General features: G+C 41.9%; 34 protein-coding genes and 1 long non-coding RNA gene across 54 annotated transcripts; 16 read left to right on the forward strand and 19 right to left on the reverse strand.

The window, feature by feature from the left end:
* Positions 1 to 9,187: 9,187 nt before the first annotated feature.
* On the reverse strand, positions 9,188 to 33,327 carry ppm1aa (protein phosphatase, Mg2+/Mn2+ dependent, 1Aa). Of its 2 annotated transcripts, none has more exons than XM_084381006.1 (6): positions 32,920 to 33,327; positions 31,086 to 31,938; positions 30,862 to 30,979; positions 29,381 to 29,492; positions 29,167 to 29,224; positions 9,188 to 12,141 (listed from the first exon to the last, which is right to left on the reverse strand). In XM_084381006.1, the coding sequence occupies exons 2-6, from the start codon at positions 31,920 to 31,922 to the stop codon at positions 12,106 to 12,108; spliced, it is 1,161 nt and encodes a 386-aa protein (XP_084237132.1). In that variant the 5' UTR covers positions 31,923 to 31,938; positions 32,920 to 33,327; the 3' UTR covers positions 9,188 to 12,105. The 2 variants fall into 2 exon arrangements, with proteins under 2 accessions (XP_084237132.1, XP_084237133.1); XM_084381007.1 differs by lacking the exon at positions 9,188 to 12,141 and adding an exon at positions 17,666 to 22,867.
* Positions 33,328 to 35,498: 2,171 nt separating this feature from the next.
* Positions 35,499 to 39,457, forward strand: dhrs7 (dehydrogenase/reductase (SDR family) member 7). Of its 2 annotated transcripts, none has more exons than XM_084382047.1 (7): positions 35,499 to 35,709; positions 36,207 to 36,359; positions 36,606 to 36,712; positions 36,955 to 37,194; positions 37,353 to 37,475; positions 37,591 to 37,806; positions 39,123 to 39,457. In XM_084382047.1, exons 1-7 carry the CDS (start codon positions 35,580 to 35,582, stop codon positions 39,162 to 39,164), a joined length of 1,011 nt encoding a protein of 336 aa, XP_084238173.1. In that variant the 5' UTR covers positions 35,499 to 35,579; the 3' UTR covers positions 39,165 to 39,457. The 2 variants fall into 2 exon arrangements, with proteins under 2 accessions (XP_084238173.1, XP_084238174.1); XM_084382048.1 differs by lacking the exon at positions 35,499 to 35,709 and adding an exon at positions 35,823 to 35,976.
* Positions 39,458 to 39,495: 38 nt separating this feature from the next.
* Positions 39,496 to 48,389, reverse strand: pcnx4 (pecanex 4). The gene is made up of 11 exons (XM_084382046.1): positions 48,256 to 48,389; positions 46,562 to 47,336; positions 46,292 to 46,471; positions 45,428 to 45,966; positions 45,214 to 45,314; positions 44,897 to 45,019; positions 43,915 to 44,275; positions 42,252 to 42,355; positions 41,069 to 42,174; positions 40,767 to 40,953; positions 39,496 to 40,573 (listed from the first exon to the last, which is right to left on the reverse strand). Exons 2-11 carry the CDS (start codon positions 47,257 to 47,259, stop codon positions 40,322 to 40,324), a joined length of 3,651 nt encoding a protein of 1,216 aa, XP_084238172.1. The 5' UTR covers positions 47,260 to 47,336; positions 48,256 to 48,389; the 3' UTR covers positions 39,496 to 40,321.
* A 2,788-nt stretch (positions 48,390 to 51,177) lies between these two features.
* Positions 51,178 to 67,320, reverse strand: lrrc9 (leucine rich repeat containing 9). 3 transcript variants are annotated; one of them, XM_084380817.1, is made up of 33 exons: positions 67,233 to 67,320; positions 66,791 to 67,046; positions 66,417 to 66,635; positions 66,060 to 66,200; positions 65,859 to 65,922; positions 65,681 to 65,751; positions 64,807 to 64,989; positions 64,126 to 64,281; positions 63,803 to 63,996; positions 63,557 to 63,688; positions 63,292 to 63,471; positions 63,045 to 63,165; positions 62,579 to 62,714; positions 62,351 to 62,491; positions 62,140 to 62,264; positions 61,697 to 61,882; positions 61,496 to 61,615; positions 61,146 to 61,337; positions 60,932 to 61,057; positions 60,659 to 60,799; positions 60,361 to 60,538; positions 60,031 to 60,251; positions 59,819 to 59,941; positions 59,350 to 59,480; positions 59,133 to 59,241; positions 58,901 to 59,034; positions 58,291 to 58,427; positions 57,625 to 57,842; positions 56,740 to 56,808; positions 55,742 to 55,867; positions 53,838 to 54,021; positions 53,531 to 53,687; positions 51,178 to 53,125 (listed from the first exon to the last, which is right to left on the reverse strand). In XM_084380817.1, exons 2-33 carry the CDS (start codon positions 66,839 to 66,841, stop codon positions 53,092 to 53,094), a joined length of 4,500 nt encoding a protein of 1,499 aa, XP_084236943.1. In that variant the 5' UTR covers positions 66,842 to 67,046; positions 67,233 to 67,320; the 3' UTR covers positions 51,178 to 53,091. The 3 variants fall into 3 exon arrangements, with proteins under 3 accessions (XP_084236943.1, XP_084236944.1, XP_084236945.1); XM_084380818.1 differs by having other exon boundaries at positions 66,791 to 66,855; positions 66,965 to 67,320; XM_084380819.1 differs by having other exon boundaries at positions 63,045 to 63,162; positions 66,791 to 67,320.
* Positions 67,321 to 67,492: 172 nt separating this feature from the next.
* Positions 67,493 to 90,224, forward strand: rtn1a (reticulon 1a). Of its 3 annotated transcripts, XM_084380821.1 has the most exons (9): positions 67,493 to 67,947; positions 76,100 to 76,837; positions 78,700 to 79,380; positions 86,841 to 87,048; positions 87,154 to 87,292; positions 87,449 to 87,518; positions 87,888 to 87,934; positions 88,026 to 88,084; positions 89,362 to 90,224. In XM_084380821.1, exons 1-9 carry the CDS (start codon positions 67,725 to 67,727, stop codon positions 89,402 to 89,404), a joined length of 2,208 nt encoding a protein of 735 aa, XP_084236947.1. In that variant the 5' UTR covers positions 67,493 to 67,724; the 3' UTR covers positions 89,405 to 90,224. The 3 variants fall into 3 exon arrangements, with proteins under 3 accessions (XP_084236947.1, XP_084236948.1, XP_084236949.1); XM_084380822.1 differs by lacking the exons at positions 67,493 to 67,947; positions 76,100 to 76,837; positions 78,700 to 79,380 and adding an exon at positions 81,662 to 81,978; XM_084380823.1 differs by lacking the exons at positions 67,493 to 67,947; positions 76,100 to 76,837; positions 78,700 to 79,380 and adding an exon at positions 84,936 to 85,035.
* Positions 90,225 to 90,510: 286 nt separating this feature from the next.
* Positions 90,511 to 111,145, reverse strand: tdrd9 (tudor domain containing 9). Its single transcript, XM_084380820.1, has 35 exons — positions 110,913 to 111,145; positions 105,457 to 105,533; positions 105,266 to 105,333; positions 104,550 to 104,771; positions 103,400 to 103,522; positions 103,120 to 103,200; positions 102,847 to 103,011; positions 102,661 to 102,764; positions 102,457 to 102,576; positions 101,332 to 101,416; positions 101,197 to 101,254; positions 100,992 to 101,096; positions 100,805 to 100,902; positions 100,574 to 100,705; positions 99,651 to 99,813; positions 99,456 to 99,519; positions 98,907 to 98,970; positions 98,760 to 98,798; positions 98,393 to 98,446; positions 97,745 to 97,861; positions 97,522 to 97,629; positions 97,305 to 97,405; positions 97,040 to 97,210; positions 96,062 to 96,173; positions 95,733 to 95,948; positions 95,089 to 95,178; positions 94,728 to 94,985; positions 93,520 to 93,687; positions 92,965 to 93,035; positions 92,761 to 92,867; positions 92,413 to 92,509; positions 92,200 to 92,338; positions 91,452 to 91,570; positions 90,903 to 90,975; positions 90,511 to 90,781 (listed from the first exon to the last, which is right to left on the reverse strand). Exons 1-35 carry the CDS (start codon positions 111,035 to 111,037, stop codon positions 90,683 to 90,685), a joined length of 3,993 nt encoding a protein of 1,330 aa, XP_084236946.1. The 5' UTR covers positions 111,038 to 111,145; the 3' UTR covers positions 90,511 to 90,682.
* Positions 106,756 to 110,087, forward strand: rd3l (RD3 like). Its single transcript, XM_084380824.1, has 3 exons — positions 106,756 to 107,195; positions 108,012 to 108,353; positions 108,972 to 110,087. The coding sequence occupies exons 2-3, from the start codon at positions 108,040 to 108,042 to the stop codon at positions 109,336 to 109,338; spliced, it is 681 nt and encodes a 226-aa protein (XP_084236950.1). The 5' UTR covers positions 106,756 to 107,195; positions 108,012 to 108,039; the 3' UTR covers positions 109,339 to 110,087.
* Positions 111,146 to 111,785: 640 nt separating the features above from the next.
* Positions 111,786 to 122,924, reverse strand: kif15 (kinesin family member 15). The gene is given in 36 exon segments (XM_084381682.1): positions 111,786 to 112,382; positions 112,384 to 112,434; positions 112,531 to 112,662; positions 113,600 to 113,732; positions 113,829 to 113,866; positions 113,951 to 114,017; positions 114,127 to 114,221; positions 114,387 to 114,551; positions 114,650 to 114,745; positions 114,863 to 115,009; positions 115,128 to 115,250; positions 115,335 to 115,439; positions 115,541 to 115,627; positions 116,197 to 116,275; positions 116,360 to 116,445; positions 116,530 to 116,680; positions 116,770 to 116,935; positions 117,068 to 117,173; positions 117,339 to 117,467; positions 117,558 to 117,725; positions 117,876 to 118,017; positions 118,478 to 118,619; positions 118,715 to 118,892; positions 119,192 to 119,401; positions 119,493 to 119,584; positions 119,772 to 119,919; positions 120,025 to 120,147; positions 120,453 to 120,578; positions 120,675 to 120,884; positions 121,192 to 121,371; positions 121,477 to 121,574; positions 121,670 to 121,707; positions 121,805 to 121,881; positions 121,990 to 122,176; positions 122,519 to 122,549; positions 122,787 to 122,924. Coding segments are annotated over 36 exon segments (4,149 nt in total). The 5' UTR covers positions 122,806 to 122,924; the 3' UTR covers positions 111,786 to 112,358.
* Positions 122,925 to 124,292: 1,368 nt separating this feature from the next.
* tacc3 (transforming, acidic coiled-coil containing protein 3) lies at positions 124,293 to 130,661 on the forward strand. 2 transcript variants are annotated; one of them, XM_084382268.1, is made up of 17 exons: positions 124,293 to 124,415; positions 125,746 to 125,911; positions 126,296 to 126,423; positions 126,506 to 126,552; positions 126,641 to 127,766; positions 127,867 to 127,912; positions 128,001 to 128,133; positions 128,316 to 128,374; positions 128,477 to 128,610; positions 128,768 to 128,855; positions 129,006 to 129,134; positions 129,498 to 129,565; positions 129,654 to 129,697; positions 129,790 to 129,950; positions 130,039 to 130,145; positions 130,226 to 130,346; positions 130,442 to 130,661. In XM_084382268.1, exons 2-17 carry the CDS (start codon positions 125,747 to 125,749, stop codon positions 130,505 to 130,507), a joined length of 2,622 nt encoding a protein of 873 aa, XP_084238394.1. In that variant the 5' UTR covers positions 124,293 to 124,415; position 125,746; the 3' UTR covers positions 130,508 to 130,661. The 2 variants fall into 2 exon arrangements, with proteins under 2 accessions (XP_084238394.1, XP_084238395.1); XM_084382269.1 differs by having other exon boundaries at positions 127,870 to 127,912.
* Positions 130,662 to 131,438: 777 nt separating this feature from the next.
* LOC311274419 (fibroblast growth factor receptor-like 1) lies at positions 131,439 to 160,112 on the reverse strand. Its single transcript, XM_084382095.1, has 7 exons — positions 159,815 to 160,112; positions 158,977 to 159,067; positions 142,494 to 142,766; positions 136,656 to 136,742; positions 135,411 to 135,695; positions 134,397 to 134,750; positions 131,439 to 132,988 (listed from the first exon to the last, which is right to left on the reverse strand). Exons 2-7 carry the CDS (start codon positions 159,053 to 159,055, stop codon positions 132,546 to 132,548), a joined length of 1,521 nt encoding a protein of 506 aa, XP_084238221.1. The 5' UTR covers positions 159,056 to 159,067; positions 159,815 to 160,112; the 3' UTR covers positions 131,439 to 132,545.
* Positions 160,113 to 162,287: 2,175 nt separating this feature from the next.
* zfyve28 (zinc finger, FYVE domain containing 28) lies at positions 162,288 to 187,019 on the reverse strand. 4 transcript variants are annotated; one of them, XM_084381415.1, is made up of 14 exons: positions 186,637 to 187,019; positions 173,066 to 173,206; positions 170,707 to 170,844; positions 170,306 to 170,508; positions 170,074 to 170,163; positions 169,755 to 169,844; positions 169,560 to 169,661; positions 167,946 to 169,466; positions 167,572 to 167,667; positions 166,922 to 167,085; positions 166,718 to 166,834; positions 164,543 to 164,644; positions 164,306 to 164,409; positions 162,288 to 164,185 (listed from the first exon to the last, which is right to left on the reverse strand). In XM_084381415.1, the coding sequence occupies exons 1-14, from the start codon at positions 186,670 to 186,672 to the stop codon at positions 164,054 to 164,056; spliced, it is 3,036 nt and encodes a 1,011-aa protein (XP_084237541.1). In that variant the 5' UTR covers positions 186,673 to 187,019; the 3' UTR covers positions 162,288 to 164,053. The 4 variants fall into 4 exon arrangements, with proteins under 4 accessions (XP_084237541.1, XP_084237540.1, XP_084237542.1 ...); XM_084381414.1 differs by having other exon boundaries at positions 164,543 to 164,647; XM_084381416.1 differs by lacking the exon at positions 167,572 to 167,667 and having other exon boundaries at positions 164,543 to 164,647.
* Positions 187,020 to 192,803: 5,784 nt separating this feature from the next.
* On the forward strand, positions 192,804 to 199,656 carry LOC311273511 (uncharacterized protein). Its single transcript, XM_084380618.1, has 9 exons — positions 192,804 to 192,984; positions 194,828 to 195,001; positions 195,191 to 195,329; positions 195,422 to 195,510; positions 195,796 to 195,859; positions 197,494 to 197,582; positions 197,668 to 197,780; positions 197,858 to 198,014; positions 198,910 to 199,656. The coding sequence occupies exons 1-9, from the start codon at positions 192,927 to 192,929 to the stop codon at positions 199,065 to 199,067; spliced, it is 1,041 nt and encodes a 346-aa protein (XP_084236744.1). The 5' UTR covers positions 192,804 to 192,926; the 3' UTR covers positions 199,068 to 199,656.
* A 1,242-nt stretch (positions 199,657 to 200,898) lies between these two features.
* On the forward strand, positions 200,899 to 202,519 carry mrpl35 (mitochondrial ribosomal protein L35). Its single transcript, XM_084381432.1, has 4 exons — positions 200,899 to 200,974; positions 201,206 to 201,371; positions 202,017 to 202,161; positions 202,259 to 202,519. The coding sequence occupies exons 1-4, from the start codon at positions 200,920 to 200,922 to the stop codon at positions 202,445 to 202,447; spliced, it is 555 nt and encodes a 184-aa protein (XP_084237558.1). The 5' UTR covers positions 200,899 to 200,919; the 3' UTR covers positions 202,448 to 202,519.
* Positions 202,520 to 202,588: 69 nt separating this feature from the next.
* reep1 (receptor accessory protein 1) lies at positions 202,589 to 210,828 on the reverse strand. Of its 3 annotated transcripts, none has more exons than XM_084381430.1 (8): positions 210,722 to 210,828; positions 209,113 to 209,185; positions 208,841 to 208,917; positions 208,581 to 208,701; positions 208,074 to 208,187; positions 207,664 to 207,826; positions 205,761 to 205,948; positions 202,589 to 204,789 (listed from the first exon to the last, which is right to left on the reverse strand). In XM_084381430.1, exons 1-8 carry the CDS (start codon positions 210,751 to 210,753, stop codon positions 204,718 to 204,720), a joined length of 840 nt encoding a protein of 279 aa, XP_084237556.1. In that variant the 5' UTR covers positions 210,754 to 210,828; the 3' UTR covers positions 202,589 to 204,717. The 3 variants fall into 3 exon arrangements, with proteins under 3 accessions (XP_084237556.1, XP_084237555.1, XP_084237557.1); XM_084381429.1 differs by having other exon boundaries at positions 205,692 to 205,948; XM_084381431.1 differs by lacking the exon at positions 205,761 to 205,948.
* A 997-nt stretch (positions 210,829 to 211,825) lies between these two features.
* On the reverse strand, positions 211,826 to 215,578 carry chmp3 (charged multivesicular body protein 3). Its single transcript, XM_084380932.1, has 6 exons — positions 215,420 to 215,578; positions 214,815 to 214,875; positions 214,097 to 214,276; positions 213,864 to 213,985; positions 213,595 to 213,709; positions 211,826 to 212,841 (listed from the first exon to the last, which is right to left on the reverse strand). The coding sequence occupies exons 1-6, from the start codon at positions 215,462 to 215,464 to the stop codon at positions 212,702 to 212,704; spliced, it is 663 nt and encodes a 220-aa protein (XP_084237058.1). The 5' UTR covers positions 215,465 to 215,578; the 3' UTR covers positions 211,826 to 212,701.
* Positions 215,579 to 218,290: 2,712 nt separating this feature from the next.
* On the forward strand, positions 218,291 to 227,790 carry hspa4l (heat shock protein 4 like). The gene is made up of 19 exons (XM_084382060.1): positions 218,291 to 218,697; positions 219,763 to 219,820; positions 219,952 to 220,092; positions 220,341 to 220,463; positions 220,551 to 220,650; positions 221,125 to 221,258; positions 221,346 to 221,590; positions 221,674 to 221,750; positions 221,846 to 221,997; positions 222,113 to 222,219; positions 222,411 to 222,544; positions 222,941 to 223,137; positions 223,404 to 223,478; positions 223,986 to 224,129; positions 224,730 to 224,855; positions 224,982 to 225,089; positions 225,204 to 225,323; positions 225,530 to 225,691; positions 225,790 to 227,790. The coding sequence occupies exons 1-19, from the start codon at positions 218,591 to 218,593 to the stop codon at positions 225,976 to 225,978; spliced, it is 2,499 nt and encodes an 832-aa protein (XP_084238186.1). The 5' UTR covers positions 218,291 to 218,590; the 3' UTR covers positions 225,979 to 227,790.
* Positions 227,791 to 228,122: 332 nt separating this feature from the next.
* On the forward strand, positions 228,123 to 235,064 carry plk4 (polo-like kinase 4). The gene is made up of 15 exons (XM_084382163.1): positions 228,123 to 228,319; positions 229,397 to 229,492; positions 229,835 to 229,930; positions 230,675 to 230,789; positions 230,907 to 231,876; positions 231,957 to 232,048; positions 232,346 to 232,671; positions 232,757 to 232,861; positions 232,980 to 233,082; positions 233,169 to 233,318; positions 233,407 to 233,635; positions 233,732 to 233,834; positions 233,996 to 234,133; positions 234,226 to 234,332; positions 234,640 to 235,064. The coding sequence occupies exons 1-15, from the start codon at positions 228,290 to 228,292 to the stop codon at positions 234,749 to 234,751; spliced, it is 2,772 nt and encodes a 923-aa protein (XP_084238289.1). The 5' UTR covers positions 228,123 to 228,289; the 3' UTR covers positions 234,752 to 235,064.
* Positions 235,065 to 235,371: 307 nt separating this feature from the next.
* LOC311274473 (inositol-tetrakisphosphate 1-kinase-like) lies at positions 235,372 to 267,560 on the reverse strand. Its single transcript, XM_084382164.1, has 11 exons — positions 267,343 to 267,560; positions 266,698 to 266,849; positions 261,342 to 261,366; positions 252,757 to 252,882; positions 248,211 to 248,328; positions 241,250 to 241,348; positions 240,953 to 240,993; positions 240,515 to 240,680; positions 238,676 to 238,743; positions 238,424 to 238,586; positions 235,372 to 238,062 (listed from the first exon to the last, which is right to left on the reverse strand). Exons 2-11 carry the CDS (start codon positions 266,790 to 266,792, stop codon positions 237,743 to 237,745), a joined length of 1,221 nt encoding a protein of 406 aa, XP_084238290.1. The 5' UTR covers positions 266,793 to 266,849; positions 267,343 to 267,560; the 3' UTR covers positions 235,372 to 237,742.
* Positions 267,561 to 269,372: 1,812 nt separating this feature from the next.
* Positions 269,373 to 273,499, forward strand: LOC311273406 (putative E3 ubiquitin-protein ligase UBR7). Its single transcript, XM_084380477.1, has 11 exons — positions 269,373 to 269,590; positions 269,917 to 270,050; positions 270,139 to 270,199; positions 270,295 to 270,390; positions 270,488 to 270,541; positions 270,646 to 270,751; positions 270,847 to 270,992; positions 272,415 to 272,609; positions 272,747 to 272,903; positions 273,033 to 273,094; positions 273,318 to 273,499. The coding sequence occupies exons 1-11, from the start codon at positions 269,477 to 269,479 to the stop codon at positions 273,399 to 273,401; spliced, it is 1,209 nt and encodes a 402-aa protein (XP_084236603.1). The 5' UTR covers positions 269,373 to 269,476; the 3' UTR covers positions 273,402 to 273,499.
* A 418-nt stretch (positions 273,500 to 273,917) lies between these two features.
* Positions 273,918 to 296,179, reverse strand: btbd7 (BTB (POZ) domain containing 7). The gene is made up of 11 exons (XM_084380476.1): positions 295,854 to 296,179; positions 289,092 to 289,320; positions 285,831 to 286,973; positions 280,414 to 280,622; positions 279,785 to 279,860; positions 279,218 to 279,378; positions 278,960 to 279,103; positions 278,297 to 278,486; positions 277,894 to 278,072; positions 277,273 to 277,677; positions 273,918 to 277,145 (listed from the first exon to the last, which is right to left on the reverse strand). The coding sequence occupies exons 2-11, from the start codon at positions 289,171 to 289,173 to the stop codon at positions 276,369 to 276,371; spliced, it is 3,366 nt and encodes a 1,121-aa protein (XP_084236602.1). The 5' UTR covers positions 289,174 to 289,320; positions 295,854 to 296,179; the 3' UTR covers positions 273,918 to 276,368.
* LOC311273407 (uncharacterized protein) lies at positions 283,310 to 299,237 on the forward strand. Its single transcript, XM_084380478.1, has 5 exons — positions 283,310 to 283,399; positions 284,586 to 284,693; positions 289,729 to 289,789; positions 298,206 to 298,299; positions 299,011 to 299,237. Exons 2-5 carry the CDS (start codon positions 284,645 to 284,647, stop codon positions 299,116 to 299,118), a joined length of 312 nt encoding a protein of 103 aa, XP_084236604.1. The 5' UTR covers positions 283,310 to 283,399; positions 284,586 to 284,644; the 3' UTR covers positions 299,119 to 299,237.
* Positions 299,238 to 300,485: 1,248 nt separating this feature from the next.
* On the forward strand, positions 300,486 to 332,884 carry unc79 (unc-79 homolog, NALCN channel complex subunit). The gene is given in 51 exon segments (XM_084380481.1): positions 300,486 to 300,812; positions 302,237 to 302,357; positions 305,560 to 305,873; positions 306,616 to 306,786; positions 306,931 to 307,026; positions 307,126 to 307,181; positions 307,927 to 308,056; positions 308,185 to 308,249; positions 309,648 to 309,736; positions 310,143 to 310,183; positions 310,547 to 310,575; positions 312,112 to 312,341; positions 312,569 to 312,740; positions 312,894 to 313,124; positions 313,411 to 313,601; positions 314,482 to 314,605; positions 315,353 to 315,493; positions 315,970 to 316,185; positions 316,473 to 316,700; positions 317,008 to 317,149; positions 317,505 to 317,584; positions 317,716 to 317,864; positions 317,966 to 318,123; positions 319,145 to 319,326; positions 319,668 to 319,869; positions 319,989 to 320,171; positions 320,771 to 320,839; positions 321,228 to 321,565; positions 321,698 to 321,880; positions 322,681 to 322,843; positions 323,213 to 323,362; positions 323,496 to 324,767; positions 325,936 to 326,037; positions 326,501 to 326,642; positions 326,644 to 326,832; positions 326,924 to 327,064; positions 327,186 to 327,224; positions 327,352 to 327,464; positions 327,899 to 327,984; positions 328,380 to 328,553; positions 328,869 to 328,937; positions 329,026 to 329,136; positions 330,370 to 330,474; positions 330,568 to 330,645; positions 330,769 to 330,858; positions 330,979 to 331,154; positions 331,265 to 331,448; positions 331,553 to 331,756; positions 331,939 to 332,016; positions 332,108 to 332,149; positions 332,262 to 332,884. Coding segments are annotated over 51 exon segments (8,250 nt in total). The 5' UTR covers positions 300,486 to 300,790; the 3' UTR covers positions 332,451 to 332,884.
* A 2,396-nt stretch (positions 332,885 to 335,280) lies between these two features.
* Positions 335,281 to 349,715, reverse strand: prima1 (proline rich membrane anchor 1). Its single transcript, XM_084381974.1, has 4 exons — positions 348,931 to 349,715; positions 347,911 to 348,052; positions 345,411 to 345,543; positions 335,281 to 337,515 (listed from the first exon to the last, which is right to left on the reverse strand). The coding sequence occupies exons 1-4, from the start codon at positions 349,210 to 349,212 to the stop codon at positions 337,416 to 337,418; spliced, it is 657 nt and encodes a 218-aa protein (XP_084238100.1). The 5' UTR covers positions 349,213 to 349,715; the 3' UTR covers positions 335,281 to 337,415.
* A 4,486-nt stretch (positions 349,716 to 354,201) lies between these two features.
* On the forward strand, positions 354,202 to 355,938 carry LOC311274470 (protein FAM181A-like). The gene is made up of 2 exons (XM_084382161.1): positions 354,202 to 354,527; positions 354,649 to 355,938. The coding sequence occupies exon 2, from the start codon at positions 354,697 to 354,699 to the stop codon at positions 355,474 to 355,476; it is 780 nt and encodes a 259-aa protein (XP_084238287.1). The 5' UTR covers positions 354,202 to 354,527; positions 354,649 to 354,696; the 3' UTR covers positions 355,477 to 355,938.
* A 93-nt stretch (positions 355,939 to 356,031) lies between these two features.
* Positions 356,032 to 365,697, reverse strand: LOC311274468 (ankyrin repeat and SOCS box protein 2-like). 4 transcript variants are annotated; one of them, XM_084382158.1, is made up of 9 exons: positions 365,620 to 365,697; positions 360,738 to 360,936; positions 358,578 to 358,747; positions 358,297 to 358,452; positions 357,945 to 358,190; positions 357,691 to 357,862; positions 356,647 to 357,247; positions 356,399 to 356,552; positions 356,032 to 356,288 (listed from the first exon to the last, which is right to left on the reverse strand). In XM_084382158.1, the coding sequence occupies exons 2-9, from the start codon at positions 360,857 to 360,859 to the stop codon at positions 356,158 to 356,160; spliced, it is 1,752 nt and encodes a 583-aa protein (XP_084238284.1). In that variant the 5' UTR covers positions 360,860 to 360,936; positions 365,620 to 365,697; the 3' UTR covers positions 356,032 to 356,157. The 4 variants fall into 4 exon arrangements, with proteins under 4 accessions (XP_084238284.1, XP_084238282.1, XP_084238285.1 ...); XM_084382156.1 differs by lacking the exon at positions 365,620 to 365,697 and adding an exon at positions 362,174 to 362,314; XM_084382159.1 differs by lacking the exon at positions 365,620 to 365,697 and adding an exon at positions 361,452 to 361,584.
* ccdc197 (coiled-coil domain containing 197) lies at positions 364,265 to 366,634 on the forward strand (the record flags this gene model as incomplete). Its single annotated transcript, XM_084382160.1, has 8 exons — positions 364,265 to 364,371; positions 364,453 to 364,498; positions 364,668 to 364,844; positions 365,211 to 365,368; positions 365,453 to 365,535; positions 365,615 to 365,787; positions 365,868 to 366,095; positions 366,182 to 366,634. 8 exons carry the CDS (start codon positions 364,265 to 364,267, stop codon positions 366,365 to 366,367), a joined length of 1,158 nt encoding a protein of 385 aa, XP_084238286.1. The 3' UTR covers positions 366,368 to 366,634.
* A 1,288-nt stretch (positions 366,635 to 367,922) lies between these two features.
* On the forward strand, positions 367,923 to 369,807 carry LOC311274471 (ubiquitin thioesterase OTUB2-like). Its single transcript, XM_084382162.1, has 5 exons — positions 367,923 to 368,216; positions 368,306 to 368,424; positions 368,507 to 368,591; positions 369,282 to 369,473; positions 369,598 to 369,807. Exons 1-5 carry the CDS (start codon positions 368,136 to 368,138, stop codon positions 369,802 to 369,804), a joined length of 684 nt encoding a protein of 227 aa, XP_084238288.1. The 5' UTR covers positions 367,923 to 368,135; the 3' UTR covers positions 369,805 to 369,807.
* Positions 369,808 to 369,872: 65 nt separating this feature from the next.
* On the reverse strand, positions 369,873 to 375,096 carry ddx24 (DEAD (Asp-Glu-Ala-Asp) box helicase 24). Its single transcript, XM_084382154.1, has 9 exons — positions 375,011 to 375,096; positions 373,821 to 374,788; positions 373,278 to 373,727; positions 373,035 to 373,188; positions 371,599 to 372,111; positions 370,909 to 370,984; positions 370,613 to 370,801; positions 370,399 to 370,528; positions 369,873 to 370,316 (listed from the first exon to the last, which is right to left on the reverse strand). Exons 2-9 carry the CDS (start codon positions 374,782 to 374,784, stop codon positions 370,042 to 370,044), a joined length of 2,751 nt encoding a protein of 916 aa, XP_084238280.1. The 5' UTR covers positions 374,785 to 374,788; positions 375,011 to 375,096; the 3' UTR covers positions 369,873 to 370,041.
* An 899-nt stretch (positions 375,097 to 375,995) lies between these two features.
* On the reverse strand, positions 375,996 to 378,140 carry serpina10b (serpin peptidase inhibitor, clade A (alpha-1 antiproteinase, antitrypsin), member 10b). 2 transcript variants are annotated; one of them, XM_084381975.1, is made up of 5 exons: positions 377,943 to 378,140; positions 377,120 to 377,755; positions 376,743 to 377,016; positions 376,456 to 376,603; positions 375,996 to 376,359 (listed from the first exon to the last, which is right to left on the reverse strand). In XM_084381975.1, the coding sequence occupies exons 2-5, from the start codon at positions 377,721 to 377,723 to the stop codon at positions 376,168 to 376,170; spliced, it is 1,218 nt and encodes a 405-aa protein (XP_084238101.1). In that variant the 5' UTR covers positions 377,724 to 377,755; positions 377,943 to 378,140; the 3' UTR covers positions 375,996 to 376,167. The 2 variants fall into 2 exon arrangements, with proteins under 2 accessions (XP_084238101.1, XP_084238102.1); XM_084381976.1 differs by having other exon boundaries at positions 378,032 to 378,139.
* An 819-nt stretch (positions 378,141 to 378,959) lies between these two features.
* atxn3 (ataxin 3) lies at positions 378,960 to 384,088 on the reverse strand. The gene is made up of 11 exons (XM_084381263.1): positions 384,050 to 384,088; positions 383,392 to 383,556; positions 383,252 to 383,296; positions 383,065 to 383,150; positions 382,888 to 382,954; positions 382,719 to 382,806; positions 382,509 to 382,638; positions 382,221 to 382,384; positions 381,924 to 382,065; positions 381,619 to 381,683; positions 378,960 to 381,503 (listed from the first exon to the last, which is right to left on the reverse strand). Exons 1-11 carry the CDS (start codon positions 384,071 to 384,073, stop codon positions 381,454 to 381,456), a joined length of 1,026 nt encoding a protein of 341 aa, XP_084237389.1. The 5' UTR covers positions 384,074 to 384,088; the 3' UTR covers positions 378,960 to 381,453.
* A 79-nt stretch (positions 384,089 to 384,167) lies between these two features.
* ubr1 (ubiquitin protein ligase E3 component n-recognin 1) lies at positions 384,168 to 400,206 on the forward strand. Of its 3 annotated transcripts, none has more exons than XM_084381260.1 (47): positions 384,168 to 384,481; positions 385,624 to 385,883; positions 386,880 to 386,958; positions 387,424 to 387,534; positions 388,687 to 388,814; positions 388,900 to 389,038; positions 389,179 to 389,241; positions 389,369 to 389,492; positions 389,643 to 389,750; positions 389,843 to 389,931; positions 390,012 to 390,110; positions 390,211 to 390,368; positions 390,454 to 390,553; positions 390,648 to 390,776; positions 391,159 to 391,339; positions 391,438 to 391,490; positions 391,640 to 391,750; positions 391,865 to 391,930; positions 392,032 to 392,133; positions 392,214 to 392,277; positions 392,362 to 392,486; positions 392,582 to 392,634; positions 392,724 to 392,826; positions 392,916 to 392,964; positions 393,057 to 393,211; positions 393,310 to 393,409; positions 393,515 to 393,618; positions 393,738 to 393,818; positions 394,305 to 394,486; positions 394,591 to 394,799; positions 394,895 to 394,994; positions 395,127 to 395,279; positions 395,365 to 395,465; positions 395,730 to 395,829; positions 395,921 to 396,069; positions 396,154 to 396,209; positions 396,320 to 396,416; positions 396,592 to 396,659; positions 396,782 to 396,929; positions 397,052 to 397,139; positions 397,457 to 397,593; positions 397,679 to 397,787; positions 397,886 to 397,942; positions 398,030 to 398,107; positions 398,203 to 398,373; positions 398,500 to 398,601; positions 398,854 to 400,206. In XM_084381260.1, the coding sequence occupies exons 1-47, from the start codon at positions 384,437 to 384,439 to the stop codon at positions 398,993 to 398,995; spliced, it is 5,226 nt and encodes a 1,741-aa protein (XP_084237386.1). In that variant the 5' UTR covers positions 384,168 to 384,436; the 3' UTR covers positions 398,996 to 400,206. The 3 variants fall into 3 exon arrangements, with proteins under 3 accessions (XP_084237386.1, XP_084237388.1, XP_084237387.1); XM_084381262.1 differs by having other exon boundaries at positions 397,481 to 397,593; XM_084381261.1 differs by having other exon boundaries at positions 394,901 to 394,994.
* Positions 400,207 to 401,833: 1,627 nt separating this feature from the next.
* Positions 401,834 to 404,439, reverse strand: LOC311273611 (photoreceptor outer segment membrane glycoprotein 2-like; the record flags this gene model as incomplete). Its single annotated transcript, XM_084380738.1, has 3 exons — positions 401,834 to 402,106; positions 403,344 to 403,590; positions 403,859 to 404,439. The coding sequence occupies 3 exons, from the start codon at positions 404,437 to 404,439 to the stop codon at positions 401,834 to 401,836; spliced, it is 1,101 nt and encodes a 366-aa protein (XP_084236864.1).
* Positions 404,440 to 417,082: 12,643 nt separating this feature from the next.
* Positions 417,083 to 419,842, forward strand: tmem179ab (transmembrane protein 179a-B). The gene is made up of 4 exons (XM_084381688.1): positions 417,083 to 417,471; positions 417,913 to 418,050; positions 418,141 to 418,219; positions 418,334 to 419,842. Exons 1-4 carry the CDS (start codon positions 417,170 to 417,172, stop codon positions 418,505 to 418,507), a joined length of 693 nt encoding a protein of 230 aa, XP_084237814.1. The 5' UTR covers positions 417,083 to 417,169; the 3' UTR covers positions 418,508 to 419,842.
* On the reverse strand, positions 419,360 to 434,507 carry cUnh14orf180 (chromosome Un C14orf180 homolog). Of its 2 annotated transcripts, XM_084381686.1 has the most exons (10): positions 434,058 to 434,507; positions 433,320 to 433,350; positions 429,406 to 429,492; positions 427,615 to 427,735; positions 425,769 to 425,799; positions 424,888 to 424,996; positions 422,136 to 422,302; positions 421,870 to 422,002; positions 421,478 to 421,504; positions 419,360 to 421,084 (listed from the first exon to the last, which is right to left on the reverse strand). In XM_084381686.1, exons 1-10 carry the CDS (start codon positions 434,208 to 434,210, stop codon positions 420,879 to 420,881), a joined length of 1,065 nt encoding a protein of 354 aa, XP_084237812.1. In that variant the 5' UTR covers positions 434,211 to 434,507; the 3' UTR covers positions 419,360 to 420,878. The 2 variants fall into 2 exon arrangements, with proteins under 2 accessions (XP_084237812.1, XP_084237813.1); XM_084381687.1 differs by lacking the exon at positions 421,478 to 421,504.
* Positions 434,508 to 450,075: 15,568 nt separating this feature from the next.
* LOC311274163 lies at positions 450,076 to 514,983 on the reverse strand. The gene is made up of 3 exons (XR_014624724.1): positions 514,924 to 514,983; positions 451,885 to 452,035; positions 450,076 to 450,551 (listed from the first exon to the last, which is right to left on the reverse strand). It is a non-coding gene; the product is annotated as an uncharacterized lncRNA (long non-coding RNA).
* Between the last annotated feature and the right edge of the window lie 38,340 nt (positions 514,984 to 553,323).

Below are 553,323 nucleotides of genomic sequence, written 5' to 3' on the forward strand. Positions count from 1 at the left end.
AGAGACGAAGTGTGCGGGTAATGCCTCTCCACAATTGGCAGCACCAGCAGCCGCAGTTGATGCTTTTTATTTTGAATACTCTCGACAACAGAAGTGCTGCACACATATATGAAAATCACAAATACATTATGCACTTGACTGTGACTCAGTACTGACAGCTTTGTCACCTAATTGTAGACGTACTTGGTTCAACCTTTGGATTATGTATCTACTAGAAAAAATACCCCACCACTTTTAGACAGTTTATAGAAATATGGGCTGCAATTTACCATTATTTTCATTGTTGATTTTTTTTTTTTGTGATTAATTGGGTAGTTGTTTGGTCTATTAAATGTTAGAAAATGGTGAAAAATGTCGATCAATGACGTCCTCAAATATCTTTTTTCTTGTCCACAGTCCATAGATATTCTGTTTACTGTCATAGAGGAGCAAAGAAAAACAGAAAACATTCATATTTAAGAAGCTGGAAGATTTTTTACTTTTCTTTTTTTTTTTAAGTTACTCAAAACCGATTAATCAATTATCAAAACAGTTAATCTTTGCAGCTCTAAGAGAAATGTGTATGGAAATTAGAGCCAAGAAACAAAACTTAAAGAAACTGTTTCCACCTTACTCTTTACTTCTGTCTGCAGATGGTCCCCTGAAAAGTGGGAGGCTGAGATGCTTGACATGCAGTTACAGGGGTTGACAAGGTAAGTGGTCGGACTGCTAAGTCAGGCAGTCAGGAGATGGACAACGCACTTATCGAATGAGGGGAGAGCCGATGGAAGTGTTTGCTCACGGAAATTCAATGAGTCTGTCAGAAAAATCTAAATATCCCTCCTCATATACTGACTCTAATTATTGACTGAATCTTGATTGGGATGAAAAGGTGAGAATATCTCGGATTACACTTGAAAAAAGCAGTTTTTCAAACGGCAGATCTCCTGCACAGCAATGCCTGCAGGGAGGTAGGGGCTCAGAGAAATCCTGCCTGTCCTTGTGTGTCACTTAGCAGCCCTAGGAATAGGCTTTTTTTTTTTTTGCTGATAGCGCAAAACGTCTCCATGAGGCTAATACTTTATGTCAGATTGTATACTAACTAGCGCATTAGAAAGAGGGAATCCACCTTTACTTTCCCCATAAAAGCATTTTTCTTTTCCCACAACACTTAGCAGCAGTAAGGTTTTTAAGTATCGACGCAGTTGAAAAGCTGATGACTAGGTTCTTAGTAGGTGCTAGAGGTGTGCTGCAGAATCCACCATGATTCGCCCTGTTTTGTCTATTTTCTCTTCATTTTATTATCCACACTTCAGAAACGAAGAGAGCTAGACAAGTGAATTGATGGGAGGGTGGAGCAGGGAGGGGAAGGGAGGTGGAGGTGGAAGGAAAAAAAACAAAATATAAAAAGGAAAACAGACAAGGAGTGCCAAGCTCTGAAAACTGGCATGCTGCAGTTGTATGTCAGTCACCTAGCAACAAGTCCTCCCCATCACTTACCCCCCGCTTCCCCGTCTCCCGCTGCGCTCTCTAATTCAACAAATCTGCTCAGAATGTATGGCTGCTCTTCTAACAAAACGCATTCTGCGCTGGGGGCTAAGGATGTGGGCCTCCGCTGAACACGCCACTCAGCTGCCCATTGACCACCGGGGCCTTTCTCTGCACACACTAAGGAGAGAGGGACAAAGACCCTGAAAGCAGGGGCAGCTCCACAGAGAAAACATTTGCTTGTAATTGTGTTTGACTGCATAATGAAAATGATGTTCTTTTTTAATTTGGGCTTGTTAAGGCCACACTATTTTCCTCTGGTCACCTGATTATTGTAAAGAAGCAACCCCTCACTTGCCCTATGGGGCACAGAGGGGGGAAATATTGAAAATGGTCCAAAGTGGACCTCCCCACTCTTTACTTTAACCCCTCTTGTGTTTCAAGTGTTCTCTGGCAAAAACATAAATATGTAGACCCTGTTCATTACAGGATGGGAGTGTATGCTAGAATGAGTTTTTCTTTTCCCCCCTCCGAGAAAGGATAATGACAGTGAGGCGCACACACACACGCACACACACACACACACACACACACACATACACAAATGGGAGTGCTGCCATGCTTGCCCCGAGTTGTGAAGCGCTGAGACGGTTAGCATTCCTGGTGCTACTTCAGTGAAACAGACCATTAGTGGGAGCATCGGGCTAGCACCCAAAAGAGTGCCTCAATGGACACATTCACATCCAGTGATTATTTGCACTTTTTAGCCCCCCAATTTCCTGTTTTATTAACGTGTGTTTTCCACATTCATCTGGCTCTCCCTTTTTTCTCCTCGCTGCTCTCCCGTGGCAAAGGTGAGGAACATTCAGGTGAACCTTGAAGCCGGGAAAAGAGATAATTTAAACAACTCCGAGCTGAAGTCCAATTGGTTTAATTGCTGTGTGAGAGGGTTGCACTATGCCAAACAGCTTACCAGTACCGTTCTTTGATACTTTTAATGTCATGTTACACATGATTTATGCCAGAAGCTGACATGTCTTCGAATCCCTCTTGGTATCCTCTCACCCTCCCTATGGACGTCCATTCAGTGATTTAATTGGTTTAAGTCGGTCCCATTTTTCCAGCCGTCCCTTGGAGACCCCTTGATAAAGCGAGAGTCTGCTCAGTGGTCACAGGTGAGGAGAAACAGGGTTGACCTCTGCTCACTGATATACAAGTGTATTCTTTAGGTGTGTGACTCGGAGGACTGGATGGAGAGTCGGCTCATGTCACCCTGACGGTGAACCGTGGCTTTCCCTACAAACAACAACACCTTTATCTGCAGGTGCAATGGAGGAGTCATTTATGATCCTGGCTCATGGTATTGCTCACAGGATTTATAGAATTATATGGGTTGTGGGGACGCCCGCCAGCATGAAGCATAAAATCTACTATCTGTGTATATTCAATTTTATATTGCAAGAGCATTCTAATACAACGCTCCTGCATTAAATCCTAACTTCATGCATGTTATTACTGTATGTGAACAGTTTTAGAGAGGTGCTGAATCAACTTACGGTAGATTTGGAGGTTGCAAATTTGCGATACAACCTCCAAAATGATCAGGGTTAAACCTTTTTTCTAAAAAAGTTTCAACATTATTTCCTTCATGTAGAACAGGATTTATTGCAGAGCCGTTATATGATCGGCTCTGCATTTTAGCTTGGACCTAAAGGACATTTACAGATAAAATCAACAAATGGGAGTCTTTATTTTTAGCTACACTCGTAAACTAAATACCTGACAACGAGCAGTCCTGCTCAATGATTTACAACATTACCCCACACTGTTTTTTTTTCCTTTTATCTACATGACATATTAAAACTCCCTTGACAGAAAAAGCAGCAGAACACTGATTGAAAAGTCTATCACCTCACAGAATATGTTGTCACGTCACTATAAATGCGTATTGATTTGTCAACTGAGTGAAAATGTATCAGCAACGAGTTTAATTTTCATAATTTTTCTCTGTTTTGTATCATTGCAATTGAATAACTTTGGGTTTTGGACTGATGGTCGGACAAAACAAGCAATTTGAAGTAGTCACCTTGGGCTCCTGGTGATTAGAATGGTTTTTCACTATTGTATGACTTTTTCCACACTAAATAATTCATGTGTCAATAAAGGAAAATAATTGTGGATGAATCAACAATGAAAATAAGTGGTGATTTGGACAAAGGGGGTTTCACAAATCATGATGAGATAACGGTCTTCCTCTACGTGTTAGAACTGTAAAATTAAATGCAAATCTTCTCTGCGTTATTGGGACTTGGCAGGTGTAGAGAGGAAGGGTTGGATAGTCTGAGGGGTCAGATGGGACTGACTTAAGTTGAAGGATCCTGTCAGACTGGAGTGGCTAGAGGGCCTGCAGTAACACCCCCACCTCCTCCTCTTCCTCCCACTATAGATTAACAAGTTTCAGCACCACATTGACAAGACCTTGTTGCATTTGTGTGGTTTTTTTTTAAGTGTCAACAAGTGAGCGTGTCTGTCTGTGTGGGTATTTTCAGGACTTTCACCATAAGGACCCCAACTTTGACACCAATTAAAGAGATTATGTCTTAAGATGAGAGGAAAACTATAGCCGTGCGTTACTGCGGTGATTGCTTTTGACAAGGTCACAGGGTACCGTGCAACAGTGCACGACCTCGGCAGGAAGCTGCTGATTTTACTGGGATGAAAGCAAACAGAAAGAAAATAATCACTTTACACTGACACCGAGACACATCACAAAAATATTTTCATATAAACTTTCAGTCCTGAGTCAGTCAATAAAAAGTGATTATTCAAAGTCAGCTATAATAAACTTTGTCATGCAGACATACAGCTTACATTAGGTCACCATCATGAGATGAAAACTGAAATATAATTTGCATGACACCTGTTATAATGGCAAGTACCTTTATAGCAGGTTGTTTTTGTATTTAATGATTTCCTCTTTAATGTATTGGAGTGAAGTTAATTAACAATTCTGAGTGATTTCAGTTGATTCAGAGTGATGAATCAAAATTAAATGTGTTTTAATTGACGTCATTTACACAAAAAGCTTTATTGCAATCATTAAATACAGGGCAGGAAGCCTAAAGGATATGAGCAATTTAACATAACAGGAAAATGAGAATAATAAACTTGAACTAAATCTGGCTTATGCCATTAACAAGCCATGGTAAACCTTTTTATTCCTCCTTGCATCCTATTTATTGCCTATTAACACCTCGCAGATCAGGACGTTTGGATATGATACAGAAACACACACAGGCGAGTCAGCACGCGTTCAATTCAATCAAAATTAAATCCAACGAAATATAAAGAGAAGGTGAAGGATATTTATTTTAAAAAAGGCCTATTTGATTTGCAAACAGTGAAGTGCGCACTCACGGCGACATTTTGTTGGCCTTTGTCGCTACGTTGTTTTTAAAAGCGAGTGAATGAATTGGGCCAGCTGCTTTTCAACTTTGTCTCCTATTTTAATCTCGATAAGTACCCGTGTTAAAATTAGTTAATGCGTTTTCAAAAAAACAAAAAAAACAACAACAACAACATAACACTGACATGTCATTGCAACACGATAACGCATTTTAAGACGCCTGTTTCACGCACTTTGAGCACTTTAAAACAGGCCCAGCATGAGCTAAAGTCGTAGCATTGGCACGAAATTAGACGACGACGTGGAGAAGATAGCCGATATGCTACGTGCTAACTGTACAGCCGGATCATTTTGGGCGCTGCTCTGCAAGTTTTTGAAAGTTTTTCTGGTGTCCTACCTTGATGTGGAGGGCAGGTTCATCCTGACTCAGTTTTGTGGAGGAAACTCAGCGGCCTCCTCCTCCTCCTCCTCCTCCTCTCACTCCCCCTATTTCTCTGTATTTTCCTCCCTTTTTTTGGCGTGTTTTCACGTTAATTGGCAGCAGTTGAACTGTGAGCCGTAAATCAAGAAGTGCGGAGTGTATTAATGAGTCGGACCACCCAGGAAAACTATTTTCTCTGCACTTTCTTAGCAGACAATGTGAGGATACTCGAGTCTGCCATGCTCTGAAAACCATGAATGAACATTCACAAGAGCAGTGCTCCCCTGCTGCCACATTTCCAGCAGGCTAAAGGCTGCTACAAGTACTGATTAAAGTATTTCATAAAAAAGGTGAAGTATTCTGGACAAAAACACACATCATTTTATTGGACGAAGTTAGAGTCCTTAGAGGAGGTTTATGTTGCTGAGTGCGGCGCGGGAAGTCGGGACAGATAAAGTTACAATTTGAGGTTTAGTTTATTGGCAGAAAATCGAAATAAGTGGCAACTTAAATGAACAAATAAATATTAATCAAAACTGGCCTTGGAATCCATAAAAAGCTCAATTTGTCTGTTAAAGCGAGGATGCTTTTTGACTAAATAACTTTCTCTGTTCTAATAACATTTTGCATTTTATTTGGCCAGTACAAACCTTTTTTTCCTATACAAATTTTGGTAAATAAAATGTAAAATATAGCAGAAAAGTCACCTTACTGGCTATAGATCGGGCTGATCAAAATGCTTCACGATAAACCCAGTAAAAAAGAAAGAAAGAAAGAAAGAAAGAAAGAAATTTCCCTCTGCAAGTCCTTTAAAAACCTGCAAAAAATTCTTGCTCTAAATATATGTTGTTTTTTTTCTCAAGAGCAGATCCTCAGCGCTGAAAGTAGTGCTTAATTGTCTTCCATTATGAAACCCCACAAAGCTAGACCAATGGCTAGTAAAATACCAAGGTTAATCTTGATTAAATGTCTTTCCAGGGTACAAAAAGCATATTTTACATAAAACATCCTTCAAGGGGGATTGAAGCATGATGTTGGGAGGGAAGAAATATATAAAATATTGCTGATGGCAAGGCCAAGCATCCCAAATCTCAAATGAAAGGTATCAAAGAGATTAAAGAAAAACCATTACAAGTCAGCATACCACTAATACAGATTCATCTGCCTTTCACATTATCTTCCTCTCCAATTCAAGTCACACCGTAGCAAGCCAAAGCAGCAACTTTAATCTCTCCTCAAAGCACATTTAAGATTTCACATGAATGTTTTTCATGTTCAGTATATGCAGTACTTTTAACACTTTCTGCTTTCGTGGCCACCATGCATTGTAAAAGACGAGTTTTGTATCCCTTAAGAAGCAGCCTACAATGGGCTAAGTGCTGTTGAAAAAAAAACAAAAGTCAAACATTGTTCTGCATCTATATTTTTCTGCATGAAAACAAGCTGAGAAGGTGACTTGTACGAAGGTTAATTGAAACCGACTCTCATTCGTACGCTTTGCTGATTCTCAAATCTCAATATTTATAGAGGAGCAAACATGTGCATAATTCAGCTGTAGAAATGCTTCTGCACAGACAGCTGTATCAAGGCTTCCCTCTCTTCTCTCCTCTTGCTGAGCGACCAAATCCTCCTGCAGGGCTGAATACCCCTTGCCAGCGACTTTTGTTCTCTCACACTTACCCCACACACTCCAAATGTAACATCCTTCTGCAGAGAGAGAAAAAAATATTTCCTCTCACACCTGTTGATGAATTGTGTTTGTGTATAAGGCTCAGACAGGGGCAATAACACGTGTGTCTTTATACAAGTGAGGCATGGTCCCAAAATAGTCGTTTCCTCGCATGGATAGTGGTGAATGAGGAAAACCCTTTCAGCCAAGAAGCCTGTGGCCAAATTAGAGTGATAGTCATTGACAAACAGAAAATAATTCCCTGTTAAGTCAGAAGATGCCTCAATGACTACTACTGCTGCGGAGGGAGAAAGGGGCTGTTTGTGCTGGGTGGCGAGAGGCTGAATGGTGCCAAATTCTTGCCAACACAGGCCGCCCCACATGAACCCATGGAGTTTTATCATACAGAGGACCAAAACAGGAAGTCATGCTTCCTTTAACAGGTTCAAAACCACATTCAAACCCTATATTTTATATTTATTTCCACGGCCATTTGTAATTTATTGTAAATTCTGGTAGAATCTTGTGTCAAAATCACAATCAAAGTTTTGTGGTATTTCTCTTTCAAATTGAAAAGCACATTGAAATGTTGCAACTTTTCCTCTAAACTTTTTGTCTGATTTGTGTCCGTTAAATTGAGAAAACTGCATTAAATATGAAATTTATCAAATGCTGACAAATTAAACATTCTTTTTAAACTTTCACTGCCTTGAGACCAGATTTCAAAACTGTAATAATAATTATTCCCTTTTTGCAAAACAGCTCATCTGCCTGACATGTGTTGGATTCAGCTGGTTTCTTCCTCTTATGTTGTTAGAGCTATTTGTTTGTTGTCTTTAATTATCGTTTTGCTAATAACAAGTGCTATTTTTTTTATAATCCTAATGTTTATTTAGATTAGAGTTGAACAGTATTTTCTTTTGCCAGTTATTTGTTTGAATCAATTATTTCCTTTTTCAGCATATTTGGTTTTCTCTAGTTAGTATTTTGTTTTGTTTTTGTGTTTATATGGGAATTTGGGTAACACTGTGGGCACCTTGGGTTACATAGGTAGAAGGGCAGGTACAGGTCCATGATGCACCTGGGTGGGCCAGGTGCAGGATTCCTTTGTTCCATGAAAACCAAAGAAACTTCGAATGGACAATGAACTTGTTTTTACATTATATCTGCGTACATTACCAGCCGATGTTGCAGCAGTGGCCCATTGATTTAAGATTTAAATTATTAATGAAGTAGAGAATTTTGCAGCAGAACACATCCCAAAAATTGAAAAGATATAAACATATTTTCCCTCAACAGTGTGTTTAAATATTAAATTGGATGAATGTCTTGTCAAAGATGGGAGCTGTGCTCAAATAAGTCACATTTCATGGAAATATAAGAAACCTAATTTATCTGATACATTGAGCTTCTTATTGGCCTAAACCTCTGCAATGTCAAATGTTTTGTATAATGAGGGTATGGCATGTAAGGATGAAGGTACATTGCCTACTAAATGAAAATGACTTCCTCAACCTTCCTCTTCATGATGCTGCTGCCAATTCCATATAAGTTTTGTTACAAGGCTGAGAAAGTTCAGTGGCAACCACGCTCTGACCTTCACTTTCATATACATGCCATCCTTTGAGAACTAAATAGATGAAAACATATACTTATATTGAGCTCAACAAATGAAGAGAACTTTTCATTTCCTTCTATAAAGGGATTGAATAAAGAAAAAGGCTGTCCCTTTTATGTTAAGAAAAATTAGGATATATGACAAATGTGGCTTGCTGTATTGCTATAACAAGAAAAGACAGAAAAAAGGTGTCCTTGTCTGATATATATCTCAGCTGAGAGCATATATGTTGGTACAATGTGTAATGTTCTTGAATTAGAAACCAATTTATCTCACTGATATGCAGCATCATTTCTTTAAGGCTGACACTTAATGTCACCTTCACTTGCATGTAAATTAATTCAGAAAACTGCTGCTCAGTTCCTGACCTTTATTCACTCTTGCGTCCTGCTTAATTTAGTGTATGCAACTGGAAGTGTGTTATATGAGAATACGTGTATTTGTTTAAAGTAGGAAGAGAGATATAGTAGTGGGTAATGACAGAGACAAGGACACTGAAGGCACTTAAAGCTCTTAGATGATGAGAGGTCACCTCACCTGAATTCGCTCTTGACCTAACACACACACAGTTGTAAATGCTTTCACATGACACAACGTACAATAGAGTGACTGTGTTCAAGGTTTTATTGGTGAGCACACATTTCAGACAGAACAATGTTGGAGATGTTTCTACCAACCCCTCAGAGCGCAAACATGGCCTGGAAATATACAGTACAGTACAGTACAGTTCAGTACAGTGTTGACTTTTGGACTCGTAAGTGCTGATCCACAGGCTGTGTTGGTTCAATATTCTGTGGTCGTTAAAATAAAAACACTTGGCACCTGTTAACCTGGGAAATTCAGCCTAAGAATCAGCAACTTAGCTCAGCACCATTGTTAATTTACCACGGACTATTCAGTGAAGAGTCGTGGGATGGACCGAGGAACCTAAAAAAGAAGAAAGGGTCATTACATCTCTAAAACACACAAAGAACACACTAAAACCCAACGTATCTACGTCGTATGACTTCTGATGAAGAAGAAAATGAAAGAACACACGTCAGAGAGTAGGTTAACCACTGATTTTCTTTTTCAAATCATTGACAGGGGTGATAATATTGTGACCAAACAGGGCCGGTCTAACCAAATATCGCTGATGAGACTGCAATTACACTGCGAACAGGGGCCTTGATGCCAAAATCGAGGCATGGACAACATGCCTATAAAAATCAATGGTTAACCTACTCTCTGAAGTGTGTTCTTTCATTTTCTGGAGACATTTCTTAGTCAGAAGTCACACGACATAGATATGTTGGGTTTTAGTGTGTTTCTCCATGCAGCTGGCACCAAGTAAGATTCAGTGACGTATTGACCCTTCCTTCTTTTTTACGTTCCTTGGGATGGACCAGGAAAAACTGAGGAGCCAACCCACTTGGCTCCACATACTGGCAGCATAATGCCTGTTAACACATAACATGATTGCATAATGTTAAAATGGCCTCATCCTGATGTCAAAAATTCATACACACTGAGACCAAATACACTGTTACAGAGGAAAGATGCTTTTTCTATGAAAAGTCACACCAAACTTGGTTCCTTTGAAATGGAGTTTACTGACTCTGGTGTAGGGATAGAAATTTACACAGACCAAAGTGACTAAATATTTGTCAGAGGAAGATCTGATCTGATCAGAAACAAAGACAACTTGTCATGAAGCGCAAAGTAAAAACAAAGCATTTAGCTAAAAACAGACGAGTCTTCTGTTACGTAACTGCGAGTGGTGCCCAGCTGTTGAGACACATTGAGAAAGTGAGGTTTTCTATTTGTACTGTAGTTATTTGAGTATTTTAAACCTATTCAATCTTTTGTGGTTTATTTCAAGTTTGAACAATGGTAAGAATTGTCACAGAAATGAGTTGCTAAAATTTTAAATGTTAAATAAGACAAGCCCGTCAGAATATGGAATAAACCAGATGCAGTGTTCAGAGTCTTCTCATGTAGGGCAATCTTCCACGGCAGGTGTCGTCTCCCTAATTCTAGCAGCCCATTATAATGACGCTGTCTTCCAATTTCCTTTTAGTTGCGATGAGTTTCACAGGTTCGACCTGCTCAACTGCTTCATTCGAGCCGTAGGCCTCTCAACTTTTTTTTTTACCCCATCTAATTTCACAGTCTTTAACTTTTTAACTTCTCAGGAGACGTATGACAGCCAAAAATGACATCTTACCTAAACTCATCTTTAATGTATTCATCCAATCAGCCAGTAAGTTCATGCTGGAACCACAGAACTTGAAATAGAGACTGGAGCTGCAACGAGTTATTGATTAGGTGTCTAACTGTAAAATAATTGTCATATGACAATTAATTTAATCAGGTTCAAGTTTTAAGGAAAAAATATTTAGCATGATTCCATCTCGCTAAATGTGAATATTTTCTGGTTTATTTACTCCTCTCTGACAGTAAACTGAATATCTCTGGGTTGTGGACAAAAACAAGACGCTCAAGGCTTTTGGAAACACTTTTTTAACAGCCCAGTCTCCAGGATAAAATGATAGCAGTTGACGTTTCTGCAAACCAAATCAAATTTGCATGTTTGTGTAATAGGCTATGAACCAGACTGACATCTCTACAAAACGTGTCATATCACATTCACATTATATGTTTATTAACTGGCTCAGCTCAGGGGGTGGAGGTGACGCTGGTGGAGTCCCAGACATCAAGGCTGCAAAGCCAATGACTGCAGTTGGAGTTTTGGGCCATCTGCATGGTTGTGGTGACAAAACTGGTTGTTTTGAAAGAGAACTAAGAACATCTCCAGCTGTGTTTGTGGCGACCAAAACAAGTATTTTAAGCCAAAACATGATGTTTTTTCTAACCCTAACCAAGTGGTTTTTGAGCCTGGACCTCACCAGACCATAAGCACAGCATTGTGACAAGAGAAAATGAAAACTGAACCGAACGAAGCAAAGCTGCAACATAAAGACACATAGTTTTAACATATTTTTGGTTTTGTGGAAACATATTCTGCCAACATTTACTTTGGCAGTTGGATTGTTTATAGACCAAACAACAAATCAATTAATTGAGAAGTTGACAATTGTTACTTGCAGCCCTTATGGAGACTGAAAACAAATGACTTAGAAAATGGTCTGAAGGAGCCTTTCTGATGTGTTGCTGTTCTATAAACATTTAAAGAACATCACACTGCTGTGATTGAATTGTCGGCTCTTCTCCAATCAATTTCCGACTAAATAATAATTTAACATTTGCATGATGAAATCAAATTACCTCAGAGGGTAAATTCCCATCCTCACACAAGTATTTAAATTAGTATTCAAGCCACTGTTTGGACTGATGTTATGTAATGGCCCAGACAGATGTGAATAAGTTCTTAAAGTCGAAGAAATATGGAGAATGACTGGTTGGGGAGATCAGATGCGTAAGTGTATGATTCAAGAAATGATGAAGACAGAGTAGATAGTTATGGCAATGGACAAATACGAGGCAACAAATGCTCACTCGACATCCTCTGATTAGTTCTTGTTTTAGCTGAAACCACGGAAGAAGAGGATGTCTGGGTCCTGGGGAGGAGAAGAGGAGGATGCAGATGAAGTGAAGTTTACAGACACAGATGAAGTGAAGTGTCGGCATGCGCAGTGGAATGACTCAATCACCCACGGGCTGCATGCTACCAGATGTCAGAAAGCATGCAGAGCAGATTATAAAAGACGAATCAGTATGAAAAAAAAAGAGACAATAACACCTTGTGATTTTATCATTTTTCTTGAAGGGAAAAAAACAAGCCATGAATGGTTGAGGGGCCCACTGACGACGGCATGAGGGCATACACCTTGACAGTCGTGAACATTTCCATCTCACCACAGCCCGATGAGAGACAAGAGAGCATGCTAGAGACGAGAAAAGCCTGCGCAGTTACAAAAGAAAAACAATTTGCTATCAGTCGCATCAATACATTTTCACAGTAAAAGACAATAGTTGGTCTTTGACAAACAGAGAAATGAAGAAAATTGCTGGTATGGATTGAAAGAAGACAGCGACAAAGGTACTGAACAAGTACTGTATGCCTTTAGAAATGCCTGGCCATAGAGGAGTAACACTCAAGAAAACCTTATCATTGACTGGGTATTTAACCAATGTTGCTCAGACAATTCCATCTCGCTCCTGTGTCTACAGAGCAGCCGTGAACACTGCAGGGTTTTGTTCAGACATCAATGGTCATTTTCTGAGGCTGTATTTTGTGGTTCGGTTGAATAAATACAACATTAACAGTCTTTCAGAAGCATCTACTTGTGACCACTGCTCCTCTTTGCTACTGCAGCTAAGCCATGAATTTTAGGACTTTGCCAGATTAAATCACTTTGCTGTGTTTGCAGTGATTCAGGTGTAAATCACAATGACATAGGAAGCTATGAGCTAAATGTATTAAGATGAATATCAATTAACAAGATTCTGTCAGATTTAAAGGCCTACTCCTGTAATTCTTATATTGCACCTCCATAAAGTTGTGTTACTTGAGAGAGACAGATTAAAACTAGAATTAGAACCACGTTTTACCGGCTGTATGCCTCCGTGCACCAGTCAAGTTGCTGTTCCTGAGCTGTGCCGGTGAATAATGGCCAAAACATTTTGTGCAGAACATTATGATGTCACACTGAAGTTGACCTTTGACCTTTTGATAAAATGTCGTATGTTTATACCAGGTCTGTACAGGGCCAGGCGTCAATTCCACTCTGTGGTCAGGCCTTGACGGGCCAAAGCCAGAGCAACAGCATATATGTTTTGGTTGATTGGCTGGTTTGTCAGCAGGACTACACTAAAACTACTGGATACATTTCCACGAAACTTGGATGGAGGATGGGTCTCAGCCCAGACTAGATCCAGGTTTGGTTTGGATCCAGATAAAGGACGGATCAAGGATTTTTGGGGGGCATTTTCATGAATTTCTCAGGGAATAACGCATGAATCTTGATGAAAAAAAATCAGGCATATTTAAGTGACTGGTATCTATGAGCAGTTATTGGTGGTTTAGATTGGGTTATCGAATTTTATATCCGATTAGGCTGAACTGAAATTAAAGGTACTGTTGGTGCTTGGTGGATATATCACCATGAACCCCGGCCATGTTTTTCCTTTTTCCTAACTTTGGTTACTTAGATCTCACTTTCTTTTTTTCAGTTTTTCATCGCTTGGCCTGTCATCCCCGGGAGCCCTGGAATTTGTAGCTTTCCCTGGGTTTACTGTAGACCTTCTTGTTGTATTGAACAGGGTTTCAGTTATACTGTCAATCCCCTGTAGCTGTGACACACAACTAGCCACTTGACAGACGAGTTATTCTAAGCGAGGGGCTATTTTTTCTCTCTTCCACACAATGAAATATGGATAAGAGTGGTGGAGATGGTGGGCAGCTGTCAACAAAGTCCACGGCTTCCCGCCACCACTGATCAATCAGTCGCATATCTCAACCACAACAGCACTGACCTGCTGGCTAGAGCTGACATAAATCCTAAACCTTCCAGTCAGGGCAGAGGAACGTCAGGACATGACGTGGTGGCGGAAGCGAATGCTGATACAGGCTCTAACAAGGAAAGGTGCTGATGGTAATGAGTGTATCTGTGGCTCTCTAACAAGCCTGCATCGTTTGATGTCCTAATTTACAGTGAGCTGTGTCTCAGGGGTGCAGGATAATGAGCTGGCCCGGGATTCCCAGGGCAGCAGCTTGTGTAACCCACCTCATGCAGGGGACACTCGGTGTAAGTGAGAGACAGAGAGAGAGAGACTGTAGCAGAGAGAGCGAGCAGGAAGGACATATTCGATGTCTGTAGAGGAGGGCTTGAGGGTGTGAGGGGGGTGCATGTCATCCCTGCTTGATATGCTTGTTTGTACACACCAATCATTGAATCGCAGCAACCAAGTGAGAAAAGCTTGTGTTCTCTGTGACAAACTGACCTCGGGCAACGAGAACACTCACAGAAAGAGGAAATGGAGATGGAAAGCATGGCGGGTGGAGGAGGAAGAAGAAGCAGCAATAGAGGATGGACTAAATTTTGTCGGATTTGATCCTAATTGAGCTACGTCTCGGCCACGAGACACCTTTCAAAAAGACGTCCCTTCCTTCGCTCTCCTGTGCTTAACTCAATCCACACAAAAAAAAATTACCTCCTATTTACAGAGCAACCCTGAAAAAAATCTGGCTCCAAGTGCACTCCAAAGCAAATTAGCAAATGTGGAGCTCAGTGACCTCAGTGCAGAGACCATCCACACAGTGTATGCGGTGTGCTCCACCACCCCCACCTCTTTACTGCTGCGTCTGCATGGCTGCGTTAGTCAAGCTCAAATGGGTTTTTCCGCCACGAGAAGCAGAGCATGACATGCGCTAAACAATGGCAGGCAGATGACGAGCCAGCTCCATTTGATGATGGCCTCTGCCGACGTGGCCGCTTTTCTCTTCTTTTCTTTCTTTTTTTTTTTTTTGATGTGGTGGAATATAAGGGCAGTGTGATTCATTAGGGGTGCACAGGTGGCCCGAGATCTAATGAGTCACATTTTGTGCAGTTCCAACATGCAAATAGCTCAAAGGGGGCATGAACACGCTTACAAAACAAAGCTTGTTTGAAATGGGAGTTAGGATTTTGCTCAATTGCCAGCTTTTGTTTTTTTTTTAAATAAAAAAGGGGACACGTTTAACACAAAGAAGCTAAAAGCCACAACACAGTGGTGATGACCATTAACAGCTTACATGTGGATGACAAATGTGCCACAATTTTCTGGATGACTTAACACCTTAAAAGTCAAAAGTGTTAAATGCTGTTATTTCATGCAACTAAAAGCTGTCATCAACATCTACTTAATAAAAATACACAATGACCATCAATTAACTTTCAGAGGACTATTTGAGTGTGAATGCTACAGCTGGTGTTTCTAATCTGTCTCAGCTATTAACACTGCCCCCCTCTGGCTAGCTGCCTGCCTGATTAGGATGCTGTTTTTGCATCGATCAGTTGAGTAAAAAGAGAAATTGCAGCATAGGAGGCATTTTGTTCCATATCTAAAAAGAGAAAGCCACTCATTTAGATAAAGTTCATCTTTAAAATACACAATTAGATGCAATTAAGCAACAGTTATTGCAGAAACAAAAACATCAAACTGCATGATAAATCTAACATCGAATAACACACAAAAACATCTCCCAAAAAAAAGAGCTTGTTTTAGCACACCAGTCAATTCATCACAGGAGCCACAACAATCCAAATTGTACCTGATCTATTAACTGCTCGCCACTGAGCACCGTTTGAACGTTTGACCTTCTAACACAGCTCATGACATTATGTTGACATTTAAAGTAATCCCTCCCACGGTTCTTAATCCCAGTGGCCGTGGTCTGCCCTGCCCCATCCTCTGAGCTCAAGCCCCTTACATGCACTCACCACACACTGACAGAAAAGGCAGGCGGACAAACATGACTCTGATACCCAGATAAGTCGACAGCACCTTGGTGCTTTAGAGAGCTCATGGGGCTCCGAGCATGCAGCGCTGAAAGGGATTGTTGATTATCAAACACAAACTGAAGCATTGAATCACACACTGAGATTGAATGTGTAACGTGAGGGTGGCCCCCTTGTTTGTGCCTCTCATCAGATTCTGAGTCGCAGAGTTCAGTATTGATTTTACTAAAGATAATTACCAGGTGATGTTTGGAAAGCCCTGAAGCTTTTTTGAGAGCACTTGAAAGAGCACCCTGGATTAGAAAATACCACGGCACTGATCCACTGCATTTCCTGAACCTGTAGGCCAAAACGACATGTCTTTGTTTAAATATTTTGGCATTTCATCGTCAGAAAATGTAGAATATTTGGAAAGAAACTGAGCAGACCGAGCAAGAACGTTCTGTATGTCATTTCTGGCTACCATTTTAGGATGCTTTAAATTTTAAGGCAAAACTTTGGCTTAAACAAAGTCAAATCTGTGAACACTGAGTTACATGTTATATAAAGCAAACATATTTTACCTTTTAAACTTTCTCCTTATTTTCAGTCATTACTCTTAATTGTTGGACTTAGTCATTGTTACAATCAATGCCTACAGCGGCTGCTTGTCTATGTCTATTTGAGAGTGTTGTATCATGTGTTTTATTCCTCAAAAGCCAAACCAGGGACTAGGACTGCAAATTAGCCATGGCTAGAAGACCTATATACAGTGCATTTAATTAGTAACCATGCCTACATGTACTGTATCTAATAAACTGAAAGATAAATTAGGTAAAACAGGCACAACTAAATGTTAGATAAGTCTTTAATAATCCTAGAGATGCCTTCAGAACAGCTGTGAGTATTGTTAAATTAACTTGTATGTTGTTAAAGTTTCACCAGGTATTTATTTTTTTAAAACTGGACTCTCTGTGTCTCCAATGTAGTCGTACATGAGTGGCACAAACTGGAGTTGACATGAGGACTTGCTGAAAGTCATTTAAAGTAGACTGCCTCCTACATTTTTTCAAGAAATTCAAGAAAAAAAACGAAATACGCCAAACTACTCCATACAGTCACGGCCATTTGCTCGGGTTCTGTGTTGCAGCTTCTTCATTGCCAGACAAGAAGATAAAAGGTATTATAAATAAGACCTGTGTGGCATTGTGTGATGATTAAAACGCCTGTGCTACACGGCATACAGCATAATTAGTTAGTGTCACCATGCAGTTGATCTACACACAACTTTACTCCATCTGTCTGACACTTAGTGTTGCAGTGGTTCTCAAACTCTGGCAAGACCCTCCACTCCACAAGTTTTATCAATGATAGAGGTAGTAACTAATAAAAAAGGATCCAAGTTGAATTTTAGTGAAATAAAGATCAGCACAATGGAATGAATAAATGCTTGTTTGTTTTCTTCCCTGTACAAATAATCTTGATTCAAGTTCATTCAAGTCCCCCCTATGACTTGAAAAGCAAGTTTAAGTAGCACAAGGTTCTTTCCTAAGTTATTGTTGCATTCTCTATAAAAAACGTCAAGTGTTTTTTTCTTTACAATCGTAGAAAGTTTCACTTGTGCAACAGGCCCAAACAGATAAAAAAGTGATGAAATGAGAGGTACAAGATGACAACCCATTTATTTAGTAATACATTCTGCAAACTAGAAATTTTATTCAAACTTCAAAGGCTAAAAAATGAAAGAAAGGAGGGAAAGAAGGGGAGAAGATTTAAGGGGCAGGGAGAGAAATGCATCAATTCACAAGCAAGGAATGCAATTTGTTCAATCGACAACACAAATAGTACAATTTAGTTCAGGGAACAAAGCTTTTTTAAACATTTTTTTTTTTTTCTGCCATTCCTTTGGAGCTAGAACATAATACAAAATATACAGTTATTGAACTTTGTAAAATCACTCACAGAGGCCTCTGAGAAGCATTTGAATCAACATTGACAATACTTATCTACAGCACTCTAAAGCTATTCTCGAATGTAACCATAAATATAGCAGACATGAATGTATGTATGCACATTTTGAATGCTTACGAGGTTACCATGTTAAAACACTTGCATTTGTTAAAAGTATGACATCATCTGCAGTGAAAAATTAAATAAGCTTTCAAGACCGAGATTCAATAAGGTAACATGGAAAAAAAATAGCATACAAACCAGCGATGGTTGAAAAGTTGTACCTTGTGAGAACCAGGACAAAGTCACTTTGTTGATAGCTTAAGTACCCTAATATGGGGACAGTTTTTAATCTGTGAGAGAGCAATGTCAGCAGCATCACTCCTCCTCATAGTGTTTTGTTGAACAAGTACTTTAGGGGGCAACATGAGATTGGGTAAGGCAAATCGGTGAGCTTATTTATGAGCTGAAAAAGGTCAGCAAAGTGAGGCTCAGGTCGCCCTGTGAGGGGACAAATAAACCACCACTGCTAAGGGTTACACAGTAAACGCCACAACTGAGGTACATCAATATGTACAAGAGGGCGCAGGCATTTAAAATCTCTTCGAACTTCTGCCAGGTAGTCCTCCGTACAAGAATATACAGGATGCATTCCAGGCAACCAAAGGTAACTCTGTAAATAGCTTTATAATCTTTTTTTTTTCTACAATAACAATTTTCTGAAAAGAAAAAAAGCTGATTAAACAGATGATCAGTGCATATGACTATTGTCATTTAGTCACACATCTCACATTTCTAAAACCCTGAACTCTCGATACAATTCTAGATTTGAGCTAAGTGAGCATCACACAAGTGGACAAGTTAAATTACACAGGTGAGCATTCGAGGGCGCTTTTTTGGGGGTGGGGTGGTGGGTGGTGGGTTGGGGGCAGCTTATACAACATGGCTAATAGTGTTCCTAGTAACTCAAATAAGTTGTCATTTGCGGTAGCCACTTAAATCATTACTTTTTTTGTCCTAACATCAGCACAACTTGTTAAAATACTGTACATGAGCACAGGCGTATCCCATTCAAATAGATCAGTGTTAAAAATCATAAGTTCTGTGAGGGCGAGCCACAAGAAAACCGCTTTCGTTAAAGTCTCCACACGTGAACTGCTTTCGGAACAGTTTGAATCTACATAACACAAGACAAAAACACTTCCTATAAATGTTATGAGGTATTTCAGTTCATGAAAAAGCAAAACAAGGGGAGCAGACGCTTGGGGTCTTTTTTTTGTTCAGTTTTCATGACGGCTGGGGTAGCGACAGGGATGTGATGGAAATTGTAATGATTTATTAAAAAAAACACCCAGATGTGATGAATCACAGCCAAGCCACTGTTAATATCTGCTAACATTCCAGCTGCAGCAATTTTGAGTATTAAAAAGCTAGCCTCTCTATTTTTCATTCTGTGGAGCAAGTTGGTTATATAAATGGGTAATTAATCTGCGTAACTTAATCCTGAATTGTTAAATTTCAGGGGCAACACAGGACAGTCCAGGGCCGTGGGCCTATCGATGGCCTCGAGATGCAAAGAAATATTGTTTGTTCCTTATTAACCTTAAAAAAAAACTGCGCGAAATGTTCCTTTTAGAGTCAGCACCTGAAAGGTTCGCAGCAAGCGGCTGGGTGCTGATGAGAGACATTTAGTGCACTCAATGATTACAAGCAATGCAGCACAAAATAAAACAGCTTACAGATCAAATATAAACTGACTATCTAAAGAAAAAAAAGGCATCTTCACACACACTAATACATTTTTATCCAACGCACTGAATAAATTGACTTGAAGGGTTTTCATTAGTAGGTATACAAGGATTGGTAAGTATTGAAATGCAATACTGACATTTAAACCAAAAAGATGTGAATGAAATGATTTCTCCACTTTTTATAGGAAGGAATATTCAGTAAAACCACATCATGCAAACAATTAATTCTCCTATTTGACATGTTTACAGTCTCGAGTATTTTAACGTGTTGTTGTTAATGTTATTTCTGTGGTGACTGTTTAAAGGTACCCAATGGAGTTTCCACTCTAAACAGCTCAAACATTTCTTACCAAAGTGTATTTTGTGCATCTTTAAGGCCTAACAAACATGTTCAATGCTTCTCCATACATCACATTAACCTACAATTTTTGCATGAGCTTGCAGTTTTATCATCTTTTATTGGTTCATTAACATCTTTCATGCCACATTACCATGACACCAACTGTTGATATATACATTACTGCCCCCTGCAGCCAACAGAATTGTGTTCCAGGTCGTTCCCTGGTTTCGTCCTGCATGTTCATCCTCGTGCTCGTAGAGTGAGAACCCGCTCATCTCAACGTTTCTCTACAGCACCACCAGTGGTCAAAAACTCCACAGAGTACCTTTAAAAGTTAACTGTTAATGAAATCTCGAGATAAATCACTTTCTAATTGCTTAACATTTTAAACATCTTTTACAGGGTTGCTGCTAGGCTCTTCTCTGTATTGTTACTTCTTGTGATATAGTCTTTGCCATTATAAGAGCGGTCTTTGGCCTTTTCGCCGCTAAAGCACATTAGAAAGCAGCTAATTTAGGATTACAGTCAAAGTTAAAGTCTGTGTTTTTGTTAAAGATTTAATCATTTGCTACCTACCACTAACCTAAATGTGGTGAAATAGTTAGGATTGTCATTTTGATTAATGGATTATTACAAATGTAGTACTTCAATATTGTGTATCATTTAAATGAAACTGTTCAAACGTCCAATGTTAATCAGAGGGACATCAAATTGATTACAGGGACACACACAAATTCAACTAACCATCCAGAGACAAACCAGAATCACATTTTGTCCATGGCAAAAAAACTAACTCAAGCAACTGATTTATTCCTTGAAAGTTTAAGTCAAAAATATATACATACATAATTTCAAACAATGCAATTTTAGACAAAAAAAAAAAAAAAAAAAATGGCAGAAAATAAATCTGAAATAAAACCATTTCTCTTCAAGAAATATATCTACTGTGTGAGTTAAATACAGATTTAGTCTATTAATCTTCTCAGAGGGGGAAATTAACTGAAAAATTAAATTAAAAAATAAATCAACCCAAAGATCATACACTATAGCAGCAAACTGTATTGTGCTCTGGCTTGTGGTGCCGTGGGGGAGAGTTTTTAGATGAGCAAACTCGATGGGAATAAAAAGTTGCTATACAACCACGAGAACTCATTGCGGTTAGCGGATTTGTTCTTGGTGTCAATTTCCAAATAAAGATCACAAAAAATAGCCTTGTTATGTTTTAGAGTCAACAGTTTCTCCTATCATGGGCGGTTTTCTCTAAAATAGTCAGTGCTTAAACTGTTCACATCAGTCAAATTATCAGATATTTAAAAAGGTAGAAGCTAAAAATCTATCTGTACCACATACAAAAACTGAATCTCATGAAAACATAAAACTTGGCATAGGCTGTCATAAAGCTGAGACGAGTGATTAAAAATCATATGGCACCCACAGCGGGCACTGGTAACAATGTATGTTTAGAAATGGATATCTCAATATGACACAACAGATGTGTAAACTAGTCGAGACGTGACTAGCTGCAAACCACTGCACACCTTGGGTAAATTGAACTACTTGTGTCATCTCAGGTTACAGTATAGTTCTGATATTTAGCTTGAAGTTGTTCAAACAGCGTAACAGCATGTAAACTGTGTTATCCAAAGCTTTTTGGAGTAAGAAGTAGTGACAGCCTATGCTGGGTTGATATGGAACATTGGCTGAAAAAAGGGGCAAACAATGGGTTAAGCATTGGGAGAGCGATTCCCTTAAACTCCAGACTGGTCTGTTGTCTGAGCCACCTTAGCATAATTTAAATTAGAGTTGCACATACAGATCTGCCTTTACACTGACACACGTGCGCACATACATACACACAAGCACCCACGCACGCTTGCAAGTATCTATTCGCACAGACGAACGTGTTAACAGGGGTCTTTTTTCCATTAGATGCCTTGAGGAAATGAAAACAAAATGTTTTTCACTTCACACTTCCAAAATGACTGAGAAACACCTTTGCCATTATTATTTGAGCATGTACAGAAAACCACTTACAAAAATAAAATACAATAAAAAAAGCACAGGGAAAAAATAATTAGGATTTAAATGGTTTGATATAGAGAGCTTACTGTGCTGTCAACTATACAATTTACCCGTTTCTTAAAGGAGAATAGACTAACTGAAAAAAAAAAAAAAAGAATAAAGAAAAGTAAAAGCGCAGAGACATTGTGCCTGGAGGACAAGCAGAAATATTCACTGAATAGACATTTGTTACAATTCCAGAAGAGCAGGAAAAGGCAGATAGTGCATAAAAGGTTCTCTTTTTCATTTCTTTCATTTTTTAACTTAAAATCAAGCTGCATTAAATACAGGCTGTTTGTACAGGACAATTGCACTTCACAAAAACAGAAATATACAAACACACACAAGGAAATGTGAATCAAATTAATTACAGCAAAAAAATCTTACTACTTAAGCTGATTATTTAACAAAAAGAAAAAGACCTTGTGGACTTGTTATGGATTACTTTAGAGGAGAGTATTAAGGTGGGTGAACAAAAAAGGGGAGACAAGACGGTAGGGATCCTGAACTCCAGAGTGGACTGGTGCTGCACTATTCCAGGTCTGTGCATGCAACTCCTCTTCCTCCTTCTCCTCCTCCTTCTCCTCCTCCTCCTCCTCCTCCCATGAAATTCCCTTCTTAGAAACCAAAAGCTCAGAGTGACGGAGAGACAGACTGCTGAGCTGAGCTGCTGTGGGTCTTGAGAGGATGGTGGTTTGTAAACTCTATGCTGTGTTAGTGGTAGGAGGTTGTGTTACCACATATCGTCTGTGGACGCAGAGTCCTTGATAAGAGAGAAGAGGAAGGAGAAACCCTTCAGACTCTGGCTCTACATCCACCAGATCGTTATCAAAAGCTGGACAGGTTTAAGCATCATTGACAAAAACTGACATAACAATATCATCCAGGAGTTGATAGAGATACGCATCTATCAACACCATTTTTCCCCCAAAGTCTCTAATGTTACTGTAAATACTTTTACAGATGATATTTAATCTAATGTATTCTTTGGAATGCTTCGTTACTTAACTTGACAGGCATACAAGTTAACCATATACCATCGCCACAGAAAACGCATTGTCTTTAAAGTGTAATTCTGTTTCAGAAGACCACCTTGTCATGTATCATCATTTACTTAACTTAAGTTATTTATATATTGAAACTGTTATATGGCTAAAATGTAATAATATCAGTTTGTATAGAATGTCTTCTTGTCATTTTTAAATTACAAGTAATTGTAACTTATTAACTTGAAAAGCAAGTATTTGTAATTTGTAACAAGATACTTTTTGATGGATCTCTCGCCATCTCTGATTGTCGGTTAATACATTCTTAACAGTGATTAATTTATAATGAATCAACATCCCTATACAGTAAAAATATTTTAAATAGTATATATTAATAATATTATCATTGCAAAAAATGTGTTTAAATCAGCTATCAACATTTAAAAACATTTTTTTTTATCTATATCGGCCCCGAAATCAGAGCATCAGTCTGGCTCTATCATACTGTACATCAGTGTCCTTCAATCCTGGTCCTCAGGACCTGTTCCCCGGAACGTTTTAGAAGTTTCCCTACCCCAACTCACCTGATTCAAGTGAATGAGTCATTATCAGACTTTAGCAGAGCTTGATGACGAGCTGATCATTTGAATCTGGTGTTTTGGTGCCGGGAAACATCTAAAACATTCAGGCCGGGATCACACGAACTAATCCATCTAACTAGAACTAGTCAACGCTTTCATAAGAGACGCTGATTGAATTTATTTACATTTACATATAATCTTTATCCATATGTGATTGATTTGGCTCTGGATATGACGTATTCAAAAAGCAGACCCCAAGACACATGCCAGCTGTATGTCCATACAGCTGTATTCACAACCAAACAGGGCAGGTCAAAACAAAAATGTGCAAATCATAGACCTGGACTTCGGCCGTAAAATACATGTAGAATGGGATACCAACAAAATGATGAAGCAGACTACTTCATACAAATGTTCCTATCTATTTAAAGCTTCCTCCCTCCCTTTCAGGGTTATTCTAGGTTTCTAAGTTATGCATCAAATTTTGTTTAGCACAGACCTTTTGAGTTTCCACTATAAGTTTGGACACAAAATTGACATTATCCTTTTGGTTGGAACAAGAGATGTAAAAAATAGATGAATTTAGTTTAATTTAGGTCTAGTTCAATAACTATATGCCAAGATCTAAAGCATATACTGACAATGGGGTCATTTCTTTTTAATATCAGCCATCGTTCTGTCTTTCTGCCGCACCTTGTTTACTGCAGCAGTGAAACACTCCCAAGCTGCATGTTTGGCTTTGTTTGTACACCCACTATTTAGTCCAACGCATAATACATATAGCTTGGTTTAATCCCCTCGAACATCACTGTGGTCCTGTCTTCCAAAAACTTTGTTTTTCTCTTGTGCTCGATTGCTATTTCTGACTGAACAATAATTAGGGCGGGCATGTACAAGGGGAAGTCACAAGGCAGGTGCCGTCAATTTAAGTCGATTTGAGATCTATAGATCACAGGTGTGTAAGCTGCAAATGGGAATCTTAGAAACCGTTTCAGTGGTTTTTTTTATGCTCGGTATCTTTTATGAATCGACCATAAGCACATCCTCAGGAATGATCTTAACACTAAGTTCAGGTATAAATCTAAAATATTTTTTAATAAATTAGGTCCCTGGCATAATTTAATCGATTGTATCGGCTAAAATGAACCTCATCAAATGTCCATCCTTTCTTTACTGTGAAAATCTGCTCTCCTTTATGAAAAATTATTTGGGTGGTGCGTCTGATTCAGATGTCTGCAATGATGAACCTGCTCCACTGTAATGCCACTGTACAATCACAAGTGTTTTTCTAGTGGCAACATCAACACAGCGATAAGTCTATCTGGCCAGGTCCTGTCACTTTCAGGAGTTCTCTGACTTAAACTTTGATTAATATGTCATAATCTAATCCTACCAAGGTAAAGTTTTGAACCAGTCTTTAGAGCAAGTAGCTCAAGGAACAATTAACTGTGCCAAATTCAGTAGGGTACACCTGATATTTGAACGTGTGTGCACCGGGCAGCTGTGATATATTGGCAAATGTAATCTTCAGATTAGCGTCAGTATTGGCAGACACACCCAATATTAAAGGTGGAATTTAAAAAAAAAAAAAAAAACTTGATGGGGCCATCTGTAATGTTTACACATGCTGTTACATGGCTACAATGAGTGAGCTGTCTGCAACCAGTTTGGCTGCTAGTAGACAAACCAGCTTCAGGAGGCTTACCACTTCAGAATGCCACTACAGTTTAAGTTAAGGTCTACAAATAGAGATGGTTTATGACTTTTTATGCAAGGATTTAATTTAATGCAAGATGTAACAGGACCACAGTTTAGTTGAGGGCAGTGTGAGAAATGTTGTGACGCCAACGTGTAAATGTCATGGCTCCACTTAACGTTATTCTACACGTGGTCACATCACACAGGGTGATTGTCTTTTATTTTTTTTAAATTTATGTATAATTTTGTTAATGTGCCCTTAGGGTCTTTTTTATTTGTTTTCAGCGCATTTCTGTTGAGCCGACATCTTTCAGACTACCTATCAGTGGATACTAGCTTGAGTGAGAGGTAGATGCATGTTTTCAAAAGTTTTATGTATTTTATTTTGTTGTAGTTTCCACAGTGTCTGCTGGGGAAAGAGAGTTGTGTAAGAGCGATGAAAAAAAGATTTTCTCTTATACTGCTGTGATTTTTTTATGGACAGATATTGTCATTAACATTAATAATGCCTTCCGACTGTATTTGGTGATGAAGCTGTTTTAAGAGTTTTATTCAAAAGCAGAGTGATGCCTCAAAGGTGACGTAAAGGGAGAACAGGATATTTGATATGTCAATATTGTGATTGCTGCTTTTAAGAAGAATTGCCCACGTGATCCAGTCGTGTTGTATAGTGGTAACCTATGTTTTGTTACTGACACTTGTGGACCACAACGTTTTCTGAAAAGCCCCCTTAATCTAAGGAATTCAAATTTGGGCAGGAAATTTAAGAAAATAATTGAAGTTGTTGCAAAGTGTGATCATTTCTGATGCAGGCAGAGCCATTACCGTCATAGTTTAAGTCAAATACCTACCACAGAGTCCAAGGTTACTCACAAACTACACACAAGACAAGAGAAAATGTATTCAGCTCGGCTGATCTATTGCAACCTAGCACTGTATGCAGTCATTGTGTTCAGGACTACATCTGACATCCTTTCTTAGAGATTTTAGTTACATAGTGTGCTTTGGAACACAAACCCTATAAACTTTGGTTACTAACTGGTATCTTTTTAACAAAACCACTTCAATTGTATTTAATCAGTTTTAATATAGCCTTATTGACCCATTTACATGTCCCCTGACCTTTTCAGTTGTGGTGCTACAGCAGGGATTTATAATGGGCTTTGAAGAGATATGGTCACAGATCAACAACTTTATCATTCTGCGGGTTCACATCTGACTGTGAATATATTTTATACTCAGTAAAACATTCTCTTTTGATGTGAAGGTCGTTTGTGGTGGACAGATTCCTTGATCAAAGGATATCAGACTTTCTCTAAAGCGTTAAAATGTTACAAAGCACAATGGGCTCCATTACTAAAAGGTTTGTAAAGACTGCAGATACTTTATAAAGGTGATTGTCTATCCGAACCGAGCAACCAGGCAAGGCGGACAGGTAGGGCCACTAGATCAACAACAAAGCGCCGCATGACAGAATAACTGAGGTTCAAAAAGAAAGCAAGTCAATACTGTAAGTCAAGGCAAAGAGAGTCACAAAAAAGCACAGAACTCCTCAGCCATAATGCTACGTGCTATAAAGCCCGGTCCTGACAGTATCACACCGAGTGCTTGTGTGTAGGATTTTTAGGTTTTTCTCAAGTTGCTTTGCCCAGGGGCCACTTTTGCAAAATGACAGGAGGCCAGGAGCCGGTTAACAAACGAACAATAATATTTATCAGATACGATGAATAAACATTAAAAGGTCTTTCTTCGAAATTCCTTATATTCAAATTAACTGACTTATCCACTGAATACGAGAGCTGCAACTACATCTTATTTCTTAATGCTTTGGTTGCATTTGAAAGGGTTCATACAACATTAAATCCATAAACATAAATTTTAATTTTTCTTCTACTAGGGGTAGAATTAATAGCGTATTTAAGCTCTTTTAGTGTAAAAGACATTCATGGGATCAGAATTATCCTCATTTATGTATAACTTTTGCTCCTCTTCTGCTAATAGTTGTCCTCCCCTGCATAGCTCACCAGCTGATCCTACTGCATTGTGTACATCCTGCAAAGATCAGCCTTCTTCTCTCTGTAAATAACTAGTCTACTTTATTCCAAAATATGACACTGGCATATCTACCAGCCAAGGGACATTACTGCACAAAAAACATAAAAAAATCAATTGAATTTCATTGCAACCTAGAAAATGGTTGGCCAAATGCAGTCTGTGGGCCGAAAGTTGAGTACCTCTGAGCAACAGGAATACTGACAATTAATGGGGCCAAATACAGACATATAGACCAAATACTAGGGGGATGTTTGTGCTGTAAAAATATAATCACAGCGCACTAGGGATGTAAAAGTACTGCTACTCGCAATTAGGTACAACGCACAACACTACAACAAGGAATGAATTAAAAACTAACTTCAGGCACAATTACTAAGTTGATATGTAGATTTGCTTTTTAGCGTCATGATTTTATATCATATTTTTAACTGTGCAGTTATGTGCAACAGCATACTGTTACAGCCCTACACTATGCATACAGCATAATTAACATTGGATTCAGAAGAAGACTGTTAAAAGGTCCTTGGGTGGTCGGATGTCAGACGTCAGCTCTAATTTTAAAGTCATTAAGAATTATTGTAATTACTTCAATAAAACTATTCACAGACTCTAACCTTCATGCGTCACCAAGCTGTCGCAAATCTGCAAACTACTGGACAATATCCAGATGTGCAAAGATGATAAAGATGTTACCTGGAGAGTGCAAATGCTGCCGAGGTGGTTAAAATGACTACTCATTGGAAATACATAAACCAAGTACTGTGTTAGATTTCTATAGTCACTTTGAGAAAACATTTGTAGACATTTGTAAGAACCTAATTTCACTTTCACTTTCCCCATGAAGAGCTTTGTGTAGGCTGGTGGTTAATTTAATATTCAGGCTGCACCATATAATAGGGAGGAAGTCAAGGGGTCCAACAGTTTCCTAATTTCTAGATTTATTCAACGTGTGACACTAATTTTAAAAAGTCCATCTCTGTACAAAGACGAAATACTGAAACAATGTACCAGTTTTGACTGTCAAGGACAAGATGACTTGTGCACAATTAAAATTTGGCCGACGCTGCCAGCTTGTCTGCAAAAAATGTAAAAGCATGATATCCAATTGAACAAGGGCAACAGCTTTGAGGTCTGTCTGTATGCAAAGGAATGAAACTAGTTTTAAACTAGTATGTCAGAGAACGTAGGTTTTTATTCCATGCACACAAATACCAGACAATTTCACTGATTAGCTCGTTCATCTTTGATTTATAGAGCACTAATTAGTGAAATCAGCTCATGTGGTACAAAACAGCCTTTTTGGCACATGATCTGCAATGCAACTGTGGTGCTTTGTTATATTTTACGAAGTTATGTGACTAATGTTTTACAAGGAATATTTAAGGGAAACAATCAGATAACTTCTACTTATGTAAGCCATCCTGAAAAATTGTAGTATTACAATAAAAAATGTGCTTTTATCCCTAGTCTATATTTTTAGATGTACATAAACTGGACAGAAGGCAAATAGACACCCTGGACACGTCACTCGGTCATCACAGATTCAACCCGTACCTTTTTTTCCCCCCAACTTTAAATAAAATTCAGTTGAAAATAATATTTCCTTGTTCCATCTTGTTAAAAATACTAATAACACAATGCATAACATTGGTTAAAATGTGCTGGTCACACATCAAAAAGCATGCGTACTCCCAAGCCAAGCACACTTACAGAGAAATAAAGAAACAAGCTGGGATACTTACTGTGTCATCACTTCGGTAGGGGTTGAGTTTGTTGTACATCGCTTCAATAACAGTTCGTCTGAAGGGAAGTATAATAATGTTAGATGTTAGCTTTCAAAAGAGATTATTATTTATTTTTTTACAAAAGATACCAAGTGATTTAACTGACAATCACCGTCCGAAAGACAAACTTGTCATCAGATTGCCATTAATGCTAACCACAAAGCCCACTCACTTGCTTGCCAGCTCTCCTCCAGGTGGGAGGTTAGGGATGGCCTCAGATGCTAACGTCCGCATAACATGGACCAAATCTGGGACACCTTCATCCCCCTGCTTTTTGATGATCTCTGTTGGAAAACAAAATTAGATTCATTTGAATCGTTTCACATAAATGTGCAAGAGTTTTTTTTGTTTGTTTTTTTAAAACATCTGATTGATATGTGAAATTGAAACGTATCACAAATGTCCAGTAGAGAAATACTGTGGTTGAAACTTCCTTACTTACAGATCAGTAATATGTTAAGACTGAGGCGCAGAAGTTAAGCTTGGGTTTTAAGTGAATACCAATACTATTATTGATATTGACACACTCCTTGACTAACATCATTTGTTATTCAACCTTTATTTAACCAGGAAAAAAGTCTCACTGAGACTGAAAATCTCTTTTTCCAAGAGGGTCTTGGCCAAGAAAGACTGCAGCAGTTACACAGCTGCAGACACAGAACAAACATAACAATTCAAGCAAAGACAAATAACAAACTGCTGAGTCATAAAATATCAAAACAACATTCAAAAAAATCTACAGCCAGAAGTTATTTCTTCAAAATAGTTTAGAAACACTTTAAATGCATCTCATAGCTACACTCAACACAACACTCAACATCCAGGCAGAGAGAGCAACAAACTTTAACGTCCTTTTTCCATTTTCAGTACAGACTTTGGGGACAGTTAACAATGTAATGACAAGAGGCAATTAGTTAGCAATCATTGTAAACAAATAAAAAATACTGCTACCTTTAATATTAACTAATTTAATTAAATTTTTCTCTATACACAAAAAATCTACAGACTTGGATGTATGTCCACCCTGAAAGAGCAATCCCTCCTCTGTTCCTCCGAAGGTTTTTTTTCCTCCATTGAAAGGGTTTTTATTAGGAATGTTTTTGTCCATATGTGAATCAAGGGTTTAAGGGATACACAGTCTCATGTCCTGTATTGATTGTTAAGCCCTTTGAGGTGCATTTTCTATATGCGATTTTGGCCTATATACAGTATGGAAATAATTGACTTCACTTGTTCTCTCCTCCTAACAGAAAGTATAAAGGTTTGCCAGTCTAACACTGAGAGGGAGTGATAATGATTTTTGAGACCTGTGGCCAGCAACTGTACCTTCAGTAGGAAAATATTAACTACAAAAAGGTTCTGTAGACACACACACTTTTTCCCAGTTCTCAAGTCAACATTGAGTAACATTTGTATAGTTTAATTCCAGGACAAAATGGTCACCTAAGTGAAGATATGTCTCGTTCTTTCAAAATCACAAAGACAGTAAATGTAACTGGTGGTCGTGGTTTTTAAACCTTAGACGCTTCAGCGTACTTGATAAAAGTCTACTGATTGATACATCTAATTGAACAGTGTGAGCAAGTGTATAACAGTGTGGAGTAGTCCTGGCTTCTTTTCACTATCCCAAAAAATATAATTTTTCTCCCCTACCTTCTACTCTTCCCTCCAGATATTTATCCAGCTCGGCCTCCCTTTTCACTGCTTCTGGAGATACCTTTGGGGCCCCAGGAAAGCAGATTAACACAACACTCATATTGTCCCGGCTTCCCTGAAAAATAAAGAACAAAAACAGAGGTTGTGAAAATCAACCAGGACACCGAAAACAGACTAGCATGCAACAAAATGTTAATGTCATTATTGTGGACATGCCATACCTTATACAAGCAGGTGTCAACAATTTCATTGCTGACTCTTTCAAGATCATCCGTCACCTCTAGCCTTGACCTGACAAAGTCACACAGTTCCTCATTGGCCATGACATCCCATATGCCGTCACATGCTAATATAATGAACTCATCTTCCGTCTCTGATCTCTCTATTGCATAAACTTCAGGCTCAGGAGACACGAGCTGCTCTGTCGGGCCTTTCCCGTGCACACACTTGTAGTCGAAGTCTCCCAAAGCCCGAGACACAGCTAGGGACCCATTAACCCGCTGGATCATGACTGAACCACCCGCATTCTGGATCCTTTCCTTCTCAAGAGGGTTGCTGGGTTTGTGATCCTGTGTGAAGAAGTGCACAGCTCCGCCCCGGCTGAGGAGTCCACGTGAGTCGCCACAGTTGATAAAGTAGACTTGGCTCGGAGAAATCATCACCCCCACAGCAGTGGAACCACTGCGGTCCACACCGTGCTTCTTCTCGGAGATGGTTCGCATGTGTTCATCGATCTGCAAGAATCCTGTGCGGATCCCAGTCTTCACGCTGTCTACAGAGGGGTCGTCCTGCAGGGCACTCTGGAAGTCTGGGTTGCTGGTGATGTGTTCCAGCAGGTGCTCACAGCAGTACTTGGCCACCTGAGAGCCAGCGTGCCCATCATAAACAGCAAAGAATGACCAGGGGTCGAGACCATGAGGGAGACCAATTACTGCTGTGTGTGCGTCTTCCATCTCTACTCGCCAACCCTGCATGCTACTCAGCCCATACTTTAGGTTGTTACCCTCACCATGGGAATTATATTTTTCCATCTTTGGTTTGTCCAGAAATGCACCCATTGTGTCCTCTTAAGACCTGTAACACAAAATAAAAGAAACAAATCTATTTACATGATATGGCAGGAATGCAGGGTTTTAATAACAATAATAATAAGCCAATAATCTAAGAACTTTTTGGCAACATTCAGTTTCTACTCAAGTTATTAATTAATCATATGTAGCAAAAAAAAAAATTTAATAATGTTCCCAAAAGATATACAAACTGTCTACCTAAACAGAACGACTTTCTATATTAATTTTGTTAAAACAGATATCCTGTAATCCATCCATTTGAGGCAAAAGATTAGCATCTTGGATCAGAGTTCAGGCCCCCTGCTCTAATCTAAAAATAGTGGACCTGTGGACACATTTTGGCTACATATTAGGAGCACTGCTGGTGTGGATCAGATTGAAACGCCCTTAAGCCACTGGCTGATCAAGTTTATGCTTCAATGTAATGATTAGAATTAAGTTATTTTGCCTTAATTGTATTATAAATACACCAATGGACAGCATCTCTCTGACCTTCGCAAAGCAGAACACTTAACCATACTAGCTAGGTCGGGGTAAGAGTAGTTAAAGCTATCGTTACATGCCTGCAGAGCTAATGTTAGCTACCGACTTACCACTTACTCGATAACCACCACAGAACAATTTAAGGGGATCTGACAAATCAAACATTAATGCTAACATTAAGGTAAGCTAATGTACATCACGAACGTGCTAAGTAAGGATAGCTTTGGCGATTGGATTGACGGCAAAAGTTAGGTCTGTAGCAAGTGCAAACCACAACCCAAATAAACAAACAGCCTTGCCTTGTTACGGGCCTTGACCCTTGTCCCTCACTGCTAACTTTGACAGGCCTCCGTCTACCATGGTTTGCTAACGTTATGCTGAAGCAAGGAGAGCCCTCGGCCTTGCTAAAGGTATTATCGCTAATGCTAACACCGCTAGGATAGCTAACAGCCAAACCTTCCCCAACACTTACTGGCTTGAGAGTTAACATTATAAGACTTACCAAATATCCAAAATACCGGTTGACAGCAACGAAAGCCGCGACAGTGAAAATGACTGGTCGCTGTTCACACCAGAGAGGTACACCGACGAAACTTGGGGGGTTTGCAGCGGTTTAGCTAGGCTAGCTAGCCAGTTAGCTAGCAATGAGCAGTCGTCACTCAAGACTCAGTGCATATAAATTGTTTAGGTGCGGAGGTCCCTCTTTGCGCCTGTAATGCATCACATTCTCTCAGCTGGCGATCTAAAATATATTCTCACAGATTTTCTTGGGTATTTGTGGGCCGGAGCTTTGTGTGGCCAAGCCTGGGGGGAGCTGAAACGTCTGTCCCAGCCTCTCCACTGGACAGCTTGACAGCTTGCTAGCTAACGTTAGCTTCTGAGGAGCATAGAGCAAGCCCCCAGGAACAGCGCTGCGCTGTGAAGCGATTTTGGCGTTGTGGCTACACTGCGTCATTACAACTTCCGGGATCGTCACGTGACGCACACAGGCCCCCAAAAGCATTTTACCCATATACAATAATTGGAAAAGGATAGAAAGGAGGGGAGGGATTCATTAATTAAATAAAAAAATGTATAGAACATCATCCTCTGAACATGACTGCTTAATGTTTTTGAACTGATAAAATATAAGATCCCACTGAGAGTTAAAAAATATTTGTCATGCAACTTGAAGAATTGGATAATGCACTCAGGTGGACAAATACCTGCTCTGATGGTGTGACAGCAAACAAAAAGTGTGAAATAAAGGATTTTCTGTATAAAGTGTTGATTGTGGCTCATAATTTTAAAGCCAGGGCCCATAGTGAAATGACTATTATTACTATGGGTTGATTATATAGGCCTATATGTAGGCCTAATTTATTTATTTGTTTGTTTGTTTGTTTATTCATTTATTTTTAATTGTTATTTTTTGTTCTATGGCTTAATCTATTTTAATAAAGGCATTTTTATATATACCATATGATCCAAATTTTATAATTGTAATGATTGCCTCGCAGTTTGTATACATTTAATTATTTAACTATTAAAAGAAATGAAAAATGACGGAGACCTTTTCGGTGTATAGTTCAGTGTGCAACTTTCACGGAAAATTGATGGGCCGCCATCTTTGAACGCACTATCCAGGTCTTCTTAACACGTCCGTAGCACAAAGCCACAGGAACAAGACCCGGATGTTGCGGGTTGCGTACTCGAAAATATGACATCATCCCTGAAGAGCTGTGGCTGCCTCACAGAGGGCATGTGTACAAGTGGATAGGCTCCGAAATCTGAGATACGGCACATCATGTCAGACATGTGTCGGGATGTAATGTAGCCCTTCACGAAAACATGCATCTCGAGTACACTGTGTTCTTCTGTCATATGATTGGTGACAGTGATGGGGCAGCTTTTACAAGGATTGAAATGTACCTATCACATGCAAGTAATAGGCTGTGTGTAGTGTAATGCAATGAGGCTATATATATATATATATATATATATATATATATATATATATATTAGAATTTCAAATTAATTGTTTGTTGGATTTGATGTGGTCAAATGTAAGTATATCAAATTTGAGTGTACTGGAATCAGGCTGTAAATGAACCACCATGTGTATGTTTTTTTAATTTCTATTAAACTCTTAGTTGCTCAACCCGCAGATTCACAGAAAATTAAATACAGAGCACAAGACTAAAGTGTCAAGTGTGTAAGTATTGTCATTAATAACCATATAATTGGTCTGTGGTGTTCAGAACCAGAAGAGGGTTCTTCAAGCCTGTGTTGCACAAGGCAACTTTATGTAACTAAACTTTTGAATAGACAGCTTTTTTAACAAAAAAAATGCACATACAGGAGTCCATGTCCTTGATGCTAAGAAACACTGTGACGAATGTGAGCCAACCAGTACTTTAGAGACATAATGTTTTCTGTCCAAATATGCCTTATCAAAAAGTAATGTTCAGGATTCAGCTGTACCTGTCTTCATAGAGCCCACTGTCGAGGTCACCTCTCAGCTTCTCCTGTTCATTCTCTGTTGACCTGTGCATTATTGCAAACTTTAGAGGCCTTGGACAAAGTACTCCATCCCTCTCTTGGCTATATGACGCTTTGTTGTGTTGCACTGCTGCACATTTTTAACATGGTGAGAGTGAGCTTGGCTTGTTGTGGTTTTCCATCTGTGCTCTGAACGAGCATTTTGCTTCGAAACAACAACTAAAAACTGAACTAAAAGTGTATGTGTAACACTGTGCAACTGCTCTGGTGGGAGTATATTATTGCAAGAAGCTGACATCCACCACAGAGGGAAAAAAAGACTGGTTTTTGCAAGCTCAAGAGGGAAGGAAGAAGAGTATTGCTTATTATTATGCAATATTCCAGCAGAGGAAAACTTTTTCATTTTAAAGACTAAGATGACACAACTTAGACCACAGATCCAGGGTCCGCGATGCTATTATTATCATGATTATTATTATTATTATTATTATTATTATTATTATTATTATTATTATTATTATTATTATTTATCTCTCTTGTCAACCGTTGAGCTTTAATTTTGAAAATATAAGAGCGGATGTGACGTCATACCCGCTAGCAGCAGGTCTGTCGTGGCGGAAGCTTGTAGCAGTGTTTACCTGCTCCACTTGAGTGATAAGTCCATTTATTCATTTACAACAAATGGACTGCTGTGTTGTGTCCGCGCTGTGGTGTTTGGTACCACTTTATTGTCTTGTTCACCTCCTGTGTTTCATTTTCGCGGACGCAGACTTCACTCTGCTGTGGGGGAGTCTGTTAGGACACAAGCCGGGTGAGTGGACCCTGTCACGACTCGTTCACAAACCAGGGCTTATATTCACTTGATGTCAAGATGTGGCTCTAGTCCCCCTGAACTGGAGGTAACGTTAAACCTTAACACAAATCGTTAAACAATAACTAGTTTCACCTTTGACCCACTTCATGGTCCTCTGAGCTCCACAGTGCACAGTTCACCTCCACAGTACATGTCAGGAAAGTACTTCAAGATTGTACTAAAGGTGAATGTTGCTTCCCAGTATTGTTGAAGACAGCACACAGGGTTGGTAAATAACAACAAACACTTATGCTGTGTCTAAGATGATTAACTCAGTCGAACAGTACTGCATTGGTAGAAGTAATGTGAAGACTGCAATAGGATGCTTTGTTAAATCTGTCAGTCCTCCTCACACTAACTCTGTTTACTCTTGCCATAATCCACATAAAGATACAGTAGGGCGTATAGTCCCAGCATATGACATGAATTGACAGTTGTGTCTTTTCGTCAATCAGAGAATAAGCTGAAGGGGCTGGTGGCTTGGGTCACTGGAGCCTCCAGCGGTATCGGAGAGGAGCTGGCCTGCCAGTTAGCCAAGTGTGGCTCCCGTCTCATCCTGTCTGCGAGACGTGAGGCTGAGCTGAAGAGGGTGAAACAACGGTGTTTAGGTAAGATAACTGTTTTATTATAACGTACTTAAAATTCACCAGTACTTAAATTTAAAGTCTTTAACTCTGCCAGTTCAGGTACAAGTACAACACAGTCACAACACTTTGCCATAGAACCTTTTCTCTTATTTGCAGCTTTCTTTCTTGAACCAACGTACGTTGCATAAGGGTGTCGGTGCTTGACCTAACTTTGTTTCATTGCCATTCAGTCTGAAGCTGATTTCTTTTCATCATGTATTCCTCAAGAGTGCTCTGACCTCCAGGATAAAGACATCCTTGTTCTTCCACTGGATTTGTTGGAGAGGACATCGCATGAGGAAAAAACAAAAGCTGTGATCCAATACTTTGGACGTGTAAGGCCACTGTGGTTGTTCTTTTATAATACAGGGTTTCATCACGAGTGTCATTGCAGCATTACTATTCGTTCAACAACTCAATCACAATATTTAATTCACTAGTTTTTCAGTTGTATAGACATAGCCTTGGTGTTCTCTTCTCATCATAGCATGTACAGATGTGACCATGAATATGAAGCCAGTGTTTTCTCTCCATACTGCTTTTCTCCGGTTCCATTCAATTTTCCATGCCTTGCCAGATTGATATCCTCATTAACAATGGCGGCCGAAGCCAGCGCTCTCTCTGCGTGGAGACCAGTGTTGATGTGTATCAGGCCTTGATGGAGCTAAACTTCCTGGGTACGGTCTCCATCACCAAGCAGGTGCTGCCTCACATGACGCAGCAAGGCACTGGGAGCATTGTGACTGTCAGCAGTGTTGTCGGCCTCGCTGGGGCGCCCCTGGCAACTGGATACTCTGCCAGCAAACATGCTCTCCAGGTGAGGGGAATACAGACAGCAACTACACTAGTGTCATTACTTTATTTTTTTTTAATTATTATTTGTTTTCTCTCATTTAATTTTCCAATAAGTTGTTGATGACATATTCTCTTTCTCTTTGTATACCCGGTTCTTGATTGTTACTGCATTGTCGACAGGGTTTCTTTAATTCCCTTCGGACTGAGCTGACTGACTTTCCAAACATACTCATCAGCACAGTGTGTCCAGGGCCTGTGCAATCACAGATAGTCCAAAATGCCTTCACAGAGGAAGTGAACAAGGTAATGTATCAACAGAGCTGTTGATTGTGAACATAAAAATCCTGTATTTTACCTGTATTTGATGCGTGTGGTATTAGTTTGTTTTCAGTAACCTGTTTCCTTTCCATTCCCAAAGCCTGTGGCCAAAGCTGGTAACCAGGAATACAAGATGCCAACAAGTCGCTGCGTGCGGTTAATGCTGGTGGGAATTGCCAACGGTGTCAAGGAAATGTGGATCGCGCAGCAGCCCTTCCTCCTGTTTTACTACGTCTGGCAGTACACTCCCACATTTGCCTGGTTCATCACAAACAAGTTGGGCAGAAAAAGGGTGCAGAATTTCAAAGCTGGTCTGGTAGGTATATAATCTCTGTACAGAGTTAATATGGTGCATATTCAACCTAAGCAGAGGCTAGATTTATCTTCAGGGAGGTCCAAAAATCACCACAATGTTTTTGGCCTAATACCTCTATTAATAATCTGATATTTTGTGGATTCAAATAATTGCAGACAAGACAGTGTGCAAAGTTCAACTACCCTTAGATAAAGTACATGATTAAAATCACACTAAACAGTGTACTCTTACTGGCTATCTGTGCTAGTTCCAATGTGATGCTGAAACTCTGCATTTGTTCATCTGATAGTCACCTACTTTCACCATTTTGAGCTCTCACAGCGAAGAGCACTACTAAGTAGATCTGTGGGACAATGCAGATGCCAGGCAACCAGCACTCCAGGAAGTTACTGGTCCTGGTTCAACCATTGTCCCTTAATAGCAATAACACAAAACTCTCCATAAAACACCTTATTATCTTGTTTTACACTTAGGCTTTTGCTTGGATTAGATGTATTTTACCTTTGGACAGTTGAGCTAACTTTTTTCCCATTTTCAGTCTTTGCTAAGTAGCTGGCTGCTAGCTCCAGCTACATATTTATCAGTATAGATTATAGTATAGACTTGAAAGTGCTGTCAATCTTCTCATCAAACAAGAAAGAGTATGTCTTAAAATGAAACCTGTTTGGCTGTACAGTGGGCGTATAGGACCTTTAACAAAACATTTCATGTACTGATGCAAAATCATTTTCCATATTTAAAATGTATGCCCACCTGGTGAAATTCAGATAAAACAGCTCACTTTACTCAGAAAGCACGCTCATGTGATGTGACAAGATTGTTACTGTATGGTTGGGGCTTACTGCGTTAAACCTGAGACTGGGGGATTCTCAACATGTCTGCACCGAAAGTACTTAAAGCAGAATATTGCAGACACAATGCAGAGCTGTCTCTTAACAGCTGGGGGGGCCTTAGCTGTGGTTGACCTTGCTTGAGTCTAATAAGAATAAGACGGTGGCCAGGGTATGACAGTGAGCTTGACTATTTCCCGGCGGTGCAGACTGACTGACTGACTGACCAGTGTCTGTTGGCCTCTGCTGGTCAGTGACGGCTCAGGGCCAAGTAAAAAGGTCATGTTCCAGTAGGCCAGACATTGAAGCGTCACATGCTACCGTCTCTTGCGTATCCTTTGAAGACAAAAAAAAAGCTGCCATCTTCAGCCTATACAACTTGAAAAAATTGACACAATGCTCCTAAACCATCAAGAAAAAAAAAAGCTCACAAGGGCGCAATACATTTTCTTCATCAGTGCTAACACTTAGCCTTTTCTTTCGCAGGATGCAGACTCGGCATACTTCACCAAGCCCAAGACCTCCTGAAAGTCACATCCTCAAGAGGAAACACATTTATTGCATTCCAAATAGAAAAGTGATTTCCCTGCCAAATTTTGGGGTCTTTGCCTTCATCTAGAGGGAAAACTTTAAGGACACTGCTGCTTCAACAGCTCAGAGCCATCTTCCCAGGGCATGGCAGGGTCTGACAAAAATGGGTCATTTTAATTTTATTATGCTGTCATCTCAAATGTAAATTGTAACAAACATATCTAACATCATTATGTCAATTTAGCATGGATTACATGTTGGAAGGCCTAATAAAATTTAGTTTGGATCAATTTTCTGTTTCTTTTTGTTTAGTGAAATACGACACCGCTTCTGCCAAGCTATTTTATTATAAGTATATACAGTTACACATATAAAAATCAACAATATGTACAAGAGACTATGGACAAAAATTCATTTAACTCTTCGTTCTAAATTGTAAACAAGTGAACTGTAAACAAAACAATAGCACTAAACACCTTACACATACAGCAAGACATACCCAAGGCACATCCTCGATATCTTAGCAAAACATTAAAGTTCTTGTCCCGTTTTTGTGGGCATGGAGGGGAATCACCTGAAAGTTGTGAAATCTAAAAAGTACAATAAAAAAACAGAGGTATTCAGCTGTTGTCTTCTAGAGGGCAGGTGGGCAAATGTATTCACTTCTTTTTAAAGCACAAACAATCAACAAACCACAAAACGTATGTGCTTCGGTGGGAATCAATTAGGGAATCTTTGAAGATACAAATGTTCAAAGGTAATTTTTTCATCTCTAATGTGCTGTTCTAGGAGGTAGTCCACATTCTCAGTTGAAATCTGTTGACAAGATTTTGCAACCTGTACAAGCGTACAGTGGTGATGCCACTGCTTCTTCCTCTGTGGTGCACTAAAATGAAGCACCAAAACGGTCAAATCGATGTATAAAAAATAACAAAGGAGGTTCCCATACAGACATTATACCTCTGAACTCATATGAGTGAACAGTTTCAAAAGTAAAACTCCAAAGTTGTTTGAAGGTATCTGATGATTTTGCTATAGTTTCCACATGAATTTCCGAATAACCATACACTTTGGAAATGGACATTTGCCTCTGGTAGTACCGACTGAAAAGCATCCTCTTCCCTCTCAACAGAAAGGGCAGAAGAAGCCACAGGTCAGAGGCAGGGGAAGTGAAGGGGGGCTGAGGAGTATATGGGGTATCCCAGAGGGGGATCGGCTGCCTGAACAGTTAGGTTCCTCAGCATGAAGGGGTGAGCCTGGATGCTGTAACGCTCCTCGTCATCATTGGTGGCATACAGGAGTTCCCAGGAAAGGTTTGCCCACTGGCCTCGCACCCCCTCTCCATTCAGACGGCCCACGTGCACCAGTTGCTCCTGCAGGGACAGCACTCGCCCTGTGTAGGTACCCTGTTGACCATGCAAGCAAATCATACAAGTGTAAAACATTTCACTGAGATTTTCTCTAAGTTGCTACTGTAAATAACCTCAATTTTATTCAAATGACGGAAAAAAAAATAAGCGTAGTTAAAGTCTCAACAGATGTGCTTTTATATTTTGTATCTTAGACAGAATGAAAACAAGGACTTGTGGGTGTATTTACCATAGCGAGGTCATGTCCTAGAGAGAATAGGAAAGGCTTCTCCTGAAGCACACTGTCGTGCCAGCCTTTCTCTGTCACCAGGCCAATGTACCAGTCCCTTTCATATTCCTCCAAGGTGCTGAACAATTCCTCAGGGGACTCCATGGGCCCCAGACTTGCTTGATCAAACAGCAGCTTAAAACTGAACCTGAGGGCGAACAAAACCACAGAGGCAGAATTCAATGAAATTATGTCTTTTTTTCTGGCATAAATGAGCTTTATTGATCAGAATTAGCACATCCTAAAAAGTCTGCCAATTTTACCTGAAAGCACGAAGTGCGAGCTGGTAAAGTTCTTTACTTGAGGAGAGCCAGTCGAGTCCTTCCGTCCACAGTATATCTCCACAATAGAGTCTGTAGACGTAACTGGGACTGGTGAAGGCAGACTCAGCCCCTAGTGAGATGAGACATGAAAGTGCAACCTGTGTGTGCAGCTCTTTCAAGGCTTCATCCTCCTTCAGGGCTTTGGTCATGTCCTCCGAGGTCTCACCCTGCACAGTAGGCCCAAACCGCCCTAAGGTGAACCTGTACCAGTCCTCAGGAAACAAAGGCCTGAGCTGCAGCAAGCGGGAAGGTAGCAAAGGTGCTGTCCTCCAGCCTGTCGGTAGGTTGAATACCTCTGACTGGGGGCAGCTGAAGTTCAGCTGAGGGAGAGAGCCGGGACTGTCTCTGAAGACCTCTGCGTTACGGCCTTTATCCACTGCTGGCATCCCGATGCCCAGACCCAGGGGCTGCAGTGGCTGCAGGGCAGAGAGAGCCATGTTTTCAAACAGACTGTCCATCTCCACAGAGCCAGGCAGAGAGGCCCCAATCTGCAGTGCTGCATGTCCAGGCTGGACCTCTGCTGTCACTAATGCCACTGTCCGCCTGGCTGGTTGAGGTCCAAATAAGTCATCCTCATCTGACCAATCACCAAAGGAAGTCAAACTGGAGCTGTCCTGTCTGAACCTGAGAGAAGACACATTGGATTCCACCATAACAGCCTCAGATGGCTGGTTACAAGTGGTCTGGGCCAACTGGGAGGACTGGGACTTCCTGCCTCCAACTCCCGGCCCTTCTTCACTGCTCCACAGAAATCCTTTATGCTTCTGCACACAGTATCGGAGGAGCAACCAGACCAGCGCTTTCAGAAAGTCATCCTGAAGTTTCCTCAAGTTATCATGAGAGTCAATGATGCCAGAGAGAACGTTTCGGGCATCAGAGTAGACTCGCACCGCGAGGGCAGCACAAGGAGTGAGGGTGTTCCCCCAGTGCAGGTTAAAGCCTTGAGTGAAACCAAGCCGCTCAGGCCGCTCAAATGCAGCTTCAAACACCTCATCCACCCTCCGTGCCTCCACAGTGTGGCAAGATGTCTCCTGCAGCTCTAGGCCCTGTAACAAACAACACCGCACTGTCACCTTGTTGTAAGAAAAACATACAGAAGATAAATAACAGAAATATACAGTACCTTAATGTTGACTGTACAGTAGCCGTATCCTCTCTCCAGGATCATTATCCAAACCATACGGTCCTGGAAGCGGCCAAGAAAATGAGAGCCTGGGGCTAAAGAACCTACAGCAGGGGAGAGAAAGTCATCAACCATTCATGCATCTATCATGTAAAGAGACGTGAAGTGTAAATTGAGGGCAAGAGGAAAGGAAAACACACAACATACTGCATGTACATCATATAACACACATAACTAAGGGACTCTTGGTGCACATCCCTTTCATTTTGCATCAGCTGTGCGCCCCTCTCCTGACTATGTGGATAACATGGCTACTGGATGAGCTGCAGGGAGACGCGTACCATCACAGTAGTACAGGAAGGTCATGATACTGTTTTAACTGGCTGACTGCACAGAGATCTAAATATTGAATCTTTTTCTTGGCCTTAGCTTTCCATTAATCTCTAAAAACTAATTCCTTTTACACAATACAGGCTTTTTATTTTGGGTGGCAGAAGACAGCGGGCAGACGTTCATTTCATGACAGATGAATAGCGATGGCAAGGTGATGGAGGCTTTTGTTTTAAGTCGACTAGTGCTTGCTTGGCTCAAAGAATAATGTCATGTCCCATAACGACATCTTAGAATAGTCCCTGCCGCTACCTCATGATGGGAAGTGACACGCTGGGCAGATTCCTTTCCTGCTCACTGCTCCACGGCCCCCAGTGTGAGCAGAGCAAAAGAACACTACAAACTGCCATCCTTAGACTGCGAGCATCAACCTAACAAGCGCTTATTCTGAATTATTCATCAACAGCTACATCACCCCCAAAAAACAAAACAAGATAGAGTGATGCCATCACCTCAGTCTTGAATCATCGGGCCATAAATAATGATTCTGTACTTGCACTGTTTTTTCTCTCTTGCCCCCTCCTGATCGAGCCCAGAACAAAATCCTAGCAGCAGCAGCAGCAGCAGCAGCAGCTCCGTTTGGCCTAAGAGTATTACGCGGTTAATGGTGCGGAAACATTTGGATGTAATGAATACAGATCAGAGCTTTTTTTTTTTGGGTCACTTCACAGGAAGCTTAACTGGATCATGCAAGCTCACGTTACTGCCAGCAATTCCGAAGAGCTGCTCACAACAACATTCCCCTTACTATTAAACCATATGAGGTGACGGTTCAGTGCTCTTTGATCTGCATACCGTCCCTACTTGACCTACAGGAAAGTACGGTCACTGCAATTATTGTACAAGTCAAAACACATTGAAGTTAGAAAAAATAATCATTTTTGAATAATGTTGGAGCTCTGTAGAGTTGTGTGTACTGATTTAGGCTTTAAATGACATAATAATTAAGGAGAAACAGTGTATGTAACTGAAAGCATATTTCGTTTAATTGTAGATGTTATTCTGAAACTTCTGATTCATCCAACAGATGATTTAATGAATGAGGAAAGGAAAATACATTCCAAATATTTAAATAATTAATAAATCATTTTACGATTTAGTGACGATATTTGCAAAGCTATTCATTAATAGTTGCCGATTTCTTCAATGATAAAAATGATTATTTGCAGCAGTATTTATCTGATTAAAATATACTTAATGCTCTCAATTAACACTAAAACAGAATATCCAGATGGTTGAAACACTATAAAACGATTAAAAGTGGACAACTAACCCAGTGACCCTCTTGCAAAGGCCGTCCTGAGAGCAGAGGCCAGACTTCCGCTCATCTGCTGGTAGAAGATTGAGTCTGGGCAGGGACAGGCGGTACCTACGGGGCCTGGCCAACTGCGCTGAGGCCTGGGGAAACCCACCAGGAAGATGGGCAGTGTGAAGAGGGGCAACAGAGGGGCAGAGAGCAGGGCAGAGAGGGTCACCACCGCCAGCAGCAGGGGGCACAGAGAGGCGTTCAGAGCCAAGAGAGTTCCAGCCGACTGGCGGCGCTGCTTCTTCTCTGTCCAAGACGTCACCAGCACAGTCAGGGTAAACTTTAGCTTGGCAAAAAACTGGGTCAGTCTGTCAAAGATGAGGCCCACCTGGATCAGAAAGGCAAACAAGAAGAGCACTGAGCTGTTGAACCACCATCAGGTCTTATCAGCTCATGTCAGTATATTATGTGGTATGTTTAAGTGATTTCTGTGCTTCATTCACTTTTTAAAGTTTTACTTTACGTTTTAGGGCTGCAACTAACAATAACGCGCATGCCAATTATTTAATTTTTAATCAGTTAGTTTATAAAATGTTAAAAAATTTAGAAAAATGGTCATCACAATTTCTGGAGCCCAAAGTGACATCATATTGTGTCTGTTGTCCAACCAACAGCCAAAAGAATACACCACCACTCATTACAATCTCAGTAATAAACATAAAGCTGAATTAACACCTCTCTTGACACTTAAATAAAAAACTGAACAGATATGCTGTATTGGATTCCATTAAATTGCACAACAGTGGCCTATTTAAGTTTTGATAAGATGCCCCCATTATTGTATAAATGTTTCAGACAAACATCCCATGCTCTGTCAACAGATCACTGTGCTGTTCACAGCTGCAGCGTAAAAATGTATGACACTGTTCAAGTCACATTCAAGCTGAAACAGATATGACAGACTACACAGAAGGACCTAATGTGGAGTGGAAATGAATGTTGACCTCACCAGAAGAAGCTGAACTCCAGTCCCCAGGCTGTCCCATCCTGGCAGCATGTTGTTTCCTGCTGCAATCCGCATCAAGACCACAACCACCATCTGCAGCAGGGCATCCTCTGAACTCTGCCACACCTACACAGCAACAAACACCAATCACTTTGGGCATGACAGCCACAAAAACCAAGCAAAACACACTCTAGGGATAGGGCTGCAACTTCCAATTATTTTAAAGTACTGTCATACTTTTCGGTTTTATTCTTCACTGTAATAATTACTTTCTCCATGTTATGTTCACATTGATATTTAGTCTGTGAACATGTACATACCACTCTAAAGGCTCGTGTGAATCCCACACTGAGGGAAGCCCTGTGGAGCAGCTGCAGAGATTTGTCCATAGACAGGAAAGCAATCATTGCAAATGGAGACACTGAAAAAAAAACAGTAAATGTGGGTCAAAACAGATTCACACAAAGAGAATTGATGTTTTCACACCTCAGTGAGATGTTAAGATTGAAGAACATCAGATCATAACAAGCTCACCAAGATAAAGAAGGACTCTTCTGATTGCTGCGGCGATGTATAATCCTCTGTTCCTCTGCTTGAAAGTCTGCACACTGGACATGCCTTTAGGGTACAGGGGATTGAGGAACACTCCTCCAAATACATAGGCCCCCTGGATCTCTCTGAGAGCCCAGCAGAGGCAGAATAGTACGAGGAGGAGGTAGCTGACAGGAGCCTGAGGCCCAGTGACCAGGCTCTGGGACTGAGCTGAACCGAGGAAGTGATGCAACACCCCTGCCTCTGCCACTGCCACCAGTAGCACGCTCAAATATAGCAGCAGCTCCCTGCAGCCCAGACTCCAGCCAAAAGAACTGGGAGGAGGAGGTGGTGACCCCCCTCTGCGAAATCCACGGTCCCCAAAGGCTGCCCTGGGACCTCTGCAGAGTGTGCCAACCTGGCTGAGATCCAGGCTCAGCAGAAATCCCGTAGAGATGGAGAAGAGAACCACACCCAGGGTTGACGGGATGAAGTAATTACACACAGCCACGCCGGCAGATACAGCAAACATCAACAGCAGCCTGTGAGACAGAGTACACACAAAGAGTCAGAACTGATGATGATGATATACAGGCTACAGTCACACTTGTCATTCAAATAGGACTATAAGCATGTGAAGAGGACTGGTTTCTCACATAAAATGACCACAATATGAATTAAATATATCATCAGAGCCAAGGATTCTTCAATTTAATCTAAAGGTATAAGAGGGATCCACGAGTGTCATTTGTAACATATTTAATCACTTTTCAACATTTAGGTCATGGCACTGCCGGAAAAAGAACATTTATCTATATCAGCGCAAAACTGCTGACGAAAGCTAAGGCATGTTCTTTCAATATGTACCTGAGGTTGCTGGACATGGGCGAGCCTCCTAAGCCAAACACAAGAGCCTGCTCCATGCCCCAGAGGAGCAGGGCATCCAGGGGAGGCAGTATACCGAGCGCCCACAGCAGAGGTAGGAAGAGGAACAGCACATGAAGAACCTGGCTGGCCAGTTGAAGCTCAGGGACTGGGCCTGCGAACCTAAATCAGAGCAGGAAATTGATATTTATTATAGCAGGAAGCTTTGTGAAATACAATAGCATAAAAGAGGCCTTCTCAAGTGTCACTCACCTATCAGCCAAGTCCACAGCAATGAAAATAAAAATGTAGAGGGGCCGGGTGAGGGGGGTGATCTCATAAGTGTCCTGTGCCTGGAAAGTGGCCGTCTCTGTGGCCGTATTTACTATGAGGGAATACTCAGCTATACACAGTGTCACCCAACTCAGAACATAGACCACCAGGGATATGCCAATGCTGCCGTAGAGAGCAGTCAGTCTGCCAAGGAACACATACCATGTTCCAAAGCCACAGAGCACCCCGGCTAGCACTGTATGCAGCACCACATTGAGCCCAAACCTCTTCCCAGGGGCAATAAATCGGACCGTCTCCGGGCTGACACAGTGGGTGAATTCCACTTCCTCTTCATCGACCAGTATGTTGGGCGCACCGAGTCTCTCCACTTCGCCACTCCTCCGAGCAGCGTACAACGCCAGGGCCTGGACACCCGCTGCACCCCCGAACATAAGCATACCAGAGAGCACTGTGGCGTGGAGCTCCTGAAGAAGCTGCAGCTGGCAGAGAAGAGTACCAATGCCCCCAAAAAGCCATGGTGTCAAGAACAAGATGGCCTGATTGACGTAAACATATGGTGGGGCACAGTAGCCCAACTTGAAGCGCGGACCCCCCAAAATGGTCTGGGGGAAGCGCTTCCAGAAGAACTCCTGCTTGTACTCATTAAGAAGGGGCACATCTGGCCCCATTCTGACCATTCCCGAAGGGGTGGCAGGTCATCTCCACACAGCTGAAGGAGGGAGTCCATTCATTGTCTCATACACAATGAAGCTACCTGCAATGGAGGAATTATTGTTATCAAGCAAACTAGAGATGCACCAATACCACATCATCATTGTCATACAACAGTAGCCCTAGACTGTGCCTCTTCTAAGTAACATTATACAAATTTGAGTTAAATCACAAATTATATTCTGCAATATATTGTCGAATATTTGCTGCCTGTACATGGATTGCATGGGAATTAATGAGAACTTCTTCCAAATCAGGAAAATGTAATTTCTTACAGCTATCATGCTATAAACTGAATACTGGGCCTTCTGCAATCAACTGAATAAGCACTAATTGATAACATTTTATGTATAATCATTTAGGATTTTAATGTTTATTTGATCCCTAAATAAAATAGATTGTATTTCCAAAAGCCATTTAACTGCACCAAGACAGGCGTGTTTTTGAAGCCTTACTCCTATGGTACCTCCTAATCTCTCCATCAATCTGATGTCAGAGCATCCTTCAGTATCAGGTGAGTTAACTGTCTTGATATACGCTAATGAAATTGTTGTTAGCACATCATACAACAAGCCGACTTTTAAAAGGGATGTTTTAGTAACAAATAAATCACGAATACACTTCGGTTTATAAGGTATGGCACAAAATGAGATACATGAGCAACAGCTGCTGAGATGCCATGAAAACACACCACAGAAGCAGCAGCTTGTGGATGCGCTAACAGGAGCTAACCTGTCCAAGATAGTAACCGGACACATCGACTCACATCTTATGAACCAAACCAGGTAATTACCGAAAAGTAAACTGTTTTCTGAACCTCTCTGAGACTCTTTACCTTAGCTAGCTGTATTATTGTTAGCTAGCAGTCTTTTCAGCTTGACTATCCGTTAGCTTACTATTACTAACAGGTAAATAACAGCAGGTTGGCAACCTGCGGTGTCACCTGTGTGAGACAAACTTACCTTTAACAGCAGAACAGCCAACCGCGGATAAGCTTTGTGTAATATTTGACGATACAGGCAGTATTACGGGGAAAAAGGCGGAAATCGCCAGCGATAACATTAGCTGCGAGCTAACCGCTTGAAAGCCAAGCAACATCGGCATGATACACAGACAGATTGTAACCAATAGGAGTCGAGACAAGAAGAGAGCGAGTTTTCTGATAGGTTGAGGCGTATAAACCCCGCCCCTTACATCACACAAGCCCGCCCCTCCGACAACTACATACACACACACACAAACCTTATTACAAATCCATGTGTGTTGTGACTTTTGGATAAAGACAAGAGGGCGAAATATTGTCAGACTTTTAGGGAGATAACTGGGTTCAGGGGAAGGTGGAACAGACACAAAAACATAAATAAAATAAAATATGAAAGCATTTATACAGACACACACACACACACACACACACACACACACACACACAGGGATACAGATACATAGATATAGATAGATATAGATATAGTATGGTTACATTGACAATGACACTTCCATATGTGTTCAACAGCAGCTGCCTGACACACATTGCTTTATGTGTGTATCAGTAATGCTGCAGTTTAAACAGACTGTGTTTTACCTGTGCAGTGAACCTGGGACAGATCAGCTGTGCATGGCGCGCAGAGGTGCACATCTGTTGTGTTTACTGTCACTGGTTGTATACCTACAGGAAGCAGGAGGAGTTCAGTGATCACATACTGTATTTTGGAGTTGGATTAACACTGAATATTTAGAAGAGAAAATCGTCTTTCTTTTAGCTTTTGGCCGCATTTGATTACTGGTCATTGCGAATATCTATTGAACACTAGTGGTCCAGAAATATGATGGTGGTCCTCATGAGGCTCCAAATTATTCACTACTTTAAAGAATTACTGGTGTTCATAACAATAAAATACATTAAAAAACCATTGCATATTTATTTCAGGACACGTTAGACTGTGGTTGTCAGTTTTGCTGTATTGTTTCCACAGAACAATGAAAAGACCATCCCTCTTTGCAATTATAATTACATCAAGTGACACATCCCAATGGGTTGTTTATCCTCCTGATCCTAAATAATATTTCAACCTCTTTCTTGCCCCTATCTTTAAATCCTGAATCTAATGCGCTTAGTTGACCCCAAAAATTGACACAGGATTAGAAATATTAATATTACATTCTAAATCCCTGTTAACGTGTTCTTCATGCGAAAAGAGCAAATCCTACAAGTATTTTATTATTTCAATATAATGAAAGTGATTGTGGTCAAGTGTCTGCCTCTCCAAAATGTTGATTTACTTAGAGAGGAGGAGGGCAAAAAGGAGGATCATGAAGTGATCAACTAAAAAGGCCACGATATCAACACAAAGAAAGATAATAATCCGGAGCCAAGGAGATTAAATTGTTGTTGTTATTCTTGAGGTTGAGGGGATAAGGGCAGACGGGAGGTTGTGTTTCCTTGTCATCTTGAAAAAGCAATTTGTGCGCTGTGTAGGACACAATAAACCATCACAACAGAAAAGCCCATCCGTCGCCACAACATGTATTGCACCTTGTAATCCTCCCATGGCACCACTTATTTAAATCCATTGCTCCATTTTTGTTATAGTTGCCTGATGAAGAATATCAATTTGAATTAAGACTTAAGAGTTGTTAAAGGAGACAAACAAATGCAAATACCATGCAATGAAAATGGCTGTTACCAAATTGGCTACAACATCAACAAAAGGCAGACCATCTGACGGCGCTCTGAAAATTGATTCCGGTTAAATTTACAAGAAAATTGGGTATTTGCCTATTGTTGGGTTATTGTTACCTTGTTTTTGCCATGTTAACCACACATCCTGCTTTGTGTGACTGAAATAATGTGATAAATCACACACAAATTCAATAATGTGATGAATCACACACAAGTCCAGAAATGAATAGCAGTTAAGATTTAATGCTACTGCGAGGCGTGCTCTCATCCAACATGTTTACACAAAATAAAAGCATTTTTCGTTTTCCTCCTAATTGTCACTCTCACTACATTCTTTTATCTGTGTTTTCCCCCATTCACTTTCTCATTTCGTTCTTTATTCTAGGGAGCCTCACAGGAAACAAATTACAGGAAAATGACAAGCGACAACAATAACTCAATGACAGATTTCAAGAGAGGCAATATGGCGAGATTGTTTTTGAAAAGAGATTGTATTTGTGGGGGATGAAAAATGAACACAGGACATAATATGCACCTTTTAAAAGCAAAATAATTTATATTTTGATGATGACCTGCACTTGTTTGCCATCAGCTGCTGAATGTGGAGAGAACATTTCCATTTTCACAGCAGCAATTCCAAGTCAAGCGGTGATGTTGGTGTAATTGTAACCTCTCCCAAAACACTTCTAAAGTTAATACAAGCTGGTAAGTGTGTAATGCATGTGGAGTTTAATGTGGTTTGACCATTACACATACTGCACGTAAAGCTTCGATGAGCATCGCACAAGATGCAGCGTTATCTTCGGCATCAAGTGTCGATCAGTGTTCTCATCCCTCTCACTTCACCCACAACATCAACCAACACTAGAACCAGAGTAGATAGCAGTAAAACCATGGTCCATTCAGCAATTATTCACAGAGTCTTGGACTAATGGTGCTCTGAATGCACAGACACAGCAAATGTAGGGAGTTAGTGGACCAGCAGTAATGGCCCCATACAGAGCATGTGTTTTTCTATGTGTGTGTGTGTGTTGGTGGGGATGGGGGAGAAAGCATCATCTATAACTGATTCACAACAAGCTCAAACATGTCTAATTATGAATCCAGACTACAACTGTGGAGACCAACTCGCTCACTTCACCCCTCTCCACCACCCTCTCCGTCTCTCTTCCACCCTCTTCCTCCCTCCCGCCCGAGCCGGGCTCCATATCAGGCAGATGAAAACATAACCTGTCACATTCCATCCCATTAAACCAGCTATGAACCATGTGGTCTACTCACATGGAGGAGCGAAGAGAGGCAGGGAAAGAGACGGTGAGAGCAGTGCATCTGGGTTCACTCAGAACTGATGAATTATTCACAGTCTTTATGGTAATGTCATTTTAATGTTAAAAATACTGACAGATATGCAGAAAAGAAACATACTGCATGAAGTGGCATGCTCAACATAAGCTAACACCACATACAGATATACAACTGCATTAAAAACATTTGCACATCTAACATATCCATACTGCACATACTGTACACAAATATAAAATGTGTAATTATCCTTTGCAATATCTAATGCATTAGAGAGCTCTCACTGAGCCCCCAAATCTGTGCATTAGAGGTTTTTTTTTTTTAATGTGAGTCCATCAGATGCCATTTGATGTCAGGCAGAGAAAGGTAATGACAGTGCACTCACTTGCACAGTCATTAGCCCCGCTTAATGCTGGGAATTAACACAAATTAAGTGAAGTTAAGTACATGCATTAGAGGAGCTTGTTTGGGGAGAGCTTTTCACTTTTTCTGCCTAGAGCTGGCTGCTGCGTCGCATGTACGGCAAAGGCCACACAACACTGAATCATACACACACATAGCCGCATTCAGCTGATAAATTACTACCTACAGGGCAGGTGGTATATTCATTGAGGACTGATTGGCAGCAAGGGGGAGCTAATGGATCTCTAAGGACACCTAGTGGTCACATTAACATCACTGATTCAAATTGGTGGAAGAAAGAGTACGTAGTAGGCAAAAGTCAGAAGCTCAAGTCAACATAAAACATTTAACCACATGAGAGGTTGCTGCAGAAAACAATTGATTTCTTTCCCTGATTTATAACATTTATGCCAATGGTGACGGATGGGAATAAACATCCTATTTAATGGAGGCTTTCATCACAATTATCAGTTTAAAAGTCCCAGAATGAAAAGATTTTAGTCGCATATTATAGACTGTATCCTCCACATTTAAGGCTCAGACTGGTGTTTTTGTTAATTACAGGACTACTAGATTACAACACTAAATTGACAGGAAGACCAGCAGGATTATGATCTCATGTTCAGCAGAACTAACATCATAAATATCCAGTTACAACACACACACGAGATTTGCCTATTAGCCGAAACTGCGGTGGGCTTTATCGAAAAGAGGCTAACATGATGAAAATGACAATCTCCGAAATCCATTTGGACCCTGTTCAAGATTACATCTTTATCTGAGCGACTGCAGATTATTGTCCACAGAGAGGTGTGCTAAAGCTGGATTATCCACTTGTTGGGGATGCGTTTGACCCAATGGATGCAGCGTGCCACCCTCACACGCCCTTACATCTGTGGGTGTTTTTTCACTTGTTTGGGGCCAAGGATGGGATAGCAGTAGCAATGACACCAAAACCTCTCATCCTCAGATTACCACAGTTAGTGATCCACATATGTGGGTGGAAAATAAGGTCACAGTCATTATACATGCATTTGAAAAAGATGCATTGCAATAAACCTTCAACTAGCCTAATTTTCTTTAACCCTGACCATGTTTTAGTTTAAGCTATTTTCAAAAAGTGCAAAGGTGATGTTTTGATGTTTAGTATTTTATTTCTTTCATCACCCTCTAATAAAAGCAGAGGTACCTGAATTGTCCTATGTTCTGACTTTTTCCTCATTGACTGTACAAATGTAGGCAATGCTCATATACATTAAGGCACACTTACATAGAGAGAGAGCGAGCACCTTCATGAAATTATATCCTTAAACAATTTGATGTAAGACCAAACCACGGTCAAGGCTGTCCCATGTGTTCACCTCTGGATTGATCGCTGATTGACAAGTATCAGTGCATGCTTCACCTCTTCTGGCTGCTACATGGGCGGAGGTTTGCCACCATTTGGAAATCTGGAGTATAACAAGGATAAAACAGTCAAAGCGTATTATCTTTTACTGTGGGAAAAATTTAAAAAGGAAACAAATTTTAAACAATTTTATACATTTGAATATGTAACATTGCATCATGAAGCCAAAACATACAGTTCATAAACAGTATTACAATGGTAATTTTTAACGTTTTAAATTATTTATTTTTTAGTGGAAATAATCACTTTTGAGAGGAGAGAACATGGTTTCGAGTGCAGTGTTTCATTTTGCCAGAGACTTATGAAGTTTTGATAAAATGGTAACTTGAGCTTAAGTGAGCTATAGTTTCAGGCAACGTGATTAAACAATTGTGGAAAAACAGTAAATAGATCTCTCACATTTTAGAAAGCCATAATTATATATCTCTTGAATTCTATATTAACCAACCTGCTGTCTTGCTCCTGGATGGGATACGTGATGATGACTCTGTTCCCGTCCGGAAGAAGGCCTGTGGTTGTTGGGTTGTTTCCTGTCCTTCGAATGTGTCCATAGGTGATGCCAGTTTGGCCACTTCGAGCACCATTACTGTGCCTGTGCTTCTTGTCTGAATTGGTAATGAATACAAAGGTGTGGCTTAGATATACACACACACAGTTTTCTGATATATCATTATACTAAAACAGTGAATCCTTATTCCTGTATTAGAACTTGAACAACAGACTGTTTAAAATGATCTTCTAGATGAATCACTCACGCTTGTCAGTGTAATGAGATTGGGCCTCGTCCACATTACTTGGCAGGACATCGTGCCCATGCATTAAGTTCTGCAGTCCTGTACTTATTCCTCTTATTGGGGTATGTCGGGGCATGAGGGGTAGCAATCCAGGTAGGTTTATTTCAGTGGCAGCAAGAGAGGCTCCAGGGCACTGGGAGTATGGCTTTAAGAGAAATATTAAATAGCGAGCATAAGGACAAAGATGTAATACTCCAGGACAGGAATACGTTACGAGCAGATATTCAGATAATGTGTAAAAATGATCTCCTCAGGGCCTCCAGAGCCAACTCAATGTCTTTGGCATCACTGTATGCATCCTGTTTCTTTTTTCTCCATCTTCCTATACGTCTGCTCCACCTAAACGCTTGGCAGAGAATTGGTAATTAAATGGCTCGTTGTTCCACATATATGAGCATCCTATGTAGGGGAATAGTAATTACTACTCATCAATAACGTTCAAATTCAAACAGCAGTGGTCGCAGGCATAAACTGTGAGTGACAACTGAGATTGCAGTGATGAGAGTCAATAGGGGGAGGTCTGTTTGTGTTTTTAATGAGAAAACCCAGGATCCCTGCTCTGTCATTTCCACATCTACGATTAACAAGCAGAGGGGGTCGTGTTGACCTGGCTAATAGGGGGTAAATCCACTGGTGCATTATCGGCCGGGCACATTTCATCTAATCAGCAGGATGATGCCAGCAGGCTTAGGCTGCTTTTAATTCAGAGCTGCAGGAGAATTACTGCCCTGCTCTCTCATTACATGAACATAAAATCAGAAGGAGTTTGATCCCGGATTTTCTCTTTATGTTGGTGTAGTGTGGTTGTCATATTGTTTCTCCCAGTTGGACTACATCTTACATGATAGACCCATCATGAGCTTTTAACAAAAATAAGGTTTGAGTTCATTTTCAGTCAGTTTCAGGACGTAGAGTAAGACAGTGTGATAATATAAGATTCCTTCCCTGCAAACTAACATTATTCCTCATCCTACAAACTTGTTAAAGCATAAGTAAAATGTCATTATTTTTTATATGTAGCCAGGAGTTTAGAGAAACTGGGGTCAAAGTGTCCCCCAACACTCTCCTCAGCACAAATTTATGTTTCAACTTGGTGGTCTAATTTGTGTTCCCCCTCCACACAGCAGGAAAAAAAATTATTGAGGATAAATGCTTGAGCCTTAATCTTTATTTTTATTATTTGTTGTCCGTAAAGTAGTCAAATTTAAACACTATCGTGCCAAATATTAGAATCATCTTGTAAACTGCTGACCATATTTACGCTTTTTTTATTATTAAATTTTCCCACCAAAGTTGGGAATAAATATACCATACATGCCAAGATTAGCTTGTGAAAAAAGGCAGATTTGCTGTGGTGGGCAAATGGCCCACCCTAAAAGTTCCCACGCCCGTATAACCCTACAACACAGATAATGTAGAATAAATAGAAGGATTTGAAAGTAAAATTCTAATCAGACTGAAATTGCTGAAGTGGCTAGAAAGGGGAAGGTCTCGTACCAAGTGGAGTGAAATTTGCAGACGTGTTTCTTCTCGGGACTTATTTCATTCATTTTCAGTGGCAAACCGAGTGTAGCAGATAACACATCAGGCAGGGTCTACCTCTGCCTCGGGATTGGGTTGCAACGACACATATTCCACACAAAAACTGAGAAACACCCATCTATTTTGTATCACTAAAGAACAGGAGATTAATGGGAGAAATCACTGGAGAAAGGATTAAAAATAGGGGGGGTGTTGGCAGGTATGAAAAGGCGGGATATGACCTCCATGTCCTCCTCAGTAATAGCTACATGTACATGTGTATGTACATGTATATATGTGTGTGATGTGTGTGTCTGAGTATGCATGTTGTGTGCTGTTCTTACTGGTTGATCAGTACTATGGAGTTCAGCCCTGGTCCTTTCCTCCAGGGTAACCGTCACTCCATCCAGCACCTGCAGCTGAGACAGATGGAGCACCACTGCTGGTCTGTAGAGAGAATTTTTGGCCACCTGAAAGAAAAAAAGCATCATAAAAAGCCCAGTAATAAAAGCTTCAGTGAAGCCTGCCTTGCGACATCTGGGATAAATATGATGCTATGTGGGTCCCAATGTAGTTATCATGTTCCCAACAGCTAATCCAGTGACCTAGCTGACAGCAGCAGTTAGCCCAGCTGAGGGCACCCTCTGGCCCTACATATTCAGCCTGTCCAGTCAGAGAACTTGATGTTCCTGTTCCTCTAGGACACTGCTGCTGTGATAAAGTTGCGCGGGCATGCCAATGTATGTCCAATGGAGTAGAGAAGCGCGACTTTGGCGAGGGAACGTGGGTGAGGTAGCAATCTCATGCTGTCAACAGCAGGAGGTATTGTCTCTGGGGTGGCTGTTGGCCTCTACCCCCTGGCAGGATTAAACCCTCCGATGGGAAAAGAAGGGGGATGGGGTCAAGCAGTGTAGAGGCGACCACAGCTGAGCATGGCCCTGTGGACGACAAGGAGGCCCTGGGCTGCAGGCTCTGTTCAGGCCTGATCCATGAGCTCCAGATGGGTGATGTAACGGGGCCAATAGCGTCCTGCCATTTGGTCAACGGATTTGTCTCTGATGCCGGCCAGTTTGAGGCACAGCAGATGGCCCATCATGTAATCGCTTAATTTGGAACCATAGAGTTACACTGGGATAGTGATTCGGATTGTGCAAGTGAGAAATTGAGCCTGTGAGCATGCTTTTTGATCATTTGTGTGCGAGTGACAGAGTTCAAAGTGTCCAGTGACTGACGGCTAGTAGATTCAAATCAAAGCTCATAACAGCAAAACAAACCTGCATAATATTTGTCCCAGCTCCCATCACTTAATAGTATCTAATGCACAAACACTTATAATACTCACAGGATTGCCAACGATGGAGAGCTCCGTCAGTGAAGGAAGGACTTCTAGTTTGTCAAGCTCTGTGATGTCCTACAAAAAGACAAGAAAGAAATATTATCTTAAGTTCTTCTTCCTTCACTGACCCTTCATTTAACGTTTCTTTCCCACTGGTTGAAGCCTGCTGTGGGTTGATAATGGAGACATATGCAGCAGGGCTAAACTTTCATAATTTAGGTGTAGAGAGGATGGAAGCAGCTGATGAGAGAGATTACATGTGTGAGCTCTCATTAATCTCATGAGAGAGTTTGGGCACGCTACAGGGCGTGGGGGTGTTTTCTGTCATTCCCAGGTTTATGGCTGCACTTGGCTGTGATTCAAAGACGCCCCCACTGTGAGAACTGTTGCGCTAGGATGATTGCTGTATTTGGCGTCTTAATTGAATGCATGAAAACATTAAGGGAGTGAAGAGAGGCAGGAATTGGCAACAAAAGTGCAAATCACTCGCCCGGGGTGAGAAGGAGATGCAGATTGAGAAGCTGATTACACGTTGTCCTGATTGTTCACCTCTTTCTTCAAACACATGGCCGTGACCTTCAATCAAACTTGATTCTCCCTAATGCTACCCCTCGCATGCCGCAGCGGGGTGGCAGTGACTCATGATTACTATACTTAATGTTTTACTTTGCAAGTGCAGGAAAAAGTAATATGGCTGCCTGCTGAATGAAATACATTCTTAAACATCTGACACATTCAGCATATGATCCAATCAGTGTAATCAAAAAAAATGCACAAAAGCTGACTATGACCTTGGTGGTCACTTCAGGAAATCACTGTGGTGTGAGTCTTTTTGGCAGTTTCATTAAAACATCCAGCTATGAGGAGGCTGCTGTTGCCGGAGAAGAATACCTGCAGCTTGTTCTTGCCAAGAAAGAGCTTGCGGAGCTCAGTCAAAGGATCTAGATGGTTGAGCTCCCGGATCCGGTTCTCTGCTAGGTGCAGTTCTAGCAGGAGGCTCTGGGCTATGAAAGAGTTACTGGCCAGAGCTTTGATCCGGTTCCTGTCTAACACAAGCTCTCTGAGCTTTTGAAGCCCCTCCAGTCCTTCCACCTGGCTGATCTCATTACCTGGGGAAATAAGAGCTTATCAAAACAATAGAGAGATATCTGAAACAATAATGTAATATTTCTATAGATAAAATAACAGGGTGAATTGCACACCCTAAACAAAATAAAAGGCAGTGTTTTAAGGCAATATAAACATTTGTGGGGAATTTTTTGTTTGCCCCTGGTGTAAAAAGCACTGAAATTACAGAGACAGCTTTGAAAGGTTTCTAAGCAAAAAAGGAAGAAAGCCCAAGTAAGGTTTGCTTTGTGGGCCAAATCACCCTGACAAAGCAAAGCTCAATCAAAAGCCATCAAAAGCTGTTGAAAAGAAAGTCAGTCGTTCTTTTCTCCCACCTGGCCTGAGGTCTATGGGAGACTTTGCTCTCAGTGCTTGCCTTTTCACAGGCTCTATACACTGCACTTTTACCAGGCTTTGTGAGGGACGGGCGCTACGTCAAACCATACGTACCTTGAAGAAAGAGCGCTTTAAGATTGGTGAGCCTGCTGAGCTGCAGATTGGCCATATTGGAGATTCCATTGTGACTCAAATGCAGCACCTCCAGGCTGCCCATCAGTGGCTCCAGACTGCAAGTGGGCCCAGTTTCCCTTAAACACAGACACAGAATGACTGTTTGCAACCTCTGTTGTTAAATGAACATCTCTTTCTCTATCTCCCGCTGCCTCATTTAACTGGTCAGACATTGCAGGTGCCAGGCAAACAAAAGCATGCCCGTCCATAAAAGGAAAATGTGGTTTGATGATCACTTGGTGATCCCATGATATACTGACAATGTAGAAACTTAAAATATATAAACCAAGATTTCACTTTATCTTAGGGATAATATATGTAGAGAGAATTAATATTTACTCATTTTGAATGAAATAACATTATCTTCAAACTGTGTTTACATATGGATTTTATTAGGGTTAAATGGTGACGACTGTGACAAAAATGAATGAAATGATGTAACTGTCAAGAGACAGCTCGTACATTGGCTGGTCAGTGCTGCCCCCTAATGGTTACCGTCTACACATTCAGGTTGTAAAGAAATACATGAATTACTGACATAAGAAGTTACCCTTTGCCTTTGGGTGGGCCTTGTTGGCCGTAACCACTGGATTGAACTTTGTTGTACAGTATCTGTTTGTTTGTCAGATGATTCTTCTGTCTGGGCAGGATGGACTCAATGTGGTTGTAGTTTAGACACAGAGCCTGTAAAGGAAAGAAAAAAAAAAGAATTGGAAATAATTGATTTGTCCACAGTTCAGGTGCAGTTCAAGCCAGCGTGTTGATTTTTGTGTGATTTGTACTTTGATCTTAGGCAGGTAGATGATGCCGGAGAAAGAGGTGAGGTTGTTGTGGTCTAAGTTGACACTAAGCAGGTTACAGAAAAGGTCTGCCGGACACAGATCAACCGTCCTGTCGAGACAAAAACACTTTTAATTAGCCTAATTTTTCAGCACAGTAAATCACTGTAATCATGGTCATTTTTGTTGTTTTTATCTGTCTGCACAGCCAGGTTATTACCTAATGGAACAGGACTGCAGGGTGAGGTAGGTGATGTCTGTGTAGTTTGAGTGGCCCAGCTTCTCTGTTACCATGTCACTGGTTAGTCTTCCTCCATACATATCCTTTGCACTTTTAAACTCAGTTACCTCCTGGAGAAACAACAGAAAAGAGTTGGGACCAATTAGATCCAAAGTCAGTATCAGATGACTATAATGCGATTAATTCACTCATCGGATATCGGACTGATCCATGTATAGATTCCATTTTATGAGGTTTTTATGACTTATAAATATGTAATTATATCTGCAACTTATGATTATTTTCATCATCTATTAATCTGTTGGTTATTTTCTTGGTTAATCGGTTAGTTTTTTGGTCTATAAAATGTACCAGCAGATACAGATAAAAGTAAACACAAAACAATGGATATAATTATCATGACTACAATATTTGAGCGGTTCGACTGGTTGCTGGTGTCCGTACATACCACTGCAATCCCATCCAGAGCTTTTAGAGAGGGAAGATGGAAAACAACATAAATCCGATAGTTTTCCAGTTTTTCCAATAAAGGATTCCCATAAAGGTCCAGAATGATGAGATTTGTCAAACCCTAACAAGAAGAAAGAGAATATGAGCTCAGACAACACAATCAACATGGTGGGAAAATCTTAAACCTAGTGTTACTTCTCTCCCACTTGCCTTCAGATAGTAGATGTCTTGTGATGTAGAAATCTGGTTGTTGCCGATGTAGAGCTCAAGGAGGGCGCGAACTCTGTGGATGCCATGCAGGGAACTGATACGGTTGTTCTCCACAGACAGGAAGGACAGGTTGGGCAGCTGATCTAGGACTGAAGCATCCAGACTGGACAGTTGATTGCCATCTACGCTCAGTTTATTTAGGCAGTGAAGTTTTGGCAGGCCTAAAGAAACAGAGCAGACAAGGCAATACAGACAGAAATAATGACGGTTGTGATGGATCTTAATGCTTCAGTTTTCCAGCTTCATTGTAAAGTTGATGGTATGACTGACCACCGAGTGTGCTGATGTTGTTGTTGTTGAGGGAAAGCTCCTCCAGCTTGGAGCAGCTGTCAAGACCCTCCACTTTAGAAATGTCATTATCATTAAAGGAGGCCCAACGCAGGTTGACCAGCTTATTCAGATTGATCAGTTTGGGAATCCTCTGGCTGTCCAGATTCAGGGTGGTGATCTGGTCAAAAACAACAAAAGCATAAAAGGTTTTAAACATGTTTTACATTTTAAATTACAATTGCTGCAGCAGTTTTCCTAAACCTTACAAACGCATTTTTAGAAATCATTCATTGCTCACCTTTGCAGTCCATTCTATGTCCAGTTCTTGACTGAGGCCCCAGGATGCAGGACTGAGAAGACACAGGAGCTGGGCTGTTGACAGCTGGCTGAGACTGCGGGGACGCTCACTGTTGGTCCGTGAGTGAGCCAGAAGAGATGCCTGCGAGCAGAGTGTCAACAGGTCTGATTGAATTACAGAACATCCTGAAATATATAGGTAGATCCTTCAGGTGCGTCCTTCATTGCAGCATGTTCCTACTTATTACTCTATCTGTATGTGTAAGACCTTAACCTGGTTAATTTTGCTTCCAGCAGCCATCTGAACAGCCTCAGCAGCCTCCTCCTCTGCAACCATCTTATCGTCCAGGTGTGTGAGAGTAGTGAGACGGCCCATTATGGTCAATCTGACTGCTTTGAGCTGAAAAATAAAAATGGCTTCACTGTATGCCTCATCAATGTACTTTGCACAGCGTATTTTATTTGCTTTTATTGTTAGCATCACGTACTCTGTTCCAGGGGTTGTATCGAGTGTCAAGCTTCAGCAGAGCCGGTGTGTGTTTTCTCAGCACAGCCGTATCCTCTCTGGCCCTGGTCAACATGTTCCAGCACACGTCAAGCTGTTTGAGCTGTCCCAACGCCCTCAGCCCTTCCAGGGTCACTAAGTTGTTAAAGCTAGCATCCAAAAACTCAAGGTTGGGCTGCAATTCAAAAAGTTCAGACCATATATAGGATCTCTATTTTGCACGCTCAAATTGCATTCAATATTACAGAGGAAAGTTACTCTTAAAATGCTGCTTTAGTATGACAAACTATTTAGTTTCAGCTCAATGAGGATATTTTCTGTTGTCACTTTTACCATGTGAGAAATGTCATCCAGGCGTGTGAACTCATTGAAGCTGATGGTAAGATGCCGCAGAGCTGTGAGGCGGGAAATCTCCTTTATTTTGCTCAGACTGTTGCCATGAAGGTTCAACACCTGGACATTTGATATGATAAAGATAATTCATTGTGAGCAAATGAAATCAAGTGCAAATGAAGCAGACCATTGAGTACTTACAGTGATCTGACTGAGGACATTGGCTCTGGCCACATTAAGAAGAATTTTGTCATCCAAACTCAACAACATGGGCTGTGGTTTCAGCACAGGTTCCATGTTGAGGGCTTCCTTGTCAAGGATAATATCGTTGGAAGAGATATCATGTCTGCCTGTGCTGTGGCCCAGCAATGCAGGTTGTTCTCCATCCTATAACAACATGTAAAAAGGTTTAAGCTTTTGAATTGGCTCGGCACAAAATTATTGTCTTGTGGTAGAGGTGGCAGCGAGAGTGGAGACACAAAAATCAGAATGATGTTTTATCATCTGTGAGTTTTGATTGCGTCAGAGCTCAGCATGACAGAGGAATTGTTTTCACTACTGTGATTTTTGCTCAAATTACATCTTCAAGACACACCAATGGGAAATACAATTAAATATAATAGATAATAATAATAGATAATTACTCCAGTGATATATTCAAAATATATGATGTACTCCGGCAGGACAAGCTCATGTTCGAACACAAACCACTGTCTTCGTCTGGGACCGCACTCAGGGCCAGTGTGTGTTTTGGAGAAGCGAGGTCTCTCTGAATGAAAAACACAGAAAGGCAATGACATTGACAAAACAATGACTAAAAAATTATTTTTTCATGTGTTGTGACATATTACATACCTTCACTCACTGCAGTTCTGTATTTGGCGTCCACATTGCGATACACAGAGTAGAATCTGGGATAGCTGCTCCTATCTACCAGATCTTCCTCTCGACTAGGCATGCTGTGTCCCACGAACACTTTGGAAACAATGAGCTGACCTACAGGGAAAAACCTTATGCTATCAAGAGGAAAAAAACAGTGGCGACAGCTATCAGGACATAATACTATGAGCAAAACTAACTCACCATGCCTGAAGGGGATTGTATCTGCACTGTGCTCGGAGTCGTCTTGGCTGGCCTGGCGCAGTGCATGTTCAATTCTGGGCTGTTCGGTCACACTAAGGCTATTAGATAAAGGTATAGCACCCTCTATTTCCAAGGCCTGGATCAAAAGTCAACATAGTCGATGTCAGAATGTTTTGGATTTAATGTGAAAATAAGAAATGGCAGATTCTGTTCGGTTGCATAGCACAAAACTAGGTCCACAGTGTTTGACACTAATGGAACTTTTCCTTTATTCTACTATTCTGTGAATTATTCTTAATAAACAAACATAATATTTAGACATTTTTGCAAATGCTGTTCAGTACGTATGTTAACAGGTATATAGTGAACTGCCTCTTAATGCTCAGTCGAATAAACTCCCAGCGATGTGCTTTCGTGTTGTCGGGTGGTGCAATTGTAAAACTAACAATTGTAGCAGTATACACACCTTATATTGTTCTGCTGCTTTGAAGCCATCCTCTATAATGCGCAAAATTTCCTCCTTCTCATTATTTTTCTCAGGGTCAGCTATGTAGAACAAGTACTCCAGCCAACGCCTGTAATTCCTGCTTGAAAGGTTTACATTAGATTCAGACTGACAAAGGATGGTCGTGTTACAGTTACAATGATGACAATAGTGATGCTGATCTCAAAATGTGATTATAATCATTTTATCTAAATCTAGTTTAACTTACTGTGAAAAGGTAGCAGACTTTTCGCTGGTGAGAAGGGTGTGAAGTCTGTCCTCAAAGCGAAGTCTCAAAGCACTGTTGTGGATGCGGATGACTCGATTGATCTTAATCCCAGTGATATTGTGAACCTTAAAGTCTGACTGAGAGAAGCGGGACAGCAGGAGGTCGCAACAGGAAGTAAACCTGTTGGGTATGTAACATATGAACTGTGAGTTTTGTCCTCTGCAACTAAGAAATCCATGATGAATGTAACTGTGATTAAAATTACCAAGGGTCTGTCGGGCAGCCCTCTTCCAAACGAATATTTCCAACACTTTCTAGCTCCATCAGCAGAAACTGGACAGTATATTCCATCATGTTTGTGGCATGGCCTGAATCCTGCTCATACCAGGCTTCAATCCTGAAAGCATAAGGAAAAGAACATTATTTTTTCACACTGGGACTGTTTCATTGATGTAGTAACATGTAAGAAGCACTGTAAAATTATCCCTGTAAATTATTAAAATATACAGACTCATCCAGCCTCCTCGTCCATAGCACCAGTCTTTCCTTCAGCGCTTCGATCTTGTTGAGGATTTTGTGCTCCAAGGCAGGGTCACGACCGATGTCAGTGGTTGGGTCACCTTCAGCCAGGTGGGTTAATCCATCCTCTGACATGCAGGCAGACTTCTTACAACCAGCTGGCACCTTGGAGAACTCACGTTCAAGCTAGGTGTGCATCCAAATGAAAACAGCCCACTTCACTTTGTACAATAACAGCAAACTGCAGGTGGAGATTGAGATGACACAATAACTTGCTAAATTAATTCAAAAAAATGTCTCAAGGGTTGTACATACATTCTTGATGGCTTGAGTGATTGTTCTTATGCATTCTTCGGGTAGCTGTAGCATAGTTTTCTTCCTCTCCGTCAGTCTGAGTCGGGCCTCTGCCAGGTTCCTCTGAGCAGTGCGTACACGCATGTTGTAGTACATCATTTTCTTCATTACTGTGGACTAAAAGAGAAAAAGGCAAACAAAACACATGTATGCAAAATGTATCAAAAGCATTAAAACCTACAGAATCTAATTTTATGTTACTTAAAAAGCTTTCCAAAGATGTTAAATGTGTCCAGTTGAATTAAAGGGAAATGTGCATGTGATGCATAAGACATCATACGTTTTTAATTAAGGAAATGTATGAAGAAATTGTGTCTTGGATTTAAATATTTCACTCATTATTCATATGACTTGTAACATAACGCATTGAAACAATTAAATGTAGAAAAGATGTGTGAAGTTGTGAGCCTTAAAGGAACTTTAAGGGAAACATGATAAAAGAACATACCCCAGACATGTTTTTAAGACATGTATAAAACACTACATTGACAAATAATTTGTTTCTGATATAGTTTTCCCACACACAAAAAAAGTTCAGTTCAAGCAAATCATTAGCGATCGACATAATAAAAAAAGTATCCTCTCAAGAGTCAAACTCAGGTGAGCTCAGTTATTGTAACGCAGGGGTCCTGCTCTTAGTACCTCAGCTGCTTCCTTGACTTGCTTGCTCGAGACGTCATAGGTGTCGAGTCGCTGCAGGCCCGGCACGTGATAAAGCACGTGTGTGGCATAGTTACACAGCAGACACACTGGGTTTGGGGTAGACGTGGGGTCCTTTAGTGCTAGTTCTCGCAGATTGGGTAAGCGGGCAAGCAGGGTCAGTTCCTGTTACAACAACAGAATAGTTCATTAATATGGGTTCTCTTAATTCTAAGACTCAAGTTTTGCCATAAACACAATTTTTTCTCATGAATAGATTAAGCCCTTGCATATTTTTTCAAAGAGATATCACTGTCAACATTTTTTATTGCTCTGCCTAAATGATAGAACTGTCTGGGGTCTTTTTTTTATTCGTTAGGTTATTTTGGGCAAAACAGTTTTTAAATATGAAATGTCAAAAGGACAAAGGAGGATTGCAGGAACACGATCTGGGGTGTTAATCCAATCAAATTTAGAGCCACAAAACGTGTTTGTGTTGTCAGAATGACCTTGAACAAGACAATGACTCTGCATAAACACTCTGAATTGCATGTCAGCTGGAGTACATGTCTAAGATGTATAACTGACTAACGCAAGCTCACACATCAAACAACTCTTATTTAGTCGTTTATTCTTCTTTTTTCACATGGATGCAATAACAAATGTATATCATTGAAATCATGCTGCTCAATAACTCAATGAAGGTCTTGTGCTTTGTAGACTTGATTAAAAATCTGAATTGGCTGAGACCCCGACATTTCACAAAAAATCGTACATGCCTTCTCTTCAGACCAAGGATTTCTAATAAGATTAGAAAAAAGTGGGAAAACTTTTTAAACAAGGAATTTGAAAAGCATATTTCTGTTTTTAATCTTACCTTAAAGGAACTTATCTTGTTCCCTGACAGATTAAGATTCTGAAGGCTGGCATTAGGATCAAGGCTATGTCCTTAAAAGAAGTAAAACATTATTTTATTTTTTATTTTTTCAAACAGCTCACTGAATCTCACTGAATCAAACTTGGCAGAGAAAATACAGAGAATTCTAAAAACCCACCAATTTTTTCGATATTGTTGTCAGCGAGGTTTAGTTCCTTGAGATTTTGAAGCGTGTTCAAGCCCTTCAGAAACACACACACAAACACGTTATGACACCTGAACATGCTACTTTGACAAAACATGAGCCAAATCAACAGTAACTCATAGATAGATAGATAGATAGATAGATAGATAGATTCGCAAAAATGTATAGTCAAACCTGTATCTGAGTTATGCAGTTATTGTTGAGCCACAGGACTTCTAGGCTGATCTGCAACTCTAAATTATTTACTTCACAGATTTGATTATCATAGAGGAAGAGTTTCTCTAATTGCAGACAATTCTGTAGTCCAGATATTTCCTGCAAAATGAGAAGATGAGACTAATTATATGCATAAATATATGACATTTCACTCATACAGGATACTGTTTTGGTAAATCCATGTGATCCATGCATGGGAAATCTGTTGTGCAATCGCTCGCAATATAAATAAAAACCACTGTACTGATTCAAGACATTGCACATTATTAACAGTGCCAGTGTTGATTAAAAATCTCACCAGCATAACAGACTTACTGTCAGATGGCACTCGACTACCCAGAGCTCCTGAAGCAGAGGACAGCACTCAAGTGCTTCAATGTGTTTTATGTTCTGGCCCACGATGGTAAGCTGGCACAGCCTTGGGAAGAAGGAAAGCCCGACCATGCGAGGAAAACCAAAGAAGAACATCTCCAGGGAGGTGATGTTGCTTCCTTCTTGTGCAATTTTGTCATAGGACACTGCATTGGCCATGCACTGTTGAGGAAAGTATTCATGTGGCAAAATAGCTTATATTTAAATAGGCCTGAGAAAAATAATACAGCAGTGAAAACAATAAAGTTAATTAAAATGAAAAACAAGCTAAATACCATTTGTTATTAAAAGCAAATGAATGGGAATATTATACTCACTAGCTCTTTGACCACCTCCTCGTCCCCACGGTGCCTCTGCCTCTCACTCATAGTCTACTGGGACACTAAAGGACAAGTCGTGGCGGTTAGTATGGCAGACAGTTTAAAAGTATGGTAACTTAAAACTGAGGTTAGTGGGCAAACACGTTCACGTCGCCACGCATTCATGCTAACTTTGTTAGCTGTCTCCAAGCAGAAGCGTCTGGTTGTTAGGGAGCCGTGGTCATATGTTGAGCCACCACGAGAGGGCGCCACACTGCAAGATAATTTGTCACAAAGCCATAAAATTGTTGCTTTATTTTTATTTTTACTGCCACGCTACTGTTAAACACTGTGGGTGAAATTCTTGCTATTTTCAAACATCTTCAGTTTGCATCAATGACATGGCAGTTTCACTTTCTTTATTGTGCTCCTGCTCAGCCATGGGTCAAATTTCACTGACTTCTCTGTCTGTAGAGTCGCCGCAGCCTCTTTCACCTCGCCGAGCATCTTTTTCGCTGTCATTCGCTCCGTCAATGTCACACACACGACTTCATTTGTGAACCGTAACACGCCTTTCACATTTGACTCTGCCCCAAATAAAGTGCCAACCCTGAGCCTCGCGGACACCATGACGTCACCGTTGGAGCACTAAACTAAAACAATCAACCTCACTCCTCTCCTCTTGCGCCCCGACCGACCGACCGCACCGCCTCGTCTGTGGCGTCTACAAATCCCAGGCTCGAGTTGACAGACGCCAGCCAGAAGCTGCATTCTCGTGTTGTCTGTCTCCATCACCCGCTCTAGCGCAAAGAAGGGGTTGCCGCCGCACATTTACAGTGCAGCCGGTAGAGAAGAAGAAGAGGAAGAAGAAGAAGAAGAAGAAGAAGCAGAAGAAGGAGAAGAGGCGAGTCAGTAGCGAGTGTACATCTTGTGTCCGATAACAGGAAAAAGCATGTCTGCTCAGCCCGGTGAGGAGCTCGGCTCGGAAGGGAGGTGGTTTGGGGATGACTACGAGAGGAACGGCCTGTTCGGGAGCACACCGAGCCGCTTCGGCGAGTTACGTGAAGATTTGAAGCCGCGAGGCGGCGAGGTGTCGGGCGACCTGGATCAACAATTCCATCCTTTCCAGGACGACGGGATAAGGCCTCCCGTTGCTATGGAAACTGCATCCACAGGTAAAGCGGTCCATTATTGCCAAATACATCAAATCAAATCAGTTTTATGTATATAGGCCAAAAATCACAATCACATTGCCTCAGCGGGCTTTAGAGGTCTGTACAGGGAACGACATCCTCTGTCCTTAGACCCTCGATGCGAGTGAGGAAAAACTTGCCATATTGAGAGAAAAAAAAAAACAAATAAGTCCTGATATTTAATAATTTACATTATTTCGGCCACGCTAGGGTGAACTTTGTCAGCTATTTACAAACACAGATCGGTGCTAATGTGTAAATACAGTGCGAGAGATGCAGCTGAGTCCATTTGTGACAGATTTGGTGTTAGGACAGACGGGCCTAAAACTTCTGTGCTTGAAAACAAAAGAAAGATGCCAGCGAGTAACTTCCATTGGATGATAGTACGTCAGCTGTCACAACAGTGGTGCTGAGGGGAGTAGGATCTGACGTCTTCGAAATTAAATTCATTCAGATTTAGTTATGAAACATCAAATATGACCCACCGTTCCACCCACCAGGTCTTTGGTTGATGAGATTCGAGGCTGTAGGGAGGATTCAGATGCGATGCCGCATGCTTTAAAAAACAGCCTGTTGAACTTTGGGTGGCCTGTGAACGTTCATTGGCAAAAGTGCTATATCTAGAATAAAATAACTACATCTGGATCTGATGAGGTAGAGGGATCATAAATAGATCACAGGCTTAATCCCCATATAGCTCCCATAGCCAGTGGCTGGTTAGAAAATAATGAAATCCTAGTATTTCAACTAGTCCTGCTTTCATAAGTGTCCTGCATGGTGACAGGATTCCTACATTCCTGTTGTGGTATTGTTGATGATATATTATTGGATGCTGGAGGCAGTGTTTTTGTGGGAACATCATCAGACCTCAGTTCTAAGTCCGTCACTCTCCTCAGCACAGCTCGGCTCATGCAGCTATTTTTAATCCAGAAGGAACAGGGCTCACTATTCGCTTGGCGAGCAAAACTAGAACCCTGCACTTTCATTCACGGATTCACTGAAAAATTCATGAGATGATGTTTAAAAAAAAAAAAAAAAAAAAAAAAAAAGCCGCCTAGTTGCCTCCCTTCGCTGCTTGAGCCATCTCATTTCGGCTGCTCCTGAACAAGAAATAGAGAACAAAAACATTTGTCATTTTTGTATTATCTGTTAACAGGAGCATTATTGATCACACAATTGGTCTCCTAATCCTTTGAGGCTAGGAATTTGGCACAAAAGCAGAACTTTAACCTAACATATAGAGTCTACAGATTATCATCTAGAAGCAGTCAGTCTAGTCAATGTTTGGCCACGCTCTCCACAAAAAAACAAAACAAAGCACATGCTCTACTTTCATAATAGTGTGCCAGACAAGCTCCGGCTTGTGTAGGTGAGCGCACACACACAAACACACACAGTTTTGATTCCCTAAAAGAGGAAAGAATAGCAGCCTCTTGCTGCTACGACTCCAACTGAGCTGTGTCCATGCCAGTGAAGTAATCCACTGTGTCACTTATGTTCTTGGTGGGAACAGTGCAGATCTCATCACATCCAGTTGGGCAGAGTGGACATTTTCCTCTTGACCAGACATGCTAGAGTCTGTTCTCATCTCTGTCAAAGGCTTTCTCTCTTTAACACACTTCCCATCTCTTCTCAGCTGGTGGATCGTCACAAAATAATATCACCAGCTCTAAAAACATATAGATTTTTGTTTTACTGAGGCCAGAAAAGAAGTTTGGCCTCTGAAAAGTAGGAACCGTGAAATAGTATCTCTTCAAGATGTCTAGAATTGCCTCGCAAGGTAATCGATCCTTGCCTGTCCTAAATCTTGTTCACAACACTGATCTACCCACAGGACGCCGATAATGCTGATTTCAGCTGTATTAAATTACCACAGGACAGAACCTGAGCTTTGGATCACAGACAGTACAGTACAGTGCAGCTTCTTTGATCCTCAAAAGTTTCCTATCCTGTACGGGCTTCAAGAGGCATGAGAGAGAAAGTTGTGGAATATAATGCTGCATCATGATGAGGTCTTCTGTGAAAATCTCACAGTTTGTTTTTAGCACATGGTGTGCCTCAGAGCTGCAACGATTAACAGATTAGTTGTCAATGATTAAATAAATCACCAACTATTTTGTTTTTCTTTTTTGGTTGCTTTATTCCTCAGCAAGACATTTTCTGACATTTTATAGACCAAATAACTGAGGAAAAAAAATGACAGATTAATTGGTAATGAAAATAATCATTAGTTGCTGCTACTGTAAGAAGCTAAGTGCATATTGTGCACAAACAGCAACACCTCCTTCTTTTTCCAGCAAGCGCTTACAGTACAGTACAATGGTCACTCTATAATGTCCTGACATAGTGCATCAGTCATGAGAAACAATCCAGCCCCTGATAGGTGGATTAGACTCCACTCTTTCTCTGTTCCAGTATATCATCGGTGACGAGGATGAGACAGCATATGTCTGGCTGGGTCCTTTCCGTATCTTTTAGATAGAGAAAGCACTTAGTGGACTCGGCCGGACTGCATAAGCCAGCACGGTGCATTTGTGCCTTTAGCTGGTGAGAGCTCTGCTGCTGTTCCCAGGGGGGCTGAGCAGTGCTAGGTCTTTTCAGACTGGATGATAAAGATGCAAGATAATACAGGGATAGAGGAGGAGGAGGAGGAGGAGGAGGAGGGGTTGGGCAGCTTAATGGCAAGAGAGGCGAGGCCTTGACAAGAAGGCCGATAGTTCACTGGCCAGACTGTCGGGGAAAAGCTGGAGATAGAAATAACTGTCTTTGACTTCACCTTTAATTCAGTGTCAGTGGTCAGCAGAGCAGCTCCCAGGTGTGAGCCAGTGTCTGCACGCACTTCCAATAGCTATTGTGGTTAAAAATGTGTTGTCTAAGCCTCTTACATAATTAAATAAAGCTTAAAGTGAGTATAATATAAGCATGTCTGCTCTCCAGAATGAGGTCCTCATCCTATGTATTACCTGCCAAGCCTCCAATCTAATTCATCGTCATCTGCGTCCAGGACCAATTAGCTAATGCTGAGGGATAAAAGGACAGATAAAAGCGTGACAGGCCGAGCCCAAAAAGCCCTACTGCAGGGGACAATAACAAAGCTTTAGTGCTATCATCATATCTATAAATTATAATTTCTCATGTGCTTTGATCCCATGTGTAAACAATTAAAAGCCATCATGTGAAATCTGATGCCATGTTGACAATTTTACAGCCTCAGTCCATCTCTGTGGCCTGTGGGCATAGAGTAATCCCTGAGCAGAGTAATGCAAAACTGCTCATGGGATTAGAGCTACTTCTAGCAGAGACACTTAAAAACAGCGCAGTCCATCTACATTTTTTGTGTAGGCTTTTGTGGCCCGCCTTCCTGCCTGCATCTGTGTTCTTTAATGCCCAATTCTGTCTGTACTATAAAAGTGAAACGCTGATCCAAAGTCACACTAGATTGACAGCTTTGACCCAAAGCAGACAGCTTGCAGACACTGAGTCTGGATCCTCCCACATCCTCTCCATTCATCCATAAAGCTCTATCCAAGCAGGGAAAGTACGATCAATACGGTGGAAGGCAGGTACTGTACGTACCACAGCTTTAGAATCTGAATGGGGACAGATTAGCTTTTATTGAAACTCGCTCCTCATTGATTTATATTTGACAAAGGCTGCTGGAACAACAACATTGGCCCGTGTGTTCTTGAGTGATTTTTTCAAGAATGGTGGATGTACTGGCGTTTCTTACAGTCATTTTATGTCCTCATTCTCTTGGATCAATGCAGCTCGGAGCAATTGAGTCCCTCAGCACAGCTGTTCCCCAATCGACCTCTGCTAGTAGTTTTGTTGTACCTCAGCTCTTAGTAAAGACTGTCTTTGTGCTCGCCGTTTTCTTCTTCTTTACCGACATTAAAGCAGGCTAGTTAGTGACTACTATTCATGTATTTGTTCACCCAAGGTCGTTGTAATCAATACATTATGAACATAAAAGTTCCAACCAGAGCTTTCAAAGCCAGAGACCATTCAGAGCTGGAGCGGTGCTTCAGTTAAACTGTGACAAATACTGTGAGTAAGGGACTTAATAAAGGAATCTAATATAATACCTCTCTTCCTTAGAATCACACCGTGACTGTGATTCAGCTCAGATTTATAATAAATGGCAAATGCTGAAATCCTTCATGTAATTTGTTTAATCGTTGGCCTCAATTTTAATTATGTAGAATATGATTTGAATAGATTAACATCTATCATTATGTACTGGGTAAAGAAAGACCACCATCATTTTGTCCAGCTTTAATTGTTAATGTTTACTGATTTTTTTGTTTTGACTTCCATACCAAAAGGAGCTTTTATTTTGTTGAGATGTTACTTATGTTGAGGTATAAGGTAGCTGCAAATACAGCAAATCTCAACAATACAAAAGTACTACAACACCCGGAAGATTATATACAATATCTTTATTTAACCAAGAAGTTGCATTCAGATTAAAATCTCTTTACAAGTCAGACCGAGCCAAAACAGGGTCAAAATAGCAGCATGGAGGACATGACAAGACAACAACTACATTAAATCAAATCAAATCAAATCACAAAAGCAGCAGGAAGTACAAAAGAGACATTTCATCATAGTGCGTAGACAAGGCAACACATGGGATAAAAAAAAGACACTGGTGTTCATCATACATCAAAAAGCTATAACATAGATCTTCTGTGGAAAGAAACAACACTTATAAAATAAAAAGTACTTCTGTATACTCAAATCACATATTTATGTGAACATTATGCTAATAAAGGTTGTTTTTTTCTCGTCCCCCAGGCTTTTTCCAAGTACAGTAAGTAATCTTAACTGGCCAAGCCAAGTCAGTCCTTATGCTTCATCCACACGGAAAATCAATTTCTGTTTTTATCTTCTAAACAAAGCATTTCACAGTTCCCAGTAGAGCTGCAATGATTATTCAATTCGTTCTCAACTGTTAAATTAATCGGCAGCTATTTTGATAAACTAAACTGACTTCTATTAGGGTTTCAAGGATGAAAGTACCAGAACCGAAACAGACATCCATTCAGTGTGACAAATTACAGGATACATGCCAAATTCAGTTCTTATTATATCTATATTATATCTTTATATACACGATCTGAATAGATCATATGAATATCTGTGGGTTGTGGAGAAAACTAGACATTTGAGGATATCACCTTTGGCTAAAGGGAAACACTCTTTCACCATTTTCTGATATTTCATAGACCAAACAACTAATTGATTAATCAAGAAAATGATTTTCAGTTCATTGACAATGAAAATTGTCAATAGTTGTAGCTTCGTTCCCAGTAATCAGGATGATTTATACCAAAAACAATTATAAAGCTACAGCATATTGTTTAGGATCAAAGCCCCAGATGGCTTTGAAAGAAGAGCACTCAGTAAGTGTCTTGATGGATTGGTTTCAACAAGGTCATGGAGTGAAAGAGGACTCCTGAAAGGTAACACCGCAGTCGAGCGGGTCATGGATGGGCTGATGGAATCGTTAACAGTGAGCAGATCAACAGATGTTTCAAAGTAGAGCTGAATCACTGCTGGGATTAAAGATGGTGTGAGCTTGGACGGCACCAAGTGACACAGATTGCTCCCTTGAATGTCAGTGCAGCTTGTTGGTGGCTTGTGGAAGCAGCAACATCTCCGTCTGCGTCTGTCTCTGCACTTCTGACTGCAATAATGCAGACAACATGAAGTTTAAGAGAAATTTCTATTTGCGTTTCTTTACTCAAATTTAAAATACCTTTTCTATTTTTCATATAAGTTTAATCATGTTATTCCTCATTGAATAATCACAGTGGATCAGTAAGTGTCTTCAAGCGAGTAAACCCTGCTGCGCTCCACATGCAGCTCAGTTAAACCTTAATTTCAAAGTGGTAATATATTCATTTTGCAACTCCGGCTCTTTTGATACTGTCTGTTCTCGCATGTTTTTGTCTGCAGCCTGATAATTAGGAGCCCATGCCTTGGCATAGCACAGATTGTCAGGCTGCATTAGTTTCGGAGCTGCACTGGCTGCACAGAGGACAACAAAAGGACTGCCCCTTCACAGCACATCCACCAGGACTTATTTATTTAACTGCACCATCCTTTCAGTAGCACGATTATGTTGTGTGAGCTGAGAATTCCTCTGTTGTCACGTCCAATCCCATCTGAGCGCAGCAAAGCGTTTGCTTCGGCCTTGTGGGGGTTTTTCCCAGAGTCTGGGCGCTGCTACGCCATATCGGCAGATTCAAAAATGCCCTCGATCTCAACGCATAGACTTTGTCAAGAAGCTGCTCGGTTAAAGACGAGCATCTGGCCTCTTTTTTTTTGCTGCAGATGCCTTATGCAACTGCTGGTGGTGAGTTTATCTGTTACGTAGAATGGGTTGATAGAGATAAAGGTGGGGGGGTGAGGGTGTTTTGCCTACAGTCAACAGGATTACTGGCAGTTCACAGCACCACAGTTCACCTCTCTTCACAGTTTGTAGTGGCTCTGAGTGCTTCCCACATCTGCACAGTTGTACAGTGACTCAGTGAGTGTTAGGCTGTGATGTTGTTGCCAGGGTGATGGCTGATGGGACCTATACGATGGTAGTACACTAAGAGGATTATACGTTGGTTCGCTTTAGCAACACATCAAGGGCATTCATGTCACTAAACTGAACTCAGCTCAACAGCTGTGCCTGTTGATGTTGCATGCTGCTCGGATCCATAGGCAGGTTACTCTACCAAATATTTGAGTCTACAAAATAAGCCTAAGAGCGCCTGCTTTGCTTTTCCTCCATGTCACGTCCCTCCCTCCTGCTGTGTCCCAGCATGGGTGTGTAGTGCTTCTGCCATTGTACTGCGGTATGATGTATTGTTAATGACTGAGGGAGCAGCAGTAGGAAGGACAGCAGAAGGGAAGGGTGGCGGGGCTTTTTAGAGGAAGCGAAGGGAGGGACGGGACGTCCTGACCTGTTGGGTCTTCTGTCAGTCAGTCTGCATCCTCCAGAGCTAACCCTAAGGCTGCTATTTTAAACCTTCCCCCCTCATCCAGCCCAGCAGCTGGACCTGGCCTATTTATAGCACCACCGCTGCCCTGGGAGATGCAGGGCTAGAGAGCGGGAGGAGGATCACAGATTGTGGAAGTATAAACACTGACTTGTACACAGCTCAACAAAAATATTAGCATTAGGTTTGTGCTGGTGTACAGTGTGTGTCAGTACTCTGTTTATGCTTGTGCATTTGCATATGAACAGGAGGCAGTGTGTGTTTGTTGGCCGAGACTGGAAGTTGGACTGGAAGTCAACAGATCTGAATACTTGACCTTGACTTCTGACCTAATGATTTAAAATAACATCCCTATCAAGGGCGTCTCTTCCTGTTTCGCACGTCATATGTAATATGAGCATCCTTCACATTTCCCTGCAGCGCTGTAACAAATTATTCAGTGAGATGCTGAGTGATATTTTATAGCCGAGCACACACAGCTAACACCGTCACCGTCTGACGGTTTTGAGTTCATAAAAGTGGTTGAAGACACTGTGTCACTGTGCCTAATATGATTTCAGTTTTGTGCGTGTGTGTTGAATGCTAGGATGCAGGGAGCGTGCAGTGTTTGAAATATTTATTTATACATGTACCATTGAACAATTTTGTCAACCTAGCCTCGACTAGCTTAAGCGATTTGGATTTTGGTTATGCTAGCTTGCACATACAGGTCATATTTTATGTGTTCGTTTTCATGACACTAATTTGCCAGGGGAGACAGAGGATTAGTGATTACAGAGCAGAGATGTGACTAGAGAAAGCCCTTTGCCTGCATGATTTAGAACAGACTCCGGTTGTGGCTCTGTGGTTTTTTGGGGTCGGAACAATCCCCCTTTGTCCCGCACCGGGTACAAGTACCCTCTGTTACTGCTGCCTCACTGATCTTCACAGCCGAGCACCCAGAGTCTCACAGTGCCACAGCCCCTCTCCCTGGCAGCAGCGCCAGCTGAAGCACGGCCTTGTTTGACTGGATGTTTTCATTAATCAGACAGCTCGTGATCGTGTGACACAGAGACTGCTGTCATTCTTCCTCATCAGTTTTTTTTGTGTGTGTAACATCACTGACTTTCACTTCTCTCTCTTCCTGACAATCTCTGCAGATGACACCATGTCTGGCCTCTTCAGGAAGCCTATGAATGATGATGGTGATGTCTACACTTCCCTGCTGTCAAATCAGAACTTCACATCAGATCGAGAGGCCTCCTACCTGTCGGACGACCTGAAACCTACCAAGCCCTCCTCTGGCTCCTCTGCCCTGGACGACTTCTCCAGTGACGCCTACAGCTTCAGCTCCAACACCAAGATGACTTCCAACCTGTCTGATGATATGCCAAAGTCTCTGTTTGGCTCAGATAAGACAGAATCCTACAACTACATGGACATCAGCCACGGGGATGAGCGGCGTGACCAGCAACAGGGGGCTCTGCACAGCCTGGTGGACACAGGCTCAAGTGGTCGTGACTCATTGGGCAGCTACATGGATAAAAGCCCTAAAAGAGATGACGATGACGATGAGGAAGAGGAGGAGGAAAACCTAGGTCCAGCACTGGGCTCCCACTCTTTCCCCTACGTGGAGGAGCCATCTGATGAAGAGCTGTCAGACTACCGCTCCTACCGAAACCTGGGTGGCACCCCGCAGACGGCCAGCCCGGTGAAGATCACCTTGACTGAGTCCCAGCCTCCAGTCGCCAAGACTGAGCCGCAGAAACAACCTTCTCCAGTCAGTGTGTCTGAGCGTGAAAACGTCCTCAGTGTGGGCTTACAGGGGGTTCCCACTGTGACACTATCGGAGCCGGAGGATGACAGCCCTGCCTCCACTCCTAACGCTTCACCAACACGTAAGCACAGCACACAAACACACACAACTGGCACATAGTCAGGTATAGGAGTGAGTGGTAAAATCTTCCAACATGGTATATGTGATTTCATGCATCAGTATACTGTAATATAGTGTTGTCAAAATATAGATTTTTCAACACATATATATTGATTGTGAATATTCTATATAATTTTAATACACATTTTCATCAGTATCAAATCACCCGTACCAACTGGACTTTCTCACTCTCTCTTCTCTCTGACAATGAGTTGACACACACACACACACACCACTGCAGTGCCCTCATAGCCCCGCTTCTCTCACTCACTCAAAGTGCTGTCTTCTCGTCACTCGTTTCATTTGCTCCGTTTCGTTATGGTGTCTGAGCTCATTAAATATGACAAGTTCAGAGCCTCCCTGACTGGTTTTGGTTGACAGATGCTGTTGTGCTAAACACACAGTACACAAGCCTTGTTACAGTTATCTCAAATTTGATATGTATTGAAAATGGTATCGAATGTCAATATTTTTTAAGGTATTGTCCTCGAGGTTGGAAATTTCATTATCATAACAACAATACCATAATAAAGTACATTTTCTGGAAAAAGTATTTAAAAACTGTTAAAATAACCAGGTTGGAACGTTTGTTTTGTCTAGTTGTCTAGTTTTGCCTAGTTATGAAACAGTCTCTCACTTTAACACTGCTGCCTCTATATGACCTACATAAGCAGATGAGACCAACAGTGAGAAGATGCCTGATTCTACATAGTTACTCTTAAGTCCTGAGACCTGAGTCAGATTCCCTGCAAAACCATAACATTATCATAAATGTTGATAACCTTTCTCAACTTAACTACTTTTACCGAGCAACCGAACCTCTGAGCTGCAGGATTACATGTAGGCCAACCTAAGGTGTATGAACGTTAATAAAAACAAATGTCAATAGCAGTAGCTAGATCAAGATCTTTATGACAGGTATGTGTTCATATCACCTTTGTCCACAGGGGCCGCCAGAATCAGCAAAAAAAATGACGTTCCTTGAAGCTGCTTAATATAAAAATACTACGTGTATCATTATATCAGCCCATATATTTCATATAAATTATGTTGATGCCATAATGAATTACTTCAAAATCAGTGCATAAGAGGAGCAAAAGTTTAGAAAATTACATACATTAGCTAATATTTACCACTGCTCACACCACACCAAATAAAGTTGTCACAGGGGAACCCATGAGTATATTAAATTGAAAGAGGATGTGCTTTATTTCTTATGAATTTTTCATGTCATAAGCGGAGGACTGTGTTATTGTATCTTCTTTCAAAATATACAGTCTAGCTTTAAAGAGACACGTCTCCACAAAATTAAAATGACATATTTGTCCTTGTACCTGTAGTGCTATTTATTCACCTAGATTGTTTTGGTGGCGAACTGCTGAGTTTTGAAGATATGGGCACTTGGCTTGTGGTGTTCAAAGCGCCAAAAACTTTAATTTGAAAAACTCAGCAGCATTGTCTCTTTCAAGAAGATGCACGCTTTCGTCTGCCATTTTCTATGGAAAGAAAATAGTTCTTACATTAAACTGCTGACAGCAAGATCTGTGGATAATCTTGAGTAACGAGGTCATGATTTCTGGAAAGTGACATTGTTGTTGAGTCTTTCAAATGTTTTTTTTGTTGGGCTTTGAGCACCACGAGCAGAGTGCCATCTAGTTTCATTATATTTGAGAAAAGGCAGACATCTCCTCAGCCAATAGCTCCAAAAGACGGCAACTCACAGTAGTTTTGATTTTGGGGTAAACTGTCTTTTTTAGTGATAATGCTGTATGTTTGGATTTGGATCTCTAATACCCACTTTTCTCTGAATTTCTTTGTGAACAGAAAAAGATTTCCCTTCCCATGACATGTTCAAGGCTGACGCTGGGAAGCCTGCAGCTTCCAAAAGCACTCCGAGCACAAAGGCCGGCAGCAAGGAGCATGACGGCAGCAGCGCAGAGTCTGGAGACTCAGAGATCGAGCTGGTGTCTGAGGAGCCTCCAAAGGCCACTAGCAACCCGTTTGCCCAGCCGCCTAAAAGCAAGGGCACTTTCAGCCAGCCTAACAACCCCTTTGACAATCCCCCTGTCGCCAAGGGTGGTTTTGGCCTGGCTGGCAACCACGCTCCACCCACAGCCTACAGCATTCTGAGGGAGGAGAGAGAGGCCGAGCTTGACAGCGATCTCTTCATCGAGTCTGCGTCTGAAGAGAGCCCAAAGAGAGAGCAGGGCTTCAGTGGCCCCAAACAGGGAGTCAGTCCTCCCTCTCCCCTGGTTCCCAGTGCTGTCACTCCCCGCAGCACGGCTGAGACGGTGCCAGCCGAGCCCCTGATCACAGAAAAGGTCAAGACTCCAGTGAAAACAGAGGAGGATCGCCCCAGCAAGCCCAAGCCCCCCACTGCTGCCGTGCCCCCAGAGGTGCGATCAGAGAGGCCCCAGCAGGACGACATGCACAAGCAGACCAATGAAGGCAAAGACCCAGGGAAACCTGCTGCCTCTTTCCTCCCTGGCTTTAATAAACAAAAAGGTCAGTCGTCACAATCTTGATTTTCTCTTTTTTTCCCAGGATTCTGTGTTTTCTAGGCAGCATGTGTCACAGCTGCACAAAACTGTAAAACATGTACATTGTTAATGCCTCTTTGTGGAAGTAATAGGATACCAAACAAAAAAATCAAACACAACAGGTCTGTATTCTTGTGATTGTTACAGTGGTTTCACCTTGGCTTTTATAAGCGACTATCTTGAGCACTGGCTGTCTAGAAATAGTGCTGTCAGCTTGCAGAACACGTAGTGTTGTGTGTGCTGATGTGTCCTCAAGCCCGAATAAAAGAGCTATCACGTGCACATTGTACAACCTTCCCCATCAGACAGTATCTGGGGACAAAGACAGCTTGGAAATAACAGACAGAATATTTCTCATTATACCAGTAAGGCAGCAATTGTGTTTGTTTACTTCCTGGTTGCTACCTGCGTGGTGTGCTTTGGCATTGTTTTGTTGACAAGGCCGGGAAAGTAAACAGGGCTGCTGAGAGAAATGGGATGTTCCACTGCTGAGTGAGTGTGTGTGTGTGTGTGTGCCTTTGCAAGGGGGAGGGTGAGTGCTTGTGTTGTACTTTCCTGAGGTCTGCTTCCACCTGGTGGTACAGTTATGAATATGAAAGCAGAGTAAGGATGCATTGGTTCAAATTTATGGCGATGCATGACGACTGAAACTCAACGCAGTTTAACCTGTAAACATCAGTGGAAACAGTTCAGATAACAGAAATTCAGATGTTGAGAAAAAAAGACCAACCTCTCTCTGCATCTTGACAACATCTGGCTCCCTACATCCCTTTTTAACATCATGCAATTAGATAGGTCAGAAGTGGCAGTCGCTGTCAGCAGGAGTTAATGCTGTCTAAGCTGCATATTTGCTGTTGGTATTTTGACTTTTATTTGCGTTTTTCTCTGTCCTTGTCAACAGTGTGTTTACATAATGCTATGATGTCAAAACTGGGGCACACTCCTACTGAGGCGCTTTGAAGGCTTCCTCTTGAAATTCATATCATTGCAGGGCAGAAAAATCACATTTTTATGAATGTGGTTTGGTTTTGGATCCTCCGTGGCTTTCAAAGACACAGCTGCGTGCGATTCCTGTCACTCACAGCTACTGATGCACCGTGGTCCAACAGAATGTGATGATTGATTTAGAATGATTTTAAAAAATCACACATTTGAAATATACAACAATATGAACTGGCGTGAATCAATAACAAATAGAAGCGGCTCTCCCTGTTTTGTTTACTCAGACTGTGAGAAGGTTCTGGAAACGCCAAAAAGCAGGTCACATGTGTTTTTTTCTCCACCACTAGAGGACGCAGTGCACCTTTGTCATCGCAGACGCTGTTTTCATCTTTGGACTTCCACGCCAGTTGCCATAGCAACAGTGATGGGGGAGCATGTTCGGTCTGGTTCAGAGAGACCTGTTTTTTCCTCTCCCTCTTGGTCGGTGTTGGCACTGAGGCCTGTCGCGGCTGCAGTGAGCAGAAGGTGTGAGGTGTGGCAGTCTGCAGGAGGGGGGCGACTGAGGGGCTTTGATGGGAGAGAAAAATGATGCTGGGAATTGTTTTCTGCTCAGTGCTGACACCACAGTGACAGTGCGGTTTTCTCTTTCGCTTTAAAGCGTCCTACGTTGCTTTTTCAGTCAGCGCTGTCTTCTGGGTAGGAAATCGTTAAGCACAAACACTTCCTGAGGGCACTAAACAGGGAGCATTGTGCTGTAATGTTCAGTGTCTCTCTTGTTATGAATTATTAAAGTACAAGCACTTTGCCCCTTCAATTAACAGTGAGTCTACTTGGATATCTGGCTGCAACCTTAAATATTCTTCTGTTCAAATAAAGAACAACGATCCTGGATGTTTGCCATATCTTTCCTTAAAGTGACTGCTGTTCTTGTAGGACTGCTATATTTGTTTCACCCATAAAAACGAACAAGCTACAAGAGAAGCCAGAGCCGCATGCTGGAAAGTCTGACAATGTTTTGGTGTCTCATCGAGGCCTATGTTGGATAATCCTCCCACTGCTTGTACCCCCACCATTACTGAGTGTTCTGTTAGGGCTTTTATTGTGAAAGCTAGCGTATCTTCCCTTTCAATGTAAAAAGCTGAGCCTCCAGTGATCACCACCCACCCTCTCACCCCTCGGGCTCTTAATCATTGCATGGATGGTTTGCTGCAGCAGCAAATGTGGTATGGTGTTTACAATTTAAACCCCCCTTCCTCACCCTCACCCTCCCCCAGCACACACTCATACAGACACATACACATACACGCTCTCCCCGCTCCTCCTGTTCTAGCCAGCGCTGCTCCACAGCATCAGTCTGTGTGCTCCGCAAGCCGGCAGCACCTTGGAAACACTTTCCTCCCTCCCTCCCCACCTCCCTCTCTGTCATCTCCGCATCCTTTTTGACCATTCATGCCTTTCTGGGATGAGTGAGTGAGTCGGTGCGACCGAAGAGGGAGACAAAGAAGAAAACGGAGACCATAAAGAGAAAGAAAGAGAACAGGGACGTAACTGATCACCAGCATGCAGGCCACTGCAGACGTGACCAAGAAGGAGAGCTCCTGGAGCAGCTGGAAGGGCCAGGGTACTGATGTGTTTACTGTGGTTTGTCTGTGCTTTGTGGTTTGAGAGATGGACCGTTAGCTCTGCATGTAGGTTAAATATTCATGACACTACCGGCGTATATACTCGAGTGTGTGTGTGTGTGTTTTGCATGTACACATTTGTCGTCTAACTGTATTTTTGCAGTGTTGGGGAATCAAACACAATATATACCTGCGCCTCCTCTCACACGGACACGCCCTGATGACAGATCCTTTCTACTGCATGTGTGTGTGTCCGAAAAAAAAAGAAAAAAACAAAAGAGAGAGAGGCGAGAGACGCTGGTTGGTGTTATGGAAAATCATTGTATACACACCAGCGTGCTGGGAGCCATCTGTTTTGGGTGCATGGTAATATGGATGCCAGTGTTGTGCTGTGGCACTAAGGCGTGTCATTGTTATCACACTCCCCATTTTGCAATCGTGCAGGGGAGCTGGTTTTATATGGCGTACGCTCTGTTTTTGTGTAGCGAGGCAGTCCGAGCATCCGGACGGCTCTGACAGACTGTCTCCATGGTAACCAGGGCACACCCATCCTGATTACATCAGCCCTATCTCCTCGGCTGCCATGGCACCTTGCAGAGACTGGGCCGGAGAAGAGCATCCTCCGTCTGTCTGTTTCCATAGCATGGAGGGCTCGTAGACGGGGCCAGGAGAGAAAATGGCGTCCCTTCCTCCACACTGGTTATGATTTATTATCTGACATTTTTTTTTAGGATTGGCTCAGCAGTGAAAATGCAATAGAATAGTCTGCTTATTGTATCCCAACAGAGACGGTAGCAGCCCCTGATTGTGGATGCGCAGCTTTGTAAAAAATAACCTTGATGACAAACGCCCACATTTGTCATTATTCTACTGAGTCATCATTGATTTAATTTGGCCAAAAGGAATGTCTGAGTCTGTGTAACACAATAGACGATGCAATGGGATCGGTCCACAGCATTAGAAACGCATCAAATTAAGCTGAAAGAGGATGAAATTGAGCAGGTTTACTTTCTGCAGTTGAATGTTTGCACATCACCTTGATGCTGTAGGCATTTTTATGTTTAGTCATTCTCATTGCATATGCACATTGCTGACCCGCTGCCACCAAACAGTGATGCAGTCACATACAGAACTGAGTCATGTATGTGTGATTTAATCACATAAACACTAACAGGACTAGAGATGGCACACAACAGCCTAAAGGATCAAAATTTACCACTACACTACTGTGTACACTTGGTACACAGACAACAAGATGAAGAACAGATTCTTCAAAATAAATATGGCCGCTGCAGAGCCAGTGTTACGATACTTTGTTTGGTAGTTTCTCAAATACATTAACTTCAAAAACTAAGAAAATCTCTGCCGTTACAACGATGTGATCAACTTTAATTTGCTGTTGTTTCAAATCATTATTTGCTTGTTATGTGGCAGAGGTTTGTCTATGACAATCAAACTTCTGGATAGTTTAGAAAGCCAGGGATAAGTCAGAATTTTCTTCACAAAACGTGGCATGATTTACTTACTGCTTTTGAAATTGATGTATGCATGAATCTAATAAAGTACATTTAGTGATATAAAGAGGTCTGAGAGGAGAATCAGCTTTAGAAATACACTGAACATGGTTGGATGGTTAACAGTTATTTGCTGCCGTTCATTTCTGTTGGACAACCTGTCAGACTGATGACACGTCTTTGTCCAAACTAGCTGTCTACCCACCAATATCAAGAGAAATCATACGATCTTATAGCAAAACATGTGAACAATCCCTCTGACCCAAAATCCGATGTCCACAATCGTCATGTCACCCGAAAGTTCATCCAGAGTCCTGAATCTCGGCTGTGAGAGACTGTTGGCAACAGAAGTCCCTTCGCATGTTTGCTAACTCTGGCTGATGGCTTGTTTGAGGCCACAAGGATGTCTTCAGTGATTTAATGAGGTCAGGCTAAACTAGTTTCACTACAGAAAAGGGGGAGGGGGAATCATATTATTGTCACTTGTGTTAATCATTTGCTCTGGTTTTCTCTTGTCGTATCAGAAGCGAGAGTCGTATCAACAATCGGAGCTCGGCAGGATGCGCTTGTACTTCCTCTTTATTCTGATTTAACATCCTGTGTGTCTAACGGTGAACTTTCACCCATGCAGTTCAGCTTCTGCTACTGTTGAAAAACTCACCTGCATGCTGTAATATGAATATCAGGTTAAGGTTTTGACACAGAAAATAAGATGTTTTATTATTTTAATCAGTCAGAAGTCAGACTACAATTTAGAAAAATCTCAGACACTATCATCACTATGCTAACACTCTTTCAGACTTTCGATTGTCTCGACACAGACTTGGCGACTAACTGGCCTTGTGTTAAACCTGCCATTGTCCTTTTGTGCTCCACAATAAAGGGAGCGGCTGTCTTCATATGTCGGGGTGTGGAAGAGCCACATAATGTGCTGCTGATCCCCCAGATTCGGAGCAAATCAATCTCTCTCTGTTCCCAAAGGAACGCTCTTTCCCCTCCCTCCCTCTTCTTCTTTCGGGCCCCTCCCTTTCTCCATCGCTCCATCTCTCAGTGAGCGGTGGGGAGAAAATGGAGCACGGTAACTATGGTAACTGCATCAGGCAGGTGCTCGGCAGTATCCTCGCCGCCGAAGCATTTTAATGGAGCGGTAGAACATGGCCGCAGTCTGCGTGCATTTTATTATCACGCAATGTCTTTACACATAAAAGGCTTTCCATTTTCATACAGTGTTTAAATTGGTAGTCTTTGTCACGTGTCAGCGGGGCTGTGCTTAAAAGCCTGAGCATAAAAGAGCTCACAGAGAGAGACAGTGTTTGTATATGTGTGTGTGTGTGTTGGATTGCAATGTGATTCTCTGGCAACCGCACCCCATAGACGCTCCCCCTCCCTCAGTCGCCCTGCGCAGGCGGATGCTGATTTGCTGGTGTGGCTGTGGCCCCTCCTCTCCTGTGCAGGAGGGGGGGGGACTCCCCCTTCAGTGCTCTCCTTTTGTCCGTGGATAAAGCAGCTGCCTCTTTCCCTGTTCAGCCATGGGAGCCGCAGGTCAGTACACGCTTCTCCTGCACTAGCTAAAGCTTTTCAGTCTGCCTGCAGTCTGTGCAGCACATCACAAGGCACAGACGCCGGTCAACACCTGTCTCGGGCAGAGCTGTCTGTTGATGTGTCTGTGTGTTGTTACAGCTGCTGTGTGTGCTACCTGTGCCTGTCTGTGTGTAAGTGTGTGTGTGTGTTTGTGTGTATGTGTGAGCATCTCCATTCAAACCAGAAGCCACATGGACAGTTTGTCCCTGGCAGCAGCAACAATGGCTTCTGTTGGGAGTGGTGCGTGTACAGCAGCTAAGACACATGAATCCAATTTCCACTGTTTCTGAATGAGTAGTGTCTTTGATTTGATAGTGGGCGGGGGCCCTGATAGGTACTGCCGGTCACTGTTGGTTACTGATAAAGAAAGACAGCTCAAACATGTGATACTTTACATTTTAGGAACAATAAGTGTGTGTGTGAAGCAGAGATTCACTCAGTCACAATGACTGTTGCCACCCAGGTTCAGCCTGCCGTTCTGGCATCCACAGATGCCTTTCAGTGGAGAGTAAAGATGGCCGTCATCACTATGCTGCTCACAGCTCCACGGCTAAAATTAGAGCAGGCAGGCTGGCGGACAGCACAGAGAGGAAGAGTAAGACACCCAAGAGACCACAGCCGCAATTCTGTCTTTGTAACTTTACATTGCCGGTTCTGCCTCCTTCACCACGTGACATGATGGGTTTTCGGTTGTCAGTACGGCAACCACTAGTAGTATTGTTGGACTTGCAGTGGTGGTGGTGGTGGTAGCGGGGGGAGGCGGCAGGTTCAGAAGTGAAACAAGCAGCCGGCAGTTCTCATGGAAACGGGCCCATGTTTCCAGCCGACACAGACGACTGCCAGCAGAGGACCATGTCGGCCTCTGGAGCTGTAATGGTACACTGGGCTAATCCTCACTTCTCACTTGTCTCTCATCTTTGCGAGTGGCTTTAAATTACAGGCCCCACCATGCAAAGAAGCGAGGAAGTGTTGGAATAGAGGGAAAAATGGTGCAGCAAATGTACGAGTGCCTGCAGGCATATTGTATATTTCAACAGTTTGCTCCTGTAGGTGGAATCATGCTGTTTCACTGCACTAACGAGACGCAGCAGTGAGGCGTCGTCATCCTTCCTCACTGACCACAAAACTGCTGGTCTGGCCGGGTCACATTGAACTGTCGTTATCTGTGAACTGCTGATAGTGCTTCTATTTCTGCTACTGCCTCCAACGAGCTATAGGTCAATCATTAATTCTGCTCCAGGAGCAGCCGGTGCAGGTGTAATATGTCTCCCACTGCCTGTTTGTATGTATGTTTGTATACGTGTGAGATCAGACCAGGTGCCACTGACGAAAAGTACACGTCAGATGTAAATATTAAGCCCCACAAGCCCGGAGTGTGGCGACACAGACGGAGGCACTTGCTCGACAAGTGAGAGTCAGCTATTATCATCTTCAAAGGTCGCTCTATAAATAGGAGTACAGAACCTGAACTGAGGAATCGTCACTCAGACACCTTCGGCTCACTCTAACCTAATGAAAAGCTAGGTTAGGAAGCTGGGTTAAAACAGGATCACGTGACAGCTGAAGCTCCCTGAGGACGTCCAGTTGTGAACAGCTTCCAGATATTTGACCCAAATGTGTGGTGTGTAGCGCGCAGCAGCGGCAACCTAATCCACTTTGAAAAGGATACGTCCACTGATGCCCAGGTGGGCCTACATGTTGCAGAGCAAGTGGTCAGGTCATCCTAACCCTGTTTGTCCTTCTTCTGTCCCCCTTCGACCCCACAGCGATTGACCTGCTCTACTGGAGGAATGTGAAGCAGTCGGGGGCCGTGTTCAGCAGCGTGCTTCTGCTCCTCTTCTCCCTGACCCAGTTCAGCGTGGTCAGTGTCGGAGCCTACTTAGCCCTGGCAGCCCTCTCTGCCACCATCAGCTTCAGGATCTACAAGTCTGTGCTGCAGGCTGTGCAGAAGACCGATGAGGGGCATCCTTTCAAGTGAGTAGACTGATGAATGAGACGGTTCATGGATTTCATCGAAAGGTCTGTGGCATTTGCTTACTGAAGGGTCTTGTCTGTTTCTGATCCTGTGTTTGTTGCCAGGTCCTACCTGGAGATGGAAATCGCTCTATCCCAGGACCAGATTAGCAAATATGCCGACAAAATCCTGCTGTACACCAACACCTGTATGAGGGAGCTCCGCCGGCTGTTCCTCGTACAAGATCTGGTCGATTCCTTGAAGGTTTGTTCGACTTACTTTAAACTCTTCCACCTTCATTCACCTACAGTTTTTCAGCTCTTCCTCTTGGGGCCACTAGAAGGGCTTTATGACTAACGTGATGATATACAGTCAGAATTGCAGCCATAAAGATTCAAATGTCTTGTCTGTTTGTTTCAGTTTGCTGTGTTGATGTGGCTGCTGACCTATGTGGGCGCTCTCTTCAACGGCCTGACGCTGCTCATCCTAGGTGAGGTCATCCCAATTCTCGCTCAGCTCCATTTTAACTCCAACAAACTCCCAAACACCGCAGTTGACTCACTCACACTCAGGCATCTTATGCTTTTGTGCATCAGAAGCTCAATCATTTTGAGAGGATTTGATGAACAGAGCTGTACAACATTAATGAGCAGTACGGCACGTCCTTATCATCAAATTCATTTATTGGACATGCTTATTTCAGTTGAACGTCAACAGTATCTGTTTACTTTTCCAGTGTACATTAGATAAGAGTTGGGAGCCCTGCAGTGCTCACACATTTGTGTTCCTGTTTGAGCATATTCCCGCTGCAGGTCAAAATCCTTTAACATGAACCATTATTCTCTCCATGCCCCTACAGCCGTGGTCTCCATGTTCACCATGCCTGTGGTCTATGAGAAACATCAGGTAGGAATCTGAGCATCACAATAACTCAAGTCCCGCCTGCTTTAGGAAATGTTGTCCAATATTTACGATCTGACTTTCCTTCTGTTTTCAGGCACAGATTGATCAGTATGTGGGACTAATACGGACCCAGGTCAACTCGGTGGTGGGGAAGTGAGTGTTCGCCATTCACGTTCAAAGTTCACTTTAGATATATGAACAAATGCACCAAGTCTGAGCACAAGAGGACATCAAGCAGTGCACGCTGTTCTCAAAAACTTATTACATCATGATTGGACGCAGCATTTTTGCATCTAATGTCTGATGCAAACCGATTGCGTGCTTGATAGAGCCTCTGATGTGCCCTTCTGCAAGGCACTGTTATTTCTCCAGTGGAGCTGCTCAGTGGCCTTTTTCATTTTCCAAAAATGTAAATGTCTGAACACATTAATATGAACCCAACATATTATTAGCAAAGATACATTTGTGAAAAAAATATGATTTACACAACACTGATGATAGGCTGAACATGATTTTATGCAATCATGTGAGCAAGCTAACCTAATGTTATGCTAAATTGTTGTGCAGCACCTATCTATAGCAGCCAACTAGCACATCAACTCAGGCAGGTTCATTCCCAGGGCATCAAATATTCATGTTTTGTCATGTCCTGTAAGGCTTTCTGGCAGGAAGGCTGCGGCCATCACACAGACGATAAAGGGTAAATTGTGCGTCTGTATGACACGCCAAAGAGCATTACAAGGTGATGTTGGTATTTGATAACCTGTAATGAGAAGGTGTGGCTAATTACGCGTTATTGAAACATATTAGCTAGTTCATCACACATTGTAGGCCCAGTTTAATATGCAACATACTTTTAGTGAGAGTCCATGCTCTTTATCTCTATCAGCCCTTTACCCCAAAAAATGTTAAAGAAACTTATAATCATTGTTTTTCTTACTGTAGAATGAGCCATTTATATTTAGAGGGAGCTGCAATTTGCGACCACGCCACTAGAGCCCCCTAAATCCTACACACTGAACCTTTAATTCATAAAAGTAATAAACAGTGTGGCCCATCAAATCTGATTTGAAATACATTTAAATAAGGCTATAGATGCTAACATGTTGCACAAGGTGAGAGTGGATCAGCATTGTAGAAAAGTCCTAACTTCAATGGGCTGAAGCTGAGCAGTCTATTTTTATCAGCTCTGTGGTAAGCCAAGAAAACTCAGAGTGAAAATTGTAGGTGTCCACAGGGCCAGCTGATGCAAAATGTCTGCCTGCAGTATATGGACAAACTGACAGCCCTCCTTTTGCCAATTTTAGTAACACTTGACATGTTGGTCTATGGACTGCCATAAAAAGCAAAGAACTTAGAATGAGCACAACTTAATCTAGAACAAATATTTCTCTGGACATGTGGTATTAAAGCCTGTTTTCTCTGTCCAGGATCCAAGCGAAGATCCCCGGGGCCAAGAGGAAGGAGGAGTAGACCTGTCTGTCTCGCGGCAAAGCTGACAGTCCAGTCCAGCTCAGAGTCAGGCAGCTCACTCACTGTTGAAAAGCCTGGTCGTCATCTGTGGGGCGTAGTGCTATGTCATCTTGGTGTTCTCTAAAAGCATCCACTGGAGAAAGCCTTTCACCCTGTCCATAGCAGTCTTAACACTAACACACACCGTCACACGTACATAATCCTGTTTCTAGGTAGACAAGTTCACAACTCAAAAAACAAAAGAAGAAACTGACTTTTTTGTGTTGCTTATTATAAAGTGCATGAAGTCGAGCCTTGGGTAAATAAATATTTGATATCTTTTGTGCAGTTTTGAAATCACGCTACGTTTTTGCTTTGCAGTGCTTACCACAAACTGTACGGTTTGGCACAAAAAAGCTAAATGCCCTCAGACGTGCTCTGCTGCCAATGTTAAATACTGCTTCATGTTTCTGAGTTAGCAGACGGGGCTTCTCTCAGTCTATGTCGATATATATAAATATCAAAAATGATTTCCTTTTGGTGTTTCCAAGCACAAAATAATTTAACAATATGCGTCTTAGATGTGGTAATTGTAGGGTTTTTGCTTTTGTATAACCATAAGGAACAATACACACGCTCATGTTTTAGGTACTGTTGTACAACTACTATGAAGACAAGGAGTATCTGGTGATATTTAGCTTGTTTGAATAACTGTCCAACTTTGTACTATGTTCAACTATACTCTGTAGTTCTTTAGACCCTGGACTCTAACTATTTGCACTTACACTATGTATTTAATTACAAGAATAAGAAAAATAAATGTACCTTGATGTATAACCTCTCCTCAGCCACTTTACTGATGACTTCACATTCATAAGACAGCTTCAAGTCACTGAAGATGTGTTTGTGTATGACACCACAGCTAAGTTTGAGGTGATAACACTTTGGATGGGAGTCCTGGAATGAGGAGTTGTAAATATAACCCAATGAATTCTGGCACAGAGGCACCTCTCATCTCGTAGTAGGAGTTCAGTGTGTGTGTGTGTGTGTGCTGTGGTGATAAATTTAACTTGACTCCAGGGTCACAATGAGACTATGTTTGAATGAAGAGGGATTGACGAGTCTCATCTGTTGCAAACAACTATTTTTAATTGCTCACTGAACCTCTAACCTACTGAAAGCTACAGTACTGTTTTAACATTAACTTAAAATATATACTCTTAACATAAATACATTAAAACACAGTACAACATTAGAACCAGTGTCAACAAAAAAAGGATGGCCAGTGGCTTTTTTTTTTTAGCCGTTGAGGAGAGCAACAGGATGCAGCTGGAAAAGAACAACTCTGGTCTTCTTTGCTGCTGGGTCCACAATATCCATCTTCAGAGCAGGGTCCAGCTGCAGGTTCAATACACAACAACACTTTAATCTACAATGTGTTCAGAGAACAGCATGTGGCAGGGCAATCAAATCAAATGAAATGTATCAACTGACGCAGGTGCTCTATCATGTACCATACCTGGTTCCATTTCTCTGGGTTCTTGTAGTACATCGGCATCACAGCTTCCCTTGCTGGTGACCTTGTGAACAGTCTGCATTACATAACATAAACACAGCTCAATCAATGCATGCACACTGTTTGAACTTTAAAGCAACATTTTCTAACTTTTTACCTTAAAACAACAGCTTTAAAAAGTTCAAATGGCAGGTCATGTTGATGGTACAGTGTCTTGTTATATGGTGAATGGTGTCTCTGTCTCAGCCACTCCACCACCCTATCACTTGTTTCTGCACTATAACTTCAGTGAGAGGGTAGGATCACAGCGTTACATACATGTTTACTTCAATATACAAGTTTACAACACGTCATTGTTATGACGTAATGAGTTTTGTTTGGAGTTAGCACCTACATTACATCTGACAAATTGTTACAGACCTGGGATTTTTATTTTTTTTAACAGTGGTGTTGCACTCACGAACTGTGGGGGGCACCAAATCGCACATAATGCCAATTTCTACATAATGTTGCTTTAAGTGCATTAATGATATCTGTGGGTGTATAAGTGACCTTGTGAGGCGGTCTCGGCAGTCCTCCTGCAGCTGGACTATCTCAGCAGGCTGCCGATGTAAAGTGCCACCGGCACCCTCACACAAGAGACGATTCACAGCCACTCGCAAAGCGTTTATCTGAAAAAGAATACCAAACAACAGAACTAATCAGTAATACACAAAAGAGAATACAATATTATGCAATACTGGCATTCAACATGGCTCCCACAGATTTCCATTCCATTCTTTTTTCTGACCATATTTGACACATCAGCTTGCCCCAGTGCACCTGTTACATCAGACATGCAGTGATGGCTGAACAAAAGAAGAGCACTGTTCAGAGCTAATTCATAGCTGAAATTGACAACCTTGTGAACTGCGAAGTGTGTAGGAAAGCTGTTGTGCTGCTGTGGCAACCCCACATTTATATAAACACATAAAAAAAGCCAGACAACTTGGAGCTACAGCAGGGATGAAGGGAGGAGGAGGGAAATGCCTTGGCACCCAGGAACCAAAACAGAGACAGTCTTTTCAGAGAGGCAGGGAATGTCAAGGTATATACAGGGAAATTAATATTTTAGTCAATCTGATTACCGCTCTATTCAGAGAACCAAATAATATATTGAGCCCACTGAAACGTGTTAACTAAATTAATTATTTTCATGAAACTGAACAAAAACAACCTAAAACCTGAAATATGAAAATGACTGAATATAATAACCTAGGTTGCCTACCTTATCACCGCAGTTACAGCAAATCTGTCTCACCTCAGTGATGTCTTCAACGTCAAATTTCACATCGAAGGTGAGTTCGATGTCATGCTCAGGTAGGATGCCCTCCTGTTTTTGACTGTTCCAGCCCAAGCCACAGAGGGCACCGGTGTAGCAGGTCCTCTCTTCATCAGTGCTACAAAACAATGGGGAAAAAATATTAACATGGGTTTTTCATCTGCTGCCTTGAAAAGTGTCTGACTGACTGACCGTAACTCCATAATGGGAGTGAAGAGCATGGTGATAAGTGCAGGCAGTCCGGGGATGTCTGGCATGAGGGAGGTATCTCTCAGTAGAATCCGTGTCCCTGCAGCACAAACACACATTTAAAACTGCAATAACTGATTTTGACATTTAGAAGAACAAAATGAAACACTTGCAGCCCATAATGTATACAGTCATAGAAAGTTGCTGATCAACGATTTTATTACTTCAAACAACTCCTTTCAAATTATATAGCCATCTGATCCATTGTTAATACAAAATATTGATTACTGGAGCTTTAAGCTGCGAATGTATGCCCACAAGTTTGTATTTATGAGCTGTTGCATCTGGTACCTGTGGTGTTGACTGACACATTTCCAGCCACCAGCATCCTCTGATGTTTGTAGTGAGGGTTCTCATTGATGGCCAGAGAGTTGATGCTATTGCTGATACACACCGTCCTGCAGGAGGAGCACACACTCATAAAGAAATGAGGGGGGGATGGGGTGCATTCGCAACCTTTATATCTAATTTGCTCTTGGCAAACATAATGCTTACTTGTAGAGGAAAGTGTGGCTCAAGCTGTGGAAGGTTGTCTGAAAAGGACTGTTTGGTCCACGCAGGCAAATCTGTGGTGTCAGAAGGAAGGCCGCTGTCAGACACATGACATGACGTAATCATGCATACATCGCTTATTGCTATTCAATGCTACAGTCAGCCTGATGTCATTGTTCTGCTTATCAGACAGAATGGGTGTGCCTCTGAGTGAACACATGAACCAAGCCACTGAAATGGCTCCACCTCCTGGACAAGGTGTGAGCAACAAAAAGCACAGAAGTGACGCCATCCTACCTATTCCCTAAAATATCAGCTTCTCAGACACTCAGTCCAATTTTAATCCTTTCTCGAAACCTTATTAAATCTAAAGGCTTTCTTTTAATTGACTGTAATTATTCTACTGTTGTTAATCCTTGTTACTGTGTTTCTTTAGATTTGTAAAGCACTTTATAACATTTTTTTTGCAAACTGCTGTGCGAACAAAAATGATCTGACTATTTAAGATTCCAGTATGATATAAAATGAACATGTTCTGTAAGCTACAGTGTATCTTGCCTTTGTCTTGGCGTAGGACTGGCGGCTCTTGGAGAAGTGGCTGAGCAGGTGGTCAATGAGCTCCTTCTCCTCTTTCTTGCAAACTTTCCAGCCGCTGCTGACAGTGTTGGGGACATACCTACCTGTTTCCAAGTCCTTGAACAGTGACATCAGTTCCTCATGGTTTTGCTGAAAGACCACCCAAAAATAAAACATCCAGACTGAGAAGGGCACACAGCATTTGAACGAATCTGGGTTGGCATGGCTAAGATATTTTCAAGTTTTGTCTCAACACAAAAGGGTTTCTTGTGGTGTTTTAGAGACAGCTTGGGCCCGAAAACCCCAACCAACTTCACGATTAATCTTTTTATGAAGACCTGAGTAATGCCGCTCACAGCAGCCAACCACAACATCTGCTAAAAAAAATCAGTTCTTCAAGTACAACAGGGAACACTTGGCAAATGAAGGATATATATATGTTCATACAATATTTGCATTGCTCCACAACGATGCTTCCATGTTCTGGGAAATCTATGGCTTTGAACATACAAAGCATTTAAATCGACAGTGATTAAGTGGAATATGCTGCAATTTCTATGGATGTTTGGAGGTTTACTTGTTGTGAAAACCTCGGAGTTCACTGTAACTGATATGCAAGGACTTTTCAAGGACTTTCCAGGCCAAATTTGCTCAAATTCAGGACCCAACACAACGTAGTTTGAGACTCGGATCAAAGTTAATTACTGTTACAACACTGAAAATGTTTATAATGAGAACTGGCAGGCTTTAAGGTTTGCTTAACGTTAGCTTTTCTCCCTTGTTTGCCATAACCTGGCATCATTAGACTTCAATCAGTTATGCAAGCACATGACAGTCACACTTTCTCAAGGCAGGTAGCACGTGAAACAGCAGGTAAAGTAAAAAAAAAATTAAATAACAAATTCTATTCTTGCATAAAATATAATTAATCCAAACCCTTTTAGAAAGGACCCATGTCTATACGTCTATTTTCAAAAACTTTCAAGGGTTTAACTCTCCCCTAAAATTCTCACTTTTAATGATGCAACTTCTAAAGTCTGCAGGGGATATCCCGATGATACAAAAAGGACATATTTAGGGGACGTGTCTCTTTAAGAGGGAAAGGTTACGATTGATTGATTGATTTCACTTTTGCACACTGCCTAATAGAGTTCATGTGGGACACACTGAGCTCCCAACTATCGTCTCACCTTGGAATCTAAGCTTTCTTCAGCCTTCACAGCATGTCCTTCTTGAACCAAGATGTCGACCACGCTGGTGTTTTTTGTCTCTGTGTTGATGAGCACCTGCACACGCCTGATGCCATGCTGGATGGAGTACAGCGATACAAGAAGTGAGCGGTCCTTCACCAGTGTGATGAAACTGTTCCGGGCCTGGCTGCTCCACTGGTTCCCCAGGATGATGGACTGGGCTGAAGGGCGTATTCCAGCCACTTGGTACTCCTGGGCCTGAAACCACAAGCAGAGCTTTGTGAGTTACTAATTGTTAACCATGAAACAGACAAGTGTGCATTAATTCCCTGACAAATGGTGCCACTCATAGTATAGCTACCTGGAATGGGTGAGATGGGAAGTCAGAAGGGATCTCTCTGAGGCTGCTGCAGGCAACTACCTCTGTGTTGCCAAAGTCTAAGAAGAACACCTGCAGGAAAACAAATCATAAGCTCTGGTACATGAATTAACATCAGCAACGCTTATCACACTGGCTACAGTATGTTTACATGCACACAATATTCAAAATATCCCAAAAAGACAATATTTCTTCAAAGCTCTTTACATGGCAAATCACTCTTATCTGTTTTTCTTTCAATAAATCATGGTTTGGCAGAGATTTCTTTCCCTTGCATCTGGCACTGGCATTAAGCCAAATATCTGCAGAACTTGCTGAGATCTGTTGTTGTTTGTGCATTAATCAGTTGTACCACCATATTAACAATCTGCACATCCGAATACAGCACACTAACACATAATTTCACAAACAAATGAAGGAAATTGTAAAAGGCAAATTTGGTTAAAATAACTTTCAATTTCTTGATCAGCAACACTTTACAATCAATTTCAAAGAGTGTGAAAGCCATTCAGCAAACCCTACTGTGCCATAATCATGTGAGGGATACTTGGAAAAGATATTAACAATCAGACGAGAGAAATAAAGGAGATTTGACATTAGAAAATTGATAAAGTGCACATATTCACCTCCACTTTGTTGCCACGCATGTGCAGGATCTTTGCACGGTAGTACAAGCTCTGGTCATTGACCTCAGAGTATGGAGCCAGACACAGCAGGTTGGGATAGAGCATCACTGTCACAGGATGCAGTGTGTGTTTGTTTATCTCTGCTGTTAGATGGCGCTGCTTCTCTAAGCTTGCTTCATCTGCCTGGAAGCCCCAAAAATGACCCACGTCCAACACCTGCAGCAGAGATCAGAGTTAGGAGAGCATACAGCCATTAGGGATTCAGACATTTAGTCAAAAATAAGATTTACTCTTTTGAAATTCAGCTCTGTTAAAAATAATAGACTGACCTCTGTGATGTTGACCACAAACAAGCGGCTGGGGGGGAGGTCATCTGGGTCCAACTCCCGGCTAAATGCTTCCAGTGGGTGGACAGACTGGCTCTGGAAGTCTACATTCACCCTACACAGCAAAAAGCACACAAAGCCAGACTTTAAAGTTACATGCATGTTCACTTTCATTGCACACACACTTGACATGAGCGAGGTGGAAAACAGTATTTGTTACTGCTTTGATGTTACCTGTCAGAACATCACGATGTTTTAGTGAGTTAACAGAGCTGCTTCACAAGTATTCATAAGGTATTCTAAATCAAAAATGAACCTGCTAAAATTTAAGTTGTTTCAGTGTTTACTAATGATCACAGAACTTAATGCAATGATTTCCAAGCACCGAGTCTTGCTAAAGATCTGATTGCTTGGACAGGGTGCATGCTTCTGAATCCTGGGGCTTGAATGGTTTGGGTAGAGAATTAAGAAATTCTGCAAAATACAAATCCCAATATAAAATCTATTTTAGGTTATCAAGACACGCTAACATTTTTTAATTCTTAGGCAGAAGTATCACTGTTAAAGTAAAAGTAATACGTGACAATATTTGGTGAGCTGTATCATTATTGGATAGCTAATAAAGTGCCCCAATAAATGTCACCCTGTCTCCCACGTCCCAGAGGGAGGACCATGCTGGTGCTGTCTCTGCCTAAAACCTCCCCTCCCTGAGTCCAAGTGAGAGCTGGAAGGAGTCATGCAGAGTGCGAGGATGTCAGATTACATTAAGGCTCAGTGGAGCTGCGCTGACCAGTGCAGCCTGTGGTGCAAGGGGTTCCACTTTCCAAAAAGACATTCAAGAAACAGCCCCCAAAAGACAGACACAATACAATTGTACCCGTAATTTTTTGTTCACTCAGCAAATCTAAGATATGTATTTAGTCTATGTATCTACTGAAAGAACTACAGTTTGTTTCCATCAAGTGTGAATAAGAGCCACACCGTGCGTGTTTCATGTGTGTTGAGCTTCTGTTCCCAGCTGTGTTTTCTATTTGTTCAGTGGGGTAGACTGACAGCTCCATGGATCGACTCTGCTGTGCAAGGAGGAGGGCAAGAGACACCTCGGGCAGTACCCCCGACTCTTTGGATGTCCTGTAGAACTCCACATACGCTCTGAGCAAACACACAAACACAGTTAGGAGAACAGACATTTCTCCTTTGAAAACAGTTAAGTTAAAAATAAGTTTGCAACTATGGCCTTCAGTACCTTGAGCTGTCAAAGAAAATGGCTTTGACCTGTCCACACAGGCGGAACAGTGACTGCAGCTGCTTGTAATACAGGAAACTGTACGGCGGTAGGTTCCTCACCTGATAATAACACATGCTCCAATGTTATGTTACAAAATCTTGACTTAGTTAACAAGTCTTGATGGTCATTACAAACAGAAATGGTGTTAACATTAAAAATGTTAGAGGAGTCAGACCATCACTGTTGTTCTTGGGTTATGGCCGCTCAACTCTCTGGTGGCCAGGTCTTCATCTATGTCCTGCTGGACGAAGTAGTTGGGGTAGTAGGCACCAGCAATGACCACCTAAGACAGAGAGGTAAACAAAACTGACATTTAGGTGTGTATATACAGCAGGTAATAAAGTGTACACTGTATAGCTTATTACAATCAAATCAGACTGGGCAGCCCTGATGCTAACCTGAAGAATGAACTTCTGGCAGTGTGTGTTGGTGTAATCCGAGGGTTGAGGGTTCTCTGGCACATGCATGTTGAAGCGGAGGACACGAGTCTTCAGTTCTTCAAACAGCTCGGCAACCTGGACGGAGAGTTACTGCTCAGGAGGTCCAACCACAGTATTTTACAAACAGCACCATTTGATCTCGACATTTTGACAATAGGGCTGCTCAATAATGGCAAAAATCATAATCATGATTATTTTCAGTCGATGGTGATTGTGCACCAAAACGCAACAGTTATCAACTTGTGTCATAAAGTTTAAAGACTAAGTTTGGTCAATAATATGTACTTCCTGACTTAAGTTATTGTTTATAAACTACATTCTTGCCATTTAAAAATCACTGAGGAAACATTTCAGGTGTGCTGAACAACTGCTACTGACTGCCAACATTTTACAGATTACAAATTTGCAGTTTGACTGAGCCAACTTCAGTTTAAGCCTTTAGAAACTGTTGGGCGCTCAACAGAAGCTAGTTTCATTCTTGGTAACAGATGACAACAAACTGTAGGACTAATGTTAATGTTCTTGACTGCTAAACTACTGGATTGGTGATGGCAAAGCCATCCTGTCGTGTGGCTTGATGAACTCATTTGATCTAGCTCTCCATACCTCCCTGATCTTCTTGATCTGGATGAAGTTCTCTTTTCCCCAGTCCAACTCTTCCTAAGAGGGGAAAGCAGTAAAGACGGACAAACCTCACACTTTAAGAAAAAAAAACATGATAGAACAGAGTGCTACGCTGTTTCTTAATGCCCAACTGAACAGAATGTGAAGAAAACAACTGAAAAGTAGAGACAACAGTCACTACATCTACTTCCCACTGGCAACTTTTAAGCTACAGTGATGTGCTAAATGCCGTTCACACGTTACTTCATTTACAATACAATGAAGCAATTATTCATACTTTAATGTCAATCTTGGAAATAATGTAAAAACAAAGACAATATAGTTTTTATGTGCATGCATTTCTATTCACCTTTGGGTGTCTCAGCTGTCCCTTCTTTTTGTACCATGCCTAACAGTGAGAGACAATGGGGAAGAGGGGATGGTTTTAAAAACAACAGCCATCAGGCAAATATGCAGATAACGCCAACCACAATTTGCTATGGACTTGGCACGTTACCTTGAAGGCATTGAGAAAAGCTATTGAATCACTTGGTGTGCCACAGGTGAAGGCTAACTTGCTCCTGGAAGAATAAGAAAATCCAAAGCATAAAGAATAAACATACAATACATACAAATATCTGTTTCTGGCCTGCAAGTCGACTGATGAAAACATGTCACAGGTTTGCAACCTGGACCTTGAAGGCTGCCAGAAAAACTGTTTGTGATCTGATTAGTTAAAACACACACATATCTTATGGGGATAAGTGAGTGGATAGCTGGACATGCTATCACTTTGAACAGAGATTTAATGACTACACACTTTCTATACAATTTTCTGTGAATTTCAGTGTTTTGTATATCCACAGAAAAGGCATCGTTTGTCTAATTAGCCACAAAATACCGTGATGGTAGTAAAGACATAAAAGTGAGTCAATGGTAGACTTTATGGGGTAACATGACAATATAATGTCGCAGATATCTTGTGCCACTTTAATAGGACACAAAAATGATCTACACTGACAGCCTGGCAGTCTGTGAATCAGTGCAGCTGCAGGATGTGACTCACCTGTGACCGGCAAGCTGCTGCATAGATGGTATGGCAAAGAAACTATTCAGAGACTGCGAGGCAGCTGATGATAAGAAGACAAAAACATAGATTAGAGACATTTCCAAAGAGTGAAGTCATGACAGATTTGTTGACCAAGCTACGTCTCTGCAACTGTGAACAGATGCAAATGCCGTAATTGAGGTCCATTCTCACCTATGATGAGGCACTCCTCCAGGCAGCCAAAGGTGTGACCCAGGACAATCAACTTCCCCAGGTACAGGTCCACTGGCAAGTGGGCCAGAACACGGCCCAGGAACGTTAGCTCCCCATCATTATTTTGATCCTTGCCATCACTTTTCGTAGAAAGTGCACCCATCTACAGAACAAAACACCCAGTTAGTGTCACGACAACAGGCTTTATTTACATCACCAATCAACTCTTAAACAAAGTCAGAACAACACTTTGACTTTTAATATCTAATGACTTAAAAAATGGCTGACCTCAATATGTATTTTCTGAGCTAAAATTACATTTCTCAAATCAGAATTTATTTTTCTCTTGACTATTTTCCTGTTTGTTTAATAATTCAGTAAATAAATATAAATACATAAATAATATCACACTTTATGGTTGCTGAATTGCTGTTTGCCTATGAGACAGACTAGTCAGAGGTCTTCAGACATAGGTTTTTCAGCTGGGACTGGGACCAAACAGTCTTGGGATCTACTGTAGTGTGATCTTGATTTATAGTTAAAAGACATGACAGATACTCAGGTAGTTTGCCAATTAGTGCTTTCTAAGAAGAGAAAGACTGACAGATGGTGTAAGATAAAAAGGATACATTTTGTTAGTGATGGAAAGACACCAGAATTAACAAACTTGTTTCATTGTCTTTCCCCCACACAAACATATAATGACGCAGCACTGCCCTTCATTACCCTCACCTAGCAGGCTTGACGATGCTAACACTGGCTGACGTAAAGCTCCTGTCAGAGCAATCCTGGTCTAACACTCTGTGACAGAGCTGGGTGGTCAGCTGCCCGCCCAAATACATCATTACAGCCAAAAATTATATATACTCGACTAGACATTAATGGCTCTCTCAGACGAGAATCATCAATCTGCACTTATTTACCTCTTTGAGTTGGAGCACTGTCCTAACTATGTTACCAAGGTGGGGGGGTGACAGTGCTGTGGAGAGGACTGAGTAGGGATCTCCCATGTCCAGCAACTTCACCTTCAACACGATCTTGGCTAACGGGGCGAGCTACAAGGAAGACAAACAGTATGGCATATATTGATTGTCAAATTAGGGTCAAAGCAGCGTTAAAAAAACAAGAAAGAGAAATCTCTGTTATTCTCTTACCTGCATCTCGGGGATCATGTAGTCTGGGATTTCATTCCCCCAGAACTCTTTGGTAACAAGACGGTAACAGTAGCCCTTAGACACTCGACCTGCCCTACCTGGCATGGAGAGGATATGAGTGTAGAAGGACAGAAGAAAAGATACATAGATACTTTAGAGGACAAGTTCTGTGCTGCGAGTATTGTACCTCGACGTTGGTTGCAATTGGTTTTGGATGCCCAGGTGAGACGCAGAGACTGATAATTGGTGTCTTGGTCACAGACATTGTGACGGGCCAGGCAGAAGTCAATCACTGTGACAACAAAAAAAAGGCATCAATATCATTTAAGATTTTTATAAAACTTGAATACAAAATACTGATTTAGCTAACAGATAAAACCAAGCTGACTAACCATATTTGACATCTGGAACAGTCAACGAACTCTCAGCGATGTTGGTGGAAAGGATGACCTGTTAAAATGAGCAGATTGTCAGCACAGCAGGTAGGAAGACGCATGGAAGGCACAAAATAAGATTAATGGTTTTACCTTTCTGTATCCAGGGACAGGAAGCTGAAACACACCGTTCTGCTCCTCTAGAATCACAGTGGAGTGAAGAAGATAAATCTGCAATCTGAACAAAGGAAGCACATTCATCGTTATGTAAACGTTTATCAAAAGTACTAAAGGTTAACAAGCACTATGGATATCAAAGACGCTAATTCCAATATCATTACGGCGTTTCTGCCGGTTTCAACAAGTTCAATTTAAGACTTTTTAAGACTTTTATGAATGCAATTTAAGACCTATTTCATGTCCATCCTGGCAGAAAAAGGAGGCAGAAGGATAAGAACAAAACTTGGAGCCCCTCTGTTTTTAATGTCTACATAATGTTGGTGTCCAAGTGCTGTCCAGTGGTGGCTAACCGGAGTTGCATGAGTTAATGTTAATGTTGTTAGTCATTAGCAGACTGGGTCACGCTGGGGCTGAACTTTTGTAATGCTCCCGATGTGAATACAAAACAATATTGGCTGAGGTGATGGCAGTTGTTTGCTGGTGACTTTTTCAGTGGTTTAAAGTTTTTCTGACATCACATGCTACTCTAATGCCTTTATACACAAACTTCCAAATCTAACAGTTTTCTTGCCAGGTGCAGTGGGCTTCAAATTCATAATTTTCAGCAGGATTCAACCAAACACTAATGTACGTAGATTACCCATATTAGATGAAAGTAACATTCACAGAAACAATCATTACTTCTCTCTTTTGGTGAGAGGAGTCGCCACGTTAGACACACAGCTTGGTGTGGTCTGATAAATTTAAACTAGACTGCGCAATTTGCATCAGTGGTTATACGTTCCATATTGGTTTTGTTTTGTAGTTTTGTTACAATATGTCAAATACAAATTCATCTCAGGAGCACATTTAAAAGACTGAACTTAATGCGATTTTGTAAAACTAATGTTAATTTTCATAATCCAATCCATTTTAGGAGATCTGAAGGCCTATAATTCAGATTTGTGGATTTTAGACTGTTTAAGAACCTGTGTAAACCCGTATTACTGTCACACAAACAAACTTGTCCTTAAAGAAAGCCAGGACAATGTATAAAGAAGATAAAAAGGTACGACCTACAGCTAAATATTCAACAGAGAGATAAACTGGAAAGCTCACCTTCGGTGGACCAACTTGGACAAGGCCTCCTGCATGCATCTTATCTCGTGTATACCAGGAAGGAAAACCAGCACGCTGCCTCGCTCTGATGAAGTCATGCCACCTCCCATGTCTGCTTTGCTGCTCAAACAGAAACACATATTATAATTAACTTTATGTATCCATGCTTAAGCTGTCAAGTTTGCCAAGATACTGAGGCCTCACCTGGAATCTTTGCCCTCCATTTCATCAAAGCTCTGGATGAGACTGACAGCAAGATTGTACATCTCATCTGGGATGTGAGGGTCATCTATATGAGGCAGCTCAAACTGATGAAGACACACACATATACAAAATTCACACTTTTTTCACTTCAATACAGATTAAGTATAACGTTTGCCATCTTCTTACCCTATATGGAAACAGTTGGTGGAGGTCATCCAGATAAAACTCCTTGATGACGTAGGGTGAACCCTCCACTTCAAACACATAGGCCGGGCTCATCTTGCCTCGAACTAGGCTGGCAAAGTACTGAGCAAACTGGCTGCAGTTAATGGTAGCTGACATGAGGATGATCTGAAAAAACAAAACCGAAAAAAACAAAAAACATGGGTCCTGTGATTGAGAGTTCAACTGATGTGAGGGGAGGACAGATGAGGAACCTTTATTTGATCTTGCAATTACCTTGACATACGGAGAGTTGGAATTGAGCAGGTGTCTCAAAACCAGCAGGAGCAAGTCCATCTCCTCAGTGCGCTCATGAACCTTGGGCAAAGGCAAAGTTTGTTAGATGGCTAAATATGGACCAAGTACTTAAGAATCACTGATTAGACCATAGACCTCAATTAAACCTGAACCTGAAAGAAACTGTGCCCCTGCAACAGCAGCAAAAATCATATAAATTCACACATAATACAACAAAATATCACACACTAAATAAAGTGTTTATCTGCCCATTATGCACCTCATCCACGAAAATGTGGGTGTACTCTTTGAGGCACTTTTCTCCAACCAGTTTCTGTAGCAGTAGTTCTGTAGTCACGTAGATGAGCCGGGTGTTCTCAGTAGCGATCTTCTCCATGCCAATCTGAAACACAAATATGCAAAGTTTTGTAAAAAAAAAACAAAAAAAAAAAAACCCCTACTTTTATTCTGGCACCGAAAATGATTAATATGTCTTTATTGCACTCTTACTGTGGACTTAAGACTAATTGGTTAATTGCTGATTGTTTGTGACAGAGGACAGAACAGCTGAAGAATCTTTTGATATATATTTCCTAATGACAACTCCATTCTGCCAATGAGGTTTTATTTTACTGCCTCAGAGAGGTGAACAATTTGCTTCCTCTACAGTAGCCTTAGGCCTCACTTTCCCCAGTATCTGAAAAAACGAATGTCTGCAATGCCAGCATGACTATTTCTGGTTGGTGTTGGAGAAAATACCAGTGACCTGTAATGAAATCCATTGATACCCTCTGTGCGACCTCAGGGAAATACTTTTTGGTTTATACTATGAGCACAAAAAAACCTTGCATTCTCCGACTGCACAGCTTTCACAAACCAATACAAAACAAATCAAAGGGAACAAGGAAAGAGCTTTCTTCTACAGATACTTCAAGTGGGCAAAAATTAACACAGGCACTAATACAGGACATAATGTTCACCTAGATCTGCATAATTTGAGCATTATATCTCTTACTAACATTAACTGTTTATCATTTCTCTCATTGTCAATGACATCATCCTTAGCTCCAGAGGTCTGCACTGAGCGGAGGAGACAACAGTTATTATTAGAAGTGCTGTTTCAGAGTCCTGTACAGCACAGCGAAATATCCTGGCAACAACACACACAGAAGAGCTTCTTAACACATGCATAGAAACAATGTTTTTAAGTTACGCAAGAGATGCAATGATTTTTTTGCACTCCTCAGCAAGGTGAATAACTACCAGTCAATCTTCAGTCAGTACAGTGTCACTGTTGTTATATGACATTGGCACAAGTGTCAGTCTCTTCTTTTTCCTCCTATTTTATTTAAAAATAAATAAATAGATAAAAGATTTGGTAGGATTGCACAGTTTAAGTAAAAGAGATTCTGTGTAAGTGTTGCACTAACCTGATATCCCACCAGACTGCCCAGGGTACACTTCCGCTGTTTGGCTACATACTGGGCAATACTGATGGCCCCAATTTTGCGTGGTTGGGTGACCACAATGTTACAGAAGTTATTTTTCTCATTGTAGTGGTCCAGAATGTACTGTGGCAGCTGGGTGGTCTTGCCACTGCCTGTGGCTCCTCGAACGATCACTACAGAGTTGTTCTCTATGAGAGAAATCAGCTGGAAGCAGCACACACACACACACACACACGCATAAAACAAGAGCAGACACATGTGCACAGTTGAAACCCATTTGGCCATTTGTACCATATCACTAAAATAAAAAAGAAATCTAAAAATAAGTTGTGAAATTATAGAACAGATGGATGTGCTAAGCTGATTTGTAACCCAAAGTCCACACTTTATAATCTGCATTAAGAAAAAGCAGCTTAAAATGACAGCATGAGCTTCTAAAATGTCCACACACTACTCTTTCTTATTCAACAGAAATTTTAGACCAGTGAATTTAAAAGTTGGCTCTTGTTCTGCAACATAAAATCAGAGTTCATCTTGAGCAAACAGTAAAAGCGAAGTGCACCAGTGTCCCGAGGACATAGCGGTAATTTCAGTAAAACATGACCAAAAGAAAAGGTACTTTAGGAAAATGAAAGTGCACTTTCAGACCATCAGGCTGTGTGGTTGGGTGTATGTGGTGTATGGATGGTACATTTTACCTCCTGTCTGCTTTTGGCTATGGGCAAGCTGGGGTACTTGAAGCTGACGAGTGGAGGAGGAGCAGTACCTGAGGATACAGAATCAAAAGCACAAGAAGCACTGTTAAACTATAAGGGCAGAAGGCAGATAACTGTAGATCTAACTGAATATGATGTAGTATAAGAAAAAGCTAACAAAGTGTGATACTCACTTCCTTCTGGTTTTTTGAAGCACCCTCCATCAGATTTCACATTTTGTAGGCTGACCTCAACAGGAGCCTCTGGTGGGCTGAAACAAAATAAAAGCAATTTTAAGCAGTTTATAATCTTTTACTAACGAGCAAATCCGAGTGTGCCGTGGAATTTTGTTACAACCATAAATTATATTGCAATATACAACTACACACCAAACAGGCAATGCGATTTAATTTACTATATCAGTACTTTGTACTATGTTGCGCTGATAAAACTGAAATACAGGTGTGCCATGATATTTTGGCTTGCCCTTTGGTGTGCATTGGGCACAAACAATGGTCTACAGTAACCAGTTATGGACAAAAAGCCCTTTAAGGCAAAATTGTGATATGGGTCTAAGAGAATATGAAAAATAAAAAATAAACCACAGCGAATATTTAATTTGAAATATAATTTCAGGACCATGCACAAATATATTTCCTTTCCTTTTTGTGATAGACATCATTTTGATAATTGATCACAGCAATGAATAAGCAATTCATTCACTGTAACCATTGTTTAGCCAGCACCTGTTAGTTTCATCTCAGGAAGCAAAACTGCTTAAGTCCCAAAGCACATAATTACTACTACTACTAATAATAATAATAATAAGTAAATAATAAATACTGTTGCATTTACTGGAAGGACAAGTTAAAGTTAAGGGCTGAGCTTTAAAGAAGTTTTAATCAATAGCCCTTCAGATTCTGAAACAATATTTCATCTGTGCAGCAACTGTGATGCTGCCTTTTATTTCTGAATGTAACACTGTGCAACACTGTTACGCTAGAATTTGTCAGCTGTCGTCTCCTTAGCTACATCTGTTGAGACAAAAACTGGGCAGTGCAGCATTTAATTGTATTCTACATACCAGACAGATGAGGATATGCACATTTTCAGAAATTAAGGTGTTTTTATAATTATATAGGTTTATTATAATCACTTAAAAAACTATTCTGAGTTAAGTAACACATTTACCTTTAAGTGACAAGGTAAATGTCAGAATTAAGTTCACAATGGCTGAACACACCAGCAGCTCTGCCCACGTCATTTCTTAGCATTTGATACTTTGCTCCAAGTCTCTGCCTCGTCTTTCCCTCAGCTCCACCAGGCCCACAGCACTGTAGCCAGGAGAGCAGTCCCAGTTGTCTCTGTCTCTCGCTCTCCCTCTCTCTCTCTCTCTCTCTCTCAGGCACAAACCCTGACAGTACTAAGAGGAGCTCAAATGAAACACACCCACGGCTCGTGCACACACATGCACTCTCCTCCTTTCTCTCCATTGCACACGTTTCGTGCAAGCTACAAAGCAGCTGACCTTACAACAAAGCTGCACACTGCACAGAGGAGAGTGGGGTGAAGGGAGAGGAGAGGTGACAGCTCTTAGTCAGTTAGCAGTGTGTGACTAACTCTCCTGGAATAAGTCTGCATGACAGGAGCAGTAGGAGGGATGATAAGGACAAGACAATAACTACGACATACAAAGAGGAATAACGCTTCAAACAAATTCAACATCGGAGGATTGCTGCTGAGACAGTTCATGATGTGTTCCTTCGATGGCATTTGACACCAAGGGACATAGTTGACAGCAAATGAAGGAATGAAGTTTACATGGACTGACCCATGCAGAAAAGGAGCTGGAGGCTGGACTCTGTAAGCAGCTCATCTTTGCCCAATTTCTAACAATAACTCACAAAAAGCATCAGCGGTGCAGTTTTCACCTGTAAGTACAGATCTTTCCTTTCAATTTTCAGCCAGATGTTAGTGTGATGATTCTTTCTTACTAATGCTATAAAACTGACTGCTATTACAAGTGCTGATTATTTTTGGAGCACTTGAGCAGGAATCTGATCAGATACCGCTAAAACACGTACGATGTGTGAAGCCACACATACCGTTTGTGTTCGATGAGGCTGACCTCTGACCCTGCAGGCTCTGTAATCCATCTAAATCCCAGGTGGAAGCTGTGCTGAATCCATCAGTCTGGGAAAAAAAGCCAAATACACACACCTGGGATATTGTCCTTCACCGAGTTTGACTCGAATTGAATGCAATCAGAGCACCCATCAGACAGGGACCAGAGGTCAGCTTGGTTACGAGGTGATCATCTTTCACTGTCAACCTTAAAATATTAATTATAGTTATGAATAAAAAAAGAGAACGAACATTTCCATATTCAGAATTGAGGTTCCAACTTTGTCACATTTGTCATTGTGGTGACAAGTGTGACCCCATTTTCACAAGACTTGTCTGAAATAGGGATGATATAGTACATTTATTTCACCAGCAGGGACTTAGTGACTTAATTTTTCTTAATATTTGTTTGTGCTTTTTTGTTTTATGTTTTGCTTTCGCTGCTATTGCGCAGTTCTTCTCATGGTGTAATGTTGTCTTGTCAGTTGTAGGAGCAACTTGGAGAGACATTAACTCTTGGTTTGAAGCAACAGATATTCTAGCACATTCAAAAGTGTTAAAATGGTGCTGTGGGGAACTCATGGCTTCACGATCCAGAATAAAAAAATAAATCTTGTTTCTTCAGTTTTCCAGGGCTGTCTGCTGCGTCTGCCATGCCTCTGTTCAGCTGGATGAAATGGTCCCAGGACTCAAGAGTGCAGGCTCAGGATGAAGCGACACCTATGAAGACCTCCGGGGTCATACCCAGTCGCATGTTAATCACAGAGCTCCTGTGGCATGTAGAAGAGCGCGAGCGGCTGGCGAGGGAGCTGGAACGGGAGCACAGGCTGGCCCACAGCGCCCTGGGTCTCCACTGGTTCCAGAAGTACCCCAGGTTACGGACCCTTATCCCAACATCAGAGCTACACCAGCTGGAGTTCCTGTGTGCTCAGATCCCACCCATCCACGCAGCCACCATACTCTCCAGGTGTTTGGAAGCGGCCATGCCGTGCTCTGTCCTCACATTAGTAAGCTGTCAACAGTGGCTAGCTGCTACTGCATCAACACACGGCCTGACAGCAGGCAAAGCAGAGAAGACCCAAAGGGAATGGGAGGCAGCGAGGCTGCCACAAAAGCCATTATGTGTTACCATCATAGAGGCAGGCGATGTAGAGTGTAAACATGTGAAGGTGACGGATGCCCTGTAAGGCTGAATGAATCCAGCCTTACAGGGTTTCAACTTATCATCTCTATGCTAGCCATAACACTACAAAAAAAAAAAGGTTGGAAAGTCGTTATACATGGTTGAACACTGTGACCTACTTACTTATTTCCCATAAAACTAAGCACTTGGTCACTACTGTGTGTTTATATAACCACATTACCCATTATAACTAATTTTTTCTCCCTTCTGTAGTCCCAGATAAGTCGTTCTGGAAAATATGTAAGACTCAACAGCTGGAACACCAAACACATTTTACATTTTGCGAAGGTTAAATTATGCAATATCAGACTGAAAAATGTGGGACGCTGACACAGTGTTGATGCAAATTCTTGCTACTTGAACAGCTGTTTAATTAACTATACCGGTTGCATCCTTCTGCAGGTTTCGTGAGGTGCTTGCCACTAACAACATACGGCCCTGGGAGCTGGCGTCTGTCTTCAAGCAGGTTCTGAGAGACTTCCTGAGCCAAAAGGAATATGATGAAGAGGACGACCTTTCAGTGCAGCCAGCACAACTCCGACCGATGGAGGCTTGGACGAGCCGCTACAAAATGAAGCAGGGCTTTGTCACACCCACCGTCCCCAACTGTGGAGACCACCCAAGGGAGGAGATCCCAACAATCTCTGGATATGTGGACCGGGCCATGCGGTATTCAAGTTCGTTTGCAGGGTCCAACCGGGACTGGGACCTTCCATATTACTATCCAATTCCTGTCAGGCCCATTGAGGCGTACAGCACTACACTGTGAGAGGACAAACTGTTCAAACTGTCTGTGACCCTGTTTCACACCAGCTAAAAACAGCTCACATCCAGAGCATGAAGACGAGATGCAAACACCTGATTATTTGTATTAGTTGTAGATAAATCCTAGCTTGTGACTAAAAATGTGAAGACGACATTAGGCTAGGCGGACCATGTATTGAACCATTTCATTGAAAGAACTAGTTTCTCACCTGCTCTTGCTTCCTAATTCATGGACCGATTGTTTATCTTTAGTCCAGATTACAAATGTGTTAGACTCTGTACAGTTTGGTATGCATTTCAAAGGTATGCTGTCAGGTAGTGAAAGTGATATCACAAGGGCACAGGACCTGGCCTTTGTGACTTTAGAGTTTTAAGTGGGGCAATGTCTACTTGCCACTGCTTTTTACACAGGATAAAAACGTTTAAGTTTTGAGCATTTTAACCAAAGAGTCATGTTCCCTTCTCAAATTGTTGCATCTGAACAGTTTTTAGATTCCTAACGAAGGTAGAACTGTCAAGTATTTACCAATACAAAGAGCAGAGACTACAGAAAACACAAAAATAAACATCATTTGTGTCAAAGACTTTTTTTTGTCTCATCTACTGACTGGTTAATCACCCCCAGAGTTGTAAAGACTGACCTCGACCATTTTGATTCAGTAGCCAACTGAGAAAAGACACAGCTAACTCACTTTGGCAAAAGGCAGAAGTTTAAATAAGGTTTGGAAACGCTGAGGTCATGTCCTCAGTAGGGCTGCACAATTAATGGAAGTGTAATCAATAAAGCAGTGTGACTTAATGCAATATCTTAATCACAAGAAGGTGACATTTTTTTGATAATTGGTCAAAAAAAGTGTGGCAAAATAGCCCTATAAAGAGGTACTGTAGTGCTGCAGACGCCCTAGCCTAAAACATCTTGTTCTCCAGATGTCAGAAAGCATGCTTGTTTGGTACAGACACCAGAAAATGTGACATCATTAAGTTGTTTTAAGTAAAACTAAAAACTGTGATGCAAAAATAATCCTTCCCACTAATTGTGACTCATATGGAAATCACAATTTCTGTCAAAGAAATCCTAATTTGATTATATTTACCATACCGTGCTGCCCTAGTCTTAAGTCTTTTATTTCATGGAAGTAGGAACTACCTGGAAATTTGAGTTACTTAAATAAAAAATGGATGGTGTTTAAACTGATTTGGGCATTTTTTGACCCAATATATTTAGCGTTAATTTGAGTACATCTTTTGTATTCCTGAACATTAAAACCTCCACAATGATTTTAACTTTAATCTTATCTAATGTAGCTTGTGGCAGCCATATAAAATGCTGAGGTGTTAACTTAGCGTTAGCTTACATTGAGACAAATGACCCATCTGCTCTTTAAGGGATGCAGTTAATTGGACTTAACTTCACCAAGTGTTAGCTAAAACTCTGCACCCACACAGGCTGCCATCCTAAACCCTTTATGTACCTTTGTTTATTGTACGTTAACCAGAGAGCGTTTGTAGCTACAATATAGAAAGTGACATTGAGACGGTGCACACCACGCGGGCCGCGGCCAGCTAGCTTAAACTCACCTCGTTTCTTTCGAGGGCGTTTCGTCAAATTGACTTTTCACGACCTCCTCGGTGATTTTAATGGAAGCAAAGGTCGCCCCCGAGGTGAACCAGTTCTTAATTTGTTCCGCAGTTGCTGTTTTCATCTCGCAGGTGTTCACATTAACTGCGTATTTTTCTTTTTTAATTCTGCGTCGTCTCCCTCTTCATCCTCACCGGACTAGCGAGATGAGAAGATGGAAGCGCGTGAGGAAAAGTGAGGAATAGGCTCTACATCGCCCCCAAGCGGCTGGACTATGAATCACAAATACCAGTACAGTAACATATTTATTCTATAAAATACAAAGTCATACTTTAGTGTACAGTATAAGTAATAGCAACAAAGCAGAAAACTAGTCAAAACTAAATGAACTCATTATGCAAAATGGCCCTAATGTATGTTATGTCACTGGGTTATTTATTCATATTGAAGTATTATGTACTGTAAGCAGTACTTTAATGTTGCAGTTAAATCTAGAACAATGCATTTTATGTTTAAAACGGATCACATTTGTATGTAAAATCTAGTAGAGTAGAAGTATAAGGTACCATTAAATAGACATAGCCAAGTAGGAGTACCTTAAAATTGCATTTTAGTACAGTGCATGAGTACATGAGAATATACTATCCATCACTGATACGGTTTGCATGTAACAAAAAAAGAAAGGAGATGTCTGACAGGTTTGTCACACCTAGTATTGGAAAGGCAAAGGCAACTGTTCCTCAACTTTTGATTTACCACTTTTAGATATTTAAAAGATCAGGATCACATTCCTCAGGTTATTTTTTTTCAGTCCCATTACTTTAACTGTTCAGGAGACAAATACCAGAAAACACAAAGCGAGACAGTAAAGCTTTGAGGTAAAAATACTTTTTAATTACAGTAAAAATGTTACCAATGTTTATTATGCTAGAAAAGACACTGGCTTTACACCTTGGTGTGAGGAGAAAAATACAATTCATATACCATGGATACAACTCAGGTGGTCAGTCAAACAATAACAGCACCTAAAAAAGTATGAACACAAAAATGTTCTCACATTAAGATGTTATTCAGCATTGTTGTAATTTCATTTCATTGTAGTCTGAGAACAATGTAACAAGGTGTGCTAATATACACCCAAGGAAACCAGACAAGAAAAAATGAAGCTGTACGTCACAGCCGGTCTGTCAACGCTGATGTAAAAGTACAGTACAAAATACTTGATAAGAGGTGTTATAACAAGAGCATGTCTGAAGGAAAATTACTGCACATTCCCTGAATGAGAAAAGAACAACAGACATGAATCATAATGTCTTTGCACATGAAACCATTAAAAGAGCTGACGAAGTCAATAAAGTAAAACATTTAAAAAAATATATAAAAAAAACCTTTTCACTTGGGAAAGATTCAAGTTCACTTCCATTAAAACAATTAGAAATCAACGTTTATGTCATCTCCAGTGGCGGACATGCCCATGTGGTCTCTCACGAGGCTCATCTCTGTTCTGAGCTTTTCATTTTCCTTTGAAAAAAAGAAATGCAAAGTTAATCGAAGTGATGTGGTAACAGTCAGGACCAGAGAGAAACATTCTTTGATCATAGCGGAAATTATAGTTACCTCTTGAAGTTTGGTGTTTTCCTTTTTCAGCTTCACCAGATATTCAATCCTCTGTTTGTGGTTCTTGTGCCCCACAAGTTTCCCGTTCTCCTCTGACAGCTGAACATTCTGCTTACGGAGAACCTCGTTCTCCTGTAAAATAGACAATATATCAGTGTTACAGGCTCAAGTAATCAATCAGCCAAGTGACAGAAGATTAAAAGGCAACAATTTTGATTATGGATCAAGTTTTCGGAGTAAAAATACAAACACTTTCTATTTCCAGCTTCTCCAACATAAGGATTCACAGCTTCTCTGTTTATATCACCGTAAACTGAATATGTTTAGTTTTTGGAAACAGTAGGAGCCACGATAATAAAATTGATGATGTCTGCTTCAGTTTTAGGGTCCTGGTATTGTGCATGCTTGGTTACTGTCACAGCTTTTTGGGATATTTAAATCAAATTTAGCCAGTCCTTAATTTTATTAGTAACACCTCTGCTTTTCCTACCATAACAAGCCAAAATGTCTGAGAAAAAGCTTAAATGCCAACTGTATTTGAGGAAATTTAAACAGGCTTCTTTCACTATTTTATGATATTTTATAGACTAAACATTTAATCAATACATTTAGATATTGCCCTAATCAGAGCCGTTATTATCAGTGCTAAGTTTGCAAGTTATTTGACAGTCGTCGTGCTGGTCTCCTCAAGCCAACAAAAATACACAGGTGGGATCCAGGAGTGTAGCACTGAAATTAAATTAGAAGAAATACTTAATGGGAGACAACCGTATGTCTAAGTATAACTGTGTACAGTCAACCAACTTGGCCTGAAATGTCCTTAACAAACAATTGTATGGTGAAATACACAACTTTCAACATTGTCCACCCAGCAAATATGACAATTTAGCATCATGCTTATTATATTATGTCACCTTATTGTCATAATCAGGTTTTTTTCCAGAGTAAAACAGCATTGACCAACTCCAACCAGTAACTCATTAACAGTCTCTCGGGACTATATACTTGAAAGCTACATCATTCCATGGTTTCTTTAGTAAAATATATATTCATCTAGTCGGGCTCTGACCTGAATACGTTTCTCTTCATCTTGTATCCTGTGGTTCACCTCTCTCAACTCAAGACAGCGGTTCCTCAGCTCAGTGGTCAGTTCCTGAACACAGGTTTGAGACTGGGCCAACATCGCCTCCTGCGCCTGCAGTCTGATCCACAGAGACAAAACAAAAATAATAACGACAGTTAGTCAGATGTCAAGCATTAACAAAGGATCAGAATAACTTAAAGGTCCAGGAGCTTACCTTTTTTGAGTGTCGGACATCTTCTGCATTATTTTGCTCTGTTAATGTGAGGTAAAAATAATAAATTGTTTATTTAATAAAGAGGAAAAAAATACAACCAAAAAAGATAAACAAATACAAACCTTCTCCGCTCTCTCCTCCTGCAGCTCTTTATGTAAGGACTGCTTGATGGCGTCATTCAAATCCTCACTGAAAATGACAAGATAATATTGTTAGTTTCACTTATGTCATCAATAATGGATGATCATATGTACGGTAGGGCTGTGGACTGTTGAATGCGTGGATCAATAAACTCAACCCATTTTTATTTCCATCCTGGTTCTGCTTGGTGTAAAACTGGTCAACCAAAGCCTGGATCTCCAGTCGGACCATCTCTTTCTCAGTCAGCTGCATCTGAGGACAGAGAAAAAAACACCATAGTTAATTAAGACCTTAAACCTTTTTAAATTTAGTAGTCTAGAGCAGAAAAAACAAGACACTAAGCTAGTTGAGTCTCCTACAACCCTGCTGACTTAACATTTCAGCTGTAGATTAATTTAACTTTGGGACAAAATATACCTTAAGTCTTTGGATCTCTTCGTTCTTGGCAGCCCTCTCGGCGTTCAACTCTGTTAAAAGAATCTCCATGGACATCATGGAGGAGCGGCGATTCTCCAGCTCTCTCTCCTGGCTCTCTAGCACTTGGGTCAGGCCCCTATTGAAGCTTCCTGGAGTGCAGGGTGTCTTGAGAAAAAGAGAAATGAAATATGAGTAAAAGAAAGGCCACACCTGCTTTATTTGTCAACGCAGAAATAAAGAACAAATAGACAGACAAGGCATACCCGAGGTAATGATTTAGGTGTAACTGCCAGCTCAACAAGCGGTTTCAAACTTCCATTTCTGACAGTTCTTTCAACAGCGTCTTGCTGTTTTTGCACCTGGTAAAAAAGGAGTCTTAATATTTAGTCATTTTAAAAAGATATTGGTCTTGAAGTTGTTTTTACCTTACTCATTATTTGTTGCTCTGTGTTGGGTTGATAAAAAAACAACTTCACCTTCTGCTGTAGATTCTGTATCATGATGTCCTTCTTTGCCGCTTGCTCTTGAGATGATTGAAGGAGGATGTTCTGCTCATCTAAGACTTTAGTGAGTCTCTCAACCTCCTCAGTGGCATAAACAACCTCTTCCTGCAACACCTCGACCTGAGGACAGACAAACACATTATGTATATTATAGCTTTCGTCTAATTTCTTGTTGTCTACAAAACTGGTCAGAACATCAATTACTTCTACAAAAATCCACGTTTAATGTCAAACTTACCTCTATTTTGTTGGATGCTACACATCTGTCTAAAGTTTCTTTCAGGTCACAGATTTCTGTCTGCATCTTAGAGTTTTGCTCCCTGAAATCTTCCCTTTCAAGGCAGGCAGTATTGTACTTGGCCTGGAAGAGCAATGAGATACATACTATGACAAACAATGAAGCTATTTAGGACAAATACAGGGTGAAATAGGATGAGTGAAGTACTGTGATGTCTTTGATGTCTTCTGACAGGTGAGTAATGGTCTCGTCCTTCTGGCTCTGCTCACAGCGGAGGACTCTGGTTTGATTCATCAGATCTAAGACAACAGCCTGTAAAAAAATACACAGGTGGGATTCAGGAGGGTAGCGGACACACTGAAATTACATTTGAAGAAATACCAAATGGGAGAGAATTATTCATTCAAGCTTACCTTGTCCTGTTCAGTCTTCTGCTCCAAGCCTTTTATTGTTTCACTGGCAGATTTGAGATTTTGCTCAAGATCGACAATTTTGGATGCCTGCATAAAAACAAAAATAGACAATCAGGCTTATCGAATGAGCTGCAATTTTCTGTTACGTCAAATATATATAATTTTCAAACATGCTTATTGTTCTTACAGGAAGTCCACAGGTATCACACACTCAAATTTATGCTTTTAAAAGACATTCAAGATAATTCTAAACCACACACCAAGACTGATTTTGGAGAAATCATGTTTTTCTTATTCAAGAACTGCAGTGATGTAGTATATATATGGTCCCGTGCAGGGGTAGGATTTATGCAGGAATATGGTTATTACAGTGAGTTGTGTTAATTTACATTTTGCCACCAGGTAAGCGCAAGTATAAAATGAAAGGGAAGAAAGAAAGAAAGAAAGAAAGAAAGAAAGAAATCTAGTGGGAGGTTTAAAGATTTGTAACATCAGAAATGTGGACTTCACACAGAAGGGTTTGACTCATTTTGACTAACTTTAAATATGGATAAATTAAATTAGAAAATGTTTGTGGCGCTTAAGAATTTGCAAGAATATTCAATTACTTGTAAGTCATAATATTTTATAAAATTAACACCCATCTTAAGACTGACCTGTTGTTGGTTGTGTCCTGTCAGGTCTGAGACTTGTTTCCTCAGCTGTGTATTCTGCTCCACAGTTTCAATAAGTTCTCTGAGGGCATACACCAAGGTCACTCAAATTAATAAAAGAGTTATTTTAAAAGTTTAAAACTGGACACAGACTGGTAAAACTCACTTTGATGTACTTTCTTTGTTTTCTCTTAACTGGGAGATGAGGGTGTTTGTATGCTCTTTCTCAGACTGCAGAGAATTATTCAATTCCTATAAAGAGAGGCAAAAACATATAAGATTAGAAAATATAGACAGTTACAGCCTACAATTAATTGAGTTGATGAGTTCACTAACCGTGAGCTGTGCTTTCAGTTCATCAATCTTCTGCTGCCCATCCTGCAGCTGCTGTCTTGCCTGATCAGCCTCAAACTTTGCCTCTGCTTGCAGCTGGTCAAATGAATCCTGCAGAGTCCGATGCTGCTCCAGAAGCTGCTCCCACTCCAGCCTAGGATGAAGACATGACGGTAGTTGTGGGCACATGAACACATCAGATCAAGAAGAGTCACAATGCAGAGGCTTTTGACTCATGCTTACTGGACTTTGTCAAGCTGGAGCTGTGTGCTGATCAGACTGTTGGAGAGCTGGCTCATCTCTCTCTGCTGTTCGCTATGCCCCTCACTCAGCTCATTCTTCACAGTGGCCAGCTCCTTATCGGATGACTGCAGCACCAGGCGGAGATCATGGATCTCACTTCTCAGCACTGAAGGGAGGGGAAAGAAAGAGTTGAACGCGGCACTCTTGTCTCTACGTTCAGCTGACAGAAACTCCAAGATCAACAGAGGCAAAAATCCAGGCAGGTCGGTACAACACAAGAGAAAAATCAGAATATTACCTTCTGCGGCCTGCTGTTCAGACTGAAGGCTTTGTTGCAGCTCATTGACAGTTTCTTGCAGGTTGAGCTGATCCCTGTTCTTGTTAGCTCGCTCAGTACAGAGTAGCTGCATCAAGAATAATTAGGAAAACAGAAAAGTTCATATAGTTCATATATTTTTAAGTGTAAAATTAAAGCATATTTTAAGCACTTTCAAGGTACCAAAGCCTTTATTCTTACATCTTAATTGTTACTATACATGCAATGGCAAAAAATTAAGTTACAGAATTACCTCATCCTTGCGACCAGACTCTTGTGACATCAAGGTAATCTGCTCCTCAAGTTTTGCAATCTGCTGCAAAAGCTTGCTGTTCTTTAGCTCCTCTTCGTTCAGCTGTGTCTGGACACGACTAGTTTGATCCTGATGAGAAATTAGAGAAAGTATGAGACAATGAGAGGACTTTGTGTCTTTCTTCTACACATATTGAAGGCATAATCCACGTTTCTGAACCTGCACTTGACGCAGTTCTTCAGTCAAAGCCATCTCGGTCATGTCTGAAGGAGGCTCCTCATCCCAAATGTCGTCTCCATCACCGTCTGTCCCATTCAGGTGCTCGGGGCTTGAGAGAGGCACGAGACGGGATCGGAGGTTGTATGCTTTGGTGGGCGTGGTGAGAATCTGGTAGAATAGATATTTGGAGGATACAAGACAATGATTTTTCACAATGCTTGTTAGAGTGGGATCTGCAGGACAACAAAAGTACACTGAACAAAGAGAGCTTATGGTTTGCCTCACAGTGATCTGAATACAAATACAACACTTGCTCACCTTAATAGTTTCAACGTGAATTCTGTTCAGCTCTGAGACTTCCTTGTTTTTGTAAGCGTTTGTGGCTTCCAAAATGTTTTCCAAATGACTGTTGGACTTTTCAAGGTATCTTTTCTCAGACTCCAGCTGAGACATCTGTTTCCTAGAACACAAATCACCATCCAAAAACAACATTAAGTTCTGCCAAGCCTTCTTTATAAGCCTATAAAAGGCATTGCATGAAAAGATCACAAAACAAATCCACCCTTACAATGAAGATAAATATGTCTAAATTCTCTGATTCCAGCTTCTTTAATGTGAGTATTTGCTGTTTTTTCTAATTAATTTCCAACTGTATAAACTCCTACATCCATATGGCCTTATTGCACTGTACAGAAAGCAGTTACTGACAAAATATGTGTCTGTGAAAAGACCCTGTACACTGTGTGCTCACAAAGGTGTCTAAAATTGACTGTTACTGGATTTCATGATGGGAAAAGGATCCTGGCATATATTTTTAGCTTTTGGACTGGCTTGTTGTTAAACATCTGCTAAGCTTTCCTGGATAATGCTCGTGTGAATTTGGTTTAAGAGTGGGTCCGTTTATTAAACACCCTCCTTACTTGGTGATTTCTTTGTACTCCTCGAAGGCCTGCAAGGCAGCTGTGAGGTCGGACTGTTTCTGAAGCAGCTGAGCCTTCTGCTTCTCAATTGTAGCCATCAAGACAGTATCTGCAGCCACAGAGGTTGAAGAGGTTCCTCGAGCTGTGGAGCAGCAAGAGTTTAATGATATGTACACAGGTACAAGATATAGTACATTTACTTGACCTTTCCTCTGATGAAGCCAATTATTATCCTACCCTCTGTAAGTCTTTCTGTCTCGACAGCCCTCTGGAAGGTCTCTTCTAGCTCAGCAGCAACTGTAGCTGCAGCCTCTTTAGCTTTTACTACTGATTCGAGGGAACGGAGCTGACGGTTCTCTTGTCTGAGGCCGAAGTTCTCTGCTGCATATCGAGTCATCTTTGGGTGATGTTCAACCTAAAAAGGCAGAAGTGTGCACAAGAAAAGCGCTGCTCAACAGATACAACATATAGGTTATTATCTCAAGAAAAATGGTGTATACAGAGCATATGATTTAACCATATTGGTCTTTTCATAAAGAAAATATGAAGATATCTACCTTGGATTTTAACGGAAATAAAATTTGTAATTAGAATGGTCTGCAGCAAATTTAGATGGCATCAAAAGGATAACATCTAAACTTTCCATGTATCCACACATTATGCAGATACAGTCATCAACAGAGGGTTAGGCAGTGATCAAAGTGTATTTTGTACCTGATCTCTCAAGATCTTTATCTCTTCTTTCAGCTGGTCAATCAGAGCCTGAGACTCCATGTCTGACAGAAACCCTTGTCCGTCCTTCAGTTTTTTCTCCAGACGGGATATGTGGTCCTCTCGAAATCTGACAATCATTCGGCTGGAATGTATGAACTTGTCTTTCTGGTTCAAGGCCTCCTCAAGCAGAGCCAACTTCTCGAGTAACATCTGAGTGTGGTCAACATTACTGTAAGTTTCCCTGAACAGACAGTGTAATTTCCAAAAATAAATGACAATGGTGAAAAAAAAAATACCATACCCTCTTTTCCTCATCTCGCTTCCTCCACAGACGAACAGCAGACATAAACTTCCCTCTATATGAGACATTGTCTTGAATTTCAATGGACGGACCTGATGAGAAAAGCTGATTTATACTTAAGCATTTGTTTAGAAACATGTAACATTACATGTAATATAGTAGTTTTATTTACTGTATTTAATACGTCAGTCTATTCACTTTTGAAAGTGTGCAAATGGTTTTAAAGAATGTTTTTTAAAAGGATGCGTTAAGATTAACATTTATTCTGTGTATCGTTACCCATGGGGAGTTCAGGTCCTCCTGGCGCTACATCTCTCCCATAGTCCACTGGCTGAGAACCCAGTGCCTGTGCAAGCTGCTCCTTCAGCTTCTTCACCTCAGCTTGTAATTGCCTTACATTTCCCTGTGTGTCTTCATTGATGATGGCCTGGCAAGACAGAATAATTTCACAAAGATGAGATGACAAAGTGCTCCAACTTCAAAATCACTTGGTCAAGTCTGTTTTAACACAATATAGAGCTGTGTTTGATACCTTGTTCTTGATCAGTTTGGCTCTCTGGGCAAAGTGCAACGTAGACAGTGTCTCTCCGAAACACTTTGAACCGGGGTGCACATTGGCAATGATGTAAGTCTTTGCATTTCCTCCAAGAGAGTCCTAAAATGACAAACAACTATGAGTGACAATATCTATTCAAATTGAAAAAAAAGGGCAAACACATCTTTGAAGGTAGTATTAAAGACTTGAAGGTCAAGTACAAAAGATTGATACTTCCTATTTTAATTTCAACCATCACCACCAGAACTTTTCAGACTTCAGACTTCAGACTATAATGGTATGGACATATATTTTACAATTTCTTTCCAAAATGGACATCAGTTTTAGTAGACATAACAGCAACATGTAAATGCAAATTAGCACATTCTCCACTGAAGCCACATCCTGCATTTGGAAACACTTACCCTGAGCAAGAAGGTGAGTTTAGAATCTCTGTAGCAGATGTGGCGGTTCTTCCCATTGGACACATCAACCAGTGCCATGATCACCTGTCCAAGGCACATGAGGGAGCGATTGATACTGCTGGCCTCCTAAAATAGAAGCAATGAAGAAAACAGCTGTTGGCAACACCAAAATCACAAATGTAGCACCCCAGCAGGAAACTGAGTTCATGGACGTAGCTTCACCTTGAGTCTTGAGCCTTCTGTGTGTGTGTCTTTCTGCCTCTCAGATCCTGCCAGATCTACCAGGTTCAACTGAGACATTCGGATGTTCACCACTTCATTGATGGACTCCTTGGACTCCAAAGTCATGGTGAACACTGCATGAGATCGAGAGGACTCACGGTTCATGGAGGTGGAGGCCACTCGTCGATTACGCCAGCCCATAGACAGCACCTACGTGGTTTCAAACACAAATTATGTACACTCCATCAGCACATTTCTCAGGATGCCCACTGCCCTGTATTTAATAAAGATAAATGTAATGCAATCTGCAATCTAACAAGGCACAGCTCAACAGCTAAACAATAAGTAGCACACTTTAAATTGCACAAAATTATCTCTTTACTTTATAATGATCGACCTGGTTGCAAGGTTTATTAGAATATCTCCATCCCCTCTACCTAGCTGAACATGAGGGTTACTATGCATTATAGTAGGTACAATTACTTTCTATGAGTGACAACAAGCAAGATGTTTATACCTGGTAGGCTTCAGCAGCTGAGTTGACAAACTTCTCCACAGCTCCCTCAACAAACAGCCCTTTCTTGATGTTCTCCCTGAGGAAAAGGCTGGCTGAGGCTGTGTCCAGGAGGTCATAAATTTGTTCATTGTATATCTCAATAAATGAACATTTGCAAAGAAAACTCTTGGACTGGCCAGACTTCAGGGGGAAAAAACAAAGACAAGCACCAGATTCATTAGAAAACAAAAAAAAAGTATTGGTTTAAAACAAAGATCTGCATGGTGATGAAATGTTACAGCTTACCCTTTCCACTTCTCTGTTGATGAGGAAAAATATGTACTCAAAACTTCGAGGAATAACACCCCTTAGTTCATCTGTGAAGTTATCCAACTCAGACGGTCCTAAAGCAAGAGAGAGAAAAAAGTGTCACTACAATTAATACATTGCTGGATCTTAAAGAATTTGTAGCGATGTGGATAAAAGATTGTATTCTCACCAAGCATGGTGAACGTTTTCCCTGAGCCTGTTTGTCCACTGCAGAAACAGAAGAGAAATCAAGTAATTGAATGGGTGATTGTGCCATAATATTCCTAATATTATACCTTACATAAACAACATAAAGACCACTTACTAGGCAAATATGGTACCATTATATCCATTCACGCAAGACTCAACAATATTCTTGGCCACACTGGAGAACACAGAGTCCTGTTGAAGAATGACAGATGAAGATCAGATTTTTAGTATTATTATTATACGCTCAAGCTAGTTTTACTCATGCCAGTTGTATGTTGATAATATACTGTGTCCTCCCACCTGAGATGTGTCCATGTCAGCAACATGATCATAGGTAAAGGTTCGCGGTTCTGGTTTTGAGAGCAGACGGATGGTGTTGGGTGAGGTGACTGTAAGACAGAGATTCTGATCTCCATCTGTGGTCAGCCCAGATCCCTGGGTCAGAGGTCGCACTCGCACAAAGACCTTGATAGAGTTGCTGTCACTGCTGTAGGAAATATAAATATAGATTAAAAATATAAGCGCTTGTAAAACATATAAATTGAGTTAATGATGTTGAGATAAATATCACCATAACATGTCGGCAAGTGTTTGTTAAAATAGCTGCCCATTTCGTTTGGAGGACATGAAAATCTTTATTCATTGCAGCTTTTCTAATTGTCTATTCTCCCCAGTCAAAACAGTAAAAGTAAGTCTGAATCACAATTTACTGAGACAGAAGTGTCGACGGTACGTTAAGTACTATAGGCAAGCTTCAGTTCATCAGTATACAATGTTCAGGTTAGCAACATAGTCCAACTTGTTGCAAAGCCTCCTAAGGGTACATTACCTGGGAGCAAGTTGGGATGAATCTGCAGAGCCTGTAAATAAAACGACAACATTGTTACTGTTTGTTTACCTGATAGTGTTAGTTAAATATGTTAGAAAGCTAAATCCATCTAGGTAAGCTACCTAGCTTTGAGTGCTAAGGTTACATATATACCTTCATGTTAAATGTTAGCGACAGCAACAATGTCTGTCTGTGGCATGTTGACAGCATACCACGCAAAGACTATACGAAACAAATATTAACATGTGTTGATATAGGGTTACGGTACCTTTTCCACTGGAATTCATTGTTGACAAAGAAATGTTCGACGTTAAAAGGTAAAAACAACTTTCATCATAGCAAAGACAGACGACAGAGGACGCACTGTTTACATCCCTCAAAATTGGCGGGCAGAGAGCTGCCTCCACTTCTTCTTCGTCGTTTAATGTCGGCGTGCAAAACAGCGTGAAAGGTGATTGTCGCCCCCTACTGTAGCGGAGTGTGCAGCATCATGGCTTTATGAGGGATTCTGAATAAGACAAGCTCTCAAGTTTTTCTTTACAGTTAATAGCATCACTTATCAGCTTCTTTTTTTGCACATAATATAAAGTGTCAGGTCTGTCTACCTTTTCTTCTTTGTTTTTTTATGATCAAAGTTAACGTCCAGTGTAGCAGAGTGCAACATAATTGCTATATTTAGGTGTTTGTACTGAATTTATAGTGGTAGTCTGTGTCTTCTTGAAGATAGCTAAATATTATCCATTTATACTACCCGATTATCCCCAATTTTCCACTAATCCATGATAATTCACATCCTTTTAAAACTCTATGAGACTGCACATCAGAATTTACAGATATTGTAATGGACAGTGATCTTTAAGTGTCACAGTGACGGAGCTTGATCTAATATAGGAACAGTAATACATCTTAACAGCTTATTACTAATTTGTAACCCAAACAATGTCATATCTGTCTGACTACATACATACCTACATACATGTGAGGACACAGGTGAGAAATCATTTGAGTTGAATGACAAAAATGACCAGAACTTGTAATGTATCAGGTTACAACAAGCATCATGACATACCATGATAGTTGCATCCAGCAGTATACCATGATACTGCTGGATGACAAACCAATCTACAAAGACACAAAGTAATAAAGACATACACAAAAAGCACAATATGGTCAAAAGGAAAAAACTAATACCACCATGAGTATTACAAGCGAAAGATATAGGCTCAAATCAAATGCAATGTTGAATGCGAACTGACGCTGTATTACACTTCCTGTTTTTGCCTTTTGATTTGATGATACCCATTTTTTTTTTTTTTTTTAAAGTTTCACATTAACAGGGACCCGTGACTTCTCCCTGGTGCTCAAAATAAAATAAGTAATGAGATAAGCCTCCTAACCTTACTTCCCACTTCGCTTTCAATGCCGCAAAGCAACCAGGCGTGTCTATGTATTCAACAGGATTATCAGTTTATTTCTCTGTTACATATAGTGTTATTACCTTGTCCTTGTGAGAACAAGTGAAAGTAGCTCATGTCCTGATAACAATTAAAAGCTGTTGTTGTCTGCGGTGCGTGTGACCACTGTAGCTGAGTTTGCTAGTCGTCGAAGTAACTATCTTGCTATTTATAATATCTTTGAAGTTGGCTCCAGAGCGCAGTCGTCGATTGGATCATATCCGCTCTTGATTGCGATTGGCTGCTTAACCAGGAAGAGCGTTTCCTTTGAATGTTTCTGGTGATTCTATTGGTGCGTTTCGAGACGTTTAAATTACAAACGGTTCTCACCCTGGCAAGCCGTGGGGTGTTCAGTAGCACATCTTTACTTGTTGGTCACCCTGCTGTTGAATGCTTTCACGAAGGACGTTATAATTTTGACCAAGTTCATCTGCTTTTTTGAGGTAGGTGGTGAATATAGAATGATAATATAGCAGCCTGTGCCTCCCAATGTTGTTTATTCATACCAAACACATCCAAAGTTTTTGTTTTCCATTAACTGTTAACATCTGCGTGGTCTACGGTTAGTTCTCAACTATGTTAGCTACAAGTTAGCTTAGCTAAAGTAGCCCCTTTTACTGTCAACCCTAGTTATGTCCGTGCTAGTCTAGTGTCAAAATTTCTTGTGGCTTTTATGACAAAACGCCAAACTTTACTAGCTGACGTTCGTTAATTGGCATGTCAGAGAACGAAAAGCACAGGAATTACGTGATACATGAACAATGGCTGCATACAATTTGATTTAATTTGACCAGGGCTGACCAGGGTCTAAAGTGAGCACCAGCCACCAGCCAAATGCTGGTAAAACAAGCAAGTGACTGGTAGATTTGCTTCACTCACCAGCCAAAAAAACCCAATCTTAATCTTACCAGCCACTCAGGCTGGTAAGATTTGAACATTCACAAGCCGTTGGCCAGTTGACAAAATAAGTTCATTTTTGAACCTGGGGCTGACTCACCAGGCCCCCCCAACTCATTCATCTGTGTATTTTCTCTTCTATATTAATATATACCACTTAAACTTAAGCCAAAGTATACACCTATGGGCTTCTCTAGGCACTATTATCAGTTATATTGATAAATCAAATATATTGTGATATTTTTTACTTTTATGACATAATGCTATTTTGGCCTGTAGTATTGTTTTAAACACTTTTTAGAATTATGAAGATATGCAATTATAAACAAACTTGTTAGTGACATCTGGTGGACAAACAGTGGAAAGGAGGCACTGTTCTTCAAATATGTTGGCATTGTTGTGCTGCAACTTTGTGTCACCTATCAGCCATACACTAGTTAATATCTGGAATAGGATAATATCAGCTGACAGATTGCCCTACGACACAGCATCATTGCCTGTGTAGCTTCAACACTGTTGTACTTTTTGTCAATGTAAACTGGATCATTGTTCAGTTTTTTAGAGAAAAAAATCTTTACTTTTTAATCTGCAACACCTCCCTGTAAAGGAGTTTATAATACCAATCACATTTTTTAATTCACATTCAAACCAAGATTTAACTACATCAGAAAGTGGCAAAGTTGCATATGTCTTGATTCTGCTGTTAACTTTGTGTGTCATCTTTCTCTGTGCAGTCCATTTTCACACCCATCAGTAAACCTCACGACCAAAAGTGTCTTATCAGCTCGGTGCAGCTTTGAGGATGACGCCTCCCTCAGAGTGCAGTCGGCTCGCTCCAGCCCTGTAACTTACAGTTTGTCTCTTTGCTTTTTATAGGATGAGTTCTGTTGATGTGAATGATGAGAATCGTGGCGTCTGCCCTGGAGGAAAGCAGAACAGCTCAATTAACGACATTTTTGCCCTGGATCAACCAACCGGGAGGCCCTCCATCCTGCGTCAGACGGAGAACCTGCCCAGCAAGGCTGTGCCAAAGGGGACCAAGGTATGGAATCAGCTCACTTTTTTAAAATATATTGTATCCCTGATATTCATTCACACACTGTATCGACAGTGTCACCAGGCTAAACCCTTTTCTACAGCTATTAGCCTTGTTACCCTGAAGTGGTAGATGGGTAGATTGATTGTTTTGTTGCACCTAGACACCTTTTAAATATTTGATTCTTTGCTTATATGAAGCGCTACACAATTTTTAACAGATCTTTATCAAACAGAAAAAAGCAGATAACCCTCATGTTGGTCATCTTTCTAGCACATATTTGCAAAGTAGACGCACTTTTGTTAGATACAGATACGGTGAAAAGGCTGGATATTATTTTCATTACTTTCAGGTAATATTTACTCCTCTGATCAAATCTCTTGTGTGTAGGTCTGCTTTCAGACTCCAAGGAGAGACCCTCAAACTAAAAGAATTCTTTCACCTTCCAAGTCTGTCAAGATGACAAGTGTGGATGAGTGTACAAAAGCAATGGAGTCCTTATATTTGGCTAAAACAAAGTAAGTAACATTTCTTATACTCTAAAATGCTTTGAATGAAATAACTGATCACTAACAAAACAAGTCTGTTTTGTTTTTACAGTACTTTGCCACTAGATGCTGCTGAGCAGCCTGGTGAGCCCAAACAAGGTAGTTTATCCAACTTTACAAACTTATTTCCCTCAAGTGTCTCTGAATGTTAAAAAAATGTATGATAATCTTCTTGAATTTTCCACAGAAGTGTCCTCTTATCCTGATGATGACATGCCGATACAAAGCAAAGGAGGCTATCAGTTGGATTTTGACAACCTTGACGCTATGGATCCATTTAGTAGCTCTAATAAGATGATGCTTTCTCCTGCAAGACCTGCGGTTGAAAACCCACATCCACCTCAAACTGATCCTCAACACACAGAACCAGAGAATATTTCTGAGGAACCGACCAAGATCGAATCAGCACTAGACGAGACGCTTCCATTCAACCAGTCCGTAGAAAACTCACTGGCTGACCTCTCCGCTGACATCAGCTCCACAGAGAGCAGCGTGGTCACAGTGGTGAAGGTACCAGCGGTCGAGGAATTGGATTCATACGCTGCCACACCTGATGAAAAACAACCTGCTAAAATGTCTCCAAATGTCGATGAAGACAAGGTGTCCGGCAGTTTTGTGGAAGATGCTCCACTGCCAGCAAAGGGCTCTTACAGCCTGGATTTTGACAACCTTGACGCAATTGATCCTTTCCAAACCGGTGGCCCTAAAATTCAGAATTCACCTGTCCTTGGGAAAAAGATGCCAGACAATAACCCACCTGTTGAGGAGGTTCAGGAAAATAAGCCCACAAATGTTAAAGTACCAGAGGTGGCTCAAGAGGTGCCTCAAGAGGTGCCTGTTCAGCCTGAGGTGAAACCCATAGCCACAGTCGCCCCAATTTCGGCTAATGCTGCCAAACCTCCAGCTGCTGAAGCACAGCCATCTGATGCCCCAATCAAGGAGGGACCGGTCAAACTTGAGTTCAATTTCGATGATGGTGGTGAGGTCAGAAAGAAACAACCACCCAAGAAATTTGGCAAAAGGCCCCCTGGTCTGAAATCGAAAGCAGAAAAGCCGGCATCTGATGTCAAACCACCACAAGAGAGTCAAGTGAAGCCTGAAGCCAGTGATGTTGCTGAAGTTCCGGCTCCTAAAGTAGCTTACTCATTTGACTTTGACAAGTTTGATGACCCAAACTTCAATCCCTTTGGTACAAAATCAAGCATGACCAACTCTCCAAAGATCAGCGAGAAATCCAGCCCGGTGCTCATGGAAGCTTCCAATCAAGAGAAGATGGACAAGCCTGTGGAGAAGGAAGATGTATCGCCAGCATGGTACGTTAACCTTTCTCTGAGTGTATCAAGCATTTATTTGCAGTCGGCACTGCCACAAACACCTGATTTCACTGTAAGTTTGTTTGCTTTTTTCCCTCAGTAGTGCTGGAGAGAGTGTCCCAGCTGCTGAAGCCAACCCTGGAGCGGTAAGAGAAGTAACGCAGTTTGATGCAATCATGTTTCTCTATTTAACTTGTGTTTTTCATCAAAAATGTTTTTATTGTGGCTTGACAGGATGCTGAACACGAGGCTACCTTTGATCAGGGATTTCAACTTGAAGCTGAAAAACCTGTGGAGAGTCTTCCTGAGCAGAAGTCACAGGCTGCTTTGTTAGAATTCAATGACGAGTTTGTTCCTGGAACTGTGTGTAAGTCAACGTTGGCTATAACTCTTATTTTGTCAAGTTGTGTTTAGAGTTTGTTGTGATTTCATAGAAGTCAGAGTACTTCTTTACTGAAGAAATGCTTAATTCTGTACAGAAGGAATGTATTCTTTGTGAAGCATCATTGAAAGCTCATTTTGATGTTAACCTGTGATCTTTGTTTCCAGTCATGGCCAATGACTTTGATGGACAAATCGACTACCTTGAGCAGTTTGGGTCCAGCAATGTAAGTATTTTCTTCATATGTGTCAAAAAACTAAATTCTTTCATTGTTGATGCATGACCTAAACATTTTCAAAATGGTTAATTGTTTTTTTTTTTTCTGCAGTTCAAGGAGTCTGCACTAAGGAAACAATCCTTGTACCTTAAGTTTGACCCCCTCCTGAGAGAGAGCCCAAAGAAGTCTGCCGGCCCGGCTGCTCAGATGTCCCACGTCCCTCGCCCCGCTGGCTTTATTTCACAGTATGACGTACTTCTGTTTTCACTTACTCTGATTGCTGCAGTCACTGCACGTTAGAGCTGAATTTGTTCCGCTATGGAAGTCGTGTACAACAAAATGAGATTTGTCTCAAATGTAACCACTTTGACCACTTCACAACTGACTTCTTTTCCTCCTCAGGCTTGCAGCCCCACAGATGTCGGCAAAAGAGACTGCAAATGGACCACAAAAGGACGATTTCAAGCTCTTCGATGATGCTATAGCACCAGTAAGTAACTCTTGAACCACCACCATTGACTGTGCTTGTTAACTTAACACTTGACTATAAGTGGATGTGTGTGTCCGTTGTTTTGGAAACAACATTCAGCAAGTCCTTACTGTGTCTCCTAACTTTATTTACATTGTTGCTGTCATCTAGCCTCCTCCAATCCTTGAGAGCCTTGTCCCACAGTTCCGCCAGCCAGCAACCACGGAGGATTCAATTATTGAAGTGCTGAAATACAGTCAGAAGGACATGGATGCAGCCATTGCCAGGGTCCAGGCTGAAGTATGTCCTGCTCAATGACTTGTTTTTACAAATGGCAGCACCCGTTTCAAACTCTGAAGAGGTTTTCCCATTTTTCACGTCACTTGGTTTAGGTGGATGTGAATAAAGCCATTTTTATACAGATCTTGTTGATGGTCTGGATTCTGTTCTGTTACGCTTGTACGTATTCCTACGCACAAGCGTAAGACTAAGTCATATTGGTAATATTAAAATTCTATGTTTGAATTTCCACATAGTGCCCCTTTAACAAAAATTGTCCTTTAATTTGAAAGAAGCGGTGTATAGGCCCTCACCATTAACTAATAACTTATTGTTGTTTTTTAATGACACTGATTAAACATAGTCTGTGTGCATTCTTTATAGGCAATGGTTAAAGAGGACCAGTGGAGTGCAAAGTACAAAAAGCTACTTGATGATGGTCAAGAAATGAGGTAAGCTGCGGTTTGTTTGTTTTTTGTCATTCTAACTCAATGATATCAAAGGTTTCAAGACATTTGACACCTTCTTTCTCGCACACAGGAAAATAATTGCAGAATTTGAGCTCATGATCGCACAAATGATGTGTAAGTTAACAAATTATGCACGTCACAGTTGTAAGTATTTTTGTTGAAGTGGTTTATTAAAAAGAGCTTTCAAACGTCTTTGTATTCATCAGCTGATCGAGAGAAGGAGAAGGAGGAGGCTCAGATGAAGCTCAACGAGGCTCTGCTGGAGAAGGAGCAGGTGTCCAGTGATCTGAACACCATGGAGAGATCCTTCGCCGACCTTTTCAAGAGACTGGAGAAGTACAAGGATGTTGTTCAGGGCTACAAAAAGGTCGGCGACCATGAACATTTGACGTTTTTTATGTTTTAGCACAAAAGCTGTGGCAGTTTTGGTAAAGTTTTGTGTGCCTTTTCCCTAGAATGAAGAGACACTGAAAGCTTGTGCTCAGGACTATCTGGTGAGGATCAAAAAGGAGGAGCAGCGTTACCAGACCCTTAAAGCCCACGCTGAGGAGAAAATTGGCCGGTAAGAGACATGACTTTTACTGTGTTAATAGTCTTTATTGGAGGACATGCAGTGTCTGACTGACATTTATTCATCTTCAGAGCAAATGAAGAAATTGCTGAGGTGCGGTCAAAGAACAAATCTGAGGTATCTGCACTTCAAGCGCAGCTGCGACGGGAGCAGCTGAAGGTACAGTCACTGGAGAAGAGCCTGGACCAAAAGGTGAGTTAAAATATATTAGATGGTGTGTATTGCAGAAATTTTTAAGATAAAGTGTGAATTATCATCTTTACATTTTTCTAATTTCCTTTTTGCAGGAGAAGGAGGCTGAAGAGCTCACCAAACTTTGTGATGAGCTTATCACCAAAGTCCAGAAGGGTTGAGCTCATTTGTAAATACTGTATATTTTCTAACTTTATTTCTGTTTTTCCTAATCGCTGTTGTCTGGATCATTTTCATGTGTAGTACATTGTTTGTCTTTGTTCATGTTCTTATACTACTGTAAAAAGTTTAATAAAGATGATTTACAAGTTTGAACATTTTGCCATGTGCATGATTATAAACCACTAGGGGGCAGTGTTTGTCTTCATGTTTATTATTTCATCATCTGGGTTTTGAATTTAAAGCATTATTTATGGAAATGGACGTAACATGGCTGTTTGAAGCATAAAAAAAGTAGTTTTGTGTTGAATTTCTCCTTTTTAAAACACACAAGCTGTTCAACGTACTCACCCCTCATCTGTCTGGAGCCAGAGCTCATCCCCATCCTGCAACGCTCACAACAAAACAAGAGCTCACCTGACACAATGCTCCCCTTCTTTCCTGAGCAATCACAGGGTCCTGTCACATCACTCCCAGAGCAGGACAATGCACTTCCTAAATGGTGAAAGGAAATCCTACCTAGATTGGAGTTGAATGAGGTGGTAGTGCGGGCCGAGGAGAGGGGGAGGCGATTCACTTTAAATGGGGGAAAGATGCTGGTCACTCGGTGTAGTCTTGCAGGGGCCATCACTCATCTAAAAAGGGACTGTGAGGCTGCTCTTGTGTCTGTATGGTATCTATTCAGTCATTCATTCCAGTAACTTGTGTCCCTCTGCTGGCTGCCCTCTGTGTCACCCTCAGCAGACACTTCAGCTCACTCAAAGGAAGAAAGCTGACCTGTCTGTAACCAGCCATTATGTTTTAGGACAGGGAACTGTTATCTTGGATGACAACAATTTTTACAAGGACTTTTACGCCTTCGTTAGCAGCATTTGAAGAATATTCAGTGGTTGAACAAATACTTAAATCTTTATGAATACTGAATTTGTTTAAGGTCATTTAATCAAACCACCAAACCATCACACTTTAGATGATTTAGTTTTTGAGCCTTGAACAGAGTACATCATACAAGATTGTCAAATATAACCAAATTACATACAGAAATACCTACATATTGGCATGAACTAAATGTGATTAAACTGGGTGACGAAGTACTGAAAATGTACTATACACGACAACAACAGTATACTTTAATAACATTACATAGATAGGTAAAACGCCTTGCTCTGAAAAATAAAACTTTTACACATTTGATACATTTTTTAGCAAAATAAATTAAATATTCATGACTCAACTTGATTATAAAATGACTACAGCTTCATAAACTGTGGTTGGAGAAGGTTATCCTCTGCTGGTTTGCTGAAAACATGCTACTGAATGGATGATGGGAACCTAAGTAAAAATATAACGGAGACCAATTCAGTTAACGTGGAAACACACTTCTGCCATCCCTTGCAGTCTTAGGCAAGGTTTGCATGCCATAACAAAGGCTTAAAAAAATTACCAGCCTACTCTATATCACTGATAACAGAGGACAAAAGTGAGGGATGGAGAAAGGTAACATAAAGGATAGTGGTCAGCATTTTAAACATTATGCATCTTTAACAACAAAAGGACTACCTGAGTAGGAGCGTAAAAACCGGCCCCTTTGTAAATCTTGAGTACCATTTTTCATCTTCATTTCCAGGCAGAACACACGGAGCCTCTGCGCTCCAACAGCTGAATAAGTGAAAGGTAAAACCTAACCTCCATTTTCTGCTACACCTCAAGTAGGAAAATGCAAAATTCAGCTGCTGAGGAAGACCTTTCAGCTGCGTTTAAACTCACACGCTGCAAAAAACAAAAGTCCTTTTTTGTATTAAGTGCACAACAAGGATTCATGGATTTTTTAGTGGTGTGAGGATATGACAGGTAAAAAAAATAAGCACCAAATATGGAAGTTTGGATGTGTATCACTGGCCACTGTTTTTCCCACTCTTCCCAGTAATCTCCAGCTACGAGAAGAGTTTTTTTAATGCCAGGTGAATGTGGCTGTTCAGTCCACAGCTCATTGTCCCTCAGAGATACTGGAACAGTCAGTTGGGATGTTTGGCACTGAGGCTAACACTGAAAATGAATGTGTTGATGCTGATGTACTTTTCCATCCACGTGGGAGTGAGTGTGCGTGTGAATGTCAGTGTAAATTTTAGGGTAGATTTTAGGGGGGATTGTTGGGCCTCCCTGGGCGAGGAGCAGCTGCTGCTGTGCCAGGTACTCCTCATAGTTCATGGAGCTCATGCAGTCTTTCTCCGGGCTGGAGGAGCTGGACGACGGAGCCGCGTAGCCCCTGTCCCGCTCTCGGTAGGGCAGCCGGTGGGAGCCCTGCAGTACCTGTGCGGCCGCAGCCGGAGCGCTGGGAGGGGGGCAGTGTTTTCTGCTCTGGCAGAACCACAGGAGCACGGTGCCAAAGATGAACACTATTCCAGCCGGGATCCCAATGATGACAGGCCAGGGGAGGGAGCTGGAGGCAGGTGAGAAAATGGGCGTGATGGGAGGCTTCGTGTCTGCAGAAAAAGAGGGCCAAAATAAAATCAAAACAAGGTTCCAACTCTTAAAACGCTGCCAAGAGTTTGTTTTAAATACACAGGTGAAGTGCTTCAGGCCTGAAACAAGGGATTATATTGACTATCAATTAGTCTGCTGTTTTTTGTTTGGATTGAGCACTTAGTCAATAAAATGGCCAAAGATGCTTTATTCATTGAGTCATCTCATATACAGCCATCTGTCATCACACCATCACAAGTCTTAAATAAATAAAGTGCCCAGAGGAAGACTGTGAGATGTAAGATGCTGACAGCACTGCATGAGCTATTAAGTAGACCATGAGTTAATTTTTTTGCCAAATCAAATATGTTTGATGTACAATGATATAAAAAAGAGAAAAATCCTCACATTTGTGAAGCAAAAACCAGCGAGTGTTTGGCACTTTTTTTCTTGAAAACTGACCTACATATTTCATATATAATCAGAACTGTTGATTATTTTCTGTCAATTATTTTCAAATTGGTTAATGGACCAATCATTTGAGCTAGGGCTGGGAGGTCTATAGAGACTATGTATCATCTAATATTTTGGCACAAGTGTTGTCTTTTCCTGATTTTTATAGGCACATTAAAATGATGTAGTTTTCTGAATTTACCAGACTGTTCCACTTGTTCTCTTATACTTGCCTTTACCCAGTTAGTCATTATATCTACATTACTGGTGATTATTCATCAATAATCTCATTGAGGTAGTATATTGTGAAGAGTCACCTCTACAATATTGTTGCAATATTGCTATCGATATATTTGGTAAATAATAATCATGATATTCAGTCCTAGCGTTTATGCAGCTCGTTTGAGGATATTTAAAAATATTGAGATATATGTTGTATATCGCAATATAGCCTAAAAATATCTGAATATCATTTTAAGGACAGCCCAGCCCTCATTTGAGCTCTTAAATGCCTACAACTTCATAAATTTGCTTCAGTTTGTTTACAGAAAAAAAACTAAATTAAAAAACTACAAATCAGCCCTAAATAACAAGATGATAGCTTCAATGCCTCCTGAATCTGACAGGCCTTTATATATTTGGTGGAGAATAAGTCCCAAACATGTCAAAAATTGATATAAAACAGGTAACAACAAAACATTTATGCTCGTTAACCTTGCTTTGCTGTCATCTGTCATCATTACTTTTCCCTGACATGTATGTAGTCTCGCTTTCCTTTCAGTTAAACATTCCTGTGATGTTATTGTGTGATGTGCACTAATGCAGATCCCTAAAATTAAACAACCACATAAAATATACAAACTGATAGCACAGATCCTTGTCCAAGTGGGTGATTTGTTGCTCTGCAGTATGTTTGTAACACATCCTGCTGCTGTAGCAGCACTACACTGTAAACAGACATTCCCCAGGCCTCACCTGGCAGCACAGTGAGGAAGGCGCTGCGGAAGCTGTAGCCCATGGTGTTGGCGCCTAAGCAGATGTACATGCCGGCGTCCTCCTCCTTGGCGCGGGTAATGAGCAGCTTGTTGAGGTAGGAGCCATCGGGTCGTGACCACACCTCCCCCGTGGGCAGCACCACGAAGCGGTGGTCTCCCACCTCGATGGTGGAGTTGTAGCGGCTCTCCTCGTTTGTCTCCACCCGTTTGAGCCACTGAATGACCGGCTTAACGTCGCTCCTCACTTTGCACTGGAACGACGTGGTGCCTCCGTAGTCCACTGTTGTGTTGACCGGATGAGTGCCTGTCAAAATAGGCTTGCAGTTTGTCCTTTCTGTATAGAAACACAGAGAAACACTGTCAGGACTTCTTTTGACATGACAGCCCTTCTGCAGATAGAAGAGGTCTTAGTTGTCCATACCGTTATTAGCCTCGGGCTTAGGACTTATAATTGACAGAGAGGGAGGAATACCACATGTAACACTAGAAGTATGTGTGATTAGTTTCCTCTCTTTCTTTGCTCCTGGTTGTACAGCACACATTTCTCATGGGAGGGTGGGGGGGCCGGGGGTCTGGCAGACAGCTGGGCTTTAATCAGCTCCAGATTGGGTGGAGGGTCTCTGAGTTAAACAGCTTCTCTCCCTCTCTCTCTCTCTCTTTCTCTCTCTCCCCCTGTGCAAACACCAGGGCACAAGCCCTCACTCTCAAGCCTGCTTCCTCAATATGCTTCTCATATACATGATTACACATGCACATTCAACCATGCAGCGAGGATATGAATAAGACCTGCTGATCGCGATCAGACGTCAGGAGTGGGTAGATCAGAGAGAAGGTCTTTTGTAAAGGTTACAGTTATTCCTATGCTATTTCCCGAAGCAATGATCCACACAAACAGCAGTAATCATTTAAATTAATGCCTCATCTGTTAGCATTCGTATTTCCAGGTGAGTATGTTCGGTATGCGTGCAGCTCAGCTTCTCTGTGGGATACTCACGTACGACCTCAACTTTATACGTCGCGTTGATTTCCCCCGCCCGATTGGAGACCCTGCAGGTGTATCTGCCGCTCTGCTCCGGCGTCAGGGTCCTCAGACTCAGAGTCCACTTCTTCTGACGGCCCTCGCCAACCTCCTGCTCCGTCAGCGGCCTGTCGTCCTTCAGCCACACGATGTCGGGTCGAGGATTTCCACTGGCCATGCACTTGAGCCGCAGTGAGCTGCCCTCGGGACGAGCTATCACCCTATTTCTCATCTTAGCAGGCTGAGTGAAGCGGGGACGCACTGTTGGGGAAACAAGAGGAAACATTCAATAACTTAAGAGTGGATACATGATGTGAGCTGACAACACAGCCTTATTTTAAAGGACCATACCAGCGTTTTTGCAAGTTTTGGCTCCTTAACTACAAATCATTTATATATAGTTCTTTCTCTCTTCTCTTTTTGTTTTTTTTCTTTCTGTTCCAGACTCCCATTGATTTGTATTGAATTGAAACTTGTTCCAGTAATCAACAATATGTCACTTTGAGAGAAATTAAAGGATAAATTCACCCATAAATGAAAATTCAGCCATTATCTACTAAACCCCATGCCAATAGAAAGACAGGTGAAGTGTAGTAGTCTACAAAACATTTCTGGAGCTTCACAGCAAAACAGGATTGCAGAAATCTCCTAAACAATTGAGGTAGATGGCAAGTTGTTTTCAAAACGTGAAATATAAGTGAAAAGAAAACATAAAATGGTTCCATACAGCTCAAAAGCTCAAAGCATTGTCTGAAGTGGCTGCACAAGCACGACCACATGCTGAGGGTGTAAATAATGTCTTTTTCAAATCAATTAGCGACCTCAGGGCTTCCTGGGAATTACCCCAGACAAGCTGTATGGAGCCATTTTATGGTGTTTTTTTTTTTTCTCGGTTGTTTTGCTTCAGATGTTTAGTAGAAAAAACATGCTGCAACGCTGTTTTACTCTAAAGCTCCAGAAATGTTTTGTAGACTACGAAACTTGCGACTGAATTTTCATTTTTGGGTGAATTGTTCCTTTAAATGCAGACATGACATGACGGAGGAAGTTTTATGAGTCGACTAATAGAGTTTTATATCATAAAGAGATAAAAGCCTGGAAAAAGAAATACATCCAAAAATCTAAAAACAAAAGTACATGTGGTTTGTAGAACATGCAGAACTTGTTATGGTCCTTTAATTTACAGCTGCATCATTGTTCGCATGCCAACAGAGCTCTTACCAAATTTTTCTGACAAGCCATCAGTGCCTAGGTCAGACTCTGCTCCATCAGCCGCCCCGGGTCCAGATTTATCAGAACCTGAGTCATCTGTTAACACAGCAACAACAACAGTTAATTAATCAGCAGCTGATGACCAAACGAAACAGCATTGTGTCGGTTCTTTAGTAGTGAGGATAAATACATCTTGCAGAACAGAATTCACTACTGTAAACAATAGCAGTGAATGACTATAAAGTTGTAAAAGCAGGCGATGACACAGATTACATGAGGTGATTCAATTATAGTTTTACTTTTATAAAGATGTGAGGCCATTTGAGTTGATACCATTTCTTTCCACAACTTTAAGACAAGATGTGAAACTTTTTTTAGCTTTTCTGGCGCTTTGAGCTACATTACAAGCTCTAGAAAACGTTGCTTTATGGACCTTAAATTAAGATTAGTTGGTGAAACGGCTGTTTCCAGGTACAAGAATTAACTTGCACAACCTCGTTCCAGTTTAAATAGAAAATAAGCTAAAAATGTGTTTTTCACTGTGTATGGCAAAACAAAGAGCAGTATTCACTATAATATTACAGGTATACTGCATTTTTAAAGAACGTATTAACTGCCAGAGTCTCATTTTTAATTGTAGACTGTGTCGCCATCACCACATTTATGGCAGCGACCCAACACCAAACAGACCCAGTAAAGTGTTCCTGGCTCTATCTGAGTAAATTTAGCATTTATAGATAGGCTCCTCTGAGCGGGGGTGCATGCTCAGGTCACACTCTGCAGCATTTGGAAGTAATATGATAAGTTTTCATAAGCCCAGTTCCAGGAGACAGCTGTGGAGTTTATGTCATTGGCTGACATCATGCAATGGAGCTAAGACAGGGCTTAGAGAGAATATAATGAGTGAAACCTAATCGACAGTTTGTGATGCGTATCGACTTTTCGAGTTAAGCAATGATGAATTAACAGAGCAGATCAGGTTCCTCGCCAGTATCTGCCACTCTGTGCAGGAGGAGATGATTATTGAAGAGCGCCTGCTGTTAAATGATTTTATATGATACTGCTGAGGTGTCACTTCGCATTAGACATGGTAAGTCATTCTCAGTATATCTAACGAACTCACCAACAATATGTCAAGGGAGTGGACACAGTATCCCTATGTGGAGGCTACGTTAACTTCGTGTTTTGATAACAATACAAAATGGAAACACTACCAGCCAGTTCTCTACCTTTCATACCTCTTTTTGATTTCGAGTTCGGTGCAGCCTCAAGTTGGATTTTTCTAGATGCAGTTTGGCACACTTGATTCCCTCTCAGGGTTTGATTGGGTCAGGTAAAGAGTCCAGATGTGACTTCTAACCCCCTCGTTCTGCCTCCCTCCAAGTCCCCCCGAAACCCTCAAAGCTCTCCAGGGTTCTCTGGGTACAAACCCTCCTTTGTTTGTCCCCTGCAGCACCAAGCCCAGCCATGATGTCATGGCTATTTGAAGGGGTTTAACTGGCCAACTATAATAACCCATTCCTTTAAAAAACAGCCTCCACTGGAAGAAATATTTCTCTGTTGCTCACTTGGGCTCTCTGCATTCCTCCCGGTTCCTGAACCTCCCAATCCAAACAGAACATGGTCCCACACTGCCGGGGTTTTCTTTTTGACTCTTTTTTTTCCCTGAATCTATTTCCTCTCTACTTTTTGGCGATTCTAGGGAACAATGGCGCCCTTTATATGTCTGTCCTGTTAAAGCTATCCCTTGCCACTATTGTCTTTACACAATGTTGGCTCACTAAACTGCAGACATGGGTGAGGTATGGCTGCCATATGATTGTTATTTCTTTGAGATTGAAAAATAAAAATAATCAAGGCCTCTAAATGCACGAGAGGCCTGTTCTTCTGCACTGGAACGTAAGTAAAAGCTGCAACTTATTACAGAATCAGTGATCAAACAAGAGTCCTTATACTTTACGTACTGTAAAGTAAGAAATCAAAAGGTTTGTTATGCAAACGGGAAGTCACGATTCAAGTGCAAGCGAATGCTCCAAGAGAAAGTATAAAATTGTTTAAAATGCAATCAGCCTCCTTCCACACAACTTTAATCCATTCATGGTCTGCTACAGTGTTTAGGGTCTGACGCCATAACCCTCCCACTTCATTCACAAATCTAGCCACAGGAAACAGGTCACTACACACTCTCTCCCCTGGCCGCCTGTGCCAGTTGAATCACAGGAAAAGGGCCTGATAATTTCAGGTCACAACGAGCTCCAGATGTTGTTGGGGACACTGTAATGTCCAGGGAAAGTTATGCGCAGTGGCCTTGCATCACACTCTGGAAATCTCAAAACAGCTACCACATGTGATCAGCCACACACGGGGTAGTTTATCCAACAGTTGGCCTGACAACGTCTCCAGAGAGGAGCAAAATTGAAAAATGTGCCGCGAGAGCCAATTTCTCCATGTACACATAATGAGCGCTGCCAGCCCTGTATCAGCCCTGTAATATATTATCAGTGCAGACATAAACATTAAAATACAATCCTGTAAATGTTAATATGACAATCCCATGTTAATGCTGATATGAAGCCTGCTGTAGCCTGAGCAGCTGAGGACAGAGAGGGTTGCTTTATGCATCGGTCTATCCTGGTGGGGGTGCTGGGAGGTGATGGGGGCCAGTTGTCAAGAGACCACCCCAAACAGGGCCCAAACAGCCAGCTGGAGGGATTGAGGAGGCGCCATGTTGCACTGACTGACCAGATTCTTCAGATAGCTCAGGGGAGGACAGGCTGTCCGCTGGCAGATGGGAGGATCTCTACAGCCGCAGTGAAACCCCCACCTCCTCCTCCTCCTTACATCACCCTGCAAAACCCCTCACACTCTCACCTCCAATCTCACCCCACGTCTCTATGCTGTCTCTTCTTCTTACTGTCTGTCTTCTGCTTGGCTTCTCTGCTGGGTCCCAGGCGATGTTTAAAATGTTATACTCTCCACGCTGGGCCTTGAACTTGAACAGCTGCCAGGATTTCGTCGACCCTTCTCCCCTGACCGGCACTATAACCGACTGCAGTTGCTTCTCTTGCTTTTTCCCTCTGTGATCCAGTAAAAATAATAAACTGACATGATGGATACTGTATGTGCAGCTATGCTGGGAGCTACCCCTCATTTACAGCATCTCAAATAAATAATCTCCCCTCTGATCTTTTTGAGCAACATAATGGGCCTCCCTGCAGGTCACTACAGTTAACTGCACGCAACTAAATTAAAATGGGGAACAATTAGGCGATTCAACGTTAATGGAAAGTGTTGCTCATGATAATTGCAGACTATTTGGCTGAATTAAGCTGACTTCAATTCTGGACGTATTTTGACAATGAGGCCCCCTAATCTTTGTGGCAAAAAAGGCACCCAGAATGCAACGCAGCTCCGATGGAACAATTACCTATAAAAACAAACGCTGTGGTGATGGCCTGCCAGCGCCTAATGGGATGATGGACAAGAAAACAGAAAGAGGGGGGAAGGAAAGGGGGTTCTTGTGAAATGCAGATTTCAGTATCTCGAGTCGGCCTGTCACGCACTCACCACCAGAGGACAAGTAGGAAATGGAACAAAACAGATCAGGATTAAGAGTCAGGCCAGAAAGTCTCTAGGTAACTCCAAAAAGGGCAAAAACACGCATGATAAAAATCTCAGGGAAATATGCTTCCAAGAAGGACTTATGATTTAACTTCCAAAGGTATTTTTTCCTAACGTAATCACCGAGTGGGAGTAGAGCAGCGTATGCAGTCAGGTTGAACTGATCTCCCTGCCGGCTCCATCACGGCAGTCTCAAACTGTTTTCGCTGAAGTCTTCATTCTCACTCACTCGCACTGCAGCAGAAGCCAAAGCAGACAAATTATCTGTCACATGAAAACACCGCAGGGAAAAAGTTGTTATCTATCACTAAGATGAATTGGCTAATTGTGTGTGTCTCCTGTATGTTTGTGCGTGTGTGTGTGCGGCTTGGCTTTAGTTTATCAAAATCATCATATCTCCAAGCATTAAATCAATATCTAAAACCAGACATAAATTCCACATGCATGTTAAGTATTTGGCTCTACTACAGAGATTTTATTTAAACAATAAGATGTAATATGTTTAAATAGCCGGGAGTCATGGAAGCATTTCAACTTTTTTCATTGAACTGAAACTTCAACTTCTTTTAGCACCTCCACTTCAACTTCAACTGCAGTTTCAGTTGTTTCAAGTGTTTCATCGGTTAATTTTCACCAGCAGGCGCATGTAAATGTTCTTCTGAAAAGGTTTTTATTTGTTTCCACATCATGTTTTGTAACAGCATTTAAAGATATGATATGTAACGTTTCTGCATTAAAATGTCTAAAATGTCTTGTTTATATATGTTGTTGAGTTTTGCATTTACATTATCCAAAATGTTTTGAACAATGTTCAATCCTAGAGAAATCAACATTTCACCCCTAGCAGCAGAAACTATATACTGTACGTTCAATCTTGGAGTACTATCCACATTGACTCCACTCCTCACTTGAAAGAATCCACATTTACTTTGAAAAGGCTTAATCCATCACATTAAAATACACCCGAGGATTGTCATGGTATCCAATCAACAGAGCTTTGAAACAGACCGAAAATGACACGGTGCTTGTTATTCATCACATGATTGATTCTGAACGTAGTCCACAAAGAAGTGTTCAGTGTATGTATGTTGTTAAACTCAGATTGCCCTTTTAGTGCAATGCAGACACAGTCAACCACGTCTGACTTTGAAACTATATAACACAACTGTAGTATGAACCTTGACATTAAAGCTGGCGCGCTGCCTCCATCTCCAACCTTTCATTTTAGCACAATCAGCAGTCACCCTCTCTTTGAACTCGCCGGCAACTTCACATTGAGGGGCACCCTAAAATAAACTTTGGTCCCGTCTGTTCCCAACTCAAGAGATTGATTTACAACAAAAAGCAGCGTTTTCTGAAGCGCTCTGTGTTTTCCACATCTGCCTGATTATGGCTCTTCTTCTGAAGGCCGGCTCTCAGAAGACCAGGCTTCATCTGAGAGATGAAGCTGCAGCCTCTGGGCGACTCTGACTCTGGCCCTAATTAGGCATCTTAGAGTAATTAGACTAAACACAGCCTTCACGCTCCACTCCGCTCATTCATCATGTCTGCTCTCGCGCAGAGAAAATGCACTGTATGCACACGCACAGAGTAACACACCCGGTCAGACGGTGCTTAATCCTCCAGGCTCCCATTCAAGAGCTGTGCGAGCGTCCGAAGACAAACCAGCACTATTACACTGAATGTGTTTCTTATTGCGGAGCTGCAGACCTCCTGCCTCCACAGAGTGTAGCCTAAGGAAAAGGAAGAGCTTGAGATCCAATTGAGTCACAGAGGATGAAGGGGTATGAAACAATATCCCACGCCGCTGTTGACTTTGGACAGGGAGAGGTAGGGGCTGTAACACATACAATAGATGAGAGGATCAACCACTAAACCTCCACAAATCCACTTGTTTTAGACCTCGACCTCTGTGAGTGATGCTGTCTTTTAACATTTGAACTGCGGTGAGGTTGTTGACTACAGGAAAGTGTTACGAACATGGCATTGAAAACACCACAGAGGAAGCAGATGCACTCTGATCGTACAACTCAGGAGACTGACTCACTGCCACGGTCTCTGTTTATAGTTAGCAGACAGGTGACTTCATGTTTCAAGGATGCTCAGTTGAGCTTTAACAAGAGTGACACATTTTACGGTCCTCCATGATCTAATCTCACGAACCTGCAAAGCAACAGGTTATACAAACTATCTAATGTGACACAAACAGACTTCGTCTCCACTCACCGATGACGATGAGGGTGTAGTTGATGTTAACGCTACCAAAGCCGTTGGTGGCTTTACAGATGTAGGTCCCCGTGTCGTCTGGCTCCACCTCCTTGATCTTCAGGCCCATGCGGAGGATACGAAAACGGATCCAGCCGCTGTGGATGTTGCGCCCATCTTTGGTCCACATAATGAGGGGTGGAGGGTCTCCGTCTACTGGACATGGCAGCTTAATGGCACTCCCGAGCCGGACGGACTGTCTGTGAACAACCTTCTCAGACACCCGTGGAGGTCCTGAGGACACACAAACACAGTAAAGGAGAATTCTGTGAAACACATTTTTTTAAAAAAAATTTAAAAAAAAAGGTTTTGCAAAAGAAAATACATTGCTTATATTGCATTCCTGCTCCAGTTGTGACCAAACAAAACTCACAAGCAGAAGAAGAGCAAAGATTTGAACAAAGAAATATGTTTCTTCTTGTTGGCAAAACAGCAACAATAAACTCTATTCAGCAGCTTTTCTATGTCCTTAAGGCACTTATAGAAATAGAAATTCATCTGAGCATCTACTTAAATTTTTCATGACATCTGGAAAACTCTATCTGCTAATGAACATTGTGTCATTCCATCAAAAAAAAAAAAAAAAACCCAGATTAGCTACTGAATGGACCTTATGGTGAGACAGCTTTGCCAACAGCTGTTTCCAAAGTCAAGAATGATTATTTTTCTCCTTTCCTCCCTGTTAATCATATTGTCTGCCCTTTGAAGAGTCCTTATCCTGAGTTTGGGAACTGCTGATCTTGACCACAATACATTCAAGTCTCCAACATTGGGAAATACGAAAATTGGTGAAAGCTCTCCTAAGTAAAGTGTACTGGAATCAGCAAATAAAATATCTGAATCCTGGTTTCCTTGACTAAAAGCAGCTCTAAAACCAGCTCGGATGTGGGCAGATGGAATGAGATAGAGGTAATTTGTCATCTTTTTGTCTGATTAGCCAGAAACGTTGAAACCAGATTGTAATAATTGGACAAGTCCTGTCGTCCATGGCCTGCACAGAGAGGGTAAAGTGTTCTGGCTCTGGTTTTGCGTAGCGTGCAAGAGATCAAAGCGATGAGGGGGGCGGGCCGCAGCGAGACGGACAGCAGCCTGTTCTCCCCGCTCTTAATTGGCTCAGGTCTGCTCCCTCAGATCTGGTGAAGTGGAGCGGGCCGAAACACCCTGTGATGGTGTTAGGAGGCCTGCGCCGCTGCTTGCACAGCACCAGGCGTTCAACTAACCCCCTCCCCACCCAAGACTAAACAAAATCCCAAATTACTGCGCAGACTTGACACCGGAGAGAAACGGGACCGCAAGAGGGGGAGGAAATGCAACCAAAACCTATAGCTGCTGCAACAGCCCTCAAAAGTACACAGAGCACAGTCTGTGCCTCAGAACAAATGGCCAGTCTGGTAGCAGTAAAAACAATGGGGAGGGTAAGTACACATGGCCTCTCCCAAACACATACACACGCTCAAGCACACACATAGTCGCATTCCTTTGGTGCATTTCACACATATGGTAAACAAGAAGTTCATTATACTGATGGGGCTGCAGTGGGGGGAAGGTGACACAGGTAACTCCATCTGGCTGATTTATCCATCATGTTGCAAACAGATGTATCTCAGCTGCAGGTACAACATCTGGACTGTTGGGCTGGTGACCTCGATGCTAAAAAAACAGGGCTTACTTAAAAGTTTATAAGTAACGCCACAAAACTCAGCGGAAAAAAACTTGTGAGCGTAAAACCAATGACTTCCTTTCTGTTTCCACGTCTTTTCTCCGCCATGCATGAACGCACACACACGCACGCACACACACACACACACACACACACACACACACACACACACACACACACACACACACACACACACACTCACTCAGAGTTTTCCTTCCTCTCTGTGGATGGCCTTCCCTGGTCCACAGCATGCACAGGAAATTGGAAGTGTCATTGTTTATGTCTGTGGAGAAAACGCGACCGCAGTCTTTTTGGCTGTTGTCAGCTGGCCCACATATCTCACTCCTCTGCTACCAGGAAAGGCAGAACAGAGGCGTTCACTGTTCAGTTTCTTACTCTGCGGACTCTGCTGTAGGACCACAAACAGGTCACAGCTTGGCTTGGTGCTGCAGGAGCTCACATGGACCGAGTTGATCCCGAAAGACTGAACTGCCCTGAAAAAACATAAACACATTTCTGCCAAATCTTGAACAAATAGGCTTCAGTTATCTCTTCTGACTTATGGTCCTGCAAGCCACTCAACCATGTGTTCTTTCTGGATTAACGGAGGGGACTGACATACAAAAACAAGGCCTGATTCATGTCAAAGGTTCAGCTGAAGGAAAGTGTCAAAACACATTGACCCAGCACAGATATTCTGTCAAACAAAGATTTTCTGGAAGCTGGAAGGACATTTCTTGAGAGTTATATTCTTCACAAGAAAATAAAACAAAACGAGAATAACTGAATGCTCTTTTCCATTCGTAAAAGTTTACAACAGTGTACTGCAAAAACTTGCAGAGCATTCCACATTCACTCAACCTAGGAATTTGGCTTTTTAAGCTTCTTACTACAAAAGTTTTATTAGATTTAGAATTTATTTTTTCGTTTATATGATCAGATAACTCTATCTTGGTGGTGCAATGAATCTTTGGCTAGATTCCCTAAGTTTAGGAGACTGTCATGTCCTTAAAGAGGCTTTTTTCATCGTGCCATGTGACTGATTTTGTTCACAATTTAAATGAATAGCATTTTTGAAAATAGGATTTTTCGCTTTCTTGCAGAGAGTTAGATGAGAAGATTGATACCACTTTTGTACGTGCGTGCTAAATATAAGGCCACAGCCAGCAGCTGGTTAGCTTAGCTGAGCAAAAAGACTGGAAACTGGGAGAAACAGCTAGCTGGACAGCCACTTTGTCCAAAGGTAACAAAACTCAACCTCCAGCCCAAAAAAACCACAATGAAATATTTTAAAAATAATTTCTGAACAGATTATAAAAGACAAGATACAATGTGTCAATTACAGGTAAAAATGGGCCTTTCTCCTGAAAGGCATTCATAATGTGGATAGAGTGGTGTATCAAGAATGAAAAAAGAGCTAGAGAAAAGAAGAAGCTATTTGACCATCTAACAAGCATCGAACATATTGGCCCCTTTGGTGCAAAGCTAAGTTAACCGACTGCTGCCTGTAGCCTTATATATACCATATGAGTATAAGGGTGGTATCTCATCATGCCAACTCTGCAAAAACAAACAAAAATCAAATAATCACATTTCCCAAACTACTACTTCAATGGTGATAAAGGTCTATGTGATCTTGAACCTTATTAAAGAAAACTCCAGCTCCTGAGCTTTTTGGCTTAATAAACTAAAAAGCTTTGGCTGTTGCTTCGAGTGCAAGGAATGTGCAACAAATGATTTCCTCCCTCCATCTCCGCTCTTAAAAAAAACCCTTTTGAAGTCCTTTTGAAAAACAAGGCATGAAGAAGTGTTGAAATCAAGGACATTGTCTGAATAACTTAAAATGTATCTGTGCTGTGTGCATGACCACCATCCTTTCTTCAATACGGACTCTCCTCCTCCGCCTCCTCCGCCTCCTCCCTCTCAAGGACAGGTTCTCTTAACCTTGGAGTTGAAAGCTTTGAAACTACCACACAGCGGCCCGCTGTAAATTATTTTCTTATCTGCTTGATTGTAAGATACATAGTTCATGATGACTGGAAGTAAAATGCACTATAGCTGCTCTTTTCTCTGCTGTCTGAGCTCCAGTCGTCTGAGGCGCTCTCCGGGTTGCTGAACTAAGCATTACGGTCCTCTGCGGAGGCTGTGATGAATGGGAATCAGCCAGATTTATGTCAAACTCCTGAGCGTTTACTCAAATTGTTCGAATTGTTAGCTGCTCTCTAAATGGAAAATGATACACATGACCATATGGGCTTTCCCGTATTGCAGCGTTGGTACGGCGCTCCTTATTATAGCCGAGCCCCATGTGTGAATGGAATCTTTCATAGCACAGGAAGAGGAGGAGGAGGAGGCCTGGCGACTCTCAGAATTAGCTCTGTTTTTCTTTGCTCAATTTGGTGATGGATTATTTTAAGAGAAAGGGGCACATTCAATAAGGGGCATTCTTGTGATTCAGACTAAATATAGCCACTTTCACGAAAACCTTGTGAGCGGGTTAATGACCTGTTGATCTGACATGCAGGCATCCACGGAGGAAGGTATGTTAGGAAAGAAGAACACAGAAAAAAAAAAACACCAACTACAAAGGCTGCCAGGTTTGAGCAATGTTCAGATGTGCTGGTACATCTCTCCTCGTTTATTTTCTCTTTTACAAAACACCTGTGGATTTGTAATGATGTATGCATGCATTTTTCCTCCCATACAAAGTGCTTTGGTCTTTCTATCCATTGCAAACACGTCAATAAAAGGTTGGCTTGGCTGCTGACAGCCGCTCCAATAGCGAACACCTGGAACTAAACCAACCGCAATGAGAACAACTCGATAATGCACGCAACACTGTCTGCCCAATAGAGGATATAGTTATTCAAACAACACTGTAAACATCTTCTTATAAAAAGGATTTAGTCCTTAATCTCCAGCCAACTGCAAGAATTTCTTGTGCATAGAAAGGCTTTTGCAGACTGCCAGACTGAAATGACTCATTACTTAGATAAACACAGATCTGAGTGAATGTGTCTTCAATATGCAGTATTTATATAAGGATAAGAGACAGATAGAAGCAAGAGAATGCATCCTCCTACTCAGCAGCCCTGTGTTAGCTCAGCAGACCGTACAAGAGCAGACGAACCTCGAACATAAGAGAGGAAGTTTAATGGAGCCTGTGCTTTAGGGAAAATACTCTTATCATGCATCTCTTAAAACCTCAGGAGCACTTGTATAATAAAAAAAACATAACAAAATGGAAGGGAAAAGTAAGTTGAGTTCAAGGGGGGATGAGAGCGTAGAAAGAAATGCACCATGAAAGCTAGAAACAAAATCCAGACCAGTGACTTTACTTGAGACCAGGGGGCTGGGTGAAGGCGAAAGGTGAGGCAGACACCGCAGCTCGGGGAGTGTGTGAAAGGCTGGGGCTTCTGTGCAGAGCCTGCTGCTGCGCTCGGCTATACATTTCACAAGCGGAGATAAAAATCGGCATAAAACAGCGAGAAAGAGAAGGGGGAGAGCCACCTTGGCAATTCAAGAAAGGAGGTGAGGTGAGGGGAGGGAGGAGGGGTGAAAGGGGACTGGATATGTGGAGTGGCCGTAGAGGCTGTTCTGACAGCAGCGGGGCAGCGGAGGGTGAAGAATGCCGTCTTTTCTTACCCCTCCAGACGTCCTGCCCAGCAACTTCACCCAGTGTGGTAATCAATACCCGTTATTTTCTCCTCTCGGCTTTCCAATCAATAGATAAGAGCGCGGTAAGACCAGCCGGGACAATGGCTCTTTCTTCGGCACCATCTGATGTGGGCTGAATAGCAACCGCTTCTGTGGTGGGAATGGTACAGGAGGAGCTATTGGGTGACATGAGGGACTAGAGAAAAAAGCAGGAGGGGGTGGAATAAAGAGAAAGAGGTAAAGAGAATAAGATGCTCCAGTCGATCTATCTGATTAAAGCAGAATCACTGGAAGAACACAGCTAATGGCTGCAGAACAACGGGCTCCTGCCGACCCCCTCATCAAAAGAACAGGAAAGAAACAGAGAGAAATTACTCCAGCGTCATAAAGCTTCTGGAAACATCTCCATCACGCGGCCTACCCTTAACAGGCCCTACTGTGGAGCCTTTGAACTTTAAGCTGCTATATTTCATTAAACTTGACTGCCTTCTCCCCCGGCACCAGCTGCCTGTGTCGGAGAAAAGCAGCGCGCGTGTGTGTGTTTTTGTAGACTCCTTACAAACTGTCATGTGTAGCTGCAGTGGCACACAGATCCAGTTTGACATAAGCATTTGTTTGTTTGTCAATAAATCGGGCCAATGTTGCATTTCTAAATAGAATAAAAACTAACCTTCAGAAAAAAGCAAATGCAATTTACTCAGTAAGTGTGGCTGTTGTTTAGGCTGTCAAACTAAATTGATCACAAGACAAGTTACATCAGGATCCCGGAGGCTTACTGCCTCAGCAGACAATTTCCTGGGAGAAATCCTCTGTTTTATAGTTGATTGATACTTTGATTATATAACAAGTCCCTTTTAATTCAGTCTAAGGATTATCCATAGGGCTCCATACTTTTCCATACTTCCACAAGCCAGGAAAGGTACGCAGTCCTTATGGAAAGTCCTGAACTTGAATTAATAGAGGCCTTTCATATAATGTTTTTGGAGTGGCCATGCTGTCTTATTACTGGAACAGTTTATAACCTGCTTTTCCGATGTCTGACCTGGTCCACCACTGTAAAGAGAGTTGGGTATATTCTGTTGAAAGTTGAAAGTCACTATTTTGGGTTATTAATATTAACTTTTAGGAGCATTTCTTTTCTCTGCTGAAAGAAATCATTCTGGTACATGCCAGTACGTTATCGACATCTAGACTTGTCAAGACTTGGCTCATTCTTCTTCTCATTCAAGATTCATTAATTTGTCCCGAGGGAGATTTGTCTCTCATTTCATTTTGTTCATTTTACCAGCCGTGACAGCATCTGATGCTAATGCTTTCCCCTTGTGAGTCTGTGTGTGTGTCATCATGGCAAAATGTGGTCCTGGAGACACCTAATGTAGTGGGAACTAACAAAGAGGCAGTTTTGAGTAGTTCATATGTCTGTCTGTCTGTGGACAGGGGTGTAGCTAGGAACAGGATGACAGCCAAGTTTGAAGATGGGCCTGGTCCGAACAGGAGGGACGAAATAACGGGGGTGGCCTTCTAACACTTTACCTCTGGCCCACAGTCACAAAACTTGTATGTAGTTGAGATCAAAATGAATGCCAAGATGTGTGTGTTCGACCCATGAGTACGTTGTACTCATGTAATAATGTAAGAAGGATAACCGTCATAAGTCTGAACATGAACTTGTTGACGGGTGTTGCGGCAGGTGTGATCCCCATCCTTTTTCTCTATCCTCTCGATATAAATGCCATAAAAGAACTAAAATAACTAAAATCATGGTGTGCAACTGGTCATGTTATGAAGGCACTGATGACTGACTTTTCAATCGTAAAATATCAGTTCAAGTTTCCAAAAACACATGAAAGTCCAACATGCAGTTATTCTACACTAATTCAGTAGCGTAACTTTTCATGCAGATGTGACTCAGTAATTCAGTGGTCCTAAAGAGCGCACAGTGAGTGCCACTCTAGTCGCTTTATCTCACTCCATTAGGCTAAGGCCCGGTGCACACACAGGGGCTGAGTGTGTGCTTAGGGCCACTTATCAGGGGAGAGGCAACAGCAGGGAGGCTGGGAAGGGAGAGAAAGGCCAGAAAGAGTGACAGACAGAGACAGAGAAAGAGGGGTCAGAGGAGAGAAGAAAAAAACAAGTCAGGGAGAGAGAAGTAGGGTGAGTGTTAAAGAGAGGAGGGTTGATTTAGAGAGTGGCAGGGAGCAGAGGCTAAGATGGCAGTGAGGCCTCCTTTAACACACAGCTCATAAGGAGAGGAGGGCTGCATGGGGGAGTGAAGGGGGATTAGGTGGGCCCAGGCGGCAGTAACCAGGAATCCCAACAATCTCACACCCCACTCCCTGGCCCGGGCTCAGCCTCAGCCACATGACACACTCAAACAGACCGCTCTCTCTTTCTCCAATACAGAGCAGGGCAGCAACAAGCACCTGTTTATTACTGTCTGTCTAATATGTTTGGAGATGGGCCGACCACTTGGCACGGAGAGGGACATTGTGTGAACGCTCACACATGTTTGGCTGCTGCGGACCGCCTGTGTATTGTCTCCTATTGTCTCTGATAAACACACAGATATGAAAGTTTAGAAGGAGTTAAAGATTAAATCCCTTACTTTAGACTTGTATTTAACCACATACTCTAACAGGGGGGAAAAAACGCACATTAAAAACTTTTTTATGATTTTTCTCAGATTTATTACCTTTTTCTTGTAAAATACTGAATATATAGTATTGGGCAGTATTCAGGCCTGTACAAATCCCCCAAATAATATGATTTGAGAGGGAAAATTCCCTCTTTGGTTGAATTGCACACAACTCATGTCCAAACTTAGACCATAAACTGTGATTAGAGGTCACAAGTAAGACATTGTAACCGGCCAAGACAGCGTGGCTAGTATTGTTTTCTCCTTGTGAACCTGTGTGCGTGGTGTGATGACAAAATATGGTCCTGGAGACACCGATTGTAGCAGGAAATACCAGAGAAGCAGTTTTGAGTACTATATGTTTGTCTGTCAGTCTATGGACAGATACTTGTCAGCCCAATATCGTTTTTAGTTGGTACTAATAAAGTATAGGTCCTCTATCCATTAGACTGTACATATGCAACAGATGACAACAGGACAACATCGTCTACACATAACAAAAACCCTGTTTACGTTGTTTCACAGCCTCCATCAGTCAACAGTGAGGTGCATCCTGCCGCTCCCTGCATGCCTCCCCTTTCTACCTTCCTGCATTCCACAGTGGGAAACAAATAACCACCTGACCTGTGTTTGGCTCATTGTGTACAGTTAACACAGCCAGAGTCCAGTCTGGAGGTGCTGAATGAGATACAGATGTCTTATTAAGACATCACTCTGAGTTGGTCTGATGTTCAACTGACTGGCAGAGAAGCACAGAGGCTGTAAACAAGACCGTTTTCAGCCAGACATGCTGTCACTGGCGGACCAGTGTGTGTTGTGGTCACATCTGCGTGATGATGATGATGATGATGATGGCCAAGCCTGGCACTGAGTTCCCCTCATTTCTCCGTCTCCAGGAACCCTACACCGGCGTACAGTCAGAGGATCAGCCAATCTCCATGACACTGGGAAGCGCTTTACACCAGCGCCTTTGTCAACAAGGTCTTTTCAGGAGAGGGCCAATGACAGACTGCGATGTAGCAGGAGTGTTTGGGCAGAATGGAGCGATTCAGATCAGGGCAGGAGGGAGGGAGAGGCTAGCAGAGGAGTGGGTGAGGGAGAGAGAGCGGCGGGTGAGACAGAGACGAGACAGAGCGGGGAGAAGCAAGGCGAGACAGACGGAGGGGGTGGAGAAACTGGCAAAGCTCTCACTGACAGCAATGGGGCCTCTTGACAATCCAGGAATATTGTCTGAAATCAATCTGTCATCGTGAAGCTGTTGAGCCTGTCATTACGATGTGGTACTCGCCCTTTCACAGTGACAATTTGTTCAGTGCTTTCCCAGTTCACCTTACTCCTCGGCTGTAAAAAGGTCACTACCCTCTATCCATCTCTATCCGCCAGTCTGGCTGACTCTCTCTTTGTTCATCAACTGTCTGCACTGAGCTATACGGTCCTTTTATCAAGGTGACCTGCACAGGAACAGGCAGCTGACGACCAGAATAGACTACCAACTATCCAGTAAATGTAATAATGTCTTAAAAAACAGTAAACGTGATTAAGAGTCTAAAGCCATGCTAGTGGCTCTTTGAGGCTATACTTTGGCACAGAGGTGCTTTCAGGTAAACGCTAACATCAAAATGCTAAAAATCTCACCAATTCATCTTCTTGGGACCTTGAATATATGTACCAACTATCATGGCAACCCATCTATAGTACATTATCTATGTGGCATCACAGAAAAAGTCAGGGGATAACCAAAACCCCAAGAAACCTTGAATGTCTGTACAAAACTTCCTGGAAATACATCTGATAGTTGTGGAGATATTTCAGTCTGGTCGACCGCCTGACCCACCGACCTACATTGCCATCCCTGGAGTAATAAGGCTGCTAGCATGGCTAAAATGGCTAAAAATAGACAAAAAGAGCAGTCACTTTAGCTAATATTCAATGTAGACACAGAATAACTATGACTGGTGCACTGCTGCCATCTGCCAAGCCTCTAACTCCAAGTACATCCAGGCTTGGGGGCTGATCCAAGGCCCAAACTCACATCCCAGTGCATGAGGAAATCAAATCAGTTTCACTGCATGGTGCAGCCTGGGATAGCAGTAGCCCTGCTATAAAATATGACAGATTATACTCTTTGCTCCTGAAATGATTTTTCCTCCCTTGTCCCGTTCCACTCTTCAAGTCAAAGCGGGGACATATTTTTCCATTCATTACAGAGGTCCCCTGAATGAAAAATCAGGGCCTCTTCGCCTCCTCACTTCATCCCCAGTGCTGAGAGAGACTGCTGCTGGAAATGGGTGCAAACAAATTCCATCATGACAGCCTATACCCTCGCAATGAAAACTCCTTTTTTGACGTACTGTGACAAGCAATCGCCCTGACCAGACTCTTTATAACCTCAATCAATGGGGACAATGCGCATAGAATTTCCGAGGTCGCTCAAAAGAATCGCTAATGAAAAACAAAGTGGAAGCAAAAAAGCCACAAAGCCATGTGGGGTCTCATTGAAGCTCATCGGAGGTGAACTGAAAGACAGGGGGGGTTGAGGAGGGGAGGATGGAAGAAACTGGAAGGAGGGTCCGGGGGTGTGTGTCGTAGGCAGCAGAGGCCTCATTCAGAGCTTGTTATCCCAGCTGTCCCCTGGCTCGGCTTTCTTCAGGCTCAGCCAGCCATCGCTGTTGCCACCACCATAACTTTCAATCAACCTTTTGACTGCAGGACGGCAGGGTTAGTGTGTGTGTGTGTTTGTGTCTCAGGACAGCAAGTGATTTTTAATGAAACCCTGAGAGGAGAAGGTGGAGGAACAACAAAGACAGAGAAAGTTTTAAAGCAAGGCATCGATGTCTGATATGAGATTACAGAGCTGACTGGCACCGAATTGCTTCCCAAAATCATAAACAGAGGAAAACAATGAAAGACTTGATGGCTCAGAGGAATAAAAAGAAAAAACAAGAGAGGAAACTCATTATCATGTTATATGCAACAGGTACCTCCTGGCAGCCTGATTTGGTTTTCTGATAAGTCAGGATGAGGCTACGAGAGCAAAGATTCAAGCAGGTTGTGGCAAGTACGTACAGTAAGATGGGCCAGATAATGTTTCTGCAGACTAAATCAGCCTTTTATTCACTAACATCTCAGTGACAACCGTTGAACTTGTTCAAACCTGCTCAGAAAAAATCCTGAAGGCCACCATCACATAAACACAGTACAGATGTTTTCTCGAGACAACAAAAGGTTGTCATGGGACAGATTTTGTAGGTTTCCTCACAAAGGTAGCTCAATACCGAGGAGAGGGATGCCACAAGGAGTCACTGCCAGAGGAAATGGAGATGAGCAGAGAGAAGAAAAAAGCGAGAGATGTTTCACAGGGACGTACTGTATATCACTGATTTATATATGATTGAGGTATCTATTACTTTGAGTTACATGTTCAGTGCAAAAGTTGCAAGCAAACTCCTGCACACTGTCAAATTTGAAGTTTCGGTACAAGACCTTCATCAGGCAAATAATTTTTTTCAATTGAGAAGCCGTCTTAAATAGAGTAGCTGCAAGCCTGCAACCAATTACATTCCCAAGATTAATAACAAATATATATTCCCTATATGAAAGCGAACATCCCATTTATAACATGGAGCAACAGGAGCAAAAATATTATACACTGCAACGAGTTAAAAGGAAATAGTTCACATAAATAGGTAAATTCATATTAAGTGGACGCTGAAAGTCTTTGAGGCTAAACTGCGACAACAGACGAGAACAATGAAAAACAGCAACAACAGAAAAATATGAAACTTCCTAATCAAAACAAGGTCTCACAAAAACAAAAAAAAGATGTTCAGCGCAACTATTATCCCATTTATTATACAGTCAAAGATTAATTTCTGAAAGTGTCAAATTTGTTTTCGTAGGGCGGAGGAGGGTTATCAACCAATTAATCATCTATCAGCTTTTAGCTCCAAACCAAAATGATTATATCACCCTTGAAAAATACACTTTTGGTCCTCTAATCTCTGCACCTCCTGGCTGCAGCTGGATGCAGACTCACAGCCCGACTCGTAAATCTACAAGTTGAAATCTCAGGGAAACAAAACCGGCTTCTCCAGTTGAGAGGTGAAAGAGGAGAGCAATTGGAATGTCATCATTTCACTTCCCAAAGTGACTGAGTGAACATCTGTGGAGAACAAAACGGAGAGGAGGAGCGTGATACAGGAGAAAATAGGAGGAGGAGGGGGTGTCCCTCTCCACGACTTGGCTCCTCAAAAGAAATAGAGAAAGCAGAGCGGGACTGGAGAACTGAAGGAGGCTGAGAAAGAGGGGTTGCGCAAGACAAACACTTCCCACTGTGGAGCTGAAATGTTATTGTAAGGTCACTTGTAAGGTCCCAGCGAGGTGGACCCTCACCCCCTCCTACAGGCTCGCTTCCAGTCCACTCTTTCTCTTGGCCAAGGGTGTAACACAGCAGCCTGAAGTGTGGAGTCTAAACAGTGTCCTGTGTCATCAGATGCTTATTTAACACCAAACAGCTGCCAATTAAATAAAAATCTGTTAAATCCTGCGAGTCAGACCAGGGAAGCGCGTAAAGTTGATTATCATCTGAATGGTGACAGTCTGGCACGTCCGTGTGCACTTTGTGAGCAGCCACATGGGTTTTGTGAAGGTTAACGGGAGCAACAGGAATCCTATTTAACTGAACCCAAATTCATTCAGCCAGCAGGAAGAGTGTGTGTGGTCTGAAAACACTCCCGGAGCCAACTGCCCAAACAAAACTAATGAGCATTGTACACACGCAGAGACCTTGGTACGATTCAATAAGACTTTTTCTTTAAATATAAAACAAAAAGGAAAAGTCTCCTGCATTAGCATACAGCTGAAAGTGACAAATATTGAACGCAGACAATGCCTTGTTGAAATTCCACATGAATGCTAAATGAAGTGGCCATTAAAGTCAGTCAATGAGGTGAGTGTTGCTCACAGGGATTATATGACCCTGCTAAAGTAAACACCAACTGACCTCCATTATGACTACTTATCACAGCTACAGCCCTTTCCTTTCTTTCCCCTCACAGGGGTGAAGTCTGACACATTCCTCTCACCGAATGTTTCCTCCTGAGCTGACAGGGTCAGCACTGTGTGCTGATAGATGAGGAGCACGGATTGCTATAGTGGTGCTAACATTATTTCCGTGATAGAAACAGAGGGATCGTAGCGGCAGGAATATTATTTCCACCTGGTTTGGAAGGAAGGAGGCGGACTGGGAATAGTTGTTGGTGTACCTCTGAGGTTTTCCAAATTGCTCTGTGCTTCTTGGATGTCTCATTATCATGACTTTTCTCAGGGTAATTTCAGCCTGCTTAATAAAACACATGCATATATTCAGACGCACGAAAGCAGCCTCTCTCGCTCTCGTAACTTCTTCTCACGCACCTCTAAACGGCAGCGCCTCAGTAAAGAGAGTCCCCCATCTACTGTGAGCTCTAATATATGGCAAATAAGTCCAGTCTACAGGGATGAGGAGTGTTTAAAATTAATCACTGCGGCTCTGTCCAACCTGGGGGACCGCCACTCCAAATAATCCATCAATTGTTCTCCTAGACTCAGTAAATAGGGGCTACAGAGAGTTGAGAAAGGCTGGGTGGGAGTAAAGGTCAGCTCATGCCTTGTTTTAACGACGGCACATTAACTTAACTCACTTCCTTCAACTTTACACTGCTAATAAAGGGGAGGAAATGCACAGAGAAGCAGGGAAAAAAGAAGGGGGACATGTGTCAGAAGGGTGGCAGGCAGTGTTGGTGATGCACTGAATGGTCGGCCAGATTAGAGCTGTAGCAGAAGACTAGAAATGTTTGACTTCCCCTGAGTTCCACTGTTTGGTGTGGGCTGGAAAACACAACGTAACATGAAGCTGATTTTATTTCAGGCACCTAAATGGAGCATTTAAGTGTGACTTGGGAAAAGCAGCACAGTCGAGCTTTTTCATCACAATTCTTTCTCCTTTTCTTCCCCCCCAAGTCTCACCAGCTTGGCCCACGGGCCAGAACACCACTGTTACACCTTCTTACTATTCAGGAGCTTTTTAAAAAATAAGAGGACTTTGGGGCATTTGGTTACTGAGAAACTAGCCTCATTACAGTTAAAGGAAATGGAAAACTGTCTGGGAGCCAAATAGCCTTGTGATTTTAAAAGCCCTTGGCATACAATTTATCTCATAGTACCTTCTTGTTATGAAACCATGATGTAACTCTTCTATAAAATGTATATTTTCCAACAGGGTTGCAGAGCAGTTTGCATGCTCTAAACTTCACCAGATGGTGAAGCAAACATGTGCAAAGTGGAGTCACATACATGCCCAAAAGGACAAAACTGTATCTGTAGCCTGTTTCTAATTAAAATGCATCCAAACAGCACAATTCAGCGCGTGTGTGTTCATTGTTAGCTAGTCCTGGTGCATAGCAGAGACACCTGGTGCCTCGCTGTTTCTCCCAGGGTGCATTTCTGCAGATCCATATGTCCAGGCTGCAAGCATTCCACAGTTAGTGGAGCCCAGTGGTCCCCGGGCCTGTCACCACATTAGAGGCTCTGCTGGGACACATCACTGAGCACCTCCTCCAGCTGCTGGGGGTGGCGGAGCACCAGAGGGGGGGGGGAGGAAAGAAGGCGCTGGGACGGAGGAAGTGAGGGGTGCCTAAGGGGGGGGGGGGTCTTAAGAAATAATTCTTGCTTGGCCAGTCGCAAAGTCGTAGCAGTGGAAAGAGTGAGGGAGGGTCCATATGTGCCTGTGTGTGTGTGTGTGTGTGTGTGTGTGTGTGTGTGTGTGTGTGTGTGTGGCACAAGGGCAGGGGATCCAGGGTCAGATGTCCCCTGATGACTGACAGCAACAGGCTTGAAATCGTTCACCCAAACTCACTGTCTTCTCAGGTGCATTGTTTGACATAACAGCAGTAAAGTAACACTCCAGTGTGCTTTTTACTGTTTCACACATAAGTCAAAGGCTGCCTGTCCTTTATAATTTAATTTACATTTGTCAAAGATGTCATCATACATTGTTAAATTTTACAGGGACAGTTTTACAGCTTTTTCTGGCCTTGGCTTCACTATAAAAGCACACGCTTCGAGTCAAAACCTCCCAACTGTATTTCACAGGATGTCAAAGTCAAGCTGTTGCGTTTTTGGACCGTAACACAGAACTCACTGTATCGCTGCTTCTGCTGAGAGAACTGAGGGATATTTGCACTTCACACATTGTCAAGCATCACTCAAAATCATTTCATTCGCGCCGCCTGCCAGCTACATATCTGCTGATTTGTCTATCTGCCTGTGCATCTGGTATCACTTTCAGAGAATTTCTTTTTTTTTGTTCAAAAGCCTGTAAATTCTTCCTCTTGACATTAAATCATTTCAGACCCACTGGACCTCCACTCTCCTCCATCCCATTCTCCTTCACTGACATCTGTTAATCTATAAACATACAAAATTGCCTGTCTAATCTTATTTAGCCTCAACGTCTTGTTTACTTTTGGTTTAGTCGTGTCGTGAAGGCACGGCTGCCACGCTGTGAATGAGGCATTGTCTGCAGACCCACAGATCTAATCTCCCCCTCTAAACCGCCACCAGCCCCCTTCTACCTCGAGCCCTGATAGCCACATGCAGGTATTGTACCTATCAGACGCCTCTTTAATTCGCTTCCACACTGAGCTGGAGAATAAAGAGAGCGCTATGGAGCCTGCTTGTTTTGCCAGTGCGAGGTCTTCCGGGGAAATGTGTCTGGCTTTCAGATTTCTCTCATTAAATCCAGAGCATGGTTTCAAGTTTTGCCTCGGTGGGTCTTTGACTCACAGCACTGGATTGCATCAGACATGGTTCAGTAGTCAGTGATGGTGGATGAAATCATTGAAATTGCCTCGACAGTTTATTCATGACCTGTTGACAAGCTCACTGCAAGTTGTCTTCATAAAGCAAAGTATTGATACTGGCACAATAAATTCTTCAGTGAATTGTGGTCAGACTGAGGTCTCCCACTTTCTACTCACGCACACGCACACACACACACACACACACACACACACACACACACACTCAGGCTGATGTGAGACAGTCTCTTGGCCAGCCACAGGAGAGCTGGACTCTTACACTGACTTGTGTTCTTTCACCCTGGGAAGCTGATGGATGATGTTTGTTTGGTTTAGCTGCAGTGAATGTCCACACACACACACACATATACACGGCCATGACTGAAACACACACAAACTGGGGGTAGGGGTTGGCTTTCCCTCTCTCATTCCCCTGCCCCGTGTTGATTTTGGGCTCCGTTTAGAGATTTTTAACTTCTTAGTTTTCCGTCTCTTACTTCTCGGCGCGAAAGAAACGTTAGGAGCCAACCGAGACTTTCTTAACGCTCACAAGAAACCAGCCAGTCAACTTGAGTTTAAATGATCTGGTGTCAGCGTCCGGGGTTCAAAAACACAGCATTAGTTAGAAAGAAAGGTTTATGAAACGGCTCTGACCTCTTGCACAGTCAGTCAGTAAAACAGCCTCGAAGACGAGCAGCACAATCTTCAGGATGCCCATACTGTCCATCTTCATGTTCCTCTGAATCTGAAAGACACATGGTGACAGTTACACACAGTGTAGACACCAATCCATGGACAGTAATCGAGCTATCACAGGATTTAGAAAAATACATCTTTAAGGTTCAATTTCACGTGCTATTATTAAAAAAACAACTTTCCTATATAAAATATAATATGTTATATGAGATATTTGATGCGTAAGTAATGTTAATGGTTGTAATATTAATTTAAAATGAAGTTTTAAAGTCAGTAAAAGATTTTTCCTAGTTGGACAAAGTATTTAGCTGCGATGACCTCAGTGGTTATCAAACTAGACTCCTGGGACACTCTGGGAGGTCTTTGGGGTCTAAATGAACCCAAATTAAGTATGTTTAATGTCAGATTAATATAAAATCTATATATCAATTCCATAGCAAGACATTAACAATAAATTTGTATCACATGATGTGAGAGAGTCATTGTTCAGAGTCCAAGTACAGTCAGACACTCAGGGTCGGGGTCTGCCTGGGGCTTTATGTTGGGGTCTTGTAGGGCTCTGTTAAAGTTTAAAAAGTGTAATAAGACATAATTAAGTACATTCAGAAAGCTAAACGAGGTTTTGAAGCGTAGACTTTGTCTGGAAACGTCTGTTTCACCTAGTTTATCTCTGGTGCCTAACTGTTACAGTAAAATGTGACTGATGCGTTCACTTGCAGCTTGTGAAAGGATGCTTATAAACAGCTGAAAACAAAAAATGGAGGGAAATGCCAATATAAATGTGTCGATAACGTACCTGGATGTTCAATGAATGAAGTCAACCTTATAGCAGCCTCTTGACAGAAGTGTTCTCAGCTAAAGTCCGTGTTGAGTCCATGAATCAAAAGTGTCAGTGGTCGACTTTTCACCGACCTCTAACGGACCAGCGCGCCCTCGTCTCTGAGATAAAATAACAGACTCGAGGCTGTAGGAATAAAACTGGACTCCACCGCGAATCAAAACGTCCCAGAAACTCATTTAGTAAAACTCCAGTCCAGTCCGTGTAGTCCGCTTCGTCCACAAAGTGACTTTTCCACAGTGCGCACGGAGCGGAGACTTGTTGTCCGTCCCCGGAGCTGCAGCTGCGGGCCAATCAGAGGCTGCAGAGGCCGGACGCGTTTAACTCTTTATCCCACCCGCAGCAGCCTCTTCATCACAAAGCCTTCATCTCACCGCTGTAACAGCTGCGGAGCTGAAATCAAGACACCACACTAATATCACTGCAAAGTTAAGACCGTGTGGTTTCAGGGGTTTTATACAAGCCGCCTACTTTATATGAGATTAATAACTTTGAACAAACTTATTGATGGGCATCACAGACTAACATCCCCACATTATTATTATTATTATTATTATTATTATTATTATTATTAATAAAGAATAATCTGCAGAAGTTGCGACTGAAGCTTCCTCTTGAATACATTATTTTCTATATGTCAGGATAAATACATTTAAATACGTATAGACGAGTTCAGACGTGTATCTCCCGCTGCTGTGGCTGATAATTTTAATGCCACACCATGAACTAGTGCTGCCACCTAGCGGTCCCTTTGTTGACCAGCTCACTTTCTATCACAATGCAGAGTTTACCTATTCACTCATAGCTGTCCAGCTGTGTCCCCCCTCTAATCCAGTACTGATAGCTGTTAGATAGCCATCAGGAATTTTTGGGATCTTTGAGGCAAAAGGCTTTTCTGTCCTGCTCCAGTATTTTCCTCTGGCGGTTAAATCCTGTAATTTTGTAGTCACATTCCCATAAAGCTGATTTCTAAGAGAAGGACATTAGCAAGTTTAGATTTAAAGCAGAGATATCCTGACTTTTGGTTTGGCTCAAGCTTCATAATAGGTGGTACACCAGTCGTACACTTCCCATCATGCTGGAATGTCCACATTTTTTCCCTTAGAAGGTCAAAGCTGAAGCTTGATGGTGGGTCATGGGCCAAAACCAAACACCTATTGTATTGGATCGTTTTCTTGAGATGCAAAAAGCTTCTATCCCAGTTCTCTTCGAGGGTAACTCCACCAATTTTACACGTTAAATTGCATTTGCAGGTTTTGTGGAGTACTACTGCATATCTGTTACACTGACTCCAGTGATGTGTTTAAGTTGCAATGTGGGTAATGTAGGCGCCAGGTTTTGAAAAGAAGAATGTGCGGAATAATAAAGGTGATATCTCTGTTCTGCTGTATCGATTTTTGTTTTTAAACTGTCCATAATGAGTCCAACAGTGTTGTCCAGTGCTAGACCAGTTGACTGCATTTAAAAACCTGGTGGAACTGATGGAGTTACCTGAAATATAATTAATTTTTGGTGTCTTTGAGACAAAAGGTTTTCTTGTGCTGGACCAGTATGTTGGGGGTACCCTTGTATTTTTCTTATACCCCGTGTACACATGTAGGATATTCCTGAAATGTTTAGGAACACTCCCTGCTTGGCCATGTTTTAATGGGTGCAGGGATTCGATATTCAGGGGCAAACTGGTCCAACAATTTCTCTTCTCGAGAACATTTCAGGGAAATGCCTGTATAGCTGTAGTGTGACAGGAGCAGCAACATTGCAGGGAAAAGCACCTCCTCCTGTTCCTTAATGTAGCTTCATGTTTGGGTGCCTGCAAGGTTATCCCAGTGATTTACAGGGGACCCTCCCCATAAAGCCGAGGCATTTCCAAGAGATGAATAAAAACAAAAATTCAGAGCAGAAATATCTTGGCTCTCTTCACAGTCATGACGCGTAAACTGATCTTTAAGTGAAAATCATCATGGTGCCCGTTTTAACTGTGTGGAAAAATCTAAAGCTCTGAATGTGCGTCACTCTAACTCTCCACAAAACTCAGAGATTCAGCTAAGCATGGTGTTGCTCATCTGATGAGTAGGCCCACTCCGCCTACTCAAGTGGCAGGAAACACTGACAAATAGTAACTAAAATAGCCCCTGACTGTAAAGGAGCATTGTTGGAGAAAGTAGTTAGTCATTAATCAAATAAGAAAGATACTAAACTATTAGAAATATCATCGATCTCAGTGTTCATGCTCTTAAACTCACAGCCTGTAGAGCTGTACATCAGTATGACATTACAATTTAAAGGAGCAGGGCCAGGCATTTTCTGCTTATTTCCCTAAAAAGGAGAGTAAATCGAGAAAAAGTCAATCCAGGGCAGAAACCTATTGGTACATTTCAAGGCAGAAATTCAATGGTACTTTGCATTTAAAGTAAACAGAAGAAATCATCGGTTGACATTTTTTAAACAGGAAAAAGTAATTTATTTCAATATACATCGCATTTAAAACTATATAACATTATTTGTTTGTCGAATATCTCACACAGCTCTTATCATGGAAATGTCCTGGAATTTTTACAAAATAAGACGAAGCTCTGAAACAATAATAGAATATCCCACCCTTTCATTACTGCATGATCCCATGTATTTTACATAAAAGTAATTATAGCTTCTTACGTTATTTTTGTTCTTTATAAAAGAAAAAAACATACCTTTTCAAAGTGATTTTATATGTTCTTTGATGAAAATAGGATTGATCCAACAGTAGGTGAGTGATTTTGATTATGCAATGCCTGAGAAACTGCTTTACGTCAGAGCAGAATGAACATCGATGTCGTTCAAAGGTCCATTTATGTAGATCGGCAACTTCAAACCATTCAGATGTACAAACTGTAATACATGATGAGCATGGAAGATACTTTGTATGCTGTCATTTGCAATGGAAGCAGATTCAAGAGCAGAAAGGAAGTCAGTCTTGGAACAAAATATCTGTTCCTGTCCATGTACCGCCACAACCAAAGATGGAAATAATTTAGTGTAAACCCCAATATAACATCTCTCTTAAGAAATGGCGTACAACTACAATCTAAATAGCAAAGGGTTGATTCTAAAATGTGCAGGACCATTGCAGTTAGCAGTCCCAATATTGCACTATATCGAGTGTGAGGAAGAGAAATCAGTGGACAATAATTGGCCTGTAGTGTGTAGGCCAGCACCTGAGAAGGCCTCTGGTTCAGAACAAACTATTCACAACACGGTGAAGAGAGCACTGAGTGAAGAGAGGTCAACTCTCCACTAGGGGGCCTTCAAAGACCTGACAGTGATGACTAAGGAATCCCTTTTATCCATCTCAGTGTGCAGCGGAGTCCCCAGAGAAAACTAAACATGCTGTGGTGCAACTGTAAAAGCAAGGGGCACAGCCCATTGCCATCGAGAGGTGATCCGTCAAACTCGTCCAAACCTTTCCCCTTTCACAAAGTGATACACAATTACACATTCATTGCCATTAAAAGCATAAAGGAATCTCAATATAAAAGCTGTTATTTTCATTTTTGCTTTACTGGGACTGGTGGCCAGGTGGAGATAGCCTTTCCAGTTCCCATATAAATAGCAACTGTTTAATGAAGACATTGTAGTGTAGCTATTACCAGAATTATCCTTATGTACATGGTTATCATGACTTACATTCTTTTGAGTAATCCGAGTCCCGTGGGAGCTCTGGCACAAATGTAGGAAGCTCGCTAAAGCATAAGAAAATATGTCACAAGTCCTTTCATTTACACCTAAAGCAAAACAAACAAGGTGGCCTGTTATGAGTTTGTGCTGCAAACTGCTACAGAGGACTGTTGCACAATGCCAGTTCAAAATCTGTTATTGCCTGTTTATCCCCTCTCCCTTTTGCACCTCTTTAGTCAGACAGGCATTTGTGAATCATTTGTGTGTTGGCTGGGCACTGAAATCAAAGCTTTTGGTTCCCAGTGACGCCCAAGTCTCTCTGAAGCAAACGAAACAGGTCATGTCATCACTCGTGGCTGCATGTCTCCTCTCTCTGCTCATGTCATCTCTTACGGCCTTACTCTGAGGCCTTGCTCAGCAGGTACAATGACAACCATTTAGTTTAACCACAGCAGTGTGACATTTGCTTTGTACACAGCCGTGAATCTGTCTGTTGCATATGCTCTTGCTGTGCTGTGCTGTGCTATCAGTGATGATCTGGGGTCAGATGCCGGCCTTGTCGCTGTAGAACGGCGTGACATGAAACATGTAGCAGTGAGTGCAAACCCTGACGGGCTTCACCTGGCCGTATCGGGGCAAAGGAGCAGAATGGGAGGAGCAGCGAGAGCAGAAGATCTGAAATGACACAGTGATGTATTAGTTACTATCTAAATGATGACAGCGCACAAAGTATGAGTCATCAGCTTGATCAAGTGCACATTAAACTGGGAATTCTGCCACCTGAGTCAATCTTACCTTTCCACAGCTTCTACAGTGATGCTTCCTGCGGATGACAGTGAATGGAGCCTTACAGGCAATGCAGGAATTACAGGCTTCATCGGGCACCCAGTCTGGAGGGTCTACACAGCAATTAGGGACAGTTAAAACAAAGCAGGCCTGTCACCAGTCATCAGTATGTCTGCTGTAGAGAGGCGAGGAAAAGACTGATATTTCAACTAAACTCTGAGCGGCTCCGTTTGTGGATTTACTGACCTTCGAACTGGCCCTCCCGGGCCTTGGCTGCCAATTCTGATGAGGAAATGGTCTCCTGACAGAGAGCACAGTCCTCCAGCACTGCACTACGCAGAACAGGACCTGCTGGACACCACAGAGGAAGAAAGTAAAACTGATGTAATGTACAAGTGATGTTTTTTTGGATAAATACAGGTGCATCTCAATAAATTAGAATATCTTGGAAGAGTTCATTTATTTCAGTAATTAAATTTAAAAAGTGTAACTCGTATATATTGTGGATTAATAACACACAAAGTGAAATATTTCAAGCCTTTATTTGTTTCATGGCTTACAGCTCATGAAAACCCAAATGTTTGCTGGCCAATCAAGCACAGTAATCCCATGGTCATTAAACCAGGTATTGGTACTTTTGGCAGTGTGGGCAGGTGCGAAGTCCTGCTGGAAAATGAAATCAGCATCTCCATAAAGCTTGTCAGCAGAAGGAAGTGCTCTAGAATTTCCTGGTAGACAGCTGCGTTGACTTTGGACTTGATAAAACACAGTGGACCAACACCAGAAGATGACATGCCTCCCCAAATCATCACTGACTGTGGAAACTTCACACTGGACTTCAAGCAACTTGGATTCTGTGCCTCTCCACTCTTCCTCCAGATTCTGGGACCTTGATTTCCAAATGAAATGCAAAATGTACTTTCATCTGAAAAGAGGACTTTGGACCACTGAGCAACAGACCAGTTCTTTCTCTCCTTAGCCCAGGTAAGACGCTTCTGACATTGTCTCTGGTCCATGTCCTGGGGTCTGTGCGTGGTGGCTCTTGATGCACTGACTCCTGCCTCAGTCCACTCCTTGTGAAGCTCCCCCCAAATTTTTGAATGGCCTTTGCTTGACAATCCTCTCAAGGCTGCGGTTATTCTTGTTGCTTGTGCACCTTTTCCTACCACACTTTTTCCTTCCACTTAACTTCAAGTCAGCGGTCTTCCCCATGATTGTGAAGCCCACTGAACCAGACTGAGAGACCATTAAAAGGCTCAGGAGGAAACCTTTGCAGGTGTTTTGAGTTAATTAGCTGATTAGAGTGTGACACCTTGCGTCTACAATATCGAACTTTTTCACAATATTCAAATTTTCTGGGATACTGAATTTTGGGTTTTCATGAGCTGTAAGCCGTAATAATCAAAATGAAAACAAATAAAGGCTGAAATATTTCACTTTGGGTGTAATGAATCTATAATAATATACAAGTTTCACTTTTTAAATTGAATTACTGAAATAAATTAACTTTTCCACGATATTCTAATTTATTGAGATGCACCTGTATCCTTGTTGCAGAGTTATGGATCATTTGGAGACAATATAGAGCAGACTAGCTGCAGCAGATGAGGAAGCATTGGAGTCCTCAAAATATGATATGATAAAAGTATGGATGACTTTTTCAAATAGGTTGAAGGAGGGGCCTTTGCAAAGCCTTTATTAAAAAAAACAAAAAAAAAACAAAGACAGGCTGGTTAGCAGAAACAACAGTGACACATCTCCTTTCAAGTTGAAATGGGGAACTTAACTAACAGCTGTTTATTTACACATCCAGCAGTTATGTAATATAAAGTGTGTCCAATATTCACACCCCCAACAGCTCTGTTTTTTACAATCTCCTGAGGGAAACATCTGGCTCTTTAGCTGCTAGATGCTTCACTATGTTAACCAGCTAGTGCCCAGCTGTAACTCTTGACTGTTTGCTGCTGAGCAGGTCGTGTACAGTGGATTTTAAGAGCTTTTCTTGCTGCTGCCTGCTGTGGCTGAAAATGACACCATAAAAAGTAATAAGAGTGAATCAAAACAATAAAGTTAACAGACAGCTAAACAATGAACTGAAACTCCTTATACGATTTCATAAAGCCAAGGGGAGCTGCAGAGTCAGGTGATAAATCTTTAAGGGTCATCACTGGTTCACATTTTCAACTGATACATTGCTATTACAAAAGAATCCATCATAGCCGCTGTAACAACAGCAATGATCATAAGTTTACAGACAAATATCAAATCTTGACAAGCACATTTAATATGTTGAGCAATAGGGCCAACGAAAACTTTTGTGATAGCCACTTTTTAGTCACACTACAGCAGCCCTCAGGATTTAATTGATGAGGGAAGGACATTGGACTGAAACATATCATATATCCAAGACTTGTTCTTTACCTTTCTTTTGCTTGTCGTTGTCATCCTGCTCACACTTGGTTGCCATGACTTCAAACAGAGTCTTGAGGATGCTGCGAAGGTCGCTGGCATAGTTGGTCTGCAGCTGATCAGCAACACCTGCATCATGCCAGAACACATAATGGATATCAGCGTGAGGGAAACAAAGAGATGGGGGAGGGCGACGAACAGAGTGAGAGCTTTTACCTGATATGCAAACAAAGAGGCGGTGGATGAGGTCGCTGCTGCTGTGGAAGCGCGATCGGATCTTGTTCCTGGCAGCCATCTTGGCATCTTGCAGGGCCAGCTGGATCTCCTGATGGTCCAGGTCTTCTGACGTCCCCGAGCTGGGGGTCAGACTGCTGACAGGGCTGGACAGGGCGATGAGAGACAGGACAAGATTATTTTTCTGAACTCTTCAAATACAATTTCCTTAGTTAACCAATACTTTATCAATTGTAGATATTGATCTTTAAATTAACAATGATGAATAATAAATGAAAAAAACAACAAACACTTGCTACATGTTTCTAAACCATTTTTTCAGCACATTATAAATTGCCAGTTTTTTGCTGTCATCATTTAATACACTGGACATCTTGACTCCAACATCTGTCTAATTAAATCTACAGTTTGAACCAGGAGGCAAATTACTGCTGTCACTTGTAGGCCATACGGGAAGGAGTGACTGACACTTCAATCAGTTGTTCAATGTGAACAAAGGACGGCATAAAGACTACAAAGCAATCTGCTCATCTATAATGCAAGGACTTTTTAGTTAGTATCAAAGCATGGCCAGGAAAAAACAATCCTAAAACATATCACAGTGACACATTCTTTCATGAGTGATTGGTTACCTGGGAGTGTATGCACTGCTTGACAGACTACATGTGGTGACCGACACACTCTCACAGTCACTACCTGACACAGAGCTGAGGGGGGAGTTCTGAAAACTAAAAACAACCAAATGAATAGTAAAAAAAAAGGAGGAATAAATGAAGCACAAACACAGCAGTAAAAGAAACACACAGCTAGAATTAAGGCAACATAAGGTCAAATGCAAACAATGGATGAAAGCGACAAAATAATTCAAAATATATGATGAAATATGGTGAAATAAAACAGACATTCATGAAAGACTGTGTCGAGGTCATAAGTCCTCCAGAGAAAAAAGATCACTGTAACATGAATCAATAAGCTTGTAAAATGACTCATAGAAGTGAGAGCACACCTGGAGCTCCTCCTGCTGTCCTCTTTGGTGTCCCTCTTTGAGTCTTTAGTTCCTGGTTTATCCTTCTCTGTCTCCTTGTCCCCCTGTTGGCATCCGCTAGCCTGCTGCCTCTTTTCACTCCCCAGCAGAGTGGGTCCATCCTCTACGCTGGAGCCGCAGTCCTGAGCCTGATTCCCTGGCCCTGGAGCCACCACCAGGCACTTCTCACAGAGCTGGAAGTTTGAATCCTCCTCCAGCATCTCTGCAGAGCAGCGGGAAGACGGGGGAGTCAACTGGGCGAGCTCACCCTTACTGCAAGGCTCGTGACCTCGTGGTGGTAGCCGGCAAGCAGAAGACTGGATGACAGTGCTGGGGGCAGCAGTCTTACAGTGTTTGTCCAATCCCAGGGCAAGGCCTAACCCAAGTCCGGTGCTCTCTGTGGTTATGGCATCCTCGTGGCCATCCTCACAGCTCCCGCAGCAGACGCAGGAGTTAAGCAGGCAGTGAGTGGCCACCAGAGGGCCGCAGGGCTCAATCTCAGAGGGAGCGGGCCGCGGCAGCAACAGCTTATCCACGGCCAGCTCTGTCAAGCTTGGAGAGCGGGGGTTGAAGATGACCGTGGCAGACAGTTTCATCCCACCCATACGGTGGGCGATGACCTCAGCTGTTTCAGACGCTGTCCCCTCCAAGCCCATCTCCCACCCATTGGTGTAAGGCAGAGGTTCGGAGCCAGGAGCAGAAGTGCAAGGAGGGCGTTTTGCATTCAGACAGTGTGTGTTCTGGCTGCGCGGCTGTGGGCATGGCTGCTCAGACTGGGCCCCAGAGTACCAGCCGTTCCGGGTAGAGTCGGGCCGCAGTCCCGGCTTACGCTGCATGGAACGGGGAGACTGTGATGCTTTGGAAGGAGAGGCGACACAACTACTGGCCTCTCTTGAGATGCTGGTGATGCTGTCTCCTGCTGCATCCAGGTCGTCCATGAGGAAGACCCTGTCCTCCTCCTCTACATAGATGCCTGTCCTTCCTCGGCCCACCAGGAGCCTACGGGGAGAGGTCTCAGTGCTTGAAGCCCCACTGGAGACTCCTGTCCCTCCTCTGTGGTGTGCCGGGGACTGACCCTGGCTGGGAGGCGACAGCAGGGTGGACATCTCGTCTCCCACGCGGTACACCATCATGTTGAGCTGCTCCAGTTCCTCCTCATCGTACTGCATCGAGCAAGCCAACTCAGCCTCCTCTGCCTCCTCACACAGCAGGCCCTGCTCCTGCTCCTGCTCCTCCTCCCCCCTCTCAGTTTCTACCTCCTCCCAGCTCTTTTCCACTTCCTCCTCCTGGCTGGGACAGACAAACAGAGCCAGCTGCTCCTGCTCCCCCTCACTCTCTCCCTTGGAGGTGTCATTAGCAGGGCTGCAGGATGAGTTATTTTCTTGGACGGGAGCTGATGAGCAGTTTGTGGCCAGCTCCGTGGACAACTCCCCGTCCTGAGAGATACACAAGTTCCTCTCTAGTGTAATCAACTCTTCATCAGTCAGGGTCTGCAGCAGGTCTCTGCAAAAGCATTGTTGTAACATATTAATAAAGATAAAAACAAAGATCATTAAAAAAAATTAAATAATTATATGATATATTCATAGACTGTACCTGATTTTCTTTAATAAAGTGCGAAAAGGCCGGAAGAGCTCAGACATGTCCTCTGATTTTTGGTCGAGGTTGAGAGGTCCCTCTGAATACACAACCAGCCCACTAACAAAACACGTTTAAAATTCTGTAAGAGGACAGGAGGGACTAGACAACAATCAGGTGGGCGGAAAAACGGAGACGACAGGCATCACTTACCACACAATGGCTAGTCTGGGAATTGTAAACATCAGCGCAGGTTCATAGTCATCGATCATATCTTGTGTGAGATAACCCAGCTTCAGGGCCCTGAGACAAAAGCAGAGAGGAAACAACCAATTAACCTATTTACAGTATCTATATTCTGGTGAATTCCAGATGAAGCCAGAAGGCTGTGTGCATTTCTCCGCAGACTGAGCATTTTGATTCTTTTACAGTATTTATATAGCAACTAGACCTGGTTTATTACCAAAAGAGACATGCTAATCTTACGATACGATATGGGACCTTTAAAATTTTTGCTCCTCTGTAAACCCACCTCTCGACAGTCTCACAGAAGAGCACAATCACCTCCTGCTGTACATAGTATTCTTTGGGAGACTTCACAGGCACCATGGCTGACACATAACTGGCAAAGAAAGAAAGAGAAAGTGGAATGTAATGACAATCACAGCCTTGTTGAAAGTTTTTGGCAACTAAATCCCTGAGAGGATGATAAATGTGGATTAATTGCGTTGCGACAATTGCCAAATGTCTGGTCCTTAATTTACCTGAGCTCAAACTCAGCAAAAAGGCCGTCGAAATGTCGCAATGCGTCCTTCATGCGGTCCGTGTACAAGTTGAGGTCTCTCAGGGCCTGGTCTCTGGTGATGTTACGTACTTCCTCCAGGCTACGTGTAAGATCCTTAGCAAGGGGTCTCATTGCTATACTTTCTATCTCCCTGTTCATGATGATGGAGCCAGCAGCCAAACACTGCATAGAAACAAGTATGTCATAAATTATTTTGTCTTGTACAGAAGATTAAACCTAGAAAATTATGTTTACAATGGCACGCTTCAGCGATTATGAATCACCACAGTTGTAAAAATGAAATACAGTATTTTTCTGTATGTGTGTGGGGCCTGTGCCAGGTTGTTTTCTTTCAGACCGACGCAGGAGGGAATACGCTACCTCAGCCCCAAACCACAGCTGCCCGGCCAAGTTGTCATGACGAATCTCCTCTGGGAACTTGACAGAGAAGTCTCTGTTGGCCCTGTCGTTGGGGATACATTCATCCATGATCTGATTGATGATGTTCAACACATTGTCCTGCAGATGAATACATGAGTGACAGGAAACAGAATTGAACAAACAAGTTAGAGGAACAAGCACGAGTGAGTACGAATCTGTTCCTGAAAAGCAATTTGCTCAGTGTTTACTCTGATTACCTAATGTTGGTTAATAATCCAAGCTTCACCTCTCTCAAAAAGGCCACTGTATCGCAGCACTTAAAGACCATTGATTAGGAAGTGAATGAAAACAATTTGACAAGCACACAGGACCATTAAGGCCCTCGCAGCTACATTCTCCCTCAATAAAAACACTAAACTAAAGCTCATAATTCCAGCAGTGAAAATGCAGTGTCACACACAGCAAGAGCTAATCAAGAGCTTATGTGCCGCTGGCATGTACAACAGCCATAACAATGACTTACAATGAGCCTTTCACTCAACCACAGCTGCACAGTGCACTGTAATCTTGTCAGGCACAGCACTGCGTCTTTCTCTGCTCGCCCCGAGGAGAAAGATTAAAAAGCTTTGGGAAGGAGAGCTTAGCCACCGATTCCTTTATGGCTGTGTGTGTGTGTGTGTCTTGGCCCAGTCTGAGCACCACCCCAATGTCTGTGAGCGTCTCCCAGTGGGGGGCATCGGTTATAACCATCACTACTGATGGGTTTAAAGTGTGACACCTGACACAGACCGGCTTCTATCTTTTTTTTTTCAGCTTATCTTTCACTCTTTACACCATCTATCTCTGACCCTTTCTTTTCCTTTGTCTCTTGTGTGCGCCATCTAACTCAATCTTTGTCCATCTCAAACACACACACATACACTCGCCTGCCTGTTCCAGCAGGCCACACCGTAAGAACAGCCGTGCCAACATAATATGAGCAGCATGCCAGCAACCCCAACAGAGGCCCATGAATAAGAGCCGATAGCTGCAGTGGCAGGTTCAAGTGCAAAATTTTGGCTTGAGAGCACTTGGAGAGCACTTCTATTCTTGGGGCTGTGGTGTATCATGCTGCTTAATTCATTCTCCAAAAACCCGTGAGGGGGCACACCACTGAAAAGACCCCTGTCTGAACATACAAGTGCTGAGATTTTGCTGCTAAACATTTTCGCTGCAACTTGTAGGGCGAGAAAACCAGAGACTGATTTGAGGTATGGACGCATCCTAACATGAGCTAATCATTCACAACCACTGGAAAGTCTCATCTTGATCAATTTCAGGTGATAACCAAATTCATTTAAAAAGACTCTAATATGACAGAAGAAGAAGAGCATCAGAACAATGAAAAGAGAAAGAAACTGAGAAGAGATACCAAAGAAAAGAGGTGACAGACTGGCAGAGGGAAGGATGGAGCGGAGAAAGACAGAACAGTCGGGGATCAAGTGATGACCTTATTAAGAGGTTCTTCACTGTGTGCCGTGGCGGTGGGGGGAGGCTAAGGCACAACGGGCCTGATGACGACCTCCCCTCCACCACCTCCAGCTCTCCCAGCGTGATGCAGCATGGCAGTCATCACTCATGCACACAGCAGCATCTTCTAAGCTCCTCTCAGCCCCAAACAATAACCTGCACCTACATTTATACCTTAAGATTCTCAGGTTGTCTTCCATCAGCACTTTTTGCATTGAGTAAAAGAAATAAGACACCAATTTCTGACCTATTTTTGTCCCTAACACAGTTACCTCAATCATATCTACAGTTATGAAGTGCCTCTTACCAAAGAAGCTGCTCTTGTTACCATTTGCTAACAACCCAAATGACACACAAAGTCTAAACAAAGTCTGCTTTTCTCATCTTATCAGCAAACCTGCTTGATATCAGAACTCGGTCAAGCTATGTTTGTAAGGCAACAGTCATATCACCACTCCTTTATTCAGAAAGGGATGATAAGGTTGTTGTCCATTTAGCTTCCAGGCCAAACCAAGGTCCACTCAGGTGATTATGTGTATAAAAAGAAGTTAGAGTAAATATAAAAATGTGTGGCTCGGAGACAAACACAAGCTGGAGTTTAATTGAAACGATAATACATAATAGCTTCAGATAAAGTAAACAAATCAAGGACTGTGGATTTCGTCCGCCATCACTTCCATTGAAAGTGCATTAGGAAGGGATCTGTTGATGGCCAGTATGGATAGAAGGAGCTTTACTCCACTTAAAGGCCTATTTTCATGTAACATCTATAATGAATGAATGAGATATCCACAGTAATTCAAATAGACGTAGATGATGACTTTGTGTGTATCGGATTCTCCCCCCTGACCTGACAAGATCGGAACTGGTTGACCAGCAGGGTACATCTCTGAGGGTCCTTCCTGCCGTCGAGGCCGTCGAGCTCGGTGGCCACCTGATTCAATTCTTCATCAGCGTAGTAGAACTGGGCCAGGAGCTGAGGGTCCGTCCTCTGCACAGAAACACAAAGAGACACAAGGAGGTCATTTTCAATACGTGCACAGCTGTTAATGAGAAGCAATACAGATGATGCAATGCACAGAAACAACACAAAAACATTATAAATTAAAATGACTGTGATGATTAATTACTTGACTTGTAAATAGTCTACCCCTTTCTCGATGCTTGGTGTGACCGAGTTTTAATTCTTATATCACAATGTAGGTTGTGCTGCAACTAGCAGCTGTTCATCTTTTAATCTGTAGAATAATAGATAAGTTGATTTGTCTATAATATGTTATAAAAATGGTGAAAAATGCCCATCACAATTTTTACTAAAATCCAAGGTGACGTCTTCAAATGTCTTGTTTTGTTAAAAACAGTTAAAAAATGAAATACATTCATTCTGGTATCATAGAAGGGCATTCACTCCCTTAAACTTGACTTATTTGTTATATTTCCTCATCCTACACCAAAAGCCCAGCCCCTGCTTAAGATTATATGTAGCCTCAGACAGAATATATATGTATTTTCTCATTTTGGGTTTCTTTCATCAGTCTTTCTAAAAAGTTGCAACATGATATTGTGGTTTTCTCGCCATAGAAAAGTGAATATATATTACTATTTTGGTTATTAAAGGTGAGCACCTCAATATTTTAGAACAGAAAAATTATTATTTGTCAGCTTGTTACCATATTCTGAGTCTTAGTCACAGACACACAGTCAGCGCTTCAAGAAAGCTGTAGCTGGCCGACGATACACTCTGCCAATATATGATTGCCAAAATCAAAGCAAGCCATCAAATTAAATATATCTCCAAATATCTTTGATTCACTGAACTTTATTCTGATCACAGCTAGAGCTGCAATCTTAAAGCTTCTTAAAGGGAAGGATTTGATGCTTTTCTTCAGTCACTGAGTTTTGTACTGTTGGTTCGACAAAGGAAGCAATTTTAAGGGGCCACTTTGGACTTTGGATTAATCAATAATGAAAATAATCATTAGTTGCAACCCTAATTATAGTAAAGTACTACATTACAAATATGTGTCTCTTACTAAGCGGTTCTTAAGCTGTGGCCACAAATATCACAGAGTTAACAGCTGTGAAAGCCTGTGACACAACCTGAAATCTCAAAACAACCCAATATTTGCAGAGGAGATGACTGAATTTCAAAACAAACAAGACTTCTATTTGACTCTAAACAGAGTACAGGTCAGGTCAAGCCAGGACAACTGGCTGTAGGTTCCTCTTATCAGTCTTATGTCATACTAAAGAGAGAGAAATGTGAATAAACCCCCCCCCCCCCCCCATGTCCAACCTGCTTGTTAATCTCGTAAGGTACGTCAATTACTCATTTCAGCTGCAACATTTAGCAAATGAAGTCATGCATAGAGGAAATCCAGCAACAATGCAGAGCGAGTGCAAAACAATACACTCTTGATCTGCTCTGTTTTAACCATTAGGTCCTGTGTTCATTCAGTATACTAGTTTCCACGTGTTGTGCTTAGGGGAATTAACATGTATACTGTTTAGAGCTCTGCATGAGTGATATACAGCTGCAGTCTCCAGAAAACCAGCTCAATGCTTGTGGGCAAGTCAACACATGAATTTCATATTATGTTCAGCAAGTCTCCCGGTTACAACGACACTGCACGACTACAGCACGTTGGTGTTAACAGGTGGAGTATTTAGCAGAGTTTCACCCCCACTCCCAACAGTGAATCTAACTCTTTTAGTCACCTTCTGCTTCGGGGATCTAAACCCTAATCACCTGCAAATAAACCAAGAAACTGAGAAAGAAAGAGGGCAGTCAGTCAGGTCGAGGCAATACAGCACAAACATGAATGCTGCATAGTACAGCAACATACTGCCAGTCTGTAGGGACAAAAATAAAATCAGGTAAGTAGGCCATTTCATAGGCCAGCTTTACAACAGATTGCTCTCCCATTTGCCAAGATGATTTATGAGCAAACACAAGGCATGTTTGTACAAATTCACACTCCTGTGTAAACAATTTTTCAACAAGTGTGGGAAAGTAAATGATAAAAAATGGCATTAATTCTGACAAGAGGAGTTAACAGAGGTTAATATAGTGTGAAAGCTCCCCAGAAGAGTAGGTGTAATTAGAGAGCCTGGCCCTGGTAGAGGATTTATGTCATTATCTCCCACCATGCTCCCCTCAGTGTGAGGGAGGGGGAAAGCACAGCGTAGAAAATCATTCCACTGCTGTCTGAGCACACAAGGTAGGGATGAGACACTGAAGCACCAAATCACAATTCATTATTTGAATCGCTTACCCAAAATGAAATACCTAATTTTACAGGACAATCAAGATATCAATTTTTCAAATCACACAAACACTGTACGCGCTCTTACACATGCACATACACATCCTGGGGAGTGCTCACGTTGATCGAAAAGGTTAATGGTCTTGGAAATGGCGACCACATGCCGACGTGCATCATCACAAACCGCATGGACCCGGTGATGGCACAGGAGCTTAAAACGGACAGCATGACTGCGCAGACTGGAAGAAGGGAGGCGGTGAACAGGCACGTTTGGCTGCCACGCGTCGACTTGCCTGAAAGTGTTTGTCGTGAAGTCAAACTGAATACTGGTATTTACCGAAACCTCTCACAGGACCTTTTCCCTTAAGTTTGCAGTGCTTCCTGTTGCGTGATGCTCCCCCCGTGGGCCCTCGCTTCTCTCTCTGAATATGATACATGGCGCTGTTCCCTCACTCTCTCTCATTAATAATGAAACAAACAGCGAGGAGAAGACACAGAGATATAACCTACAGCTGGGGTACTTGTCGCATTATTACTGTGAGGGTGAAAAACATATTTTGAATGGTTAAAGGTTATTTGGATGACTGAGATATGTCCTAATCAACATGGAGAAGACTGTATTTTGATGACCCTTTGTAGTCAAAGTAAAGACGGTTGCAAGACGGATCATTTGTAATTTCCGAAAAACAACTAGCATTGTCTTTTCATGTGTGTAAGTTAGAGCTGCAGTCAGGTGAGTTACAGAAAAGCAGCTCTGGATTAGAGCAGATTGGTATTTTTGTTTTCTTGGCCAAGTACACTTCAGGGGAGCAGACACTTGCCAACATGTGTCCCACAGAGCAAAATCAACAATTTTCCTGCATATTTTGCCCATGTTTGTGAATTTTGTCTCTGCCATGTCATGTTTACTGAATAAATTGGAAAAACGATGCAGAAAAAGGCATCTAATCCCAACTCAAACAGGCAACTGAGTCTGTATTACAGCAGGCAAATATAGAAAGTGTTTCACTCTCTTCTCAAGTGTTCTCTCTTAACAAGGTCATATACATGCTCTACATATAAATAATCTGCGAAGAATGGGAATACACAGCCATGGTACTATAGCGAAACAAAACATAAATCTGCAGAAAGGATTGTAAATAGTGTTATTCATCATTGCATTGGCGTTACTATAATAGAAATACATTTAAGTGGGTTTCTCTGAATGTGTAAGCTTAATCCTAATCATCATTAGACACAAGGAAGCACGAACAAACCCACTGCTAAATTAGGTCTGAACAGTGAGAAAGGCAATGATATTACCAGTCAGGAGTCAGACTTGACTGAAATTTACTCAACTGCACAACAATGACAGTCTATGATACAAAATGTCATGATGACCAAACAGGAAACAGGAGTGGGAGACAGTGAAAGACCTTTTTCTAGCGCAGGCACAACACGATCTCTGAAGCATATAGGCCAACGCTTGCTGACGGAGGAAGAAAAGAAGTATTTGAGACAGACACTGTCCTATAGCCTCCTCCTGCTGCAGCATTCCTCACACAAGAGGGAACATTCCTGCAGCATTGCATCATGGGGGAAAAGTCAAAGGCAGGCAATGTTTGAGAAATGCTGATTTACTTTTAGATAGGCAGCGATGCCTGAGCTGCTTGGTCTATTGCTAAAAGATTAAGACAGAACTGACAAGCAAACATTTCATGTAATGTAGATGTTTACCATTTATGACACTGGTATGATAACCACGGGCAGGTTGCACCAGGTTCAACCTCAGCCACTCAACCACTATCTCTACAAATATTTCAACATTTATGGATAAAACAAACACAGTCATACCTACATTTACAGAGAACTGGCAGAAAAGTTTATTATATTTTTCAGCCTCCAGAATCAGCTATATTTGACAGTCATGTTATGGTAGTAATGCTACAGTGACTTCCAGTTTACACAGTTGATTGTTTTTGATTGGACAACACTCCAAATGTTTCCTGGCAACCGATCTACACATTACAAAAGTCTTTACAAGCTAATCTACCTTTTAAAAAGCTGGCGCAATAAAATCCTGTGTCACGTCATAAGTCAAATGCTATTTGAATCTAATGTAATTCAGCACAGTTAACAGCTGTGATTAACAGGGCCACCTGTCATTGAGAGATGAGGCCATGCAAGTCATGAAATACAGACTAATCCTTTGTTTGAAATTCAAATCTAAAGCCTTCAATGGTAACATTTACCTTGTTACATGGACTATGAGTCAGTCATGATGTTGGACGTAAAATAAAATGGGCTGTCTGCAGAAACAAGTGCCTGTTTTCATCTGGTTACATAACATAGGCTGGCACAGAGTGAAGCAGTGGCCTTGACATTTACTTATAGTAACACACTTATAGTAAATGTAAAAGTAAGGTTTTTTTTTAAATGTGGTCTTCAAATAACTTGCAGTTATTAAAAGAAAAAATCAGTCCTACTTCATAAACCTCCAGACTGAAATATTATATAGACATAAAAAATGTTTTAAAAAATGTTGAAAGACAAAAGAAAAAACTATTGGTCAAATTAAGAAACAAGGGTACGAAAGTGTGTGAACATCTGGCGATCTGACTCCGGAACTTGCAAGTTGTGTCATCATCATCAATGACAGCTCTACCTTGCGTAAGTGAGGAAATGATTCAGCAGATCCAGCTCTTGTCCCCTGCGGCGTGCCACTCTCCTGTTATACTCCTGCTGTCAGTCGTCCTGGCTGCCCTTTCTTTGAGATGACTCAAAAACTCTATCCGTGGCGGTCACAAACCCATCATTTCAGACTATTAGGCTCCCACGACTTCATCCAGAGTGACAATTACTGTTAAACCCCCTCAATCACATCATTTCACGATGACTCAGTGAAATTTCTGTCCCTTTTGTTTAACATTAAATCAATAACAGGCGATGGCGGTGTGACTCTTATTGAAACGTGTTACCGAAAGTCGCCCGCTGTTGTACGATTAACATCTTCTCAGCCAGCTTACTCCTTGAGATGCTGATTCCGGGCTCCATTTCTATTCAGACTGTGCAGATGATGGAGGCCGTCAGGCTAATGCTTCATGAACGTCTATAGCATCGGTGCGTGCACACTGAGCCCACTTAAGGGACTTATGAGAAACCTTGCCTCTGCCCTCCATACTCTATTCCAGGCTCAATTTGCTGCCTTCTGGCTGCCTTCCAACAATCAGAAGCAAATATTGTAAGGGGGGAAACCAGTTCACTCTGCTTCATCCAGTCAGCTGGCAGACTGGCAAAAAAGCAGCCGGATACAGTTCATCACCTTATTTATTATTCAGGACTCAGCATAAAAGCCCTGGCGAGAGTGAGCCAATCGTTTTGGTAACAAACAAGGAAACTTCCTCGGACATTATTTATATTAAGTTTGGCAGAATAAAAAAGGATTATCTCTCTAAGAATACAGCCTTATAGGAGTTGTGTCGAGTCATTCCTTTCATGTTCAGCTTGCATCAGGAGTTTCTTTCCTCACTTCTGTTGTTTTCTGCAACTACCAAGTTATTGATGATGAGCTTTCAAGCGTAACTGTTTTATAGTCATTATGGTCGCATCTTAAGACAGATTTCCTATTAAATAAAGACTGCTGAGGGGTATTTCTGCAGCAACCAGCTGAAAGTTGGATCCACAGCCGACTTAACTCTCTGGTCATTGACTCAATATTCAGAGTGGTCTGCCCATCTGGACTGATGGTATAATCTGTGAGCTTGTCTCCTCTCTGAGGGCTGTCCTAATCTGGCATTTGGACTAAGCAATGACCTGTGCATGTGCCTGGCACATGTTAAGCATGGCAGGCTGAGGTGACACAGGGGGGCACAGAGGATTTAGGTGGCTGTAAGGCCTGTCCAGGATCCCACTGACGGTAGTGTTGTGCCACGTGGGGACACCCCTCTTCACAGCAACCGCAGGGAGGTTATTACGCAAGAAATAATCTGGTTATACAATCCAGAACTGGCTGGTAAACTGTTTTAGATTTACAAAATTAACGACATGAACAATGTTTTTCATGGAGTCCTGACGAGATGAGAAGATTGCTGGAGATGCATGACCCCTGTCTTTATATAAAAAGGACCAACAACAGAAAAAGTGTCATCCCTGACATTAAAGGTGCTATATGTAAGAATTTTAGTTGAAAACATTTCAAAATTAACTTAAATTATCAACCGAATGTGAAGAAATAGCTTCAAGCTCCCAGTCCAGACTGCTAACTGCACAGCTAACCGAGGTAGTTAGCTAACAGCAGCTACAGTTAGCAGCAATTTTTAAATACGTCACCTCTAAGAGTTTCACTAAAACAAATGTAATTCTAAACAAACCCACCTATGTACTGTCATGATTGCTGACCCACATCCCCTCTTCACTGTTGAGACTGTGCATGACTCACAACCAGGCTAATTCTGCCCATATGCCGTTCATTGTTACGAACACTGACTGAGAGCTGGCAATGCCTGGGCTGTCCCACTGACAGCCGTGGACAGCAACAGCTTGTGTGTGTATGCAAACACATATCTTTGATTGCTGTCTGTGGAGATGTAATGCATGCAAGTCATTAACTTGTGCAAGTGCACCTTAATTGAAGATGATGAAGAAGAGGATGAAAAGGACACAGACACAATTTAATGATCATCCACTGAACACATACTGTTTTCCTCTAAAAAGCAAGCTATAATATCAATCTCTATCAAAAATCTTGTTTCAATTTGTCCATTCTTCAGGATTTCTAATCATCCCAGTCCAATGATCCAGTAAAAAACACGAGACTGCTAAAGAGCGGCATCATCTCATCTTATCTCCTGTCAACTGTAACCAAAGCCAAAATCTAATCCCAAAAATACAGGCCTACTGTTCTCCTCCTCTCCTCCTTTCCCTCCCATTCCCCCTGCCGCTGAGACAGAGCCCAGAGCAGGAGGGGTGGCATATCATATTCTGGCTCTTCCTTGAATAGTCAGTCATAATATAGACAAAGGGCACCTTGAATGCATGCTTTATGTTTTTATCGGTGAATCGGAGAGAAATCTAAAATCAGAGAGGGTACGAATTATTGCCGATAACAAACGAGTGATTCTCTGTGGAACCTTTAAATCTCACTCTTCTTCCACAGCTACTTTCCTTCAATCATCGCTTCCCCACACCTCGGACAGTGGGCCCCTGATTCCCCAATCCTGCAATGAATTTAAAAAGGCCTTCAATCGCCTGGCCTGTCTCGATCTGCACTAGGGTCAGCTCTCTAAATCCCGGCAGCTGACACCAAATCAATCACCCCGTGGCTGGTGGGTAAGCAGAATGGGACGTCCACAAGAACTCCTGAAACGAGGCTAAATATGAAGCAGCGCCGGCCGCTGCTCAGCAGTTTGCTGTTCCCTCTTCCATCAACTTTGTGCCAACTGTGCCGAAACAACTCTGCAAGGATCCTAATTGTGTGTCTGCCTGCTCTTGGCTCTTCTTCTTGCATCTTAGCAGTATTCACAAACAAACCAGGGTAGTGATGAATGACAAATGAAGGGCAAACAAGAGACAAGAGATAAATCACATAAACAACGGCAGAACCTACTACAGCCAAGCCTGTCATACTCTGCAGAAGTGGAGCAATCATTACTGAGGAAACCAACCACCATGATTCACCCATTGCTAAGAGCTGTGACATAATATACCCAAAAACAACGCTCTATTGAAAATATACTGTACATGATACGCATTCATCTTTAATTTTAGATTTTTGCTTCATGTTAACATATTAACTCTGTAGAAGTAGCTAAATGTTGACGACAAATCATTTCTAATTCATTTAAAAACTATCAAGTATAAACTGCTTCAATTCAAGGCCGTAGTGATGGCTATTTCTAACTTCCATACAATATTAGTATAAAAGTCGATTCCCTTTTGATACCACAGCCAAAAGAAAAAAAGTCCTAGGCATACAAAATTAGATTTTTTCTTCTTATAAAATTAACCACCTGCACAGAGAAAAAGTCACTGAAGACATATTTGTGATAATATTAGTATCTGTGCAGCCTGCTTGAAAATCTGATTGTAGAGTTGCTGAAATTTGTCTTTTAAAAAAAGCATTAATACAAAACATAATGACCCTGCCACCACGTCCCAACAGCTTTTAGTGAGTTTGTAATAAAGACATATATAGCTATTACTGCTGTTTTAAGCATGTGTCATCCCCACCTCTTCATAGCTGAACACTTCCTTTCAAAATCAAATTCAACTGATGCATTTTAAGTAGGGCCCACACAGCTGGCAGAAGAAGACAGAGGGAAAACTGGCTCCTGAGTGGACGATTAGTAAAAATGTGCTGCTTTGTCGGAACCATCATCTGTCAACATGTCGTGTTTCCTCTCTGACAGTGTAGACAAACATCTCCAAAGCATCTTTTATGGGGGCTTGACAATGATTTATGACCACAGTAAATACTTACATGCCTCTTTGTGTTTCATTAACATGTGTGTAAAAAGGATTTCACACCATTGTTTCTTTATATAAAACAGATGATTTTATGAAATTTGACCTTAAACCATTGAATCCAAATAGGTTACACTTTTCTTGGAAAAGGACTGGAAATATTGTCTTAATTTATCTTATTACGGTTTTGATTTGCTTTACATTGTAAAGGCTTTGTTACTGTGTCCATTACCAGAGTATATTTCATGTTTTTAGATATTATATTTTTAATGAAATAAGATATTTTATTAATTTTCCACTGCAGTACAATCATACAGGCAGCCAAGAGAAAACCTCGTTACCTGTTGTTTGAAATATTACAAGCTGCAAGCCAATACTGGTCCTATATTTTACTGTATACTAAAGATAAAGCTGTACAGCAAACAGGTCACAAACAAATTAATTGAAATCTAAGAGCATGTACTACATGTGGAGGTAGGGGTAGCTAAGGGGCAGAAGACAAGCTATTGGGGCAACATATTTATGCTATACTAAATGAATAAATAAACTGCACAGTTATCATGAAATGACTTAAGAAATTAATGGAATGTGGGAGAGAATTAAAAAGTTTAAATTAGGAGATTACACCGAGAAACTACTTATAAACTTACTACCATTACTTACTATTACTTACTTACTTAAACTATTTTGGTCAAGATTTCTCACCGTGAATTATACTTTTCAAGATGTATTTATTCCTAGTTCTGTCACATGTTGGGTGACCTTATCAAAGCAATCTGGGCATTTGCATTACGTATGTTCGTACACTTGCAAACAGCCTACTGTGTTACATATCTGTTTGACATTTCGATAAGGAGGAGAGCAGCTCCCATTGCACTAAACTCCGGTGGGGTGGGTGGGGGGGACAAATTAGTAGCATCCTGTAGATGGAGGTGAGGGCACCTGGGCCTGGTGCGAGATGTGAGCCCGTCACACTGACAGATGAGGCGGTGTGGAGCTGAAGGTCAGCTCCTGAATGCCTGATGGAATAACAACCGAGAGAGGAACACAGGCTACAGAGGAAGTGCACAGGTTTAGCCTCCTGACATCTCTCTCTCTCTCTCTCTCTCGCCGTCAGTCACTCTGCAAGTTCGCCACTGATGAACGCGGGGGTGAGCGAGGAGACAGTGGCCATTTTGGCTGCTTGGAAACCTGAGCCAGGTCTTGTCTATGTTTGGGACTGTGGGGATGTGTGATAAAGCAGATTTTTATGAATACTTCTCCCCTGATTTCACCCTCTCGGAAGCCTCTTTGCCTATAAAGCCTTTTCCTGCAGATGTACAAAGTTCAACGAATGAGCGGTCAGACAAAAGAAAACAAAATACTAAGAACAAGGTTAACTATTCACATAAAAACCAGCTAAACCAGTTTAAGGGCAAAGAGTAAATGTGAAAAAATCTCCCTTTACACAGATAAATCTTCATGACCTTAGGTGAGTTAATTGGTACAGCCTTACAGACAAACCAGGACAAGCCATTCTTGTTGGCACTTTGATGACAAGCAAAAATGACAGGTACATTATGTCCTGCACAGAGCTGCACATGACTCTCAGACACACTGGGAAGGGATTGTGTAGCAGGGGCAAAAGGAAAGTCCTCCTCAGTGGGACTTATCGGGGGAGCTAAAGAGCAGCTCTAGAAATATCAATAGCTCTGCTTCAGTCATGGGAACATGCTGATTCAACACTTTTCTCTCTCCAGGAGAATATAGTTCAATAATAAACTGGCTTACTGTTGATGCAAAATGACAACGCTGTGCTGTTTTTTAACTATAAATGCCAGAATATGTGGGTTGGGCACAGATTTTAATTACCACAGAAATATTTTCTCTCAGTGCAAAAAAAAAAGGAAACAACTTGCAAGCTTTAGTCGCAGCAGCATAAAGTGATGTGCACCCTCCTTTCTAACTGTTGTCTTTTCATGCTGATCGGCATAATTACAGAGGCTTTTAGCAATTTTCTCTTCACTCCTTTGAGCCAGAAAAGTGGTCATTAAAAGCCCACAGACCTATGTGTAATTCTGCTAATTCCTACCATGGCTGTGATTTGGCAGAAGAGGCACTGATGTAATAGCTCAGCACTTCGGAGTCAGTGGTCATTCATGAATGTGACAATACTCCGGTGAACCTCAACACTTAGGCCTAACCCCAACAATGGACTACTGAAATGCTGTGACAGCAAACATGGTTAAACAGAGAAAAGAGGAGTGACGCAGGTGCGTGTATGTGGTAAAGAGCAGGTGGATGATGTATAATCACAGGCATTTTATTTGATCCCTGTCTGACTTTACTGTTGCAAAACCTCTAATTACTGTATTATTATTGTTTGATATGGAGACTCAGTTGTCTTCTATTACCAGATACACTGCCAATTAGAAATACATGTTGACAAAACTCAGTAGAGCAAAAAATAAGATTTTGTCTGCCAATAGACACGACGCCGCACCAGAGTCACCGACTTGTATAAGAGGCTGCCTGCTGTATATTTCCCTCAGCTTCTATCAATTTAAAAATCTGCTTTTGAGACTCATGATCTCCAGCAGCGACGATGCAAGGTCAACCTTTTATGTGCAGCTATTATGCCAATATACTGAAAGGACACGATGCATTAAACATGCTAAAATGTTATTCAGGCCTGTCTGGAGTTAGCTGTGCAGACTAGCGAAGAAAACTTTTCATTTTCAGCCTCCAGCCTCCAGAAGTCAAGTGTTTTACTCGAGTACTAACAGTTAAAGAAATTCAGGTTAATTCCATAATGTTTTTATATAAATCCTCTGCAGTTGATAATAATAACCTTTTTGTACCCATCGTCCTCCAGAAGAGGCCAGATTTGAATACTGTGTAGTACAAGTGGTTTACATCATTTCGCAAAGTGCTTTTCAATGGAATAGTTGCCCAGTCTTACGTGTAAATAGCAAACTTTCCAGAAGAGCGTGTGAGTAATTGGGACAAGTTTATGAGCACATTAAGGCTGTAAACCCACGTTAAGTATTACAACATCTCAAGCTCTGGATTCTCTGAAAGTAGATTACGTAGGAGTATCTCAACCTGAGCACATTATCTATGATGGTTTATTCTTCTAGTGAAACTCTCAGCAAAAAACAAAAACAGAAAAGCACGTAATAACAACTTGCCTCTGATTTATGCAATTTTGTCTGCGTGGAAGTTGTCAAGTTAAAGTGACAAGAATTCCCTTCCTGGAGAAATATTCATATTTACATGAGTAAAAACCTGAAAAGTGCTGTCGTTGGCATATATTAAACTGTTCATTTAACAGGGCGACCAAGCCTTCAATACTCTCTCTGCTGTGTCAGGCATGTTTCCACAGTCTGGGCTTGATTTAAACAGTCACAGCACATCCATTACAAGCTCACCACAAAGGTGATGAGTCTGTCCTGTGCCTGAGCAGCAGCTGATGTGGTGCGTTTTGCTCTGAACAGAGTTTAGGGCGACTTCTGCAAGTAGCAAATGAAACGCTACAGAGCTGAAACAATTAGTCATTTAAATTAACAACTAGAGTACATAATTTAACTATCTTGATATAAAATTAGTAAAAAAATTAGTAAAATTTATAAGGTTGCGACAGTATACATTTTCAGGGCATAATAATCATTTTAAAAAAAAAATCTATATTTATTAGAGTTTCACAACATATCATGTTGTGTCCATGAAATTTGATATAAACTTATTTTTTCACTTACACTAACATAGTAGAATTCAATACAGTAGATAAGCAAATGTAAGCGGTACGATATTCGTCCATTTAAATACAACAATATACCTTGAAAATGGTATATACATGCAATTCTAGTCATTTTATAAAACATTTAGAGAAATATAATGAACTATTCTAATGATCAATGAGTCAATCAGTTTGTCAGTGAGGTTTTGCTGCTTTTCTTTGTCTCATGTGAAAGTAAATTAAACATCTTTTGACTGTTAGTCAGACTGAGCAAAAACTATATTTCACCTTAGGCTTCAGCAAATTACCAATTTTTAAAACAGTTTCTGTCATTTTATACACCAAAATTAATTAATCAATAAGTATTTGAGAAAATAAACAGTAGATTAACTGATACGGAGAAGCCCTAAAATGCCACAGAGCTTTTTGTTTACTTTTCTATCAAAATCTATTTCACTTCTATATATTTCTTATTTTGTAAAATGATTATGACGTTACAATTATATTATTATTATTATTATTATTATTATTATTATTGCTATTAATAAATCGTCTTTATTATTGTTTAATCATCAGTGTTGCTGTTGTTGTTATCAGTAATCATGCTGTTATCATTAAGGCTTTACAAATAATTTGTTTTTGCCTATAATAAAAATAAATCACTTCAACACTACCTGACATTAATGACACTGTCAGCTGAAGGCAGCCAGTAAAACTCAGTGTACAGTCCAGGTTTCAACACTGAAGCCCTGACGACCGATCGAAAACAAAAGCATCAACAACAACAAAGGGAGAGGAGCTGCTGCTGCTGCTGCTGCTGCTGGATCCACTGTAACATCAGGAGCTAGCAGTTAGCAGATGTGTTCCAGCCAGTGTATGAAGTGATCAGGCTAGCGAGCCTCACTGATCGGCTGTCCTGCTAGCTATCTCCACAGCTATGCATAAAAAATGACTGACTGCAGCGCTGACACAGCGTGTGAATCCGTGATAACTTACCTTGGGCTTATACAGCCACTTTCGAAAGCGGTTCATCGTTACCTCGCCACCTTCCTTTGTCACCAAGCCCTCCTCTACTCTCCTGTACCTGTGTGTCTGACACTATCAGCGGCGGGCTGCTACAGCTAGCTAGCGCTGCTGGGTCCAAATCGGAAAATGTACAAAACACAGCGCAGGGTAAGTTGTCCTGAACGTTACAACGCGGCTCTGAAAGCGCACAAAGGAGATATCCGAAAGCAGCGACTTATTTCCATCTTCAGTGAATCCCGAAGGTTGGCTGCCCGTCTCGTCTCCCCCGCCCGGCCACTTTCCAAGTCCCGACGATACAGACAAGCGGAGCACCGACGGCTCTGCTGTTCTCTGCCCCTCTAACGTTACTTGATGACAGTCACGTTGACAACATCCACCTCCCACTTTCCCAGGAAATGGTGCCTTCACGTGCTGCTCCCAAACACCGTGCTTTTGACGGGAATTGTGAACAAAACAGTTTTTTCAAAGATGCCCTCCAGGAACGTTTATAGAGACTTAACTCCGATAATTTTTCCTAAAAATGTTGAATTATCCACTTCAAAATCCATATCCCTCATAGAAAAATCTACATTCTGTGAAAATACTAATATTTTTAATTTCAAATGTGTGACTACTGGACAACATGTCATTTACTTGACAATTTTAGTTGCTAGTTACTTTGTAGATTTCATATTGCATCAGAACCAAGGTAACGCCTTTTAAAATTAATTTATTTTATAACATATCACAGCCAATATTCGTTGACTCACAGCATACAATATATTTTGTACATACAGTACATGTACATATAATTAGGAGACATATTGTGCGCTGGAGGTTTCAAGTTCCCACATCAATCTTGTATATTAAGTTGTATATTGGAGAATAATTGGTATCCCAAGCTAGTTGTAATGTCACAAAAACATGCTTTTACATACACAACTTCAAATCAGATTAAATCAAATCAGTTTTATTTATATAGCCCAAAATCACAATCACATTGCCTCAGTGGGCTTTACAATCTGCACAGTGAGTGACATCCTCTGTACTAAGACCCTTGATTCGAGTGTGGAAAAACTTGCCATATTGAAAAAAAACAACCTTTTTAAGAGGGGGAAAAAAGATGGAAGAAACCTCAGGAAGAGCACAGAGAAGGGTTTTCTCTCCCAGGACAGACAGACGTGCACATTTTACAAATTTCATTGATAGAACATAATTTAAAATATATGTTAGGAGTACTTAAATTCAGAAGGTAAACACAAAGAAACTTTCTTCAGCTCATCAGCAGATGTCAAATTTTGCACATTCATCCTCCAGCATAGTAAGGATCAGGAATTCAAGTAAACATAACAACAGTGTTTCAAAAGTACCTAAAAGTTATACTTGAGTAAAAGATATTGTGTTTTGGTAGAATTTAAAGTCACCAATACACAAAGTACTAAGTCTTAAAGTATCTGATATTAAGTCTAATAAAGTAATAATTTTACAAGGGAAAGTAAAATTATATAGTACATATATACATCTACTGTATGTACAACCTATATTGTATGCTGTCGGTCAACCGAATATTGGCTGTGATATGTTATAAAATAAAGGCGTTGGTTCTGATGCAATATGAAATCTACAAAGTAACTTGTAACTAAAGTTGTCAAGTAAATGTAGTGGAATATGAAGTACAATATTTATTTATGATATAAAGTAGCAGAAAATGTGAATACTAAATTCAAGTCACACTGTAGATGTTAAAAAAGACAGTCCATGTTGTCTTTAGACTTAGTTCATTCTTACAGCTCAATCTTTGATTGAAAATGAAATGTAAAGTCTTACCACTGTAATACTAAACCCTTTTAGCCTGTTTTATACATGTAGGCTATATATATTTCGAAACTAACAACCCGACAACTTTGTTTACATGGCCACAAATATCTGCTTCTGTTAATGAGATTATAGCAAGGCTCAGATGATGCTTTGTGAGACTACTCTAAAACCCAAGTTTGCATGTGATTTGCTCAGTAATCAGCTTTTCCCCCACTAACCCCTCAAAACCCTGATGTGAAGCTAGTCACCTTTCCTTCTAACAGTCATTTGTTGCAATCACTCACAGGCCTGCTGCCTTAACCTGCATTTGATTATTGCCATGCACATTCTTTCCTTGCTTTATTTATCCGGTTGAAATGCTCATTGCAAAATTCCCAACTGCCCGTGAAGGCAGCGCACGTCTCGCACAGACGTCACAATATGCTACGTCATAATTATTGTTATGGCAGCCAACAAAGGATCAGGATGTCACACTGTTAATCTGCATCGGATGGATTAAAACCATGAATGTTTATAACATGCTGAACAAAACAGCACAACAATAAAGATTTATCTCATTAATGCAAATAAATGTTGATATTTTCTGGTTTTGTAAAGTGCTAACTCAGGTGTTTGAGCTGGGTTATGTGTCTGTTTACACTAGATGTCTGATTTATGAGAGGAAACAAAATAATCAATTTGAAATGCATTACTGTTGTGTCCAATATCTGAATAATAAATATTTGAACAACCACATTATGCTGATGTAGAAGTTCCTCTTAATTGTATATGTTATTACTGAATAAAGATGTAAGGTTTATGCATAAGACTGCGATAATTTAATCAGTCTAACTTATTTAATTTCTACACATTGACTCAACATGATAGAAAACTTTGCATTAAATGTGACCCTTTACACTGATATTGTGTGATAGAATTAAATGGGAAATTTAGATGTAATTGAAATACTTAAAGTGACTATTTTAGGCATATTTTTTTGAATGTATGTCAGCTGTCTATGCACAACAACCACTTCTGTTAAACTTGATTTCATATACTAATATAACAGACCATCTTTTGCCATCAATTTTCTGAAGATAACAGTAAAAGGTTCTGGTTCTTTTGTTTGATTTCCTCCATACTCTGCACCTCCTCCATGTCCTACTTGGAGCATCCATCACAGTCTAAACACAATATACCTACACCTTAATGACCTGTGTTGTCTATATTCTCTTTAATCTTTTGGCTGTTACACCGAGCAATATATCTGTTGGCCGATTCAAATAAATGCCTTAAGACAGACCTTTTTGATGTAGTTGGTATAGTCTGGAGTTCTGAGAAAAAGAAATATTCGGCTGTCTTGGATACACTGATGGGTGTCTATGGGATGAAATAACACAATCATAATCCCACAGTAACCCACAGTCTCAGACTTTGAGCCCTGAGCTGTATAAATAAAACTGACATGATTGACCAACTTTATGTTGAGGTTAAAGGTGAGTGCTAGTTATTTCAGTGGCGCAGTCTTCAGTGAGATAGTGATGAATATTAAGTCACATGATAGGTATGATATCCACTGGCATGTGTGTATTTTTCTGATGCTGTTCGACTGACAGCTGGCCCATCAAGCTTACTGTAACAATGCAGCCATCCTGAGGCAGAGGGCGCTATGTGACCATTGGGAGAAGGTGGAGCTGCAAGGGTACAGCACAGCAGACTGTCCCCAGTGACTGATCTGACTTCTTCTTCTGAACAATGTGTCATATGTAATCATCAGTATGGGAAATCAGCAGACAGATGTAAGTTAAATATATAAAAATGTGGTTGGTCTAGTCCAAAAATGCAAACAGTGTTCTTTCCAGTCAGTCTCCCCCATTTCTTCTCAGGTCTCTCTTGCCAAGAAGATGTTCGTCCCATCATATTTGTGTTAACTGAATGGAGTGTCTGGTTGAGGGGGCTTGTCAACCTTCGTTTTTCCTGGAGCGGCAGAAGGAGATACTTGAGAAGGACTTTCAGGAGGAGCTGGCCAAGAGTGACTGCAGGAGTCAGGTGTGAGGAGGCGGCTATGGCCTGCAAAAAGAAGAGGTGGGTGAAGATCACTCCACAACTGAATAAAGGAGACCTTTATAGAAGATTACACAGCACTTTTAAATAGAAGGGTAACTAGACAAAAGTGTGGCTGTTCTCTACAAACACCCTCACAATTATGCATGAAAAATGTGTTGCAGAGAAAAAGGTTGCAGGAGGAAAAAGAAATGAGACTTGGTGCAACAAGTGGCAGAAGGCCACAAGAACTCAAAGATGGTAAAAGAGAAGCTGCAGAAATCCAAGCAAGGTATAGGTACGCCCTCTCATTTGTATTTCAATGATCATTCTTTCCTGATCTCCTTCTCAAGGACAGTGTTTACGTGTGCTCTAATATCCTGGTTATGATCAGGGTTTTGGAGTGTCCAAGTTATGTTTTGCACATGTAAAGGTCATATCCTGCTTTGAGAAAGCTGGGCATGCTACTCAAAGTAGTCTGATCAAAACTAAATATATTGTGGCATGTAATCGCTGTCTACTGGATTCTGAAGATACAGAATAGTGGTTGAGACGGTGAGAGATCAAGACACAAGAGAGCGCAGGCCCAGGCTGCTGCCATCAGGTCAGGGAAAATGTTTGTTAGCAGGAAAATGTGGGCTGAAGCAGGTATCACATAAAGACAATCATGATGTTTTTGGTTTGTTGCAGGAAATTGGAGAGGAAAGCAAGGCGGGGTTTTCAGCCGAAGGTGAATCTGAAAGAGGAACAACAAAAGCAAACTGAGAGCCAGAAGGCCAAAACAGGCTGTCAGAAACACAGAGATACACAACAGAGTGAGTACGAAAGCTTTGTCTGTTTCTGTTAGGGTTGAGATTCTTCATGCTAGTGGCAGTAAATAATGCTTCTCACTTGTCTATCTGTGCCAGAAGAAAAAAGGAGAGAAGCTGGGAGGAATTGGAGCTGAGCTTAGAGCGTTATATCCAGAGTAACACTCCTTATGTTGTTTCTCTGACACAAACACCCAGCAGGCTCCACCAACATATGAATGTTTCATTTTAGATCAGAAGCATCATTAGTTATATTTGTGGCAAGAAAATTGTGGGAGGTTTAGCCTTACACCTTATTAAACTGTGATGAGCATTTTCCACATTTTCTGACAATAAACTAAACAGTTAGTCGTTTAATTGTGAAAATAATCATTAATTGAAACCCTGCTGACCTATGACTTCAGTCTACATGTAATAAAGTGTCAAGTGTTGCCCTGAGGTTTGTTTTGTACAGTAATCAGAAGTATATTCCACCCACCTGTGTCTATGTGGCAATAAAAGGGAAGTGGATCTTCAACTTGTGACTTGTGAAAAGAATTTCCCTTCCCCGAAACAATGTTGGTGTTATTTCTGTTGTTAGATGTTTTGGTGACAACTTACTGTAAAAGGTTACTCATCATTATCAGAAGGTCATCTGTCAGAATGTACCTATTGCGAAACAGAGCTACAGTAATGTGACAGCAAACCTGTAACTTAAGTATTTTTAGGTAAGGTATAGTATTACATTATCTGTCAGAAGAAGTACATTATCAGTTTTTAAAGGCAATGACCCACCTGAAAAAAATAATTAATTGTCTAAAAATGTCTAAAAATGTTATTACAACATCAGTCAGGACATTTTATTTCATTATTGGTCAGGGTATGACATTATCGGGTTTTCATTACATTTTTGATCAAATCAATCACATTTTCTTTCTTGCCTACCTTTGTTGCCCTAACCAGCGATGAAATGTACTTGAGTAAATGTAAGTACATTTACTCAAGTACTATAAGTATAGTTTTGAGGTACTTTTCTTGAGTATTTCCTTCCTTTGCTACTTTATACGCCCACACCACTACATTTTGGAGACCAAAATTGCATATTTTTAATTTAATCTATTACAACGACTGATCCATAGCATACAGTATATACTTACATACATGTATATATGTATAATTGTACTTGTACTTCTGATACTTAAGTGGATTTATTGCTAGAAAATTACTTTTGATACTTAAATCCATTTTATATCAGATACTTAAAGACTTTTTTGAGTGACTTTTACTTACTTTGACATTTTTTTTTAATCTATCTATCTATCTATCTATCTATCTATCTATCTATCTATCTATCTATCTGTACCCATAATACACTGTATCTATAATACAGTGTGCAGTGGCGCCCCTGCCGGCTGCCCCCTGTTACAGCAGCAGCTCTGCCTGAATCCAGCCCATTCGACTCAGTTTTTCCCTCTAAAGCAAAATCACATGATGTCTATTTTGTCATATGATACTGATGAGAGGACTGATCCCACTGAGAGGAGAGCGAGCGTCTCTGACGTCCTCTGTGGAAAACAAAAGGCGACTCGTCCACTTGTCAGTGATGAGATGCTGTAGGCTGACATTGTTTGTTTGGTGGTAGGACTCGATAATATGTGGAGGATGGACCGCCGGGGAGCTGTGCCTGCGATATGCGCCGCATATTTCATAGGTAAGTTCACACTCTCTACACTCTCTCTCTCTAGCACTCACTAGAATGACTACTGTAATGCTTTATAACGCTATGAAGGGCACAAAACGTGTTGTAAATAAGATATAATAGATGTTTTAATATTCATTCAGCACTTTAAATCATCAAGTTGTAAATCACAACAAGTTTTTTGTAGAGTTTTGCTGTTGAAAGCTAAAAAAAAAAAAACCTGTATGCAATGTAATGGATATTCATGCAGTGACCTAAATATGGACATCTGTGTGACAAAATCCTTTAGTGGATGAGTTTCTTCTCTTGTTTGTTGTCAAGATGATCTCAGCAGGAGTTTCATGCCACCGAGGCCCTGTTAAAACAAGTTCCATCATTAAAATCTGTCTTGTCATTGCACCCAGACTTCACAACAAACTTTCTCCACATGGAAAAATGACCATGAAATGAATTCACTGACTTGCTTTTATAGTCAAACCAACACCAATCTTATTTTAAACGATGATATCTTCGCTGTAATGGTGTCATTTTCCAGACATTTGAATCTATTCAGCTTTTTCTCTCTGCTGGTTCAACAGAGGTTTGTGTCTAAAAGTTTGAAAAGTAGAAATGTTGCCAACACAGCGGAGACTGAACCAGAAAAATCACATGACCCTCTTTCTGAATAATTACATTTCATCAGGAGGATGGCTCCTAGTCAAGAAAGCACTTAAGCACATGGCTAATGTGATTACTACCACAATATGGGCTCTGTTTTTGCTGACATGCTCATACCTGTTGCCCCCACTTCTCAGTGGTTGGAGAAATGTTGAATGGTGTACTTGAGACTTTTTGGAGTGATTTTGGATATCAGGATAACGTAGAATAAAGAAGTTCTCCTCTTCTTGATGAGGTAATACACAGGGCAAGTGTGACATAGCTTCTCATGACTCCCACCCACAGTAAACACTTTTATATATTTTCCAGAGGCTGGACTATTTACCACTAAGACCACTACTGTAAATGCCTGGAAATATAAATATAAATATAAATATCATTTTTTTTTACAGAACACAAATGTCTCGAAGACTTTAGCACCACAACAGAGGGAGATCTACTTTCTCTCATATATATTTTCATGCATTTGTTACCTTTTATGTGTGTAAAATATGAGCAAAGTGAAAACTTTGGGGGCAGAAATGGGAAGGACGAGTTAGTAGTTATTATTTATAATATGGTTTCTCAGGAGTATTTCTTTTTACAGCTTATGAAGGTATAAATATGGTATCGACAAGTAACAAATAACTCCATACTTCACACTTTCAAGAGGAACAAAACAGAACAAACAGACAAAACAACAGACGAAAAAGACATTTTTAAGCCATACCTACTGGGAACCGCTAATGATAATGTGAACATGTGTTTTTCTTAGTAGGGGGTGAAAATTTTAAGGGGCACCCCTCGAACAAATAACTTAAGGTCCCAGAAAGGCTCAGACCAGCCCTGTTAATCCTACCAAATATTTGGGTTTTTTCTTACTTCCATTGTTTGTTTAAACTTTAAGGATTAGACAACATACTCCAAAAACCTTAGGTCAGCTGCTACTTAAACCAATTCTGCTCCTTTTATTAATTATAAAGCCTCAGATTTTTTTAATATTTTGGGGCATTTAGGAGAGAGATGACAGAAAATGAAGAGAGAGAAAAGAGAGAGATTTAGAATAACATGTAACATACAGTACGTCCTGGGACAGAGTCAAACCACGGACAATGCAGCTCATTGTCAGGCCCTTAAACCTCAGAACTTCTGTTTGCAGGCCGGTATCGGTCCACTAGCAGAACTTAGATTTGAATGATGCACTGTGCTTCTCTTCCAGGCATGGTGCTGAGCCAGACCACACTTACTCCTGCTGTGATGAACACCACTTTCATCGAGAACGTGACCAGTCTGACTGTAACTCCTGTGATTCTCAGCAGCACAACCCCGGGCTGCTTCGCATTCAACACTTCGACTTGTGAGCCCTGTGCGCCAGGATCGCAGTACGACAACAGTGAGTCACTGACCGTGTCATCTGACATGAAGACACCGTTTGAAAAACATTTGAATGTTTTACAATCTTAACTCATGCTTTTTGGATACTTGTCCTGTCTCTGCTTAGCAGCGATTGTAGTGATTAACACTACAAGAGCGGACAGTAAAGTAGATTTAAGTTAATAAATGATTCTCTGTCCCTCCTCAGACACCCTGCTGTGTGCGTGCTGTTCTGACCCCGGGCTGTGTCTCTTCCCTGGAGCCTGCCTGCCGTGCACCACAGGTTTCTATCAGCCGCTAGCTGGACAGCAGCAGTGTCTGCCCTGCGAACGCGGCTTCTACACCAAGTAAAGACACAAACACACAAACGTGGTGGTATTATCTTCTCTACAGTGTACTTCACTGGTCAATCTCTTGTGTATTTTACATTACTGTACAGTTTCACTGGAAGTCCACTATGTCACCCCTGCCCTGCTGGATCCTTCAACAATAACACCGGTGGAGACAGTTGCACAAGTTGTTCACCAGGTGTGTTTATTTAGCTGTAGGCTCGACTCAGAGTTCTGCTGTAAATCAGTGACTAGTGTTACAAAAACAGCAGCGTGCTTGTAGTCAGAAATTAGATATTGAAAATGTCTTGACAAGATCAATTATGATGGAATGTTAGCTTGCAAATTAATAGATTATCTAGCGACAAAGATGTGAGATTATTCATTTACATGCAACTATCTCAGTACAGTTTCATGTAATCTAAATCTTGAGATAAAATACAAATCACATGCGTTGAGTTATTTTTTGTTTTGCTGCTTTCAGGTTTTTTTTCGTCGCAGCAGAGCTCCACCTCATGTACACCATGTGCAGTAGGAAGTTTTTGCAAGTAAGTCGCACTTGAAGATCACTCTCTGTTTCTGTTGTTGCTTGTAACTAGGACTGGAAAATTAGTGTGGAAATTTGATATAACAACCAAAGCAAACATCACATGCTTCCTTTCATCCCATGGTCCTGTTCACCAGCACAGATTCACCCACACAAACAAGACTCAGATACAGTCGCTGCTTTGATTAATTAAACAGTATGAAAATGTAAGTGTCATGTATGATCATGTCCCAGCAGATGTGAATGCTGCTTATAGAGCTGGACTTGGAAATACAAGATGGTGTGTAGATCAGCAGCCCTAGGTTATTTCCCACAGGCCAAAGGCTGCATAGTCTCCCTAAGGGATCTTGAGGATTCCCAGTCTAGACTGGATATGTAGTCTTTCCACAGTGTTTTCGGTCTACTCTGGACTCTGGTCCTAGTTGACGTACCCAGTATTCCTCCACAGGGATACATCTCAGAGGCATCTTGATTAAAGCAAATGAGAAGTGAAAGAGCAACAGTTCATCTGAGCTCTTTCGACATATCTGAGCCCACACAGATTTTGTCATCTAGTAACTGAACAACCCAGAACTCTTCTCCACGGCCTCTCGAAACTCACATGAGTTTTTGCTTTTGCCTCAATGAAAGTGACAGTCCTCTTGGGGCCTCATTTCATTTCATTTTCGACAGTGTTCTTAAATTTGATTCATAAAAGATGCCAAAAAAAACAAACTTGCTTACAACAGCACAAAAAAGGGGTGTAGTCAGGAATACCCATGGACCAAAAGAGAAAATAAAACTTTTTGGAAGACAAGATCACAGCGATGGTAAAACAGATTGAAGTCAGGCAACGCATATTTGCTGGGCTGAACAGTGAGTTGGCAAACAAAGCCAAACGTGCAACTTGTTAGTGTGTCACCGCTGTGCGTTGTGAATAAAGTTCATGCAAGGTTCAACACAGCCTTGGGCATATATGCCTCTTAAACTGCAACACTCCTACATAACCAGGAGGAAAATTACTTATGTCAAGTCTAGATAAGATCATTTCCAAGTAAGGTTTTATAAAACAATATTTATAGGTGGTTTTCTGCTTAAGTCATATGAAAGGTCTGAACTGATTATACTGTAGGTCCATTTTATAAATGAGGCCCCTGAAAAGCCTCTTTCCTTTGATTCTCTCCTCAGCCAGTGGATTCTTAGGCTGCTACCTCAACAAGCAATAATGCGTGTCCGGCCACAGCTCCACATCTAGTTTTCACTGACTAAAATGTATTGTGTTCGGATTGTGGATATCATATTTGATCTTTCATTTCATTAAGTGTCCAAACAACAATTGTAAACACTTCTGAAACTGTCTGCAACTATTATTTCCAATTCCTATTCCTAATATTGCAGTGAAATATTAACATTAATTTCACAAGATAACAAAAGTTGTTTTTTATTCTTCAAACCTTTGCTTAACCTTTGAAATGACAGACCTACACCAAACCGTTGCTCATATATCAGCACTGTGAAACCAAGCTGCAACAACAGCTTTAAACTAAATCAGCTTTGGCATGTGCCACAAACACCTCGTAGTTACTTGTGGCAGCCATGAAATTCAAAGTAGTTACAAGTCACATGTCTCAAGTGAGTGTCCTTTCTCTCTGACAGCTCCTCTGGTTGTTCCCAGTGCCCGATATGTCCCGGTGGAACAGAAGCTCTACAAACCGCTGCGAAAGACTGCACACCATGTCGGCCAGGTAATTCACATCAAGTTTATGAGTGCTGCAGCTCATAAAATAAAAAAGGTACGCGTGAATATCCATCATATCTGGTTTTGCACAGGCATGCACAAGGCCCCCCATCAGACTATGTGTCAAATCTGCGGCAGTGGCCTCTATCAGATCCACTGGGGCCAGGAAAGCTGTGATGTTTGCCCAGAGAACCACTACTGTCCTGTGAGCACTGCGCCTATCACATTGAGGCTGTGTGTGTGAGAAAGATGTGTGGGTGACAGAGTATGTTGTTCCCCCAGAGTCCAGACGTGAACCCCATTCAGTGTCCCAGCGATGCATTTTGCCCCGAGGGCAGCTTGGCTCCGAGCTACTGCATGGAGACTTTCTTCCGCAAAGCTGGAGAGACTTGTGAACTAGCTCCTGTCACTATTGCTCTTTTAGTTATTGGAGGAGGAGGTAAGTAAAAATGCTGGAAAACAAAATAGTCATTTATGATTTTAATGCAAGTGAACAAATATTACTCCTAGTTCCTCTTAAAGTATTGCTTTACTGCTATCCAGTATGTCTTGTCTATGGCTTCTTTTGTAACGCATCTTGTCTCAACTGAACACCATGTTAAAGGCATTGGACTTACAGTTCTGCTTTTCAAACTGATTGCTTTTAAAGTTTACAAGCTAAAGCTGATTTGATTACACACAAAACAGTCTCTCTAATGTATTCATAGCTGTCGTTTGATATGCAGTAGTAATGGTGCATAGCTCCCTTTAGATAATATTAGGCACGCATGTGTTCTGTAGCTTAACAGATGTTTTTTTTCCACTTGTAAGAGAAAATGAGCAAAGATGACGCAAACTAAATGTGCAGTGGAGCTTTAGAAAAAGCTGAGGTACTTTCCACTCTTGACCTAGTAGATATATAGATGTAAATACAACTTGTAAATAAAAGAGGTCAACCTCAATAGGTATAACTATATGTGTTTTGTTGTTGAAATGTACAGATGGTCTTTCATTGTAATTTGTTATTTGGTTTATAGTTTGTCTTTTATTATTACAGGTTTTTAAATTGATAAGTTGAATTTCTTACTGGACAGTTGACACATAAACCATTATTGGAAATGTTAAAGTCAGTACACTCAGAAAGGCTGTTTATCCAATGACTCTTTTGGTCATTTGGAGTCATGGAAACAGTGCCGCTTTTCTTTTTGTATACTGGAAACAAAGACCACATTATGTCCAGCCAAACAGACTGATGAAATAAATGATCACATATCAAGGCACTCTTTGTTTTTTATAATATGTGTCTGCCTGTAGATCATTTCCTGTAACATCCTTTTTTTTCTCGCTTTGTTCAGTGGCCCTACTCTTCATCATTTTAATGGTACTACGTCGACGAAGAGACACCGACGGCGAGCTAACTGTAGCCAGAGCTCCGTTGTTACGCAAAGAGCGACCTCAAGGCAGATACTATGGGATCCCCTGTGATGCAGAACCTGTATATGCTGGATGGTGAAACAAAGGAAGTGCTTGGCAGGACAAAACCAATTGAAGTGTCCATATGTGTCCCAACTCAAGACAAAAAAACTGATAGAAGAAGACTGATGGTAAAATCCTGGACTGGTGACTTGAGAGTACTTTGACAATCCAACAGCTTTTTTAATGCGGTACATTTTAATATATTATTCTGGAGAAATGGAAGTTGACTCTTTTGTGAATTTTGTTGTTCCACTCAGAGATGAAAGTCTCCTTTTGTGAATTAGGTTAGTGAATTATAAGAGGTATGCTGGAACTGTGAAAGCAGGACACATGCCTCGGCTGGGCGGGAACCTCTCTCTATCTTATGAAACGCACTTTTTTCTACAGAGGTAATTGATTTACTTTGCACTCGTGTGTTGGCAGACTTGAGGGTGCCTTCATTAACTCTTGTAGTTCCACAGTTGCAGAGAGGTGTAAACTGTGGTCGGTGCCTTGTGTTTTTTAATGCATTTGATTGTTGTCTGTAGTGCCGATAATAAATTTGCTTAATGTTTTTCATCTGCTTTTTTTAAGGTAATATTTGTATGTTTTAAAGGAAAATGAATAAAAAATGATTGAATTGAGAATCATTTCTTACTCTTTTGTACTCATTTGAATTGTATTGTAAACTTTAGCTAAGTTCAAATAGCTTTAAAAGTTGATGATACAAAAATATTTGCTATTAATCTTTGAGTTTTTACTTCCCCCATTTTATCTTGGATGCCAAGTTTTAACTCTGCATGTCAAATTTTTTTGACCAAACTCTTTAATGGGACAATAACCATGAGGTGACCATGAATAGTTTTTAATCTTTTTATTCTTTAAAGCCAGTAACAAGATCAAGAGCCTCCGAAACACATGAAAATTGCTAAATGTTACATTGCCTTTCTAATTCTTAGTTCTATGTTTTTGGGGAAATTTATGTTCTCATAAAGATCTAATTTTCCGATCATATTCGTTTGAATATCTTTCTAGTTTTAACTCCCTGTCTTTTTGAATGAGCTGTGGTGTCTGATTGTTGTACTGAGATCAAAGTAAAGCAGCGGGATGCTAAAGCAGAGTTGAGAGGTTTACTGCACACATTACAGCAGACATTTTGACATGTCATTGCGTTAAAAGCACTGGTGTAACTAACAACATTAATAACTGCATTCCATTTCCAGATCCTGGGCCACTGGACTGCACTCGCAGGGAACACTGATTATGTTATGAGCTGCTTCTGCTATGACAAGAGAAAATGTCTGCCAGATTCAGTGGCTACTACAGTACAAGCTTTACCAGACTAAAGAAAAGAGAAAGGTCTCACTTATAAGGCTGTGTTTAGGTTCCACAGCAGTGAACAGTTCTTTCCACATTATGTAAACAGCCAACTGGAGACTGTGACAAATGGCAGATCTTAGTATCAGATAAACAAGTTTACAGAATGTGACAACCATGGAGCAGAAAGACAAATACAGCTTTACAGATACATACAAGACTCATAGAAGAATGATACTGGAATCCATAACACTTATCCACAGTATAACTAGGTATTTCCAGCAAAAATCTTTAAGTATAAAAAGTAAAATTACTACTTATTCAATACAGCCCCTTTCAGAATGTTATATATGGGCCTATGTTATTATTGATGTATTAACATGACTTCATATCTTGTGAAAGAATTTATTTTAATCCTACAACAATCCATTATATAAAACTGTAGTTATTTAAAATATATATATTTTTCTTATATTTTTATATTGCGTACAGAGATAAATGTCCAGTTACTATTACTAGGTGGCGGTAATGCTCTGTGTTGTATTAACGCTCGACGAGAGAAAAATGAAGTTTGTCCAAGCAGGACTCCGTACATGCGCACGCATTCAGAAGAAAACATGGCGGCCACCCTGGCAAGGAGGGTGTCCGGTATGTACATAGAACTTGACATTCATATTTTCATTTCACTCTCCTCATGTTGTAAATGTTTAGCATTGTATTCATTGTAAACGTACTGAATTAATGTTGGAGCAATTGTGCGTCCGTGTAGTTTGTTAACATTAATAGTACGTGACTTAGGTACATTAGCTAACTAGCATCAATGGTTTTCTCCTCGATGTGACTCCTCATGTGTTTTCATGTTATTCTTGCGTCTGACAGGGCTGCTGAGGCCGCTGTCTGTCTCGCTGTGTGCCAGGACACCACAGCTTTGTCAGCTTTCCAGCCTCATCCAGCCCCCAGCTCTCTACAACTCCGCTGCAGCCGCTGTCCGAGCTCCTCTGCGGGCTGCAGTGTGTCAGACACCCCGGTACAACATCCTACAACGGTAACAGACCAGAGAAAAACCTGCTGATGATTTTCAGACTACTGTCAAGTGGACATTAAAAACATTTTTTTTGTTTTTTAATACTCTACTATATACTTATATTTATAATTTATACTTTACAAGGTTAGGGAAAAGGTTCATGAGCCTGCTTCTTCAACATGACATTGCAGCCATGTGCATAGCAAAGTTGATTAAGTATGGATCTCATTGTTTGGCGTATAATAACTCAACTGGCCTGCCCAAGGCACTTACCTCATCCCCATCCAACACCTTTTAGGGTGGATGCTAAAGGTCTTGAGGCTGAAAAGAAGCAAAGCGCTGCAGCCATCTTTTTGAAAGTCTTCCCAGAATAATGGCCACAGTTTAGGGAATGAGATGATCAACAATCATATATGGCTGTAATGTACGGGTCCACATACATTTGACCAGGTAACATAGATTAGATAGATAGATAGTTGTAAGTAAATTAAACAAAATTCTGAGAAATTGCTGGGAAAGATATATTCAAACCTGACAAAATAAAACAAACTATCTGCCTAGCTACTGATACCTATTTGTGTTGCGTGATAATATGCTGTTTTGTAATCTGAGTGAATTGAACATTCCTGTGCCCTTTCCCTTCTCTGCTTCTTTGTGTTGTTGTAGGGTGTCGCCACTTATTCCCAGTCTGACTCAGCAACCATGCCGAAGTCTAACATACTACAGTGTGAAGAAGGGCAAGAGGAAGTCTGTCAACTCTGTGAAAGACAGGTTCATGAGGCTGCATTGTGGCCTTTGGATCAGACGCAAGGTACAAGTCTTTTACTGTTTTACTGTCCTTTTACACCTTTTAAAAACACAGCGTTTCCAATGTGACTTCTCGTTCTCAAACGTTCATTCTTAAACAGGCTGGATACAAGAAAAAACTGTGGAAGAAGCTGCCTGCCAGACGAAAGCGCCTGAGGGAGCAGGTGTTCTGTAACAAAACACAGAGCAAGCTTTTGGATAAAATGACAACCTCTTTTTGGAAAAGGAGGAACTGGTATCTTAATGATCCATACCTGAAGTACCACGATCGGGTCAACCTCAAAGTGTAAATTGCTGATTCATGTAGTGACATACTTGTTTTCTCTTTGAATATAATGTAATAAAGTTATATATGTAAGGAAGTCATATGTCTTTAATGATCATTTTCTTTTAAATGCACCTGTAGGATAAGAAAACACACTGACACACAGTCAAAGTTTTGCTTCATATTTAATGGCTGTAAATCGAATTAAACAGAAATATTAAACAGCAGAACGATGAAGTGATAGCCTTCAAACCATCATGTCATCACTTTAATGCTTTTGTGTTTTATAATATCAAGTTGAAATTTAATTTGACATTCTGGCCTGCCAGAACAAAACCTTTTAGGACAACTCAGTAAAGTGGTGTGTCTTCATGAATTAAGTCAAAGTGGCAAATTGATCAGTAAATAATAAGACATGTTATTCATATCTGTATAGCCAACATGTATGTATAGTCATAACATTTTATATTGTTACCACAAAGCAACCGAAAGTCATTTGTCGCCAGCAAGGCATCTGAAGAGGCCAACAGTGTCACACAAACTCATTTAAGTAATCCAATTTTCATACAAATTAATAACAAACATCATGCAATGATGAGTTCATCAGTCTACGCACAGTTATACAAATCTGCTACTTAGCAACATGTTTTTTTCTCCGTTTTACTTTGCATGAATTATTTAATAGAAGGAAATCACCTCCAACACTAACACTGGTACTACTAACGCTGAAACACATAATATGATTTTTTTCACCATTTATCCATTAAAAGGACATTTCATGTGCATAACGAGTGTATCTACAACATCAGAGTGAATGACGTGTAAACAGAACAGTTGTACCTGAGAAGCTTTTGTTTCAAACTTCAGACCACCGTGAAAGATACAGATACACTAATGAAAATCATAAATCTGCTGCGTAAGTCCACCCGTCAATAACCACAGTGATACTTTGTGTGTAAAATGCTGCTAAGATTCAGGCTCAGTGAATAAAGTACAGGATGAAAACATACAGTGTATCACCACGCAGTATTAAGTTAAATGTAAGTTTGTAAACCCGCAAACCAATAAAGTCACTCTAATGAATTCCTAACAAATAGAAGAAGCAAGTAGAAGGTATGATCGTTGAGTTTAGTGTTGCTCAGTTAACAGCAGAGCATTACACAGTGATTTCAAACATGGAAAAGGAGCCATGTTCATTTACAGTAAATACTCATCCTATTCCTGCTACAGCTGAAAGTGACATGTTCCTAATTGGCCTTCAATTGTCAATTAAATGACAAAGAAATGTGCATAAAAAACTGAACAGTAGATTGTCAAAAACAGTCTGCTTCACTGAGAAAACCTGTTTTATGTGATGTGAATGCTTCTCCATGTCACACAAGTAATTATTTCTTCACCACAGAGGAAACAAGAAACAATAAAGTTATTTTGTGATAATATTCAGCTATTAATTTGCTGTGATTTCATGTCATTTTTTGGCCTTTTCAGAGTATTGAGAGCAGGGATTTTATATTCTAAGCATAGTGCAAAATGATTGCTTAATGAGAACGTAGTTGTGTTTAAATACTTAAATCACACATGGAGACATTGTAGATTTTTAAGTCTCTGCTATGTCTTTCTTTAAGGCTTTAATAAAGAGGTAAACTACAGAATATTGTCCTCCACTGCTGTCTGACTTCTTATTACCACAAAGTCAGGTTGTTATCTCTAGAATATGTTATATTTAGGATAATCAACAGATTTTTCAACATGTTGATTTGATAATTAATCAGTGCAGAATTCCCACAGATGTTTCTCCACAACAGATTGAATCAGGGTAAAAACAGCCATGCCTTTTCTTTTGTTCCTCGGCTTTTAACACATTCTCTAACAGCAGCGACCATGTCACTCTCAATGCCAGCTGTAGTATTCAGTGACAGTACATTCTGTTTAACAAACAGCGGACTCGTGACTGGGAAGACATGCATGCAATTGCCTACCCAAACCTGATATATAAAAACAATCAAATCAGAAAGATGAAGTACACACAAACTGTACATAAATACATATTCAATAACCCACAAACTCAAAATGTCAATATCAGCATGGAGCCCATTTGTTCTATCGCAACGTCACAAACCATTTTTTTTTTTATCATGAGCCACGAGCTATATACTTAATATAGAGGGGTCATCATAGGTCACTTTGGTAATACCTTATTCCAAAGCAAAGGCTGCTTCAGTCATGTAGATTTTGGCCATTCAGTATTTTCACTTCTTGCAGCAAAGGCAGCTGGAGGAGTCTTTAGGGCTAGTTTCACATGGCTTCATTGTTTGAAGAAAGAGCACTCCTGGATCTTGTGAGAGGCCTTAAGACTCTAAGAGGTGGCTGGAAGGCAAAAATGAGGACAGAAAACAAAGAGGGAGAGGGAGTTAGTCAGCTAATAACCACAATGTTTTACTCAGTATTTAAAGGACACCTCTGGCGTTAGTTTGTATTTTTCTTATCAACAAATCCCAAGGTAAGACCCACAATGTGTTAGTTTATCTCTCAATTATAAAAAAAAATGTCTTATTTCAGCTTCTTAAATGTGAATGTTTTCTGGTTTCTTTCCTCCTCTATGACAGTAAACTGAATATCTTTGGGTTGTGGTGAAAAAAGACATTTGAGGACCTGATCCTGGGCTTTGGGAAACAATCAGGCTTCAGCTACACAGACAGTACTTGTGCATAGGATCGATTAATTGTTTGTTTGGTTTTTTTTCAAGGGATTTGTTGACAATCAGAAAAATATTGAATATTGCCAGCATTATCCTTAAACCAGTGTCATGCCATATCATATATCATATCTGATATTAGATGTTGACATGTATTAATTAATAAATAAACATTAATTCCAGGGACTGATTATGCAGAATAATTTCCGTAAACATTACATGAAAAATATTATTTTCATGAGTGAAATACACTGGGAGGCAATCCACGTCACTCTGTCAGCCAAGTTTGAAATGTTTCCATGCCACATTTCCAAACATGTGAGCAGCTGCAAACATACAAGAGCAAGATCACACATTCATTTGAACCAACAATAAATCCACTAAAGTTATTACGCGATTCAGCTTCGTCAGTGCAGAGATCCAATTATCTCCACAGTTGCAGAAGTGCTGAACCATGATGATTTGTTTAGCTACACAGCAGTAGAAATTAGTGAATGGGTGAGTAAATCACCGCTCTCAAGGGGCAGTTAGAATCAGGCAGCAGCTGTGCAGCCATGTTGGCGAGGCGGTATACCTCAGGAGCCTTCCTCTTAATCAGCCTGAGCTGTGGCGAGCTTGAAGTTGCTTGCGCCTCTTTCCCTACCTCTTCAGGCTGCTCTGGAACTGGAGGGGTGGGAGGTGGAGAGGGTGTGGAGGGTGGGGAGGACTTGGGTGTCAGTGAGGGCGTAATGGGTGTGGACTCGGACTCAGAAGGTGAAATGCTCTGGGACTGCGGCCCCTTGGAGTTCCATTGGTCCAACACCTCATACTCAGTCATGTCAAAATCCTGTCCTGCACCGTGAAGAAAGGTCGGTGGAAGGGATGAACAACACGTACATCCTGTCTCTGGTCTGTTGAATGGAAAGCTAAATACTCTCTGTGTAATTGCTGTAGAGTAGCATCTGATTTTTTCCAGTGGGGATTATGAAAGTTCATATAGTAATGCATTATCATTCTGCAGACCACAGCGCAGAGGCCAAACAGGGAGTCATGATAAGCAGGAACCAATTTGATGCAGCACAAACAAGCCTAACAAGCCAGTTCTTATGAAGTTTCTTGCTTTGAGTATCTGCAGAATTGTGCCCAATTTTGATGCAATACAGAATTTTATTGATAATATATTTTTCATATTGTCAGCAAATCCCTTGAAAAGACCAAAACCACAAATAAATTGATCTCGATAGGGTGTCCTGTATGCAATAGACCTCCATGATTGTTCAAAAAACACATAAGTGAGCCACATAGTTACAATGTTCCTTTATTACTATGAACACGCACGCTGAAGTTTATTTCGAGTCCTATACACCATCCTGCTGCCATAAATACTCACTCGAGCAGGACAGGGATCAGCGCAGGGGTCTTATTCTGCCTGAGGATCCCTTAGCTGATAGACAGACAGAGCAGGGACTCCTTGGTACATATATTGTAATTCTGTTTTATATTAACTGGTCTGCCTATGGTGCCATGTATAAAGAAGTTGGCAGCAGTTGTAGCATGGGTAATGTTAGGCATGTTGGCCTCACCCTCTACAATTGAACTCTACAGCTGAGAATAGTCCCTAACAAATGCACTGTTTACTGCTGTTTAAGCAATGTTTCCTCAAAACTACAGTGACCAGCTAGTTTAATAAATGACTGAGCATTCTTAAAAATAACATGTATTTGTGACCTACTTTTAAGGATTTACATCTTCAGTAGAAACCAGCGGGGCCAGGGCTGAGAGCCTCAGACAGGGTGTGTCAGGAAGTGTTTAGAGACGGACTAAAACCTGGTTAATGTTGGTCTGTTAATGGGATTTGTTGACAATGAGAAAAATATGGAAAAACACCAGACTTGCCTTCCTGTAATAGAGTGTGGTCATAAAATGAAAGCAGCTATTTTAGGAATATACTTCAATTCTTTGTTTGATATTAGTTGTGCCTACAGCTCCTGTACAGACATTTCACTTCAGTGTAAACACTTCTGTCTAAATGTTACGTCTAAATTTATCTACAAAGGAATGATTATTAGCTGAAACGAAAAATATACACCCCACAAACAAACAACTGTTTGCACATGATGTTAAACTAGGGACAAAACCTCCCAGCTACATGTGAGTTTCATCACAGGATGGTTTAGCCTGGCAGCCCTGCGAGACCTGACCTGCTCCAAACAGGAAGGCAGGACTGAGGTTAGGGGGCCACTCAGGAAAACCGAGGTACGAAACAATATCAGTCAGCTTAAACAAGCTTGAACAGGAAGACAGAAATCTACATGATAATCTGTTTTACACAAACGAACCAGGCACTGTTATTGCATTATAATAGCACCATTAAAGCTAATGTTCTCTGTGAACGGTCCGTACGTTTGTTACACATTTTTACCACCATGTTATATTAAAAACCTGATATATTCTCAACACTTTAACACGTTTTAATATGCTTATATAACACCATTAGCTTGTTGGATTAAGTCAATATCTGTAGTGGGTTTTAACACACTGTGCTGACAACAGTAATGTCGACTCACCCTTGTTGTAGCTCTCGGACTTGCTGCGCATCATGGTTCTGGTCCGTTGCTGTGCTGGTGCAGGCTGCGTAGTGCCAGGGCCGGTGTTAACGGGGTCAGACTGATAAGAAGACAGATCCTGCATGCTGAAACTCCGCAGCCTGTCTGACAGGACGCCTTGGCTCTAGAAAGGGTAACACAGTCAGGAGGGTCAGCAACGTCTAACAGTAAGAGCATGGCTCATCTTTAAGGGCATAAATAATTACAATAGGTTACTGGATCTTCTACTTTAAAAACAAACATCCAAATCTTTATTTAATAATCCTAGCTAATTATGTGAATAGTAAACAACATAACAGGCTTGATACCCTATCCACAACGACCCTCCACTGTACCCCCTGGTCAATACAAAACAAACGAGTCTGCATTACCTTTGTTGCAGCCATGACTGCAGCGGTGGCTGCGACATTCAGCCCTTTTCTCCCAAAATGCACCAGTGTGTCATAGCTTTTGTCCTTCGCTTGGCCGATGTAGTCATCAATTTCCTGAGAGAAGTACAAATAAATAAATAAATAAACATATCCTGTCATCAATGTCAAACTCATCTTGGTGTTTCTTACATTTCGTGATTGCACTTTGATTTAATTCTGTCTGTCTCACTAATGTGTTTCCTGACTCAGACGTAGAGGAAAAAGGAAAGGAGAGATGGAGGAACATGATGACATTTCCTGTCTCCTGTCCCTGCAAACACTTTAACAGCTAAAGTGGAAAAGTGAATTGGCAAAGAGGAACTTTTGTTCTGCGACGCCCAAATGATGTTAGTCACAAAATCACGCAGACTAACTTAGAGGCTAGAATGAATGTTTGCACCTAAGCCTTTCCTTGAACTACACTCGCAGACAAAAGGAAGACCCAAGAGCAAGGGAAGGGCATTTCACCTTTTCTTTTGAGGAAAGCGTGGGATGCACAAACTTCCTGTATAGCACACTGGAGCCTTTAGTGTAAGGGGACAGCAGCCACACCACAAAGGCTATCTTCAGTTCGTAGTAGAAAGGAAGCCTGTAACAAAGGCGCAAAATGATGGAGCCACTGGCACAACGAAGTAAACACTAAATATTTCATGTGATATTAACACAATAAAAGTCAAGAGGTTAACTTTTTCCATTAAAGACGCTGAATAATCACAAAGGTCGCTCACCAACAAAGAAACATATCTGTGAATACTTCCACCGTCGTGAAGAGGGCGAATATTATCCAGTACATCATCCATTTTACCTAAGATGTAAGAGAACAGTAAAATATAGTTAGAGAAGCTACATGACAACTTAGAATCATATAAATAAGGAGGTATAACGTCTTATATCAAGATAACAATATAGTAGATGTAATGATAATGATGTAATATTGATATATTGCCCTGCCCTAAGGACAACATCACTTCATAACCAAAAATACAAATGATATACTCACGTATTCTTTCACATCTTTCGACTTCACAGCTTTATAAGACGAGTAAGCGGGATATAGTGTACCAAACACAAGTCTAGAAGACAGAAAATTCGACATTACACAGATGTGTAATGAATAATTTAGCAAATCAATACATTTCAAATGCGACTAACAAATCATGATTATGGACAATATATTTTGGGTTAAGCAGAGATTCAAACAAATGTATTTGTCTGTCATCTTAAACACATTTACGGTTACATTTTCACAGGATAGTTTTGGCCATGGCTCTTCAGAGGTGCAGCCTACATAAGTAAATGGATGGACAGGTTGTCAGGTGAGATCAAGGTAAAGCAGAATAGGTGCAACAGTTTGTTCCTTCCAGAAAGAAACCATTAAAACCACCCACTCCAGTTAGATTTCACCCCGGCTGATTTGACTAAACAAGCTGTCCAGGTGCCAAGCTTCTGGACATGAGGTAAAATTAGCTTCATGTGTTTTTTTTCTCTTCCTTTTCCCAACATTTCTATTCGTGTGCAGACACCTGTGCTGCTGGGTGTCCTCACAGAGACAGGACGGTGTTCAAGTGCTACAGCCAGGCAACAGCTGTGAGTGCGACCTGATCAAATTACTGACCCACATCATGTTGCACCTCTCTGGCATGACGAGCTTGATATGCTCCAACAGGGTGTATGAACACAAGGACACTAAAAATAAATAGATCATCTGTGAGAGAGGCAGCTGAACCTTTCTGTTGGAGTTTGGACCCAAAATGAGCCACATACACAGGTTTTCTTGAATAAACCAGGACTGAAAACTGTCCCATGTAGGCAACAAGATCTTGTAATCTAAATCTAATTGGCTCACTATTTTGAGGTTGGGCCTGCAGTTGGTTCACTGCACACGGTCTGGAATAGAGCTGATTCATACTTTGTGCAGGTAAAAATAGCCAACTTTCACTTAGAAATGTCCTATTGTTGAATCTCATTTAAATTCCTATCTATAAGGGAACGCATGTCTCATTACATGAGTGAGTCTTGCGTTGTAACCTGAGCAGGCTGACCCATCCCTTTTGTTTTTTTCCAATATGGGACATCAACAGAGAATATAGCTCCACTCAAAGACCGCTCCTGTTGTTCACTCACCTCGCCGCTCTCTGACATTTAGCTTTGTGCCACTGAAAGACGCTTCTGATTTCTGCATCTGACTCATGTTATCATTTCATGCATGATAATAGATCAGTCAGAGCATCGCGTCACCTCTTTGTCTATAATATAAAAAAAAAAGCCATTTGATAAACACAAAGAGTCTGTGGCTGCTGAGCGCTGCCAGCCTGCTCAGATGTACAGGAGGTCTGCACAGGCCTGGCTCAGCATGCCTGCTCAAATGGCAAAGTACGATCCGGAGACATTCCGACGGTTTTCCAGTCAGAGATTAATAGACCGACATCGGCTCTGCTGTTTCTCATTAAATATCAGACAATTTGCGGGGGCTTGTAAAGCGCGCAGCTCCTTGCACCCTCAATGACACGCTCAAACACACGCAATAACCAGGAATCGCAAATTATTAATATGCCCTATACTCCTCTGTGACACAGCATATGGCAAAGAAATAATAAAAAATGACTTACACCACAAGTCTAGAGATGATCCAGGAGACCATTGCGCTTGAAAGGCGACAGGACGCGCTGTCTGCGGGGAGGGGTTTCCTCCAGATGACAGGCGCGTCCAGGCGGCTTGCGTGTGGACGCACACAGGCAGCAACGTGATGCAGGAAAAACAGTGTGACTATAACTTTTATCCATAGATGGCAGTGTTGCATTACACAGACACCACAGATACTCAGGATGACGGGTGGGTATTGAGTGTCCTTCCTGCTGTAAGTGGGTTTCAAAAACCTGACCCAGAATGTTCTGTGTCACAACTAAACACAACTTAATAACAGGAAATTATGGCATAATACAGCTCTGAAAACCTGATGTTGACTCTGGACCAAGCTAATAATGCAGTATCACCTTCGTAGATGAAGGTAATAAACTACTGCCAACTGCTTTGGCATATACAATTAGATATCAGATAAATTAACTTAAAGTAACTTATTCTTTGAGTATTGAGCAAAACAGATGATGTCTGCAAAATCAGGTTAAAAAATGTTTGAGAGATTTTCTCTGGGTGATCTCTTGATCTCTGCTCACCAAACCTGAGAACACCTGCTCCAGTAGAGCCTAAGTACCTTCGTTTCGTCCAGCCTGTGGCCTACATACTGAAGCCAGAGAACAGAGACGAGGTTTTGTTACAGTACAGCAAAAGCTCAAGAGGGAGGGCTGTGGCTGGTTGAAATCCAATCCTTTTGTCCATTCTGAGGCCAAGGTTTGGCTTCAAAATAAGGGAAACCAAAATGCACTGCCAACTTCTTCTACATCTTTAAAAAGAAAAGGCTCGTCCACATGATGTAATTCTACACCTAACATATCACAGCTTTAAATATAAAAAGATTTCTGAATCATACCATCAGCACACGATTGTTGGAACTGCAGATCGATGAGAAGCAGCACTCTCAGTCATTTAACTTTTTACTGAGCAAGCTGTTTTATGTGTCACACAAGTGTTTGTGTCACCAGAACCAGATTCTCTCTGCAGTACAGCTTCTGACCGGCTGTCAGTGTTTTTGTACAGTATGTTCATGTGATCAATGATACGAGTAGAAAAAGGCGGAATAGATTCTTCTCATTGGCAACCGTTGTTCTTAAAAGTTTATTTTCTTATTTTTCCCCATCCACATAGAAAAATTATACACACAATACTTCCACGATACATACGTTCTGCACTAACTGACCTTTTCATTGCCTCCGCATCCTCCTGCTGAGAAGGAACTCAATCCTGATAGAGTCAAACACTTAACGTTGTGTTAATGTTAATGCAAATAATAGGTTAGGGTAGTATGCGTGCATTTTTTTCCTCATGAGTGTACTTTACATGTATGACCACATATAGAACAGATACATGTTGACTGTACAGAAAAAAACTATCAAAGGAGAAATCCACCCATCGTCTCTAGTGTCAGTTAGATAATGTGGGCTGGTTACCAGTAAACAGAACAGCTGTTGCTAACGAAATGCATCCTACAGATTAGAGCAACTGCTAAATAGTGATCTAGGATGAGATTTAAGTGCAGGGTGGCTTCCATCAACAGTTCCTTAATCACTTTTTTGGATCATTAATACCCAAGTACCTCCACCACCAGTCCATAACTTAGGACAGAAGAATATGATGAAGCACTGTAGGCACAGCAGGCTTTTCATACTTACATTATATACACTTTCTTAAACCTTCTGTTTGACTTTGGATAATAAAGACTTACCAAGGGTTACCCCCGATAATTAAAGACAAAAAGCAAGAAACACGTTTTCTTCTGGCTGAGTAGACCAAACGTTCTATAAAAAAAAACTTTTTTAAAAGACATTAACTGCACAAAGTTAACCCTGAAATGATTATGTGAAATAATAATTATAGTATGAAGCAGAGAGGATGCTCAGTACTGTAAAATCCACACCAGAATTGTCCTTATTGGAGTGAGCAAGCTGACTTCGACAGAACAATGGCAGTTCACCTTAGCTCCTCAGAGCTGCCAATCTTGACTGCATCTCTTCAATGTCCTCTTCTGACTCTTCGTCTGAAGCTGCAGCCGCTCCAGGGGGCTCCATTTCAGGCAGGGCATCTGTGACTTTGCTTGGTGCTTTGCCAAGTGCACCTAATGAAGCAGAGAGAACCAACCAAGCTTTCAGTATTGTTCATTTGTGGTATAATTCAATATGTAGTGGTTCAAAACGCCAAAACTTTATAACAATAGCATATTGTGATGAGTATAGCTTAGTTTCTGCCAAAGTACTTCCTGTATAGTTCCCTTTGACACGTACGTAACCCGTGGAAACTGTACCTAAACAGAGATCTGTTTTGCGTTTCCACCATGGACCGGCTTTGGAGGTAAACTCTTTCACTTTTCCAGTTGGGAGACAACCGGGGAGACTCACTTTAACTTGTGGGAAACTGCTGCATTTATTAACTGACAAACTGTGACCTTCACTGTACATTACTGTCCGATGACAACATAGACAAACTGCAAACCTTTTTTCCTCTGCTCAACCACACATAGCACATGTTTTGTATACTTTCTTCTCAGTATGCGGTTGTTCATTACAACAGGGAAACAGGCTTTGCTTGAGAAAAGGCTGCAGACAGCAGGACAAGAGACTGATAGATCAGAGTACAGACAACGAGATGACTCTGGTTGTTCTGAATGATCGGTCAGTGGTCTGCAGCGTCCACCTTATAGTATTGGACCATTTTGCTAGGTACCTCAAAAGTACAGGTGCAGGATGTCATTAAGTGATTCGTTTAGTACCGTCCACAACATTTGATACTGGCAACGCAAAAATAACCGTGTGTAACGAGGTGAATCGGACTGCTTGGTGGAAACAAGGCTTTAGTTGATCAAATCTTTCACCTGCTGTGATCTCAAAGAGGATCTTGTCAACCTCCTCCTCTGCTGCTTCCTCCATCTCTTCTCCATCTTCCATGCTCTCAAATGTGTCTTCCAGCATCTCCTCAATGATGCCAGCCTGAAAGATGAATACATGTACATGATGCCATTGTTCAGCAACATTTTCTTGTAAAGAAATGATGTTAGATTGTGATTGGAGTCGTACTAACTTTCTTGTACTAACTTGGCTGTAAAGTAATTTCTATCTATTTATTTTGGACATTGCTGCTGACCTTCATCATCTCCTTTGATAGTTCCCTCATGTTGGCCTGGATCTCTGGGATTTTCACTAGGTTCTGCATGGCTTTCATCACCTCTGTGCTCTTCTGCAAGGCTCCAGCTACACGGACAACAGCTAGAAATGCAGAGCAGAACATTAAGTTTAATGGTTCAACTGATGACAATAAATAATTTTAGATACATTTCCCCCTCTCTAATGAACCAGCTGCTGTACTCCCAAACTCACCAGCCTGATTCTTCATGCTGAGGAGGGCAGAGTTCATGTGAGCTTTGGAAGCATAAAGTTTTGTGACAGCTCGTTTTGACTGAATCATCTCCTTTGCGAGAACAATACACACGTCCTTCTGGCCCTTTTTGGCAGCATCTTTAATGGATCTCTTAACTTTGTCTTCTTCCCTTTGAATATCTGAAACAAAATGGCATGTCTTTACATACGACACAAAACTACTATACAACTTAAATTATCAGATCATTGACTGTAGGGTGTAATAAAAAACATACAACAGCAAATTATATATCTGAAACAAAAGGCCATATCATTGAATACAACACAAAACTCATATAACTTACATAATCAGGTCATTGACGGTTGAGTGTAATAAAATTGTGCAACAAATTTTCCATCTTAATGAGTCACTGCCACTAGTGTAAAGTCAATTATAATCTCATAATAGAAATGTTTACTTTACATTTATCTGGCCAGTACGCCCATTAGATTAATCAGTAGTTGTCAAGATTTTTTAAGCAAACCAACATATTTCAATAGAAACAAATGTGACAGTCTCTTCCATTTTCATACGGTCAGCTATTAAAGACTAATCATTAAACTATATGAGGGATAGTGTATATGAACTGGCCTGACATTTACAATCATAAAATATTACACTTTTTTCTTAGAAAGTTCATCTGTTCAGTGATTGTGTCAGATGTTGTCTTTGTCTTACCTCGAATTTGTCTGTCAATCACTCTCATTTCCCTCCTGATTTTTTTAGACCACTCAGAGATCTGAAATGACACATCATGTTATTACAAACTGCATTGATATTATTACAGTTAATATAACACTTACAATATTGCAATGCTCCTTTCAATAAAGCATTACGTGTAACACTAGACTACAGCAATGTAAAACTTTTGACAACTAAACCGTAAAAGACCCCGATGTTAGCTAAAGTGAACAAATCAGGGTTTGTTTACATTGACGCGGCTGACATCAGACTAGTGTTAGCCTGTATGCTAACTAGCTAGCTCTCGCTACAGAAACCCAAATAAGATTAGTTAGTGAGGCATATAAACAAACGAATTACAATAAATATGGCACACTTAATACAAGATAACACCGTATACTATTAAAGGGACTGTTGGTTCACTTTTAAATAGACTAAAGTCAGCTGTTCAATTAGCGAGAAGTAGCAACAGATTGGACGAACTAAGCTGAGTTGAACTGACAGCTATCGTTAGCAAGGTTAGCAAAATGTGCTGTCGTTTCTTTTCTTACAACGGACAAAACTCTCAAAGACAGTCCTTGTCTTCAGCTGTCAGTACTCACCAGCTCTTTGGGGTCTTTCTCCGGTGTTCTGCCAAACAGCCCCATTGTGTCTATTGAGTTAAATGGCAAGCTAACCTACCTGACTAAAACTAGCTTGCTAGCTCAGTCTGTTCAACTAGCACTTCCTGTTCTCGCTGAGGCCCGTCGGGCTGCGTTCGAACATGAGGAGACCTTCAGTCCATCTGGTCTTCATCAAGGAAACAAGGACAAGTGTTCAAGGGAAGGTGAAATCTAACCAGTAATACAATGCTTTGATGATAAGCCATTTTTATATATTAAAAGGATTTCACATTAAAGATATCCACGATCATATGTGACCAGTCAAAACTTTTATTCAAGCAATCCCTAATTACAACTTGACTAATCAAATTCACATTCAGTTTAAATTTAAGATATATTTCATTACATTCTGACTGGTAGGGATAAAATGTAAGATGTCAAGAAATCAGAAATATGAATTCCAGATAATTTCCATTTAAATTATGACTAGTCATAACACATTTAAGGATATTATAATTAGCTATTAACAGTCTAAATACAACTGATGATATCAGAAACTGTGGTTTTGACTAGTCATAACTAAAGTAAGCATATCTTGATTGTAGGGTGACTAGTGAAAGTCCTTTTTAAGAGCTCTTGTGCATGGCTATTTATTCATAATCACAATAAAACTTCAAGGAATGCAGCCCCAAGAACATTTTTTCCCCTTGTGGTTTATTTGGACCTGGCATACAATATGACACATAGACCATTGCTTCCTCTTGGTCTGGTAAAAAGAAAAAGAAAACTTACTGCTGCCTAGTGGTCCTATATTTACTTACATATATAAAACTGGAGGTGCCAAGTGCTGCCCAATTCTTAAAAAATAAAGTAAACAAACTACCAAACCTTAAAAGTTAAACCAATAAAGAAAAGGAAATATGAATTGAAAAAGAAAATATCTAATCAAATACAAAAGCACATAATACAGACAACAGCAAACAAATAATAAATAGCTCCTAACATACAGAGCAACTCACGCTGTTTGTAGATTTCTTAAACTATCATTCTACTCAGACTGTAATTGCTGATATCTTGGATTATAATTCTGAGTGGTCACATTGTAATTCTGACCAGTCAAACTGCTAAATTTAAAATGTGATCAGGTATTATTAATTGAAGCTTATTATACATCAAAGATACTTGGTATATCCCTTAATGAGGTCTAAACAAACTTTTCTCAGTTAAAAAAAGAACATAAAGTCCTTCAACATATTGTATTTTTTGTTTTAAACTATATTTCCTTTGCAGATGACAATTTTACAAATGACCAGCTCGATACAAATATGATGCCTTGATAAAGATTAGTATATAAAACGTAGTTGAAATTAACTTCCCACAGACCAATTGTAACATTGAAATGCTGTTTACATGTTTACGCTGTACATTTTATTACAGTCACTTATTATTATTGTGATGTATTTGCTGTATGTCATTATAATCTGGGGAATTCTACTTGTAGTGGAGGTTTCTTGTAGTTTGGTATTGCATCGTTTACTTAGACCCTGTACACTCATTCAGGTGTTTTCTTTTAGTCTGTCTGATTAGGCCTCTGCACAGGTGGATGTTAGGTGAAGCTATTCTTGGAGTTACTCTTCATAAAGTCACCAAACACCATGCTGCAGTTAGGACAGGCCCATTTCAAAGCAGACATTTTGAGGTATTAATAATAATATTAACAATGACTCCATTTGAGTGCCCTATTAAGCCATGACCGTTTGACAGTGAGCCAACATGCAGAGTAACTGTCTGAAAAAGCCAGCTAAGTGGAATGTAACATGTCAAGTGGTCCAGCCCTGACAAATGCCACAAAGAGAAGAGTCAAGATGTCAATCAAGCACTGTCTTTTCACACACAAACAGAAGGCTGACGCCTGTGTTGGAGGGCAGTAAATGTGTAGGAGCTTCAAGTTGAGGATCGAAATTCTTCCTCCATCACTACTACAACCTGTCTACAGTGGAGCAGAGGTCCACAAGCAAACATTTAATGCACCTGAAGACACACAATCCTCCCCAAATTCTAAAACAACACCAATAACACACATATGACCCATAATAATAATAATAATAATAATAATAATAATAATAATAATAATACTCTGATTAATAATAATCAGAATAGAGTATATTTTGGTGTCAATACCTCAGTGCCTGAATTGAAGTCAATTTTTGAATGCAGGATTGTTACACTGGTGTTAGTCTTTTAACTTACACACTGCTAAAGGCACATTTATGAATGATTGATGTGAATAGCTCATATTAAAATAAATGAATGAATGGATGAATTAATAAATAATAAAACAATACAATTCAATCTTCATGCAAATCTTAAAGCCAATTTCTTCATTTTTACTTCTTCTGTCCATATTTACATGTTTGTTATTACATATTAATGTATGGATGTACAGTTCATCGTATGGCCAGACCACACCTGTGCCACTGCACAACAGGTACTTTCATTCCCTCTCCAAAGCCTTTCAGGTAGCTCTTTCTTTCAAAATGTGTGCCACCCCTTACAAGTTCCAGACACCATTTAGATTTCTGAAACGCAGACTTCAAAGATATTAAAGTGACGTGCACGCATCGATCCTGCAGCCCGCGAGACGCGGTCCGAGAAACTCTACCTGACAGGTTAAATTGAGGGCAAACATGTCTGCAGAGCCACTGCTGTCCCTACTGCGTGTGACGTAGTCTACGGTCCCCTTTCCAGGGAGTTCTAGATGTTTCTGTTATTGATTGGTTACCGCACCAATCACGTCAGGACAATGGGTGTGACGCAGCCAATCAAGGGCGTGAGGGGGCGGGCATTAGAGCATCCGTCCGTCAGAGCCGCTGGGTGATGTTAGGGCCGCCTTGGAGTGGGAGAATCCGCTCTGGACACCATTGCCTTGGGATTACTCTGAATGAGTTTGCTATAAACAGCTCGACTTACATAACCGCTAGTAATACAGTGAGAGCACTATTCAGCGAGCTTCTTTTATTTTCCGAGCAGAGGACACGCTTAATTGCATTCCCATTTGGGCAGAGACCTCCCAGTGTATGTGCATAGCCTATATATTTTTTTTCTCATAGGTGTCAAGTGCGGTAGTTTGCGGAGGATAACTTAGAAGAGGTGAAACGCAGAGCGCTCATTATGTCAGTGGTCGGCATTGATGTGGGCTTCCAGAACTGTTACATCGCAGTGGCCAGGAGCGGCGGCATTGAAACCATCACCAATGACTATAGTGACAGATGCACGCCGTAAGTATACATATCGACAGTTGTCATCGTCTCCGTGAAATGTGCTGTGGCTGGGAGTTTGTTACGCAATGTTTGCGACTGGAGGCTGAGCGGCGACGGTATACATCCAGCAGGGATGGTGGTGGTGGTGGTGTTGGTGGTGGTGGCTGTAATGAGGCCTGCAACTTTTGGTTTATTCACCGTCACAGCAGGTGGACGTAGGTCACAATGTCGCATGTGTATGAAATGACCCTGTCTTCTCATAGACAGTTGACATGTCACCACCAGTGAGCTTCAAAGTTCATGTGATAAGCTCCTTAAAGAAGACAGTATGTTATTGAGGTTGTATAGCATGTTAATATGTCAGTATACTGTGTCTTTAAAATACAAATAAATAGATTTTGACATGACATGGCGATGTTATGGCAGGCCGACAAAGCGACATCCTTAGCTACGAGGACCAGCCCAGACATGACAGGGGAGGTGTCAGTAAACGCGACATTGTATGGTAATAGTGGATTTGTTTTATTTCATAGAGGATGTGATGAATTCATTGATCTTACAGTACAAGGAAATGTCCATGTGGGTTTCTGATACTGGAGTAAGCTACATGTGCTGCAGCATCCTGCAAACAGGAATGTGTAGCAGGGAAGGAGAATGAGCATTGCACCTTTAAGTGATGGGGATATTTTTATGGCAAGGTGAAACCAGGGAGTGACTTGTCACATACAGCACAGCCAATGTGAGATGGATCCCTAGAGCTCATATGACTAGAAAGCACTCGTCTTCCTCTGTAAGCACAATGGTTTGTCTGCTAAAAGAAGAGTTAAATGGGAGGTGAGGATTTTGAGCTCACTTCTGAAGGTGAACTGTTTCATTCTTTGTCTCACTGCCCTGGTTTGTAGCTCTTCCTCAGACTCCCTTGTGAAATTTCCCTTAATCCAAATCCACCTCTCTGCGCCGAACATTTGATTCTGTCTGCAACAGTCAATTACAGTTGTACCTTGTCTGCCACATCTGTTAACTGGATTATTTCTGTTGCTGTAGCCTTCCTAATTTGCTGATGTGTGTTTGTCTTCCATCAAGGGCTTGTGTGTCTTTGGCCTCCAAAAACCGCATCATTGGAAACGCAGCCAAAAGTCAAGTAAGATCAACCATGGCAGTTTGTCTACATCACTGTAATAAAAAGCAACATTACATACTGAAATGATGAAGTTACAAAATAAAAAAATGGCTACTACAAAACACATCTTAACAAAATACATCTTATTTTAGGTCATAACAAACTTCAAGAACACAGTCCATGGCTTCAAAAAGTTCCACGGCAGAGCATTCGACGACCCATTTGTCCAAGCGGAAAAACCCAAACTGCCTTACAGCTTACATAAACTGGCCAATGGAAACGCTGGAATTAAGGTGAGGCACTGTACAAACCTCCAGCACGTTCTTCTTCACTGCTTTTTTGTTTTTTCCCTCCCTTTCTCTCTGAACCTGACCATTCTCTGCTGTCGCTGCACACCTTTGTTCTTTTAATGCAACCACTACACTGACCCTTACAAGTGAATGGGATCCATCCATGTTTATTTTCCCCCCTGTAATTCACCCCCAAACCACACATCTATATGTGCTTTACTCTCATTAGCCTCACTGTATCATGTCTACAGGTGCGATATTTGGATGAGGACAAAGTGTTCACAGTGGAGCAGATCACAGGGATGCTGCTCAACAAGCTGAAAGAGACGTCAGAGAGCGCTCTGAAGAAGCCGGTGGTGGACTGTGTCATCTCCGTGAGTGATGAAGACATTACAGAGGGCCATCATCGTAATTCACCAAGTGGCTCAATGAAACATATTGATTTGTGTTTTCTTCTACAGGTCCCGAGTTTTTTCACAGATGCTGAAAGACGATCTGTGTTTGATGCGTCTCAGATCGCAGGGCTGAACTGTTTACGGCTAATTAATGATACGACTGCAGGTCAGTGCTCACACAAATTTTCTGTGGTATCGACGAGGGCTGCCAGTATTGTAAAAAAACAATTCAGGATTAGCGGGGGTGATCATTTATGATCAAAATTATCATTTTCACTGAAAAAATGATGAGCTAACATTTGTTGGGGTCTGTACCAAACAGACATGTTTTCTTACATCTGGAGGACAAGACTTGTAGGCCAGGACATCTTTGCAGATCTCTGCATATTTTACCTATATCAAAGAATTACAGCTTCTGAGATATGGATATTGCACTGGGCCATGTTGCTATTTCGATAATATTTGCTCCAGCCTTTGCTGAGGTCACATTATGAGATAATAAACAGGTGCACGGTTTAGAAGTACCCAAGCTCTTTTACATAGATTCAGTGATATCTTATCTATAAAGTGTAAGACATGAGTACTAATGAGGACTTTATAACTTAGGCAATGTGAAAATAAATGTCTGTATTATAAACAGTGGCTTTGGCCTACGGGATCTACAAACAAGACCTTCCTACTCCAGAAGAGAGGCCAAGAAATGTGGTATTTGTGGACATGGGACATTCATCTTTCCAGGTCTCCATCACCGCCTTCAACAAAGGGAAACTCAAGGTTAGCCTCTCAACTTTTCTCCATCTTGACCTTCTCCTACACCCGTACCTTTAAACCCGAAGCTCATTGTCATCTCTGCTCTGTCAGGTCCTCGCCACGGCGTTTGACACCTACCTTGGTGGGCGCAATTTTGACGAGGTGTTGGTAGATTACTTCTGCGAGGAGTTTAAGGGCAAGTACAAGCTCAATGTGAGGGACAACCCAAGGGCTCTGCTGCGGCTGCACCAGGAGTGCGAGAAGCTGAAGAAGCTGATGAGTGCCAACTCCTCCGATCTGCCTCTGAACATAGAGTGCTTCATGAACGACATCGATGTTACCAGCAGGATGAACAGGTACGAGTTTTACTCCTTAACCATGCATCTTCAAAGTGGAAATCTAGTATTATAGATGTTTTTTCTTCATTTGTAACCCACAGGGGCCATTTTGAAGAGATGAGTGCTCAATATCTGATGAGAGTGGAGATGCCACTGAAGACAGCCCTTGAACAATCAAGTATGTCCATCAACTTGGTTGAACTTATCAAGGTGTATTGTTTGAATACTATAAAGGAAGAGTCCACTGAGTGCATTGTGTGTGTTCTGTGGCAGAGCTGAGCCGAGATGACATCTATGCAGTGGAGATAGTTGGAGGAGCCACGAGAAGCCCGGCCATCAAAGAGAGAATCGGCAAGTTCTTCGGCAAAGACATCAGCACCACGCTCAACGCAGACGAAGCTGTCGCCAGAGGCTGTGCACTTCAGGTGGGACTCTCCTCCTGACACTAACAGATAACGTTGTCTTGTTTTGAAGTACTGTACAAATATTCTGTGGTTCATGAAATGTAATGTAGTGATTTGTTTGTGTTTTTGGCTGTAGTGTGCGATTTTGTCACCAGCATTTAAAGTGCGCGAATTCTCCATCACTGATGTGGTTCCCTTCCCTATTACTCTTCGCTGGAAGTCACCAACAGATGATGGACTGGGGTAAGGAAATTTAAAATCTTAATGAGCCACATAAGACAGTAACACTACATAAAACAAGACTCTGTATTTCTCTGTAGTCATTTCTCTACTTGTTAAATCGAGCTAAGCCAGCTGGCTCGAAGATATACAGTATTTGCTGACTGTGTTTCACAACCTGACGCAGCCTTTTCTCTTACTGCTCTTTGTCACAGAGAGTGTGAGGTGTTCAGCAAGAATCACGCTGCTCCGTTTTCCAAAGTGATCACCTTTCACAAGAAGGAGCCCTTTGAACTTGAAGCCTTCTATAGCAGCCCCCAGGAGCTCCCCTACCCAGACCACAGGATAGGTAACTCTGCTTATTTTGCCCTTTGAATCCCCTGAGAGGCTAATCCGCAGATTTTAGTATGTAACAGAGCAGGTATCTGGTCTACAGCAAGAGAGGTCACTGACGCATGTGCTGTAAGTAGTTTTTTGGGTGGCCCATTTGTGGCGAAGTCCCTATAGGGATCTACAGCCTGGATGGGAATTAGGAATAAGGCACAGTCTCCCACAGATGGGTCCTAATGAGTCAGCCAAACACCATCATCGTCTGTCTGTGCGTGTGTGTGTGTGTTCATGTGTATACTCTCAGGTGGGAGATTAGTTTGTAACTTCCACCCACCTGTCTGTTAAGGGAATATGTTAAGGGCCTGTAACGGAAGCGCTTTAACAAACCACTCGTTTTGTTTCCATCTGTCACCAGGATGTTTTTCTATCCAGAACGTGGTTCCCCAGCCAGATGGAGACAGCTCTAAAGTGAAGGTCAAAGTGCGAGTGAACGTCCACGGCATCTTCAGCGTGTCCAGCGCCTCTCTGATCGAGAAGCAGAAAGGAGAGGGAGAGGATATGCAAATTGATTCTGAGCCAATGGTGCAGAATGAGGGGAGGGCAGAGGACCAGGTAGGATGATTTATCCAACAACTATTAGATGGAGTTCCATGAAATGTGCTAAGCAGCTTAGCCTCTGACTTTTTTAAAGCCTGTTTCCTACTTATTCTTGGCCCTGAGGAAACCATATAAATATGGTTTAGAAGATCATTCCTTTACAGTTGTCTAATGTACAGTGCCAGTTTATATTGCTTCTTTAATCATGACACAAATATGAAATATTTTATTTAAATTTAATGTGGATTGCATAAAATAGCTAAGTGTGTGTTATGCCTCAGACCAAAATGCAGGTGGACCAGGATGGCCAGAGTCAGGGTGACCAGCAGAACGAAGACAACAGTTCCAGCAGTAAGGTCAGTTCAGCTGCTTGTATCAGACAGTCTTGAAATGATACAGATACCAATTAATCTGTTGATTGTTTTTTTTTTTGATGAACCGATTAGTTGTGTGATCTATATATGTCAGTAAAGTCCAGAATGACGTCCCCAAGTGTCCTGTTTTGTCCAAAACCCAAAGATATTCATTTTACTTTCATGGAGGAGTAAAGAAACCGGAAGTTGTGCACATTTAAGCAGTTGGAATCAGAGAATTTGAATGTTTTCTCTTAAAAAATTACTCAAATCGATGATCGGATTAGTTGGAGATGAATTTAATAGTTGACAACTAATTGATTAATCTACTTCTAAGATACTGACTTGTTGTAAATAGTGCATATTGATGTATCCCTACAGGAATAACACAAGATTATATTAATAAGACTGAAAATATATTAGTTTTAGTTTGATAAAGCAATAGAATTACAAAAGAAGTTATATTAAGTCTACAGCCACTGAATTGTGTTTTCTTGTTTCTAAATCCAGGAGGGGGCAGCTGGGGAAAAGCAAGACCCAGCAGCAGGGGGAAGCAAGCCCAAAGTCAAGGTGAAGAGTATCGATCTGCCCATCATGGCCAACAACATTCGACAGCTCGACAGCGATGTCCTTAACGACTTTGTGGAGTATGAGGTGAGTGCTCCTGCTGGCCTTTCGAAAAGCTGAGTCATGGTCTGATTGAAATGCTGATTCCCTGAGGACTCCCGGATGGAGGAGAGTTAAAACCTGATATGTGCTTGACATGTGCTCGACTTGTTTTTAGGTCTGTGATTATTTACCATGGTGACTTACACGTATTATTGTCATTTGTTTGTTTAATGCTGACTAATTGGCCTAATCTGTGCCAGCACCACTGTAGGGGAGTGTCTGCATGCTGCCTCCGGTTTAAAATCTCAGGAATAATGTTTCCCTGACTAAATGTCTTGATTTTATGTAAACCTGGCAGTTTATGTCCTTTAAACGTATAGCTGTGAGCTTGAAATATGTTAAATGATGGCTACTAGATTTTTAAATTTTTAAATGTCTCACCGCTTGACATAAACAACATTATGAGTAACTGAATTCATTGTAACCAGGGTTTCACGGTATAAACCACAGTGCAAGCTGCACTGGTCGCAATCATCATAAGTATTTGATGTTTACGTTGTGAGCTAGATAACATTATATTGTAAGGTCTATTGCTGTTATTTTTTGGCTCCTCTGTGACATTTTTTGTGTGTTTTTTCCTCTCAGCGTCAGATGATTATCCAGGACAAACTGGTGAAAGAGCTGAATGACGCTAAAAATGCTGTTGAGGAGTATGTATACGATCTACGGGACAAACTCTGTGGGATCTATGAAAAATATATCACTGAGGACGTGAGTGCTGCTTTCTTACATATCTTTTCTGACATTGTAAAAAGAACTATAATTAAGATGTACCCAGCAAATGTACCACTGCTGTACTTACTTAACAGCTATTTTATCTTTGGGCATTAATAACAGGACAGTAACCGGCTGACACTGATGCTGGAGGACACAGAGAACTGGCTGTATGAGGACGGAGAGGACCAACCCAAACAAGTCTATGAGGAGAAGCTCGGTGCACTCAAGGTTTGTTTTGATTTAGTCCAAAGAGCGGTAATATTTTCAATTTCAGATGGGATTTTACAAACAGCTAGAAAAGCTCTGAGTGTGTTTTAATGTGGGAACACTGTTATCCTCCAGAGGTTGGGTCAACCCATTCAGGACCGGCACAGAGAGCACGAGGACAGGCCGAGGGCTTTTGATGAGCTGGGAAAGAAACTGCAACTCTACATGAAGTTTGTGGATTGCTTTAAACAGAAGGTAAATCCTTTTATTTGAGGAATGCAATGCCTTTAAGTACTCTTCAATAAAACATGTTTAAAAGGCAGATTTAAATACTGTTTACTAAGTGTCACGATTTGTGGGGTTTCTACAGTGCTAAACAAGTCTCGGTCACACCCACTGCAATTGTTTTAGATTTGCAGATGTAACTTTAGTAATTTTGTTGTGACAAACTGTCTCCGTAGGACGAGCGATACCTGCATTTGAGTGTTGAGGAAATGAGCACTGTGGAGAAGTGTGTCAGTGAAAGCATGGGCTGGATGAACAGCCAGATGAACGCACAGAGCAGACTCACCATTACTCAAGATCCCGTAGTTAAAGTAGCAGACATCATTGCCAAAATACAGGTATGTGCATGACCATTTAAGATTTAATCCTTTCATTAGATGTGATGTCATCTGCTGATTTTCATTTGCAAACATATTCTACACTTCTTACTCACCAGGAACTAGAGGATGTATGTAATCCAGTGATCAACAGGCCAAAGCCCACAGTGGAGGAGGCTGCTGAAGTCAATGACCAAAACAGCGGAGCTCATAATGGCCCGACAGCAAAGCAAGGAACAGAAGGGAAGGGAGAGGCGAAGGGAAGCCAGCAGACAAAGCCTGGCACAAAAGAGATGGAGGTGGACTGAGATCAGTGTCTGAGAAGCAAACTCTGCAACCATCCCCGCGTTTACCACAACTGACCATTTAGACAGTAGAAACATCAATACCTGGGACCATTTCTCCATCGACACCAGCCACCTTTGTGGGTTTGTTTTTTTTGTGCCCCCCCCCTCCCATTCCCATCGGACTTTACCTTTTGAGGTTTTTGTTTTCACCCTTTGGTCCTTCTGTGTGACAATGATGTGCTTTACTCTCTCAAAGGTTTGACGTACCTAATAAATGAAGGAATCATGCAATAGATTAAACTGACGTAAAACTGTTTCCTCTGTACCACCACACAGGAAGGTACCCTCTGTGTTTGCATTCCATGTGTCTCTTAAGTATCAGCAGTAAATCCTATCACTCATAAGAGAAATAGATAGTGCTGTCCAAACAATTGCTACTGCAGAACTATTAGTTTGTATGCAATAATACAAATTATATATTTGTATTTCATGAATTTGAAATCATGTCCATGTCTAGAGACTGTAAATACTATTTTAGTAAATAAAAGCAGCCAACATATATATGTACATAAAGAACATATTCCTAGTACAATGGCAATGCTTGATACACCAAATCTCTTAGTAAGTGATTGGTTGCCTATTTCCTTTTTTTTTGTTTTCTTGCATTTTTCCATAATTAAGTCCTGGGATTTAAAGATGGCAAAAATAAATACATTTGTCTGTAAGACAAAATTTCTAAGTCTGAAATTTATTTTTGATTTTCTGCAGCTGAACCTGATAGAAATTGGCCAAAATCTATACCATACTTGTGTCTGTGTGAAGTCCCGTGATGAGATTGGGACACTGTAGGACGATTGGAAGGTTACTATGTTTGATTATCTTGCAAAAACTACTAAATGTGAGGGACCCTGTTTGCCGACAATACTATAATTGTGGATCAAAAATTACACTTTGATTTGAAGATTTGAATTGAAGATCTGTGATGTCATAAACACACAGCTGCGTGGGATTTTTTGGTTAATCTGATAAATTAAGCTTTTAGGCAAAATATGTATGGAGCCTGAATAATTCAAAATTAAATGAATAAATTAGACAGTAAGAAATAATAATCATGTGAATAATAACAGACGTTTAATGCATCAAAGCAATTATGGAACAATCCAACAAATGTTTAAAATTCAGTTTATTATGACAAATGTTGTTTCATCCTGCTTCATAAGCAGCACAAACCTTCAGATTTAAGGTTTATTGTTGTCATTTTTATTTAATTCCAGTAGTTTTATTCAAAATGATCCTTTTCTCTGAAGTTTTTTTTATTTAACAAAGCTATTTTTTCCACTGACTTATTTCATAATGCCACCCACTTTTCATGACCAAGTCTTTGTCCATCAAGATGGCAGAGCTAATTATGTGATTTAGGGTATTTAGACATAAAAATGAATTCATAAAAATCTATTATTTGGTAGTCATTAAGGTGATTTTTAAGCAAGAAATGGAAAAACATAATCTGGCTTCAGCTCCTCGAATGTTAGGATTTGCTGCTTTTTAATTTCATGTTATTATGAAGTGAGTGGGTTTTATATTGTTGGACAAAACAAGCAATTAGAAGACATCACATTGGACTGTGGAAAATTGAAAGGAGTACTTTGCATTATTTTCATACATTTTAATCAACCTAATTCACGGAATAATTAATCTATCTACAAAAATAATTATGGCTGTGTAGCCCTATAGATGAAATAACATTTGGTTAGAATTAGCTGAGTTTTAGAAATGTAATGAATGATTTTACCATGTCATGGCTACATTAAATATTGTATCTGTATGCATGCACTCTTTTTTTATTTCATAATGTATTATTTACTTATTTAATTTCAAAAGCTTTGGGTCTCCTTAGAATAAATGAACAACCTATGTTCATAATTAAAAACCTAAGCCATGACCACAGGCCTGGAAATATATATGCATATACAGTAGGACATTTATTTTAACATGTACAAAGTTGCAGAGACGACAAGTACAAAAATCTAGCTTTAAGCACTTTTATGTTATTATAGTTTTATGAGTCTACGAGGCCATTTCTTTATGGGACACTTAAAGGGGGCGTGGCAAAGAGAGCTTGTTGACATGTGACGTTGCGTGTGACGTAGGCACGAGAGTAACGGGCGGATATTTTCAAAATGGAAGAAATGGCAAAGTTTTGGAGGGGAACACGAGAACAACATTCATCTGCCCTCTGAGGACTCCTGTAGCGACTGTCGCTACGCTCACACGACCGAGGAACATTATTTCAAACCTTCATGCATCTGCAAGGCGATTCCCAGGCAGCACGATGAGTGTTTCGATCGGCGACAAAATCGAGGTGAGTGCTTTTGTTCGGCTAACGCCCACAAGCTAACTTCAAACCAACTCAGGCTGGGAGCGATAGATAAACATAAGGTTGGAGTTAACTTAGCCGTGAGTTGAACGGTGTTTATCGCTACATAATACTGTTTAAAGTGTTTATAAAGCATTCGGTTTAATATATTTAGTTGAAATGTATCATACGTTTAACTGTCCGCTAATATGGTGCCACGCTAACGCCATTTAATCAGCCAATAATATTAGCGTTGGCTAATTTTGGTTACGTTTCAACTGGTTTGCTGCTTCGTATTATGTCCTGACGGTTGGCTTTTTTGACTTAAACTTTCTTCTTCTTCTTCTTCTTCTTCTTTTTCTTCTTCTTCTCTGCTTCTTCTTCTTCTTCTCTGCTTCTTTTTCCTCTTCTGCTGCTTCTTTTTCTGCTTCTGCTTTTTTCCTTCTGCTTATTATTATTATTATTATTATTATTATTATTATTACCATTTGTATTATGGTTGTTGCTGTTGTTGTTGTTGTCAGTGTCATCAGCATTAAGATGCAGCCTCGGTACCTGGGTGTGTCACCTTACCGACACTCTCCCGGGACAAACACTGTTGTTTCCCCTCCTCATCGCGTCTGTTTGGTGGCTCAACATGCTGCTTGGAAACGGCTACAAGTGGTCCTCGTTAGCGGGAAGGGAGCCGGGATAATTAAAGGTTTTGGTTGGCCATATGACAGTGTCAGGTGTTGGTGGCTTGTTTGACAGTTAACGTTTGTTGTGGGAGGGTTTCTCCCCTGTGTGAAGTCGTTAGATCCTGTGTTGTCTGTCTGACTGTACATTCAGCATGTCGCAGGCGAGAGGGACGATGTTTGATCGAGTTATTCACTATTTCTTCCAAAATCTCTCTGCTGACACCCAGTCAAGCAGAGATGAGGAGAATTGTTTGTTTTATGCTCAGGAGCTCAGGATCGAGGTATCATGCATTTAAAGATCTTCTCTCTCATGGGATCAACATTTTAAAATCTGAAATCATATTTACATTTGTCTGCAAATGCAATAATTGTTTGTAATATTCAATGTTTCTTTTTTCTCATGTAGGATTTTAAGGTCCTCACCCTCCTGGGTAAAGGCTCCTTTGCATGTGTTTACCGGGCAAAGTCAGTGAAGACTGGTCTGGAGGTTGCTATCAAAACGGTAAGAATCCCTCTCCAACCGTTTATGTCTTATGATTATCGTAATTATAGCATGCTTTACCTGTAATGTAGACACTTAACCAACACAAGCTGTTGCCAGCGACTGACGGTTGAAGTGCAAACTGGAACTGTTGGATTAGTGGACCTTACTTGCCTCCCAGGGGTCTCTTGTGGTCCCTCGACTCCCCACAAATGAGGTCTGAATAGTTAGTTGTCTTTGTGGGTGACAGATTGACCATTATACACTAGACCTAACCACTGCGCAGTAGCACTGTACCACAGTAAGTGTTGATGCTAAGAGTGGCAGCAGGTGTATAATTATCTCTGTTGTTCCCATCTGCAGATTGACAAAAAGGCGATGCAAAAGGCTGGTATGGTCCAGCGTGTGACGAATGAGGTGGAGATCCAGTGTCGACTGAAACATCCTTCAGTACTCGAGGTAAGTTTAGGTTGGACACAACTCGTACTGTGGGGTGTTATTACACTCCATAAAGTCAGCTACGGCACTCATATTTGTTCTCCTTTCGATTTTCTGTGTCACATTAATGGTTATTTTTTTCCCTGGGTAAAATCTACTGTTCCCAGCTGCTCCCAAAAATCAGTTTTGGATGTGTTTGGGTCTGCGTATACCAGCGCTGTGTTATCGTTGTCATGGTTATGTAATCAATGTGGACAACTTGCCCCCACAGCCAGTAATTACTTTGCTCAGTGTTTTTGTCATTCTTCCACTATTGTCCGCTTTACTTCATTTTAGGGTTGGTCATCAGTATGCCTTTTGAAGATTAACCAAGAGAGCAGGCTCTCACTGATATACAGTTTCTTGACCAAACAATACAATAAGTTAGAATCAAATCCACTAATGTGTTTTTTAGATTTCATTGCTATCATACTGTTGTTTCTTCTCTTGGGCTGCAACAATTGATAGATTATTCGCTTATTCAATTATTATTAAACTAAATTTCTTTTGGTTGTAGACAAAATACAACATTTGGAATGTCATCTTGGGCTTTGGTATCGACATTTTACACCATTTTCTCACATGTAATAGACCAAACAACAAATTGATTAAACAAGAAAATAAACAATTTATTAATTGACAATGGAAATAATCTTAATTTGCATCCCTAGTCCTCTCACTTTGATGCGATAATGAATGCCATTATGTATCATGTCTTTATTTAAGCTGTACAACTACTTTGAGGACAGCAACTATGTGTACTTGGTGTTGGAGATGTGCCACAACGGAGAGATGAGTCGGTACCTTAAAGAGCGGAAGATGCCCTTCTCTGAGGATGAAGGTCAGACAGAACTATTTTATCGTATAATATAAATTATGTTGCAGTAAATGTTTTAATGAGGTTTAGTTTTTTGAGCTGCCTTTAAAAAAAATTTTAAAAATTGTTTTTGTTCTACAGCGAGACATTTCATGCACCAAATAGTGAAAGGAATGCTGTATTTACACACTCACGGCATCTTGCATCGAGATCTGACCTTGTCAAACCTTCTGCTGACCAGCAACATGAACATTAAGATAGCAGACTTTGGCCTGGCCACCCAGCTCAAACTCCCCAATGAAAAGCACTTCACCATGTGCGGGACACCCAACTACATCTCCCCAGAGGTGGCCACTCGCAGCGCTCATGGTCTCGAATCAGATGTCTGGTCACTGGGTTGCATGTTCTATGCCTTCCTGATGGGCCGCCCTCCGTTTGACACAGACACAGTCAAGCACACCCTGTCTAAAGTGGTTCTCGGGGAATATGAGATGCCTGGTCATGTTTCTCTAGAAGCTCAGGACCTGATCCATCAGCTGCTGCAGAGGGACCCCAACCAGCGGCCCAGCCTCTCTGCTGTGCTGGACCACCCGTTCATGACCCAGAGCCTGCTGGTCAGGACCAAGGAGCTGGGGCTGGGGGATGAAGGGTCCATAGACAGCGGCATTGCCACCATCTCCACAGCTTGCACCTCGTCCACTTCAGCCAGCAGCAGCAGCCGCCTCCAGAGGAGAACCAGGCACATGATTGGCTCCGCCCTGCCTAATCGCATGGCGCCCATTCCACACCAGCCCAGCAACGGCTGTTTTGAGGATGGTGACCAGTGGCGGCAGCATCCGGCAGACATATTTCACAGAGATGGCAGGAACAGGGGGCTTCATAGTGGAGAGAATGGGATGCCTCATTCCCGCTACCTGAGGAGGGCTCACTCTTCGGATCGTTCAGGCTCTTCTTCATCAGGCCAGGCGTTGAGTCACGCTGAGCTGGGGAGATGCCACTCAGAGGAGTCTCTGACTGGGTTAGGAAGACCAGTCTTCCCCATGTCTTCCACTCAGCACCCATTTCCAGAGCGGGGGAGGCTCCCGTCTCCCCCTGTCAAACAGTCAGCAAAGTAAGAACTCTCTTTATTTATGATCTTCCGTTCATTTTAAAAAATGTAATAAGAACTAACAGATTCACTCTCTGTTTCAGTTCTGGGTATTCATTGTCCACACAGACAGCACATCCACCAAACTTGCAATTTCAAGACCTAGAAGGAGTTACCAATTGGCTCAATAATGATGGTAAAAATGGTGTTTTTTACTCTTTGATGATCTCTGCATATGTGATTTCAGCACTTTTAAATAATTTTTTTTATCACTCAGCTAATGTTCTCATTCATGTCAAATTTTAGTTCAGTAAAATTATCCTTTGTCATTAGAGGATTTATCCTAGATATGGAGGCTAGTGTGGGCTCTAGCCACTCTTGTGTGACTGAATATAAATGAAGAATTTTAAAATTTGATCTTTTAAACTCTCTAAACACAATTAAACCACCCTGCTTAAGCAAATCTTTATAAATATTTTCTTTTCTTCCTCAGCCTCTGGGCACAGGCCTGCAGACAGCAGCGCTCACAGCAGCAGCGGCAGCTTCCACAGCAGCAGAGGGCCTTTAGGTATTCACAATTCGTGGATGGACAAGCCAACGGGGCGAGGCGTGAACCAGCACCACAACCATCCCTCTCACTCTGACTCGTACAGGGAAAATATACCTGCCACAGAGTTCCAACCTCCTCACAGCAGAGAGTTGATGCCCCCTGCAGCCAAACCCAGTGTGGATAAAGAGAAGAAAGCGCTCAGAGACATCATCCCGCCGCTGTGCGCGTACAGACTGAAGCCTATTAGACAGAAGACCAAAAATGCAGTTGTAAGATATTGCTCATATTTTTCAATATTTGTTGATTTTCATCATTTGTGTGTTGCTTAATTTATTTTTCTTGTTTTTCCTCCAGGTGAGCATCCTGGACACAGGTGAAGTGTGTATGGAGTTGTTAAAGAGTCAAAGCGGTCAAGAGAGGGTCAAAGAAGTCCTTCGGATTTCCTGCGATGGTTCAATGGTGAGCTCATTCTCCAGTGTCTCTCTTACTTCCACATGTGACCAATAGGGGGTAGCATAAATACATAATATGACAACGAGCTGCTGCCATAAAATCCTATAATGGTCATTTGTTGTAGGTGACAATATACCAGCCTAATGGTGGAAAGGGATTTCCCGTCCTGGACTGTCCTCCTGCTCCTCCAGAAGATATTCTGATTTGTAGCTACGAGGATCTTCCAGGTATTCTAATGGATGCATCACACAAAGTAACATCAGCTTATAACAGATGAGAAATTGGATGTTGACTTTCTTATTTTTCATTACAGAAAAATACTGGAAGAAGTACCAATATGCCTCCAAGTTTGTGCAGCTCGTGAAATCCAAAACTCCTAAAGTGACCCTTTACACCAAATATGCAAAGGTGATGCTGATGGAGAACTCTCCCACTGCAGACCTGGAAGTTTGCTTTTATGATGGTGAGTTAAATGTGCATGTTGAAACTTGTGATCCCACTGAGGGAGAAGAGTAAATATAATTTGCTTCATAAACATTCATGTTTTATAGGAGCAAAGACCCACAAGACGTCCGAGCTGGTGAGGGTCGTGGAGAAGAGTGGGAAGTCGTACACAGTGAAGGGAGAGGTGGGGCTGAGCGGCCTGAGCCCAGAGAGCCGGCAGTACGTGGAGCTTTCGGACGAGGGCCACAGCATGTGTCTGTCCCTGGAGGCAGCCATCACAGCAGAAGAGCAGCGCAGCACCAAGAACGTCCCTTTCTTCCCCATAACTATCGGCAGGTGAGTAGAAAGTGCTGGCATTCGTATATTATTGGTGTCATTGATGTCCTTGCCTCATGCGGCTAATACTACTTTTATGTATGCCACCCATCCTAGGAGGCCTGTCACCCCAGACTCCCTGGGCTCGTCGTCCCTGCCTTCCTGCCCGGCGCCTCCTGATACAGGATCACCTCCTCAACCTCCTCAAATCACTCCTTCAGTGAGTGTCTCACAGCCATACACTTGAAGATTTCATAAATGAATACATTCTCAGACCAGACTTCTGTAGTTTGGAAGATATTACAAATACGTATTTTGTATATTAATATTTGTAGATGTTGAGTGTAGAATCCATTAAAGGAGTTTATTTATTTTTTCCAGATGATCTCCTATAATGGGTCAGATTTCACCACAGCCAGCCTGAATAAGAAAAGCTCCCCAGTGCGGCAGGATCTGGCACAAAGCACAGGAAAAGTGGTGAAGTCAATATTTGTGCCCAATGTTGGATGGGCATCCCAGGTAATTGATGAATAAATTCACCTAATATTCTACAATCCGAATCAAGAATTGTTTTTGTGATGAAAAGATTGAATCTGTTTATGTATTTATAGCTGACGAGTGGAGAGGTGTGGGTGCAGTTTAACGACGGGTCTCAGCTGGTGGTCCAGGCAGGAGTCTCCTGCATCACCTACACGTCTCCTGAGGGGAGGATCACCAGGTACGAAAAATGTTAAGAAATGTCATGTTATGCCCAATTGTGAAAAATCCTCATCACAATTTCCCAGAGCCCAAAGCGACGTCCTTAAACTGCTTGTTTTGTCCAACCAACATTTGAAAACCCAAAGATTCTTCATTTACTATCATAAATAACAAAAAAAGTTCTTACATTCAAGAGGCTAAGACCAGTAGATGTGTGATATTTTTGCTTGAAAAACAACTTAAAAGATGAATAGATGATCAAAATCGTTGACAACTAGTTTTCTTTCGATCAGCTAGCCGTTGCATCTCTTTTGTCTACCTCACAGGTATAAGGAGAACGAGAAGTTGCCAGAGCACGTCAAGGAGAAGCTGCACTGTCTCTCCACCATCCTGGGACTGTTGGCCAACCCGACGGCACATCACCTACAACCTCATTGACACTCTGTTTAACAAAACATCCAGGCAGCTCAGAGGGCCTGGCAGGGAACAAAAAGTAGCATTAGTAACTCTCATACCGTAGTTTGTCTGGTGCTCTTGTAAATATATCTGTGTAGTTTGTTTTTTTACATGTACAGAAGACTAAGATTATGAAAAGATATATTTTTATTTTATTAAGCGACCATTTTGTCTTGTATAGAGTTGGCTTTTGGTGAAAATGTTTGTGTCATCATTTTTTACTGTGTCTCCAAGTCTATGAAATGTGCGATTCATAAATACAATAAACATCTGGAGGCTGGGTGGAGAAATGCTGCACAGCTGTTCTGCAGTCTTCTCTTTGCACTTGGTATATATTCATGAAGGAATTTTTGTAGAAAGAAATTAAAGTATTTGGAGCTATCACATGGTTTCAGTAATACAGAACTTAAAAAAACATCAAAGAAGCTACAGTCAGAATATCACTACAGTAAATGGATTGAGCAGAATTATGAAACATTTTGGCGTGTAGTCTAATAATTAGAGAGTGTGGGTGAGTGTAAAGGGAGATAAGCTACATAAACACTGAGTGAGACAGCATCTACCTACAAATGATCAGAAAAGCTGAGTTAAACACAGCCAGAGAAGGTTTGACATGTTTATTTCACCCTGTTGTTCTGGCCATTTAATTAAAAAAAGGTCACAAAATTGAGGATTCCTCTCAATTACAGAACTGATACAAAACAACATACTGTACGGATGTAAGCCTAGGCATATATACATACACGTACTGTACAAGACACCCAAGACGTAAACATTCAGGTGGAAGAAGCTGGGAGCATGATGACGCTTGTCTGGGTTGCAGAAATGACCAAGGGTAGGATTAACCATTTATTTCCCATTAAGAAGCACAATAAGGAACACAACATAGGACACACAATATAGTTGTGTACAGATATCAGCCTGAACAGGGACATGCCCGATTTCTTGAGGAATCAAAGGAGCTAAAAGGATGTTAAAGATTCCTCTGAACCTGCTGCAATACTTGTAGATTTTTAATTTATTGTTGGTTCACGACACTAGTTGTAGGAGATTAAAACAGGATAGTAACCGTCTATGACACATATTCTTTTGACCCAGAGAGATGCTGGTGAGATGGCTGACACTATTATTTACGATCACAGGGCGAGCGAAGGGACAGTCCGTTCCCTCGGATTCTGATGGAGGAAAACAGCTAGGAGGAGCCTCTCTGGGACAAGAGAAGAAGCAGCAGCAGCAGGCTGAGAGGAATGCAATAATCTGTATGCACTGTGGGTTGGCACTCCTTCCCACTAGATGCTAGAGGGAGACAACAGCATCAACCACAAGCTCATTTTGTCCCCTTCGATGCCGCCTGTACAACCAAGACCCAGCCTTTTTTTTTTTTTTCACCTTTAGTAAATATCCACTGTTTGTTCAAAAACATCCCATGCTCTCATTTCATTTATATAAAACATTTTTCCCCCATAAAATCTCAATAAAATAAAGTTGCTCTTAGTAGATATCAGGACAAAGGTATTAACAAAATTGGAGTAAAAAAATCTCACAGTGAACACTGGGAACAAGAGCTGGACCGTCTCTCCCACTTCTCCTCCAAATGATTCTTTTTAAACATGTGACACAAATACAGCAGCTGGAACAGAAGACAGGTCGGAGAATTTCGGCTTGAAGCGAATGAATGGACCGGACTGAAGGTTTATTTCACTGAATTTGGTAAAAAAGTGTTGTTACAGTAAAATTAGATCAAATGAGAGGTAATAGAGTTTCTTAATTAACTAGAACCATTGTCATTTAACGGTACCAAAATAATCAATACCAAATCGGAGGGTATTCAAACTCACAATTTATCCTCACTTTAGTTGAGTAATTGAATTTCATGAAAAGCTACACAGCAGCCCCGAGTCTGTTTGCTCACATTACAGATACAAGCACTGAAGACACATGGAGAGTGTGTTTAAGGAGATTGCGAGCTCATGAAGTGATGAGAGACAATCTCACACGATCCCACTGGAATTCTGGGGGGAAAGAAAATCATGGAATTCTCTGGAAACATCCACAAACAAACAAAAAAAGAAGGAATGTGATCCTCGTCTTCCTGCGCTGGAGCGACTCAAACTTGGGACTCAAGCGATGACGTTTGTTGAACACCTAACATCCGGCATCTGACATACAGTAAAACAAACACCTATAAACATTGGTGCAACAACAACCGTTAAAAAAAAAAACTTGGTCTCATGTTCATGGAGATTTACTTTCTTCTTTTTAACCTTTAAAGATGTTTTTTCTGCCGGCGTCCTTCCTACTCTTGATGTAAATTTGATGGCACTCGGAAAAGTAAACGGCTTACTTGCTTGTTCAAACTAAAACGATCTTTGCCTTTCATGTTCACACTCATTATGTCCTCTGCCGTCGGTTGGCCACAGTCACATAGCAGCCCGGGATCTGCGGAGTAGTGTTCAAATGTCCAGCCACCTTTTCTCCCCCTCACTGTGTGCAAAGGAGTCAGTGGTAATGACCAGAATACAAACACACGTCACTGGCACAATATGAGCGTACCTGTGTGTGTTTATGTGTGTGTGTGTGTGTGAGAGAGATCGGATCATACATTGCACATCTAGTGGCACTTATTTCTCCAGTCCTGATTCGGCCATTTCCCATTACACTTTCATTACAGAGAACTCACACAAGAGAGAAAAATAAAATCAGCTATTAGGCAAAAGTTCCCAAAAGTTCACATTACAGTACTGTTAAGTCTCATTAGACGAAACGAAAAATACAAAAAGGCAGAGAGAAAAAAGCTTACACCCAATCATCATCATTTTCAATAACTATATAGGAAAAGGTTTGTTTTTTGATTAGATATATTATCATCATTAACATCATAATTATTATGATTATTATTCATATTATTGTCACCATTGTCATCCGTTTTTTTTTTTTGTTCAGGGATCAAACGGAGTGGGAGCAGGGGATCAGTCACTGAGAGGAAGCCTTGGTAGCTATCGTGGAGACACAGTGCTGCTGGAAGTTGGGGGACATGGCCGTGTTGCAGCCCAGTCTCTGACGCGGGCCCTTCAGCCCTCCGTCGCCCTCTACGATCCAGGGGCTGCCGCTGGCCTCTTTTCCCAGCATGCTGCAGCAGCCCGGGGCCGGCGGAGCGGCGTTAGGTACTGTGGTGCTCACTGGCAAACTTTTAGGCTGCTCGCTGGCGGGGGCGAAGTCTGGGTTGTGGCTCTGGAGCACGCTGGTGATGTGGTTCAGGAGGTCATTGAAAAACTCCGGGACACCCTCATAACCTGAGAACATGGGGACATTTAGGTCAGTTCAGCTAATTTAGGTTTTGAACATTATAATTATAAATTATATTCCTGTTTACATGCTATGTAACCATCTTTTGTGTGTAGTATATACACATATACATGTTTTGCCCTCAGGATTACACAGGTGACGGGGGAAAGGCATTCACTTCAATAGAACTGGGTGAACAACAGAATGACATCACTGCATCTCTCACCTGAGACAAGTGAGAAAGAGTGACACCTGAGAACCAGGTCAGCACAGAAAGAGGCCTGTGAAGCTCATTATCTGCTGTAAAATAATATAGATAAGACTGAATAAAAACACATCCCACCCTTGCGGATGGGAGGCTGCACCTACCAGGGAATGCATTGATGTCAATGACAGCATGTTGGCCTGTTTGGTTGTTGATGATCACATCGATGCCAAACAGGGACACGCCGAGCGCCTGCCGCAGTGACCTGGACAACTCTCTGATGACATCATCACTGGGTGGCTGAGACACTCCTTCTACGTTCTCTCTCTGAGATTAACAGAAAATATTAAAACACATCAGCAACAAAAACTTGTTAATGTCACGAGGGATGGCAGTAAGTGACAATAGGGACATACCGTAGTCAAGTCTGAGGATGACTCTGGTTTGGAAACGTTGTGGCTGTTGAAGAAAATTGCTTTCCTGTCTGAAAAGGAAACAGAAGAAAAAGGTTGGGTTGAATTTTAAAGAGCTAAAACAACACTTGACTTCACTTGCTTTCCCAGTGTTGTCATCTGTATACATTTCTCTCCTTGGGCACTAGGTGGCAGCAAAGCTCAACTGGTTATGTCTTTGCTGTAAAGCAACTGGAACTTAATACTAAACCACCTTAGCCTGAAGTCTTAACATTAAACCCTCTGAGCCATAACCATGTAATGAGTGATGAGTGCAAAATAGCATGTGAGCCGTTTGCCTCTGGCGAGAGATTTTCTTTGAAGCTGTGATAAATGTGACAGGAAGAATTGCTAAATTTATTGTCCCTTTTTATTTGTTATCATTGAAGTGATTAACATTAGAGTGTTAGAAGGAAGGAAGAAGGTTGGGGAGAGGAGGGAGAAACTAAATTCTTGGGCTTATAGAGGGTGGTGGTAGTAAAGTTTTGCACAGATGAGCTAGTGCATTCCCAGACTGGATGTAACACCACTTAAACATGACAGAAGCATGAGAAGAAACAAGAAAGGCTGGATGGGACACATATCTCTCACACCTTGCTCTTAGGGCCATGACAAAGAGGGAGATACAGCATTCAGAAGATTAAATCAAGGAATTTACATAACACAAGTGAGTGAAATGTAAGCACAACAAAAGATCAGAAAGCATAGGATGTGAACATTGTGGAATGCATAAAATAAGCAAAGAAGAAACCAAGGAAAAACTAAAGGCTGCCTCATAACCAAAGAGGGTTCTTTAGGGAGAAAGAGAGAGGGCGCGGGAGAAACAGAGCCTACATTTTATGGGATGCAAACAGCGAAGCCAGATGTCACCAGATGTCACTGATGACCAACCTGTAAACAGCATGCAAGGTGAATAAGAAGAGCACTGCTAAACAGCTTACAACACAGGTTCTTCCCTAACATTAACCTCTACCTCTCTTTATCTTCATATTTCACCCTTTCATTCATGAGTCTGACCAAAGCTACCAACCCAAAGTGTCAGTATTTGATGATCTGGGGATAAGACCATCTTTCTCCAGGAAGTTGCAATTTGTTGCTTTAATTCCAATGGAGTTATATTTTATCTAAATGTAAATATATGAAATTAATCACAATTAGTTTTAAATTATTTTTTCTTTAGCATCCGCTCATCATACTTAACCAGCCCATTCTCTCTACTTCCTGGATATTTAAAACACAGTGTACAGCACACTGTAGGCTGCACAGATGTAACACTGTGGTATGTTGCTTTTGTGTTTGACAGCAGCCGTGCTTTCCTGCTGCACCACTCAGCATTCCAGGCTGAAAGCAACTGTTCTCTCTGTTACACAAAGCAGACTAACAGTGCTGATGGTGAAGCCTGGTTTGCATGAGGGCCTCCACTGTATCGCATGCAAATACTGGTGTCACTTATGTCTGGGGACAGCCCTGTATTCAAGGCTGCATTATGGGTAAGGCTTCTGACATGTTTATGGGGGAAAACGCCGCTCCTCTTGTTTTTTTTCAACAGCACGACCAACAGGGCAGGACTCAATTGCACCCTGCTGTATCTCTCGAAAGGGCGAAAAGGTCCAATCACAGGGACTATAAAGCCATTTTATGAGGTCTTTTATTGGCTAATTTGGAGAAGCTGTGTAACTTGTACAGTCTGGCCAGTGTGGCTGTTAGCAGTACTTGGGCTTCCCCATCTGTCTGTCTGTCTGTCTGTCTCTCTCTCTCTCTCTCTCCCCCTCTGCCTGCCTGCCTGTCTGTCTGTCTCCTCACCTGCAGGTCCAGCAGGGAAGTTCTTCAGTGAAGGTCTCTCCACCACAGTGTAGGAATCTCCCACCACAAACACCTTGTAGAGCACTGCGTTGTGGTTGATGAAGCTCTGGATGACACAGGGAGGCTTCACGTCATTCAGGTCCTCTTCACTGAAGATAATGGCCATCTGATGACAGGAGAACACACAGTAAAATGACACACCTATGCTTAAAGTGGAAAATAATCCTCAATCATCAGCCAAAGCCAATGTTAAAGTAACACAGTGAATGTGGTGGTATGAGGACTATTTGGTTAGCCTGACAGGAGTATTGATTTCAGCGCTTATCTGATTTCATTGTTTGGACTTAAAGGACAATCCTGTGACTGGACAAGTGTTAACATTTACACAAAGCAAACTGTGGAGGGTGTGATTGACCTCTGAGCCCAGTGACCTCTTACCTCGTGGGAGTTGGTTCCATGAGCCACCCGTGTTTTGCAAACTGAGGGAGTAACAGATGTGAGGAAAAATATTAGTATTAATATTTGTTAGCAAGGTGACCTAACTTGGTACAAAACTGGAAAGCAGTAGTGACAATGGCAATGGCCTTCTCTTGCACTTTAAGTCTACTACCTGTCTCACTGTTAGAGTAAAATGAATGGTTAAAAGTACAATATGATGTCTAAATAATGTATGTGGAGTATAGATTTAAATCCTCGATATAGAGAGGATGACTGTGGTAAAAAAAAAAAACTTACTGAAGGGGAATGTGAGTCCTTGCCTCTTGATCTGCTCCAGCACATCTGGGCTGCAATCTGTGTTAAGGACCATGAATGGAGGAGAGCAAATCCGCTCATCTAATGAAAAGTGAAGGAGAAGAAGATGGTGGGAATTGGTAGAGTTAAGATTTGGAGAGGATATACTCTTAAAAGGTCATGAAAAGTTTAAGTTGAACAGAAAATGACGATGGAGAATAAATCTTAGATAGTTTCATTAATGTGAGTATTATATTTGGGCTGCAACTAATCTGTTGATGATTTTTAATATTATTTGATTGACTGCTTGATATATAAAATGTCCATGACCATTTACCAGAGACTAAGGTCACATCTTTAAATTGCTTATTGTGTAAAACCCAAAATATTATTTTTTGATGGTATAAGATACAGAAAATCATTGAATCAATCTTTTTTCTTTCATTTGAGGGTGAGGGTAAGGGTCAATTTACACCCTTGAAACACAGATCAGTTCAGACACAGAAAAAGGCAAGGCTACAATCTGTACTATGACCCGTGTACATAAGATGGAATTTAAGTACAGTCATTACTGCTGGTTTTGTAATAAATTTTGTTTTGGTGTAAAATTTAAAACAGCTTTATTGTCGTATTTACTCCCTTTTTTTAACAGCTTTACTTGACATTGATATATGTTGGAAAAGCAGCACCCCAAGCAATTCTTTGTTGTCATCCACAGCCTACTTAACGAAGGGCAGCACATCTTAGTGTAGTCTGAGCATAAAATGCTCAAGACCTGTCGTGACAAGGGGAGCAAATGAGTCTGTCACATGTGCAGCCACACCTTATTTAACTTAATTTGGTCATGTATTTATATATTTATATTTCATCCTTGTGATGGGTTTAGACAACAAACACAGCAGAGGCCATCTGAGGCCCAGGGGAACAAATGACTCCTGTCCAAATAAATAAAGCAGAGAGCTGCCAGGCCCTTCTGCTCCTCCCCAACAATACACACACACACGCACACAAAGGAAAATTGTGAAATACAGGAAGACACAATCTCATGAGGAACTACAGACAAGTCAAACCAGCTGAGGACCTTACAGAGTCATCAGATACATCACCTGACTGACAGGCATGATAGATAGCTTATTTGTCAGCGGACAGCAAACAAAACACATGCAGTTATACAATCTAAACCTGACCATACCTGACGGCAGGTCAAACATTAAGTCTGCTCATCACATATCCCATATCCCAAAGCCCAAAGTGACGTCTTAAAATAGCTTTTGTTGTTCAACAAACTCTCTCTGTCTATACAAGCCTGTGGATGATTTGTTGAAGTGGTTGAATGTGGATTTCTTTTTGAAGGACTTGGGTTGGATTTTCCGCTACAGTCCAAAGGATGTGACTTTATGCATGTTCTCAAGTGCCACATCTCAGAGCCTCTCTCTGCTCAGCTAACAGAAAGTAACAGTAGCTAATGTTAGTTTAGAAATGAAGTCCGCTAACATAAACTAAGGACCGGCTTACAGCACAACACAGAAGTTCCACAGAACCCCTTTAATTGATAATCAAAACAGTCGGTTAATTTTCTTTCCATTAGCTAATCTATTTCTCACCCATATCCACCATGTTTTTACATCACATCGTGTTTATTTACATCATATTTTTACATCACATCCTGTAGCAGTCAGTTCCGATAAGACTGAAAATAACAAACATCCTGCAGCTCTAACATACTTCACCATATCAGGGCTCAGGACGCCTCTATATTAATGTTCTGCCTTCAGTAATTTCCCCTCTACAGTAGGTACGTGGGGGTGATAAGGCAGCTGGTTGGAGATATCACCACAGGAAATCAGTGAGGGGGCCAAACCAAGAGCTGGCAAATTGCTAATGACAAAAACACAATAGGAACACGCCGGTCTTTGTGTGCTCGCGGGCCTCAGCGGTGGCAGGGCTCTCTGCTCCCACTACTGCTGAGGTCAGGAGAATCTCATTTGCCTACATTTACTCCAGTGCTGAGTGTTGAACTATGAGTGTACAGTGGGCCCCACAGACATTTACAGCTCCCACAGCAGCCAGATAGGGCAGATACCCACCATAGGTTTTGGAAAACCCCTCAGTGAAAGCTGATGCACGAGGAAAAAAAAGGCTTATAAAAGCCCAAAAGTTATCACTGGAACTTCTTAAGTGACATTAAGCTGCGGAACAGGTTCCAGGAAAATCAGCCACAGCTGCTGCTGTGGGAGGTGATAAAGCAGCAGTCTCCAGAGTTACTGTAATCGTGCTGCAAGATGGTGAAGTGACTAGGGAGACATATCATTCCTATTGGTAAAAAAATATTGTAGTGGTGCTGAAGTTTAGTTTAGTTTTGTTCACTGACAGAAAATTAATTGGCAACTATTTTGATTCCATTTTTTAATGCTGGTTTTCTTTACTCTATATGATACTACATTGATTATCTTTCTATTCTTTCACTATAACATACTGGAATATCTTTTCCTTACATTTTGTTCAAAAATACAAATATGTTTGTTACATCACAGGACACATAACTTCTAAAGAAAAACTGTTTGACGACCAGGTCTAGATTGTGGTAACAGAGATGGGAGTGCAAATTGGAGATGTTGGTCCGCATGACATGCACCCTCCTCTGGTAGGTCGTTTTATTTTGTTCTAAAGAGTTTAAGATAATCTGGCGCAACCGTCTGATCGTCTGACTTTGTTTCAACTTTGCTGACCACAGCTGTGGAAATAAGTCCTAAGACACACCAACCTGGACAAATCCTTCAAGTATCCGCCTTGTTTATGTGCCCGCAAGATAAGAAATTGCTCTGCTGTGGCTGAACATGTGCTTTGACCACCATGTACATAACTAATTTCCTAATTGGAACACTTTATTTTTACTTCGAAGAGGAATACATCTGCATCTTAAAAGAAGGTGAAACACGATCTAGTATGGTTTAAGTGATTCTATTTTCTGCCTTCACATGACAAACACAGAATACTCCTTTTCTTCCTCACAGGGAGATACTTCTTCTTGTTCTGTGCTGTAACCTTTCCCTGCACAGCTGGATTTATTCCAGTGTTGGCTCTGCATCCAGTCACTTTTGGGAGCGGGAAGCCTGGAGGGTTACCCATCAGTCATCTTTTCACTGGCTACAGCCAGGCTCGTCATACTGATGTTATTTTACCGGGACAGAAATAGCAACATAATGTCCTTCAGAGAAAAAAAAGGCTGGTAGGGAAAATATCCCCATTACATCACTGTGTTCCCAAAGACCGATGGTGTTAAATTTTGTCAAACAAAACACCATCAAAAGACCTAAACCTTGTCAAATGGAAAACATTTCGAGCTCCAAGTTAAGGATTTATAATAAAGAGACCGGGGAACGGTGGATAAGAGAGTGTGGCCAAGTTTGTAATAGCGTGCATGCTTGGCTCTGGTTGACACTTTAGGGTTGAGAGGATGGAGGGGAGGGTGGGGAAGAGGATCAATCTGTGGCTCTGTCTAAACACTGCATGCTCGCAGCAGACCCAGCGGAGCCGAGGACGACGTTTACGGGACTCTGCGATGAGATGCTTTTTAAATGTCATTATCCAGTTACACTGCTTTTTTATGTTTCTCTTCTTGTTTTATGTCATCTGGACTTCCACTGCATCTCCTCCTCTATCTGCTGTTACATCATATTCATGTGTGCAAATAAATAAACGTATAGGCAGTTACTGACGTGCATGAAGATGAACAGAGAAATTCCTCAACAGGCCTCTTCTAACCCCTAAGATTCAGAGCACATCTCCCCTCTAGGCTGGGGCATCAACAGACAGCCACGTTACATTAAGCTTTATTAAGTGTGTTGCTGTTTAGGTGGAACTCTCTTGTTGCTATTTAGAGCTTGTTTCCTAGAAACCCTAGCATCCTCTCTCGCTGTTCTCTCAGCGTCGTCCCCTCCCTCGAGGCAAAGCAGCAGAATTTTCAATATTTTAAATTGAACTCCAAACATGGCTATGCCCGGAGAGAGTAATGCCATTCTCAATACGCGCTCTAAGAGGCTTATGCTCCAATTACAATTATGAGTCATTTATTTTGAAAAGAAAAATTAGATTGTTTTCCTCACAAAAGGTAAATCCTATACTCCTTTGATGAGATATTCATTTATTTAATGGTTGTGACAATGCCTTATTGTACCCGTCAGGCAGGAAATCCTACACTCAAGTTAGAGCAATCCTGTCTGCCCACTTGGCACACTGGACTTGGAAGAGCTTTTAAGTGTCTCAGTGTTTGTCTCTCATGCTGCAAATATGATAAAATATTGATCAGTTGCATAAACGAGACACTTGTACAGTTGGTCCTTGCAGAGGCGTGGATTAATGCTAGAGCACAGGGACCTCAAAACAGTCTGATTTATATGCAAATAAACCCAGGAAGGTTTCAGTTTGATCCTGAGGAATCCACTTCTATTCAGGAGAATTCCTTTATCTTGAGATGGAGAGCGGTAAGCTTTAAAACATTCAGAGAGGCTTGCGTTTTATAGAGGAGTTGACTTGACGACGGTTTCTGTCTACAAAAACAGTCCAAGATATCAAAAGTCCAGCATACATAGGAACCAGTGGATTCCACTAAGTAACATAAACAGTTACCTCGCTCTAAAATCACAAACCAAGATAGACAAAGTTCCAATATGAAGAGCTAAGAATCGGTGAGACCGATCCATTAGGGCTCGTGTGGCCCTTGCCTGGCTATTTTCTATCAAAGATAACATTAAGATGAGCTGATTCATACACTTAAGTATATATTAATGTAAACAATTTGGAGCAGAATGGATAAATTTACTGTGACTGGGGCCATTAAACATCAGGCGACCACTCAAGTGATAAAAAAAAGGTTTTCCAGAGAAAGCACAAGCGTTACCTCAAGTGCTTCCTCCTATTGAGAACTATTCTGAGTCATGCAGACTGTGAAGCAGCACAGCAGCCTCTCTATGGCCTTTTAGTACTGGGTTGCCTTGGCAGCTGCTCCAGGACTCCATGGTCTACGCTGATAAGCAGTAGGAAGTGGCCATGCCTAAGAAAGCAAGGTACACTTTCCACACTCTCGCACCATCCTGTATTTTACACCAACCTTAACCCAGTTAATGTATCCACATGTTGTTTTCTCTACAATCACAGTGGTGTGGTGTGGGATTATAATGGCTTACACTTCATGCTTGTGTCTAAACCGACAACAATTGTCAGGGAGGTTTGGTATGCAGGTCAAAGTGTGAGCAGAGAGCACCACTTGCATTAATTGAAGCAGAGTGGTGAAGATATAAATGCGGCCAGCGAGCCATCTTCCTCTTCAAACCAAATACACACAGTAAGTGAATGATGCAGCTTATACTCTTTGTTACGTAACAGCCATCATGTCTGTTTGTATAAAAAGACGTCTTCTCGCGGTTCTATTTTAAGAAGCTCCTGACACTGCCGCCGACATGCTGAAACGCCTCTGATCCTCTGCTCTGACACCACACTGCAGCCCCTCATGGAGTCATGGACTGTTGTGAAGTAATACTTGAAAGGTTTATGTCCCCTGCCATGTATGGGGGTAAAGGAAATGTGGATGAGTCACAGGTGTGTTTACAGTGCGCGTGGGTAGGGAATGTGCTCCTGTCGTCATTGCATTTCTCTGCCTCCAGTCAGAAGACATTGCCTGCTGCTGATTCGTTTATGGGCTCGGCGACAGAGGAAGGTGTTACTGCGACCGACTCAAAGGCAAGCTCTGGTCTTTGAGTCAAAAACACACAGAGCCAAGTTCACACTGGGTTCAGGCAGGAGGAAATGGAGAGGTGCTTTTGTCGCATGGATAGGAGGAGAGGAATTATGATATCAGCATAGTGCTCTTCCGGCAAGAATTAAACATCTGCTCGGAAGCATCGTGTAACATAATTCAAGCGAGGGGCGACAGCGCTGTCATGCGTTATCTATGTGTCCCCTCTGGAAGTGAAGAGGAAAGACAGACAAGCTGCAGTTATCATAACTTTATCCTTTTAATAATATAACACACGCAATGTAAGCAGTGTCCATTGACTCAACAGTTCCTTTATTATTTTAGACAACTTCTGCTTTTTTAGACTATTGAGGAAACATTACAAAGACACTAATATGTTTGCTTTATTTGATCCCATGACATACTACTCTGTAATGACTCTATACAGAGTAAAAGACTGGTCACACTGCAACATGCATTCAGTTGACAGTTTATTAGGTGGACCTAGCTAAAAATAACGGAGTATTTTTGTCTTTTTGTTGAAACTGTTCTACTGACTGATTCAGCTTTATTAACATTTTCAATTCTGCAGTTTGCAGTGCTGTTGAAATACCCGATGCAAAAATGCCCGTGAATATAAATGGACGGGACAAAATATTAGAAACATTCTCAGTATTATGCACTATAATTCAGGAGCACTAGAGCTGTAGCTGCCAAATTGGCCATAAAGTTGAATCAACACATCTATATAACAGTTTCAACAAAAGCTAAACATTATAAACTTCATGACAGTAGGATTTATTGCAGGGTTAAATGTATTAGACTGCATTAGTTTTAGATTTGTGTACCTAATAAACTTACAAGTGTGAGTGTTAAATTTGCATATGTTCTGTTATAAGATGTACTGAAAGCTTGGTGACATAGTGAAGACATTAAAACTGTTATTTTCAATAGAATGTATTTGTAGCCACTGGGTGTTGCGACACAGCTTCCTCCATTTGGACTTTGTTCCCTCAATAGTCATCACAGGTCACTGATCAACAGCTTGAAACTGTGGTTTGTATTGAAAGTATTGCAAGTTCTTCCCCTACACAATTTATCAATCGCAACTTAGCAATAAATGTAAAATTGAAACTTATCTCTTATATGACACAGATACTTTTTTGACGTAGCTCTAAACCAGTCAGTGGAAAATTGCTGTGCTACTGCAAGTCACATGAAACATCCTACCTTGCATACAGCTCTCTATCCTGTGGATGAGCTGGTAGGACTTGCAGCGGTCCAGCAGAGTCCGGATGGCTGGAAGAGGATCCAGGACGATGGTCTCAGGGTGGGCGTCAATGTAGTCCTGAAACACAGAGACACAAACATAAAAAAAAAACCAAAAACAAACATTTAAATCACTTCCTGTGTGAACATCTATTTATTATATGCATCGTTTATTGGGTTATGAACTAGTTAGTCAGATACACATAGAAACATGGAGCACTCTAGAAGGGCATGTTTCTGTATTTTCGAACAATTCAGATTACAATTAATCGATTGATCAGAAAAATAATTTACAGATTCATCAGTAATGGAAATAATGGGAAAATATGTATGTTATAAAAAGTGTGCAAATTGGGGTTGTATACCACATGCAACCATCTGCCATGACACACAAATACATCCATACAGATTAGAAATGTAAAACAAACACTGAAGTAGCTAAACTATGAATACAAACACTGAGTTGAAGGGTCAACATACCTCACACAGTATACGTGTGAGCTGGAGAGCATGAGATGCAAGTCAGCGGGGTCTATGTAGGTTACATCACTACATCTCTGCATGGCCGGCTGTTAGGTCAGTGTGAGGTTTTTGCTATTTTACATAACTGCACTCCCCTTCTCTCCTCTGCTCTTGTCGGCTCTCCTCTGCCTCTGTCCCCACACCACCTCCTCTACACTTTGCAGCTCTCTGTGCTCTCCACATTTCCATCTCTGCTCTGTGGATTCCTCTGCCAGCCCTTCCTTCCGAGCCATTTTTACTGACTCACAAACGCTGTCAGGTGGAGCTGGCTGGCCTGTACATTACACAAACAGCCTGTCTGCTCCTATCTCGGCCCTTTAAAAACACCACGGCTCCACTGTCATGCACATTTGCATGAAATTAAACACACACAGCAGTGCTGGACATCAAACGCACGCATACACGCATGCACGCATGCACGCACACATAAACAAATGCCTTTGCCTTGACATGGAGGACCCAGCTGTAGGATTTGCCAGGATCTAACAGGCAATGGTGATCAAAGCCAGTTGAGCAGTTATGTAAGTCTAACATGCTGCTGCCAAAAAATAAATCCAATTTAATCTTCCAGGAGTTTAGAGGAATACTCGGCTGATAAGAACTGTCACTTGCTGATGTCTGCGTCTTAGAGGAAGAAATGTATTTAAACACAGACAAGAGAGGGAGATGAGAGGGAGATGAGAGGGAGATGAGCACTGGCCAGCAGGTGTTAAGAGAGGAAAAGAGCCAGACATATGTCAGTGTGTGGGTGTAAGACTGTAGGTGTTAGGGCAGCCATTTTCTGCTTTTCTGGGCAGATCCGTTTCCATAGGGAAAAAAAACTGTTCAAAGTCGCAGAAAATATGGTCAGCAGAGGACCTAATGATCTGTGATACCACAGGCATCCAACCCCGAAGAGGAAAATAATTTGCATCACTTACCAAATGGGTGTGATTTACTACATCAGCTTGAGTAACATAGGCTGTCGATCACCCAGACTAGAAACTTAATTTGTGTTTTAAAGTAAACAACACCTATATGGCAGCGACTAAAATTATGTCTTAGCATATGGCACACCTGACAGTCCCATTGAGTTTATTAACATTTTTAGGTAGCTGACAATGCTACCGAGATGCTAACGGTAAAAAGGTCTGCAAACTAATTAAGTTCCTTAAACTACATCCTCCTACACAGATTAATACAGATGATTACCAGAGAAGCACTTATAAAAAAATGGCTGTGTAATACTGGATGTTGAAAAGCTGAGACTAAACTGCATTGCTGGCTTTCAAAGTTGAATTATACCAATAATGTGTGAAAGATAAGGAATACTAGGTTTGAATATCAAAAAGTATGAAGGATTAGATAAAAGTTGAAAAAGTGTAGGAGGGAAGACGAATAGTTAGAAAAGTGGGAATGAGCTGAAGGATGCAAATAAAATAGTGCAAGCTAGGAGCTGAACTGCTTTGCTGGCTCAGAAATGCGCCAACGCTTATATCTGAAAGAAAATGTAATCACAGATGATAGCTGTGTTAAGAAAATGTTAAGGAAATATCTAGAACATAAAGGAGGTTCAGACGGGTCTGAGACACAAAGCCAAACTGCTGATTTTCCAGCTAATGCTTGATCCAACGTTCATCTACATTCACAACCTTTGGTTGGTGAGTGAGTGAAGGAATGACAATGTTGAACTAAACCTCTGTTCCTCTGCACTGAGAAAAAGGCTGCCCACGTTGTTTTGGTACTTGGTATAAATGCTTACAGGGTGCCATCTTTTTGAAATGTAATGCACACAGCAGAGTGGGAGGCGACCTTTGGTTAGGATCAAGACACAGTGAGTGCATAAAGATCCCCTATAAAGAACTCAAAGGAGGTTTAATAGAGATGTAAAGGTCACCAAAGAGCTTATTTAATGGGCATGAACCGCAACGATTAGGGAAAGGGTCTTAATCACTGTTCTCCCACATCATAGTGCCTTTCCAATTGGGCTGCAATTAATGATTATATTCATATTTATGAACATTCAGATTCATTTTTGAATTAGTTGATTAAATTAATACATTTGAGTCGTCAGCCAAGATGACTTCTCAAAATAGAGTGTTTAGACCAACAGATCACTTTTTCCACAGGAAATTTCACTTGATAAATGAATCATCAATGATCAAAATTTTTGATTAAATCCTCCTATCAGCGCTTCTTCATCTGGGTGTGCACTTGTGTTAGGTGAGTGTAGGGGACAGAGTTCCCTTGTAATATGCCTGAAAAAACCAGGCTAGTGCTAGACATGTCCAGGCCACTTTTTGGATACTGCACAGCATTTGATGCGAGTACATTTGTTTAATGGCCTATCATAAAAGTGTGCAAATGTTAATATTAATAATTAATTTTAACCAGGTTCTGCTATTTAAATGATTGCTCCATACTGACATCCTGTTTGTCCTTTCTAAATGAGTAGTCGGGAGCATGTTGACAGAACTGTGTGATGTAGATCATGATTACAGCCACTCTGAATCATTCACAGACAGAGAGGTAGAAAGATATAAAGAGAGAGAGAGAGATGGTGGAAAATTAATTCATTTCGACACCATGTACAGCACTTCCAAATTAATGAATACACAAACACAGAGACGCACAGCAGCTTTCTGAAGTGTGTTCACAGTGCCACATTTGGAGCTGTGACCTGCTGTCCATGTGAGATTTCTCTCACTTCAGGAGGAACAAAAAAAAACTCTTTAAGTACTTTGAGTGACAGTGTTCAGGTTTTATGAGTCATAATGTTTATGAGTCACTCAAATATGGTTGCTAATGACCTGTATGCTCCTGGAGCTGCGGTTATGGACCTTTGGTCTGTCTGTACAGGGCTTTTCACATTGCACTTAGCCCCAGGCTAAGAGAGTTTTCACACTGCCACAATCCAAAGTGGGCTAACCCTGACTTGAGCCTTGGGTTTACTGGCCCTGCTCCGGAGCAGGATTAGCCCCGAGTTCCAGGGTTTATCCCCAGAAAATTGACTAAACACAGTGCTAAAAGGCGCCAGTGTAAAAACAGGGCTAAAGTAAACAGGAGTACTCACACAACATTCTTGAATGCAAACATTATTTGTGCATTCCAACGTACATTTAACCCAGGGTTATTAGAAGTATAGTGTGGATAGTTTAGCCCTGGCTTGAGGATTAACCCTGTGTTAATAATTTGTGTGTGAAAAAGGGCTAAATTATGACAGGGTCAACTCTTAGCCTGGGGTTAACAATAGCCCATGTGATTGTTTGATGTGGGACATGTTAACATAAATTTATTTCATCCATAAATGTTTAGTGTCTGTAGCATTGCTGCTGTGCTACAGACAATATTATCGAGAGCTTTACAGTTAATTTCAAAAATGTATTTGAAGCGATGAGCCAGTATTCCATATCGTGCCTACTGAAGGCTGTGAGATGCAGTTAAAAGCAAATAAGTAAGTGGACCCTTGAGTTGAGATTATTTTGTCACATATACTGGTGTACGGACAAATTAAACAAAGTATGGACGAATTAAACAAAGTGATAACATGGTCATATCTGCATAGGAACTGAACAAATATATATTTCAGACATCTGTGTGTAACCAGTAAATGTTTGGGGGGTTAAGCACAACATTTTCTAATTATGTGTACGACTCTGGGCGATACGGCCTTAAAACAATATTACAATATTTTTTGGCAAGTATTAGAAATAGAACAATTTGTTAAGTTCAGAAATTACATCACATTGACTTAAATGCAGCCTTTAAATCCAGGAAAAGACAACATTTATGTCATATCACCACATAATGATATCCAAAATCTGTCACAACATAGTCTCATATCATGATAACAATTTAATAATGAAAAATTTTCCAGCCCCCAACTTTTTCAAAAACTCAAAATTATTAATTTAATTTGTCCCACTTTTTCATCCTCTGTACTTATTCTTTATGTCACATATTAATCCACAGGTGAAACAAGGAAAGGCATGATGCAGATGCATACCTGTACTCTTTGCACCAGTAGCACAGCCTGTGAATCATTCTGGTCGGCCTCTAAGATGAGATCAGTCAGTTTGTGGATGATGACGTCCAGTGGACCCTGCTCTTCCAGAGGTTGGCTGAGGTCCAGCTAAGGAGAGAAGGACAGCCATGGTCAAAGGGTAATTTGCAAAAAAGCCCACCCAACAGTCAGGTATTCATTTATTGCCTTAAGAAATGGTTTACTTCAGCAATATTCCATGGAAAGCTATGTTTCTTTTTGAATTTCACAACAGGAAAGCTGCAAAACACTGCCTTTTTTTTCTTACTTCATTTATAAAACTGCAGTGATACGTCACTGTGATAAAAAGGCGCAAATGTTCGATAATAATGATATGAAAAATTATGAAGTACTATTCTTCCGTAATGTTGCAGTACCAGAGTGGTACCTCCATTACAGGGGTTATAATATTTGTTTGATTAATTTAAAACTTTGACTGTTGCAATAAGATTACAGAAAAGATAACCCAACCGGTCGAGGCAGATGGCCGCCCACCATTGAATCCGGTTCTGCTCCTGTTAAAAGGCAGTTTTTTCTCGCCACTGTTGCCAAATGTTGGGTGTCTGTAAATAATAAATCAAGGAGTATGGTCTAGACTTGCTCAATTTGGAGAGGGTCATGAGATGACTTTTGTTTTGAATTGGCGCTACCCAAATAAAGATTGACTGATGATTACAGTTAAGTCAACATGACACTACTAGTTTGTTCAAGCGTCAAGTCAGAACTTGCCAAACTTTGCCTACGGCCTCCTTGATTGCCCTCAAAGTACTGCTGCCTGCATTTGGTTAACAAAGTCATATCATTTCCATTTTTTACATAGGACCTTTGGGATAACTGTTTCCCTTTTAGCTGCCGTTCAGTCACACAAAACTTGCATGCTAAAAAAACGCAAGGGAAGTTTATCATATGTATGAATTTGACATTGGGACATCAGAGCAAGAAGGATGTTGGTGCAAAAGAGCAAGAGTGACGTCACCAACGCCTTTCTTAAAAGTTGAGAGATTTTCAACCCGAAGCAATCGAATCAGACGCACACAAAAAAGCTGAGTGCTCAGACGCTCACTTCTCATTAGGAACAACTGGGAAAAAAAACGCTATGTAGACACAGGCGGGCTGTAAGGAAAATGTAGCAAATACATTACTCCAAGTTATTTTTTCTCTGTCACTGATTTTTTTTTTTAACATGATGTAGTACTTTTAAGAAACAGACCACTGATTTTGGGATATCACAAATCTGCCATTGCCGTACTCATTAATACCATCAATCTGTCGAAAGAAAAGATTAATCTGGTAATCCCGTCTCATAGTTTTGCTCTAAGAAACAAATATTTTGTTTTCTGTTTTTTTTTGTTACAAAACAGGATAAGGGCCGATTCCAAATCATCTCCCTTATTTATTTATAGCTGAAATTAAATAAGGTCGCAGTCTATGTTGTATTTGTTTTGAATTACACCAACTAGATTTATTTCTGGCATCATGTATTTTACTATGGAGTTACAAACTCTCTCCCTCTGGCCAGACCTCTAGTCTCACTGAACATATTCGACAGCCTCTAAGGAAACACTGAATTAGCATTCGTTTGAAGTTTACCCCAGCCGAAAGACTGCCTGCACTGGCCAAGTAGTTCACAAGTAGTCAAAGCAGCCCTCCAAGTGTGATAAGACTTATGTGGGTCAGCGCTTGCACACAATTTTAGAAATGTAGCAACATTACAAGAGATAAAAGGAGAGATGCTCAGCTTTAGTAACGTTGAGTCCTTATGGATGAATATGCTGAGTGCAATTCAAAGGCCTCTATTCTGGCTGAGGGTGTCCAGTTTGTTGTGACACAGGAGGTCGATGTTTGTGTGAGAGAGACATTAGGAAACACAAGGGTGCAGTGCTGCTGTTGTGTAAGACTGTCGTACACTAACTCATTAGCGAATCAGCAAATAGGGTTCAACTGATCATTACAGACAAAAGCCAATTCAGCAAACACCTGTGCAAATAAGCAAAAGCCGGGCAGGACCTCATTGTCCTTTGTGCTGTCCAGACAGTGAGCAAACCAAGAGTGAATACACCTTAGCCACACTGGTTTGAATCAATGCAAGAACTGTAAAACCGTCCAGAGTTTCAGTTGGATCAGGGTTGGCCACAGTCAAAGCCAACATTTCCTGGTTAATGATTGTGAGAGGTGTGATGGATAGATGACTAATTGGCGTACCCTTGGTCCTGCCCTGAAAAGTCAATTGCACAGGGTGGTAAATCTGTTAAATATGAGATGATTTAGATACCATGTTCTTTACATTGGAGCCATCAGGAAGAACAAAATGTCCCTGTGTTGACAGAGCTATGTTCTTTGTTCTCATCAGAGTCCTGCATGGAACATATGGACTTCTCCGTGTTAGGCACAGGCATAAACTACACTACACATCATACAGTACGTGCACAGTGTGACAAAGAAAACGCAAAGAAATGCTAACACACCCTGCAGTGTTCAAGTCAAGCTGTGTTCTCTGAAGAGCTCATTATGCTACATCAACATGGCCATCTGAATGCTGTTGGATCTCATTCTCCTGCACGCTCCATTCCTCCAGCCTGTAGAAACATGCCCGTCAGCTCAAAAGTAATATACCAACAAGAGCTACAAAAATGAACACAGGGCAATAAGGCTGAAAGCATCCAGCTACTTTGGTGGGTTTCTACTATATCTGTACTACTGTGGCGGTAACACTTTAGATTAGGGAACACATATTAACCATGAACTAGTTTCTTATTATTATGCGTATTAGTAGCATATTGGCTGTTTTTAAGCCATTATAAATCACTTACTAATGCCTTATTCTGCATGATCATATTCTGCAATCACTAGGCCATTAACTACTGTGAGAGTTTTCCCTCAATAACTTCCTAATCACTGCTTATTGATAGTGAGTTAGGGAGTTATTGTAAACCACTTAATAAGAATAAGCTAATAAGAAACTAGTTCATAGTTAATATGTGTTCCCTAATATAAAGTATTACCGCTGATATCTATATCTATTGGGACATAACACATTTTCTGGAATTGTTAATGCAAAAAATAACTACCGTCTGTTTTATGTTAATCCAACAATCTCAATGTTTTTCACCACATTATTAGAGAAATAATATAAAATTCAATACTCCCATAAAACAGCCCTGGTCATTGACTTGTAACTTTTCTGAAAATGGCCTGATACAAAAGAGATGTTAAAGCCAAGTATGCAAAAACCTTAATTTATATCATCTCGTATACATCATCATACCACTCACACAAAACTATCTCCAACATCCGACAAGTACAAAACCTTTCTGCCAATATGTTACTTAATTAGCAGCAGGCGCTACTGTAGAAGACTGATAAAGTATTTAAACACAATATTGTCCCCTCTGGGGATCAATAAAGGCTTATCTTATCTTTTGATTCACTGCTGGAATAAGATATTCAGCTACTCAACAATGTGACGCTTAAGTAAAACATTGACAATGATTCATCAGAATCACCTGTGTGACTACGTAAACTAGAAAGGTGAGCCCTTGGTTTAACAACAAACTGCAGTGGTTTTGGTGACTCATTGTCTCAGCAGTCCAGCTGGTTTATCAGAAAATGTGTGGTAGACATAGAGGTGTGACCTTTTGACAGATGCATAAAATGCATAAACATGATGCCATTACCTTAATTTCACAGTGTCGGTAAGTCAACACACATAACCCTGTGTTGTCACCAATTTATAGGTCTATAACAGTAGCTGCTATGAGCAGCAGTGGTGACAGGACTCATTAGTGGTGTGAGGTACAGCGTGCCGGTAAAAACTGAAACCGTCGCTCTCGTTTTCTGTCTAGCTAGCAGAGTCGGTGTGGCAGGGCTGGGTGGAAGGGAATTTGTCTGTACTCCACTGAGGCATGGCTTATAATCTCTTGCTTACACAACACAGAGGGCCCATCCACAGCCTGGCCCCTCCACAAAAACAGGACTCTACATCGCGGGGGTCAACACCCACTGGCAAAGACACATCGCAGAGGATGAGGCTCTCCTCTCCCTGTGCGTAGACAGAATGACCCTGCTTTAGAGCTCATCCAAAAACCCAGCAATACAGTCACTGATGTTGTGCTAAATGCTAAAAGCAGAAATGTCAGCTGACGTCTTTGCGAGTCCCTCTGGGACTGAGTGCTAGCAGTGAGCTATAGTGGTGATGGACAGCACAGAAAACAGGCTGGATCCAAGAGGGAGAGGGTGGGTCAGGGGCAATATATTTTCAGCTTTGATGTTGCTTCACATTGGGCCAAAGCTACACCCCAGGGAACTGCAAGAACGGTGATTTAAAGTGAATAGCAGAGACAGAGCTCATATGTTGGCCTCAGTTTTCAATTTAGTAGTGTGCAAGCATGGTTAACTGTAGTGTACAAGCATGGTGATCTGTAGTGTACAAGCATGGTGAACTGTAGTGTACAAGCATGGTGAACTGTAGTGTACAAGCATGGTGAACTGTAGTGTGCAAGCATGGTAAACTGTATGAACAATTTTTTGAGGCAGTTATTTGTCTACGAGCCCGGTGAGGTTCAGCTTCGGAGCTGCTTCATCCTTTAGATGTCTCTTTCTAGTTGCTCTCAGCTGGATCTAATCTCACCTGGCTTTCGCTTTGTTGTGAGGCTAGCCCAGAGAGAGACTGCGTGCCGAGTGCAGACAGACGTGATGAATGATTTATTTTGTATGCTGTGCATCAGTTGACACCCTAGTGTAAGAGAGACATATGGCTGTGGGCCACACCTCGCATGAAGTACAAGACTAAACATGAGATGGGATCAGCATGATGGTTCTGAATCTACAGTCAAAAACCATATGGAGGGTCAAACTGGGAGCTCATTAGCCTAATGGCTGTCTCCTCAGCATCCCTGGAGTCATCACTGCTGACTAGGTTGTGCAGTGAAAGCTTATGAGGAAAGTGCCTTTCAGCTTGTATAGACACATAATACATACTTTGTTGAGTATGATATTAGGTTAACCACTGATAAATGTGTGTGACTAAAGTGAATCAGCAGGCAGCTTAGGAGCATTTTCTAAAGACACTTTTGGATATGCGGATAAATCATGAGGGATGGAAAGAACTACTTTAGAAGGAAAAAGACTGAGGATGGCTAATGAAATTTAGAGAGATAAAGAAGTGTGTGTGTGTATGGTGTTCCTCTTGGTCAAACTGATGAATATCTCATTGATCATCATCACCCCCTGATCTCAACACTCCTAAAAAAACAACCCCCCTTCGAACACTGAGAATTGCATTGGTCTTCCTGGAAAACTGCAGAGTCTTAATTTTCAGCTTCATCTTAGCCAATGTCACTATATACTATAATAATAATCAGCTTTCTTTGGATTGTAGTATACTGGTCCATCATCTGAAGACGATATTTTGTTTGTCATCTTCCATAAATTCAATATGTAGGTGAGACACAGTCGCATGCCGGAAATTAACTTTAAATTCTGAGCACTTACCATATAATAAAAACAGTACCTCAACAACTTTCCCTGGACAGCCCACTCAAACGATGGCCATTTGCTGTGATTGGTTCTCTCTCTGAGAGCGAATATTGGCTTCCTCAAGGCTGAGCCTGGTGAGTTAATCTCATCAGCTCTGTGATACAGACAGGCTAATGTACGGAGCATAGAGAGGATGGCTCTCATGAGCAAAGGGCTGAGGGGTCAGTATTGATGAGCTGGTGCTAGATCGCTTGGAGGAGGGAGAGGGAAGATGAAGGGGGGGAGAGTAGAGCTGAGGTGAGTGTGATGATGTGTTACTTTGATAAAAAAAAAAAAAAAAAAAAGCTGTAGTGGAAAGATGCTAGAGGCTAAAGGAGCAGACAAACGAACCGTATGTTCTTTTCCAGTTCTGTCGGTCCAGATGGGTATACATGTTCATGATGGTTTTCCCACACTAGAAGTGGAAATATAAAATGAATTCCCAGGGGCTGCCTGATTTAGCAAAGATCTGTTCACACAGGGTGATGTCATAACCACTGCTAACTCTCTGGAGGATCCAAACTCATGTGGCAAATACCATAAATTGCTGGGTGGCAGTGTGAAATCCATATGTCATTTAGACTAGTAGATTGTAAAACTGCAACTGACAACTATTTTCATTATCGATTCATTTGCTGATTATTTTCTTGATCAACCAATTATTATTATTTGGTTTAAAAACTGTCAGAAAGAAGTGAAAAATTACAAACGCAATATCCCGAAAAACTCAAAAAGACATTTTCAGACTGCTTTCACTTACAAACAAAACCCCACAGAAATTGAGTTTTGTATCAAATAAGAGAAAGAAAAGCATTTGAAAAGCTAAAAACAGGGAATGTTTTGCATTTTACTTTAAAAAAGGCTTGATTGACAAACAAAATAGCTGCTGATTAATTTTTTGGAGATCAACCAATTGTTTCAGCTCTAGTACACTGCTATTCTTCCAACAAATCAGTGGTTTCAACACATAACAAAAAACTGAACTAGCTTGTAAAAACACTGTTAACATCATGAAGAGTGGTTTATTTTGCCAGTCAAAGCCTAAGATGAATTTATCCTTGGATATCCAAGGTTCAGTTGTTATCATCAGGATCAGCTAGTCTGTCAGACTAAAGAGACAAGGTTAGGTGATTAGATTGGCTGCAATAGATAAATCTGCAGCTATGTTCTATTCGACCCTTCTAGAGAAGGTTAAATGGACTTGATACCTACATAAACAGACACACTTCCACACACCCGTAAAGCTTAAAAAACCCAAATGAATAAATCATAAACATCACTCAAGCAGAACACTTTATCTGCAGAGAAGCGCCATTTTCATTTTGTGTTTTCTGTGTACTACCACTTCCTTCACCCTTTACTACCAATCACTCTTAATTTCTCGGTCTCTAACAAAACATTACTCGTCTTTGTTCAGATTCAGTCATTAATTAATTTCAGTTTTTGTCTCAATGTGGAAATTTGTCTAGGGCTTCAGTAAGATTGGCCTTAAAATAAGGTACACTAATTACAGGACCTTAAGCACAAAACATACAAGTGAAAATATATAGAATAACAAGGCTTCAAATATATGATCTGAAACTGTATTAGAAACTGTATTAGAAACTGTATCACTGCCTGCAAAATAGCCAAGCTAAAGTCTAAGGGTTGCTGTGCTCAGAATCCACCAGTGCAATAGAAGAAGACAGCTTTGTACACAGACTTGTATAACAAGGCCAGAGCATTACAATGGCTACCATTATCTTCACTTGTGATGCGACCATGACAGTACAGGCACTAACTGGCATTGGGTGCATCTCAGGCCGTCGAGTCACCGGTGTGAATTAAAAAAACAAACAAACAAAAAAACCCTCTGGCTGTCCAAGTAAACTCTTAATTAGTAGTGACGGTGCAGCTAAAAATAAGAGTTTATGCTGATTTGTAGCATGAAAAAAACTCAGTTGATAACAGGTAGTCCTGGAAAAAGAGAAATGGGGAAGGCCACAGGGGTGTTCACGTCCCTGGGTACTCCAAGCTGAGGGTCTGTGAGGATCTGCTGTCTCCCAGGAGGGCTGAATGCACAGTGGGAAACAAAGCCCCTGCTTACTTTGGGACTATTCCCAGGACAAGGCTCTTTCTGGGTGTTCTGATATCGTCAGCACAGCGAGAGGAAAAAAAATAACCTCAAAGCGGAGGAGAAAAAAAGAGAACCCCCCAAGAAGACAAGAGACAGCATTAAAAAAAAAAAAAAAAAAAGCAGAAAAGCAGAAAAGGCAGGATGATTTCCTCATCAATCGCAGAAGCACTTTAACTGACAAGCAGTTTTGAGCACTGAGCTCCCAGGACTTAGCGACAATTGTTACTGTGCTGCTGAACGTGCTGCGTTTACTTACTCAAGGTAGTGTGCTGTGCAATATCCTTTCACGACAGCAGCATTTACTTCCCTGGGGCTTTCATTTCACTGAACATACAGTTACATTCTTTACTTGAGCTTAGTAACCACTCACAAAAGACCATGGTTTCTCTTGTCACATCCATCTTACATAGAATACCTTGAACTGATTGTAATTAGTGATCTTGAGTGAGTGAGCTGCTCACATATACATAAATAGAAAATACTGTTCTTGCTGTAGGTGACTGATGTCAGATACTGACGACCTTTACAACTATCAAGCCTTTGATTCTTTTTTTTTTTCAACCACTGCCCCAATTAGATTCCTCTGATGTACAACGAGGTTTACAGAGTTGAGGCCAGGTGTTGAAATATCGTGCCGGAATGAGTTACATCACAGCTCAACAATGAACACAGCCTGGTCTGGTGGACTGCAACTCAAAATGCTTACAGCATGAAAATAGCAAGAATGTGAAGCAACTACATCAGGTATGTAGGAGGAACAAACTCACAGTAGTTTACAGAAAAAATCTGAAAAATGTATGTGCAGTAAATGGTTTGGTTTCAACTCTACCTCAAGGCATGAACGTGTGACTCCTAGGTAAAACAATGAATGACAATGCTCAATTTTAAAACTTGAAAAAAAAAAATGTTGTCTGCTTACCTGAACAACTTCTATTCCTCTTTTCCTGAAAAAGAAGAGAAAATTAAGAGTCATCAATTCTATCAAGAACAAACTGAAACAGGTCAGTTAAAAATAGACTCCCATGTATCGAAAGTACCTAAAAGCTATTAGATTTGAGATTTCATGTAAATGTATGTCAGGTACCATAGGTGAGGATGTCTGTGCTTTCCTAGTGTTAAAAAATGAAAAGATTTGAATTAACCCACAGACTACAGAAGAGCACAAAGCTAAGAGATGCAACATCTATGTTTGACTTGCAAAGTGAAATTAACAAATAAACACACTACTATTTTTAATCTTTATCATGCAGGTGTGCCCTGGGCTGGTCACAATAAGGCCACTCTAAAATGTGCAGTTTCATCTTGGAAAAAAGACATTTATGAGGCACTGAACTATGGATTTCACATGACTGGGTCTGACCAGTGTCTTACTACCATTTGCCACATGTAGTGCAACACTTCTCCTTTGCACAGGGTTGATCGGGTTGTTGATTGTGGTCTGTGGAATACTGGCTTACTCCGCTTCAATTGCTGTGCAAACTGACTGGATGTTAGCAGGAATTTGAACATGCAGTCGTACACGCCCATCCAGAACATCTCAAACATGGTTACACTTGGTGGTTGTACTTGGCTGGTGAATATGCAGGGCAACATGCAAGAACTGGGTGGTTTTCATCTTCTAGGAATTGTGTAAAGATTCTTGCAACATGTGCAACATCATGCTGCAACATGAAGTGATGGCAGTAGATGAATGCTATGACAATGGGCCACAGGATCTCTGCAAGGTATGTCTGTGCATTCAAATTGCAATCAATTAAATGCATCTGTGCTCATTGTCCAGGGTTAATGCCTGCCCATGACGACGACCGCGTTGATGAGCTCTCCTGAGACACTTTGGGACAGTTTTTTGCAAACCAGCTGTTGCATGAGCTGTCTGGGTGGCCAGTCTCAGACGATCTTGCAGGTGAAGAAGCCAGATGTGGAGGTCTTGGGCTGACGTGTTTACACATGGTCTGAGGTTGTAAGGCCAGTTGCATGTGATGCCTAAGTCTTGGAAATGACATCCGAGATGGCCGATGGAAGTAAAATGAACATTCAATTCACAGGGAACATCCCTGGTGAACATTTGTGTCGTCAGCATGACAATTGCACGCTCACTTAAAACTTGAAACATCTGTGGCACTGTGTTGTGTGATAAAACTGCACATTTTAAAGTGGCCTTTATCATCACCAGTCCAAAGCACTAATAATGCTGTTTAATCAGCATGTTGATATGCCACACCTGTCAGATGGAGGGATTATCTTGGCAAAGAGAAGTGCTCTCGAACACGGATTTAAATATGTGAAAAGAATCTGAGAGAAATAAGCCTTTTGTGTACACAGAAAACGTCTTTTATTTCAATTGGAGAGTATCAGACATGAGCTACTGACACATGAGCCCATTTGTGCCTCGATGTCAAAAATAAATGAACAATGAACATTAATTATTCAGCAAATTTGTTGATAGGACAGCAAAGTGGGGCCATCGTGACCAAAAATACAAGAATCCCAGAGCTGGAGAGTACTACTTTTCAGAAACGAAACAGAAATACTAGTCTTTAGATAAAAAAACGGTTGCCTGGCAACCAGCAGACCGCTACACGAGTGGAGCTGTTGTTAGAGGTGACGATCATAACATAGCACATCACTAAATCATACACATGAGGAACCTCAACAGATCTCTTCTCTTTATCTGTGACTGTACACACAGCGGTATTTCCACCACCATCATGAATTATTTTGAATATGAGGTGACTGCTTCTCTTTCTTAAATCACAAGTTTTCTGGAAATCTGTAAAAGGTGCAGAGGATTTACCTCACATGTTTAAACCTGTTGGATTTATATCAGTCCAAACCCCACCAGTGGGAGAGAAACAAGAGACCAGACAAGAGTCGCATTTCTGGAAGACCTGGTTTGTCCAGTGTCCTGCCTCGCTCACTACCACAAATAAGCCAAAGAGATTCAGCAGAAAATTTAAAGCAAAACCTGACTGACCAAAACACATCTACTAGTTTCTAGTGAATTTACAATGGTGACAAAACCAGTTCAGCGCTACAACTGGCTCAGCCTGTCCCGCCCAGTTGTTTTTGAGGTTACAGCCCCATGGTAACAGCCGTGCAGCCATTCACTGCTTCACAACAATGTGGATATTTAATACTGCAGCTGGCGTGTTTCATGTGGTGTGAATGGGGCCTTTAGTTTCGTCCCATCTCAGATATGGTGATCGTCTGCTGCTCTCCTATATTGTTACACAGCCAGCAGAATGAATGAGATGGAGAAGACCCACCAGAGAAGCAGGCCAGGGTCAGAACTTTTTTTGAAAAGGCTCGACACACAAGAACATGGAGGTGTACTGGAAAACAAGACTTTTTGACACACAGTATCTTATATCCATAAACTCTAACCCTAAAGATTGGTATTTATGGGGTACCATATGTGACTGCTGCACTGCATGACAGTATGTGATTATAAAGTTTACATGTGGGTGTATTTGAAATTGTGTTAACTTGTAGGTTGAGCAAAATGAAAGCAGGAGGGTGAGCATTTGTTTTAGCAGTGGCTGAAGATCAACATGAAAAACTATGATTATTACCTTGAATTAAAACACACTCTTATGGATAACGCTGAGCAGAGACAGATGGAGTAGGCCAACAAGTAAATGGTTTTACTTGTTTGGGCTTAAAATCAACAATACCGTCTTTACATGTTAATAGATTTGAAAGGTATATTTGTCACAAGTTTTAAATAATCAGTCTTTCTGTCACTGCAGAAAATTGTATCATCTGGGTGAAAGTCTACGTGGAAGGACACAGTGGGTGCAGCTCAATGTAATCTCATTAGACGTGTTGTCCTAGAGTGCAGCGGCCTTGTCTTGACAGGGCGAAGAGACAATATTTTCATATCAACCAATGACGCTCAGGCGGGCTGTTTTCAAGGGCATCGCATTTTTCTTAATCAGGCACATGCAAGTCAGAAAACTGCTGTGCAAGCTTATGGGACGCCAACATAAACCCGAGTGGCTCTGACCAGCTCTGACCAGCAGGAAACCCTTAAGTCCAGCTGCACGAGACAGGGCCGACTCCACACTGAGGCACTCACAATGTCAGCTGCATGCCACATGATGAGTGGAGGAAAACCTGGTCAGTCACTGTTAGAGTAGGATTATATTAAGGTGAATTCTCAGTTTGATTCACAGCCTGAAAAGTAGAAAAACGGCACATATCTATCTGTACAGGTGCATTCAATGAAATTCAACAGTCATTTTACAAGTGCTGTATTGTACGCAACTGGACTTGTTTCAGTTTCTTAAAGAGGTTTCACCTCTCATCCAAGAGGCTTCTTCAGTTCTAACTAACTGGAGGGGAGTTGCAGGATTATAAACGCTGTCTGGGTGTGACCTTACAGAGTCGTTTCAGAGTTGTTAGGGCCACTTGTGGGTCGTTGACTTAACCGGCCTTCATGTGTCCAGTTTCCTATGATACAGCAGTTGGACCTACCATGACCTGGATGACTGAGAACCTTCATCAACATTTCCTTAGTAAATAAAATTGTCTGCAGGTAAAGCAGTTCTGGCGACAGCATACAAATGTCTGACACACCCTTGGAAAGTTGTGCCTTCTAGAAATCCAAAATGCCATTTTGTCACAGGTTATCTCAGTTCCATCTTTTCCTTCCTCTCTAAGATGACTCTTGCTTTCTAACATGGCACATGATAAGAGGGAAATATGTCAGGAAAAGGAGAACCAGAAAAAGTTTCAATGACTGACTGGCGAAATGCAGATCATATACATAATACACCCACATTCAAGTTTGTGGTAAAAACGTACTGGTCTTTGTTGTTGCATAAAGGCAATCAATGTGATTTGATCTTCTTGGGTTAGGGTTAGGGCTTCTATCAATAACCACCACTTCTTAATACTTCATATTAAACAGGCCTTAGTTCAGCTCTGAGGAGAGAAGGGGGTAGGCAGAATGCAGGGAGGGAGGGGTGGTTACTAGGAGGTTTATGAAGAGATTAAAAATGTTTTGTGGATTACAGTGGTAATCTGTGCTGGCTCAACCAGTTTGCTTTATGAGGCAACAACCCTCTTGAAAAAGGTGAAAATAGCTTCAGACCAAATGCCTGCACACTGACAACACATCTGCCCCTGTAGGTCATGTGTGTTGTCAGTGTGCATTAAAATATTTTCTCCATCCTCTCTTACTGTCGTGGTTTGTGTTTTCAGGATCACAGCAGCTCTCATACAGCAGAGGCAGCTAAGCAATGTTGCAACGAGACATGATAAGGCCATAACTTGGCGTTGCCCAATCCTGTTTACTATATAGCAGCTATTGTAAATCAGTGAGAGAGTTCACATGTCTACTCGGAAAATCCATGCCCTACTTTATAACACTTTATATAACATTTCACTTGGCTGGAGATAGATTAGCCACAACAAGATAACATACATGCACATAGCTGCCCCTCTTCAAGGCTGCAGAATCAGAACCAACTCTTGCCACAGTAGAAATACACCCTTGAACAAATTCATGTTATGACTATGCATTTGGACGGACATGTCAGAAATGCGACATCTCACAACTAGAGTCAACAAGCCAAGACTGGTCTATGTGATAACACACTGTTTAAATTCAATAGAAGATGCTGTAATGATCCGATGTTAAGTTTGCGTGTTGACAACAAAGCAGAGATTAATCATTTTCAGTCCACACAAGCATGCCTTCATTCTTTTGAGTTAACTTGAATGAAACTTGAGTAATACGACAGCACCACTATTACCAGCGGTTTAGCTGCTTGTCCTGTTGTACATGCACCCAATGCAAACAGTCCCGCCTGCACACATTACCTCCTCACAACTTGTCTCCACAAGCACAACTGGTTCAAGACATGTCAAACAAAACAACGCAATCCCTTCGCTAGTTGAACCTTCCTTTGGGGCATGCACGCATACCATTTCAAAAATAGTAGAGCTGCATTAATAGCAGATAGAAATGCAGAGCAGCCACACGCCTTATCAACTGTGCTTACAGTAAAACCTCAACCATTGACAGACATGAGCAGAGATCACCGATGTTGTGTCTAAGTATGAAAGAGAAAGTTCAAATCAAGTGTGCAAAGCGGGTATTCACTGTAAGAGGAGAAGAGATGTTAATCAGTCCCTTTCGTCAGAGTCATTAAGAGGCGATGCAGTGTCAGCACACCTCCTAATTCACTGCGACATAAATGTTTAATGATGTGAATGTACTGCGTGTCAACCTGTTTCTGATAGTTGCCCTAAAACAACCTGACACATACCTGCACAAATCAGCAAAGGCCTGAAAATTCAGCTTCTTCATCTTCTTCTCGCTGAGCCAGTAGCCGACTCTCCGGCCTTTCAGGAAGGTCTGCATCTCCACTGTGCTCCCGGTCCCTCTCTGGAGGCAAACGCTGTGACTGAAAGGCTCAACCTGGACCGGAGAAAACAGGAAACCACCGTATAGCATGAGTCACAACACAACAGCCGACAATGGAGAGAAATACTCAAGTTCACGACTCAGTTTGTGGTAACACAGCCAGGAGTCGCGCTTTCAACTAGTCTTCCTCGTTGAGCTGAACGTCCTCCTGGTTCACATTAACTAGTTTCCAAACGTAATATTACAGTGAATGTGCTTCAGCATCAGCGAAACTCACACACTGACCCCCTTTAGCTAACCTCGACTGCTAACATTAGCTGGCTAGCTGTGGAGTGACAACCTGCATAGCTAACCGATGGCATGCAATTAGGAGGCGTTAGCTAGCATGCTATCAGGGCTGACCTACGTTGAATGACTGAACAGATTCACAGAACTTACAAATACCAAATGGGTTGACTCAGAACAACCAGGTAGTTAGCTTAAAGATGAAGCAACTGACTTAAGTGCGCCAACGAGGGGAGGCTGTGGTGAGCTAGCATTAACTAACCTGGCAATTTTTAGCACAGTTCCCTCCTGAATGTGTGTCCTCTTCCGAAACTAGCTCGGGTAGTTTCCCATTCTCGGTCCGTCCAGTGGAGAAGGAGAACAAGTTTTCCGACAAGGTGACAGGTGACAGGCACAGCTGGAGTCACGTTGAGATGTTCCTGGTATTTTCTCTCTCAGTCTCTGGGTTGAACTGACTGCACACACCCAGGATCCTGGAGACTGATGCTGCCTTCACGAGCCCCTCGGAAAATAGCGCTCCCGTTCCTCTTCGACTGTCGAATCACAGTCTTTCCTGATTTCACGTGCTGTTTGTGCTTTCATTATCGATTAACTTGCAGATTGTTTTATCAAGTGCTTGATTAATGAGCCGATTGTTTTGTCGAGTGCTTGATTAATGAGGTTGTTTAATGAATGTCACCGATGACCATTACGGCTTCCCAGATATCTTGGTGTTTGGTCAATGGTCCCAAACCCAAGTATATTTCAATGATATATGACAATGATATAAACAAAAATGCAAAAATACTTACATTGGTGAGGCTGGAGAGATCAAACATTAGCCATTTTTGCTGAAAAATGGCTCAAACAATTAATCGTTTATCAAAAGGTTCAGCAAGTTATACATTTTGTGTTAGTTTGTTGACTAATCAATTAATTGACTAATAGTTTCGGCTCTACATAGTAAATAAAACAAAAAAAGAGACCTTGAAGAGTGGATCTGGCATGTTATCAATTTGTATATAAACTTATAAAAGGGGTGTTTTTTAGTCTACGTTATTAATGAGTTGTTCACTGATAATCCTGATTTTAATACTAAAATGTGTTTTCACTGTAAGGGCGAATGATACTGCTTAAAACGGTATAAACACAAAACAGGCTCATATGTAGGGTGACTTTTACCCTTTTGTGACCTAGGATATTTAGCTATGGGGCTGGTCATGATGCCTCGACAATATTTCCGACAGCCTCTGAAGGCAGCCGGGATGCGGTCAGAGAAGTTCACCCTGTGCACCGCCTCACTGTCTGTCAACTCACACCTCATGCGAAAAGATTGAAGAAAGTTGGAGACAATACGTTGATCAGCGAACTGGTTTGTATACAGACCAACAGCAGATTGCATCATGAACCGATCATCTATTTATAGGCTCGTTGCAGCTTGCATAATGAGAGCACCCTCGTGCAGTCGTCTACTGTCTTCAGGGCAGCAACGAGCGCATATTTTCGGCGGGCGGCCCTGACAGAGAAACATGTCACAGTGGCGCCATCCATCGGAAAACCATCGCAATATACAGCCAAAAACATTAGGGTATCCAAGTAACCACATTAATACATACGTAATTATATTTTAATAATCTAAACTATTGGATTGGTCCTGGTTTCATGACTGAGGGGAGCTGTTAAATAAATAGATGAATGAATAAATATATATATAGCACACACACAGCTTTCTCGAACAACTTTAATCGATTCTCTCTTATTGTTAATATTCCCTGTAATTCACCCACAGAAACAAATGCATGTGAGAAAATGCCACCTGTTAACTGCATACCACTATTAGAAAGACTGGCCACCATAGCCTGAGTCTGCTGACATGATTAATACACACTGTAATAAATAGCTTTGTTAATTGTTAATAAATGTACCAATGCACTCTAAACCAGTTAAAACCCTTTATAATAACCTATCTCGGATGTTCAGGTTTTAAAAATCCCCTTTGACTGGTGTTCATCCTTTCTGTTTTTACGATAATGATTTTATAAATGTTTGTAATGCATTAATAAGTGCTTAATTAGTCGTTAGTTAATGAAGTGGTCATATGGTCACACATTAACTGATTGATCAGCCATTAGTAACAACTTGTAAACGTTTGAACAAAGGTACATTATTTGATCGTGATACCCCAAAACACATAAACAAGCCATCAAAACTAATAAAAAATAAATAAATAAATAAAACAATTGAAAGTGATAATATTGTTAAATAGGAGCGATGGTATCTTGCGTCACTTCCTCCACGTGGTCTGGGCCCAAACTCCCGCCCGGAACAGTCATTTGTCAACACTGTTGTCCTGCTGCTGCCCTCGCCGGTGTGTGTCTGTGTCTTTGTGTCCTCCTTACTCTCTGTTATCAACCACAATGGCAGCAAATAAAGACACAGACGCAGACATTGACGATATCAACGAAGAGGAGCTCGAGAAGGCTCTGTGCGTGCTGGCTGGAAGCGACCCAGAAAACTGCTCTTATTCCCGGGTAAGAAAAGCTTCCTGCACCGCAGCCCTGACTGCAGCATCCGCCTTCTATCCGCCTCATCTGAATGCAAGTAGTGCAGTTTTAGATGTAGTGTTGTGTGTCCGTTTGTGACTGTTTGTGTTGCTGGCATGTTGTGATTTCTTCCCAAGGGTTTGTTGTTCCTTTGGGCCACTCGAGACTGGAAATATGTTGAAATCCTTGCGTTTGCAAGTCCCTTTGTTGATCAGACAAAAATAGCTGCTGTGGTTATTTATTACATCAAAGGACATTTCAGTAATTATCTATTTTCTGCAGTGTATTTATACCTCCTGTGTTTATGATTACAGGGTTATGTGAAGAGACAGGCTGTGTTTGCCTGCAACACCTGCACTCCCAGTGCTGCAGAGCCTGCAGGGGTTTGTCTGGCCTGTGCCAATAAATGCCACGATGGACACGACATCTTTGAGCTGTACACCAAAAGGTAATCAGTTGTTTGTGTGTTGACAGTAAGCCAGTTTTCTTCATCATCTTCTCATAACTTATCCCTCATCCTGTTTTTAACGCTGCAGGAATTTTCGCTGCGATTGTGGAAATGGCAAGTTTGGGGAATTCAACTGCGAACTAGCTCCTGTGAGTCCTCTGGTTTTACTACTGTTTCTATCCATATTCGTGTCTCCCAGCTTTTCTGCTGTTTATGTTCTGACTGGTGTCTCTTGCACTCACAGGCCAAAGACGAGCAAAACGCCAGAAATCATTACGACCACAACTTCAACGGCTGCTACTGCACGTGTGACCGACCGTATCCAGACACAGACGACCAGGTACTCCTTTTACCTCATCTCACATTATTTGAATGAAATCTGCTGTTTATGTTTGTTGACGGTTATTACACAAAACACCTTTTTTATCACCCGATAGACCAACGATGAGATGATCCAGTGTGTCGTCTGTGAGGATTGGTTCCATAACAGGGTAAGTTAAGTCATGTTATTGAAATGAAAGGATTTTGGAGCCCTTATTTTGATTCTAGTTTACATTTTATCTCTTTGTGTATTCATTTTGTTTGTCTTTGACAGCACCTGGGCTGCACTGTAGTGGATCCTGAGGAGCTGCAAGAGATGGTCTGTGAGGGCTGCATGAACAAGGCTCCTTTCTTGTGGACGTACGCTGCTCATTTTGCAGGTTGCTCATTTTAAAAACAAAAATGTCTAAGTTTGCCTACATTTAACAGTCAAATCCAGAGAATCACTCTCTTTTAATTTGACGTTGGCCTTTAGCACCACCTGTGATCAGCGTCAGTCATCCTGAGGAGGAAGACGTAGAAGTCGATGTGGAGGAAGGAGCAGAAAAGGAGAGAGACACTGAGCCCAGTCAGAGCAGGGAGGAGGAACCATCCACCAGTGCTGAGCACACAGAGCAGGAGGTGAGAAAGGGTTCTTATAAGACTGTCTGTTTGCTGTATCTAGTGTGAACACGGATAGCGGGGCGTTAAAGTTAACACGAAAAACCTACTGAGACGAAATCTTAGTCTGTTTCCATGTCATGTGGGATTGGTGGCTGGTAGAAATGGAAATGATTACTGTCCATTGACAATGTAATACAATATCCATAAAATTGGGCTCAATTACACTTGGCGATTGTCGTTTGCTGTCATGAGGCGACCATGTTTGTTTTGCTTTCTGGAACTTGCACATTACGAAGCCTAATACATTGGGGCTTTCAGAAAAATCCAAGTTTCCCAGTTGTGGTTGCAACTTGAATGTGGACATGATGGTAATTTAGAAGTTGAAAGCCTGTAATTACAATAATTCCTGTATGATATGAAGCAACGTCATCATACTCCACTAGCTCTGCACAAAAACATATGTGTCAGAAATTAGAGGAAGCCAAGGACGTCACTGTTTTCCTGTACATGTTGTAGGCTGTTTTGTAGCCTTAGAATAGCCGACTGTGATATAATAGGCCTGAGATTATGGAGACGCCCGGGACCTCGTAGCTGGTCAGCTATGTAGTTAACGACGACATCAGGTTCACTTAGATTGCGCCACCGATATAGCTGAAGCTTTGCTAACCGTCTTTTTAGATTACGCACACTAATGTGTATATTATCTGTAATAGCAAGGCATAATGCTATTTCAGCCTGTGTCAGGCCTTGATTGAAAAGATATGTGACGCGGTGATCGATATGCTCCTGCTCCTCTGACATCGCTACACTGAATGATGTTTCCTGCAATGATTTCATATACTACACTATCGTTTTGTTTTCTCAAGATCTCAAATTAATTATCCCGTTATCTCTGGAAAATGGCAGTTGTTATTTCGAGATAATAACTTGAGATCTCGTGATAACAAATGAAATTAACTTGTTATTACGGGAAAACGGAGGAAATAAAATGTATGAATGCATGGCCCTTTAGGGCTTCCGTAGAAAAGGACCCTCATAGACAGTATTTGTCTTTACTGTGCAGTGTGCACATTTCCTTCATGGCAACTGGTGTTACTTGTTGCCACAAGATGGGGCTGGAGGGTAAAGAGCAGATTATAGAGCAGGCTCCAGCTCCTGTTAACGTGCTTTCCCCTCCTCTGGGTAATTAGGGGAGAAATGACCCATGAGGCTCTGCTTCTCCTGCTCTGTAGACGGCTTTGGCCAGGCTTCACAGGACAGCTTACTGTAAACTGGTGATTTTCATCGCCCAATCATCTCATCGTGTCAGTCGCCCTGAGACTTCCCCGGATGAGTCTGCAGTGCTGAGATGTTTTACAGAAGCCCATTTGTTATCACCTGCTCTTCTTGCCAGTTGGACAGTATAACTCACCCCATTATGTGTTGTTATTTGTGTCTTAGGAAGTGGAAAACAGGAGTCCCCCTTGCAAACGGACCCATGATGAGATGACAGGCATCACCGCAAAGGCCACGACCAAAACTGTGACGTGCAGGCTAAAGGAGCTGCAGGTCCAGGGGCCGGAGAGGCTGAAACAGGGAGCCGTGTTCTGGCCTTACAGCTGGCGCTCCGAGCTCTGCACCTGCACAAGCTGCAAGGTAGTCCACAAACACTAGCTCTCAGATGATAATGAAGGCCCCAGACAGCTTCTTTGCAGGTGTTGGGCTTTACATGTGATCCTGGTGCATGTAACCGTGTAATGAGGACCTCTTTTTCTAACGAACGTGTGTCACAGAAAGCCTATGTGGCTGCAGAGGTGCAGTTTCTCATGGATCAGTCTGACACCGTCCTGGCCTACGAGAACAAAGGCATGGAGGAGCCGTTTGGGCAGCACCCGCTGATGGCACTGACGAACTCGATGGACCGCGTACGGCAGCTGGAGGTCATTTACGGTGAGCACGGGGGAGGGCGGAAGAAGAAGATGTGGGGTCAGTTTTCCTCCAAGCATGTAATCATGTAGAGTGAGATTTATGGGAGAGGCGATTGATTGAGACTAATTAATCATGTCTTCTTTCCCTCAGGTTTCAACAAGCTGACAACTTCGATCAGTGCATTTCTAGAGCAGTGTGCTGCTGAAGGAAAGGTGAGAAATGGAGTGAAAATACAGTCCTGATGGGTAGAATTAAACATAACAAGACATATGAGGGTAAATACTAATTCATCAAATACCATTAGTGTTTACTTATCTACCCAAGGGCACTGTTGGTTTGATTTTAGCTGACAAAAATGTGAAATATTGCAGTCAAGAATCCTCATATTTGGTCGAAAATCTCAAACCTGAACCATTCTTTCCCTGTCTCTACCAGACAGTCACAGTCGAGGCCGTACACAAGTTCTTTGAGGAGCTGCGGGCCAAAAAAAGACGCCGAACCAGTGCAGGATACCAGTAACAAGGAGACCAAGCTGCTATCGTATGGTGCTTTGAATGTATGTGGAACTTAGGGATGACCCCTTTTTCTTTGTTGAATAAAAGGGCTTCTCGCTGCAACCAATGTGATCCTAAAGCTTGAATAATTAGTGCAAAGAGTACTGACTTGGGGTTATTGTTGTAAAGGGTTACTTCTGTGGGTTTCGGGTTTACCGTTTCATTCATATTGAATTATAATGATGCCTTAACTTTGAAGCTCCTAATTAAAGTTTACTTGAGACATTAATGAACAAAAGAAATTTTGTTTCAGCACTGTATTGCTTTAAAAAGATTAAACTGTCTTGATATGTCGTAACAGTACTTCACATGACCATGATGCTGCCACGTGTATACATGTGAACATGTTCAGTACGCCACTGTTTGAATTCTTTCTTCTTGTTTGTAAAAGTGATGTAAAGAAATATTACTAATTTCTGTGAATTCATGTTCCAAATAAAGTTCTCACATGTTTCTCGTGCACAGAAGAACCCCACTGAGATCAGATGATTTCCATAATATCAAACCAGTTTATTTTGAGGATGCCCAAGTTGACCACTGTTATGCACCTTTTGAGGTGACAGTAGAAAAATAGATTCAGTGAAACTAAATGCAACTTAATATCAATCTACAAACATGTTTTCTATGATACCATACAAGTACAATGTACCTGTTAGAATTCAACACAAGCAATCACACATTTCAGATGGTTCAATTAAAAAAAAAAAAAAAAAAAAAGGTGCTAAATAACACTGTACACAAAACGAGCTACATGAGATTTCAGAGAGAACTATTTGATGCAGGCTGGTAAGCTGGTAGAAAAGAGCTTGCATAGACATCAAAGTCACTTCTCCAATAAAAGCCCAGCCGCAGGCGGGGGAAGGCACTGACTTCTCTACAGCAAAGAGCAAAACAAGGGCTTTTATTCAATGGAACATTGTCCTGGAAAATAAAACAACTACCCGACATGAACATGGGGAGGAATCTGGAGTTTTGCATTTTTTCCCCATGAAGCAACCTCGATGGAAAAATGATTTTTCTGCTTGGCAACTTCATCACTGCTAAGCTGAGAGCTGATGTCTTCAGATGCTCTACATATTCCTGTTACTTTCAAAGTAAAAGGAAAACAGGGAAAGAAAAAACAAAACATCTCTACAAACATGGCAATCCACATCACCTACAACATTGAACGAACTGCCCTAATGCGTAACATTTAAGAACAAAATAGATTCTCAGACACAATCTTTATGTTTTATACCACACATTCTTAGTGAGAGTTCATGACAAAGACAAGTACACAGTGTTGTCCACTACAGTAAAAACACAAACCTTCAACAACCACTAAAATGTGATAGAAACCATTAAAAATTCATCAGAACATGTGGAACTCAATTCATTATATACAATTTCCATTGGAAAGTATGAGCCAGCAATCGGCAACTTCTCTTCAATACAAGATTCCTTTTTGTTCGAAATTCATCTGCTCCTTTTCCCTTCAGCTAACATACAGGTGGCTCCTACAGTGCAATGATACTCAAATGTGAGGTTGTATTCCAGCTGTTGGCTGTGACAGGCTTTTATGTGTGTACTTGCAGGGTTCTGGAGCTGCAGCAGCTCTTTAACAGTATGCTTAACAGTATCAACACTGGCTACGCAGGTCCACAATTTCCCATGAGGTGACAAAATGGAGGCCTGATATATATGCATGGTTTTAGCATTCGGCTTAAAGTGAAATTCACCTCTACCAGCCAGAAAGACTGCTGAAAATGTGTCCATACTGAACAGAACAGTCAAATAAGCATCTAACAGGGGTTGGGATGTGACATCATACTTAATTGAAGGTAGCTAAAACTGAATATTCCAAGCACTGATTAAGGCTTAAGATTTGATTACTTGATGCTATAGGATTAAACAGAACAAGAGGGAGCTCTTGAATGCAGCCACTCTCAGACTCTCTGATATGTACAAACAGACCTGACTAAAGATGGGAGTGTACAGTACTGAGATTGTCTAAACACCTGTGTGTATCAAAGATATCCTTGCACACAAACCACGCGCACACACACCTGTTCCAGCTGCAAGAAACCCTACAACCCTCTCTGAAAACACCAGGCGTCTGCATCCAAGCTAGACACTCAGAGGTCATGAGAGTTAAAGCCCGACACAATTATCAGACTGGGTTACAGGAGAGTGAGGAGCTCTGATGACCTACTTCCTGTCAGATCCAGTTCCTGCTTTGTGTGACCAAGCCATGGCCCATTTACTCATCAGCACTGCAGAACTAGGAGAAGAAAACTAGTCAGGTGGATTGCTATAGGCATGCTACAGGAAGAAAGGAAATACAAGTCATGGGAGGAAAACAATACAGCCAGACGAATTTACATACGATTTTATCACAATACTCTGTCTGGGACTGGCTGCCATTGTTCGCTTGTGTAAATTGAGATTCATATCCTGCCGTCTCCCCATCCTATGCTGAAAATAATAGAGAGACAACAGAACCTGTGAATGTAGTCTTTGTAAGACCATCAGTTCATAACTGAGCTACATCTAGTGTTGTGACCTCGTCATGCAGGATTCACACAGCGTAGAGCTAACCTCTTTCTTTACAATCAAACTCAAGACCAATCCATCCCAGTAGAGCCTGAGTCATCCTCTAAACCAGCAGGACTGGGCAGGCTTGCAGAGATCAATTACAGGCATCAACAATTAACCTACAGCTCTTACTCTTTCCATACTCTGACTGTGTGATGGATAGCACAGTGTGATAGAGGTAGGACAAAAGGACAGATCCTATAAATAGCAACCATCGACCACCCTTTTTCCCTGCTCCTCTCAAACACACACACACATATACGCAGGCACACATTTAGTGCTTTGACGTCCACTGTGATGGACAGCCACTCGTCATGCTTTCCCTTTTCTTAACTCAACCCCTGGTCCTCAACTGGGGTTAAAGTGCAGATTTCTTATAAGGGTAGTCAGGCTTGCTGGGTGACCTGCGGTCTCTGGCGATATCCTCGCTGACACTGTTCCTGTGAGACTGCTGGAGAGGCCCCAGGCCTGGTGGTTCTCCAGCTAGAACCATCTCCTCTGGGGCATCTCTAGGTCCTGTGTGCCTCTCCTCATAGCTGTCCATATTCCCACTGGGCGACCGTAAATGGCCTAAGCCATGAGTCAGGTCTGTCTCATTCGATCGCCCCCTTGAGTTGTGTCCCATCCGAGGCTGGGCCCCAGAGGGGCTGGCAAGGACTCCATCATGCCTCTGAGAGGTCATACTAAGGACATCCAGACGTAGGGGGTCTGGGGCAGTCCGTCCCTGCGGGTGGCCCTGGGACTGAGAGTCAGAGATGTAGGGGGGTGGATAAGAGCTGGAGGGGGTGCAGCTGTGGCTGTAGAGGTCTGGTCCAGCAAACGAGGGCAGAGGGTGAGAGGAGGTCGGGGTTGCAGGTCGGCAGGAGAAGTCATATAGGTCGGGGAACTCTGCTTGAGCCTCCAGCTTGGGCTCAGGAGCGTGTCTCTTGCAAGAGTGGCCATGTCCAGGACCGTGGCCGTGGCTGAGGCGGACAGACGGGCAGGGTCCATGGGGCAGATGGTGGCCTGAGGGGCCCATTGGGCTGTGAGGGCCTTCTCTGTCCATCTCTGCCATGTGCTGCTCCCTCAGGGACATGACCGAGACTCCCAGTGCAATGTCAGGCATGAACTCCCTCATGACAGGCTCCATGCTCATCTGCACCGGAAAACAGATAAAAATATTTGTGGTTACCAGGCAATTGAGCTATTCATGATCCCAGGCACAAACCGTGACACCCACATTTGAATAAACAAAAAAGCTTGAGGAAGTAATACAAACTCACCACTTGCCGCTCTGAAAGCAAAGCTCTGCCCATAGCCTGTGGGTTGGTGCAGTCTGGGGGCTGCGGCCTGGGCACAGAGGAGTAGTCTGAGCTGCCATGCTTGGTGGCTGCATGGCGCTGAATCAGGGTGCGGTTGCAGGGGTAGGAGAAGGAGCGAGTGGGGGTCGGCATGGGCACACGGGGTCGCCAGGCCCCCTTGAGCTGAGCATGGCTGGGTGTGGCAGGGGGGTGGTATGGGGGAGGAGGGGGAGGTAGGGGAGGGTGGAAGCCCGCTACCCCTTCCAGCTCTGTGAACATGCTATCCATGGCTGGGCTGCTGTTTACTCGGCACCGACCCACCTGGCGCAGAGCCAGAATTGGACTCTCATCTCCAAACCGTTCATCAGGGAAGAACTTGTAGGGGTTCTGAAAAAACAAAAACAGGAGTGCAATAATCCATATTAATTCTGGTGTTGACAAAGCACACCCTATGTTTTCTTTTTTAAAGATTTATCCCTCTGGGTTTGTTTCAGAACTGCTGCATTACTGAGGTCTGTGTGTGCTACCACCCCTGCTAGTATCGCAGCCTTAGCCATCTTATGCCCCAATAACCCTCGGAAACAAACTCTGCTTTCTGCTAACCTGCAGCAGCTCAGTGGCTCCATCCGCCAGGCCAAACTCCCTCAGCACCCGCAGCTGCAGCTCATAGCTGACGGTGGCTCCTTCACCACAGTTGAGGGCGTAAGCTCTCTGGACCTGCTCTGTGTGTCTCAGTTCCTGCAGCCTCCGAATCATCTCCTTTACAACCGACAGCTGAGGCACTGAAAGATGCACACAAAACACACACGGACATCGATGGATTTTTCAGTTTTTCACTTAATAACAGTCACTTTATTATCGATTTAGAAAATTGTGTTGGAACACCTGGGGAGCCCAGAAACAGCCACAGAACAGCATAACATTTAAGTGTCCTTGATCATTTTGGATATTTGCTGATATGAGTGCCAGATCTCTGTGACCGTTCCTCAACGACAAATTTTCTTACCTGGAATCTCATTTGCCACAACCGATGGAGCTGAGGAGGAGTTGCTTGCCATTTGCTGGTGGCTGATCATATGACAGCACTGAGGCACAGCGTTGTTGACCATGTAGAGCGTGTCTGGGACGTTGGACATGCGCACTAATCGCAAACGCACCAGGTCTGTCTGCTCCACCATCATTTCATCGAAGACAGACTGAGGACAGGTAGACAAGAGAGGGTAAGTTAGACCCCAACTTCTAAAAAATAAAAGTCCTGGGTGCAACTCAAGGACACTAACAGGGTCTGCAAATTAGTTCCACTTGATTGACACTTCATCTAATAATGACTCTCTCTGGTCTAGGGATATGTTCATAAATATTCATGGCCCTGGGAAGGCCTGTAAGTTATTAGGGAAAAGTGTGCAAATGGACATAAATTGAATTTCAGTCAAGATGATGGAAGCAACTATTAAAAATGGTGAGTATGCATAGCAACAACTGGGCATGGATTATTTTAGCACGTCTGAGCTATGAACAGGTCCACAAATTTCCTGCAGGCTTTTAATGGTTCGCCTGTCCTCTTCACAGAACCTCCACTCTCTTTGATGATAGCTATATGGGACGCAAATAATCCACTGCTTCCTGCATTATCTGGAAGCTCCATTAATCAGAAGTGAATGAGCCATACCTTTGCTTCTTCCACATAAGGAGAGAAGAGGCGGGGACGCACATAGATGCCAGCGTTCTTCTGCCTTAGCCAGGCATTGGCTTTTCCCCCCTCAGCTGTGGGCAGCATGTCTGAAGGAGGGGTGCTTATCAAACCCCTTTTCAGCTGTGAACAGGGAGAAGATTGTGAATCACTGCTCAGTTTATGAAGGTCACAATGACTCAGGTGCACACTCGTACGCACACATCAGCTGAGAAAAGGCAGACAAGGAGTACTGACCGCGTCAGCCAGGACGTCACTGTTGGGAGGTAAGATGTGCTCAGTTCGGATGAAGGGCAGGAGGGGAGACAGGATCTCCTTCAGCTCCTCCACATCCAGGTCCCTCCGTTTCACTCCCCTCTTGTTTACGCTGTGGGCTGTGCCGCTCAACAAGTTGGGCTCTGGGTAAATGAGGACAAGAAAAGCCATTAGCAGCTTTTTAATATAATGCATACAACCGTGACTGTTTTTATCTATGATTATGATTTTAATAATTTTAAAGCTGCTGGCTATTTTCACATCATTCAGTCAATTCAATTAAACAAATTATGTACAAATACTGCATTGCCTGCAGGTTGTTAGCATACAATATGCTGGCTAATTACCTTGACTATAAACCGCACATTAGACAAATGCTTACTAGGTCAGAGCACACATGACCAAGGCCACTTCCTGCTGACTTGGGTAAAGTTTGGCTCCTTTTTGAAATGCTTTTAAGTGTATTTTGGAGGCTCTGGTAAGTGGGTAATTTCCTCAGAGCCATTAGGGGGGCTGCTCAGAGGGTAATTATAGACTGTATTATCTTACCCCTGTCTGCCATCCTCTTAATAAGCTGCTGCTCGCCCCACTTAACAACATACTTGAGAATGTCCTGTTCACTCGCCTGTGAATGAGACCAAGATACAGAGAAAGAGAGACACAGAGAGAGATATAGGACAGGGAGAAAAATGACACAAAAGTATTATTAGGACAAGGTAAGATATTGTCGAGAGCAAAACTGGGAAGCTGTAAAATGAGGTTAAGGTGAAAATGCAATATGTTCAGTCGACGTCCCGGCAAGTATCAGGCCTGGTTCGTGTGTTTGTGTGGCTGCTTACAACACTTCACCTCAACCATCTGGTCTGACGCCAGCATAGCTTGGCAGTGCGGATGACAGCTCAGCTTTGATTAGGTTCTGGGTTTGAAGGCATTTCCCTTCAAGGAATGGTGTGTCTCAACTCTGGAGACCCCCAATGTTGCCAGTGTGTGCATGTGCATGTTTATAGTGCGTGATTGTGTTTGGGTGTATGCCATCACTGTATTTTTACCACACTGACATTGTGAACGAATCAGGCACACAGTAAACATTACAACTTTACAGCAGAAAAATACATCTTCCATGCTGTGAGATGTCATAGAGTGACAACAGATTGATGGGTGATCCTCTGTTTCCTTACCTGTAGGTAGTCAGACTGAATCGCACTGAGAAGGTGCTCCTTGCTAAGCTCGTAGAGAACATCTGAGGTGACAACCTGACTGAACTCCTCGCAGAGGAAGTGCATGGCCTGCCTATGGACCCATTTGGAGCCGTACGGCTGGGAGCTCCACTTCAGGATGGGTACGAGTGAGTCTAGAGACAGGCTCTCCACAACGATGTCCTCACAGCCTGGGAAGAAAAGAGAAAGACAAGCAATTCACAAATTGATATTTAATCAAGTCTATGGGCACAAATGTATCATATCCTTAAAACATGTACATACATCTTAGTCAGAAATCTAATACTTAATATGAGCTTAAAAAAAGAGAGAAAGAAATACAATGCGATTTAAGTGAATGATTATGAGAATACAAGCGGTAATTCTGCAGCCACCGCCAGACCTTCAGTAGTTTTGACTCATATTCACTGACCCAGGGAGTCTCCCCCTAGTAGCCCCCACATCCTCCTTGCTGCGTTTCCTAAATCAGAGCACATACCAGAACAGCAGGCAGTGGTTTAACTCTGTAACACACCAACCCACAGAAATGCCTTTGATACCTTGATGTGTTTCAGTCTCAAGCTGCCTCCTCTTAACCGTGATGAGTAAACACAGCAGCCTGAGGAAATGTGCTGCCGGTGCACAAACACACACACACTTCCCAAATGTGAACACATTTTTGTGCCTAATTCAAAAATGCATTAAAAATCCACAGAAGTTCTTAGGGAATTATGTACCTGCTGCTCTCACCATTTAAAATAAAGGTTTTGAAAATTCAGCCAACACTAGCACTCACACTTATTTCAAGAGGGATCCAGTTAGGCAGAATTAGACTCCCTAACATCCACTCGGATTAGCATATGATTGGCTAGGGCAAGCCATCTATGCCAAACCCCAACACGCCAGAGCATCAGCAGGCTCTTATTCTCAGCCTTTCTCTGATCAATAATGTTTAATACAAAACGGACATCCATGGAGATAAAGCCAGACTGACTGACGTCCAGTTAGAGCTGCTCTGAGCTGAAACACAAGCTTGCCAACTTCCTCATTCCAGGCCATCCTGTCCATCAGCTTGTGTTTGGGCCAGTAGCGACGCTCCTCTGGGAAACTCTTATCTTAAACTGGAAAGATCTGAGCTGCCTCTCCGCCCCCAAACCACCACTTTGAAATATCCACTCTGGGAAACTGGACACCAGACATGAGAGTGATGGCTCCAGCCTTGCTTTTGCTTTTGAAGCTGGGGCTTCATATCCGTCCAGGCACAGCTCACACATTTTTAAGATGAACATACACACCCATATAAGCAATAATAAAAACACACATACATGCATTGACGTGCACACTTGTGAGGCACTTCCCCTTTCAGGCGCCTTTAGTTATAATAGCAAGTGAGAGAAATGCAAAGCAGACACCCGCAGTGTTTTAAACGAAGGGTGGAAATCCTGCGTCGTTAAGAAGACAGATGAAGTTGAAATGTGGACCCAGGCACTTTGCCTTTTTTTTTCTGCTATAAACAGACTGAAAGAGGGAATGGATTCCCAGCATCTGTGCCTCCCGTCTCCAACCACTTGTCCCTGCGCTGTCTGTCTTCTTAGAAAGTGCTTTTGCTCCCGTCAGTCTTTCACCTTTGCATCTTTGCCCTCTCCTGAAAGCAGACAGAGGCACATATGCACAAAGGCAGACAATTCCCCACTCGGGACTGGTGGCACAGGAAAGCAAGCAGCTCTGCTCTGTGTTAGCCCATTAGAATTCACAGCGACAGCCAGTCTTTTAAAACGCAGCACTTTTATTATGAGCTGGAGATTAGAATCAGCATTATATCTAATACTAACCCGCCTCCCCTTCTCTCCACGGGTGGTTCACCACATTCACTGGAGCTTAGCCGACTGACAAGAATATCAACACGACAGCAGGGACAGCAACAGCCAGCTCTACACTACTCCAACTTTGGGGAGGGGGGCACATGCATTTTGTCTTTCTGTTATTATTTGGAGCTCTGTGTTTATGGAGCACATAGTCTCCAAAGCCACTTAAAACATCAACTGCACTCCAAGGCCTGTAAACAATCCTGCGGATGTAAATCATGCCTGATGATGATCACTCAAGGACTGGGACTTTGTCGACACACTCCAAATGCAGGATAGGGCAGTGAACGCACTGGTCAGTCACTGAGCATGGAGGTTGAGGAGGTGCTCCAGTGCTCGCTGAAACCACACCAACTGGCTATCATCCCGGCGGTGCACTTGAAAAATTAATAAGGCTTTTAATATTGGTTGCTATTTGAGTGAGATGGAGTCATAAAGGGATACACATCTTGAGAATTAATAAGGGGAGCTCAACCACTCCACAAAAACCTCCACGGGAAAGAAACTTCACACAGCCGGAGGGTAGCAGTCGAGGAGCACACAAGGGGGAAGACACAGTGTGACAGATGAGAGGGCTGTCTCCATATGAAACCCCTGACTTAAGCCTCTCTGCTGCCTCCCAAAGAGACGTGGCAGCTACTGAAGTCTCCAGCGGTGGGATGGACTCATTTCGTAATCAATTCACAAACGACAGGATGACTTGACTCTTCGGAGTTTGGAAGATTTTTTTTTATCAAATGTGAAAAAGGAGCATAAAGGAGAGATCTCCAAAGGGGTAATAACAGGAAGTTGCAAAATAGACAAATAGAGGGAATTTGGGATGAAATGACACCGGGTCGACCTCAACCATCTCACCACATTCCACAATGAGGTTTCATGGGAACTGATTAGAGTGGTGCAGCACAGTGGGAGAGGGAGGAGAGGGGATATAAATACCCTCGAGTAAGGGCTTGTTGGGCGGGGGGATGGGAAAGAAGATGAGGTGATGGTGTGTGGGGATGACACTATTTGCCTGCTTGTCGGCTTAAGCTGCCAGAGTGACCCTGAGAGCGACACTAGAGCTCGAGGGCAGGAGGTGGTGTCTGACCAGCTGCGTGTATGGGGTTAGTGTCCGGTTATTACATACAGCTATACAGATCACTGCACAGGTCTTAACAAAAAGTGATTGATTCTTGGCCCTTCAGTCAAGACAGTCAATTCAGATACTGCCTACAACTAATCCTGTGCTTTTGACATATTTTATGCAAGCATGTTTATATTGTAGAGTGTACTGTGTCCAAGAAATGTCTTGCAATTCTTTGTGTATCTTCTCCTTTGGCCAGGATGCTTTGTCATTTTAGAGCTTAAACAGTCAAACATCCATACCCACTGAGATAACAGGATGTACTAAATTTCTATCAATAATGGAGTGTTCATTTTCACAGAAAATATTTGTAAAACACTGCAATAATTTACTGATGAATCTAGGGCTGCAACTTTTGCTTATTTTCATTGTCGAGTTAGATCTAGCTGTTCGGTCTTGTAAAATGTCAGAAAATTCTGAAAAATGTCAAATAATTTTTTCCCAAAGCCAATGATGACGTCCTCAAGTGTCTTGTTTTGTCCACAACAAGGAGTAAAAAAGAGGAGTGTGGTGAGATGTCAGAGGAGTAAAAAAAAATTTGGACTTATAAATGACTTAAAACTATCAATTATCAGAAAAAAGTTGTCAATTAATATAATAGTTGACAACTCAAAACACGTTTTATAAATCTTTGTGTTAGCATAGCGCACACAGAGGCTAAAATGCCCCCGAGTTTGTTATGTGTTTGCAGCTGCTTCACAGTAAAAGCCTTTCAGCCACAGGGAATCTGATAAAAGCAAGGCACAAAGCAAGAGGGCATCACTAGAGGGATTATACTGTAAAACAGCTTCACTGAAGTGTTTTGAGTCACAACAAACTATATTGCGTCATTTAAAATATGCTGAAAATTAGTGTACCTCGTGTTGTGTTGATAAAACTGAAGTAATGCTGTTTTGATGTCACTACACTGCCTGAGGCAGTGGAAATTGTATGCTTAAAACATTTAAGGCAGCTCATATAACCTTTTCAATATTTGACAAACTAATTCTATCATCGTGGCTCTGTGAAAGATAAGATGGTTATAGGATATGATAAAAGTGTTGAGTCATACAGCTGCTCTGGATTCACACAGTCATGACAGGCCAAATGCAGTACTTTTCGTGTGCATCTAAAATACTTCAAGTATTGCATATCACAAAGGTTATTCATGTATTTTGGCATTTCAGGATTATTTGGATAATGACAGCTGGACAAGGACCGGAAAGCCACAGGACAGAGAGAGGCAATGACATGCAGCAAAGGACCAAGGCTGGAATCGAACTTGAGCCACTCGGGTAAGGACTCAGTCTTGATCTACCAAGCGAGCCTGTTATCCTGATCGAAAAGGAGCATTTTTTTTTTTAGGTGTGTTTGAAACTGGACAGTGCTCAGACGTGCCACTCTGGAGGAGGTGAGAGTGACAAAGTGATCGGCTCATGTCAAGCCAGGGCTGTAACCTTTGACATGTTACTGAGGTCATTCTGAGACAGTGGCACGAGTCAGACAGTGTCATCTGAGTAAAGATAGACCAGTAATGAAGTAGACGACCAGTGACGTGTTGCTGACAGAAGCTCAGATGCGCTGCATGTATCAGACAGTAAGCTGTCTGCCCCTGGAGACACAGACCAGCCTATATCAATCTGTTACTGGCAGCCGCAGCTCCAACACCCATCACAGTCAGCCAAGCTGTTTAACACTTGCCTCTGACTGCACGGCCATATTGCACATATGCCAACATATGCACAATGAGGTTTTAAGGAAGGGGTGGAATATTAAAGGCAGTAAGTGTGAGACACATTATATGGATGCATGGAGGGAGAGATTAAAGTAAGCTCGAGTCTGGAGAGGCATTCATTCACCAAAAATCTACCCACCTCATTACTGAATCCACAGAAACCAAAACTATAATTATGACAGTAAGGACTGACAAATTAATTTTGAAAATTCATGGTGAACTACATTAACAAAGGTGGTACTGACTGTTTAAAACAATTTGTGCAGGCTGATTGGATAATCAGTGGACACATTATTAAGGAATGAAGCAACTTAATCAGGCAGACTATGCTCAAAAGCAGAACTGGACAGTTTAACAAATTCATTGCATTTATTGAAACATCAGGAATCTCCTATTGGCTCATATCAAACATTTATATAAATGTCTATACAATTATAAAAGCTACTAACATTTTAACAGGGGTTGAGACAAAAGTCCAGTATCTTTATTTTTTACTGTATTGTAACAGGAAAATCAGATAATATTTCTTTATATAGATTTAAGGTCATATTGCCCAGCCATACTCACAAGCACCACTAAGCATGGATAACATGGCTGTAGTCAAAAGATGTCTACAGAGAACATCTCTTTTTCTATCATGTCACCTACTATTGATTTGTGAGTCTGTGCATTGTAAAGATGCGTGATTATGACTTACCTTGAGCCAGCATACTGAACTCCAAGAACAGAGCGATGTGGTACAACTCCATGGCCTCCTCTGTGCGTGTGCTGGCTCCACGGCCCCCAGACACCAGGGCTTGCACCTCACCGAGGCTGCCCGCTGAGGGGCTGCCCCGCAGCACCAGCCCAAGCTCCACCGCATCTGTGTACATGCAGTGGAGAATAACCTGCACGTATTTCCGTGGGATGATGGACTCGTCCAGAACTATGCGGGTCGGTGTCTGCAATGTGCGCTCTGTCATTTCTTCTCCTGTGCGAATGCGCCTCTGTAAAAGGTTCCTAAAGAAAGGAGAACGTGCGGAGAGAATAGCTTTATGAGCCCGAAGGTCCTCATCTGGGGTGCCAGGGCACCCGTTGCCTCCAGAGCCCCCCGTTGGTGCTGCAGCCACAGCCCCTCGCTCATTACAGCTCTCTATCATCTCAGAGTCTGAGGAGAAGCTGAGCAGAGCGTCGTAGTAACACATGTAGTCAAACAGGCCCTTCATATCAGCCTCCAGGGAGTTGGGTGTACCAAACTCCTCACTGAGTTGCACCAGCACATCAACGTTCTGCAGTCGGCTGTCCTCCGCTCCGCCCACCCCAAACTCCCCAGTGTACAAGTAGTGAAGTAGGGCAGAGAACATAGGCACATCGATGCCTGCCGTCTCAATGTCCATGAGGACCTCTGCTCCATAGCCAGGGGACGAGGACAGCAGAGTCTTGAAAAAGGGGCAGCGGGCAGCCAGGATGGCCCGATGAGCTGGGAAGCAAGTACCTTGGAAGATGAGGTCCACATCAGTGCAGTACTTGTGCTGGTAAAGGGCAGCCAGATCCCTCTGCAAATTTGGTGCCTCAGCACGTGCCAGGCTGGCCTGGAAGCTCAGCTCCTTGAGGGCTGCTGTCCCCTCATATTCCTCCACCAAGGCGTTCGTGTCACGGACGTCCCACCCTGACAAAAGCTCCCGCATCTGCCGCGCATGATCTGCTGAGCGGCTTGACTTCCTCCTTTTGATGAACCTCCGTTTGAGGGTCGCCAGGCCAAGGCTCTTCTTCTTCCTGTCTGTGGGCCTCTCATGACCGTGCTCCAGGCTGTATAGCTTAGACTCCCAGCCATATCCCTGCTGAGAGTAGGATGATGTCCCTGGAAAGAACACACAATCCATATTAGCTTCATAAGATGAAGTCTCTGTTTAAACAAACCAAAATCTATCTGCTGTATGTGAAGCAAGAAACCTCTCATTATTATGATACTTTTTTTTTTTTTTTTAGATATTTCCTGAAAAATATAGTTCTGGTGAGACACTCATTTCCTAACCCTAACACCAGTTCACTCTTGAGGCCAGACTGCTAGAAACACAATCTGCCTTTAGCACCCCTGTGGTGTGGCCAATGCCGTCAGGCCAAGCACACACTACCCTGACCCAGCTACCAAGGCATTTGGATGTAGTTCAACAGTGGAAAAAAACAAGACAGAATCCCTTTATTTGTTTTGTTTTTGACCAAACTACAGTTCATCACAGACTAAGGACCAATTAGCTCCCAGAAAACTTTGTCCTGCTTTGTTCTTCTCAATGAACTTCGGCCCATTCGAATCAATTACGCTAAATAGCAGTTGTCTTTGGCTTGAAAGACGGGACTTGTACGTCAGATCGAGCACTGCCAAGGAGATCCTCTCTGCCCGCCCCTCTCTCAGCATCCATCAGTGTGACCCAAATAGTAATCATTCTAACACTGTGAATCATCTGTGGCACAGGCCAGCTCGAACCGAGCAGCTATAGAGCTCAGAGTAAACCTCAGAGGTCTCAGGGGCCACAGAGATAATTTGGTTCCTTTGACAATACTTTCACTTGCAAAAAGGAGCCTACAAAAACCTCAGAGGGAAAATCGTTTTGAAAGTAGGGCTGAACAATTAATCGAAATAATATTGAAATCGCTCCAACCTGGACTCTGCAATTATTTTTTTTTATAAAGGCAAAATGTGTGACAAAACAGCATTTTAATGAGGTACTGTGGTGCTGCAGAGATGTCCTGGCCAACAAATCCTGTTCTCCAGATGTCAGAAAACATGTCACATCATCATCATGAATTAGATGGCTTATTCAGTGAAAATGAAAACTGTGAGGCAAACATTGTCATTCTGACAAATCACGAAACATATTGTAGCTTTTTAACCATCCCTATTTGAAAGTGAGATAAAATGAGATTATCTACAGACCGAATCACAATGTTTGTTTCTTCCGGGTAGAAAACCCTTGCATAACACATTAGCTTTCATAAAATTAAATTGTCTTTTTTAAAAGACGCTATTTCAAAGTACACACATCTAATTAACCTAAAATGCATGCCATTACCTGTAAGGCCACACAAGGACAAGTTGCAGCCAGTGTGTGTGATAAAGAGGTGCCAAGCTGAGACTGTTCACTTTTTTATACATCCTTTCATCTCAGTTCATGTCAAATTCTGTAAAACTGACACCATTTAGAGGTCGTAATGTATTATTTGATTAGGTACACGAAGTAATAACACCTATATGTCAGACTTGTTATACAGAAATATTCTAGCTGTAATACAGTCATGTTCTCTCGACAATAACATCTGCTGAAATTGGACTGTAGCTGTCATGGCATTCTGCAGAAAATGTGACAGTTAAACAAGCAGCTTATAGCTGGTCACAGGAACCATCATGACACCAGATTAGCTCCCTCCTGACTGGTAGCCAGCAGCCTTATCATGATCACGTCACACCACCAGCACAGATCAAATGCTTCATGTGATTTTGGTTAACCACCCACGTAGGACACATGTTTCTCTGCCCTTCATAATAGTTCATGACATCCACATGGTGGAGAATAGTAGATGCATTGCAGATTGCTTTTTAATGCCTCTCTGTCCATTGTATGAGTCAATAGTCCAGTTCAAGAGCTCTCATGCATAAAAATATTCACCTCTTGCACGATTAGTTGCCATGGAAGCAGGTTAAGCTCATCTAAAGTGTTAGTTTGGTGATGCGAGACCCCCATTGTGTTTGTAGCAGGGAAGCATGGTGCCAAATTAGGCTCAGGAATACAGTTTTAACACGTCACTTCAGCTCAGAGTAGAGTTGGAAACTCGGTAATTTGGTCACCTAACAGAGATGTTTTATCATTTGCTAACTGGAAAAACAAAATCATCCAACGGAGCTGACTTTGTGCTAACTGTGCAACCTGTGCAACCTATCACGACACTTGTAATTACACCACCGATAAAATAAAATACGTACCTATAAAAGTCTGCTGTGCCTGTGTATTTCCCCCTATGCGTGGGGAGCATGAGTGTGGATAGCTGGATCCATTGGCACCCATCCTCACTTCTCTTCACTTGCTATCCGGGGGTCCCCCCTCTTGCTGAGTCATTCTGCTCAGACAACGTTATTCCTCTCAATCTTCAGTCGTGGGTCAGGCGCGGATCCTCTGAAGTGTCCTCAGAGCCCCGGGCCCAGCCTGCCATGCCTGGAGGGGGGAAGATGAAAGAGGACAGAAAGAACAGTGAGAGAGATGTTTAAGTCAAACAGCGAATGATTTTTTTTTTTAAAAAGCTGCTGACTAACATCTCACAGGGATTACAACATGATGAGTTTGAACTGTTTGTCAAAGATAATGAATGGCCAGGGGCGTCAATGTTAAGGAAGCAGAACAGAGGGGCCTCTATTACGATCTATCACACTATTTCAGGCACATTGATTTCAGTGCAATCATGAATCACTGCTGCCTTGGCAATCTTACAGACCTGGAATTTGTGCTAAAATTGAATGTTTAGGGTTTTTTGAGTCTTCATCTGAAGACTTTGTGTCGGGGCTTCTATCTATAATCTTCTTCGGTGACTTAGGTTAACAGACACTTCCTCTGCTCTGCCCTCAGGAAACACCGACTGGCAGTCAACAACAAATCTAATGCAGATGTACACGATGTTCAGAGGAAGGTACAACACACACTGCCTTTGCCCAGCTTGCCCATTTTGATAGTGTAAACATTTGAAGTCTGACAAATAATTTGGAAGTTTTTCCAGTTCAGTGTGTTCATATCTATGCAGTGTATAATTATACTGCGATTTTAATGAAAAATTCATTGACCAAGGTCATTTCAATTAGAGCCAAGCAGCTTAGTATGACATTCTCATTTAATTCCTATTAAAGAATCACCAAGCTAGTTTTCAAAAGTTGGATTTCTACAATTCATGTCTGTACAATCAGACAAAGCACTGCATCATAGCTGTGATGACTTGTAGTTTTTTCAGTGAAACTCCTCTGAGTGCTTAACAGCAGTGTGGATGGGAGATGTCATGTGGGAATGCAACCTTAGTGTATTATGTGTCATAGGGGAGGGCGATATGACAATATAAATGACCAACGTGTCTAGCGTCAGACATTTTGTCATGTATTTAGACAGTGGTTGCTTAATGTGTTATATTAGGCCACTGTGGGCGTTGCATTGACAGGGTTTATTGCAATACTGGACTTTTAATATGATTTTTGCATCAATGTGATGAAATACTGTCACGGGGCTGAATGATATGCAAAATAAAATAAATAATATTGCGATTATTTTGACAGATATTGTGACTGCTATATGATTCATGCTCGTAACAGGAGTAGTCATTTTTAAATGCCACACACAAAAAAATATGGTACTTTTACATAAATACATGGTGATTTTTGCTGGGGTCTTTCCATATTAGCATGTTCCATTATATCCTGAGAATATGATTTGTAGGCTGGGGCATCTCTGTAGCACCTCGCTGTATCTGATATCGCCATGCTGGTGAACATGATTTCACCTTACAAAAGAGCAACGACAACCGCATCAGAAGCGAGCCATCATGGCTGAGTGGGTTAACAATGGGACGTCACTAAGGAGCCCAGCATTCGTATCTCAAATGCAACATACTGTTACAAACGGTTTGGGTTTAAATAAACCCTTTCACAACATTGAAACACATGGTTGAAAGGATAACTTCCCTAATGTGCTTATTTTTCTGGTATTTTTCCACTGAGTCACTAAACAATGACTGGTCAGTGTCAATGGTTGTCCTGGGGCAACGTTCATTACGATGTACCAGAAACAACGCCCACGTGGCGATTTCAGATTGTGCATAGCACCGTTATGCTCCATTTATAATGGTAGATTGTGACACTTTTACCTTTATCAACAAAATCTTCCTGTGATTTAGATATTGCACTTTAGCATAATGCAATTTCGATAATATTTCGATCAGTTGTTCAGCCCTAATTGATCATGTACTTAATAACTGGATAAGCCACGAACATACATTCCCATTTTAACAGTTAACAGAGGGAAAAGCACAGGTAAATAAGATGAATGATGGCTGGATTCCATTTAGCTGCTTCAGTGTCAGGTTCCTGGTATTGTACATGTTGGTAACACTGCAATGCTTACTGGGACACTTTACAACGAGAGCCATAATGTTATTAGCACACCTGCACTTACTGTTTTTTGTGAAAAATGACTTCTGAATCTCCAGACTATCTACATACATATGAAATAATATTTACCTTAAATGAGGATTATCACACACCCCTGAGGGCATGCTGATTCTACTGGACAAGACATTAGATTTTAAAGGTGGTCGTTAATCTATATGCTTCAAAATAAGACAGACATCGCTGTGTGACTGAGGTGAGCCACTGCAAATAGCTCCATACAGCCATTTTTCCCCTTAGCCTATTCTTGCCAGCCATGGCACCAGTCAAGGTGCCCTTAGTAACTTTTCTGCTCTCTCCTTTGTACTGTCACTGGCTACCATCTAACAGAAAACAGGGCACCTCATTAATTAAGCATACTTTCCATCCATCAGGCTATTAATTACAAACTGAGTATATCTGGCTTTAGCAAGTAGATTATTTTGATTATTTTCCCAAGAACTTTGCAATTTTCCGTGGAACCGACATCTTGGGTAACTTTGGATAAATATGCCCTTTTATAAACATTATAAAGAGCTGTGGAAATTTAATTTTCATTGCTATGCAACTTTAAATAACTCTAGATAAAAAAAACATACGTATATATACATGCATTCGGTCTCTCTTCTACGTGAGACCAGACGGAGAACTGGAGGGTGATGGGAGATCCGTTTTATCTCGGCCTGCTAGTTTTTCCTGCCTACCATACTAATAAATCATTGTGTCTGCCCCTGTAGAGCAGCACTTCACAGCCTCCCATGGGTTCAATGGAAAACCACAGCCTCTTACTCTACACAAGCAGTCACACTGGGGCACTCCAATAAAAATGTTGGTTGATCTTTATTTCATTAGACTGCTTTAAATAAGCCCCATCTTCATAGGGAATTCATTTGGACAAAATTAGAAATTGAATTTGAATATGTAGGAGAGAGGAGGAAGCCCCTGAGATATATACTGTCTTGTTTACAAAAGAAGGTGTGGGTGGGGGAGGAGAGCGAGGGGCGGGTTGGGGGGGTCCTCAAAGGAGCACAGCACAGGCAGAATAAAACAAAGCAAGCAACACATCAATTGAACAATCCTCTGACTCTACGCGCTCGGCACACTCGCAGCTTTAACTTGTTCAAATGAGCGAACCAAATTTAACTTCAGCTGCAGTGCAGAATTCTAAAAGCATAATTTAGGACAGCTATTTCCTTGAGACCTGACTCACACCGTTCAGTAAGCAGCATCTCTGTCATGATCTCTCTGATGTCGAACACTGAGACACTTTTCTGCAGTTTAGACTGTGTGCTGCTCTGTTGTGCTCCGGCTGGGAGCAGAGGAGGGCAGTGCCACAGACAGGAAGGGGGGAGGCAGACGCTGGCCGAGCTGGACTATACGTCCCTAATGAGAGGTGACAGGAGACACTCCCTGCCCCCACCTATCTCTCGCTCTTTCACTACGCACATACACAAACATATGCAGCCTTTCAAACTGCTCACCTTGCCTCAGTTGACAATTTTATTTTATCTAAATCAGTCACTTGTGAAGGTTTAAAAGACAGTACCCCAGCCTCCCACAGAACATTATCATACAAAAATGCTTGGCACAAGAACGGGACCGATGTATTATTCAAATGACAGTCAAAACACTTTATCAATCATTTATGTGGATTTCCTCAATGTGGCTGGAAAAAAGGGAAGCTGTAGGTAGTTAACTGGATTTTCTTTCTCAACAGCACGTTATTATAATTTGAATGCAGGCTTTTAGGGGGCATCCCCTTTAACCAAAGCTCTGCTAATGAAACGCACACAGCCAACACTTTAAATCAAAGTGACAGCAGTAACGAAGCCGCTTTGGCATGACAAGACTTCAACAATCAAAAGTGATGAGAAGAATTACTTGGGCAGCGTAGCAGATGATTGAGAAATTCATATTTCTGGCACAAAGAAACCCAAGTGCTGTTCCCTGTTGGTCCCACTGTGAATGTGAAGAATGAAATGATGAAATGATGAAATGATGAAATCACCACCTTTTGATAAGTAATCTTTGTTGTTAGGCTGAATGATGCAGACCCTAATCTTCAGAAGAGCAATCACTGTGCCAGTATCACAGGCAGACCTGATTGAAAGGGCAGCAACTCTAGAAACAGCTTAACATATCCCCCAAACACATCTCTGTCTAAAATTACACAGTAGCTGCAAAGTGCTCTATGTCAAAGCTCTCAAATGCGCAGCTGCTCTTCAATATAATGTCTTCAACTGGGATTATTTATTAGTCCATTGCTTGCATGCTGTTATCTCTTGAAGTGCCGTCACTCTTATCCCAGAAGAGACATTGATAAATTACTTTTTCACCCGCATACAAAGAACAAGAAAGATGCAGGCCTTGTCCAATTAAAATAAAAAGTACAATCAAATTATGTCAACTCATCCCTTGTTATAATTGCAGTTTATAATATGCTTCTGGAGAATATAACAAAATAAAGTTTTGTTCTGACAAGAGCTGTTAAATGACCTGTGGGGGAGAGTTGGCTATTATGTGCTTTGCTAACCAAGCTGGACAAAAATACTGCTTCAAACAGTAATTATAGACTGTTTGACTCTTTGGATATTTGATACAATCAGAGGCGCTCTAAAAAAGGGTCATAATAAGCAACGCAGCAGTGAGCAGAAACCAGAACTTCCTGACAGAGTGACCTCCACGGTATCGATGTGTCTGCACACATCCCGCAGCAAGATGTGCGAGCGGAGTATGGGCCGCAGGTGGAGAGAAAACAGGAAAAAATAATAATGATGTCATATTTTGCCCAGAAATTATAGCTGGAGAGACAAGGTTGGCCGAGCGGACTGCTTACCTCTGCAGCGTTTTTGCCAATCAGGTCAATCAGTGTAACAGTTAATCAGGCCATTCGACTGATTACAGTGTGTGTCAGGAGAGCTACAGGAAACTACAGGAATCAGAACGGGCTAGAAACAGCAACACACTGAAATGACAGAGACGGATGGAGGGAACAAAAGTCCCTACAATGATGACTCATGGTGGGCAGCCTCTGGATTAGCCTGTGTCAACCAACAATATGAAGCATAGTGCTGCATATTTGACATTTCACAGACTACATTGTTGGCCTGTTTTCAGCTGGTTTTAATTTTGTACTTAGGAAGCCACTATCCACAAACAAAAAGGTGAATATCACACGATTGTCAACATCACAGCTTTTTATTTGGAGCTTTCGTAGAAAACATGATGATACCAAACGTGACAAAGACGGTTCACTGAACAGAGCCATCTTATCAAATGTTAACACACTCATAACTATGCAAACACAGCCTGGCAGCCAATGTCCAGAGAATGAATGGCAGCCCAGGAAACAATAAGTGCTTATTTTAAGTGAGCTGTCAATGCTCCTTGTTGAGTTCTCCATCCAACTGGCCAGAGTAAACAGCATTCAAGCCAAAGTCCAGCTCATTCAGCTACTCTGTGGCAAGTACTTGCAAGCTCACAGCCTTTCATGCCAGTCATGGACTTCTGAGCATGTACATCCAATAATTACATGTCATTACAGGACCCTGGAGCACTGACACAAATACTTAACCTGGTCAAATGACAAACCTTAATGCAGAAGAGTGCAGTGAACGCACCTTTTCCAAAGGAAAAGACAGAAAGACACGCTTTCAGGGGAAGGCAGGGTGTGCAGAAAGCTGAGTCCAAGCAGAATTTTAGTGAGATTATCACAGGATTATCACAGTGTGCATATGGCTCCTCACCACTTAAAGAAATGGTGAAACCAACAAATATCATAAACATTGTTAGAGAAGCCTTTTCGAGATAACAATGCAAACATGTTTCTTTTGGGTGGGTGAAGCAACAATCATGTAGACAGTGACAAGACAGAATATCTGCACATTTCAAAAGGAAACCTGCAAATCTGAGCAATCACTGACCTCTGAATGTAAACTGGATGTTATTTTATCATAGCAAATAAGAATTTGGATACAATTAAACCCTTGTGCACAAGAAAGCCACAGACTGCGTGTGACAGGCCACATTGTTGCCATAGCACAACCCATCAACAACTATCTGACACAGAGGCAATAAACAGCAACATGTAGGTGTATCTGCAAAGTGAAAATGCACCTTCATGACGAACTTTTCTCTCGATCTGGCCTCACACAAACAAAAGAAGTGTGTTTATGTGCAGCCCGTGCACACAGAAACCCATCATTTGCGATGGCTTTGTTAGCCTTACGTTAACGCGGAGCTATTGTTGCTCTTTGGGCTGCTGCTGCTGCTGGGCTATCGCTGCTCAGCGGAAGCCTCGGTTAAAAAAAGTGCCTGTAAGAGGAAAAACCAAGTAGGTTGTTTGTCTCAGCTGATAAAAATGGGAAGTAGCGTCCAAATATTTCCCGACAGCCCAGCAAGAGGAGTCATATTCACCACAGCCCTGTAATTAGTAGCATATCCTCAGAGGCTAGGGTAAGCTATCTCTGCTGTGTCGCTTTGACTTTACCCCCTCGGAAACAGCAATTTTACTTCGAGCAGGATGCGATGCAACTGTTGAAAAGCGAGCGGTCAGAAAATATTTACCAGAAAGTGGAGGGCTCCGTGGGCAGTATTTTTCTTCGTATCGCCCCGTAGTTTAAGCAGCACTCCGACCCAAGTTGTCCCTGGCAGAGGGAGAAAAAATGCAGCTCAACACCTTCTTTTTCCAACTCTGCTCATTACGCACGGCTCGACGTCAGCGTCCACATTTGATCCCTAATGTGCGATATTTCCCACTTGCGTCGACTTTCCGGCCATTTTCCAGCATTTACCTCGACTAAAAACTAAACCCAGACCGTTTTTATTCGCGGTTCGGTTCGGTATTTCCCCATAGTAGCACAACGCCTTGTTGGGTGGCTGTTATGGCCTATCCCAATGCAAACCGTACCAAGCCAGCTGGAATAAGAAACGGCGCTTCCGGTCCGGCGTTTCAAAATAATACATCGGTGCGTTACAATGTGGCATTGAACAATAAGATACATGTCCGATAAAGGACGTTTCAGTCACATGCTCTGTATTCTGATTTGGCTCATTTCGACAAAGATCTCTTTGAAAATGACGGACATGTCCCTCATTTGATCAGGTAAGCTTGCCCTGCGCCTCTGTGGCGCCTTTAGTTTGGAGGCATAACAACCTTGTTTCCTGTAGTTGCTCTGCTCGGCAGCTTGACGCCGCCTGGTCCAAAGGCGCATCAGTACTTGGCCAAAAACGCATTTGCGCGCGTCCTCTAGCGGTGTGTTTATGGCAGTGGGGATTAAGTGGGCTTCGTGCACGTCAAAATATTTTATGAGCCTTCCTTTACGTTTTCATTTCGATGAAAATGGCATCAACAGTGCAGAAGACTAAGTATACCTTCTAATTATACATGCAATGCGTAGTTTAATTAGAAATACGCACAATTCCCTAATGAAGCGCCATATTTCTTATTATTCATTAACTTGTATCTCTTTTATAAAGGGCAGTCTATGTTAAAATACTGTAATGTGGAATATAACAAGAATTTAGGCCATGACCTTTTATATTAACATTTAAAACCACTTATTCTACAGACCCCATGCAGCTAGAGCGACACCACTACACTGTTTTAATTGGTAGACTACTTCTGTAATGTAATATATGATGTGAGAATTTCTCAATGAAGTCATTTAATAAAATGTTACAGAGGCTATTATGTTAAAAGTTTCATTATTGAAGGCTTTAGGGCTGAAAGTGTGGTTGCTCCTCATCTGGGTGAAGTTCTTCTGGCCTCCTGTTGAGGGCGACACAATACATCTAATGTAGGCCAAAATACTACTAAGCTTTTCTTTTAAACAGTCATCCTTGGACTCCAAGGTCGTCCTTGCAGCTTTGCTAGAAAAAGAATCCTGAAATTTTATACATTTCATAATCCCTCGAGACTTGTCACAATAACATTCAGCATAAGTAGGATGACAGTGCATAAATAACCAGGAAAAGCAACTGAATGTGACTCTTACAAGACCAAACTCAAGCCTTGAATGTTGCTGACCAGTAGACTCTTACACCAGAAATGAAGTACATTAAGCATTTCATTTTAGGTTCATTTCACCAGCCTGTCCCCTAATCTGCTAAAGGAAGGGAATATGAGTCACTGATTCAGAAAATTGGGTGACCCTGTTTTTAGTGTTATTTTATATAATAAGATGATAAAACCCCAAGTTTTTCTCTGGATGAATTTCTGCTAGTGTTTGGATTTGGTGCTAACTATTTTTTTTTTTTAAAAACTTCCATCTTTAATGCATGGCATCATTTTTCCCCAAACAACTCAGCTGTTATATACTTATATATATTATAGGCAAGTCCCTTTTGCTGTATTTATTTACAAAAATAAATGGAATATAAACATTTTGCAAGATATTTGCACAATCTTTCACATATGAAATTATAATAAGCGTATTGGAAATGATAACGTCGAAGGGCAGATTTTACCCCCTTGTTTTTTCCTAATATGAGTAATGAATCACTTATACAGTTATTGTCATATGAATGCTGTTTCCTTATTGTAAATATATTTGCGTTAGGCAGCACAAGTACTTGGTCCACATTAATTGTAGATTTAAAACAAAGTAAGTTTTAAGTTTTGCTTCATGTTGTAATTTAAGTGCAGCAGCTCTCATAGTGTGAAATCACTATCTTGTGAGTTTTTTCTATTAAGCTCATTTTTCTTCTTCTTATCCTGATGAGAACTTGGACATTTTGTTTACATGAGCGTCTTTGGCCCGTGGAAGTAACTCCTCCCAGTAACAGTAATGGGAATAAGATGAAAGTAGAGACTATCTGTTAGTATCTCACAGGATATGGGGAGATATATCCACGGGAACATTTCCGTACAGTAGCAAAGAGACACTGTGTGAGCATAAAGATGTTCTCCGTTCTTAGGAGACCCACACTGAGTCGGTTGATGAAAGCCATTCAGCAAACTCACAGGTCAACCATCTGCAGCAAGCCACCAAAGGAGAGAATCGGGCCAGTGGTAGGACTTAATATCTTTGTTAATAGTTGTGTAATAGAAGTTGTATGAACAGATATTCTTGGTTGTTTGACTGTCTCAACAGCAGGGACTCTAGGAATGTTTTTATTCACATGTGTTACATGGGCGCTGAACCACAATTTATCCAATTATAAATAAAATGTTGGCAAACAAATAGTACCAACATGACAAAGTTTGTCTTTGGAAGTCAGCATCTACAGTACTTCACTGTATTGCCTCTAATGTGAGGAACTCAAGCGAACTGTGCTCCCCAGCCTGCAGAGTGGGAGGGATGTTTTATTCATTTCTTATCCATAAGTCAGTGTGAAGCTCTGGCCTCTGTAAAGGGATCCCATGATGGAACTGCAATATAGCGGCCAGTGTTTATGCCACAATAAATCTGTTGATCTGTCCTCTGGGACAGGCACAGGGGCTTTTGCAAAAGGCTGGCTCAAGTTAGGAATAAGAAAGTGCAGAGGGACACAGGGAGTATCATGGAAGATTGATATAAATGGTGGCTGTTGTTAGAGCACTGGATGAGTCACTGATATCGGGACCCCTCTGTTGTTAGATCCTTACCATCCAACCTCGTAGCTGATGACAGGAGAGGTTTGATAGCTATAATAAGATGTGCATAAAATATCATATTTCATGCTGTTGTTTAATTCTACTCTAAAGAGCTAAAAGTCTATTAATTTCTGGACTTTCTTACAGCAATCTTTCTTTGCCGTGTGTGTGTTTGCTGTGACTCTCTTGGGTCCTGCTGGATGGATCATGCATCACATCCCAGAGTACCGGCAGAGATCACCTCCCCAACAATGACTTCTGCATTCAGGAAGACACCCATGCACTGTGATTGTGTGTAGATCTTTCAATTGTGTAATGAAGGGATGTACAACTTGACAATTAATGTTTTTCCCTGCATAAAGACTTTAATATGATATCTGCTGTGGCATGTTTAATTTCTGACAGTGTGATAAAAAAGCACCCAAAAGTAATACTTGAGTAAAAGTAAAGATATCGTGCTGCAATATTTCTTTGGTAATGGTGAAACTCACCCATACTAATAGTAATTGAGTAAATGTCTTAGAGAGATGAAGTAATGAATGTGAAAACAGCCTTCTAGGATCAAAGTCTGCACATAGATCATTCTACACATTGAAGCTCAAACATTCAACTGTAGGCACAAGAAGAAAAACACATTTTTGCCTGGAGGGGGACTTTAATATTTGCCACAACACAAACCATAGGAACAAGCACGGGGGTCATTCGAGGTGCTGACTGCAGTGACAGGATGTTGCTCCCAATCAGCTGGAGATGAGATGGAAAAACTCCAACAGCTCTTGGCACAAACTATACTGGGAAGGGTCTGTCTGTGCTTGAGACACTGAAGTCTGTTTATATATACTGTATTTCAGTTGCATTTTGCTCCAAGAAAAGGGTGCGGGACTTCATTTACAGAGGGCTGCATCTATCACCAGCTTGAAGCTGCTCCATGTAGTTCTGAAGAATATTTTAATATTTACAATATTAATGAGGTAACAATACAAGTACAGTACAGTTTTTTTTAATCATGCATGAATAAACAAGCTGTTCTCAGAGGAAAATAAGGTCCCCAGAGCACAGAAGCTAGAAAGGTGGCAGGGTCCGTCACATATAAACAAAGCGAAACAGTATGAGATCAGTTTGTTTATTCAGCCGAGATCTTTCTCTGCTGATCTAAATCTCTTCCCGAAAACTACATAGTGCACCTTTAAAGAATGCTATACAAGTACATTTATAGATTAAAAAGGTGGCTGGGGATCAATATCATCTAACTGCTTGTGACCAAAATTAGGAAACATTGCCAGTTACAAACAAAGAAAATAAAATCTAAATTTCCTAAAATATGAAAACAAAAAGCATGTTGAGATACATTTTTTCTCCAGGACACGTCATGATAATGATCATAACAATGTGCCAACCATCTGTTGCATGTTTAGCCTTTTACATGCAGCACAGATACACAAATGCTCAGGAATATCTGAGTAAACACACTAAGATCTTTGGTATGTCCCTCTCATAAACACCTCAAGTTGGGGACTGATAGGGGGCTGTTGGATTTCTTGAATGACAATTTGTCAAAGCCGGATCAGTCCATTTGGAAAGGTATGCCGTGGCAGCTGTATATCAACATTCACCTCCTTGCCTGGAGAGAATCACATCCTTAGAATAAAAAAAAAAGAGAGGAAAAAAAAGACAAAGGCACGTCTCATAAAATGGGGTTTCGTTTCAATTCCGCTAAAAGCTCGCGAAAACGACGCCGAAAAAGCCACAGCGCATAAATCCATCGCGCAGAGTGGTACAATCAAGCCGAGCCTGAGCTGCGAGGGGGGGTATGTTCACTTTTTTTTTTTTCCACGACTGAGGGAAACACAACGCCGGGGAGGAAAAAACAGAAACACACTAAAACAATTGACAGTCTGGGTTTTATGTTCCACCAAGTGTCTGCGAGATGTCTACGAAGGCAGAGCAGTGTAAGTACGGCTGTGTTTTGTGTGCCTGTGTGTGCGTTTTTCTCTGCTGTCTTGTCATGGGGGGGGGGGGGGGTTGCAAACTGGAAATGTGATTTTTTTTTTGTTTTTTTTGTTTGAACCAAGAAAAAAGCGTATGAGGGGAGCTGTCCTTGGTGATGAAACCGCGGTATCCGTGGCAGGTTGCAACACGTCCTCCTCACTGCAGAGGATGGCTGGAGGGCTCAGAGCACACGGGGAGCCTCTGTCCACACGTTTTTACATGTACATCTGTGTGTTTCGCGGCATGTTGAGGGGAGATCATTTCATTCCGTCGTCACGTTATTCATTTATTTATTTATTTATTTATTTATTTATTTATTCCCTCTGATTGACGTGGTTGCGTGAGGTGCGTGCGGAAAAAGCTGCTGGATTCAAGGTCGACCTGGGTGGGAGATTCTTTACTGGAAAATATGGTGGCATTAGATTGATCATGATGAGGGATTGATCACACCGTGCTCCCCCCCTTTTCCTCCGGTTGCCCTTTAAAAACAGGTGGAAACAGCCTCTGCGTGCTCAGATTCTCTCCCCTGCACACTTTTAATCACATATTGCTCGATCTGAGTACATATAGGCATAAAATATGGGGTCAGACTTTGTGTTTGGGGGCTTCCATCTCCATTGGCTGAAAGTTGTGTGTTGCTGATGTTGTTGAGAGGAAGAATTCATCAGAAAAACTGTTATCAGCTCTTTTGAAGGCATCAAAAATGTTTAAAATGTATCATAATTTGTCCCTCAACATGTTTCAGTTCAAGAAGAGAGAAGCCTGTGTGTGCTACTGTATGCTAATGAAGCACAGGCTTTGACCACACATAGCCTGCAGCTGTTATTTTTATTTTAGGGTTTGTCATTTACAGGTCAGAGAGGAAGCTAAACACCACTGCCCAAAGTCATAGAAAATGGGTCAGCGATCACCCACTCCAACTTCTTTTCACTCAACCAGGCAAAAAATGACCCCCAGTGACCTGAGGGAGTGGTTAGTAGCTGCTGAAATGTTCCTCAGTATCAGCTGTGCAGGGGATGAGTCAAGCCCGCTCTCCTTCTCACCCCATGACTACATTTTCCCAGCTTGTCTTGGGACTTGAACTGGCAACCTTTTGTACACTAGCTTGTTTCTGTAAGCAGTAGTTCACCGCCTCCTCCAGGGCTCCCTGTGACCTCGCTGCTATACCGAAAAAGGTCACCTGGTGAAGGCCAGAGAGCCATGGGAACACAGACTCTTTGTTTGACTTGATAATTGGAGCGTCAGTGCAACACACTGCCCGGCGTCTCACATTAATTTTAGCCAGGAAACAACAGCTTCATGCATGTCTTTGTGCTCAGAATATGAATATTTGGTCGCACTAGTGTTGATTTTGCTTGTTACTCTGCTCTTTTATTTTGTCTAGTTGCCTCTAAGATACGATACTTGCAAGAGTATCACAACCGTGTGCAACACAATATTTACCCTGTGCCCTCCGGAACAGACATTGCAAACACACTGAAATACTTTTCCCAAACCCTGCTCAGGTAAGTACCCTGCTCTGGAGCCAACAGGTGAAGTAACAGACTGTAGAATGTTTGATATTTAGCTTCCTTCATGACCAGATAACTTAGAGTTTAGGTTGTAGGTTGTTCAGACACACTTTCTGAAAGGGACAACAGTGACACCACCAAGAAGATTAGGGAAGGGCCTCGCCTGCCCCGCTTCGAAAGATACAAGGAAGAGACTGTAGCACATTTCCTATGGAGGTGATAGACGGCTCAGTGATGTTTATTGATTCAGTGGCCGGCTGCTAGATGAACGCTTCCCTGTGGCGGTCTGTTGTGTCCTTCCCAGAGGGACCCCGGCAGAGAGGGCAGGTCCTCTGGCTTAGCAGTCGCAGGGTCAGCCTGCTCCTCTGGGTGCTGAGAAAGCCAGAGGAAAGAACAGCATGTTATTTCCTCCTCCGACAGAGGTCAAGTAGGCGGCCATTTTGGACACATCTTATTTCACGATGTGCCGCCGTCCCTTCCTTCTCTTTCTATTTCACAGTGATAGGATATTTCTGCATGTCATAAGGTTTGGTTTGGTCTCCCTGTCCGCTGGCTTCACAGAAAATAGTAGTGCTGTCCCGACTTATTAGCTAATTTACAAAAAGGGTGGGATTACTGGAGGCAGAACTTGTGTGCCCCACTTTTATCATTATTATCAGCTTAGGGTGCAATCTATTTGAGATTGGCAGCCGGCCTCAATTCTACACTTTATGCCTCAGCCCCATAAGGATTATTCCTCTGCTGAGTGATCCTGGATACTTTGCGCTTTGCTGAAGGGCTGTCCAGCACCAGCAATGTTTTTATACGTGGCCTCTCATATGTCTGTAGCACAGATGGAGCATGACAGGGGCTGCAACTGTGGGAATCTGTGTAAACACAAGTGGCGATTTTGTCTCTGAGGGCCGGTGTGAAAAGGAAACACTTGCTGTGATGCCACTTTTAACAGTTGCTTGACATTTTCCCTGAAGCGGAGCCTCGTGTTAGAGTTAGATATGCAGAGGAAATAATTCCCCCCACCATTATTAGAGGGGTCTGGTTTCTCCTCGGTGGGGACTCCAGGATTATCCATACACCTGTGCCTTCTGGAAGAAAAAAACGAGGAGGAATGAAAGAGAGAGAGAAAGTGGGAGTAGTGAGGCTTGGAAAGTGAAGCAGGCATGTGTCATGTTCCTGGAAAGAAACACTGAAATGGCCAAAGGAGGTGGTTGCTGACTCACACACCGATTTTAGGTTCCAGCACAGGTCAGATGCAGAAGAGAAAATAAAGAAGGGTTAAATTTGTTGCTGTTCACTGACAATTATTCATGCCTCCGTAAATATGAGGCATAGATTTGTCATATTTCTCCAAGTCAAACTGCAGCTCTCTGCATCAGTGAGCCACGCTGACTTCATGCCAAACTGTATCACGCACAAGAATGACTGCAGGGAGAAGAAATCATATGTAGGATTGTTTTATGTTAGATGTGGTTCACTTTTGTTTCCTGAACATCTGCTAATTTTAGGAATTGTGATATGAATTACTTTCACTTTGTACTGACAGTGCAGGCTTAACTGACCAATGACAGTCAATGTATGTCATGTGTCTGTACCAGTGCATTTCTACATGTGTTTTATGTGTCGTACATGTTTGTAGTTTTTCGTGTCGTCTGTACGTATGTATGTGTGCACATATGTGTGCGTCTTTGCGTGTGTATATGTTCAATGTATGCGTGTGAGCGTGTCTGTTTATGTCTCTGTTCATTGTTCAAACTAATGATGTTTTCTATATGAGGAATGGGCAGTGAAAAAGTCATACTCTGAGATACAGTCTGTTGTTGTTGTTGAGTTAGTTCTGTTTGAGGCTAAGCTGTATCATAACGCAGCTTTTATGAGTGAATGTACACTGGCTAAAATCTTACAGAGTATAACTTTGAGGGGATAAGTCAGAAAATGTTACATTCTGCTGTTTTTAAGCCATAGGCTCAATTATGCATCAAATGTCATGTTAAAAAAATCGCAATGAAATCCCCTTTCTCACTCGCCGAGAATGCTGTAACTCTACTTTTTGAGTGACCTTTCAAAATAAAATAAAACATCTATAATCTGGGCATGATAAAACCGAATCATTTGCCTGATAGAACAGCTTAGCTCTTTGATAATGTGCAGTAAAAAAGAGCAATGCTCTCTGGCCCCCCCTCTCCCCCCTTCCTCCACCCTAGACGCTCCACACTCAACCCCAACTAGTTTTTTCCTTTTGTTTTTCCTCTCTTAAAATTGAATATATGTCCACCACCTTCCCCAGGGGACAGCAAACACAATTGTCCATCCTGCATTAGCTCACAAACATAATGCTACCAGTCATCTCCCCTCCCCCCCCGATACAACCTATTCCTTTGTCATTATAGTTTCTCCTCTACCGTAGATTAGTTGTTACATTTATTTTAGAAACCTGAATCCATATGCCTGTTGGATCTCATTATTTCTCCTGATGATACTGATACAGTATCATAACGTATGCATACGGACATTATTTCTCTGGTGCAATAAACATGTGCTGTGACCTAGGAGCACTTGATCTAACCTCACACACATGTTTATTACTGGCTGAAGCATGTTTCAAAAGTGTCACCTCTGTATTTTCCTGAACCAATTTGGTGTCACTCCCATCCTTGACAGCCCCACCAAAGACAAGGAAATTTCTTTTTTCTTTTTTAAATTCCACGGCTCATTGGCCTTTTTCCGCATGGTAGCCTCTTGACCTTGCTGATTGGAAGACGGCAGCCATCGAGGGACAGTCGTTTGCACTGTGCCTTTTTGGAGAAGTATGGGGTTGCCACTGAAAACATGCCATTTTTTATATTTTTGCTCCTTGTCACCAGATACGCATGAGATGCAGTGATCATTGCAGTTTGTGCTCATGTTTCTTTTTTGTTTTCCAAGTGCAAAGACAGACAAACAAAAAAACGAGACGAATTGAATTCGAGTCACTCTGAACAGACAAAGCAGGGAAAAATTGCCCGTGCCTTTAGTGATACAGTCAAATAGTGAGACACTGCATCCTATGTGGGGTTTATCTGGGTTTGTTTTTTTCTATTTACGCTGTCTCTGTAGTGCCATTTCAATGTAATGTGCTGTTTTTTTGTGTCTTTGTTGTCTCTTTTTTTCCCTTGTTCCCTTCCCCTACCCTCCCTCCCCCTCCCCTCCCGCCCCGGAGCAGCATTCTGTCCCGCACAGGCAGGAAGGAGAACCAGGAAGCTTCCAATTTGGCCGTGCCCATGACCATGTGTCTTTTTCCTGTGCCATTCCCACTCACCCCATCTCTAAGACCACAAGTCAGTTCCATCAACCCTACAGTTACTCGCTCCCTCCTTTACAGCGTTCTGCGCGATGCCCCGTCAGACCGCGGGGGGCAGGGGCAGCAGAGTCGGGACGCTCAGCTCTCAGAGTACCCCTCTCTGGACTATCAGGGCCTCTATGTGACCCTCGTGACCCTGCTTGACCTGGTGCCCCTGCTGCAGCACGGTCAGCATGGTGAGTCAAGGCCCAGTGCACCACTGTTTGTCATCATCATCTCCGAGCCGTCTGGCCTCTGCATGAAGCCACTGCTGCTTTTTTGGGCTCTTTTGTAACTGGAGGAGAGAAGTCCTGCTGAGGATCTTGAGGGATGCATGGGGGTGATTGGGAGCACGCTGGATCCTGTCAACTTAATCGTTCATAAGCCATTGGATACACCAGACATAGGCCTTCTCTTCTGTGTATCATACTTGACTGCATGTTTGTTATGTAAAGTGGGAGAAATGTTTTACTTATGTTGTCATGTGCAAATAAGTTAAATGGAAAACACTCATAGGCAAATGTACTGTTTTATATTTTTTGATACATATGAGAATGACCACACTGTTTCACGGGCTCAAGGCTGCATCACAGTCAGTGCTCTTGTTTTTCATGAATATTTTACCACTGTTAAAAAAAGCTCAAAAGCATGAAAACCCATCTCCTTGACTAGAATGCTCTACTTTTTCCTGAGGGCAAACTTTACCTCAGTGGCTTTTAAAAGAAAGCTCACCGCCCTCAGCTGAACCTCATTTTCCGAATGTTCTCCTTCTCCCCACTGTTATAATGTTAAATCACTGAAGTTTTATGCAACTTTGATGTCTGTGGCTGCATACAGTATGTGAATACTGTATGCACTGTTAATTGAATGAGTGTCTGTGTATCTCTCTTTGTCTTTTTTTTTTTTTTTTTTTCTTTCCATTTTCCTCTTTCTCATCAGATCTGGGACAGTCCATATTTTACACAACAACTTGCCTCCTGCCCTTTCTCAGTGATGATATTCTCAGCACTTTGCCCTATACTATGATCTCCACTTTAGCCACATTCCCACCTTTCCTCCACAAAGACATCATTGAGTACCTGAGCACCTCTTTCCTCCCCATGGCTATATGTGAGTATGACCTGTCATAAGATAAGATAATTGGTGATTTGATCAATCAATCATACGATCTATACTACTATCATAAACAGCATGTGAAAATGATCTTTTTAGTAGTTACTATTCCCTCCGTTTCTCTTCTTTACTTGTCTGTAGTGGGCTCCACTCGGAGGGAGGGTGGAGTCCCGGCCTACGTCAATCTGTCTGCCTCCTCTATGCTCATGATTGCGATGCAGTACACCTCAAATCCAGGTAAACCATCGTTTTGGTCGTATTTGAAGCATTCATCCAACTTTAAACCCGCCCTGTATTGTTGTGTAGTAAAAGACTTTTTTCTCTGCTTCTTTCTAGTATATCACTGTCAATTGTTGGAGTGTCTAATGAAGCACAAACAGGAAGTGTGGAAGGTACTTGCCCTCTAAACACATAACACAGACATGAGGTCATTTATGTAAAGCACAATGGAAGCGTTTCATCTAAATAGAGAGCTGAAGTCATGACGTCACGTTCAGGGTAGCCTCTGCTCTACTAGCTTTCTTTAGCTCAGTGCAGTCGCTCATTCAGGCTTTCTTTTATTGGTCTTTCTGAAAAGAAATGTCGGGTTCAAATGAAATGTAAACAAAGATTTTGTAGTGAGCACAAAGAAAAACAACAAAAAAACACAGGCCCAATGAAGCAACTACAAGTGCAGGGACTAAGGCTATGTCCAAAACTTTGTGTGTATTTTTTTTCTAACTTTCAGGTTTAGATTAGATTAGATTCAACTTCATTGTCATTGTGCACAGTACAAGTACAGAGACAACGAAAAGCAGTCAAGCTGTCAAGCTGTCCAAAAAGATCTATGGCATTCAGTCACTGCTGTCCTGCTGTTTTACAGACATCTCTGCACTAGCTGCAACCCCTCGCCTCTAATGAACCCACCTCTTTTGTGTAGTCATGATGTTTAAGGCGTCTAGGGTTCAGTTTAGGGTCTAAATTATGTTTGAAAAATATTGAACCATGAACATCAGGCAACATTTGGTCTTTACAAAATGTAAATAAAGCATTTTGGAGTAAAAAACGTCAACTAGTTTCCTTCCATTCATTGGTATGCATGTATTTTCAGTATCATTGCCCTTTTCTAATTACTGTTCATGTTTATACTGTGTGCAGGACCTTCTTTATGTCATATCCTATGGCCCGTCCCAAGTAAAGCCTCCAGCTGTGCAGATGCTGTTTCATTACTGGCCCAACCTGAAGCCACCAGGAGCCATCAGTGAATACAGGGGGCTGCAGTACACAGGTCAGATTCTCTTAATGTCACATCTGCTGCTTGATCTGTCCTTGAACTGGTCTAACCTATTCCCTATTTTTTTCCTTTTCTCCTCCCTTGCTGCCAATCTTCTGTCTCTTTTCAATTTCCTGGATCAGCCTGGAACCCCATTCACTGTCAACATATCGAGTGCCACAATGCCATCAATAAACCTGCTGTCAAGGTGACTTCAGTCTTAAGAAATACACTAAACAAGGCTTGGACATTAACTCTTACATCCCTCGTATATTTATGGTTGTTGGATGCAGAAAAAAGATCCCACATCCCGCCTACATTGCCTTGTTACTGTAAGAGGATAGATTAGCAGTGCTGTCTGTATTCAAGAGCTGCTTCCCTTGAGAACTTCATCGAGGATGCATGGGGCATGTGCCAGATTGCCTTACCGAGTTCAACCGAGCATATCGGCGTGTTTGCTTTTATGAACCCCTTGGTAAATAAATCAGTGCATGTCTGGGCAGCTGTGGGAATGGGGTAATGATATCAGCTTCTATGCTACTTTACACCAGTCTCTGCTCCTGCTGCTGCTGCTCTGCTTTATCAGCTCTGCCTGCTTTTGCTCAACTGTGCTCAAAACTGACAAATAGAGTAGGAACAGGGGCACGGACAGGAGCTGGATTTCAATTACCAGCAGCAGGGAGGGGGGTACGGGAGGAGGGGGGCTTAATTGGAAGCGGTGACCCCACGCAGCCCTTGAGGGTAGGGTGGCATCAAGTGAGCACAGTAAATTACAGTGCACCATCTGAACATTGAGGCCATGAGCATTGAGGTTTAGCGCAGGGCCAGGCACAGGTTGCAAGAGAAGAGAGCGCAGCATATGTGCGCAGTCATCCACACAGGGGCGTGGGGAGACAGGTATAGGTGTCACCTGATTTCTTAGGCAAGAGTGTGACATATTACCCTTAGAGAGGGGTATGTGAGAGGGACGAATGGAAAATGTTAACTGCAATAAATGTAGTGTCTGACATTTTTTTCTAAGGGACTGTAAGAAAGTTATAAGGGAGGGAAAGAGGGTTCAGAGTGGACGAACGTCTGTAGTGGTTAAACTTTATATCTTATATTCGATAGCAAATCCCACCTTGACTTTACTCTGCACCTTAAAAGAAAACAGAACTAAAGTAAAGTTAAATGTGTCAAAAAATATTAAAATGTTTTCTATAAAGTGACAGTGACAGCTCTTTGTTCAGAATTAAAGAATGGCTAGTATTTGTGTTTATTTGCTAAACACGATGCATATTTTTTGTAATTGATTTGAAAAACTTAATTCATTTTTGTGTTACCAAATGAAGTATTTTTTAAATTGGTCAAACAGATGTCTTTTTTCAGTCTATGTGAAAACAATTATTCCTTTAAGAAGGTTAAAATTAAAGTCTTCACCATCTTAAACTCTTTGTGCACTAATGGTTATTAATGTTAATGTTAATTATTTTTTGTACATTCCCTAGGAGAGCAGAAATGGTTTCTTTCCCTCTTGTTTGCATGAAAATAAAACCTCAAAAGTGTCATTGTATTCACCTTTTAACCACCACATCAATATTCTAACACCACCTGTCTTTCTTTGCAGATGTGTATAGATCCCACTCTTTCCGTTGCCCTGGGAGATAAGCCCCCTCCTCTTTATATATGCGAGGAGTGCAGCCAGAGGATAGCAGGGTATGCATCTGTTTCACCTCTTTCCTCCATCCCCCGGATCCTTCCCCTTCTTCAATAAGTTGCCATACCAAACATGCATCACCTCCTGCCTGCCTCATTATTCCTCACTTTAACCCAGGGGAAATACATCGCCATGGTTACGTAATTCCCTCGCGCTGATAATAAGATCATCATCACAGAACGACGCAGCCACTTGTTTCTCATTCCTCCAGCGTGTAGCATGTTATAATCCCATTGCTCTGCAGTTTTGTATTTTCTTCGGTAATGAGGGGAGATGATTTTGTGTTCCTGCTCTGTCAGGATTTTTAGACTGATGTGTATGCACTAGGTGGAATTATTTACACGCTCTCAGGAGCAGTTTGCCAATAAATCAAACATTGTTTATGCATTTCTTTGACCTTTTCAGAGACCACGCTGAATGGCTTGTTGATGTACTGCTGCCCCAAGGTGAGAGTTCACAAACAAAAAGGTGTTTGAGAGACATGTGTACAGTAAATGACATATGCATGTAATGTATTCAGTACGATGAGGGTTTGTAACACAGTAAAATGGTGCAGAGGTTAGCATTGTGGTACATTGCTGCAATTACCTTTTTACCCCTAAAAAAATATGAAAAAATAATAATGCAAACTACATTATAATTGAATATTACTTTATCATTGCCTGAGTAGTTTTTCATTTATAAAAGCTGCTATAAAATGTATATAAAGTTTTTTTTGGAAAAGTGATATTTTTCGAGGAAGCATATTTTCTTAAAAAGCTTCTCCTGTTGTCTACGAATTGAACATTTCCATTAACTTGTCTTTGCAGCAGAGATATCTGCCATTTGTCAAAAGAAGGTAAGTTATTTCTCCTGCAGCGTGAGTGTTGACGTCATTGTTAACTCTTGTATTTGCTCATATTCACTGTGATCTCTCCCATTACAGCATGATGTCACATTGAACATTATCCAGTGTTGCTCCATATTTAGGCCAAATAAAACTTTGCATTCATTTTTTGTTATTACTGATTGACCTCATGGCATCATCAGATTAAAGATGTCCTGCCTTAAACTGCACACGCGAAACACGAATCAGGCGATACATGTGCAGAACAGAAACAAATTGAGGCCGATATTTCATGTCATCCATTTTTACCTGTGATCCATAGCAAGGTCATTTATTTATGAACCTTTCCCTCATTCACTGGGGCGGCACAGTAAAGGCCAAATCATTTCGAATGAAGCTGCTGGGGCGTGATGTTTGTTCGCTGTTGTTGAACGTGCTGCCGAAGGGCAAGTGCTCCCTGCTGGTTTCCAGGGAGACACCGGGAAAACAGAGTGTGAGATGATCTCAGGTATTCTGAGCAGCCGCCCATTATTGTCATGGGAAACAGCTGGCCTCCATCCTGGGTTGCCCGGCAGTTTATAATCCACATCCTCCCCTTCCGATCAGGCTTTGTCACACTCATTTCCGAAAGCCCTTTTAAACTCCCACCTGGATTTACACCAGCTCTGTCATCATTAACCGAAACATTACTCTTCATCTGAGAATAGCTTCTTATAAATACACCCTGATACCCAAGATAGAGCATACTGTACACGACAACAACATCAGTAACATCAGGGAGGCGTTTTTTGTCGTTGAAAGCCAGATGGGTGAATGAGAGACCATCAGAGGACAGATATGTTAATTTGATAGGGAGCACTGCATCCCTCTAATGGCACAAGATTAGAGCCTGATCAGATTAGGATGGCTCTCTCGTGCCATGCTTTTTATTTTTAGAAACCTGAGACACCGTGAGGACACATAAAGACTTTTCTATCACTGCAGATGTAGACAGATCAACATCTCTGAGCAAATCCATATTAGAGAGGGTGAGATTTGTTGTCAGAGTAGTGCCTTTAAAGCCTGGAAATAGGTTTACTTTTAGAGTCTTTGAAAAATGGAAAACCACACCCGTATTTATACATGATGCACAAGAATAGGCTGACAGGCTCTCTGATGGCAGGTGTAACCATCCAAACCGCCAAGCGATAATTAAAAAAGTACATAACGTGCATAGAATAATATACAAGGAGGGAAAACAGCAATGAAAAATCCATACTAGCATATATTTTATATGTAGTTGGATCTAAATGTTGTCAGTTCATTAAACTTTTGTGATGTGGAGAAAGCGTGTAAGTCATTCTGTTTGGTGATAGCCTTCAACCTACGTGATGTGTGTTTAATAATTGCTCCCCTTCAACTATTTTTAGAGGCTTGTCACAAGGCATTATTGGCTGATTTGCTGTGATGGTGGCATGTTTTTGTTTTGTTGCCTACTGCCCAGAATAAAAATAAACTCATCTCTCCTCCTCTTCCTCCTCCTCCTTCCCACGCTTCTTGGCTTTGCAGAACTGTAGCTCTCATGTTAGGAGGGCTGTGGTCACCTGCTTCTCGGCTGGCTGCTGTGGGCGCCATGGCAACCGGCCTGTCCGCTACTGCAAGCGTTGCCATGTCAACCACCACAGCAGCGAGGTGGGGGCTGCGGCAGAGACCCATCTGTACCAGACCTCGCCCCCTCCCATCAACACCAGGGAGTGCGGAGCGGAGGAGCTGGTGTGCACCGTGGAAGCTGTTATAAGGTGCTTTCACAGTGTTTACACTGGCATATCACACACACGGTTGCAGGCCATATGGCTCTAATGCTGTGAAACATGTTTTAACATGGTTATATAGACAACAATACCGCACAAAATTAGATTATTAATGTATATGCTGATTTCCCTCCTGCTCTTTCTCCGCTAATATGTCTCCCTTATGTCTTCTTTTCCCCTCTGTTATCTCTCTCGTCCTCTCCATATCCATCCAGCCTTCTCAAAGAGGCAGAAATACATGCAGAACAGCGTGAGTTTGAGATGAACAGACGTCGTCAGATGGGCCTGTCCGCCTCTCACCACTCTCTGGACAACATCGAGTTCGATAACAAAGAGGACGACCAGCACGACCAGCGGCTCCTCAGTCAGTTTGGCATCTGGTTCCTGGTGTGTAATCACAGGCTTTTTCTGTGTCTGTCAATAACAAGGAGTCATGAGATAAGGATGTGTACAGTACCTGGTGTCTTATCACCACCCTGCCGAATTCAGGGTTTCCCCGGCTGATTAGATTACTTCTCTGACCCTTGCTTACGTCTGCAGGTGAGCCTGTGCACGCCCAATGAGAACACTCCCACAGAGAGTCTGGCCCGGCTGGTCAGCATGGTCTTCCAGTGGTTTCACTCCACCGCCTACATGATGGACGATGAGGTTGGGAGCCTGGTGGAGAAGCTAAAGCCTCAGTTTGTCACCAAGTGGCTAAAGACAGTGTGTGAAGTGCGATTTGACGTCATGGTCATGTGTCTGCTGCCCAAGCCTGTTGAGTTTGCAAGGGTAAGGCCAAGACCCAGGTTCACTAAACATACAGTATATGATAAAAGAGTTAAAGAGGACATGCAGAATGAGAGTGGTGGTAGTATTATCAACACAACACAACCAACATGAACATTATGACTCCAAATATCTCAGCTGTAGCTCTTGTTAACCTTTGAATGAAGAATATCGTTATGTCAGCAGGTCACTGAGGGCTGAGGTTTATTAAAATTATGGAGGGCAGGTCACCATCTGAACTCTCTCGGCTGTGTTTAATCTAAGCCTGACCGTGTACACTTTTCCCCAGGTGGGAGGATACTGGGACAAGTCATGTAGCACAGTGACCCAGCTGAAGGAGGGCCTGAACCGGATCCTGTGTCTGATACCTTACAATGTCATCAGCCAACCGCTGTGGGAGTGCTTCATGCCTGAGTGGTTGGAGGCCATCCGCACCGAGGTACCCGACAACCAGCTGAAAGAGTTCCGGGAAGTGCTCAGGTACATCCACCAAAGTGTTTGCATATTGTAGTTGTTATTCTGTAATAAAGATATCTTTTATTGCATATAAGCAGGGGTTAAGTGTAGCTCATATAACTTATATACACAACTGATGATAACACATTATTTGAAGGGGTGTTCATAAGTCTGACTTAACATTAATTAATCTTAATGAATGTTCTTGACGTTTTAACCCATTAAAAATGATATAATTGATCGGACGACACTTAATGACGCTTAATAACAACAGTCCCAAACATTCATAAAGACTCTTTCATGTTCATGACAGGAGGTATGTCAGTCTTACGCACACCCCTTCAAGTGGACCTGAATTAACAGTCAAATCTGTCCCTTTGATTTCTGACATATTTCCACTGCAGCTTTAATACAACCTGATAGCCGATGTGTATTTTTAGTGGTCGAAACACTGAAGATAAATGACAAGTCTGGTGTGAAAAGAGTCAGTAAAAGAAGGCTTTCCAAAAATACTATCAGCTGAGATTCATCAGCCAAAAAGTGAATAGATTCACTTCGAACATTTCAGCCTCGATGGTCTATAATGCATGAAGCTAGCTTTTACAGCTGTGAAAAACCTCAGACTAGAGAGGAGGATGCTGTCTGGACTAAGGGCCTTATCACTCAGAATGTGTATTATCAGTGAGAAGCTAAGCAAATGTAGTAGTTGGACATTTTAAGAAATAGCTTGCTTTCTGGAGGCACCAGGAAACAACCGCACTAAGAAATTGTTATGTGCTTTAAATGGACTGCGTTTATATGGTCCTTTTCTAGTCTACCGACCACTGAAAGCGAGGGCTAAACATCTCTGATTGTGTAACAGCCCCCGAGGAACATAATATTCTGTTGTGCCCTCTGCTTGCAGCAAAATGTTTGATATCGAGCTGTGCCCCCTGCCCTTCTCCATGGAAGAAATGTTTGGCTTCATCAGCTGCAGATTCTCTGGCTATCCAGCGTCAGTGCAAGAGCAGGCTCTGCTGTGGCTGCATGTAAGCACATACACACAAACACACAAACACACAGACGCTGCCCTGTGTCCAGTTCACATCCTGCGGTTCTGTCCACAGTGCGTGTGAATTGAACAGGTTGTCAGAGAGTGTGAGAGTCTGGGCAGGGGCCCTGCTGAATATGGATCTGGGTCACAGGATGAGACTGAGAGAGATAGGAGGGGTTTTGCCTTTCATCCCATATGCACTCACAGCTTGCTGCCCTGTATACATGGATCAATTTCAAGTTTTCTGTCCCAACTATGATCAAGAGATTGCATTAATTTACCCTCATTAAATAGGTCACATTCAAATGAGACAGAGAAGTGGTGCCCAGTTTAGACATGGTGTTCCTCTGGGGTATGTTCATGCTGGGTGGTTGTACAGCTATAACTGTCAGTTCACCCGCATTTCTCACTTACCTCACTGACATTGAGATATGTGTGTAGTGCTCATGTTATGGCACAGAACAATACAAAATAAAACAGCAGTTTTCATTACTTATTCCTCAGAAGACAGGGGTTCCCGATGAAAACATAATGTGGTCTGTGCATTACTTTGAGTAATTTGTCTCTGTAAGGTCACATCAAATGTTTTAATGCTCTGAGCAGTATGAACAAAATGAAATGAATCTCCATTGTATTTTGAACGTGGCAGACATTCTACTATGCAAAATGAAACCAAAACCATCTGCATGGTAGGTAGAAAAAGGCTTTTTTTTTTTACTTTGAGTGTCTCGTTGGATCCTAGGTGCTGTCAGAACTGGACATTGTGGTGCCGCTTCAGCTGCTGATTGGGATGTTCTCTGATGGAGTGAACTCTCTGAAGGAGCTGGCCAATCAGAGGAAGGCACGCGCCTCAGATCTGTCTGGCAACACTGGAGCTCGCAGGGTGAGGGTCCCAGGATGCCAACATAACACACAAAGAAATGTATTTATTTTCATTTGAGTCTTCAAATCAGTAATAAAACAGAAGTTACACTATATTACACAGAACCTACTTGACTCCAACTGACTAGATGTTGTTACACCTTTGGGAGCTTTTTTTTGTTGTTGATATTTTGCAGTCTGTCAGATGCCTGTTTGGGATTAGGGTGTGCACATATCTCATCTTCTTTGCTTCTCTTTTCTACCTTTCATTGGGATGTACCATATGTTGCCATGGCAACTGACAACGTCTAAATATAGCTCCCTTAAAGGGCTTAATTGAACTTGACTGTGATGTCGATTTATCATTGAAATTTAAAGCCGAGCAGCTCTTCACTCAGGGAGGCACTGGAGATTAAAAGACTGCCAGAGGCATAAATATTTTGAGTTTGAAGTGAAACACATACATATTACTTTATACGTTGTGCACTTTGCTCGTAGGTGAGTGTGGTGTCAGATCCGGGACGCCGTGGGCAGCACAACACCCTCAGTCCGTTCCCCAGCCCCTTCAGGAGCCCGTTCCGCAGCCCCCTGCGGTGCAGCCCCTTTAAAAACCTGGGTCACGCCACCGGCCACTGCGCTCTGGATCTGGACTGCGACGATGATGACATGAACCTCGGCTGCTTCATCCTCATGTTTGATCTCATCTTAAAGCAGGTGATCACACCTACAACATCCTTGCAGGAACTTAGTTGTGTCTCTGTATTTGTTGGGAATAATAAAAAGCCTTAATGCAAACCCTGTCATATTGTATCACTATGCCAAGGATGTACACCAGAGCATATTTTAGTCAGTTTTAAGACAATTATTCTTCTTGCTTATTCATAAAGATAAGAACAACTCACAATCCAGTGGCAACAATGCACACAGGTGGGATCTTGAGATTTGTGCATCATGCTCCACTTCTTGTTCCCCTGTTTTTATTGTCGTCCCTGCTGTCCCAGATGGAGCTTCAGGACGACGGTGTGATGCTAGGTCTCGACAGCAGCCTGGGGAAAGATATCGTGGGCATCATCAATAACGTCTTCCAGGCCCCGTGGGGGGGCTCACACACCTGCCAGAAGGATGAGAAGGCCCTGGAGTGCAGCCTGTGTCAATCCAGCATCCTGTGCTACCAGCTGGGCTGTGAGCTCCTGGAGAGGCTGACCCCCCGGGAAGAGATTCGCCTTGTGGTGAGACACGCAGCGTGAATGTTTACGCACCAAATATGAGTGAAGCCTGTGCATTAGGCAGGTAAGGCATCAGAGCTGATGCCATGCAGGTGCCATGTTCCAAACCATGATGTCCAAAATACTACTGTGTGCCTGGCTGAGGCACAGTTGCTAAATCATGTTAAGAAATTGTTTTTTGTCATCGTACAAATATGAGTTTAAATTACTTGTCAATGACACCAATGAAAACCATGCTCAGCTTAATTCCAGACAAAAATCTAAATAAACATATAAATGAGATGTTTTGACGGTTTGGTTTCCTCTGTAGGAACCTACGGATAGCTTGGAGGAAACGTTGCTCTTGTCGCAGCCGGATTTCTCCCTCGGGACGGAGAATGGAAGTGAGGAAGGAGACAACCCAAGTGGGACGAACACTGAAAACCCCATCAACCATTCTCCTGATAACGCACGTGTGTATCAGTTCTCTACACAATGTTGTTCAAATTACGACTGTACATAAATGTGTCAGCCAAAAAAAGATATTGAACTCCCAATAATCCTTAAAGAAATACTTTCACATTTTTAGAAATACGCTTATTTGCTTTAGCTAAGCTATAAGCTAAACTCACTGATTTCTGGTTGTAGCTTCATATTTAAAGGAATAGTTGAACTTTTTAAGAATTATGATATTTGGTTTCTTGCCGAGAGTTAGATGAGAAGCTTGCTCCAGCTACTGTACAGATGTGGGAGTGGTATCAATATAATATTATCAGTAATATCAATATGTTTCAGCTGTTTCTAACACTACACTCTTCTTCTTTCCAGCCATGAAGAATAACTCCGACTCAAAATTCTCCTACCAGCAGCTCCCTGTGTCTTTGAAGCTCATATACACCATCCTGCAGGTACTGGTTCTGAATAACTGAATATTAAAGCTGAGGCACAAACAGACTGGAGGCATTTACGGAGGTTTTTCTGTGATTTATTTGAGTGTACATGTGGAACACTCTGAGTCACACATCTCGTTTGTATTCAGGAAATGTCCAAGTTTGAGGAGCCTGACATCTTGTTCAACATGCTGAACTGTCTGAAGATCCTGTGTCTCCATGGAGAATGTTTGTACCTCGCCCGCAAGGATCACCCCCAGTTTCTGGCTTACATCCAGGAAAAGATGCTCATCCCGTGGTGTGTGCAGAGTGATTGTTTTAATAGAGATTGTTGCATTTAACCAACTCTTTGACAACAATGTGTGTGTGTGTGTGTCTAATTTGGTGTTTGTGTTTCAGCCTGTGGTCCATGATGAAATCAGAGTTTTGCCAGCTGGCCTCCCTGGCTGTTCCTCAGCTTCTCCACGCCCTCTCCCTGTCAAATGGGGCGGACATCTTCTGGAACCTCATCAACGCAAACTTCAACAGCAAAGACTGGAAGATACGATTTGAAGCAGGTGAGCTATAGACTCATGGTGTAAAATACATTTTTTTTAAAAAATGACACATGTTTACAACCTCATTATGCAGGTATAAAAACCTCACTACACTGCCCTCAATTCTTATTTTTAGTCTTAATGACATGTTGTACAAGTGAATTGGATGTGATTTTAAATGAATGAATCAAAAGTGGAAGACCCCCAGTCTGCTTATATAAAACGCTACCTAAACCGCCGCCTGCCCACAGCTCCCACTCCTGTTGTCATGGCAACTGTGTGGCTCAAACAGGCGGCAAAGAGGAATTGTGGGATTAATAAGGTTTTTCTCGTCTTGTGATTGGCAGACAGGAGAGCTGTATGACCTTGAGACAGAGGCAGAGGACAGGTCCTCGGACTGGATGTATGAATGTACATTTGATTTGACAGTAGCCGCAAATATGCATTTAATGATCCTCAAAAGGCGTAAAAATATAAGCCTATTGTGTGTATAAATACCTGGAAAAAATGGTGAAATGAATTTGATCATTCAGTCCCTACACCTTGTAAAAAATTATACATCAAAGTGACAGGCTGAAATGCTGAGTGTCTATTTATATATATATAATAGACCACAAGCTCTATTAATATTAATAGTAATATTATTAGTAATTAATACAAAAATACTCAGAAATATATGATTTTAAAACCTTAAATGTGACCAACGGGCAATGTGGTGGTGCTCTGAAATATCTCTTACCTCCCACACTGACACCTAGTGGTCAACACTGGTTGCTATGAGCTATGAGTTTATGAATTTCAGAATAAAGCGTCTATTTTTAGATTTTAACCTGAGTCACGATAAATAAAGCGAAAAATTACCATGAGGATTTTCTTTTTTTAGATGACTGAACGCATTTCATTCCACTCACAAGGGGACATTATGTTGTCAGAGTGGTATCTGTGTTCATGTGGATGCTGTCACACACTTAAAGCATTTGTGTATTACGTCTGTGTTGGTGATGGTGTTCAATTTCACTCTGTGTTCTCATGAAAACTCAAGTCGAGAAGGTAGCGGTGCTGTGTCGGTTCCTGGACATCGGTGCGGTGACTAAAAACCACTTGCTGAAGTATGCCCTGGCTCATGCTTTCTGCTGCCTCCTGGCCTCTGTGGAGGACGTCAACCCGGCTGTGGCCACCCGAGCCAGGCTGCTGCTGGACACCATCAAGAGGCCGGCCCTGCAGGTGACCTGCGATCATTTGTTTGGCCCATATTAGAAGTTTGCTCATCGCTGGTGTTAATTGAGGCCAACTAATTCTTATGTGACATATTTGCACCAAATTTTGTATTTAGACATTTTCATCATCCCCTCTACATTTACAGCCTTTTTCTGGATGTTTTTTTTTTGCATAATGGCACTTAAATATACCTGCATCTCTTGGTAACAGATAAGTGCATATACATATTAGGGGTAGGCCAATTGTCAGGCCCAATATTCAGCATTTTTACAATTATCGGTGTGTTCATGTGCCTACATATATTCATGCCCTGCTGTGTATTCATGTGTGTGTTATTTGTTTTCCAGGGGTTATGCCTGTGCCTGGATTTCCAGTTCGACACTGTTGTGAGGGATCGGCCCATCATCCTCAGCAAGCTCCTGCTGCTGCATTTCCTGAAGAAAGACATTCCCGCTCTTAGCTGGGAGTTCTTTGTCAACCGCTTTGAAACGCTCTCTCTGGAGGCTCAGTTACACCTGGACTGCAACAAGGAGTTCCCTTTCCCTACTAGTGCGTAGCTGCTGTGTCCCCATTCAGAGTTTTACACCTGCTCCACCTACTCGATATAATATTTACAGAAACATTGCGGCCTGATGGTGCTCCTAATTAAGTTGTCTCTCTTTTGGCAGCCATCACAGCCGTACGAACCAACGTAGCCAACCTGAGCGATGCAGCAATGTGGAAGATACGACGGGCTCGTTTTGCCAGGAATCGGCAGAAGAGTGTGCGTTCCCTCCGTGACAGCGTGAAGGGAAGCCAATCAGAGTCTAAACGGGCATTTTCACTCCCCGAGTCACTGAGCAACCGGCTTCGTGAGTAGCGTTGATCAGCCAGTTTAGATCTGAACCTCTGTCACTTTCACTCAGTCTGTGGTCTAATAGTGTTTGCAAATACCGTCTGAGTCTTCAAGTGCCTCATAGGTGCTTTGTCCAACGTGGCATTACAGAGACATTCCATTGCTGTATTTTTAAGCTGACTTATTATCCACCTGACATCCAAATGTGGTGATCACGGCTCGTTTTCCGCTTTTTTATTTGCAAATACTATTTGACCAAAGTCTGGCCCCTTTTTCCTAATGTTTCTCTCCTCGCTCGTTTGTTCCCAATGTTCCTTTCACTTGAATGTCTTGACACATAGTTTAATAAAGGATGTCTTTCATTTTGTCGTTGGCTCTGCACAGAAGCAGAAGAGTTTGTGTCGGCTTCAAACATGATGTGGTTATTTGATTGTTTTTGATAAGTCAGAATGCTGGATTTTATACGTCTTTGAAACCATATATTGTGATTTTTTGTTTTATGTGTGTATGTTTGTGTGTGTTCCCGTGTTGGACTGCGGTGAAGCTCAGACACGTGTCCTGCACTACCTCCCCTGTACATTCTCCTAAATTGTGTTCTTCATATGTGGTTTTTAGCTCTAAGGCTTACGAGGCAAGAGCACTCTGCCCCGACACTGGGAGATATGATAGAGAAAGTCCTGCCAGGTAAATAACAACCTAAATCTGAAACATGCAGTATTATTCATCATAATCACATCATACTGGAGGGAAAAGTACAGTATGATTATCTTAATATTATCTATTATGTGAGATTATGACAGAGGACATGAAAAAGCAATGCTTGCTCTGTGGTGACAGTCATTGTTTTTTCATCAGACTGAGAAGCAACTCTCTTACTGACAGCTAGATGGTCATTTTCTGTCTTATTTCTGTGTATCCCGTTTACATATTCCACGATCACGTTGCTCTGATGTATATGTATTGCATGAAGATGTCTCCACCTGTCTGAGCTGACTCCCCCCACTTCTGTGTTGTTACCCCCCATCCCTGCTCCTGCACCCCTCCCTCTCCCCATCTTCTCCCCTGTCTGCAGCACGTTTCCTCCCGCACTTTAACCCTGACGCTTCAGCCCCTCTTGCAGGCCAGACCCCATCTCCAGAGGACGACGGCATCATCAGAGACCTGCTTCCTGAGGATGCTGGCATAGATCACCAGACGGTTCATCAGCTGATCATGGTGCTCATGAAATTTATGGCCAAAGACCAGAGCAGCGCCGAGGCCGACATTGGCAGTGCCAAGGCTTTCAACACAGTGAAGCGTCACCTGTACGTGCTGCTGGGCTATGACCAGCAGGAGGGCTGCTTCATGATTGCACCTCAGAAGATGCGCACCTCTACCTGCTTCAACGCCTTCATCGCTGGCATTGCACAAGTGACTGACATACAATATATTCTCATCTCTTTGTCATTCTGTGCCTGATTAACTGGCATGCATAGGAGCATGTTGTAAGGATTATAGCAGTATAACACCAATGCTAATGGATTTAACTGTTGTTTCTTACAGGTGATGGACTACAATATTGGTTTGGGGAAGCAGCTGCTCCCCCTGGTGGTCCAGGTGTTGAAGTACTGCACGTGTCCCCAGCTGAGACATTACTTCCAACAGCCGCCTCGATGCTCTCTGTGGGCCCTGAAGCCACACATCAGACAGATGTGGCTCAAAGCCCTGCTAGTTATCCTCTATAAGGTACTCTTTGTATTAATATTTGTCAGTGGGATATCATTGCTTAGATCATCATTCATTTACTGTCATAGATCAGTGATTCCCAATGAAAGGCACTCGTACCCCAGGGGGTACTTCTGCTGTTGGCAGGTTATTTTTAAGGGGAAAACTAGTTAGCAAGTGAGCATAGGAGATTAAATTGTTAGCTAGAAGTAGGGCAACAAGACATATTATAAAAAAATATGTTATATTATATTTATCAAAAAATCATGTTGCAATTATTTTAACAGATATTGTTATTTAGAAAACTGCTGAAATCATGAAGATTTGACTTTTTGACTTTTCTGGCAATTGGAGAACAAGATTTGTAAGCCAGGGCATCTCTGTAGCATTACAGTACTATAAGTATATCAAGTCTGATATTGCAGTTTTAATATTTTGATTATCCCACAGTCCTAGCTAAAAGTAATTGTTAAATAATTAAAATAAAGAGCAAAAAAGCAATTAGGATAAACTGTTGAAATGATCAATTAAAGTAATGGATACATGGTTGTAACTTCCAGCTCTGGCCAATCCATGTGATAGTACTTGCCCACAATTAACTCAGCAGTTCAAATGAATGAAAATATTGTAACAGACACTATTATATCCACTTTTATATCAGTATTATAATAGTTGAATAAGTATATTTGACTTTTACTATTTGACTGCTACTGAATCTTGCTGTTACACATTTTCTTTATAGCTTACAATATCTAGCATGAATCACGAAGAGAATAAATGTCATGCAACATAAGCTCATTATGTTTTTCGATGCACCACAGTACCCGTACAGAGACATGGACGGCAGTAAAGTGGTCCTCCATCTGATCCACATCACCATCAACACACTGAACGCTCAGTATCACAGCTGTCGGCCCCACGCTACAGCTGGACCGCTCTACAGCGACAACTCCAACATGAGCCGCTACAGCGAGAAAGAAAAAGGTGAAGCAAAATCAATAAGTTGTTTATGTCAACGTCAGAAAACACCCATTGCGCTGCACAAGTCACGGTATGGTAAAATACATACATACGAAGATTGATTGCGTGCGCTGGAACTTGGCAGCTGCCTTCTTGCGAGGGTGGTCTGAAAAACTTTGAGTGATTGAATATTAAGGGAATATTTTTCTAGAGGGAAATCTGTTTTAATGGGCACCATTCATGACTTCATAATAGGAATTCATTTTGAAGAAAAACCTTTCCTATACCATGTAGATTATAATGATAGGATGTGATGAAAATGACACTCTTCCCAGTGAATGAATCCGTCTGCCTCGTCAATGCACCGCTGATGTTAATTTTTCTCCATCTTAGAAGAGGACAGTGTTTTCGATGAGTCAGACGTCCATGACACGCCGACTGGTGCTGCTAACAAGGAGTCACAGACCTTCTTTGCCCGCCTGAAGAGGATTGGTGGCAGCAAGTCTGTGAAGTACCAGCCGGTTGAGCTGAATGCCAAGAAAAGTAAGAAGCAGAGGCTTTCAGAGTAAAGTGTAGTATAACAGCACATCGATTGAATCGTTTTCAGTAGAACATATTTTGAAGATTGCAGGAGGGTTTCACTGGCATAAAGTCTAATTTTTCCTCTGTGTATCAGGTGAAATTGAGCTGTCAGAGTACCGCGAAGCCAGCGCCCTTCAGGACAGCATTCTGCACTGTGTGAGGGAGGAGAGCACCAGGAAGAAGCGGCTCCAGGCCATGCACAAGCAGAAGTCTCTGGACATTTCCAACACCGACTCCATCCTCTTCAATCTGGACGAACATCGACGTAAATCCTGCATTGATCGCTGTGACATGCAGGCGCCCCCTGTGGTCCTGCCCCCGTCCTCATCCACGTCCCACAGCAGGCATCACGGCAAAGGATCATCCGACGACTCTTCGGTTCGGGTGGAGGGCAGCGATGCCGTGGACCGGCGAGGCTCTCGAGGCGGTCACTCCGACATCTCAAAGCCCGTCATCCCAGAGGTTCGGCTCAGCTGCATGGAGACCTTTGAGGATAAGTTTGACCAAGGCTCACAAGGAGGATCGGCTCAGGGGAAGGAGGACCAAGACCTCATCGACCTCTCCTCTGACTGCACCTCCATTCCAGAAAAACACTCACTGCTCTCCATGTCCGACAGCGACTCCTTGGTGTTTGAACCGTTGCCTCCTCTGAGGATCGTCGAGAGCGACGAGGAGTTCGACCTTAACACCCTCATTGCCTCTAAGTTCAACGAGAGTCCGAAGGTCTCGGCTTCGTCTGCCAGCAGCAACACTTTGCGACTGTCTCCTGTGGTTCAGGTGAGTGTGGAGGACTGTTCTAGTGACAAAAAGACCTCAGACCTTCTGGCGGAGAAGGGAAAATCAGAAGAACTGTTTCACGAAAAGAGGCCACACCGTGTGACTCCCAGCACCTCTCTAGAACTTCCAGACCGAACAGAAAATGTCTGCCATGAAAGCCCCATGACCTTGAAGCAGAAGAGAGACCTGCTGAGGAAGACCCCACATGTCCCTTACACGTCTTTAGACGACATACCCGTAACCTCAGATGCCGGGACAGGACTAGGGACAAGCCCCTCAGGTAGGACCATCTTTTTGGACATCCCAGAAGACGGAGCAGAGCCTCTTTCCTCACCAGAAATAAGCAAGAATAGCAACAGCAATGATGAAGAAGAGTATGGCGATGACGAAGAGGACGACGACATGGGCGATGAAGGGGACAGTGACCCCAAACCTGACAACGGGGACGATGAGGCAGAATTTAAAATCCAGATTGTGCCCAGACAACGGAAGCAGAGGAAGATAGCTGTGAGTGCCATCCAGAGGGAGTACCTGGACATCACGTTCAATATGTTCGACAAGCTGGGCGGTGAGCAGGCCGCAGACACCGGTAAGAAGGAAGGCTGGATGAGGATAATTCCCACTTTACCACTGTCTTTCAAAAAGGTCCCAGATGTCTAAGATATGAGGAGGGTTATCAAACGCCTTTAAAAAACACAGCAATCACTTTTTGTGCCAATGTGGTCAAAGTTGTGTCTGTTTAACCAGTTAAACTAAAAACAAATTCTATACTTTCGGTCAAACTTAAGCATTTTTCAAGCCACGCAAATGTGTTTTCCCATGTTCAAGGCTTCCAGTGGTTTCTATTTATATACAATATGAAAATCGATTAGCTTACTCTGAAAACTTCAAGCTCACAGATTTAAATCTGCAGACTTGTTCACAATAACTGTTCCTTGTTCCAGGACTAAAGCCTACAGCGATGCTGCATTAAGTTTTCACAAGTAATTGATACGTTGAGTCTTTAAAACTCTCGCTAACAGAGAGCAACAGTAGCTAACGTTAGTTTAGAAATGGAGTCCGCTAACACAAACTAACAACTGGCTTCCAGCACAACACAGAAGTTCAACAGAGCCGCTTTAACTACATTACCCCATAATGACGATGCAGCATTTACAGAAAATGAAAACAGGCTTAATGATCACAGTGATGGATCGCACAACTCAAGCAGAGTCTACGCCTACAGAGAGATTTTCCCAATGAAATAGAAACCAGTGGCAGCCTGGCATGTGGGAAAAAATGCACCTAAAAATCTAAGTGATAGTATGCATGTTGTTGGACAGCATAAAGGTAAAGGATACATGGTTTGTAGTAAAATGTTGCAGAAACATGTGTGCTCCTTTAATACTGTACAACAGAAATGTACTCTACATGTGCAAATCTTTATTTAACCAACCACTCCAGCTGTGTGGCGTCCTGTGGTGTGTTTCTATGTATGTGTTCACTCTTCCTTTCCTTCCATAGTAAAACTTTAAAGGGTTTTTCAGCACACATCAGCAGCTGTGAACCTATATAATTTGACTTAATATAAAAGGAGCATGAGAGGTGGTGAAACAAAACACTAAACTTCACATAAGAAACAAATGAGCAGTAAAAAAGTCTCCTCAAAAGTAGTGTGTAGCGCTACTGAATGTTTTTTTATCATATGCAGTTTTAATTTTTTGGCATTTAACGGCACAATTCTGATGCCAATGCCCGATGCCCATATTGCCTTGCAGATCACAAAGTTCTGTCTACATTGGAAAAGCCACGAGAGTCGGCCTCAGCCCCAACGCTTGAAGCTGCTATGCCTGAAACAAGCCACCGCTCTTCAGTGTCAAGTAGGATCCAAATCTTGAAAAGAAAATTTGACTGTTGTGGTATCATTATGAGGGCCTTAATTTACCACTTTTACCTGTACAGACATACAAAAGCGTGTGCTGTGCTTCTTTTTTTGCAAATGACCTTTTGTAAACCTCACATTGAGGTAGAAATCTGCATTAAAATCACATAATATTATTTGATATTTTATCATAAAACCATTAATATCCCTGAGAGAATGAGAAAAATATAATGTTTTAAATTTCTCTCTAAAGTATTCTTGGAAAGTAGTTTCTCAAAAGTACTGAGCTAAATACTTAATTTTAATAAAATTACATTGATCATCTCTGTTCATGTGTGTCTTACCTATATCCATGTAACCACATGCACACACACACACACACATACACACTTGGTGGTATCGTTGAATTGGTCTGAGCTGGTGCTTTAACTGGGATGTTGTTTTCTGTGTCTGACCTTTAGCTCAGTACCGTCAGGTGAAGCGAGGCTCTCTGGGAGCTCTGACCATGAGCCAGCTAATGAAGAGACAGCTGGAGCATCAGTCGAGTGCGCCGCACAACATCAGCACCTGGGAGACGGGTCAGTCACTTCTAGATTTTCTTTCCTGAGGAGACATGTGGACATATTGTGGTAAGAAAAATACATCGGCATCCACTATCTGACTCTTACCAAAAGCTAACTGTTCTTTCAGGTCCTACAAAGACCAGTCTTCTCTCTGCACCGAGCACAGTCAGCATGTTCGTCCCTGCGCCGGAGGAGTTCATCGATGAGCAGCCAACCACAATGTCTGACAGGTGGATGAATCAATCAACAGCTATTACCTGTCTTTAAACAAGTCATCTTAATGCTCAAACCAACCTGGTTAATATCTATGTGATGTCCCAGGTGTCGGGACTGTGCAGCCGTGCTGGAGGAATACGACGAGGAGACTCTCGGCCTCGCAGTGGTCGTCCTCTCCATGTTCATCCACCTCAGCCCTGATTTGGCTGCTCCGATGCTTCTCGACATCATGCAGTCTGTGGGCAGGTACGGCCGCTCCGGCAATCTACATCCACACAGCACTTAAATGAAGTTTCATAACTCACCCTTAGTGCTCATGCATAATTCATCCCCCGAGTCCTAATCCACTGCTTTAACTTCTTTACAGGTTGGCATCCAGTGCCAATTTTTCTGGACAGGCTGAGAGGTACGAGACATTAAAGCCGTCACGCTGGAGTGCTCAGATATTCAGTGTGCTTGTAGATGAGTTTAATAATAGATGTGAAGTGTGACCGCCTGTCCAACACAGCCATTCTCCCTCTGATGTTTTGCAGTATGTTGATCCCAGGGAATGTAGCAGGTGTAGCCAAGCAGTTCCTCCGCTGTATGTTTCACCAGCTGGCCCCTAATGGCATCCTGCCCCAACTCTTCCAGAGTAACATCAAAGGTCCGCTCATACTACTGATAACTAAACTCAAAAATCCTTAATACGTGCCTGCACTATTTCTGTAGAGACTTACAGCATGTCTTAGATGCTCATTTTTGTGTGTTTTGACCTTGTTGCACTAGGTTTTTCACTTTGTCTTTTGATTTTAGGGTCACAATTCAATTCAGTTACCAATTTAAACCTTTTTTATCCGCACTAACGGCTCTACCATTGATGGAATAATAAGTCCTGATTTGTAAATATTAATAAGACAGCTTTAAAAAATATAGGCTACATGATGTCAAGTGTATGGAAGCCCTAAGGGGCAAGTGAAGTTTTTTTTTCTTATTGAAACCTACAGAAGATGCATATATGACAGCTTTTCTTCACATATTCATTTTAAAGTATCCCACTGGACATATTGTCACCGTCATTCTTTTAACTTTCTTTTGCAGATGGAAGTTTCCTGCGAACACTTGCGTCTTCCCTGATCGATTTTAATGAATTGAGCTCTGTTGCTGCCCTCAACATGCTGCTCGAGGTGGGACTTCTTCTTTCATCGAATTGTGTTGAGTCATTTAACCAGCAGGAGGAGCTCTTGTCAAAGCAAAAGCTTTTGTGTCTCCAGCTAACATCCACAGCATAAGCCCATCTAAAATAACAAATCATCGGGGGCATCCGAGAAAACCTGCCTTACTCTGCACCACTGTACCAGTTTATTGTTGCTGTTGAGCTAAATAATTGACACAGATAACGACCCGTTGGTGCATGAGCTCATCTAAGCAATCATCTGTGCTTCGGTGTCCTAAATCCCCCCGCACTCATCATGAGCATTGTGATTGATCAGGACTGAATGATCAGTTAAATGGAAATATCTTCGCTTATAGAATGTCATTATATAACGCTTGTATGGTTTTATGCCTCTGTGCCCTCTAGGGCCTGAACAACAAGAAGAGTCTGCCAGCAGGGGGCACAATGCTGCACTGCCTGGAAAACATTGCCACCTTCATGGAGGCTCTCCCAATGGACTCTCCTAGCAACCTGTGGACCACCATCTGCAACCAGTTCCAGACCTTCCTCACAAAACTGCCCTCCGTGCTTCCTCTCAAGGTAGATATCGACTCTTCCGTTCACTTAGTCATGGTCTGATATGGTTTAATGTGATTATGGCTCGAGGAAAAAGCATCTAGCGGTGCCCTTGTCGGGTTCAATTCGACAGAGTCTTAAAATTGTAATTGATTTGACTCTGATGCTTTTGACCTTGGAGGTCAGATTAGTGTGCAAAATTGTATCACTGCAGACAAATCTAAAACACCAGAGTCCAGGAATATGGCTATGCACCATGCATTCATTTGCTGCACTTTAAAACCTGCTGACATTTCGGATTGTTCAACTTGTTTATTTGCAATTTTTCTGCCTCATTAGTGCCCCATGGATTCCAGCTTGAGGATTATCATTTGTCTGTTGAAAATCCCAACTACAAATGCAACCCGGGTAAGCCCAGAGCAGAATTTTACACACTGATATGCCTAAATTCTGGCCTTAAATATCAAACACTTTCTTCTCGTCTTCTGTCCTACAGAGCCTCCTGGAGCCTTTCTCCAAGCTGCTGAGCTTTGTCATCCAGTATGGCATGTTTAGCCTCTCCTACCTCGTAGAACTGTGTGGACTGTGCTACAAAGCCTTCAACAAGGTACTCATGAGTGTGTTTACATGACATCTTTAGAGTAGCGTTTGAATAAAACATGTGCTGACGGCCTTGAAAGAGTTAAATCTTTTAAACTAATCTGCAGTGTTAAAAAGCTCCTGTTCGCAGGCCTCTCGCTCATCACTCTTTTGGTGCTACACCTACTTCCCCGACTCTCCAGTCAGCCAGAAATGTGGCCATGTGTCACAGATGATTAAGTAGGCAATCAGCCAGTATTGATTAACATGATTAGTTGGTGTGCTAGGGCCGAGGATGTATGGTGTGTTTCTGAGTGGCTGTCTCAGACAGAGATGGAGCCAGGCCTGTCTGCACTGTTGGGCCAGATGGATCCTCAGTCCTCCACCACTGTCAACACGGCATGCTTTATGTCTCCTGCAGTATTGATTTTCCTCACCCGCTTTAATTCCTCGCCATATAATATCCGCTTTTCAAAAGCTGGAGTCACTGTGAGCAATTGCTTTTGGAACCTGTCCTGTGCAGTTGTTTTATGGAGAGGTGAGGTTTCTGGGAAGCGCAGGGAGGATTTTTTTTTTTTTAGTTATCTCTGGAGGACACAAAGTCAGGTTTTCCAGAGCTACTAAAGTTTGCCACACCACGCACCATTTATCACGGCTGCACAGCACTACATGCCGAATGCCACTGGGCCCCATAGCTTAAGAAGAGCCCATGATTTGCTATTTACCAAACGGCCATGCTCCATCAACTTTTAATTATGAGAGTGCCGCGGACAGGTATGCGCATTAACAAGCCACGCGGTGCGAAATGTCGGAGGCAGCTCTGCGTTCTGTAAGAGCGAAGGTGCGTGTGCCTGCGCCTAACATAAGCAAACATGACTGCATAGAGAAAAGAGAGAGGCAAAGTGGAAGCCAGAAGATGACAGTGTGGTTTGTAAACAGGCAGCTGGGCTTTGTGTGGAAGGGATGAACAAAGAGAGCAGCCTGTCCTCAGGGAGGGAGAAGGCAGCCTGACAGCCTCATCTGAGCTGCCTGGGACTCTGGGAGGAGAGATCTGGACTGGCCTAAATCTACTCCTCAGCTTCACTATTCTCTGTCTATTCTCTGTCTCCCTCCCTCCCATCTTGCTGCCTGTCCTTCCCCCTCTATTCAGACTACAGAGTTTATGCTCTCCTCGCAGCATGAGTAAGGGAGAGTGATAATAGAAAAAGGCAGTCTTGCTGCATCAGTACATTTACTCCACTCTCTATCTCCTCGCATCCAGGAGCGCGATAAGTTCTACATGTCCCGCATTGTGGTGTTAGAGCTTCTGCAGGCCCTCAAGTTCAAGTCCCCGCTGCCTGACACAAACTTGTTACTGCTGGTCCAGGTAAAATTACTGTCTTCTACACACTTCACTTTACAAGAAAATCACAGTGTTTCATCCTGAGAACAATTCTAAAAATTCTGTCGAATTTCCCAGTTTGTTTGTGCAGATATCGGTACACGGCTAGCAGAATCCACCATCATCCAGAAGCACATGATCGCTACACTGCCAGGGGTAAGACTTTAGTCGATGGTGTGTTTGGATCTTATTACAATCAGCCTCATAAAACAGCAGGAAACGAAGATAGTCCCCACTGTGATTCCTCCTAAAGGATAAACTGGTTTGTGTTCCCGACAGTGCACAACAGCAGCCATGGAATGCATGAGACAATATATAAGTGAACTCCTGGACTTCATTGCAGATATGCACACGCTAACCAAACTCAAAGTAAGTCTTCATTCGAGCGCCACAAATTGCTAAGTATCTTATCATATACAGAGTTTTGTCTTTCCACATTTTGCCTTTTGTTCAGCCTTATCTTTTCCCCACTCCCAATCTGTGATCCAGAGCCATATGAAGGCTTGCTGTCAGCCGCTGCATGAGGACACTTTCGGGGGGAACCTGAAAGTGGGCTTGGCACAAGTCGCCGCCATGGAGATCAGCAAAGGCAATCATCGTGATAACAAAGCTGTTGTCCGTTATCTTCCCTGGCTTTATCATCCGCCATCCACCATGCAACAGGGGTAAGAATAGATAAAGACTGAATTTTCTTTTGGGTGAAATTTCACTTTTCAAAATGTTTTAAAAACCGAACTAACTGTTAGTGAAACTGATCAATTCTTTTTCTTTGCAGGCCAAAAGAATTCATCGAGTGTGTGTCCCACATTCGTCAGCTGTCCTGGCTACTTCTGGGCTCCCTCACACACTGTGCCCTGCACCAGGGCTCCACCTCCTGCATGCCCATCCCTCTCGATGCTGGCTCCCACATCGCAGACCACCTTATAGTCATCCTCATTGGTTTCCCGGAACAGTCGAAGGTCTGGCAGAAATCCCTTTAAATTCCCTTCCCCCGGGTCTTGTTAGTCTGATCTATAACCACCTCACCGGCCTTTTCTGTTTTGATCTTGATCTCTGTCCTCAGACGTCGGTGCTGCACATGTGCTCTCTGTTCCACGCCTTCATGTTCGCCCAGCTGTGGACCATCTACTGCGAGCAGGCGGCCGCTGCTCCGTCCCTGGTGAACCAGAACCAGACAGAGTTTTCCTCCAGCGCCATCCTCACCGGCTTGGAGTTCTGGAGTCGGGTTACACCTAGCATCCTGCAGCTCATGGCCCACAATAAAGTGGTGAGTGCTCTGCTTATACTTTTTCACTGGGGAGCAATTGAATCTAGCTAAGGTGGCTTGGAAATGTGTTGTGCTTGTTCATATGAAAATCTGAGGAGAGGAGTTTAGTTTCAATGTTTTCAATGAGGAAACTGTTACTCCGTTCCAGAAAATCACATTTATGATTGATATGTTTTCCTCAGATGGTAGAGATGGTGTGTCTTCATGTCATTAGCTTGATGGAAGCCCTGCAGGAGTGCAACTCGACCATTTTTGTCAAGGTTTGCCGCAACTCTGTTCTACATGGTTATATAGAGTATGAGCACCTTAACATGTAGTCAAATACTTACCCGTCTTCATTCTTTCCTATAGCTGATTCCAATGTGGCTGCCCATGATTCAGTCAAACCTCAAAGTAAGGCTTTTGAAATAAACTTTGTGCCATAATTGAAACAGATTGATAACATAATACAGTAGCTATCGACACAAACTAAAATGTTTTCATCTTCCCTTCCTTCCCTCATCAGCATCTCTCTGCGGGGCTGCAGTTGCGTCTCCAGGCCATCCAGAACCGGGTGAACCATCAGTGTCTGCAGGGCCAGACATCCGGAGCTCCTCCGTTCGCTCTGCGCAAATGGCTGCAGTGCACCCAGTTCAAGATGGCTCAGGTGGAGATCCAGTCGTCCGAGGCTGCCTCACAGTTCTACCCCATGTGACCTGCTCTGCGGTCACTTCTGGTCCAGTCTGGGTCCTAAGACCTGCATGCATCCTCTCCGACCAAAAAAAGGACTCTTGTGTAAAATGATGCTGTGTGGGACTAAATAATTTTCAGCACCTTTAGTATAATACCTGTATATGTACAGTAAATCTATGCTATTTTAAAGTTCTAGCACTGGAGCTGATAATTAAAGGTTTGGCTGGATGTGTGGGATAATTGTATCCGGTGCCTAACTGTTGTATTCAACAGATTTGAAGAGTCAGTAGATGACTAAGACGGTTTCTATAGACCCGTGTTAGTAATAGTGAGGGTCTGAAAGCAAACGCTTGTTGAATCTTAGACATGCTCACTCTGTGACATTCATATTCTAACACTTTTTAAGTTGCTTGGTTGCAAGCTGGATAATAAAGTGCGAGTTTTTCTAAACCTTGAGACACTTTGTCATTTCACATGAATTGCCAATTGCAACGCCTCCGAAATTCAAATGTGACATTTACTGCCCTTTGATGTCCTGACTGATGTGGAAAATGTCCAGTTTACCATAATGCAGATGGCAGGGCGATAAGAATCAGCTCTGTTGTTTACTCCTCCGGACGAGAAACTGAACCTCAGGTGTCTCCGGGAATAATGGCATGACATGCATTACTCAGCTCCCATCTGAGATGCTTGTCAGACTGTCAGTCATGCTGCCTCTCGCCATCAGAGCTCCGATCGATCAGAGGGCCAATCTGAGTTGCAGCAGCGGCTTTGTAACTCGATAAGGTGGAGCCAGACACTGGAGGTAAACAAGACTATATCGGCTGTGCCCCCCTCCTCGCCCCAAAGTGGAAAGCCCCCACCTTCTTACTTATCCATCCCCCTTTTCATTGGCAGCAGCGAAACAGATTGGACCACGCATATACCAAGCAAACACAATTACCTTTGGCCTAATGTGGTTTGTTGTGATTAAGCATTGTTGTGAGGTCTAACCGCATTACCACGAAGCTCTTGTCTGAGAATAACAGATGACATGACAGCAGGGCTAGAAAGCCGAACAGCACATTAATCTTTGTTTTGATCTTCGCTGCTGCAAGGATTTCATTATCAAGCTTTAGGATGAATTAGATCTGATGATATAAATGTATTCAGCAAGAAGAAATTAAGTTATTGGACAAAAATAAGCCCAAATCTATTTGAATATGTTTCTTTAAAAAATTAGCTTTTCAGTCACTGCATGTATAAGAGCACCCATGTTGAGAGGTGTGTGCCAAATGACTCAGTAGTATAATGATATCACACAATGTGACTAATGAACACACACACTGAGACACAGACAAACACAGACACACACACACACACACACACTCCCCGGTGACCCCAAGCTAGCTGAATCAGGCTGCAGTGCCCCTTCTCATCAACCTCTAGTCCTGGCTCATCAAAGAGCGCCTCTCCTGCTGTGTGCCTCTGTGTGTGTGAGTGTGTATTAAAGTGATGACGGATGCAGGTGTTTATGTGCATGTGTCCCAGCATGTGCATAGGTGTGTGTGTGTGTTTAATCAAGTCCCCCTTGCTCTGGGGTTGCATCTGTCAGCCACTGCCACCGTTGTGATCGTTTGAACTCGCAGCCCTTTTCCGAAAGAACCTCTCTCATTAGCAGCAGCTTATGTAATCAGTGTCCCACAGGTATCCAGCACTTTCCCCGCCCCTGCCTGCCCGCCTGCTGCCTCCTGGAGGACCATATGGGAGCGCTGACCTGATGAGCAGGCAGCTGGAGGTACTGAGGGTAATTAACGCTGACCAAAGGCCTCTCAGGCGGAGAGGGTGTGAGTGGGTCCTCAAAGATTGTGAAGGTCAGCTTTGAAAGGACTGTGCGAGCTCTCATACACACACACATTGTACTCATTCACCAGGTGTGTGCATTGGTGACATTTCTTGATTAAAGAGCAGGTTGAGCGGGGCTGCAGCAGATCAAAATATCCAGTAGTTTTTGTGCAGAAACAATTTCAAGCGTCCCAAATTTCTGTGAATCTGTGTCCCAGCGTCCATTTGCTCTATGGAAATACCTTCTGAGAGCCTCCTAAAGCTTGTTGAGACAGTGACAATCCCTGGTCCCCCTGCCTAGTGCTGTCACTTTGCTTTTATTACAATGAAATCCACAGCGCCCTGGCTGGACAATGCATGAATGTTTAAATTGCTCAGAGTGTCCATTGGCATTACCATCAAGTGGCACATCTAAAGCAGGGAAGGCAAAGTGCTCTATGGTCCCTCATTCACATTGTAATTCATTGACATTCCTCTTCAGTGCACCTCTGCATCAGCCTGTGTAGTACAGGTTTGCTCGCCTTGTTTGTTTCACATCATTAACTACAGTTAATGTGCAAAATAAAATAGAAACGACTGATTTAATGTAAGAACTAAGCCTCTGTACCTTCTTATAGCTCCCGTTAAAATGTGGTTACAGCAACTTCTTGCTTTGGCTGCACACACTTCCATGATTTTCTGTTGTCACATTATTATGGATTGAGCCCACAGCTAGCGCAATATGCAACCTATAAGTTTTAACGCTTGCGTCATTAAGCCCCATGGAGTGGAGTACGCCTGATGATCGCAGTTCATTAAAGATGCACTGTGTGAGACAGACTGAGAACATGTCCTCCACTGCGGGGGGCCCAGGAGACACAGCCAGCACAGCTCTGCCCAAGACAACACAGCACAGTGCAGACAGGACAGGATGGGCACAGGCTAAATATAACAGTCTCACTTTTATCACCTTGGCCACATATGAGCTGGTTCGTCTGCCTTAGCACAACAACAGATCCCTGCACATCTTTAAACACAATAGACTGTCGCTCTGTTGTTATGTACAGTTTTATTTACAACTGAAAAACTCAGCAATGAAATCAACTTATGCACATCTTTCTATCTGTTTGGTATAATGCATAAATTGTGTATGTACTATTGATTGCCATATATACATTAATGGCTTGCTCCATCAACATGACAACATTGACATAATTCTAAATGGTAGCACATTGTTTAAGTTTTACTATGTATAAACATATGTTCTGTTACACTGTACATTAATTAACAGTCCAGAAGGCAGATATTTAAATATCAATATTTACATTCATGCATCCATCATTTCTCTCATATAGGTACATGGTGGGGTATACTGTTAGCTAATAACCTGTGTGCATGTTTAGATGCAAGCATGTGTTTTTCCAAATTTCCACAGTTTTGTAGCCAATATCTATACTTTACTGACAGCCACAGAGTACAGCCCACTCTCACTGAGTACACTCATCAGCATGCACACTCACAGACAGACACACACCCATTCACTCACACACGCACGCACACACACACAGACATACATGCGTGCATACACACAGACACACGCAGATTTAATTTAAAAACAAAGCAAAAAAAAAGAAAGAAGCAGAGCAGAGTTGAGTGATGCTCCAGTTCAGCTCAGTTGTGTTTTTCCAGCGGGGATGTGGAGGATGCCTGTGACAGCACTGAGTCACACACATCCCTGCTGAGGCCATCCTGTGCAACCTGATCTCTGGCTATTGGCTAAGTCTCCTGTCTCTCACCAGTCACAAGGTCAGCCCTGGGCTCATGTCCCCTGTTTCTATAGCGATGGGCTAAGCCCTTCTTGACAGATAGAAAAATGAAGATTGTCACACCCAAACAAAACACAACTGAAGGCATCTAACTGATCCAGAGACAGCAAGATTTAACCAAATGACTCGAGATGGCAGGTCTAACTTTTGAGGGGGGTTGACAAATCTCAAATGGGGGCTGGCAAATGATGCAGCACAGAACTAATGTTTGGAAAACACACATTCACGTAGCACATCATAGAGACCCCTGACTCTTCATCTGAGGTCTCAGGGAAACAGAGAAAAGCAGATCAAACTCCCAGAGACAAAGCAACTGATACCAAAAAACTCTTTGCAGAGCAAGCGTGTTTTCTGCATCAGTGTCTCAACAAACTGACAGCAGGCTTAAAGCATCGGAGCATCACAAATGAATTATATGGTTTATAAATTATTCACTTAAAAAAACAGAGCTATCAAGAAGTAAGATGAATTCATCAAGATGTTCAGGATTTGTAAAGATGTGAGTAACTTACAAGACAGTTTTTTTTTTTCTCTTCTGAGTAGAAAAATAAATTCAAAGGTAGATAAATAAATAAATAAATAGAGCAAATAAATCGATGAATGACTGAAGTATATTACATTGAACTCCTCGGTGGCATTTTTGGCATGGTACAACAACCAGAACGTCCCATGTTGATGTCGCTGCTCCTCTTTTTTTTTTTTCCTATGGATTTCTTTAAATTGCATAGTCAGATGAATCCACATGTCAGAGCCAGGACCGACAGTAACATCATGCCTCTCACAGAGCATCTGTCTCAAAAAAATGGAGAACAAAAGATGGACAGTGTGTGGATTTGGAATATAAAAAACGTTGCATTCTCTGTAAAAACTGCATGCACTTTATTTATTGTGTGTGATGGGGCTGTCCTGTCCGGCCGCCCGTGGGACTGCAGGGCTGCTGTATTGTCTGTTGTTCCATTGCAGATGTCAACAGTGTGTGAGGTCTGGATCTGCGGCAGACTGGCAGACAGTCCCTCTCCAGCCAGCAGCCAACCAGCCTGTCAGCAACACTTGCTGTTACTAAGAGCATAATGTTCAGCCTGCTGTGCCACTTTCAACACCATAGGGGGTTTGTGGATTTTTCTCTCTGTCCTTTCTGCCTTGATTTTTTTTCCTTCCATCTTTTGCAGCTCCTCGTGAGCTGAATGGTGTCTTCAGTCCGGGCAACATGCCAAGCAAAGAGGGAAGGTTTACCTATTCGAAAACCTCGGGTAAAACCCAGTTGCATTCTGGGCGAGAAAGGGATTGTGGTATTCGAGGAGGGGAAAGGTGAGAGACGGTAATTGCGATGTCACTTCCTGCGTCTACCAGGAGACAGTCTATACCACAGTGTTGTTCGTACCCATGGCCTTCTTGTTACGGATGCTCATGGCATACTCCCCACGACTCGTCCCGTTCTCTTCCTTCCGTAGTGGTTTCCTGCGAATAAACATTTTGATAAAGTGAGAACAAATTCCTTGACAAAAGAGATGTGACGTTAGCTACAGGCCATGTCATTAAACAGAGTTTCTAGACTGTTAACCTTTAGGCTGATTTGATTTCTCGGCCTGCGCCGGGTGGATACGCTGGTCTCAGCGATCCTTCCTAATAAGCTCAATGTTCAAAGGTCACGTTTGCAAGGAGACAGGAGGCATAGATACATTGCAACACAGGGGATGAGGCAATTACCTGCTGACTGGTAGATGCAATCTTCCCTCTAAGTAATGAGTATGTGTGTGGCTGTCAAAACAACTTGGGAATAACATCGATACATAACCTCCTGTGAAATTCCCCGTCAACACTGGTTGCGCTGTAATACTCATTTCTATGGTGCAAAATAAAGCTGCAACACATGATCCCCGTGCTGCTGCTGGCCTGTGAAGGGCTGTATCATTCAATACAGCCCTTTTCATGCACTCCTCAGTGCCTTTGTGGTTATTATATTTGTCCAGTGTACTGTGGCTTCTGCACCGACCCCCTCAGCTGCTCTCCCCTGCTCGGGCTTATGTAACTCAGAGACAGATCTGAATACAGTTAGTACAGTCATTGTCCCACTCAACACTGTACACTGCCTTCATTGCCACAGAGGACCCTTGAGCGACATCTTAGCTCAGTGTCTCCTCTCCTCTGAAAGCCCTGGCTGGCCAGTCCAACTTTGACGAACAGTCATTCCCAGTCCAGTCCAGCACAAGTCTTTTTCCCTTCTCGCGTGTCGTACGGAGAGGGAATCCTTACAGGGTGAAATGAGCTCACACATGATATAATGCAGTCCAATGCAACAGCGCTGCGAGAAGAGCTACGTTTGCCAAGTTTATTTGAGTGTATGTTTTTGCCGAGACTGAGTCAGAGAGGGGAGGACACACATTTTAATGACTTCTGAGTAAAGAAATAACTCAATCTTCCTTTTTAAAGATGGAAAATGTTGCTCAGTATGATACACTCCAGGGTTTTGCTGCGACAACATTTTCTGGTCTTGTATGACCAGGAGCTTAGGATGAAGTAAGCTAATATTAGCTAACTTAGCATAGATGTTGGTGTGTAACTGAAATTATTGAGTTAAACATTTTTAAATTCCTTTGAGTTATTGAGCTAGAAGACAGTGTTAAGTCCTTGGTTGGTAATTTCGGGAACACTAGGTGGTATTATCCAAGCAACATATTTGAAATTTCTTTGAAATTAACCACAAAGTCCCACAAAAATTGTTGGTCTTGTTACCCATTAACTAACGCCTATTACAAGAACCTTAACATAAAGCGTTATTTTTTTTTTAAAAATGGTGTTGGGGTTGATTATGGTGTGTGTTCTCGTGGAGGATTTTATATTGTAGTTGTTTCTTTTAGGGTGGTTGTTCTGTTTTATAGTTTTTCCACATGTAGTTTCTTTTGTTTACAAAGCTTTTAGCGATCCATGTACATGTATCTTAGTTACTAATGACTGCTTGCTCTTATATCTTAGCATGTGCCATCCTATCAGTGGCCACAGTTCAAAGTTCAGCAGAAAGCACATGAAGTAGCTTTAAGAGAACATTGGTGCTGTCGTTTTCGGTATTGCATTATATACTTTCTGATATGGTTGATGGTGTTTCTGTTATTATGTCCATGGACTTGAAGCCTTATCATTTGGGCGAAGCAACACCTTTAACATGATCTTAGGAAAAAAAACAAAACGTGATGCATGCATACACTGTGAGCTTGAAAATTGTAGCATTTTTTATATGGCTAACACACTAATTCATAGCCTCATGTCTATTTCCACAGACATCTTCTGAATCATAATCAATCTGAGACTTTAAAATAACAACATTTTTCTAGAAATTGCACGATTGATTGATTGAAATATTTCTTGCCCTTCAATTAGGTTGTGCACTTTTCTTGCATATGCTCATTTTCCCTTCACTGTCACCTCAATTGGTCAGCTGTCATTTTTGTTGCTCCCATGCACTGAAGCCAATCTAATTTCACCACACCTGTTAAACAACCATCTTGTTTGCTGTCGGGTTATAAAACCGTTCCCGTCTCTGGCTGTTTTTCAGCTGTCATTTCAGCGCTGTGTACCACCTCCGCCCCTCCACCTCCTGTGCTCATCAGAGCTCCTCAGAAACCCTGCTGAGCGCAACTCCATCCAGGTTTTCATTTGAAGTCACTCCAGGAAAACTTTCATCTGTCACTAAAGTCACGCTCGGGATCTTTAACAGTCTTTAAAGGGCTTCAACTCAACGAAAAAAAAACTCAATGGGGTCTAAATGGTAAACACTCACAGCGTGGCTCCTCTGTCGCATTACTCTACAGATAGCAATTTCAGTCTGTCTGTCTGCCCACTCACGGACTGCCATGAACTTATTTGTAATAACTTTGGTGAGACCATAAACATTACAATTTGTCCAAATACCTGCAGACAGAAAGACATTCCCATCAACCTTGCAAATGCAAAACGGTAGCATCCTAACATGCTAAATTGAGATTGTTATCATGGTACACATTACACCTGCTTAGCATCAGAGTTAACATTGTCACTGTGAGTAGCTATGTTAGCATGTCGACGTGATCTGTCTCACCACTATCAGCTAACTCTTGTTGTAATATTGTCTATAAGAATAACATCACTTTGACCTCTGAGGCGCATTGCCAAAATAAGAACATTTTTAACTCTGAATGATGCTGAAATGCTGATACGTGCTTTTATTACAAGCCACTTAGTTTATTGCAACTCTCTTTTCACTGGTCTCCCTGTATAGCCTTTTAGAAAATTACAGGTAATTCAGAACGCGCTGCAGCCAGGATTTTGACCAGTACCAAAACAGACATCACATTACCTCTCTGCCTGCTGGCATCACTGCACTGCCAACTAAAACTTACTTAGACTAAACGACTCGTCAAAGAAAACACTCATCTTTGACGCACCAGCTAATCCGCATTGTTAACTTTGGTGATGAAAGCTTATTCTTCTATTTTACTATCTCCTTATATCAATACTTCTGTAAAATTCGTTGTCTCTTCATTCTGATGTTTTTGTTTTTATTGCTAACTATCTTGAGTGTGGCCTGCCCTCTTCCAGGTCACCAAGGTGGAGTGGAGGTCATGTGACTCGGGCACCACTTGGCGATGCCTCGGCCTGCCCAGTCGTCCTCCTGGATCCACACACTTCACATATATTGTATAATTACTTGTATCAGATATTCTGTCAATGCAATTTATAAACTGTGATTTTGTTATCCTGTTCTCCACATGCGACATCTATTGCATGTCTGTCTGTCCTGGGAGAGGGATCCCTCCTCTGATACTCTTCCTGAGGTTTTTTTCCATTTTTATTTCCCCCTGTTAAAAATACTTCTTTTTCAATATGGCAAGTTTCTCCTCACTCTAATCGAGCGTCTAGGGACAGAGCATGACGTTCTCTGTACAGATTATAAAGCCCACTGAGGCAATGTGATTGTGATTTTGGGCTATATAAATAAAATTTATGTGATTTGATGGTTTATTTATTGTCAAGAAAGATTTGACAAGGAAGATGACATTTCACAACAAAGTATGTCATTGTGTGTTTTAAATAAAACAATTGAGTAAAATAATAATTATCCTACTAGTATTTTTGGTGACACCTAGAGAGGGTAGAAACGTTAAATCGACTAGTCGACTAATCACAAATCCCCTCTGGCTACCTGTATCTTTTACCGCACAATTAGTTTTTAACGTTGTTTTACTTCTCTGCACAGCCTTACATAATCTAGCACCTTCATACATCAACAACTGCCTCTCATTTTCTGTCCCAATAAGAAACTCTCAGATCTTCTGCTGCTTTTTTCTCTCCAAGTTCCAAAAGTGTCCCAAAAGACATCTCATAAGGCTGCAGTCTGTTTTTATGGCCCTAAACTGTGGAACACCCTCCCCTTGATATTAGATCAGCAAACTCTCTCAAAGTTTTTAAAAAATAAAGAAGAACTTTCTTTACCAGGCGCGGTGGAGCATCGGCTTGTAATGTTTTCAGATTGTGACTCTGTATGTGTGTGTGTGCATGTTTATTTGTGTGTGTCATTTGCAAAATGTCTTCCTGGTTACACCTATTGTAGTGGGAACTAACACGGACGCGATTCTGACTATCTTGCCAGGTGTTTATATGCCTGTCTGTGGACAGATTTTGTAATCACCATAGTGCCTGAACCTTGCAAGACGCAATCGTGGAACTTTACAAGTGTGTAGTTGAGATCAAAATGAAGGCTGAGTTGAACGATGGGTGTGGCCTGGCCCTGGAGAACTGAGTACTCAAGCAATAATGTAGTCATGTACTAGATAGATAGTAGTAGTATCAGTACTCATGATAGTAGTCATGGGTCTGAACGTTAAATTGTTGACGGGTGTCGTGGCTGGTTTGAGTTACAGGTGCAATATGAAGGAGTCGGGCACTTGATAAATTGATATTAAAAACAAATAGGGGGGAGCATATCCTCAGAATAACCGCTAACAGCTGCTAACAGTAGCTGCCGTTAGCTAGTTAGCTCAGTTAGCCGTGCAGCTAGCAGTTTGGACTGGGAGTTTAGGGACGAGGGGAGTGTTAGTGTTTACACAGCTTTAGACTAGCCAGGGCTAGCTGGTTAGCATGCTCACTTCAGTAGATATCTCTGTAGACATCTAGACATAATAACATCAAAACTTTTATTTCTTTACTTTCTGTTGATACTTTCAGTAATTTCTTACAATGTTTTTAACTAAAATATCTACATATTGCCCCTGTAACTTTGCCGATATGATTGTTAATGTGTTATTGTATTGTGATCGAACTTTGTTTTAATATTGTTAATATTTTGGAGCATTATGTATGAGCTAGATGATTGTGAATAACTGCATCAGGGTTGTTGATGTGAGTCAATGGCTCTCGAGGAAAGTTGTAAACAGAATGTGAGACAGTGACTAAGACTTCCTGTGGGACTCTGTCAGCTGGGAGGGGTCGTATGGCTGAGGACACCGGGGATACATGCTGGCTATGTAGGACAGATGCTGCTTGCTGTGTCCCTGTGGGACCTGGGGAAAGCCTCAAAAAGGAAACTGTCCAGCCTCGGGGTGGAAAACACATTCTGCTGCGGGGGAGATGATTGGTTGATTGGCTGCAGCTAGGGGAGCTGGGATATACCAAAGTTTTCTCTAAGGGACAGATGGCATTGTTTACAGCCAGTCTGGGAATTCTTCGACTTGGAATAGAACGTCAGTAGGGTCGATATTCGTTTAACGTTATGCAACGTCCTTGCTGCTCACTAATGATTTTCATTTTGGATATTTTTCGGCAGGTCAGTATTTCATCTGTCATGCTGTAAAATGCTGTTCCACACTGGTGATCTATGGCCTGCTGGAAGGTGCTTGGACCCGGTTTATTTCTCCCAGGATGTAATCTCTGCTCAGACTGACCATGTCGCTCTGGGCCACCACACAGGGCAGAGCATTGGGGCCCCAAACCGACCTCTACCCAGGCCTTCAATAATAGATGCCGTGCTGTTGACACATGGCAGGTGGCAACACAACACTTCACAGGTTAGATGAATATTTCATATCAAAGCTGTGCAATCACAGCACACTTTCCTGTTTGAAGTTTGGGGAATGGATCATGGCGAAAATTGGGACATGTGTTGAGCTGTTTACAATTACTCCAGCCATCTGGAAATTAGAGTAACATGCTATGGTTCAAAGAAAAAGCATTAAAAAACAGACTGTAAAAATCTGTCACCAGTTTTGACATAGCTGGTATTGTCATTTTGAAAATAAAACACGAGGTTAATAATGTATTAGTTAATATTAGATTTCAAACCATTTTGCCTGACAAGTATTCTCCTCTTAATGTAGTATTTTGGATATACTGTGTTGCCCTTGGACAGGACCAGCTGTGATGTATTATCTGTCTTTGGACAAGCCTCCCCAAGCGGTAAGTGATTGGGAAAAGCGTCTAGCTTCATTAGTCACTTGGTTTGAGTTTTGTTTGTTTTGGCTTCTTGGATGGCTGACAGCCTGGACTGCAGCATCATGTCTTTTGCCTCAAATGGCACAGCAACACTGAAACGCAGCATGTGTCTGAATCCTCTTCTCTATGCTTGCATACACCAGCCTCCCTGGTGTTGTGGACGCTGAATAGAATTGTATGGAAGTGCTTTTTTCCTCTCCAGCCCCTTTGCTTCTGACAGATGACTGGCAGACAAAGATTATAAAATATAACAAAAGGCCAGGAGGGCTGGGACCTGCAGAGCTAGCTCCTCTGCTGTCTGTGGTGCTCAGGCCTTGGCCCTTGGCCAGCTGATTTTCATTGGGAAAGCCCGGAGCACGGAGGGGCTGGAAGGGCTATATATAACTGGCTGTGTTTCTCTCACTGACAAACCCTCTCTCACATTGTTATTGACTAAGACGCTCAATTACTGCCTTTGCTTGCTTTGGTAGACAACATCTTTTCTGTCCTTTTTCCGCTGTGTTGTTTCCTCTCCCTTCCTCTCAGGAACGATGGATGATTAGAGCATCCGTGACAAATGTTAAAGGAATCACATTTTTCCCTGGACCGCTCTCCTATTGGACGGTGACTAATGAATGTCTAATGAAGCCAGTCTGGCTGGACCTGAGTATTTTTCCCTTCTCATTCAGAGTGGAGGGCAGCTTGGCCATGGCACAAAGTCTGCAGTCTAGAGCCCACAGAGCTTCAGGACACGACCCGCTTGCATGTATAAAAGATGTGGCCTGCGACTGAATGACTGCGCAAATTAATTCATAAATAATGACTTGGGTTTGGGGCTAGAGCCCGTATTGCAACAACACTTTCCTACCACTGCTGCATTAAAAAAGGTGCCCCTTGGCTACACAGGGGGCTGGAGAATTGCCATAATGAATTCCTGAGCCAACCACCCATTACTTCCGCTGCCTGACTTTGCCTATTTGTTGTTTAAAGAAAGGAGAAATAGAGTTCTGCTGAGGAAAGCCATATCTGGCGTGCAGGCTTAATACAGCTCCGTAAAAATCATAAAGGTATCATACTAAATCAAGTTAAATACACATAAATAAAACACAGGAGTAGCTGCCTAATTTAGCACACACGTCTGTGGCCGTTCTCAGGGAGTCACTGTTTACGCCACATTTTATGGAGTGTGTAAATATGCCAACATGATGTATCTGTGTATGTAAAGCTGTTGTGCGTGTTTATGGATGGGTGCACATTAGCATCCCCTGCATGCCTCTCTTGCTTTTGCACGATGCGGACGTGTGTGCGAGTGTTTGTTAAATGTCTGCGAACATTAACGTGGATGTCAGAGTGCATGTGTGACACCAGGCTGCCTGAATGTCACACAGAGAATTGGGTCTGGGTTGTGCTGCGGGCTAAAACCTCACGCAGCCTCTTCTCTAATAAGCCAAATGGGAGAAAACAGTTCCCGCTGCAACAGTGGGCGTCTTGGGATTCCTCCGCTCGCCTCTTGCTTCCACTTTCATGAACCCAGCTGCCATTCGAGGAAGCTTAAGACACTTATGCAAATGAAAATCAGCACAGTCTCATAAAGTCACGTAGCTCAATTAATTAATTTAGCACATAGGATGTTTCTGGGTGAGTCAGTGTAGTGGATCTTCCTGGTTGACATTTACAGCCAATTCCATTATCTAACCTCTGACCTCAGTGCGACCCTGCAGGGTGATGACAGGGTCATCGCAGCCTCCTTAGTCACTCCCACTTGAAGGCAGCAGAGATAATTCAGCCTCCCGTGGGTCAAATTACACATGATATGCAGAGTATTCCAGCTGTGACAGTTCCTATTTCAATTTGTCATTACTTTGAGAAATTTAACTGAAAGTAAGAACAGGGCAGAAAAAGTGACATCCGACCTCTTGATGGCCTTGTAGCAGATGATGATGGCCGAGAGGAGGAAGACGACTGAGGCACAGCCCACCGTTCCAAGCACTATTATGTCCATCTCCATCCACCAGGGCGTCAACAAGGGCACCATGGGCTCTGCCACTTAGAGAGAAAAAAAGAAGAAGCAGGGGCAGGAGGAGATTTGGATGCAGAAGAAGAGAATGAATATAATGCATCTGAGAAAATAAGTCAGAAAATCTAAAAACATTTACTATGCTGATCGCTGTTATTAGATCCTTGGTGATTGCATTATACAACACAACAACAGAGCAGCATGGAGGTGATTTTGCCCTGCTCTCTGAGTTGGGAAGTCGCTGTGTCCTCGCCTGTTCTGTAGGTCTTAGGTTCAACGTTCAAAGATATCCAAGCCGACACCATGAATCATTTAAGGTCCCGTCAGCCTTCCTTACACCAGCACTCTTGTCCACACCAATTACTGTTGCAGGAACCTCCTGCTCTTTCCACATTAGATCCGTGGAGTAAGACCACTCACCAGGAATGTTGAATAACATTATGTGCATCAGCAACTTCGTGTCTGTAATGCAGAACTTTCCCTCCTCTCTTTCTGCAGCATTTGATGCTCTCCCACCATCTATAAATCAGTTTAGTCATGTGCATATCTATCTATACGAACGCTGGTTTGTTCCAGTTTCATGCTCCTGCAGTGGATACACAATAACAAACTCGTAGCTCCTGCGCTTACAGTTAGTTTGTTATGAATGAGAGGAAGGGTTTACACCATAGCAACAAATACTCCTTAGTAATGCTGTGGACTATTTTTCCAGCACAGCACATTTCTACGGAGCGAATAAAAAAGGCACGGCTCTCCCCGGTGCAGCACACCACGTCATAAGTCACTATGAATTTAAAAGCTCCTCTCAGCCAAACTTCCATTTTAATCCTGCGTTTTGTCAACGGCTGTGGGATTTAATTCAGTCAGTGGTAAGGATCTACTTCATTGTGATAAAGCACACTCCTTTGAAGGACTTCGGAAACCATTTTTAGCACATGCAGACTTACTTAACTGCCAATTTTTCCACAATTTTTTTTTTTTTTGGAGACTTTCAGAAGATAGATACTGTCTCAGCCCATTGTCCCAGTTTTGCACGTTAGCTATGCATATTCATTGCATTTTTAAAGACTTCAGTTTAAAGCAAAATTTCAGCTCTAACCGTTCTGCAAATTGGGCTACTGGAGGGATATCAAGATAATTATGCGCCTGTATAGATTAAATTGGGAACTGAAGAATTATTCATGGCGTCTCCACCCTCTGCAAACATTTCTGTGTAAAGCTGAAACGGAATAAAAATTGGCCTGCTTATCATATTTATCGTGACATACTGCTGTGTACGGAGGCATCAAACACTGGAGACGCAGCGTTCCACTCATGCGTTGGCCGCAATTGGGCATCCAACCCCCCCACTTTCACAGTCAGATGGTCCTGACAGCATTTATGCAGTGACCAACATTCACAGAAGGGTCTATAACTCTCGATTCATAGGTGGCTCACATGGCGAGTCACTGGGGGGAAAATAAAGGGCTATTTAAATTGACCAGACAGAGAAAAATCACTGGAACTGATTGATTAAAACCTTTACGCTGCTGTCTGTTGAGACTTTAATGATTAAGTGCTCCTCCCTACTCATAATATTAAAGGCTCAGGGTGAGTGATGCTAAAGAGTCGCAGTAATAGCTCAGAATGGCTGCATCATCAGCAACGCCTGTCCCATATTTCAGTGCGCTGTTCATTAAGGTGCTTGAGACTACATACAAATCATATCAAGTTTCAGCGAGCAGGCGGGTGAAATATGCTCGCCTATCTGTCAGCGGATTTATCTCGAAGAGGGAAAAGTGCCTCAACAGGCAACAGCTTCACACAGGTACATGTCCTTGTTGTATACAAGCTCTAAACACGAACCACACACATACACACACCCTTATAGCCGCCAGCTCAACTTCAAATGAAGCTGGAACTACTGGGCTGGTTCATTAGCCCCTTATCTCTATCAAATTAAAGCTAATTTAATTAACTCATCTGTGTTTTAATCAGGGGTCCTCCGGGGGAAACCCTACCACTGAACCACTGAGCTTGGCAGCCCAGCAGGCATGGATTTCACAGGCAGCTGGGTACTCCCCAAGGTCAGACCCGGCATAAATTAGTCTTGTGTTCAGCTGTCAACATCCTGCTGGCTCTATCACACGCACACAGGCGCACGTGCAAAAACTGCGCCCATGCACGGGCACTCACACAGCAATCTCGGGAGGGGAGCTGATGGTACATTTTTCTTTCGAATATAAAAGGAAACACTTCATGTCAAAACAGTTTCTTCAGACTAGCCAGTCGCTTGACACCTGCATCTGGCTAGGAATGAGATCCAACTGTGGGGCGAGAGCAGACTGAGAGTGAGACAGGCAGACTTGGGAGGGAGACAGGTGTGAAACCTGGGAGACTGTGATGGGAGCCTTTACCTGTGGTGCCCAGTAGCCGTGGGGGCGGCGGTGGAGGCGGTGGAGGAGGAAGGGGAGGGTATCTTCGACAGTGGCATGCCAGCTGGCACTCTTCACTAACTTTCTCCGCCACAGTCCGTGAGCATGACCTCTGGAGTTCTCCCTTATGGTGAGGCAGAGAGGAAGAGAGAGAGAGAGAGAGAGAGAGGCATTGAAATGACTGAGGCATCCATCCTTCAGTGCATTACTCAGAAGTACCATCAGCACAACACTGTGCGGCACAAATGGAGATGCTTGAACACTCAGCAGCCTCTCAGTTAGCAGCACTGTGGATATCCTCTCAGCATTCTTTTCATATCACGGCTCCAGCTTTGTTGTCACTGCCGGGGCTGCTGTGTATGTAGTACATGCAGAATAGTATCACGTCTATGGCTGCAGCCCGCTCCCTGTAAGAAACCACCCACCAACAGAGTGGGCAGCAGGCTGCCCCGAGGAGTGTGCGTGGGTGGACTTGGAAACTCAAGCAGATCACATTACACATGAACCCTGGCAACACTGTGTGCGTGTGAACAACAGCTCACCACTATCTGTAGGCAGCAGCACGGGGCAGAGGTTAGAATACTCATCACTAACATATGCCTGCTGCAGGGATCCTGGTGGGATAACTGAATATTGTTATCATAAAAACACAGTGGGCTACTCCATGTTCCCACTACAAGAGAGCTGAGTGTCTGTGCGTGTACGTGCGTGCGTGCATGCATGTGTGTGTGTGCATAGCTATTTTTCCTCATGCCTTTTATAGTGGAAACTCTACACATGCATGCTAAACACAGGTGTTGCCCTGGACTGGTGACCCCAGCATCCTGTGGAAACACACATGCAATATTGATTGCAGCATAATGCACAAGTTGCATGAAAAAAAAAAAAATAAACACAATCAGTTCCACAAGAGTCCATCAGAAAAATCAAACTCCAGCTACATTAGTGCAACCTCTTCTCATGCGTAAATTGACAAGTGGCGCGCCTGATCATGCTGCTTACCTGGCATGAGAGTAAAAACAGTGAGAGAAGGCAGTGACCGAAGAAAAAAGGCCAACAACTTAAAGTAAATGGCATTAGATCTTGGACCAGCATTCCTCTTGCGCTGTTCTCGAAGACACTAGGCAGCGTTTCCAACAAATGAATGCAGTATACATAGGCTTGAACAGTTTGGGAAATAACCATCCACCCTGTCCAGTTCAGCGGCGATATCTGTGACAAGCGTCTCCAGAAATAGTTTATGCCACAATCATTTTCCTCTTGAAATCCCGTTGTCGAGAGCATAGGACAGGCGAGCCGGCGGGAATGAGTAGCAAATCTCGATAATTCACATCTCGAAAGTAGTTTTTTGTCTTATTGGCACTCAGATAGCGACCTGAATCACGCCGCTACTCCGCGCAATGTGAGGGCGGTAGATGGCCCGTACCTTACATCCCTCCTCGGCTGCAAGCATGAGTGCAAATGGGCCACTCAAGCCATCGAAGTTGAAGAAAAAAAAAAAAAAAAAAAAAGAAAAAAAAATACACACACACACACACACGCACGCACACACACACGCACGCACAGACGAGCAGAGAGAGAGATCCTCAGGAATATCGTGCGGCAGGATTCCTCGCAACGGGCTCACACATCCCCTCAACTTATCTAGGCTGAATACTGTATGGGCGAGTCCGGAGGGCAGAGCCGAGGGTTAAACTGATGCATCCCCCTCTGTGCCAAAATACAGCGGGCTGTTTTATACGGGAGCATCACCGCCGCGCACTTGATGCGGCGCTCACATCAGCTCAGTCCTGACAGCGTGTGCTCAAACAAATTCGCCCTCCGCTTCTCAAAAAGTGCCCCCCCTCCACCCCACACACACACACACACACCTCCTCCTCCACCACCACCACCTCCTCCACCACCTCCTTTAAAAACACACACACACTGTGGAGAAGGGATGTGCTTATAAAGGCGTCGGTTTATGTCAGCTGGGATTTGTTTGTTTTGTTTATGTTTGATTTCTTTATTTGTATTTTTTTTTATTTTAAATTTAATATATATATGTAGTGATCCAGGCAGAAAGTATAAGCCCACAATGCGTGGAGGCGAGTCCGTAAGGATGACGCGTACTAGACCGAATTAAAGTCAAGTGGAGGGAGAGAGAGAAAGTGCAAGACGCCTACCGACTGAAAACATTGCCGTACCCATGTTTGATGTGCCTGCAAGAACACTCCGTGGTCCAGTGTCCCAAAGTAGGCTGAGATAAACAACACTGATGTAACCTGGCACTTTACTGCTAATGCTCGACAACAAAAGGCATTTATAAGATATTTATTAGGCGTTTATTTTTACACCTCATGTTGTGTCCTGACACTCACCTCTGACACCACACTGGTCATAAGAGGTGATGCTGGAAAAAAAAAAAAATCAGACTGCAATTGGGAGGTTGTTTTTTTTTTTTTTCTTTTTTAAAGTGCAGAGTTGCATAATGTTGTTGGTGGTCTCCACTAGGCACAGTTATGAAATTACCCCACAGCCCACAGCCATGAACGTGGTGCTTTAGAGCCAACGTGACATTCACAGTTTATTGGAATTTAGTCAAATAGTTCACAGACAGTGGGAGGAACAAAACCTTTAACAGCAGAGTCACGTTTGGACCTGTGTACTGAGATCAGTCGTTGGCACCACCTCGTTATTTTACATCAGCACATTTATAAAAGTACCTGTATTACCCATGTTTGGGTTACTTTACATAATTCTCTATATAAATCCTGCAAGCTGTACTCGTAACAGTGGCGGACACAGGTTGTTTGAGGGCCAGGGGCGAAAAAATAAAAAGGGGCACCACATGTCTGGGGGGGCAGAAAATCGTGATATACTTATAGTGAAGAGAGGGCACTTCACCACAGGGCACTTTATTGTGTTTTATCTACCACAGGGGCATCAAAGAGGGCACTTTTGCAGCGTTTTTCAAATATAGGAGTCCGTCAGTGGTGCATAATGTATGCACGTATGCATATTTATCCAGTAGTCCTAATTTTTCTTTATTTCATAGTTTGCACTACTTCTATTGCTTCTACAGAACAGTTGCCTTGTATACAGACTCTACGGTTCACAATTTTTATTATGTTGGCTATTCGTGATTTCAACACACACCCACACCTACTCTCTATGCATGTATGTTCTGTTAAACCTTGGGTATGGTTGCTTTTCTTCAAGAAAAGGAAAGAAAAAAGATACATTTTGTGGGGTTTCTTGCCTGAAATCTGGTTTTGGCATCCTTCATATGTTGTGTCTCTATGTAGAGCCTTTGTTGTTTAGAAAAGCCATAACAGCTGAACAGTACTGTCTTGTATCATTTACCGTTCTTTTCTAACATTTTACAGCTATTCAATCATAAAAATAAATACATTTGCAGCCCTACACAATTTAAATACACTCCACTTCTGCACCCACTACAGGGAGCTTTGTTAGCACCATCCTTTACACTGTTAAAGATCCATTATCCTGCTTAAAGGCACTTCAACAAGGGATCTGAGGTGCTTTACAGGGCCATGTCTCTTTCCCAGCATGTATGTAAATGTCATTGCTTATTCATGTTTCATAAATCCACAATCATATCTGCCATACCCAAATGACTTCTGTTCCTCTCAAAGCATCGCTTGTGTTTTAAATAACTGAAGTGACAGCCAATCGTGTCACAGGCTGCTCATTCCAAATAACACAAACAGCATCAAAGCCAACTATTCAAGCAACTTTGGATTAAGATCAATGGATTCAGCATCTACAGCCTTTTGTTGCAGGCTGAGCGTTTATCACGTCTCTTGCCTATCAAAAAGCTCTTCACACACAGTAATGGGGTGAGCTCATGCACAAGAGCCGTGGATGACTTTTAGAGTGGAAAATCCACAGCTGCTGTTAAACTGCATCTGCGCGCACAATGCAGAGATTTTTCAGAGTTTTTTGAAGTGCACAACAAGCCTGGGTTTGGCATATAGTGTGCCCAGCAGCTCAGCTCATCCATCCTCTCCTACAGTCTGTCCCACTATCGATTATCTGACAAGAGAAAAGCACTACATCCTCCTGGTTCCTTCCTGCTGCCTCAATCTGCCACAAACATACATCACATCCCTTTTAAAGTCAGATAAGGAAACCTCTTAATAAGATTACTGTGGTCTTTCACTGTTATTATTCTTGCCAAGATACTTAATCAGCACCCCTGCAAACAAACAGAGCCCAAATACATTACATCAGACAACGAGAGGTTTTAAAACCCGCTGTCATTCAAAGAAAATTAATGTTCTGAGAAGATGAACTCAACTGCATCTACCTTTAGTATCTGTGTATTTCTCCTGTATTGTAACAGCCCAGCTTGGCTGTATGGTAGTGGAGGTAGATTGCCATCTAGTGGGAAGGTCCGGCAACACATGACATTAAGGTGCTCCATATAAATATATTAACAAATCAAGTGCGAATGGATAAATTAAGCATTTTTGTCTGTATAACAAAACGGAAAAGGAATATGAGTGAAGTGCAGTATCGTCTGAAGTTGCATTTATTGCATATATTGTACTTATATTAGAGTTCTTAACTTATAGCCTTACCTATAAATTATTGCTCATGTTATATAAGTATTAGGCCTACTTAACCATGATTGTCCATAAATGAATGCTCCTTGTGGCTCTTACTATGGAGCTGAAAACATGCATTCCTCATTTGTTTTTAATGAGAGTGTGTTGGATAACGAGAGCTCACTATAGAAATGTCCACTAATGGATGTATCCTGGACAGCTTCTGCCAAGGAGCTGGTGTGAACAGAGTCAGGTTTCAAATTATGTTAGAGCTCCACTGGGCTTTTGCTAAATACATTTCTGTAACTGAATGCACGCATGGTGATGAATGATGGTTCAGTTAGTCTTTAATATCGTGGTGCAACACATCCTGGCTGCAACCTTTTCTGTGCATGTGCACCACAGATATGCAAGGTAGTTGCATATCTGTGGTGCACACATGCAGCAGTTGCTTGTATGTTGGTATGTCTGTCTGTGTTTCATGGATTGATGTTGTGTGCAGGCTGACACCACGACCCTCTAAAACTGCTTAGGTATATATAGAATAACCCTCCAAATATCTGAAATGATCGACACACATCCCGTCCACCTGTCTTGGCACAAGGACAGCGACACATTGGATTGGATTTATGGATGCCACTATGCTTCCGCAGTCTCTTTCTCATTCTCCCTCACTTCAAAAGCACAGGAGTGGGGTGACAGGCCAGGGGAGGGGAGCCCCATTGTTAATTGGCCTTTTCAGCAGAACAGAGAGGTGAAGGGAAGAAGAAGAGAGGAGGACAATAGGGTCCCATTGCCTCTTCAGAACAAGAGGGATGCACCGCCTAAAAAGATAGACCAGCCCGAGCACATATAGACCTGCAGGGCTCTCCTCAGACAACCCCAAACCGAGTGAATGAGGCAATCAATCATCTAGCCTGCTGCAGCTCCCTCTGAACAAATGGCCTGTAGCCTCTGCAGATTTTTTCCTTTACTTTTTCTTTTCTTTTCTTTTTTTTTAAGATTCCCTGTCCTGATGCTAGATTGGTTCGGGATGCTTTAAGGGCAGTGCAGTTCACAGGCATGAGGTGTTACTTACCAGGCAAACAGTTTCCTCACATCTCACTCCACTGCTGCTGCGGCTCAATGGAACGATAGGTACTCTTTTTCCACTTCAATAAGGGGATGAAGCTCAATTAGCATTTCACAAGTCCCCTTTTCCTCCTCCATTGCAACCTTCCCCGCGGAGCCCATGCTTTCTCTGGGGATTGTCCTGTTTTGGGCCCTTGTTGCCGTTGGCAGGGTGACAGTATTCGAGTGTGCAAACTTGTGCCATTGTCCATGGGCCAGAGGGAGCCATGGAGACCCCATAATATGACACAGGAAAATGTTTGCTGATGGCAATTCTATGGGCTTTGTCCGACTCTTTCTCCTTCATGACGACTCGATTTAAGTCTCTAAATGTTTGACTACAAATGCAGGAGTGCTATCCAGCTCCTTTCCCTTTGTCCCGCGAGGTTTGAATGAGTAATTCAGCCTTTGTGTCGCTCGATTGAGGGGGCAAACAGAAAGACAAGATTCTTGAGCGTTCAAGCCCCTTTCCATGGTTATGCACTCTTTAGATCCCCCCCCACTCTCCTCCCCAAATCCTACAGCTGACATCACTCTTGGGGAGGGTATGAGGGGTATCTGTGTTACAAACTCAACATTAGCAGCAGAATAAAAGTTAGAATAGAAATTCCACTCGTGTTGCTTCACGCGCACTCATGATTTCGGGAGATGTTTGGCGCAGAAATCACCGTGTAGGAAAAATATCGCATCCCCTCAGCGGCTTTTTCCAGATCTCCATGACTACAATTTGCAATGGTGAAGAATCCGATACCAGGGCGCTTGGAGGCTGATTGGGGTGCATTGTGAGGGGCCTGGGGTCGCTGATTGGTTCAAGGAAAGCACCATAACTACAAGGAGTTTATATTCATTCAGCTTGTTGAAGTGCTCCCTACTGCAGCCTGGAGAGAAGTGTCTGTGCTCGGTGTTTCAGAGAGACTCTGGACTCGTCCAGCAGTGGTGAGTAAAGGGTTATTGCACATTATCACATTCAAGTTAGGCTTGCTTGCGAAAGTTCGTAAAACTGGGAGAAATGCGTAATTACGCAGCGCTTGAATTTGTTTTTCTGGTTCCCTCTCAGGACTTGGTGGTGGACATGGACTGATTTGTTCAAAAGCATTGCAGCAAAATGGCAAACGCAGACAGTGAGGTCAAGACGTTGCTGAATTTTGTGAATTTGGCATCCAGCGACATCAAGGCGGCCTTGGACAAGTCGGCTCCGTGCAGACGCTCCGTGGATCACAGGAAATATCTCCAGAAACAACTCAAGCGTTTCTCTCAGAAATACTCCCGAGTCCCAAGGTGCCACACGCACAGGTCTGCGGAGCACGGGTGCGCCAAACCGGCGGGGACTGTTCACCAGAGTGCGAAGGTCGCAGAGAAGGCCAGCTCGGATGCTCAAGGTGTGGAGAATGTGGGCAGCGCTGTGGAGCAGGTGCCTATGAGGAAACGCCAACTACCAGCCTCCTTTTGGGAGGAACCCAAGCTGACCCAAACTAAGAGGGAGCGCCCTCATTTAGGACTGAGGAAGAACCCTGCAGGCGCATCTGAGGGCAGCGAAAACGAAAAGAGGAAAAGGAGTTATGACGATGACGCAAAGGCCACTCTGTCTGCGTCCAGTCGACGCAGCTCTGCGGAGAAAGACACTCTGAAACTGGACCTGACCTCTCACCACTGTGTGAGTGTGTGCGGCTGCTGCCCCTTCCAGTACCACGGACACCAGGTCCTCCACAGTCACATTGTTGTCCCGCATCCGCCCTTGGGACTGTGGAGCAAAGCAGCAGGGGCTGAGATGGAGAGACCTGAGCATCCATATGGACAGAAAATTCACACGCACGTTGTGGTCAAACCCATACCGACCAAACCCACCGTCCAGTCCCCCATCTTCAGTGTGTTTGGATTCATTTAATTACTCTACTAATGGACCCATCACACACAGAATGTGTAAATAGGACTAGCCTAATTATTCTTCTCTTTGAACTCTTTCAACATTTGTACATGAGACACTTCCTCGAGCACTTATTGGAATGCTTCATCTATTTTTATTGTTTAAATCTAAAGGACTAAGTTGCACTTGCAGAATAGCTTCCTCTTGTTCACTTTCATGGCAGTCTGGTGCCTCTGAGTATCTGAAAACTGACAGTAAGTTAAAAGGTTTCTACTTTTAGGTTTCTACAGATGGTGATGTCTCTTTTTCAAGTACCAAAAGTCATGCAAATGAATGAAAGCATCCTGTTTTAGTTTCCTCTTTCAACTATGAGAATAGAATGTGGGACATAGATTGCTTTTTCTTTGTCAGAGTAATGTTTGATAGGCACATTTGAAACAATGCCTTTTATTTTCAAATAAAAGATTCAAATTCCCTTGAGAACTCCTTTGGGCACTAGATCTTTTTCTTTTTCACTTTCTATAAAACTAAAAAACAATCTGACAGACAGATTAAAGAAACTTATAGTCACATTACTCAAGTTATAAATAGATGTTTTATACATAGAGTACTGCATTTACAGATTCAACTAAAAAAAGAAACACAGAATTATAAATTTAGTCACATCTCTGATGCCTATATTGCTTGACGTTCATCTTAAAGTCAGTCAGCCAGGCTCAGGTATCTGATCAGTCTGTCTGGCAGAGGTAGGCTCGTGAGAGATCTCAGTCTGTGTCTCCCCATTTGGGTCCGAATCCGTAATCTGCAAAGGTGCAGCAGTGGGCGAGGTGACACTGGGGACAAAAGAGAAAAGACACTTTTGTGTAATATGTGTGAGGAAGTGAAAGTGACATGTTTGCATGTTAGGATGCTAGTGACTGATAAGATTTTGTCTGATGCTTACGTGACTTCCTCTTAACGGCGAGCCATTCGTCCTTGCTGTCCAGCAGTTCAGTGAGCTTGCTGCATAACTGAGCATTAGCAACATGCTCCAGCAGCAGGTCTACGATCGGTCCAGCCCATTGACACATAACTGAAGTTGAGATCCACTCACAGAACTGAAGAAGAAAATAGGAGAAAAAAAAGCTCACAAAAAATATACAAATTTCAGTTGCTGTGAAATCTGGCACTGTTTTTGCTTATTTTTCACACCTGTGTTGCTCCTTCTGGTGGCTCACTGCAGGTTAAATGAAGCATATTTTCATTCTGCAGAACATATCCATTGCTGCCACCTCTTATATGGGACCCTGCTGCTGTTGGATGAGGGGCACTGCCGTGTGTACATGTGAAACAAGACTGGGCATCGCAGCCATTGTCCAAAAGGCACTTGAGTAGAGGCAGATTATTCATGCAAAGTGCAACAACAGCGGGGAATGTTGTAGCATGAGACGGGATTGTGGCATTGGCATCGGCCCCTCTCTCCAAAAGTAAGGACACAGTGCTGACACAGCCTTGCCGTACCGCCATCAGGAGAGGACTGACTGGGTCCAGGCTTAGACTAGCGCCTGCGTTTAGTAACACCTCTGCTGTCTCGGTGCTGCCGTTGGCGATGGCAAAGTAGAGGGCTGTTGCGCGTCGATCAGCATACTGGACTGAGTGACTGTGGGCCAATGTGGCGTTTACATCTGCACCTGTCTTCAGCAGCACAGCTGCCACAGTGTGTCTGTTGTGCTCTGCTGCCAGATGGAGGGGGCTGATGCAACTGTTGCGGAGCCTGGCTCGACTTGTCACTGGGACGAGCAGAGACACAAGCCTGAACACAGAGTGAGGATGTCAACAACACAAAATACATAAAGGCAACAAATACAAGTGCATTAACTCAAGTACTGTACTTAACTTAGAGGTACTTGTACTTTACTTGAGGATTTTAATTTTCTGCTACTTTATATTTCCACTCCACTACATTTGGAGGCAAATGTTGTACTTTTTAATTCACTACATTTATTTGCTAACTTTAGTTACTAGTTACTTTGCAGATTGCATGCTGCATCAGAGCCAAAGTAGTGCATCGTCATTAAATGTTTTTTGTCTGCAGTCAGATAAAAAAAGACTGATCCTGATAATCAGAAAAATGCTGAATATCAGATCCTCATACAACACTGCTCAATTTGCAGCAACCACTCTATTGCACATTACAACCACATATTTGGCATCTGAATACTTGCTATTTTGAAAATACATCTTACTCATACTTACTCATGGTGTCCATATTGGGCTGCTACATGAAGCGGCAGCAGTCCTGAGTTTGTGGGTTTGTTTGCATCAGCGTTTTTGGTCAACAGCACCGCTACTACTTCCTTGTGGCCATTTTTACTCGCCTCGTGCAGCGCTGTGACACCATCACACGTCTGCATGTTCACATCTGCACCTGCAGAAAAGCATTAGTCCTTTATAACAGTGTTCTGTTTATAACAGAAATATGAAAAGAAGTGTTTGGTGCAGAAAAGTACCTTTTCCAATAAGGTAACACAGTGCCCTCATCTGTCCTCGCTGAGCTGCTACAATGAGTGGTGTGATGCTGTAGGTATTGGGTGGATTGATTGAGGCCCCAGCTCTTATGAGCATCTCACAGATGTCAGTGTTGTTCCTGGATACAGCCTCATGGAGGGCCGTCCAACCCTGACCACACCGCTGGTTCACAGTGGCACCATAGGACAGAATCAGGCTCACCATGTCCACGCTCTCCAACTCACAGGCTACAGAAACAGATACAACACAGTAAATTCTGGGAAACACCTGGCTGACACACAATACAATTTGTCTAAATAGCTCTGCTGTATACAACTGATTTCACAGCTGCACCTTTGTATAAAGGGGTCTCTTTGTTCTTGCTGCTGATGTCGGGATCCGCGCCTGCCTCCAGAAGGCGTCGCACACATGACGAGTGTTCACAGGAGACAGCAAGCAGCAGGGCCGTCTGCTCCTGCAAGGTACGTTTGTCTACTGAACCTGGATGGGCTGGAGCAGAAAATAAACATATCACACAAACCAGCTCATTTTGAAAACACTGCTCTGAATAGATCTATGTTATCCTTTTCCTATTAACACTGTCTGGAAACCAAAGGATGCTTTCAATGTCATACCCCTCAGAAGGGTCTTCAAGCACTCCGTCTGTCCACAGAAGGCAGCATCGTGCAGAGGTATCCACCCATCTTTGTTCTCCTTCAGCAGGCGGTGAGCAGCGGATGATGCCACATCATTAACAGCCTTCACGTCCCCTCTCCTGATGGCGAAGACCACCGGGTCAACATCCCTTTTAAAGGAGAAAAAAAAACATTTGTAGCTACTATTTGTACTATTTGTGTTACAGACACTAGCATTGTTTAAGGGATAGTGTTAATCCAAACAAGGACCTTAAATCTTTATATTTAGGTATATTTATTTAATCTAAATATGCAATTACAGCTAAGATGATGTGTTATTGAGATTAAACGTGTATTATTCATCCTATTCTAAAGCGACACAGAGGATCTCAGTTGCGCACAAGGACACACACACACACACACACACACACACACACACACACACACACACGCAGCCTCTGTGTCAAACAGCCCATAACAAAAGACTCACTCCGGCTCTGGCGTTACGTCGCTCGCACCGTCTCCTCTCCTCCCGTCTCCTCGCCGTCGCGACACAACATTATTACATTTACCTCCAGCGTTACGGAACTGAGATAAGTATTCAGAATAGCTGAATTTGGTCATCACTGATCGCTGGCGAGAGATTTGACGGCGCTGTTTCCTCTCAGCGCGCAGCAGCGGCGGAGCAGCGAGCAGCGCCGAGCGGGGCTCAGCTGTGCGCTCTCAGATTATTTTGGGACTGTATTGTCAGGCCGCAGGGTGACGGGTTTATCCATATATGTCAAGAGACTCGGGACATCCACAGATAAGGGGAACGGCGCTGGAGATAATGCAGTCTGCACCGAGATGTCGTTCATTGCATGAGGTCTTTACTTCATTGGCTGGTTTCTACATTTAGCCACCAGATAATAACAAGCACTAATCTTAAAGGGGAACTTCAGAATGAAAAAAACAAGAAATAAGGAACAATGAAAATTACAGAAGATTAATTATAAACCCGTTGAGTCATTCTTTGACCTTAAATCAAATGGACTGTACAGTAAGCAGGGCTGTAGCCAAGATTTTAGTGACACTGGGGTCATGAGTCCAACACAAACAGCCCCCCCATCCCCCTGGAAATATTTGACTGACCAAAAATAGTTTGTAGAACTTTTTAGATTTGATTTTTTTGTTTTTGTTTTGGCATTTTAAACCTTGTTCATTTTGTGCATTTGCAGGATGTAAACAACTCCTCAATACCCCCAAATTCCCAGAAACAACACAGATGACTTGACCTTTGTATCCTCAATGTAAGCTTCAGGTATGACAATTACCTGTGGTTTGTGTTCACACCATATTCCTCTCTAAGAACATGTGTTTCCTTCATATAACTCCTATAACAGGTCAAAACTAAGTCATACTGAGGGTTATTGTGATTTGGCAGCATAGTTTGTCTGGCAAAACAACAAATCCTGTAAAAAAAGAAGATTCCTTCCCCTTTAAGACACATTAAGTGATAGTTTTAGTGCCTGCTGAGTCACATGGGCTTAGTGACATAATTATTCATTTTCATGACCTCTGGGCAGAGCTCATGAGCTTCAAGTGTCTAACATTTATTTAAATATAAAGCAGCTCATCCTGTCTTGTGACTTACACGCTAATTCAAGTTTAGCAGGCTGCAGTTTCTCCACAAGAGAGAGGTGCTTTGCAATTAACAAACCACATGCAAATCTGTGGCATCTACAGGAAATTAAACTCATCGCCGCAACAGATAGTCATATCACTGTCACCGCTGACTGGTGTAGAAAATAATAACTGCTGCACATTAACAGACAGGCCACCTGCAGGCAGTAAGTGTTAGAGCAGTGGTGTTTTCATTCATTCAATCATTTTGTCACATTTCACCTTCAGTGTATGTTAACTACTCGAATACAGCAGACAATTCAGCGTGTTGCTTTAAGATTATAATGATTTTTGATGTGATTTTACATGTGATTTATTCAATGCTATTTATAGTATAATGATTATTTTTAGGTACACGCCCACTGTAAGGGTTTGTGTTTGTCTGGAGAAATACTCACTGGTACTCAACTGAGCTTCACATTTTTAATATTCAGAACAATCAAAACTTAGACAGCCTACATTTTTGGACAACTGCCTTAGTAGCATCACTTTCCTCACCTGAGCAAGTTTACTGTTGAGTTGGCTGATGTGTGGAGACTCAGGGAGTAGACAGCCAACCTGTCTTTGATATCATTGTTCAGCCTCTGGTAAAGAGACCTGGATCTGCTGACTGCGATCATCACAGGAGGAGATGTGCTGTCAAGCCTGAAGAGCTCCAACAGCGTGCTGCCGTCTTCTTCATTTACCAGTGATGGAGCTGATGATCCAGACCAAAAGATTAGGAAAAATCAGAACAATAATAGCAGCGATTTCAAAAGTCCCTTAAACAAAAGATAACACATACTCAGTATAATAGTATAAAGACATACTGTATGAATTAAAGACGAGACTCATTTGCCTGAGCTGCAATCTCTACTGGCAGACATAAGAGAGCAACAGCTCAGGCCAGGAGGATAGATGCCTTTTAAGGGCATGTTAGACTGTGTTTGAGTCCACTTGATCCTGCTGCTCGCTGATGTGAGGTCGTGTGTTGCTGCTAGAGTGAGTTATGCAGCAGAAAGATGCCATAAAAAAACACATTCAGCTGGAGTTACAGTTTTATTTGTTTAACTGTAATCATGATTAATGGACTGTTTTTTTCTCCTGCACTTTTAAACAAACATGTAATACACACGTACAAAAAGAGACAGACAGACTTTTGGATGAGCAAATGTATATAACTGGAGAAAACTTTTTAAAAGCTTGAACCATAAATCAAAGACTTCAACTCACCACTCGAAAATGTTGGTGATTCCTCATCTACAGACGCTGCTATTACATGTGCTGATCCACCTTAACAACACTGTCTAATGTGCCTCTGTTGCATCAGCGCTCGCACAATGTGAAGTGTGAAAACGTACTTGAAGCATACACAACCGTGAAAGCTGATTTGTTTCGCAATCACTTCTTCGGAAGTGTTTGTGAAAAATGCTTCCTGCGTCTAAACTGGAAGTGGCCTTTTTGTTTGACACAAACAAGTCCTTCAGCATATCTATTTACAGCTGGAGGAATTAGACTCGACGTGCTCTGAGGAGGCTGCAAAATGTCTTTTTGGCTGACAGACAAACTAGGTTATTTAATGGCACTGTGAAAGTTTCTTTCATTTTTGATTCCAGGTAATGCAACAAAAAAACGGATGCCAGCACTGTCAATTCATTTGTTGTGTTTGGAGTTACTTTTAAGTTGAAATGCGACAGGAAATGTAGACACACTGTTATGTTACATCCATAAAAATAAACCCAGGTTACATTCATGGCAGTTACATAAAGCTCTAACATTATAACAATCATGAAGGTAGGATTTAGAGCATTAAAGAAGACGGCAGCCATACTGAGAGGTGGTATTTCAATGCAACACGAGACATTTTCACAATAACTCAAGTGGAACAACATGGAATTTTTCCTTTGAACATCACCAGCACTTCCCTGTTCCCTGTTTCATACAAAATTACAGACCTTTTTCACAAACCGGTCCGAACAGGAAACGCTTAGGCGAAGCTAAAACCATTAGCAATGGCTCTGTTCCATTTGTCATAGCAGGGAAAGCGCAGGTGTAATTAATATCATTGACCATGGCTCAGTCACAAATAAGTGCATCTGAAAGCCTCATCAGCGAGCCAGGATACACAGTGACAAGCCCTGAAATGTGTGAAGCTTAAAGAAATTCAGCAATTATTCATATTATTAATTACACCTGCGGTTTTCCTGCCATCTCATGTCAAAATGTCTGCTGGGAAAAAAATGGCCAAGCTGATTGGATGCAGCCTTTATTAATGTTACAAAGTTAACCTGCGCTTTTCCTGTCATGAAATGTGGTTTCAGTGTCTCCCATGCAAAGATGTTTATTTGATGTGATATTTTTAAAGTCCCCCTTCACTCAAAAATTTGGTTTTCTTGTTATTCCTTCACTTGTTTGACCTTCGCTGTGCAGAATGACGCATTTGCAGAGTGTGACAATAACGAGCTGTTTTCACACACACATCTCAGAAGGAAAGGAAGTTCCTCTGTGCTCACATCGATCTGGTTTTAAGATGCCTACGCATGAGAATGATTTTATGACATCACAACTAGTTTGGAAACTCCTCATGGTTCAATAAGCAACTTACACAAGTGTGATGTGGTAATGTGAAACTTCCAGTGCACAAACACAGAAGGGATGTTTCATTGAGGAGGCATCTTTTCATTACATATCAATATTGAGTTAGCTGTGGGGTGTATCCAGGGGAGTATTTTTCCTCAAGCACTGTACTTAAGCACACACTTGAGGTACATGTGCTTTACTTGAGTATTTCCACTGTATGCAAACTTTATATTTCTACTCCACTACATCTCCAAGGCAAATATTGCACTTGCTTCTTCAGATACTTGGTTCTCACAGGAAGAAGAATAATCTTAATTTGTAACATACAATGTGCAATGTAATGAAACTGGTTCCCTGCATTTAACCCATCCCAGCAGTGGGGAAGCAGATGTACTGGGGCCCTGACCTAATCTACAGTACATGTTTTGACGGTGGGGGAGACTGGAGCATCCAGAATAAAAACCCACGCTACAATGGGGGGAACATGCAGGCTCCACACAGAAAAGGCCCTGCCCCAGCCAGCTGAATCCAGGACGTTCTTACTGTGAGGCAACGCTGCTAACCACTGTGCCACCATGGATGCCACAAACGTGTGATCTAGATTTAACCACTCAACCGCATACGAAGTACTTAAACTTATAACTAAGCTCTTAAATAGAGTTATTTGAATTTTGTATTTTGCATAGTTTTTACTTTCATTTTTATTTTGGTTACAATTCAGTGTGTGTCACTGTGTTCTTGTTTAAGATCGTTTAGTTTTAGTTAAGATATGATAAGTTTCAGTATTAGCTTTACTTTTTAAAACATAATATGGGGGTATTTCAGGGACAAGATTTAAGACTTCAAATACACACTTTGTGAAGGCAATTACAGTCATGTGGACATCTCAGTATCAATAAACATAATGCGTCAATACAATCGACTTATTTCACTTAAACCAAACACATTTTCTGTATGTTTTTCATTTTATTTTAGTGAGTTTTGTAGTTTCAGTTAGTATTCTTTTTTCTATAGTCTAGTTTTTATTTTTATTTCAGTCAACTAAAATGTTCTTTCCCACACAGTTTTAGTTTCAGTTAAGTTATACTTAACTATAACCTTAACAGTTGATCCTAAACCCGTCCTACACCTCAGAGTCTTACTTCTTTGGTTCACGTGAATCAGAACAGAGCGAGCGCTCTTAATGTTCTCCTCGTCTCGGACCTCTAACGATCTCATTTCAATGCCTCTCATTCAGCCGATGATAAAACAGACCCGCCATGACAACAGAGAAACGATCCCGGCACATTGCCTGTTGTCTCGCCTCCGTGTCCCGGGCAACAGCTACACAAATCCAGGAAAACATCCGGAAGAGACCCTCGGTCGTCCTTCCGATCGTCCGAACACTGCAGGACTTGTGCATTTCTCAGGATTCCTGGACGATATACACCTATTTATAGAAACATATATATAGATATATATAAAACATGACGACTTCTTCACTTCCTTTCTTAGACAGCAGCGATCCTCGTCTAAAACTGACGGTGCAAACCAGAATAAGAAATGTGTTTGTAACACAGTCGGAGGACACCAGGTAGGCCTGTGCATTTCGGCAGCATGTTAACTTCCTTTCTCTATAAAAAGCCATTTAAACATGTCTCCATTTTCTCCTCAGACACAAAAAAGAGGAAAATGTCAAGCATATACCTGTTGTAACAGAGGTAAGACACAATCAGTAGACATGAGATATAAAAAATGACTTGCTGTCAAACTCCATTTAGGAAATATTACAATAATAAAATAATAATGCAGAAATGTGTATTCAGTTGCCAGTAGGACTTTCTAAGAGCTTCAGTGTTTATGCAGCTAATATAATTTCTACATATTCAGACTTCTAGCAGAGTCCTTGAGACCGGAGTGAACACTTTGCAAAAGACCCTGGTCCTGAAGAAACAGGCTGAGTTGGAGGAGGTGGACAAGCAGCTGGCTCTCAAACGGCAAGAGTTTAAGAGCCGTGTGGAGGCTCTGGCTCAGAGAAGATCTGAACTGGAAATGAAACAGCAGCAGGTGAATTGAAACCTCCCTTAAAGGATAAGTTCACCCAAAAATGAAAATTCTGTCTACTCTACTACTACTATCTACTCACCCCTGTGACGATGGACAGTCAGGTGAAGTTAAGTAGTCCACGAAACATATCTAACTACTTCAGTTATTCAGGAGAATGCTGCAATGCTGTTTTCCTGTCAAGCTCTAGAAATGTTTTGTAGACTACAAAACTTCACCTGACTCTCCATCTGCAAGGGGTGAGCAGACAATGTCTGCATTTTCATTTTTGGGTGACCTTACCCTTTAACTACTTGAATGCAAGAATGGTTAAGGAGCAGATATCTGTCACTTTCCTGATACAGTTTCCCTTGGGGTATATTTACCTAGACTAAAGAGAGGGCGATGAAATTTGAGAAGTTTGTGGCTGAAAATGAAGAGAAACGACGCCGGGCGCTGAAGAAGTACGAGGCCACACGGGAGCAGAACATGTCGAAGCAGAGAGAGATAGAAGGTCTGACAGGACAGCTGAAACAACTTCGAGCCAGGTGAGAACTTTAAACCAAAGCCTCCATATGAGGATATATCACACGTCTCCTTTTACTTCAGTTTTACCATATTTCATTTCACAGGCAGCAAGTTTTAAAGGAAAGAATGGCAAAATACAAAATCTATGAGGACTACTTGATGAAAACACTCGAGTATCTCCCCAGCAGTGAGTTCAAAACTGACTTTTGCATGGAACTGTTCTGTGGATCCTAATCCTAATGACCAAAGTGCACCATCCTTTTCAGCTTACCATGATAACGGCTCTGACTCTTTGGTTATGCCCATCATCCGGCGCCATGAGGCCCTGTCCATCACCCACCAGGAGCTGCTGCAGCGTTTGGGGCGTCTGGAGGAGGAGGTGGAGCAGGGCCAGCGACAGCTGCATACCATGAAGCAGGAGCACCGCTTTAAGAAATTGGTCAGATATGCACAGTAATTATGTAGATGTATGATAGGGCTTGGGTGAACAAGCTATAAGAGTGTTCATGTGTGTTGCAGATGGCCATTAAGGAGCTGTCTGAACTCCAGAGTGAGTTAGAAACCCTGAAAGAGAAGAACAAGCAGGCGGAGGTCAACCTGCTGACGGAGCAAGGCCTGACCAGAGAGATGGTTAAACAAGTGGGAATCTTGCATATGGCCATCAACAACCTCGCAGAGCAGTGTTATCTACCAACATATGGACCTCTGGAGAACATGAACACACTGACAATGATGGACATGGTGAAGGTGATACATTAAGAAAATAGTTGAATATTAGTATTCATGCTTTATAATTGACGTTCCTTTAAAAGTAACTAATAGTTTGATTTCAGGAGTACATCCTGGACAAGGCCGACACAGAGAAGAGAGCGAGGAGACTGATGGAGGCGAGGTCTGCACTGACAAGCAGAACAGCTCTGACAGACAGAAGACAGAGGGCGTCCATGAAAAGCATCGGCAGCAAAACACAAATCAAAAGTTCAAGTAAAGTCAGTAAAAAGAGCGAGACGACGAGTTGACTTTTACAACTTATTATGGTGTTTGTTAAGTGTTGACTTCATTTTGGACCTTTGAAACAGTAGTTTGACTCTGGAAAAGCCAGTAAACGAACTTTGTGTTATGATATTTTTGTCAGCGTTTAAGAGGGGTCTGACTCTTACAACTTTTTGAGTTTGATTGCACAGAATTCTTAATGGAAAATGATATGCACCAACTTTTGCACTACAATTCATAGCATGTAGATTTTGTAAATAAGGTAACCAAGTGTATTTGAGCATCAGAACTTGTATCTCTGGAATATGTTGTATTTCAAAATAAAATGAATACAGTCAAATGATGCTGTCATCAAAAAGGCGTGTGCAATGGTATGTTTACAATTTTCTCAGATTTAGATGATACAAACAGTAATGACAACAAATTTTCTATTCACAAAGAAGTATTTTAAATGATGTAGAGTGAGGACTCTGTGTGATATTCTGCACTGTATCCATGAAATACAGTCATGCTGCAGAGAGAATCTGACTCTCCTGTTGTAAATCCTTCACATTGTACAGGGTGAAATGTTTAATCCATTATTGTTTTCTGCACAGCAAATTCTTCCCGCCTGGTGTTGTCATACAGGTTTTCTTACAGCTTGCAAGAGCAGACAATTATCACCAAATATGCTACAATGCTGCTCATCTGGGCAATGCAGTTAAAGCTGTGAAACATGTTAAGGCCTGCCTTTGACACTGATTTGCATAAGTAATAGTTTGGGTTGTCAACAACTCAGTGTATACTAAGTATACTTTTGGTTAGTCTAAGTATCCTCTGCCATACAGAAGAAGCTTTAGTCATGGACTGTCTGACTATAGAAAGTAACTAATTACGTTTGCTCAAGCATTGTACCTGGTGCCTTCATTCCCCACAATGCAATTTAGCCACTGAGTGACTTCAGTGGAGGTAATTTATCAGATTACATGGAGATTACACCTCTGTAGCCACAAAAGGCTTTATACTACTTTTTTCATGTATGCGGTTGTACTCCCCAAGGCCTGAAAACACACTTCAATGTGTGAAATTGGTGGAGTATACTCTTAAAGGATGATTGTGAAATACTTTTTTGTTAAATATATTTTAAAAATATTGTTACTTTAGAGATTCAAAACACATCAACAAATACATGTAATGATTACATATATAGTTAAAATTAGCCCAACATCACCCAGATACATAGAATATAATGTTTTTACTTTAGGTTAGATAATACTTGTAGGCTTTCATTCAGGTTCTTTTGAATGGTTTTTTGAGACAGAAGAGAAGCTAACCAATAACAGGCTAATTGTAGGTTGTCATGTCTGGTTAGACTGCTATGGAGTGTTTGTATCTTATTTGTATTGTTTTCATTGTTTCTACTGCTTTTTTATTTATACTTTCTGCATTTTTTAAAACGTATTTATTGCCACTATTTTAATTGATGCTCTCTATTTCTGCCATCCCCTTTGCTGCTGTAATAATGCTTATTTCTTATGTTATTTTAAGGCTCTTTGTCAGCCTTCATCTGCCAAGCTAGGTTACTGTCCCTTTAACGCGAACACGTGGTACCTGCAAACATCCGGTTCTCACAGAATGCAACTAAAATTGCAACAATGTCTTGACACGTTTGTGACGCACTGAGTATTTTTTCGCCACACTCTACCTGTAATTATGTTTTCTTACGTTGTGTCCACGTTGCTGTAAAGACGGAGGAATGTCCCTCGAAGCTGCTGTTTGGTCCCGCGGACAGTAACGCGGTTTGTTCCTCGACAGATGGAGGCTGGCTGCCTTGTCTCAGGCTCAGAGGACATTTCTTCGCTGTTCCCTGAGCAAACGCCGGGTGCCAAATATAAAGTAGGCTTTTCAGTCAAGGGTGGGGACGAATACTCAAGGTGTTCATATGCTTCCCTGTTCTATTATTTACACATGTTGTCCTTTATTAGGATCTAAGCAGCCAGTTTTCCTCCGTGAGACAAGTGCGCGGAGATGGGAACTGCTTCTACAGAGCCCTCTGCTTCGCACACTTGGAGTCGATCCTGCATAATGCCAGGGCTCTGCAGAGGTCAGTCATCATCACCGATTTCGTCCAAAATGAAGTCGACTCTGATTAAAGTGTGGCCTTGTCTTACTGGTTCTACTTTCAGATTTAAGGAGAAAATTACTCAGACCTGCGAAGACTTTTCTTCTGCGGGATTCGATGAGAGTTCCTTCAAGCACCACCTCAATACAGTAAATAATGCATTTCCTTTCCTTCAACAGTCACATCATTTATGATACTGAACAGGTAACATTAATTCAGTAAAACGAGGATTCAAAATAAGTCTGGAAAATAGCATTTTATCTTCATTAATACAAGTGAAAATAGGGTTTTTTTTGTTGGGAACTTATCATTAACACATAAATTACTGTATGCCAAGCAATAAAACACAATAACACGCAGACAAGCCAATTAGAGACACGTGATGGAGGCAAAAACAGACAACTCTATGAAGAAGATGCCTTCAAAATTCCAGTTTTGGCTCCTGGGTAGACCATATCATTGTCCCCACCAAGTGGGTGTATTAAAATGGAATATATGAAGTTATAATAACAACTTGGACAAATAATGTTTCTGATGTGGCTGTCAATCTCTGAAAATGACACTAATTGCAAAGCAAAATTTGGTTCACAAACTATCTTCTGGATGGAGAAGTCACTTTTCCAATAATCTGTAACGTCCTTGAAGCTACCATTTCATAGGATTGTCCACATTTTTGAGGGAAGCTAAATGAAATAGGGAGATCCCACTGATTTGGCACCACATCACCTTTGAAATCATTCTTTCTACTACTATATTTTTGTTATGGGGGGTTAATCTGCTACTTGCTGCTTATTATACAGCTGCAGGAAAAATGCCTAATAGTTACTGTTCTCTTAAAGGTGGTATACGTTGTAGAGCAGTGTCAGGCTGGTGAGCAGGAGGATGCGCTGCTCCGGGTCTTCAATGAGCACCTGACCTCTGACAGTGTGGTGCAGTATCTCAGGCTGCTCACTTCAGCACACCTTCAAAACCACGCCGACTTCTTCTGCAACTTTGTGGAGGCACCCAATCTGCAAGTCTACTGTCATCAAGTTAGTGACAAAGTGTTACTGCCATCTAGTGAACAAATAGTAGAGCATCTTTAACTGTCCAAATAAAAAATGAAGAGTCAAGCAAATATAAATGCCTTGTTATGTCTTTGTTCTCTTCATTCAGGAAGTGGAGGCCATGGCCATGGAGTGTGATCATGTGGACATTTTAGCTCTGTCACAGGCCCTGGACATTTGCATTCACATCGTCTCCATGGAGGGCGATGAACAACAGCTGGCTCACCACATCATTCCAGAGGGTGCTGAACCCTCCCTGCACCTCCTCTACAAAACGTCACACTATAACATTCTCTACCCCCGACCTCAACACTGACCAGAGATCGAGTAGGACTCCACTCAGGAATATTGACTGGATGAATAGATTCCCTGCTGGGCTTTAAGACACTTATGAAAACAGATTTTTATAAAATCTTGCAGTGTACAGCCATTCAATAACATCTGGAAATACAATTTTTGCACACTGTGCAAGAAGTATTTAAGTGAATTGCAAAGAATGTATGTAAAAAAAATACATAAATCCTTTTAAAACACATACATTTCCATTAACATGTCACTGCTGCTGTCCTTTCTTCTGCTTCTTCTTTTTCTGCTGTGGTTGAACACCTTTCTTTAACTTCTGTTTCTTCTCTATTGTAACCGTAGTGAGGGCACTTTCCATCCCTGCCCGAGGCATGTGTGGCAGGGAGAGCTTTCCCATTTGAGTGGGGTACTTGGTCTTTATCGCATTCTTGAATACAGGCTGGGAGATCAAATGCTTCAAATGCTTTTTCATCCCCTTCACCATATTCTGCTGTTCTCTTTCATCGTCTTCATCCTTTGATCTGCCTGTGGACATAGGCGATGCATTCAGCTGTCTGTATTTGAACATTTTTAAATAAACTGAACATGTAACGAAAGATTTTCTTACCAAGTAAAAGCTCGTCATCCAGGTCAACCTCCAGGGCCTCTGCTGCCTGTCTGAACCAGGAGTTGTGGTGCTTCTCTCTGCTGTTGTGGAACTCGATCTTCTCAATCTGTCTGGCCAAGTTTACCCGCTCCTGTGGAGGAAAAAAGGTCAATAAACTATCTAATAGAAGATCTTTGAATATGTCTTTAAGGCACAATGTAATCCTGGATCTCACCTTGATTGCCTCCATGCATTTGGTCTCTATGGGGAACATGGGAAGCTCCTCGTTCTTCCCAAGAGTCTTGTAAATCTTTTTGAAGTTCATCATGTCGTCCGGGCCTATTAGCAGCAAACTGAGACCCTCTTTGGTGGCTCTCGCTGTTCTGCCACTCCGATGGACGTATGTCTCGGATGTCCTGGGAACCTAGTTAGTATTTGCGTTAGTTAGGATCCTTGTTTATACTAGACAGTTGTCGTTGGAATCCAAGTAACTGGCAGCCAAAATAATACATTGCATGGACAACAGCTTACCTGGTAGTGAATAACATGCTGAACATTGGGGATATCCAGTCCTCTTGCTGCCACATCAGTAGTTAGCAGAACACAACTGTGAATGAAATTTTGACAGAATTATTAAAAGGGCAGTATGTAGTTGGAAAAGAAATCAAACTCAGAATTTTTTTTCTATAACTGATTAAACAAAGTGTTCTCAGTGCAAAATAAGGTCCTCAGATGACAGCGAGCACAAAGCTACTGCTTATTTCAGGAACTGGAGACAAAAAACTTTGACTCAAAGTTACCAAATTAATATTCTGATCTTAAATTAAGTACATCTTAATGTGTTAAATGATTATAATTCTGTATTTCCTTGCCAAGATGGCAGCAACACAAGCTCATGTACAGACAATTCAAGGTGCACTCGAGTTGATACCACACCCTCCACTTTGAGGAGTGAAATCTGAAAAAAACTGCATATTGGGAGGACTTACTTCCATTTGCAAATGTACAGAACATATTCTGTACATTTGTTAACGATGGAATTATTCATTGGAAACACACTCCAGGCCTTTTTCGGTCATACAAGGTAAACCTGTTTTTTTAAAGCCCTCAATTGCAGCCAATAGATTTTTATATTTCATCATAGGTACATAATTACAAAATGAAGTCCCAGCCTAAGACAAATACCTTTAGGCTCCTGCTGCAAGTGCGTGCAAAACTCACCTCTCCCTCTCAGCAAACCGCTCCAGGTTTTTAAGGCGTTGTTTCTGGTGCATGTTGGCATGAAGAGGCAGTGGAGTGCGGTCCAAGATAACCAGCAGGGAGTTCAGTCTCTTGATACAGTCTATACTGTTGGCAAAGACCATGGTGCGGCCAGGATACTGGAGCAAGAAGTAATAAAGGTAGAAGTCCTTCTCCTCCTTCTGACAGTGGATTTGTGTCTCCGTCAAGGTCTCCACAGTCGCCTCTTTCCTGGTGAGGTCAACAATTTTGGGTTTGGACCTGATCCCCACTTTCTCCATGAGAATTTCCAGCTTGCTCCTCTGGTCCAGATTCTTCTTTTTTTTCTGCAGGAGGCGGGTGGGCAGGCTGCGAGCCATGGTCAGTGTGGCTGAGAACACAAATGTTTGCCTCGTGGGGTTGAAGTGCACCGTGTTAAGCATCTCCAGCAGACTCTCCAGCTCTGCAAAGTGGCCTCTCTCTACCATGCGATCTGCTTCGTCAATGACCAGGCACCTGTAGAATAACACAACCAAGGGTAGTTCATAACAAACAAGCCTCTGAATGATCCGTCTCACTTCTGATATCCCTCTTTCCATCTGTTGTGAAGAGGTCAGAATAAAACATACATTGTGCAGGGTTTTTAACAAGAGGAAAATAGGCTTTGCAGCATTCAGGTGTTTTAGAGGTAATTGCACAATTGCATTCAGAGCTGTCGGCATACTACTGAAGATACAAGCTCCTGCTCAGACTCTGCTAAACTTTGGAAAGAAGTCAAATTCAATAAAAAACTAAGTACCCACCTCTGGTATTGTTTTTAGCTTTCAACAAATATTTTGCTGCTGCAGTCTGTGATTGCACAGAGACCCCTCCTCTAAATAGCAATAATATGCCTGCAGTCGATGCTAGTTTCCTTTGCTTTATTGAGGCTTTCACTGCTGATATTGTACTTGAGGCCCCACAGGACATGGATGTTAGTAAATCAATGCCATGGATACCTTGGATTATTTAATCTTAAACCTATTCATGCACCTGTAATTACAGAGCAATTTACTTATGTATACACATTTTATTAAGTTTGTTTATTTAGGTTTGTGTAGGCATAAAAAAAACTGTTCCTGACACTTCTGGCACATGCAGAGGATGGTTCATTACCTCAACTCCTTTTTTTGGGACTTTTGTTGATGTTTTGTTTCCAAAAGGTTAAAAGAAATATAAAAATAATTTCATGAAAAAAAAGTTATATTACATTATTTTGAGTTATTGTGGTTTTTGTTCAGGGTGTGAGATTACCTTTGCCTGGTGTAATGCAGTACAGTGGGATGTTGTTTACTCAATTTGATCATTTATCTGTGATGCTACATGTACATCCATAAAGCAATACTGATTTTTACAATAACACCCAATTATAGTCGACAAAAGTGTGCATTGTGACTTACTTGAGCTGTCTCAAGTTCAGCAGATGTGGATGCTTCTCCTGGATCAAGTCCCACAGACGTCCTGGAGTGGCAATAATGATCTCTGGTCTTCGCTTCAGCATCCGTCTTTGTTTCTGTTGAGCCATTCCACCCACCACGATCGCCGTTTTGATGTCTGCACAGCAGTAACAACTTGAGCATCTTGATATTCATATATCTGTTTCACTACTTAGGTAAACCGATCATAAATCTTTAATGACTTACCTGTGAATTTTGCGACAGCATCGATATGGTGTTTGACCTGCACAGCCAGCTCTCTGGTGGGAGTGAGCACCAGCCCAAGCAGAGGTTGACTGCGACTATCAGCAGGTTGTTCTTCTCCTTCAGCGGCCTGATCAAAGTCAAACTCTGCGTTCTCGATTACTTGAACACATCCGAGCTTCTCATCGTCATCTTCGTCTGTGTCAGACTGATCCTGCTCCGTGATGCTATCACCGTCTTCATCATCAGCTTTCATGTCTTCCTCATCATCCTCTTCTACTGTGGATTCAGCTGCCTCTCCTGCCTTTGTGGACTCCTCCACAGCAGGTAAATACAAACTCTCCACCTGTGTGGCTGCTTCGGTGTCGTCATCCACAGGCTCTTCTGAACTGTTCCTCCACTCCATGATTGTGTGGATCATGGGAATGCCAAAAGCCAAAGTCTTCCCGCTTCCTGTAATGAAAGCGCTCACGTCAGCTTCACTTTAGGAAATATGAAGATGACAGATTGTTACCAGAAAAAAAAACAAAAGGTGTTTTATCTTACCCGTCTCAGCTGCCCCCAGGATGTCCATACGATCCCGGATAGCTGAAGGCAAAGTCAGGGCTTGAATAGGTGTCGGTGTAGCAAATCCAAGACTGCTCAGTGCCTTTAGCACAGGGGAGGGAACAAACAGGTCCTTCCACGCACTCACGTCAGCATTTTTGTCAGTAGAGCCAAGTGCTGCACTTGTCCAGTTCTTTTGCTGCTTTTTGGCGGGCTTCGTCACTTTATCTTGGGTGGGTTTCTCTTCTTCCAGAGCCTGAGGTTCTGACGGAGACTCCTGGTTTATTTTGTCTTCTTCCAGAGCCTGAAGCTCTGATGGAGACCCCTGGTTTGGCTCTTCCTCTGGGACTGTATCCTCTTTTATCTGCTGCTTCCCTTTCTTTTTCTTCTTTTTGTTGCTCTTCTTTGCAGGTTTTGATTGAGCATCAGGGTCTTGGCTAATGGCTGTATCTTTTAAAGTGTCTTCTTTAGCCGTCTCATCGTCCCCTCCCTCCTTTTCTGCAGCTACATCCTCCTGTGTAACTTCTGCAGAAATGTCATCTGGTTGGGCTGATTCCTTTGCATTTGGTTTCTTGTTTTTCTTCTTCTTCTTGGCTTTTTTCTTGGGTGGTTCAGCTGTTTTCTCTCCATCTTTGCTCTCCACATCCTTCTCTCCAGCCTCCTGCCCTGCCTCGCTGGCTTTCCTTTTCTTTGCCTGCTTCTTCTTCTCCCTCTGCTTCTCCTTCTTCTTCTCCTTCTTCATCAGTTCCCTTTCTGCTTTAGCTGCAGCCTTCTCGGAGTCTACCAGGCGGTAGTTTGTCAGCTCTTCAAAGCACACCAGACCCTCCATGCCCTCCTCGGAGAAGATACTGGGATCAAGCTCTACAGCTTCCCATTTGCCTTTCATATGGATGCTCCGTTTGGCTCGTTTCAGAAGCCCGGAGGACAGACTCTTGTTTTTCGGCTTCATCTTCTTCGTCTTCATTTTCCTACAAATACATCAATTAAAAGAGTTATGCCAATGTGGTGATTCGTCTCTTTAAAAGTGAGTTGTTAAAGCGTATGTCTGAAGTTAGCAGCTACAGCACCGAGGAACTCCAGCTAGCTAACTTGTGTATAAACTGCTTTTAAAAGTATAAAACACAATCAATATATGAACGCATTAACAACTACGTAATGCCAATAAGTAAAAACAATCTAAAAAACATTACCTTTACCCACTGTGGTTTTCGGAAATGTCAAAATGCAGCTACAAACTATAACAGCTACGCATGACACGAGGGCGCCGCCATGACAGTGTTGATCACGTGGTTTGAAAAACTTTATTAGTCCCAACGGCAGGAACAGTGATTTCTGTCCTGCAGTTGCATGCATACTACTCATGTTTATTTGCTCTTCGGTGAGAGTAACAAGCTGTTCCTGCTGCTGTTTGTTTTAGTCAAATCCTGTTTTATCAGCAAAATAACTACAGTATCTTGAAATCATCTCAGTGAAATGCCTGTTGATCATTTTGTAAAACAATTCAGAAAAAGTCATATTTTCACACATTCCTGATCTGACTAAGCCAGTGTTAGAAGTGGGAGTAGTCTCATTAAGAGTGGATTTACTGGAACAACCCTTAATAAAAGCTTTATAGATTGTAAGTAATGGCTTTAGGAATTATTTAAAAAAAAAAATGTTGCCAGGTTGGTAAAAAATGTTTTTGCTGGAACAAATGCTTCTAAGTTTCTGCAGATATAAATTTTAACAAGTTAATATTTTTTTAAAAAGCCAACAGCAAACTTGTGCAAGTTGTCTACATATGTCACTGGTTAATGGTTTTGAGAATAATCTGTCAAGTCTGCAGTTTTTAATGTTTATTTTTAAAAGAAGTCAATTGGAAGAGAATATAACCAGCCAGAGATTTTTCACAATCCTGCTGTGTTAAAGTTATTATTTGTGGTTTATCTATAAAGCATCAGTAGATATTTATCTTATTTTAAGTCCCACTTTAAAAAGTGACTTATTTGAAAGTGGTACTGTTGCATTTGACTGACAACTGCAATTTAGGTCATTTGTTCGTTTACTTATTACATGGAAAGTGGTTCAGTTACTGTAATGCTCAAATGCATATACCCAACAATGACCTAATGTGGTATCCACACATCATTATTTAAGAAATGAAATTATTTAATTAAATTCAAATGAAAGGCACACTGACGTCATTTATTGTTTAATAGGTAGCACATACTGTATAGGTAGGCTTTCAGAAAAGACCAGCACAAGCATTTCAAGACAGATTTAAGTTTTCAAAAAAATGCATGGAAATAGCCCTCCAAAATCCTGAGTAAACACAATCTCATGTGTAAGCACAGTACAGTCATGACTGCTAGTTTTTGGTGGGGTCAATCACCCTGCCCATGAACAGCATGCAGTTTGTGTCTTCATGGTAAATGAAGAAGAAGAACGGTCTGTCGACAGTGAAGGTCCTGGGTAAGGAATATGGAATAATGCCAATTGTTGTGGCTGCTGCAGCAGTCGTCCCGCTCTCATCCACCTCGATCACAGCCTTGTGCAGCACCTGTGATTTTACAGACAAGATATAAAGTTCATCATCTCTGAAGTTAGAACATGCAAGTATATTTTTCCAACATGGTGAAATTAAAAAAAAACTAACCTCTGACACTTTGAGGCCGCCGCTCTTACTCAGCTTTGTCAAATTGGCTGAATTACTGAAGACGCTGGCCATGCCCATGTCTGGTAGAAGGTTGTGGAGGGAGTAAGACTGCTCCATCTTGAATTTGGGTATGTTGACTTCCAGTTTGCTGTAAACAAGACATGTCGAGAACACTCACTTGTTGATATTTTGTATTTGGACTTTGAAGCAGATGTTACAGAATGCAACACACAGAAATAACAGAATAATGAATAGTTGAAAAGCTAAAGACAAGTTTTAGCACTTACGTTTTTCGCAGCTTTTTGATCCAGATGAGGAACTTCGCAGCTGTGATCTCCTCATCTATCACAGTGTAGTCCGTGCCTTTGTTGGGGAGCAGGATAAGCATGGAAACGCCTTCCTCGTATGGTAGCTTCAGCGCTTTGGCACCAATTACAAAGTCTTCCATCGTGTAGAACTTATCCTCCATAAACATCATCGGTACTTGCACAACACTGTAGCTGTTGATGTAGAAGGGCGAGCTCGTAGTGAAATTGGGATTGAAAGGCAACTGCCAGGCTCCTGCAGAGAAAACATTACCATTTAATTTTTTTTAACAGTTTGATTGTGTACACTGGAGGTCAAAGGTCAAAATGCAAACGGAGTTCAGTGTGATTCAACTTACCCTGGAAGAAAATGGTGTTGATTAACATGAGTTTGGTCACTGGATCCAGGGTGGAAATCATCTCTGTCACTTTGTCACGAGTCCTGTGCTTAACATACTCATTGATGAGGTTGATACTCCCTTTTGTGTCGCTAAAGTCTACACTTTTGATGTCAGCGTTGAAAAACTCCTTGATCTGGTCCTCAAACACCTTCTCCACCTCAAACTGCGGGGTCATAAAGAGGGCCATGCCTTGGTCCAGTGTCAGCGATCCATTTTGTGTGATGTTCTCATTGAGGAGCTGAAAGAGTCTTGGGATAAGTTCTGGCTGGTCAGCCTGCGCCAGTCGCTCCAGGTTGAGTCCCCTGAGCATTTCTTCGTGTGTGTCACCGTCAGAAGCCATTAAGAGAGCGGCAAAGCTGGTAGAGATGCTCAGGGGTGAGAAAAAGATGTTCTTGTCGTGGAAGCTGGATATTTTTTTGTAAAGGTCAATGGCAAAACCCATGTTTTTGAAGGACAGATCTGCGATGGTGGTGCTCGGAGCGTGTGCTAGTTGGATGGGAGCGAGGAAGCACATGCAGGTTATAATGGAAATAAATCCCATCTTCAGTTTGTGTACCACCATGTTCGGAGTCTGAGAAGGTATGGGTGCTCAAACTGAAACACGCAAGCAGATAGACGGCAATAGATTACTTAAAAAAGCACAATGAAACAGTCACGTAATGACGCATCTACCAAAAAGGAGATCTCATTAATAACTTATAGCTCCACTAAGCTTCAAAATGCAATTCATATTTGTGATCAAAAACATTTTTTCCGAAGATAAAAGAGCTGTCATACGTACCATTCAGCTTGGCCAAAATTATGTCTGTAAGATCCATCTACTATTTGGGGAAACAAAGTGCAAGTGTGCTCTGGGTGTTAAATATTAACCGTGATGTTGTGCTGCTCCAAATGGCGTCAGAGCTGTTTTTCAGACATTCAGGGCCTCTTCTCCAGCCGTTATGGATCATGTCCAAACTATTCCATTAAAGCCTGTGTGGCAGCAGGCTTTTGTTCCGACCAATCAAGAGCACACCTGATTCGACCAATCAGCTGATTGAAGACTCCGATCAGCTGATGAAATTAGTCAAGCCTGGTGTGCACCTGAGGGTTATTTCTATGGTCCCCAGTTTTACACGTTTGCCTTCTCTCCAATATAGTGGAACTTGACGCCACTCGGCTTGTGATGCTCAAAGCGGCAAAAACAAATCATTTGAAAATGTCAACAGCAATGTCTCTTTCCAGAAATCATGACCCGGTTACTCAAGATAATCCACAGACCTTTTGTGAGCTGTTTCATGTTAGAAGTATTTTCTTTCTACCAGACTAGATTGTATCACCACTTAGGAGGTGTGTATCTACTCATGGATGAGAGACTTTTGCTTGTGACAGGGTAGGATGAAAACATTAATGGCATCCTCCTTGGATGAGCTGTAATGTTAGCTAACCTCTGGTCCATGAGTAGATACACGCTTCCTTCGGCTCAGTGATACAGTCGGTGGTTGTGGTTCGGTAGAAAGAAAATAGTTTCAACATCGAACTGCTCTCGACAAGGTCTGTGGATTCACTTGAGACATTGCTGTTAGTTTTTTCAAATATATGTTTTTGGCGCTTTGAGCACCACAAGCTGATCCAGTTCCATTTTTATTTAAGAGAAGGCAGACATCTCTACGGCCGATACCTCCAAAACTCTGCACCTCACACCAAAACAATCTAGATGGATAAAAAGTACTACAGCTAAGAAGAAAAATATGTCTTTTTGATTTTGAGATGAACTGTCCCTTTAATGTAAAATATCAAAAAATGACACAGGAGAAACTTCAGGAGGAGTGAATGTCACTTTAATCCTGGAACAAGAACTAATACATTAAATGAAATAATGTGCTATGGTAATGTGAAATATAACAAAAATGATGAGTACTTACTGTAAGAATGTAGTGAGTGAAAACAATGTAATGATAAAAATCCAGCTACCAACACTTTATACTCTTTCACAAGTGCATTTTAAATAGAAAAAAACAAGCCCAACAAAGGATTCAAAGGAAACAAACACGGTAATGAAATCATGGAATCTTCTTGGAGGTCATCCAGCACGGGAAGTCAAAGTTTTCATGACAGCCAATACTTTAGTGGAAGCATCAAGATATATCCATGTGGTCACCCAGAACAAACAACCATAAACAAATGTCACTGTGTTAATGCTGTAATGTGGTCTATACATTGACATTGTGTGTTGTAACCAGACTTTGGTTTGAGGTCTGAACAGAAGCGCGTAGAGGGATATAAGAGGGATTTTAACCAAGCTGTGGTCAGAATCAAATGAAAGAAAATGAAATAAAATGCACACTTCAAAGTTTATACATGGTGACACGTTTTTGATGTTTTGTTTTTCTCTTTGGATTTTAGATTATGTTAAGTATGAGGTTAAATAACAGTCATCCTTCATTCACACCATTTTACTGTTAGGTCATCAATCCACCAATGGCTTCCGTAGCTTTAAAGGGTAATTGCGGTATTTTTAAACCTCAGCCCTATTTTCTTTTGGTATTTTGACACGCTAGTTGGCAATTCTGAACTAACGTGTTGAAGTAACACTGAAGTCACAGAATAACACAAACAAAACAACCAATCGAGGCCACAGCAGACCAGCAACTCCTGTCTTCTGCGAAGTAAAATTATTGCTTTTGTGGTGCTTTATAACAGAGTGATATAATGGCTGTTTATGCTTAATCATATGGGATCTTACTTCTAAATATAAAAGGTCTGTCTCTGTAGGGATCCTTTCTACAATGTTGTCAGGCGCTTTGAATAATAATCTAAACCTGTTGGTGACAAAAACAGGCACTTTTGATGACTTACTTTTACCCTTAAGGATTAGGCGGCAGCCATTACGGGATGTTTACGGCTGCCAACTGAGGTAATCAACGGGACCAGTTCCAAAACTTTTTGTACCTATTAGTCCGTTAGACCCCAAAATATGTAAAAAAATAGCGCCCAGGTTTAAATACTGGAATTGCCCTTTAATCCATGACAACCTCAGTGCAGATGAATATACTTTTGTACAACTACAACGTGTCTACAACGTTGATCTAAGTATGATTGGAATACAGAACAGAAAAGTCAAATCAGTGCAATCAAACAATTATTTCATGGGCTGTAACATACAAGAGTAAAATCATCGGCTGTTTGTTTTCTTTATAATAAATTTCTTTTTCGGTTCATGACAAATACTGATGAGGAAAAACAACAGATGCAGTCATATACAAGGTAGGCTTGTTGGACACGTCAGACTTAATTTGGTTTGAAGTGATCACACTGTGCTGGAAACATCAACAATGTATTTATGTTTCAGTTGCAGTTCCCTGGTGTTTATAGATTTCTTCTTTGTTCCCCATTACATGTCAACTTATCTTGGACAAGATATGAAATCAATATGCATCACGCAAAAGTATCTGAGATTCGGGAAATAGCTCTATAGAATTATTATAGTTGCTCGCTCAATCCAGAATGGACAAAACATCCTTAAATCAAGTGTTTGTGAGCTTTGTAATCTCACTTTTTTTTTTTATTATGCCTACTTATACACTTAAAAGGTAAAAACAAAGCCCCAACTTCAAAATATGTTGTTGTCTAAATACCTTAAGAGTTCACTCTTTCACTCATAGGTAAAATAATTGATGAAGTCAGGAATAAATGACCCACACGTGTTAGTGCTGCTGGCTAAAAGATATTTCGGTATGTTGCAACAAGAAATGATTTCAAAACTACAATGGTGTTCTGGTGGGGCAGGCGCTGGAATTGCATCTTAACGCAAGTCCAATATAAAGGAAGGAGGCTCAGTCACTATCTATCAAACTTTTATCTGTGGTCTCAGCATTGGTCTCCTGTGGCTTTCACACAACACTCATAACCCACTCCAGTAAACACACCCTTCGTATGCTGAAGATTCCTTTCCATCTCTTCCAGAGGAAAAACGAGAATAAAAAAAACAGTACACAATAGAAATAGAAGGCGCCATGGTAAAAAGGCAATTGCAAACTTGGATTAAACTGCATCATGAGTTCTGTGGTCACCCTTTTCCCAGCCTCAGTGCCTCAGTGAGTTAGATTAGACTAACTGCTGCCTTTTCTTTGTCGTTGTTCTCTTCTCTATAGCCTGTCAGCGAACTAACCAGGGGGAAACGTGTCAGCCTTTCCTGACTTTCCTTTTGTTCGCATGTGCAAAAGGTTAGAGGAAGGAGCAAAGCTACCCCTGTATGGGGTTGCCAATCCAGGCAGCTGGTAAACAACATAGGAAAACCTTTCACACCTTCTTCACTGGCTGGGCTTTTGTTGTTGGTCCTCCTCTCCAGTGTTTACTGATCCTAGAAGAGTGAAAAGGGCTTAAGTGAGTATGTTTCATGTCTTCCACTGGCCTTTTGATAAAATCCATTAAATAATCTGCTCCATAATTACATATTTAAAATCAGATCTACTTACCTGAGCCGCCTGTCGATTTTGTGTCTGATTGTTGAGGAATGTTCGGCTGAGCTTGTTGCTGCTGCCTAAGAAGTCAACAGAGAATTTGTATCAATATCAATTCATTTTCTGTTCATTCAAAGGAGGCGGATGCTGCATCATGAATACTTCAATCAGGAGCACAAATTGTGGCCTCAAAAAAATGCCATCGCAATAATGTTTCAATGTAATGTGAAACACACTTACACCATAAAATTGATCATCATTAATCACAAAGCAGTATCCAACCCATCAGCAGTAGTTATCAGGCATGCAGTTAAACCCACCGATCGAAATAGGCTTGTCTTCTCTTCCGCAGTTCCTCAGCTGTGAGCGTCTCACTCTGGCCTCCTTTTTGTCCTCCTGCAGCACTCCCCGATTTAACATTTCCCATTTCAGATTCTGAGGACTTGTTGCTCATCACTGCTCCTATAATATTATAGCCATGGACACACAATTTTCAGTATTGACATTTGTAAAACAAAAAAATAGCAAAATTATGATAAACATATGCTTAAAACTATGATATTAATTAGAAAGAAACAATATACTATTTTAAAAACTCTGGATGGCTCATCCTTTACCTTGCATGCTGAGCTGTATGGCCCTGCGAAGATCAGCTTCTTCATCTTCCACATCTATGTCCTGTCTGCTGAGTGCCAGAGCTCTTTTAAGCTCGTCATCTTCATCCACGACCTCATCCTCCACACCAAAGCCCATCTCCGTCTGGGCCAGAGCTGCTGACCTGCTGCTCACACAAAAAGGCTTAATCAGTTATTTTTTGTTAACTTCATCCATAAATATAAACTAAGATACTCATTTCTAAGTAATTTCTGGGTTCTCCACTTTGTGGTGTCATATATAGTACCTACCCTGCACTCGTCTGGGCCTCCTCCTCTCCAATCAGCCTTGGCCGCTGCTGCTGCTGCACTCTCATGATCCCAAGGATCTGCTCTGCTTCACACTCAGGGAGGTTTCCTCTGATCACAAATATGGAATAACCTGCACAAAGACAACTCATATAAACTTTTCTCTATTGCAATATTCAATCATACCATAAATAAAAGTCAATTTTACAATACCTTCTTGTTGTAACTGTGCAAGGAAAAGTGCTAGATAGGTGTCAGATATCAACTCTGGTCCAGTCAACAGTGAGTTCAGATTAAACCACTGCATTAAAAACAAAACAGAGTCATCAGTTAAGGTACAACTGAATTACATTTGTTTATGATGTTGATAAGTGCCTCATACCTGTTGTCCAAGTTTGCGTATAGTAAACCAGTGCTCCTTGTAGTTGCAAATAAAGGCTTTCTCATTTCTGAAACATTAAAGCAGGAATAACTGTCACCATCAACTTAAATCTGTCAAGTAGTTCTGTGAATACAGATAAAGAGATCACAAAATAAAGTCTTGACGAAGAAACTTTACATTGGATTGATCATCAGGCTCTGGTACTCCCGGCTGTTGAAAAGGATTAGCTCCAAGCCCCACACTCTCAGAGCATTGCTAATTACCTAAAGGAATTAGATGACGGAAAAGAAAAATTATATTACCAACCTTTTTGTGGTTGTGGATCTGTTATTAAGTAGCAATAAAAAGTGAATCTGAAACTCACTTGTATTGAGAAAAACCCGCTGTCGTCCATGTTCCCAGATGGTTGCTAGAAACACAGTTACATATCATAAAGTTAGTATTTGGTAATAGAGTGTAATAAACATGCTGCTGCACTGACATTCACCTTCCATGTGTCCTCACCTGTAAAAAGGTCCTATACTCCTCGCTGGCCATCCCTCCCTCTGCCATCCTCATCCTCTCCTCTTCATCCAGCTGATGAGCAATGGAGGACAGATCCACAGGAGTGAAATACTCACCCTGCAGGAGGTTGTTGAGACAGTGTTGGGCGCAAAGAGAGCCCTCTTGCTACAAAATAAACATTTAGTTACTGTTAAGACACACGATCAAATAGTTTCATTCAAAACTTTTGTTAGCTTTAGGAACATAGAATAAGCCAATACTACACTTTTATGGGTCTTTCCCCACGGTAGCATTCATACAGTAGTAGAGCTACATACAGCTAACTCACGTACAGCTACTCTTAATGTAATAACTCCAGATAGCTATGTTAAGCCAGTTTGTTTACTAACATGGTAAATAATAACGAGCTTGCGGTTGTTGCAAAGCTTCCGGTTTTGATACTGCAAGCTGTAGAGAAACTTTTCATAATCTCTGACTAGCAGGTTCAGTTAGCATTGTAGCTGCCTGGACAACAATACTGCCAAACACCACCACAAATCTCCCAACACCCTCCAGGTAGCGCCGGTAAACAAATCGCCGCCAGAAGGTTCAAGGCTTTCAAAATGAACACGACGAATTTTCTGTAGCTAAACGCTTCAAATTAAAGGTTTTAACTTACTTTCTCATGAAATATGGAATCCATATTCAGCTTTCTGTCAAACATTCAACTCTGACCTCTAGCCCCGCTGCTTTCATCACCGTGAACAGGAGGTACAATCTCGACCAGCGCCCCCTAGTGGCTGGGGGTGTTTCCTGCACTCGCATCAGCCACATTCAAAACTCCACTGGCGAATTTAGACATTTAAACCTGCGACATCATTGAAATCTGAGGCTGCGTGGGACCATGGATGTATTGGGACACATAGTGCAATGTAACTACTCCACCTAAAGACACCAATCCTCAAAGGACTATTTTTATTATATCCTGATAGCGTCGCAAAAGCTTCCCCGTTGCAAGTGGACCACAGTCTCCCACTGACGCTTCCTCCTTTACGGCAAATGGAATATGGCGGAGGCTGATCAATCTGTAGACGGACTGGAGCTCAGCAAGGTACGATTTTCAAATAGCAAATATCGCTGACAGTGGTCACCGAGACTCAGGGACTAAACACTGAAGTATAACGTGTTAATTAATTTGTACAATATAGCGTGACTGCGCAGTTAAACGGCGTCTGCCCACCAGGCTATCATTCGTAGTTAGCTCATGTGCTAGCTACCTAAATGGTTAAAATGTCTCTGCAGAGGATACTGCATTTATTGCTCACCTACAGTTAGTGTATTGTTTTTGTTTTGGACTCGGGGATTGTTAGAGTCGATATCACAGTCGACAAATATGGCAGTGGTCTCTGTGGTGTGTTATTCTCCATCCTTTGGTATTTTGGTGGTCGCTTTTGTACAAAGCGCCTGAACATGAGTTGGCATGAGTCTATGCATTAAAAACATGCTGTAAATTAAACACACTAGAAAACCTACAGTGAGCATTACTGCCAGCATAGGACCAAAAGAAATAAAAGGATACAAAAGGGGTAGAAAATCAGCCATAAAACAATCACATATTTGATGGAGTCAGCCCAAGTGTCATCACACTTATTACTTTATTACTGAGTACAATAAAGTACCAAAGTTCAGCTTCGAGTTTATTCGTAAGATTTTTTTGTACAATGGAAACCAAAGCAAAACTCCTTTTGACTTGTGCTCTGACATATATTGTGAAATAAAATGTATAGATGGTACTAATACTAGTCATTCTTGTGTCATAGATTCTTGCTTCACCAGTAAAGACAACCCCGTGAACATGGTGGTTTTTTATTCCTCTGCCAGCCAGCACAGGAAGTGTGAAAGCGAAACGCTGTGTTTTTTGTTCCCCCACTTCTGATTTCAAAAGAAAAACAATGTGAAAGCGCAGCTGGTTGCATCAGCAGTCAATGCAAAGATGATATTTAAAAATACTTATTCTGCTCTCAACCAAAAAGTTTATGTCTTCATAATTTATTTATTTTTTTAATCAAAAACAAGATTTCGAAGGTTAAATTGATTGATTGATCTGTACCACGACGCAGTGCGAAAAGGCAAATATCTATCTGGGCATCACTATGAGAAGAGTATCCTACCATGTGCCGTTAAGTGTCACTAGGTGGAGACAGATGAGTCATTGCTAAACAAGTCTTGACCTTGTTCCCTTTCGTCCCGCAGGAATGGCTGGAGGCTGCAGACAGCAGGGCGGAGCTGCTCCGCTACCTGAAGGAGCAGGTGCCGCAGATCTTCTGCCTGAAGACGGAGCACAGCCCCCAGGAGGAGGAGGAGCTCATGCAGAGTCGACTCTTCCATCCTCTGGAGTGTTTCCTGTTTGGAGAGGATCCTGAGGAGGGTCTGGAGAAGCTCAAGCAGGCCTGCACCTCCTCCCAGCTCTGTGGACGTGTCTTCAAAGAGGGAGAGACTGTCTACTCCTGCAGGTCTGAATAGACCCCCTGATCTCCTGCAATAAATAAGTTATAACAGCAGTAATAATATTAGATATGATAAAGGACTGGATCTTTATTTGCTGTTATCAGTGACTAATATTTGCGCTGATATTTAGCTACAGAATGTAGGTATCAAAAAATAACAGCCTAGCTGGGACCTGGGGTTACTGGGTGAGACATAAAGCCAGAGACAAGAATATTCTGATAGTACATAAAGACTATTTGATATCATTAAGTACTTTTGGCGGAAATAGTTTGGCCTCAATAGGTTTTAATTCTGTAGCGATCTAATTACACAACAACCCCACATAATTTAGGCTAAGTGTTAAAAATGAATAGTTAATGAGTAGACCCTCTCAGGTTTCAGTGTAGGGCAGTGTGTGAGTGGACCTGAGTGATGTGAAGCCACTCACATAGATATGTGGAGCTGTTCGTTCATCAGTTTTTGCACTAGTGTTTCTCAATTTCCTTCTCAAAGCTGTCATTTACGTTCTAGGTCAGCATGAGTTGTATTTAAGACATCACTGGTACATTTTTACATAATTAAAAATGATACAGGTCGGTGGTGTGTTAGGTATTTACTATGAACAGGCATCAGGCACAGACAGACAGTTTGTTTTTTGCTCCAGCTCATCATCTAGCTATAACTTACGTTGCATTTATTACAATGCGTCACCCAGGGAAGAGCCACCCGATTCGCCCAATCAATACAGTTATCTTGTCGCCTACATTGCTCGATTTAGTTTGTTCAAGTATCACTTGCCCAAAAAGTGTACTGTGGGTGCCTGCAAGATTGGTAACAGTCTCAAATTGTCAGATTGCCCACCCCTGCCTGGCACTGTGGATATTCACATTGAAGTAAATACATTTGTTTGATGCTGGAGAGATTTATACAGCAACTTGAGTGGCATGTCTTTAGCCTCAGAGGATACGCCTTTGTTGACATTTGCTCCATCAAGTAACAAATCCTCTTCAACCTTTCTGCAGGGATTGTGCAATCGATCCTACATGTATCATGTGCATGGACTGCTTCCAGGATAGCGTGCACAAAAGCCATCGTTACAAGGTTGGTGTCAATATAAAAGTTCACATTTTTTTAATGAAATTCAAATGTTTTATTTGAGTATATTAATCGGTCACAGTCAGATTGTTACCCTTGTATAAATGAGAATAATAGAAAGTCACTCAAAAAGGGGATTTCTGTTCTGATTTGACATCTCTGTACTGGGCCACTCATACTAAAGCACTAAACCTTGCTTTTGTCAATCACTAGTCTGTGATTCACTCCCGACAGCTTTATTACCCTCCTCTTCACCTCTTAATCTTCGAGAAAAAACACAGCGCATTTCCCAATACACTTAGAGCTATGCTTGATTCATTCATTGTCAGACTTGTATTTGGCCTTTCTTGTTGGAACCCCAGTGTTGTATAATAACATATTCCCACAGTTAAAGAACAGTTGTATAACTTAATTGCTGCTCTGTGTATCCATGCCCTCAGTGACATATAGAATGTGCGCTTTTTTTCCCAGATGCACGCGTCATCAGGCGGGGGCTTCTGTGATTGTGGGGACGAAGAAGCCTGGAAGATCGGCCCCTGTTGCTCCAAACACGACCCAGGGGCAGCCACTGCCATGGTAACGGTGAGTTACATAATAGAGCGGAAAAGAGGGATGTGGGAGGGGCGTACTTGTCCCATTCTGTGTCAGTGAACCCCAGAATGCTTATTTTCCCATCTAAGTCCTGGATGCTGGTCTCTTGGCTTTAGCTTTGGTTCCGGAAACGAGGAAGAAAAGCACTGTGTCGACCTGCACCAACTTAGGAAATTTATGACTAGGTTAAAAGATTGGGAGGGTGATTGAATGCGTGAACACTGGTGGAAAACTGTGCAGGGATGTATCCAGTCTACACCTTCTCCTACCATACTGCTTTTGATGATTGGCTGTTACTGTTCAGCAGTTGTTTGCCAGGCCTTTCTTTGCTGATCAGGTTTTCCTCTGATAAGATCATGCTGGGCTTTGAACAGATGTACAGCGTGACAGCTCTGTGCTTGTTTCCGTAAACAGCAGGTGCTTCTATTAACAGAGGCATCACTGAGAGGCTGCTTTGTGTTTTCTACACCAGATCTGAACCTGTGCTTAACAGGCAGTGACACATGAAAGCATCCCCACACTAAACATGCTGTTTCAGATCCCTTGTTGTTTAGATCGTGGTGGATTCCAGTGCTTGTTCTCACACAGTAGTGTGACGTAGAGACTGGTGTAAATACACAGACTCGCTGTACGATTTGTTTGGTTTGTGTGTCAAATGTCGGACATTTGTATGAAATACTTGGCTGCAATGTGAAATGTTTGCTCTCAGGGAATTTGATATTGGCTTTACTAGGCCAGCAGCTTCTGAAGCTCTTATTAAGCCAAATATTTGGACCACTTCCTTGTCATATTGGAGAGTCACTGCTGGCGACACAGGAAATAGGGAATTAATAAAGTTTATCATAACAAACTTTCTCAGAGTCAGACTAGCTTCAGTTCCTGCACAGTTTAACGTTTTTATTGAAGGCAGATTTATTTCTTAATGTCTTAATCTTGGAAAGTTACAATATTAGAAAAAAACAAACAATCGTAGCAACGTATCATTCCAGGTTAAATATTAATGTCACTAACAGTACGTTTTTTGTGCAGAAAGTGTGATAAACGTCTCTAATACATTGGAGACCAAGTTTTAAGTATGCTACTTTTTGTACAAGGGACCTGCTCAATAAATTGAGCCTGGTGTGATTCTCTCATTTTGTGCAGGATGAGTGTTTGTTGGAGCCTGAGATATACCAGCGTGCTGGGAAGCTGTTCCGGGGGCTGCTGCACTACGTCACAGATTTGTTGGTGTGGGAGGAGAACTCGGAGCTGTCAGCTGAACTCCAGCCTCGGTACAGCCTGTCTGACTACATGCAAATACATCATTTCATATGCAAAACACTCAACTTAACTATGATCATGTCTTCATCCATGCAGGACAAAAGACAATGCATACTACTGTGTACTGTACAACGATGAGCACCACTCGTACGACCATGTGATCTACACCCTGCAGCGCTCCGTTAACTGTAATGAGGCTGAAGCACAGACACACACAGCACTTATTGATAAGGAGGTATTTTTGGTTTTATTTGCTTTTGACTTTCCTTTTAACAATTCTATCAAGTCGTGTTTCCATGATTGCATTCATGATATCCATTGCAGATTATACCATTATGTTATAATTGTTAATTGTTGCTGTTAATTGTTGCACAGGGCCGGCGGGCAGTAAAGAGAGGAACTCTTCGTTCCTGCCAGCAAGCGAAGGATCTCATCAGGGTAAACACCAGCCTCTGACCCTAAAAACCATTGAGATATGATTCATGATTTATAAATTGAGAAAGATTATTGTCCAGTTTTTTTGTATCTGCAAGTGAGCTCTAACTCTTTCACTGCTGTGTTGCAGTCCAACTCCGAGCACATTTCCCTGCAGCCACTACGTGTGGAGATCCTTCATGCAGCAGTGATGGCTCATCAAACTTTTGCGCTGCGCCTCGGCTCCTGGTTCCAGAAGATCATCAGTTACTCAGGTGCTGCCGTCATTGCCACCACACAAATTTCACAGCTTTATTTATTGATTGTGCACCCTTGACTTATACCTTTTTTAGAAAACGTGTCTACACCTAAATGCTCAGTTGTCCATGCACAGTTGCATGACCCTATATGTGTGTCTTGCGCAGTGGGCTTCAGGCAGGCCTTCTGTCAGGTGGCACTGGAGACAGATCCAGACAGCGACCAGCCTTGCCTCATCAGCAGACTCATGCTGCACGATGCCCGGATGTTCAAAGGCAAGTAGCTTGATTTTCATTCAGAGTACAAGCTCAGTCCCAACTCGATTCCACATGACACTAACGAGAAGATTTTTTCTGATTTTCTCAAGGTGCTCGCAAGATAGTACATGAACTGATTTTCTCTAGCATGCTAATGGAGACCGAGTTCAAGAGGCTTTTCGCCATTGAGTTTACAAAGGTAAAAAAAAATTTTTCAAAAAAAGTTTTTGCCTTTCATTTGCTTAAATTATCTATCTAACTATCTTTTTTCTTTTTCAGCACTTTAAGCAGCTGCAAAAGGACTTCATAAATGATGATCATGAGAGGAGTATATCCATCACTGCTCTGTCTGTTCAGATATTTACAGTACCCACATTGGTAAGTGTGTTTTGGTACCGCATCAGTTATATCTTAATGAGGTTAATATGGTTTTTAATGTTTGTGCTTCTTTTTTCTCACATTCCTGTTCCGCCTACAGGCAAGACAGCTGATCAAAGAGGCCAATGTCATTAAAGTGATAGTTGATACAGTCATGGAATTGCTGCATGAACATCTGGATGTCAACAATCGCTTCTTCTTCCTCGGCTACAACTCAGACAAGTTCTCGCGCATCCAGGTCATCTTCCACGACCTCAGGTTAGTAAACAGGAAGCAATTTAACCAAGTCTTGTTTCTTACTTATTTTGGTCTTCATCTAAGATGTAAGATGTTTCTCTCTCAGGTATATTCTCATCAGTAAACCCTCAATATGGACTGACGAGATGCGGACACAGTTCATAGAGGGGCTCAAAGTCTTTCTTGGGCTTCTCAAATGCATGCAGGTAATACTTCACTCGACTCTACCCTGATTCAATCTTTGATGGCGACAAACCAGATATTTATGAACCCTGGCACTCTTTCACTTTCGTTTATCAGGGTATGGAGGAGGTGAAGCGCCAGTTTGGTCAACACATTGCAGTGGAGCCAGAATGGGAAGCTGGCTTTTCTCTTCAGATCCAGCTGCGCCACATTCTTGCTATGTTTCAGGACTGGTGTTCCTCTGATGTGAGTACAGTTTGTCGATCAAACAATAGAATTATCCCAAAAAGTAGAGGTAGCATTCAGTACAGTATTTCCTCAAATAGTGACCAGGACCTTTTATTTACCTTAACTGTAGAGGGTCATGACACTGCCATCTTGTGGCATTTGTATAAAAAACAGAGTTTGGCTGATAAACACCGGAAATTGGACAATATCTATTTAGATAATTAATCCAGAACAACAAAGGGATGAAAATTGCTTAGGCGTTGTTTTTGTTTTTGTTGACCGGGATTTGAAAGCCGTTGTTTGACTCCTGGTTTTTATTTGAGGAAATAATGTACCTATAAAACCTGCTCACTTACCCTTCACTTTTCCTGTGGTTAAATATTGCTTGTTTCCCCACCAGGATGAGCTCCTGCTGCTTGCTTTTAAAGAGTGCCACAAAGTCCTGATGGAGTGCAATAACCAGCCCTTCCACAGGGAAGCCACTGACTACTACATGTGCAAGCACATCCTCCATGTTCGCCCGTACAAAGTGTCTCAGCAGCCTGTCAGCATACATCTACCCATCTCCAGGCTACTGGCTGGTAGGAGAACTATATATAATATCTGAGACTCTCTTTGAGTTATTGGTGTATTTTCCTGTCAACTGTGAACTTACCTCTCTGTGCACTGTCACCCTCAGGCCTGTATGTACTTCTGTGCAGAGGAGGGGCGATTGAGCGTCTGGATGATCCTGTAAGTGAAAAATCAAACAAACAAACACTTATTTAAATGTTTAGGGAGCAGCTGGTGCCAGTGAGTCATCAAGCAGATATTCAGTGTTTGCTGTGTTGTTGTGTTTATGGAATGAAGTTTGTCTTGATTTTTGTGGTGGTGTGTTGCAGGAGAGCTTTGACTACACCCAGCTGGCAGAGCATCCTCTGCGCTGTGTGGTGCTGGCTGCACAGGTGTCAGCTGAAATGTGGAGGAGAAACGGGCTGTCATTGGTCAGCCAGGTATACTCATATACTACTTTTTTCTGTGGAAGTTCAGGGCATTGTTTTCATTCTGTATGCTCGCTGTTATTATTTGCTTATCAATTAATGCATGTTGTTGTTTCACCTCATCAGGTCTACTACTATCAGGACGTAAAATGCAGGGACGAGATGTACGATAAGGACATTCTCATGCTTCAGGTCGGTGGCAGTCAGACGTCGGATTTCTCTCATGCTCTTAACTTTGACCTAATATGTATACAATTTTCTGATATATGACCCTCTCCAAAAATTGTTTACAGATAGCTGCTTCCAAAATGGACGCCAACCACTTCCTCATGCTGATCTTGTTGAGATTTGAGCTCTTTGATTATTTTAATGGGAGTTGTTCAAGCAAAGACCAGGTAAGCAGCACTCTAATAATTACTTAGGAAAAAGATATGTGGTGCCACCAAACACTGATGAAAATAAACTCAACTTGCAGGATGAATTGATTCAGTGGAATCGACTGACAGAAGAGATGCTCTACCTCCTCATCGTCATCATTGGTACGGTCCACTAATCAATCTTGAGATGTCAGTTGGTAGAGTTTTGAATCATGCAGCGGTGTCTGACCAGTGTTGTGTTTCCAGGTGAGCGCTATGCCCCAGGTGTCAGTCAGGTGACCAAAGAGGAAGTGACAATGAGGGAGGTTATCCACCTGCTGTGCATTGAGCCCATGGCTCATAGTAGCCTGGTCAAAGGCCTACCGGAGAACGTAAACTACATATTATCTCTAATTTATAAAGTTAATTCTTAGTTTTTATGAGAGAATTATTGTTTCTAAATGAGTTCAAAATGTTTTCTTTGCAGGAGAGCCATGAGACAGGCCTGGAGGCTGTAATTACCAAAGTTGCTACCTTCAAGTATGTAAAGACTGTGACACAGCTTACTGTATGAGTTCTATCTCAACAGTCATTTCTCAGTGGATTTATTCTGTCTCTTCTGTTTTTAGAAAACCAGGGGTTTCAGGACATGGATTGTATGAAGTTAAAAAAGAACGTCTGGTAGAATTCAACCCCTTTTTCTACCACTATTCAAGATCACAGCACAGCAAGGTAAAGCAGCGTCTCACCATTTTTACATTAAATGTACACAATTTCTGTTGAATAGTCCTGATCTCATTCTTATCTTTCACCTGTTATAGGCAGAAGAGTCTCAGAAAAAGAGGAGGACTCAGGAGAGCAATGATAAAGGTGAACGACATCTTGGCGCTGCATATCCCTCTGTACAACTTGAAGATGTGATGATTTTCAGCTCTACTAATGCGCTCTCTTTTTGTTTTCAGCTTTGCGTCCTCCAGTACCCCCGGCCTTCTGCCCAGCTTTTTCCAGCATAGTGCGTCTTCTCTGCTGTGACATTATCATCCACGTCCTGAGACGCGTCCTGCAGAGAGCTGCAGAGGACCGAGCCACGCATTGGACAGAAGCCATGATCCAGAGGGTACATGTTACATCCTTCACAGAGTCGACCTTGATCAACCTTTGAGACTTATTACTGAAACCACTTGCAATAATGAAATGCATGCATTTACCACACAGGCCCTGCACTTGATAGGTCAGGCATTGCTTGAAGAGAAAACCCAGCTTGAGGATAGCACTGTGGAGGAAGTGACCTTTGATTTCAGTCTCAAGGCCCGCAGTGAGTGAAAACTAATTGTTTTGTTGTTCAGTTCATAGTCATAAAGCTATAAACTGGTTTTGTTTTGTGGACTTGGTGATGTTAATATCTCTTCTGTTGTTCCAGAAATCGGTTCAGAACACGGCAAGTCAGTGTTCCTCTTGTTGTCCAAGATCAAGGCTGTACCTTCCCTCGAAGCTCAGAAAGACATGGTCAAATGGGTTCTACAGGTAGGCTGTTCTGCATTTTCATCATTTGCATCATATAAAAAGGTTTTATCGTTTTTGTAGAGCGATGAATTTGTTTTGAAACTACCTTTACCTTTTTATATGAATGTCTTTTCTGCTAGATGTTTGAAATTATCAAGTGCCTTAGAGAGAAGTCCAGTCCAACAGCTTCCATGAGCGTGGAAGCAACCAAGCCCGAAGAGGTAAGAGAACAATGACCGATGAATTTAAACATGTTTGAAACTGATTTGACTTCACTCTTGCTTGCATGAATGCTGTACTGATAGGTTCAGTTCTTGAATTAAGCGCCTTTTACAAAGAGAGCTCTGGGCTAACTCTGGGTTAACTATTTAATTTTCAAGAGAGCTTCATTGTCTCCAACATAAAATTTGTCAAGTTTTGGGAATGGAGTGGTCAGGAAATGTAAAAATAAGATTATAAAAGTACCTTAATACCAAATGAGTAATTATACAAAATAAAAGGCACCTTGTTGAAGAGCACAGAGCTGTTCTGTCTTGACACTTCCTGTTACAAAATCCCCTTTGACTCACAATCATTCATTTGGTTTCACAAGAGGAGTTCAAGGTGCCAAACACAATCCAGCGATTGGTCATGCCCTCCTCTGAAACTATAAGAAATCGAGTTGAATTAACAGAAACACGTTGCTGTCTGAATTGTTATTATTCCAGAGTGCTCAGGACAAAGAGAAAGCTGAGCGCAAAAGGAAGGCAGAGGCAGCCAAACTCCACCGGCAGAAGATTATGGCCCAGATGTCAGAGATGCAGAAGAACTTCATTGAGTCAAACAAGATGCTGTATGACAACATGCCAGAGAGCGGGACACAAGGAGAGCCTGTCTCAGCTACTGAGAGGTGAAGAGGATCATTTAAAAAATCACGTTTGTGATTGTGTCTAGCTGGCATGAGATCCAGACCAATAATTTGACTAATTCTTTGGGTTATGCTAATTCCTCTAGCTGTGCAATGGAGCACATGGAGCTGTGTGTAGCCGTCGGGCCCCACCGAGGGTCCACTCCAGCCGACAGGGAGGTGCTCACCTGCATTCTTTGCCAGGAAGAACAGGAAGTGGCGGCCCAGGCTCAAGCTATGGTCCTGACTGCGTGTGTCCAGAGGTCCACGGTGCTGACGCAGTGCAGAGGAAAGATACCGACCAGCAAAGAAGATGGTCAGTCTCAGTTACTATAATGTCATTTAATTGTTAACAGCTGCAGTTTCATGGGGAAGGTGTAGGCACATGCTCATTATATTTATTCCTTAAAGGGACAGGGACCTCATATCCGCTCTTCATGCCCCCTGAACTGGCAGTTGGGACCCACACTGGCAGCTGCGGACACGTCATGCATGCCACATGTTGGCAGAAGTGAGTTATTACGTTTGATAATTAGTTTTCTTTTAGTGCTCTTCTTGTGTGTGTGTGTGTGTGTGTGTGTGTGTGTGTGTGTGTGTGTGTGAGAAGACACAATTGACAGTTGTTATTTTCTGTAATTTTCAGATATTTTGAGGCTGTTCAGAACACAACCAGGAACCGGCTCCATGCTGAGCTGATCATAGACCTGGAGAATGGGGAGTACTTGTGTCCCCTGTGCAAGTCTCTGTGCAACACTGTTGTCCCTCTCATACCGTTGGAACCACTAATGTTTAACTAGTAAGTTAGTGAAACCCAATTCGGCTCAATTTACAATTGACATGATATATAGAAGTAATGTGAATATTTGTTTTAATGTTTGTAGTGAAAATGCGGAGATAATTGGACAGCATTTGACCCTGCCTCGCTGGATCCAGATCCTCTCTGCCAGGGTTAAAGGACTCAAGTCAGTCACTCAGGACAATGGTAAGAAGACAACAATGCATTGTCACAGGAAAAGGCATTTCTCTATGCGGCACTGCTTATGTGTGTGTTGGAGGTTTTGGGTTGAGCCACTGCAGCTATTTGTCATATAGTGTCACCTGTGTAAAACTGATCCACAAATGGAAAAAATGCACAAAATGTCATAAATGTAGAGAATCATCTGCGATAAATGTTTAAATTTGCATCTTCTGATTCATCAGTTGTTTATGAGATGAGATAAGTGATGCTTCTGTATCTCTGGTGCAGATTGCAACACAGAAGGAAGTAGTGTTGATGCGGACACGGGGTTGTGTGGAGAGAGCCAGCCAGACTTTAGATCCATACTGAGCTATGGAGTACAAGAACCGTGAGTGAAACTGTCACCTTCTTCATTACTGTTTATCCTATAGTGCAGCAATCTGAATTCTCTGCTGTTTTGGGGGGGGTTTTTGTCATAGGAGAAAGTTCTCGGACAGCATAGTGGAGATGCTGGTTGTGTGCGCCACCACAGTCCACAGAGTGGGGCTGCAGACGGCACCTAATGAGCTGTGCCCACGTGTGCCCCTAATGGCTTGGAACACGTGTGCCTTCACTATTCAGGCCATAGGTACAGTAAGTCTTGGCTTATTGTGTCTCGCTGTCTGGATTAATTTATTTGCTATTCTCAAAATATCTTTGCATGTCTTCACAGAAAACATATTGCAGGCAGAGGACAAGCCGCTGTTCGGGTCCTTGCAAAACAGACAGGTTGGATGCCATATATTGATGTGTGACAAACCTGTCATATAATGCATGCAATGAATAATGTTTTGGGTTTAGATTTGTCATCAGTATTGTGAGATATTTCTCTATTTTAGCTTGCAGGTCTGAAGGCAATCGTTCAGTTTTCGGCAACTCAGAGACTTAAGAGCTCCCAGACTGTCATTCAAAGGCACTTCACCGACATGTTGGGTGGTATGTGCTCATCTAAGAATACATCATATTTATCTATAAGATGTAGTTGTACAGCTGTTCTTTTCATATAACACATTGGGTTTTCCACCAACACCTATGACATGTGCTTTATACTGTAAATAAAGGCCTTCATGTCCATTAGCCTTGTGGTCATATGTGCGACCTCTTTCCCCAGTTTTGCTTCCGGTCTTGAGCAGAAAGAACACCCCTTCTCTTCTGGAGGTGGACTTCTTCCATCTCTTGGTAGGTTTCCCCTAAAAGATGTCATTCTTGTTAAAGTTTCTCACAACTTAAAACTTTTACTTAATGTGCTAGACTTTGTTATTACTTTGGTAATGGGTATGTGCTCTTGTGTGTTTTGTCAGGTGGGGTTAGTGTTGTCTATACCCTCACTGTACCAGGAGGAGGCTGTAGACCTACAGCCGTCCGCTGTCAGCTCTGCCTACAACCACCTGCACATCCTGCATCTGGTCACCATGGCTCACATGCTGCAGATCCTCCTGTCCTCTACAGGTACAAACAGCAAATGTCTCAACCATAACATTCTGGTCCGACAGTACTTCTTGTATCTATCTAAAAATGCTGCTCAATAACAATGATTATGATGATTAAATAATGGTGCCACTTCTGCCTAGATTTCCCTGCAGTAGCGGGTGGAGAAGAGACAGAGGAGGCGAGAGCAGCAGCAGAGCTGCTCACTTCAGTGTCACAACACACTGGAAGGTACAAATGCTTCTTGTCACCAATTTCTAAGGGCTGTCCTTCCATAAACTGCATGTAGACTTTTACCTACAAAAAAAGTCGGCATCTGTGTTCCCCCTGAATACTGTCTAAAGGCATTTTCACTGAGACATGTTTTTTTTAGCCTGCTTCATAAGCAAACCTGATAGGAATCGACCTTGCCTGTTTGTAATGGAAACAAATGCCCTCTCAATTGAAGCAAACATTGTCCCTTAACATGCTGCATGCCCAGAGTTGTTTATGATCGTGTAGACTGCCTTCAGCTTGTTTGACAGGTTGTTCTGTGGTTTGCTCGCCAGGCTAATTCCAGATGTGTCTTGCAGCTCTGTGGCAGAAAGAGTGAAGAGAGGAATAGAACCTTTCCTGCGCTGTGCTGCTCTCTTTTTCAATTGCCTTACAGGAGTGCATCCACCAGAGGAGCTCTTTAGTGCTGCTGGTAGGTCAAACTGAAGTATTTAATCATTATAACAGACTGCACATGATGATTAATGAACTGAAGCTGACGTTTTTGGTCTTTGCAGTTACCCCTCAAGGACAGATGGAGGCACTGTGCAAATACTTGGCATTACCCTCTGATCTGTTCCAGCTCTTCCAGGAGCACAGAGACCCTGTTACTCCACTGCTGCAGAGGTTGGTGATAAACATATGAGCAATGTTGGTGTGATCGGTGATCGTTTAGTGTTCACTGGAGAGGTTAGCAGTTTTAAAATTTCTTTTGTCTTTATTAGGTGGTGTGGGAGCCCAGCTGTAACCAAAGCCCTGAACGGCAAAATGCAGACTGTCAGGTAAACTTTAGCCTTCGTATTCCTCCAGCCGTACTTTTACTTTGTAATAAAACATCTCCCAATAATTGATTAATAAACTTTCTCCAGATACCCCAGGAGAAGGAATCGTTTGATTGATCTTCCAGAGGATTACAGTGCTCTCCTCAATCAAGCCTGCCATTTTCAGTACGTGGCCACTTGAAGTCCTTTCTCAATCACAGCTTTTCAGTGGAAACTCAGCTTGAGATGTCCAACCTGCTCTTCTCCTCTGTTATCCGCAGGTGTCCCAAGTCCACAGACGATGAGAGGAAGCATCCGACCCTGTGCCTGTTTTGCGGGGCCATGCTGTGCTCTCAGAGCTCCTGCTGTCTAAGCCAGCTGGATGGGGAAGATGTGGGAGCTTGCACCGCCCATGCCGCTACCTGTGGTGCTGGAGTGGGGATGTTCCTCAGGTGTGTAAATTCTGGGAGGGATCAAGAGAATGATTTTCCAGCCCTAAAACTGCATTATTTGACTCAATCATATTCCTTCTTGCATGAAATGTGCTGTATAAATAAAGTTTAATTTCATGTTTACAGGATAAGAGAGTGTGAAATCGTATTGATGGCCAGTAAGACTCGAGGAAGCACATACCCTGCTCCTTACCTGGATGACTATGGGGAGACAGATCCTCATCTTGTGTAAGAGATGTAGCTTCTTTGTTACGTACTGAATAATTATTACTTCTACTTACAATTGTAGATGCAGACATGGTGACATTGCCTCCTACAGGCAAAAAAGTAATTGCTGCTGCAAGTTTAACACCTCCGCCACCTGCAGCCAGTCTGAGCAGCATAGCCATGGCCATGAAAAACAAGATTTTGTCATATCAAAAGTGTTGTTTGTTTTCTTGGTTAAACCCTAAATGACACCTTCTGTCTCTAAATTTCCAGAAGGGGCAATCCGTTGCACCTTTGCCCAGAGCGCTACAGGAAGCTGAACCAGCTGTGGCAGCAGCACTGCATCCTGGAAGAAATCGCCCGCAGCCTCGAGGTGGTCAACGTTATGTTTGCCTTTGAGTGGCAGATGTTGTGATGATTGCTCCAGCTGTGGTGGGCCAGAAAGTACAGAGCACAGTCATAGAGCACAATGTGCTCCAGTGCTCCTACGGCACACACACACACACACACACACACGCATACACAAACCACCACCACACACACACAAACAAACAAACAACCCTCCTGCAATCAAAGAAGGCCTGAGCAGCCAATCCCTCCCTGCTGAAATCCCTGCTGGAGTCTAGAGAAGTGGGACAGTTAAAAGAGGAAGAGGAGGAAGATGAAGAATAGTAAACCCAAGTCGCCTTGTTTTAATTTGATTGTCTGCTGTGAGAATGAGTTTCTCCGAGAAAAATGTAATTTGCAAAGAGGCTCATTCCAATAAAGACAAACATCAGATACACACTGACATGTTTCCGTTATCAGTTCATGTATTTGATTTTTCTCCTCAGTAATGCTGTGAATTTTCTGCATTCTCTTTTTGTGTTAGACATTCAGATTTGTCCTAAGTTATAATTGCTGTTTTGGAAGGTACATTCATTTGGAAATGTTCATGCATGGGTCAGAGATTTTACACATTTTTGTGTGTGAAAAAAAAAAAAAAGGCCACATCTTACCGTAACCTTTACCCGCATATATAGGCACGTATGTAATGGATGAAGCATTTCTGGAATATACGTTATTTTCAAAGTTGTTTTAAAACAGATTTAGTAATCAAAGAGAAGTACACTGTTATCTGCTTCCATAATTGATATAGAGACATTTCATGTCATTTCATTTCATGACACCAGATTAAAGTTTTATCAATATTTCAGCCTCATTTTTTTAAATTTTTTTTATGGAAACTGCTCTTGAGAGTCCGTTAGTGAATTATATGAACACATATATAAGTAGAAAAAAATTCTGTTTGGCCGAATTGATTATCAGATATCCGCTGTATGATTGTAATGATTAAAACCTATTAAAGGGGCCATTTCTAAACATATTATAGTCACATTTCACCATATGGTGCTGAGTCACTTGATACAAATTGAATTTAAGTAAAAGTAATCCAGTATTCTATTTAAGAAAGAAATGTTCTTTTTATTGAAAGCAATATATATATGATATCTTTTTCAGTTATTCATGTTCATATTTGCTCAGCCTTTTCAGGAAAAGTGTGAATATAAAATGTCCTCCTTTTTGTGTTGTTTGACAGTACTACATGACTTCCAGGCTGTGGAAATAAAGACACTAGCCTCTATACAGATGAACTGTTCCTGTGCCCTGAATAAATCTGAGTGCTATAGTGTCACAGTTTCTAAAATCTACCATGTTGCTCCCTCATGTTGCTCACCCATAGAATACATTGTTTTATCCGTCAAGTCAGCCCAAGGCAGAAATAGAAAACATTCTCTTATTTCAAATGTCTCATAGCAAGAACAGTACTTTATTAACCTTCATGCTTTAATTTAACAACCTGCAAGTTTCTTTGTTGTTGTTCCCCCCCAGTGCTTAAGCTGTAATTTGGCTTCTCAGCTGTGCTCTATAATTTCTGAATGGAAAGGCAAAGAAAGCAGAGTTCCTTTGACCACCAGCCAATATGTTGAAGGCCTTATAATTAAAACAAAGTAAGACATGGTAGCCTAGTTTGCACTGCACTTCTTTGGAGTCCTTATGAAACAATCAAACAATAATACCCAACAGTCACCAGCTCAGAAGTTTTATTGTCAAGCTTTTAGTAGCTCAGTGACTGAGGTGTTCTGGTAAGACCATGGCGGCTTTGCTGAGGCACATGAGATCCATGTTTGTGACAGCTCAAACGCTCTAGGAAATGTCTTGTACTGTGTTACAATCAGATTTCTGTCTAGTTGTGTGCTTTTAACTAATGTGTAAGCAAGAAAACACTATTCATCCCATTCACTACCCTTGGTATAAGTCTGTTTGCTAAAGTTGGGTAAAAATGCACAGAAGGGATCCAGAAATGTTATCTACACACCCAGAACTTGTCTAAACTTCATCATCATGCTCTTCCATTATTTGTACCGCAATATCAGCCTGTTTTCAATGCAGGAACATTCCCCAGGGACAAGGAACCTTTGAGGAACTCAGTGCTTTTCCACTGCAGGGAACGGCCTAAATTACGTTCCCAGGACCTTATCCCCAAAAGTCCCTGCTCTGTGGGTTTCAAAAGTATTATTAAAAATCTGCAGCTGCAAACCAGTTTTTTTGTTCATTGTGCTCTGACGCATCAACTTAGAGTCACAGAAGAAATCAAATGACTGATGATGGTGTTTGTTGTATAGGCGCGCACAAAAATGACAGACAAGAGCAACTGATGCTTTTTCGTACATGAGATGCTAATTTGCCTAATCTTCACAGGTCTCTAGACAAGTGGCTTTTAGTTCCTTGAAACTATTTCCTGGGACTAACAGTTCTGGGTGGAAACGCAGCTCTATTTAACCTGAGGCCAAATCACTACTGGCAGCATGTGATTTATGTTCTAACCTCTTTTGACTGCTTTTTATCGTCATACTTTGAGGCAAAATCAGGCAAAATGTGGCCTTCAACTTCTGATCACTATCCCTAATTTCTCTTCATCAAAGAAATACGAATCTCAAGTTCACTGTGACTCCAGTATATCAAGCAGACAGGTGTAAGAAACTGTAAGAACACCTGTTGTAAAACCACACCAAACACAGGCAACAAGATATCATTTGTAAACATATCACAGTACAGATGTGTACAGATTGTGGTGATTTATGATTTACATTATGTTGTTTGAAAAAAGAACATGTATCGAGAGATTTGGATTCATATGGATTCAAAGCAATAAATGTAGCGTCTAGATGGAGGCCCTTTAGAGATGCTGTTCACTGAGGCCTGAGAGAGGTCAACTGTCGTCAGGTGTTTCCTTCGGGGGCACGTTGTCCGGCCCGTAGTTTGCTTTAGAGGTGCAGGGAACATTAATGTTTGGGTCTCCATTGTTGGCTGTGTCTATCTGGTTGCACTTGCCGAGGCTCTTGATGATGTTCAGATTCATGCGGGCCGTTTCCATGAAGCTGTTTTCCAGCAGCCAGCCCTCAGACTCAGAGTTGGGGTCACCTTGTCTCAGCACATTTTCCAGGGAGGTCTGGAGGAAACGAACCCCTGTCAACACTGACAGCTAAAACAAGACACACAGAAGCATATTAGTGAACGCATGACACAAAATGTGAGCGCAACTCATGATACAAGAGGTCACACGAGTAGAGTTTTGTTTGTTTCGTCCATATGGTCTGCTGTCATTTTGTAACTAATAAGTATCTGCGGCTCTAACTGACATGCAACTGAGTAGCGGACAATAAGAGAGTCCACTTCATGTCCTGCAGGGAGGACACAGAGATAATACGACAGTAGAGATTTACTCAAGGATTAGTACTGTAACGGTGTGAAGTGAATGTGCCATAACGGTGTTCATGCAAAGGCTGAGATGACACCAATCATGTCCTTCACCAGTGTCCATAAACCTTTTGGTAAAGATTCTGGAGTTGTAAAGTACAAACAGCTACTGCAGCAGCTCTCTCTCTCTCTCTCTCTCTCTCTCTCAGGTCCAGTATGCAGTAAGATTTTGGAGGATCAATTTGCAGAAATGTAATTTAATATTCATAATTATGTTTTCATTTGTGTATAATCACCTGAAAATGTTTTTTAATAGTTTTTAAACAGTATCAAAATAGATACAGCAGAGATATTGTCTCTTCTTAAGCCATGACCTCTCCCTTTGTAAAACCCTGGTGCCTACATTAACCACAATGCAACTTGACTGCCAAAAGTTCAGTTGTATTTTGAGGTGCGTTATGCTAGTAGGAGCTTGGTGTAGCCTCGGGCCGCTAGCCTCAAACACAACACAAACAAGCCACAGTGGTCTGGTACACTCACTTATTCAATATCCCACATTACTTGTCACATTGCCTCAAGTTACATCACCTGAGACAATTTCTTACACCTGTGGGGAAATTTGTTTCCCAAGGGTGGTGAAGTCATGGCCTGCCCTACTCTGCCTCTGACTGGCTAGTACTCGTTGGCTTTGTTGGCTGGGTTCCTTGAGTAGAGAGAGTCACATTATCTCCATTCCCACCAGTGGACCGTTCTTTCACAGCAGTGGCAGCAGTTTCAGCATGAGTGCATTTATTGTTTGTCTATGTTATTTTACACTAATGTTTTAACCATTAGCGTACTCAAATTGCCCGCAAAAAACTTCAGGGAACTATGAGGTCTACGTGACTCACTTGACAATCAGCATTTTTAATGTCTGTTGTTGTGACTCTCTCTACTCATGTAGACTGGTTAGGTTTAGGCATGACGAGTGATGATTGGTTAGGGTTAGGGTAAGAATATCCCTTTAACTTGTGTCCTCTCACCTCAAACAGCCAGGTGATGAGGACTGTGAGGCCAATGGACTGCATGATGTGGGTGTAGTACTCCAGCAGCGCCTGGCGGCAGCCTTTCATCCACAGGTTCAGCTCCTCTCTCTGGTGCTCGTAGTTGAAGTGAGCGGAGTTGTTGGTGAGCTGCTGCTGGATGCAGGGCCGGGGGGAGAAGGTGTTGCAGCAGCTGAAGGGGACTCCGTCCATCAGGTACTTCCCCTCCACGTTACTTCTTAATCGGCTAGAAAGCAGGAGGAAGAAGGGAAAGCTCAGGGTTTTATACTTGGTGTTATGTGTGAAAGATTTGAACTTAGTGTGTCATTGTTTGGGACTGTGGAAAAATGATTATAGATATAAGTTGCACCAACATGTTTGAGATATTAGGGGAGGGTGTTGAATCTTTTCTTATGTCAATTTTTTTTATACAATCCCTTTCTATGCCATCTTAAATATATATATATTTATACTCTTTATTAAACCAGTGTCCTCAGTCTGTAGTGTGCACTTACTCCACCACCTCTCTTTCGGACATATCCAGGTAACGGCTGCTGATCCACTGGATTTGAAACCAGTCTTTATATCCATTGTTTCCGCAGCACTGGAACTCTATCTGCAGCACGTCCACAGTGCGCTTCAGGAAGCATCGTCCCGGCGTGTCCGTGTCCTTATAGAACCTCATGGCCTCTGTCAGCCCCAGGTTCAGAGACTCCTCCAGCTCCCCGCGCATGCTGTAACACATCAGAGCCCCCACCAGCACGCAGAAGGTGAAGAAGAAGGTGCATATGATGTAGGGCAGCATGATGAGCTTCCAGCGCAAGAACTTGGTGCTGTCCACGCAGTCGTAGCAGATCTTCCCACCCAGGAAGTTTATGGCACAGGCGATGAGGCCCACAGCGATCAGCATGTTGGGAACATACTGGATGTCCCTCTCAGCCATCAGCTCCTCCCGCTTGTTGAGCTCCACCTTGAGGAAGAGGCCCAGGCTGAAGAGGATGGCCCCCGTCACTACTGAGATCCAGTTCAGGATCCATAGCACCTGGGCCAGCTTGTCCCTCTTGGTCTTGGTGAACTTCAGTCTCAAAACTGCCATTGTATATATCTCCTCTCGTTCTTTAAAGTCCAGGGGGGATTAAGGGTGGGACGCAGGTGAAGCAGGGGAGAGGAACAGGTTATCCTCAAGGGGGTGTGGGGGACCAAGGGGAGGGGGATTGGTTGTAGAGTTCTCTGAAGGTCCTCTCATAAGCAGCTTAGCCTGGTAGTCATGATCGATATATTGTGGACGCTGCATTTTGGTTATACTGTAGATGCAGGCAGGCCTATGAGTATGAAAAGTATATAAGGTCACATGACAGCAAAATTTGTCTGAATGTCAAACACTGCTAAGACAAAATACAGCGACATGTGAGCAGATGCGCACAAGCTTGAAACAGTCTTCATGTGAATCAAACTGAAAAAAGATCAGCAAGATGTACTGCGGTTTAAAAAACATAATTCCAGTGATCTTGGCATTTCTTACTGGCAAGTTCCCAAAAATGAAATGTAAGAAGTAACTGACACAGAAAGTCCACTGTCCCTACCTTATCCTGGTCAGCATTCACCTTGAACATCTGCCATCCTTCTCCTCTCGTTTTCACTTTGTTTTCCCGCTGGCGTCCTCAGATTTAGTCCTGAGAGAGGCGAGTGGTCGTAGTGACACAGATAGTATGAAGGCAGCCACGGCAGCATCACAGTGAGACTAGTAGCCGAGCCCTGACCCATCTCCTAATCCCCTTTAATCATTAATCATCCCTGGGCCCCACCAGGGGATTTGGACCTACCTTCTGTCACCTACGCAAATCTGTAGACTGTCCCAGCACTGTGAAAGTAATGGATGATGGCCACTGTGTGTGTGCATGTGTGTCAAACGTAAAAGTACTACAAAAGCCTGGACATCCATTCAGAAAAATGTTTTTTTCCCCTACAGTTTTGCGTTTTAATTAAGCCAGCTTGTAATTACAAAAATGCGTGTATGTAAACAGAAAGAATTAAAAATGAATTGTTTTTCACTTAACAATACTCCACATGTTCTGCCCTGTTGTGCTTTTTATGGGCCACACACACACATGGTCTAGAAAAAGTAAATAGGTCATTAAGGGGTAAACTAAGGGTAAATACACACTGACACAATTATAGAAGGAAAAAACGCTGCTGCACAGCTGTTTACTGCTGGAAACATTCCAGTAGGGTTACAACTGTTTTCTTTACTGGTAAATACACCAATAATCATCTCCCTGCCACCTTTCTAGCTCCAGACAGTGTTGTGGGGACCTCATTGTCCCTTATTATCCTCTTATTTTCCTTTATTCAATTATGGAAATAAGACTTATTTCTGAGTTTTTATTATTACTTTATCAATATTGCAGATATTACCTTTCTGAGTTTCTGAAGTTCTTTTCCAAAACTAAACAGTGCAGCTTTAAATGTCTATAAATTGTGAGAAAAAAGTGAAAAATGATTTTTTTAAGAAAAAAAAACAGAAAAATGTTCTGGTTTCAGCTTCTTAAATGTGAATATTTTCCTGTTTCTTTACTCCTTTATGACAGTAGACTTAATATCTTTAGGTTGTGGACAAAACAAACACATTTGAGGACTTCATCATCCTGGGCTTTTGGAAACACTGATAGACATTTTTCATCATTTATAAACCAAACAACAAATCAATTAATCAAGAATATAGTTGTCAAATTACTCAACTATGAAAATAATCACTAAATGCAGCCCTAGTGATGTAAATAAAGATACACACGCATGCACTCACAGCCATGCTGCAACTCAGCCAATGAAATGTTAACTGAGAGTGAGATTAGTGGATTAACATGTACCAAAGTAGCTTGTGTAAGAAGAGAGTGTTACTGTAGCCACCGGTCCAGTCAGCAAATCCGGGCAGACAGAGCACATAGCACTTACCGCTGCACACACGGACAGTTTACCGGAGCTACTGGACAACTAAACCACGTCTCCAAGTAAGTATTCAAAAAATCTTTACAGTTTTCTCTATGGAGGCTGGTAAAATAATGGCAGATACCACGTTCATGCCTTAATCTGTACTTAACGCACGTTGTGTCTATGGTTATATCATCTGTAGTAATAACTCTTTGTTTCTTCTGCTGTGATGAATAGGTATCCCTTTTTTGATCCCATCATGTGAACTCCCTTGTCTCTGTGTGGACCCTGGGGTCAGAGGGCAGTCATGATGGATACACAGCACCAGTGGTCCGAGGCGTTGGCCAGCAACAACATAAGAGCCATCATCCGCTGGCTACGGAAGCTTACAGCTGAAGGTACATGACAGAAGTATTTGACTTACATAAAGGTAGTAGTAGAAGTAGTTCTGTCCTTGTTTGATTCATCAACTTTCACCTCTACTGCAGGTGAAGTAGATGTGGAGGAAATCCCGCTGGCTTTCAGCTGCTGGGTCCAGAGGACATCAGAGTTTGCTAAAAAGGAGTTATTAACATTATGTGAGTAAGAACATGTTCCTTCATCAATCACGTTTAAATGTTTGGATTTCAAAGTATACACTCAGGATCTCTGTATGTCTTCCCGCAGGTTTCAGCCGCTGCCAGGGCCTGTGGATGTTTCTGGACCGGAGCTCTTTCACCAGAGTGCACATGCTGCTCCAGAGGCTGAGGAACCTGCTCACCCTGGCCCAGTGGGCGAGAAGGCAGCTCAGCTCAGCCCACCTCTGGCACGGTACAACACATTCAGCATACAGCATGGCTGATGATTATGACTGATTATGAGTAATTAACCTTCTGATGTGAATTTACTAGAATAAAAATGTTTCTATTCAGGCATGGGGGTGCCATGTGTGGTGTGCAGGGATACATTCGGCTCCTCGGACGTCAGACGTGGATGCTGGAACCGAGAACAAAGGGCTCTGAAGCAACACATTTGGCTGGGACGGCTTGTTCAGTGGTGGGGCATCATGGGGCTTCTGCCCAAGTACCCTGGTACAGATTTGATCACACAAATCACATTATATTGACGTGATGACCTGTTATGACATCTCTAAAAGTCTTCCTGTTCTCCGCTGGTGCTGTCAGAGGCTCACGAGGTGAAGCGTATCTCCCAGATGTGGAAAGAAATGGGTCACAGCCATCGGAAGGCTTCTCTCGAGACACCCGGGTAACTCGGATAGTTTGACTCTATGAAGAAATTCTGAGCCGTTGTTTACTAATTTTCCTCCCGCTTCAGATTATCACCTCTGATTTTCTACTTTCTTACGTTTGACTAGATGGGAGGAGGGAGTCACGGGAAGATTCAGCTCTTTGATACAGGGGATGGTGACTCACCTGGACAGACAACATGGGTGCTTTTCGACTTCTGAAGACTGCACAGATCAGTGCTATCCTCCTCCCAGCCTGCAGTCCCTGCTGAAGCTCGTGCTGGTGCCTCATATAGACAACATGTCAGTCCAAGCGCTTGTATCTTTTCAAAAACATCAACTAAGTCTTCTGTGGAGCATACTGTACAGCCCCCTTTATCTGTTGTGCTCTATGATTCATTGTTATGTAGTCCTTAACCTTTATGTATCGCAGCTTATGTACTTTGTTCTGGACATGGCAAACTTCCTGCAGTGCAAAGACGACCTCCTTCAATCTTTCTGCCATGCCTTCACTATTCCTTCTAGCTTTTCCCAACAAATCAGGGCCTTCTGGATGCTTGATCACGGACACATCAAGGTATATAACCAAGAGGCAAAATTGATTTCATGCATCAGTGAGTGATTCTGAAGTCATTTAAATGAGCATAGGCAAGCTGACTGTGATCGAGAGTGCGAATCAAAGGCCAGTTAACCATCCTGTTGATTACATTAGTGTCCTCGTTTCAGCAGCCATAACAGTCTGCAGGTAACACTAATGGGCCACTTGAGTAGCGCATATGATTAATGTAATAACGCTCCACTGTGCCACTCATTAGTGATGAAATTACAGTATGCCTCTCATTTGGCAGAGGAGATGCTTTCATTGATGACAAGAAAGTTGCCAGTTTATTTCTCCATAACAACAAGTAGCAGAGGTGTTGCTGATTCAGTTTCATAAAGAAAAAACTCATCATGCTGCTTTATCATAGATGGATTATGAGACAACAGACCACAACAGTGGCACTTTGTGGTAGTTGTTTGTCCCTTTGTAGTTTTTTTTGTCTCTTTTAGTCTTTTGTATCTTTGTGGTAGTTGTGTGCATCTTTGTAGTTATTTTATGTCTATTTGTGGTAGTTGCATGTCCCTTTGTGGTTGTTTTGTGTTTTTCTGCAGTTGTTTTATGTCTCTTTGTGGTAGTTTTGTGTCCCTTCATAGTCGTTTTGTGTCTCTTTGTAGTCGTTTTATGTCTATTTGTGGTAGTCATGTGCATCTTTGATGTTTCGGTGCTATGATGTACTCTAAAACCTGATGGGAAATTCTCATACAAACTGTTGTTATGTAGAAAGTCATATAGAAAGGTTAGTTATGGGTCTTTAGTTGGCTAAAACCTCTGGATCAAGTGTAGGCTTTTTAGGAGGATGTTAAATTCCAGCTACTTTAAAGGACTGTGGTACACATCCTCTTAATAGGGACGGATTCATCATGTCGATCAATGATTGTATGATTGACAGTCACTTGAAAATCGATGCTGTGACCGAGGGGCCCCTGACACCTTGTCATTCATGTGCTTAATGTCATGTTACATGTTATCCAGGCTTCCATGGAGCTGTTACTGAGCCCCAGGGCTGCTGTTCCCTGGCTCTCCTGGCAGCACGGCTGCATCATCCAATGTCTGCTAACGAGGAAGCAACCTCAGCTGGCGTTGAGGTACCTCCACTGGACCAGGCCTGCAATAGAAAGTGCTGAGGATGCTAAGCTCTTTGCAGATGTGCTACTTCAAAACAGGTACATTGTGGCAAACTAATGGCTGACTGATTATATTTTTGATCATCTCAGACAGGGGATCTCAAAGTTTTTACGACTTAAAATGTCACTTACGGAGGCTGCACAAAATGTTTGCTGGATGCACTTTGAGAACTCCTGAGCTAAGATTATCAAAACATTATCAAAATAATTCAGTCACATTTGAGTCATATTGTGTGTTAATGACAATGTCTGTCAGTTGTGTCTCTGAAGCCTGGACTCTGTTGAAGAGAGGCCACACAGAAAGTAGCGACACGGCCATGTACTTCCTCAAGGCTTGTGATGGAGTTGGTCTGTGTGCCGAGGCTTTAAAGTACATCCCTGCAGGATACCATGTGGGTGACTGTCTTGTAATAAGGCAAATAAGTGTATGTACCAAAGAGATTCAGCCTTAAAATGATGTTTTTTTACCCTAAAATTCTCTATCAGGGTGAAGGAGAGAATGTAATTGGTATTGGGACTACAGGATCACTGTTGGAGAAAGGTAAGGCTGATTATGAATGGAATATTAAATGGTATCAGGGCAGAATAAAGTGCAGTATGTTTAACCATGAAATTTCCTTTTATAAGACAAATCAGCAGGAAGGCCACCCTGCCCGCTGTCTGCTGACCTGTATCAGGCTCAGAAAGTGAACACAATGTCCCGAGAGGAACTGGTCCGACTGGTCAGAACTGCTGTGATGGAAGTGAGAAAGCCACATCCCAAAATGAGGTACTGAGGTTGGATTATATCGAAATGTATGTAGTGACCCAGAGATCTCAGCTCATCATTTCTCCATGCTCTTCCTTCCAGTGAGGTGGTATGGCCGGAGCACACAGAGAGAAAATCAAACAGCAGAGAGATGTTTCTGTCAACCCAGGCTCTGCGTCAGCTCACGCCAAGCCCCTCACCAATGGACATGATAGAGGAAACAGAGCCAACAGCACATACAGATGAACCACAAGAGGAACAGCCTCTTCAAAATGTATACATTTTTAATGTGCCTGCTAAAAGACTATTGTTTTTTTAGAACGTGTGACTGTGAAATAATGCCCTTTGTGTCCCAGCAGCAACCCGAGTCACCAGAGCACATCTCTTCTTCTGAGGATCTGAACTCTGAGTCTGTCTCCTCCTTCACCTCAGCCTCTTCCCTGCCTCTCTTGAGACGGCAACGCTGTCATATTTATGAGAGTACCTTGACTCTGCAGAGAATCTCCTCTCTGCTCAATGATGAAGAAAATCAAAGCAGGGAAGAGGAGGAGGAAGACAGCAGAACCCCTTCACCCTTCAACGCCTTGCCAGATTGCCCTGAGCTGATGCTGACACTAGATGGCGCCACAGACCCCATTTTCTTCAGCAACTTGGACAAAGATGCTTTGGTTGAGCTGGTGCTTTCTGCCGAGGGTAAGCTTTGTGCTGGATTTTATTCGAACATCATTCACATTAAGACGCAGTTGAAATATTAAGAGAAACTTCAACTGATTTCTAGATGGAGAAGATGTTGAGACAGATGTTTTCACAAGCAAGGACTTCCTCAGTGTTGCTGCAGTTTCAGGATCTTCCATGGATGAAACCCTTTCTTTAAAAAAGAGGTCAGAGGTCATTTTATCTCACTCACTTCACACTGCCAAGTAAATTAAAAGTCCTTTGGTTCAGTTTCTGAATGAGTCTTCCCCATTTACTCCGCAGCACTGAGGACAGCCAATCAGTACCTGATGTGTTCGAGCCCGAGTTTGACAGTCACAGCTTCTTCTCACCTGACGATGGTATGTTCCCCCCAAATTATCCATCTGAATTGTGCTTCACTCTCAATGTTCACATCACTTCACGTACTTTTATCTGCAGAGAAAATGGCCTGGTGTAAAAAAGTGTCAGAGGAAACCAAGGAAACCAACCAAGAGGACCAATCAGATCGCATCCCGTATGAGATTTTCGATGTTGGTGAGGCCGCCACATTTGACTGTCTCCTGCAGGAAGAGCTTCTTCAGGTATGCAGTATCTCTATCTAACTAAAAAGAGCATAATGTAGGTTGACTGTCACCTATGTTTTAAAAACGGAGTTCTTCATGTGCTTTTTATGTGCCAAGAAAACATATGAGAGTCACCAGCAGGAGGACCCACTGGGATGTTTCGGTCAAGGCTTCGCCTGCACCACATCTGAAACCACTCAGGACCCTCAGCAGAACCTTTTTCCACTGGAGGATCCTATAGCCTGCAGCTCAAGGTCATCAGCAGGGACGAGTCAGCTGGACATCTCCCTCTTCCCCCCAGTGTGCAGCTCTGTTTGCCCCACACAGTTTCAGCAGATTTCTGGTAGCTTTCTGACCTCCAGCACAACCTACAACATCAAAACCACCTCTGCTCCCTCGGACACCACCAAAGAGACGGATGAACCCTGTTTCCGGGGAACCTCAGCCGGCTGGCTCGATCATTGCAAAACAGGCAGCTGGTGGAAACAGGACCTGGAAACCTGTGGAGCTTCCAGTGACCTTCTGTGTGCTACAGATGCAGGAACAGCAAATACATCAGGTGAATAATTTTCTGATCTTTCGTTGTCTTGGCAAATGAATTATTCTCTCTTTATAAAATCACTTACAAACACATGCAACCATATGCTGTACAGTGGTCAGTGGGGATAATCAAATACGTGTGACATTTAGTGCAAAACATTGCAAATGGTCATTAGCACTTGCTAATTGAAAAACCTGATTTATGTCATTGCCAGCAATAGCTGAATAATTTGTGTGTGTGTGTGTGTGTGTGTGTGTGTTTGGCCAAACGTAATTGTTTGTCAGAGGTGCTGCTGTCCACCGCAGGGAGCAGGAAACAGGTAAATGCACCAAAGGCAGGGGGTCTTTACTGCAGGGAGAGGAAGTGAAGTGTCAGAGATTGGTTCCCTTAACCTTGCTGCAGCAGTCAGTCATCCATAAAACAACCCCCTCCCTCCCCCACGCTTTCAATGGGGGGTATACTGTCTACCACTGCAAGCACACCTCTCTCCATCTGCTGTGCTGTGCTGATCACAGCTGGGCCTCAGGGATCTACGGCCTATCGCCCCACGCTGATGCCCCAACCTTGTCACTGGGACAAGGGTTAAAGACATAACCATGGAGCAATGTTGCGTACAATTAAAAGAATAGTGTTAGATTTTACCCAGCAAGGGATCATTAAAACATTTCAAAAGAAGGCAGTTTTGATAATGCTTTGGTTCTGTTTGTGTTCATTCACAGATAATAAGAAGTCTTCACTCCTAATGAGCCAACCGCCATCCTACAGTCTGGTCAACTTTATGGATTTCACTGCAAAGCAAAAAGGAGACAACAGAGATGGCAAACAGGTACACTGAAGCTGTGTGTATTCATTTTAAGGAGTCTGATCAGTAGGGGTCACTATTGTTCCAGTTAAGAAGCATGACATGTCTCTGTTTTGGATGATCTCATCTCTGGTCCCAAAGGGTTTTGCTTCATCAGAACCCAGCAGGTGCCCTCTTCACTACCCTTCATCCCCCTCTCTCTCCTGTCCTCCAGCATAAACACTGTTGCTTTTGAGATCTCCGCCTACAATGATGTCATTTTAGAAATATGAAGGCAGTGTTTCAGGGGATTTTGTATCCTGCTGCACAGAATGTAGCTGTGATTTATTTGTCAAAAATCCTCTCCTAACTCTGATCTAGTCACGCTTTAACATTACATAATCTTACTGCTTTCTTGTTCATTGACCTGAATGTTAATACTGCTTAGCACTGTAAAATGGTTTCACGGATATGACCGCGTAATTGTTTTACTGAGGTTTCATTGGATAATTGTTTAATTGGGATGCGGTCAGCTAATTATTTTGTTCAGAACTGGGGACCATATGGAGCTTGGCAGGTGAAACATAATTAGGCCATGTTAATTCATGATGATTATACTTTGGGCCTGAGCAGCCTATACTGTACAAACAGTGTGTGTCTATCAAGGCCAATCTATTTTGGTTGTACAGTGCATGCTTGTAGTCAATGTATCACATTCATTAACTTGCAGTCTCAGTGTGAGTGCGTGCTTCCAGGGGGCTGTTTGGAAAGAAATGCTGTTAGTGTTATCTAATTGTTCATCAGGCCAGAAATGATGCTGCATGGGATTTGCTTAATAGAGAAATATTAATGACTAACTTAATAACAAACGCTTAATGGCTGATCAGTCTATTTAATGCCAGAGTGGCTAACGATAAGAAAATCAGGATATTAAGCACAGTTATTAGTGCAAACTATAAATTTTGATCTCGTCCCATATGACCTCATGCATGACTGTTTATGATGATTACTGTGGCACAGTTATAAATGAGGTGCTGAAAACAAAGTCATCGATCAAACCATCGAAGCTCACAAAGAGATCATGCCCGCTTAAAAAGATATCGCAAAATGAAACGTTATCGACTTTGCCGTCTTTATGAAAATGCCAATATTTGCAGAGAGCGAGGCGGTGAGTCGCAGTGATGTCGCATGTTGAAACATCTAAGATTCAAGGGGAGACAAACAGCCTCTATTAGGGGCATTTAATCAGTGCTCCCAGTCTCCTGCGCCCCCCTGGGGAAAGATTAATGGGTACAGGATATTTCATCAGGCCCTCCACATCACTGCCCAGGATATGAGGCTGTAATTGTGTCTGTTTTTGCTGTTGGTTTGTGTTACAGGCAGACAAAGAGGAGCCCGCAGGTTGGAGTAGTTTGGGGAGGGGTTCGCAAGGTGCCATAAGAAGTGGGAGGACACGAGCAAGGAGAGGAAAACGAGTGAAGAAAGCCTGAGGATTCAGTGCATCTAGGACTGAGCTGAATCTGAAACATGATGCATCTGTCTTATGGTTCAGAAACACATTTTGAATCCAGATCCTAAAGCAATACTGTCAGGATTCATTTACACCCGATCACCCCACAGGTTTGATCATCACCACGTAGACTTTTCACCTTGACGCGATCCGTCTCCCCTTCCTCGTCAATCATCTGGTCAGATTGTTCTGACAGCTGCTGCCTCGACCAGCAGCCTTTCCCACCCAGTGCTATTGTCCTGCCACGCCCTATTTCTTCCACTGTACCACCACGTGTCAGAAACACTCAGTCAGTAATGAATTTCTCAGGAATTATTGATAGACATAAATTATTGAATATTTTTCTAATTAAATCTCCAGTAAAAATGGCTTCTGTCGTCGTGTGCTTTTATTATCTGGTCAACATCACAAGGATGCGCGCTGGTCCACTTGAGGCTTAAACGAGCCCCGTCTGAAATGCAGTGATGGTGTCCTTGGAAATGATTCTGCACTTTAGATTCATCACTGTTTTTTTTTTCCTCTTGAAAAAAAGAGTGTTTGCTTTGCTGCCATTGCATCTCATGAAAAATGGATGACCTCCCAATGCTTTCTGCTGCCCATCGCTCCCTATATTTGCACAGAGCCCAGGGACTGCATTTGGGTTAGCATCTTCCTCCCTGCCTCCGTCCCTCCTTCCCTCCCTCCCTCCCTCCCTCCGAGTCTTGTTCAGGGGGTGAATAACTTAACACATATTTCAGCTTGACACACTTCTGCTCGGGGTCTCCCCTGGGTGCCCAGTTCACGAGCCCACACATGCTGTATTATTTAAAAGTGGGGTTTGGAGTTCTCTGTGTGAAATCTCCTGTATGTGTAAGGGGGGATGTCTTATAGAGTCGTTGTGACCTTGCAGGTGTGTCAGCGCCTCTGAGGTCTTTTTGCTGTTCTGGGCTTTGATTTTTCTATTAGAAAAATTGAGAAAATGCTGTTACACAAGCAGTAGAATAATGTATCACAACGGAAAGAATGATCTGTTACAGGTAATAGTACTCTGGACTATTAATCACACACGCTCAAGAATAAAGATCTGCCAGAGCCAGAAAAGCCCAAGAAGCATGAAACATATGTAACAATATCTAATGATGCTAAAAAGCAAAACGCTGGAATGAAATCCAGTCTCAGGCCAAGACCACACACGCACTTCAGCACACACAATAACTCAAGCTAATCTGAGAGATGATAACGTCATGGAAATCAGAGCGCTGTGCTGCAGCAAAATGACACATAAATCATGTGCAAGGGAGAGGCTGCAAAACACTGCAGTTTGTATGATGGATACAAATAGCGTCTGATGTCTGGAAAGCTCTCGTATAAATACTTGTCTTTGTGTTGCACGGAATATTTCCCTGGAAACTGCAGCAGGATTCCTATGTCCTGACACAAAATGCCTCCATGCCCGCCTCTAAAGAAGCTGCTCCCTTTGCTGTTTCACTTTTGCCACTTAAAAGTGAAGCGTCTTTACATCTTACTGTATCAGAAGCAAAACTTTTCTAGGACAATTCACCAAATGTCTTTTCATCCAAACACTTTGCATCATCCTACATCTGTAGGGTGTACATCAAGGCAATCGTGGCATCATGAAACAGAGGGGTCTGACTGTGCAGCTTTGTTGCCCACTGGAGGGCACTGTGAGCGGCACTGAGGCTGTGTGGCTGAGGGAGGTTGAAAGACACCTTGGCCAGCTCACCAGATGGGCTCAGTGAAGCATGTCAGATGGCTGTGACAGCTACCTGCCCTTCCTTAAGGACTGTCACCATGTATAAACAAACCATTACTCTAATTTGTGAGTGCACTGCCTTATGTGTGTGTACCAAATGTGTGTGTACAAGGGCATGATTGCATTGAGTCCACTGAATGAACACGCTATGATAGGAGCGTTGCACACTATCATAAGTAAACATTCTTCTCCTCTCGGATGTTTATGAGGTATTTACATGAATCGCTGTGCAGCCTCAATTTGTTCAAATCAGCAGATGCTTATTTGAGATTCTAGAGGAGATAATAATGTTTCCAAAAATAGCAAATATATCAGACTGAATTCTAGGGAAATGGATAAAATGATGCACAAACTATCTAGAATATTTACATCTGATGGAGTAGTTCGGAGGCCCTGAGGGGCAAGTGAGAAAGTTTTTTTCTGGCTATCCATTTTCTCAGTGTGATCTAAATTATTTTCTCTCCTGTGTTTATGTCTTGACACCTGGCAAAAAAAATGATAGTGCCAGGATAATCCTTCTAAGTTCTGTAAGTTTTTTATTCGTGAAAACGAAAAATAAATAAATAAATCAATAATTTCCCCATGACTGAAACCAAGTGACCTTTTGGTGACCTTTTGGAGAACATGTGTCATGTGTGATGTGTGAAAACCACGTTGTTGTTGTTTTTTCCCCCCGAAAATGTTTTTTCCCTCCTAAATCTTTTTACGGCCTGGGAAAAAACGAATCATGCATGGAATTTTTTTTTAAAATTTTCCTCTATTAACCTCCTTTTTTCTCACATTTTTTTCATAGATGAAAAAACAGAAGAAAGAAAAATATTAGAAAGATTATCCCAGCAACACCCTTTTCACCAGGTCTCAAGTCATAAACACAGGAGAGAAAATAATTTAGATCAAACTTTGAAAATGGATCACCAGAACAAAAGAAATTCACACTTGACCCTCAGGGCTTCTGTAGAACCACAAAACATAAATACATCACAAAGCTTCAACGAAGAGTTTGAACCAGCTGAAACAGAACATATACACCATTCTGTCAGACAGACAGGATGGTAGGATGAACTATATCTGAGGGGGAAATTACATGTTAAGAGGTTAAATGTCATAATTAACAGCTGAATACTTCAACTGTTGCAAAAGGGAACACCACTGAAGAGGAACATCTCCACAGCCTGGATGTAGATAAGATGGAGAGCCCTGAAGGCCTCAGCCTGCTCATTAATTTGCAGCACAGCGCGTCGTCGGATGCTGCGCCCCCGCTCATCGCTGCCTCCACTGCGCAGCCGCAGTCTCTCCAGGACGCAGAGAGCAGAAGAGTGAGACAGGGATAAAAAAAAATAAAAAAACGAAAAAAAGATGGCCCTCGATAATTTAATTTTCGCCCAGTGCATCCTTTATTTTTTAGCCTTCGTGTTCGGATTCATCGCCGTGGTGCCTCTGTCCGAGAACACGGAGGATTTCGGGGGGAAATGCCTGCTCTTCACGCGGGGTATGTGGCAGAATGAGAACATCACTGTGTCGAAGCAGCGCTACATCGTGGAGGAGTGGGGACCCGAGTCCTCCTGCAGCTTCATCACTTTTGTCGGGATAGCGTCCCTCATCCTGTCCGCAGTGCAGGCATGGAGGCTGCTGTTCTTTCTGTGCAAAGGACACGACGAGTGAGTGACATTCCTCTTGTGCTCCATCAACACAATTCAACACCGGCACCAGAGAAACGCTCAGTAGGACAGGCTCAGGTTTAACGTCTCTGTATATGTGTTTCTCACACGCCCTTATACTGTATATACGTTATTCTGGCTGAATCATACAGAGTGCATGTGATGTGAGATGTGATATAATGTTAAAAGCCTGTGAATGAGCCCTAAAAACGATTAGTCACTGTCGTCCTCCATCATAAAGATGGAGGGAATAGCCTTTGAAAGATCAGAATCACACTGTGGCTCACACATTCAGCATCTCCATCACAGCAAACTAAATCATGCTGTATGGAAAATAACTGACTGGCTTTTATTTTTATAGGCCTACATGTTCCAGAAGAAAATGATTGCACACTTTTTGTTTTTGTTAACCTCTTCCGTTCCTGTTCTACCTGCCCGCAGCTCCATCTTCAACGCCTTCCTCAACCTGCTCATCAGCTCCCTGGTGGTGTTCACAGTCTTCCTGTCCAGCACCATCGTCAGCGTGGGTTTCAACATGTGGTGCGACTCCATCACAGAGGGTGGGACCATGCCCAGCAGGTAAGAGAGAGAGCAACTTTTCAGACTGTGATCATGACCGTACAGTCCGGTGGTCCTCTTGAATACCAGCTTATGTTTGTCATGTTTTAGCTGCGAGGACCTGCAGGACACTGATCTAGAACTGGGCCTGGACAACTCTGCTTTCTACGACCAGTTTGCTATAGCTCAGGTGAGACTGTTTCATTGTTACCTGAAGCTCAGTCGTGTAACGACAGAGGATAGGGCAACTGTAAATAAAATCCGAGTTGTGACTAATCCTCTTTCGTAACGTCCCTTCCTTCAGTTCGGCCTGTGGGCTGCCTGGCTCACCTGGCTCGGCATCGCAGTCATGGCCTTCCTGAAGGTTTACCACAACTACAGACAAGAGGACCTGCTGGACAGCCTGATCCACGAGAAGGACCTGCTGCTCGGCCGCTCCTCGCGCCGCGGCTCTGACTACAAGACCGGCCTGATCTAGAAGCACAAACACTCACTCACACTCAACCGTACAGTCCTCTCGCCTGCCATGAGAAACACCAATGTTTGCCTCTGTAGACAATCAAAATGAATTGGCTTCCATTGATCAAAACGGAGGGTTTTAGCTTCTGTTCTCCAAAGGTAATTGATTTCCCCTCAAAAAACTGTCCCGCTTTATTGAGTTATCATCTATTGTGTGCATTCCTCTTCAACACATACGACCATACTTTAGCTCTGATGCTATTAAAACAATTTAATGGAGATATACACCCAGTTTTTCTAAACTCAACACAGTATTAATGACTAGGACAGATTGGCCGATAGATCATGTTGTCTTTGTGAAACTTCTGCATGGACCTAATGCATGACAAATTAATAGGGTGGTGGTTTTTAGATGTAAAGGGATGTTCTTTTGTTTTATACACCGATAATTGTGTTCCTAAAGTAGGCTTCTTTCTGGTAGGGTGCACACTACCTGAAGAATTTGTTTGCATGCTGCAGCAGAGCAAGACGATGTGTGCTTTTGCAGTGTATTCACACGTTTATCAACAGTTACAAAAGGTGTTTTATATATAAAAGTGACAAATTGTAGTTCAGAACATTCATGGATCAGGCAGCCAATCCAGAAAAATGCTTTTAGCGACCTGTGTGAGATAAAAACAAATCCTATTTTGTGCCATATACAGTAGTAACTCAGGCTTCTCCTTCACTTTATAGGCTACAAACCAATATACTGTGTTACTGTGAATAGACGCACACATGTACCCTGCATGCATCTCTCTTCCCCGTTACATACACATCACACACTCGCCTGCTGTAAGAGATTAGAGGAAGAAAAAGCAAAATCACCTGCTCGACTTTGATAGGCAATGACAGTTTTATTCCAAACAAATCATAAAACGGTTAGGAACTAAGAAAACCCTCCATAAAGGCACTTCTTTCAAAGTGACCGTTAATGTTTGGACAGCCGTGAAATGCAGCTTCGAAGCTAAATGTGCATATACAGGACATGAGTTCACTGGGTATTGTTTTATTGCTGATGACAATTTAGTTTGGACAGTACAGAGCGGATCTTTCCTCCATCCAGGCGTTATCAGCCTTATATTGCTTTGACATTCAAATGTGAAATACTTTTGCTTTTTGAGTTCCCTGAAACCTGTTATATAAAGAGCAATGTTTTACTGGAAACTATGTGATGTGTGTTATTGCTCACAATGAGAGGTCTGTGGGGTGTGCATCACTGTGCCCTTCGATATCCTATAATCCATATGTGTGGTGGTTTGGCTGTTTGAATTATATTTGCTTCATCTGATAAAGGGACTCATACAATAATGTACACTATCTGATTCTATTGTATTTCTGTGTTTGGCCTCATATATTCGTAGTAATGATGTAGTGACGTGAGGGGTTCATCATCCATGCATGTGTCCAAAGCTTGATGAGCATTTGACATCATGGTTAAAACCTGAATATTATTGTTTTTTTAAATAGAAATGTAACAAATGTTTAAAAAATTTAAAAGAACCGAATTGGATATTTGATGCAGATATACAGTATAGAAGAATAAATAACATTTAGGATAAGGGGATATTTCGGTGGGATTCAAGCGGTTATAAAGAGGAACACCGTCAAAAGCATTAGCATTCGTTCAGCTCGAGTATATTCTCTTCGACGATAGATAAGGAGAGAGAATTCATAACATTGTGCTGCAGGAATCAGCTGAAGACAGTCGGTAAGGAAAGAGGTGTTTTTCATCTGTTAGTCACTCAACCCGGTCCTGTGAAGTGATGCAGCCCTGTTGTTTTCTTTCTCGTTATCCAACACATTTGTGCTTCCGCCCTCCTCCTCCTCTCGAATCCGTTTCCAAACATCTCTACATTCATATATGTGCAAGGCTGAATATTGTGATAGTCCTTATATATTGAGCCATATATACACATTCAGTTCTGTGTAATATCGGATATACACAAAAAATCAGGTAACAAAATAAATATGTGCATTCCATGGAAACATTCACTCGCATACAATAGACTGTGACATGAAAAAAAAATCAGATGTTTGTGGTGATTAAGTGAGCGTTATATGTGAGCTTAAACATTGCAGATGTGCAAAATCATTTCAACTTAAACAAGGAGTGGCATGCCCACCTCCTTAGTACATATATACATACAGAAATGGAAGCTACATATTTCTGGGATTACACGTTTCCCTTTCACTGTGAGAGTGCTTCACAGAGCCTTGCCAAATGGCTGAGGTGTTTGTCGGCCTGGGCTCCTTCCAAGTTAAGAAAAAAGAGGGGTCTGATAAAAAAACAAACAAAAAAAAAAAAAACATAAAGGAGGCTCCATTTCTCCCCCTGTGGTCGGTTTGAGTCACTGCATGGTCAGCCATATCCAGCAGCCCCACAGAAGCTGTTTCATGTGCAGCAGGTAGACAGCCAGAGCGGCCTCCAGCTCCTCGCACACTCGCTGCGGGCGCCGGCGGTCCGTGCAGTACATGGCCACGCCCAGGAATGACATCAGCAGGAAGAGGCAAGTGAAGAGGGCGAGGTGGGGGCGGGACTGTGTCGTCTCATAGGCTGCAAACAGAAAAACAGAGAGCAGTTTTTCACCATTTTTGGTTTGTGAGCAAGCATTTGAATTAATCATTCTCTTTACTTTACTAAAAGAGTGCAAGAGGCGAGCTCTGTGGTGGTGGAGGACGTGACGTGATAACATACAGTATATACAGTGCAGTGTGACGCAAACTGTGCTTTCAAACTGTGTTGTGAACATCATCAAAAAGGGGCGTGAGTGAAAAGCTTCAATCTATTTTATATGGCAGGCAACAAAGTTAATCAAGTGTTTAACCTGAAAATGAACTGAAAAACAGACACAAATTTACACCCAGTGGACTTTTTTTGGGATCAGAAAAGCTCGTGTTGTGTCACCCTCATGCACATTAACACGGTGATTCTCTCAGACGGACTTACCACCTAAACAGTCACTGTAAGGAATGTCTGTGAAGCCGACAGAGAAGAGGCCAGTCAGTCTGTGATGTGCTTCGCCCTCATAGACTCTCACACTATCTCTCTGGAGCAGACTCCACGGTGCCTCATTTGCATGCATAATGAATTACCAAAGAGTAAATCACTTGCTCCTGTTTGGGAGTCTCTCTGCATTATTTTTAAATATTATTGAATCCCTCAAGGACAGTAGTTCACGATGCAATCACAGGATGTTTTTAATGCATTTTGTTCTTTCTCTTTACTGCTAAGTGTAAACTTGTGTTACAGACTGTGCGTGTTAAGGGCCCTCTTGTTCTCATGTTGTGCAAACACATCGAGGCGTCTCTGACTGAGCAGTTTGTTGACTGTTTTCTTACCATGTACCGTGGTCTCTGGCTCCCTGAATCGAACCCTCCGTTCGCCTTTCCGTCTGTGGTTTGGTTCTGTGTCTGACCCGTAGATGTGGTTCGGCCTCTTTAGAATGGAGGTGGGTACTTTGACGTTGGTAACCTGCGTTAGATACACCTCAGGATAAGTTCTAAAACGTGACAGCCATTGGAAAGGCACACATCTTTTGCAAAAAAACTGCTCGGTATACAGAGTAACACTGCAGAAGACGCCTGCAGGTGTTCGTCAAAGCTACCTTAGGTTTCGGCGTGTCCTCCTGTTGGTGGTGGGTGTCCTTTCTGTGGCGGACCTCTGAGTGTTTCTCCCGGTGGGAATGAGGAAGACAGTTGACAGTCGAGTCTCTGATGGACTCTGCAGCAGCGAAGCGTTTGGACAGCGCAGACACACACTGACCCAGGGAGTCTAGAAAGAGAACCATGACCATACGTGAGTATAGACCTCAAGAGTCTGCAGTCTGAAGACAGGCACTGAGGTGAAGTCAAACATACAAAGTTAAACATGCAAATGTGCCCCGAGAGAAGACAGCAGTGTTAACTCTGTCAGCTCCAGGTAGAGTACAGCTTAGCAGGTTCATGTTACACCTCAGTTGTCTTTTCCCCAATGTGTTGAGCTAAAAAGCTTTGATATTCCTACTCACCAAATTTAATTTGACTCGATCTCATCTTTAAAAAAAGAAGTGCCACTGCCCAAAGAGGTAAAAAGTGAGCCTCAGTCTGACTGCTCCTTCACTTATATTGTCTGAAAGTTTCCAGTATCTCTACTAAATACAGTATATGTACAACACTGGCTGATGAATTAGTCAATTGGCTGACTGATCAGTGATTTAATCAATTGATAAGTCAATCTATTACTGTTCTGGGTCATCTACAACTAGAACAGCTTCTATGGAGAATGATCGCTTGAATGAGAGAGACAGACAGGCAGACATTTGGATGTTAATGAACATCATTTTTAATCTTTTACACACTTCCAAATGACGTCTTGTACCTAAATAAACATGTTCCTGAAAAACAAAACCCAAAAAACAATAACTCTTGAATCATTTTCTATCCTAGTTCCACTTTTATAAGACAGAAAGAGGCTGCACCAGCTAAAAACAAAGCAGGCCCACCCACAGAAATGACTGTAAAGGTTCTCTCTCTTACATAAATACATGCAGAATGTCTTCGCTGTTATTGATATCATCCTCTTTCTCACAGGTGGTGAAGGCTCCCTCACTGACACTAGCTACCTCTTGGCTAGTTATCGTTCATAGCCTTCAAGTTTGTCATTACATTATTCTCCCTCCTTTTCTTCTCCTTTCTTTTCCGGCATCCTGATTTGTATGCAGGTCTTGGCAGAGCACAACATTAGCTAGTAGTAAGTTTAGATGAGTGCATTTCTCAGATCACGGTGCACTTTAAATGCAGCTGCATTGGAGGGAAGACAAGAGTATTTTTCAAAATAAAATCTGGTTATCATTGCTTATATTTCGGATGAACATTATTAATGCTGGCCTCCATGGGGCCCCCTAGTGGCTGGGCCCCAGAAAGCTTTCCTGTTTTTCCCCCCTTTTGGGCGGCCCTGGGCCAAGAAAAGAACTCATCCTTACTACATAGATGATTATTATTATTTTTTTAAATTATATTTATATCTTTTTTTATTTGCACACCCGTAAGATGAGATAAAATCCGTGGATTAACAAATATAACAGATGTGTCAGGAGAAGTCAAGACGCCATCAGACTTATACTAAGGACCCCCCCCCCCCAATCTTTACATCTTTTATAAGAGACTGTACGAAGGGAGGGCTATGAATCATTTCCTTTTGCTAAAAGCTTTTGGAGGAGCAGGGAACGATTTTTTTCTTTCCCTACAAATGCCCAGAGCTGCTGCCTGTGTCCGATTATTTATTGCCATTATTTCTAAACTTCAATTTAGTGTTATGGCAATGTTCTGAAATATGTTTGTATGACTTTTTTCCTGGGAAGGATCCACGATTTTTAATAAAACTGGGGAATGTCCATAATAAAGTGAACCATTAGCTATCTGCCTTACCCAACCAAATAATTACAGTCACCAAGTAGTCAGTTGTTAATCTTGAACATACATGTAAATAGTTGGTCAGCTGAGGGAGGGTGACTGGCCTAGTTTACAGTGACGAGTATCTAGAGGACAGGAGCTGTAAACGTGACTCTGTTGAAGCGTCTCACTGTGGGTCAAAGAGGATTTCTCTGTGTACAATACAAATAAAAGGTCACAAAAAGTGCACAGTTCTGATCTGCAATAACAACTACAACCGCTCTCTGACCCTTCACTCTTTTATCATTTCACCAAACACGTGTCAGACCCCGGAGGTCTGAGAGCAGGGAGTGTTGTAAATCTTTGTCTTTATTTGCTGCACACTCCTGTCTTTATGTAGCTGGCCCTGTTCAGCACCGCTGCCTTTGGAAGCTGACTCAACAACAAAGCAGGTTTCTACGTATTGCTTTTAACACCACAGCACTCTTCACTAAAATACAGAGTTCCCTCTTAATGCAAGCCAAGCATACATCCTGTACAACAAACTGTGCCCTCAAACTGTCACAAGGCAACTGTTCCTCTATGCTCTGCATAAAAGCACTTCTGTGTCCAACATGAATGCGATTGTTTATTAATTTAACATCTGACATGGCTTAAAGGCTAACTGAATTACATGAAAAACATCCTCCGCGTGCTCTGTGCTCTCTACAGCAGAGAGGAGATAACTTGTTCTTGAGATTAACATCACTGTTCTGGTAGTGTCATGCCTCCCGAGACAGTAAGGGCTCCACCCTCATACTTCAGACTGCATGTTAACGCTGTTAAATTATATACTGCAGAGAAAAGTGTCCTACCCTGTTATTTCACAGATTCATACAACTATGTTTGTTTTTTTTTCACTGCCCATTCATCTACATACTGTACACTGAGGTTCTTTTCTCATGACAACAGTGTTTACTGCGTCACTTATCCCAGCTGATTGTTTACCTGAATATTCAGTCTTGCCAATCTCAGCGTAGACGGTGGCCATAAGCTCCAGGCTTCTGGCTGTAATAGGGTGGTCATTACCGAAGGCCCTCTGGTGGATCTTTGTAGCCTGAAAGATGAACGAGCAGACAGACAGGATGTAAACTGGTGGAGGAAGTACTGAGATATTTTACTGAAGTAAAAGTAGCAATACCACAGTGCAGAAATACTCTATTACAAGTAAAAGTCCTGCACTCGAAATCTTTCGAGTGAAAACATAAACATCAAAATAAACTTAAAGACAACATCCGCGTTTAAATTTGGTTCTCTATTAACTTTGCTTTTCTCTATCTGTCATTGCACAGCCATAACAGGAAAAGGCCCTGTTTTCCCCGGTCGCTATCTCCAGGTAACAGTGGAATAACTGGAATAACTGTGGAAACTCTACACTGCAAAAGAAAAATAACTCCACTGATGAAGGAGGCAAACATGGTGAGAATGGAGGGTTAAACCTGCCCACTTATTGATAGAAAAGAGTGTTTTACTATGCCTTTTCATAGCAGTGAGAGCAAGGTCAGGGTTGCTTTTTGCTATGGACAGTAGCCAGGCTGGTAGCTGGTATCTAATAGGCTATGTACTGCTTTTAATAACAGATCATAATTTATTTGTTGATTTATATGTTTGTATTAATAATGTGAATCTAGTAACCAGTAACTAATGTTGTCAAATAAGAGAAGCAATGTGAAAAGTCAACACTGGCCTCCAAAATGAACTGTAGTAGAAGTATAAAGTAGTGAAAAATGAAAATACACAAGTACAAGTACCTCAAGAATGTATTTAAGTAAATGTAGTTAGTGCTATAAAATGTTCTGTCTGAAAAGAGGATGATGAAACTGACGTACCTTACCGCTGTATTCTAGAGCAAGATGAGGTCTGCAAGGAAAAGGAAAAGAAAATGAAACATTAAACTGAAGTTAAATATTTTGTATTTGCTGAAAACAAAAGCAGTCTCACAGAGTTATCAGATGAAATCTATCTCTGCACATTCTTCTTCCGTGTAAATGTTTTCAAAGACAACAACAACCTGACCTTAATCAAATCTACTGGCTCATGCATTGTCAGGTGAGCGGATCTGTTTCAGTGAAGTGAGCAGCAGAGAAATCTAAACATGCGTGTGCTGTGCTTTGATTAGACACGGAGAGCAGGGCTGCAGGTGCTCAGGCGCCTCACGGAGGAAGTGGAAACCTTCTATTTCTGCCAGCGCTGACTACCCCTTTCTATTGGCCAGGGTGAATTACAGAAGGCATGGCGCGCACAGGTTAGTTTACTGACTTGTGCCCTTCCTCCACTCCCCTCTGCTTAGCAGTAAGCTAGGTGAACGTGATGTGGTGAGGCTCTGGCAGCTGTTTCTGCTCATATCTGACCTGGAAAGTCAGCCAAGGACATTCATCACCCTCACACCCTCACGTGTGCCTATAGATGTAGAGCAAGCTCTGTTTAGTGCGACACATGTCAGCTTTGCTGTTCAAAACCCACACTTCCTTTCAATTAGTAATGGCCGGGTGTCAGTTTGCGCTGCTTTAGAAGGTCCTTTTCAGGGGACATCCGATAGGCAGAGACAGAAAAGCCCTTCAGCGTCCCAAAGGACTTCCTACGACACCGCTGAAAGATTCAGGAAGTATTACAACTTCCTGTCAACAAGAGCAAAAACCTGGGGCTTAAGGTGGAGGTATGCAAGGAAAGATTAAAGAGCAGAAATTCCTGCTTAGCCAGAAACCCAAGCGTCTGGGTATAGTCACGCACAATCACTACCATCTCATCTAAGTTTAACCACTCTATGGTCCTTGCATTAATGAGGCAGTGTGACCAGCGCTCGGTCGAGCATACCTTCCACCCCGTCACCCTCTCTGGCAATCAGGTTAAATGGCCTGATCCAAACAATGACAACAGAGGCACAGAAAATGGGTGCATGCTGTGGCCTAACATAGTACCCCTGCAACAGGAGCCACCAGATCCAGTTAAGGTGTTCCTCCTGTGACACTCACGTAGAGCGCGGTGTCCCTTTTCTGCACATCTACAGGGAAATTCAACGCGGGCTAAGGAAGGCTCGGAGCTGGAGTTAAAATAGCTTGAAAAATTTCCATTCCAGAAAGGACGAATGTGTGTACGTGGAGGTTTTTTTGTTTGCCGTGAGGGAAACGGTAAGAGCATCAACAGCTGACTTGACCTTCTATATGTGACACATAACTATGAAACTAAAGTGTACTTCATGAAGGCAAGTGTTTTAGACTGTCGCACAAATTTACTCTTGCAAGCCAAATATTTATTAAAATATTTATCTCAGGATTATTTCAGTCTGATCTCATAAGCTTTATCAACAAATGAGCTTTTTATAGCTCCGAGCTGCTGCTTATGTAATAAAACTTGATAAGAGAAACATTGCAGTTGTTTCAACAATGTAGTGTTTGCTCTTGTTACGACTGAGTCAGGACTGTTTTCACTTCAGCTTTGTGAAGTGATGAAACCTCAAATTCAAGGGAAACACACACACGCACACACACACACATACATATACATCTAACTTTTACAAAACTGGTGATATGATCATATCAATGGTCATAAAAGTGACTTTATTTAACAATACATTCACTCATAATGAGCCTACTGGGGCCCCTAAACTCACAGAACATGTAACGCCCCATTAATTACTTCACAACAGAAGCTACAGCAGGACACAGTTTTACCTACTGTTTGCTCATGATGCACAGCTGGGCCAGCCGTTCGAGGTGCTGTGCCTGGGAGGCCTGCTCCGAAAGCTCCTCTGGGGTCGTCCATCCCGCGGAGCCCAAAGTAGCCTCCTCCTGAGGCCCTGTTACACAAACACAGGGCATGGAGCCACAGTCAGCGCAGCCTTTCCCTCTGGTTGTCTATTTATCCCTCTTTCCTCACTGTCCTTTGCCCTCTTTCCCTCTCTACCACTGCACAGAGCTTGAAAAATAAAGCTCAAGTGTCTGGCACCGCTGTGGACTTTAAGCCTGAACAGCAGAGTGGAGCCAACTGAGGACTGGAGACACAAGAGCAGAGATAAGAGCAGGACAGAGGGAGTCAAACAACACACTCACCACGCCCACTGGAACACACGCATGCACAGAGTGAGAGTGACGAACACAAACATACAGCGTGTACTGTACACAGCACACACGTACGACAGTTGGACTAGAAATGACTCTGGCTTTTAAACCATATGCCACGAGCAAGTGCAAATAAATCATTGCAGCAGGTGTTTGCATTACAAAAAAAATGCAAAATGTCATTTATGTCAGCTGTCAGTGGGGAAATAGTGAGAGGGGCACATTTGAAAAAGCCTCTGAGGGAGAAAGAAAGCTTGTGAGCTGCAGCTACAGTGCCAGCTCTGCCCCTGGAGGAGTGCAGCATTCAATCCAACTGAGTGCTGAATCAGGGGCTTCAGTATTGTACAGCGACACCGAGCTCCTAATGAGCAAAGCGTGGCCATTTGTCTTCTACTACGTCTGTCCCCGCTCTCCTTCGCTGTGCCCAGCACGCTACACTGCGCTGCTGCCTCAGCAGCAGACAGAGAGGAAGAGGCAGACGTCTGGAGCAGCAGCAGGTGATGAATGAGCAGCCTCGCTGTGAATCTGCTCGCTTAGTCCTCCAGCAGGTACATTGTAAACAAAGATGGAGGCGGGTAAAATTCATACTGGCTGAATGGTTTCGCAGAATAAAATAAAATACAATTATGAGGTTCTTGAGCTTTACTTACTCTACTTACTTACTGAGTATTTCTATTTTATTTTATACTTTGTCTCCACTACATGTTGGAGCCAAATATTGTACCTTTTTACTCACTACATTTATTTGATAACTTTAGTGACTAGTTTCTTTGCATATTATATGCTGCATCTGAGCCAAAGCTTGTAATTAATTAAAAAAAGATTAATGATTAAAAGATTAAAATGCTCAATACATCCAATATATTAGATATGTAAAAAGCAGTTTATAAATATATGTTATTATATGTATAATTTACTTGTACTTGTACCTTTGATACTTAAATACAATTAATATCAGATACTTTAACTGAAAGAAACATACAATTTAATACTTACTATAGGTAAATAGAGACAAGGTTTTGAGACTGGCACTCCTTACTTTTGTTGTTTTCATCTCAAACAGTTCATCCAATTAAACAATTTATATTTTAAGGACTTCTTCAAATATGCTGAATTATTTACTTGTCTGTTGACAAATTTCACATAGTTCACAAGTTACAACCTGACCAGAGCATGGACTTCTTTGGAATCAAATAAGTGTACAGTATGATAAAGTCTCTATATTTTACATATAATGAGCATCAAATGACACAAGGAAATTATAAGTAAAATAAAGCATTACCAAAAACCACTAAAGTCAAAGTCTGAGTCTAATCCTAGGCTGCATTATATACACGCAATACCAAAAATGCACTCACAGTATATACCAAGAAGTATTGATCGATAGCTTAATGTCAAAAGTACTTGCCTGTGCTCCCCTGAAGAGCAGTGAGCTCGATCAATGCCACCTCATAGAACATTTTCTCAGCCTGAATGAACTGCAGAGCCTTCCCATCTGTTTATATAGGTGAAGGATCAGTCTCGCATGTCACTGGGATTAGTCAGTCAGTTGTTGAAGTTAAAAACAGCATCATGCCCACTGTTTTTTTTGTTTTTTTGTTCCATCCCTTTAGAGAGTGACACCTCCAGGCAGACAGGATGTGTGTACTCCAAATCAGATTGTTGTTCTTGAGGTTCTGGATCTGTGTCTATGTCATTGTTTTGTGGTTTTGTACTCGATTTCTATGATCTGTTTAAATTGCTGACTCACACTGTAGATGTATCTGATTACACGTCACTGTATCATCTCATATTATATTCTGATTTTAAAGTCTGGTTTCATCTTCTTCTTCTTTTTTTGTGTTTTGAGTCCTCTGAATGGCACTTTTGTTTCCTTGAAAAGGCCGTCTATAAAAAGCATCCTAAAAATAGAGCCCTTTGTCTCAAGCGTTCTGCGTACTGAGAGTCCGTCCCGCTGTAAAATGACACCACTGATGCTTGTCAGGTGAATTTAAAGACCAATGGGACGAAGAATGCTTAAAATAAACACAGCCTCGCCTGTCTAAATGTCCTACTTAACACCAGATCTCTCATGTATAAAACGCTATAAATTCCATTCTGGGTATTTCACTTTTCATCACTGTGCTGACACGACTTGCCAATTTTACTTTAATACATCTCACATAAAATGAAATACTTGCTGCTTTTATATCGAGGCTGGAAAGATGGACAATTCCACTTTTACAGAACAGTTAAGCTTGGAGCTGAGAACCACAACAGCTGGTTTCCTTCACTTTGTCACAAGGAGATTTAATGAAAACCATGACACAGTGCTGTTAAAAGGAGACAGACAGATTAAAAATTAAATGTTTTCCTTTTGATGAGTTCTTCAAGATAGCGGAGAAGATGATGGATGGTGAGGGCTGGATGTTGGAAAGCTATTAGTGCATGTACATCTGAATAATTCAATGTACAGTACAGTAAGAGATGACACAGCAACCTGTCACGTAAAGCCAGCATTCTTATATTATTATTGCACACAATACTACAAAATTTACTACAAAGTGCTCTGAAAATGTATATCACAGGATGCAGTATACCTGTGAGTCACCTGGGAAGGAGGCGAGTATGAGGTAGGCCATCTGGGAGGGAGGATTAGCAGAACAGCCATAATCAAAGGTCAGAGCACTACTTCTGTCTGCTATTTTTAGCCTGGCTGGACCACAACAACGCCACAACAGGAACCTCACACAATCCGATCCAAGGCACGTGTGCTCTACTTTACTCCTATATATATATATACACACAGAGAACAACCTCCCATGAACTGGCAGTTTGACTGCAATCCAAAACTCGACAGGAATTTACATTAACGCTTGTAGCTTCAAAGGCACATCTGATCACAAATGCCACACTGGAATATACTCCAACATGCCCTCTGCCTATCTGTTACTACTCTTTCTGTGCTGTACTGTACTGATATTCCCCTTTATTTGAGATTAAAGTCAAATCATCCAGGTCAGCATACTTAAAAGAATAATAAGAAGCATGTATCAGTAAACACTCAGCAGCCAAAAGAGCTTTTGGCTTCGGAGAAAGGTCACTTGCGGATAACTGCCAGCTCTGATAACAATGCCTCAAGCCATAAGCAGTCGAGGCACTGCCACTACCACTATCAGCTGCACCTAATACAGTATTTGTTTGGAATAAAGCCAGCGCTCCACCATTAGAAATCAAGATACTTTGAATATGTAAAGTTAGCTTTGTTTCTCTACTTGTGGATTTGGTTCAGGCAGCATGTGAAGAGATTCAGTTTGTGTGAAACTCCAATGTTCCCACATCCTCTCCCAGTTCGAGCACACTGACCCTTCACCTGCTTCCCTAGAGAACTGCACTGCAAAAACCACAACATCAGTGTCAAAGCTCCTTTTGATGCTCATGAGAACTCCCGCGGAAAACAAATGGGACCAGTTCTTGGAAATGTTTTCTGGATCCTGACCGCATACTTTTAACTCTGAACTTGCATAATCATGGTATTCAGTCACAGAATAGGTTCTTGCTTGTTCTAGGGAAAGATTCATTCTATTACAGGGCACCTTATACATGGGATGATCTGCAAAAGGCCTTAAACTTGGACTCTCACCACCACTGCCGCTGTTCAAAGCCCTAATTTCAGATTTCGTTTTAAAGGTCCAGTTCGTGAGATAGTTGATTGTCGAGTCTCAATCCCAACTCATCAAATACTGATGCTTTGGGTTGGTGGCCGGCCAGACCTACCAACCCAAAGTGTCAATGGCCTGTCAATGAAAACATTTACAATCGCTTAAAGGGCCATTCCACCAATTTTACACATTAAAGTGTGTTTACAGGTCTTGGGGAGTACTACTGCATATGTGAAAAATATAGTATAAAGCCTTTTGTAGCTCCAGAGGAAGCTGCATGTAATCTGATCATTTGCCTCCAGTGATGTCACTCAGTGGCTACATTGCATTGTGGGTAATGTAGGCCCCAGGTTTTAAAAAGGTCCACTGGTCGAGCACTGCAGTTGTTTTAAAACAAATGATCAAAATACAACATTTTTCTTCCTTTTCAAAATCTTTCGCTTACATTACCTACAATGCAACTCGACCATTGAGTAATTTATAAGATTGAATGCAACTTTCTCTGGAGCCACAAAAGGCTTTATACCACTTTTTTCGCATATGCAGCAGTATACCCCAAGACCTGTAAACACACAGTAATTTGTAAAATTGGTGGTGTTACCCTTCAAGTGTTTGTAAATGTTTTTTTTTACTATACTTAAATCTGTTTATCACAATCTCTTCAAATGTTATACTTTATTCTATTTATTTCTTCTATTTTATTATTTACTCTACAGCATGCTTATTATCCTATTTTTTAACTTTTAGCTCTCATACTTTGTTTTTGTTGTTAACTATATTTTGTTTGCAAGCATTGGTCTACATTATTCTGTCCTTCCAGGCAAGAGGCATTATTGAATTGCTCCTCTCTGCCCTACTAAACAATGTATGATATGTTTACATTTTCATGGCCTTACACTAAGAGTTAAACAATGTAACATGGTAACTCTACCATACATAAAATGCCACAGCATTACTATTGATGATGTGATGTAATAATGTTCTGTACTGTATGTCAAAAGATTTAACCCTGTCACAGTAGATGACCCTCTTTAGCAGATACCTTTTCATGCAGAGAAGTGGCCCACCGCCGGCTATTGATGAAGTGAAGCTCAGCAAATCGACCTATTTTGGAAAACGCGGACAGAGAGTGCTAGAGCCTTGCTGAGGTAGATAACCTGAGCTGGCAAGTTAAGTGTTGGAGTGTCTCAGTAACGGGTAGAAGAGCCATGGAGGTAATATATCCTGAAACATAACACCTCTCTATTATCTCTATGTCCTATACTGCTTTAGTTTATAGAAGCGGCGAAGTGGGGATGTGCAGACTCGTCAGTGCAGATACAGGTTAATTAGTGCTCTCCCACTCTGTTGTGCAGAGATAAGAGCCTACAAATCCTCTTATGTGACAGACACACAGCCCGAGCTACACACAATACGTGTGGCATTCTGGGACAAATGTGTTATTATGAAGTCGCCAAAGACATCCACTCATCCCCCCTCCGTTTACACCGCTTTCTATAAAGGGTCTGCATCCTCCATTGTGCTGGAATTTGCCATGCCTTCCACCACTAACAATCCTTTACATGTTCACAGAGGGAATGCTAGTTTATAGTTAGCCTGCTTGCTAACAGTCGTGAAGGAATGGTGAAAGTAAAAGTGTCAAATGGGGAGTGAGACTTTGCCCTGAGTTAGTAAAGGATACAATTCTTTTCAGTGATGAAGAGTTCTGCGATCTGTAAAGCACAAAAAAACAACCAGGGGAACAAAGTTAAGTATTAAATAATTCATTTCCAACAGTATTCCTGGGTTGTGTGCGTGCATGATGTCACGGGCAGTCAAAACAAGTAACTCTGCTCTCCTCGCAGCACCATCGGTCTGGTCAACATCGTTCCAGACGTTCCAAAGTTCTGGAGTTAAGGCTTTGTTTGGACATGCCTTCAGCCACTAATAAACAAAATAAAAATTGTAGCCTTGCCTTCGTAGGGGGGTCTTGAAAGGCACCCCAGTTTGCAATCTGCTAAGACTCTGGCCTGGCTACACAGTGCCAGAACATAGCCGACACACAATGGGACAGAAATAAACTGGATATTAAAACATTGTGACAATGTGAGCCATCTAATAACACTGTTACTGTGAATTAGAGCTGCATCTGTTATCTCATTCAGCAGCGTGCACACTATCAGTCCTACTGAGACTGAAATGATCTCACAGTGTCAACACAGGAACACATGATGGACTGTTAGATTTGACATTGGTGTCATTGATATCAAGGTTGAATGTGTCCTGAGTGATAATGAATGATGCTCTACAGGAGAACTGATGCAAATGTGTCTAGACAGCTGTGCAAATACATGATACAGCAGATTTTGTGGGTGCATGTACTGAATATGCACATGCATGCTAGTATGTGTGTGTAAGTGAAAGAAAGACAGCATGTCACCTGGTGGAGGCAGTTGGGCAGAGAGGTGAAACTCTGCACATGGGTCAGTCCCAACAGGCAGCTGAGGAAGCAGTGGAGGGCGGCCTGATACTCCCCCTGCTGCTGGAGCTGCTGTCCCAGCTCAAACAGGCCCTCCCTCCCCCCGTTCAGCATCCCCAGTCCCAGCCAGAGCCAGCACTGCCTCCCATCAGAGCTCCGCCGGCCGAGGACGAATGTTCCCCTCCTCGCCACTCCACTGAAGCACCACAGGTAGAAAGAAACAGCCCCACAGTGAGAGATTGAAAAGAATACAAAAAATGGCAGCTGCTCACATAAACACAGACAGAGAGGTGCCAGAGGAGAGGAGGGAGCAAGCACAGCTTCCACTCAGTCTCACACGAGCTCAGTAAGTCAAGGACAGGTGGTAAGGAGCAGGCTGAGGGAGCTCCGGCGAGTCACACAGAAAAGATCCATTCCCCTCCCCTCCTCGGGCTGCACCAGGAAAGGAGGACAGAGGAAGTGGGAGAGTATTTGCTGTTTGAGTGGCAGAGCTGTGGACCAATCCCTGCTCTGCTCATGTACAGTAGCTCCGCCAGCGTGTGTTCAGCACATAGGGTTTCTCTCCAATCCTTGAACAGGGAGATTGCAATGCTCTAGGTGCTGATGATGGCAACCAAATATGGTGTGCACATGCTCTATGATGTATATCTACAATAAGACTTACATTTTGAGCTAATTTACTGTGTGTTGTGCATCGACAAAGCAGTGCATTATGTATTGCAACAGTGTGCGAGTCTTACTGCCCCAGTTATGATTTATAAATGAGGATGCATTAGGATTATGCATCAACAACAAAACTAGGAGAAATGCTGCGTGAGCAAGTTTCACATCACCACAGAGAAAGCAAGCTTTTGTATATTCTGTAAAACAGACGGCTGATGTAAACACCAGGTCATTAAGTAATGTAAGAGAGAGAGAGAGAGAGCACTCCTCACTATTCAAACAAGGACAACAAATATTTATTCATAAGGAGCGCCTCCTCTGGATGTTTGCTCACTTCCCTTCACACTCTGCTAATCAACATTAATGTGAGGCCAATCTATGCCTGAGGAGAGAGAGAGAGAGAGAGAGAGAGAGAGAGAGAGAGGGAGGGAGGGAGGAGAGAAGAAGAGAACACAGCACATGATCCGCGGATGATCCAGGGGATCATGAATGGATCTTGACTCTGAGAGCAGCACTCCTGCCCACCCGCGCTCCATTTAAACACAGGCGTGGTGGCTGGAGGAAATGAATGCGGTAACACAAAGCAAACGGCCAGAGTCAGTCTCCATTAGTGTCTGATGCACCTAGCTAAGCAGGATGGGGGTTTAATAGTTGTGGATGTCCGTGGACAGAGGAAGAGAGAGCATTAAACTTGCACTGGCAGGTCAGACTCAGGGAACTGTGAACAGTGCTCTTTTTGGACTCGAGCAGCCATGGGACTTGATTATGCTGATGCAGGGCCGCTTTATCCCCTCCAAACGGTGAGCCGGGGAGTGCAGACAGGTGATTCAGCTCACTTTACTGCGGTGTCAATACAGTTGAGTTAGAATGCAGCGAGAAAGTAAGCAAAGCTCCTGACGAGATTGAGCTGGAGGGCCTCTGGCTGACTCTCAGTGTTCAGTCCTAATTGAAAAAGAGTGGGCTCTGTCTCCTCATTACGGGCCAGTCAAGCTGAACAGACACACATCAGCTGTGAGGAGGCGGCACTGGATGTTCTCGTCTTCATGTTAACAACATCTGACAACAACCATGCAACGGGAAACCCACCCAAGCAGGACTGTAACGCTTTCTAGCTGAAAAAGTGTTTGCCATATAATGAGGCGTGGTATGGTTTATGATGTGATGACAATATAGCGATATAATTGTGCTGGTTATGTTGGGGAGTCAGTGACATGAAAAGGAGGCTTGCCTGCTGTTGTGCTTCTTGAAGGTTAGGTAAAACATACCAATTTATTCTGTTTTGTATATGTAGCATCAGGAACTAATTTAGAAGAAAGCGGGAGGAAAGCAGAAAAATGTCACAAAAGGTAAAGAAAAGTACTTTATATTTAAATGCAGATACTGTTTTTATGTCCGGGAATCCACCACTATTTTATATACACCTGTGAATGAACCACACATCTAATAAATGCACTATCAGGAGTTTTTAACTGGTTATGAAACAGTCTCAGTTTAATACTGATGCCTCTATATGACCTACATGAGCAAACGAGACCATCAGCGAACAGACTGGCTATTTCTACAGAATGACCTCTGCCAAGAAGGTTATGCTTTCACCTGTTTCACCTGTTTGTTTGTTTTTTTTATTGGTAGGTTTTTCAGCAGGATTACACCAAAACTACTGTACAGATTTCCATGAAACTTAGATGGAGGATGGGTCGACCCGGAGTTATTCTGCCTGTCATCAGGGCGGATTCAGACTTCCAATAATTGGATAAATCATAAATTAAAACTATTCTTTAAGGCTGAAGATAAATTTATGGGTGTCACAGCCTGGAGAAAGAAGCTACTCTGCAGTCTGGTTGTACAGTACTAACACAAATGTTACTTTATTTCACCATTGTTATATTACAATAATTAGTCTTACATAGCCACAAATAGATAAAGCTGTTTTAAAAAAAGAAAATAACAATAAAAATGAGTTGTCTTTCACTCATTTCCAAAACAAACGCACACGCTAATATTCTATATAATAAATATTCTACAACTATGCATATTTTACATTTTATTATATAAGTGTGGCTGAGAGGATTGACTATTTGAGTTATCAGCACCACAAAGCTGTGGGTGATTTGCAAATATCCTGCTCCGAGCACCTTTTTGTACATATGATTTTGACAACAGTATTGACTGATGCTCACCATTCAGTGCAAGAATGGGAATCTACCTGTAATTGGAATATTGATTGTCTGTCTTACGGCGTTGGTGGACAAATACATCAGTATGATCAGTAAACACTCTCCACAGCAGATGTTCCCTGGGAAGCCAATACACCAGGCTAATGTAAATGAATGGTGGGCAGAGTCCTGCACAGTAGAATCAAACAGTGACTTATCCACAGATATAAATCTAACATCAGCACGTTATTGCAGTCCAGTAAACCTCAATTAGTGCTAATGCTTTGTGTAATCTATATTTACACTGTTCTACCAGGAGTACATCTCTAGCTGGTGTAAATATCACAGTTTACTCTCAGTAACTACAAAACTTTATCAGTGGGTCAAAATCAAATGTGGCCTGTTGTTTTATTCTGAAAATCTCCACAGCTCCACTTTTGCAGAGTCTGACTATGTGGATATTTACCATAGGGTCATAAATCATAGACGATTTTGTAAAACCATTTGTTAGAATAATGCATTCTGCATTGTCCAGCAGGTTTGCAGAAGAACATCGCTTCTCTTGTGTCCTCGTGTCATTTTACGACTCTGCGCGTGGCCCTGCATCAGCATATACTATTTATATTTCCTGCATTGTGCAAATACAGCCACTCTATGCAATTTTGCAGTAGCCCTGAGGCCTGTGTTATGGAATATTTTACTCCGTGTGAGTGACAGCAGCTACGTCCCTCGCTACAGGATGCCAACTTCAATGATGTGGGAAGAAGATCAAGTGCTCTTTTTTGAAATAATGCACTGTTGAGTTGCACAAAACACCATATGCAGCGTTGCAGATATGAAACCTTGCACACAATATACAGTAAATATTGCGTACTTGTACTCTCCATGATGGAGTCTATAGTTTTGGCTCACTGTTTAAACCCCTCCACTCTCCTGCCGGTGCAGCTGCATCCCTCTAAGATTCAGGCACTGGCAGTTTAATAGCCTTGGACCTGACACCCCCAGCTACTGAAAGGCAGTTTATGACCTCCATGTAATCAGCAGTAAATGCTGCCACCATCTGTCTCTTTTTACTCAATTATCTGACCCAGTGACTTTTACTGACAAACACTGTCCAGGTAAACACAGAAACGCAAATCCCCCAGCTAAGATTATGACACATCTATTCATCATCCCACACTCTTTATGGTTTCTTCCTGGTCAGTTCTTATTCCTCCGAGGCTTTGAGCGTGACTGCTGTCAGTTATGAGCAGAACACTCTGTTATGAATCACCACAGATCCTGTATAGTTACAGACATGGGGGCGTAATTATCGAAATCCTCATTAACGTTTCATTGTCAAAGGGTCACATACAGTATATACTTCACACTCAAGAGCTTTATTTAAAAGTCCTTAATGAAAACAGCCACTTAACTGACTTTATAACGATTCATCACAGTATGTTAAAATCAATTCATTAAGGAACTGTTGATTAAAGGGAATGCCTCATGCAGCACCTCTGCTGGGATCATTATCTTTTGCTCCACTCTTGCACCCCCTAGTGGATGATTCATGAATTGTAAACAGTCTGAGATACTGTGGACAAAGCTTTGCAACACAGGGTGAAGCCATGTATATCTCTGTAGTGTCATCTACATACATTTCTAATGTCAGTAATCACTATATCAGTATTTTTTTGTGAGCGTAAAAAAGACTCTCTATGTTACAGAAATTATAATAATCAGAAATGAATATTGCAGTATTTAGACCATATTGATTAATGCTGATCACAAAAGGCTTTTTACTGCTTTTTCCACATACGCAGTAGTACTCCCCGAGACCTGTAAACACTTTAAAGTGTAAAATTGGTGGAGTTACCCTTTAATGTGATCAGTTTTAAGGAGTGACTAAATCTTTACAGGCCCACATGTCTCACGGCCCTCCTCGCTCTTTCTCTGTGTGGGAGGTTAACTGAGAGACAAAAGCGAGTGTCAGAAGACAGAATTTACTTCTCACTGTAAATGGAAACGTCAACGACGATTACATACCTTTAAGTCACTGACAGCCACTCAGATCTGACTGCTGACTGTTTGATACTGTCACCTACTCCCACTCGTCCTCTGATGCTTCCTGATCTGTCACAGTTATTAACATGCTTCTCCTCAGAGCTCTCTTTCTATTCTGTCCTCTTCTATCCCTGCTTTTTGTCTTGGGACATGATGTCAGTGTGTAGGATATGAACAGTGACACTCACAGCTGCTTACTCACTCATATCACAGTCATATCATGATGCTCAGAGTCACAGGATCTCTGCCAGACCACACAGACATATTTCACACCGCTCTGCACTGCATGGTCATATTGCACACAGTCATTACGAGCAGCATCTGGCTCATTTGTTTGCTATTTCCCCACAAGGAGGGAGATGATAAGAAAACAAAGGGGAAACAATCATATTATCAGTCTAGTGAAGGGTCACTTGTGGAATAGGTTACTGGGTTAATGTCTGCGATGAATTCAACACAGACCACATGCCACCTGCCAATCAGGCTCAAGTGTTAACAAGAGACCTGCAGGCTCACTGGCCTTGTTGCTGCTCTTCATTTCATCATTTTCATTCTCCCATGTCTCCCCTCTTCCTGTGTAATCATGCAGGTGTGGGCCACTCCATCAAAGCAGTCGCATTTGGCTGCTTTCTCCCCTTCAGGGTGTCTGAGTGGAACAATAATGATGAGATCTGGAAGGCTTTCATGACAACAACAAAGCCCAGCGATTTTTTTCCCCTCCAATTTAAACCAAAGACAAACAGGAGGCCTCAGTCAGCAGAGCACTCCGGGACAGACAACTAGCTGTCTGTTTCTGAGGTGAGAGGAACAAAAAACCATTCAGACTGTTGCCACGTAAACTGTTTTCACTTTCCTCCACTAGGAGTCTAAATTGAGCCACAAAAGCACACATTGCCAGTCACAACAGAGCTTCTGTGTCATTATTGAAAAGCTGCTCATGTTTATGACATCACATTTAAGCCGTTTTCCAAAATCCTTACAAATAGTAACAGTACTGAATGGCAATTGTGAAATCATAAGAAAAGCTTATAAAAGGGATTCAGTTGCAATGGGCATTAAGCTTTAATGAGGAGTGGTTTGTAGCTGCAAACAAACCGCCGGGAATGTTTCTAGTGTAAATCCCTGCATGTCTTCAACAACAGTGTGATTAAAAGTGTCTGACAGTGTAGTCCTTGCTTTGTGTGCAGCACAGACAGCATTAAAACTGGATGGAGATCCCAGTTCTGAAAAGTAAAGTTGAAGTGTCTTAAACCTGCATTCGTTTGAATGGCCTAGTAGAAGTTGGGATTGTTTGTAAGCTTATGAGAAAATCCCCTAAATTTTCACTTGATTTATTACCGCAGTTAACATTTTTCTAGCGAGTTAATAGCCTCAGTTGCTAGTTTAAGTCTTCTTTGATACACTGCGATGTTCATTTTGTAAATTATGGTCCAATTTAGAGTAAATTGATGATAAAGCGGGGTATGTTTTAGGGTGTGGCTAAAACAGTGGCCTCGGGTTTTCAGACAGATCCAATCAGGATTTCCTCCCCAGCTCCACCTTGTCATCCAAATATGGTCACATCTGGCTCCATAAGTCAAGATGGCGATGACTGTAGTGTCGAACTTGAAGTTCGCAAACCAATGGGTGACATCTCAGTGGCTCCATCCACTATTACCTACTGTATATGTAGCACAAGCACAATACCTTCAAAAGACATGTATTAGCTTACAAAAATAATTTCTTTTTGTTTCAATAGCCATTTAATGGACAGCCAAGAAATGTACTCACATTTATGTTCACCTAAGAATAATCTGTGGTGACTTTTGTGATTCGCAGACTTTTCATTTAACACCATCACCGCAACATGCTAAACTGAGGTTCAAAGTTGTAAGCTGAGGGTTAAAAGTGAATCTTTTTGTCATTTTACAGCACAGGGTTGCGCAACAAAAAGCAAGCTGTGGTCCCTTTATGTCACACAAGAAAAAACATTTCTCTGCTGCTCTGTAGTTGAGTGTTACGGTTCCACAATACTTCTGTATTGCTCGCCAGATTTCGCAAGGCAACAGACTGTTGCTGGGGTGGGTTTCATCTTTTAGTGTCCTTTGTGCTCTGGCAGACACCTAACCTAGCAGATATCACTGATACTAAGTAGATGGTACCAATTTGTTCTGGGCAGTTTTAATCGACCAATATATATTTCCGTGCATCCAACATGGTGAACATGGTCAATACAACACCTGCTAAGATCAGCATGTTAGCATTATTATTGTGCGCATGCCTATGTCAGCATTTAGCTCAAAATAGCTCTGTGCCTTTTGTCATGATGTGTATTTGCATTTGCAACCTCTTTTGTCTTTGTTGCAAGAGCTCTCCTGAGATAACTCGGGGACTACTGTATCTCCCTAATCTGATAAACTGAAGCGCTTTGCAGAACCCATTTCACCCTCACTTTCATTACATGCTGGTAAAATGGTAATTTGTTGGATATTACTGTCGATCAGAGCAGCAGAGTCTAGTCGACAGGGAAAACAGCACTCTGATAACAACTCCTGCCTTTAATGTAACGCTGAGAAAACCTGAGTTTGATCTGTTCCTCCTGCATGATTTCATATCATCAGAAACATCTCGCAGGTTGAAGGGAATGCCGATGCTGGAATTAAAGGTTAAGCGTCGTCTCTTTCCGTGTTCAGTGACCCACAGTCATGGCCGTGACTGTGTGATGCTGCTGCCTCAGGAGGAGCTGCGGTCAGTGTCACGGTCAATCAACCGCTGATACAGACTTCAGAGACACGCACCTCACTTTATGATAACTCAATAGGCAGGAGGCAGGGTGGTTATTATGGAAGGGCAGAGAGGCCAGTGAGTAGCAGGGACCGGCCACACACAGTAAATGTTTATGTGTCATTATTCATCCTCCAAGAGAAGCTCTCCATTTCTACCCTCAACTTCCTTTTTATTACAGTCCATTCAAAACCGGGATAAGAGGCTTTTAAATTTAATTGGTTGGAAAATCTGGTCGTTTTGTTTTTGGTGGCGAACTGGCGCTACTGTACATACTTAATCCTGCGAATTTCCAGCCATTTTACATGTGAGTGGTTTAGAGAGAGTCAGGGAAATTGGCTCATCGCTCAATAGAGCTGCGAGACTTCTGCTGATGACATTTCCATTAACAACAGGACATAATATGTTTATAGATCCCTGTTTGCTTGGCCCTTTAATTTCTCCCTCTGCAACACAGTTTCTTACAGCTGCGTGGGTATGAGGAGGGAGGGCTTTATAGATTGTCCATACAGCGGATCTATAGGCAGTAAATTGTGCTGACAAAGCATGGTAAGGTGGCTTGGGTAGAAAAACTAGTAAAATCTCATGGCAACTTATAGAACACGCAGAGCTCAATTAATAGATTGGTATAAAGTAAGATACTGGTGATTGTACAAAATGTACACCTCAGGAAGTAGATGATTTCATACAGTGCTATTGTACTCTTGAACCCTACTATTGGCACACTAATGAAGACATTTGCAGATAATGATAATGGAGTGATGAGGTCAATTGATTTTCTAAATCTATGGAGGAAAAAGAAGAAAATCACTAATGAAAGCTACTGCAGCAGTTGCCAGACTTCCTGTTTCTGTGTTGTAGCCCAGGTTTCAGCTGCTCTGGTGTTAACAGACAGCCACATGACGTCCATTAATTGTCAGTAAATTAGATTAAATCCTGTATGACCAGGTCTGCTTAATGGGTGTAATTGGGTTTGTGAGGCCCCAGTAATGTGTTTCTTTTCATGGTGACGAGATTGTTGGATGTCTGAGCGAGACAAGTTCTTCCTCTCTCTCTCTCTCGCTCCTGGCTGTCGGTGCCTCATGCAGATGTTGGATCTGGGTCGTCGCCCCAGTGTCTGTGTTTGTGTCAAGAACAGTTGCACACGTTCTGATTATTTTTGTTATTTTTTTTCTTTGTGTGGCCTTCCTTCTTCCAGGTCACCATGGTGGAGAGGAGGTCATATGGCACTGACGCAACCAGCCCCCCCCCTAAGTTGTCGTCCTGGATCCACATTACTTTTTTTAATCTACATGTATCAGAAATTTTGTCATTGTAATCTGCATATTCTGTGATTTAGTGGGTCTGTTCCTTTAACAAGGTTTCCTTTACCTCCCCCTGCTAAAATTACTTCTTTCCTCTCTTGAATTGAGGGTCTCAGGATGGACGGTGTCTATGCCTAGGCCCAATGAAGCTGTGTGATTTGTGATTTTGGGCTATATAGATAAAACTGACATGCTTGTCTGTCTTATGAGACTGCCAAGTTGTGTGCAGAACCAAAATAAGCAAAAGCAACAGGACATTTTTTTTATACAGCAGGAATAAGGGCATAAGTTTGATTTTAGAAGTGGACGAGATACACCGAATGTCCGAACCAGACAAACTATTTAAGTATTTCAAACGTGAAAATAACACATTTTAATGAAGTATCTCTTTGTGTCTTACATTAGTCAGCTACAACAGAACACTTTAATTGTTGTAAACACGGTAAAAAATGAACAAAAGTAAATATCCGATTATGAATGACATAAACCCAAAAAGTAGCTAGTTTCACTGATAGCAAACTGAGACTGAAATGAGGCTGTATTTACCTCTGTTATCAAAAACCACAAAAGCAAAGTGACACTCAATAATATTATGACTGAAATAAACTTTTTGTCGTCTTCATCATCATCATCTTGCTAAAGGAACATTGTACTTTGCTGCATTGGTTCTGATTGGTGCCCAATTGTAGAATCTTTATTTAGAGGGACCCAATCGAGGTCAGGTGCAGAGGATTTGCAGGCCAGGGGACTGCACAGCAAGAGAGCCATCAAAGAAATCACTGATACCGCTGAAAAGTCATTACGATGTCTGTGGATCATGCAGGGCGATCTGTGGACCACACAAGCTACCAAGACACTGATGAGCTAGGTTGCTTGGGCGGGGATGTGTGATGTTGAAAAACCTGAAACACGTCTGCCCTGTGATGATTACACAATAATAATTGCATTGGTCACCGGAAGCCAAGAGCTACTGCTCCACGAACTGTTTATTTACGGAGTCATCAACCTCTGGACAATTTCATCATGGGAAATAAACAACCAGGGTCACGTCCTTCACTAGTGAAATATGTCAACTCGTCTGTGAGGCACCGCGTTAATAAAACATTCTGGCACAGAGACATAAAACTCAAATATTAGGTGCACACTCACACACACTCGCACAAGGCTTAGACTAGATTTAGCCCCAGTCAAACCATCCCGAAAGAGTGTAAAAACATCAAATGAGAAGCTTCTGCTGACATTTTGGTGCATCTAATTAACAGAATCCATCTGGGGTGGCATAAGTTGGATTTTCATTTAAGTGAGAAAGAGCTGAAACTCTCAGAGTATGCATAGACTGTATGTAATGAGCTTGAGTTTGACAACAAAGAAACTGTTCCAATTAATGAAAACTTAAGGTTGATCCTAAAGAAAGGAAAAGCAGACAATTAATAGTCACACATAACATGCAGTAGTGATATGCATGAGCACGACGTTCGAAGTCGTATAATGTAGATGTCGTATCGGCATTGTGATACTTTCCTCCCCACACTACAGTAGCTCCCGCTCCTTCTCCACAGGCCCTGGTGTTGTAGGTGTTGATGCATGAATCAGGAGATGGATTAAAATAAAATTCGAGCATAATTGCTTGTCTGCGAAATGAATCAGGGCGTTTATTCAAAGGAACGACAGGCATGATCGGCATGCCGATTTATCGCACACCCTCTCGTTTTGTGCTAATAATTGAGCTGAATCTAAGTCTCGCTCGCCCCTCCGCGCAAACACACCTTTTTAAAAAAAATGGTGTTTTAACTGTTTTCATCTGGCTGTGACGCCCGTAAAGCATGTCCACTGAGGACGCCGTGTGGGGGCCGGGACGCTCTCATGGGAAATCTAGTAGTTTGTTTGGCGGGAAACAGGAGGCGTAAACAAATGGAAGGCGGTGGATAATTTACAGCTTCCTGATGCATACATCTCCGTGGTGGGACAATCCCACCTGCTCAGCCATGGCTCATTCTGACAGGCTGCAAAGAGGCAGTCAGAGTGACTAACCTGCTGCTCCTGTGAGTGTAAGGATGTACTGCTGCTTTTCTGTTATACAATACTGAGGTAAAACGCACTAAAACCGCAGAATTACCTTCCGTGCAGTAAATTAAAGTGAGGCAAAACACATGGCTGGCTGGGAACAGCTGGTAGTGGATTTGTGTCTGCTATAAAGGTTAGAATAATGACCACAACTGCCCTGTAGTTGGGTTAACATGTATTTTTAGGGACATTCTTCATGATAAAAGGTAAGCAATTCCCTCAGTTCAGCTGGTTAAGATGCATAGCAGTGATTTGGTTTGTATGCAGCTCACCTTGACATGCCGATCCATTCGTCACTCACACTCTCTAGACACACGACAGGAAAACAAACATGCCAATGTCTTCAAGAATGAGAGTTATATATATTTTATACGGTTGTGATGGCAGTCGAAAGTCGCTATACCTGAAAGGTTTGAAGATGAAACTTTGAAGAACCTCTTTGTGTGCAGAAATTCAGGAACAACGATACACTGTTGGAAGATTTCTGTGCCATATGTTATAGTAGGTGGCTCACTTGTTCATAAGAAGAAACTTCAGTTGTATGGGGGACTATTTATAGTATGATTTTGTTTATTAGATTAGATTAGAATTGTATTTAATGTATTTTTGGGGTGGGTAGTTACGCATACAAGTAATGCACATGAGTTACAGAAGCAATCGGTGGGCTTTAGGAGGTAGTTTACACAACCAACAGTCAATTTAAACTGTTAATTAAGTCATTTTTTATGGGAGTAATCAAATTTTTATTTGAGTATAGCTTTAGATTTAATTAAAGTGTTGACACACTGATTTCTCTATTTATTCGTAACAATTTTCTGCAGTTGTTTTGGTAATAACAAGTAGGCTATGTCTTTTACATAGAAATCTGGCAACAACAGAATACAGATCAGCTTATCTTTAAATGTTGTTGCCTTTGGCCAGTGAGCATCTACACCTCTGGACATTTATATCTCACAAAATATGTAACATCAAACAAGGTGACTACATACTGTATAATATGCATTAGGTTGCACATTACATTAGTATGCGACCACTGATGCATTTATTTTTTATTGCAGCTTCCCTCGACTATAAAGCCAGGCTATTGTATTACATCTAAGATACTGAGGCAGTGTTTTACTATGAGCTAATAAAAAGCAAAATTCATCTGCAAATGCCTGACAGTTTTCCCCTCCAGGAGAAATGCAGTGGGCATATTGTAAAATCCATGATAATTATCTTACAATATTGGTTTTATTACTGGAGGACGTATCCAAACCACATGCTGCTTTCTGGTATCATTTCAATGCTTCACTGCCATATCAGGAGGGGAGGATTATACCGATGAGGAAAATAGACAAAACCAACAAAAGACCAGTCCAGACTCACTCTGTATGGTGTTATTCAGTACAGTACAGAGAGGCACATACATAATATAAACATTAACTTCAGTGTCTTTGTGATTGGAGATGATGTATTATGATTCTAACAATGTGCGACATTCTTTTCCTTCCTGCTACTTCCCAATTATTGTGTTACTGTAAATATGGCATAGTATGGAAGCAAAAGATTCATTGTTGCATTGTTGTAGTCACTGTTGTCGTTTAATCTTGTATTTTCAGTCAGGAAAATCTCTTGGTCTGAATCAGGTGTACACCTGTACTCTTTTCTAGATTACATAAATACAAAATTGCTCACAGACATGGATTGGATGTGAATGTGAACGATAAAGTCAGGCAAAAGTCACTTTTGTATTCAACTGCAGTGAAAATTTTACAGGTTTTGTGCGGTTTCGCCAAGTGTTATGATGGAAGGGCTGGGTGGAGAGGGGGGGGGGCAAGAGCCACAGCTCAGCTGCTCAGAGCCAGCCAGCTTTGGAGGAGACAGTCAGGTGAAGAGCCAGGCCCTCTGGAGGAATAAACACCTGAAGTCACAGCTGATTCTGCTATGATGGGGAGCCGTTTACCGTTTCAGCATAACATTACAGAGAGGATAAAAGAAAAACAAGAACTGGAGTCTCTGGTGAGTGCTGACTTTAGTTAGAGGCTTAATGCAATTCAAACACACAGACACACATTCACCCTTGGTGCATGTCATTGCTTGCTAGCTTATGGCTTTGAGCTAAATGGCAATATCACCATGCTAACATGCTCCCAATGACAATGCTAACAGGCCAATGTTTAGCAGATATAATGTTCACCATGACCACTGACTCACCCAAGAGTATTAGCATACTAACATTTACTAATTAGCCCTAAATACAAAATACAGATGAAGCTGATGGGAATATCGTTAGATTATCATTAGATCTCAAAGGTGTTAAACCAGCTTATTGTCGTTAAATTTGAACCTGATGAAAAGTCAGCAGACCACCTCAGCTACTGAAATCACCTCTCAGGGGGACATGAATGTTTGTACGAAGCATCATGGCAATCCTGCCGAAAACTGTATTGGGATCAAACTTTACATCAGAATGTGGATGCAGTCTTTAGTGAAAAATCCCCTTCAAAAGCTGCTAAAAGCCACTGCCACAGTGATTCAACAAAGCTATACTATACCTTTTCACACAAAATGTGTTGGCATGGAAACACCTTGGGCTCACTTTTCAGTGTCATTCCCTTAATTTATTCTTGGGGTCATGCTGTGTGTCACTTCCTGCTCACTTGCCAATACATGTGGGTTAGAATATCTCTTGCCTGATTCGTTTCTTGTCAGAGGAGAATGAGCCCAACAGGAGGGAAACCTCAGCATGACCTGCATCTTGTGCAGCCCTGTAAGACTCCTGATCCCCGGCCTCCGTCCTTCTGACACCATCCAACTATAATGTATGTTAAGATACATGTACAGAATCGCACAACTTACTTTACCCTGGTCTAAAGATTGAGGGTTTGTGTATAATCCTGAATGATTGCTCCTCCAAATCTGCGTGGAGGCCTGTCAACAAGAGACGTTTTCATTTTTGTACTGCACGGCTTCTTTGAGTGAAGCTTTCTGATTTGGCAGCCACTAAGTTTTTTTTTTTACCTTTTGGCTCTGTTTGGCTAAAAGCAGTCTGGCAGTGCAGTTCAGTAGGGCATCAGGCCTGTCATAATTGCATCCGCCGTCTGAGGTCGCAGAAGGCCAGCGAGTATCGGGCTGAATGTGTGCCACTGATGGAAGCTTGTGGAGTGAGAGGAGCCCATTACTGCAAGTCCCAGACAAGAGTGAAAAATGAAATGGCTTTTCAAAAACTGGGCTACTGTAACATTTTGGTGCAATATAGTGGTAGAGTAACTGTGTCAGCTGCAGCGGGGGGAGGAGGTGAGGAAGTGGGCAGCTCAACAGACTCAGGGAAGATGGAATGATATGAGAGCAAGGTGTAATTTCCTGGAAGTCCCCCAGAGAATCCCGGCCTCTGGATGGGAATTGTCACAAATTGTGGATGCACTGCCACACACACACACACACGCGCGCGCACACACGCAGACTCACACACATACACACACAGAGAACCAGATCTCTGTTTTGCACTTCTTCTTTTTTACTGAGGGAGTAATTGGTTCCAGCAGAAGCTACAGATGCTGTTGGGGAGAAATGGGGCAAATAAAACAAATCTAATTGCAAATAAGTTACCTGGCGAGTTCAGTTAGATATTCTCCTCCGGGGCCTTTGAGGAAGGAAAAAATAAGACAAGGAGAAAAAAAAGCACACCTGCTGAGATACACCCAGTGCTGCATCTACCACACCTGTTGGGTTAATTGGATTTTCTGACATTGAGAATCTGATCATCTGCTGTGATCCAAATTATTTTCCAGGCCTGAAGAGGGCAGACACGTCTTCTTTTAAACATTCACGGCGGCCGTCTTTATCACATCCACAGTGTGTTTTCCCTAAATGCAACCACAGGCATTTGTTAATTTGCACAATATTCATACAACAGTAATACAATATTCTAATGTCAAACAAGGTTATTGTGAAGAGCTAATTTGATTTTTTCATTACAACAGCTAAAGAGTTTTTCATAAATAATGTAAAAATGAGCAACATCCACATAAAGCCACACTGTACACAACAGACTTGTATTTATATGTACGGGGCTGGGTTAACACGCTCCTATCAGATCCATTAGTTCCACCAATGAAACAGTGACAATAGCATGATAACTGCCCAGCAGACAACTGCAATCAGGGGAAATAGAAGTGTATTTCTCTGTGACGTGTGCCATAAAACGCATCCATCCAAAGAAGTGTGCGTGTGTTCAGAAAAAAGCCAACACAGTGGCACATAGCTGGAGAGCATAGAAAACACCTGTCCTCTTATCTTTATGATGCTGCGGCTGCGGTGCTTCCTGTGGCTCAGGCTTTTCATACAGCGGGAGTTCCCCTCATTCACATCCTTTTGTTTTCTGTCCAGGAGGATTACCGTCAGCTACTGTATAGTTAACATTTATGGACACATCAATATGGGGATGTGAGGGTTCAAATCCTCTTCATATAATCATCTTAATAGATTGTCTGAAATAATAAAATCTGATCTATAGTTGATCCATTATCAACCACATCTGAGGTTTATGGTCCTTTTCTTCGAAACAAGCATAAAACAATCGTGACTAGCAGTGAAGTTGCTGCATATGGTCCCGCTCCTCAAATATCAGTGCAGACTGGCAGGGGAGGAGCACAGCCTATAAAGCACTGCTAGTGGCCAGGTTATGAAGCAGTGTTCTTTTTTTATTTTATTTTATGACTTGATTGATGGAGTGAAGTTGTAGCAGATTGCGATAGTCCGTGCTTTTGTCTCCATCAGATAAATGGCAAATGGCATTGCGGAAATACCAGGATTGCCACAGTTATGGAGGAGAAATCACCACAGCTGAAGACAACATATTGGAAATGTCCGATCGTGCCTGTTTACTGTACATAACCCCCTTACTCACCTGTAACTCTGAGGGGCAAGGAGGCAGTCAAAAATAAGTGGTATAGGGCAAATATTGGAAATGGGATAGAAACAAAGAGTCTAATAAGGTAATGACGTATCCAGAAATCACACTGGTTCTTTTATTGAGAACATGCGGGAAACAGCAAAAAAACAGAAAAGGACCATCAGAGACTGACTCCCCTTTCAACTGAAGGAGACAAGCTACTTAACTTACAGAATGGTCCGTTTATAGGAGATGAAATTATTCTGGAAAACAACATGGTGTAATTTCTGGTGCAGTAATAAGACAGAAATAAACAGTTTTTCCTCTGTAATCACATTTATGCGTTGTTAAACCCAGTGGTGTGGAGTAGATGGATGCCATTACTTTGTGGTCACCAGATCCGTCGCTCTCACTGTAATAGTCCATAAAATTCCCCTGCAATCATCTCTCTTAGTACAGTAATGTTGCACTGTCTTTGAGAAACAATGGCACGACTCACACGAGATGATATGTCTTTGGATTCTGCAGCGAGATCGGCTTGTCTCAGACGAAATAATGGCACCGGATGCCGCTCGGCCCTCCCCTTCGTGGAGGAAATGAAAATGAATCAGGGCAAAAGATAAAAGCTTGACAAGCACCACAGTCAATCCTTCAGTTTAACAGCCAGAGAATTCACTACTGAACAAATGAAAGTGGGCTGCTGGGAAGAGGGGAATGGCATTATTGTGAAAGAGGATGGCATTGCGAGAGCTGAGCAGTTTAATGTGTGTGTGCCTTTGTTGCCACTCTGCACTTTCTCGCTTACAGAGAGCTGAAGAGAAAGGAGGCGTGCGTGTGTTTAGAGGATAGGGGCTTTGAACACGGAGGAGATGTCAGCATCAGACCTTCCTCCGAGAGGGCAGATTTGACTGAATAAACCGCCCTGACTCTATGAAGTCTGTTGCCCTTCTCTCCGAGGGGGATCGCAGCGTTATTCACTGCAGCTCTGTGAGTGTGGCAGTGATGCAGTGACTTATAATCGGTAAGTAAGTCTAGCATCAGCATTTCGCAGAAGACGTGTTGCTGTCTCCTGGGCCGCTGACCTAATCGCTGCAGCTAGCAATGAGCAGACTAATCCATCAATGTGACACCACCAATCCCCCAATTGCCCACCACACACCTCTCTGTGCACACCTTGCCTCGCTTGGTAGGTGTGGACACAGAGGATGAAGAGGATGGGAAATCTCTTGTAACCTGAGGTTCAAATTGGAGCAAAGATTTCTGCTTGGGTTGTGTTTCGTTTCTTCAGTGTGACGGACTTGGGAGTTTTCAGTCACAGACCTCTAAAAGTTACAGTGTCCTTTGCCCCTAATCAGATCACCGCATCTCCTGTGTGAGGTCCTGCAGGCGCCACTAATCTCATTACAACCCCCCAATGTGGAGGAGCTGCAGAGGAGCCCCTCGGACGCCATACCTGCTCACATGACCGTGCGCCGATCTAATAAGGTGATATGCCCGTCATTGATTTCCAGCTGTAACATTTTGAATGGGATTGAAGTGGATTCAGGCGTAGAGACAGACAGAGGAAATGACAAGAAAAAATAAAGAAATGGGATGAAGAGAGCGTGCGAGGAAGTGAGGATAATGCGTGTGACGATGCAAGATCCACGACTCATGATGTCTGCTGTCATCTGCATATCCCCGGGGCTCAGACAGCAGCAGAGGGTGTTGAAAAGTGGCGTAGAGATATGGAAAATCCTAAAATTATTTATCTTGACTAATCCTTTAATTTAATGCTAAGTCTAGAAATCGTTTTTTTCTCAAAACCAATGACAAAATCTGCATGACGGATTGTGATAATTCCATTATATTCCATTCTTGTGTCATATATTCCTGACAAGTGGAGTGAAAGTCTTTTTTCAGTTTTAATTCAGTACCTCTGTACGTCTCCTGTGAGTGTCGTGATGTCACACAGAGGAATGATAAGCGTTACATTGGTTCTTATATCTCTTCAGCTCCGCCTCATTAATGCCCTCTCCCTGTCGCTGCTCTTGTGTTGCTGATTGGAGGGGAAGACACATCGCAGGTCTGTGGGACAAAAGGAGGATTAATGGGGAGACTGATATGAGGTCCAAACAGACAGAAGGACTGGATCCCTCCCCCCCCCAAGGGACAGTTTAATGAAAAACATTAAAAATAATTAGGAAAGACAAAACAGTCCTGCTTGAAATGAAGCCTCCTTAAATCCAGGACATGACCCTCTGTGGGCAGCGCTCGGGCTGTTCAATTATGATTATCATGATTGGAACAGATACCTCAAACACCATTCAAAATGTATCTGTTTTCATGCTGCGGTCAGTTAAAGGTCATATTGATAACTTTTTTATGTAGACAAATCAATTATTTAAAAAAAATACATACATCTACAGAGCTTGTGGAATATAAAGTATCTCTTTTCCTTAAAAACATTATAATGATATAGAATAATGCATTTGCAATCACGTGGTATCTGGTAGGGAGGAGGTGGAATAAAACATTTAGTGGCTGAATGTTGAATCAATCACACCTTTAAAATACAGGATTTTATTACGGATGAGGTTCCATATAATATTCAGAAATTAGACCCTACATCAGATTACTATGCTCTTTGCACATTAGTTTCATGATTTCTTTGCCTTTTAGCCACGATGCCATGAATGAGTAGGGATTTGGGGCCATAGTGAAAACTGTGACAGGAGCTTAAATTGGTTTAAAGAAGAAGTTAGCAGCATAACCATGCCGTTAGCCATCTTAACCTGAGATATATACTGCGTTAATTATTCTGAGATAATGAGGCTTTAGTTCGCTCGAGGGTCTCACTACAACAAGCGGGATGTACAACAGTATTTTGCATACTTATTATTTTCCATGTGGATTTAATCCGGAGGGTATTTTTTAAAAAAGAGAGTACATATCTATAGATTTTCTCATTCTAATTTCATAATGCACATCTCGTTACCAAAGATTTAATGACCCTAGTGACTTCCCGCTGCAATAAACAAAATGCGTTGAAATTACATTAAGCAATGAATAATGGGAACGATGTTTGAAACGACTTACCTGCCACTTGTTGAGTTTTTATCCAATTAACTTTCAGAATTAAGAGCAGAGTAAGAGCACTAATAGATTTTCAATCTTACGCACCAAGTATGAAAACTGAATACTGAATGAGTTCAGCAGGTTGTTGCTGAAATGAAACCTGCCCGTTGTAATTTCACAGTAGAGGACTCCATAAAAAAGAAAAAGTAGAGAGTAACTAGAGAAGATGGGCTTAGGGAAGTGATTTGTGTGGCTCTCACGACCATATAATTTATAGGCCGTTGGGGAGTGTTAGTTAGAGTTACATGTCCAGTGGACGGCAGCTTCATATTTCCATAAAGCCTCCTTTCAGATCCCACACTGGGTATGAATGTCAGAGACATCCGTCTGCGTTGCTCTGGGGAGGACTGGGACGCTGCCAGAGGTGCAGTGGATCCTTCCTCAAGTCCAGTAGCAAAGACAGAGAGAGTGGGTGAGGTGGAAACCAGAGAGGGCTCCTTCTCCACCTTCCTGGTCCCAAAAGAAGGGATGTATTGGCATCAGCAAGCTGCAGACCCCCTCAGATAATTAAAAGTAAGGTATAAATCAGTGTGTAAGCAGTAATCACACAAGCTCCTGCCAACTCCCCACAACGATCATAAATCTGGAGGAAAACAAAGCTTCAGCACTAACAAAGGCTCTGCAATCCCCACTGATCTGAGGTTAGATATGCATTTCATAGGAACCACATTGTCCTTCTATTGCGAATATAATACATCTGTGATGCAGAAGACATGGTTTTATGTTCAAATTGATTTAAGCGGATCAAAGGCTCTGCGAGGGATGACTTCATGCATAAGTTTTTTTCATTAAACAAATGCTCTTGTACAAGACAATAGATGAAGAGAAGAAGAGTATTTTCATTTTTAATGTTCCTTACACAATCTAATCTTTGGCTTGTGTTTAATGTTAGTATAGAAGAAAACCTTTACAAGAGCCATGAAAAAGAGCAGATGTGTCTGACATTTTGACAGGAACAAGTAAAGCTGAATGAAGCCGGTGTTAGCCTCGCACTGGCGTGGGGATGGGGAGGTGGGTGCAGAACAACACATCACGCATCGTATTGATTTGTGAAAAAAAAAAAAAAAAAAATGTGAAAAGTGCGAGACATGAAAAGAAGTTATTGATCCTCACTGAAATCATGCTGATTAAAGTCTGGGCAAAGAGGGAGGTCAATAATGGTTCACCAATGAATGACTCCTGATAAGGTCAGGCCGAGGTACGACAAAAAAAAGAGAGAGAAAAAGAAAAGAAAGAAAAATAACTGATTTCATCTAATTTGCTTGTGTACCAGTTAGTGAAACGTTTCCTTTCACATGCACAAAAACAGAATCTCTAAAGAGATTCAGCCCTGAAGACATGATTCCAAAAAATGACAGATGATATCAAGATCATGTAAGATGAGCCCACCATTTCTTTGTTCTTTAATTTTACCTTGTTGCTGAAAGAGTCGGGGACAAAGACCTCCAGGGTCAGGATCAAAGCTAGCCTTGTGCGCTGAGCAGTCAACTGTAAAATACTACGCCTGAGGACTTATCCGGGCTCATGGTGAAGAAATGACTCCCTCTTCCCTCTGTCGTGCAATGAAATCAAGATGAAAAGCTCAACACCTCAAAATCTTATAAAATGACATCAGGAGTTACAGGCAGCACTGGAAAACAACAGCCATTAATAAGCAAGCGTCTAACAAACACTGGAGTAAATTCCTCTAAAAGCCTGTTTTAACAAGCAGCGTGTTTTGGTTTCAGAATATAACACCTAATCAGATCCATTACTTTATAAACCAGACAGCCTGACCTCGAGCGTTAAGAAAAGCTGGCTTTTATTACACTAAATAGAGAAAAATACATGGAAAACTTCACATGTAAGACCACTGGGCAATGGAGCAAAGACGGATTATAGCACGTCTGAGCTATCAGAACAAACATGTTGTGTACTTATCCTTCTGCTAATCTGCAGGGATCAAAGCTTGTTACCCAGATTACCTGCTAATCAGCACAAAAAGCACAAGTGGGTCCAATGGGCGATGATATTACTCTGTGGTGTGTGTGTTCAAGCCCCCATGTGATCAATAAGGTTGTAAGCGTGCGTTTAAATCACGCTGCCCTCTGTTCTTGGGTAAACATCCGTGTGAATGGCAAAGACAGCTATAGTATAGTCAGTGTTTTTTCTCAGTCAGGCCCCCGATTTTAAACAATAATGACTTTTTAATGTGGAACTGTGATTACATTGTCATGGTGAAATATGGCTCTTCTTGACCGCATTGGAAATGAGGGCCTAAACGTGAATTACTACGGCAGCATAGATTACAGCAGTGCGCCAGGTGAGGCAATCTTCATAAATTCAAATCTAATCTTAACAGAGCCGGCAGTGACTTAACGCAGGGGAGGCAGGGCCAGAGGAGACAATGCCCAGAACTCAGGCTACTTAAGGGAGCACTAAAGTCAAGAGAAAGGACCACACAGCCAAACCACCAACGGTATTGTTTGACATCTTGGGTAATATGCTTAATCAATTTCTAGCCGAGACATAGGCGAGAGGAAAGATATCTCATGTCTGTAAGATACGTTTGAAGTTAACGTTGTTTGTTAGCTTAGCGTGGCACTAAAACTAGGAATCAGGAGTTAACAGCCAGCCGGGCTCTTTTCAAAGTAATAAAATCCCCCGACCAGCACCTCTATAGCTCGCCAACACTTATAGGCGAATCAACTTTGGGGGCGCGTCATTAATTTTTCCCGAGAGTAATTCCTGAGAATGACAGCAAAAGTAGTGCAGTAACTTTACTAGCGTCAGCCTGCGAGCTAAGGAAAAACTACATTGCCACATTTGCTCCTGGAAACGCTGGATACTGTCACTGTGGCTCGCTAGCAATTGTAAACTAACCACAAGCCAACATAAAGACTGACAGTGCAGAGAAAATAAAGACTGGTGACCATCTAAATGTGTTTTATAGTATTCAGCAGGAAGAAAACACTTTAAATGTCTCATATATCCTTTGTTCACTGGAGGCCACACAACAGATTCCCACACACATACTGTAGACTTGCCTGCATCATGTGCCACTGCTGAGGACTACGGGGGCACAATTGGTTTTATTGAATGTTAAACAATATACAATATATGCACTATGCAAGTCTTTTAGATTTACATGTTTCGAGAAAATTCCTTAAAAAATTATAACCACAATGAAAAAAAAGTGAAAGTAGCTGAGCATGCAGGCTGAAAAATGTGTTTGAAGAAAAGAAGGAAATACTCATCAGACATCTAACCACCATGTTGATTCTTCTGTAATGGTGGTGAAAGAAAGAACAAAGAAATAATACGCAGTGGGATGGAGCCATAGACTCTGTAACTGAGGTCATTGCAGACAGCTCAATATGCACTGAATGAAGCTGCTGTAGCTATCCATTGTTAGAATATAATGTAATTGTCTAGTTTTTATTATTAGTTGTTTTCCTGTCCAGGACATGTGCCAATCATATTTTATTTCCCCATGAAGCGGTGACACAATGGTGTCAGTGAGGTGACAAATCACAGGAATGTGGTGCGGAGTAGCAGGGTATCTGTCAGCACCCTGTCAGGGGCTGCAGCCCTGGTTTATCTATCCTCTGCCTGCGACTACAAGTGATCACAGTTTGATGGCTCAAGCCACGCTCCTCACAGGGACACTTCTTATTCAAGTCACAATGCTGTCATTGACATTTTAGAGCCTGTGGGGCGCTACGGTGACGATAGCACACTTCCTATTAGCAGCAAGCATTCTGACATGCTGACAGAATTCTTATCATTCCGTCGACAGCATCAATAGCTCACACCTCCACGTACAAATCATACGTGAGGAACCTCCTACATCGCAGTGGAAATGCAGAATGCTTTCCTGCACTCAGCTCCACAGCTTGTATTCACAATACCCTCTTCACTGTGAGGAAAGATACAGAGGCCATGTTCTTTGTATTTGGGAACTGAAATATAGTTTACATTAACATTAAATTAGTTGCACTGTGTGTTTATAAAAGTTAATATTTTAAAAGGAATAGTTTGACATTTTTGGAAAGAATGGTTATTTGCTTTTTTGCCAATAGATAAGAAGAATGATTCCACTTGTATATGTGTGTCCATTAAAGATATAATATGTAACATTTCCATATTGAAATGTCTGAAAACAACTACACCTGTGTTATATATTTTGTTGCGTACTTCCAACAATGGTCAAACCCAGAGAAAACTGGTGTTTCATTTGGTTGCCTGTTGCCATAACTTCTCGAAGAGAGTCAAAGTAAGTTGAAGACGGAAGAAAAATAAATTTAACTTGAAGAAACTACCTCATCCATGAACATTTCAGCCTGAGCCACGTTAGATAATTATCATTTCTTTAATTTGCGCATGAAATGTGTAAAAAAGACTGCTGATAGGCAAATTTTGTTTCGCAAAACATTCTGTAGAAATTGCCAATTTGTGCGATTTGGCGCCACCCACAGTTTCTGAGTGCAACACCACTGTCGAAAATACAGTCCCAGGTCTGTGACAACTTGTCAGACGTGAGGTAGGTGCTGACTACAAACAAAACACATTATGTCATAACAATGTTATGTGTTGAAGACTATCTTGATGTAAACACTGAAGTTACTTCAGTTACATAGGGCAGAAACAAGTGATAGGAGGCAGAGTGGCTGAGACAATGACACCATTTAAGTGTATATCCCAAAATGTTGAACTATTCCTTTAATAGTGAACGCATGCAATCGGCACAAGCACAATGAGGGTGAAGTGGATGTATAAATAATTGTTTATGACTGCATCATTTGACAATTCTCCATCACAGTACTGTTTGAATGAGAGTGTTTTTATTGCTTCTTGGCTCTCTCACTCGTATGCAATGTCACTTAAACAATAACATTCATTGTTTGACTGTATTACCGTTAAAAAAACAGAAGTATTAATCCAGGAAACTTTTTCCAGATGAGTTGGAAGGAAAGCAACGATGCACGCAGCTGTTGCCATGGATAATATTTTTGGATGGAGAACGAGGTTGAGAGGGATGACAGGAAAGACGAGTGGTGGGAACAAGAGTGAAAGTGAAGTAAACTCTTAATTGTTGCAAGATCTGTCACAGTGAGTCGTGTGTGCAGAACATCTCAAGATGTTACACATAAGCCTTAGTATTTATAAAATTCGGGCAACATCTTTAAAAATCTAAGCTCTTGGCGTTGTTTTCACATAGCCGGTGCTGCTAATAGAATATGAAATCTAACCGTGCAGGCCTTTCCCCTAAGAGGTATATCTATTATAAATTACCTTTTGCTCCACTGATACATCATACATTAACCTTTGCCTGCTGACAAGTCATTAACTGGCCTTTTTTAACTGAGATGCATCGGCAGTCAGAGGTGCATTTACCAACCTTTATACAATATATAACTTAAACTGCTTCCAGGGTCTGTTTCAGTGGCTCCACCACAGGCTGGACATATAAGAAATGAAAATAGTTGTGGGATTTTTGTCAGTTTCCGTGGCCCCCGGTCTAAGAGAGGCATATATTTCGGTGTCCCTTCACTCCATGACGGTGACACAGTAAAAGGTCAAAGCCTGCGAGCGTGCCACTGAGCTGGCAGAGGAATTAGAAACCTGCTGAAAAACCTGCACCACCAGCTTTCATGGCTCAACGCTCTCTTCCCATGTTCTCCCCAAGCAAACACGCACATTTGCATTCCACCCTGCTGATGTGCTCTAGACGGAAATCACAGAACAAAAGAGATTATACAAGGGTGAAATACAGTATTATCGCGTGCGTGTGTGTGTGTGTGTGTGTGTGTGTGTGAGATATTGGAAAAAACATTAAAATAGGTCTGATAATGGGAGAATCTGGGACTTTTTACACGTCCACTGTACAGAATTACACCTGAAGTGCTCCCTCTCTCCATGTTAAGGTATATTGGAGGAAAGCATTCTGAGGATAGAGAATAGGGAATAAAGAGCAGCTGAGTGAAAACGCATCTCGTCTGAATCCCTCAAGCCCTCGCGTGCAGCCATTATCCTTCTTGTGTATGATTCTCCAATGCCTCATATGCTCCGGTAAAGTGCTCTTCTCATTAAAAAACAATGTGATATCTCCAATTTCTAATTAAATAGGACATTATCTCAAAGACAAGCAGGACCGGAATGAGGCCCTCAAACGAGTTATGAAAAAAGACTAGCTGCTCATAGCCTAATCATGCTTATGTTGATCTCAATGGTGTCTTCGCACTCAGCTGATACTCGGGGATAAAGCGTGGGTTATTACACAGCTAATCTATCCAGGAGAATGGTTATGTTTTTTTCCAAATCTGCTGGTAATTTGAGAAGTGCTACTTTGCAGAAGAGAAAACCCATGTGGTTTGAGGCATTTGGTGGAAAATGAGTGTGGTCTAAATAGGCCTTTGTTTTCTCGCCGCACTTCAAACGGTTTTCGTCTTCACACGGTGTCCTCACACAGGGAGTGTGTGTTTTCTTTTTGAAGCTCGACTCATACTTCATTGTACAAACGGCTTTGGCTGCAGGAAAAAATAGCCTGTCACCTTTACTCAGACACAGTTAAACTAAATAAAGAGGACTAAGACAAAAATATCTATTAGAGGGGAACAAAAACAAGTGTTCACTACAATACAGTATTCAGGAGTGAGAATCACGTCTCAGCAAAACTAGTCTTCAGCATTTCTTTTCTTCCGCATCGTTTGTTGTTCTTATCTATTATTGATTTAATCTCTGTAAAAGTGTATGTGTGTGTCTGTCAGTCTGTCCACACAAGGATCTCGATGATGTCATTTGTTCCAGCTTTCCCCAGTTCCTTTTTTCTTTTTTTTTTCCAGGACAGTGCTCAGTGCTCAGGACGGCGCTAACACGGCGTAGAATGAGCATCCTGTTGCCACTGTGCCTCGGCCCCGCTGGCAGCCAGAGCGGCTCATTGGCCTGAATATTCCTGCGAACGCTAAGTGTTACGCTGTCAGCTCACATCAAATGCATCAAACATGATGGCTGCTTCCTGTGTGTGTGTGTGTGACTGTGTACAAGGAGTGAGTGCTAATGGGTTAAATCAGCTGAAATACCGGTTTGGGGAGACAGGGGCTCTATTAAGAAGCACAGGTCTAACCAGGAGAAGTCATGTTACATGTGAGGGCTTGAATGCAGCGCAGAGACAGTTACTTATTCCTGCCATGGTAAGAAACAACATATATTTCCTTCTTTTTGTGTGGAAACATATCGTAACATGCCAAAAGATGTGGTTTATTGACATGAGGAAAGCCAGTGTAACCTGCAGCGACATTAACTTGTGCCGTCTCACACGTATCAGTGATCTATAAAAAGAATGACTACAGTAAAGGCACCTTTCCTGTCGCAGTGCCATGGGGCCACGCTGGCATCGTGCTTCCTGGCCAGCGTGCCATTCATGGGGAGATGACAAGGACACAGCCCAGATGACTTCTTCCAGCACCAGGGCTGCCTGGACCTGATAAAGACACATAATTACACAGCTCCATTTATCTCTCAGGGTCAATCCCATCTCTACCTGACGATAGTAGGGACTCTCACGCACCAAACCTGAGTTCAATTTCAGATAACATTGTCTCCGCCATTTCATTCAGCAGCGTGCTTACCGCAGATGTGTGTTGCAATGAAGCTGAAAATAATGTGCTCGATGAAGGAGGGGTTTCGCGTTGTCAGACTGGGCTAACCTCCTGAAGGAAGACCACGAGAGCTCAGCATTTATTTCCTCTGGGTTCTTTTTCAGCTGGTGTAAAGCCTGTGCTGCTTTATTCATGAGCATCGTCCCTCCTTTGTAAACAACATCTCTTTCTATATAGCAGTAGCAGCAAATTTAAAACAGTTGCTGTCTGTTCTGCCCTTCAAAGGCAGAGAGCATTAACTACAAAAAATTTCAAGAAGCAGACCGGGGCCTCAGGTTTTTAGGGTGATTAGGAAGTAAATGCAGCGATGTAGTTTGGTGGGTTTCGTACAGAAAGTGACTATGTAGGTAGTATGATGCCGCAGCCACAGAAAAGTGCATGCTATTATAAGGTAGTTAAAGAATAAACTCACCCAAAAATGGAAGTATCTACTCACCCTTATGATGATGGAAAGTCTGGAGCTTCTGGAGCTGCAAAGCAAAACAGCGTCGCATACAGCTTGTCCAGCATAAACCAAGTCTCTTTAAGCCCCAAAATCCTGAATTGATTTAAAAAGACTCTATTTACACGCGGTCGAGCTCGTGCATCCACTTCAGACTTGGCGTAGAATCTACAGTGAAGATTTTGGCTTTAAAAGGGTATAGTATTACACCTTTTCAAATCAGTTTGGGATCTCGGGCTTCCTGAGTCTTCCATTGCGCCCAATGAGCTGTATGGAGCCATTTTATATTTATTTTCGATTGGTTAATTATACATTTTAAAACAAGTCCCCATCTACTTCAGTTCTTGAGCAGAATGCGGCAGGTATTACGCAGAGACAACATGCACATGTGAGGGAGTGAATCAGATTGTTGATCGTGGAATGTTTTGTCATCTTTTGTGATTTTTCTTGACTGTGGTGGTAAATCTACAGCAAATCATTACCAGCAGTAACACAGGGATGGATAGGATCTAACGCCTTCGTTTTGTCTTTTTAGACTGAAAAAAAAAAACATTTAAATCTTTAGCTAAGCTAGTTGACATACCATTTAACTGTTTTTATCCTTTATGTTTTTACTACTGTCCTATCGCTCTGGTATACAGTAACTATCTACAGTAAGTTAACAAGATGCTCATCATTTATTTCAAGTACAGGAAATAGAGAGGTAAATTTAGCCTTAGGTACGGCAAGCTGTAGCATTCTCACTAGTTGCTATGCTAACAAGTCAGATGCGGGGCTCTCCTTAATTTTGACTAAATATGCATGACTAAAGTGGCTTTGTGGGGCGGTATTAAAAGGATTATTTCAGAGATTAGCCTACTAAAAATGTAAGATTATGCTTTCAACCTGAACACTTTTCTTTTTGTGAGCAGTGGCCCTAATGAGACGGAATCATAAGCCAGGAGTGAATTATTGATTCAATCTAAATTGGTATTGATTGAGTCTAGAGAAGAGGGAAATAGGGGTGTCAGGGCCTTTGCACACCATCCAGAGGTGTCACAATCACAGCATGCCCAATGTATTTCCAGTCATCCTCTATGGAGCATGAACAATCACATTTCCCCTCTGTTCCCCAAATGTCTGCTGGCGTTTGTCCCTGGAGCTGGAGGTTTTATTGAGGTCTGTCGAAAAGTTGCAGGATATATTCTTGACCATACTGTCCTCAATGGCTCTCTTAATGTCATGGATTGAGCTGGAAATATACAATGAAGACTAGAGAAACAGCTCGGTAAATCAACAAGCAGTGTTAGCACAAAAGCCGACACAGGACTGCTTATTTTCACCTTAAGCAATGGACATCTTTAAAATACTACAGGCTTACAGCATGAATGAGGGCAGTATATTGGCATGCTTTTCATGGGCAGCAACCTATAAGTTTCAGAATCATGACCTGCATTGTAAATTTCTTCTAAGCTGCAATTTATATTCATAGACCTTTAAAAGACCCCTTATACCACAGGAGGCAGGTACTCAACTCTTATGAACTCACAGGGCTCAATATCTCGTCCCAGATTCTTATTTGACAAAGAGATTACTGTAAAAATATGATTCAGTAGGAGTAGCTGTCAAATCTACACCATTTAATAGGACTTTCAAGGCACTTTGTGAAGGGTTCCTCAAAAAAAGAGTCCACATCTGATGGTGCAGCTGTCACTGGCAGAAGTGTTTGCTGACATAGCATCGTTGAAAACAATAAGTGCCGTGTAAACTCTCCCCAAAGGTTACTGTCTCCTAATGACATGAAACAGGGATCGCCTCCACATAAACAGGAAGCTCATCCTGCACCATCAATTATACAGCAAGGCTTGCCTGCTGAACTCAAAACACCGGATTTAGCTCCAGGTGAGTGGTGGGTGTGTGAATGTGCTTGTGTAACTCTTTGTGAATATTATCACGCAGATCATCCGTTTCATCTAGTTCATCATTCCCATTTCGCAGTTCTTTTTCTTTATCCAACTAATTTTTTTATTTATTCAAATCATTTTGGTGATTCGATTCAATCTAGTATGTTCGGTTATGCGATTTCTTTCTTTGTATAAATGAACCAAATAAGCCACTGCAAACCTAATAGCAGAGACAAACAGGAGCAGTAAGTTTTTCAACTCAGAGAAACTAACTTCGAAACAATGAAAACTTCTTCATAGAAACCCAAATTTGCTGACCTTCATTTGAATTCACCAGCTGCCACTATGCACTTTGTCTAATAGTGACAGCTCTATAAAGTATGTCACTAATGAGCTTTTTTTCCTCTTTGTTCTTCGACACAGACATGAGGTGAGGTCTTTATTCATACGTTTTGAATCAAGGTTGTAGGAGACAATGGTGAACTGGTGAATGAGATCTTTTGTTCGTGGGTGTCACTGTAATCTGTGTAAAAAATGAAAGCGCAGATCCACAAAAAAAGCTGTAAATCTACAGACAGTGCACAGATGTTGCACATTATTTCCCTTTTGGACTTATTATAAAGTACAGAGAATATTTTGTGTCAATTCTCACAACATCCTCTCCTATTTCCAGACCAAATCACAGACACATGGTTGTCTCAGCAGTTGCAGTAACGGGTGCCGTTACAGTAGGTCATGGATGAATCAGATTGGCAGTGTAAGATGTCACTCCACGTCTGAGATGAAATGGTGGCCATTACAGTGCTGTCTGCGTGGGATTAATAGAAAGCGGGGGTAGACTGCAGCACTTGTGTTCAGGTCTGGCACGGTCAGGTGTGAAATTAAACAGGAAACAGACATGGCCAAGGACTGTGCAATACAACAATGCATCGGCCCTGCTGCATGTATAATTGATTGAAAACATTTTGAGTGCGTGGTGCACCGAATAAGATGAATCAGTGAGTTATGAAGTGAAGTATGCGATCCAGTGGCCAAGGTTTATAATATAAATTTTGTTGCAATGAAGAGAAAACGGATGCAAAATGTTTCCCCAAGTTTAAGTCAATTAGATGAACTCTCTGATTGCAGCTTTAGAAAAATGAGAGAAATGGGAAAATGGGATTTATGTGCTTATGTGCAGCTGAAGGAGATAAGGAGGAGAAAACATGGAAAGCAGAATAAATGTAACTGAAATCAAAATGTAGACGGAGATACAAGTCAGCTGTCAGGAGGAAAACACATTCCCCACGAGCAGCAATCACAATCCATATATCATACTGCTGTGAACCCATCATGTGTGTGTGTGTCTGCCCATACTGTATGTGTGTGTGTGTGTGTGTGTGTGTGCGTGTGTGTACCAAAGGGGAAGGGAAATGCAGAGCGTACTGAATTATTGAGTTGAATTTTCACGGGCTGAAGGTCAGTGAGTGAGGGGGTGGGGTGGAGTGGAGGGTGGGGGGTGACACGCCTGATTAAAAATAGATGTTTTCTTATTGTCTCCCATGCCAAGTGCTGAAATATCAAAAATTGCAGAGATGATTATTCCCAGAGACAACACTATCAAAATCATCTCCCCGGGAAGAATAAACACAAGACAAATGTGAGCAACAGGATTGTAACAAGAAGCTCCAGCCCCTCCATCAGAATAACACACATGACTGGACCGGCTGGTATTACTCACTAAAAATATAGGATTATTAAGTAATAATCACGATTACGGCCTCCATTAGCACATCATAATTGATCTTTAAGGAGCTGCTGAGATTTATACGCCCCCTGTGCAGTGAAACTTTACTCCAATAACAAAGATTTCTCAACCAGGAGAAATCCATTGTGGACTAATTGGATTATCGGTCGAGAATTACAGAATGATCTCATGGCGTTGCCAGTAGTCCTCTTAATGAGCTCCGGCCTCATAAACGTAGCATCGGCCTTCTCTTATGGCCTAATTGATATTTCATTAGAACCTTTCTATTTATGATTTTAATGGCTCGTCCTATCGCAGTACAAGGCAGGTCTAGCCGGAGGTTCCTATTGGATATATTGTCAGTTTCAATGTGGTTAGGATGGGATCTAATAAAAAAGCGGGATTTATGCTTTTACCCTTTGGATACTGGTTTACAAGAACGTGGAGTCATTAAACAGATCTAGATGTCCTTCAAGTACACACACACACACACACACACACACACACACACACACACAGACCTCCATTTGCATGTAAGGTATGTGTTAATGCTGAACATTTCATGTCGGTCCTCATCCAGAACACAGGACACGTTATTAACACTCTGCTTCTACAGACTACCTCTCCACTGTCTACCTCCTCTCAGCTTTCTTGCTCTATGGGATGTGATGGTATCCAACTTTCATGTTTTGTTTATTGTGGCCAAAGATATCAAACAATGTTAATATTACATCGCTCAACTTTCCTGAAATATTACTGTTAAAAAATAGTAAAATAGCGTCCCATCATGATCGCCTTGGATTTAGTTAAACTTAATACAATGAGCAGCGAACTGTATATTGCAGCTACAATTAAATAGACTAAAAACACAACAAAGAAATGTTGGTTCCTTTGCAGTCAGAGTATATGATCTGTCTCACTTGTGCTGGATGCTATTAGTTAAACAGCAGAGGACCACAACACCACAATAAGCCACTGGCACCACCCATCTGCATGCACACCATCTCATACTACGCATGTGTTACTCCCCTCTGTTACACTCATACCTGTCCCTCCTTAAAATAACAGCAGGCAGGAACTAATGTTTACTCTGAAACACAGGGACATAAAAATATAATTTAAACGTACACGTGTTAAATATAGGTATAGGTGCTATAAATGATGATGATGATGAATTATTGTATTCAAACTTAAATCTGCAAGTCCAAAATAAAGCTGTGGAATCATTCCAACTGAAATAATACAATTTAATTTCCACAATATGCTGTTCAACTTAAGAAGCACACAATCTGTATAGCTAACTTAAGTAATAAAATAATGAAAATGTAATGTGTACAGTTACTACGGTTACACTATTTTTGCGTGGAGTTGCATCAAACAAACAACATGGCCGAACGACACTTTGTAGAGATGTGGGAGGTGTGCACGCATGATCCTGTGCGAGTCTCTGCAACCTCCTATTACCTCTAACGCTCTTCTCTGCATTGATCTGTGGAGAAATTTACTACATGGCTCTTTGGAGAAGCATAGTTCCAGTGCAACAGATAGCATAGCCAGAGCTGAAGCTGACCCATGAGGAAGATCATAATGTCATCTTGATGCAGGTAGTTTTTTCTTCGTCAGTACATAAAATGGATGCTCTCTGTCTCACTGAATGTTATGACCCTGCACCCATAAACCGGCCGCACTTCAAAAGCAACTAGCTAATATTACATAGCATAAAAAGTCGTAGCCAGACTAGCTAGAGCTGGACAGACAGAGAGCCTGTCCCCATGTGGCGAATCAATTTAAAATGGCTGTGCTGTGCTCACTGTGCCCGCTGAAACTGGCCGTACTGAAGATATCAGAAGTTGTTAACAGTATCCATCAAAATGTTTCACCAAGGTGCACAGAGAAACCGTATACTGGCACAGATTTCAACTGTGCTTGCCCTCAACACTTAATTTGAAGCACTGTATCTCGACCCTCATTATGGGGTTCGGCCGGACAAGTGATGACTCCCCTCGCCAGACATGACACCATCTCCAGCTGCAGATCCCCGTCACTTCCTCCTTACGGCTTGATGAATGCTAATGGTGAATGCGGAGCTTGTAAGCTGGAGTGGGGTCAGATAATGGCGGTGGTTGGGGTGGGGGTTCGTGTGCAACGAAGGGTAGCTGTGAAGCTAGTTAATAGATTTATCCTTCCAAAAGAACCCTCCTATGTCCTGATCCTCTGGACCACTTGACAATTTGTCACACTCCTCTTTCCATTCTCCTCTGGTCTCATTTGCTCGGTGAACAACAAGATGGAGCATAATGGCTCCGCAGTCATTTGGAGAAGTGTGGGTGGCTCTTTGACCCTGCAGGTGTCATTAAGTGCCTACCACGGTAAGAAACTACAGCACAGTAAGCTCAGAAACATGCAAAAAAACACCCTTTCTATACTCTGGCTCTTTGATGCATGTTGCCTCATTCCTGACAACAGCCAGCTGTATGGAGATGCAGTCCATCACCCGGTAACAAGCTCCATACTGAAGAAGCATCATTACAAGCAGAGACCACTCTCTTAATGACTTGTGTGTAGCGAGCCCTTGTTTTGTTTGAACATGAAGAGTTATGAGTGTGGTTGCTTACAGGGAGTGTCCACAGTTATAGTACAGTGGGGAGCAGGGAGCAAGGCATGGCATGGTGGATTTGCTCTGATCAAAGGGACGGGACTTTGATGAATGCTGTTCATTAGGCACACCCGCCTGGGTTTTAGGGAGCGGACTTGGGGACATCAAGGGAGGGATGCAGAGAATAAAGAGAGATGGAGAAGGAGGGAACAAGATATGTCATCGTAGGGTGAGATGAGTAATATTATGCAACAGTATGGAAACACATCCCCTTTCCAATACATCTTTGCATTGAGTTTCCATTTAATTCCCAAAGTGGCCACTGGGTGGAGACAGCTGTCTTGTGAGTAAAATCTCCCTCTGCTCAGTGCCTGGTACACAGCATGAGTCTCTGACCTGTAGCTTTTTTTGGTATTAATCTAAAATAAATGGGGTAGTGTGTCAGAGCGGGGAATTACGTGTTAATCTCAGGGAATGAATAATGAGCAGCCATTTAAAACACAGCCACTCTGTGGGCAGAACCCACGGCCCTACGAGTGCACCTGACTGATTGTTTTATGGATCAAGACTGACGTGCACAAAATGGAGAGAGACAGATGAACTCATCCTCCACTCATTAATATCTACAACTGGATTATGAGGTTAAACTCTGCCTCCTCTGTTTGCAGAAGCTGGTGTGAACTAAAGGTGTAATGGATTAATGGGGTTCAGAGACATATTTTCTGTGAATGCCAGAGGGAAAGACTGCCAAACAACAATTTGTCTCTCTTCTGTTTGCAGCAAAAGTGCACAAATGGATTTGGTATGCTATCCGCCTACATCTTTGCTGAAAAATACAGAGAGGGAACCAGATGTCACAAGTTTTCTGCGACACCAGAGATTCAATTCCAGAGATATGAATACCATTTTCGATTCCAGTGCTTGGAAATTAAATGGACGGACAGCAGCAAATGGGGATTCTGTGCTTTAGTCTGTAGGCTTCTTCTATATATTCAATTCTATTCCACTGCAATTCAATTTCACTTTATTTCCTCAGGATGATCCACTCACATCTCAAACACTATAGGGAGACCTATAGATAAATATATTTATATGGAAAGCAATACATCGGCCGGGAAGACACAGAATGCAAAACAATTAAAATGGCAATAACAGAGATGGTCACAAATACATCAAAAATGTATCAAAGGAAAATACAAAATACTGGTATGACAGAATGGACTGAAGTAATTGTAGTTTGAAAATACAAAAATATGTTATTATCCATTTTTAGTATTTAGTAGCATGTATGGGTCTGACTTTAAGCCCCTACATTGAAAAGATGAGCTCTTGAAGTGGCCAATCAGGATATCTTTCAGAGGCAAGTTCAAAAAGCTTGAAAAAAGTATGCACCATTTTGGTTGAACGACATCTTTTCTTGAAACGGTGTGCATACGGCTTTGAAGCAGTGCGCTTGCGTAAAACAACGGGATGTTCAACGTATCACCGTTGAAATTTTGTCGGGGCTGGATGTGCCACATGGGTGCATGGTTGGTTTTCTGTCAGTTAAAGCGACAATTGACCGACTTAGGCTCTATCCACATGTACACAGGTATTTCTTAAAATAAAACTTTTTCTATGCATTTTTGGGCTTTCGTGCACATGGAAACGTCATTTTGAAAACCCTAGAAGCGCTTAGAAACGATGACGCGGACACACATTTATCAGTGTATCAATGTAAACTCGGAGTATGTGTTATGACAAGGCAGTGTTTCAGTTTGCACAGTGACAGAATGGACGTGATATTGTTGCAATGAAGGAAAAGAGAGACTTAAACGGCTGCTTACAATGTTTTGCTGACAAATTATCCACAAAGATTCTTACGTAATCTTAGTCAGAAGTAATGTAAATATTTTAAATATATTCAATTGAAACAAAGGTTAAGGATACTTTCGATAAAAAAAAAAAAATGTGTGGCTTTAGGAAGATGTTTAATAAACTAATGCTAAAAAAAAACAACAGTTGAACCTCACAAAGGTCTTTGTAAGCCTGTCTGTTCAGATCCTGTCAAGAATGGAGGCCTGATAAGTGTAAGGTGTAGGTGTGAAATGTTGAGTATCACGCTCCTGCGATGTGCACCGGCCAGGTGATATTTAATCTCATTATGTGATGTTTTCATTAGCTTTCTCTGCCTCAGTTGATTCAAAACGGGGGAGTGTTAGGCAAACAGAATGACAGGCAATTAGCTTCCCATGACTTCGTCTAAATTATGTATCAATTATGTGATAATGAAGAATTAGGCACATTCATATGTGGTGGTGCCGGAGGAGTTGATGTGGATCATGTAGAGGAAGCGGATATCTAAAATGCAGTAAATGTTGGAAAGTATAATGGCTTCATGAAAGGGTGTGCACTCCATGGCTTCATGCCACATGTTTGTGTCCTTTTTGTGAAAATGCATTGTACTGGTGCACATTTCATGGTGTACGGCATCAAATAATTTATGGTGCAGCACCAAGAAATAAACATGAAAAAGCAAACTGGCTAGTTTTCTTGGAAGCAGTATCATTTGCACCACAAAGACCCTCTGCTTCTGCTTTTGAGATGGATCCGCTATACGACAAAAAGGGAGGGTCTGTGCCATCTTCGAAGGATAACTCCGCACCTCTTCATTATTCTTTATATGCACAATTAATGGAGGGTCTTCTCTCTCCTTTCTTCTTAAAGGGCATCTCACGAGTGATAAACTCGGGATGCAAAACCGTTTTGAAATCTGCTGAAGTGGTTTGAGGGATGAAGGAGCATGGGGAGGCTGGGTCATAAACTGTGCAGAGAACTAAATTTGGATGTGATATGAAGACAGCCAGGGAGAGAAATACAGACATCAAAGGGCAGAGGAAGAAAGAGACAAGCTCTCTGATGGTAGTTTTGTCTCTTGAGATGTTCTCTGATACCAGTTGCAACCACAAGCCCCGTGTTTGATGTGGGATGGTGAACAAATGTTCAAATTCTGTTTGACCCACTCATACCTGACTGTCTCAGGTTAAGTTTGGGTCAGCAGCAATTACACCAGATCTGCTACTGTAGTTCCATATACATCACAGGTTATCCTCAAAATTAGTTACAAATTTAAGGTTGGAGGGCTTGAATTCAGTTAGCCAGAAGCAGCTACTCTGGTCACTGGATCTGTCTGAAGGGCGTCTGTAACAGTCGGCAGCGCCATCGAAGCAGTCTTACAACAACTTTAAAGCTTTCAGATTTGGCCTGGCCTGAAAGTAAAGTATATAGTTCTGTAAATCTGAGGCAACTGGTAACTAGTTGTGTCAACTCGTACAAGACAGTTTTGTGTAAAGGAGCTGGATTATGACTGTACTTATGAGCCTGAATAACCCAACTTAAAGATGAGCTGTGTGCAGAGAAGCATTACAATTTCACCGTTTCAGGTATCTCTCGATATGAGGCATTAAAATAAATGAAATATGAGGCATTTAATGTACCATCATTAAGGTGGGAAAATGAATCATTCTTTAGTGTTCCACTCTTTATGTGTTCCAGGATTGAATGAAAACCATATGTACGGTAGTTGCAATGAATAGTCATTGGAAAAATATCTTCTAATAATCTTGTTTTCCCACTTGTTTGGAACGTAATGAGGCAGCTGCTGACTGTGTCATCCAGGAAGTTTTTCCATTTGCTTATATGTGAAAGATACAGTGGCTGTTTCTGCAAGTGTAAACCCAGCACACATCTGGGGAAATGTTCATACAAATACCACACTAAATCATGTCATGTACTGTAAACAGCACATAGTAAGCCATACTAGAATCACTTTAATGTATCATACAGTAGGCTATTCATCAGATTGCAGCTTTTACAATCTTTGGAGACTTTGTTGGATGAAATATGAAACCATTCCTCCGAGAGACATTTGACATTTTAGCTTATTGTCAATAAAAAGTTTAAATACTGTCACAGGGATTACACCAGAAATTGAGTTTAATGGAGTTTGATGGCTGGCAACAGAACACTGTATATGTTTATGTGTATTAAGCACAGTTTACATAGTTTTCAAGCTATATAAACCTCGCAGCATACAGCGCTGTATATGTTGTCAAGCCTCATTCTAGATAAATCATAGCTGTTTTTGACGTTACAGATCTCGGAAAAAGGTTAATGTCTGCTTTCTTAGGAATTCAAAACAAATGTCAGAGTTTTCATCACAAACAAATCTGAAATAACTAAATTCAACTTCAGGACTGTATTAATTATAAATACTGAAAACACTGTCCATCTGTCCAAAGAGAATTGTTAATACAGAGACTTCACACATCATCCCTTGAGAAAAACATATGTTTTATGCATGTTTAATAGACATGTCTTATTAGCGAAGCCGTTAAACTCTGGATGACTTGAGCAATGCACACCACATGAACCCAGTGTCCCTCTTAAATCCCATCATGCCCAGTTAAGTTGCACTGTGGTTTCTTATTCAGGGTGATGATTCAAACATGAAGGCAAGATTCATCTACACAGGCAGGACACAAAGCGATGATAGTAACGTGAATGTAGCATCTATTGTAGCTCGAACAAATAACAAGCCAATTACAAAATAAATGTACAAACCTTCAAGGTGCAGTATATGGGAACAACTGCACTGACATTACAGAGTTTGATACATTTGCATGTCTGTTGGGGCTGAAGGTCACAAGTTTAAAAATGGATAATCTGGGGCCATGGAGAGAAGTGAGTGTATCTCTGTAGCCTGCAGATCTGCTTGAGGCTTTCAGCTCAGGGCTACATTAACCACTACTAGCATAGCCCACCTGTGTCTCCTACCTGACTACTGATGATTGAGTTGCAATATGAATAACAAAGACATCAGGTTTTTGAGCATAGATATATTCTAGTACTAGATGCTAGAAGATGGTGCCTCTTTAGTCCAGTGAGAATTGCTCACCGTGCACATAAACAAAAAAAAGTCCCTAGCTTCCTGGTAATGTGAGGAAGAAGAGAAAGAATGCATGGAGTAGAAAAGATGAAATCTCTGATTATGCTGCATCGATTTAGATAATAATAATAATAACAATAAGAAGAAGAAGAAGAAGAAGAAAAACTGCTCATTGTTCAATGCAAGATTAGTCTTTTAATTAATATATGACATCTAAAGTCTTTAGGTGTGAATAGCGTTTGGGTTGAGCATAAAAGTATAGTGAGACGCTCTTGAATCCTATCAAATGAATGTAGATTCACTATATCATAGTCATTAGTGCTATTTGTCAGTGGAAATCTTGATTATCATCACCCCTTTAATTCAAGTATGGCTAGTAGCCAGTACTAGTAGCTAAACATAACGATAATGTTGATGGCTTATTGACTAGTTCATTGAACTTAAATTCTCAGTTTCATTTCCCCCCTCCAATAGGCAATTAGAGTGCAGATTGGTTGAAACACACAAATCCTGGATATTGCAGAAGGATTCACTCTTGTCAAAACACTTCAGGAGAGCAGAGATACAGAGGTTGTTGAAACCAGATTCTCCACCATTAAGGTCAGTCTTCCTTTTCACTGCGATTGTGACAGATATTTCAAGCACACACAGAAACACAATTACATGAGGGAGTGAGACTATGAAAAAAAACTGTCAGTCAGGATTATAAATCTTGGCGACATCTTGGCGTCTCATTAAGTGGATATCTGGACAGACTTCGATTAAGTTGAAACAGACGAGTGTGAATGACAGTAAGCAGTCAGCTGATACTAGATCAGCCGATATTCCATTGCAGCTCTATAGCCAAATCTCTGTTGTATAGTTCGGAGCTGAGCTGCCGCTATTGTGTCTGCACTCATTCATTGGAGCGTAATCCCATATTGAGGAGTAATCCACAGGCTGAGCAGTCAAAGAGAGCTCTCCTTCTTTACTCAGCCAACCCTAACTGAGGTGGTTGAGGGGATTTCACAGCGCTCCCTTCTCCGTCTTCGGGGTCAATGAGAGGTGAAAATAGACCGGAGCATTCATGAGGTCTATAAACTGGTTAGAATTCACACACATGTAAAGCACAATGTCAGATTTCAGGGACGAACACGGAGGAAAAGGTTGCAGCAGGACGTTGTTGGAATTTCGATTAGTTGGCGTTTGTTGTGTGCTCAGCAGAAAACACTGGGGGCCACACTGGGCGCATGTACGCGGGATGCATGCAAACACACATACTTATTTCGAGGCATATGGTAGACTGATTGACTTGTTCTACATGCATCATTCATAATTCTGACTGTCTGCAAAAAGATATATTCTTCGGGGGGAAATTCCCCACATCAGCACTCTGCTGTAATTTCCTGCAATGCACGGGACATGCCACAGTTGAATGGCAAGCTAAATTGCAGCAGGGAGCATTACCTCCGAAAGGTGCCTTGCTAGCTCTTAGACGGGGCTATTAGTACTGAAGTGAGCCCAATGATACGGCGACCCCCAGGGAGCAGGCGAAGGGAGAGGCTGTAATGATGACAGTCACCACCACTCTCCGTCTGTCGGAGCTTCTGCTCAAATGAGCTGGTAAATGTAAGACACCAATCAAACATGATTTGCATGTCTGTACTTTATTTCAACTGTGCTGTGCTTCAAATCAGATGATTTATATCACGTGAGTCTCATTTTAAAGCAAACTATGGGCCAATAGCACATGCTACTGTTATTTAAAACAAGTGCCATCACATCGATAATAGACCACGCGGTATTTAACTGACTTAAACATGAACTGACAAGTGAGTTGTCACTTTAATGTGGTTTTAATTACCGATGGATAACTGATGTGTAATGTAAAGGGAGTTGCTTGCTGTCGAGCAAACCTCTACAAGTCATTATAGCTGTTATAGTTTTGGTTCTAGATACAGCAGGTAGTCTTTAGTGAAAAAGTGTTTTGGAATAATATCTGCCCAGCAGTTAGCAACAAGCTACTTATGATAGTGTTGCATGTAGCTGCTGATGAGCCAGGAGTCTGTGGAAACTGAAAAAACAAAACACAGCTGAAGTGGTGAAAATGTTGGATTTTACACCCATCAGAGGGAAGAAAACACGGCTCTATGTTGCTATGTGTGTGAACTGTGTGTAATGAACTGTTGCTAACGTGTCAGTCGCATAAACTTTCAAGTGGGATAAAATGTCAGTGCTATATTTAGATCTTGTGTCTATTACCCTCAAGTGGCCATTAAAGCTGCTGTAAGCGTTGGTTTTAGCTAAATTGCTGTTAACTCGTAGGTTACTGCAAGTTCAAAGTTTATTTCATCAGCCGCAGTTTAGTCAGTGAACACTTGTTGCCTTTGTCGAATTTAGTAGAACAATCACCCAAAAACAAAAACCAAAAAAACCAAGGACATGCTTCTATAAATAAAAGTTAATTAGCTTTTGGAAATTATCGACAGACAACAACCTGTGGTGCAATATGTCACTCGCACTCGTGCCTGGCTGCTGTGCCCTAGAAGCCATCTCACCTTGCCTGGCAGCATCTGGCACACCTGCAGCACACTCTGTCTGCCTTATCACCATTACCCAGACACCAGCCATAACAAACAACCTGTAATCCTCTTAGAGCTGCAGAGAAACACTGGCTCCACGGACACATATCACCATTAACAGAGTGAGACAAGAACTCTCACGCAGTTTAATACACTAATTATCTCACTTCTTCGCAAATTATCATTTAATTTCTTTTTTTTTTTGGCCTGGGGAAACTCGATCAATAGGAATCAGAATACGGAGACATTGAGGGATATTTTAAGCCACGGCGCTGTGACATAAGAGAGGATGATGAGTTTTTCAGGACCTGTTTGCTCTAAATTTGGAGTTAATTTCATGGTGTGAAACAGCATCTTCACAAAGCTCTCTCACCGACTTGGAGGACAGAGCCTCAGACAGTGTGTGTGTGTGTGTGAGCTGGGATTCATAGTTCTGTGACTGTGTGTGCCACTAATGACCTTGAGTGTCTCCTGCATGCCTGCCACTGTCACCAGGCTGGCACAGTCTTTGATTAGGAGTAATTAATGCTCTCACATCTGTCGGGAGCTCCCTCATCCCTTCTTAAATTTGGCCGTCTCTTGGTTTTCCCTCGTGCTCTCCGTACACCGCTCTTTTTTAATTTCTCTATCTGTCTCCATTTCCAAAACGATACGGAGACTCATTGATTATCTGACACGTGTCTTGCTTCTGGGTGTTGAAGATAGTCTCCATACCTCCCTCAGTTGAACTTACCAGAGGTTCGTGCGTCTGCATTGATATAGGCGAGACTCTGTCATTGTCACCTTAGCTGTTGCAAAGCTTTTGATCTGCTTTCAATGCTAACCCGCACTGCTTCACTGTGCAGGAGATGAAACGGCTGTTTTCTGGCAACCTGAGCAAAGCAAGTCCCACGGCAGTGATCCTTAACCAGTTTGGCCTCTCCCAGGAATATTGCACATCACATCCTCCTTGGAAAAGAGAGGAAAATAAACAGTTGGCCAGAGAACGTCTCACTCCAATTACCAACAACAGTTGTGGTTGACACAGGAGGGAAAAATGGCATAGCACTGCAAGCTTACATTTATGTGTGATCTGTTTCAGTTTTAAAGAGGAACGCTAAATTATTTTTATCACTCTAAACATAATTAAATAGATTCTTGTTGGAGTCTGCTGAACGCTCTGGCCCCTCCCTAACCATAACCCCACCAACCAACCCCCACCCAGCAGCTGTCGCAACAAGTATAAAAAGAACAACACTGGTTAATAGACGATAATCACAAGGCAGCCATTTTCCTAAAGTGCTGTGTTCCAGTGCGTGAGTGTATAAAGCGTCTGGTTTCATAAGCATTAGCGACCAGGTAAGCGCCGGCAGAAAAACCATGTCCCATTTAATCCGCTGCAGTGGCAGTAAACACGGCACAAAAGCATGCCCTCAAAGGACCATGAATGTGCTTCTGATTGTCAGAACTCTGCTGGACTCCCTGTCTTGGGTGGCTACCTCAGGCTACAAGCTCATTGTCAGTGTGCTACTGAGCAGTGTTAGTCTCCCTTGAGTGATGTTAACCTGGGCTCTGATACCGGCTGAGTAATATTCAGGGCATTGCACTGACTTCACTTGTAACCCAAGAAAATAATGTAGTCTGAAATGCCGCTGGGAAGTAACGCCGGGTTAGAGTCGATAAAAAGCTGGTTTGCCAGACATGGTAATGTTTGCAGTTGACGTTGGGGCAGACAAACACCGACACACTGTTTAATCCATTTCTTACACTTTTGATGTTGTATTTTGCGGTTTGGAGAGAGAAATCCCAAGCTTGACAGAGCTCCCGTGCCTACTTGCTAAGCTATGATTTAGCAAACAGTCAATTGGTACACTCCAAAAAGTCCCCTCTCCCCTAAATGGAGACTCATTTGATATCCTAGTGGCTTATGGGTCAGGTTACACAAGGTAAACCGTAAATTGTGGCCCAGGGTTTTGTTCCTGGACAGTGACCAGCTCAGCTGTCAACACCAGCCCATTGACCGCTGTCCACACAACAACACGCCCTGCCTCGGTCCCCTGACTCCCTCCATTTCCCTGGCTCAGTACAAAGAGCAGCTGACTGCCAGAGAGAGGGCCATGTCCAGCTATTATCACTCCCAGCATGGGGCAACATGCAGACACACTGGGCGGGGGAACTCCAGGCGTGCTCATCTGTTCCAAGCTCAGTCTTTCTCTCTGGACTGTCTTTATTATTATTGTTATTTTATTCCTGCTCCTCCTCATTTATCAGGAGAAAATGGTTTTATTTTTAGATCCAAAAATAGTATTTCTGCAAAAACAGATTGATTTGTGAAATCTGTGAAAATGCATTCACACGCTATTGTTTCAGCGTGTCTTTGTTTTTCCTTCGTTCAGCAGCACCAACCTTTAGATCAGATCTTATTATTTGTCAAGATTCACCTGGCTCCACTGATATGGAGTCATGGCGTTTGTGATATAGTCAGAGTAAAGCTGAAAATTGGGGGTGGGATTGCACGTATGGATTGAGTCTACCAGGGGATCTTGGCCGAGGTTTTCTCTCTATCTGGAGCTCGCTGGATTTGGGGGATGTGCAGAGATAAATATTCAGCAGAGATTCACACAGGTGAAAGGCCGTCAATGCATGACCGCATGAATAAACATCGTCCCCTGTTCCGCTGCAATTACAGCCCACGAGCAAGTGGCTGAAGTAATTGACGCCCCACAAAAATGCTCTCAGAGCCAGTGGACCAAACTGCAAATTGGGTTTCCACCTACATGATAACTAGTGATGGCTTGACCACTGGGCATATTCCCCTTCCTCCCTCTAATGGTCCAATCTACTTAGGCTTTCATCCATGGTTGGCTATGTGTGAAGCACCGTTTATGCAAGTTTTTTATGCAACGCGTGTGATAAGATATGCATTTACAATAATGAGGCAAGTTTTGATAGCAGAAGTAAACTCTGCAATGGTTTGTATTTATATAAGCAGCCTCTGGGATGTTTTGCTTGGACTCTCAGACAGGCAGACTGCACCAGGCCCAGCAGGCCGAGCAGCGGTCCCAGTATGTGGGCGGCTCCAGGCCCACAGTCGCTCCGTGGCCCATGAAGAGGGCTGCTGAGGCTGATAAGACCCAAATCTGCTGGGTCCCCTGCAGCCAGCATTGGCCCTCGACAGCCCTGACCTGCAGTCAAAACACAAAGACGACAGTGGGGTGCACAGAGGGACAGAAGTCCTTTGCTCCAGCTTTTCTACAAATTCACAGTAAACTGTCAACGATAAATCACAGGCATCAACCCTGTGGCGGATTGGATTTAATGAAGTGAGTGGGTTCAGGAAAGACTAAGGGATATTTTTGCTGCAGCAATAGCATTAATGTTTCAGGGAGAGGAGAGGTGACGATTCAATTTAGGAGCCCGGTCTTTTCTCTCTCACTGAATGTGAGCTAATACATCAATAGCACGGTGAGTAATTAGAGGTTCTAGGCTATCTTTAGATGGATCAAGACATTAGCAGCCACAGGCAAAGGAAATGAGCTGAGTCAAAATCATTTATATTGTTCAAACAAATTGAAGCTGAAAGCAGTCGTCCACAGTGCGGCTCGGCACTGTTCTGAATTCACACAGTCAAACGAGCACGAGACCGGCATTCCTATTCAGAGCAATCCGCAATTACTGGGATTTCACAGCACATTTAAAGAGAATAAATAAACCTGGGAAATTTAAAACTAATCAAGCCTGTTGAATTATGCATTAAGGTGTGCTGTGCGCTTGACATGACCAGCTATTTCTACAGGAAGAAAAGACAGGGCAATTTTTCCATTCTCTGTGATTTATTTGATTATATGAAGCGGAGGAGGACAAAGGAGAAGCGGGCATGGGCAGCTGCTGTATGGTAGCCACATATCTAAAGCCCTGATGGTCCCCTATGGAGACAGAGATAAAACCAGAGCACGCATCGGGATGCAACATTAGTCATGTGGTCACCGGCTTGCAGGAGCATTATATAGACACGATCTCTTTGCTTGAAGGAGCACGGTTCTGCAATGCCCCGCGTTCTCTACAACAGATTATTGTGTCAAGTTCATTTTCTAACATTTCTATAAAGCATGGTATCTTTTAAGGCCCTTTCTTCAATATTTTGTGGGGTTTTTTGTCAACATGCAGTTGGAATAGTTTCACAGCTAATCTAAATGTATTTCCTTTTGAATAAAAACATGGTTTGAAGCAGTGTTTTCCCACCGAACCACTAATATGTGAAACTGAGGCACAGCACACTGCGCACTTATGTTTCATCTACTCGCACCAGCATGTCCAGGAAAATAGAGGAGCTAACAACTGATCAAAAGAGGAACGAGACACGTACATGTAGCCAGCCCAGGAATACTTCCACAGCAGTATGCACACGCACAAAGTCAATGTGTACATCATCCTACAAAGGAAAGACATCTCCCCAAGAGATTCCATTTCCAATTCCCAGATTACAGCCCCGCTGGTTAAACGCTGATTGAAGATTATTTAATCATCTCCAAGAGAATGTCTGCGCATATCTTACAGCAGAAAAGATTAAAATAAGATTCTGGTCAGGGAGTCTAATTATGGAAATCCTGAGAAGAAATATTGAACTAATCACTTGTCATTTACATCTTCAAAGGAAATTACAAGTTACATCCACTTGATTCAACTGGAACAGTATTAGGAATTTACTAACCATGTATCAAAGCCTATAGATTTTTCCACAGGTAGTGAGGAGTATTTTACAAGATAACAAAGGCTGGGCTCGATATATAAGCCTGTCTGTCGGCATTAATCTCAAACTCTGTGGCATCTCTGCAGTGGAGAAAAGTCCAGAATTAGAGACTTACAGCAAACTGATGATGAATGAGCAGGTGTTAGATGCTCTACGCTAATGGTTTTGTTTGTTTGAGACCTGAGGCAGCTCTAATGCGTTAGCCCAAATTGTAAAAGCCACTTAACCAATCTCAGCTGCAAAACTCTCCATATTTTTGCATTTTGTTTGGCGTATTTCCGCAATCAATTTGTTCTTTGCTACATTTTCCAACATGTCTGCAGACACCAGAGGTCTCGAAAAATACAAATGACAACACACATGTTTATACTACAAGTTCAAAGACACAACTTTTTACCAACATTATACAGCAGGTGCGTGCATATGAATTCTGATGTTGCTTGATTAAAATCAGCCTTTTCAAACATTAAAACAACTCTGTATTTAAGTATGTTAAATTGGTCACAATGGACAAAAAAAAAAAACACTGGTTAACACAGTTGCTTGTTAAACTGAAACACCAGCACTACAGTGGTACATTTGCCTTACAAAAGTCTGAACAAACTTTAATTTAGGCCGTGTAGATCTAATATAAGAGTCAGCATATGTTTAAAACAGATGTTGGTGGACTGCTAAAGTTAAATAAGTGAAACTATACTTACTGCCAGCCTACTTCATACAACAGACCCCTACTCATGATCAAACTCCGTTGGCTCTAAGAGCGTTGTACCAAACCACGATTGCCTCATACTATATTAGCGGTTGTGATTGGCCAATCACAAACCAAGATGGAGAGAAAGCTTTCTAAACAGAAGGAGGGATGGACAATGAGCTTGCAAATGTGTCTGCTTCCAGCCTATGCTAAGTCAGTGTACTGAATGTAATCCAGTTTTTGGCAAAATCCTCAAATATGAGCAATCTATAGTTGATGGTATCAATGTTTACTTTTATCCATACAATGGCTTAACGAAGCAAAAGCAGAAAAAGAAGAAGATTTGGACTACTTTATAGGATCGCCTGTAGTAAAGACGTACCCTGAAGAAACGACTAAACAACCCCGGAGTTCCATTTCAGCACCGGCATCTGAGGTCTCACCTCCGAAACAGAATCTTTTCTTGAAGATGTATTGGGAAATAAAAATAAAATAAAAAAGTTAACTGAAGCTGGTTTTCTGTCTGTGTCCACAAGCCGGTCATAAATAGTGAATTGGTCCTCCATGAGCCGCCACATGAGGAGTTAAGATTGAGTCTTTTCTGCCGAATGTGGTCCATCTCTGAACCCAATCAACGTTTAATATTTGAGGTAGCTCGGGTGAGGAGAGGCGGTGAGAGTGCACACAGATGGACACACATATGTGCGTGCGCACACACACACACACACACACACACACACACACACACACACACACACACACACACACACACACACACACACACACACACACACACACACACACACACACACACACACACACACACACCATCACAACAAAGTTACTTAAACACACATATACTCACACCTGCTGCAACACAATCATTTACACTCGCTTCCAACCATCGCTTTGAAGCAATGAAAGTCACAGTCTAAAGGGAGAGAAAAGTAATAGGATTGCTCAATTAGGTGCCAAATGGCTTTCTGGGGGCCAGTATTTCATCTCCACTGCCACTGCAAGCAAAGTGGGAAGAGAAGCATAGGCTTCTGAAAGGTGAGTGCAGACATATGCTGCATATCGGAGTGATTTTATTGCCTTTAAAACACAGGCCTGATACTTGTTATGGTACGAGGGCTCTCAAGGTCTATCACCCAAATTACCTGGATAACATGTATGCTGATGACGTCCTGAATCAACCAAAGCATTCTCTCATGGTATAAAAGTAAGATTACATTCTCATGCAAGGCTGCACAATGCCATTTTGTTTGTATTAATGGAGGGAGTACAAGGGAAATGCAACTTACAAATACAGCGAGGATGTCCTCTACTTCACAGAGAAATGTGCCCAGTGCACTGTAGGCGAGGACTGCTGACAATAATGGCCACTCATTGTTTCACCTCGTTCCTCTGCATCAAATCCAATTGCTACTTTTAAATAACAATAACAACAGGGAGCCGACAGCGGAAAAGGCAATTTAGAGATCGGAGCCGTCTTCTGCAATCGCCCTCACGCAGACTGATGTGCTATTTCCAAGAACTAATCAGAGAAGTCTTAAACTAAAGGTCCAAACATTCAACTCAGTCCAGCTCTCAGATTTGGCAGGCCACCATCATGCCGTGAGGTACATGCCACTGCAAATACTGCAAGACATTAACTAAATCATTTTATAACACTGTATATTAGAAATATGATTACTATTATTTTCTTCTTGCCGAGAGTTAGATAAGACTGATACCAATCTTGTGTGCAGCTAAGATCAAGCTACCGCATGCAGCTGATTAGTTTAGCTTACCACAGAGACTGGAAACAAGACCTGCTTGCCTGGTTCTGTCTAAATGTAAATAACTATACCGACAAGCGTTTATGGTATAGTCCTTGAGTCCTGTTACATCTATTTGGAGTGTTGAGGATGAGTTCAAGAGGCTCATGCTCTGAAGAATGATGCTGCTCTGTAGTCTGGTGGTACGGCAGTGGATACTTCTGTATCTTTTGCCTGATGGCAGCAGGGTGAACAGACTGTTGCTGGGGTGGGTGTTGTCTTTTGGTATCCTCTCTTTTGGACTCAGTGCAGACATCTCATTCACAATCTCTATAGACCAGCGATATTCTTTGCGGTTTTAATCACCTGCTGTATCCTATTCCCTGTACAATATCATATTGCGTCTTAATATTTCATAGTGGGGGGGTTGCCCTCCAGAAATCAAATCCTGAGACAGGTAATTTCTGGAAAAAATGCCCCAAATTTCACAAATCACTCCAAACAAAAACATAGAGGTCTGTAATACCAGCAGTCCCCCTGTTACCTAGGCAATCCTGGATCAATATCATTCACAACATGTTTGATGCACCCAACAGATCCTCTAAACCTGACTTATGTGACTCCAGGGTTTGACATATTGGGATTTCCATCCGACTAGTATTTTATTTACCATATTACTAATTCAGTATTGCCTTGTTATCCAGGCCCTCTATGTGGCCAGTTCCTCCTGGGAGGCACTGCCATAATTGTGCTGAGCAGATCTGCCGTGTAGACTTGCTGAAATCCCTGACCAGGGCAGAAATGAGAATATCAATAAAAACAGACCCTGGATGATCTTTGCTTGTGGCAAAACTGCACTGCTGCACAGCACTGGATGGTGAGGTTTGTAATTACATTCCCCTGAATAATTGAAATCATTGTCCTCCGGCTATAAGTTCATCTAACTGAATGTTCAATATTACATCATTTCATATACCATATATTTTGCATGCTGTCTCTCTGGGAGTCATTCCAGGAGACTTTTAAAATGTCACAGTGGGGTCGGCGAGGATCCCTTAACAGCACACTCAACAGATGCCGACTTTTGTCAGTCCACAGATGTGTGCGCTTCTGTTTGTCACACAACCTTCTCATCTCATCTTAGCTGACACTTCAGCCAGGATCTGCAAGGCTGTGGTAGTTATCTGTGCGAGGGGGAGGTGTCCTGGTCACTCTGCACTCATAAATTGCCGTTGGGGTTTATGGCAGTGCAGTAGCAGAGCAGGTCTTGTCAGTTCATTATCACAGTAGTATAGCTTTCTGTTTTCATGATGTCTGCTCGCTCTGCCAGGATTTATCTCCTGCGCTGTGGATATGTATATGTCACTGCGCCTTTCCTGTCCAACAGAGAGCGGAGATAAGATGCTGTTTCAATCATCAGCTTACACTAAGTGGGGCAAATTATTCACACTGATCAGATTTTTACTGCTGATGGTTTTGGTGTTTTGATGGGATTTGGATGAATCTGGCAGAACTAGCTGTGTTTGATGATGTTTTCTCTCCTCTTCTTCTCCACAACACTTACACTCTGCCTATCCCAGTACCACCCCGTGCTGACCTTTACTGAAACAAGTGTCTCTTATCGCCCTCTTGCTTAATTAGCTATCCATGTGCTAACACCTTAACAAGACTATAAATATCCTTGCATCTTTTGATCAGACATTGCAGGAGCTTAATATGTTTCTCAATTCTCATTAGTGTCAAATAGTAGGCGTATATGCATTACCAAGATAGCGTGAAAGTGACTTTTCCTTAGAACAGAGACTCGGAGACCATATAATGCTGCTTGACTCTATATCTGCGCACGGTCAGCGGCTAATCGGTTAGATAACAAAATGTGAAGGAGGTATAAGGATTAAGCAGTAAAATCTAATTTGAAATAGTCGCGTAATTGACTGAGAATGCCTTTGAATGATACATTTGACCAAAGCCTCACATTAAAGGGCAACTCCACCAATTTTACACATTAATGTGTGTTTACTGGTCTTGAGGAGTACTGCAACATATGTGGTAAAAAAATAGTATAAAGCCTTTTGTGGCTCCAGAGGAAGCTGCATGTAATGTTCCTCCAGTGATGTTACTCAGGTTGCATTGTGGGTGATGAAAACAAAGAAGAATGACTAGAATAAACAAGGTGATATCTCTGGTTCTGCTGAAATCGATTTTTGAGTGGCAGTGTTATTCCTGCTGCCTGCATTACCCACAGTGCAACCTAGCCGCTGAGTGACATCACTTGAAGAAATCCACCAGATTGCATGCAGCTTCCTCTGGAGCTACAAAAGGCTTTATACTATTTTTTTCACAAATGCAGTAGTGCTCCACAAGACCTGTAAACATACTTTAATGTGTAAGATTGGTGGAGTTGCCCTTCAATGCTGAGCTGTTGCTGGATTTCCAAATTAATTCTCAACCCAAGCCTGATAGGCAGACCTGTCTCCATAGCACTGTAGAAAGGTCTGGCTGCATGCATTACCATTCTGGTGTTATAGGGGAAAAAACACTAAGCTGGGGATGCAACAACAGGAGAAGAATGCCAACTGAAATAGTTATCGGATGGCAGGCCTATACCCACAATCCACATCCGGTGAGTGAGACTAGGCTTGGCCTGACCTATACTGATGACTGGTTTGGTCTTATAACTCAACATTAAATAAGCGCAAATACTTAAGCCAAAATCCACAGTACATGCAACGACTGATATCCACACCATGCACAAGTTTTTTCATAACAGAGATCACTTTTATATTTCCCAGGAGTTTGGTTAGGTTTATAGAAAGGATCTTCAGGCTGAAGGATCTTCAAAACGAAAAAAAATAAATAAAAAATCTGAACTTCAAATGAAACACTGATCGAAACAACCTTTATTAATTCACACATCTCAAGGGTTTTTGCTTGAATTATGAAAGAGCAAAGCTAACTTTGCCGATATCAGTGGCAGCGATTGATTGAGTTGTGTTTGTGAGGCGTTGCCTTCCACATAGAAATAGAAAACTCACACTGAGAACCAGCTGAACTATCTCCGTTCGGTTTTTAAAATTCCCAACACGGTTTGCCAAGGAGGCATCTCTGCTAATGTGTGTGTCACATCACAACTGACATCGGCTCAAACGGGAAACAAGAAGGAAGCAAAAAGGCTGTAAATATCTAAAAGAATAATGATTATTTAGCTAATGCTCTGCAGACGTTTTTAAATTAGCCAGTGAAAAGTGTCCTTCCAGTGTCTTTCCTTCTCGTTCATCCTAAAGCAATTATGAACGCTGTAGCCTGTATGAAGTGCTAATCTCCAAACCAAATTATCCAGAATAATACCCTAATTCAATTGAAAGAAACAGCTCGGGGAAGACCCCCAGCCCACTTAATGACCTGACCGCTGATTTAGAGTCCGAATGTGATTCTAAGCCTGAGATTTAATCGCGCTCAGCAGTTCTGAGAGAACATCCATTCCACATGCGGACCGTGTGTGTGTGTGACCTTGGTTAATATGCTCAGTCTCTCACACATATGGCCTTTCTTTTCAATCACCTGAAGGATTGATTCCGCACCGTGACCCCGAGTTCAAAGGAGGGGATGATTGCTGTTTTAAATATGTCTCATTATATACAGAGGAGGGTAATGTTCCTCACTCGCACAACTCTGATGGCATAACCCTTCCTCCGCCTTGGAGGGTGATTCATTTTTTAACATCCCATCAGTCATTGCGCTGAGTGGAGACGCACGTCGTCACCTCCGAGTGGCTCTGACATCAAATTAGCAAAAACAACCAGTGTCTTTCTGCCGTTGATTACATATTGCCTCGGAGTTAGCTAAATGCTCCCACACTGGAGGGTTTAAATGTTGGCTATAGTTGAACAAGTGCACAAGGAAGCTTTGAGGCACAGTGCAATCCTCTTTCAAACATCCCACCACATTCAACAGCTATACATCCCAGCAGGTGGTCTCTCCCTGTGGAGTTTTCCAGCTGTATTCTCCACAGGCGTGTACTGTAGAAATAGATGTAAACAAATCATGCCAAGGCATAAATCTACCAGAAAACAGCTGAATGTAAATACAGCTTCTGATCCCTTGGGTTCCCTCTCAGAATGCAGCAAGAATGCACCGATTCGGTCCCTCGCCACCCACATGCGCACACACACTGGCTTTGAATCAGGGAGGGACCTGCTGGTCACATCCTATAAGTACGTTTGCACAATGTATTAGAAAAGGGGGAACTCATACATATTTTAAATCTCAGCATCGCCTTATGCTTTATAGTGAGGCACTTATTTTGCTATTCACACCAGGGGGATAAAAGGCAGCAATCTCATGCATCGAGCTGTTCCCCTCTGCTTCTCCGTTTGTGTGCTGGCTCTTGCTTTGCTGATCAGTGGATGGGCTCCGGCGCTGGCCACAAAGCCCCTCAGATAAAAGAGAGAGAAAACAGAGAGGAATGGGGATTACCTCCTTCAGGTGACCTTCCACACAGACAGAGAGGGAGAAGAGGAGAGGCAGGGAGGAGAAAAAGACTCTGAAAGGCTAAGACACATAATCCTACTTTCTCTCATAGTGAGAGCAGGCGTATCCATGCATGGATGTGGATGGTGAGGGCATGCACTGACTGCAGAACCATACCTGTTATCTCCACTCAAAGATACTGCGGGATTGGATTCTGCTAGATTCAATCAGGGCAGGTTTAGCGTAGCGGACTCCTACAGTAACATTCCTAAAGGAGTTCTTGTGTGTAATGACACATGTATTGGTTTTCCTCATAACGGCCATTATTTAACGCTAGCAAATGCAGCAGCACACACGCACAGACGAAATGTATGCAGGATACATTCCACACTAAATACAGAGACCTGGGCGATGTTCTGTACTGAATCAAGCCACGAGAATGAACAAAACATACACACGCACTACGGTGTAAGTCAAAGTAATTTATTGCCTCTCTGACAGCCAAGACATGGAGCTGACATCAAGGCAGTTTTACAAGGCCTGTGTACGCATCAGACTATAAGAATGAGCATCAGTGGGATGTGTTAAACCTCACAGAGGGATTTGAATCCACAGCTGAAACCTTGTCTTCATTATCGGGGCCCCAGCACTCCTGGCCTCCAACTCTCAGCTCAATAAATATGGATATGAGAGGAGATTTATTGACAAAAGTTGGTGAATACAGCCGAGGCTCAGGGAATTGGTTATGAAATATTGCTACTCGGAAGAGCCGCGATGCCCTATTGTGAGAGACGTGATGAAATGATTTGCTCTGCCAAAGCAGGTCTGTAGCCTAATTAGCTTGCTAATGCTGTCTTTATTACCTGGTTTTGTCTTTGGCCTGCTCCCACCAGGAAACACGCAGCCTGCTCTTGGAAAAAAAAAATCGAAAGCGATCGCTTGCAACAAGGAGATGACAGTGTGGAGAGTCAAAACAAATTTGGGATTCTGTTACTCCGATTCTGCTCCATCGTTCACATGCATTTGCAAGCCTTATTAGCAGAGAGGGACAGCTAATGTAATTGTGCGCACAGGCCGAAATCAGAGCAGGTGGGGAATCTGAGGAGTGGGACAGGAGCCAGAGTCTCATCCATCCAGCCTCGACTCAGTGGAGCAGGTCTCCTCACTTTGTTCATGGGGCCCAGGAATAGCTATATTACAGGCAGCCTTGCATGGCTTAAGATTAAAGTCCGGTCGCCCCATCGAGTGACTGGAAGTGGACTTTTAACCTGCCTTAAACACATCCATCCATCACAGGGAGCCAGCTAGTACTAAAGGGTTAGGTTGCAGTTACAGGGCTGACACAGAGACCAAAGACAACGCTGTGCAGCTGTGCCATATAAATCTCCATGGCTGACAGCAGACCAAAGCTTTTTCTCACTGTTTTCACCTGGTATGTATACAAACTACCCTCTTAGCTACTACATACACCATGATGTTCCAACATAGTGTACTATATATCTCACTGAACTAGATAAGAGCCATTTAACACAATCTAGCTTCAATTTATGGGATTTAATTTGTATTATTTGCCCTGGAGGTACATTTATCAGCTGCCTTGCAATCAGTTCACATTTCACTTTCTGACCACCTCAAATGACATAATCTTCTGCCTCATGTGACCGGAGCTCTACCACCCCTATACTTGTTGCCTACAGAATCTCCTCCTGCCTCAATGGCCACCCGTACCTGACAGCATGTTATTCTTCCATCCATACCAGACAGTGAAACCACTCGCCTCCTGGTTGCCTGGAGCCTCCAATGAGTCTTTCATTAAGGCTTCTGTCAGTTGTGTGGCCCATCTTTTCTCTCAGCCTTCTCAGGCTCTGAGGGCACTGCCAAATTGTTTAAGGATGGATGATCTGTCAGGAGGGTCCAGAGGAAATAGAAACATCCCTATCCATCACCGGGAGCTTGTGACACACACATACGCACACACAAAGAAACACAAATGGAGACATACACCCAAAGAGGACACATACATTCAGGCATGCATCCTGTGTGCATCTCAGCATCGCCGTGCCTGCTGAGTTTCTCAGGCCCCAGGCTCTCTGCCAGGACCTGGCTCGGTATTCATTGTATTGACTAACAGGAGCTTGGTCTCAAACAGCTCTCCACGGGGGCATCTTGGGCCTTTGTGCCAAGGCTCTACCACCTCTTGTGCAGTCATTAGACAAACTATTCAGAGCAATGATGAATAAGCCAATTGAACAAACAGCGTTTCTTGTGGAGAGGAAACAGGAGTTTGTCTGATACTGTGCAAAGAGATACTATTGTAAATTAAAGATATACATTATTAATAGGCCGTGCTGCAGAGTTTTAAAAACACTGCTGTATTCATCTTTCCTGCAAAGAATAATGACAAATCATGGCAATCCTTTGGGGCAGAGACAAAACAGGTCACAAAACAAATGTCTCAGATAGCTCCCTCCAGCTTGGCATGTATATTTACAGATTGGTGAAAAACCAACATAAGCCTCCTACTCTCTGTCACTCCATCGCCATGTTGCAAATTTGCATAATTTAATGCCTAGCAGCTGGTTTGGCACCAGAAAATGAATTTAGCAAAGATGCTCCGTTGTTGTTAGCAGTGCTGACTCGGGCGTATGTGAGCTGACCAATCAGAACTGGGCATTTGGGAGGAGGGGCCTTAAAGAGACAGGAGCTAAAACAGAGTGTTTCAGACAAGAGGGGAATGCATTGCTGAAAAACTGATGTTTTCTTTGAGCACTAAAGCATGTAAACATGTTCTAGTAGTAACCCAAAACAAAATTATGAAGCTGAAATTGAGCAAAATATGTCTCCTTTAATTTGTCACCGGTCTATATGTGTATGGTATAAGGGTCAACTGGAGGGATGTTAAAGAGGAAACTGAAAGAGATCTCTGCTTCCTTAGCGTTGATCTCCACTTCATTTCCAAAGGCAACACAACACAGCATGACACCACAGCATGTCTCCAAACTGTGAATGATCTTTTTGTAAACATCCCCCATGCAGCAAGTTTTTCTCACCCATCTTTGTTCTGATAAAGTCCCTTCAGATTTCTAAAAGAAACAATCAAACTTAAAATATCTGTCTCTGAGGAAATGTCTGGCCTCATAATTTATTGAATTTTCTTAGAGTTGTATTAGTTTAGATGGATAACATCCAATAGTGTCAAATGCAAAATTGTGACAGTACGTCTAAATTGTACGTATGACATGTGGTTACTCAATCTTTTAGTGGTGAGAAATGACTGGCAGAGAGACAGGCACGCCTCACTGTGGTCCCCAAAGAGCGCTGTTATGTCTGAGGCCCAATCCACCATGACAGCTCAGGCATGACCTTTAGACCTACAAGACATTACTGGAGCATCTGAGCATGTCAGCATAGGAGGATGGAGGGCAGGGGTATGTTTGGGGGAGAGAGGAGGGTGAGTGACGTGAGGGGACAGTCAACCTGGTCCTGAGGCTGAAGTGGGGGATGACTGGAGGAGGTGGCGCCTTTGGGGGACTCACAGAGGTCAAACGGTACTGGTGGTTATTAAAGAAGCCCCCATAAAACGCTGTCCTGGCCCATGATTACACTGTCAGGCTGTAAGAGAGAGGTTGCATGGGGGAGGGGATGCAGAGGGACATCTCAAAGATAAAAGCTGCTTTCTTCTCCGAGGAGCCCTTAGGAATGAGTTTAAAGCAATAGTGTGATTTTAGTTGAGACAATAATTCACATAACTGGCAGATATCTAGGGTCATATAGCAATATTTTGCTTATCCAATATCCAATATGTGAAGGCATTGGATAGATGGATAGGGTAACTATGACGACAGCCCTGGCCTGCAGACTTTATTTACTGTACGCTGCTATTGAAACCCGAAACAACATTTTTCTTGTCCATGCTGACAGATGAAAGTGTGACATATTCCCTCTCCAACAATCGTGAAGGACGTTGATAGGCAACCAAACCCTCAGGCAATAGACTGCTGATTTTTTTTCTGTGAAATATAAATACATGCAATCTATTCTCCTGTCAAAGGCCCATGATCCGCAGAAGGCAGTTTGACACGGTCACTGGGAAAGGGCTCTAGGCAAACAACCGCTAAGAGAAGCCATATGGACATGGAGCTAAAGAGTTGTATTACACAGCTACAATATTGGACAACGAGGATCACGATGGAAATTAAATCTAAACCCAAATAAGCTGTTCTTCGAGGGCACATGTGTCAATAAATCAAACATGAGCAGGAAAAGCAAAGCAAGCTACGTTATCAAAATATAAATTTGAACTGCGACAACACAAAGAGCTGACAGCATGGTCCAATCTCTGCTTCACCTGCATGTACCTTTATAACCTTGTTAAATAACCTACAGGTAGAAAAGAAAAAGTGAATAGAAAGTGCTTTTTATATGTCTTTATTCGGTGTGAATGATTCATTTCAATTCATCCCTAGAATTCTATGGGCTACATTTGATAGAGTCTGATCAAGCTACATTTAGCTTTTCACCTAATCCCTCAATATTCAAAAGGCTCCTGTGCAATATTCCTGTAAGATTTCTGAGAGTCTCCGAGTGTCAGGGAGTTCACAAAAGAGAACATGATATATCAGGGTCTGGCTGTGTGGTGGCACTGTGGGACAGGCTAGTGTTTCTACAGATGTGAAGGGCAGTTTGAGGACAGCTAGTCCTCCTCGGGTAGAAAAACAGGCTATAAATACAGAGAGAGAGCAAACAGGAGCCCCACCGGGTCCACTGGGAGTGACACTCAACTTGTATGTGAGCACTTACAGTAGCAGAGACACTGCACTAAAGCACTGAGGATAAAAAAAATCGCTTTATTGTTTGTTAACTTCATCGGGTTTACATTCATGTAAGTGCTATCATATCCTGTAACTTTTATATTATTTATAAGCTCTACTTATGCTAAAGGCTATTTTCACTAGGGCTCCATTTTCAGGATATATTTTCTCACTTTAAATACGGGCAGAACTATGGTCCACGTAAAAACAATTTAGTGGGACACCAAAATAGATTCAAGGAAGAACATGCATTCACTTTGTAGGTGTGGCTGTGGAAGACTAATGGCAACGGCTTCGGCAAAATGAGTTTCAAACCACACTACTTAGAAATTACAATGCAGGCCAACCACTGGTAGTATTCTAATGATTATACATTTTGAACACCCCAGGGAGAGGAGCATGAAGGTTTGCGGGCCAGCATTTAAAGGCTGGGGGGGAATAGAGGGGGTTTGAGTGCTGAATTGACTTTTCGCAGCACGCCCTCTGAGGTAATCAGTCATTTTGACTGGCAGTGTTTGTGTTAATGTTCACGCCTGTTCAGTGGCCTTCTGCCTCACGCATGTTCCACCAGCATGTTCCTTCCTGCCTGGAAATTATGTTGTGATCTCTCACTCCACCGACTGCCAAAGGAGACAGTGCCACAGAGTGATGCGTGTGTCCTCCTTTGCCATGGCAGCAAGAGCGTGACTGTAACCGAATCCTCAACCTGTGCTAGGGAGCAGCACACAGGATGTCTTTGTCTCTATACCCACACACATATCAGTATGTAATTTCCCCATATCCCATCCACACTGGCTCAAGATAAGACAGTAATAGCAGAATGGATGTCAGTCTTTAGGGTTGAGTGTCTCTGTTGGTGGCTTTTAGTTGGATGAAAACATCCCCTTGCTTCCCTCTATAAACATTATTAAAAGGAAGTGTATCTCAATGGAGGATTTCTCACCCCGCCCCAGGTTTCTCTGCGGCAGGTCGCTCTATCTGCAGTGTCTGTGCACTCTCACTGACTCTTATCAAGGCTCATTCCTCCTTCAAACAGGACCTGTCAACAAACAATCACAGCAGGCAGAGAGGAGGTCACCTACACCCACGTACTGATGGCTCCCTGTGCCTCTGCCCCAGTAATGATATCCTAAAGAGAGAAATGAGCACATAAAGAAGATAAAGCCAACACATCCGAGACTTGCACTGCTATATCCACAGCGCTGTAAAAACACAACATTATTCAGGTGCAATGCAGGCATGTGATAGATGGTAAAACGGGAAAATAGGATTATGGTAGTAAAACAAAGGACAGAGTAAATGGAGGAATGGAATTCATCCATGTGATTTTTTTTTATGATTCAATCATCGCTCCCAACAACCTCTTTACTGCTGCTGCCTAGTGATGTCATTGTTGACACTAAACACTCAGGTGGAAATTAAGTTATTTGAGATATTAATCTAATAAACCCCACAGCAAGAGATGTAACAAGACAAGAATCTACAGACAAGCTGGCAACTCTGCGAGACTGTACTAAATGCTAACGCCAGCATGCTAACATGCTCATAAAGACAAGGTCGATGTTTAGAAGGTATAATGTTTACCATCTTATTTGTCATCCTCTATGGACCATGAGTGCTTGACAAAAAGTGTGTGCCAGTAGATGTTTTAGACATTTTACTGGTTATGTGAACATTTTGACCTTCTGGTGGTGCCAGACAAAAGGTCAAGGGTGGACCAAAGTCATCAGGAATAATCCTCTTGGGATCATGAACGTCCACAACTAATTTAATGGCAATCCATCATATAGTTGTTGAGATATTTCTGTCCGAACCAAAGTGGGGGACTGATGGAAGAAGACATTGCCACCTCTGGAGGTATACTGTATGCCTCAAGCTATTTAAATATAAAAACTCTCAAGTTCAAATCCCCAAATCTTTTTGTTGTACAACCCTGATTACAATTAGGTTTGGGTGCCGAGTAAAATGAAAATAAAAACAGAATGCTATCATTTGCAATTGAACTGTGTTGACTGAGACCGGTTTAACGAAATGTTCCTGAGGAACATGGAGTAATATCTTTTATGCAGCCATGTGCTTTACAAAGTGCTGAACCTCGCCCCGTCCTTGCACGTGAAGAGCTGAGCCTTTCAAGAGGCCCCTTCCATACCCAATCATGAAACTTTTTGGGAATCAGGATGTACAAAATGGAGCAAAATATCTTTTTTTGTTATCCTGCTCCAGACTATTACCTTACATCAACAGCTGAGCCTTTGCCAGTCTTGGAAATGTGTTCTGTCACCTGGAAAATGGTATGGAGACAGGCCATTACAGAAGAGTCACTTTATTCTGACTGCGTCACTGGCTGATGCATCTCAGCCTGTTTGGGTCGGGCCACTTGATTGACATGGCCAGCACAATGCTGATCTCCACCGCTCACAGCATCTCTCTCTCTCTCTCTCTCTCTCTCTCTCTCTCTCTCTCTCTGTCAAGGACAATTACAGGGCTCCTCAGCTGCCATCCAGCAAAATGCTGCTCGATGTATCCAACACAAACAAGCCAAGCATGGAGAGATGGCAAACCTCGAGAACAGAAAGAAGATACTCGAGCAAATTCAGTGTGTGTTCTGGCACACGGCGTACTGCTGATTGGTGTTAAAATGACCATTTGGAGAGGGGAGGCTGTCACTGTGAAGGAGGCGGGAAGAGTTTCTTATATTGATATCATTTGGTCCTGCAGCTGTTGTAGTAATATAATCAATTGACAGTCAAAATGTCTATAAAAGGTGTGAAGTGTGTACAAAAAGTGTAATGATTTTTCTACTCACGTCTGTGCTTGTATGGATGACTAAAGCAAGTCCTTTTACTTTGAGTGTTCTTGTGCAATCTTCATCATCCAGGCAACACAAGGATGGTGACATGACAAGAAGTGTTAAGTCGAGTAAAAGCATGTATTCAGTGTGTTTACTGTGTGTGATCATGTCCAATAGGAGAATATGGCGACTCTTGGAGACAGCTCAAGGGCCATAAACCTTAAATTGATTTTCAGTTTGTTCCATTTCTGTATGACGACCTCACACTATATGTTGCGCTTTATTACCGGCTGCCTTTTCCACCTCAGTTTCACATATTTAGCTGTTCATTCCATGCCGAGTTCTCTGCTGGGACAATATTTACCACTCAATAACAATTATAGAGTATTATGACGCAGACGAGAGGAGTGTAATTGAGGGTGAAAATGCATAAAAGCTGTTTACTCACATGTAAAAGTCTGAGGTAGCATTTATGCAGAGCCCCTGAGGCATTTATGCGTAACTGTTAACATGAGTTAGTACAGTCTCACACATTTTCTCTTGAAAATGTTTCAATCACTTGAAAACTTGACCTTAAAAAAAGCATAAGAGCTGAAGCTTACTCACTTCATTATAAAAGAGTATTAACAATACAGAATGACTAGATCAAAGTGTATGAAGTAAATAAGAAAGAGCATTTTTAACTGAACAAACAGCAACGTGTCAGCAAGTGTCATCAGTTAAATGTCAGATCAGTATTCAGCCCGCTCTTACTCCCAACGAGTCGCATACAGCAGCCTGGTCAGTGGCCATCTGCTTCAAAGTTTAACACTGTAGGTACCCCTCCAGCATCACTTCTTAAAGCACGCCTGTTGTGCAGTAGTACAAAAGAGCGAGAAAAGTCCATATCTAGGGGTAGCTGGGGTGGTTCAGTGGGTCATTGATAGAACTTGACCTTCAGAGATCAAGAAGACCCTATCACTTCCTGGTAGACATACTGTATGGTCCATTTGCTCACACAATTTATAACAGACCATGTGTCACTTTTGTTTTCCCAGACCCAGATGGTCGACTCCATATTTATGAATACACACATTAAAACTTCATAACTGGATCTGTCACTGTAAAACTTCTGTGTAATGAATGCATTCACTATTCAGCTCTTTTAAACTGTTTCTTCTTCTTGGTGGTTCTAATACAAACAAAATAACAGTACAAACACAATAATAAATCCGCAGATCATTAACACAACCGAAACAGCTCTAGGGCATAGAATGAATGATGAAATTCACTTTTTCGCTCAAGTGCCCTTTATTATCGTTGCGCTTCCGGTACAATTACAGGTCATCGAGTTCACTTGCAGAAATATCTGCAGTACAGTTTTCCTTCCACGCCCTGGAGGAAGACTTTACCCTCCGTAGAAGTATGTCATATAAAAATACCTGCTGGCTTACAGAAAACTGGTGTGATGGTCTGGATAAAAAAAGCCAGCTCATGCAATAGATAATGATAGTCATGAATGATAATTACAAATGTGCCACCTTGTTAAGTTGTCATTGCCTTCGCAGCTTGTAACCTCGGATCCTGTCCCGTCATGCAGCGCCTCTCCCTGTACTGTTAGCGGTGTTGGTACCTGTCCTCTATGAGAGGATCCTTTCACAGCACTCTGGCACTTCCCTCTCAACCTGCACTCAACCCAAACCCAGATAGCTCACACCGAGGCCCTGTAATCACAAAGCCCCTGCAATGTTTATGGCCCAGTGAATCAGGAGCATGGACAGATTTGCCCATGGGCCTCCGAGGGCCTGTTCCCAGCATCTCCTTGACAAGAACAGACACAACCCCCTGCTACTGACAGCTGAAGGAAGCCTCAGTGATGGATGGCTCTCTCTAACAGCACCACCTTACCTAACCTGATGCAGTGTTGGAAAATCCTCTCATGGTTTTATCAATTATTTAACATATATTCTGACTTGGAGGCAGAGCATGGGGTTCATTTTAGCTTCAGTTTGGTACTAGAAGCTACAGCATCACCAAGCTGCGGGGAGCAGACTTTTTGCCACCTGTTATGAGAGCAGTCCCACATGGTGCATTTTGGCTGCTTGATCTTCACACTGTTCACTAGTGAGACTATGCTCAGAAGAAGCGGACACTAACAGACACTTCTCCTGATCGATGCTCATTCTGTTTGTCACGAGGGAACTGGAAACACTTTCCCTGCACTTCCCTCTTTTTTTTTGCCATCTTCTCTTTTCTCTTCCTCCTCTCTCTTTATCTCAGCCTTAAGTCTCAACGGGTGCTTCCCATTAGCCACTCTGCCTGCTTTCCAGTCTGGAGAAGTCTCCTTTCAAATCAGACTGTGGAGCGACTATAGCCTGGGGGCCTTGAGGGACTGTGTCCTCGCCATATCCATCTTCCACCTGGAAAATGGCAATCAAACGGCCTTGGAAGAAAACTCATTACTGTAGTATTCCTCTGTGGTTCTAAATGATGATTGGAGGGATTGTGAATTTCTTATCAAGTTCTCAACAGAGCAAGGAAGCACGGAGAGATGCATACCATGTCTTCGAGATTAATCTGGGCTCGGCTGATCCCGGCAAGCGACAGCGGCGGGCCTCTCCAAGACGCCGAGCGTCGCAGCTCAGAGGAGCTGATAAACATAGAATACAACGTAGAGAGACTCTCACCGAGGCACAATATGGCAATGTTTACACTTGCTCCGAGCTATGTAGTAGAAATCCTGCCCTGCATAATCAGTGCCTCTCTGGAAGTTTAATTGAATTCCCTGTCGTGTGTTTCACCTGAGAAAATCAGGATTCAAACAAGCAAAACAAACTATCGCTGAATTTTCCTGCTATCGTGAAATGAATGCAAGCTACATTTAAAAGATGAAATGAACTTAACGATTAAATGATTAAGGATGTAGACAAAGCTTTATATGTAAATATTCACATTTAGAACATTTCTAATTTGCATGCCCTCAAAAAATGTTAAGTAATGAATAACAAATCAGTAACCTAAATGATTTCTGGCTAGGTTCTCAACGGTTTGTGCATGTGCATGTGCATATGTTACCTCACAGCGCTCATGCAAGATGCAGACACTGTAGATGATGCATCTATCCATTGTGTATGTACAGTATGTGTGCATGTAATGAGACACTCAGATTCTCAAACTGCCCATTATGGATCTCCGAGCAGCAGCAGGTCACAGAGGTACCACGTCGTCCACTCATGAATCCTAACGAGCGCCGTTTCAAACACACAGATTGTATTCACACGTGTCAATCAGTGCTACAACAGGAGTGCTCCTTGTCCCATCCACTCTCAATATCTGATATGGGCGTCCAGCTGGAGGCAATTAAGTCTCCGATGCTTCTTATTTTTCCACAGGGTACAGGCTCCTCTTGGAGGACAGCCAGCCCTCTCCATTTCTCATTTACCTGACATTATTCAGTAGCTGAAGCCATTTCCTGCTCCCATGACCCTTGGATGTCTTTAACTCCATGTCATCTGACATCATGGCTTCAGAATTGAATTTCTAGACAACAGAGCATCCTGGCAGGGGTGTTCACACATCCTATGAGGTCATGTTGTGGGGATAATATACAGAGACAGACCGTTTATTTCTGAAAATATGCATTGTTACAGTTTGCCTCAATGTTGTGTGACAATATAAAAGAAAGACAGTGGGGTAGATATTTTACTGAATGATGTTTTGTAGATTAGCAATCTTCACGTTAAGAGCAAAATTGTTAAGGTAAAGCTTTATTTTGCAGGACCATTATTCCTGAATCATTTCCTATTGAAAAGGTACCCTGTACAATTTTTGTATTAGTAGCGCAGCAGCTTTTTTTAAGAGGAGGTCCCCATTTTGTTTGTCTTGTGCAAAGACATCAGAACCCAGGTACATGTTCACGTGCAATGCACATTTCTGACATGTTCTGACAACAGTTTTTAACACTCTTCCACTGATCTATAGGTGATCGTGATGCACCAAGAAACGCAACAATGGTCCAACAAAGGTAGGTTGCAATCATCTAGCCACTTTCCATACACATGTGCTGGCTAGGTTTGACTCGGTCAGCCCAGAGTTGCAGGGATTTGCTTCTCTATAGCAACAGGTTTTCTTGTTGTAGGCTTGTCTTTAACTGATGACGTGCTTGTCTTGAGCAGATGTTTAAAAGCAGCGCCCTTTCCAGCACTGTTTGCTATTGCACTGTGCAACCACAGTTGGTAGCCAGCTACTTATCATCATGGATATTCAGGCCGTTGTAACGATTAGTTGAAACGGCATGGTTTGACTAAGCACATCTCAAAGTAGCAATGAAAAAGCCCTATTGGATGGAAACAATACTTTTCATAAAGAATTCGGCCTTGCAAAGGAAATGATTTTTTAGACCTCAAGGATACACACACCATGTTTTGGTGAGTAACAACTGTTGTTTGTTTACAAGGAAACACCACAGAGCACTTTTAATTTGAATAATTTATCAAAGAATGATTGTGTTTGCTAGTAACAACAGGAAAAATTAACCAATTATTTCCAGATAATTTCTTGTGTAACCCAGAGAGTCTTTTAATTATTACACAGCAGGTCGGCAGCTGAACATGCAAATGCCTACAGACAATCCCATTTTTGAAGAATAAAGGAAATAATCAAAATAACTTGGTTTAAATGGAACAGTTTTATTAATACATTTCTCTAATCAATCACTGCTGATAAATGAAACATTATTAAGTTAAGTTAAAAAACAACCATAGAACTTTGTCTTAGTTACATCCACCAGGGACGTTATGTTTTCAACTGGGTGCGTTTGTTGAGCCTGGGTCTCGGTCCAGAATAGACCCCATTAACTTCTGGTGTGGATCCAGATCAAGAGATGGACCCAGGAATTTGTCGTCACTTTCTTAAACATAGTGAGATTAACTTCTCAAAGAATAATGCATCGGTCTTGATGAAAAAAAAAAAAATCAGGCACATTTAGGCAGCTGGAGTGAGTACAACTTGATGCTGATCCAAGATCTGGTGAGCTTAAATATGGTTAAGCAGTTACGGGTGGATTAACATTGGGTGTGAAACAGGGCTTTCAAATGTGATATTGTAATGGGCTTGATTGGATTAAAAGAGGACCGCTGGGCCTTGGCGGAGGTATGCGCTCTACTGGGTGCCATTCTAGTATGTAGATCTTTTTTTCTTTTCACATCCAAAAGAATTATTAAAAATTACAAACCTGTAAAATAAAGTGTAACCATGGCTGATTAATAACAGTAAATTAATTATTTAGTTTTGTTATGAATGACTTTGATCTTAGTCTGATGATAAATTGAATTGTTTGGTTGAATTAGCTTGGATTTGCATTCAGTCACGTATTGCTTACCATTTGATTATCCACATCACAGCCACACGGAATACATTTGAATAGAAACTCAAATAGCTGCATGGCATTATTTTTGTCTGTGCAGCCTGTGTAATTCTCAGGGGAAATCAGCTGGGAGAAAACAAGCAGAATAATCTGTCAATAATTGAGGATAATTTACAGCTAAACTATAGACGTTTGCAAACAATAAAAGTATTTGCTTCCATCCATTACAAACTATTTGTTATGTGGAGGCTATCTCCTTAATTGGACCGAGCGTCTAATCGATGTGATTTCCGACCAATTGCCCATGAGTCATCATACAACAACAGTACGGGCGATCACAAATTTACAGGAGTGTCGATACACTTTGCTAAAATGATATATTTACTGTATCACCATGCAAATCAATTTTAACCCCGTTGACACAGGGTATTGATCCGTGTATGCCCTGTGGAATATTAAAAGCCTCTTTCAGGTGTGTGGACGTCGTCGTTTGGCTACAAGCCCAAACGCTGCATGACAGCTGCCTGAGGAGGATACTGCGGTTTGAGATTCAGGGAAATAATGTTGCCAACCCATTCATCCGACTCAGATAATATAGAAGTGTCCCTCCCATGAGTGCCTGGTGCACGCTGTCATTCAGGATGCTCAGGTGTTGCTCCACTATCATTAGTGGTCAGTGTTTCTGGGAAGAGCAGCCCAGGCAGCGAGGGAATGCAGGGATGGCGGTGGTGGTGAAGTGAATGGCTGCTGCTGCTGCTTGGAATGGCTCATGTTTTCCACCTCTTGGGTAATAGCTATGGATCGCTATGTAATCATCGCTCTTTGTTATGTGCTCGGTTGCTGTGCTGTGATGGGGTGGGGGTTGCAGAGAGATGAGGCTGCCAGTACAGACCTGGAACATTGTCTGGTTGAAAAAATTTAAATAAAAACCAACGGAAAATAAAAGAAGTTAATTGTGTATCAAATTCTTGGATGAGCTGGAGAAAAAAGACCCTCCATCTGCACTTGAAGGGTTACAGAGCACAGTTTCAAGCAGCTGAACCGTGAGAGTAAAAAATTAGATGTTGCTTTTACGTATCTTCTTTGAACATCAAACATAAAATGCACAAGTGACCCAGAAAGTGAAGAGTGGAAAGTGAGCAAAAATAACTGAATAAAAACAGATCATTAATTAAAACTGGAAAGAGGTGAATTCATGTTGAGGCATCTTGTATGTCTCAGTGCCAAAATAATTTGATTACCATCCTGAAAGGCAGAAAAAAAAAAGTTTTACGAAGGGGCACCGGGTGCACATGCAACTATTTTCCTGCACAGATTTATTAGAGGGCACGCACTCATGATGAAACAGAGAAGCTGCTTTTTATTTACTCGCAGTATGATTTACAACCTGGCAACTGCCTTTTCCAAAACCGCCTGTAAGAATTTCCCTGGTTTAATTCCCCCCCTCAGGACTGGCCAATTGATGATGTGATGATTGATAAATGGTCCGGTCATTATCACGATGACAAAAAAGCCATTTGAATATCTAGGTCAGTCTGCAATCATGAAATGTATCAGTGACCCATCTGTTGTGTCGAGACAATATTTTATGTAGGGCTGTTTTTGTTTAATGTTACAGTGATGAAAACATGAGGCATATTGAGGTAAACTGATCTGGAACTTCTCATTACCCTCAACATTTATTAGTGTTGGAAGCCCAAGAAAATGTAAAGGAAAATGTAAAAAAGACAAGAAGACTCTGAAGGCCTGAGCCTGCTGTCACGAATGCAGCAATCAAAGGAGGAAACGGTAATACTGTATATAGTTATATATCCGGTATCAGCAAGGAGGAATATGAACGCACGTTTGATGGCGCTTTCTCTTTATGTATTTTACTAAAACACAACACCAACAGATTTTGGTTGCCTTAAAGTTTAAAGAGTGGACAGAGACTGAGGGACAGAGGGGGACACGACATCTAACAAAGGAGACTGATTCATACTTCCAATGTCCCGGCCTCAATATGCACCTAAGGTCTTCAAACCTCCATATTTCACATTTGCTTTCCTTTCTTGTTAAGATTTTTCCTTCCCGTATGTATATGGCATATTCCAAATTCTCCTAAAACAAAAATCATACCGGCATATCCCTTATGTCTTATATATATTTGGGACAACAGTGGAAAATTAGTGTGTGACATATGCATTATGTGTCAACTAATCAAGAAAGTGATCAGCGATCTGAATTGATGCGCTTTAAGGTGGAGAAATATTTTGTTTTGAGAGCAATATATGCGTGACATGAAAACATGAACAGTTTTTAAAACTGCTGGTTGACCTCAGGAAATAAAGTTTGCCTTATTGTTTGGGTAGGGGGTGTTATTAGTATTCCTGAAATACCAAAATCAAATCTCAGTTCATCTTATTGTGCAGTTGGTGGTGAAATAGGGAGCAAAAGTTCATTTTAACACCACCAGATGTGACCTGTATCAAAAGAAGAGCTTACTGGCTGAACAAGTAGTTTTAAGTGTTTTTGCGCCCTTCATCTGACCTTTGCACTCTGATCCTGCTGTGTCCTCCTCTCACCTCTGAATCTGAAGAAATCTGAGTAAAAAAAGGAGCTACTGTTGTTTATTTATGAATTATGCATGAACACTGACCCATAGTTTCAAATATTTTTCACAACTGGAAAACTTTAAAATGTCTTTGTTAACAGATGCTGCAAATCATTCAGAGAAAATAATGTCCGCTTTTTATATAGCCACATCGCACCTACTACTGTGTCACACTGCGTATAAATGTCACACGCCAATAAAAGATCTTCACCACTTCCCCTCTAGGATTATGGGAAAGCCTGTTCAAATATCTAAATGTCAACTGCGCATAAACACTTTCCAATTACGCTCTATGAAAGCAGCAGCTGGGGGCGGGGGTCACTCGTGCTTTGTCAAGCCTTCAGTCCCCATTGGGGTTTGATCACACCGCACACACTGAATTCACAAACACGCGACACAATGGAAACATCTCATCATGCAACAATTAGCGATTGAGAAAAAAAAAAAAGATGTAGCTCGAGGACAGCCTTTGAGATGTCAGGATTCGATGAAAAAGAATAAAAAAACATCCACTTTTAAATGTTCATCTGCAGATTGAGGTGTTGACCCTGAAGAGAAAAACAACTACCCTGTGTTGCCGCAATCTTCTCATGTTTGTTGGTGATGATGATGAGTGCTGGCTGCCTGTCATCACTGCTCCACCAGCACACATGTCATTATTGTCACAGCAGATGATGGGTCATTTGTGCCTCACTGGTGCAACAGGCGTCGTCGGACCTTTTCTGACCCGTCTCCTAATTACACCCTTAGGAGAGGGGAAGAGCCAATCAGGAGAGAGGCTCTTGGATCAATGCTGTCCAACAGGGGATCTCCTGTCTGGTTGGCTGTCAGATATGTGGCTGCTGTCGTCCTCCTGCAGACTTGACAGAAAAATCTCAGGAAACACTCGAGGAGCTCTCCTGTAGCTCAGAGACACACTTCAGGCCTTGAAGAAGTCCAAGAAGTACTGAGCTTCTTATGAGGTCAGCGGGGTGCATGTGACTTCATGTCCGCTGGTGGGGTGTCTGAGGGGCTAATGCAGATGAGGTCTTTTTAGTTGTGTTTCCAGGAGCTAATTGCCCAGGTTATTAGCATAAATAGCAACCCTAATGCCCCAGACTGGGAGGAAGAAATCCCTCCCCAATTATTACAGCCACTGCTATGGTGGCAGCATGTAATCCCAGCAGCCTGGTTAATACTGGTGTTAGCTAACTGTTTAGTTGAAGGCAACAGCTGACTGTCTGTTCCTCATGCAGACTTCTGAAACTGTCAAGCTTTGGTCAAGATAAGATGAGAGGAAGAATTGTCCTTATTTGAGAGAGCCTAAGTCAGAAAAGACACTGTACTCAATCATCAATATTATCCTATTGACCTTCTGTAGAATTACTGTGAGGAGTGATAATATCATTTTATAATGTATGCTTTCAAAATCGTCTGTTGTTAAATGATTCTGAGCAAGCTGTAATAAAAAACTACAAAAATGAGGCGTTAAAGGCCCCGCACACCCTAACAGGGGTTATTCTGACTAATTAGACCTCTGCTCCAGTTGAGGATAGGAAGAGCCATGCTGGGACTCTTGTACTAAATGAGAGTCAAAGAGGAGTCAACAGGATGTCAATCAAACACAAGCCGGGTCCAAAATCACTCATTCTCCCATTCACTACAGTTAAAAGACACCTTTTACTGCAGCCATTTTGACATGAAATAGGAGGTAAACACAGGTGTTACTAATGGCATCCTATTAGCTAGCAGTCTTAATTAATGTGATTAGCAACACCTGTGTTTGCCTCCTCATGTCAAAATGGACGATAGCTGTCTCGCAGACAGGTATTTTTAATGGAAGACATTTTGACACATCACAGTAAAAAAGATAGGTCTGACTGTTTCACTGACTATCTGAAAATATTATTAATATTGTTAATATTATATTGTATTCCTCCAATTTCTAACGTCATTACTCACCTCATTTATGTTAATTAACATTACTCTATTACATGTAGCTGCAGTTGTTTGCAGGTTACGAACCTACAGCAATTTTGTAACGGCCCTAGATGTGTTATTTTTTAACCAGCTTCACCTCAGGGGGATTTTCTACTTCTACTACAGTCAGACATATGCATGTGCTGTAGCTGGAAATAAATAAATCAGCATACATAAGGTTCTTTCTTACGCATGTATTCCACTCACATTTTTATCCAATGTATACAAATAGTTCCCAGATGTCAGCCTACACAAACATTTTTATGTACTGCATGAACTGTTAAGGTAATAGGTAATCGAGTAAATCTTGTGGTTATTTGCAGTCGTACTACACCTTAGTGCAAAAGCCTGCAGCAGCAGAATGTTATTCTGGCTTTAAAGACTCAGCAGGGAAAGATATTTCAGTGCTGTGATGCACAGAATAAACACTTTATTCACTCCACAGGTTCAGTTGGCTGCACAGAGAGGAGAGGAGAAGATGCTCCGAGATATTTCATTACAGTGTAAGCGGCAAGGTTAAATGAAACATAGGCTCTAAATAATTTGTTTGTAGAGCAGAGATATCTGACCTGAGGTTTAAGAGGGGGAACTGTGGCACAGTAAAGTAATCTGAATAAGAGTATTTATCCCCTTCATGTGAAAGAATAGCAACAGGTCGTCCAGTGTAACAAGAGAGGAATATACAAGGTCATTTAAACTGGTAAGGGCGATCCAGGGAGGAAACACTTAGACCTTTTAGCCTTTCTTTCTTTCTCTCTCTCCTACAATCCCGCTCTCCTCAGGCTGCTTTAGGTTCTGGCCTTGTGCCAGATCAGATGTGTGTGAGTGTTTCTCATGCTTCACCTGAAGACATGCTCAACGTACAAATTATTCAGCACCCTTGTCCCCCTACCAACCCATCCCAGGGTCCTTTGTCGGAGGGATCATTGAGCTGCAGGGCATGAGTAATAATAATAAGCCTCGGTACAAGCACATTCTTGGGAACCAACACAAGCTCAGAACAATAGGACAGGCTTGCCTGCATGGCTGCTGTCATGTAAACAAGAGCTCCGTGAAGTGTTTTTTCTGCTCATAGGACCATTTGACATGTTAATCCATATTACTCCTGGAAATACAGCAATTATGCATAGCATAGCATATCCGGGGGAAAAAGTCATTAAGGTGTTATTGTGAGGTTTGTAAAGCCAACTCATAATGTTGTCAGGCACAAACAATGTGTCTGCGCACCAGTGCTCAGATGACATAGGCGATGGTACAAAGTTGTGAAGCCAGACAAAGATGGCAAATGAAGGCAGTTGGGATTATAAATAAAGTGTATAAAAATAATTACAATACACCCTGTCCTTGTTATTGACTTAATGATAAACATCAAGTCTAATGTCATGTTCATTTTCACAAGTATTATATTTTGGCTTCACATGTAGTCTATAATAAATAAATCATTAATAACTATGCTATAAAACAGAACAAGCTATACATGCAAGGACATTTTTGCTGGAGAATTTACCAGTGATGGAATGTAACTAAGAACATTTACTCAAGTACTGTACATCAGAGCCAAATATGTATATCATTTTTATGTATACTTTCGAAACTTAAGTACATTTAATATCAGATACAGTACGTTGTCTTTACTTTTTACTCAAGTATGAGTACTTCTTACAACACTGTCATTCACTAATGTTTACATCTGATTAGTAAAAATGAATAGATCTTTTAAAACACCTCTGGCGACATTACTCTGCAGCACAAACAGATGACATGAAATCTCTCTTTCAGATTCTGATGAGACTATAATACAGCAGAACCAGTGTACCTGATAAGATCTGTCATTGTGTGCCTTAAAGCTAAGCATCCCAATCAGTCAAAGGACAATATATCTCTACATGTCCTGCTGGAATATTGTGTGTCTGAAGACAATCTAGAGCCTACACATCTCTCTATCCTTCAGCTCCTTTTCATTTATCTGTTTCAATATCCTGTATCCTGATGAGTCTGGGAGCAGGGTGTTGACCTGCCGTTTAAATCCCAGGCGAGTCCATTATGGTAAGACAGAAAAAGGTGCTGATAGAGGAGAGCGATAGAGCTCAGAGGACAAAGAACATACATGGCCACCCGGCTTTACGGTCCAGTAGGACTATCTTTGTTATTGCGTGTAATGTTTGTGTACATATATATCTATCTGCCTGTATGTGTATGTGTGTGTTCTTGTGATTGTACCGTGCTGCCTGAGCCATGGGGTCACCAGAATATACCATACGGAGAGTTATGGTCAGCTCCACTGTGCTGCCTCCATTTCCCAATGCAGCCAAATCTCTCCCAGCGGACCAAATCCTGTCAGATAAGAGCGGACAGCTATCGCTCAATTTCATCCTCACAGACATGCCAGCTCCACGGTGGGAGAGATTACGCCAGAGGAGAGGGTGACAGCCCTATCTCCAGGCTTTTGGGATCTTTGTGGCTTATCAGAGCTGCTCTGATGTCTCTTTACCAATGCACCAGCGATGACAACAGACACTCAAAGAAGAAAATGTATACAGTTGTATTTTCAAGTTTTCGCTCACAAACAGCAACCAATTTTGAATTAGGAGGAAGACACACATCAGTTTCTTTTGAAGATGATTCCTACTAAAGCCAATTCTCATATGTTTGTATTAAAAATTTATTATTTATATCAAATAATCCTTTTTGATTTAAGGGAAAACAATATTTTCTACATCTAGCATAGTTAAAAATCTTAGAAACTGTCAGTACAAAGCTAAAACATACGCACTCAAAACACACAAAAAGCTTTTATCTGAATGCACTTTATGTTATCCGACAGCGGAATAGAGCAGATATCTGTCCATTTTAAATAATGAATTAAAGCCTTGTAGTCACCCTCATTAACTCCGGGGTTGCTGGAGCTCATAAAAGGCCATATAGTGCAGAAGCTTTTTACTCCGTTTCGCATATTCATTATTTTCAATTCAACAATAAGTCCGACCTTGAAGCCACTGACCTATGGGCTTGTAAACATAAAGCAATTTGGAACATGCTCTTAAAATGAATTGCAAATTAGTAGTAAAAAGCCACACAAGGTAATGAAAAATATCCACTGAATACTGAGCCTTTAGCAGGGCTATTAGTCACAGGGAATTCTCATATGTTTTGTGGTGCTCTGCGTCATCAGGACTGAAAAGGACTCATCTGAGATGCAAACAAAACAGAAAATGACTCACAAAGGGTTTCATACCTCAGTCTGTACATTATTGCAAATGGCAAATTACTTCAGCAGTGAACTAAAACAACACCACTTACATTCACACGTGCAGTTATCAGTATAAAAGCTTCACTTCAGCTATTTAATGCAACCCAATGGAACAGCCCTACAATAACTCAGCCTTGTGTGAAGCTTATAATCAGCTTATTCAGTGTTTTTTATATTTGTACTTGTTGTCACAGAGGTGGTGTTTGCAGACTATGTTCATTTCTCATTTGCACCGTATTGCTGTTGACCTGTGGGACACTGATGCTTGAAAAGTAGGGTTTTCCTCTCAATCCACTGTATGTGTAATATCAAAAATAGCCAGGGTTAGCACGAGCATCATAGGGAGACATTACCCCCTGTTGTGCCTGTTCTATATAACTGGTATGAAGGCAGAATGGGGGATCATCGTTGTTCTGCCTCTGGGCCGGCAGCGGGGGTAACAGAGCAGGATCAACTTCTCTGTAAAACGAGTAAGCCAGTACGATGAGACAGGGTTGTGACGTTCTGAACAATTTGTACCATCAAAATGATTTTTAAGTTGTTATTTTAAGGTAAAAAAACATCAGAACATGCTAGAAATCAAGTAAAAGAACATCCCTGCTGTTATTCTTGAAGTTTTCTTTTTGTCCTGGTGGTTTACAGTCATCAGACTGGACTGTGTTTGTGATAACTTCAGCTCCTGATGGTGCAGATGATAGGCTATTGATTTGTTTGCTCATTGTTCGGCTGGCTCCATAAAAATAAAACGTGACTGACAGAAGCTTCTAGACTCTGAAGAAAGCCCAGCAGTTCCTTTTTTTTTCAAAAAGTCACGCTCCGATAAACACCCACATCTACACGCAGAGCCAGCCACTATTCCACATGTCAGATGACATTATTAAAATCTCCTCTTCCTCCAGTTGCTTTTGCACGAAAGAACTTCTCTGTTATCTCCGTTCTACTAATTCATAAGAAGGCAAAGCAGGCAGTTCCCATTTGTGCTACATTATTTTTTCAAAGCACTAGCCACAGAACAGCAGCAGCATTCAGAAGAGCCTGAGGGCATTTTTATTAAAAACACTGAATTCTACACATCCAGGCAGATGACTGGGATAAATGCACATTTTCTGTCAATCATTATCTTGCTTTCCATTGTACATATTCCATTTACAGAGATAATGACATCTCACTGGCCCCAAAAGCACTGTAAAGTGGGCTTTATGGATGAAATCTCTGCACCACACAGGTATAATTGCACGCTCTGATCTGACATTTAACCACTCAAAACGCAAAATGTAATTTCTGCGAGTTCCATTTTACAAAAGAGAGCCATAAAAAGCACTCTGCTTCATAGAACGCTGAGCTTTGTACACGAGTAAAAGCTAAAAAATAAAAATCCCTTCTGAAGAAAAAATTCACAAGACCGCAATTCTAACAATTTGCAAAAGAGGAAATGGAAGCTTATGCATGGATGCAAAAAGTTATTACTGCTAAAGAGATGAAAACCAAAGTCAAAAACAGCGCGCAATGCCCTCTAGATGATCTCGCTAAAATAAAATGCACTGCTCACAATTACATCCAATTACATCACTGTGTCAGATACTCCGCAGTGTTTCGTGCGATTCGTGGAAACTAAGCACCCCGAGTTGATCTTCAGATCGCTACATGCAACATGAAAAACTATTAAAAGGTGCTGATGGATGGAAGAAAATTACTAAGGTCTTGCTAAAGGGAAGAACAGCAGCGGTGGTAAGGAAGCACTTTCTTCTAGCATCCCAATTTTTCTTGAGAAAGATCCTATCAGATCCTATTAGCCACTGGGGAACTCTTCCCCCATAGCTGGTGTTGTTTTATCACAGTAGAGCCAGGGGAGAATAACCTCCGCAGTGTACTTTGTTTTTTTCTGAAGAATAAGAGAGTGTCAAAGTACAGCAGTGATCAGCATCCAATGCTTCAGGACAAAAACATACTGTTGAGTGCACATTGGGATCCCTACTGTTCTTAAAACCTAACTAGCAACAGGCATAACAATGAGCCCTTAATTTCATAACTCCTAACGTTCCTGCTCTGTGCAGGAAAGAGGTCTTCAGTGAAGATAGAAGAAGCCTTGCAGGAAGTAAAACTGTAATATTTTAAAACCTAGCCAGCCAATACATGATTATACAACTAGGCTTATGCTTAAATATGATTAATAAATACAGACATACTTGCTTCTGATTTCAATTAACTTTTTTAACACTGTCAATGAAGACAAGCGTGACCTGACAAGCCATTAAGCTAAATCAGTAGAAATGTATAAAAAATGTATGTAAAAAAGGTCCCATATTATAAAAAACACATTTTCTCTGGTGTCTGTCTTCATATATAAACTGGTCCTCCCTGAGCCTACCAACTCCCAGAATGGGATGTCCTGCATGGTCTCTGCAGCCCACCCACTGGTAAAACGGGGCTCCTACAGCCTGTTCAGATTCAGATCCTGTCGTGACGTCACGACAGGAGTGATTTTCATAGGCCGAAAACACTCCCCCCTCTCCCCGGAGACATCCGAGAGGGGGGCGTTCATCCCCGAGGTGAAGGTCGGTGTGTTCAGCGGGAAGATAGCAGTGTTTCGCAATGTCGTCGCTTACAGCTAGACACGCAAATTGTTCTGTTGTTGGTTGTAAAAATCAACATAAGTGCCTATACTCTGTCCCAGCTACAGAAGAACATAAGAGACAGTGGGTGCGTTTCATTTTTAACAACAACGTGCCTGCTGCGGTTCTTGTGAGTCTGTTTGTGTGTGCCAACCACTTCACATCGGACTGCTTCAGTAACGAGGGTCAGTACAAAGCTGGCTTTGCCTCGACACTGACCCTCGTAAAAGGATCAGTCCCAACCACACGGGACCCAGCAGCTGCACCCGAGCTACAGGTAAGTGTCGCCACGTGTTGATAGTATTTACAGTTGCCTACGAGTTTGGTGAAGTCAGTTTGAAACTGGCTAACTAGTTAGCGCCGCTTCGGTCCGCTATGCAACATCGTTTGAGGCGAGTTTAATGTTAATAATATTACGAGGGAGCTTGGTTGTCACAGTAAAAAGTCTGGAAACGTGCAGACTGGAGACAGAGACTATGCGGACAGTGTCCAAGAGTTTGGAGACAAACACAGCTTTCGCTAGCTGTTTTTAGACCTTACCTGTTGCAGGTCAGTGGGGGATGGGAGCCGGGTGGTTTTGTTGGGGAGTCCTGCTGCAGCTGAGGAGTCTGTATTTTTCTGAGCCTCTCCTTCTGGGTCCGATTCTGGGTCAAACTGGTATGGTTGAACGACATGCGAGCCATAGCGATACATCCACCGTAAACATTAGCGCATGCTACCGCTAGCGTGAACGGCATCCTCTCCCTGAGAGGGCCGTGTAGCAGGACGGAGCTCATTAGCATTAAAGCTGCAGGCACAGAAACAGCTGCTCTCAGTAGAGCGACTTTTAGACAGCTGACATTCAGGATCATGGATGGGTTTGGGGCAATACATTTCAATACAGTGTTGTTGGACCTCTGACAGCTGTGTGAAAAACAGTATATTATGGGACCTTTTAAAAAAAAAAAAAAAATACAGGAACATTATGTGAATAAACCTTTAAAGCATTACCTCTTCATATCAGAACATATCTGCCTGAGTCACGTAGATAGATTTTCATCAGCAGTGGAGGTTTTTTAACAATGAACAACCCCCATGATCCAATGCTACTTATGGTCCTTTGTTGCAATTGTGAGACCCCTGCTGGAAGAAATTGCATTCTGTGTGTTTGAGAGAAATGTATTTAATTATGAACAAATCATAGCGATAATTATTACCTTTCTGCAAAGGCAAGTGAGCATTTTACGTTTGATATATGTGAGACAGCTGACATAGTTTAAAGAAACTGTCTCCTCTGGTGAGGTAGGCCTGCTTAAAACCTGCACACTGCCTTCTCCAGGGCCAAGTCATCACCTCCAGTAAAGGTCATGGGCGACCATGATGGATGGGCACTGCTGTGGATTTAATTTAAAATAAAGAGCAATAAACACAGGGCTCATGCTGGTGGCACGGGGGATGATAAAGGAGCCATTAGTTAAGCAAAGGTCGCAGACTCCTCCCGTGACAGTGGCTGTCAACGTGACATCACAAACAGCGACATGGGACGAGGGGCCAAAGAGGGTCACAGGGTGACATCAGCCCCTCAGAGGTTCCTCTGTGTCAGAGCTGTCCTGTTTATCAGCCATGTCAGAGAGGTTCAAGCACATACCTATTGGCCGACGATAAGGGAATGACCTACAGGAATCTGAGGTTGTTGTGAATGTCAGACATCGATGTTAAGATTCAGAAACTGAAATGCATTTTAAATGTCAGTTCATTTGCATGCACTGGGGGTTAGCACTATATTCAAAGTAGGGCTGTAATGCTTCTGCTTCAAAAATAACAAAACAATTAAAAAGGCAGCGGGTGTCCCCTGTGATTTTAGGCATACTTTCTGAGTAGAAGCACACATTTGAGTTGGTTTATTTGAATGCATTTGTAGTAAACACATTCCTGCATAGTGAGCGTAAGTGAGTGGATGCCAGAAGCTAAAGGTACACGGTGCTTTATAGTTCACAATCCATGTCAAAATAAACATTTTGAAAGTACTAATGCAGAAACCTGTGTAGCACATGGGTAATTTGCCGCCTCCAAAATGCTCCCGGCTAATGGCATTTAATAGTTTCCGTGGGCCAAAATTGTGACAGAATGATGCATTTGGCCAACGAGCCGAGCTAATGACTGCCATCAAATGTGATTTCAGTTTTCAGCCGTGGTTATCTCAGTGGAGCCCAATTTATTTAGTGTCACCTTTTTAACTACAGCGCTTGGCATAGACACATGGCCAACGAAAACACGAGTGAAGGCTATCTCCTATTAGCGCTGCTGATTGGCTGGTGATGGAGACATCTCATGTTTGTTTCCAATTTACAATATGAAGCCTAATGGTGCCATTTCCTGTAGGAAGTGGTGATAAATAGACGAGGTGAGAGAGTCTAGACACAATGTGACAAACAGGATGAGGATTTGGGTTTTGTTTATTGTGAAGTTTAGATGTGATTGAGGAGCTCCGTAATGTCGACCTTAAATAGTTAAGTGGAGAATGATGAGGTCTCAGACAGATGTCCTTGTTATATTAATCAGCATATTAACACTGAATCAATATTTCTATATATAAGGAGGATTTACTGAGCCTACACTTAATATTTGACTAAATACTAATATTTAACAAAATCAAACATAAAAAACATAAAAAACAATCCAAGTGTTTAAAATCTCAGATAAATATTCTCCACACTCACTGTCATTTGCAGAAAACATATTTGGGTTTCATGGTATGTGACTAACAACCCCCTCTTCTCTCTACAACTGAGCAAACAGACTTTCTATTATATCTGCGACACATTCCTGAACCGCGGCACATTCATCTTGCTTTTTTCCTTTTGACTTTCACTTATCTGATGGCTTTTTAAAAGCAGAACCCCTCTTTTTGAGCACTCGCACACTCACACGCCTTTATCAGCTTACCATTCATTTACATGTATAATTATAACAGGCGCTTCAGGAGCCGTTAGCTAAAAAGCTTTATGCAAATTGTAATTAACGGTAATTAAAAACCGGGCCGCCTTGAATGGGAGCCACGGTAACAGTGCATCATTTACAAAACCAAATTGAATCTTATGAGTTTAGTGGGTGAAGTCAGAGGGGGGTCTGAGCAGGGGCCAGGAATGTCCTGTCTGACATCAAGACCAAAGAGCGCATTGTTACATATCTGGACGTCAGCCAACTGTTGATGCTAATCTTTAATGCTGTAATTATTCACTCAAATAATTAAAGATCTATATTCGCATATGTGAAGATATGAAACTCTATGCCCTGGAGCTTTAGGGTTTTCTCTGCCTGTTTAACTTAACTGATTATAGTGAATTATATATATATTTATTTACAATAACACCTTTCTGTCTAAATTGATTCAGTTGATTCAGTCAGATGAATTCAGTTTTTCTTTGTTAAGTATATTAGCAATGGGAGCTCCTCTCGCCCACATTTGCATAATTTATGCAGGTACTTTGGCATGTAAGAATTAATGTAGCACAGCTGCTCTGTTATTGTTGTCAGTGGTGCTGGCTCAGGCGTGTGTGAGCTGACCAATCAGAGCAGACTGGGTATTCAGGAGGGGGGCCTTAAAGAGACAGGAGCATTTCAGACAAAGGGGAGATATGGTGCTGCAACACTGGACGGCATGAAGACACTGATGCGTAAAGCATGTAAGCCAAATTTACAAAGGGACTTCGCCAATCTCTGCCACGGTTCATTCTTATTTTGGAAAGCGTTCCAAAAGACTAGAGGCACACAGACACAGTGCAGGCCTGCACACTTCAGCAAAGTTGCACGACATCTGACATAGCAGCAGCTTTACAGATGACAGAAATCTGGTCCGATGGACCAATCCTGGATCTCTCACTGGATCTCATCTGATACAAACACCATATTAATGCCAGATCACAATATAAAATGACCTGCCAAGTGAAAAACACATACATGAACTACACAAAGCAGTTGACAAGACATTTCCTTGAGGGATGCAAAGAGGAGAAGAGAAAATCTCACACGTTGATTTCTGCTATAAACTATTGGTATGCTACCTTAGCTATCTGCTCTTACAGTAAAGCTAGCTGTACTTTCTTCCATGAGGGATCAAAGAAACAAAGCCAGTTAAAAAGCTAATTAAACTTCAAAAGGAATTCTTCATGTAAACAATATGGGCCTCCAGTCGTGCTCGTCGAAAAGACATGCTTTCACATTTGTTACAGATTTGCTGTCGATTAACTCCCTCAAAGGCAAGAACACACACATCATAATGGTCGCGTTATTTTTTTGTGTTGCCGACTCACACAAACATGACCACACATAAAGGCAACCATATGTATGGATGAAATATGGAGAACAGGACAGGACATAAACTCCGAATGTTAGACTGGCATCAAAGAACAGTCGTCTCCGTGATTTGCGGGAGTGTGCACTCCTTATCTTGCAGTGTTGTGCACAAGCAGCATAATTGAGATTAGATGCATATGTCGGGCCAAAGCTGTCACTCAGCATGTTAGGCCAAAGTGAGATGCGGAGTGAGAATCTTAAATTATGCAAATCCCCCTTAAAACCCTGACGTTGCTGTGCGGTAAAATCACATTTAGATTTCAATGTTAATGTTATTCATTGATAGTTTGTAGATGCACTTTATGGATTAAGTGGAGTCCAAATTACTGTTGGAAGATATGTCACATTTATTTTCTTTAATTTCCTCATTGGCACACTGGCAAAAGTGAGGCTTTAAAAACATTTTGGGAAATTGCATATGTGGTTTCTTGTGGAGAGTTAGATGAGAAACTTGATATCACTCCCGTGGTTTTAGCAGCTTAGCTTAGCATATAGACTGGAAACAGGGTGGGAAAGCTAGCCTGGCTCTGTCGAAAGGTAAAGGAAATCTGCACCAGCACTTCGATCTTTGACACTTTATATCTCATTCATTTCATCTGTACAAAAATATCAAAACCACCGTTTGACAGGGAGGTTATTTTACAAGAGTAGGAGCCAGGCTAGCTAGCTGTTTGCGAAGACTGACAGGTAGATGGACGGTAGATTAAAACAGACTTACCAAAAGGGGCTCAGGCTGGGACTCGTCAGAGCAAATGGTCAGGCAGGCAGAACAGACAACCTGGCACAGAATAACTGGAAATGGGCCAGTACACACTATCTACTGCAAGGCTGATCAGGGAAATGGGAAACAGGTGAGCAGGTGGGCGGGGAAGGTCAGGTGATGGGAATGAGTTACTGCAGGGAAAGGGAACCTAAAAAAAACAAAAAGGGAAGGGTCATTGTTTCACTGAATCTTGCTTTGGCGCCAGACTGTGGTGACAGCTGTATTGGAGTCTATTGGGAAATGTTCACAGACAGGTCAACGGAAACACATAAAGAGAGAAAGAAAGGCATATACAGATGTGGGTCAGAGAGACAGACAGGTTTATATCAATTCAGAGTCAGAGAGAACAGAAAAGTGGCACAATCTCACATTTGAGAAGCTGGATTCTGCAAGTATATTCATTTTATCCTTTATTAATGAACACGAGAGTGGTCTCAAGCTTTTCCTCTAACTCCTGGCAAGAAACCAAATAAGAGTATTTTCCAAAATGTAAATAAACTGTCGGACAATCCTTCACAAACCACTTCCTTGCCATGATTTGAGGAAGACCACGACATGAGACTAACAGTTTCCTGCCCTTTCTCTTCGCTGTGTCCTGGACTGAACTCGGTCACCCGCTTGCAGAAGAGAGCGACACGCCTCACACATTTCAAACGCACATCACCCGTTCTTTCCAATCCCTTTTCCATCGCTCATCTGTCGGTCAGCTGGGTATAGATATCAGGCTTAGCTCTATAGACTCTATACCCACATGTCTTAGGGCCATTAAACTGTCAGCCAGGATTTACTGAAGATGGGCAGAGAGAAAAGCCAAGAAATTATCTCCTCCTGCACATGTAAGGGGACAAAGAGTGGAGAAAGGGAGAGACAAAGAGGCACGAGTGTGAAGAAAGATGCTTGAGAGTAAATAACGGGTATAGTACAGGGTAAATGGCCAGGCTCACAGCAGGAGATGATGATTCCACAATGGAAACCAAGAAAATGATGAAAGTGAGGTAATAGTTTGTTATTGGACTCACCATCAGCCCACATATCAGTTTCTTTAAAGTAATGGTGCATGGAGACATTTTCCTGAAGACATTTCTGTTTCACACCATGACGAGTTTGAATTTTCTTTTCATTAAGACATTTTTGTGATGATTCTCATCAAATCTTCATTCAATTGTAAACTTTCCACATGTGGAAATTCTAATCCAGATGTGAAAAAAATGCCAATTATGTGTGAGTGTATATAAATCACATATGAAAATGTAAATTTCTTATTTGGAAATGTGATAGAAGCACTTGTGTCCATATTCAATTAATATTGATTATTGCAATTATTCTGTGCCTTTCTACAAGCTCTGCAGATGTATTATTCTTTAAAAATGATTTATCTACAAAAAATTTTTATCAATGTGACCTTTTAACATGTGACATTTTCACGAAGGTAAACCCTATTTGGCAAGTAAATCTTGGTGGCTACAATAATGTGAGTGGACGATGATCCTGATAAATACAATACTGAGGAGAATCGGGATACGATGGAGGCACGAGGATGACTGTCACCCATTTCCAGCAGAAAATGCTCAAAGATCTCACACTCTGTCGATTTATTCATAAACCTCCCTCTCACCAGAACACACACACACACACACACACACACACACACGAACAAGGTGGAACAAGGCGCGCTGGACTGAATGAGGCCAAGGATGTGTATATTGATGGCTCTATCAGGACACTACCTCTCATAAGGCATCATCTGCTCACTTATGTGTGTAATACTGACAGCTAGAATAATAATGGCTGTCACACATCAGCGAAGCAACTGCCGGACCTTCACAGCCCAGAATGTATTGAGCTTGTTTAGCTTGCATATTTTCTTAAAAATGGTGGGTCAGCAGATCTTGAGGGATACAAATCTACACCTGCTCTGAGGAAGGTGATACGCACTGCGTCTGATGTGACAGATGCTAATGATTGCACATTTGCACGCATTGTCTCAGATTTTCCGGTGGAAGCTATCCTGACACAAAGAAAAAATGATCAGCTGACATGGCAGAGGATTGAAAATCTGGGGCTCCTGTTGCCATTACTCTTGTAGTTAACACTACAGCCAATATGGCCATGAGAAACTTGAAAAATGGCTGTTTAGGAATAAGACGTTTCTCATACAGTGTTCAGATATTTATTTCAAAATAAGATAACCATAACTGTCTGAAATTTGTCAGTATTTAATGAAATAGGAGTTCATTCTTAACTGTATCAGCAGCCTATTGTGGATCTTTGTTGTTGTCTAGTAGCTGTTTTTTCTTCAATTCTTTGGTTTTATTTACGTTACGACCTTTATCTTCTACTTGTTACTCCTTTTTTATATCCATCCCACTCACTTCTGCTAAATAAAGCTTTCTCAGCGAGAATGTGTAGCCTTCCATTCAAAATATCTTCCTTCAGAATATGCTTTTTTAGCACAACCTTTTCATGTAAGATTGCATTTTGGATTTGCATCTGGCTGATAATCTTCATATTTCCTCTCCCCCCCACTCTCCACTGTGCTCACAGATATTAAATAACCTTTAAAAATGCTACCTGACTCTACAGAGCCTGAAATAGGACAAACAGATACACCTTCAGGCTCCTGGTGTATTATGTGTTACCGTGCATCGTCAGCTTATCATCGGGATAGTAGGAATAGGCAGATTTGAGAGGATCAATCACTATGGCAGTACACCCTTGCATGAAAGGAATTATGAAAGTCTGTAATTGTTATTCATGGAAAATAGAACCTGACAAAGTAGGAATTTCTTATCCACAATAGGCTTGCCAAGAGGTGGAGTGAAAGAACATGCACCGCTTTATTGACAGCCCTGGGGAACATGATTCCCTTCAATGAATATCATTTGGCATATCCCCACCCCACGCCTTCAATAATTTACAGTATTGATTTGAAACAAAGTCATACACTGTGAAGTGGATAGAGGAGTACAGTGCTTTCATTTAATGCTTTAGTGATCTGTGGCTTCTGATTTGATACACAACAACCAACAACAGTGCGACATACATCTGAATCCGGCCTGCGGGGAGCGGTGACACACGCATCCGTCAAAGTGAAATAGGGAGTCGGAGAAGAAAGATATTCACCGCTGATACTTCACATGTGACATCCTGATACCACCGAGCAGCACGATGAAATGCATTATGGGCCAAATAAACACAATATGAAAAGAAATGTACGTTTTCTGAAAAATCCTTCAAGTTATTAATGGCACGGCCGCTCGTCTTTGACATTTCCAATCAATTACAGATTGTATCCAGGTGATTTAATTTGATTTCGTGTTGCAGCGGAGCGATTTTGGGATGCGCGGCATTAATCAAAGAATTATGCAGAGTGAGACACAGGGGAGGCCTGTTGTCACTGTTACAGCCAAATCAATCAGGCTCTGCTGAGGCCCTCTCTGAACACAGGCCATTTTTAGTCTCCTGATACCTGAGGATCTCTCTGTGCATGTGTATACACACAAGCAGCAAAAGGCTTTGTTGTTGTTTTAACATTATCTGTTCTTAAATGTACTACAAGGAGTTGTCGACTGGTTATTAAACACTCTCAATGACATAAGCACACAAGGCGATGAGCTATTTCTGTATAAACATTATAGTATTCTCGATGGCTATGGCAGTTAGGATAAGTAATAAAATTAAAGGTGCAATATTCAAATTCAAATATTAACTAAAATTATCAACGGAACTTGAAGAAACAACAGTGTTGACATCATGTCAAAGATGTCTATAAGCTGCGTTGAAGAGATGTCTATTGAAGCAAGCATGCTAACCAGCTACTCTTGGGCCTGCATAACTCCTCCTGTGCTAGCAGTCCTGGACAATACAGTCCAGCTGTATTGCTAACTGAGCTAACAAGTTAACAGTAGCCGAAGTCATGGATGTATAAACAGAACACAGTTAGCAGCAGTTATTGTCCTTATCCTACAAACAGTTGTGTTTAACATTGCCTCTTTCCGTCCCTTGCTTCCAAAACAAATGCACACACGACTCCGATCAAGACCTTAAAGACAGGAGGCAGTGTTGCTCATACCGCTTTTGTGAATATCTCATTCTTTACCCAGAAGTACAGAGGAACTTCATGTATCCTGTATTGTATGAGTTATAGAGCGACATGCTTCCTCTATCCCCCCGGCACTTCTGAATAAAAAGCTTCTAGCACTTTTTTTTGTATCATTATTGGGAATACCAAACACGTCGCATCCTTTTCCATGAGCCCACCAGTGAATTAAACTCATCGCTCTCATCTTGATGGCTCTCATTCTTCTTTTTCCTGAAAGATTGATGCTGCTGCTCGCCAGGTGAAAGTCATATTCTACCACCCACTTGGTGTTTCTGTAGGTCTGTGTGTCTGAGCATGTGTGTGGTTCTGTATCCAGTAGTCAGGAGTGTGTGCGTAGCCAAAAATATAAAACTGTGATTTCCCAGCTCCACCTCCCTGGGTTCAAAGTTGCATCAGTGTGTAGGTAGTTAAATCTGACTGTGCTCGTAATTCACGTCTGGAGCTCTTCCAAGATTCTTATCTAGCCACAGAGCAATTAGCACGACGCTCCCAGACTGTTTTCACTGTTTCGCTTATCTGATCCCACTGCTCATATAAGCCAACAAATGTAAATCAACGCAAAACAAAAGGTCACCGAAGGGCAATTTCCTTCAGAAGCTGTACACGATTATCTCTAATATATACAGTCAGGCATAGACCTTCGCTTGACTACCACGCTTCACACTATCATATGATACAAATCAGTGGAAGCAGAGGGTTTTTCCGCGCTGTGTGAATCTGCTTCATGGTAAATCATGTGGAAAGCCTTTTCTTTCTTCTGGCCCACTAGCAGAGATCCAACAGCAATCCCCCTGAGATCCGACTCCATTCACACCTCTGAATGACACACACTTCATCCAGACTGGGATGAGGACTATAAATTATTAAATCCAGAGCTGTCTATCCTCTCCACTTCATGAAACGCTGCACTTGCTTCTTGAGAAAACCCAAGTGACAGCCAGACGCATTCAGCACCTCAAAAGCGATCTTTGAATAAGTATCGCATGGAGAGCGATAACACTCTGACAAACAGTTAGCTAATAACCCAAAGTGATCCTTTTTTAATTTGACTGGATCGCATGGAGTCGCTCTTATCAACAGTGTCATATGTTCTGTGTGATGCCTCTCCAACAACAGGCTCCCAGCAGGGGAGCGGAGGATTAGAGAAGGATTCTTCTGACATCTCTGGAAAGCACACTACACAGCCAGCTGTCTGCAGCCTACTGGCAGAGGCTGCAGCCCGCTCACAGCCAGGCCTCTGACTGAGGCACACACGGGCCGCCAAGCCAGCTGCCCAGTAATTAGCCTATTAAAATGGAGATCCAGGTACAAGTAGGACAGCAATATGAAGATCAACAACGTTCATATCTTAAGCCCTGGGCAATGTCAGAACGGATTTGTTCGGCAGGTCTTTCTTCTTTTCAGCTGGAGACTTAAGTCACATTGTCCAATCAGATCATCGTCCTGCTGTAGTAAAATTATACCTGATGGTATCATACAGCTGTGATTTCAATGCAGACTGAGGTCATATAGTTTGCCTCACATTTAAACTCTTAAACATACACTCACTTGCCACTTCATAACCTGTACAATTTAAGGTGATTCAGTCCAACAACTTGGCCATAAATCTACTTTTATGAAGCTTATAATGTTTCAGGTTTTGTTGACACTGTCAGAAAGGTCATAATTCTACTTAATGCTTATTGGTGAGGTTGTAGTAGGTGGTGTTTTACTGTAGTGAATTGTATTGTATGTATGCAAAAGGGGTTAGACAAAATAGACAAATGGAAGAGGTACTGTATTTAATTGGATTACGTTCTACAGGTTTACCTAAAGAAGTGGCCCGTGTGAATCTGCAAAAAGTCATCTCCAATATCAGCTTTAGGCAGTGTGTTTAACACATTTGTATTACTATTATTTGCCATCTTTTGTTTAGTGGTGCCTCTAACAATATACATTCGCCATTAATCTCTGCAAACATTCAGTTGCAGTTTGTTAGGTACATCTGTAACAATTAAAAATAGGAATCTGGCCAGAGAACACCGCAAGAGGGAGCTGCAAAATGTAGGTGGGGAGAGAGACATCTGAATTACCCTGCTTAGCCTGCTGACACTGTGACCCGACCCTGGAAAAGCATGAGAAAAATGGATGGATGGATGGATGGACATAAAAATTCCCACAAAGACATCCCACAGCCCAAAGATAATGTCTTCACATTGCTTGTTTTGTCAGACCAGCAGTCCAAAAACCTTGAGAAATTAAATCTACAATGTAAAACAAAAGAAAGCAGCCGTCAGTTTTGAGAACTTTATCATTTTTGTTCAATAAATGACAAACCATTAATCGATTATCATAATGTTATGTAATTTTTTGTTAATCAATGAATGGACTAATAGTTTCATTAGTCGCATTTTACCATAATAAAGGACTTAAATATAACTGCAACTAAGTATTAAACACATGGTCAATACATTTTCATGATTTAGTAAAAAATGCATGTTACCAAAGCAGCAAAGAAAAGAAAAGCAGCAAATTCTCACAACTAGGAAGTTGGCAGCAGCAGTACTTGGCATTGTTTCTCAATAAATGACCATAAACTATTCATCAATTATCAAAATCGTTAATAATTTTCTATAAATCACTTAACTGACTGATTGTTTCAGCACTAGTTTTGTTTTAAACCATTGGTAATATAACCACGGGTGGTACAAAAAAAAAGAATCACCCAGCAGCATGACATCATTAACTCCAGCCAGAGAGACCATCCCTCTCCTTGAGGAATTGCTGCCCGTCTGCACATCAGTTACAGAGGCGACATCAGTCTCTGGTATAACAATGTTGAATCGCTCGCTGTATCAACCGCCTGGAACGCCAAAATTAAGCTCCTAAATTTCCCTAGCAGTGTCTGATGAGTGATGAATCTCTCTAGCTGCCGGGCACTCTCATCCTTTAGCACAGACATGTTGATTGTCTTTAGATTGTCCTCTGTCTGGCACTGACAGACAATACTGTATACTCATATTTAAAGCGAGAATTGAACAATTTACAACTGAGCACTGCGCACAACAAAATGATCCACTGTGTATGTTTACGTTCATTGAAGTTAAAATGCTATTAGCAACATATTAAAGTGGTCAAACCGTGGCGTGTGTGAGCTGAATAAACCACTTTCACTTTAAATGCTGCAGCTGTTCACATTTCTGAGGACAGTAAGCCAGGTAGCTCTCATTAAGGAAGAGTGCATTAGACTGTGAATTGGAAAGTGCAAATGAACAGAAGAGATACATTAAGTATTGATTTACGCGGAGATGCATACTAAAAAGCACAGGGGAAATGCACGTCTGTCTGATTGGAGTGGGAAAGGAACGAACCAACGCTTCCATCAGAAATGATTCAACCTTCCTAAAACGCACAGTGACAGCACCGAGCGAGGATACAAGTTGTTTTTAATGAGTGTCACACAAAACTGTGGTGATAGCTGTGGAACTAAATGATTGCAGTTTGTTCAGGTTAATTTTCTTTGTCCCTAATCTACCCGTGCCCCAGTTGGCAGTTGAGTGAGGAGCTGAAAGTAGAACACTAATGATGTACATTTAACACATGACCTGCACAGACACGCCAGCTATTCAGCTTGACTTCAGAACGTCGGATGAAAAATTTACATTCTAGATCACCTCAATCAATACTCCCATTAAGCCCAAATCAATTGACCATTAACAAGCTGTTTCTCAGAAAATTGCCGGCCAAAGATGTTCTGTCTGACTCGACCGGTTATGTAGAGCAAAGCACTCCAAAGCCATGAGGTCAATTAAATGAGCTGCAAATCTAGAGCCAAGCTTGGCATATGTATTAAGAGCATTATGGCATACCTATTCAATTAAGGTCATCACATCAATTTTCTCTCTCTCGCACAAACATGTCAATCTTAACATGAATATTTAATGATGCTGAGACAAGCTCTGAAACAGGCTGACAGTATAGACTTCCTGTTATCGCCCCTGAAACTCTCTGAAGTCTCGTACTAAAGCTGCATTTATTGTACAAGACTTCTCTGTCTTTTTAATTTAAAATTATAATAAACAGCATTTTTCAATGTGGACCCTATTAACCGACATCGGCTGGTTATGTTTTCCGTTTGTGAATCTGTGTGTGTGTGGGAGTATTTTGCCAGCTGTGTATAGTGTATGTCTGTGTGTCTGTGGACAGATTTGTATCAGAACAACATACAGTCACAAAATTGGGTGTGCAGTTCACATCAAATTGAAGGTCGAAATTGAAAGTGGCTTTGGTCTGTGGGTGCCAGGACTACTGTAGTAAGGTAGGAAGTAAGAGAGGGGCCATTGGGCCCTCAATTTAGAGACAGAAACCGAATACAACTCACCAAAACTGTCTTGGTTCCTCTTTTCATTGTGCCAACACGGTTTGGTTCACTTAGTTCACTGAGTTAAATGTGAAAATACCAGAAGAAGAGAGAGAGGGAGGGCCAACATCAGAGAAGCAAGGAGGTGCAACTGCGTGAGCCTGAACATTTTCCCATCTAACTCGGTGAATAAAGGGTTAGGCCAAACCAGACTGTCTCTGACAAATGTCTGTCTCTGTAGGACTTGTTTTTATTATGTTGTCAGACACTTAGAATAACTATCTGAGCCTCTCATTGGCAAATATAAGCGCTTTAAATGGACTTACTTTGACAGTGCACAATTGCCCGCTGGCATTTCATTGCAGCACTGACAGCATCTGGAGGCTGCAGGAGTCTCGCTCAATACTGGACCAAAAATTGTTTAATCTATATAACATGGATATATTATTATCAGTATAACAATTATAACACAGCCTTCCTTTTTTACAGGTGAAACACAAGATTTAGAGCCGCTCACCACCCTAACAATGGCGACAAAACTGAATCTAGTAACACATTCTCTCTATATGGCGTCTAAATAGGCACAAGAAGGCTAATCCCATTCACACTGCGTCTCTAATCTCCATATAGAAGACAAGTACACAAAGTGCACAGAGAGATGGTTTTATCCACAGATGCACTCTTCCACTGTCTGGGCTCCAGAGGTGTGGGTGCAGAGATAAACGAGGTGGGAGAGGGATTAAAATGTCTCAAACATTGGGCCTGTTTAATTGAAACCTCCCCTGGGACACCGAGGAGGGGACGAGAGGGCGGAAAAGCTGTCTGGGGAGCTACCGCTGGGGATCCTCGTAGGTGAATTCATTCCCTCATCGCCTCTCAATAGGAGATGATGAATAGTGTGACATCAGTATCCTACAGGCGAGCAGGGGTGTGCCACTGTCCGCTGGAAGAAAAAAAAAGAGCGATGTGTGGCCTTTATGTCAGAGATGGAGCGCAGGGGGTGGGGTCCTGCTCTAATCAATAATTAATCAAAACATTAAAAGCATTTTCTTTTTTTTTTTTTGACAGGCCAATTTGAGGCATCTGTCTTATAAAGAGGAAGGCAGGGAGAGTTTTTCGGGAATGTGGCACACTTTCCCCCCCATGGCCTGACTGGAAACTGCTCACACACATCCTGCTGGGAAATAAACATTAAAGGGCCATTCCGACAATTTCACACATGGAGATGGGAATTAGTGTTAAGTCTGTGAATGCAGCTGTGTATTTTTTTGTGTGGAAGCATATTATGCACATGCAACACACTGGGGGAAGGGGGGCACTCGCGAGGGGGGCAGTAATTCATAAGAGGGGGGGCCAGAAGGGTGGCCAACGATTACAACAGAGGGCAATGGCCCCCCCTTGGGAACACCACTGCCTAGGGAAAAAAATGTGTCCCATAAGGAGTGGACAAAATAATAGGAAAACATTACAATATAATATGATACAAACATACTATTCCTGCATTAAACTTTACCTTTGTGAGGAATATGATGAGTTTTTGTTGATTCAACACCATAATCATCTGTACTGTTTCATTAATTTGCATTATTTAGTAAAATGCACCTAGCATGAGTGTTTTTCCATGTACTACACTGAATGTTGGACTTATTTTAAGAGGGTACAGAGAAATAGTGTTTTACATCTTATCACAGAGACCACTATAGTATCTCATCGCTGCTGCCCATCCCTCCCATAACAGAGCACTGGACCATGTGACTGACACTGCTGAGTGATGGCTTTTGTCAAATCAATGAGATGTGAACAAGTGCTGTGATAATGTTGTTAGCGGCATCATTTTCTCTTGTTCTTGGTTGAGTTGGTGATTGATAGAGGTGGTAGCCATTTTGTCCAAGGTCAAGAACTGAGAGCGTTAGACATAAACTTGCTGTGCAGTGCGTGTCCTTGAAAGTGCGGCGCAAGGAAACGGCGAAAACGACTATCGAACAGTGAGGATCGCTGAGACATCAGTCTGAAACGGGGCCTTATAGAGAGCAGATTTCATGACCATTTTTCATTTTCCAGCTAGTGTGAAATCAAACAGAATTTGTCACATACTGAGCTATTCCTGTGAGATTAAATGCATCCAGCTCAGCCAGGAGGTGAAGAAAGAAAGGCCTGGAAACAAAGGCATAAATGGTCTCACAGATCCGTGTTCATTAAATGGTGAGAAAATGGCACTTAGCTTCGATTCACAGTTGATACAGTGTCCATCAGGGAGAGAGTCACAAAGACTCACAGCATCCATTTCATGTAAAAAAAAAAAAAAAACACTTTATTTTATACCTTGTCTCTTTCATGGGCAAGGTAATATGGTTATAATGATTCAAGGTACAGGTGTCAGAAGCACATGGTTGCAGCAGCGCTGAAGCTGAATGGTTCCCCGCTGTGGTTATTATGGCTTCTGGTGATATCTTTACGAAATGTTCTTTCCATGAAACAACTTTTAAACACAAGCTTGAAATGACTCAAGTTTAAAAAAACACAGAGAACGACCCATCTTAGTCTTCTCCCTGTTATTGTTATTTTCTGCACGGCTCTGGCTGCTCTGATAATGTGGGTGCTAAACTCCTGTCAGTCTTACTTCACACCAAACTCACCAGAGTACACTCTCGTTTAGATTTTTAATTAGCTAAACTGAGAATATTAATTAGATGAGAAAATACTATTTCTCTGTTAAACAGATTAGAGATGCTTACTCGATTCTCAATTAGCAGCTGAAATTAAGCTGTATGCACTTTGTTTGTGTGAAAGCCCAGTTTGTTCCAAAGCTAATACCCAGTATGCAAATGTAGCTGAATACAGCAGCGTAGGCTAATTCAACAAGAGGGACAGACAACGAATGAATCAGCCTGGGTTTAGTTCCTTTGATCAACAGAGAAGCAAAGCATGGCGGTCATTTTCAAAGAGAAAGTTTGACAAATCATTACTGTAGCATCAGAAAAACATGGGCTTGTTTTCCACTGGGAAATCTCTGGATAAGCTTTTATCACAACAGATTCCGGGGACGTCTAGTGAAGTGTGATGGGTGAAATGCTTCGACCACACCGCGGTACATCAAACAGGTTTTTCCTCAAAATTCCTTCATAAAACATTATTTATTTACATGAGAAAATGTTGTCAGGCCGGACCTATAATTGAAAGTCGTCGGTTGCTGCTAAACAGTGGTGCTTATCCTTCAATTTATCAGTTTTCCTTTTATTGAATTATGTGTATGTACTGTAAGACAGATAGATAGATTTTATTAACCCCAAAGGGAAAATTTGTCTCCACAGAGAGCGCATCATGTGTGCCTCCAGAGCATGTATACATAACAACATACAGCATAGATAAATGTATACAGAATACAGAGTGTTACTGTGATTGGTGAGCTGTGACAGACTATTGTTTCCATTATTGGCAGAATGAGATACAGTACTCTGCGATGGATCATTACAAAAGATGCACTGTGGAAAATGACATCTTCACTTCTGCTCTTAACCATCTGGTGGCACTCTTCCAGCTTTCAAGGACCCAGGAGTGCGCTACTACACGTACAGTCCCATAATGGGACCAAAAGCTGCTGCGCCCACTGAACAAAGGCTTTTGTGATGGAGATCACATTCACTTTATCCTTACAGTAACACCGTCAGATAAAGCATCTATGTACAGTACAGCTCCTGCTTTCACTGCTCATTCTTCTTTGTTCTCTGTTAATCAGTTTTCAAAATAAGAGCAGTTCAAACATGCATGGTCTCTGACAAACATATCATGATTAATGACATGAGTCATTTAATGATTATATCAGTGATGAAGATCAACTCTGTAAATGACATTTCCACATTACAATTCATTAAACCTAATTGGTAAGTGGATTCATTATTGTCAGATTGGAAGATATCTCGATCATTCTGAAATTCATCCAGATAGTATCTCTGTCTTGAGACGATCATTAAAATGTTAACAGTTTATTTGTTCTTGTATGTTTTGTGCTAATTTTCATAGTTTTATTGATAAGACACATCTATGGTCTATATTTTATGAAAACATTTATAAAGGATGTGATATTTAAGAAAAAAATGGTGCACCATATTGTAAAAAAAATCTTATTTCATTTATTTTGCCAGATATAGACAGAGATATTATTCACAATCAGTTAGAATTATCATTTGTTTTAGTTATTTTAGTGTTTTATCAAAAAATTGCACCACTCATGATTTGGATTTTGCACTTCACGATGTTGCGATTTGAATAATATTTCGATTAATAGTACAGCTGTGGATAAAACTCAGTAAAAGATGAAAAAAATGTCACCGCACTCCAAACTCTCCCCATTAATGAGGCCATATTTGGGCACTAGAGTTAATGCAGCCCTTATGGCAGCTGTCCTTTGTGTGACATGATGATTTCGCACCGTGAGCTAATGTCTTCCACAGAATCAGAATGGCCCTTGTTGTGAAAGGACTTTAGCTGAGCCCCTCTTCGACCTCCTTCCCTCCCCACGCCCACTGTTTTGACAGGCAGCAGCCCCTCCTCTCCTCCCCTCCTCAGCCCTAATGAGCCATCTCCTGGGGCAGGGCTTTACCCCCGCCAGGGGTAAAGAGGCCATCATGTTGCTCATCTAAAGACGACACATAGCCATGACTTCCCCCTAATTGTGTGCCTGTGTTGGCTCATTTGTTTTTCGTCGTTAAAAATTCACCCTCATATTTTCCCCTCCCCACTGATAGACCGGCTGTAAGCAATTTAGGGAGGGGGATCGTTTCTGCTGGCTTGGGAGGGCTTTGAGGCCTCTCTCTCTGATGTATGGAAACACCCAACACACACACGCAAACAAAGACAGACTTGCAAAGTACAATAAAAACATTAAACACATAAACATTTTTCATTATGCATACGCACATACAAACACACCACATGCACATACACGCACACAAGTGAAACCCCTCGGGACTGTTTGCGTCTGTGGCGAATTTCAAAGTAGTAAACATCAAACCCAGACTGACTGCGACCTGTAGGAGAGGAGACCTTTAGCTGGCACATTAAATATTGATGCGGTAAAGTTATGCAGATTGTTTATTGACCGGCTTCACAGAAGAAATGGGGGAAGGAAGAAAAAAAAAATCACGACTGCGAGGCCAACTATTCCTCGCGTAATTAGTTTGATTTCTGAATACTGTTTAAATGTACTTCCTCTTCATGAGAGTCGACTTGTAATTCCAGGAACAAACAAGCAATTGAGAAAATAATTTAAAAAATACGCTGCCTTGCTTAAGTGCTTCTCTGGGGTAACGCTTCAGTTTGCACAGGACGGCTCCCATGAATGTAGGCACAATTAGTATGTAATACCTCAATCACACACAATTACGGCTGATTCAATGTAAACAGGGCCCGCCCCTCCTTCACTTGACTTGGCTGTGACATTTGCCAGGTGGTGTTTGCCTTCACCCTGCTTAGGCTATTATTAGTCTAATGCCCTAGAAGCATCCTGTTTATCTGAATGAAGGCAATTAAGACACAATAACACTGCACCCTCCAACTGAAGCTATAGGTAGGCCTGCATTCTGATATGAATTAATTTAATTGTTTGTTTTTTGCATTTTTTATTTACATTCAAATCCCTTTGGAAGGAAACAAAGCCGATTATTGGACATAAGTGAAAACGTGTTCAGGTATAACGGCGAAAGAAAGAGCACCCACGGCAATGGCATTATCCTCTTATCTCACTTTCTTTAACATTGTGAGATGTTTTGTGGCGTTCTTCGACATTTTCGTTAATTCTCAGGGAATATTGCATGGATTTTGTGTAAAAAAAAAACATTCGTATTCAGATGGCTGGGATCTATGAGCGAGATTCAAATAGTCAAAATGTATCTATTCGTACTATATTGCCGACAAGTTGATGTTTACCACAAAGCATCGGATTGCAAAGATTAAATGTTAAATTTAAGCCGCTAAAGAAGGTATATGCTGTCCTTGACGTTTCAATTAATTTGTGTATTTATGGATCATTATGTCACTGTCTGCCCAGTTCTGAAAGGGTCTTGACTGCATCATTAACTTCATCCACTCTGGGCTGTAACTGATCTTGGGCAGAGCTGTGCTTCTTTTCTTCGGTCAGAGCTTTATCTCTTCTAATGAAGGGGCAATTAATTACCAATTTGTAAATATTAGATTACCCAACATTTGTAAAGCCTGAGGAAAACCAAGGGCATGAAGGATAAACTGAGATATGAAAATTAGCTGGAGAAAATCACTGCGGAGAAAGATGCTGCTCTGGCTGTCCTGGTAACCTCACAGTGACCTGAGTGAGCAACTGAGGAATACATGGATGGACGTGTTTGGATATGCTGAGATTGGGATGAGAAGGTTTTAAATTAATAATCTAATCTTTGCCGTTTCAACTTCAAATTAATGCAGGGGTCTTTAAAAGGTACAGACTGCATAATGACTTTTTTGTGAATTTAACCTAAATTGCATTTCAAAAACATGATTGTGAGACTCTGGGAGTCAGACCGATAATGATGTCAGTGTCCTGTGAACACACATTGTACTGTCAAACAGCACTGAGATTTAAATTAATCTGACAGTGTTAAATCAAGGCAGCGAGGGTTCTGTTGTTTTACAGCCTACCTGCATCACAGAGCAGCGATGTGAAGGAGGGAAGAGGGTTTAAAGGTATAAGAACAGGCAGAAACACAACGTGATGACTCATAATGTGAAGAGAGGAAGAACAGACATGCATCACAATTTAGTTCAAACATAATGCGAGGCTCTGTTTCCTTCTTGTCGCATTTTCATCTTAATGCCGCATTCTACAATGTAATTTGCAGTCATTATGAAATCTCACATCTATCATTAGGCCCGGTGGATGATATCACAAATCCAATTCACAGTAAAGATTTACACCATGCAGGCTCAGAGTGTGATACCCCGATGAATAAAAACCTGATAAAAATCACTAAGCACACTCAGGTGAGTCACCTAGATCAGATACCGGGCTGATACTGGCGCCTGATCTGGTCTCCAGTGCCTGGCACCGCCTGGGTGCTGTCGCCGGCCCAGCATTACACAGTGTTATGGCATGTCCTGACCTTCTGTTCATCTAGCCAGCCCAGCATGGGCACGTTGCTGGGAACGTGTCCAAGCTACGCAGCACCATGTGGTTAATCCCAATGAAACTATGGTGCCAAAGTTACCTACAAGGATCGCACGGTGAAGGAGAATGGCAGAGACGCAGCGTGGGTACCAAATTCTATGCGATGTTCCGCTTTATTCTACAGAGCTGCAACAATAGATAAATACAGAGAGATAAAGAGGGAGACTGATACAGTGTTTTTGCCTTAGGTGAGACACCTGTTACTGTCTTGACATGACAGAGAAAATAGAGATCAGAGCAGATGCTCAGGAGAATGGGCTTGTGCTTTGTGTGTGCATAGCTGAGCTCCTATTGCCGACACAGTTCGTCAGATATCGCCTCCGTTATTCCACGTACACACAAAAATAGTCAAACAGATGCATGCGAGCATGCTTGTACAAAACACACTCCTACACACACAGCACCCGGGATGATCAGAAGCGTGGGCAAAGGTGCTTTTCACATCTCCTCTCGTGTAAATCGATAGGTTTACAAACAGCAGACAGAACACTCCTCATTTTCCCTCCCAATCTTTCATTGATACAAGTGTTTCTATGGATGTCAGCTACTGCAAATAACAGAAACACAAAATTCTACTTGACACACAACCAACACCTTGAGAGTGGGTGAATCAATGCTGGCAGCGATGGTAGAGTGAGCAGACATAAAGCAGCGTCTGTGTCGGCTTTCTTCCATGTTTTGGTAAGACAACCCGCCTGACAAAACACAGATTTGATTTCTGCAACACAAGTACACACAGGGAAATTTAATGAGGGCCTCTTTTCGAGCGGAGTCAATGCATGAATGGATGTTGTGATGGGCATACGTGTCCATACCTACAGGGGATATGGAGCAAAGAGTCAAAGAGCACACGTTTGTGTGTGAGTGCACGGAGGTGGAGGGGATTAGCCTGACAGCCTGATTAGCATGCAGGTGGAGTACCGGCTTCTCTGAATGCAGCAATATTTTGCAGCTACCCTCTGACAAGCAGGTGCCACTCAATCATGTGAGCCGTATGCAATCCCTTTTACTCAAAGCACAGATGGTGCAGGACTGAAAAACGCTTCCGCCGCTGTTACACTAACAAAATCCACACAAACGCATAACAGCGTATTTCATTCGGTAAAGACGGGAGCTCACATCCAGCCTGGTAAAACAGTAAACTGCTCGCGCTGGAGTTAATAATGACATAAAAGAGTAAGTAAACGAGTCCTCGTGAAATTATATGTGTGTGAGAGTGTCCTATCAGCAGTTCTTACGCTGCAGTACTGTCCACCATGCACCAGCACCCGATCTCTATGCTGCTGTGGCATTGTGCCTTCAGGGGAGGTTTTTCAAGAGACAGCCTTCATTCTCACCCTGCGCTCACACTCAATATGGTGACACCGAATGTGTCAGACTCTACTATCAAACTCCAGATAATTGTGTGGCCTCATGGAGAGCCAGTGCACGGAGTTTAAACTTGCCCTCAGCTATAAGCACAGCACTGTCAAAACCAAAATGACAGAAAAGCAGAGAAAAAGAGTGAAGACACCGAGTTTGCTGCCCTCAGGGAGTGATATAAGGTTGCTTAATAGGTCCCTTGTTGAAGAGTATTTGATGGATTTTTGAACCAGCGCAGGTGTTTTATAATGTAGCATACATCAGTAAATCTGATGAAGAAAATCACCTCTGCTTTGACAATCCAGATCTGTTCTTTATGGTGCAGAGATCTGTAATGTGTTTCAGTAATGGGAAACACACAACAGACCATTTCAAAGTGACTCGTGTTCAAGATTTATTTTGAACGGTTGCGTATTTGTATCAGAGGCTTTTTTTCAACAAACTGTGAGCGCTACCTAGATTGCAAACCGACACCTCTCCAGACGATCTGACACAATCTAACACCTTCAGATGTCCTTTAATCCAGTTTATCATTATCGCCCCTCTCCCCTTTCTTTTCCTCTCTTTCCCTCGTTTCCTGTCTCATCTGTACCCAGACCATGAAGTGACACCTGACCCCGCTGGTCCCCGAGGTTAACACAAAGCCTAATGGCTTAGAAAAAACTGACAGTACAATTCCAGCCAATAAAAGACGGAGAAGGGGGGACGGTAATTGAAATTTCTAAAACAGAACGGGATCAGCAAAACTGAGGGAAAGAAATTAAACACAGCACTCTTTTACGATGTGACAGAGAGTTTCTATCAGCAGCACTGCAACTGGCTGTAACGCAGTATTTACTAAAGAATCAATGACTGATTGGTTGTGCTGAGTCAGAACATACTGATATGCTTTTCCATTACCAGTTTAAGGGTGCTGAGAAGCCCGCACCCAAGATGGACCTTCTTCAGAGGGAGACGAAAGCTCACCAGATCACCTCCAAGCAGGTTGCAGTGACATCCCGCAACCGCGATGTAGAGTAGCCCCTTCTCGACCTCAAACAAGGGTGTTTTTAAGGTTTAAAGTTTAGTTTCCCCATTTCCTGAATGTGCTTTTCATAATGAAACCTTTTAAATAATATAATTGCAGGCAATCTTCATTGTGAAGAATTTCCAGGAAATGAAATTAGTTTTTGTTAGCTGCTATTCTCGCTAATACTGCAGAGAGGGAGAGTATTTCACAGCCATGGGCTGCTGATTTTAACTCGAAACAGTCACATCATTAGTTAAAGGCACACCTTCAGGCTTTAATTTAGGTGTTGCAGGCTTTTAATGCTGCATATGTGGTGGAAAAGGAGTGCTTTGTCTAACTGAGTGGAAAGAGGTCAAAACTCCAGCAACACTTGTACGTTGCCAGAAACCTCTTCCCTGCTTCTACAGCGCCGATCCTCACATTCATGTTAATAATGATTTTTTACTTCAGAAATCTCTTCAGAAACTATCATCACATTACAGTGATATACGCTATGTGACTGCACTGAATGGATACACATTGTTACTGAAGTATCTGGTCATCAGTAACCAAAATAATATCATATAATGTAATATTCTGTCAATGTTTCCCAGCCCTACTTTATTTTCTGATATTTTTACAATTGCTACACCATTTCAAATTAAATCTCTCTTGATGGGAAGGGATTCAGCGTCTTGTCACGGAGTAACTGCTTTAGTTTATAGTCCTGCCAGTATTTTCGGATCCTGAGGGGCTCGCAGTAACATGCTGACACCATTTTATCCATTTAGTTGAAAATGAGAGGAGAGTGCCTTGCAGTTTTATGATCTTATCCCACTTGGCGAGATTTCTGTCGCTCCTGGTATGTCTAATGCCCAGGGCATGGAAAATAGAAAATATGCTCTGTGTGCTTTCCCTCTCTCTCCCTCTCTCTCTCTCTCTCTCTCTCTCTCTGTGTGTGTGTCTATGTGTGTTACAGTAACAAACACCTACACACTAAAATATTTGTCTGCGCACTAAAATATTTGTGCGTGGGTGTTTGTAACCTCTGAGTGCTCGCCCTTTGCTTAAAAAAATAGCAAAGCTTCTGCGCTGCCGTTCCTGTCATCTCCGAGCCTCTCAGCTACATTGTTTACCTCTTCCTGGTTTCTCTCTGCCTCCTGCACTGAATGGTCTGCTATGTGCAGAGTGAGTCAGCAGATCATAGGAAAAGGCAGGCTCCAGGTTGAGCGCTGGCTGCGTTTAGAGTCGGAGCCAAACCATGGCTCTATGATGAGTGACCTGTAAAGAGGAGATGACAGTCAGACACACATACCACCTACAGTTGCAGACCAATACACTGAAGCCTTTCTGCACTCATATACCACCACTCCAGTGGTATTAAAAGCAGAAACATTTTTTTAGGAAAAGTCATCCAAGGGTAACCATATTTTTTAGATATGATAGGTGTAGCTACACAGCCACAAAATACTCATGGCATTAAACAAACATTTATTTTAATTCACCTCCACTTTGAAGACATTGCTGTGACCCTTAACATGAAGGAAACCAATCTTTTGTTAGTGTTAATTAACAAGACTAGAAGTAAGATTGCATTTTCCCGCACTGACTACTTGAACTTTTCATAGTTTAAGTACATTTTGTTGATTATACTAACTAACTTTGTTTACGTTATGTTTTTAATGCAACATATTTTTGCAGTGGTGCAGTAGTACCTGTACCTTGACTGAAGTAAAGGATCTGAATACCTCCTCCACCACTGCAAGTGCACACTTCAAAACATGACTTCTGCTATGAAGTATTCAACACAGAAGATCTGTCTTTACACAGCCTGCTGAAAACGACTATCTTATCCGCATAGTTAAAAGTGCAATTTGTAAGATTGTCGGTTGATGAGTCGCATTCCAAGGTTGTCGAATACCAACGCTCTGGGTTGGCGGTTGGCCTGACCTTCAAACTGACCGCGTCAGTATTTTACGACCTTGGAATTAAACTCGACGATCAACTATCTTTCTCCACAATCACTTTTTTGCACGCTTAAACGCAGTAATTACGGCAGCTTTCAATTGTTACAGGAGTTAGGTAGAGAAAAAGCATTACCAGCTGTTAAAACCCCTCTAGTTAGCAGAATATGTGCTGCCTCTGGGTGTTACCGTAAATATGCACATCTGGAACCCCTTGGGTTCTTCTATACCATAACAACAGCCATACAAATGGCACATAAACCAGTTGAGGCAAATTCATTCGTAGCATTAAACAAAAGGCCTCCATAAGCTGCAGATAAACCATATAGCCATGGGGTGGGAGATGGGGGTAGTGCTAAAAAACAGCAGCGAGACAAAGAGAGGAGCAACACCAAAAGACTCTGTGATTACATGTCATAACACACCGTGCTGAAGACTGCGGGTGTCCTGCCAGAGTGTAAATCACTGCCTGTGCTCCCTTGGGCTTTCTCAAAAGGTGACAGCTCCAGACCTTGTCTCACCCACTCCACACACCGTCCCCCCCCCCATACACAGAAGTAGCCAAAATATAAACACTCTGAATAATAAATACAGAGGCAGGATGACAGTAACTGTAATCTCATACCTGTGCTGGCAGTTAATCAAAACTTCTCGCATATAATCATCACACTGGAGGAGAGGAGGCTGTTTGAGGTGAACACGTCAGAGTCTCTTCTGAGTTTCTCACTGACAGTAATAATAACACACCCATCACAGAGTAAATTTGTTGATTTGAGTCTAATCTTTGCATTTGGCCTTTCACACCATGCACACACTGCACTGGCAAGTCCAAGACGACAACACAATAATGCAATTTAGCTGAAGGTTCAGCAAGAAGAAATCAAAGGGCACAAATAGTTTCTGCCTTAGCGGGTCAAATGAACACTATCAAAGGCTGTGGTGACGATTTTCTATTTTCCACAGCGAGACAGATGTACAGAACTACCATGAGACCCCCGAGACAACAGGCTCTGAATCCCTACTTCGCCACAATCATTTACTGCTGCGAGTGACAGTTCTGCTTTGTAACAGAAATGTATGTGCCTGTTTATCCTCCATCTGTGGTGGCATCTGTTTCGTATTGTGCTCGCTTCTCTGTCTGCCAATGTTTGGCATCGACTCATTTCAAATGTTATTTTTATCTGAACACACAGTGAGAATTAGGGAGGCAGCCTATTTCTGTACAACCAGATACATTTACACCAAAATTAGCGCCTACACATATGCAGGTTTTTTTCAAATGCAGGTAAAAATAGGCGGCTCACTCCTTTCCTATTGCCAGTAGACTAGTTTGTTTACTGGTTTGTCACATTGAACGTCATGAATGTGCCAGAAAAAGGGAGCAGTGCGATTTTTTTGCGGTTACTTTTTTTATATCTGTTACTTTGGTATATCTCTCAACACTGACTGAAAAGTATTTACGTGGAAAAGTGGGAGCCGATAAATACCCATCACTACTGCAGGGTTATTTGACCAGGGAAGGGATGTTTATTGTACGCTTTCCCTCTGAAGACAAAAGCAACATGTAAGTGGGTGTAAGTGGGATTTTATATGTCAGGGTTTCTTGATAGTTGCTGGTATTTATCGGCTCCAGCGCCAATCAGCAGGAAACTTAACACCTGGGTGAACACACACATGTCCGCCCCTAATTTTCAGTCAGCGTCGAGTTTGAAAGAGACTAAAGTTAAAGATATTTTAAAAACAACCTAAAAGTGTAACTGGCCTCTGATAGATCGTAGGCTACCTCCATCATCAGCTCCAGAAAAAAATATGCATTACACACCAGAAAAGAAACAGAAAGGCAAACTCATTCACTGGCAAGGGAAAAGGAGTCTTCCTATTTTTGGCAGCTTTAAGCACTAGTTTCTGTGTAAAACTGTAATTACATGGCAAACTTTAATTATATTTATTAAAACGAAAAGTGAGGATGACTGTCAGATACATGGCAAGGATGTGCTGGATCCAAGAATTAATGAATGCCCTGTTAATCTCATTATTGAGTGTTTCTTTCAAAAGAAAAGAAAAGGACAGTCTTCATCTGTCAGTGTCAGGTGGGAGTGCGCATGAAAATCACTTGTGCTAAAAGCCAGGGTCAGTGTGAACCTTATGTCTTCCATGTTCCATCTTCCACAAGGTCGGGATCCTGTCAAGTTCAATGACCCTGGTCGAGGGTCAAGATTACGGTCACAGGACACGCATTGTGTCTTGGATGGATCTCCATCTGTGCACTGGACGTGAGGGGTCACGGACGAGACACTTTAGATTTAATTTGATAATAGTGTGCTTCACTATGTGCAGCTTTCATACAACTAGTTGCCTTGGATTGCAGTGTGGTAGGTCATACGGTCATAAATTTCAATCCAAGACATAAAACTGTCCCATCAAGACCTTATGACTACAGTGTAGAGGTTATTTTTTTCCCTCCTCTGCCTTTAAATTTCACCATAATTACATTTTAAATTCACATTTTATTAAATGCAAATTGTTTATTTTATGCTTTACATATTTTACTAGGTTCAAAGCAGCACACCTTATTTCACCTACTATCCCCAAGGCCCCGTATACTCAAACATAAACATAGTAAAAGTATCATTTTCTTTGATATGATGGCAGCCCTCTACATACATTCTGCCTTTAAGCATGGTCCAGATTGAAGAGTAATGGAGCCTATGAAATCAAAAGGTGTGCCAGCCACGCTAAAAGAATAAGAAGTGAGATTCACCACACACCATTTCACACATGGACCCAGAGCAGCTGGAGAATGAATGTCAGAGGTATGTGCTGTTCAAGAAACCTATGCATTTATACGGGCTTAACCCTCGCTCAATACAGAGGGGGATGGTGCACTGTGCCAACCATGAAATTAACTATTTCTGAGACATATCAGCGTCACACCGATGGAGCTCTACACACCTGTAAGGCAACACATTCCAGCTGAGTTAAAGCCCAATGTAAACAGACATCATGGCAACAGTAAAGTCGAATCGATTTCAGGTACAGCAAAGAGGGCAACCTCAAATGTCATTTTTCTTGTAATTCTAACTGCGGACAATCCATCCTTATGTGCACCAACCAATGATAGAGGCTGATTTTGTGGCATCTAAATGAAACCAATCAATTGACTCGTCCTTTTCAGCTTCCTTACCACAGTATTGTAATCATGATGGGTGTTAATATACACTATAAACACAGCCAGAGGAATTATTCAACATTTTGTGAAGGTTCTGGAAGTTGGGTAGAAAATTAGGAGCCAGCAGCTGGTTTGGTTAGCTTAGCTTAGTATAAACACTGGAAACAGGGTTAAACAACCTCCTGCCCATCCAAAGGAATGAAATTTACCTACCACCACCTCTACAAATGAGCCTGTTTGCTCAAGAGGGGAACTGTTAGACTATGTTTCAGCAGGTGCATGAAATGTAACAGACGGCTGACTGTGGCTTAATATTTGCGTACATGCATGAGTGGTATCAATCTTCTCAGCCAACCCTGCAAATCCATTGCAAGTTGGAAATGGATCATTCATAATCGGTACCCCTGACTTCCAGTCTTAATGCATCCGAGTGCATCTGCTCAGGAAAACTGATGCAGCAAACTGATGTTTGTATGGCAAGTCACTCGACTTGATCAGCACACAGAAGAGGCAGGAGGGATAGGCTAGAACTGTACGCTCACAAAGATTTCTGTCAAGCACAAATGGAAATGGAAACGGTGAGTGCAATGTTGTTAACATAAGCAGCCAAAAGCGAAAATGGATGAAAAGGTATTTCTGCTTCCTTTTCACTGTGTGGACTGCCGTATTACCATGACCTCATGTGTGCTTAAGTCGGTGAACACAAGCATGGTTGATCCCAAATGTAAACCTATTCCTTAAAAAAGTATAGTAAGCCTGTAGAATTAATAAGCTACACTACATTTTGCTGAAACAGTGGAAACTAGCCTTTCATCAAAATTCCCCCTCCCTTAATTTTTTGGAGAGAGCCTGTGCTGACTTGCTGATGAAAATGAATTGTGAAGTGTTGAAAATGAGAGTCCGTGAAAAGGATGAGAGTTTTTCAAATCTGCGCTGTGGGTCAAACAAAGGCCACATCACTGCAAACTCAATAATGAATGCTCTGATTTAAATAGATTCACAGCACCAATTAACCAGAAAGTTTTCCTGTAACGCAGAGGAAGTGACAGGAATGAGCCGGGCTTAGCTGCTCCTCATCTGTCACGTAGTCCTGCTGTGTGTTGCTTTTGTAGCACTTGATGTCATTACACTGCAGACAGAGTAAAGAGATGTGAAGCGGTCGGTTTTACTATGCAAAGCTGTAAACCTATTTATGGTGACTTTCATGAGGCTCTTGCGACCCTGTCACTCTTTATCTGCTCAGCAGTAGACAGACCACGGCTCCGACACGACCTCTGATCTCCCTCATATTTGCTATCCGCGACCTCGTCTTTGAATTTTAAGTCCGGAAGTTGAACGCTCGGTCTTTGAAGTTGGGGTGTGATTAATACATAATAACAACTCCATTTTACTTTCAACTAATCATGCTCATAATGGCCCAATTTTTCTATTAAATTTTTGCACTACGGCCAGCAGACTGAGCCGGCTTTATTTGATAGCGCTCTGGAAAAAGCTACTCATTTATGTGGCCGTATCCTTGCAAATTTATAGACCCAGGCTGCAGTGGTGTTATTGCTTACAAAGGTGACTAATGAGCACAGGGTGAGAAGTGAAACTTGTCATTAGAGTGAAGAATATGAGACGGGTACGCTAAGAGGGTCAAGCCTTGTGTGAAAGGAAACGGGGATGGTGATTGAAACTGCCGAGTAAAACTTGAGCTATGGGGTTGTGATTAAACTGAAAGGACAGACATTATGGCCCTCCTGTCATTTAACACCTTGATTGCATGTCTGCCATGTCCCTGTCAGACTGACTGCTCCATCAGAGGTCTTTGTCTGGCGAGAGTTCTCTTCCCTGGAGACCACAGAGGACAGGAAAAAATTGGCCCATAAAAAATGTACAAAAAATATAATACTTCCACGCTGAGTTATTCCATAACCCTGTGAGCTTAAGTGACAGAGCCTGAATGTGACTGAAATCTTGATCGCTCCTCCGATTATAAACCACTTTATTATAGTTAATGTCGACTCTTAATGCAGATTTATTAAGTACATGTTACATTACATGAAAAAAAATAATTACATAAAAACTAATGTATTGCATTGACATGATCTATTATATTATTTGTAGCAGTGTCTATAGCCTGTCAGTGAGAGAGAGAGAGGCAGAGAGTTTTTTTTCCACTTTTATGAGTTTTGAAGCTTAAATGCATCGACATCGCACTAAGTTACCGATTACACTATACTAAACACACTTTACTATATATTGATTCATCGACAAGCTGGGAAGTTAGAATTAGAAGAGTTTGCTGCCTCATGTTACCACCTTTTTAAATACACATGAAAGCTTCAAAGTTCACAAAAAGTAAAAAAACAAAACAAAACAAAACAAAAAAAACTTTGAGACAAGGGAATCCAAAGTGCAAAAATGCTAAATTACCTCCAGGTTTGAGGACTCATTACTGCAGCACTCTGTTGGTTGGACAGTCTACCACTTTGGTCCATCACATATCACAATAACTACTGGATGGATTGCCATAAAATTTCTGTCAGACATTCATGGTCCCCAGAGAATGAATCCAAAAGACTTCAATAATTGCCATATTTATTCTAGCATCCCCATCAGGTCAAAACATTTTGTTTGGCCAATGCTTATGGACAAATACCTGCAAAACTACTGAAATACTTCCAGCTTCTACTTTGGGGTTTGTGCTAGTTAGCAAAGTTAGCATGCTACCATGCTAAACTTCAATGGTAGAAATGGTAAACTTTACTGTTAAACACAAGCATGCTTATTCAGCATTGTGAGCATGTAAGCATGCTCATGTTAGCATTAAGTTTAAGGAGGGTGTGCGTTGCAGTCACACAAAGCCACTAGCTTGTCTGCAGGCTTTTAATTCCAGATTTTTTGTTGACAAAATGTCTCCAATCAACTTTTCTTTTTTTTATAGGATTATCGGCAGGCTTTGAAGCCAATTGGACACTGGCAAGCCATAAAATTACAACGTAATGTGTTGCGCAGGAGTCCAAAAAATACCTTTCCCATTAGCTTAACTTTCCCTGTCAGTATTTAATCCATTCTTTCCAATAACATTTGGAAAGTCTAGAAGAGCCACAGGCTAAAATATATTATGCCTATTGAAGCTAACAGAAAGCTAAACTGGATGTTAGCTCTAGCGTGCATGCTCCATACGGACCACACAATGTGGAAGATCTGGTTAATTTTATGCCTGGGAGGTCGAACTTTTTGGGCTTCATGCGTCACTGAGACACTTTCAAAGGAATAAATGATGCTGTATCCAGTTGTCATTACACATCCATGGGCTCCGCTCACCATTAAGGATCAGAGTGCAAAAATGTTTTTCCACCAGCAGTCCAGGCCTGAACAGAACAGGAGCTGAACTGATACAAAAATTACAGTTTTTGGTGAAGTATTCACGTACAATGGAGATTAAAAGCCCATTTTGAATTGAGTCAGGGAGCAAATTATACCCAAATTGCTTCTCTTCGTAGTGCTTTCAATAAAATGCCTCACAAATTGGTAAAGGGTTATGGGGTGCCACATCAAAATGACAGAATAATTATGGCAAGGGCTATTTCATTGGTATAAAAAAGGACTCTGAATAGACAGAGGCCACACTCTCTGTGTGATGTAGCAGTTCTTATAACACTTCTTATATTTTATAATGCATTCTCTCAAAATAATTGAGTACATAACAGCTTGTTTGAACATTTAAAAAACATTACGACCATAATTTATTGTACACTTTTGGTTTACATCTTCATTCTCTTTATCCTGAGTGTTCATAAAGCTCAGACACCCCATTCTGGTCCCCACCCAGGAGGTCTGGCCCATCCAGTGACCCCAGTGTCCCCCGTCAGACTAAACAATGATGCTGGGTCACCTCCTCATGGCCCAAGACAGATGGCTGGCTCCTCTCTGCGGTCGCCACCATGGCCAAGGTCACCTCCCCTGCTTTCTGTGCACCTGCACCCTAACACTCCCATCATCTTTATTCCCGCTACACCTAGCACACGCCGCTGCGCAAAAACCCTTCCCCCAACCCCCCCTCCCATGTTAACAGAGGAGAAAATGAACCATTTAGATTCTGCTGGTGTGTGTCACACCATGCTGAGGACTACATCCCACCTGCAAAAAAAACCTGTAAAACAATAATGGACACAAAAAATACTCTGGTTTAAGAAAATTTCACTTTTCACAAAATGTCAACAGTTTATCAGCTGATTAATCTATTTTTACAGTTATTACTGAAGAGCTGTTCTGTTTGCGTTAATGAGGATGTGATGCAAGATTGGCAAAAGAAGACAAAAGAATGGGTGAGCAATGAAATCACACTGAAATAATGCTAAATGACGACAAACGCCTCTCTTCAGCAGCCCAAATCAATTGGCACCTGTGTCATTCTAGAAAATGCTCCACAGCAGACCACTAGAGAGGGGGAGTGGTATTGATGAGAGGCTGTGATCCATGAGACAGGATACCTGTCACCATCACAGGAGTCCCTCCCTCACCCATTCAATACAGCAGACCATCAGATCAATGTCCAGACACAGTCCTCCCCCCGTGCAAAACTAATTATCTGAGCATTTTATACTGCCAAGTCCCCACCACGCTTTGTTTATGCAGGCTGCAATTAGTGAAATCGTCAATAAAAATCTGGGGGAGGTACCGGTGAGGCAGGAACAATAGCAGAAGGTGAGAGGGGGAGTTTCAGGAGAGCTGTCACTGCAAAAGCAGGATGCACGAAGGCCGGACTGAGTGTGTGACGGAGCAGACGGTATACTTTGAATTTCACAACACGATCCAACACGGACTGTTCCTGTGAGTTTCTCACAAGTCAAGTCCAAGTGAGGTGCCAAAGTGCTCCTCACTGTAGCATCGATTCCCCCAGAAGCATGATGCTGCTGGGTCTTTATATCACTCCAGCACGCACAATTAAGTTGCTGTGAATATTTATGACAGGTTTAAAGACATCCTCCTCAGTCCCCCAGGTGTCACAAAGAGGCTGTAATCAGAATTCAGAGGAGTCTCCTGCTCTCTGTCGATAGCCTGCTTGTCTACTGAGAGCTATAAAATCCACTCTGCTTCTGAAGGTCTGTTTTAGCAGCAGAAAGCCATGTTACAGCAGCAGCTCACGTTATCATACCGCTAGTGCCACCAGTAATGCTGGATATACGGATAGAAAGTGTCGTTTTTCAAGTTGTTCAAAATGGTAGTTATTTAATGTTTTCTGTGCAATATAAGGTGCAATGTTTGATTGTTATTAGTAGCATTTATGTAACTTATACTGTTACTGTCACAGATATCTTACATCTCTATTTCTAGAGGCCAATTCTATTTATAAATGTACATCCATATATAGTTGTCACATATAGTTAAATGCAAATATTTAATACTTGTGTACTCAGTCTCATTTCTTTTGAACCAACTGAAGTCTCCAGTTTATGCAAAAATGAGTGAGAGTTGACCTGAATTCAAACACACAGACACACCGTTGCTCACTAAGTTTAGTTCAGTGCTAGTGTACAGCCTCCCAATCCCAGAAGTAGCGATGTGCAGCAAAATGAAGCACAAAGTAGACGACGTCAAACTGTTGTTTCCTCAGACTGTTGATAAGATCAGTGAATCTTTAAAACGTTTTAAACTAAAATTCTGGCCATATCCTACGTATTGCCCCTTTAATGTAAAGTGCTTGTCAGCAATTCTTACTTTCCTATGAAGATGCATTTCATACAATTACAACTGTGTTTAACAAAATTGCCATTTATTATCTGTTTATACACCAACCTTCAATTGTGGGTAACTTATTGTTGACAAATACATTACTAAACTCATATACCTGCTTATATACTCTTATAAACCATTCATTAAATGTTTCTGTACTTTTTATGAATGCTAAATAAGGGGAAGTGTGACCAAAACCATTTGGAGATATTAAGGGATGTGAAACAGTCAATCCAAACATTAACATGACAGCAAGTGTTGCCTCCTCTGTGTGCCTGTGTGTGTTTTTGTGTAATGCAGCAGGAGGGGGATAGCAAAAAGATTCAAATTGGACTTTTTTTCCACAGGGATATAATGATTGTTTCTGTTCACTGCAGGTCTAACGCCTACCATCTGTCAATAGAGCTATTCTGAGTCCGTCTGAAGCTCGCCCATGTGCTTGAAATTCTGGAGGCAGATTAACGCGGGGGAAACTGATCTGCAGCAATCTCACCGCAAATCCTGATTATCCTGTTCATCTGATAATTCAAAGACAGTTGGCTTGTCACTGAACACCGTAATGCTCCTGAATAGTGACGGTGTAACTCTACTATGTGACGAAGCCAATAGATTTCCATGTTAACACAGCAGTCAGCGTTTAATTTTCCTCCAGAGAGCTGCCAAGCCTGGGCCACCAGCTTGTAAAACCTAAAGACCTGCACAACGCATATCTTTGAGCGCACTCTTATCTTTAATTAGATTAAGAACCTTGATTTCCCTCAGCTGAGCGCTGATTTCCTCCTGGTACAATTAAGCCGGTCAAACATGTGCACTGATGTGTTTGGTCACTGGCAGATGATCTATCCAGAGAGCATTGATCCCTGACCATTGTTGCCAAGAGCATTCATCACCTCCATCAGAGGAGGGAAAACTCAAACTCAAAGATGCAGAGTTACTTTTATCATTCTAGACTAATATATACCAGTAAGGTGTGTATATTGATGCTAATGATAAGAGTTCAATCTGAGAGAATTAATTGTTTGATCTACTATTTACAGTTTCAACCAAACAATGTAATTAGATTTAGATTTTTGTCAAATAACATTTTTGATAACCAGTTCCAGTCCTCATCTGCTTATTAGCAAATATTAGCATGCTAACATAATAACCTAAGTTGGTCAACATTATAACTGCTCATGTAAGGATATTAGCATTGTCACTGTGTGCATGTTAGCTTGCTGATGTAAGCATTTAACTCATAGCATTACTTTGGCTTGGTACAGCCTGGCAGAGCTGCTAGAATGGGACTGTGAGAACGTGGTGGCTGTGAGCCTTATCTGTAGCAGAGGTTATGTTGACTTAAAGTTGAACTGCACTTCTGTTTCAACCATGTCTTTTGCAGAGAGACAAGATTTTTTCTGATTGTGTCCCTGGATGATCAATAAAAAATTCTTTCAGTAAACAGCTTCCTAATCTTGTAGCTTCTACGATATAAAACTAGGTGTTTCGGTTGACAATGACCTGTGGTTTGATGCTTTAAAGAACAGATATTTGAATCCATCTCATTGGCATTTAGAAATGGTAGAGGTGCCACGTAATAACAGCCCAAAGTCCTTTATAGTGGTTTCTTTAATACTCTTGCAGTTATCCCACAACATTTTTTAATTACAAAGCTTGCTTTCTTCTTCATAAGTAAAGCAAACAGTCGGCTACATGCCAATCGAAATTTTCAGAACAAAAACTTTGATCCCCCTCCCCCCATTTTTAATTGTTTCCTTTCATACATAGCGAGTAAACAGTGTGTGGCTAGCTGACTAACTTCCACTGCCCTACAGGTATGCAGACAATTAGCAAAGCCTCTCTCTTTGGTATTATTCCCTGCAGCTGTTCTGCTGAGGGCAGGAGAGTGGTGGTGCCTTTTAATCAGCACCGACGTAGGAAGCTCCCATGTGTGACCAAAGCCCCCCAGACAATCTGAAATGAGTCAAGAAAAATAAGAGTTTGTCCCATACTCTCTCACAATCACTCTGCTTTCCTTCTCTTGCTTTCCCCCCACATTTCTTAGCCTTCCTCCAATTGCTCTGTGGCATTAGGTTGGCGACTCTCGCCTCAGCGTTATCTCCAGACAGCAGCCTTGGCAGCCAGAGCCAAAGTGTGGGAAACTCAAGATCCTGTCTCGAATGCAGCCCTGGAACTGAGCCTTATCAAATGCCAGGTATGCCTCAGATGCCTCAAATAGGTTCAAAAACATCAAAACTCTTGCTTTAGACATCTGTGAGCAACTATCTTCTCATCCACCCATTTATCCCCTCTTATTCACATCCAGGATCATCAGGGCTGGAGCCTTTCCCAGCATAAACTGGGGGAAAGGCAGGTAAACAATCTGCACAGGTCACTAGACCATCACAGGGACAACAACTGCTATGTGTTTTCGTATTTGGTTGGGATTCACTTGCTCAAATTAGGATCCACAGAACAAATCACAACAATAGCCTGGGTGTTTTTTCTATAATTTGTTTTGAAACCAAAACAAAGGGTTCCCCAGCTCAAACAGTTTCCTGACATCCTCGGCGCAGCAGAAGGATGCGTCCTCCTCCCCTTATCTTAGAGGAAGACGCTCTTTGTTCTGAACACGGTGGTGAGAATCTTTGACAACATCAAAGAGTTGCGGAGCGTTTCTCCAACCGGAGCGCTAATGAGAGACGACCATCCTGCACGAGTGTGATTACAGCAGCTTCATTAAGGGGTGAACTGATACGGCGCGCTCAGCTCTGGAACTGCCGCCTTTGGGAGCTCTTTTCCTCAACGCAACTCACATTCACTGAAGATCAGGTCTGTCAGTGATGAGTGACTGGGTTAAAACACTTCTCTGATGACTTTTGATCTTGTGAAGAAACAATAATGAGTGGCTGCTATTGTAAAATCTTGAGAAGATATGGCAGGCGTGCTCAAAGAAGATTACATGTAAAATCAGTATCCTGCCAGGGCTGGCAGAAACTTCCCGGTGCAAAATTCTCCTCGGGGGTGAAAAGAGCCGGCGTGTGCAGCTGAGCTGTTTATCATTGCCTCGAGAGCCGTGGAGCTATTCACTCAAAACAGAGAGGAAGGGGAAAAACAAAAGGGACTCAGTTAGCATTACGTGACACAAAACATAAACCCGACAAATCACCAGAAACCAACTGAGAGCGAGAAAGAGGGGAAATGAGAACAACTTGACCCTGGAATTCATTCCTTCACCGAGGGACACCAGCGAGAGTTTATTTCAGCAGCCGTGCGTCAGAGCACCTAGCCGCGGTATTTACAGCCCGGCCAACCTGCACTGATATTGTTATGGATTATTCTGTAAAATTGGTCTTTGTAATTTATCGTGGTTTATGGTTGGATTAATTGCTTGACCTTTTTGCTGTGTGTGTGTGTGTGGAGGAGAGAGGAAAAATGAAAAACTGGACATATTCATTCGGCAAATTGTGCCATTTCTACAAATCTAATCAGAAACGATGAGAAAATAGAATCGACAATATACTCACTGACCCATATTACCTGCTATACAGGCTCTCAGGAGAATCAATTTAACAGATCTGACTCCACCTTTTGAAACACAAACCTCCATCTCCTCCCTCCTCTCTTCCTCTAAATGGGGGTGAATGATTCAAGCCTCCCTCCTCTTCTCCACCCTCTTCCGACCGTGCCATAATTATTTGAGTTGCATTAGGTCTCCCATTAAAATTAGCAATGTTTTATGGTAATTCATTTCGAAAAACCCTGTTGCTGAGGGAGATAATTATCTCGATTATTCAGGCTCTCGTACCCAAGATGCATAGGGCACAGCCTCCCGTTTGCTTGGGGCCGTTCTTACCCACAAGTGGAAATAATTGAAATGTGGCAGATGTTTAATTATTGCTATTTTAAATGCAGTAGATCTTAATGAAGAGTGTATCGTTTCAAACATTACCAAGTATGATAATCACACATTTTGTACATGCTGGGAGTAATTATTTTCGTAGTAATCTAAACGTAGAACTGGTGAAATGCTTATCAAGGAAAACCCTGAATTAATTCCAGGTTCCTGTAAAGAGCAAAAAAAAAAAAGTACACTAGCTTTGCAAAGACAAACCCAAATATCACAGGAGCATAAAATACACAATATCACATATGATGTATGATATGTGCAACGCCAAGGCAACATGATGGATCAGTGGGCAGTTCGGACCCCAAAGGAAACGTGCTGGCCTGATATGATCTGGAATTCTCTTAATAACGAGGGTAGGCACAAGGGCACCGGTCTCAGAGGACATCATCTATTATTCATCTGAAGATCTCATGAATTAACAATGAGATAATCTCACCATATATGTTTTACATCATAAACAGGAAAAACACTATTATCACCAATATTGTCATATTTCCTCGCACGATTCTCATTCTAAATTGACAAGTACATGCCGCACAAAGGCAATATTAATATTTGATTGAGAAAAAGAGGGAAAATCTTGTCAGATGCATCAAGCCAGTCATCTAAAATTAGAGATTAATTTGTACGATTGACTGTGATTGAAGAGGCAGCGAGGCTGCCCTCAGACGACAAAAACACCATCATTTTAAACACTTTAATTGACTCAAAACTACATCACAGCTGGAGGCCTCAGAGGCAGATTTGTCTCAGGAAAAAGTAACTAACACGCATCACACGCTGAAAGGATAATCATCATAAGACCAAAACCAACAATAAATTGATCGCACTAACAAGTACTGCCTGTGTAGACAAAGCTTGATCTGGTTTATATCTCAGAAACACATAATTGAGCCAACACTGTATCTTGGTGGGGTCTTGGTTTAGTTGTTTCCTGTTTTATTTTGGTAGATTTATCCTCATGTGTCTTGTTGTGACTTTCCACTTCCTTTCTTTGTCCTTTTCCTGCCCTTTTTCTGTGCATACCTCTTGTTTTTTGTGTGTTCATTAGCCCATTAGTGTATTTAAGTCTGTCTGTTTTCCTCTCTGTTGGTTCATCTGTTTTGTTCGTGTCTCCTGTGTTTCTCATCTGTTCCCTGCCGAGTCTTCTCCTCATGTTTTATCTGTGTTTGCTGCCTGTTTCTTTATGTCATCCTAGATTGTACTTTTTTAAGCTCTCGAGTTACTCCTGTTTTGTTGTCAGGCTTTTTTTTGCCTGCCTTTTGAAGCTTGGATTTTGGATTTATGGACTTCAGCTTTACATCTTTAGAGGTTGCTTTTTGTTTTTTAACAGACCTGCCTCAGTTTCTGCATTTGGACACTCGACTTTGTTTGCCACACCTTAGCAAACTGTACTGATGTGGACCTTAATTAGACTGAACGTGGGCACTGTAGTTTATTTTGACTCGATCCTACAACCACTATCCTGCTGCTGAAAATATATGCGAGAACATCAAATGTGTATTAATCCGCTGCTGAAAATAGTGCCTGGCAAATACACAATTTTCTCCTCTTTTAGTTACATTTGCTGAAGACTACGGTGCCCAGCTTTTTAATTTGTGTTGTTTTAAAATAAAAAACGTACATACTTGACCTGTTTATTAAGATGTCTGTGGTAACAAAAGGGCTTTGTGCCAGTCAAAGTATTGAGATATGTGCTAACACATTGTTGGTTTTGGACTTTTTATGTGATTTGTTGAAAAGATAAATGATAGAAAGAAATGATATCACCAGCCCTTCACTTTAATCTCAGGTTTAATACACTTTCATACCTCAGGTCACTAATAAAACAATCTCATCGTCATATTAATTAGCATTAAAGGACCCCACAAAGGTGTCCATCTGTCTTTGTGCTTGTGAGGGCAGATGTCTCTCACCCTATGGTCCACCTCTCACCCTCTGAGTCTCCCTCCTCTGAAGCAGGTCTTTTAATTAAAACATTGTACTCGGACTGTACCATGTGTCAAACAGCCCCTCCTTCCCTTAGACGAGCAGGTCGGGCCCAGCATTGAGCCGAAGTGGATGCACAGGGCCTGCCGGGACAGAGATGTGATAAGAGTGGACATGATACAAGCCCATCACTGCAGGGTGGAGCGAGGACATGGAGATACGGCCGCGGTCCAGCTGTCCCTCCCTTAATGCCAAAAACAACGTTCAGCACACGTGCTAACAAATAAGATATTTGACTAATTGCTGAATATTCATTGCAAGAGTCTAGGAAGTTAATTTACGTTAGGAAAAATCAACACTATGTAAGAAAATTACAATTTATCTTACTTTGACCAACATAGATTTGTGCAGCCTTTGCCACTGCTGCTCACTCGTCAGCCCAGAAACAGGCAGAAGAACACAACACCCATCATGTTTTACTGACATTTCAAACAGAGAGAGAGTGACAGCCACATGTGTGAGTGTTTGCCCTGCAGCTCTGTGCACCTCTCGTGAAGAGGGAGCACCCTGAATCCGTCACAGAAACAGCTTTAGTGCACATCTGTACGCTCTTGGTGTAAACATTTACAACAAGCTATCCGTGCGGTTATATTGTTACATAATTCTTATCATGAATTTCAATTGGAGTTAATTAAGTCCTTAATCAAGGCCTTATTAGACAAGTCAATCCACAACCTGGCCCTTTACTGGAGAGACTGACGTTTTCATCAGTGGTGGAGGAAGTATTCAGATGCGTAATCAGTAACATGCACTTTGAATGTCATATATGATAATGTGTCTATCCCTACTTTATACAGTCACCAGATAACTCCGGTGGCTCCTGAGATGATTAATGGGAGATAAAAAACAAAGTCCTGCTATAAAAATCTGTCTTCATTTTTCTGACTTTTTCCTCTGCTCCGAGGGGAAATGTCTCTTTGGTGGAACTAACAACTCACAGACATCTGAAACATGACGAGGGACCCCAACTACATCCTGTTTTGTTGTAAGAGGTCACAAGCCAAAATGTTTGGGAACTACTGGCTTCATCTGGAACAATATATGTTAAGCGTATTGTCGTTTTTATGTTTCTATGCACATATTAATTTGAAATTTGCCTGGAAACTTTAGCTGTAGAAGGACTAGAAGTATAAAGTAGCATAAAATGGAAATACAATTATGAGGTACTTTCCTTAAGCACAGCACTACAGTAAATGTAGCCAGGTACTTTCCACAACTGGCTTTCATCAGAGCTCACAGTAATCTTAACAAAATGAAAATGCTTTTAAACAAACAGGTTTTCATGTTAGGAGAGGGCAAACATCTCCCTTGAAGGAAAGCAATCCAATGTTTCAATTAGCATGCGGGGCCGAAGCCAAGAAATCTGGGAAGTCACCGAATGAGGAAGCTGGATGACATCATGATACAAGCATACTGTGGTCTGTGCGCTGTGTGTGACAGGCAGGCACTCCTGCTTGGTAAGAACATCCGCAATCTCTGAGCAAACCATTTCCCGACATGTGTCATTTTATTCCGCCAAATTACAAGAAGATTGATATTTACATAAAGTTGCTCGAATGCAAATTGTGCAGATAACTTCCACAAATGTGTAAGTGTTACATACGGGACAAGATTTGTGTTCAGGTTTTTCCCAGGAGGATGCAATTACAGACCAATTTACACCCCCTCGTTTCTCTATGCTGCATTTATCTTTAGCAAGGTGCACTTGGGTTGAAATGAAGCATGGCAATGGTCTCTGTTTATGAACACTATCAAAACACAGTGGAATTGTCTGCCATATGCTCCATCGCGCTCAGGTTGCCCATCAATATGACTTCAAATTAGAGAGAATTCATCCCCCGTGTTCCTGTTTGATTTGGGCTTTCACTCCAAGTCCACTTAGCTTCGACAGATTACAGCTAATTGGTGTCTTTTTTTCTTGCCAGGATGCTCGCCACATTGCTGGAGCATCTCTCATGCCTTGTTGTTTGAATGTCGACGAGACGTGCTTCTGTTCAGCTGTTAACATGCACGCACGGCGCTACGTTTAACACCAGGGCCCATGGAATTGTTTTCCACTAATGCTTCCTTGGATGAGTAACCGAAGAGCAAGTGTAAATCTCCCGAAGTGGTGATATGTCTACAAACACTATTTAACAAAGCCTGATGAATATTCAGAGTTCTTTTGCCCAGGCAGGAAATCCCTATCAGCCATTTTACAAAGTATAGCACATAATTATGCCACCTCTAAAATGGAGATCTAACGCCCAGTCTTGTCTGATGCCCCCAAGCTTTTAATTAACTAAATTACTGCATACTTCTCCCTGCATTGATTACTGCTATGGGGATTGATTATTTCCACATACACACATTCACAGAGCTGCTGCAGGTGTGAAAACTAGTTCTAATGAGAAGAAGTGTTGAAAATCGTGACAAAATGAAAGTAAAATATAGACATTGTGCCGGCTGCAGGTTTCACCCGACTGTTTGACCTCATTTGCAAATGAAATGTATTACAGATTTTGCTGTTGGGGGCATAAACGTCCTCTAAGTGCAGACAGAGGACAGATGTCCGGCTGTAACCACAGCCCTCTCCCCGATCACTGTGGGGTAACACACAGCCACAGATTACCTGTTTCTGACTGCAGCCACGGGGAGGAAAGCACGTTTACCTGACCTATGCAGCTATTTTACTTGACACGTGTGAGAAGATGGGCAGGAGCTGCATCTGTAGTCCCTTTATAAAGACGGACATTTTGAACCGGAATGAAATTGCGAGGTTAAATCGAGTACGACTGGATGGAAAATTGCAGGCGATGTTTTGCCTCCCAGTGCAGAGCGAGTGTGTGCCTGGCAGCGTGCGGTGTGAGCGCGATCATTCAGCAGCGCTTCCCCTAAATGTGGAGTTACTGATCAGACTGGTTCTTGTTTCAGCCTCACCTTATTAAGATCCTTTACAGTTACCAGCATTTCTACGAGCTGAGTAATTTATCTCAGCCTTCAACCACACCTTAATTGAAAGGTAGTGATTAAACGGCAATTAATCAAATAGTGAGACTCTGCTTGCTGTTTCAGATTCAGGCTCAGAGGGAAAACAAATGTCAAGAGCAGATATTTCACACAAAGAAACACTGTATGTGAATTCGATGGTTGTAATACCACTCAATGGATATCGTGAAGTAAATGGATACTTCACGGTTTTCAAGGACTCACATCATCATACAATATGAGACTCTGCCTGAGGCTTACTTTGAGCGAGCTGCAGGGCTGGTGCTCTCTGAATTACTGTAACCGCATAAACACACTTAAAGGCTAATTTTGAGACAAGCCCAAATAACAATTCAAAACTCCAACACATACAGGCACACACACGTTTTCTCTTCCCCAACTGCAAAACTCCCACGGACTTTGAACCTAATGACTTTTCTCTTGCATCAGCTGGTGGCACATCTGTCCAGAGGCTTGCTGACCATTCTTATTTTCACCCGCCAGAGCAAAAGTCACAGCTGTATGCATATGGCACCTTTCGTGACATTCAGAAGAGGTGATTTGCAATCTCTCCGCCGCACTGACATTCAACAACATGGGCTCCATGTTATGATAGGATCTCTCTCTCTCTCTCTCTCTTTTTTTTTTCTCTCTCCACCCCCCCTGCTTCCCCTCTTGGGCTCTCAGA

This window comes from Pagrus pagrus, assembly GCF_965226575.1.
Source record: "Pagrus pagrus genome assembly, chromosome: 18".
NCBI classification, from domain to species: domain Eukaryota; kingdom Metazoa; phylum Chordata; class Actinopteri; order Spariformes; family Sparidae; genus Pagrus; species Pagrus pagrus.

Excerpts from the sequence above, each read along its gene's own strand:
- ppm1aa (XM_084381006.1), bottom strand. The coding sequence starts at position 31,922 with ATGGGTGCATTTCTGGACAAACCAAAGATGGAAAAATATAATTCCCAT. Across the intron at positions 30,980-31,085 it reads TTGACACCTGCTTGTATAAG|GGAAGCCGGGACAATATGAG; the intron begins GTATGGCATGTC and ends TTTATTTTTCAG. Across the intron at positions 29,493-30,861 it reads TCTGGAGGGAAGAGTAGAAG|AGATCATCAAAAAGCAGGGG; the intron begins GTAGGGGAGAAA and ends GTTTTCCAACAG.
- dhrs7 (XM_084382047.1), top strand. The coding sequence starts at position 35,580 with ATGGACTGCTGTGTTGTGTCCGCGCTGTGGTGTTTGGTACCACTTTAT. Across the intron at positions 35,710-36,206 it reads TCTGTTAGGACACAAGCCGG|AGAATAAGCTGAAGGGGCTG; the intron begins GTGAGTGGACCC and ends TTCGTCAATCAG. Across the intron at positions 37,195-37,352 it reads CCAGCAAACATGCTCTCCAG|GGTTTCTTTAATTCCCTTCG; the intron begins GTGAGGGGAATA and ends CATTGTCGACAG.
- pcnx4 (XM_084382046.1), bottom strand. The coding sequence starts at position 47,259 with ATGGTCAGAATGGGGCCAGATGTGCCCCTTCTTAATGAGTACAAGCAG. Across the intron at positions 45,315-45,427 it reads AAGAGTCCTTCTTTATCTTG|TGTCTCCATTTGCAATGATT; the intron begins GTGAGCTTGTTA and ends TTTTTTTTTCAG. Across the intron at positions 42,356-43,914 it reads CTTTGCAAGAGGGTCACTGG|GTTCTTTAGCCCCAGGCTCT; the intron begins GTTAGTTGTCCA and ends CCCCTGCTGTAG.
- lrrc9 (XM_084380817.1), bottom strand. The coding sequence starts at position 66,841 with ATGAGTGAGAGGCAGAGGCACCGTGGGGACGAGGAGGTGGTCAAAGAG. Across the intron at positions 61,883-62,139 it reads ATTTTGAATATATCACTGGA|GATGGAGAACAACCTGCATT; the intron begins GTAATTATCTAT and ends ATGTTGTTATAG. Across the intron at positions 55,868-56,739 it reads TCTCCATCGTTGGCAATCCT|GTGGCCAAAAATTCTCTCTA; the intron begins GTGAGTATTATA and ends TTTTTCTTTCAG.
- rtn1a (XM_084380821.1), top strand. The coding sequence starts at position 67,725 with ATGTCTGCTCAGCCCGGTGAGGAGCTCGGCTCGGAAGGGAGGTGGTTT. Across the intron at positions 67,948-76,099 it reads TATGGAAACTGCATCCACAG|ATGACACCATGTCTGGCCTC; the intron begins GTAAAGCGGTCC and ends CAATCTCTGCAG. Across the intron at positions 87,049-87,153 it reads GATGAGGGGCATCCTTTCAA|GTCCTACCTGGAGATGGAAA; the intron begins GTGAGTAGACTG and ends GTTTGTTGCCAG.
- rd3l (XM_084380824.1), top strand. The coding sequence starts at position 108,040 with ATGCCTCTGTTCAGCTGGATGAAATGGTCCCAGGACTCAAGAGTGCAG. Across the intron at positions 108,354-108,971 it reads GCAGCCACCATACTCTCCAG|GTTTCGTGAGGTGCTTGCCA; the intron begins GTGTTTGGAAGC and ends ATCCTTCTGCAG.
- tdrd9 (XM_084380820.1), bottom strand. The coding sequence starts at position 111,037 with ATGAAAACAGCAACTGCGGAACAAATTAAGAACTGGTTCACCTCGGGG. Across the intron at positions 100,903-100,991 it reads CAATTGCAACCAACGTCGAG|GTAGGGCAGGTCGAGTGTCT; the intron begins GTACAATACTCG and ends TCTCCATGCCAG. Across the intron at positions 92,868-92,964 it reads AGCCACACTTTCCTCTACAA|GACGGTGTGTATCAGCAATA; the intron begins GTAAGCATTATG and ends CTCCTCCTGCAG.
- tacc3 (XM_084382268.1), top strand. The coding sequence starts at position 125,747 with ATGAGTTCTGTTGATGTGAATGATGAGAATCGTGGCGTCTGCCCTGGA. Across the intron at positions 125,912-126,295 it reads CTGTGCCAAAGGGGACCAAG|GTCTGCTTTCAGACTCCAAG; the intron begins GTATGGAATCAG and ends TCTTGTGTGTAG. Across the intron at positions 128,375-128,476 it reads AGCAGTTTGGGTCCAGCAAT|TTCAAGGAGTCTGCACTAAG; the intron begins GTAAGTATTTTC and ends TTTTTTCTGCAG.
- LOC311274419 (XM_084382095.1), bottom strand. The coding sequence starts at position 159,055 with ATGAAGATGGACAGTATGGGCATCCTGAAGATTGTGCTGCTCGTCTTC. Across the intron at positions 135,696-136,655 it reads TGGCTTGTCAGAAAAATTTG|TGCGTCCCCGCTTCACTCAG; the intron begins GTAAGAGCTCTG and ends TTTCCCCAACAG. Across the intron at positions 132,989-134,396 it reads CTTCCTCACTGTGCTGCCAG|ACACGAAGCCTCCCATCACG; the intron begins GTGAGGCCTGGG and ends CTTTTTCTGCAG.
- zfyve28 (XM_084381414.1), bottom strand. The coding sequence starts at position 186,672 with ATGAACCGCTTTCGAAAGTGGCTGTATAAGCCCAAG. Across the intron at positions 170,164-170,305 it reads TTTGCTGAGTTTGAGCTCAG|TTATGTGTCAGCCATGGTGC; the intron begins GTAAATTAAGGA and ends TTTCTTTGCCAG. Across the intron at positions 164,648-166,717 it reads CAACGACAAGCAAAAGAAAG|CAGGTCCTGTTCTGCGTAGT; the intron begins GTAAAGAACAAG and ends TGTGGTGTCCAG.
- LOC311273511 (XM_084380618.1), top strand. The coding sequence starts at position 192,927 with ATGTGGAGGATGGACCGCCGGGGAGCTGTGCCTGCGATATGCGCCGCA. Across the intron at positions 197,583-197,667 it reads CTGCACACCATGTCGGCCAG|GCATGCACAAGGCCCCCCAT; the intron begins GTAATTCACATC and ends GGTTTTGCACAG. Across the intron at positions 197,781-197,857 it reads CAGAGAACCACTACTGTCCT|AGTCCAGACGTGAACCCCAT; the intron begins GTGAGCACTGCG and ends TTGTTCCCCCAG.
- mrpl35 (XM_084381432.1), top strand. The coding sequence starts at position 200,920 with ATGCGCACGCATTCAGAAGAAAACATGGCGGCCACCCTGGCAAGGAGG. Across the intron at positions 200,975-201,205 it reads CCTGGCAAGGAGGGTGTCCG|GGCTGCTGAGGCCGCTGTCT; the intron begins GTATGTACATAG and ends TGCGTCTGACAG. Across the intron at positions 201,372-202,016 it reads CGGTACAACATCCTACAACG|GGTGTCGCCACTTATTCCCA; the intron begins GTAACAGACCAG and ends GTGTTGTTGTAG.
- reep1 (XM_084381429.1), bottom strand. The coding sequence starts at position 210,753 with ATGGTCTCCTGGATCATCTCTAGACTTGTGGT. Across the intron at positions 208,188-208,580 it reads CGCTTTCCTCAAAAGAAAAG|GAAATTGATGACTACATCGG; the intron begins GTGAAATGCCCT and ends TACTTCTCTCAG. Across the intron at positions 205,949-207,663 it reads GTCCGAGAGCTACAACAAGG|GACAGGATTTTGACATGACT; the intron begins GTGAGTCGACAT and ends TTCACGGTGCAG.
- chmp3 (XM_084380932.1), bottom strand. The coding sequence starts at position 215,464 with ATGGGGCTGTTTGGCAGAACACCGGAGAAAGACCCCAAAGAGCTG. Across the intron at positions 214,876-215,419 it reads AGAAAGACCCCAAAGAGCTG|ATCTCTGAGTGGTCTAAAAA; the intron begins GTGAGTACTGAC and ends GTGTCATTTCAG. Across the intron at positions 213,710-213,863 it reads TATCAAAGGAGATGATGAAG|GCTGGCATCATTGAGGAGAT; the intron begins GTCAGCAGCAAT and ends TTCATCTTTCAG.
- hspa4l (XM_084382060.1), top strand. The coding sequence starts at position 218,591 with ATGTCAGTGGTCGGCATTGATGTGGGCTTCCAGAACTGTTACATCGCA. Across the intron at positions 223,138-223,403 it reads AGGGGAGGGCAGAGGACCAG|ACCAAAATGCAGGTGGACCA; the intron begins GTAGGATGATTT and ends GTTATGCCTCAG. Across the intron at positions 225,324-225,529 it reads TGGATTGCTTTAAACAGAAG|GACGAGCGATACCTGCATTT; the intron begins GTAAATCCTTTT and ends CTGTCTCCGTAG.
- plk4 (XM_084382163.1), top strand. The coding sequence starts at position 228,290 with ATGAGTGTTTCGATCGGCGACAAAATCGAG. Across the intron at positions 229,931-230,674 it reads AACATCCTTCAGTACTCGAG|CTGTACAACTACTTTGAGGA; the intron begins GTAAGTTTAGGT and ends TCTTTATTTAAG. Across the intron at positions 234,333-234,639 it reads CCTGAGGGGAGGATCACCAG|GTATAAGGAGAACGAGAAGT; the intron begins GTACGAAAAATG and ends TCTACCTCACAG.
- LOC311274473 (XM_084382164.1), bottom strand. The coding sequence starts at position 266,792 with ATGCAGACCTTCCTGAAAGGCCGGAGAGTCGGCTACTGGCTCAGCGAG. Across the intron at positions 241,349-248,210 it reads GATAGAGAGCTGTATGCAAG|ATGAGCGGATTTGCTCTCCT; the intron begins GTAGGATGTTTC and ends ACTTTTCATTAG. Across the intron at positions 240,681-240,952 it reads ATGGAACCAACTCCCACGAG|ATGGCCATTATCTTCAGTGA; the intron begins GTAAGAGGTCAC and ends TCCTGTCATCAG.
- LOC311273406 (XM_084380477.1), top strand. The coding sequence starts at position 269,477 with ATGGCAGCAAATAAAGACACAGACGCAGACATTGACGATATCAACGAA. Across the intron at positions 270,542-270,645 it reads AGGATTGGTTCCATAACAGG|CACCTGGGCTGCACTGTAGT; the intron begins GTAAGTTAAGTC and ends TGTCTTTGACAG. Across the intron at positions 272,610-272,746 it reads GCACCTGCACAAGCTGCAAG|AAAGCCTATGTGGCTGCAGA; the intron begins GTAGTCCACAAA and ends CGTGTGTCACAG.
- LOC311273407 (XM_084380478.1), top strand. The coding sequence starts at position 284,645 with ATGACATGCAGCAAAGGACCAAGGCTGGAATCGAACTTGAGCCACTCG. Across the intron at positions 284,694-289,728 it reads ATCGAACTTGAGCCACTCGG|GAAACACCGACTGGCAGTCA; the intron begins GTAAGGACTCAG and ends CTCTGCCCTCAG. Across the intron at positions 289,790-298,205 it reads TACACGATGTTCAGAGGAAG|GAGACCCACACTGAGTCGGT; the intron begins GTACAACACACA and ends CTCCGTTCTTAG.
- btbd7 (XM_084380476.1), bottom strand. The coding sequence starts at position 289,173 with ATGGGTGCCAATGGATCCAGCTATCCACACTCATGCTCCCCACGCATA. Across the intron at positions 286,974-289,091 it reads GGCACAGCAGACTTTTATAG|GGACATCATCCTACTCTCAG; the intron begins GTACGTATTTTA and ends TGTTCTTTCCAG. Across the intron at positions 279,861-280,413 it reads TTCAGTCTGACTACCTACAG|GCGAGTGAACAGGACATTCT; the intron begins GTAAGGAAACAG and ends TCTCATTCACAG.
- prima1 (XM_084381974.1), bottom strand. The coding sequence starts at position 349,212 with ATGCTCTCGACAACGGGATTTCAAGAGGAAAATGATTGTGGCATAAAC. Across the intron at positions 348,053-348,930 it reads TGTTTTTACTCTCATGCCAG|GGAGAACTCCAGAGGTCATG; the intron begins GTAAGCAGCATG and ends CCTCACCATAAG. Across the intron at positions 337,516-345,410 it reads TGCTACAAGGCCATCAAGAG|GAAACCACTACGGAAGGAAG; the intron begins GTCGGATGTCAC and ends GTTTATTCGCAG.
- LOC311274470 (XM_084382161.1), top strand. The coding sequence starts at position 354,697 with ATGGCAAACGCAGACAGTGAGGTCAAGACGTTGCTGAATTTTGTGAAT.
- LOC311274468 (XM_084382156.1), bottom strand. The coding sequence starts at position 362,291 with ATGGTCAATGATATTAATTACACCTGCGCTTTCCCTGCTATGACAAAT. Across the intron at positions 360,937-362,173 it reads CGGACCGGTTTGTGAAAAAG|CTCCATCACTGGTAAATGAA; the intron begins GTCTGTAATTTT and ends CTGGATCATCAG. Across the intron at positions 358,191-358,296 it reads AGAGACCCCTTTATACAAAG|CCTGTGAGTTGGAGAGCGTG; the intron begins GTGCAGCTGTGA and ends CTGTTTCTGTAG.
- LOC311274471 (XM_084382162.1), top strand. The coding sequence starts at position 368,136 with ATGGAGGCTGGCTGCCTTGTCTCAGGCTCAGAGGACATTTCTTCGCTG. Across the intron at positions 368,425-368,506 it reads AATGCCAGGGCTCTGCAGAG|ATTTAAGGAGAAAATTACTC; the intron begins GTCAGTCATCAT and ends TTCTACTTTCAG. Across the intron at positions 369,474-369,597 it reads TGCAAGTCTACTGTCATCAA|GAAGTGGAGGCCATGGCCAT; the intron begins GTTAGTGACAAA and ends CTCTTCATTCAG.
- ddx24 (XM_084382154.1), bottom strand. The coding sequence starts at position 374,784 with ATGAAGACGAAGAAGATGAAGCCGAAAAACAAGAGTCTGTCCTCCGGG. Across the intron at positions 373,728-373,820 it reads CCTGGGGGCAGCTGAGACGG|GAAGCGGGAAGACTTTGGCT; the intron begins GTAAGATAAAAC and ends CTTTCATTACAG. Across the intron at positions 370,529-370,612 it reads AATGCATGGAGGCAATCAAG|GAGCGGGTAAACTTGGCCAG; the intron begins GTGAGATCCAGG and ends TTTCCTCCACAG.
- serpina10b (XM_084381975.1), bottom strand. The coding sequence starts at position 377,723 with ATGGTGGTACACAAACTGAAGATGGGATTTATTTCCATTATAACCTGC. Across the intron at positions 376,604-376,742 it reads ATCAAAAAGCTGCGAAAAAC|CAAACTGGAAGTCAACATAC; the intron begins GTAAGTGCTAAA and ends TCTTGTTTACAG. Across the intron at positions 376,360-376,455 it reads GCGGCCTCAAAGTGTCAGAG|GTGCTGCACAAGGCTGTGAT; the intron begins GTTAGTTTTTTT and ends GTAAAATCACAG.
- atxn3 (XM_084381263.1), bottom strand. The coding sequence starts at position 384,073 with ATGGATTCCATATTTCATGAGAAA. Across the intron at positions 383,557-384,049 it reads ATTCCATATTTCATGAGAAA|CAAGAGGGCTCTCTTTGCGC; the intron begins GTAAGTTAAAAC and ends TTTATTTTGTAG. Across the intron at positions 382,955-383,064 it reads AGCCTGATGATCAATCCAAT|AAATGAGAAAGCCTTTATTT; the intron begins GTAAAGTTTCTT and ends TTAATGTTTCAG.
- ubr1 (XM_084381260.1), top strand. The coding sequence starts at position 384,437 with ATGGCGGAGGCTGATCAATCTGTAGACGGACTGGAGCTCAGCAAG. Across the intron at positions 391,340-391,437 it reads CATCTCCAGGCTACTGGCTG|GCCTGTATGTACTTCTGTGC; the intron begins GTAGGAGAACTA and ends TGTCACCCTCAG. Across the intron at positions 395,830-395,920 it reads AGCTATGGAGTACAAGAACC|GAGAAAGTTCTCGGACAGCA; the intron begins GTGAGTGAAACT and ends TTTTTGTCATAG.
- tmem179ab (XM_084381688.1), top strand. The coding sequence starts at position 417,170 with ATGGCCCTCGATAATTTAATTTTCGCCCAGTGCATCCTTTATTTTTTA. Across the intron at positions 418,051-418,140 it reads GGTGGGACCATGCCCAGCAG|CTGCGAGGACCTGCAGGACA; the intron begins GTAAGAGAGAGA and ends GTCATGTTTTAG. Across the intron at positions 418,220-418,333 it reads ACCAGTTTGCTATAGCTCAG|TTCGGCCTGTGGGCTGCCTG; the intron begins GTGAGACTGTTT and ends CCCTTCCTTCAG.
- cUnh14orf180 (XM_084381686.1), bottom strand. The coding sequence starts at position 434,210 with ATGCTGAACGGGGGGAGGGAGGGCCTGTTTGAGCTGGGACAGCAGCTC. Across the intron at positions 425,800-427,614 it reads CTGTGCATCATGAGCAAACA|ACCTCATCTTGCTCTAGAAT; the intron begins GTAGGTAAAACT and ends TTTTCCTTGCAG. Across the intron at positions 421,085-421,477 it reads TTACAGTGACTGTTTAGGTG|CCTATGAGACGACACAGTCC; the intron begins GTAAGTCCGTCT and ends TTCTGTTTGCAG.